The sequence below is a fragment of the Pithys albifrons genome, chromosome 9, assembly GCF_047495875.1.
Source record: "Pithys albifrons albifrons isolate INPA30051 chromosome 9, PitAlb_v1, whole genome shotgun sequence".
Classification (NCBI taxonomy): Eukaryota; Metazoa; Chordata; class Aves; order Passeriformes; family Thamnophilidae; genus Pithys; species Pithys albifrons.
The window spans coordinates 25,344,492-25,907,405 of NC_092466.1; the positions used below are offsets into that span (position 1 = coordinate 25,344,492).

At 40.0% G+C, this 562,914-nt stretch overlaps 3 protein-coding genes across 12 annotated transcripts; 2 read left to right on the plus strand and 1 right to left on the minus strand.

Annotated features, from left to right (window-relative positions):
• Positions 1-55,368: 55,368 nt before the first annotated feature.
• On the plus strand, positions 55,369-401,264 carry ZMIZ1 (zinc finger MIZ-type containing 1). Of its 10 annotated transcripts, XM_071564494.1 has the most exons (24): positions 55,694-55,905; positions 108,060-108,208; positions 160,467-160,508; positions 176,303-176,385; positions 245,669-245,778; positions 262,556-262,669; positions 275,120-275,225; positions 349,556-349,700; positions 364,227-364,341; positions 366,555-366,772; positions 368,185-368,383; positions 369,347-369,637; positions 371,740-371,922; positions 374,195-374,369; positions 375,607-375,793; positions 378,966-379,176; positions 380,365-380,470; positions 381,020-381,180; positions 381,490-381,557; positions 383,386-383,454; positions 383,981-384,228; positions 387,079-387,242; positions 392,809-393,057; positions 396,682-401,264. In XM_071564494.1, the coding sequence occupies exons 5-24, from the start codon at positions 245,719-245,721 to the stop codon at positions 396,787-396,789; spliced, it is 3,177 nt and encodes a 1,058-aa protein (XP_071420595.1). In that variant the 5' UTR covers positions 55,694-55,905; positions 108,060-108,208; positions 160,467-160,508; positions 176,303-176,385; positions 245,669-245,718; the 3' UTR covers positions 396,790-401,264. The 10 variants fall into 10 exon arrangements, with proteins under 10 accessions (XP_071420596.1, XP_071420595.1, XP_071420594.1 ...); XM_071564495.1 differs by lacking the exons at positions 55,694-55,905; positions 160,467-160,508 and adding an exon at positions 55,369-55,424; XM_071564493.1 differs by lacking the exon at positions 160,467-160,508.
• A 5,976-nt stretch (positions 401,265-407,240) lies between these two features.
• Positions 407,241-415,537, plus strand: PPIF (peptidylprolyl isomerase F). The gene is made up of 6 exons (XM_071563792.1): positions 407,241-407,523; positions 409,373-409,403; positions 410,268-410,356; positions 412,500-412,596; positions 413,338-413,413; positions 413,817-415,537. The coding sequence occupies exons 1-6, from the start codon at positions 407,335-407,337 to the stop codon at positions 413,950-413,952; spliced, it is 618 nt and encodes a 205-aa protein (XP_071419893.1). The 5' UTR covers positions 407,241-407,334; the 3' UTR covers positions 413,953-415,537.
• A 26,458-nt stretch (positions 415,538-441,995) lies between these two features.
• Positions 441,996-549,236, minus strand: ZCCHC24 (zinc finger CCHC-type containing 24). The gene is made up of 4 exons (XM_071563788.1): positions 548,707-549,236; positions 532,252-532,452; positions 456,724-456,888; positions 441,996-448,423 (listed from the first exon to the last, which is right to left on the minus strand). The coding sequence occupies exons 1-4, from the start codon at positions 548,944-548,946 to the stop codon at positions 448,310-448,312; spliced, it is 720 nt and encodes a 239-aa protein (XP_071419889.1). The 5' UTR covers positions 548,947-549,236; the 3' UTR covers positions 441,996-448,309.
• Positions 549,237-562,914: the final 13,678 nt, after the last annotated feature.

The following is a 562,914-nucleotide window of genomic DNA, read 5'->3' on the forward strand; positions in this document are numbered from 1 at the left end:
AGCACCAGCTACAGCTTCTGCTTAAGTGGTAAGGCCTTAAGTAGGTTCTTAGAGGTCCATAAAGCAAAGCTAAAGCTGCACAGAAGGCATTTAGTCAAGCTGAAGCTGTGGCTCATAAAATATCTCACTGTAAGTTGACCATCTCAGTCACAGGAGACTTTCTGTATAATAATCAGAATTAAATTATTATTTCTTCCTCAGGGAGGTAAAAGGAGATATTGAACAAGAGAGAGGACGACAAAGAAAAAAGGATATATTGCAAAGTTGTCTAAACTTCACTACCAGATTTCCCTAGCATGCTCATTGATTTCATGTAAGGTGTCATGAGCAACTTGTTTTGCACTACTATAATGCCAAATTTTCTTAAAGAAACAAAGGTCCTTCATCTGCAAATGCTCACACATCTCCTTAGTCAGCCATCATTCCTGCACTCATTAGGCTATGCTTCTATGGTATCCTGCAAAGTGTTAGGTTACTTTGACTCTTTGTTACCTGAAAAACAGTGGTTTTATTTTCTTGCTTTACCTCTTTGGTATTTTGTCCCTAGCAGTTTTTATGTTTCTGGGATAAAACCAAAGCTCACTATTAATGTGCTGTATTCTGGAATATGTCTCACAACCAATCATTGAATGGTGGCACTTACTCCCACTTTACACTGCATTACTAATGTTAATGTTTTATATCTAGTTATGTTTGTTCAGTGCTGGTATTTGGAGTGCCAGGAGTTGGACTTCGATGATCCCTGAGGGTCTTTTCCAATTATTCTATGAATTTTTACCTGAGGAGGTTGGTATGTATGCCCAGAGGCAGACATGTTAAACTGTAAGTGGGTACTAACTCCTTTTTTTTTAAATTATTTTGCAGAGCTGTACATGTACGGGTGGAGCTGTCATTCTGCTTCTCAAGTACCTCTTCTGGAAGAGATCTTAAAATGTATTGTTTTGTGAAAAAAGCATTCATTCCTTTGCTCCCAGCTGCAGCTGATGTAGGAGAGTGCTGCCTAGCCTTAGTCTACAGATCAGTTTGACCACACAGCATTCCAGATAAAGACAGAGCAGCACACTCACACTGGTGCCAGGAATATTGCTGCCGATTGTGCTCACTGAACCATGCTATGTCAGCTGCATCCATGTCAGAGGAGCATGTCCAAGTCCAGTTACAGCTAATAGGGCTCTATCTGGGGGGAAAAATGATACCAGAGTGAGATTTGTGACAATTTAAAGCACAGAATAAGCAGTAAGAACAGATGAGCCTCAAAGAATGGTAAGGTGCTTTTCATATACAAGTATTTTCAGCAGGTGGCAGGGGGGAAACAGAAAAAAACCTGAAAATACTAGAATGAACTGTAACAAACACTTTTTCTGAGTAAAGTTGTTTTGCATTTCCCATGGGAATCAGCTGAATGAGAGAAGATTAAAAAAAAAAAAAAAGAAGAGCAGAAACTGCTTCCAACATAGAACAAATCTTGAGTGCCAAGAACATGCTCCAGATTTTTTTAAAGATGCCTGGCTCTTATCTCAGCCTTGATTCATCAAAGTTTACTCCCAGAATTATTCAGAATTCAAGGACCTTGCTCCTGTGGGGTTAATGGGTTGCATTCAGTGCTGAAACCGATGACACAAATAGATCCTTAATTATTCAGTCCAGACTAGTTTCAGTGGCTAATCAAAATAAAAATAGCGACAGCAAAAATTACATTGTTTTATGTTCTGTAGGTAAAATTATTTTTTCTTTTAACTATATAATTCAGGACCATGTACAGGCAGGAGTGGGCCCATGTAAAGGAGGGGTTGTGCTGTTTGTGACACAAAAGATTAGCATGCCCATGACTGAAGAGGAGGGAAAGGAAAACACTGCCATAAAAGTGACAGTAGAGGTGAAGAATTGTGGTGAATGTGTAATGCACCACTGAAGAGATGCAGAGAAAACATACCAAACTGAAAGTCTTATCATATCTATCCTGCTATTTCAAAGCATGAATTAATTTGAAAGGAAGAAGCTGCTGTTCTCGTTGGCCCACATCATTTGTTCATAAACACAGGCAAGAAATATGCTGAAGTGATATAATTACCATAATTGCTATTTTCTTCAGCAAATGCAGTGGTGGAATTTCGTTCAAGCAGCCGTTGTGGCTGGTGCCAATGAGGAGGTAATGACACAGACTGCAGCTACTCCAAGAGCAAACACAGTAAATCTTGTACTTCAAATGCACCAGCCACACAGGATGTTAAAGCACATTAGAAACACAGGAGCACCTAAAGCTATCAGCCAGTCCTGGTACAAGGAATTTGTGTGCAGGTAACCAAAGGTACAGTGCCAAACCAATCCTAGCAGACATATGTCACTCCAATAGCAGAAAAAAACATTTATAATCAATGGGTCTAAATATAGGGTTTCTGCAAAGGGTCAGACTTAGCATTTATTTAATTGAGCTCTGTTTTGAAAGCATGATGTGCAGCAGGGTGGAAATAGGCATCCCAAAGAATCAAACTGGATTACTTTAAGCACAAATCATCACTAAATGCCACACTGCTGTGTACAGGGGATATCAAATTAGGGTGATCATTGCTAACCCCCATCAGCTTCCTGTCTTGCTGCAGCTTCCCATGGGATCAGCTACAGACAGAACTCTCCTGCAAAGCCCTGGTTAAACAGGTATCTGTTTGAGTTTGGATAGGGCTTAAAGCCAAGCAGGCTAAATGACTTGTTCAGTTGATGACACTTGGTAGTCCTGGTCACTAATCTCTTGCCTTCTCGCTCTGACTTACTGTGGTATCTGATCTGTTGTAGGTAGAATGGGAGTGTGTGTGTTAAGCCAAAACATTTTTCACCTTTAGAAAGATCTTTCCCCTGTAAAGTACCCAAGCCAGAGCTATTTAAAAGACTAAATTTGGGTTCAAGTTCTGAGTGACCTCCAGATTTCTATTACTCCAGTTTCCCAATTCATGATACTTTTTCATCATGTCATTGAAAAAGATGGGAGCAAAACAAGAAAGAAAATAATGGCAAAAATTATAGAATTGCCATATTTTGGGTTTGCCTCTTTAAACATTTGAAAAATTTGAAGTTCTTTCAAAAAGAGAAAACAAATTAGGCTGTATATCTGTTTATTAGGCTGTTTCTTCCTGCATGCCATTAGAAGTAATGGATTGTTCTGCAAGTGACAGTGGAGGAAAGGGAGTTTTGTGCTTGTGTCAAAGAAGGAAGAGGATTACTGTGCAAATGATGCTCAGGGAAAAGGATTAGACCATGTACGACACAGAGAAGAGAGGTCATTGTGCATTCATCATGGAAGGAGCAGGGTGGTGTGACACAGGCTGGGAAGGATTCTTTGAAAGTCAGAATGAAAATTAGAAAGAGAGGAGGACTATAACTGTGTGAGTGTGGCTGGAAGACAAGGTTTCTGAGGGACAAAAGTAAGTAAAGGAAGAAATGGCTGTATTCCCTCATCAAGAAGTACTTGCTTATTCTACAACGAAGCACCTCCATTTTTCAGACAAAACAGAGCACTGCGCCACTCATTAGTTTAAAGGAATACACATACTTTGAGCAATAAGTTTTTGATGGTATTTCAGAAAGATACTTTGTGATCTTGACCTCAGCTGCCCTTCAGACAAGGAGTTGGCTCACTTAGATGTTTTTATTCCTTATCCTTTTAATGAAAAGTGCCTCATAAATTGGCATAACCTTCTCAAGAAGTAAGAATATTGTTCCAGGAGTAAACCACAGATGAGACTGAGTGCCTCATGCAAGCATTGCTGGTCTGCTGGGCATCCAGCACTTTGCTTAGTTAGGAATCCCAGCCTCCTAGCTCTAAGATAGATGGTTCTTATCTACATATGAATGGAGAAGCAGTGCAAGCCTAGCAGAAGATTTTTGTTGTTTCCTTAGGGGAAAAAAAATCCTGCTTCATAAGAAAAATATGTATGAAACAAAAGGTTTTCACTTTCCTCATCATACCCAGGAGAAGTATTTCTGACATTCTGTCTATGAGTAGAGATTTACATTTCCACATTGCAGCAGCCACCAAAACCTGACTTTGCCTATGTTTTTTGTAAGACATTATAGATAATGGAACATGTTTGGGGTGACGGCTGTGGTGCACTGCACTTTTTGTATCATGAGAAAGAAGACATAAAATGTGAAGATAGGAATTATTTCTACCTTTATTATGCCAATTTCTGGTTCAAGACTTTCCAGTTATTTGGGAATTTGTTTGTTTTCACACAGTGATCCTGACATCCAGTTACTCATAACATGTCACTCTCATCACTCTCAAGAGTACTGCAACACTTTGTAACAGGAACTGCATCTCAGAGAAGGTGAAACTGGGGTCAAATGCATTCCTGCTAATTGTAATGATTACAGGAAAGTTATTATATGGTTGAATTTGCTCTCTGAAGTAAAAGAGGGAAGCTACTAATTGCTTTTAAGGAGGATCCAGAAAAATGACTGGGGGCTGGACATTAACTCCCTGCCCAAGCATGCCAGGCGCATGCTCCCCAAGCACACAGGAGATAAGAGTCGCTAATCTTTTGGGCAAGTGTGGTATGTGAGCTGCTAATCTTTTGAGGGAGTGTGGTATGTGAGGAGGATGTGCAGTTCAAACTATGCAAGGGCTTGGAGGGGAATATACATACAACTAGTGATGGAAAATGGGTTTCTGTATGTTCACATATACTGTACTGTTGGTACTCACTGTGCAGAAGAAATCTACATTGATCTGATTTCTTCAAAGCAGCCACCAGTGCAGCAGCACAGCCACTGGCTCTTTTCTGCAGTGTTTCTATAGTGCTCTGACCATCCTCAGACTCCATAAAGCCTACATCTACTATTACCACAATCCTACAAGGCAGCATATACATTTCCTTCACAGTTAGGGTAAGGAGAGACAGAAAGGTCTAGCTTATGCAGAATATCACAAAGCAGCCCCTAGCTCATTGATGGGCAATGTCACAAGGAGAACAAACTCTACTTCTCTGCTATAATTTATGATTTGGTATATCAAGGTAAGCCTCTACTCATCATCCTGTTTTACGTATTTCCTTTTTTCCACTTTTCATAGAAATCCTAGCTCCCCAAACCTTTCCTACTCAGAAGTCCAAGTTCTGAAAACTGCCTGGAATGGTATCTCATTTTGGGTGAGTCATCTTGCCCCTTATTGCTAAGAGTGCAGGTCTGCAGGGGAAGGGTAACTGCCTGGGGTCTGGCAAGATTTGCCAGCTTCCTACATGAGGAAGTCTATGGCAAAAATCTAAGAGGATGTATTTGCTGATCTTCCTCAAGCTTGGGCTGAAATTCTTGAGAGATGAGACCAAACAGGAATTTGCAGCAACCTGAGATTCCTTAGTTTGCAGAGCTCTTACTAGTGGCTACTTTAGGCGATGGAGAAAGCTGCAGTCTGTCTTGTTTTAAGAATTACTCTATCCTTGCAGAAAAACCACCAGAGGTTGTAAATAAGATTTCAGCTGACAAAAGTTGTGTTCTGAGTTCTTTGGGAGGGTCTAGCAAAGCTGTCAGACCAGCACTGGGTGTAGGCTCCCATTTGAAGCTCTTGGCTTTTGAGATGGAGCACCTCCCAATGCTCAGATAGACTGCTACAAGTGCACACCTTTCAATATCCCTTTGTTGAATAAGCCCAGGAAGGAGGGAAGGAAATTGCCCTGAAAACTGAAATTTAGCAGCTCTGGTTCACTGCTCAGTGAAGTCGATGGGAGACTTTCCATTGGCCACAAAAGGAAAGAAATGGGGCATAAGGACCAACAAGAGCAGACTAATTCTGTTTTATGCAAAGGAAAAGGTAGAGTAACACTAGCTATGAATCAAAAGCTGAATGATACATGTCCAATTTGAAATGTACATGTAACAGGTCAAGGTTACCTGAAAGGGACTTAAATGAGACTAGGTTCTTGAGCTATTTCTTGTAAGAGGTCTACAAAATATCCACAATGCCATTTGCAGCCATTCCCACCTGCCAGCAAGTGGCCTGGGCACGGGCTTCAGCACACATCTCCCAGGAGGCAGGCAGTGACTGTGGAGAAACTTTTACACAGGAATCAGGAGAAACTTCTCAAGTTTCTCTGGTTTGGAATGAGTCAATGTTTACTTGAAACTGACATCTCTAAGGAAGCTGAACGTAAACCTCTCAAATGAAAAATGTGATCACCAACCATATGCAAACAGCATCAATACTACAATATAAGCAGAGTGGCAAGCTATCTGAGACAATCCTCCTGGTGCTACTGGGCATCCATGACTGTGGATGAGTGGCTGGCACTGGCCCCAAGGGAGCTGTGGTTTGAGGATGGGAATCATTTAGCTTATCATTAGGCCCACCCTTTAACAACACTCCTTCCCTGGGTAGACACGGCAAAGACAAGCAGCCATAAGACTGCTTTTCTGTTAGGTAAATGCCTAATGTGTTTGCTTGCAAAGAAATGGACCATGGCCCAATTAAAGGTGATCTGGTGGCACAGAGATCTTCCATGATTCTGCTCTTCCCATAGGCTGGTATTTTGTAACTGGTTTCAGTTCAGACCCATTGTTCAATAAGATATTTGAAAATAAGGCAGAGGGAAATCCTTTTCTTGTTAACTCACCTGTGTTGCGAGGGTTTCTGGTTCTCTGTTGAAGGCGATGAAATTGCTAACCCAAACAGCTCCCTGCCCTTCATTTACAGACTAGTGACTTCTTCAGCACAAGAAGAACAAATGCAGTGTGCTGAACTTGACCTTGGCAAGTTCAAAGCCTCCCCAACTGAGATGAGAAAGCAAAGGAACACTCAGAGCAATGACAGTATTTGAGTCTTTGAACAAATGAAGAGACCTACAAGCTAGTGATAAAGGCTTGGGAATCAATCAGCCAACCCCTCCCCAGTGTAAACCTGGTATTCTTCCAATTCAAACAATGGAAAGGGGACAAACAAGAAAAATCCTTGGCAGCAAATGTGATTAGATGAAGCAAACAGTAAAGACTCTTCTGTAACTGCAGTTCATCTTGCAATTAGTTTCTTAACAGCCTCACCATTCAGATGGCCTCTTCCCTGGCACAGGGCCATGCCAGCCAAATAAATCAGCTTTACATACACAACTGTCAGACAGAACTGCAGCTCCAGCACTCCTAAGCTAAGCTAGAGGGCTCAGTTGTAAAGGAGAAGGAAAAGAGGCCTGAATAGGTCGGGGAAAACAGGCCAATGAGGAAAGGAGGATGTGACTAAGTAACACTGGACTAATACTTGGAGGTATCCAAGAGTCCCTACAGAACAGCAGGGCTTGCAAAAGCAGTTTGTAAGCAAAGGCCCTCATATCTCTGACCCTGTTGTTGAGATTAAATGCTATCATTGGGAATAATGGTGAAGTGGAATGCATATTTAATTAGATAAATCAATGAACCCAAATGATTGGGAGGAGGCAAATCATTAAGATCCAGCTCCTGCTGCCCCTACTCAGCAATATTTCAGACTGGCAGCATTGCAAGTGGGTCTGATGCCTGGTACATCACCAGCAAAGCAGAGTGGACTTCTGTGGTTGGTGTTTTGTACGAGGAAGTGCTGTGAAGGGAATGGGGAGCAGCTTGCTCTGCTTATGTGAAAGCTGCCATTTTCAGAAATGAAAGCAATCATGAGGAAAGAGAGTGATCAATCCACACTGGGACAAAACCAAAACTATTGGATTCTAGGGTTAATCACACCATACAGAGCTTTGGGCAGGATAATTTTTTTTTTTTCACAGTAGTGTTGTTTTTGGAAGCTGGCTGAAAATTATTTGACAGAATCCTCTTTACCTGTAAACATTACCTTGTAAAAAAATTTACCAGTGCATATGTCAACTACTGGGAAAATATCACAGCATTTCTGAAATGTTATGGAGTTTATTTCAGTATTGTCATCTCAGTGTTTATTTTCTCTCCCAGTACTTTAGAAAGTGTAGAGCAGAAAATTGAAGTAAAACCCAGCACCTGACTTCTGACTGAGTGCCAACATTTCATTACACTGGGCATTTTTACTTCATTTTCATTTGGTTTTATTATATGCTGAAATTTAAAAAAAAATAAAAGGAAACATTTCTGAGCAACTGTGTTACCTAGTGCTCAGGTAACTAAAGGAAAATATCCTCCTGACTTCATACAAGCAGATTTAAAATGTAGCCTAGATTATTTTAGGGGCTTACAGACAAGGAAGCAAAATTGGCATTTTCTGTAACACATGCAAGAGTTGACTGAAAAAGCCATGAAGTTTTACAGTAAGTAACTCTGTAAATCTATTCAATTTTGTGTTTGGGAGGGGGGAAGAGATGAAAATTAGCCAATAAAAAGCTTCACAAAAATAGCGTGCTGATCTGAATCAAGGAAAGAAATTATATAAATTCCTTGGAAAAGCTTGGCTGTGTAAAATGCCTAATAGCTCCCCTAGAACAGTGTGGAAAGGAATTTTCTTGTAACAACATTTCGGGATTAACTGAGCTATTTTGCCCAAGGCATGATTTAAGGTACTTTCTTATTTAACACAATTCTTGTCAGTTTTTGCATTAGAAACCCTAGTCTGCAAGTATTTCTAGTGTAATACCACTGAAATCAGTGAGCTTACACCAAGGATTAGTTTGCTCTCTTCCTGTTTTCTTCACAGTATTTATTTCACTTGGAAAACAGAATTACCCCAAGTTAGTTATTTATCAGATCTAAAAAATTGGCACCCCTTTGGAAAAGCATTAAAAGCCAATTACAAGAGTTCCTCCTGAAGTTCATACCTGTCACTCCAAAATAGTGAGTTGTTTTGAAGATCTCAGCCACAGTGTCTCTGTATTAATTCTATAATTACATGATTGGATAATCAGATGAAGGACCAGATATATTAAGGTATCTGCACAAAGCTAAAGAGCAAAGACCTAGACTGCTGCAGTGCTTACTTTACTGGGAAAAGTGCAGGCAACACTTGACAGTATTTCCATGTAGAAACCCCCACCCTTTTTTCCCCGAAACACAGAATTTCCTAGAGCATATTAAACCTTCTTATTTTCCCATGTCATGTGCAATTTACCTCTGTTTCCTAGATGCAAGGACCAACGCCACAGAGCACTGGATCCTTCTCTCCACAGCCTTGCTTTGTGTGCTGCTGAGGACGGGGGCCAGTCACTGTTCCCGAGGAAAGGCTGTTGTGTGTCTATCACGGCGATGGATGGGCTCTAAACCAGCTGTCTCCAAATGCTCCTGGCTCACTGGAAATGGCCAGAGCTGCTGTATTTCAGTCACTGATCCCCTGCCTTTCCTCTGTCCCTCTCTTTCTCCCTCTTCCATTATGGCATTGCCTGAGGGCTCGTGGACTGGCTGAAAGCTCTGCCTGGCTGGGGCAGGCTTTGATGGCAGCTCCAGTTGTTGGGAGAAGAGGTGATGCAGTGAGGGGTGCACGCTGGCTTGGATTTTCAGTGCCAGCTTTCTGTGAATTAAACTCATCAAAAATCAAGCAGCTTTAGCTGCTGTCAGAGATATTCCATAGTAGGCAAGTGTATCTGCTTTTTCTCACCTCCAAATTGATTAAGTATGACTTTAAATCATTTCCCTGATGCCTGGATTTCTTGCCTGGTGCTGCTGTTAGCCCAGACATGCAATTGGCTGGTCATTTCTGCCTTGTCTTTTCAGTCTCTCTCCCTTGGCTTCTTCTTTTTGCCTTCTCTTAAAAATAGATGCAAAATACTCGGTGGAGCAGCTTGGTTTTGCTCATGTGTCATTTCATCTCACAGACATTTGCCATTCCTTGCAGCCACACAGACACTCACCACAGTGCCTTAATACCTGCCTGCCTGGCTCCATCTACATCCCTCTCCCCCTACACTTATACACTGCCTGGCTGATCGCTGCCTAAGCAGCAACTGCTTATCAGGAGTTTTTGTTCTGATGCGGTGGTTACTGAGGGAGAGCTCATGTTTTCTTGCAACTCTGTCTATCAAAGATATTCATGTTTAAAAAAAAAAATTAATTACATGATCTCTTGAGTTATGGCAGTTTTTTTCTCTCCCAGCAGCTTCACACACACAGAGACACAAACATACACACTCGTTTGGGGCAGGCAAATTTGACTGTAAACCTATCATTCGTGCTAAAAATAAAAGACCTCCATATGGATTAAACCCATGCTTTGGAGTGGCCCCATTTTTCTAGATCCTGTCTAATCTCGGATTTGAGTTGTTCAGAACATGAGGTATCACTGACAATATAACAAGCCCTGAGAAGTGCTTGTGCATCATCTAGGTATCTTGATATACAAGTGATCTGCTCAGAAAAACCTGCAGTCCATCAGTGCAGGCAGCTGATGCAGGAGTCCCCCAAACCTCCTTATCACTTCAGTGGTGCACATAAACATTTTAAGTGCTTATTTCAAACAGAACCCTCAGCTTACAAATCCAAACTGCTTTGGCCAGCATTGTCCCTTTTTTATATTTATGTATTATTGTGTATTGCTCTGTCACAAATTTTGCATTTTGAGGTGCTTTTATATGCTCAGTCACCCACTTGAAGTATGTAGGAGATCATTAGCACAGCACATTTGAGTGACATGCTGGAGGCAAAAATTTGAAGTGTATCAAAATGGAAATATGTCCCCATTGACCTCTGGAAAAATGTGTCACATTACAAAGTGCTTTTAAAGAAAGTCAGAAAGGAAGACAAGAGAGTGTGAGTTTGCAGAGGTTTGTGATACTAAAAAAAAATAACCAGGAATTGTTACTTAAAAGCTTGAATTCTGTGTAGCACAAACAGCTTTTTTTCTTTAAAGAGGCAGTGGAGGGACCAGATAATGATACTTCTGCCCACTTTGTGTCTCACTCCATTTTCTTTGCTAGAAGAACCACCAAAGTGAATGGGATTGGTTGTGGTGCACATTTTTTCAATCTGCCAAGACTCAAATATGTAGCCTAATAATATATGGCAATGGCTCAGTACAAGAGACACAGAAATTATTCATGGCCCTTCTTTCAGCGTGAAAGACTCCTTCTACAACCTCAGATTAATGACTCTGCATTTAAGAAGTAAATGATTTTCACCAAGAAAAGTGAGATGCAGCCAAATTTGCCTGGAGAAAGTAAGGCTGGTGGTATTAAGGCAAGACATCCCTGCAGTGAGGTATTCCAGAGAGCTGCACTGGGGAAAAAGATGCATTACCCAAGTTATTTGAGCTGGTTGCTCTTTTGCCCTCACTAGTAATAGTGAATATACTCTTTCAGAGCTGCTTCTCTGAAACTCAGTAATATGTATTTTCATTCTTTAGGCCTTATGAGTATGTATTTCGATAAATACAACAGACCAGGAAGAGCAAAGGAAACAACCATGGCTGTGATGACTACTTACACATAAAGAGCCCATGGAAGAAGCAGTGTCATATGACCACTCCCAATCTCCCAATGGTTGTTTGCCATTGCTTAGCTAGTTTCTGCACCTGGCTGTTGCTTCCTTGCACTTGGTCATAAATGAAAGCTTTCTAATGCTAATGACCATGGTGCCCACCCTAATCATGCATTTGAAATATTAATAAAAATCATTTATGTCATATGACTGCCTTTTAACTAGCTGCTTTCAGGACTTTAGATCAGTATTAAAAAAGACATGCGTTTATAAATTATTAGTCTTGAGCACATAAGCACTGCATACTATGGGGAGCACTTTTGTAGCACTTTAAATTAATTTATTGTTATTCATTCCAGCTGTCTGTGATGTAAACCTTTGCTATAAATTTGGACCATCATCCAACATACCATTAAACTAAAGTGGTGCCCGTGCTGGAGTATATAATAAAACATATGAATAAGATTTCTGTGGGGACACTTTTTTAAAACTCTCTTCTTGTTTAATGACACAAGAAAAGTGAGATAACATAGTTACCTTGTATCTATGCATTCATTAAAATATGTCTGGTGGAGGGGAGACTTTTAAATTTGCACTTCTATTGAATACAGACTCAATGTTTTTCTTTACCAGATTGTTTCAATTCATATCCTATCTCAGGCAAAAAGCTTTGTCTGAAACCATCATGAAGTCACTAGCTGAGACTGCCAGAGGATTTTTCTTGGACCTGAACTTTTCAGTAGTGGAAACAGCTCCTGACCACTGAATCACAGCAGTACAAGAGCAGAGCAGTTTTACTGTCTTATCTACTCTGCAGGTAAACATTCTTTCTCTCACAGATCACCATAAGGGGAACAAAACCCTATCAGCATGACTAGCATGACAATGTCTTGATCAACTTAACGGTACAGATATGTTTTGTACCAGTCCATTGGGATACAATTTCCTAAAATTTAAAGCAAGCTCTGATCATGCAGTGCTCTTCCAAGCAGAAGAAGAAACATCACTGTGCTCTTACCTTAAAAATCTCATCTTGCTCATGTGCTTGTGACTACTTTTTGCCACTTTTGTGACAGATGACTTCTATTGAGCCTGTTTGAAGGCAGTCCTGCCCTCTCAGGCTTCCACTGATACCAGTAAGAGTTTTGCTGCTAATTTCTCAGATTTAGGCTCCTGAAATCAAATATAGCTGTATGAAAACAGAGACAAAAATGTGAACATCAGATTCTTGGCTGATGTAATATAGCACAACCTCCCTAATTTGTACCAGCTGCTCATATATACCATGTTTGTCAGGTCTAAAGCTTTCTGAGTTATTCATCCAGTATCAGGGCTTCTGGAAAATTGACAGAGAGCAGAAAAGGGTACTACTGAAAAATAGATTTTATATTATACATAATCTCATAAATAAAAAGGTTACCATGACAGAATAAAGTTTTCTTTTACTTCTAAATCTATCTGAAATATCAAGGTTTGGAATCTCAGGCTTTGATTTGAGACCATCTGTAAACAATCAAGAATCAAGAAGTCTGAACTATTCAGGAATATGTGTATATCAGTAACTGCCTTTTATATGCAAAAATCAACATTTAACAACAGGAAGAGTATATATCAAGATACTACCTTGCCAGAGAATTTTATTTTGCCTATTTTATTTATTTATCTAGTTCAGTTGTCAAAAATTATTAAAACATTTCATCAAAGAAGGCTCAGCACACCCAGAACTAAACTCTGCTCCAGATAGTTGGACTACACTGGTGCTCTAAAAAAAAGATTGGTATTTCTTGAATGAAATATACCAATGTCTAAATAACAAAATGTGTTAGGTGGAGCTGGCAAAATGCCAACAGCCCAACACAGAGAGAAAGGCTTCCCCCCCCCCAGAACCAAGGGGAAAGGAGGGAGAGAAAAAAAAACCAACCAAAACCTGAAGTGGCAAGCTTCCTATATTATACAAAAGAAAGACAATTAAAAACAGAATATGATATAATACATATATATACAAATGTGAGAAAAGGAAACCACACTAACAACAATAACTACCGAGTCACCCAACCAAATAATAGAGATTCCAACCACCCAAACCTCATAAAACCTCCCAACAACTCTTCCAAAGAAAACTCCCAGCAAGAGACGAGAGAAATTAACAAGAAAATGTTCACCTCCTTGGATAACACAGCAGGGATGGTGGAAAGGCCTGATGTCAGCCGAGGCAGGCAGTGCATCTTCACGAGTCAGAGGTAAAGACCAAAAAGAGACAGAAGCTCCTCTTCTCTCTCTTTTTATACCTCTTGATACTCCTTGATGATGTCACATGATATGAAATACCTCTTTGGTTGCTTAAGTCAGGCGATGCTTGTCCCTTCTGATCTATGTCACATTTTTTGGGCCTGCTAAATTTAGGCCTAGCTGAGGCCTAAAGCCAAAACTACCACACATATGGACAATCCTTTTGAGTTTGATTTTCATGCCACAGCAAGACCACAATGTGAAGACCTGCAGTAGGATGGAGTACACAGAAATAACCTGAGCTTTAGTTACACTTTTGGGAAAGTAGATGAGAGATTAGATTTACCTGTTCATATTACCCTCGTCTCTCAAACAAAACATAAAATACTACCAATTTGTACTTTTATATCACTTCCATTAAAAAGAAAACACAGGTCAATCCTCTGCCTGGTTACACAATGTCTTTCAGCTTTTGCCTAGATACAGGGTCTACACATGACAACTAGCTAAGAAGGAGTTAATAATAAGCTTCCCTGGCACAGGAGAGTAGGATAAAAGACATAAACCAGGTGCCTGAGAGGTCAAGGGATGTTCATTACTGAGCTGGAGCAGGAGCTTTAGCTCTCCTCTCAGCTGTGAGTCTGAACACCTCAGTGCTTACAGCACTTAGGGTGGTTCTGGGCTCTCCCTTCCAGCAAAGGTTCTCTATTCATATTGAAATTCCTTTAAATAAAATATGCCCTGGTATTTCCAGCTTTAAGGTTAATCTTCACTAGTAGTTTTTACATTCTGTCTCAAGGTACATGCAGACCAGCTCCTGGTTTTAGCTGATGTATTGATTTGGAGCCATTTGTTGAGATAAAATTATATTTACATGATCAAAATTTTCTTTTAACTTAGTAAAAAGAAAGAAAACTTGGTTGTGTGAATAAAGGTATATAGAGCTTTCCTTTTTATTAATTGATTTATCACTGTCATTTGATGTGCTTTAACTTACTTAAGAAGAGCTTCCTGTCTTGCAGCACACAGCTTATAATTACTCTGTAATGTAGATGGTCTCAAAAGAAGGGATTAAGTTGGTTTAAGCTACAGTAACTAAAACAATAGTATTCATCTCCCAGCTTATAATTGATCTGTTCAGCTATCTGTACCTTTCTTTCCTTACTGATTACATAGAAAAAAACGTGTGGGGTTTTTTCCTTCTTTTAGGAATTGGGTGTATTGACTTCATTCTACTGAAGTTTGTTCAAGTCTTCTAAAGGTTCCTCATGGAGGAGAAGAGACATCTTCAATTTCCGTGTTTCTGCTGACACTGAAGATATCCACTGTATGTAGTTTTTCATCTCCCCTTGTTTGGCCGAACCAAGTCACTTAGTCCATTACAGTTCCTGGCGGGTCCTGCCAGGCCTGAGGGCTTCTCTGTTTGCCAAACAGCCTGGCAGCCCCCTGTACCTAAAGAGGGCATCATGGATAAGACAAAACATAATGGGTGGATGCCAAAAACTGAAGGTATCAGAAAGGTGTCATGTCTGTATCTCTGAAGTTTGATGAGTAGTCTCCAAAAGAGCTGGCACATGAGTGGTACACTCTATTTTTCAACCCCACAGCTGCACTCAGACTGTTGTGTGAAGAACATCAGAGGAGGGCTGTTCATTGCCCAGCTGAGCTCAGGGACACGGGATCATGTGTAGCTGTGGGGGCACCTGCTCCCATCTGAGACACTGAAGTGATTGCCATGCCTGCCACATCACCACCTCCCAGGCATATGCTAGCATTTGCAGTACTGTCAAAATATGCTTTAAAGCCCACTTCACCAACAAGCTTGCTTAGTTTCCTTGCCAGGAAATGTTAATTACTGCGGTGCAGTCTTCTGTTTTCTGTGGCACAATAACAATTAATTTACATCATTTGAAGAAACACACTCTTTTATTAAAAATCAATAAAACCAAATCAATACAGCATAAAATATACAATACAAAAACGAAAAGCTCTTGTTTTTATACTTGAGAATCCGTAATAAAATTTCACTCTTGATTCAAGCATCTTGTCTATTCTAATCTAATGAAAAGCTGTCAGGTTTCTTTTTAGCATTTGGAAATTACTAAAAATGGCTGCCCCAGTACATGGCAAAAGAATGCAATAATTAACCCCCAAGTTATAAGTCAATATGATGATGCAAATGCTGCTGCATTCATCTCTCTGCATCTCCACGTATGCACCTGGCAGTCCATGGAATCTGTTTTGAATCTGGATGGAGGTTAGCTTTTATTTATAGCTGTAATTAGAAAAATACTAGCACTAATGGAGACTGCTCTGTTGCTAGAATGTGTCACTACAGAGTAAATTCCACAGCAATTTTTGCATTTTAGCAGGTCAGAGAGTAAAACAAATTAATTGCCTCTTCCTGGGACAGCCTGTTTATTCTTCAGAATCTGATGATTTACAGGAATATTGATTTGAAAGCTTCTCAGGGAAAAATCCCTTGGTTGTTTTTTCTGCCACTGCTCCAACCCTGCTAGGTGCTGCAGACCCTGTGAAGGCAGCTCATGCTGCTCACCTCACGGTTCCTGCAGCAAGGACCAGGCAAAACCAACGTTTTCAGGTGGCCTAAATCCTTGCTGTTCCCCCCATTCAAGCTCTTGGATTTGCTCAGTGGTGCCCCAGCCCAGCAGTTGCACCAGGTAAGAGCTCCCTCAGCAGCAGTGGGGAACGCTTCTCAGCACAAGCTCCTGCTGCAGTCTGCACATTTCTGAGTGCATCCACGGTGACCACAGCATACTTGTAGGAGTTAACCAGAAAAGAAAGAAACAAAGTAACTTTAATCCTGTGGATGGGCAGATCACCATTTCCTTTCCACAGACAGAACCACCCTGGGTTTGAGTTTGATGTGGGTGTTTTTTAACAGTGAATTTATAGATGGTCCTTTTAAATGTGTGAAATCAAAGCCATTAGACAACTCTGGTAACTCATGACAGTGGGCTGGGGGGACAAGTGTCACTGAGTAACTAGAGTAATTTGAAAGGGATGGAGTACTCACACAAAACCACCAGAAACTCCTGCTTTGCTACAGTATTACTGGGAATCTAGATATGATAACGAACACAAAAAAACACCCCAAAACTAAACAAAAAAACCAAAACAAAACAAAACAAAAACCCACACTCAAAAAGAACCACAGTAAAAATACTTTAAATCAAAGTTTTGCAAATTGGGATATTTGGCTTGAATTGCCTTTAGAAATTCCAAAGTGTGGCAATATGGTACTGAGATAATGAAAAATACTGTAATCTGTTGTCAGTACACGGCATCTGTGTATGCACCAGTGTTCTCCTCTGCAACAGGACCTGTGATGCAACCACCATTTTGTTACTGCGATGAATGAGTTAAGGTTTCTCACTACTACAAAAATTTATATGTCCACCTTGGTTTTTTTCATCTGCAGTGTTATATGGTTTTTTAAGTTCTGTTTTCTGTGTGGTAAAACATAACTACTCCTGAACAACTTTCTGACACCTGTTCCAACTAAGCTATGACAAGCCCTGCAAAGGTAAGATGATTATTTACATTATATAAGTCTTTCAGATTCTTGAAATATGGGTCTTAAAGCATATCATTAACTTCAGACACATTAGTGAGTCCCACTGGAGTAAAAAGGATGTGCTTTAGGGCATTGATGACTATCAGCTAAGAAAAGAGCCGAGAGAACTTGTTTCCTTCACAAGGGTAATTGATTACTTGTGGAATACCTTCTCTGAGAAACTATCACTTGATCTCTATTTGAAGTGTATAGGAGTGTGCTCTATGTTTCTAATCTCCTCCTACTGCAGAACTGATGAATTTCAATAACACTATAGTATTGCCAAATAGAAACATATGTTCTGTTGGCCATCCCACCACAGAAAATCAATAGTAGGTGAGCCATAAGTGGACCTTCACTCTAAGAGGGCTCCACTGTGATAGCTGCACAGGAATGAAGTCACCATTGGGCTGGACTAGCACGGTGACATTAAAACAAGTAAGTTTTCTTGGCAGGTTTAACATATTCCCACCATTTAGAAATCAGGCAAATTAGGTGCTTTGTATGATGCTCTTTAATTACGCTGCAAAGGAGCAATGTACTGTTTTCCACCTGGAGCTGAAGTAGACAGCCTTTCAGCTGTTAGCATGTACATGCACTGCATTTCTGCATGGATAAGCCAGATAGAAATGTAGTAGGAGAGGCTCTGAAAATGCACATCATAAGATTGTACCTACCTCAAAGAGCTGACTACTTATCTCTAACTGACAAAGGATGGTTAGGGTAAGAGGCAGGGGTAAAGCAGTGATTTTGCTTTTATTCAGAAGTGTATGTAGAATGAGAAGTAGAATTTGGGTTTTTCAGATGTTATAAACACATAAGCAGACTCAAATGTTTCCTGTTTTTTTTTAAGGCTTTAAATATTTCACTGGTCCTCTCATTCAAGTAACATAGCATGGCACCATATGAATGAATAAAAGGGATTTTTCAATAATACTCCTTACTTTTCTTTAATGGATGTCATAGCACAGAGAGAAATATTAGATGCAAGCAAGCCCTATGGTTTTGATTGTGGTTACTCTGACTGTTTTGGTTTGCCTTAAGTGGAAGCTGATGAACAATGGTTTAAAAGGAGAAAGGAAAACGGCCCCAGCACTGAGGTCAGCCAGCCACTTCCTACACCCAGCTGTTTCAGTTTATTTTTTTAATTAAGTTTGGCTTAAATTAATGATGACAGTTTAAAGAGAACTCTTTCACCTATTTAGCTTACTTTACATCTGAAACCAAGTCCCTTCTGTCCAATTGCATTTTCTTACAAGATTTGCAGTTAGGTTCCTAAGAGTTCCTGGTTTCTCCCCACTTTATTTTGCCATCTCTCGTCTCTGCTATTGCCCTCTGCCCTTTCAAGGGAGGGCTAAATCTATTGCTGCTGCGTATGGAAACAAAGTGCCTCCTAATTGATCGTTAATACTGCTGGAGTGTGAGGATGTTGGGAATTGCTAGATCAAGCCCATTTACTCCAGCTTCTGGGGCAGCTCTTCAGGTGGTATAAATCAGCCTTCCTTCCTGCCTTCTTTACAGCTCACTGTGGGTTTGCAGCATGGAGGAGCTCAGTCAGGGGCTCTGGTCTGTACCTCTGCACAAGCACCACATCTCTGCTTCAGAATAGTGGTAGTTTATTTCTAGAAACCTGAGAATTAGCAACTCCAGTACTGCTATAATTATCTACAATTTTGGTGATGAGGGAGAGAAACAGAAAGCCTAATTTTTCAGGAAAATTACAGCCTGAAACTAGAAGGTTTCTGATCCTGTGAGATGCCACACAGTCACAGGTCTGGGTGTGGTCCCAATGGCTTTTCTAACCCAGTGAAATCTCTGCTTTTTTAACAAAATATCATCTGCTGTGGGGATTTTGGCTTCATTAACCTGGGGATTACTGAAACCCCTCACTACTATCACTTTAATCCTTCTCTCCATGCTTGGCTACTTTTCTTTCAAGATCAGAGCAATTTTTTTCTTCAATGGGGAAGCCTCACCTTAGTATTTAAGATGAGAGCTGATGACTCATAACCAAAATAAGAAATGAAGTGCCACTCCTTATAGCTCTCCTCAATTGCTAGGAAGGCAGTAAGAATTGCATCATTGCTCATTGCAGATATAAGCATCATTGCTATGGGTGGTAGTCCTCTGTAAACAGTAAAATCTTAAGGATTTCTTAAATTAAAATTAATCCCATGGTCTAAGTGGTACCAAGTTTGGTGATTCATACAAGACTACCCAGGGAATGGTCCTTAACTGCAGTCTTGAGAAGGCTGGCAAAACCAGACAGACTTGTGGTGGTTTGGTCATTCATTGGTTAGAATGAGATTGTGTCTCATTCACCTCACCCTTCCCAGTGAAAGTGAACAGAGGGAGGGCTGCAGGTAGTAGTAAGACAATGACAAGCCAGTCCCACACCTGACCCAAATCCCTGAGAGAAATTGGCCTGAGCTAAGAAGAACAGAGGATGCTCTTCTTGGTGAGTCTTTCATATCTTTACATTACAGTTCCTAAGTTACAACTCAGTAATGGTTACTGAGTTGTGATGCCTAATTATAAGAATGTTGTACATTTTTGCCATCACACATATTCTTACTGAAATGACAATATGGCAGATATGACATCAAATGCAGTCTGCAGGTATCAGGTGAAATCTATAGAAGTTTCTGGACCAAATTCAGTTAAGATAAATAGCCACATATTAACATATAAAAGTGTTTATAAAAAGAAATTGAGGTGAATGGCAAAGGGGCACAGCTTGCAGAAATTTGGTACTTTATATGCATATAAATCATGGGTCCAAAAACAAATGCAGTTTGTCTGTTCTCCAAAAGCACCTAAACCATCTAGTTTACTTCTTCATTATTAAGATATTTAATTCAAGTTTTAGACAAAAATAGAAGCATCTGAAGAAAGTAATCACATGTTGTTTTCTTCCAAGAAAATCTGCAGAACCTACTTCACTGAACTTTGCACAAATTCACAATTAACTTTGACTGACATTGAACTGCACTTTTTTAATGTTCTTCTGTGATGAAAGAGTCTTCTACACTTGAAAAAAATTCTCCAGCTGTATTTCTGTTTTTTGTCTAAGGTGTTAACAACCAGACACTAGCACCTTGTTTTCAATTTTTCTTCACTTGGAGGTACTACTTATATTTAGGCTTTTGTTTTACTGGCAGTAGCTACAATGGTCTATGCTTTAATCACCAGCAGCTGTAGAAATGAGAATAGGATTGCAAAAGTAAATCTTGTCCTCTTGAAGGTCAGTTCAATTCACATCTGCATGTGCACTTTTTTCATAGTATTACACTTCAATTTAGTAAGGTTTTGTATACCTTGGGAACTCATTCTTGGCTCTCTTCCACCTTTGAGTTAAAATCATGTGTAAAATCCTTATTTAGCAGGGAATGGTGATGTGAACTGGGAAGAATATCTTTTGTCTGGCTTATTTCAAAGTAAAATTATACAGAATCCAGCTTATTGTTTTGCAGACCATAAACCTTCACAAAAATTCTTCTGAAATCAACCAGACTAGTTGTGCAAGCCAAGCCAGGTGGATGCAGGAGTTTAACAAAAATCTAGCTCAGTCTGATATTTAATATTCAGCTTTTCATGCTGTGGCTAGATGGTAAGATACAGAAAGGTATTTGCAGACTCTGGACCATGGGAAAATCTATCACTTCCTGATGGCCATCCCACCCTTCTGGCAGAAATTACTCGAACAGAGGTGGTAGAAGGGATAGTTTCCCTGCTCTTGGGCCATACCAGTTTACACTGTATTAATCCCAGTGTATTAATTCCATCAGCCATTGATTTCAATTTATGTTAACATGCTGGGCTGTGAGCTGCAGCAGGAGGGAGCTCTGGTTCATGACTCCTGTCAGGTTCAGACGAGCTGAGGTTGTCACCTCAGCAGTAACCTCTTTAGCCACCAAAGTTGAATCCAATTCAATCTCATGAATCAGAGCCCTTAATTAATTCTCCTTCATAAAAGCCCAAAGCAATCATGCTGATGTCAATGAAAAAAGCCTCAGATGAGAGTTTGATTGTTTCCTCAATATAAATAATAATAAAAAAATAGTTAAAAAGCTAAAAACCAAATGGCTCCTTGGGGGAACAGATTGGGTCATTCATATATCACACACATATGTCAAAAATATTGTGTTAACAATTTATCCTCACAGCTTCTCAGGACAAAAATAATTACTACTCTGAAAGACTGACTTATCTTCTCAGTGTTCCTTTAAGCCAAATTGCATTAGTTGAAATATAAGAATATATTTTAAGTGGAAAAATTACGCCCCCAACAAGTTCAACTACACTCCCATATTTTTATGTATGGAGGTTTCTCTTCTTTAAAATAAAACAACAAACAACAACAATTCAATTCACAAGTTGGCCATAAAAACTTGTAAACTTCACTGCTACCTACCAACTCGCTCCAGTTTCCATCTAAATAAAGAAATCACTATTATCTGTAGGTCTATGTATAGAATAATCCTTTTTAGTATTTGGGAAAATCTCTCCACTTTACATAGTCTTATTTACTCTCAATCCTGCATATTTGAGAGCTGTGAAGAGATACACAAGCTATCAAGGACTGTATGAATTTTGGCAGAGACTAAATTCTAAAGACTACTGTAGTTAGGGTAATACTGGTTTACTGTTCAATGCAGACATTAAAAGAGGTTGGAAATGAAAAGTGCTGCTCCAGAAAAAAATCTTACTTTGGTCCTTGTATGTCCTTACATACTCCTGACCTCATTAAAATACGCCTGGATTTTTTATTCTATTTTTTATTTCAGTGTGCAAGGTCTGAGTGCAGGAAAGGGCTTATGGAGATATAAGTTTGAAGAATTGATCACAATGAACAGAAAAATGCACTCACCCTGCCCCATCCCAAGGGACCACACCAGAGGGGGAAGCCAGGACCGTAGGTTGACTGGATTGTGCTGAATCATATCCACATGCTCTGGACTTCAGTCCTTTGGAGTGTATTCCCATGTCAAAATACACAGTTGTGGCCTCACAGGTCTGTTCAGTGGCAACACCACTGCCTTCACCACACACACATAAAAGAGATGTTTGGGTTCAAAGTGCCCACAATGATGAGAAGATGCACTGACAGTCTCCGGCATGGCACGAATGCAGCCTGCTCCCATGGGAAGTGTTGTGCAGCTTGAGGAGCTGTGGAGGCACTTGAGGGCACAAACCCCGCTGTTTGCCCTGCCTCAGGTTAAAGAACAAATTTTGATATAATCTGAGTTCTTTTGTCTCTGGTGTGGTGCCAGAAGTGAAGCTGTCCACTCAGTATGGGCTTCATCTTCAGGAAGGAGTAGTGTGTCTTGATGGGGGTGACTGGAGAAACCAGGTCTGGCAAAAACATAGAGTCAAGCAGGTGCATGGCTCAGATGCACACACAGTCAGAGGGAGCAGCTTCACTGTGGTGGGCTGTTTCCCATAAATATCAACAGGATTCCTGGCACTTAGCAAGCAAGTGAAGGTAAAGCAAGTTAACTGCTGTTTGAAATCTGATTTGTGCCTTTTTTCTTTCTTTTTTTCCTCTTTTTTTTTAATAACTGAGCTTCACTGTAGCACCTGGGAATATTTGTCTTGGTAATGATTAGAGAATAAAACCTCTGGCAGCAGGAGAGAGGTGGGGGCAACCCAGTTTTTATGCAGCAGCCTCACAAGCCTGGGTTTCATATAGCATAGCTGGATGCTTGAGTGAAAGCACAATAATTCTTCAAGTTCAAACTAGGGCATATTTAATCTTCTTTGGAAGTAACAACAAAAAATAAGCCAGTGTGCTTTTAAAGAGAAATCTAATAGAAGTAGATGAGCACACACCAGCCAGCCTTCCTGACCCTGGCCACTGCTGTGCTCCACAAATGTATTTTGTCCTGGGAGAGTGGCTGGGAGCACGGTTTTGCCTGTTAGTTATGAGCAGAGCCCCTGCCGAGCCACAGCCAACAGGTTGTAGCAAACAGGGCTAACATGGAAAAGGCTTAACAGTACTCAGACTGGGAAAGAGAAAATCTCCTGTAAAACAGTTTCAGTAATAAAATTGTGGGTTCATCATGAGGCCTGTCCCACTGAATCAGAGCACTGGCCACCATCTGCACCATCCTCCTTCCACGCTGGATTTTCACCATTTATAGAACTCAAGAAAACTGAAACATTTTTGGCTGTCAGCTTGGCACAAGTCTGGGACCAGCCAGGGCCAGGGTAACCCTGAGCCTGGGGCAGACCTGCCCAGTGCACAGCAGTGGGGCAGTGATGGTCTGGGGTACCTGCCTTGCAAGGTGCAACACTGCCACGCTGGAGTGCCCAGGGAGAACTGGCAGGGATGGCAGTTAGCAAAGGAAAAAGCAGTGTTTTGGGGTTTCCCCCTATTTAAATACAAGGAGATAGAATCTGGCAGGTTTTTACAGAATGTAATTACATGCACTTAAGAGACAACTGCATTTTAAGCCTCCACTTTTGTTGCAGTAAGCCACCACCAAAAGCTTGAGCTCAGTGCCAGTATAGAGGAGAAGACATGGCTTTACCCATGAGTGGGAATGAGCTGCTCCCTGGGGAGAGGAAGTGGAACTGCCACAGAGCAGCTGTAAAAATCCCTCTTCAGGACTGCTCCAGTGTCACCATCAGAGCCAGTGCGAGTCTGGGGAGCAGCCACAGCTTTGACACAACTCAGCTGAGGTGTTGAGGTCAGAGTCACCAGTGTCAGGGTCCAGGGACCCGGATACAAATGAGAAGCTTGAGGGCAGGACTGTGACCCAGTCATCCAAGAGTTAGGAGCATCCATGGGCTGCACAAGGGTCTCACCACTTTGGAGATGTGGACCCCACGCTGTGTGCTGTTTGCCAGGAAATAACAGCCCCTGGCACCAGCTACTCCCCAGCAATGTGTGTGGAAGTCCTAGTGGGTGGGTTTGGGCACCTTGGCCTCCAAGTGCTGCTAGTCACATAAGCACAGTCAACAACAGACTGTGTTTATAAACTATTTACCAAATGGGTAGGCACAAGCTGCATAAAGCCTGGGTAAAATGCTTCCCCAAATAAACCTCTTTCTCAAGGGAAGAGTAGAGACAGCCATTTGCAAAGTAAGGTCTGCTAAGCTCCAAGAGAAAAATCATAACGCAAGCTGGGCAATAAGACCCAGACAGGATGTCGATTTTCTGTGTTTTAATGGGTTAAAATGGAGGCAGTTGCAGCAAACAACACTGTAGATTTATTCAGCTGCAGAAGAACTGGCACACAGCAGGTGCCTTGGAGGGACAGAGGGAAGGAGCAGAGGAAAAATGAAAAAGGCTGATGAGAGTGAGCAGCGAGGGAGAAACCTCTGGAAGGTTTGGGCATGCAGGCGGCTGCACTCATGCTTTATGTCACTGCAGAACATTAAATGAGCACTTAAAAAGATAATTAGCACCTTTTCATTGGACTAGAAATCAAAGGTGCAATTTACCAGAAGTCAGTGAACAATGTAAGAAATCTAATTTAATCACATTGCATAGTGTAGCCAAGGTGAGAAATCAGAAGCCCATCCTGGCAGAACAGCTGCATGTACAGCAAATGTGCCCCTAACAGGACAGTGCCACCACCATCAGAGCCACAGCTGGTGCAGGCGTGAAGCAATAGAGAATATTTGTGCTATTTGAATTCTACTGCATCATTTTAACTATTTCATAGTAAAAGCAGAGGGTATGCAATATAAAGAAGAAAAGGCTTTTGCCTAGAGAGGTGGCAATTTGTAGCCAAGGTTGGCATCACAGTTCAGGTGTTCTTTTCTACAGCCTCTATACAGGCTGACAGGATCTGACCACTCCAAAGTTCAGGAAGATGAGGAGAAAATAGAGGTTCTGTTTTAGAACATCAAAAATGAAAGGTGATCTTTGAATATTCAGATTCAGTTTAGACTTTGGACTGCCCAGGCCTGCCTTAAGGCTTTGAAATGGGTGATTCAGCATGCTTCTACTTTTTGTATCCAATGAAGTGTTCAAAAAATCAATAAAATTTAAAAAAACCCACTATTTAAGTGCCATATAAAGAAACTCAGCTTTAACTCAGTTATTTTTCAAGCCATAGCTACAGCATAAGGCATATTACCTTTATTGGGATTTCTTAAATAAAAATGTTAACTGTATGTGAGCATAGTTGTAAAATCAAGCTGTTAGCCGACTAACAAAGCTACAGTATAGCAAACCATGTTCAGCATTACACCACTTAATAAGGATTAAACTTTGTCCCCTGAACACTACTGCCTTTCCAAGATTACTGTCCCTTTTTTTTTTCTTGCTAAATATTCATATGTGTTTCCATGGCAGCTTGGAAAATCTGGAAGTCCTAAGCATGGTGGCCAGAAGTCTAGTTTAAAATGGCTAATCATACTGGCCATCTTTTGATAAACACAGGCAGATCCCTTCCATCAGCCCTCCCAAGGGCTCCACAGATGATCTAAAAAGAAGCCAAAAAGGCAGCACGGGGCTGTTTGTGTCCATGTGCAGTTCCTCTATTCATGATCATGGTGAGGCAGGAGAAGGTGACAAACCTGGAGGTGAAGTGGCCGCTACTAAACCTGTCAAGAGAACAGTTTCTGGTGGCTTATATGATAGCCCTGACAGGAAGATTTAACCTCACTTTCTTAGAGCTGTAACCTCAAAACCACCCCACATATGTAATAACCATAATATAATGGAACTATCGAAACCAAAATTTCAAACTCTCATCTTCTATTTTATCTATGATTTAGTTCCTGCAAAAGTGTAGGTGACTGAGAATAGTCCAGACTAACAGCAACCCCTGCAATTCAAGAAAACTGAAAAAGTAGGTGAGCTGATAATCTCTAAGAAATACACTGTTTGCTTAAGGAAAATTCAACAAGGAAGAAAAATATGTGTCCTTCCTACAAGACACTCAAATCAAATAATATATTACCTTGCTCCTAAATATTATATCTAATTATAAATTGGCCTAAGTACATTGGCAAAGGAAATATGTTGTAAAATGTATGTTGAAATATTACTGTGCTATTGTTGAGTCAGCTCCTGGGATATGAGATGTTAAATATCAGAATCTCTGGCTGATTTCAGTGTTTTCATGTTGCTTAACCACACTTAAGGTGTTTTGTAGCAAAATTCTCTTTGCTGGTTACATTTAGATTCTTTGTTTTCCAGGTACAATGTGATATGTCCTAGGGACCTGTCTTTCCCATTCTTGTACCTTTCCTCTATCAGACATTCGGTTCCCCAGCTGGCCTTTTTTTAAATTATTATTCTATATTATCACTGAACAATATCCTACAAACCACTTTGCTTCATAAAGCAAATCTACAAACCACAAGGTCCAGGATTTGGGCCTTGAGGATGAGTACACATTAAGTGAATTAGGATATTAAGTCATAGCAAAGAGATATTTGGCCACAAAATATGGAAGAGAGAGCCCTAGAATGGAAGAATTATTTCTTTACTATATCTGTCCATGTGCAGGTAACAGGAGAATGTCTGACATAAGCACTGCATTTCAGCACCCATGTAAAACATACGATAGCCTTTCTTTAAAAAAAAAAAAAGAAAAAAAAAGAAAAAAGCAGTGATTAAATGTTAAAATTAATTGCTCTAGGTTTTTGTTTGTAAAATGGGGGAAAGGTCTCTAAATCATTGCATTTATTAATTTCTAAACACTGACTTTTAAAAGTAAATCCCTTAAAACACCTCTGAAATGCTTTAATAATCTCCAAGAGAGTTTCAAATAATTACACAACAAATGACTTAAAATAACCATTGTACAGTCATATGGTGACTTGCAAGGCAACTCCTTTTTCTTTTTCTCTTAATTATGATTGTAAACTGTATTTGATGACTGTACTAGAATGTACAATGGGTTATACTGCCAGAACAGCCTTATGCTGTGAAGGGTGGGATAAGGATGAGTCAGGAGGCCATAACTGTGATTGGCATGACTAATTCTTTAATATAAACCTTTTTGAGTAAGTAACAGACTAAATTTTTGATCAAAAACCAAATGCACAATTGCATGTGGAAAGTTAACATGGATGGAACAAGCAGGTTACAGTACTACTGATGTGCCCAGGCTTGGAATATACACAGAATAGAGATTAAAACTATTATTTGAAATGTAAGAAAACACCTTGATTTTGCTGTTTGCAGCAAAAGATCTTCACAACATGACTGCCGGTTTTAGTAAAAAGAGAAAAAAAGTCTGGATTAAATTCAGGTTGTTTAGTCTAAATCTTATGCAAAAATCTGAGGGAGTGCATTCCATCCTTGGAAAGTCTGCTTTTATCTCTTTATAAAAACACTGGATCTTCCTGCTATAAATGACCCTGATGGTGTTTTCTCTTGCCTCAGCTTCATTCTAAAATGTCTTGAAGTTCAAACACTCCATGATGGACTTGAATTGATTTCCAGTCAAAATGTATCATATTTCTGAAAGATCTACTTATTATTGGCAGGTTATTTCCCCCATTTTGACTAGTCTGTGGTTCTTCAGCTCTACAGAACAGGCTGTAAACTATATATACATGCAGAAGCAACCTGAAGTAAAAGAAACCAGTTGCAGCAGAGCCAGCACACTACGGCTGTGATCTCTGAAGTGCTGCAGCCAGAGACCGGCAGGTGCCTCTAAATATAGACACCAATATTAAAATGTTAAAAGTACAATACACTGAAAACAAAGTGAGGAAAATTATAAGTTTCAAAGGGCCCCTTTCTCTTTTTCCCTTGTACATGCTTCAGCCACAGCAGTCTGACCACAGGGCCTATTTGATATTTATAAAGTTCAATTCGGTCACACACCACAGAAACACCGAAGACAAAAACCTCATGCACAAAACCTGTTCAAATGGTCTGCTGTGTGGTACTTAAGGCTGATGAGCATTGCATGTAATGATGGCTCTGGGTCTTCTCCCGGAGGCCTGGGTCAGACCTCTCCTTATATTAAACAAGAACATTGTCACCAAGTTCATGGTGTGTGAATTGGACCCTTAGATGTCAGTGCAGGTAAAATTTTCAAAGGAAAAGGACTCTGGGGAGAAGAGCATTTATTAAACCTCTTCAGTTCTTCATTCTGATAAAGAACAAATCTTCAATATAATAAAAAATAGTTCAATCTTTTGAAAAGATATACTGATACAATCTCGCTTACTTAGAAGTTCAGCATATTAGCTGTTAAAATGGATTCCAGCAGCCCTCAATACTTTTGTCCAAAATTTCCAAAACTTGCCTGCCCAAGAGCCAAGGCAGGATCCATACTGAGGAAATGTAAATATGCTGTTATATTTTTCTAAGCTGCCAGCAAAAGTTTATAAACCTACTTTCCAAAGTACACCACTGGACAGAGAATGCTGTGTCCTGTTCAGAAAAAAACCACACATTACCTTCTCTTGAAAAGAGAAAATTTGGAAAGGGACATGACTTACAGAAAATGTCTTAATCTTTTTAACCGTAATTTTCAGGAGGATTTCAAGGTTAAGGCACATCTCTGCCTGACAGACAGGGCTCCAGGAGTAAGGAAAGCCCTATCCCTGCTCTCACATGCAGTGTGGTCCAAGCAGGGCAGCTGCCTCAGAGCCAGCATTAGCACCGGGTGGTCCTCTCTGTGTCCCGCGGGATAATGCTGAAATACAAGCCTTTTAACATGTCTGTTTGCACAGTTTCTGGAACAGTGGAAAGAAAGCTAGCAGGGACGTGGGGAAAAATTCTATGCTTCAGTTGTAGAGGCAGTAGCAGGAAAAGAACTGGTTCGAGCTATTATAAAGCAGGATAAGAATCAGACTGTGACAGTGGATGCCGTTGTCAGCATATAGATCTCAGCAACAGGTTTGTGTGGGGCAATTAATTTCTTTGGGGTTCTCTCTTGGAACCAGGTAAAGCTTTTACTTTTTGAGTTTTTCAGAAGTGCTCTAGATTATCTTAAACCTAGCACCAACACAAGGAGTAAAACTGACATTGATTTCCAATTGTTGTCATTAATATTTTATCAGGACATGGCCAAGCATCTCCTCCCAGCCCTACTTGCTCATTGTACTCCTACTTTTAGGGAGATGTATTTTTCAAAAGCAGAATCCTGAAGAGCAGAGACCACCACTGCTGTCCGAACAGAGAGGGCAGCACACATATGGTGAGTGCTTCAGGCCACATTTAGTAAAGCTCAGGGAGGCTCCACTTTATGACATAGACACCCAGGAGACCTTATGCATGACTGAATGCTGAAGAACACATCGAGAAATGCAAACTACCACAGTATGAACTTAGATTTCTTCTGCAACAGTGTGTTACAGGGAATTACCAGGTGATACTGTACTCATCTTGCTTAGAGGAAAACTTTTGATCCCAGGATAGATACCAACAAAACTGAGGGGGGGTTGCCTGCAGCAGGTAATGCATGTGCTATAGTCTCATGTTTGTAAAACACTATGGAAGTCTTGGATATGCTAGTCCAAAATAAACAGAAAATAAAGAAAATGAGAACAGAACCATCTCTGTTAATGAGAAGGTAGAGCCTTTTCCCAAGCAAAAAATTATGTCCTTATATGAGCCCCAGAGAGAATGAAAGTGCAGAATGAAAGTCTTCTTTTGGGAATTTTACTTTTTTCTGCACCATCCCAAAGATATCAGATCTTCAAGAAGGCAATTTAAAATTTTAAAAATATTTCTTCACTTCCATTTCTCAACATTTCAACTAACTAAAAAAATCAGTTCTGTGAAAGCTGTATTATGGATTTTTTTTCTTCTCTGATGAAATATTTTTCAATGAAATAGAGTGAAACCTGATGAAATGCAGTAGTGAAATGCACATACTAAAATATTAAGTATATTTTATTTGGGAATCCTAATTTCATTTAAAATCAGTATTGTTAGTTTTATTATATTAAAAAAAAAAAACAGGTTAACTGTTTCCTAAACTATATACGTTTCCTGCAAATGCAGACAAATGCTGCACAAGAATTCCTTAACACTGACATGAAAGCTGCCAGAGGAGACAAACTATCTTGAAATCACAGAATAACTTATCTTATCACACACCACCACACAGCCTGTTTGAGTTTTATGCCACTGTACTGCTGACAGTTTCCACAACTTCAGATCTTCTGAGTGACAAGTGCAGAGTTAGGCCAAAATACAAAGGTAGCTGGAGACAGACCTGGATGCCTTGTAGTATTTTAAAAAATTAATGGTTTTGGTGTCTAACTGCCAGTGAGTTGATTAGTCATTTGAAGTAGTCTGCACCTCCAGAGGAAGGAACATGTTAGAAGTTAGCAATCCTCTAATCCTTCTGCAATTTCAGAACAGAGCTGACTAAACCATCTTAAAAACGTTACATGTGAAATACAGGGTCTTCCTTGGCAGAACATGCTGAGCAACAGGGATAGGGATGACCAGATTTCTTTGTAGTACTGGGAAAGTACCAGGTTACAGTGAACATGAAGGTTTTGCTGGTTTTCCTGCTTTATTCTGGATGCTTTTCTTATGCAGCCTCCATTTCATGTAGGTATTAACCTTGGTGTGAAGACAATCTGAAGGTGCCCTTTAAAAGAATTTAAGAAGTTCATCCCAGCACCATCTCTTTCAGATATGATCAACTTCTGCATGCACAAATGGTCATGTATAGTGGCATGCTAAAGGAAGGTGACCCCACCTAAAGTCATTTAAAATAAATCATGGGTATAGTGGACTTACAGAGCACAGTAGATTAATTCTCTAGTTTCACAGTTCATATATATGCAGCTTATTCAGGTATTATATGATGTTAAATTATAGTCATTAAATTAGACCCATATCTATTTGTTTCCTTTCTGAATTTGGCCCAAATATGTTTAAATATTAAAAATGAAGGATTCTGATACTATTTTTTTTCTGAAAACTTAACATTGTAACTGCAGGAAGAAAACTGAGAGAGGAAGAAACCATTCTGAACAGTGTCAACAATTTATTCACTCAGCAGCTGAAAGGCAAAGTAATGGCAGTGAAAAAAATATGCATTTCGTCAAGATTGGAGTAAAGTTGGGAAACTAATGTGGTGTAGTGCCTGGAGACAGTATATATCAAGATGGCTTTGCATATAGCATAGTATGCAGAGGACTCACCAGAAAGTCTATTTATTTATTTATATATAAGAGGCTCCACTACCAGCTGGATAGCTGAAAATGTTTAAACTTCCAAACATTCAAAAGAGCCCTACAGCCCCAAAGCTTTAAAATGAAATCTAGAAAATGAACCTACCCATTAATCATTGCAGGCACCATGACTGTACAGGTGAAAAATTGCAGGCTAAATGACTATTTGCCTGCCTACAAGTGCAATCACCATAATTTTAACCCTAGCATTTAAGATGCTAGAAGAGTGCATACCTCTTTCTTTCTTTCTTCACAGAAAAGAGCTCATACAGTCTGCATTGGTTTTACTTTCCTACTTCGTAAATAACAGCAGCTCCAAAGGCTTTACCAGCAGATATACTTGAAAGGTACTGAGAGAAAACCAGATATTGCAGTCAGCTTCAGAACAGAAAAAAAATTGCACTCCTTCGTGCCCATAAGAGAGCAGGAGCTTCTTTCTGCATTTCTACTTCTCTGTCCCCAAAGATGGGAGACTGACCCTTGTCCTCCCTGACAAACCACACAGTCACTGACAAGGGGAACTGGTGACTGCTGCCTCCCTCAGGCTCTGGATCATGACAGTGGAAGGAAAAGATTGCTGAGCTGTTGATATTAATGTTCTGTGTATGTGTCCTTCTATTGGCTTAGAAAGCAGAACTAGAAGAACACATTGATTTTTATCTATTGTCTGTCCGGAAAGGCAGAAACAGAACTGATAGGAGCGGTGATACTATAGATGAAGGGGTGTATCAGAAATGGAGACTCTTTAACTTCTTTTTTTTTAATGTGAGCTATATAACACTTCAAGACATTGTTTGGGCTGTGGGAGGATTGGAAAACAAAGACTGAGAACTGATACCTTCCTCAAAATACTCTCCAAAACTCATTCTGCCTCCAGCTTTATAAAGAAAGAGAGAATTAGAGCAGATTAGAAAAGAATAATCTTGGGGGTGGGGGGAAACACACAACTTCTTAGACTCATTTTCTATAGTAATTTTATCCTTCTACACCTAAAATCACTAAGAGTTTCACAAGGCATTACAATCCCTCTATATTTTTAATATCCACATTAATGAAATATTTTAAATTAATATTTTATGATAAAAAGCAGATAGCCAAGGTCAGCTAAAAATTACCTGCAAGGCATTATCTGCCTCCATTCCTCCCTTCAGCTTTTCAGATCCGCTCTGCATCTTCCTTGGCAAAAGGCTTATTCTCATTCTGCCCATGACACAGCAAATGTTCCACCAAGAACAAATAACCGTGCGCAGTGGTGGCTGTTCAGAGGCACAGGGCAAGTGTGATACAAAAACATTTCTGTTACAGCATCAGATTTGTCATGGTAGCGTAAACCTTTGTGTGGAGAACTTTATCTGTGCTTAGTCCAAGCATTTAAAGCAGACATAAGTAAATTAACCAGCACAAGACAAATGCCAGTGAAGTTAGTTTAAGAAATTTAAGCTGATCCAAAATGAAACATGCTCCCTTTGGACTTGCCTGCTGTAGGATATTTGTGTAGCAGATTTGCATCTTAATTTTAAAATTGAACTTAAATGTTACTTCCTATTTGATTTTCTCTTTGTTTTGCCGTGGACTTTGGCAGGCAGCAGAGAAACCCCAAGTGGCTGTGACTGTGCCTGGCCCAGGCAGCTGAAGAGTTTGCCTGTGTCAGGAGGGCTTTGGTCAGTGCACTGCCATGGCCACTGCCACTGAACTGCCTCTTTCTCTTGTACATTGGTTGTTTTATCTGCCAAGAAACAGGGGAACCTGGTCACTCCCAGTGTGGTCCATAATGATACTAATAAATCAGATGAACTTCATTTGACTTGCAAGGAAAGGGCTACAGTTGTGATACGAAAGTTTATTCATACTAAGGTATTTGACGATTACTCTGCCATAAGGAGGTTTACTTTGTCTATGGATCTATACTATGAGGGTAGAAATAAAGTCTGGACTGTGGCTTTACACCAACACCTCAGTATGGGTACTCAGCTGCAATAGAGTAGAAATAAAACGGATCACCTTTGGAAGCTCAGAGAAGTATGTGGAAGAAGCAGTTTTCTATAGGCTTATACTGTAAATGAAGTCAGATGCCTCCCTCTCTCTGCTTAATCATTTCAGCTTCTCTGACCAAGAAATTTGGGCCCTACAGTGACATTTCAAATTCTCCCCTCTAGCCAACCCACCCACCCAAGTCTTACTTCATCATCTGCTTATCATAAGCTCAATATTCTAACAAATACCAGGGCACACACTGGCACATCAGCTGCCCACGCATGGCATCCAACACCACAAAACATCAGAAATGGTACATGGAGCAAGTACCTAATGTAGTGGATACACGGTAGGGGATTTTGCTGCACAAGGCAGTATGTTCCAGCATGTTTGCTCCCTATATCCTGTATATTTCTGCTAGAATAAAGTTCCTCTTCATTCCAGGCAGTGGTATGAAATGCCTAGTGGTCAAAAAAATCCCTAACAACCTGTCAGATGGCCACTACCATTACAAGGTGCCAGAGGGACTGATCTGTCATGGTTTCAGTTAAAAAGGAAAAAAAATACCCTTCATGTAATGGTGTTATTAAGGATCCTCCTTTGATGTACATAGGTTGATGAATCAAGGGTTTTCTTCTCAGTTATGCAGTTTAATGAATGTTTTCCTGTTTATCAATAGCAGCAGTGTTAGGTTAAGTGCTGTGAGCTGCCTTTACAGGCTCAGAAGTAAGAGAACGACATAAAACTTGATGCACTACGCTACAAACTTTCTCCTCTCCTAGCATGTAAACTATTGAATTATTGAAGACATGATGGGTTTTACTTTTCATGTTCCATTTTAAAATGCGATGTGCTGAAATGGGGCTGACCTTGCGGTCTCTTTGCCAGTTCCAGATCCAGTTTCTTGTGGTTGTTCTTTGCCAGATAAGTGATGAAAGTTGTCAGTGGTGCCTCAGAAGGCAGGTCTGGCCCGTCCTTTCAGAAAGGACCTGTGTTTTTGACAGCTGCCTTCTGACTCTGTAGTAAAACAGTAAATGAGGGGGTCTTGAAGCCACCAGAAGCCTTTGCCCAGTGCAGGCAACTCTGGGCAATGGGAACAGGAGCACTCTCTGTGCTGGCTGGAATTTCCTTTTTCAGGAGTCACAGCTGGTACTCTGGACCTCCCAAAGATGACTGCAATGAAGTCCTTTCTCCAGACTAAATAATCATGTTAATATAAGCAGCTCTCTCAGAAGCTTGAATATTTTTAACAAGATTCTTTTGATTCAAATAAAACAGGTCTCTCAACTCTGGCTCTTCTCTTACTTCTGGCTTTTCCAAAAGCACAAAAGAGCTTGTGGGACTTTCAGGAAAGCATTAAGAAGAGAGACTGCTATTTCTCTCTCTCCCCTGATCTCATTCACAAAGGTCTTTACCGTTTTCTGTGGGTTTGGATGAACCTTCCTGCAAGCTCATCAGTTTCAATAAAAGCTTCACCTGTTGTGTGAAAGAGACTACCTCATGGAATTGAGCAAGTTTTGGATCAAGTCTCATGCATTTTTTTAATTGGCTAGTTCTTTACCAATGAGTTTCACAAGCTGTATTTAAAGATTTCCAGTCTATAAAAACTTCCTTGCAAAACACTGGCAAGCACAGGAGGCTCTTGAGGAACTTCAGTTCTACTAAAGGAAACAAACTTGTGCTTAACTACATTAGTAGATGTTAGGTTTTAGTTTTGACCTGAGTTACTTAATTTTAGGATCTTCCTCAATAGTTATTTCATTGAAAAGGGTTTCTCTATCTAGTAAAGACTCAGATATGACCTTTGTAAGCTATTTATTGTAGGAGCACCTGTGGATGCAGTTCTTATATTTCAGCACAGGGACCTTTTTGACTAATCCTGTGCATTATATGAAGTAGAGACACAGAGCAGCTAGATATACCCTTCTTCAGGTGAGCTGTGAGGCAGAGCCACTGGCCACTGTGGGCAATAATTGAGCAAACTCTCTTTTACTAGTAAAGTATTTTTAAAGTCCTCAAAGTCTAGCAACTGCCAGAGTGCTCAGCATCCGAACTGGAATTGAGTATGAACTGCTAGGCTGGATATAAAAGATGTGTATAACCATCTTGGCATCTGATGAGAGAATTGCACAGAAATAGTCGTAGGACTAAAGCTTTTATTCTTGAATGTTAAAGTGTAAACTGGGTTCTTACCTTCCCAAATTCCTGAAGCATTGCCAAGCACTGATTTTTTTTCAAACCTCTATTGATAATATGGTTATATATCTGCTGCACTGCAGTAAAAGGTAAAGCAATTATCATATAGTGTTTATCTTTCTGTTTTGAAGTACCATGAAGCTCAGTTGAACGGTAATCTAAATGCATGAAAGACTACTGACGTACAAAATCTTGCTATTACTTTCAGGACAGAAGAAGGACAAAAGGCACAGTCGTACATCATTTGTTAAACACTCTGCCTTCCATGAAACCTCAAAATCTTACTTTTCTATCTAGAATTTCTGATAAGCCATTCCTTAAATCCATTCTGTTTAGCACTTTTGCTTGCAACCCTATATGTTTACTTCTGTAGTATCCTAAAGAGGCCAGTCTGTGCTAACTATGGAAATTTCATCTTATCCCTTATCACCAGTACAAAAACAATAACAAAAAAGATAGAGAGCCCTTTTGATTCTCCATCCCCAACAGATGTTAAACAGCATTTGTATGTATTTTGAGTGGTTAGTGCTGATACTTGTTGTCAGAAGGTGGATACTCACCCATACACAGGATTCAATTAACATTCTTTTATGACTGCATCCATATTATTCTTAACGAGCAGACTCCTTGGTGAGAGTGAATATTTACCTCATGGCATTAAATCCACAGTTTTCTACCACAGTCATTAATGATCATATAGCAAATGATCACCCCAACACCCTGGCTACATTCCAGTTCAAGTAATTATATTCTGCCTCTCTTAATTTCCTTTTGAGAGTAATTGGACCTGATAACAGTCTTCACTTGTTATCCTAAACTGCTCTACAGCCTGACCACATCTCAAAGCTTCAAGGACTTAATCACAGCTCCCAATAGCTGAAATATTGATAGATGATCTCTCTGCTCACCCCATCTTTCTATCATATAAAAATCCATTAATTATTGTAACACTGCCTAACAAATTCAGCTCCACAGGTACTGTAGACTGTAGTATCTATATATTGTTAGCTGCCTAAAGACATAAGTCAGGAGCTTAAATGATCTCAGAAACTTACGAACTCATTGATTTTAGGAAGCTTATGATATAAAACTGCTGCACCTTTTATGCGCCTCTGACTTTGTCTACATTAGTGAGCCATTAGGCACAGTAAGAGCAGATCAGCAGGATAGTGCAGCTGCTTGTGAGGGTTCTGCATTTAGACTGCCTAGGAATCGGCATTTTACTTCAGATTATATTTAGTTTGATATACTGGACTGAACATGCCAAATCCATGGGGTTTAAATGTATGTTATGGACTTCTTTTGTCCGTGGAAGGATTAAAGAAACACTGGTGTGCACCTGAAGTAGAACTTCTGGTTTACTTTCCTTCACAAGGAATACAATTCAAGTGCATAAAAACAGCAAATCAAACCAGGACAGGATAAATGAGAATGATAGAGAGACTTGCTGCAAAACTGTTCTGCATGTTAACGTGGCTGGGGATCCACTGAATGCTGAAATGGATTGTCATCTATTCAAGGGCTGCTACAGGGCAACAGACTTTAACCTGGAACTATTTTCTGACCAACAATGAGACCAGACAATAATAAGGAAACATGTAACTGATTCATAATGTTCAAAAGGAAGTTTTTGTGGAGGAGAGAGGAGGAGACTAACATGCTTTAGTAGCATGGTGAGGGTCAGTCTTCAGGAACACACTCTTGAGCCCTAAGGAAACTGTTCCAGATGGAAGAATCTGAGAGACAAAACATGCAGGGTTTATCTGATATCTGCTGGTTTATTTTTGAGTGACCAAGCAAAGAAGCACCATTACCCATTTATACCTCAAAGCAGTTAGAACATGGAAGTATTCTCAGTATGGTAGGAACTGTCACAGCTGGGATAATGGATGGACGTCCCAGAGTCACCCTATAGGGTGAATCAACTACCCCCCAAAAAATCTTGAGGATCATGAGGAAGTAATGAGAAAAGGTTTCTTTCCTTTTTAGGTTTAGTTAAATTCCAGATATGCTTTAAAATTATTTAAGCGTAAAATAATGCAGAAAAGGTTTCTTTTAAGCAAATATCTACCAGAAAGGAAATGAAAAGCAAAGAGAGGGGGTTACCACTTTGTTTTATCCTCTGGGGGGAAAAAAAAAACAAAAACAAACCAAGAAAATCATCTATAGCTTTTTTCTTTTTTTTTATTTTTCCCCAGAAAAAGAAATATATCTACGCAGAGATACTGATCCAGTCTGACTTTTTAGTTGAAATGTGCCCAGCAGTTCTCCACATGCACCATATATTCCAGCAATTTATTACATGATGAGAAAGTCTCTCAGAAAATAAATAGCTTAGAGCCAGCAGTAGCCAAAAGCTGAGGTGTTCTAAAATGAGCATTAATCTGAAAGGAAAAGGGTGACTAGCTGGAGACTTAAAAGCTGTGTTTCAGAGATGTGTGTGGTTCCTAGGGAAGCATACGCTCAAATTCTTGTGAAATACGCCATTTAGCACTCACTGCTATCCATCACATTCTTTCACTTCACTGTTTATATTTACTCACCTTTTTCTGCCTTCTGATCTTTGCCATAGCTTTATAATTTTCAGTTTGCTTCACTGACATTAAGTGCAAACATTGTGCGATCAAGCAAGATGTGGTCAGGAAAATGAACATGGTGTCCTAGGCCAGGAGTTATCCTGAGGAGCCAGGGAACATTTGAATTATTTCAATCAGTTTCTCTATATCCCTGTGGTGCCCCACACTGAAGATCATGAGAGTGAGGTGAAGCCTTTCTCTGTTAATGAATTACCAGGTGGAAAACATCTTCTTTACCCTGGAATGTGGGGCTGGAAGGGGACAGACAAGTCATCCAAACTGACCCCTGAAATGATGTCAGAGATATCCAGTGACAGAAGGTTCCTCAGAACAATGACTCCACATCCTCAGTCAAGGAAACGCTTCATCATCTTCCCCAGGATAAGCAAGAGCTATAGGTAAAAAAAAAAAAAAAAAAAAAAAAAAAAGGTATCTGACAGACAAGAAGGAAATCAGAGGTACTATGAATACCATGTGTGACCACAGTAACAGACTTACTGAATTAAACTTCTCAACCACTATAGAGAGCAACTGTGTTTCATGCTACAGAAAAAGTTAAGGAAAAGCCAGCTTTAAATGGAAGAAAAATGTCTTATTGCCCAGAAAACCAGTGACTAGTTTAATTCTGAGGATGTGAGTAGGACATGTTGACCAGACAACGTTAGGAATGTAATGTCAGCCACACCTTGGACCAAGCGACTTCTCTGATCAATATAAATCTGGTACAAGAGAAGAGCAAAGGCAAGCTATCCCACATGGTATGAAGTAACCTGTCCCTTACCTCAAGAAAGGGAAGGTGAAATAGGGTAACTATATAATGAAACGGTGCTCCATCTGCCTGTCTTTTGTCCTGCAGTGCAAAGTCTATTTTCGTTGCTCCATCAAAATTAGAAAAAAGATTTAGGTGCCAGTAGCATTAAAAATATGTTTCTCTCAAAAATTATAGGTTGCAGATAACCATGGGAAGTGGCTGCAGTGCTTAGTAAGGGTCTTTAGCTCTGACAAAGACACCTATGCTCAAGCAGCTGTAGCTGCCCATTATTGCCTAAGAGCTGTTGAAGTCCTGTCTGTATTTACAGGCTTTCAGTAACAAAACTGTGCCCAGTGGATGGGATCAGCTGCTCATTCAGGGCACATAACCCACTGCATGGTGGGGGGGGTTGTGACTGGTCCTCTCTGTCACCCTTCTGAGCAGGGGTCAAGCTGTTGCCAAATTGCCACATTTCTTCCAAAAGATATGGATGAACAGACAAGGGTGATCATGCTGTTTTGTAAATCCCACACTGATTATTTTAATGACCATGGGCCCTTCTGGAAACCTTGTGGGGGGTACAGAACATCACAGATGCGACAGGAGCCCAGCAGCTGACTAAAAGCAGCCCTGGGGGACCCACTTATTCGTGGACAGATGCATATGCTAACAACAGACAACCCATCATACTTACTGCCTTCACAAGTTGTAACTATGAGGACTTAAGCCCCAGCAGCATTCAGCCGTAATTCCCAGTCAATGGCAGTTGTCCTGATTAAACTGAGAGTGCAGCTGATCGAGTATTTGAAACTCCCCTTAAAAGTAAATATTGACATGGTTTAAAGAGATTAACTAAGATGACTGGATTCTTGTTAAAACTTTGAAATTAAAAAGATGCTTTTACAAAGTATTTGCAGTGTTTTGAGATATTATTTCCTGTGCTAAAATGGAAAAAGGGGAAAATTTGCTCTAAAAGTATAAGAAAATCTCATGTTCCTAAACACTTACTTTGTTACCAACTCTTAAAATAATAGCTCTCATAAAAGCACAAATCAAGGAGCTCTGTGTGTGACTTATTAATGGATGATGGATGATGTCACACTGGCAGCAAATAGGTTAATAGATTAAATTTCCCAAACCTGTATTCTTTAGTGTTTGTTACCAACATGAAGTTGTTGGTCCTGAATTTTGTCTACTTTTATTTCTCCTAAGTGCAGAACATTTTGCTCCTCCACATCAGTCTTGCCATGTGTACAATGGGAATAATACCTGCAAAATCAGCTACAGAAGAGATTTATAGGGATGGATGGATGGATGGATGGATGGATGGATGGATGGATGGATGGATGGATGGATGGATGGATAAAGGCCTTGCCACACATTCCTGATCTCCAGCAGAAAGACCAAGTGGCCATCCCACAGCCCATGACTCAGCCAAAACCAGAAGTGGAGGCTTTCCCCCTGCTTCATGGTGGGATAACCCCCATTGCAGCACTGTGCTCCTGATGGAGCTGGAGCCTGCTGTTTCCCTGCTGCTGGTATCAGCTCTGCCCAGCCAATGTGATAGCCATAGAAGGGGAGAAAGAGCATCCCTTGCTCTTCCTCCCCTCAGTGGCAGCCCAGCACAGCCAGGGCGATGCCAGCCCTGCCAGCTCCACATGCATATGCAATAAACCACAGCATGGGCTGATTGCTGGGGCTGGGGAAGGAGCCTGGGCTGTTAAAGAGAGAAAGTACAGATAATAGTAGATAGATATCAATATTATGAAAGTCTTTGAATTCAAAACGAATTCAAAAAGCACTCCCAGGTTTCCCTTAGCAAAAATCCTAGAATTAATCTTTGACTTAGTAAACTCTTTCTTTTAGCAAAGCAAATTTAAAAATGCCACAGTGATGAACAATGTAATAAAAAAAAGCCATCATATTATTCTAGAATGAGGTTTAATAAAAATCAAATAAAAGCAATTATCTGAATTTTCAAGAGGATGACTTCTTCCTTCCCTGAGGTATAAAAGAGAATGAATTCAGGAAATCATTAGAATCAGAAACTGGCACTGCACAACAGAGCCAGTGTTTGCTGTACAAAGACAAACAGAAATCTCCTCCCAGGCTGACAGGCTCCTTACTAAAGATGTTGGAGTGGAAATTCCACCTATAGGTGAAGAAGAGTAATTAAAGAGGCACAAGAATTTCTTAGTAGTAGGGTTGGCTTTTCTACTCCAGAGCAGGCTTCGTCTTTTCGAGTATTCATATTCTTCTTTACTCATACAGAAAGAACTCAGACACATCACAATGTCTGGAGCTGCCCATGGATCTCTCTCAGCAGGTGCATGGGAATTAGCACCTATTAGCACATACCATGTAGCACTTGCTGCCCTCTTTTACCCCTGTGAAAATCCAGAGGGCCTGATCTATCCTTTCCTTCCCCCTCTTTCAGTCGTCTCACCTGATGGAGAGCATTCACCACACACCTCTCAGTTAGAAAGGGAAACATAATTCTTTTGTGAGAATGTGTTGATTTCAATGACATTTTCAAGGGCAAAGAGCAGAAATGCATTATTTCAATACTTTATTTTGATAAGAGGAAACATTTCATACTGACTCCTTTCAATTTCTTTTGATTCCAATGTTATGATATACTAAGTATTGCAATATTACCATTGAATATTTTGCCAACAAGCATGGTTTTTCAAATATTCATGAGAAATCTTCCATGTGCCAACTGTTTTTTCTTTCCACTCTGATTCTGAATCAGAAAACATACCATCAGACCAAAATGTATAGCTACATTAGATATATACCACTTGGCAGCTGGACTCATAACAGCTCCACTGACTTCAGAGGAGCAGCTTTAACTTGCAGCGTTGTTCCAGTAGAGAAGTATGTCCTCTGTTTTATCAAGCATCACTTATGGATGGTAAAAGACCATTTAAAAGGGGCAGATCTTACTCTGCTTGACTGATATTCATAAAAGCTCTGACTTGGGCGAAAGGAGGACAGCTGAAGTTGGATGCCACATTTTCACTGTGTCTCATGGCTTTGCTGTACTCTTAGCCAGCTCCTTTAGGGCTCAATTCAGTCTTGCAGAAATGGGTCCTTACATATCTCATAAAATATTGTTACTTCTTCTATGAGCCTAAATCTTGCTCTGAAGTCAAATTCTGCATGGCTGATCTTTGGCAGTCCAACAATTAACAGAGTAAATGTACCAAGAAAAACATAAAACCAGAAAAATAAGACAGAAGGAGAGAGATAGGTGGGGGAAAAAGACCCTCTGATCCTAATCTTGCAACACATTGTATGTAAATGGTGCCTCAGAGAAGGTATTGGGCTGCATGGTCTTCCCTGTTGAGTGTTTTGTATATCTTGGGCCTTAACATCATGTCCCAAAAGCAGAATGAAACCACTAAAATTGAGGGAAGTTTGAATCTATCCCCATTGATGCCCTGTGGGATTCATTGTTCAGCTTCCCTGAAGAGAAAGCAACAGCCTTCTTGTTACATATGTTTTATAGCACTTGGAATTTAAGTACTGTTGGGTCAGACTGCCAGGTTTTTTGGCATACATTTTCCCCAGAGAAATAGCTACATTATTCAGTAGACTCAACAGCAAAAAAACCAAACAAACAAAAAAACCAAACAAGATTGAGAAGTGTAGGCTCTTCAAATTAAAAATCTCACTACAGGTGTCTAAACATTACATGAATTACATGAATTGAGCTTGGGCAAGGTGTGTCTTCCAAATACCTATAAAATAGCAAAAAGATTGTTTATATATTTGAAAAGATCGGTCACGTCTGTCTACCCTTTCCTCCAGGTCAATGTAAAACAAGAGAGGATGGATGTTTAATACCAGACTAAGGGATTGTTTTTTCACTTTTTTACTTTTTTCCGTCTCCATCATTTTTGACAGAGATGGATTGTTGTTCTGCTTGTCTCTTCCCTCCTCTGTACGGACAAAGTCTCCCTTCAGTCCCCAAGGACTGATACTAAAATATCATACAAGGAGGCAACACTGAGGAGAGGATGGACTGCATTAGCAAGGACTGCCCAGAACTAGGATTTCTCTCACCTATGGAAATGGTGGAGCACTTTAAGCAGCATAAGAATACATATTTTCTTCTCACTAAGGTTTCTTTTAGCAAAGGTGCCTTGTGATTTCAGGACTTTGATGAGGCTATCTTGTACTCCACTGATCTACTCTTCAAGTCCTACTAAGCCATTGTGGAACCTAATGTTGATGGTGTCACTGGTAACCTCTGCACATGAGACTATGGAGTCTGAATTGAAGTAACTTTGGTTCCTAGCTTCCATCCTCAAGCTTTATTCAGTATTTAAACAAAACCCAACAGCAGCAACCACTCAATGTGAACTGTATGTGCTTCCAGATGAGTTTGGGAACTTTTCAAGCTTTTAAAGGTGAGATCTACATAGTAAGAAGGAGTCTTGAAGTCACTTTACATCTTGAGATTATTTTGGCCCTTACCCAGCAGATATGCTCTAACTGCTGCATGCCACTTCCCAAAAGAAAACAAAACAGAATCCAGAAAAGAAATATAGAAAAGTAGTATTTGCAAAAAGAATGTCATCAAAAGTCAGAAAGTATTAATTCAAGTCAAACTTGCTGCACAAGCTATTGTTTAAAACAGAATACTCACAAAAAGGTAGAATCATTAGCAATAATAGGAAATCAAACAGTCATTGTTTCAGCATGTATACTGGAAAAATGTACAGGCATAGAGATTAAATAAAATAAAACCCCACAGCTAAAGAAATGGCTTAAATGATTTCTGCTTTCAAATTTTCAAGGGCAAGAGAAAGTGGAACACATGTAATTTCGCTTGAAACAATAGCATTATTATTCTTCTTTAAAAGAACAAGCACAGCAAACAAACTACCACTAGTACACTTTCCTTTGTAGCCACATATATTGTGGTACAGCAACTAAAATAATTGCCCAGCTTTGGCTCACACCAGGGATGAATTTTTAGAGCTATGCCTGCCCTGCAAAGGGAAAACACCACAGAGAGTTCGTAGGAGGTTAGTAAAGGATGACATGCTCAGGTGGTTTAAGTTCCATTTAAATGAAGATGACTCAACACATGGATTTAAAATATGCAGACACTGTTGCCGACTTGTTGGAACAAGGCACTAGACAATGCAGTTTCCCTGTCAGAAACAGGTTCAGGTACAGGTTCTGCTCAAGCATCTGGATGTTTGGGTTGTAAATATCCAATAAAGGACACCTTCACTGTAGACAGGTTTGAAATAGCCATGGTTTGTATATTCCAACAGTCCCTGCTAAATAACCTGCTGTGTCAGCATTTCTTGTGTGAGGATTTCAGATCAACCAGTCCATTTCACAAACATCACCTGTGAGGTACATTGACATGCAAGTGTTTGTGTTTACTAGATCTACTTGTATTTAACAACGTTTATTCACATTTTTCATGCAGGCCAAAAGAATCACACAGATGTAGTTTCTAAATAAACTATTTGCTAACCACAGATATTTTTGTGTCCTTTTCTTCATAAGGAACGTGAATGTCAGCTGTACCATCAAACTGCTTTTGCTAATTTGATTAAACCAAACTGTTTTCATAAATTTGGCACTGACCAGAGAGACGCCTCACAGAAGAACATGGTTGCATTGGAGCAGTAAAGAGTGATAAGGACATCTACATTGCCTTCTTCTATTAGTCTTCTAAGTGACGATGGTTATTTCAATTTTTGATTATATGGTTTTCTCACTGTGAAATGGAGATGCTGGTACTGACCTCACTGGCAAAAAGATCTTCGAAACATACTGGGAAAGCAACAGTGACATTTAGGTAATAAAGAGCTCTGTGGTTGCGCCAAGCTTGAAATCACTAGTGTTGCAGCTCACAGCTGGGATGAGATATATAAAAGGATATATATGGATAATATTAGCAGATACCATAAATGCCTTCAATTCACTTGGTCTTTAAAAAATCCCTAGAGCCCAGGCAAATTAATTTTTTCCCTGTGACACATAAATCTTCCTCAAACAGAGGTATTAGGTTTTTCCCGTCTATGCAAATGTATTGGGGCAACATCAGGTCCAGGGGACCTTACTGGATTGCAGGCTCACGCAGCTTGAGTAGTCCTTTTGCTGGAAGCAAGTGTTTATCATACAAGTTGCCACTAGACATAAACATCCAAAAGACCTTTGGTCCTGCATTAGCACAAGTTAAGGCTCTAACTTAGCCTTGCACTGCTGCTGTACAACAGACAAGCTGAAATAAATTCCCTACAGACACACAGAAAATGCGCTCCAGCTGTAACCCACCTCGTCTGTTTTCCATTCATGCCCTCAAACCCCATATTCCATGGCTTTAGATATCCACCATCCATTATCTGAAGAACAGATTAATTTACTGAAAAATTAAAAGAAATTAATACAACAGATCACTGTTTTAGCAATGCTTCTCTTTTCTCAGAAAGACTGAAATTGTGTTCAATTCTCTGTAGTCCTAAAATATTCTCAATTAATAAAAAATTTACTGCAAATTAAATATTTTAAAATTACACCTTCCCTTCTTTAATCCATAACAAGCATAAATACACGAATTTTTATTAACAGAGAATATAAAAACCTTGAAAATATATCTGTTGTTAGAAACAAAGTTGAAAATACTTTATCCTGAACAGTTTCTCTTGGAGGATTAAATCTCACCAATTAAAAGCTGCATTTAAAATAATTTTTACTAGATTTGACCAAATTTTATCACACAGCTAAAGTTTTTTCTTTTAGTTTTAAAATGGAAAGAGTGTCTTCATAACCACATTTAAAACAAAAGAAAGCAAAACAAAAACACCTGAATCATATGAAACTTGTTTACAGTATCAGGGAAAATAGGGGGTTTTGTTCAACTGTAGTTCTAGTAATTTCTTTATTTTATGTTTTAAATGCTGAAACATGTATTAGTCCTATTCTCAGAAGAAAGAATTTGGACACTTTCAGGGAGAAGGGATTGCTTGGCTTAGGTTGCCCTTTGTTTTGTTTTTAGGACAGAGAACGATTGGCAGATGGCACATTCAAAAACAAAACAAATAAATAAACAAACAAACAAAAACTAAGTTCCTGACAACTACTCCAGCCCAGGAAGTATTAAAGAGAGAACTCATTATTGCCCCAGCTGTGGCTGATGAGCCAATTTGAAACAGCTGTGCTAAAAACCTAACTCAAATTATCAGCTGGGAAGGTCTGGAGTGCAGTTCTACAGGAGCTTCAGGGTTTGAAACTTCTGCTACTCCGGAAGCCTGTTCTTAGTCCTACAGGTAAGGAGTTTATCTTGTTTTGTGGTGGGGTACAGTAGGGGTAGGAGTTATAAACTTAGAGGTTTTTGAGCCATGTATATGGGGTTAGATTTAACTAAGTAGCAGTGTGTGGTTGTGAGCTCTAATAAATCTCAAAGTGTTGCTGCAAATCCTGAGGAAGCTCTCTTTTGTGTCTTGCTTTAAGCTATTAGGTTTTGGTAGTTTAAAACTTTTGTGCTGATACTCTGCTTAGGTGTTTGCAAGTGAGGAGGGGCAGTGCCCAGTAAGACTTCTGCTGTGTTGTGGGGACCAAAATCAATGTGAGGGTGATACAGACTATTTCTGCATTAAGTCCAGCTGAACTGATGGTCTAAGTCTTACGAATGCAGACACCTTTCAGTGGCTAAAGAAACTCAGGCACTTGACTTCTAAGTGACTAAAATCTCAAACATTGTGATTTGAAAGGGAAAGCTTTTCTGTGTGAAGTGCTTAGTAATGCTCTGAATTCATAGCACCTTATGTTACCTTGCTGTGCTTCTTGAACAGCCTCTTGTGGCCCTGGCATAAGGATAATGGGATTATTCCAGGGTGCTGCTCATGCTTGCTGTCAGAGGTGATTAAAACCAGCTAAACAGCTGGACAATGCATGTCCTTGCTTGCTGGTTTGGTAGATGTACACTGTGCGTTTCTGAAGCTGTGTTTCCTTCATATGCCTTAAGTTGATAATGGTGCAGTTAGGAGTTTAGAGGTCCACAGGGCATGGCAGCAAAGCTCTGGTGAGCAGCTGCGCTGTGGCAGGCTCAGCCAGGGGCTGCAGCACAGGGTGGTGGGGAAAGATGTGCAGCTCCTTCCGTGTTGCACCAGGGAAGGCTTGCAGGAGGGTCTGGGTGCTCCCCAGAGCAAACTTGCAAGCTTGCATCTGAAGACCTCAGGGTGAGGGGAATGGCTGAAATCTTAGAGGAGGGTAGAAAAGTGGGGAAAACCCCAAAACAAAAGAAACTTGAATATCTAGTGTATGACTCCTGTATTAAGGCAGCACACCGTGCTGGGAGATCGATCCAAATCCAAGCAGCGTTGGGATATTTTCACTGACGTGTTCAGTGGAGTGTGATAAGGCCTCTGGGAGATGAAACAAACTGGTAATACTAGCAAGTGATTACAATAGTAAAAAGAGAGCACAAATTCACTTCTGCCTTTCACTGGCTAAATGGGAAAAGTTGGAACATTAGGTGTAGAAAGTGGGGGAGTACTTGATCTTTAGTTTTAACCTGCAATGAAAAACAGTTTGTTTTGTTTTTTTTCCTAGATTTTTTTCCTAAGTATGGTAGGAGACTCTGAAGTAAAGTGTACCTAGGCATGACAGCTGTATTTGATGATGAAGTAGTGTCCTCAATCCACTTATTTATATATAAATATCTGCATTTTACTTAAGAAGCATATCCTCCTGGGCTTCCTCTGCTTCCCGTTTCCCACTAGGTTACATGACTGGCACTTTTGCCATGACAAATCCATGAGTGTCTTAAAAATTTACCATGAAAACCCTGGAGCTTTAATTATTGTGCATTTACATAATTAGTGCAAATACATGCAATTACCATGTGTACCTACACAATTACCAGCTACAATGATGTACTAACAATCCTTATTAAACTTTAGTAGGGGAGGGATGCATTGATTGTATGCACAAACAACATCTGCACTATCCTCTTTTTCTTGCACTTATTTGAAATAGCCGTGAGTGTTTCAGGAAGGGGGAGGTTAACGTGCTGAAAGCAGTGACATACAGAAAGTAGGTCAATAAGCTGTCCAAATTAGAGTTCTAGTGAAATGAAAACACAAGACATACTTCCAGCAATGTTTCCAGGATGCCATAGCTTCTGCAGTTAGCACAAGGCTGATAATTCTTGATTACCTATGGGTTAATTATCCAAATTGTGAGGTAGCTGTGTTGCATTGGTATCCACATTCTCCATCACATATATCCTCTATCACATCTGTAGTTTACCTGAATAGAATTTTCAAATTTCTATCACATCTTCACTCTTCCTCCAGTTACAAGTGTCAGCATAACTGGAGTCCTCATAACATGCCCCTTGGCTGCCATGTCAAGTTGAATGTCTACACTGGAGGGGGGAAAAGTGTTTTCAAATTACTCAATTATATTATTTATCTTAATTAATTTTTGAGTGAAAGTGTGAGGGGTTTCAGCTTATCTTTAAATTGAGGGGAGTTTCATTTTTTGTTCTAAAACACATGCTTCCTTTATTTTAGAAAGTATTTAACACAAATATCCTAAGCGTTAGGAAGCCTGTTAATTCCATAGTTCGCTGGGTTCTTTTGTTCTCTAGGAATTTCAGTGGCCTTTACTTCTCTTGGCTCATATAAAATAAAATACAGCAAAGGATACATTAGGTACCACACCTCTTTCTGTTGTTCTCAGTTTTGCACTTATTCTTCTATTCAGATGTAAGGAATTTGTTGCCTGTGGTACTTTTGCAAGAGAGCCTTATTATGAAATTCTTCACTCCTCCTCCTGCCCTATGTAGTTCCCTGGAATAGGAAGGAAAATAATCTGCTGCTTTTTGTTTTGTTTCCTGCACTTCACGGCTCAGAGATCAAGCCTTGATAGTCTTTTGTGCCACTTGCACATATGTCTCTGGAGAGTACAGCCACACAGAAGAGACTAGGTTTTGGTTTGAGTTTGCTTTTTTTTTTTACCTCTTCATAGAAAGTGGAAAACTATGCTGTTAGAGCAGTGAAAAATGGAGAGGCTAATTGTTGCTGCTAAATGCAATAAAGTTATACTTTGGGTTCTCAGGCATGTTTTATGACCAATATGGCAATTACTGAATAAAATCCCATGCTCCAGAATGTTTATTTCTGTAAACAACTTATGGTTATTTACTCATATTTTATGAATTTATTTTTCCTTTTTCCAAAATTGTATTAACTATCCCTTGTGGTACTAAATATAGTTGGTTGTGGAAAAAAAAACAACAAACCCAACAGATTATGCTGCATGCTAAATAGGAGGATCCGCTGAGAATCTAGTCCTGAGTCTGTTTAAGGCTACCTTTTATTTAGCATGACTAGCTGTGTTAGAAGGCATTATAGTATCCTGGGAAGCTCTGTCCGATATGAGGCAGTCCTCGCTGTCCTGAGTCTTATTTTATTGCTGTTTGCTCTCACATTATCAGGTTGGCTAGTTTAGAGCAAAATCTCTCACAGAAACTTAGACCACAGTTCAGCCTGAGTTCTCCACTTGGTTTTGGTGTCATTTGTCATCTGTCTCCTGACTTCTTCAGATAAAATACTAAAAGGCAAGGGGAGAAATAGAAGTACAACTTGAACTGCAGCCCTAATGTTCTGCACATGTTTTCATTTGTTCTTTAAATCTCGCTACCTTTAAAATTTAGTGAGGCTAAAATTAGATCTGCTTATTGACGAAATCTGGCAGTAGGTATTCGAATGCTAAAGACAGAGTAGTATTTGCTCTGCCACCTATGAAGTGGAAATCCACACCATGGACATCTGTTAACATAGCAAGTGAAATGCTCTCAAGGTAGATACATGCCTGTCTAGGCAGAGGGCCTTACTTTACTTAAGGTTATCTGATTGCATTACTTGGACTACATTAAAAATAAGGTCCTGATGTTTGTGGTCATCCTTGAGTATTTTTTTCATAAGAGAATAGTGTTGCACATCTCACTCTGTCCACCTTCCAGCTTTGCTAATTATATTCTGCCTGAATACATTCCCCTTGATAAAGTTTTGTTTTCTTTTTCACATTTCCTTCTGAAACTGTAATAGTGTAGCTTGAAAAGCATTTAAGAACAACAGAAATAACTACAGTCCCTATTTACCAATCTCAGTTGCAACATCTAGAAATTATTGGCTTTATGGGCAAGGTTTGCATGAGTCAAGTGACTTCACACCAGACTAAATTTTGATTAGAGATTTCACAAAGCTGAGATGTGCTTAGTACTTGGATTTGGCTCTAGTAAGGCAATGTCTTTATACTCTCAGGAAGGCAAGACTGCATGCTATGGGGTACCTAATGTTTATGTCCTCAACTCTCATAGTTCCTTTACAGTTTCTTACACATGGCATGCCTTCTTTTTCTATCCTTTCAACTAATTGTTGGGTTTAAACTGTATCCTTGACTCTTGACTCTTGAAGGCATACATCCTGGATTTCAGTGCTATCTTCATACATAATTTTTAAAGGCTTTATTCTCTTTGTCAAACTAATCAAATCACCTTGTTTAATCCAGTATAGTGTGCATGTGAAGGCTGAGGACAGTGCTGTAAACTATATCTGGGATACTTCTCGAAGTATACCCATTTATAACTGAGGCATGGGTGCAAAGTTACTTAACAGGCAGAGTTACTTGAGTCTTGTGTTTTCAAGACCAGAGAATTATTAAAGGTCTGTGTTGGCTGACTTTGGCATCCTGAAGAGACCCCGGACTTCTGAGTACACAGAACAGTTTGCAGAAGATTAAGTGTAAGTGGTGGCTTGTTTCAGAAAGAATGACTGTAAAAAGCATGTGCCACTGTAAATTCCCATAAAAGACAAGATGTATATCCTTAGTGACTAAAAAATGTCCTGATGATGCTCCTTGTCTTGTCTGTCATGCAGAAGCTTCTTTGGAGGAATCCAGTACCTCCTTTTAGTCACAAATGACTATGTGACTTAGGCGGTATAGGCTGAGGAGGACTAAAGAGGCACAAGATTTTTAAACAATTTAAAACAATATGCAAATGTTTTCAGGCCTCAAAACGAAAAGGGAAGAGGAAAAAGTCCAAACCTCGAGCTGCTTCCCTCATGTCTTGTAATTGTTTTCAATTTGTTTTTCTCAATAAAATTGTTTACTATTTACTCTAGGACTCCAGTTGCATAACTGTAAATTTCCTTAATGTCTTTACATAGCAATTTCATCTCTAATTTAACAATCCAAATGAACTCTCTTTTCTTTCCAATACTATTAAGGAAAAGATAAAAATGGACATAGTTCTCAAGAAACTGTATCAGTTTCTCACTATGTGTAATCTATACAGCCTGACTGCAGCCTCGCTGAAACTTAATCTGGCTTTGACACAGGTGTAATTTAACTGCATCCAGTAATATTATTCCTGGCATCCTTTGTTGTTGCTACATCAGAAAAAAGACCTGTTCTCCCTCATTTTGAGGCACTATTAGCTAAACTTCAGCACAACTATTGATCCGAGTAAGCATTTGCTTAAACTAAGCCCACGGGTTATGACAGAAGAGCAGATCAGAGATTTGTGTTGATAGATGAATAGTACCATGAGGGCTCAGAAGACTTTTAAATGTGTATACTCAGGGAGCATCAGGTGGTGTGGTGCCTTGTGTGTGACTGTAGCAAACAGCTACCAGAAAGCAATGCTGGTGTCAGACCCTGTCATGAAGTCAATAGTGGTCACAGGCAGCCTTTTGTGCATACTGCACGCCTGCAGTCCGTGTGGGGCTTACTTGAGTTAGTTCTTAACCTAGGCAGCTTAGTTACTAATGGCTGTAGAACCAAATAGCTGGGTGCAGACTTGTGATCTAAGCACTTGCTTCCTCTCTTTGGCCCCTGTGGTCTGAAAAAACTGAAGGGATAGAAATTTACGTGATAAAACTAGTATACAAGTAACTCGGGTATGTCTAGACACAATGCCTACATGCCATCTAAATCAATTCCACTTTCATTATGTTACAATGCAAATAATGATAGCAGCAAAACCTAATTTGAACTACAGCTGAAGAGGGTTAGGGGAAGGTGATATTCTGGTTTAGCATCCAATCCTCTGGAGAAAAGAGTTCAGATCTGTCTTAGGTTATATAACAGAAATGAGGTTAGCAGATTTGGTCTAATCCCTCGTGGACAGGCCCACCATAGAGCATGGAATAATGTGGATAACTGTCTGTCTGCCTGCTTGCTGACAGCTTTGCTACTGCAGCAGCCGAACGCTGTTAAGCCAGGATCTGAGATCAGGCACTGAAGCTTGTGCAGCCCCTGTTTTAAAGCTGTTCCAAGAACTCTCGGTCTCAGAATTGTCAAGAGCACCCTGGTCTCTTAGAACAAAGAAAAAAAAGGGCCCAATCCTCAGTCATTTTGTGAATACTGTTTTTTTGCTTTGCTCTGACATTGCAAAGGAGTTGGAAAATTAGGCTGATTGGTCTAATTGAGGGCTTTGTTTGAAGTGTTGTTCTTGGGACAACACTGAATGCCCTATGCAAGCCCTGCCACACATGTAAACTCCTAACTCTTTTTCTCAGTCCAAGTGGCCAGTCCACCCTTTATGCCACAGCAGGCAATTGGCAGTGAATTAGAGCAGCTATAAAAGTTCTTTGTAGTGGATTAACCCTGTCCCTGGCTGCAAAAAAATCGCATCAACATGCATTAGTGGCACCTTTCTAAATTCATGAATCATATCAACATGGATCAGAGAAAACAAAGGCCCTCTTAGTCTTCAAGGAATTTAATTTACAAACAAGTAAATACACTAGTTAAACTGACTGCTGCAACCACTTTTGGGACAAATTCTTGTGGGTGACTAATGCAGGAAATGGGGAATGTTTCCTGTGACTGAGAAGGTGAAGTGCTCTGTGTGGGCAGGTGTAGCAGTTGTGCTGTCACTGCAATCCTGTCTGGCTGCAAGTGTCAAAGGCAGCGGTTGCACATCCCCTGCGGACTGGGATCACCTCCAACCCCTTGGGTGCCTTTGAACACTGTGTAGCAGACCCCAATTTAACAGAGGCAGATTCAGAGGGCACAACAGCATCTGCTAAATCACTAAGCTTACTTCCTCTAAGATCTTTTTTTTTCTAGCCATGTACTGCACTGACCAGGGGACTTGGTTTCTTAAAAAAGGCAAGGTGATGCAGTTGGTAAATCCTGCATGATCTGCTGATGTAGAACATAAGCCTGGTAAAAACACAATTACTTTTTCAAGATTTTTCTGTGGGGTTTTTTTTCCAATTTCTTTTCTGCCTGGATGGTATCACTGGAAGTTACGCTTAAATACAGCAGACAGGCTATGTCCTTGTAACTGCTATTCTGCAGACAGGTTTGATTTTTTTCTTCTACTTCTGTAAGATGGTTTCAAGCAATGAAGCATCAAACTTACAGTTTGACTTTGCCCACACTCAAAAGTTTTGACACCATACCAAGCTGATGCCCTAAAAATATATTAATTGCAAATTAGTTTACTATTAAGGTATGATGCCCTGACACCTGTGCGATTATCAGGAGATGACCATATTGCTACAGTGCCATTGTTGGGTTACCTAAAAGGCTGGGTTTATTCTGTGCCTGTTTTAATAATGGATATCAACCGCTGTGCAGGAGTGAAATGGCCTTCAGTGGAATGGACAGCAATCGCTGTTTAAGTCTGTGGACTGCAGGTTGCAATCACGGGCGTTGGTGCGGCTGTGGGAGGAGAGCACAAGAGACAAGCGAAGGGTCACCGCTGAAACGCGGCCGAACCCGCTGGAAGCGCCCTCAGGGGCCTGGCCCTTTGGTGACAACACTCCCTTGACGAATAACAGGGCTCGTCGTGCGGACGGGGGAGCGGGGCCTCAGGCCGCGCCGCCCCGGCTGCCGCCCGCCCTGCCCCGCAGCGCCGCGGGGTCGCGGGCCCGGCCCGAGCACTCCCGCCCGGGCGGCCGCCGCGTCTTCCGGGCAGCGCTCAGGGCGGCGGAGGCTGCGCGAGGGACGGCGCGGCAGAGAGCGAGCCGTGACACGAAGCGGCGGCTCCCCTCCCCGTGCGGGCGGGCAGTGCCGGAGGAAGCCGCCGGCGGGGTGCAAGGTTGGGGGGCAGGACAGGCGCCCCCTGCACTGTCCCCTTGGCCGGCCGCGGGGGCTCCTGGCAGCGCCCTGTGCGCCTTTAAGGGGCGGCGGGCGGGCGGGCTGGCAGCGGCATTGTTCCCTGACGTCACCGCAGCCTGTGCGGCGGCGGCTGCTCTCAAACTTGCCTTTGTTATTCGGCGCTCCCCGGCTGACACAGCGGCCGTTCGCAAAACGCGGAGCCGGAGCCGCGCCGGAGCGGCGGGACGTGCCGCGCCGCCGGCTGGCCAGGGTCGGGAGGGGGGCGCGCCGCCCGCCCGGGGCTCCCCCCGCGGCCGGGCCGGGCGGGCCCGGCTTTGCCTCCGCACTGGGGGCGGTGGCGGGCGCAGCGTTCGCACGGCCCCTCCGCGCCCCGAGGCGAGCGGGGGGCGGCTGCAGGAGGCACTGGGAGAGCGGCAGGAACAGGGTGTTTGTTCGTTTTTTCCTGGGGAAGCCACGGAGGCGTAAATGAGCGGGGCGGGGGTCACCCCAGGGGCACTGCCCTCGGGAGGCGGCCGGGGGGGTGCAGCCCCCGCTGCCGCCGGCCCCGCGCAGCCAGCGCGTCCAGCGGCGGGGGAGCCACGCGGGGCTACCGGCGTGCAGAGCCCCGGGAGGGCTCGGTTCCGCCTGCACGCCGCCAGAAAAAAAAAGAAAAAAAAATCCTCCGTCCCCGGGCGATCCGACATCCCTTTACAGTCACAATCGTTCTCCTCCTCCAACAACAAGACGAATGTGACCAGCGCGGAGTTACACAGTGCTGTTTAAATTGCTTATCTTAATTGCATAATCTAACAAGCCCCGTTGGAGCAGGGATGAATATATTAGGCTTATTAACAACTCATCATAAAATATTGATTGTCCTGGAAGTGTTTTATCAAGGGGAAGAGAAGTCAAGGGAGATGTTTTTTTATCAGATTGGTGCTTGTCAGACAAGGACGGTTTCTTCTTATTTTCTCCCTGGAAATCGCCCTGGATTTCCTGAGGAGCATAGGGGAAAGAAAAAAACAGCAAAAAAACACGCCCTATTGTTAGCGCCGGGGGCCGCGCTCCGGGCGGCGGGGGGGGGGGGGCCGCAGCCTCTGACCGCCCCCCCTCCGTCGGGGCCGCCTCCCCGGCCCGCCCCGCCGCCCACCCGGCTTCCCCGGCTGAGCGGGGACGCCCGGGAGAGCCCCGCTCCTACCTGGGTGGCGGGAGCTCCGGGCTCTGAAAATAACGCGGCCCCGAGGTTGGCGGTGGTGGCAATAAATGGAGGGGGTGGAAGGATGTCTACAGCGCAGTAGACGGAACAGCGGGATCTTTCGGCGTTCCCGTGCAATCCCCCTGCCCTCCCGGTAGTTCCTTCCATGCCCGTAAAAATTCTCCCGTGAAGACGACAGAGAGAGAGGCACCTCATGCTGGAAAGTGTGTTGGGTCCAGGGTGGTTTTCCCCTGTTTAATAATACAAAAACACCGAAGGGAGTATAGATATTCTCCAGCTTTCAGTTTCCAGAGTGGAAGGGTTTCCAAGTGCCTGATATTCAGGAAGACTAAAACGAGAATCCCCGCCTTAAAATACACTGTAAGACAATATTTGTATTTTAAGTCGTATCTAAGATTTTTAACTTTGTGTGATTTGGGGAGTGTGTGTGAGAGAGAGACGGGGGGAGAGGGAAAGGGAGAGGGCGAAGGGAAGAACATCCCTGTAGGAGGCAGCTCCCTTTCAGATAGGAATCTGGGACAGATTTTGCCAGCAGCCACAAAGCATGGCCCTTTGGTAATAGAATAGCCAATGTAATTTGACACTTCAACTTGCTGTGCTCTCTGCTAGTTGATTCACTTACTCACCCACTAACATTGAGCTCCTTTTCACTGTCTGTGGGCAAGGGGGAAAAAAGGAGGGGGGGGAAGGAAGAAAAAGCGGGGGAGAAGGAAGAAAGGAATAAACAAAATTATATATTTAAAAATACCCAAGTAGAGCTGCAAATCAGTTGGGGAGAGAGGATTTTGCCTGCCTTCTTCCTTATTATTTTGCTGCTGCAAGGCTGCTTTGCAATCCATAGGTAAGTTTCGCGTCTATTTGCGCTCCCTGCTCGCACCTCTGCGTTCGCGGCCGGGCAGGGGTTGCGTCTCGGCGGAGCAGAAACAATGGAGCGGCCACGCTGGGGAAATAGGTGTACAGGGAGAAAAAAGAAATAATACTTATTTATTCGGCAAGAGGAGAAAATGTGCGGAGACTTCTTAAAGGGGCAGGCTGTCCCCGCCGAGGGCGCGGGGCGAGGGCGGGCGGGGAGCCGCGGAGCCGGGCCCGGCGGCGGGGAAGCGGCTCTAACCCGGCAATGCCCTTCCCGGACCGGCCGCGGGGTCGCAGAAGGACCCGGCCCGGGGCGAACTTGTGAGGCGGGCGGGCGTCGGAGCCGCCGCAAGCACAAAGGGGGCTGCGGGGGCCGGGGCGGCGGCTGCCCCCGGCCGGGGCGAGCGCCGTCGGGGCAGGCTGGAGCTCCGCCGTGGGGCCGGGGCTGCGGCTCGGGGCGTGCGTGCCCGACCGCCCGTGTAGGGCTTGGGAGACGCGTCGGGAAGCTTGCGCCTGTTCTCTGGGGTCCGGGAAGCTTGCTTGGGTGTAAATTCCTTGTGTCTGGGTTTTGAGAGCCAGCTGGGACTGGGGCCTCTCTCGCCAGGCAGGAGGAAGGAGCAGCCCCCCTCCCTCTCTCTCTCTCTCTCCCCCCCTCCCTCCCCCCGGTGCATCTGTCCAGGAAGCCGCCGGGAGGCGGGGAGGGGGCGCGGGGACAGAGGGCTGGGGGTACCCGACCCGACCCAAGCCCGGTCGCCGCTCTCTCGCCTTTGTGCGAGGGTAGCGAGTGAACCGCTTCTGGGGTGGCCGGCGGAGCTGCTCGCGGGGAGAAGGGGAATGGCAGCCAGTTAAAAGACACTTCTGGAATGTAAACATAAAAATAGGAGCCATCCAGCCACGCTCTTGTCGTCCTGTTCTCTCTCTCCCCCCCCCCCCCCCCCACGTCCCCCCCCCTCCCCGCGCTCGGGATAGCACTCTGCGCTGGCGCGGTAGCGGGGAAGGAGTACGGCAGCCTGAGACAGGGAGAGGAAGTTGTTACTATAATCGGGGTTTTAGACTGTAAACTTTGTTTCGCACGTGTAAAGTTTAATTTCGGTGCCGCCTCGGAGGCTGCGATGAGGGACACGGGGCGGCGCCTCGGGGGCGCCCCTCCGAGTGCAGCCCCCGTCACCATCTGCACTAAAGGTGGAACCTGCCCGGCGGTGGCAGCGTGACCCCGCACCGCGGCCCAGCCGCTTTTGTCTGGGATTGCCGGGGTCCCGCTCACCAGCCCCGGCAGCTGCACGCACTGGTGCAAATTGCGACAGCACCGTCAGTTTGTCGAGACCTAAGCGAATTTAAGGCACAGCTCTGCGCTGTCGTCCGATCGTGCGCGGTGTGTATTTCTGTGCTTCAGTTAATAATCTGCAAACGGCTTAATGGCTCTATAGTGTCAGAGGAATTGGTTTTCTTCATTTACTTCAGCAGGCCTGAGTGAAGCTGGTGTTCTGACTGCTTTTTTCAATGCATTGACATGAGAGAAGAGGATTTAACTTGGCAGCCTGAACAAATGCTCTATCAAAGGTTTCCTAAGAGACAGTAGGAGTGCTGGAGAGATGAATGACCTGGGGTAGTTTTAGGGTGCTACCTAAGCAAGCTTTCTTTTAAATATGGAATGGCTGTTTAGAGCTCTGAATAAAACTGTGCGTCAGAAACACGACAGGTTTATAAAATTTAAAAAGCCAAAAGCACATTAATGCTGTAGCAAAGCTTTGGCTCCCAGGTCTGGTTGAGTACTTCCAATGCCTTGAAGTGCCGAAGCTTTTAAGGAATCTTTAGCAACAGCTTCTCTCTAGCTGTGGAGCAGACCTTGGCCTTGCACACTGGAAGGTTAATGATGTAGCCTCTCCTTCCCAGGCAGGGGAGCGTGGACAGCAGGCAGGTGTGAGGGCACTGGGAGGTAACGAAGAGGTGAAGTAAAACCAAGAGCGTGAGAAAAAAACAAAAGCTCTGTGCTGGAATATATAGTTAAAACGTCATGCTGTTGGGAACCTGTTCGAGTTGCAGTACTGAAGCAGTGACATGGCACGGGGTAACTCAAAAGTATTATCAGCACCAACAGAAAAGTTTCACAGCTAAACCCCTTTGGGAGAAGGATCCCTCTGACAAACAGAGTTGGTCTCTGATTTGGAGCTCCACTTCCTTCTCTTGACTGGGGAAATGTACTATGGCATCAGTCTTCTGGCAGGGCTTGGTGCAGGTCTGTGAATGCCAGAAGACTTGCTCTGACCTTTCTCTGTTCCAAGTTGAGGATGTTGAAACACCAGCTATCAAACAAAAGAGACATTGAAAGCAAGATCTGCAATGGAGCACGTGTGACTTTGAGGCTAGCTGAGTGCATTTGGTGACTGTTTTCCTAGTAGTTTGGGGTGGGGAGGAGGAGAAAGAAAAGGCTGCTTATTTTTACAAAGAGGCTATGGAAAACATGACTTGAAATCCCTCCCATAGTCAGGGACCTTTTTTCTTTTTATCTTTCTAAATGTCTTAAAATATCTTTATTTCTGCTCTTTTTACATGTATGTCTAAAACTACCACATTAGAAGAGGAGGATTATTTTTCCCCATGGGTGTAAGCAGGACCAGGAATGTTACAGAATCCACTGCATTAAAAAAAGAAAGAAGCTTTAAAAAAAAAGAAGAGTCTTTAGGATTATGTTTTAAAACAATGAATAATTTCTTGGGATTGAATTGACAGATTGTGATTTTTATCTTCTCAAGATAACAGTACCTCAGAAGGTGGCTGATTTAAAGATAATTCTGTAAATTGTAATTTAAATTTACTTTCGGCTTTCCAAATTTCAAAAGAATCCCTTGGGACCAGTTGATGTAGGTATCTAACCTACCAATGACATTCATGTCAACATGGACAGATGCTTTTATTGTTTACATTGTTTACAGTCCACAATACCTTAAATAAATGTTGATCATGCTTAGAAACAATAATTGAGTCTGTGGCAAAGGATCAATGAAAACTTTGTTTCAGGAAAGAAGCGAGTTGCTGTGTATATATACAGAGAGTGTTTTGTGCTCTCTGAGATGAAATAGAACTGTAATCTTAGTATGGCATTTTAGAGTATTTTAAGAAACCCACAAAAGATAATGGATCAGTTTCTGCAACATCTGAAAGATCTTTCCTGATCGCCAGCAGATACAAAGAGTGGAAAGGAAAGGAGGCTTTGTAGTACAGTTCCATTCATAACTTTTCTTGGGAGTTGCTTGGCCTTTGCCCCAAATCTCTTCCACTTTTATGGGCTCCAAAGGTTTTCTGTTTGAAAAAAACCCCAACAAACCCCAAACAAACCAAACAAACAAAACCCCAAAACAAACAAAAAACCCGAAACAAACAAAAACCAAGACCCAAACCCTCAAGGATGGCAGTTACATCACTGATACTATGGTTGGAGACAGTGTTGGCTGGTTTTTAGCAACTTGATGTTTGTACTAGCAGCCTCGAAAGCTTGGTTTCTCTCCTGAAAAAAAAATAGATCTGAGAAAGAGAAAAGAGCTGAAATTCATTTTGCCTCCCACAACATTGTTGATAGGTTTTCGAATAACAGGGATCCAGCTTTTCTCCAGTCACACAGAAGATAATGGGACTATGAGAAGTGTAGGTAGTGACTGTCCAGGAACTCGTGGTGCCTGCCTTGCTGCTTTAACAATGTGGCTGATTGAATGCTGCAGGACAAGTGAGCTTGGATTGTTATGGCTTTACCTGGGAAGCCAGTTTCTCATAAATAAGTGGAATTGCAGTTAATGCCTGTGGTAACAAATTTGACCACTATGCAATTGGCTGATTTGTTCTCTCCTAGTTAGACCAACTTCTGTGAAATCCTATCCTGTATTACAGCAAAGCAGCGAGAATATTGCTGAAGAGTTTGGAGTTGGGTTTTATGCTTGTTCTCGTCAACTGCTTGTTGTGGGACAAGAAACACAAACCCTCTTTATCCATTTAGATCTGCTTTATGGGAAAGCACAGTAAACAACACATCAATACAGACTACCACAGATACACCTCCTGCTCAGATATTGTACAGTTTCTTTCACTCAAGTCATGTCTTCACTCAAAGTGTGTGTAAGCTTTCCTGCTGATGACAAGTTGAGGCTGTCAGTGGTATTAGAAATCATTTCAGCTTTAAAATGGTGTCCTTGGCTTAAAAACAAAAGGTTTTGTGATATTGATTTTCCCCCTTCTTACTGAAAAAGAAGAAAATTTTTATGCAGCAATTTTCAATTTCTTTATTTCCATTGGGTGTCACATGATCATTAGCATTCAGCTTGGCTAGTGTTAGAATATTTTAAAGGAAATATAGGCTGCAAGTGAAATATCCAGGCAATGAGTCTTAATGGATCTCCACAGCTAGACTGTTGGAGGCAGTAGTGTATTATAAGAGTAGGAGATGGTTTTACACTTGTTACATGTTATTTTTGGTTCTAATAGCTCAACATAGCTTGAAGTCTACCTTGCCTGCAAAGATGAGGTTTTTTTGGCTTCAATGTAGTGCCTCTGTCCTTCCCTTTGTGGAGCAGGGCAGATTTCGGTGGGTAGGTACTATGTATGTAGTAGAAAAACAATATTGTTTTTAGACAGACCAATTCACTAATTTCTCCTGTAAGTGTCAATAGAAATTAAATTACTCCACAGGGGATGACTCATTTTTAAAAGAACTTGCCTTTCTGAAAGCTCATATAGGTGATTACTTGTTCTGGGCTATCTATAGTTTCCTTCAGTTGCTTATACTTTTTAAACCTGTAGCAGAGGACAGAGAAAGTAATTTGTACTCCTGTATTGAATCCTGGAACTGCCAAACAATCTTTTCCTGTGGATGACGGTTAATGCTTTTTAAAATAATGTTTAGGATCTAATGAAATATCTAAGTGCGAAAAGAATCTTTTATCCTTTCCACAAATAATTCAACTGATCAAGCTGATTTGGATTCTGTCTAGCGCATTACAATTGAGGTTAGTCACATGCAAGCTATCACATTAATGTTCCATTAAGATAAATGTGGGAAGTGTATCTCTTGGTTGGTAATCCATTTTTTGGCTCTACAGACCAGCTTGGACTTGATTCCCAAACTCAAGCAGGAAGGTTCCTGGCTCAACACCGGGTGCGGGGGGAAGGAGGAAATGAAATTGCTCAAAATCTGTTAATATGCACAGTGTTACAAACCTGTGGAAATTTCCTACAAATCTGGCTTGGTAGTACCTCCACTGCTCATTGTTTGTGTATGTAAGGGGTTTCTTACTTTTTTTGTTTGTTTTTCTTGGCTTAATATGCATGTCAGTGGATGGTGGAGACCTGATTTACATAACTCATGTTCTCATGGTAAGATATCCTTTTTCAGTCCTGTGAAACTTACTGGGAGATCCTCTGGCTGCCTGATCCATAGCCAGTTGTGTTATTCTCTCCCTGTAGAGTCATATTCCAGTTTCTTGGTAGTCAGTATTGGCTGCAAGAACAGAGGGACTGTGGTTGCTGTAAGGCTTTTTTTTTTTCTTCACTCGGGAAATGCAGCACCACTGTGGGTCTGACTTCGGAAAGAGGAACAGCTCTAACATATAGATAATACATATGTGTTGTCAAAGATAGCATGAGAATGAAAGCCACAGAATTGGTGCATCTGATAACATCATGCAAAACCTGTATGGAAATTGTTTGTTCTCTTTATTTGGTTTTCTTCAAATCTTACTTGTTCTTGTGTTCTCAACTCTTTGCCTGGCAACTGGTAAACTCTTCTGGTGAGCTAGTTTAGTAGTCAGCTTCATCTGGATGGCATTAACTAGAGAATACTGACTGGGTGATCTAATACACAAACATAGGGAAACTCTGTCTTGTTCATAGTGCAGCACTTTGCACTGTGAAATGTTGGTTGCTATCTTTGCCGATTAGTTTAAAACGTATGTTTGCGGAGTAGGAGAAATAGCAATACTTTGACAACATGTCTGTGTTGTCTTTTGGATTTATTTAGGTTTTTATTCCTTTGAGATTTCAGGGCTCCGCTGACTGGCTGGCAAAGTGAATGGTATCTGTCTCTTGGAGATTTCTAGATAGTTTCGTAACTAATCAGAAAGTCTTATTTATTGGGACTGCTGTGACATAGGTGTATGGCAGAATAGTTGGGGCTTCAATTGGCCATTTAGTTGCAAAAACAGTTCCCTTGATGAGTATCTACTTGTTTCTTTGCTACATTACTGATTCCATTTGAGAACAGTGAAGTCTTTTAGACTGCTCTGAAATACACACCTTTGTGTCCCATCAGTAAATTCTGCAGTGTAGTTTTCTCTTCCCCTCTTGTTTTTGAACACCCATTCCAAAAACAGATGAACTGATCGCATACAGGCTTACTGTGTAAATAAGGGCACTGTGGGATGGGGGAGAAATGCAGGGCAATGCCTAGGCTGACACAGCTGGGTAGTAACTGGTACTTGAAAAGGTTTGAATTTGGACTTCCCCAGAAATTGGTCTCACACTGATAAAGGGGGTTTTCCTGCTCACCAAAGGCAAAAATGATTGAGCTTGTAAGATGTTTATATAACTTTGCTTTTGTATCTCAGTGAAACTCAGACCCTTCACCTGTGCTGCTCTCTTGGGCATGGTTGTTCAACTGCCACCTGGTAGATGGGCATCCTCCAGCTCAAAGGTTAGCACCTGCTTATGGTTATTTTAGAGGTGTGAGGGTGACACGTGGGAGGGAGAAGTCTCACCATGAGAGAGTTCAGTGATAGGGAGGAGAGAGATTCAAGCTTTCAGTTGCAGGACCCCCCCACACCCCCCCCTCCCCTACAGCTACAGACTCTTTCTTGAGGAAATGAGAGAAAGTTTCCAGCCTGCAGTCCTTCTGCCCCTGTGCCCACTTTGAACAACACTTCTGGTCATGCAGCCAGCAGATGAGGTGCCCCCATAGATGGTTTGAAAGTAAGAAATACCTTACATACCACTACTTTCACATAAAACCTTAATTTTCCTTAGTGTTGCACATCTCTCTAAGACTTTGGCTGTTGTAAATGGCAAAAAAACTTACAAACATGAAAATTTCTTGTAGAATGATTTTGCTTAAAATACACTGCAAAATACGAGTTCCTGCAGCTAGAGTATTTTTACAACAAGCACTGTCAATTTGTGATTTTAAAGCTATAGGATATACATAGGTGAATGGAAAATCTGTTTGATTATTTCCCTCTGTCCTGCTACTGTACCCCACCCCACCTCCAACCCCCCTCCTCAAAAAAAAAAGCTATTAAAAGCAGTTTTAGACACTTTGTTGACACTGTATTCTCGGAAGAGCAGTTTGTTTATATATCCCAACAGGAAAGAGAGTGGGGTTTATTATGCGGCAGGTTTGCAGGGGGGGGAGAAGAATGTTATGGTTGTCAGGCAGTCTACCCAGTCTCTTAGTGTCTTTCTTGTAAATTCTCTGTTTGTTTAATGCTTATAACCCTTTTCCCAGCAGTAGGATCACAGAAGTTGACTTCTTTACAGCTGGTATACAGCTTATGTTGCTCTCCGTTACACCAACTCAAGATTTTCAAAACTAAGCCTTTTCAAATAAAGGTTTTCTTCTTTTCTCCATTTAGCACAGGTTGATGCACTTTACATTTGATTATTTTTTTTTTAACTGGAATGCTTGTCTGAAAGGGCTACAGGCCAGTAAGACGTCATCCTGTAAATGCTTTTGGGATCCTGACTATCTGTACACTCAGTTTGCTGTCCTTTAGGTGTTTTACAAAACCTCACTTTTCTGTTTCACAGAAAATCAAGATGCTAAATTGCAGTGGGCACATATGTACAAATGTGGGTAGCAGTTCTGTGACTGAAAAGGTGAACTCAACGTGTGTTGCATTATCAAGGCTGTGTTTCTACAAACTAGTGTTCAACTTCATCAGCTTCACAACTCCCTTCTTTCTTGCTTCTGAGATATCCACTCTGATATGTCTCACCTGGTGAGACTTCAAGCAGCTATCAGTCCTTCCTTTAGAAGTTTGTTTCAGATACCATATTTGAGTCTTTCCTTGTCTTCTCAAGTGTGAGATCTCTCCAGAAAGTTACACCACTGCTTTAAAAAGTATTCAGTTGCAGTCCAGCTGGAGTTGGATACCATTAGAGATGGGAGCTACTAGCTTTCCAAATGGATGCATAGCTTTGGCTCTTGGCACTGTAAAACTCTGCCATCTCGCACATTAAAATCATAACAGTATTATGTAAGGAGAAGTTATTTTGGGTCACTAGCAGAGCCCTCTCAGACTTGGTTAAACCAGCCTTGCAAGCTAAAAACTTGGGCGCACATCCTCTTCTTGCAGCTTTCTGGCCATATAAGCATGTGGATGGTGAGTCCTTTCCTAGTCATCTGCCCTTGACTTTGCTCAGTCTGTGACGCCGACTCTGAATCTACTTCTGCCACAACAATTCATGTGGCTATGGGGAGCCCTCAGAAAGGAAGGGCTTGCGCAGCACTGCTTTCGCTCCCCAACCCCAGCTGCTTTGAGGCAGGACTGGAAGGAAAGAGAAACTGGGTGAGTTTTGTGATCTTGCTACTCTGGACTCTGCAGTAGCAGGGGGACAGGAGTTAGACGGGAAGGTGGACACCCAGAAGGGCTTCACACTCCTCTAAACCAAGTCCCACCTGTACAGCAGGCTCCTGCTTGTTTATGTGTAACTTGGGAGTCACTGTTTCAATTGGCCTTGTTATTCTTTACCAAAGGACAAGTGAAACAGTAGCTGTTGGTGTCCAGCAAGAGACAGAGTGCAGAATGAATTGAGGTGAACCTTTGAAATGTTTGTTAATAGCAAATACCTAATCCTGATTTTTAGCAGAGGTACAGCTTCGACATGAAAGATGCAGTACTTTGACTTGTCTGAGTGTTCTAAACACTTCCTTTGGAGACCAGTCCTTGCATTCCTAGTCATCCTTGGGTACAAATTGCACATAAAGGGATAGTCATTCAGAGTTTATTTACTCTTCAGAAGGAATCAGCATCAGGACAGAAAATAAACACTTTAAAACATTCACGTAGAAATTGCCCTGTCCTCAAAGTCTGTGCAGCAGAGAGTGTGGAGCTTGCTGGATTACATTGCTGGTGGCATTGACTGGAGCTGTGCAGGTAGGGAGAATGGAAAGGTCCCCTGAGGCACAGACCAGATGGTGCTCGGTGCTGCACAGGCTTGGGTGAAGCAGTGGTTCTTTCTGCTAAGGCTTTGCAAAGAGCAGTGCTGTGGGCAGTTCCAAGCCTTTTTGATTAGGATGGGTTCTGAAAATATTTGCAATCATTTTTATTCTACCTGTGTTCATGGCAGATTTTTCTTTGTAAAGTAATCAGTTGAAAAGCACGTGAGAGGTGCAGAGACTATAGGAAAGAGGAGGAGGTGGCGATGACTGCTGCTGAAGAGTTCAGAGCCTGTCTTTGAAGAACTGATTGGCATGAAAACAGATGGGCACTTTAAATTCAGGACTGTGCTACTTGTCTTATCCTTACACAAGGTTGTTTTATGGTCAAATGAATACCAAAAAAATAAATTACATTTAGGATTCATCTGTTGAAGTTTCTTTTGTTAACTAACTGGTACTTTGAACATCTATTTTTGAGTTTGGCATGTTTCCTCTTAGCTAACCTAGAGCATAGTTGCTCCCACAGAGCAGTGGTTGGTATGCTGTATTTAGTAACCTTTGGATATCTGCCTTCAGCTCTGCTCTTGACTGTAATGGCTCCTTGCAAGCCTCATGGGACACTGGATGGGTACATCAAATACAGCTCTGGTTTATTTACCCTTAGTTGGGAGCACTAGGCATATGCAGGTGAACAACGATCTGAAATGAGGAGTAAAGTAGATGATAGTCGGGTTGCTATTGTGTGGCACCCAGGCTCTGCCATGGTGACTAAGACAGCATGATAGTTTCCTTATTGGCCACCATCTGTCTGCTCCTGGCTGGAGCTTCGTGGCTGGCACTCTGCCTTTGGAGCAGGGACCAGCGCTGACTCCGCACAGCACCCTGTGCTGGGAGTCTTGAGTAAAGAAGGAGCAAAGGGTTGATGCCTAGTAGGTTTCTGGTCACAAGTGCATGATAGATTTATTTAATCACTTGAAAAAAACCCCAACAAAACAAACAATATTTCTGAGACAGCACTTTCAGTGTATTCTAAAAGGTTTTGCATCCTAAATGCATGTATGAATTATTTATTTAATGCATAAACTTTTTGCAAAAACTTTTGTGAAAGAAAGTCTTCTACTATTTTAGAATATTAGTGTTTTTGAAAATTTCAACAATACTTCAAATGTTTCTAGCAGTTTTGTGGTGTCATACGATTTGAAATTCAGATTTAAAACTGTGAATTTGGTCACCCAAAAAGAAACAGCATGTCAGCATGGAGTCTTAGTACTCTTTCTGAAATTGCAGCTATGGTCCTCAGTTCCTCTTTCTCAGTAAAGAGAAATGTAAATCAAAATACTTGTAATGTTGCTGGTATCTTGTCCTAGTAATATCTCAGTGTATTAAATCATAAAATCGAGAAAAAGTACATATCTCCTATCATATGAAAAATAAAAATATGTTTACAAATGTGTATTTGCTCTAGTCATGCCTCTTAGTGTCCCTGAATTTATACTTTATTTTGCTGTAGAAATTGGCAGCCAATTTTACCTGAAAGTTTGCTGTTTATGAAAGAAACAAAAGACTGGGGAGTCCAGCTCCCATTTTTACTGTTCCACCCAACTTAAGAGTAGTTTGTAGGAAATGAATGGTGAATGCACATACTCCAACCTCTCCTTCCCTATCTTCATTGTTTAATGAGGCTAATATCTCCAAAAGGAACACTGGAGGGGCAGGAATTCTCTGGCAGTTGATCTATTTGTGTTTTTAACATGGGATATTTTTAGCCTGACATACAAAAATACATGCTTTTGTATCCAAAGAGACTGTTGTTTCCATTTATTTTAAAACCCTGGATGAGAAACAAGATGTCAGACCTATTATAATGCAACCCAGTAATTAACATATGTTGGTCTGCCTCTGCCAAGGATTTCTTGTGAGTAATGCAAGTTGCACAAGTAGAGGAGTCAGGTGGTTTGTTGGTAAAGAACCATACATATATGCTTGAGTGATCAGATCCTAAAGACATCATCCGAGGACAGGATGTGTATCTGTGTTTGAATCTAAGAACAGTTATAGCTTAAAGGCCTTGTCAGATGTGTTAAGTTTGGAAGGGGGGGGGTAGGGTGGAGGGGGGTGGAGGGAAGAAAACAACTTCCCCTCACTTCCCTTTTACCAGTAAAACATCATCTTGTCCAGTATTAAGAAAATGGGGATAACGATTTATGGAAGAAATTTAGTTTTTGGTTGTATGGGAGTTTTGTGTGTGGTGATTGTGAGGAGTGATTTATTTGGCATTGTTGGTTTTCATTTTCCCAATTTCTGAGTGACTGGAATGAGGAATCTCAGGGATGCTTTTAATGGTAAGGATACTATGCATATGAGTTTGAGACAGCTGTGTGTTGCAGTTACATCAGGTGAGTGGCAGGTAGCTGGATGCAACTTTTCCATTTAGGTGGGCCTTTTGCAGTGGAGGTGTGGAGTGTCTTAGCTAAACTGAAAATGTTTTCCCAGTGATCAACGTTAACCTATGTAGTCCACATATACTGTATGTACTCTCTATACATCTGTTACATCCACCCAAGTAGGCACATTCTGCAGTCTAATACAGGAAGGGGATCAGGGAGTAGAGTAAAAGCTGAAATAAAAAAAATAAAAATTAAAAGTTTTTAAAATATAGGTGAGGTCAGCTTTTGCATTGTGGATGCAAGTATGTATGACCAATTCATTTTCCAAATACGTGCAATGAGAGGACAAATGGTATATTGTGGATTTAAATAATTAAAATGAATCTTTGGAATAGCTTCAAGGTCATATATTCCTAAACTCTGAAATGTGCTCCAATTACTGTTCTATTTAAAAGGAGATTTTGTTTCCTAGCCTGAAAGCAGGCTGCTGCACACCAACTAATGGTTTGATGTGCACTCACAGTGAGAGACTGCACACTTCTGCATGCTTCTCTCAATGTAACCCCATCACCTCTGCTGAAGGAACTGGACATGGAAAGCTAATAGGATCAATCAATATCTGTATATATTACAAGTATTAACAACTTACAAATGCCAGAGGTTCTTTGGTACTTTATCACAACAGGGTAAAACCATCATTTTTTTTCCATTTGGAGTTTTGTGTTTAATATGTAGTTTATATTTTGGCACTATCTGTTCAGCTATAAATCAAACTTGACTGTGACAGTGATGGCCTTCAGGCTACCTTGTAGTTGTAAATTCACAATTGTTGTTTTTGCCTTGAGTGCTGTTTTCAAGCTGTGCAGTGTTGGATAGTCTTGAATAAACAAGCTTCCAATACAGAAAGTGGATTTCAGTGCTTATAGTACTGATTAAACTAATTTGATTGGCAGCCTTAAAATATTCAGCCACCAGAATCCAGACCTATAGAAAAATTATAAATAATAATGAACTTGTACTCTTTTGCAAAATCTGCCTTTTGGACTTGGTTTAGGGCTCATCCTGCAATCTCAAGTACTGGAAATGCCCTAAATGAACAGAGATGCTGTTATAATCAGTTCACTTACAGAGCTAGAGCTTTAGCTACACATGACAGTACTATTAGGCTAAGCTCCAGGACTCATTTTTTACCTTCTGTTGCCCTTTCACGCCATGTTAGGTGATGGTAGGTCCAATTCACCCACGGAGTCTGTTTGCCACCCTTTCTCAAAGCAGGGTGGTGCAATCGTTATTCACTAACACTGCTTGCCTGTTTTTCAAATTATTGAGCAACACGTGGCTCCCCAAGAAAGTTAAGTAAGGACTGCGTTGGGTCAGAACTTCTATTGTGCAAAATTTTAATGTCTAGAAAACACAATGAGATCTTTAAAAGTGAAATTTTTGGATGTGAAATCTGCTTTCCCATCAACCTCTGTTATTCTAAACTGGGCTGACTGAGCAGCTTTTGAGGAGATGCTGGAAAACCTAACTAGTTCAAGGGGAAAATAGCTGGCTGTGAAAAATATATGGTGAGAAAGATATAGCTGCATTTACAGAAAGTGAAATTGCTGAACTTGTGTTAATATTTATTGTTCATTCAAATGCTTGTTGGATCTATGAGCACTATTTTATCTTCATTTACTAATCAGCAGGTGTTCAGGCCTGTTGGACATTCATCCTTTTGAGGCATTTATGATTAAATGTTTCTGGCTGTCATAATTTTGGTTGGTCAAGTTCACATTAATTGCTGCTGCACTCTATGCAGTTGTTCTAACATTTAAATACTGCCTGTGAGTAGGTTTGATTAAAATCACGTCTCCAGGTGCACACTAAATACCTTTGATACCTCACCTACAAACAACTGTAGAATTGTTGGTGAGAATGACAGCTGCAGGCAATAAATGAGGACAGTAATAGAAGTCTCAGTGCTGGAGAGAGCATCATAAATCATGAGGGGAGAGCAGCATGTGCACTGACAAATCGGTGAGCAGCTGCAAACAGCATTTTCCAGGTAAGAATTATTGTGCTCGCTCCTGATAACTGCTCAGAAACCACCTCTTCTGTGTATGTGGGTGACTTCACCCCTGCACGGGTACTCACAGCAGTGTAAGCTGTTGAGCTCTGGTATTTTGCCTGGGAATGGTGTTTTGTGTGGTGTAAGCTACATATTGTACAGTGGACCTTGGTTTTCATCCAAGGTGTTTCAGGTGTGGGTTTTCTCTGTCAGGGAGAATTTCCCATGCTTTTGCAGCTTATGAGTTACTTGGTTTCGTTCCTTCAGAGAATTTGGAGAAGTGTTTTTGACAGGTGGAGAGAAGAGGATATATTTGGCTGGTTTTAACTAACTTGCTTTGTTAGCCCTTGCTATGTGGAGTTGAGGGGAGGAGCATGTGCCTTTTTAAAAGATAAATGGGGGGGTGGGGGGGCGGAGGGTGAGGAAGGCTGGAATGATGCTGTTTAAGTAAGGGAGATGATAATCTAGTCACCCAGAAAGCAATTTTGCTCTTCTACTGTGAGAGAGATGAAAACTGTTTTAATGAAATAATGATGGGAAACAGATTGCAAAAAGTTAGCAACTGAAATATTTTTTGAACACTAAAAAATAAGTGTCAAACACATGTCCTATAATGTCATTCTTGCTAAAAGCATAATATGTCAGAATACATTTTAAAATGTTGAAGTCTCTTTTTATATATAATTCAACCTTAATCTCTTGGGTTTTGGTTAATAGAATTTAATCTTGATAAATTAAAGGCTTAGAAGCTTTGACTACCAGAAGTAGCTGCCACTTTCCTTAGACAAGTGAATGTGACACCGATGTCCCACTCCAGAAAGACACTGCAATTGGCAAACATTTGTAGCTTTCATGTGCAGTCTTGGAAGATTACCTGTTTGAATTCATATACTCTCAGTTTGTTGTCTGTGATGGGAGAAAAGCTGCCAATGCACATGGGGTTGTTGGGGCTGCAGCATGGGCAGGACAGCTCTGGCCGAGGTGTGAAGGTACACCCAGCTCTCTGCCTTAGGGAGCACCCAGTGTCAGAATGCAGCAGACTTGTATCTACCAGGAGCCACAACAAGCATTGCCGCGTGTGCTGCTGCAGGTGTCATTGCAGTCAAGTGTGTGCCTGGCAATGGTGTCCTTTCCTCATTGTGAAAGCTGTGCTTGAGTACCTGCAAGGAGTTGAGATGAGGCTCACAGTTTTGCTATGCTTATGGTTAGAATGTAGTTGTCTTCTTCTGGTACTTTAAACTCTTTACATAAATCATACAAATAAAGCTTTCATTAGAAATGGTCCTTTAAATAGAATAAATATGAAGTAATGGGGTCCCAATTTACATCCTGCTCCCTCCCTGTCAGCAGCAGGATTTGATCAGTGCATTGAGAAAAGGCTTTTTTGGGGATGTCTGTAGTTTTCTTTTGCATGGCTAGTTTTGTTATTGGGTTTTTTTCTTGTTAAGGTTCATTTTTAGCTGATTTAGCTATGATTGATACCACTGTCCATGACAGCCTGGTCTCCACATCAATGAAAGGAACATTGGGAACAGCCCAGCTAGGCTGGTAGAGGGCCAGGACCTTCCTTTGGGCTCAGCTCAACACCTTCAGGCTGTGACACTTTTCTCAGGGTCTCTAGGCACCTTCCAGTTTCCCCAGAGAACAAGAAGCATATTCATGAACTTCATGAGCTTCAAAACACTGCATCAAAACTGGTTTTCCAGGAACACTTTTTTTCTTCTCTAGAATATTCTTCTAATGTTTACAAGTGTACTGGAGAAGTTATTTTTCAGTTTTTATATTTATGTAACATAGATCATATGTTCAGATGCAGTCCTGTGCATTTTTTTTTGCCTGTCTTGTTGAACTGGATACCTCTTACCAGTCTCACTTGATTTAATACTGACCTTGCTGATGCGTGGTGCTGGCCATTGTGCCATTGGCTGGTAGCATGATTTTTAGAAAATAAGCAACTGTGCAAGTATGTGCAACTGTGCAAGCTTTGGTACTAGCAGTACAAGGCTTTGACTCTGGTGTCCCTGGGATGGCTGCAGTCTTGCCCTTTCCCCCCATCCCCTCTTCCAACAGGAATGACAGAGGGAAAGTTGTGTAGGTGCACTGGATCTCAGCCTTGCCTCTTCTCAGTGTCTTTCAAAAGAAGAGATAACTTATATGTCCTGGAGGTGGTGCTGATCATGCCGCTAACACAGGGTTGATGGGCATCAGGAAAGATGGAGTGGCATGGAAGCAAAGGGCCATCATTGCACCATGTAGGTGGCTTTAGTATGGGGCAGCATTTTTTTTGGTTTCCCTCGTTCGCTTCTACGGGCCAGGAATACAGGATCTATACTGAGTGAGCTGTACCATGATGCCCAGAATGAACATTCTGATCTGTGAGAAAGATGGGCAGTCCCTGTTTCCATCCTGTGGTTTTGTGCTGTCAGGACTATTTAAGCCTCTCTGTTCCTGCTGCATGTTATTCCCACCCTTATGCTGTGTTAGCATAAATATTTGTGCAGGTGCACAATGAATCAGACTAGGGAACTGATGAAGATGAAAACAAAAAAAACCCCTTTTCTGCACAGATTCTTCCTTCTCCTTCCCCCCCCCCCCCCCCCTCCCCGACTCTTGGATCAGTTCCCTAGTCTGCTTCCCTGTGTGGCTGCATCAGTCTCCACGTGAGCACCACATGGGAAGCAGAAGAGGACTCAGAGCTGCATGGCAGGCAGGTTAGAGGTAGGAAAGAGTGCTTTAACTGGCACTTCTGTGTAGGAAAGTCAGATGGATCCACAGCCTCACAATTAGCAGAAAATAATAAGCCCAGCTCGTAAATGGATTGGATCAAGTGATTAAAACCACAATATTTTTATTTGCATAAACTTGTGTTCCTATTAGTACCAGAGCATCTGTTGCTGGGGGCAGGTAGATGCTCTCTAAATTAAAAGCTAAATTGCATGTAACTTTCCCAACACTGGGCGCCAGTTCTCTGTTTGTACACCCCCTGGAACTGGTCAGGAGTCCTGAAAACAAGAACCAAACAAAGGAAGCTTAGCTTTGCAGGGCTGTGCCCGTGCACTGTTTCAGCTGGTTCCTGCGTAAAGCCCTTTGTCAGTTGTGTAGTCTTGGGAGGCTGGAAGCCTCTGCCATCTACAGTGATGTGACCTGGAGAAGTGAAGTAATGCTGAAGGGCTTAGTCTCCGACTCTATCTCTGGTCTATGGTTGAGGGCACTGGGGAAGCTTGGCAAAGCCAGGGCTACCCACCATATAAAGTAGCCCTTCAGCAACCTTCTTCCCTCCTCATGCTGCCTGGTGGTGTCACAAGGTTGGAATGGGTAGTTTGGGATTGCTGGAGAACCTGAGGCTTTTAAAGCTCCCTGGTACATCCTGCTAAGTGGAAGGTAGTGTGTGGACTGGCACTGAAACTAGCTGTGCTAAATCATGCTGGTTAGTTCCTCCATTTTGGAGAAAGTGCCCCTGCTTTGAGGGTCTTAGAAGTGTTTGTGGAAGGTGACTGGTTTTCACAGACTAGAAGCCCTAATCTTAGACACTTTTTTTTTTTCCTTTTGGACAAACTGTATTTCAACTGAAAGAGATTATTTCCTTTTCTGTCAAACCAGGTCATGGGAACTTTATGCTGGACAGTCAAGCAGGAGGTAGCACTGAGCTGTGGTTGATGTGGCTAGAGGATACCTCTGGCACACCTATCTCTGGAGGAAAAAGCCGTGGTGTACTGTCACAAAGTGTGCAGTTAGATCGCAAGCTAAACCCTGGAAGGGGGAGCCAGGCTCTGGTTTGGTTTTCAGCGCTAAAGTATTCCTGCTAGCATCTGCTCTTCCCACCCTTCCTGCAGGGAGCCAGCGGCTGGTGGGCGACCTCCTGTTGGTGCCCGTGCAGGGCAGTGCAGGCGGATTCTTTCTGGGAGCTGTGGCCTCCACCTTGGCCAGCTGGCAGCAGCCCCTGGCTCTCTGCCTCTCCTGCTCCCTGCTCAATTTTAGCAGCTTTAGAGACTCTCTTGGGGGCTGAAGCACTGCAGAGGAAGCTGTGCCAAAAGGCTGCCTTTTGCGTGTTTTGCTGTCCTGGTGCAATTGGAGCCCTGGTTGGTGACTGGTGCTTCTGGACAGCATGATAATAAACATAACCTTTTTATTAAACTAAGCATGTTTTCTAAACACTAGTTGTGATTTTAAAGTATTTTTTTTGTTATGTTTAAGGGTGATGGCATGCTGTGTTTCTTAGATCTGTATTTTTAGTGGTGTTCTGTTACTCTGAGTGCGGGGGCTGGAACGAACAGATCAGCCTGCAAGTGGCTGTATTCCTTTGGGAGGGTAGAATAAGTTGCTCTAGCAGGCTTGTGGGTGTAGGTGAGTTACAGCTGTGGAGTGCCTCATGGTTCTATAGAAATAATTGTTCTCTGTGTTTATTTTGCACATATTAGTTATTAAAAGGTGTTACCTCTCTTCATGCCTGACATGAACGAGGTACTACAGCCCTGTTGTACACAAATACATAAACCAGTCATCTTCAGGTTTTGGAGAAAATTTCCCCAAATAAAAGCAAGTGAGAACCTTAAAAAGGACAGTATTTGTGTGTATTTAAGTGTGGACACTCTTAAGCCATCTCAGTGAAACATTCTACTGAAACAGTTGTAATATGTGAAGATAACATGTTACATTGTGACCTGGGTCTAGACTTTGCACTGATGTTGTGAACAGATTTTGTGTGGATTGCTGTTTTGAGTGCCACACAGTGTAAACATTTTGATGAAGAAAATTATGCTTAAATTGGAATACAGCTGATGTTCTGTACTGCCAGCCTTTATCGTAAAATAGCTTTTAATAGCTCCAAACAATTTTTTTAAATCAAAATTATTCTTAGACCTCAGCAAAAACAAAGTAACTTTTGCTTGAAAACAGAAACTGTCAAAACCCTAGTATCTTAATTTTCTCTCCAAATTTTGTTTGTATTAAAAACTGAGTTCTTGAAAAATGCTGTTTTTTTCATAAAGTCACTGATTTCTTGAAAATGCCTGAAACAAACCCCTATGCCAGTGCATGCAATTTCTGAAAATTTGATATTTTCAAATAATATGAATTGAGACATCCAAACATCTCCAAATTCTTTGAAGTTTTTCAAGTGTATAGACTGATTCTAAAAATCAAGGGCATAGATTCATTTTTGCAGGGGTTTTGCTTTTTCATTTTGTGATAGGTTCTTTTAATTATATTCCAAACAAATTACCATACTGAAATCTTTATGTGTCAAGATATTAAGAGTAACACAGCATAAGCCTCTTCTATTAATATTCATTGTGGTATTTCATAATGGTATCTGTTGAGCAGCACTGATTGAATTTAGAGAAATTGTATTGTTTAAAATCCCTTTCATTCATATATTAAACTCTCATAGCATAGTATTGAAATCAGTTTGTATACAGACATTTGATTTTGCTTCTCTAGCCTTATCCGAGTCAAGAGGCTGTTTGCATCCATTAATGCCATGTTAGGGAAATTTGCACGTGAATTTGATGGGATGCTGTATTCTGGTAGCTGCAAGAAATGTACAGATTTCAGAAGTTATTGGTGAGACTTCAGTGTATTACAAATTAAATAAATTTATAGAAGATGTTGTTTATATTGAAGTACAAAAGAAATACTGAATTTTCTTTTAAAGTGAAAATTGTTTAGGGGATTTTGACTGTTAGTGAATCATTCTGCCAGGCTTTGTGGTTTTAAAGTGAGAATACACGCACTTTAAAACATTTCATTTTTTTTCTGTCCTATTTCACTATCAAAGGCTCTGCACAGAGGAAACAGGCAGATGAGCTGATCTATAGAAGGAAATAGTTAAAAGTAGTGAGGCATGAGTGTTATCAAACACATAAACTTCTAAAAGTAACGATCATTTTAACATCATCAACTTACTGTTTTTAAGTGTTTCTTGTAACTGATGCCAGACAAGAAAGAGGCGAATATACTGTTTAGACTGATTGAGCATTGTTGTAATACTGTAAGTTGACCTGCATGTAGCAATTCCCTCCCCCCCCCCCCCCGTATTGGTGGGCAAGCTGTAGGGCAGGATGAGCCTTGCTTTCTGGGAGCCAAATACTATGCCCTACTCTGGGGATCCAAGAAGGGAATACTGCTAGTCACACTCATAAAACATTTTGTGTCTTTCCAAATTTTTATCACTGTTAATCAAACATGGGTTAGACTAGTAAAAAGTTTCAGGGGGTTGTTTTTTTGTTTTTAATGCTGAAACTTTTTAAATGCCCCTGCCTGCAGAGGTCAAGGGTTTATCTGTAGGTACACCACTAAGGTATGGGAGCTGCCTCATTACTAACTCTCATATGAGTAATTCCTATATAAGTTTTTGTAGCAGGAGAACAAAATGTACTTACAGCATCCATTTAGTACCCTGCTCAAATTAATCTGCATGAGATTTCAAAACATGTATAGTTGAATATTCAAGTTTCAGTCTAGTTCTTTGACAGTGTGTTTACAGAACACTAACCACTTAAAAGCAGCTTTGGGTTTTAGATTTTGGATTTCTGTGCTGCTCTTGCTCTGTTAGCAAGCCAAGAAATGCAGGACAGGGATAATGCATGAAACTGAGAAAGCAGCTCGTGTCACTGACCCCAGCCACTCAAGAACTAGGTGATGTACTGAGCACAAGGGAGGAAATCAAAGTCACAATCCTGTAAATATTGATATACGTAGTTAAGGTTAGACATAAAAATGGGTTTTTTAAACTTATACTAATTTCTTGCGCATAAAATTAAGAATTTGTGTAAATATTTGCAATCTGGAACCTATTTCAGATTTTTAAAGTATTTAAAGTCCTTTCCAAAATACTTTTATAATACTGCAAGGCCTCATGCCACAACAAGATGTGTTCAGAGAATGCAAACCCAGCTACACAGTAACTCCTTCCTTCAGCAGCAGGCAAGGTAACAGCTGGCTTATTGACCTGCAGGAGGCTTCTGTCTACATGTTTGGGCGCTCTCTGGCAAGAGTTAAGTGTTCAGATAGAGGGCAGGAGCCTTGGCTTTGGGTCACTGAACTCCAGGCTGCGGTTGTCTGATTCAGCTAATTCTTCCCTTTCAGACTTCTCAAGTAACTTCGAACAGATTGCTTAGTCTCCAAGTCCCTGCGTTTCCCAATAATAAACCAGGGTTAATTATGCAGTCTTCCATCTCTTGCCTTGATGTGTCTAGCTGGTATGCAGAAACTAGTTTTACAGTGAGATCTCTGGAAGTACAGATGTTCAGCTACCTGGAATTGGGAAGGATCTCATTTTTGTAGGCTCTCAAAAGCTCAGCATGTATCAGTCTTTGTCTTGAGAGCTGTGGGTTTTACTTATTTTATTAGCTCCTGGTGTGAATGAAGTGATGTTATCCTAGCAACCTGCTTTCTTCATTTGGGCTTTAGTCATATTTTCTGTATGTGTATACGTATATGTTTTGTTAGTAGTGAGTGACTGAAAACATGTGCAAGCCAGCCATGTGCTGATGTTGCACTGACTCCAGCTCTCATCCTCCCGCCCACTTTCCTTCCTTCGTTGGAGAGCTGGCAAACAAATTACAACCTCAACGTGTATGCTGCTCAGGCAACGGCCTGCTGGGGAAATGGATGGGGGAGAACATTTGGATGCCAGATCGGTGTCTCATTAGGCATTTCTTAGTGTATTTTACAAGTCTGCAGACAAACAGTAGTTAAGACTCAGATGGAGAAAAATTTATATGCTCCCTGCAGGAAAGCGGGGGGCTGGGGAGTCTGCTGGGGATTGCAGGGGTGTTGCTGCTGCACCCAGGCAAGTCCCACATGGCCATTCAAAGATTCAGTAATGTGTCGTGAAAGCTAATGGATGGGAGAGGGTCAGTGGCCCTCCTAATGACAGATTGCAAAATGCCAGAATAATTCACTGCTTTCTGCTTAGACAAGGTCCTCCACAAAATGTTGGGATATGTGTGTGGTACCAGAATTTTCATTCTGGGCTGAACGTGACCCAGACTTACTCAATGAATGATAATTTGCAAAGTCATGTGGCTGCATCAGATGACTTCAAATGTGTTTTTAAGTGAGGGTTAAAGGAAACATTAAGCTTATGTTTCCTTGTTGCTGTCATTGCTGTTTAACCGTATTAGAGTCTTAATGGTAATGTTTTCCTTTCTTTTTCACAAACAAGATGACCTTGGCAGTTAATGACCTGCTTACAGTCTTTGGCATGGCTCAGCTTGGGAGGGGGCATTCATTATATTTATTCAGTAATTTCACATTACAGAAGGAGGTGTGCTCAGCACTGGCTATGAGGAGGCAGCGAGTGAAGCAGCCTAAAGGGATCTGGCATCTAGGAGAAGGAAGAGTGTCCCCCCATTTCTGAGAGAGTTTCCCCCTCAGTATGGATGCAGAAGGATCCAGAATGTAGAAAACAGGATGCAGAAGCTGGGGGGGGAGGGGGGGAAGGCCATGGTGTGGGCTGGTTTTGTGTTGGTCTGTGTTGCGGTGGTGGCAACAGCAACAACCCAGCTGCCTGGTGCTGTGGAGGTAGGGAAAAGCAGCTGGACCCTCACCAGTGCACTTGGATACTTTTTGCCAGGCAGCTGGAAGCTGAATGGCTTTACTTCAGCAGAGGAGAACTTGCCCTTCAGCACCTGTATAACTGCACTGTGCAGACTACCATGCAGCAGCAGGGGACTGATGGGGTGGGGAGGGCACATGGGCCAGCAGCCCTGCTACTGCCTTATCTGCCCTTCAGCAGAGAAATGGTTAAGCATGGCTGTACAACTTCTGTATTTCAAAAAAGCCTTAAATAAATGGTACCAGGCCTTCCTGACCCACATTGCACTGGCTGGCCAGAGAAATGTTGAGCATGCTTGGTCTCTGCATACTTGGCGCCATGCTCTGCCCCTGTGTATTGCAGCTGTGGTGCTGCAGTCGGAAACTTAATGAATAAAACCAAAGCTCCAAACTCTTAGATCCAAGTTTTGTGGTGGTGTTTTTTGAGGGGAGATTGGGATAATGAGTTGTCCCTTTTTTAATCTGGAGTAACCATTGAAAGGGGTGTTACATGTGAACTGCTGCACTGGTAATCTTAAAATGGTGCTTTGGAAAGAATTTCTGATTTTGGAGCAATGAATCTGGTTTTTTTTCAGTTGCTCTGTTGTTTTTCTTGGTGTTGGCTGTGAGGGAGGCCCAGGCAGTGGAGGGCTTCTGTTATGGGTGCTGTGGCCACCGAGGGGACAGCAGGAAGGCAGCCACCATGTGAGAAGTAATTTTATTTATGTTGGTTTCCTTTCAAACTGTCACAATAAATCTATTTTCCTTGGCACTTTGTAAATCATTATATAGGATTAGGCTTTTTACCAGCTTTTAAGAATTCTGCAGTCATTTTAAGGAGTTTCTCCTTCCCTGGCTTAGCCATGCAATTCCTATTCTTGATGGTATTCCTTGCTATTTAAATAATGCCGAGCCTGATTAGGAGGAAATGGTCTTTGGAAGGCAACCGACATTTTCTAAAGCACTGTTCCACAAAGGAGACTTTGAACTGTGCTAAGGCTTTAAAAGTTAAATAATATTTTGAATGTTAGAGTTCTAATGTTTTCCTATTGTCATGGGAGACTTGGATTGAGTCCCAGGATTGTGGTTAACTTTGCCTCCACGCTTAGGCCTTATTTATTACCACTGAGGAGATGAACTTTAGCTACTTCACCTCTTTTTTTTTTTTCTTTCTATTTTTTCTTTTTTTTTTTTTGTTAACTCAAAGTTTTTTTGTTTTTCTTTAATGGAGAGATGAGGAAGATGAGCCATCTCTTGGAAGTGCCAGGGGCTGTGGCAAGGCTGCTGGTGCCCCAGGGCACCTCATATCCCTCTGAGTCTTGTGGTGAGGGTGTGAGGCTCCCTGCAGCACCTCTGGAATGAAAGCAGGGGATGTAATTAAAAAGAGCCATGTGGAAGGATCAGGAGGAGAGCTGTGCACTCCCGAGGCACGGGCAGCTGAGCCGTGCTCCCCGTGTGCTGGCGACGGGGTCTTGGTGCTGTCCTGGTCAGGGCTGAGCACAGAGACTGTGGGGAGGTGGCTGGGGGAGAGCAGCCCTGTGTTTCCTCTGGGAAGTGGAACAGCAGAAAGGTCCCTTCTGACCCAAACCCTTCCATTACTCCATGAGCTTCGGCAATGGGTGGCCGAGGCGGGCCTCTGTCAGGGGATGCAGCTCAGGCTTGTGGCTTTCACAAGTGAGTCCATTTTCATACAGGGGCCTCCTGCAGCCACAGCAAAGGAATAGCTTTCATAGAACAAGATTGTTTTAGGAAATAAAGTTAATACTTCAAGGGCATTTATGCACTTACTGAGCTCTCAGAAAGCTGCATGGGCTATGATAATAAAATTTGCCATGCTGTTACATGCCGGTCAAATCATGGCCTTCATTGTTAGGCATGGGTTTTTCCTGGCGTCATTGTCCTCTGGAGATTTGTTTGGCGTGAGGTATGATTTATTTAGCATCACGTAAACTGTGTGTGGTAGTCATGAACCCTTGCTTTGAGGACGCAGGGTCTGGGGCTGCTGTTGGTCAGTGCAGTCTCCCAGGACCCATCTTCCATTACTGTGTACTTCCTGCCCATTCCCAGGAGCCTAATTATTAATATAATAATATGTAATAATGGCTTATCAGAATAGATTATATTAGTGTAACTTGTTTTTACCGTAAGGCAATGTACATTAAAAGCATTTGTTGGTTTAAGTTGAAAGCTGGTTATGTTTCTCTGCTGAGTAAATATTGCTTTCCAGCTTCCAAAAGGACAGAAACACCTTTATATTTAACAATATTCAGCATCTGCTAAAAGCAAAAGAAAGGTGGTTTTGTAGTTGCATATTTTGGCCCAGGTAAAAAATGTACTAAATGAAGCACAAGGAGAGGAAAGGGAAGAACCTAATCAGATGCTAAAGAGACTTCATGAATATTAAGTACTTTCCAGTTAAGCAGTCTTTTTAATAATCTGCAACATTAATAGCAGTATGACTACCTGCATCTACACCAGCTGTATGAGAGAGATAAAAGTCCCAGTTCAAAATGATTTTTATCAGCTTGCTCATGCTAGTGTTCAACCTACAGAAGTAGTCAATTTGCTTCATGAAAAAGCTTCCTAACAAACAGGACTGGCTGTGTGCACAAATAAACAGTGTAAGTGTCGCTTGATTCTCGATCTAGAAAATAATGGAGTAACTGATGGTAGTTTAAATACTTCAGGGTTTTTGTTCCCTTCCCTCTGAAGGTATTCAACCTTAGTGCCTAGAGTTGTACTTAGTGATTCAAGAATAAACCTGTAAATGCATGTTGAGTATTTTCTGGTAACTAATTATAGGAACTGTTTGTTCCCAAGTTAATGAATTCTCTATTAGTTTCTTATGTTCAGTTTGTTACATGTGTTGCAAAAAGATGATTGTGTTTTGTTTTGGGGTTTTTTAATGTGTGTTTTTAAATATAAACTGTGCCAGTAATTAAAAAGATTTGGTTGTGACTGTCCTCTAAACTGTTTGTGGATATTTAAATTTATGCTTGATGCCATCAGGAAGATATTTGGAAAGTTCTGCTTCCTCAAACGAGTTGTATTTTCCTGAGCTGTTTTCTCATTCTTTTGGATACCTCAAAAGGTAATTCTAATGGAGTATCTGCTATATTTTAATGCCAGATACAAGTATGAGTTGAAATTATTATACATAATTAAGTAGATTTTTAGATAGCCCTTGAAAAACCCCACCAAAACACAACAAAAACCCAACCCACGCTAAACCTCCCGCTTTGGGCTTGTCTGTTCAATTTCCTGCTCAGAAGGGCCGGTCTGCTCTGCCCCTTCCTCCAACATTTCTGTTCTTGTTTGGGAGCTGCTGAACTGTTTGCTGTACTGAAGAGAACTGGGACCTGTTTCATTTGCCCTTCACATTTGTAAGGTGTTAATTGTAGCGGAACTGTCCCGCTGACATGTCAGGTGGGCAGTGTGGAGAATGGCTCTACCTCTAAACTTCTGAAACTGAGCACAGTTAAGACTGGGATCCATTTTAAGTGATACCATAATTAATACACGTAATGCTTCTGTCCAGACGTGTTCACTGTTTGCTTGGGTAGCAGAGCCTGAGAGTAGGATGCCGGCTGACTTTGTACGTGTTCCTCAACAGTGAATAATGTTCTATGCCTTGGAAAGAGTGGACTGCAAGAAAACAGGAAAGAAAAGTGGAGCAGCATTTTCTCCCTCTTTTTTGTGTAAGCGCTGGGCTGTGTTACACATCTGGAAGCAGCTTGCTACTCTGTATGCATTTGCTAGTGATTAGCCATTTTTCTGTAGTGCTTGTAATTTGAGATCTTGCTGTGGAGTTAGGGAAGAGTTTCTATAGAAGCCAATACAGTACTTTTTTCTGTAGCAGGTTTTTTAAAGTGCTTAGATAGATTGGTTTGAAAATCTACCACCTCTAATAACTCAAATTCATTTCTTACAAAACTCACAATCACGAGATTGCTGTTGTCAAGTTAAAAAGGTAAATGGGAAAGGATTTCCTTCTGCGGTAGTTCTTATTTGTTCCATCTGATATATTTCTCTTCTCACTATGCTGCAGACCTTGTCTATCCAAGGGAGTAAACCACTGTTAATACAAGTGCTTGAAAATATTTTGTTCATGACCTTTGGAAAAGTTGAAGTTGAGAGATTAAAAATAGAGAAGGAAAACTCTTGTTATTGGTTGGGGTTTTTGTTGTTGTTCGGTTTTTTCTTTCTATCTTTTTTGTTTGGTTTGTTGGGGTTTTTCGTTTGTTTGTTTTTAGGTGAGAGATATAGAACCCTGAAACCATGACAGCATTTGTGTTCTCATTCAAACCTAAGAAGTGACTACAAGAGTTCTCTGCTAGGTGTCATAACTAGGCATTCTAAAAGAAAAAAAAAAGTTATAGTAACTTGGGGAACTTCTGGGAATGGATGCTGGATATTTCATGGAGATTCTTTCCCAACTGCTACTGGAAATTTCAAATTATGTATCTATTTAAAATATTTAGTTATGATTCAAAAAATCCCCTACAAGCTTGATTTGTTGTATTGCATCTTTTTAGTATCTGTGATAGTGATTTGTTTAAGTGAAGAAAGCTTTCTAGGATGAAAAGGACAGACCTAAAATGGGGTATTTGCTGCAAAGAAATTATGTCCTTTTCCTCTTACCTGTGGAAACTATTTCAGTCTATATGGAAATATATTGTATGCTATCTCTGCTCCTCACCATCTGCCACTGCCTTGGGGTGATTTTTATCTAGTGTCAATATTAGGGATTTAGAAGGCTTCAGAAATTGCCCTTTTTGTTTGTTTGTTTTTGTTGGATGGTTGGTTTGGTTTGGCTTTTTGGTTTTTATTTTGTGTTGTTGGGTTTTTTGGCAGGGGGAGGTAATGACATTGTATGTCTGTCTGTAGCTTTCTTGGCCAAAACAGTGAATATTAGTGCTGCAGTGTTTATTGCTCTCTGTGCTCTGCCCTTTTAGTTATGTACCAATAACTCATGGGATGCACAGTGGTGTCTGAGTGATTTGGAGCTCTCCTGGAGGGAGGATGGAGTGGCATGAAGCTGTGGTAACCATCTTTTGCCCTAGCACTTTGTGCATCAGCTGTGTAGCATTTTTAGTTATTGCTAAAATTTGTGGTAGGAAGCTGCCTGAAATGAAATGTGAGGAACTCTGTTTAATAATAAAATCAATTGGACTGTTTCCCCAGTAATTCTGGAGACTGATGCATCATTAATGTTGGTAATACAGTGGCTGTCAGATCACAAACTTCTCAATAAATGTGCAGCTGGCAGGCTTTGATGGAAATCGGAGGCAAGCAGAGAATGAGATTTAGGGCTTTGATATATGGGGTGTCAGCCATGTGATGAAGTTTTTATCAATTTCTGTCACTTCTGTCTCTTATGTTCACTACATATGTGGTCTTCCTTGCAGTTTCTGGTGGTGACTGAAATGATAGCTGTGCCTTTTTAATGTTCAGTAATAGAGATAGAGGTTAAAAGAAGAACCAAGTTCGCTTTAAAATACATTGTTCTGTATATGGTGGCATCACATGTAACACAGTGATCAGTTGATATACAGTTAGCGATGTGTTAGTCATGATAATACTTCAGGTGAAAACTGGAAGCAGAACTAGTCGTCAAGGAACTTGCCCAAATACAATAGCAATTCACTTGTTTATTATCCTGATAATACCTGTACTGGGGGGGCTATCAGAAGAACCAGTTGAGTGGCTTTTCCGGTACTTCTGACTCCGGGGTTTTTTTCATGTTTTTGTTTTAAACTGGTTAGTAAATCAGGATTTCTCCATATCTTTAGATTAACCCAGTTGAAAGACTTCCTAGAGCAGTTAGTTGAAAAATCAAATGGGGATATTGCAAATCCCCGTCAGTACTGATTTAGATCAGAATTATATAAACAGCTGGAAAGTGACACAAATATCTGCAACATAAAGGAAAAATAAACCAACTAGTTTGCTAAGAGTAAATACTGATAAGGACGTTTGAATTTGAGCACTCTACACTTTTGTGTTGTGTGGAACACAAGTTTTCACCATGGGCTACACTGATTTACATGTTCACAAAACCGGGGTGTGATTTTTTTTTCTCTCTCACTTTTAACACAAAATGAGGTTTCTCAAAACACAAAACAAGCCCTTGCCCATTATAAGGATAAGGACTTTGTATCACATTAGCAGTAGCTTTGGATGGCTCTTGGCCAGGGTTGGTGGAGATAGTTTCCCAGTTGTAGCTCCTTGCAAGCAGTGCAGGACCAGGGTGTGCACTTTGAGCTGTGCTGTTGCAGGGGAGGCCATGCCCCCTTGTACAGAGTTGTTAGTTTCTCATCTCAGCAGATTTTTGGGGAAAATGGTTTTCTTGTTTGGATTTTTGATATGAAACAAGTGAGTGTGCAGATGCTTTATACATAAACCTCAGAAGCGTAATGATTTGTTGCTTGTCCTAACTTCACAGATTATTCCAGTGAGGATGAAACTGGTATTTCTCCTGTGCCAAATCCCATGGAAATTTTTCGTAATGTAATCCTGCATAAAATATATTACAGGAGTTTAGTTAAAAGAAACACCCTTTAAAAAATTGATAGGCTAATTCTCTGTGGGCAGATATCAGAATTAGAGGAATTTTTTTCACCATAATCCAGCACTTTTTCAATCGTCTGGATTTGGCTAATGCCTTACCTGTACTCCTGTAGTTGCTGCAGTTTCAGCTACAATGATTCTTTGAGTTATGATCAATGAACAAAAGTTCAAACAAAAGGTTTTGGCCCATTTTGCCCCCTTGGGATTTCTTGCATCTGTACAGAAGCAGATAATTTTTTTTCACTTGAACATCTGCAGAAAAGTGCCCTGTGCACAAAAACAGGAGCAAAATATTTTGATTTTTATCCTTTCTTCAATTATATGAATAAAGTGAGTAATATGCAGAGTAAATCATGCTGGAAACAGTGTATCCAGAGAAGATTTTAAGTCTTGTTTTAAGTACTTCACTCAATGTATCTTTAACTCCTCCTGTGGTCCTAAATCTGTCCCCGCTTTCCTTGGAGCCTTAGAACTGGTGGCTGTGTTTAGGAAGAAAGGTACAATGCAAGCCCAAGCTTTTCTTGCAGATACATGCATGTGACTGATTTGCTGCTATAGTTTTTAAACACCATTGCTGTTTACATGTTTGTGCCTCCCCTTATCCTACTCATTGATAACTGTCTCTTTCCTTAATTCGTGTTAACTCCATCCATCTATAGAGGAGTGTGTGTGTATAGTACTTCTATATATTTGTATTCTGTATACTATATAATATTCTACATGTTATGTGTTTGAATTTCTTAAAATTATACTGTCAGAGGCTTTTGGTATAATATGATTTTAAATACTTTTTCCCTCTTTGTCTCTAACTTTTCAGTTTTTCTCTACACTTTATCTTCTGCAGAGGGCCAGCATTTCAGGCTTTGCTTCTGTGATTTTGATTAGAGAACTGTAAGTACATGTTATATATTTTAACATGTGTAAAACTGCCTGAATAGATCTCATTCTACATTGACGATATAGAGGAGCTGTTCTGAACTTGCACATTTAAGTTTCTAGGACTCGAAGTTGAAGAAGGTGTTTTTTTGGTTTTTTTTGGTGCTGAAAGCCAAGCTTGCCTTTTCTGGGTTAAACAGGGTTGTTTGTGTATGGATACACAATACTCATTTTAGCAAAAAGGCTCTGCATCTGGCACATGCTCTCATAGGCAGCTGAAATCATGAGAAATAGCTGGAAATGTCAAGTAGAATAGTAGATAAAATTATTAATTTATGTAGCATTGTCTAATCTGCTCACGCAGCTTTGCCTGTTACAGATGACAAACTAATATGCCATCAGACTTGACAACCCTCTTAGTTTATTGTAGAAACTCGACACAAACTGTCGTTCATGTGCTCTAGAAGTGATGTGTTTCAGATAACAGGAAATACGTTCCTCTGGCACCTTATAAAACCCTACAGTTGGCTGAGTGTTAAATGAAAGAAAGCATGAATTCCACTTCATAATAGCAAATTCAGCTTAGACTGAATGTATGTGCTTGTCCTCTTGCTTTCCTTTTGTGGGAGCTTGTAGAACTGTTCTTTTAAAATTAGTGATTTGATTAGAAGACAGCCGCAAAGTCGCTGTATGCAGTCTGTTGCAGAGGTGTACACCCAGAACATGTGAAATTATGCCTCAGCATGGCATGATCATTTCAGTGTGTCAGCTAAGTCTCTGGCCTGTAAAATACCTGAAGTGGATGTTTAAGGCATGTCAGAGCAACAAACAGGAGCTCAGTTTGTAATGGTGATAGGTTTCAGTTTCTCACTGTGTGATATGAAGGGTGGGTTGAATATCATCCCTTTTTGGTAGGTCTAATGAGGGGTGGTGCAGAGAATGCGTCTCTGCTTTGGCCTGTGTTTGTTTGGTTACTTCTGTCCATATCAATGTGCATGTGGTTTCCTTTCTGGAAACACTGCATGTGGTGCCAAGCCCTGTGATGGTTTTAGATTGAAGAACATGTGGCTGTTCAGCTGGCTTCCACCAGTCTCACCTTGGAAAGAAAACTCTCTTCAGAGGCAAAGTGCTTTGCCCCTGCACTGACCCACTGCTACCCTGAGAAGTACCAATCAGTGAGAACATCCTTGCATCTTAAAATGTACCCGAATCTAATTGCTCAGACTAGTGTAAATTTGAAGCTGCTTTCCATGTAGTTGTTGTTGACAGAAGATGAGTATGTAATGTGAATACAAAGTTTTGCATTCCCTTGGGTTGAGTGCATTCTCTTCCAGTGAGACAGCCCCAGCAACAGACCCATCATGTAAAGAAAACCAAACTTGCTCCAACAGAACATTTGTTTCACCCTCTTTTAATCTGGCTGTGCTATTCTGTAAGCTGCAATTAATTAGAAACCAGGTATAAAAATAAAGAGCATCTCTGTTCTATTTTACTTTGTGTAGTTATCAAGTGCAGCATCTAAGAAAAGCAGTTAGAATGAACAATTTAGAATTAAAATGTTTTTTCTCCCTTTCTAAACTCAAAGGCCAACCTGTACATAGAATTCTGAAAGGACTGGGTATTGTTTTCCCAAATTCTCTTTTGGAAAGACTACTTTCATCACTTGATTAAGCTGAGCTGTTTTATTTTCATCTGTTTGCTGTCTTTGTTGCATTGTCACAAGATGATCTGATGTTTGAAATTTCTCTATACTTTTCTACTTGTAATAAAATTTTGCCAAAAGTACTGATCCAGATCAGCAAGAACATGCCACATCTGCGAAGTATCAGACATGATAAAAATTAGTTTTAACACATAGGATCAGGGCCATTAAGATTCCAGACTAATTAGAGAGTGAATTAGCCTTGAATTACAACCAATTTTCATATCTTTTTTTTGAGATGGAAAGACAAAATGGTAACAAGCAAAGAGATGGAGCTTTTAAAAGTTTAGATTTCCCCAAAAAGGAGAATGGCTGGAACAAGTTGAAATTGCTTTTGTCTTGTTTCTCTTTTCAAAATGCAGCATGTAATGATTGTTCTTGGAACTTAGCTTTAGTGGGGTGTTTTTAAGTGTTTCAGGAATGAGCAACACTGTTACATTATCATTGTTGTTGAGGAGAAGATAACACTTGTATAAATTGTTTCACTGAACATATTGGCACTGCACAATAATACTGTTGTCCTCCAGCCACTGTGTGGTCCCATACACTACATTAAAAAAAATAAAACCAAACAAAGAAAGTGTACAAACTGTATTTTGAGAATTCATCGAGGAGTGCATTCAGAGTGTTTCAGTTACAGGTTTCAGAAGATATAGTGGGCAAGTTTTATTTTGTCTTTAATTAGGCTTATTGTGGTACTAAACCAGTAAATCTTACCTAACTTATCCCAAAACTGCTTAGAATAATTTAGTTGGTTGATTGGACTTGTTCCTTCTCCTCACAGATTGCAGGTTTTTTGTTGGGTGGGAAGAGCAAAGTATGTATTGTTGACTTAGAGTATTTGTTTTGACATGAAGCCTCAATATCAAGTCCTTGTGGATGTGTGTTCTCTTCAAAAACATTTTCCCATTAACTCAGTTGGATCAATTGGTGAATGTCAGTGGTATCCTCTAAAAAGACAGGACAGAGCATTTTGCTTACTCTAAAAACTAAGTATGTAGAAAAAAACAGTGTATATTCAGGTTTGTTTTTTGTGACTATTAATTCAGCCAGTTTTGACTCAAACTTTATCTGTTTGTACTCAAGTTGAGTCAAGCACATGTTAATTTTGCCATTATTCAGAAAAATGCTTACATTGACCATATGCTTAAATATTATCAGCTGCTGATTTAAACTCTGCCAGCAGGTGTTCTGCTGGCTTGCTTTATTGCAGCCTCTGTACCTCCTAACAGGAGGCGAGTATAGGAATACCTTTGGTGGTATAAGAATTTTAGGAGTAGAGCAGAAGTTTGTAAGTGTATAATACTGTCTCATTTTGGGCTTGATGGAAGCCAGTGAACTTGGTCTGCAGTTTTACATTCTTCATGAAGTAAGTTAATTGCTGGTGCAAGTATCAGAGCACTGTAGAATTCAATACTGAAGTTTTAAAGATCCCTATAAAAATCTTTCTAAATGTACCACTTGCTGTAGTTTTTCTCAAATATTTGCCCAGGTGTTTTTTAGAAGAGCTAAAGGTTTAAATTGTAATTTCAAGTCTTTTCCAGATTTGTTGCATTTTTTAAAATGTCCGGTGCATTTTACACTCCAAATGCTTTGTTTTCCTCTGATCTATGCAAGTTCTGCATGTTAGTAAGAAATTATTATTTAGATTTTTAACTTGGCACAGTTTTACCTTGGAGCTCAAGTGTAAGAAGAGAAAGGAAGCTAGAATATTAATTTTGCCAGTTTAGCCCAATATAAAATTAAGGTGCAGAAAGCTAAGTACAAACAGCTACTGACTATGATAAGGGGTACTTAGTGTTACTTTAATGATTTTAAAGTTGGAAAATATGTTGATGAGTATCTTGAGCAAGATTTATTTATATAACCTGTTGTAACTTGTAAGAGGCCTTGAGATATATACCTAGTAAGTATTGATGGTTTGTAGCTGAGTTTGTTGTGCAGACAAATGCCATCTGACTGTTACTGTTAAGCTTGTTTTAACCTTCAGAGAACTTTTTAGGAAAGAAAAGTAATGCAAAAGCTATCTGGCAGAAACTCAAGAATTGAAGTCTGGTGGTCTGCTTACAGGTGCTATTTACAGTGAAAAGATAGAATGGGGTTGTTTGGGGTTTTGTTTGTTTCATTGTTGATTTGGGACAGCTTTTTGTTTGGTTTTTATTTACTATATATATTCTTCAGCTATTGTTCCACCCAGCAAAGCATTTCAGTGAATGCTTAGTTGTGTGGCTGCCCCTTCATTTCGGGGTGTACCCCATTGGAGCAAAATATTTTTTTGGATTCTTCATCCGGAGTCATCTGAAATCGTATACAGTCATTGTATTTAAATAAGCTAACCTTGTTTTGGAACCCACTGCTTGCTTACTGGTGCTTAAATGCTGTACCATGACATTCGTAGAAGTTTTTGTGAGGGCTTAAATTGTATTTTGGAAAGCATATTCTTTAACATATTGCAGTGCTGTCTTTAACGTAGACTAGGGACATATTCCCATATCAAAGAGAGTGCAGCAAACACACAGATGATGGAAAAGGAAATTTATCTTGGAACATCCTTCTTTGTTCTGCAAGATGTGCTGCAATGTTTTTCTGCCCTTCTCCTGAGCCCTCACTTACTGGATCTGGTTTTAGGGAAAGTCTAAACAGCAGTAGAGGTTACCTGAGTCCTTGGGTTATGTGCATCAAAATGCAGTATTTACATTCTAGAGATTATTGCATTCTGCCTGGGAGAATGTAGTGTAGCAGTGGATTCTAACAGAGCCATTAATATGTATTATGTCATTAACATTGCACAGATAAGTGCAATGTGAAGGGAAGCAATGTAAGCAGGACAATAAGGTATGTACCTTGGTTCTATCACTGACTTCTGGGGTGGCTTGCAAGTTGTCATAATTAGCTCTCTGCTTCCCTCCTGTGCCTCTCTTTCAACAGGCTGAAATTTCTTCATGAAACATGCAGTTGTTTGATAGGTTATGGAATACTATGAATTAGCCTTCTTTAAAATTATGGTGTAACCTGCTTTCATCAATGGGAAGTCACCTGTAACCATGATGAGACTTTTCAGCAAGTGTTTTCTGATTTGACCATATGTTGGTTTAAAGGTAAACCAGCAGGAGAAACCAGGAGAAACGAGCCCAACACAAAAGAGATTAAAAGTCAGAGTTACAATTTAATAAAAATATTACAATAAATGCAATGATATAAAGAGAAATTGGTTTTAACCCACAAAACTCAGAAGTATAATCCAGCCCCCGTGGCACAACCAGAATGGTGTTCATTAGCCCCTTTGCTGAGACCCACGTGGTTCCCTTGAGTCCAAAGTAAAAAGAAGGGAAAGAAAAACCTGTTGGTGCAGATGAAGTCACAGTCTGGCCAGGAGTGGTGGTCGCATATGAGGGTCCTGTTGAGGTTCTGGTCCTCCTCTGGATCCAGTGAGTGGTCCCAGAATATCCCAGACCCCAGGATTATATACCCTCAGGTTCAGGTGGGAATGCCCAGTACCTCCCCCCGGGTCGGGAGTTCCACAATGGCTGGTCTAACTCTGTGAGTCGTGGGATATTTTTGGAACCATTGATGGCCCGTTAGCAGACACACCCCCTCAGGCTGAATGTGAAGGTGCTAATGAGTCCCCAGAGGGGCGTTATCACAGCTCTTATCTCTCAGGCTTCTTTAACACTCTGCTTACATCCTGAGGGTTCAGGTGTGCCCTGGACAGCTGCTGCAAATGGTCTGTTGTTAACAGTTTATGAGAAATGATATAGAGGGTTTACTATACACAGCTTGGGTCACACCCACAGAGTGATAAACTGGTCCCAGCTTGCTGAACTAGGACATTGTCCACCTCTTATGTTATACCATCTACGTCATGCCCAAATTAATACCCTTTTTAACTATACACATATGTCTATATATACACATATATACAATGAAACATTACAGACTCTTTTCACTCAAAATTAGGTCCCCTTGTGGCATGTAACATGTTTCCGTGTCTTTTTGTATTACCCACCAAGTGCAACCAGGTCCTTGAGCAAAAACAATCCCTTAGATGGGTTTGCCTATGTTTGAGGTGGGACTAACCCAGTTTTTCCTAACATACCTCTCATATGTACCACAGGGACTTTATTTCCATCTACAGTATTCAGGAGTTCTGCCTGGGCAGGGCCAGCTCGATTGATGGAGCCTCAGGTGTTGACCAGCCAGGTGGCCTTTGCTAAATGCAGTTCCCAGTGTTTGAAGGTTGCCCTGCCCACTGCTTTCAAGGTGGTTTTCAGCAGTCTGTTACACCACTCAACTTTTGCGGCAGCTGGTGCATGGTAGGGGATATGATACACCCACTCAATGCCGTGCTCTTTGGCCCAGGTGTCTATGAGGCCGTTTTTGAAGTGGGTGCCGTTATCAGACTCAGTTCTCTCTGGGGTGCTGTGTTGCCACAGGACTTGCTTTTCAAGGCCCAGGATGGTATTCTGGGCAGTGGTGTGAGGCACTGGATACATCTCCAGCCATCCAGTGGTCACATCTACCATGGTCAGCATGTAGCATTTGCCTTGATGTGTTTGGGGAAGTGTGATGTAGTCAACTTGCCAGGCTTCCCCATACCTGTATTTCAACCACTGTCCACCATACCATAGAGGCATCACCCACTTGGCCTGCTTGATGGCAGCACAGGTGTCACAGTCATGGATAACCTGTGAGACACTGTCCATGGTTAGATCCACCCCTTGGTCACAAGCCCATCTGTATGTCACATCTCTTCCCTGATGACTGGAGGCATTGTGGGCCCATAGAGCTAAAAGTAGTTCTCCCTTGTGCTGCCAGTCCAGATCTACGATGTTCTTCATTAGCCCGACTCTTGGGTATGTGACCATCTACGTGACAGACCTTCACACTCGGCTTCTCTGCCTGGGCAGCAATGTCCTGTCACATCTCAGCCCCTCAGATGGGTTTCCCTTTCTGCTGCCAGTTGGCCTTTCTCCATTACTCCAGCCATCCCCACGGAGCGTGGGCCACCATCTATGAGTCAGTGTAGAGTCTTGTCCACTTCTCTTGTTCAGCAATATTCAAAGCTTTATTATAAATTCAGAAAGCAGTGTCTTAGGATTGGTAATCCAGTTTCCTTCTGACTTACTTTGCTCACCTTTTTGGATGCATAGCAATGAAGAGGCTGAACTTTGTTTTTTAGCATTCTTGCAGTAAGATGCTGATAAGAGTTGTGAGTTTGGCTTTTCTTAGTCACATGTGAGGCTTTCAGATTGGAAACAGAGTACACAACTGATCTACCTGTCAATTCTTTTTTATTTTCATGGAAACGAAGGACCTAGGAGTTGTAAGAAAGAATCTAGTTCCTTTAGTCTTCTCTATTCTGTGGCCTAATGTTCGCAAAACCTGGTTATGAACTCTTCATTACTATAATTATATACAATAACAAAACTGAAGTCCTTTGGAGAAACCCAAGGCAATTTCCAGTGGTGTTTGTGGATGAATTAATTATTTTAATACATTTGGAGTAATGCCTCAGTTCTTCCCCACCACTTCAGCGTTACTGTAAACAAAAACTTTCCTTGCAAAAGACTTAATTGTTTGTAATTTGCTGGATAGATAGAAGCTGTCAGGAAATGGACAACAGAGCTCTGTTGGATACAAGTTCTGTGTGGTTTTGATTTATTTAGGCATTTTGGGCTTTCTCCCAGGGTGTTGCTGTGTAGTTTCAGCTTCTGAAAATTTGATCAAGGAAATAGTCCAACTTGTGTCTGACTTGAAAATAATATTAGTAATAAAAAGGGTGGAGCAAGACCACTGCTCCTAGGGGATTGAAAACAGTTTTAGCAGTATGATCCTTCAGAGAGATGCTGTGCTTCCTCTCTGCACAGCTGGAGTCCCAGGGAGTAGAGGTAGCTTATGAGGCCTTAAGATTGATGGATTAATGAACAGCTGTTAGGATTTGGGGTGCTGGGAGCTGGCATAAATTAAAAATGCTGTTGACTTTTTATTACTAGGTTATTACCTCTAGTAATTTCTATTTTTAAGCTCCCCTTTCTCTTATTTCTCTGTTCTAGAACAAAAACTTCAATTGCTGATAACTCTTTTACTCTGTGTGGGGATTTCACAGGCTGACATTGGTGGGGTGTTAGAATGAGTGAAAAGACCTTTCCTTCCCAGCCATTTCAACCATTGGAGGCAACATACTGGAATGTGCATGCACTCAGGATCTTTATTTTATAATGTGATTACATCTTATTAAATTATCACATTTCTGCACTTTTCATAACTGTTTTGGTTCTTTGGCTTATAGTCTTTGAACCTTGGATTTTGGGCTTAAAGTCCTTAAAAAATGACCAAATATAAAGCCAAAACATGAAAAAATAACAGCACTCTGATAATAAAAATTCAATTATGGCCATAGGAGGGAGGATGCCATCTTGACATAGTGTGTATCTTGTCAGCAATTTGAGTACTTTTCTGAATCATAGAATCATAGAATCGATTGGGTTGGAAAAGACCTCCAAGATCATCGAGTCCAACCCTTGGTCCAACTCTAGTCCATTTACTATATCGTGGCACTCAGCGCCACGTCCAATCTGTGTTTAAAAATCTCTAGGGATGGTGAATCCACCACCTCTCTGGGCAGCCCATTCCAATGCCTGATTACTCTCTCTGTAAAGAATTTTTTTCTGATATCCAACTTAAATTTCCCCTGGCAGAGCTTAAGCCCGTGCCCCCTTGTCCTATTGCTGAGTGCCTGGGAGAAGAGACCAGCCCCCACCTGGCTAGAACTTCCCTTCAGGTAGTTCTAGACAGTGATGAGGTCACCTCTGAGCCTCCTCTTCTCCAGGCTAAACAACCCCAGCTCCCTCAGCCTCTCCCCATAGGGCTTGTGCTCCAGTCCCTTCACCAGCCTTGTTGCTCTTCTCTGGACTCGCTCCAGCACCTCAATATCCTTTCTGAACTGAGGGGCCCAGAACTGAACACAGTACTCAAGGTGTGGCCTCACCAACGCAGAGTACAGGGGAAAGATCACTTCCCTGGTCCTGCTGGCCACGCCATTTTTGATACAGGACAGGATCCCATTGGCCTTCTTGGCCACCTGGGCACACTGTTGGCTCATGTTGAGCTTCCTGTCAATGAGTACTCCAAGGTCCCTTTCCGCCTGGCTGCTCTCCAGCCACTCTGTGCCCAGCCTGTAGCGCTGCAGGGGGTTGTTGTGGCCAAAGTGCAGGACCCGGCACTTGGCCTTATTGAACTTCATCCCATTGGAATCAGCCCATCTCTCGAGTCTGTTCAGATCCCTCTGCAGAGCCCTCCTGCCTTCCAGCAGATCGACATTCCCTCCCAACTTGGTGTCATCGGCAAATTTGCTGATGATGGACTCAATCCCCTCATCTAAATCATCAGTAAAGATGTTAAACAGGACTGGACCCAATACAGACCCCTGGGGAACACCACTGGTGACTGGCCGCCAGCTGGATGCAGCTCCATTCACCAGCACTCTCTGGGCCTGACCCTCCAGCCAGCTCTTAATCCAGGAGAGGGTACACTTGTCCAGGCCATGGGCTACCAGCTTTTTCAGGAGTATATTATGGGAGACAGTGTCAAAGGCCTTGCTGAAGTCCAGATAGACCACATCCACAGCCTTCCCCTCATCCACCAGGTGGGTCACCTGATCGTGAAAGGAGATCAGGTTGGTCAGACAGGACCTGCCCCTCCTAAACCCATGCTGGCTGGGTCTAATCCCTTGTCCACCCTGAAGGTGCTGTGTGATTGCACTCAGGATGAACTGCTCCATAACCCTGCTGGGCACGGAGGTTAGATAAGGTCACATCAGGTAAAAGTAAAGTGTTCTGCTAGAACTGGAGGCTGAGGACCTGTTGGAGATTTAAGAACAACAAAAACAACAAGCCAAAACCAAAAGGAATCAGCAAAATTTGTCTTGGCTGTGTTTATGTAGAAACAAAACTTTTAACTTCATTAACTGTATATTAGTGTATCACCATAGAGCAGACTGGCAATGTTGTCAATTTTTGAAAAAAATTGCCTGAGTTTGGTAGTCTACAGTTTAAATTCCTACTCATTCTAGGTATCTGCATATGTACTTATTTGAACCTCCCAAGCAAAACTATGTTTGCATTTGCCAGAAGGTTCTTGTGCCATTCAGGCAAGTTCCTACAAGTGTTTTTTTTAGGCAGAGTTTTGGTTGAAGTTCAGGTATTTGCACAGTAAGCTCAAAAGGGAACTTGAATGTGTGAACCTTTACATACCTTCAAAAAAAGAAATTGTTGCAACCCCAGTTTGACACAGTCATTACCTCCTGCTCATCAGCTCTAATCTATCTATAGGAGCTTGTTTCCTCTCTTCTCTTGAGGTTATACTTGTATCAGCAGGGGAATGTGTTAACATTTGAGATCAGAAATCTTCCAGAGAGTTGGTTTGCAAAGCTGCTGGCGTGAGAAGGTCTGCGATCTAGGCCTAGAGGACAGCCAGTTTGAATGTGGGTACAGGGATTGAAATTGCTTTGTTAGCTTTTTTTTTTCTGTATTTGCTGATCTAGAAGTTATTTTATTTGGTGATTTGGGAAGATAAAAGCTGGTGGGAGAGTGGACTCTGTGCAGACATGGGTCAGGAAAGTGCTGAGGAAGTGCATGGATGTCTTTGATGAAAGGTCCAAAGTGATGATGTGAGACAGCAGCAGTTGCACATGTGGAAGCAAGTAGCCTTCCCAGCACTTGTAAGCAGTGAATATAGCTAAAGAGCTGGAAAGTGGCTCTGCCTTCTGAGAAATGATTGACAGGGATGGAAGATAATTCATTACAGAATCAGCAGAAGACTGGGAAATGTTCGTTTATGCCAATTCAAATTGCTCTGGTCTCTAGAGACTTGGCAGTGTGATTCACCACTATGAAATATTCAGGTTTTAATCATCATTGCCTTGTGCAAAAACTGTAACTTGGTCATTTCTAAAATGTTGAGCTTTTACTCTGCATAAACAAGTGTGACTGTATACGGAAAGTGCATGTAAATAGGTACAAAATATACCTATATATTAAACTTTAAAAAATGTGAATATATCTATATTTATATTTATTCATCTGAAGCCTTCAAAGGGCTTTGGAAGAAATATGTCTGCTGGGAATGATTTCTTTGTTTTGGTGCATGAAGCATAGGCCACAGAACTGAGCATCGGGTGTGCCAGCAGATTAGCAGTGGCTCAACACAGAGTGTTTAACATCTGGTCATGTGTTTTTCACAATAACTTAAATATACGTCTGAATTTTTCTTAAATCTTTACTTAAAATACAAAAGTTCTGATTTTGTCAGTGTGTCAAACTTTGCTGGATCTGAAGGTGAATTGCTGTGAAAGCTGGTATTTTTGTTTCAGATTTGCCCAACTCTTCTTCATTGCCAGATTTACTGCTGCAGAACAGTCCAAAGCTACAGATCCCTCTTTTTCTTCAGCTGTTTTCTAGGAATCGCAAACCCTAGTACTTTTCCTTCTGAATCTGGCTATTCATACAGCCTGAAGTCATTATGCTTCCTGTTATCCAAGCAAGCTGTCCTCTGATAAACACAGGCAATCCATTCTGTTCTACTGGATCATTGCATCGTCCCATTTCTGCCCTATCGTCCAAGTGTGTGGCACTCCTGGAAACACTGTGTTCCCAGCTCTCCCCCTCCACCTCATCAAAGTGGCTTGCCTGCCAATTTATTCCCTTTGAATGCGCGTTTGGTCATTCTTGTACAGCTATGCCAAGAATTACTTAGTAATTTGGAGTGACTGTATAATGGAGGGGTAAACAGATTTGTGTACTTTTGCCTCTTAAAGACAGATGAGCAAGGGCTCACAGGTTTGTTAAAATACAGCTCGAATGCTGGGCCTTAAAAGATACCAAAGGGCCCTCTGGTTTACTTGATGATCCAAAGGTTTCTATTCTAATACAATATCAAAGGAAATAGAAGTGCATGAAACACGGGCTTTAACTGAACAAAAGGGGCATTTGAAAACCTAACATAAATCTCCCTTGTGTGGGTTTTTTGTTTGGGTGGGGCTTTTTTGTTTGTTTTTGTTTAATTTGTTTTGATTTCCTAAGGACTCCAAAGGTACTGGCTTTTACCCTGAGTTCTTATTAAAGTTTTGACACTCCACTTTCCCCATGTATACATGTCGTAGCTACGTAATTCATATCTCTTAAAAATTCCTCCTGAAAGATAAGAGTAATAGGAAAAGGTAAAATTCCTGATGTTATTGGTTCAGACATTGTTATAGGTGCTAATGTGTGTGTGAGGATGTTTTTCTCTGTAATGGATTTCTCTTATTCCTTGTCCCCTGTGTTCATTTTAAGGTCTTTTCTGCACAGCTGAAGTGCAAAGTAATAAACAGATATTAGACCCAAATTGTATGTGTGTATTTTTCTTATCAGAATTGCATTGGAAGGATGAGCTTTGTGTTTTGGCACTTAGAAAGAAGCATGGGGTGTATTTTAAATCCCAGGTAAAATTAACGTTCTAGAATTGCAGCATCTGAGGTGTCTGTGTTGGACCATAAGGCCTCAGAGCCCAACTTGCTGCAGCAGGAAGGATTCAAATTCTATCTGATTTTCCTTACAAGGCTTTAGCTTGTTGATTAGTATTGATTGCTGAAGGAATTGGCCACTTGACTAGATGCTGAATCAAATAATCCCCTCAGCTCTTGCTTTGCAAATCCGTTGTCACGGAACAAGCTGCTGCGAAGCTTTGCATACATGCCACAGCGTGATGGGAATTCTCTCACAGTCAGACTGGTAAAAATTGCACCTTTTTGCTTCTTCTTAACATTGACAAGTGATATTTGTGCATGACTTTTAGGGTAATAGTTTGTAGTTACAACTAATAGAATAATAATAAAGGCCAGAAGTGTTGAAAAATTTCCCCACATCTTTCAATCTAAAAGCTCTGCCACTGACTCGGCTCCTGACACACAGCATAAACAGAGCACCTGTAGCTAATGCAGCTTTTAAATTTTGTGTTGTGTGGGGATGCTGGCTGGGGTAGCAGGGTGCAGGTGGTACCATAGAAAATAGCCAGGGATTTTGTATGCAAGTTTCAGGGAAATGCAGTGGTTCTGGTCTGTGTTAATTGGAATTCTTAGAATATAAACTGCAGCTGATATTTGTAAGACATTCCTGCCAACATGTGAAAGTAAGAATGGACCAAATGGGACATGCAGGATCAGCCATGTAAGCCTTGCTTTTGCTAACTGCCTAGTACAAAGCCCAGGGAAGTCATGTCATTCCTGCCATGATGCAATTTGCAGATTTGGAGCCTCTGGCTGAAACACGGTTAGTCTTATGCATTTTGGGATCTGATTGTTAGTTACCTATTTCTCTTCTTGATCCTGAATTTGCTGTCTTGACTACCCCATTTTTATTTGTTCACAGAAGTGGCTCAGCTGAAGCCATCTCACTGGATTTCTAGTTTTGCATTTCGCATTAACTATAGCTGCAACTGTTATGAAACTTATGATGACTTCAGGTAACCAGTTACTAAATACTTCTCACTCACCTTATTCCTGTTCTATTTGAAAGTATTTCAAATTATTTGATTGAGGTAGAAATAATTTACGTGGGAGATAGGAGCTGTGGAAAAGCCTCTGATCTTAGAGCACAAAGAGTGTGTGTATATATATTTTTTTCTCCAAGTTATGAATTTTATCATATTCTATCATGCTATACTGCAGCTATACTTTTGTTTTAGAAATATCAGAATTGTCAGTAATAAGAGTTTCATTCACGAGATGAGTCTTGTGAAGGGTTCTTTGAAGGCAGTTGGTTTGCCCTCTGTTTTTGTTACTGATTAAATTTCTGAGACTGAATTTCTTGTAATGAGAAATTAGCTCTTGGATGAATTTCCAGAGTAAAAGTGTTGATTAAGAGCTGTTTGGGACCATCTGAGCTTCAGGGCTAGGAAATGTGCTAGAGGTGGAAAATACAGCCAACTATATATGCACACCTGGGTTATGGTTCACTGATTCTTTTTTTTTTTTTGGTTGGTTTTTTTTCCTCCTCTGGGAGACTAATATTCAATCTCAACCACTGACCAGTGATAGCAGAAGCTATTGCAAAGGAAAGAAACATTGGAGCTGGTGAACAGAACAAGGGAATTGATTTTATTAAGATGCAAAGAAAATAACCTACATTTTAACTATTTCTGATATTATTACAAAATCATAAGAAGCATTTATATAATAAATACCTGAAAGCATGTGTGTATAGTGTACAAAACAATAATGATGTTCCTAACACTGTCTCAGAACAAGAGACATGAACGAGTTTTGACTGATAGAGGAATGTCTTCTGTTTTTGAGGTCTCTGAACATTCTGAACCCTTGGGATCAATAACAAATCTTCTGAAAATGATTGAAATTGCTTTCCTAGCAAAGGCAACAAGTTGGTACCCATTGCTAATGCTCTTTTGTATTCCTTATGCCTGAAATGTGTTGGTTCAGGAAGGAGTAGATGACCAAATACCCGAAGCAGAACCGGTTGTGTTCCGATGATTTTGCAAACCCAGAGCTAATCCATTGGGTTTAAACAGCTCTTCTGCCTTGTGTATGCAATGCACTGAAATCATGGTGCCACTGCACAGGTCTTTACTAGTAGTGATGTTGTTGCCAAATAATCTTTGCGTATTGATAGTGAATTTTCTCTGTTATGCATGTAACTTTCCCTGGGGTGGTGTGAAACTAGATTACCGAAGTGATTTATGAAATGGAAACCTGTTTGAAGGGTCATATTAGTGGTAGTTTGACAGTTATTTGGCTTTGTTATTTTAAATGACTTTTATCATGGAATCAGTTTATAAAAATAAAGAGATGTGTATGCACATATACTGCTGTATAAGACCCAAATATCTAATGCAGGAAGGTCCTGTCTCTGAAACGAATGGAAGTCAAATAGTTAAGCCTTAAGTGTGGATCTAATGGTTCAGTTAAACTTGCCATTCTGTACTAGAAGATGTAGGTCTCTTCTCTGATAACATGTGCATTACAAACACTAAGGAAAATTTGACAGGCTTTAACTATTAGTTCAGAGTTGCTTTTCATTAGACTTAGCTGCATGAGACTTGTATTTGGGGATCTGAGTTTATTTTGTAGCCTTTGCTTATGTTGTTGTATATAAGACTTGCATTGGTTAGGAAGGGGAAATGGTAGGGATTTGTATACTCCCACTGCATGTTTGAGCTAGAGACTCTGATTGTAGTGTCAAAATAAAAATTCCAGATGCTTTATTGGAAGGCTAATGTGCTTTCCAGGCCAGGCAAAATTTAAGAGCAATTGTAGCTGCTTGAAATGAACATTCTTGGTTGGGTGTGGGGAAAAGATGGGAACTTGAGTGGTCTGAAAACAAACAAAAGGTTAAGTACTTTGGGGGAAAATAAAAAGGTTTGTCAAGAAGGATGTGTTACAAGTAATGAATACTTTTATGCATACTTCCACCTAAAGCAGACCCTTGACCGAAGGGGGAGGGGATGCCAGCCCTGGCAAAGCTGGCTGCTCAGCCTGTGGTTCATTTAGCTGCAGCAGTGGCTTTGTGCAGGCAGCTGTGGAGCTGGCCCAAGCACCTCATGTTGATGCCCTGATTTCCCTCCTCCTCATCTTGGCAGGCAGCATGGTGGTGCACTGCTTACAGTCTGATGGACAGGCAAGCTGCTTCTTTCTGAGCTTGCTGTTAGTTCCTGGACTAGTGTGAAAGCCGGTGCAGTTGTGTGTTACATTAGTAATATGGGCCATTACTCTTAGAGTTCTTTATATAGGTAAGGATTAATACTACAGAAATTGATTGTGAATTACTTAGTTTGTTGACATACCATGAAATCAATACAGTGCTGTAATAGTGTTTGTATTATTACTTTAACTCCTGTGATACCTTCTTTGGGAGTCAGTGTAATGAGATGTGTGTCTGAAATTGTCTTTTTTTTAAAATATGATGTAGATTTGCACTAATGGTTGTTGGAAATAAATATTTTTGTATGTTATAACATAGTTGCCTGTAAACAATCACGCTGGAAAATGTTTTCCAGTGACAGCAGCTTTTCCTGGCGACTTTTATATCAACATTTGGCATTATCTAGTTGCTCGACTCAGTGCATTCTTGAATCATTTTCAGGAAAAAATACTAACCTCCATAGGACTGAAATTTTGGGAGCAGACAATGGTTCTTTCTGTATTTTTTTCCTAATCTTTAACATCCTTTTCTTTTTTTCTGAGTGAACAGAAATGTTTTTTTGAAGGAATTGAAGTGATTTTGGGGAGTGAAACGCTTTGGTTATGACAAGTTTTTCCTGTTAATACTTTCTAAGTGGGCTCTGGGTGTGGGCATGTGTCTTTTGAGCAGTCCTTGGCATCATGTTTAGGTTTTGGATGTGACTGCACTATGCTCCAGAGCTATTATTACAGCTTATTTAAACAGACACAAGGTAGTTTAAAACAAATTAATTTGGGTTCTAGTAGTAGGGTTGCTGAGGGGCTAAAGTTTCATTGTCTGAATACCTAGCCAGAGCTGCTGTTTCTGTGTGTTTTACATTGATGTTTTTTTGGCTATGGCTTGCGTACAGTTGCTGCTGTTGTAGAGGTAGGTCAGGTAGGTCCTTGCATACTGTAGTCATACCTGGCTTGTCACTGTGGATTGTGTTCTCTCTTTGTTGCCTTTTAAACTCATGAGTTTCAATAAAATTGCTGGAGTTGAAAGCTGGGAGAGCAGCTTTCTAAGACACAGGCCTTCAGTCTGTGCATAAAATGGACAAAAAATGGGATGTTACTTCCCTTCCCTGTTAGCTGGCATAGTGCAGCCAGGCAAGGTGCCACCAATGGGCATCTATCTCCAGATTCCTCATGTTGACATAAGTCATTCAGATCTCATAAAAACATTGGGTTTAGTCATAACTTGCCCTAATAAAGGTTCATAATAGTTTCAAGAGACGATCCCGGTCTCTCTCATTTTTCTGATCTAAGGCTGCCAGTTTGACACTTGGGGATTTTGGCACATTATTGGTTTCAGGGGCTCACTGACTGGTGAGCATCTTGGGGTGAAATCTTCATCTTGCTCAAGTTGCTGGATGCTTTACTATTCACCTCAACGTTTCTTGTTTTCCCCATATGCCATTGAATTAACATATATTTCAAATAGGGATTAAATTTGTAAACAGTGTTGGGCTGGCTGTAACTGCTGCTGGGTGTTGGAGGTGATGGATGATGTTGTTGCTGTCCCTTACAGAAGATGAGAAGTGGATGGGCTTTGGTGTCTAAAATTGCAGCTCCTTCAAATTGCTGCCTGTTTACTGCAAAAGACAGGAGCCTCCTTTCAACCATTTTGCTTCATGTTTTAGCCTCTCTCCTGCTGCCAAGAATATTTTTATTCTGCGTCAAGAGAAAATTAATTCATGCCTTCAGGATTTGTACTCTTTGCTCTGTGCTATATGATAGCAACCTAGTGAGATGTGCAAGTGGAAGCTACATTAATGATTGATAAAAGCTGAGAGCTGTTTAAATTTTTTTCCTGTTTAATGACTATCAATAATTTAATGCCTTTACTGTATGTTTATAAGAAATAACACCCATATTACAGCTTGGGTTTAATAGGCTAAATGATTCAAGCTTCAAAAAATACAGATTTCTGACATAAAGTGTATCCTCTTTTTAATTAAGAATAAGGTAGAAAAATATGAAATCAGGCTTGTGAGATAGAGGTAGTTGTTGAGTAACAAATGTTTCCTCTTGCATGCTTTGGGCTATTGTCAAGTCAGCACGTAGCCCACTAACAGTGGCACCAAGGAACACACACTGCCATGCCATCAGGGAACCCCAGAAGGTGCTGCTTCCCAGACATGGCCATGCACCTGACTTTCCTGTCCTTTATGTCCTAGGTCTCAAGTCCCACTCCACCACTGTTTTTTTTTTTTAGCTAAGTTGTCAGCATCCTGTACCCTGAGTCATTTGGGAGAGGTTGAGGAGCAAGGCTTTCTTTTAGAGAAAGAATTGCTTCATTTTAGATGTAAATTAAAAGGAACAAGTAAATATTTGGAAAAATTATTCCCCCCTGTTTCTTTGGAAGGGACCAAATTTTTCAAGTAATGAATAGAGTTTGGTCCTCAAGGCTTTCCTTGAGAAAATGAAATAATCTTTTCATTGTTGGTGGGATCCTTGCAATTAGACTGGTAGGTAAATGTCATTCAGAGGGTGGTATGCGATAGTAAGCATGGTAACTAAATGTATCCATGTGAATGGTGCTTCTGTAAACTTAGTTTTTCCACACAGACAATGTTTTAGGAAGAGTTTTCTTTAGGATCCAAGGAAAGTAGGTGAGGAAGCACCGATAGGAATAACATTAAAATAGTAGAAAATAATTGTGCAAACACCTCAGCATAAGGATATAGAAATATAATACATTTGGCACTTGAATTAAAGGTGATTAAAATTAATAAATATTCTGCTGCTTGTTTAGGAAATACATTTCATGTAAGTAAAGCTTGGTCTCTTATTTAGACATCTGTTGATAGTGGATCCCATGAGTTCACTAAGACCTGGGCAAATCAGAGTAGAATTTAGGAGATCTGTGTTTTCATTGGCTCTTACCACATTTTTATGCTTTGTCTGTGCTTCTGCAACAATATATTGGTTATTTTTTCTTGTTTCTTCACAAATATCTCCAGTACAGGTGCTTATAGTGGAAGGCTTACCTTGTTCTGAGTATAAGACAGATCGGTGCACATGTGCACACACATATGCATGGATAATAGGAATGTGCTTTTATTTCATACTGAATTAAATGAGAATTTGCTAATTTCTAGCTTATTCTCTTTATGTTGCTATAGGTAAACACCGTATTGTGTTTATGTGGAATGTTACATGAAATGAAACATGCAAGTTCTATTTCATACCGATTCTGTAGATATTGGAAAAGAGATTAGAAAAGAATCTGATGCAGGGGCAGATGAGGTTCTTGGCTTCAAAAGCCAAGCTTGAGTCCTGCCTTGATAGTTAAGGAAGAGTGCCCAGAGTAGCTTGGGAGGTACCATTGCCATTAGTGGCAGAGACTAAAGACAAATGTATTTTCTAAGTGAGAGAGATACTTCTGGTACTGTTCTGAGAAACATTTTAACTACTGGTTGTATAAGAATGTATATGAAGAAAGGTATTCTTTGTAATTTTTGCTTTTTTTTTCCCAGATTCATCATGATTTTAAAGTATTTCAGTACTCTCTTTTTTTCTTAGCTTGCTTGTTTGTTTTTTTACAATGAGAAATGTAGATTGCTACTTCCCTCAATAGATATTAATGAAATAGTTGTTTTATTGTCTCTCCTAGATCAAAGTTGAAAAATAAACAGGGGAAAAAAGGAAAATAATTTTTTACTATTGTGTAAACTTGACCTGTTTTTTTTAGTGTACACTGAGTGTACATATAATTTCCCTGAAGAAAAGCAGCTATATGTATATGTATGTAGCTATTGTTATATGTAGATTGAAGAACCTTGCAAAGACTTTTTGATTTTTCTCTGTAAATTTTGTGAGGTGGCGATGATGATTCCCACCTTCTCTTAAACCCTGTGTTGCCTTATGTTGTGGACACAGTTCGGAGAGGGTTCTGTTACATACAGCAGTGCTCTGATCTAATTCCTTGGTGTAATGGAATTAATAGGCATCATGGAGATAGAAAATCTTCCGGGTTGGTTGTGTGTAATGGGGGCTCCCATTGTCACAGTTGTTCCCCAGAGAGCTGATGGGGGCACCTTGCAGGCATCAGAAGAGATAGGGGAGGGAGCTCTTCACCAGTTGTGCTGTGCAAGCTGGAACTGAGGAGCATTACTTTCCAAAAAAATTATTTTCTCAATGTAATTAGCCTCTGGATCAGTTAAGACCTAGATCCTGGCAAATGTCATGCAGGATCTTTACACTGAGCTGTAGGAAGTGCACTGGATGTGGGTAATGCATAGAAAGAAAAAAAACCACTGTATTTTTACTGTGCAACAGGTGGAACAAATGCGGCATCATCACTCAGAAAGAAAGGTTAGCTCTTAGTCAAGATCACATTCTGGAATCCCTGGTACAGGATTCAATCATCAGTTTAGCTGATATGCAGAATTGCACACAGCATGTGAGATTTAATGAAAGCCCAGACATAGCTGGAAGAATCGAGGATTATTTTTATTAAGCTTGATATAGGAAACCAGCTCTGCTAAATTCATTGCAGAAGTTGACTCACACACCATCTGAGGGTGTTTGTCTCAACATAAGCCTTTTCATTTATCTAATGTTAATGTCAACAATTTGTTGGGTTTTGATACAGTGTTTCCCAGTTTTCTGTTTGTTTCCTTACTGTAGTGGCTGTATACCCAAAACATTTTGACATTTTTTCATATGAATTATCTCTGGCCCTACCAGAAATTTAGTCAAGTCTTTTGGTATTGTAAATTATTTCATTGGGTTTCTCTGCTTAGAATTTGGCTTTTGGGTAATGCGTTATTTAACTTGATTTTCTTTTTTTTCCTCCCTGAGGGTTTGAGAACAGAACAATCTCACCTTTTTTTGGGGCAAGTGATGTTGAGTCAAACCTACGTCCCTAAGTGGTACTTAAGGCAGATTTCTGTCTCCCTGGGAATGATGTTAAAGACTTGAGTTTTGCACTCAACCTTCTTTTTTGCCACCTCTTGTTTTTATGTCTGATTTAAAAATATGCTTCCTTCAAATCTTGTATGTCTACTTTAAATTATTTCTCCTATTAGTAAGAGGTTGGAGGCATAAAATTTTTAAGCACTTGAAATGTAACCAGTATTTCAATTGTTAACAGACTCCACCTGACATCTGTGAGGGGTTTCTTTTAGCATGTAGAAAAAAATGCAGTCAACAGCATCCTCTTGATTAGATAATGAAAAATAAAAGCAAATGATGCATTTTATTTAGGGATACAACACTAGTGTATGGTTGAAGGGGCAATACCATTTTTTTTACCTTGCATTTTGAGACCTGATCTGTGCTGAGCTGCTCAGTAAGTATTGATTTGCACATAGCCTCAGGATGTACACATGTCAGGACCAATTCGCTAAGGGTCATTTCTTCTCCTTCCCCACAATGAGGGTTATAGCACTATTTCCCTTTTAAAAAAAAAGTATAGTGATTTGAGTTCTCCAGGTTTTGACTTAGGTTGCTTTGGATCAGTTAGTACAAGAGGGCTGAAAGCCAACAGAAAGCAGAAATGCAACTGAGGGGTGTAAGACATTGAGAAAGTGGAATTAAACACTGTGGGAAGGTCTGCCTATCAGGAGGAGATTGAGGAGGCAGGTTTTTGAGTGCTTACATTTTTGTGTCAAGATCCATTCCTTTGCATTGCCAGATTATTGCTTGGCCTATTTAGGGGTGCATGTAACAAGGCAAAAGAGGTTTTGAATCACTGATCTTGTTCTTTCTCTCCTTAGTGCACATTTTCTGTGTGTTGTCTTCTGTGATCTTTATTTAGTTTTTCATTGTTTATTTACACTGCCACTGTTACTTCATGAATTCTTTAAATCATTGCCTATCTAGAGGGGAATCTGGACAGAATTACTCTTGCAGCTTTAAGTCTTGCTGACAGGAGGAGAGAAAAAGAGAGCTTTTGTCCCCTAGAGAAATGCAGGAACTGTGGCCATTTAAAATTGGGCAGACGTAGTGGGTTTGAGGGAGATGCTGTGATGGGAGTGCTGCTTTTTATGTTGTTTCCTCTCTGTTGGGGCCCCTTATTTAAAATCTCTTCTTGGAGTCTAGAATCCATATGCTGTTCACAGATGGGTTAATTATGTTTCTGAGGAATGTAGAAGTGTGTGGAGAAACGTAAGGAAGCATAGACCTTTTCCTTATTTTGAGAACTTGTGTTCAGATTTTCCACGGGACAGAAAAGGGTAGAGTTTTCTGTATGAATATAAGCCAACACAATGTGATGGAGAACAGACTGGATGTGTTTCCCTTTGCTCATTCCCCACGGAAAACCTTGATTGCCATTTCCTCAAATATGTTGATGTCTTGCATGCACCCTTTAAAATAATTTTCCACTTGATTTTCCTGCCTTTCATCAGGCGCAGGTACAGGAGGTAGGGAGGGGCCCATTAAATCTGGGTGTCTGTAAGTCTCTTTAAAGTCATGTTAGGAGCAGGGCAGAGAGTGAGGAATTATGGTTTTATGGGAGAGAAGCTGGATTTCTAAACGGTATCTTCAGTCACAAAAAGGTTTTTTGCTTCCCTTTTGCTTCATTCTGATAGCAAATATTACTGATAGAAAATGTTACTGAAAGCTTCAATGTAGCTGGATAGCTTATCTTAAGAAAATAAGGAAATAGATTGTCTTAAGAAGAAGAATGGTTATCGTATAAAGAAATAGAACTTATGATTTGTTGCAAATACCTCATAATTGTGGGTGTGATCCTTTCAGGGAAGCGTACATAAGCACTTGAATGTCAGTTTATACCTGTATGTTCAGTATGCCTGCTGGAATTTGCCTTTTGCCAACTATTTTCATAGTAAATATGGCTCATTTGAATTTTTGCAGAAGTGGGTGTGAGCTCAACTGAAGCATATTTACTTAATAGAATAAATGCTCAAGAATATTTTTGAATGGGACTTTAACCCATTCTAGTATAGGACTTCATCCCATTCTGACGGGAGTCTAAGTTTGTTTTTCTTAGTGGTAGATGACTTGACCTTCATATTCCATATTTCAATAAGATGATGATGGAGAAAATACAGGACACCCTAATCTGGGATTTTGGAACTGCAGAAGGAGAGGCATAGTAACTCTGCCAAACAAGAGTTGTAATCTGTAGCCTCTTTGAAAAGCATAAAAGCTAATACTTATTTCCGTTTTCTTTCTTTTTTTCTCCCCACCCCTTAGGAAATAGTGTTGTGCTGAGGAAGAAAACAGCTCCCTTTTTTTTATTTTGCTTTTTGTTTTGTTTTGGTTCTCTCCCCCTTCCCTCCTTTCTTCTCACCTGAATTAGAAGCTCCAGGAATGTGGTAATTGGCAGCAGCTTCTTCTGAAAGGTAAGACGTAATTCTTATCTGCTTTTCGAGGTGTCTTGCCTGTTCTGCTTCTTCTGGAAGGGAAGGTGATGGCAGAAGAAGCTTGTCTACGTGGAATTTAGTCAAGCTTCTGGTTCATGTGGATTCCTCTTCTAACACTGCAATACAAACAGAAGTTTTGTGGACTTTCCAGTCTGCTTTTAAGTATAGGATACAGGCCCTTGAGAAAAACTAGAGGATGAGATACATTTTTAAATGCTTGCAGAGGAAAAGAAAGTGTAACTGTGGTATTGCAGACTGATTAACTAAATCTTTGCCTAAATATCAGCTTAGATAGAAAGACAATGAGTTAGATCTGGAGAAGACAAGTTGAAGAATCGTGTCTCAAAGTGTTTCTTTTATTATTATTATACATGTACATGTAGTCAGATAAATATATATTGTTTTGGTTGTTAGGTTGTTTTGGTTAGTTTTTTTAAACCTGAAGTTTTTTCTGGGCTCTGTCATGGTTTCATGGCTGACTATACTACTGACAGACAAGATAAGAACTACATGTGCCCCTAAATCTAGCTCTGAATGGTGTGCTTTTGTGAAGAGTTGGAAACACAGAGCAATTCTTCACCTCTCCAGACTTTTTTAGTTTTGGGCAAAAGTGTAAAATGTGGTGGGTAAGAGGAATTTAATTTTATAGTTAGCTGGTGATGTGAACCACTTGTAATCCATGTGCATCCTTCCACTTCAAGCCATTCATTGTATGTGTCAGGGATATGTAAAGTACAAAAAATTATTGCTGATTCATAGAGCATCCTGAGCCGCATGAGTAGACTCAAGTCTGTTGCTAGACAAATTTCATATGTATTTTAGTATCAAAACCTCAGTGTTTAGATTTGTATTTGCTTAGGATCCACGATGCTTTAAGATACCATTTCCTGTTCCATCTTTGTGACAGATGTTAATGTTCCTTGTGTTGGAGGCAATATCTTCTATCTAGACATCAGCCATTCTGGTTCACCATTGATGTCTTAACTTCAACCAGTGCTGAGAAGGGGTTTATGCTAACTTGCTATGTTCTGAATTGGAGAGGCCAGTGCGTGATATAAATTTTTCTGTCAGATTGCTCAGTGGTGCTAACATTTATGAAGGGTTTGGAAAGAAAGTGCAATGCAATAATGTCTTACATTGCCCCAGCGAGATTTGTCAGGGTTCATTTGTCAGACCCCTCAGACTGACTAAGTACACTAACTTATCAAGGATAAGCTCTAGACAGGTAATGTGCCTTAAGATGTTCCCTTTCTCATTCTCCACCTCATTCTTGATGGTGCAGAGGCAAGCTAAGTCTTTATTGAACAGCCACTACCAGCTGTCTGACTACCTTCTGCAATAAAGCTAATGATCTAATGGGCAAATGTTTCTTGGAGCCTTTCAGCCAAAGCAGAGACAACATACAGACCAGCTAAAGGGTTCTCAAGGAGTTTGCAATTTCCCCAGGGCTCCTTCTATGTAATTACCTGTCTCTCTCTTTGTCTCCTATCTTTTAATGCAGGAGGAGTGTCAGACTCAAGGCCACTAATCTTTGTTACTATGGAAAGGCTGGTTACACTCCTCATGCTGCACTTCAAAAATGGCAATCGCAGGTCCCCAGCTGGTTCCCTGAATCTAACGTAAAAATGGATGATAGCTTTTCTCACTGGTGCCAGACTAAAGAATGCAGCTGCCTGTGCTGCCGCAGGCAGGCATTGCCTCTGCCACTGATGCTGTGGCATGCTGAGAGGGGCCCAGAGAAGCTGCCTTGTAGCCTCTGAACCTGTTTTCTCCCAAACAAGAGAAGACTGTGTAAAATTCCTTTGAAACATGAAATTTTGGGGCACACTGAGATGTGGGAGGCTTGCCTGAACCCCCGGTGTGGAGGAAAGCTGCTATTAAGAGTCGTAGCTCCAGCCGAGTTTTTGTACTGTTTCTGAATGCTTTCAAACTCCCTGGGTTGGGGCCTGAGGGAAGCACAGGCTTTGAAAGCTGTTCTGCAGGATTGTGGGCATCACTTCTTGTTATTGTCTCCCTCCCAGCACTTGTCTTAGGTGGTGGTGTGCAGTGGAGACAAGGACCATTGCTCAATTCATAGGGTCAGCTGAGACTCTGCACAGCCCACTACTATTTCTCTCTGGCTTGATATATCTGTCCCTCTTGCATGGCACTGGAAATTTAGAGAGAAATCCCTGCCTGCTACTCCCCTCCTCCTTTTCCTGCATATGCTTCCTGAGTTACAACATGTGAGATAAATTGTCTCTCTCTAAGCCATGGCTTGGGAATGGCTCCAGTACAAGCGCCTTGTCTCTGTGTCCTCCTTTTTGTCCTAGTGAGGAGAGGGAAAATGTCTCGTGTTGGACAGGATGCCTTTCCAGCTGCTGCACTGACTTGCATGTTCAGGAAGCGTATGGTACTAAACCCCTTTATGGTACCTTTGTAAAACAGGCTTTAGCTGTCTGCAAAAGTACGGTATTTAACCAGCAGAGTCTGTATTATCAAATGCAATCATTCAGACTGTAGTCCTCAGGGTGAAAAGCTTTGGGAGGAGAGACTGGATTTGACAGTGAAATTTGAGTACCAAAGCAAGAGGAAATTCTTGGCCATGTGTTGGACTAGAGCAGGTTCAGGAGAGGTGGAGGGAGGGGAAGGGTATACCCTTTCCCAGTTTGGAAGTGTTGAAGGGAGGTCAGAAGGGGGGAGGGGGAGAGGCAGGATAGGTACAAGGCAACAAAAGATCAAGGCTGGCCAGTGGACCACAGTTGGCTGTGTTTTGTTTTTTGCCTTTAATGCTTGTGCTTTTCTCCCCCAGTTCGTCTAGCTAAATTTGGGCAAAGATAATTTTCAATTTTTTTTGTTTCTTTAAAAAGAAACCATACCTCTGTTGAGATTTTTTCAGATATTTTGTATTGGTGGATCTAGAATGACTCCTTTGCACTGACTTTTGAAAGAACTTTTACTTTCCTCATTATTTCCCCATTTTCCTCTTATTTGTATCGACCTGAACCATCTCCAAAGGAAAGGTGGCACTGCTGCTAGCTAACATTTTGGGTGAGTGACACTGTGTACGTTAAACAGCATCCCTGTAGTAACTTACCTCTCAGTGGGAAGCTTGCCCTAATTGTTTCTGTTTCTCATTTCATATAAAAATCAAGTTCATAGCTCTTGAGCATTTGTAGAGCATTCAACAAGATGTTTGTTTCAAGTCTTGGATTTTTTTTTTCTCCCTGAAATCCTCTGACATGTTTGGGGTTAGGATTTCTCATTCAGTAACTGTATTCAGTAAAATGAAGTGTCTGTCAAAGCTATATTGCACCTTATGAGAAGATGACAGGTTCTTCCAGAGTTCTCAGTTTGCAAAGCCTTAACAGTCTGCAGCTTTAAATCTTTAGGTCTTTAAGTACTTAATTAACTTTATGTTAACAGTGAGCCTAGCCCTCTTTTTTTTTTTTTAGCAAAACCCTTGATTTTTTTCAGATTTTCATTTCATGAGCATTACAGGTCATGAACATTATAATTCATGAACATTTTTTATTCTGATGGGGAGCAGACTTAAATCTCATAAACTTTATTGGAGAAGGAAAAATAATTTTCATTTTTATTATTTTCAGGTAATTTTTATGTTTAGAATCTATTTACTATGTAGATTTCAGAAAGCTAAATGTTTATTTTCTACCTCCAAAAAGATGGTTTTAAACATCTTTCATGGCTTTAAGTGTACAGGAAGCGAAGATTTCAGAGCTGAAATTAACTTGCTTGTAAAGCCCTTCTTTCATATACAAGATATAAGTATTAAGAGACAGAGTGAAAATTTAGCATATCCAGGCACAGGAAGATAGGTTAAAATGCTAGTAAACCCCATGATTTTCAATTTTCTACCCTTTCAGTTATCTGAGTCAGCCTCTTTCTGAGGACAGGTATTACAGGTCCATGGATATAAGTGAACAGGGTTTTGGGGAGATGTGGTGAGAACACTCCAAGGGCTTGTCTTGGGATATCTGAATCTGTATGGAGAGCTAGAAGGTACTGTCCCATGGTCTGTGCTCCATAGTATAGCTATGGGAATGACCATTTGTTGTCCCTGGTTAAGACCCTTCAGTATTAGCGTTAGCAGAGTTAACTCTGGCTTGTGTTGCTTTCCTCTAGTTTCAGAAGTTATGGTCTGCCTGCCTCAGTTGATGATAAGGCAGTAGAATTCTCACTACTCCTCACAGTCACTGTATTTGAGGTGTATAGACCTACTTCTAAATGCAGAACTGGATTTACTTATTTTGGAGTAAGTTCTGCATAGAGTAGTGTGTTTCCTTGTGCTGAGGCCTCTCCTTCCCTGTTCCACCACCCTGATGAACTGCAGTTGGGTCATTGGTTGACTCCTCTTTTCCTGCACTCCTGGCGTAGAAGGGGATGCTTCGAGAGGCCAGATACCTGCTCACCATCACCCCTGGTGTGTAGGTAATTACCCTGAGCACTGAGGTGGCTTCCTTGCTCTCTGGAGCTCTACAGGGCTTCTAGGAGGAACTCTCTGGCTTTGAGTGGCTTGCAGTGACTGCTAAAGAGGTCTGGGAGTACAAACTGCTAGTCTGCAGGAAGGGGTTTTTGAAAGAGCCTGTGGTGCTAATCCGTAACAGGAGGAACAAAGTGTAATGCATAGGTATCAGCCTAGTTGGAGGGTTTTGGTATTTTGCTTTTGTTTGTATTACCTCTTAGTCACTCAGAAAGAAAACGAAGGCTTAATTCAGCTGTAACATCCTTGTTGAAGTTAATAATGAAAGAAGACCTGGTTTACTGCCTTATTTCCTTGCAAGTTATGACCGTCCTGTTCTGCTAGGGAGTGACACATCTGGGTGCACGCTGCCCCATCCTTCAGCTACACAGAGATGCCTGTGAATTCCATATATATTTCAACAATTTGGTCATTCATAAAAAATGAACAAATGCAAACCAGCAGAATTTTTCATCCATAAACCAAGTATTTTAAAGTAGGTGCCTAAAATTATGAGTTGATACTTCAAAATAATGTTTTTAAGTTTTGCTTGTCTCCTATACTGTGTTAGGCATACACATGGTTTGATGTGGAGCTGTCTGGGGTTTTGTGAGGACTGGGTGCTGCTTACAGTCCAGGTGGTGGTGGCGGGGATCATTCATCCTGTCTCATCCCTTTTGGGCTTAGTCCATGGAAAGACTCCTATTCAGTTAGCCCAGGAATTAGAGTAGAGAGCTGCACTAATATCTTGCAAGCTGAAGGACAGAAGATATTTGATCCTTGAAGCCTTGTAATGAAAACATTTTGTCTAGAAAATTCTGTGCTAATTTGAACGGGCCAGGCAAATTTATACTGGGAAATACTTTGTAAAATGTACCCTGAAACATTTTTTATCCGGTGCTGATGGCCTTAAAAGCCAGATGAAGTGCATCAGTGACTCATGGTCACTTACTGCCCTGTGGTGTGATGCAAACCAGATCTTCCTTTGGTGCCTTCTCACCTGCAGCCTTGTCTGACTGGATTGTGGATTTCAGTCTTGTGCCCGTAGTCCGTGGTTCATAACCTAAACAAAGTATTCTCTTGAAAGAGATCTCTTAAATTGCTTGTAGCATAAATGCGAAATTTCCAGTCACTTCCTTATTATTCTACCTGTAATTAAAAGGAAATTAGACCCAAATGTTAGAATGACCCAGGAACTTTATTTCCCTTCCCCTCACCTTCTCTTTCATTCCTCCCTCAAAATGTGAATTTGTTGCAGTCTTAGGCCTAATGATTGCTCTGTCCTCTGTGGGCATTGTTGCAAATGAGTGGATGCTTAACATTTCAAGGAGGTAAAGGAAGAAAAAGAGAAGGAATTTCGGTTTGGTTTTGCTTCTTTTAAGGTTCCTAAACCCCTTTGGGTACTTGTGGCATTCATAAAATCAATTGACACAAAAAGAAAATTAGATATATGAAGGAAAGCACTGTTTGCCAGCAAAATGAGCAGCTATGGTATATTTCAGTCTTCAGATGCTTGGCTAAATAATAGTAACATACGTTTTTTGCTACTAGAAATTGAGATTTGGGCGGTCATATGCAACTGTGAAATCTGTAGGCATATACTGTAGCAGAAGCTGTCTTTATGCATATACAGCACATGGTATTTGGCTTGAGAGAAAGTTCTTTGCTCTCTAAGAAAGTCAGGTTTTTGATGGAACTGGCTGCTGTTTGTGTTTGATACTTAAAATTACTTTATTCTGGAAAGAAAAATGAGTTGTATGTTTCAGTGGTACTGTTGTTTTTCCCCTGTTCCAAGCAACACAATGTGTTTCCCTGGCGCTTTTTTCTTTCCAAGCTTGTGATGATAATTACAGTGAAAAGTACATTATATCCATGTGTATATTCCAGCGGGGAAACAGAGCCTTGGATGAGTTTTGGACTGTGGGACATTTCCTTACTACCTCTCTATAAAAGTATTTGTGGTATCCTCAAAGGTGACAACTGGGGGTGTCAGTCCAAACAGCCTATAAAGACACTTGGAATGGGGAGTAAAAGGAAAAGGATGGAAGAAGTATGCAAGTGTGGTTCACCAGTGTCACATTAATAGAATCCTTGAATCAAGTGCTTATTCATTTTAACTAGGGGCTAATTAATCAGAGTGACTAGATAAAACGATAAGCTGCTTTTAATGAAGTGAAGCAGCTTTATTAGCAGTAAGCAAAATGCAAAATATTTGGTCTCTGGCACATGTGGTTTTCATGGGGACTGTGCTTTGCTACCAGCTCTGGCGTGTCCTGGCCTTTTCCTTGCTTCACTCTGCAGGCAGTGCTTTCTGTGTGTTTCAGAGTGAGACTAATTAAGAATTAGGGAGATAGAATCAAATTGGAAGCAGGTATAAAATTTTAAAAACAGAAGAAATATTCCTTACAGATTTTTCTCTCTGACAGATTAGCATTTCCCAACTCTCATACTTTGGATGCTGTTATTTTCCTTTGGCGATAGCAAGCTTTATGCTTCCAAGCAAGCAAACAAACAAAAACTGTGAGTGCCTCGGTTTGAAAAGACAGCAGTAGGATACTGCCTGGTAAAGGCTAACATAGCCTGAAAGCAATCAGTAGTTATTTATCCACTTGCAACTTAGGAACACAAATGCGCCAGGGTGGTGTTACTTGTGTGTATGATTAGGTGGGGGCCAAAGCCAGCATGTCACTGTGTTAAATTGGAGCAGGCTTGCTTACTCTTGTTCAAAATAATCCTCTGCAATGCATCTGTGCTGTCGTGGTGTTCCCAGTGTGTCTCTGGAAAAACTGTAGAAGCCATCAGATGGGGTACGAAGTGCATGGCAATGCAGGGTTATAATAGGAAATACATAAATGAGTCATAGATTAGAGAATGACGTCTTTTACATTGGACTAAATTAAATTAATGTAAATGCCCACATTTGGGCTTGAAATGAACTTCCTTTATGACTATACGTACCCTTGTTGAAATAAACTGAAATCAGTCATTTTTTTTCATGAAAGTCACCTCACAGCAAACTCCTTACAAACTAGTGATTTGATAAGGTTCGGATAGTTACATTAACTGGGGAAGCTGAGCTGGTGGATGAACGTGATTAGAGAACAGGATGCTGGCAAGTAAATTGTCTTCCCCCCACCAGCCTTTCCTTAAAAGACTGCATCCTAGCGCCATTCAAGTGTAAATCCCTGTGCAACAAAGGGGAGGCTGGCAGCTCCACTGGTTCAAGAGTATAAGTGATCTCGCATGCTTCAGTTGAAAGGTTGAATCCCTGAAACGCAGAATGCTGCTGTAGAGGGAAACTCTCAAAAGGCTGGTGAGAATGGGGGGGGAGGTGCGGGGGTTGGAAAGCTGTTGAGATCCTTGGAAGTGCAATGGCAATTTTTGCCTTTACCATAAAATGACCTAGAGACGAACTAGACAAAGAGAAAGCTGCTGTTCAGATGAGATTGCAATCACCAGCTCTAGAAGCTGGATTTTATTTGCTCTCCCCCTTAGGAACACAGCATGCTGCTCTACTTGCCAGCACCGTGTGAGGTGCCAATATTTTGTCTGCAGTATGCATTGAGTCCCTCTTAGTTTTCCTGTTTGGATTATTCTTTCTAATGACTTTGTGTTGCAGGTTTCAAAGCTTCAGAATTGTAACTTCTGGATATGCAAAACAGAGTATGAAATCTTGGGCATTGAGTTTTACACTGAAAGGATGAGGTTAATCTCACACCTTCTAAAAACCTTGTAAATATTTGACTGGCTACTCGGCAACACAGCTGAACTGGCTGAGTTAATGCTTAATGTGAGAGTGGTCCTGAAGTGCTTGGCTTTGGTGATGGGCCAAGGGTCACAGGGTGAGCAGTAGTTCCCCATGAAGACATCTGTACTCCGTGTTCCCTGTCTTCTGAGATGACCACCACCACCCTAACACCCCCCTTCCTCAGATCTACAGGCAACAGTGTGAGGTACCTGTATCCACTCCTGACAGTCAGGTGGCAGTGAAATTGGTTTGGGCTGTCCTGCCTGCCTGACTTTATCTGCGCTGATTCTTTTGCTGGTCCAGCAGCAGTGTGATGATCTCTTGACTTTCAAGTGAGGGTGAGCTTCTCAGGCTCTCCACAACTACATCTGGCTTTGGAAGAAGGTTTTTATGCACATGCAAAAATGGCATCAGTAGGCAGTTGTTGTAACTGGTCACTGAGGAGGAGCAGCCTAGAGAACAGTGGCAAGTATGAACCTGAGCACGTCAGAATGGTAAATTATAGGTTCTGGTACCTGTCATGCCTTGGTGATTTAAAAATGCCCCTGAATGAAATCCTTTTTAGTGTTGGAAAGTTAGCACAAAGATTGCATGGGAAAATGTTTGCAGCTTTATGAATCAGATGAATGAAAATCTCCTTTGTTTTATGGGAACTATTCAGTGCAAGACAGCTTTTGCTTTTCTGCTGTAAAGATTGTTCATTCATAAGGTACTGCATCAGTCCCTCCAAGTGGCAGAACCTTTAAATGTCAGTGCAAATGGGAGATTGTTTCAGAGAACCTTAATATCATAATAGAGACACAGAATTGTTATTTACAAATAAACACGTTTTTAAAATAGCTACTGATTTGTTTAGGTGTAATGCATGTTGCTTGAGGATACCAGCCATCTGAGGCAATCCCAGAGACAAAAATATCATATTTCAGTAACTGCATAAAGAAGTAGCACTGCCCCAGTTGCTGCTCCATGGGATGGAAATGAGTGAATCTTTGATTATTGAAAAATTAACTTGCTACATGGTGTGAAAAATAATGCAATACTTTCTATAGCTCTGTTTTTTCACTATTGTTACTGTAAAAAAAAAAAAGTAAATTGTTAATTTCTGGCTGTAGTTTAGTGCAGACTATATTTACAATATTTACCCCATCTGGACAACTATGGAAGCTCTAAAAATACCCACATCTGATTTCAAAAGGAACTGCTTGCCAGTATTGGCAGTGGTAGATTCAGAAAGGGGGAAAAAATCCTCACAAAAGAAAGAACAAAACATGTAACTGTCTCCGGAGAAAATCTAGTGAATGATTGTCTCTGAATGGTGTAATTTAGAATGATATTTAGTCATGTGACACTGCTATTTTTTGGTGACTGCTCCAATTTTTTTGGCTCTTGGGGTTCCCTCAGTATCCCATTTTTAAGCCTGGTGTAGAGGACTGTGCATCTGTCATTAGGACTCAAATATAAGTTGTTTGTTACAGTCTTAAACAAGCCCCCAAATTCTTGGTTGAAAATAAATTAAAAGAGTTGTACATGGTACTTGTAAAATCCAGTTATAATTATTATTCTCCCCTCCACCCCCTTGTATAAGGAATCTGGACATTGTATTATTTTTCAGATGTCATTGGTACCCATCTACTTAGTGCACCTTAATTAACTGTAGCTACTTTATACTTTATATCAATTATTTGGTAGCAAGTATCTTTTAATTATTTGTGGAATTATTTTAACCTGAGTTAGTGTGACATCTGACTAACAACAGATTCCCAAGAAGTAAGTTTTGCATATGGTGTTTCAGATAAAAAACTTAACAAGTGCTACTGGAATAGTAGTGATGGTGTGCAGATAAATTTGGTGGTTCATCTTGATTTTTGAAACCATTCCTCACAAAATGTATGGGGCTTGTTTATTTTTTTAATGTGTTGAAAGTTTGTTTCTATGCCCATTTATACTTTGGTAGTCTTCATTTTCTAGTCTGCATTTTTATAGCAGATACTTTGGTTCCAAAACATCAGTTCTCTGAAAATAAATTATTACTGTATATTATCTTATTTGACAAAAAATGTTTTGGGAGAAGATGAGTGTGCAAGAAAGAAGGCACTAGTGTTGGAAAAAGTCTGCGCCACATTGCGTCCTGGGAAGGAGGTTTGACCTCAGAGTAGGGACTCCTGCGGCAAGGGTTCAGTATGTTTGACTCCCATGCTCCTAATCCAAACAAGCCATAAGGAAGAATCTAGAGAAGATAAGCTTTGGGAAAATGGCATCTTGTCGTGATGCTTTGTGACTTGTGACCAGAGCACTTCAAACATAGTTCCTGCACCTTCTTCTGTTGTGATCTGCTGGTGTGCAGACACCTTTGTGAGCACTGACCATAGCCCCAGCTGGCAAGTGTTACTTTAGGTGTTTTTATAGTAGGACATAGTGTTGGAAAAGAATATCATTCTTTAAAACCTGTTACCAGAAGGGGAATTGAGATCCAGGCATTGGTTCTTCTGAAGGACTGCAGCTTATCATGAGCTCAGCCTAGATTCAAGTGAAGTCTAGCATTTCCTCCCTGAAAGTGTTCAGCAGGTGCCACTGTAAAATGAGAGTCTGTTGGGCCATGACAAATGCCAACCCTGTATTTCTTGCTGAACACATGGACACACAGAAAAGCAAAGTTATTTTCCTGCAGTTCCCTGGCAAGTGAATGACATAGCTGGGAATAGAATGGAGATTTCCTGATGTCCATTTCCCTCTTATAATTACCAAACAGCGCTGCTTTCTTCCTCTTTGTAAACATGAATCAAGCCAAACGGCATGCACAATTAGCTTTTTTTTCCAGCAAAGCTGGGGGAAGGAGGGAAGGAGGAGGGGACCGGAGATAAAAAGGGGGAGGGGAGAGTCATTCAGGGACACCGTACCTGCTGGGGGCACAATGTAATAACCGCCCGAGCAGCCTGGGCTGCGGATGCATTGTTATCTGCAGAGTCCCCGATCTGGGAGAGCTGCAAAAGGTTTAATGCAAATCCGAGACCTCTGCCATTGTGTGAGACAGATTAGGGCTCATTTGCATTCCTTCTCCTATAATAATTACCTAGCAAGGAGTGCCTGTTACCATTAGCTTCATTCTGTTTGCCTGTGATAACGCCATCAGCAATCTCCTCTCCACGGATTGTGGACACTGTGAGGAAGGGCAGTGGGCCAAAAAAAAAAAGAATAAAAAAGTAGAAATCTGTTGGGAGAGTAGTAGAAAAATGTGAATGCTGAAAAATTAAAATACAGATAATTGTAGTAATAGCCATTAAATAGAGATGGAGAAATACCGCTAGCTGAAGAGCAAAAGGCAATTTTAATCCGTAATATCAGCGAGTTTTATGGTTTCAAATATCAGTTAAGAAAAGGCAGCACAGGATTTTAACTGAGCTTTATCTGTAGTGCTTGAATAGTTTTGTTCTGTTTTCAGAATTCACTCAGATTTTTCTAAAATTAGCACAACTAGAGATCAGTTTTATCGAGAGATGTTAGCCCTCTAAAACTGATGTAATGCATCAGAAATTAAAGTAAAAATCAGAAAACGTAGTGCAGCTTTGGGTATTGGATTTGGCAAAGCAGTATTCCTGATGTAGAAATAAAGGCAGATATTTGTTGGGGTTTTTTTTAAACTTTGTTTCTTTGTTTCTTTTTAAGATGAGAAGAGTTAAATAGGAGGAAAGGAATGCAACTAGACGAGGAAGACTGAGGGTGTCTACATGCTAATTTTGTATAGAAAGAACATTAAATCCTTGTGACCACTATTTGCCATTCTTGCCATTTGCTCTATTTTCCTTGATTTTTGCCCTCTGCATCCTGATAAGCCACTGGCGTCACCCTACCAGAGGCAGAGAACCCTCTGAGGTCCCCTGTTCAGCTCTGGCTCTTGCCTTGAATCCCCAGCCTTGAGCACATGGTGCAGCTGCTGGCAGTGGAGCTGAGGACCCACCCGTGTCAGGGCCTGGTTGTGTCACCACAGGTCGTCTTTGGATCCTCCTAGGGCAGAATCAAGGGGAAACAGTTCGGAAGAAGGACACATGGCACAAATTCCACATGCACATTGATGTCAGGGAGGGAGTAGAATGTGCCTGGGTACCCTCTGTTTTGGTACAAATTTCCCTGTTTTGGTGAAAACTTTCTTCTGCCAGAATTTTTACAGTGAATTAGTTCCATCTTTCACAAGGGAGAGGTGGTGAAGCACAAAGACAAATGAAAGTAGCCATCTTACATGTATTTAAATAGAAGTATGCTGATTTCTGATCTGCAGCAGGCTGGCAAAATGACTAGTCTCATAGTTGAGTTGTTTTGGCTGCTTTTGTTTTTTCAGTATTTTGAGGTCGTGCTACACTGTTCACCTTGTCATCAGTGTGGAAGCAGCAGAATGCCCAGGATGCTGCCTGAAGAGTTGGTAATGGCTCTGTGGGGAGGGAGTGGTGTGGGATTGCAAGTGGCTCTTGGGCTGGCGAGCTGTTGGGCAGCTAATGAACTGAGAAGAAAAAACCTTGGTTACTGTGACTGGCACCATTTCTGGCTCTTAGGGATTTAGGTGGTTACTGTGTTGCCTGTAAAATATGTGATAACTGAAGAGTTTAGAGATCCTCATCTGTGAACAGCCTTACTACACAACCAAGTTTTCTATTTTCCTCTTGCTGCTGAATTCATTGTCTTTATGCTGTGGTAGCAACCAAAGAGCAACACTTAATGTCAAGGTACATGGCTAGTTAACCAGAAGTTGTATTGCTCTAACAGATTAGAGGTAATGACAGACAACTGTTCGAATTTCTTAAGTTGGATTTTTCCCTCCCTTCTTGTTTTGCCTGCTATAATAATGCTAAAGATCACAAACATGGCAGGTACACAAACATAAAGGGAGATGAAATTTAAAAAAAAAAGGTAGTTTGAAAACATGTTTGTTAAAGAAAACAAGTACTTGAAATTCTAAATACAAACTGAAGGATACAACAATGTTTTATTTAAAAGCATCAGCATAAATCTTTTGTTCATCTTTAGACTTCTTTCTAGGAGGAGGAAATACAATTAGGTGCATAGCTAGTTCTATATAAATCATTTACAAGCTGTGCCATTGTTACATAGGAATAAAATTGCAGTTGATATAATTGGAAAGGTCTAATGTATGTAGTGTGTGGGGAGGGACAGGGAAGTTTTGAAGTGCTATCATGGAGAATAATGATTATTATGTACTGTGTGAGTAATTAGAGACAATAAAAAAATCTGACTACTTAAGAGATAGTGCAGTATGCTATGTGAAGCTATATGTTTATATGTATCTATACACAATTTGAAACTTAAAAAATTATACAAAGACAACATAGCTTCTTACAAGGCTTGTATAACTCCTGCAAATTTTTCTCCTATGGCCCTCCTTTAATAATTAATTTAGTCCAGTCACCAAATGTATTTTCAATCTTTTATTCTGATTCTTTATGAACCATTCCAATTAATTGGTATCCTTACCATTATTTATCTTTTCTTCTTTAACCCACCATGTTTGTGGGTATAGTACTGATACCAAGGCCTCTGTAATCTCAAAAAGGTGCATCAGAAATGAGTTCAAGCCCCCTTCCTTATTTACAGTTGAACTTGGGCTTTATAGCCTTTTGTTAAAGACCCATAATGGTACTTGAACAGATGTTGCAGGAAGTGTCACCATATTCAGGTTGCTCTCCTCTCAAGTGAAGATGTGCTGAGAACTCTTGCACTGTGCCAGCTCAGTGGCACCGGGACTACTGTTGCTTATCCTCCCTAATGGGAGACAGTGATCTGTCACACCCAGAAGCAAGGAGGCATTTCCTTGCTCAAGCTAAGCTCTACAAGCTGGTCTGAGTTGTTTTTCAGTATTGCTGCACTTGAAGGTAAATTGAAGCTTACCTTACTGTTTTATTGAAATGCATATCATGTCTTCTAGCCCTCAACAGAAGTTCAAATACCCCTTTGGAGCAAGGCAAATGTTGTGTGCAGATAAGCCACTCTAGGAAACAGAAATCCCAGCTTGGTAACATAATGTGTTTGAGACCAGTGCATTTCCAAAAGAGGAATTAAAAATGGGGGGGGGGGGGAAAGTATGAGGGTGTATTTGTGCCATTCACTGCATTACCAAACAAAGGACCCACAGGTTGTCTCTGTTAGGCTGTCCATCACACATGAATTAATCAAAGGAGCAATTGTTTGTTCTTTGGTATCTTTAGGCTGTTCAAGACTGATCATCAGGCAATCCTTCTTGTTGTAACAGAGTCCAGATATGAACAACTTCATAGAAAATGCAGAAGTTATTTTTTCTAACTCATCAGTAGCAAGGCCACACAGATCTTTGCTGTTATGTCCATGTTCTCACCATGTCTTCATCTCTCTTCAGCCAGTTTAATGACATAAGGGCACTAGCAGAACTGGCTTTGTTCACTTCTACCTAATAAAACAATTTCACAAGCTTTACACTATGTGGAATGGTGATATTTTCCCTAAATATTGAAACAAAATATGCCCACAAAAAGCATAGATGTCCATGAAAGCATACTTAAACACATTTATGAAGTAATGTGGATAACTAAACTTTTACATAAGCATAACCATACACCCACACAACTTACAAGACTAGACTTATTTTCAGCTGCCTTATTATCAAAATTACATTTTATATAACATAAATTATGTGAGCCAAAGGAATTTAAGAAGCAGAATTCCAAAACTGGTTCAACTCTTCTGTTTCTGCAGAATGTTTTCATCTTAGGAACTGCAGTGGTAACCTTTTTGGAGCCGAGGAGAGCAGTAGTGGGATGTTTAAAAATATTTTAATAAAAGGGCTGAAACCTAGAAGCACTGCAGAAAGCTATATTTTAATATTTATTGGAAAAGTAATCATGAACTATTTCTTTTAGACCTAGTCTTTTATAGTGCTGGTAGCAAATTATGAACACAAGGCATTTGCACATTGTTGTCCAGTGACACCCAAACTACCGTCCAGTGACAGATTCTGGGTACTCAAGGCAAAGCATCACAGTGTCCTAAGCCCAGGGCTCAGTCCAAGTTCATCAGCTCTTCTCGGTTAAATGTCTTTTCTGGGTGGAGCACCGTGCAGATTTACCCAAAGACTGCAAACATTGATCTCTTCATGTGGTTTTGTGAACTTGGGTTTATTTCTTAATTTGTGTACAAATCTCTTAGGTAAAACCATGGTGTTGCTGCAGAGAGTGTGCATGTGGGTGTACATGGTCCTGGCTCAGCCTCCTTGAGGAGGCTTGACACACAGGAGCTGGGACTTATGGGATGTTTGTATGTGCTTAGGTGATACAGACAAAGCCTCATCCCCTTGAACTAACTACAGTAGAAGATTTTTCAGTTTCCTTTTGTTTCCCCCTCTTCTCAGACCTAACTAAGGAATTTGTGTTCAATCGTTGTAACTGAAGTGTGGCTTTGGTCAGAAATCACAGTCTTAAGTTTGGATGGGTTACAACTTCAGCTGAATAAAGTATGCCATTTTCCTGTGTTCCAGCAGTGTGAAGTTAGCTGGGTATTTGAGTAGAAGGGAGCTCACCATTATAAAGGCTGGCAGTCTGGGGAGAATGAGGAAGCTGAGCACAAGCCTGCAAGCACAGCTTGTGTACATATTTGTTGAAAGCTAATTGGCAACGCAGTTGCCTTTCAAAGTTGTTCTTTCACCTATCAGTAGAGCACAACTCTGGTACTTAATGTACTGTAGATTACGTAAACGCTACCCTGAAATATTTGTACAGGCAATTAACTCTTGTTTTTACACTACCCTGAGTTACAAATGGAATCCTGCTGTAGAGCTTGGAATATTTATGCTGAGAGAGATATTCCATAATTAGATTAAATAATGCTTTCAACAAACTGGCTAGCATTAAGATCTGAAAAACAGGATATTGTGAGGAGCTGACAGTCTTTTAAAATTCAGTATCCAAGAAATACAGATGCTGTGTTTGTACCACATTGTTGACAAAAAACAGTATTTACAAGACTTTTATCTGAAGCAAATGTGTCTGCTTTTGGTTATTATATTTGAAGACTGTAAATGCTTATATCAGTAATACTGGTCTGCATTTTGTGTGGCAAAACATGGTTACTAATGGAGAAAATAAGGCATATGTGCTGTGTGGCATTGCAGTTACCAGAACAACATCCTCATCTAATGTGTGTGGGTGACTCTAAGAATACTTACGTAGATACATATTTATTTTTCGTCCTCTTGCTCTTTTCAAACTTAGCTTACAAGCATTTTGTTCTCATGAAATTATGTCACAGCTCTACAATTTGAGCTGGATAATAAATCTATTAAAATGTAATCTATTGGTAACAACAGTGTTAAAACCAGACCTCCATCCTCTAGAGTTTATTCACAAGCACTTGACCTAATATGACTGTGAATATTAATAAAATGTTAAGGGATTTTATTGCAATTCATAGTGTGACTTGCTGCCACGATAATAAAACAACATTTACAACCTCCAATGGCTGTAGCATTCTGGTGCTCATCAACTGCTTTTGCCTGCACTAATAGAAGTGTAGATAATATGTTCTTCAATGGAGTGTTGAGGGACTGGTTAAAGGAGTTTTTAGTATTTTACATAGAGTCGAACAGGCTATAAGAGGTAGAAAATAAAACTGATGGAATCAAAATCCTTCTTGCCTTTTGTACGAAAACATCACAACTAGATTAGATTGTGGTTGACTGAAAAAATAGCTTCTTCAGACAGAGGACAGTCTGATATATTGTAGAGTAGTGCAAAAGTGAGATTATTTACACTGACACACTGAGTGTGTGTCAATGCTGGGGGTTTTTGTGGATGAGAGCAGCTGAACTTGACTGGCACTTCTATTATGAAGGCAGAAGCCCACTTGCAGGTTTTGGATTTGTTCTTTAGCTGGTCCTTCTGAATTGCTTCTGTAATCAGATATTCATCTGTTTTCACTTGCATTTATTTTTCCTTCTCCTAATAGCCTCTCTCAGATAGAGAATTCTTTAATTATAAATGCAGCAAATTTCAAACTATTTACCTGAGACTGCAGTTTACCATTTTTAATCAGTTGTAAATTGTTTTACTGGCCCAGTTTCTTGGGGAAATGTTCTTGCTTAAGAGTTCCACCAGCTTTATTCAACTTTCACATGCATGGAGACAAGCTATTTGGAGGGAAGAGGTAGGTATGTGAAAGGGTTGTTGAAATGTCCCTCTTCCTTACGTGACAGAAGATGTGGGTGGTAAATATGGATGAAACCAGAAGACTGCTGCAATTATTGTTGATTTTCAGTAGTGTCTACAAGCTTGTCTTGGATTCCTTTAAAGACCCCTGGGGATATAGGAAATTAAAGATGTTTGAGGCATTACATTCTTGCCAAATGAAAAGAGACAGGAGCTGTTGTAATGCCTCCATCCAGTCACTATCTTCTTTAGGGGACTGTATTTGTTCATTAAAGTAATGTTAGCAAAAATGAGAAACAAATCACCTTAAGAAACAATTTAGGTTTTGTATTTCTCTGATTTAGAAAATAAAACCTAGTCAGTATAAAAATGAATAGGCCGAGGAATTTCTGTTTAATTGTCAGGACTAGATTTTTAGGTAGAGGCTTTTTAACTGGGTCAATCGGTGTAGTTGGAAAAATAAACTTTTGTTTGAACATTTCTTCACATACATTTAATGTTGTGATGGAGCAATTAAGTGTCATTCATTTCAGGTTGACAGTTTAACCTGCCCCAGTTAGATTTCTTAATCCAAGGTCAGGAGTCATTGCTTCTTAATGAGTGTTGCAATATGTAAAAAGACCAGAGAGTTTGTAATCTGATCTTTGTGACTGGGAAGAAGGTGTAACTGTGAAAGAATTTGAAACCTATTGTAAAAGTCTATTTTTTAATACAAGGGTAGTTTAATAGTCCCTGTTGTAGTGAGAAATATGGCATGTTTTTACATGTGCTTTAGTTTGATATATTATTTAATCATGGCTGCTTCTGAAATTGATGGCTGTTGGTGTAGCTCTGTTTCTTCCTTTGTACATTATGCTTCTCTTTTCCTGGAGAGTTGGCACTGCCTACTTGAGCTTCAGAGTTTTCTCCTAGTCTCTTTACTAGTCTGCATTAGGGCTTGGTAAACTACTATTTGGACTCATAAGACAAATTACATAAATTGATGTGAATCAGCTGGAACTTTGCTTATAGTGGCTCTGAATCTGATCTGAAGTTTATCCGTTTGATTTTTCCTTCAGTAGATTATACTGACTATCAGGTTAGAGCACCTTTTTGTTTTTTGTAATGACTGTAGGTAAGACCTAGCACAATTTAGTGCAGTATTAGTTCATGCACTAAGGTTAAATAACAGTAGCAAACAATCTTGCAAACTTCTCAGTGCCTGGCTTCCTCAGTCACTGGTGTCAGTAATTCTCATTTCCTGTGCTTGTCACAAACCGTTTGAGCAAGCTGTGAAGCCTATGTACTGGCTGAAAAAAAAAGAAAAGGCAAGTAATTCTAAGAGGTGATGTTTGACCCACACTTCTAACAAAGCAGTTGCAATAGTCCCAAACAGTATCTGTGGCAAGACCTACATGTTTTATGCCCATTTATTGTGCTATCACTGTGCTAAGGGACTTAGTTGTAATAATTAGCAGGCTTTAGGTCAGAGGAGAGCTGTTAATTATTCTAGCTTTTCACAGAGTATAACTTCCATTAAGTCATAGGAGTGGCTGAATTAATGTTTTTGGAGCTGAGAATGCATCATTGTTGTGCTGGTTTTGTTACAAATAATGTTGTCATATATACCTGCAAGTGAATAGTTAAAAGTTTTGCCTTTTTTTTTTCTTCCATTTTCCTGTGAATACAAAATATCTAAAACATGTAAATCTGTGTGTCTAACTCCAGGTATGGTGGATTTCAAAACCAGGTAAACTGTAGGGCTTTGTCACCCTGCCCTTTTCTCCACCCCCACATCCAGAGAAAGAAGTAACCTAGTATCTGAAGAATGCAAGTTATGCAGATGTTCAAAAGGCCAAATAAAACAAATAGATGGGCTGCAGCTGCTGGAGCAGCATAAAGCAAAGAACACTTGCTGCTGTGATGAGAATCTTGTATTTCAACATACCCCTCTAGTTTTTGCCTGTTTGAGGAAAATAGCATGGTAAAATAGTTTAACCAGTTTTTGTCTTACTTTGATTGTAAATTGGGATTACTTTTCTTAAGTGTTGAGATTTCAAAAAAACCAGATTTCTTGTTAATGATGAAACAGGAGAATAAGAAGAAGTGTTGTCCTTTCATAGGAAGGAAAAGGGGAGTTCCATGGTAGTACAAAAAGATTTGTTCCTAATCTTTTAGTGAGAGAGGATAGACTTTCAAGGATGTATGGGGGGACAAATGGAGGAAGTTACTATGTTGAAATATACTTTATATTATCCTGAGATTCCTGTGGGAGACCAGACACTGTTGTACATTAAAAATCAACTTTCCATCAAAAGTTTTGGGACTAAGGGAACTGAAGAAGGTTCACTGTCAATTATACTCTTCTAATGTCATCTGGAGATAAAAAAGATACCAGACTTGCATGAGACCAAGATGGTTCTCAGACTGAGTAAATCTTTGACATGCAGATTAACGAAATTGTTCAGCAACTGATCTACTATTTTAGGGCATTCCTAAGCAACACAATGAAGTGCCATAGAGAGATGCCCAAGCAAATACTACCCTCCTCTGGTACATTCACATAGCACAACTTTTGCAAAAATATTGGTATTGTCCTGGGAATAACATGGGCATGTCAGAGCAGCGTAGCCACTGTTCTAGACCACTTGAGGTCTAGAGGAGGAGAACTTGGCTTCTGCCCACCTTTGGTATTACTACTTCAGCTCTCATAGCATGGGTAAACACAGTGCCCTAATGGGATACCATGTAGATCTTGTGAGTCTGGACAGCTTACTCTTTGTTCATATGTTTTAAGAGTGGTGTATTGAACAACAAGCAAGATGTGCTGCCTTTTTCCTGGGCTTTTGGAATCTGGTCATAGTGAACCATTGCTTTCAACTGTGAAATCGCATAGAGTTTGCCACATACCTCTCTCCTGGTCAGAGATCCTGCCCAGGGTTTTCCATTTCCTTTATGCTGCAGAATCTAGTCTGATAATAGTTTGACTTGTGAAATAAAGTAAGATCATGATTTCAAGCATTTGGGTTAATATTTTGGCCTTGTTACATACATGTGTGGCTAGTACTCCATTCAAAAAAATTTTCAACCACTATGCATCTGGGAATTTGGTTCTAGGACCAAGCTTGATTGCTATATATCTATATATTATCTTTTTGATAAGGAACCAAGAGACCCCTGTGTTACCCAGAGCTTTGAGTTCGGTGTGCCTAGTCATTTCCTATAGTGAACTCCTCATTAAAAAAACCCCAAAACCACAAAAAAATCAGAATAACGAAAAGCCCCCACCACCATAAAAGCTTTGAATTTCTGAAAGGAAGATTTTATTTTAATACACAAAAGAATAATTGACTTTTTAAATAGAAAAAATGTCAAGCAGTCTGGGTAAGAAAACTGGAAATAAAAGTTTATGAGCAGCTTGCTGGTTTTTGCTGTTTCTAAAGGTGGGTCTTAACCTGAGAGCAGCCTAAAACTCTGTGCAGACCTGTCTGTCCCCAAGAAACTCCTGTTTTCTGTGAGGCTCAGTTGTGTTTGCACTCTGTTCCTCATTATGGCATGTCCTTGAGCTGTAGGCACTAAGCTGCTTGCTTAACTTAACAGGTAGCTTTTACCTGCTGCACATACAATATTTAAGCCTTCACTTTCATAAGGATGCTTAAAAGCTCTCTATAGAAATAGTCCTCTTTCATAGGGGTCCACTAATCCAGTCACTTCTGAAAGATGCGTAATGTGTAACACAGAAATTAAATACTATCTTGCATGTCTGTAACTTGTTTTATTTCTGAATTTTGTGGCCAAAAGGTTTATATGATAAACTTTGTGTATTCATGAATACATATATATATTATGTGCTTGTACTAGTGAATATGGTCTTCAGAAAGCAGGAACTCCTCTGGTTTTATGAAATGTACCATAGTTTGAGTATTTCAACAGACCAGTGGTACCTGCTTGCAAATACAGAAATCCTCTCACTGGAGTATAATTAATGTTTAAAAAGAAATTAGCGATGGGATGTAACAGAACACTTTTGCCCACTTAAAATGGGCTTGAGTCGTACCATTAAGGCTTTTAACTTGCTTATTTGCATTGCAAACTTGTTATGAAGTCTGTCATTTTCTCTTGTAGAAGTATCTCTTGGGGAAATAGAACTCTCATCTTCACTTGATGACATTTGCACAATACATTCCTGATGTTTGAGGAGTGGTGGGTGCGATCTTTGAGCTCTACTGGTATCGTAATAGGAGGTGTAAAAATGCTAGTAAGGACGTTTGTGCCATGTCATAGTATCTACTCTTGTGGTTCCATTTTGTGCTTTTCTCTAGGAATGACTGCAAATTAATCCAGAATGGAAGGCAGCTAAACAGATTGGGAGCAAAGCAAACCATTGTGGTGGGCTTGTCACTTTGTTGCTGAAATGTGCTCTGAATCTCTGTAATTAATGGTAGTGGAGGAAAAGCTTGTCTGATGAGGTTCTTTAACCTAATGAAACTGGATAAGTTTTGTTTGTTTTCGAGTTTTAAAAAACCTTTTATTGTTTAACTAATGACTGTTGTTATTTAACTGTTATACAATATCTTATACAGTAAAGATTCTTTTGCTTCAGATTAGGATTTGCAGAGATTTAGTAATATTGTTAGTGGACAAGAGTAAAATGGATGTGCTATTCTTGTGTGATGTTTTGAGGATTTTTGTATCTATAATCACACGTGTGTCTGGACTTGTTTGTTTTTGTGAGTCAGATAGATGGATGCCATTCAGATGCACACTGTACCTGTTATTCAGGTGCAACACTTTGATGTGTGTGTACTGTCCTGCTTCCAAGTGCTGGAATGTATCTGTTGTCTTACTTGGTGTCTGGTGTTTGATGTCCCTACAAATACTTACACTAAAAGCCATAGAATTCTGGTATCTATGTATTGTTTCCCTCAAAGAGTATTTTCTTGTACGAAGGATAGGTCACAGTTCCAAGTGCTTTAGATGACAAGCCCCTCATTATGAGTGGTATTACAACAGTGATTAATCTCCACCTGTGGGTGGATCCCCACTCTGCTCATAGAAAGCAACAGGCAATCTGTGCCCCAAACCTTCATCATTTGAGGCACCAGCTGTGAAAGGAGAACCAGGCACTCACAGGAGACGTGATTTGTCACAAGTCATGCTGAAAAGTGCAGTGGCAAGGACAGAAAACAGCTCTCGATTCCTGCGTCAGTGCTCTGTCTATTGTCTGGTGCACATGCTGAACCCGTTCAGTCCAACTCTTACTCCAGGGTGGATTTCTTTTGGGATGAGTTACTTTACTATTAGTTGTGTGTTAAAATGACAGACAGCTCTCTTGTTTCTCATTATGGTTTTCTCTTTTCCATATTCATGTTAGGTTCTTTCCATATTTAGTATTTTGGATTTTATGGAAATATTGCTAGTCAAGTGCTACACTTGTGAGGAGGTGAAATGAGGACAAAACACAGGGGACAGATCAGAATCTTTAATCTTTGCTCCTGTCTTTAATTTATAAAACATATTAATCTAGTTTCATTCATTTGCTGAACTGTTTTTCACTCTACATGTCTGCTGTTTTGCCTTCTTTTAAACTGGTTTGAAGCCAGTTTTGTTTAATGAAGAAGACTCACCAGAGCAAGGAGGTTTAGCCCTCATACCTTTTTGCCTTAGTTCTTGAGTGTCTGCCCCCTGAAGTTGTGGGGGAGTGTAAGTAGTGGTGTTAAGAGTTACACAAATCAATTTCATTGCAGAGCTTTCCCTGTTATAATGATCAGTTTGCAGTACGGATCTCATTGATTTTTCACAGCCCTGTGGAAAAAAAACCCAAACCACCAGAGCTGATGAATAGTGCTAGGACAGACTCAGGAGACACTAATTTTGTGGCTGGTGAGAGTAGCTGTGGCTGTTCCCCACCTTCCTTTCTGGATTCTCTAAACCCTTTCCACTAAGTCTGGCTTTTAGTTAGGACAAGCCTGGAAATTTGGTGGTAATATATGAGAGACTGAGAGCTCTTGAGAAGATGGAGGAAGTGCAGCATTCACAGTGATGGAGAAAATGGTCTTGCTGGGGTCAATGGTGCCCCATCAGTGAGGGCGTGATCATTGCTGGAGCTGCCCAAGAGCCCTGTTCTGCATGGCAGGGCTGGTGAGAAAGCAGGGCTGTCTCATGCCCTGCTCACAGCCGGATCCCTCCACTTAGCTTCTATAAATGCAGTCAGATTAATTGGTGCATCAGACTGCCTTATCTTTTTAAATTTTTCCTTGTTTTTTAATTTTTTTTTCTCCTTCCTCCTCTGCTACAGATTTTTGTAACTTTTTCCAGGGGCAGAAGGGTGGGAACAAACTAAAGGTCCTCAGAAAAAACAAAAAACCCCACGGTTCTGGAAAAGTAAGAATTCTCTGCATAATGGTGTGTAAATTGTACTTCATGTTCAAGCTGTCTGCTTTATTTTTACATTCTGATTCTGGCAGAGTATTGTCCCTGCACTGACCCCTTTTCATCTACTCTTATGCAAGGTGAGTTTAAATAGCTGGATTGTAAATCTCATTCTGGAAAACTTCCCACCTCACCTGCCATTCCCCTTGATAGTACTATTCTTGTTTAGCCAATGTGGAGAGTTGCTGCAGCAGCAGTGGGGCAGCTGTGTGCTTTCTGCCAGCAGCCTGGGCTGCTTTTGGCCACTGCTTTCTGTCTACTATCGATTAGCCACATATGTCAAACTTTTATAAGCTCTGAGTTTCTTTATTCGCTAGATTTTCTGAGCGTGACTATATTTTTGAAGCCTGGTGTACCCTTACTGCAAAGGTACAGACAATCTGTCACTGCAATAATACATGAAGTATTGTATGTTGTGCAAGGAGAAGCTGTAATCATGGTAGTATAGGAAGATTAACAGTGGACTGCTGAAATTGGTAGCTGTTCTCAACTAAATATTTTTTTCAAATACCACAGAATTTTAATAATCATAGGACTGCCTATTAGAATGCCACCTGTTATTATTTCAAGTACTGGTTTTTGAAATAACTGTTTTTCTACTGAGGTTAAATGTGAAGAATTGGACAAGAAGAAAAATGTTTTTCTGATTTTGTTCATCATACAGTTCAAAAGAAAGAACTTAAAAGCATAGGGAAGTTTTCAGAAAATGTGCATTTTTGTCTGATTTTTGTTAATTTTTTGTGTCCTACCCTCACTGTCTACACAGTATTCCTGCTGAAGACTCACAGAATCTTGTAAGAATTAACATGAGTATCTGGCAGGAGACTTTTGTTCAGTCTCTCTTTTCAGTCCAAATGCTCAGAAGACTGCGTGGTGATCTATAAGAAATTGAAAAAGCCAGTTTCTAACCAGTTTGGTTAGTCTGTTTGGGAAAAAAAGTAGTGTTGAAGAGAAAAGCTGAGATGTCAGCCACTTCAGCAGAGGAAATGGGCAGAAGTTGACAGTTTTAAGAGCTTCAGGTTAGGAAATATCAGGTACAAAAAGGCTTTGGTTATTCTAAGTGTTTTGGTCTACAGGATAAGAGTTTAGAGGTTAAAATAACTGCAAAATAACATATTAATGGTGGGGAAAACATTATCTGCTTTATTGTCAGTCATTTTATGACTAAAAGTAGGGTACTATTGTGCAAGAAGATAGATAAACACCTTAGCTGATGTTCTAATACAAGTTTGTGCTTTGAGGAGAGGTGTAGGATGAAGTAGGTAAGGGCAGCAAACCTATGTGACTTCAATTCTTATTTATATTTTTGCTAGTAGAAGTACTTCAGCTTAGGACAAAGGAAAGAATTGTGGCATAATGATGATCCAGTACTTAGGAATGAAGTTTTATAAGATAACTGAAGCCACCAGCTAAGGGAAAGATTGAACTCCTGCCCTTGTGTTTCTACTGTGTCCCTTGAATAGATTCAGCTCTTTTAGTTGGGAAAGTAATTAGCTGCCCACTCTTAAGACTTTCTGAGTAGGTATTTAGCTGAATCAGCTCACTAAACTGTCCAGAACCAGCCATTCTTCTGAGTCTTTGCTGAGTTAAAATGAGTAGGTTGCTGTAGTCTGTCGAGTGCCAGAGCCAACACAAGGCTGTCAGAGGAAGAGCATGGCCAGGAGTGGAACCAGCTTTTAAGACAGCAGTGAGCTATTCGATTGTCTCATTTGCAAAAGCCTTACTCTTTCAGCTTCATTTTGCATGCAGTGTTAAGAACAGGAGCTTCACAGTAAGCATTCTCCATATTTCTCCATATGTGTGTTATGGTCCTCAAGAGGCATAGTTGGCCATAGCACCAGGTGAAGACTGCAGAAGAGCAAAACACAGATGAGGACATGGAGGAACTTTGCACAGCACTATTATTCCTGCATATCACCTTTCTCACAGCCTGCATGTGGCAAGAGTCTTCTGAATGCTCCCAAATCTCTTACCGAGGCAGTCAAGTTATTTTAAGCTGCTGGTGGAGTTCAGCTAATTTGTCTGATTTTGTATGTGTGGCTCAGTACTGCATTTTCTCTTTCCGCAGAAGGGGGACGGGGGAGGTTTTGCTGATCTCCAGCTGATGACTTGTATGAACTGGGGTCAGCAGCATCTCCAACCAGATGAGCTGAACTCCACTGAGGGTGGCAGTGTGAGCCCTGGGGGAGGCACACGCAGGGTTATTGGCACACACAGTCAGTCAGAGCACAAAGTCCACTCAGGGACGTTAGATGTCTGCTGAGTGTCTAGAGAGTTCTAGCTTGCTGCTCCTGCACCTGCAGACTGGAAACTGGTTTTGCCATCTGCCTGAGGCATGAAGAGGCCTCCAGGAGCAGGATTACACAGTCCAAATGTGTCTGAGGGCTCTTTCAGTTTCCCCTTCGTGCAGTTCAAGGGGGAAGCCAAGTTACATGCAGTCCGATGTAACGCCTTCTCACAGTGTGAAGGAAACCTCCCTGCACGTTCACAGCTGCTGCAGGGCTCTCCTGCAAGGTGGTGGTGGTGTCTGTAAGAAAAGATGGAGGTGGGAATCTGTGGGAGTGGGTTTTTCCAGCCTTGCACGGCTTTGTGTTTTCAGCTTGGAAGGAGCACTGAGCAGCTTCTTGCTGAGGCCAGTGGGCAGAATGAAAAGCCACCCCATGCAGGGCTCTTTTCTGTCCATCTGTTACAAGTCTGTGTTCATCACAGGCTACATTTGGGAATGATCCCCCATCACTGGAAGTGTTCATGTGCAGCCAAGTCCCAGACCAGCAGCTACCCCTCCCTTTCTCTGGCACAGGAATGGAGCTAGACAGCGGTAAAGGACTACATGGTAAAGGACTATGTGTGTGTCCTTTGTATGCACGCATGACAGGATATATTTGGATGTGAACTTGATTTAGAAATGAAGAACTTGGAATGTAGTGTCTGATTTGCCAATGAGAATGTGAAAATGCAGTATGGTGTCTTAGCCTTTCGTAGGCTGGAACTAATTGCTGCAAAAAGCCCTCATAGGGACTCAGTCCATTTAAATAAAGAGTGTACATGTTAATCCTTGTTACTCCCCACATCTCTTTAATTGCTTTCTCCTGCTAAATGTAAAGGATTTGAAATATACCATGAGGTACAGCTTTGGGGGACCTGACAAATGTACGCATTTGTGATGGCTTTTTTCGCAATTCAAACATGCATTTCAAAGGATTATAAAAATCTGAGTCGATAATGCATTTCAGCAATGTTGCCTTGTGAAAAACCCTTCCAGTTCCTTTGAAACTATTAATTGTTGGATTTCAGATGATGGCAGAGAGGTTTGAGCACCATATGTGCTTGCACATGGTAAGCTCTATTGCTGCTGGGGTGGGAGGATGTCAACCACTTTTGAAAAGAAGTTTACACTTTGGAATGACTTTGCCACTCAGAAAGTTAAGAAAGGAGATTACGAATGTTAGGAATCAAATTTCTGGCCCCATTAAATTGCTGTAGGAATTTTGTCACTGGCTTTAGTTCCTCTGTGAACAAATGTAACACCTAAAAGAAGATCCAGTCAGTGCCTCTGAGGATTTGACAGGAGAGGTGTACAAGATTGTTTAGTAAATGAGAAAAAGTAGATATTCCAGTTGTCTACATGTTTTACTATTCTATAAGAAAGAAAAGAAAACTTTATTTAAATTCAATGTGTGTTTTATTTCTTGCACAGTTCTAAGATTTATTTTTTTTCTACATGACTTGGGGAACCCTATAGTTTCAACATTGTAATAAAATGAGGATATTAAGAAATAATGCTATGACATGAGATGTTACTGCAAAAATTCTTGAAGTTTAAATTGTTCTTTTTAGTCTATTATAATATCTAACAACACTATTATACCATTTGTAATTGTACCATGGTATTAAATAGAAATTATTTCCACTAAAGAATACCTTAATAAAACCTTCATGAATGTTATTATTTCTGATCAACTATGTGTATATTCAGATATCACACATAATTCTAAAATATAATGTTAACACCATCAATAAGCATGTATCTTTTTACTAACAGATTTTTTTTTAAGTAGCCATTATTACAACATTTGTGATAAAGAGGAACAGCAAAAATTTAAGAATTTGTTTTGTTCTGGTTCAGGTTATTAACACAGTGTTTAATACTGTCATTTGAAATTCAGGATTGAATTTATGTTTAATTTATATATTAATGATATTACATTAAGTAAAATATATTTACTTCATACCTTTCCAAATTGCTTCCAGTTAGACATATGCATTTTAGGTAATTCAGAGGCAATAAAGCCAGTCTCTCAGGCATTTTTGAAGTAAACAATCCAAGGTTTACCACTGTGCTTTGTATTCCGGCAGCCTCAAGATTTCTTTGTCATTCTAGGAGCCATATAAACACCCAGGAAAAGGCTGCCTTTGCCTGAGTGTTAACTATCAAAATAAGTTGAGAAGAATATCCAATTACTTCATTGCGCTTTTTTGTGGGTAAATGCTGCAGGTGCAGAAGTGAACTGTAATTTATGTAGCAATGTATAGTAGAGCTAGAGTCTGACATCCCCATTTTCTGCATCCAGGCTCTTCATTGACTTAGCTTTAAAATTTATAAAAACATCATCACTGAACCCTGAACATTCAGTTCCGTTGATCCATGTACCAAAACTATTCTGCCTCTGCTTGAGTCCAGCACTTCTACATGGCTCTGCAACCCACAAATCAGCACAAACCACTTGAGCAAAAATGTATATATCCCAGTCATCAGATAAATCAGTATCTTTAAAATGCAGCTCATGGCTGTAGTGTATGAAGTTATGTATCAATTGTTGTTTTATGTCTCTAGATTAAAGTTTCAAAAGTGCACTGGATTTTCATAGAATAACTTGTGTGGAGAAAATCTCATTTGAAATCTATAAGCAATCTGCTCTCATTTGATGAGAATTTAGTCATTATTCCTTCAGCCATAAACTTATCAAGACTGTTTCTGTATTCTCTAGTTGATATCTAAGATATTACCTATTTTTAAAGTTTTAAAGTAAGACTAATCTATCCTTAGTTGGGCTAGACTGTGAGCTCAATGTACTATGTTTTGTGAATACGTATTGTTTGAAGTGTTTGTGGTATATCTTTTCTGTAAATATTGATCAAAACCTGTACTTCCTTTTTTTGCATTTTGTCTTTTTCACAATATTTCAGTGGGGTGTTAAATAAATGGTAGCTGCCAAAACCTTTTATTTTCAGTGAATATTGCATATTTAAATTTGCATAGAAGTGCTTTCTGTATCAAGTGGAGGCATAGGAGTTGGTTTTTATGAATAGCATACTGCTTCATTCCACGTTTTAATGAAATTCAGAATTAGTGCTGTGCTTTTTGGTACTCTCAGTATTCATGTATAGAAAGGGTGTCAGTCGATTTTATTCCTTACTGTTTTCAGCAACTGTATTAATTATGGAACAATAAATCGCTGTTGTAAATAGTGTTTCCTCTCTAGTCCACTAAGGATGCATTTATGCTTATGCTTAGCTTTATGCCATGTTTTTGGCAGATCCTCCTCAGAGAGTTATGCCGAGTTGCACCTTTTGTGGTGCATCCAGTTAGAGTTGTGTATACATGCACATCTTCATAGGATTCTCTTTTTTATGATAAATGATTTTCCCACTCCTCAAGTAACATCATCCCCTCAGCTTGGTTATCCACTTCCAAAGAAGTCTACCAAGGTAAGTGATTTGTTTTGTCTCTGTTATATGTCTGAGTGGGTAATTTAGTATATCATAATGAAAATTTCAATTGGGACAGATACTATAACGCTTTCAAAAGTAGTACAGGGTTACACGTTGTGAGTCAGTACTGGTCAGGGAACACAGTATGGTTATTGTTTGACCACAGTGTGTTTTGATCCACTATCATACAATAAATATATCTGGTGATAGCCATGTAAGCATGCTTCAGGCATGGTGCTTATGTGCTGCATTCCCAGGACATGCTCTCCTGGTCGATTGCTGGGAAGAGGCTGTACATGCTGTTCCTAGGGTGGGAATTGCTTTCAGTCATAGCAAGAGATGTTTTGAAGCTTTGGGAGAGAAAAGCAGAGATCCAAAATAATTTGCACACGGGGCGGCACAGTCTCTGTTGCACAAAAGATGACAAGAAGTAATCAAGCCAAAACAATTCTTCAGCTAGGTCAAGTCTAGCTTCTCACCCTAGAGATTCTCAAAAGAAAGAGAATAGAACTGAGGAAATAAGAAGGTTTTCAAGATGGTTAAAGCTTTGGCATACAAGCTAGGAAATATTTTTGTGTACATACAGAGTGTAGTTTTCAGTCCAGGAATCAGGCTGATAGTGAAACAAGTGTCTCTTTCACCTCATGAAATATCCACTTGTCTCTTTTGGTCCAGTTTCTTAAAAAAAGCAGATAACTTCACATCTCTCCATAGCTGAAACACATTTTCCTTCCTACCTCCTCTCCTGCTTGAGGGTGTTACTAAGTTTGGTTGAAAAAGCAATATTTAGCAGTGATTCCTCATCTGTTATCAAAAGTGAATATGACTGTGTGCTGGCTTTTTCTCTTTTGCTTTTGAAATACATAGTGACAAAAATCCAAGGTGCCAGAATAATCTTAAATGCCTGTCCCTGCCTGTGGAAATAATTTGCCTATCCTGCTGTCACCTGCAGGGAGTGAAGGGTTTGGGAGTGGTAATGTCTTTAATTAATACTCTAATAGAAAATTTATGGAGGGCTAAACAGCACTTGCCTACAAAATTAATGTTGATGGTGTTACCCTTGTTCGCTCTTGCTCTAACAGCTGCTTGTACTGTATGTGCTTCTGGAACCAGGACAAGGTTGGCAATGGCTATGTATAGAAATCGGTAAAAAATCATGAAAATTGCTCATGTTAAAGTTACATAATTGGGTTAGGAGGAAAAAAAAAAGGCTGCTCTTTGTAGGGCTGTTCTGCATCACTTCCTGAGCACTGCAGTTCACCCTGGAGGTCTGGGTAGCCAGGGGGGATGTGGTTTTGGTTGAGTTCTACTCTCAGCATGGCACGTGTGTCTAGAGGGATTAGGTGGTACCAGAGACAGTTCTTCCTCTGCTTCTGAGAGCTAGTGGGGTTTCCCTCTCAGAAAATCAAAGATCTTTAAATGCTGTGTTATACTGGACTTCAGGCAAAAGAATGAGGGCAGAGGGAAAACACTGAAGTTAATTTCCTACTTGTGGCAGAGTGTCTTGTAAGGCTGCATAACCCCCTGAGCTCTTGCTTTGTGCAGTGCCCCCGACATACTTTTGTGGTCAGTAGGTTTATGCTCTCCCACCAGGTCATTTAGTACCTGCCTGAGCACTCACAGAAGCTGAGATGTTTTTAACAGAGGACCTGTCCTTTACCCTCAACAGATGTGGGCCCTGCAGAGCCCACGTGCACAGCCCATGGCCAAGGCTATCACCCTTGCTGCCCATCTCAAAACAAGTGTGACTGACAGCAGGTATGGGGCAAGGGACTTTGCTGGCCTTTCCTGGTGGCTTTGGGTGCTGGTCTTTGCAGAGTGGCAGCTATAAAATTAGATAATCAGTTAATCACTGATAAATCAGCCTTGTGTCTTTGTGGAGAACAACTACAGTAGTCATGTAAAAGTTGTTAGGAGTTGTTTTCTTTTTAATTAGCAGAAGTAGATGCAAAATGAGTGATGATTAGGCAGCTGATGAATTCAGTAGTACAATTATGCCTAAAGCTATGCCCCAGTACTTAATGATGGATGCTCTGAGCAATCAAAGAACCCTATTTATATAATTTATTTATTAAAAAATTAAACATTAAGTAAGACTGTATATTACAAGTAAATCAACTTCAGTGTCTGAGAAAACATTTCTAAAATTTGGTAATTAACTGTTACTGTAGGAGCTCTTAACTTTCAGTTTTATATGAAAAGCTCTTCTTTAAAAAATAGTTAATCAAATTCTGAGCATTCCCTAGAAATGAGAATGATATAAGAATTGTACAAATTAGTGTATCTTTCTTCTTTCCCCTTTGGGACTGTCTGAAACGGAGGAGTGGAGGAAGTGACAGCGCTGGGTGTTTGTTCTGGGAGGCTTTAAGAAAATGCAAGTCATGATGAGCAGCTGCCTTGTATGCAGCCAGTTGGAGAGGCTAAACTGATTAGTCTGTAAACACTAGGAGATGGTAAGTGTTGGTGTCAAAGGGACTGTGACAGTCATCAGATTGTGGTTTATCTCAGGCTGTCGTTTGAATGATGGCTCTCCTCCACAGAAGCTGTTTTATGGCTTTGCAGAGGTATAATCTGAGCCCAGCCTGATGGATCCAGCACTGCTCTAAGCATTCCTGGTTTGCTGTTTTGCACTGCCAACCCTGGGCTTTTCACAAACAAGCCTGTTATTTTCTTTTCACCACCAGGAATTACAAACATAAAATTTACTCGTCCTGACAGAGTGGAAATTGGCACTTGCCCATTTGCAGAAGAGTATTAGACAGCAACAGAGCCTCTTCAGAAGAAAGTGTGGGGGCTGCTCACAAGAGCAGCAGTTCGGGCACTTCCTCTCCCATGTTTGCTTGGTGCAGTAGTAGAGTTGCATTTTGCACTTTGTGCTCAGAGATGGGTCACAGAAAAGGGCATTTCTGTAAACAGAAGGACTTCCAACCTGCTGCAGGGCTGGGCAAGAGCATGAGGTGATCCTTCCTGCTCTAGCTGGGTGATGCCCTGCGGAGGGGATGCAAGGCAGGCAGTGAGCGTGGCAGTGCTTGGTGGGTGCAGTCACCTCCATATTGGGTTTGTGGCCGATGTTCTTGAGCGAGGCAGCTGAGGGCGCACACAGCTGTGCATGTGGGAACTGTTGCTCAACTCCAATAAAATTTCAGTAGCTGCACTACCTTGGTGAAGCTGTGTATAAAATCTGCACTCAGTTTCTTCAGTGTGGCAGAGAGGAAAGATTCTACTGCACTACATGTGGACTTCTTGGCTCTTTTAAGTTTTAGGGGGTTTTTGTGCCTGTTGATATAATCATGGGAACTTACGCTGAAGTATAGTCTACGTCAATGGGAAGAAAAAGGGATTTACATGCATGCATTAGAGTAAGGGACCTCCTGCAGTCTCCTATGTTCCCAGTAAAGGCTGCCATTTTCCACAGCAGATACCCTCTATTCTGGATGATGAGCGAGTTCTTGCTAAAGCTCTTCTGGCAGACCCTGAGGCACCATCACCTGGACAATAAGTTTTTATTTCAGTAAGGGTCAGAGAGAGCAGTCTGAAGCTCTGAAAGCAGGCACAGTGGAGCTCCTCCATGCAACCCCCACAGTTGCAGATGAGTCAGGAGAGGGTCAGCTGCCTGCTGGGAGTTACAGAATAGGAGGATAAACAGTAAATGGAGATAAGTTAGAGAAGGTGAAAAGACAGCTGTTAACCCCTTTACTGCAGAGAAAATGTTTAAACCAAGCAAAAGCAAGTTGAGAAGGATACGAAGGCCAAGTGGATATGCAGATGTTATCTAAAAGTATTGCTCTCGCTTTGGGAGGTTCTGTAGCAAAGAAGAGAATTGCAAGCTTAAAAAAAAATTTAGAAAAAGAATTCCAGGAAACTTGTCCTGAACTTTGGAGCAAAGGCTGGAGACTGGAATTTGGATGCGTCAGCAGGGGACTGATAGAGGAAGAAAGAGAGTTAGTGGAGATAGCTATGAGATATGTAGAGTATAATGTCTCTTCTTTTTAACATCTTAATTACAGATATGGAGTCTCATGCTTTTTTTCCTCATGTGAGTTAAAAAACTGTTGTATTTAAAATGGTACATAAGAGTGCAACACTTTTCATAACTGGTCCCGTATATATTACTTTTATATAGAATAGTAACTTTTGCTACAGTCCTTTATAAGAGCATCTTTCCCTTCCTTCCAATTCTCTTGAGAGTAAACCATCCCTAGCACATCTTGATAAGGCAATTCAAAATGCTTCTATTCCAGGTGTGAGCTGTTTCCTTAATGAGGATCTGTAACGGTACCTTTATACCTGCTCAACAGAAAAGCATATTTTAAGACACCGGCTTTGGTTTAAAAGCTGTTGGCAGCTGCCTTACAATAGGTGTATTTTCCTGCTTTCCTAGATGAAGATTTGTATGAAATGTGACAATTCAGAAACCAGTTTTCCTGTTCTGAATGTGGTGGGCAGCACTAGTTGATCTACAAGCTGGAAAGATGGTGACATTGGCTACTAGTTTGCAAGGATAAGGTACTATTGATTTCTGGCAAATAGTTTATGGTATAAGGCAAACATTCATAAAAGCTTTGCAGAGAGCATAATAATACTCAGCTGTGGAAATAAAAAATGCAATTGATTTACCATGTTGCCATAAAGCAGCACTCCTCCTCTTTCTGCCCCAGTGACAGGCTCTTCCCTGCTGCTGTGCCTCTTTCCGGGCACCCACCAGGGAGCCAAGGTCACCAGTGGCTCTAATTGCCTGGAATTTGGCAGCCTGGGGGGGATGCTACTCACCTTGGTCTGCCTCAACATTTACAAATCACAGCTGCGGTATCCAGACCTGATCTCAGTGTGCTAAACCCATCTGACTGGGGAAAGCCAAGTTCTTCTCTCCCTTCCTGCATGACCCTTGTCATCCCACCCTGCCCTGTCAGCTCACCCCCAGCCCACTTGCACCATCTGCACCCTCCATTGCACAAATGCATCTTTTGCTAGGGCTCAGAATTCTGTCAACCTGTTGTGCAACTGGGAAAATTGAAATCAGGATTATTTTTTTTAGTTGTTGCTGTCCTACATGGAAGTTAAATCAGGGCTAGCAGTTGCTTGGTGTATCATTGGGTTTTTAAAATTGAACTCCATGATGGTTTCATAAGGAACAACAGAGATATGGCATCACGGTGCCAGTGGGATGCTTTCTCAGGTTGCTGTTTGTATATCAGCTAGGAGACTTTATCCTTCAGAAGGTTAGGATCAAAGTTGAGTGATTTTTGTGGATGTTGGATGCACTTTTCAGATCTTTAAAATAATTAAATGCTGTACCCGATGGGAGGGAAGGGATGTATTTTTTTTCAACCTATCAATGGAAACACAAAAAACTAATGGATCTGGCTATGACTTTGAGCTTAGAGGGTCAAAGTTGGAAATGCTTGGACTGAAGACTGGGAGGCAACAGGTTTTTTTGGGTTTGCTTTAAATTAATATTGCATCTTTGGATTTCCAGGTATTCCCTTACACGCTACATTTAATGGGACAACCTTTTTTTTTCTTGTTTTTTTTTTAGTTTTTGAGTCTGAGCATTGATGCCAACATACTGAGTTGTGATTTGTTCCCCTCCCCCCCGCCCTCCTTTTCATAAGGAAGCCAGCCTTTTGTGCTCTATTCCATGATAGTTGCCCAATCTGCTTCATCTCACATGGCATTTCTGTCCCTTCTGGTTTGTCAGCCTGGCCTGTGGATAAGAGGTGGAGTAACCAGGATCATTATGGGATAAACAGCCCCTTCTTCTGTCACACCCATATTAAAACTTGAGGACCTCTTACTAGATCATGGCAGCGCACTGTTGAGATATGATTGTGTTGCAAGGTCTCTTAAGAGTTCTTTGGTTTAGCCATAGCTTTTATGCAAACAGCCTGTCATGTTGTGGCTGAGTCACTGTTTGCAACCTCAGTTACAATTCTCACTTTCTCTTCTCTCGCAACTGGAAATTATTCAACTTTTCAACTAGATTGTGTTTATTTTGACTTAGAGTATTAAAAGAAATTTTTAGGTTTAGAATTTGAGTGTTGGGTTTTTTTCTTTTTTTAATGACATGGTCTGAAAATGGTTGAAGTGTGTGTGCATTTGCTAAAATACTGAGTAGCTTCCAATGCACTCTGTTAAAATCTGTGCAGTGTTTGGTGTTTCCAGGTAATTAATGTTGTGATATTATTCCTTATAGTAAGTAAACTATTGCTGAAGTTTTGCTCTGTTGAAATAGAAAACAGTATAGAATTTAATGCTGACCCTTGTATATGAAATAAAGTATAATTATTAGATTTGTGGAAGACCTCTTGAATTGGTTAACATATCCTAACTCATACTTTCACTTACCAGGGACTGCTGAGTTGATTTTATTTCCAGTAAGCTTGCTGGAAGTGGGAAAAGAGAATTTAGAAGAGATTTCTGCCTCATCATTAACACATATTTTTATTTGAAAGTGTTGTGTAAAATAAATCCACACAATATGCATGCACTCTTGCATAGATGCACAACAAGTATGATTAAAAAAAAAGTTTCAGGGCTAACTCATAACAAGTAAAGACCTTCATGGCCGGCCAGGGTACAGTTTTGGAGCTGGCTGTAGGCATGAGGTGATTCCAAGGCTGGGGTGAGGAGAGATACAGCAAAAGTATTGTGTATGCTCAGCTAAAAATACTGGTCTCTCTCTGTCTTGAAATGACTGGCAGCTTTAAAGATGACAGATTTTTTGGAAGCTTATTCCTACTTTATGTCCTCTGTGGTAAAAGTGCACTCTCTCCATCCTGGATTGATACTGCACGTGAGCTGCATTCTCTTGAGTATAAACACACTGTGTTAAAAAAGGAAAAGCACTGAACACAGCTTACTTCTGGTGTGTCGATGCTCTTCTCAGAACTGATGGAGCATTTCCTTTCTCCTGAGCTTATTGCTCTTGGGTGAGCCTGAGGACAATGTGCCTCCTCCTGCCCTTCTCTGCTAGTTGGAGAAATCCATCCTTGGCACAGCAAGGTGGGGAGGATCTGTTCCACCAAGGGAGAAATTCTGGTGATGTTTGTCATGTTACTTGCTGTACATCTTTCCTGGCTTACCATCTACTTGGAGAAATTTGTGTATCACTCCCTCTCACCTCTAAAGGAATTTAATTTGTGACAATTTTGGCAATTTGATGTAACACAGAATGGTGTAGGTCTCAGGACGTGAGAAGAAGGAAGACCTTAATTTATTCAGTGCCATGGAAAACCTATTGAATATGTACATCTCAGAAGCATAATGTCAGATATTTTTTGGATGCAACAATGTACATGAAATATTTTAAATTTGAAAGTTGTGTATGACCTTTAGCAGTGAATCAACACATAACTTGACAATCTAAGTCACTTGAGCAGTTGCTGAGCTAATGTTGTGCATACTTTTTCCCCGGTGGCTGCTGGACTAAATGTGATGTTCTTGTCTGGCTTATTCTCTTATCTTTATGATATTTTATTTGAGATTGCCTTTCATCATAGTTAACATGGGCTAGCAAGTGTCATCAAGTTTGTAAGGTGGTTGCCTCCTTTCTACTCCAAAAAAACCTCTTTGTGGAGCTGACATTGGTATTCATGTCCTTAGGCAAGATAGAGTGGTCTGGTTTATTTTGCTTTTTGTTCTTTTTGTTTTAAAAAAGTACATGTTTTAGAGAAAGAAGTAGGTCTAAAATTTGGGAAATTGGGGGTTTTGGAGAGGAAAAGTAAAACTGGCATGATGTTCAAGTGTTCAGCAAATGTTATGTACGAAACTTTCAATAAATTTGAGGAAATTAATCTCTATGTATATCTTTTTTAATGCAGTTCAGGAGCCAAGACAGGATGAAACACCATTTGCTTGTTTTATTTTATACTGACATAAAAACCAAAACAAACTCAATATGATAAGAAAACATGTCTCAGGCACTTATATTGTTGAATGATTTTTTTTTCTTTTTAATGGCATAGAAAAATAAAAATATTGATTCCTAAAACACAGATCCACAGACCTGGTGTGTGTGTGTGTAGACAGTCTCTCAGTCAACAGTAGTTCTGCAGTAATCAGAAAACCTGCAATCCAATTGCCATGTTTCGGAAGAGCTCCCTACTCTACAGGCTCCAGGTCTGTCTGCAGAGCACCTCCCCTGATTCCTGCTCCTGGGGCTTGTGTTTGCCCTATAGCCATTTCCCTTAAGTTCCATATAAGGCGGAAACATGTAAAACAAAAGAGTCAAGTCTTTTACTCTGAATATTCTGGAGTGCATAGCTTCATGGTATCCAGTCCCCCTTTTCATGTGCAACTCTCTGATGTTTATCATGTCAAGACACAGAACCACATCGTGCTTTTGTAGGTTTTATTTTGTTTTACTAGATTCTACTTTATAGTATCAGAACTTATAGCAGGTATTTATGGGAAAGGTATAAAAATAGTTCTGTGAGGTCAAGAAGTCCACCAGAAGAAGCTTCTGTGTTTCCTTCTTATTAACAAAGGGTTTGGTTAATTTTCTTCTCTTGGGTGATTATTTTTCTTTCAGAGTCTCTGTTGCTTGGGCTGGACTTTCTGAAGTTTTTTCAGTAGTGAAAGGCAGCAATCTGCCCTCTTAAGTGTCATAACTCCAGTTCTAATCAGAAATTGCAATGAGTGGCTACCTGCACCCACGGCAGCTTAATCCATTTTTTCAAATTATACATTTTGCCACTTGCTTTGAAAATTAAAGTATGAAAACCGTACTGATGTGAACTACCCCACTGGTTTTATGACATGGGTTTAAGATTGTGGTGGGTGACCTGAAGAAACAACTGGATTATTTATAAAAGGTGTCCAAGCAGGGTTGTTGCCACTAGCCTCTTAAACATTCAACAGAATTTGTGAAGAATCTGTGGCTTGAAAAAGACCAAAATGTCTTTCACTGATATAAAGAGGAAGTAAGAAATGGTTAAGGAAATGGAATCTTCCTGGATTCATTCTGAAATCTGGGATAAACTGTATTTATGTTCATCATCATGTGTTGTAGGAATTTCCCATCTTGGGATTTTAGTTGTTAATTTCTTCTATATGAGTTTTGTAATTAGCATTTGGAGCTGCCTGTTACACCTTTGGGCAGTTTGTGTTTAATGTGCTTTTATGACTATTTTCATTATTATTATTTTACCAGCAATTCAGTGTTATGTGACTTAGTTAATGATTGCAGTGTGATTCTTCATGGCTATCACAAATAGTTTGGATCCCTAAAGAAATGGGAATGAAATCTCATGGCACCAGATGTGTATTTCTTAAAACTTAATACATTTTTAACAAGAAAAACTTAAAGAGAAGTCCTGGTTCTGCTGAAATCAGGCTGTGCCCTCACACAAAGTGAGGAGGCCCAATAAAAAATGGGTAGCCCAAGGCTCTGTACCAGTGTTTTTAAGGCAATTGATTTATAACAAGAAGCTGTAGGGCACCAAGTTGTGCTACCTCTCAGGGCTGCAATCCACACATGGTGTTGCCAAAGATTGTTTGTTTATGTGCAGAAATCTCCATGATAGCAGTGTCTCTTGGCAGCCATTGGAAACTGCTGTTATTAAGCCCCCTACATTTCTCATTAGAACAACTCTATTGTACATATTGTTTAAATATAGATTACTAATGAAATGCTTTTTTATTGCTTTCCCAGTGAATACTTTCAGCATAAAGTTAATTTGCAGTGTTATGTAAATTGTGTTTAACTTCAATCAAGTTTTTAATTATGTTTTTCCCACAGTAATTCCCATTTGATTTGTCATCTCCTGTTAGGTATTTAACATTGCGCAAGGTGGTTTTTTTCTTCTTTATTTTTTCCCCCTTCTGTTTTTGTCTTTGATGTCACCTGGAATAGAGCCTCATTCTAAAGCTGCACAAGTTTGATTTCCTCTCATGCAAGTATGATTTAATGAAGAATTACTACAGAAAACCAATATTGGAAATGCTTTATTGTTATGGTATTGATTAGAAAAATAAAATTAAACAGACAGAACTGCCACTGCGAAGACATCCAGCTATTTCATTTGCTCCCTTCCCTTTGCCTTTCTTTCAGTTGCTCCAGTCCAGTGAAACTTTGATGCTGACAGCCCTTGGATTTCATTTACAATGTCAGTTGCGACTTAACACCTGATGAGCACTCAGTCTCTGGCTGCCTTGCCAGTTGTTCTCACAAATGTTTGCTTGCCCACTGAGCGGATAAATGGGACCCTTTTTTGGCAAATTGTCAGCACATAAATCACTTCTGAGACAGGACTTGTTGGGCAGCATCTTAGGTCTAGATAAGTTATTTTCAGCGCTCTCTATGTTTTTATATCTTTTTCTGATTAAATTAAGTGGAAATAGTTGAAGTTGAGTCTGGCTTCAGAGGTCATGGCAAAAATCTTCATTAAAAAGTTATATGATATTTTGTGTATTTATGTAGAAGCCTTCTCATAGGCATGTGAAAAGATGGGCAACTAGTTTTGTACAACAGTGGGTGTCTTTTACATAGAATACTGCCTTTTTTCATGAAATCAGGACTTCCTTGAACTCAGTAGTGATTTTTGCTCAAAAATTGTTCATGCCCAAATAAAAATTTCATAAAGGATTTGTGACAATTTCTGAATTCAGGTACACTTGAAGTTGCTCAGTTGCGTGCTCAAAATGACCAGTGAAATTTGGAATATTTGTTTTGGGAACAAACTATCAAATATAAATTAATTGGTATCTTAAATTACTTTAAGGGCATTTGCATAGTTGCAAATTTATTTCTGGAAGATTGGGATTACAAAGACCTTAACAATATGCTACCTGTCCTGCTTGAAATACGAGTACTCATGATACCTAGCTACAGCTTTTATAAAAAAAATGCCCTTTTCAGTTATTTGTAAAAGTCCATTCAAGGTGTGCTTGTTGTGCTTGTACACTTTCAGTCCACAGTTCATGCTGGTATTCCAGCATTGTCAATAATACCATGAAGTCACAGGTCTCCCATAGATATGAAAGGCAAAGAAATAATTGACTCTCCCTCTTGAAAAATCACATTTTATATGTAACTATTACAATGTATTTGATTGTGATGGGAATGTGTTACTTTCTCATGGGAGTTGTTTGAATTTCCACTGTTTAAAAATCAATTCAACTTGATGAGTGGTGGATTCAAGCAGTGGAACTCATTATGATGATTTCATATCACTAGTTGCACCCTACTTAATCTTTCTGTTGGGAGATAATTAAGTTGAACTCATTAACTTGCCCAGATGTTGAATGTTTCCATCAAACTTGCCTTTCTCCACCCTCACCTGGCCTTCCTGCCCAGGTGCAAGGCACTGCCAGTGGCCCCAGTGGGGCAACGATCAGGTGAATGTGATCTCCTTGCATGGGATACAAACTCTTCCTGCACTGAGGCCAAGCAGAAATCTTGGGCTCTGATCTTTGTATAGGTCTGGCAGGCATAAAAATGCTCCTTTTCCCCTAATTACCTGAAATAGAATGGCTCAATCTTTAATGGTGATCTGTATGTGTGGTCCCCTTTTAATCCATGTGTAAGGTAGTTTGGTTTGGTTTTCTTGGTTTTTGTTTGTTGTTAGGGGTTTTTTTGGTGTTTTTTTTTTTTTTTTTTAAGTCTTTAAACCCTCAGTCTTCTAGATTTTTATGGGCTCTGAATACATAAGGTGTTTTTTTCAAAACATTGTCAAAGAGATGATTGCTTTTGGTAAGTGATTTTCTTCATTGCTTTTGATGTCTAGATTTTATTTCCTTTGAAGCAATGATATTTAATGAAGAGAATTTAAAGCTGGTCAAAGCCCTAGTGTACAGGGCTGACCATCTGTGTGTGTTTTCACATCTACAGAAGCTCACTGGAGAAGCAGAGTCAGTCCTCCCCACACCCTAAATGATACAGGTTGTGAGAAGATGCTTTCTGTTGGCTGTGTAGACAATTTAGGAGAAGGTGCAGCAGTGCCTGTTGTGCTCTTTGGTGACTGACTGCCTTCAATGTCTGATCATTGATGCCTGTGGTGGGAGCTCTTCTGCTTATTGTGCACAGCAGAGTCCATCTGGCAGGTAACAGACCCAGAAAAGACTTGTATTTCAATGAAAATATCTTGTGCGAGCAAGGTAGATTAACACATGTCGGTTTAGCTCCCTTCTTGTTGGTTAGTAAAGAAGTGGTGTGTCTTTTCCTGTATTTAATTAGTTTCTAAGTACTCTGGTACCACAATCTGATCCCAAATAAGGTTCTCTGGTTTTGTTGTATTGGTATATCTAAGATTTTGTTCTGGTATAGAATCTGAAACTGAACTCTAGGTCCAAGTATATGTGGTGGCATCCAGAATTTATAAAATACGTATGCTCCCAAAATCTCCTAAAATTATTTGATCTGGATTTTGCTGGCACTGAGTAGTGTCTGTTGTAGGGACACGTAATCACTTAAAGAAGAAGGCTCTTCTGGCCGGTATTTTTAGCTCTTGACATCTTACTGGTTGCATGGGTTCTGTGAAGAAGAAACTGAAGGGGACAGGGGTACTCGATCAACACATTATGCTGGGATTACAATTTTATTAGATTAGATTATAGATATCAAAGGCAAGTGTGTTTTTCTTCCCTTGAAATGAAGGCAAGGTTTTGAAATTAAGAGACAATACAGCATCATGGCATACCTCTGCTGGACCGGTAAATCATTGTTATTTCTAACTTGTGTTCATGTGCTTGAAATTTTTCTAAGCCTTTTCAGACATGGAAAAAGTGCACAAAAAGCATGCAGTACTTCACCAGGAAGTTGTTTCTTCTGTAAAATATCTTAGAGATGACAGGTAAACAGATTCCTCTTTTGATATTTTCACAATATTGCATTTATTAATGATTCATAGGAGATATAAATACTTTTTAATTTCCTACTTCTTTTCTTTTGAAAAAGACCTTCAAAAGGATGGAAAGAAAAAAAAATTGCCACTATTTTTTTTTTATTCTCTAGAAATAAGAGATACTCACCTGAGTTCTTGCCATGTGATCCAGACTTTATTGAATCCTTTCCAAAGTGAGTGAAATCTTAACTAGTTGTGTGGCTTTTTCCTATTTGTTTAAAAGAGTAAGTAGATCAGTCTAGGAGGAGCTGGAAGTGCCTGAATTTTTAGGCTCTTGTGTAAAGTGGAGAGACAAGGCCAAGCAGAAGGGAATGCCATTAGCACGCAGTGTCACTGGCAGCAGAGCTATTTAGACAGCTGCACGTGTCATATTGTGTACTTGGGTCTCGGTCATGCTGCTATTTCTGTCTCGTTAGCACAAATCACAACATCTACTTTTTGCAAGCCTGTGTGTGCTCCTTAGCTTTTCTAGCTTCCTGATTTGAGTGAGTTTAAAAGGGATGGTGAAAATTTGAAGTCCAGTAATGAGCTGTTCATTTTACTGCAGAGTTCAAGGCAGTGTCACCAAGCCCATGTCTGGCCAGGAATCAGATACCTGGCCCTTTCATGGGCATTTTGAAATGGTACTGTAGTGCTTGTCTAGACCAGAGGGAGCATTGTTTACCAAACCATATCACCATGTTAGCTGTTTGTATATAGCAAGTCAAGCTAATTCAAGAAGGATATCTAGAGGAAAGTCCTCTGTCTGCTGGCTGTTAGGCTTCAATGGTCTCATAGTCTAGATACTGTCTGCAAATAAAAGGGCTAAAATGTGCCTTGAAACTGACAAAAAGTGAAAGGAGTACTTCTCAGATAACCAGCAATCTCCAGGAGATGTACATTTTGCTTACAATGAAACTCATGGTGAACTCATACATTTGGAATGATAACTCAAAGCAATTATAACCAGTATTATAAATTATGGAAGTTAAAGGAAGATAAAAACAGGGTAAAGCTGGTTGGTGGTGGGTTTCTTTTTGTTATATTTTGGTGACGTTTTTAACATTTTCCCATACTAAGTCATCTTGTTTCTTGTACTTTGATTAAACTCACTGACGCTGAGCTGAATTTCCATTGTTTTCCAAAAAGTTCATGTTTTCAGTACAGGAGGCATATGCTGCATTTCAGAAAATAGTGATGTAAAGCATGAATACAATTCAACTGTTGTTAACTTGCATTTTAGAATTCTTATTATCTACTTTAACTGTCAGCATTCCAATCTTTGTATGACACATTTATTTCAACAATTGCTAAATTCTGCCTGTTGTTGCTAATGTGTTAGGCAGAGCTCTAACTATACCTGCAATCATGGACCTGTGTACGTATGGAGAAATGAGTGTCAAACGAGTTCATGTGGGATGTCCAGAAGTATGCCCCTAGCATTTTTATGCTATTTACAAATACAATGTATTGCTTAGTTTGAGTTCGCTACATTTACTGTTCAAAGAATAATGTATATGTTTACTTGCTTTAACACTAACACAGTATCAACTTAAAATTTTAACAAAGTATGAGCCTTATAAAGGGACATAAGCCAAACATATTCAGTATATTGATTTAATACTTATCCTCATATGGATTTTCTGAAAATCTTTCACTTTGTTGAGGAGGGAAATTAGAGTTGTTTGTCTGTCCTTGACCATCTGTCTTATGTTCTGCAGAGCGTATGCCCTGCTTTATTTATGTCCTAGCTTTCTGTGGTTTAATTCTCTCAATAAAGATGAGAAATAGAGGAATATTTTATGGGTTTTTTTTAGGATGAGATAGAGCATGCCAGTGAGTTCTAGAAGAAACCTTACCAGGACAGCAGTTGTGTGGTCATCACAAAGACAATTGCCATTGCTGGTCTCTGAGCTTCAGTTGTCTGTAGCAGTTCACATAATATCAGCCCCCACATCTGTTGCCATGTTGTTTTCAGGCTTCTTAGTTAACTGGTGCTGAAGACAGCTATCTTGATTTCCAGAAATATTTAATCATGATTTAATCTAGCAAATAAATATTCTTGATGACACAGTCAAACTGATAACAGGCGCTTTGAACCACTCTTCCCTAATTCAGTATTTGAAATTTTTCTCACAACAGCAGTATGAACTGAACCAACATATGTTGTATTTGTAAAGTGAACTATGGGGAAAAGATGATACTGGAGGAATTCAAAATTTTTGAAATGAGATAGGCTAATATCTTTTGATGTTGCTGCCTTTACTTCTGTAACAGTGATCCTAGCAGTGAGCTGTAAATGCGCCTTGTATGTACATAACCTTGTACAGTCCTGTGGTGGTCAGAGATGGACGAGAGGGCATAGGGGCAGCAGCATGCGAAGAAGTCTCTGAAGAGGAGACACAGAAGTCCAGTTCTTGTGCATCTTTTACAGGGTTGTGTATGTGTACATGTGTCTTGGCTAGTGAGTCACTGACAGCTTCAGCGGAAAGGGCAGTGGCCAAACTCCTTGCACTCTGCTTATACCACCACATATTTCATGGGACTAAACAGGATTCCAGTTGCTGTCCTCCTCCTTCACCTGCAAATAAGCAGCAACATATCTGTGCCTGAGAGCAGGGGTAAGTGAAAACCTCCATGGCTGCTACCTTGTGTAAGGGATGGAATAGACTAAACCCACTTAGTTTAAACAATCTGTGGAAGAGGCCTTTCTACGGAAATGGTTGTTTTCACATTTTTATCTTGGAAATCCATGAAACATCCCACAGGGTTTGGGTTTCTGTCTTGCTGTTTGCTGTGCAGGCAGGCAATAAGAGCCAGGCTTAGTACTAATCAGCTGTGATTCATTATGCCTTTACCCCACAATGTCTAATATTGAATAGATTTGAAACACTTGATATGTCTTCCTTTGTTGGTTTGTTTCCACAATTCACTTCCTCCCATTAATTTCCAGGGCTGTAGGGATCTTTGTTTTTACGTTGCTGATGCTGGCCCTGAACACTCAGGCAGACAGGCAGCTGGTTACGCCTCTGCCTGCCAGGCTTCAGGAGCAAATTCCTTCTGCACAAGTGCACAGCTTGCTCAGTCCTCACTCCACTCCCATCTGGATTACGGTTTCATTAAGGTCTCATACATATGTGATATTTTAACTCAAACGGACTGTAATAAATTTCACCCAAATAAGCAGTGCCTTTTATGTCATAAAATTTGCCTTTTCCTGTCCCCACTAATATGCTTCCCCCTTCAACATTTCAGTTATATACTGATAAACTCCTCAACATTTAAATTGTACTGTGGCAGGCTCGAGGTGGAGAAGTGGGTCATGCAGAGCTATCAAGAGAACCGTGACTTTATAACTGGCTGAATAGGAAGCTCCCGGCTACTCAGATTTCTCCGAGGTTGACTGCCACAGCTGAAAGGAGAGAAATAAAGCACATTTTCATTCTAAAAGCACTTTGCACACATGAGTTAACCTTTTCAGTGCTCTGGTGTGAGGTGAGTAAATGTTGTTGCTTCAGGTGGAGAAACTGAAGCAGGGAGGCTTGTGTGTCCTGTTCCATACAGCTGTGGCTTGGTGCCGATAGGAGGCTTTGCCCTGCCTTGTCACCTGTTTGGGTTCACATCACAGCCACAACATTACCTGACGCCATACAAGTTTGGCCCTTTCCTGCCGTATTACTGGGTCCTCTTAGCATGAAACTTAGTGCTGTTACACAGTAGCTGGAGTTGGAAAATGTTGTGTATCGGCTGTCTCAACATACGCGGGGGTGTTGGGGTTGCCACCTTTGCTTTTTTCCTTTCCCTTTTCTCCCTGCCCTTCCCCCTCCCCTCAGATTTTGGTCAAAAATAGTTCCGCTTGCTGAAAAAAACAAAACCTGATGAATATGCTTTTGTAGTCCTCCAAGGAGAAGTCAGAATTCTTTTGCACAAAAACCCAAAAACTTTTATGCTGTAAAAAAAGAACCAAAATACTACACTTTCCGACTCCATCTTAGTAGACTTCTAATTACCTGTAGTATACACATACTTATATCTGTAACAAGCTTATAAAATGTGTTACGTGCTATATAATCCAAGACTGACCCAACTGCACTATGGCTCAGAGATTCCTGCGGTACTGAAGGATTGTTAGTGGAAGTGGAGAGATCAGTTTAGAAAACTGCTGTTACAGTTTTGGGAGGCATTAAAATGTGTGGAAATATATTATGTTCATGCATTTTAATACTATATTTTTTTGAATGTATCCTCTGATCTGTCTGTTGAGTGTCTTTGTGGTTTGTGCAAAGTCAGCTTTGTTTCTTTAAAAAGAAGAAATTCCTTTTGAAATAATGTTAGTTAAAAACACATATAATTATTACAAGACTTTCTTGCTTAATTTTGCGTGCTAAAGGAAAGCTATAAAGGTCGTTTGGTGAGCAATTTTGTCTGGGATTTTCTCCTAGTGGTTAAAACCACATGACGTTAATAACTATTTACATAATCCCTAAAAACTGGTAGGCAAATTGTGCATGTGGAAACATGAAAGGTAATGTAAACAGGCAAGTTGGTTTATCCTGAGATGTGTTTTTGACTGTAAAGCTGTGTAACTGAAGGTTGGAAAAAGGCACAATTTCAGTGCATTTCTTTTTTCTTAAGGAGCTGGTGAATTGTGAGTCCTATTCTAGAAATGGATTTCTGTTTTTCTGAGTGAATCTATAAAAACCCCTTGGACTCATTGTCTTTTGGCAGTTAGCCAGGTAGTTTAGTAAACAAGCTCAATTGATTATCTGGAAGTTTTTTTTTACGCTAGTGTTGGATTTTGGTTATACAGTGTCACATAATTCACCTTCATGTCTTCTAAGTTCAGTTGAGTAAAGTATATTCAATCCTGTATCTACTTCCAAAGGCAAAGAAAAATGTATATTTTTTAAATACAGGCAGAGCAAACTGTGCAGTAATGAATCCTGTTGGCATCGTCAAAGAGAAAATGAGCCTGTGTGGTGCCTTCCATGAAACCTTAGTGTGTCCTTCAGCATAGGTCCTGGAAATAAGCAACAAACGAGCCAGTATCATGCCTTTTTTTTTTTTCCTTTTTTAAACAGATGCATGAGATGAGCAGGTATTGAACTGTTTGTTCATTGCTGAGAAAGTAAATGTGCTGTTCTATTTTGTGCCTGACCAGAGGAAGACTTGGTTAGAACAGCTGGCTGATCAGCTCAGTTCTTGAGGTAAATCCTCTCCTTTCACCTCCTCCCATCCAAGTCTAAAATGGTTGGAGAGGATTCCTTTTAGGATGATGAAAAGTAACATTACCACTTTTTGTTAAAGCAGAGAGTTAAAAAAATGAACATTATCAAAGGATGGGAAAATTCTCAACAGCATCAAGATGGTGTGGGGGAAAGTTTATCTAGTTAGCCACGATATTGATGTTTCTGTCTGTGGACCTGACTAAAACATCAATCTGTGTTTTAAAATGGCTTTGTGAATGTTTCCTGCTAATGAGAACCAACTTCAGTGCAGGATTGTAAGCTATATAACTCCTGCTTTGATGGGTACTGTGCATTGGAAAGGACTGAGCAATAGTAGTGGATCTGAAAATAACAGTGGCGTCAATTTCCCAGCCTTCAATTTGCCCTGTGTTGATAATTATATTTAAAACCTTGCTTTTGGGAGTCAGGTGATTATTTAAATGAAGCTGATAGGATAATTTTTGATTCCTAAAGTTCCTAGCAATGCTAAATACATAAGCGATCAGAAATGTAAATCAAGTATTTTAGAAGAGTTTGAAGAACAAATAACATAATTTCATTATTGTCATGGAAGTTTGGATAGTTGATTGATTATTATTGATCATGTTTGGATTTAAACACAGGAATAGCTAATTAAATTTGCTTGGTTTTAACTTTGAGACCTTAAAAATAATAAAAAATGTCTATTGAAACTTTTTTCCCCATCTACCAGGGCCTTTGTAGTCTAGTAACAGCAGACAGAAAAATATGTTGTGCTGCTTCCTCATTTTATTATTTACTGTATAGACGTCACATCATTTTTATGTTCTTGTGCTCTTTTTTGCATACTATACAGTTCATTTATATGTAACCATCTCTCTTGTGGTAGCAGCTACTATGGCAATTTTTGGATGCTGCAGAAATGAAACAATAATCATAATTATTTTCAGAATTAATAAAACCATTGGGAGTTTCTTTCCATTTGAGAAACTTTTAGTATTATTTGGACTTATTTTTAATTGGAATACCTCGTGGATTGGTTTAATAACAAACTAACCCCAAAACAACAACAAAAACTCTCCACTCCCCGCCAAGCCCCCTGCAAAAAAATCCCAAACCAACCCACCACAGGTATTTACTGGGTGTGGTTTGTACAGTGGCCTGGGAAGAAAGCTGGCTTCAGTGCCCTAAGTTTTCGTCCTGCATCTCATCATTACACCCTATGGCTTTTGACAAATGGTTTGACCTCTCTTGGCCGAGTTGGCTGCCAGGGCGCATGAGGCCAAATCCTCCCAGGCCTGTGGAAGTGCATCAGGTTATTCCAGTCATTAATGGACTCCTGTAGGTAATATGTATTTCTCACCATTTTCAAAATGGCTATGGTAATACTTTTCTGCCTGACTCTAAGTAGGATCTGTGAGGATTAGTTATGTCTCTGCAGCAGCGTATAAGTGGTAAGCATGATTACAAAGAACAAGATGTGCAATTACACTGGAGGGGCAGCAAGCTGTGAGTGTCTTGTCGCACTTACATAGCAGAGCAGCTGGCTGATAAGCTGTCCTGACCTCTGCAGTCAAACCAGATTTCAGCACAGTTTGCTCATTTGTGGGCTCCTCTGATTTCTTCAGTCAGGACCTCTGTTTTCTAAAGGTGACATCAGGTAAGGAAGCACAGATGACAGCTACCCACTGGAGCTGTGCACTTCTCTTTCGCTTGCCAGAGCAATTTTGGGTACTGTGGATGTGAACACCTGTAGGTAAAGAGTGTTTGCCAGAAATCTGTTCTTTCAGTAGTGTGAGGCTCGGGACTCTGGCCACCTGCTTCTCCCATGACAGTCTTCACACCTTTGCTGGCACCACCTTCTGCAAACAGGACACACTTCCTGTAAGATGTCCCTTCCCTTGCCTGCTCTGCTCAAATTCCACCTAACAACTCAGTACTTCTGCAGTGTCAGCAAAAAGTAAGTCAGTAGTACTAGTCATATTTATTTTATTTTATGGCCTTTCAGGTACATCCTGTTTACTTGATTTTGCTTAGAATGTGAGCACTTGGGTGGATACCTTCCTGGGTAGGTCTTATCTCCCATGGACTGCTACTGTCTTTTCAGTGTTGTACAGTTTTAACCCCAATGGGCACTGTGACAACTCGATCTTGGGACACTTGGGACTCTGTTTTTAGAGTTACCTTAAATTCATTTGCTGGACAAGATAAAAGATATATGTGAAGGGTGATGCCAGTTCTTTCACTTGTGCTCTGTGTGTGCTTTAATGTCCTTTGAGCAGTTAAGTTATGGTAACTGCTGAAGTTAATGACAATGAGTGATAACGAAGAGGATTTATTTGCATTTTCATTAGGATCTATTAAGACTAATGTAATCAAATGGGATCAAAATATTATCACCTTCTGAGGGCCATTGCAGTAATTGTAGCAATGAAGTGATTATTCTAGTGTCTCGCCTTAGGGAAAGTTAGAATATCTGAAATAAAAAAAAATTAAGAGATGTGATGCAATGCATTTAGGTGTGGAACACTCATTTGTTTGAAATGTATGCCAAATACTTTTAGTCCATATCAAGCAATTGCATTTGGTTTTCACTGTGAAGCATTAACAAGAAACTCTGATGCAAATTAAAGGGTAATGTTTTAGATAGGAATTATTAGACCAAGAAAAATAATAAAATGAAATTTTTCTATGGCACATAGAGAAAAAAGATTTGGATTTGGCTGCTGATTTTTGAGTTTTCCAGTTTGCATCTCTAGAAAACTTGACTTTCAAACCAAAGTGCTGCAGACTTTCTGAAAGACAGACATTAATGGCATTCGAAGTCTGTAATCAATACTCTTTGGTGTAAATGGCCCTGTAGAATGTTTATGGAATCAACACTGAACATGTAAGCAGAGTGCAGCAGGTGGGAATCTAAACAGGTTAGTATCATGGCACAGTTTCAGTCAAAAGCCGTAGAGATGAAGTATTCATTAAAATTACCTGCTTCAGTAAAGGATTTGAAGTACATTTTTGCCTGTACTGTTCTGTGACTATCTCTCATAAGCAAAACTATCAGTTAGTGCTGGCATGATAAAGCCCTAGGGATATTAGAACAGCGTGATTTTTATCTTGAATGTGTCCTGTTTGATGGGAACTATTGCTTGTGGCTAAACTGTTCTGCAACACTTTGACTTGATTCACATTCCTCAAGTTTTGTGCTAGGATTAACATCATGTGCCTAAATCTCCCTCAGACTAAATGCGAATATACCAAATAGTTATAGAAGAATGGCATATTGGAGATAAGGGTGACAAACATTTATCTCTACTAATAAAGAGCAGATTTTTATTTCATCTCTTTCAAATATGTGAATTATGGTATTTACTTGTTAAGTGAACATTAAACTATTTGTCCTGCTATGTTTTTGTATACTTAAAATTTTATTTTTCTTCTTTATATTCTCCCATATTTAAGAAATACTTCTTAGAGTGCAGGTGAGGGGAAAGTTTTCCTACCTCTTATGTAAACTAACACTTTCAAAGAAAAAAAATAAAAGTCAAACATTTCATTTCCTCTCCATGATAACAGGAGATGATTTGGGATGCTCATTCCTAGAGAATTTAAGCACCTGTGTTAATGACCCAACAAAATCAATACAAGTTCTTAAATTAATGAGCTATTTGGGAGTAAGTGATAAAAGCATGTGATCTCCAGGACACTCTGACTTTGCATATGCAATTATTAAAAAGGACTTGAATGTGATGGGCAGGGAAGGAAAAAAACTGTCTGTAATCTTGAAAAATATGGTAGGATAAATGGCTCCTGATCCAATGCTGCTCTAGAGATGGCAAAGATTGTGTGTGGTAAAATTGGCTCCTAGTTTGTGAAGTCCTTTCTTCTCCATTAGGAGTGTCATGCTGTTATGTGTAAAGCATATCCAAGGCAGATGAAAGGTCGTCTCTTGCTATTTTGGGATTGCCTGACTGTGTAACTGTCATACAAATAAGCTGAGGGCACAGGAAAGTTGCGTAGTAGTGGGACTAGAGTACAATCCAACACTGTCTGAAGCCAATGGAAACCTTTTCTGCATCCTTAATGGCTGTTGAATCAGTCTCTATTTTAGTTCAGACCTTTTCATTTCTTGATCTGTGGTCATTCAGGAATGTGTTTATGTATGTAATATCTTGAAATAATGCTTCAATCTGAAGGCTCTTGCTTGCCCAGGAGTAATTCTTGAAGCTCTGTGCTGCTACATAATTTTGCTGCTTTGGTTTTTCTGGTGTTACTTGTGTGTTGTTACATTTACCTGGTATGTTGGATACATACATTAGATATATTTATTGTTACATATATATTACAATGAAAACTTATATTTGGGCTCTGAAGGCCCCAAATTAAGATCAAGCTAAGGTCTGTAACACTTTGTGCCCCAAATCCCATGTGTTTTTCTGGCACGTTCAGCAGTTGAGCTCCTGACTTACTGTGTCAAATAAGTTTCTCAATACATGAAATGTAAACTATTTTTCATGTTTTCCTAAAAATTTTATGGCATGATTGAAACAAGGGCTGCTTGGGATGGGAGTACTCTTTACTCTGTTTCCATAAAGAGTAGTGCTGGACATCTCTGGTGTATCAAAGACGGAATGAGTAGTAGCTGCAACTGTTGTCATGAAGGTCCTTCCATTTCTGATGTGTTCACTCTTGCTTTCCAGGGATGTGAGTCCTGGGGCAGGCAGATGTGCAAGATCTTTCAGGTCAGTCATGAGGCTAATCTAAAAAATGAAGGCAGTGTCTCCTCTTATTTTCAAGGGGAGATTTCCTGATTTCTGACTACTTTTTTAATTTATTTTTTTAGCATACTTTTTTCTGTTTCATGGAAGAGGATCAGGGCAGTTCCCTGTCCAGTTTTGAGACACAGGAAGGAGCATTTGTCTCATTATCTTGATTGGGAGAAGCATGTCATGTTAAGTGCCAAGAGTACTGTGACCCCAGAGAAAATGCCCTTATATTATTAAAAGTCTTCTGGTTTACTCCTTATTTCACTTGGCCCTTGCTGTTCTCTGCTAATAGCTCAGGATACTCCTCTCTCAGCCTCATTATATGGAGACTTCTAGAGGTGTCACAGAAACTCGTTAGTTATTATAAAGCAGTTTGTAAATAATAAGCTGTAATATAAAAATAATTATCATATTGTTGAAGTATAATTAATTCTTCCAATAAAAATATGAAGAATTAATTCACAAACTGAGAACTTGAAACTGGAGGTTTCTGTCTGTAAGAATCAAAAGACATTTTTATGGTCTTATTTAATTTTCAGTTTATGAAATAACTTTTCATGATGTGAAATTACCTATTATGCAAACTCTTGACTGAGTACTTGAAAACAAACATGGCTTTGTAGTAACTTGTTATTTTCCCTGAAGAATGCATGTGCCCTTTCTTGCACTCAGCATTGTACTGCTTCATGTGGTTTTGTCTTTGATATACAACCCACTGTGCTCCAGCTCCACACTTGATTAAATGGCATTATGAACTCTCTAATTATAATACCTTCACTTTATTACACTCGAAAGGATTGGCTCTGGTGGATGGTGGTATGAACAATGTGCAATGTGAATGCACTATTTTAAGTCTCCTTATTTGTGTTGTTATTATATGCATTGTGATCTTGCCTTGTGGTCACCATCATGGAGTTAAATATGATTGTGGCACTGTACATAATGAAGAGATTATGCCTTTCACAAATGCTTTGCTGTCCAACTTAGTTTATATTTTTATTACAGTAGAAAATATGGAAATAGGTATATCTCAAGTGAATACAAACTCCAAAACTCAATGCTGGTTTTGGTTTTTTTTTTTTTTTTTTGCTAGATGGGTATAAAGCAAATTTTAAGACATAACTTTTCAACAAGGTTTTGCTAGGAAGGAAAAATATATAGTAAGATATTGCTTATGGTGTTTGTAGCTAATGTGGAATCTGGAACCATAATGACAATGAAGTTTGGTATGATGCTGGAAGCCTGGGTTTTTTTCCCTTCAACTTAATTAACCTCATGAACAGTAGCAGAGTTGCTGAGTGGTCGTTTGTATTTGTGAATTTGTCATTTACATGCACTGTCTCCAACAAGAAATCGTGAAGATCCTCAGTATGGTCTCATTGATGCTAATGCTAAGGTCTGTGAAGCTGATCACATGGTGCTATCTGCAGACAAGCATCATGCCATTTTAATGGAAGGAATAAGGAGAATTAATGTCTTTATTGACTAAAACTCTCTCTCTAGAGAAAGTCAAAGGAATTTGATTGAAGAAGGGATGGAACAGGACGCTTCAGGGCTTGGTCTGGAATGAAGGGTGTATTTTCCATTTTAACAGTGACAGAGGGAAAATAACAAAAGGCCAACATTGCTGTGAGGACCTTGCTGAGCAGGAATTAAGAGTATTGGGTCTTAGATCTGATAGTATGTAGGGAAAAGAAGAAAAAAAGCATAAGAAATGGAAATACAAGATTATACTTGGTGAAGGAGTAGGAGTCATTGGATCAAAAAGCAAGTAGTAACCACTCAGGGTACAGGATGAGCACGGCCTCTTGCTGTGTGAGGATGAGGGGCTTTCTTCTCCTTCACTCTAGGCATATGCCCTGGCCTCCCTTGGAAATCTCTCCTTGAGTAGTCCAATGTCATATTATATGATCACTTCTTGTAACATTGCTTTTAGCTAGTGTCCATGTAGCTAAGTTCTGCAAGACCCAGTCCTCTTCCCCCCTTCCCAGAGGTGGCAGTCAATTGGAATGGGTGTTCTGCAGCAGCTAGCCAGAGGTCACTACATATATGTGTCCATACCCCATGGCATGAATGAAATGCTTTAGATTATCTTAAAATTGAAAGTGTCATTGAGGCACTACAAATGGAACATCAGCAGTTATTTTTGAGAGCTGCAATTTTTATTTCTTTACAAATAAGGGCAGCGTTGCAACAAAACACCTAGTATACTTCTTTAAAAAAAATAAAAATCAAAAACCAAAACCAACAACAACAAACACTCATAAACAAAGCCACAAAGCAAAACAAAACAAAAATGACAAACTCCAAGTAGCTGATTTTATTTACTATCTTTTTAGCCTGGTCTTGGGGACATCATCTCTAAGGATGCTTTGTGTTCTGCAAATTAGAACTGTGGGCTGCTCCATTGTGTGTTTGCACCAGTGATTTTGCAGAAGGCTGACAGTCTCTGGTTTTAAACCAAGCGTTGCTGGCTGGCAGATGTGGTGGACAGCATGCCTATGCGTGATTGGGAATAAAGAGCCCTTGTGCATGCTAAAAATGGAGGAGATTATAAATGTGAAATTGTTGAAACTGTCCTTTGAGTTTAAAGAAATTCAAATTGTTTTAAAAATCGGTTCAATACTTAGTTTTTCCTGCTTTAACACTGCTTGATATATATAGGATCTTGTAGAAGACATAAAGGGGGGAGTTTTGGAGCAAAGCAGATCATTGGCACATTTAGCATCATGTATGTGTGTACCAAGTTATTCTTAGCAGGAGTGGAGCCCAGTCAAAAGAGGTCTGGTTTGTGTGCTAGTCTGTTGGATTTAAAACTAATGCTGTGTATAATTGGCATAAGTTACGGAGAAAATGTAGTGCTCTTTGCTTACATCATGCAAAGTAGAATTACCGACCAAATTAATAAGAACTCATTTTTCAGACATGGACTGGGAGCTGGTTGCATGGCAGTACTGTATGGGGAAGAAGCAGCCAGCTCAGTTTTTATACTGTGCTCATTAATATTTTCCTCCTTCTTCTATCCTTTATGTTGACATTAATGTTAATTAGTTACTTGCAGCAGCCAAAAAGTATTGATGAAAGCCCATGAACCCAATGTGCTTTTGTAAAATTAGTTTCCTGCTTAAGGAGATATTTCTGTAGTAATTGACACAAACCAGCTTCAGACAGGGAGGCAGAGGCAAGATGGTTGTATGATTGATTCACCATGTTCTGTGGTTATTCCATGTTTATAGTAAAGAGAAGACTGTAACTATAGGGCCAGATGCTCCACCTGTGTCCTCAGCTGAAGATGTGGCCTGAATAATTTATTAAGGTGCTGTCCTTTACATTCTCTTTAACTAGAGATATTGCCATAAAAGCACTAGAATTTTAAACCTTCCTCTGGTTTTGCTTTGCCTTTTTTAAAATAGTGGAACACTATGGGCAATCCTAATACTCTTGCAGAGTAAGAAACCGTATGTGCAATTGGTACAGTGTGTATATTGCAAAATGAGAAAAATAACCATCCATTTGTTAACTGTGTTCTCTCAAATGCATGCTAATTGCAGGTGTTAAAAGTGACTCATTTAATGTTTTAAGGACACATTAAAATGGTTGATTGGTTTGTGGGTTTTTGTTTTGTTTTGTTTTTTTCCTCAAAGATTATAAATAGGCTCTTCTGCTATCCCGCATTACCTAGAAATAAGAAAATTGCATTGTATAAGATCTGATGCCCAATAGTGTTTTCTCTTTGAAGGGATGAGTAGTTAGCTCATGTTAACCTTACAGCTTTAATGTGATCTCCCAAATAGCACAAAGCTTGCTACTTTAAACATTGAATTTCAAATACCTCATATTCCCTTCTGTGTTACAGGACAGGTAATTCTCCTGATTTTCCCTCTGTTTTGTTTTAGGATTTTCCTTTTTGTGTAGAAATGTCTAAATATTATAAAAGGTCAGGTGGTTTCTGTCCCAAGTAATGGATTGCTCCAGGCTTTAAAAATGATGCCTGTTTATGGTCCTGCCATCTGCAGGAGCAGCAGCCTATTGTAAAGTGACTGTATTGATCTGTCACTACTGCTGTCTTGTCTGCCAAATGAAAAATGGCTTAAACTTATAACCTGGGCCAGCAGTTTTCTTATTGTAAGCCAGACAAAAATGCTATTGATCTTCTTTGCTGAAGTGTTCTTTTCACAGTTTGCCAGCATCAACATACTGTTGTCCTTACTCAGGGCTAATTAGCTAATAATTTAATGCCTCCGAGACAGCAATCTTAGTTTGGTTAAGCAGCAAGAGAATATGCTGTAACTTCAGAAGTATGGGACCTTTTTAAAGCATGGTCATGATTGCAGTGTTTGTCTCAACTTTTACACTCTCCCTTCAAGTTTGATTTCCTCTGCACTAAAGAATAACAGTCTAGTTAGGCTGAGATGTGCTGTCACTTCAGGATTTATAGGAAGGAAAGCCCAGATGCAGTGTTGGTGTCTGTGTTCTTGCACAGTGCTCCTGGTTATGCATTTGCACTTGAGCTTTATGATGGCTTCTTGAGTGAAATCAAATACTTCATTGAATTAATCATGGGATCCCTGTGGCTTGTGAGCTACAGACCAGATGGATTCAATCACATCGGAGAAACAGCTGATTACACCATTTTTGGACTGATTAATTTTGTTTGGTTGGGGTTTTTTGGTAAAATACCAACCAACTAAAAAATCCACTGCTGAACTGTTTTAAATCTAAGTTTATATGATAGAGCCTTCTTCCTAAGAAATATGTTTTCTTAATCCTCCTAGTGCTATGAAGGTCAGAAGGTTACAAAGAAATTCAGGGTTGGAAGCATGGGAAAGATCTCATCTGTTCATTCATGTCGAAAACTCATAGTAGTCTTCCACAAGTGTTCTAATCTTTTTAATTCAAGTATTTGGATAATTAGGTGTATGAATGGTATTTGCTTCTAGTTCTTAGCTGTGTATAGGAAGCAATTGGTATAACTTCAGCTGAGGGATGTCTCAATGTCTTTCAGCCCATGTTTAATCTTGTGGGTGGTTCTCCTGGCTTGTCTCATACTCTTGTCATGGTGAAAGATACAGCCTGTACAGCATTTGTTTTAGAATAAACAGTAAAAAAAAAGCTTGTGAAGTATAAGTATTTTGAAAAAAAAAAAAAAGGAAAGAAACAGGCATTATTTAGTAGTTGTTAGCTGTTAGATATTTTTAAAAGTTCTTGACCCAAAGCAGCTTCTTCTCTAGGCTTTGCCCAGTATAGCCAAGTCTTAGTTTATATTTCAGAATCATGCATGATTCAAGTTGTATCTTTGTTTTTTGTTCCTTATTGCTGAGCACAGTGCGAGGCAATGAACAGGAGGCGGAAGAAAACAGATGATCCCTAAGGGAAATTCTTCTTTACATTTCATACATTAATTTCTGTGCAGTGTGGGTACATATGTTAATTTTGTATATGAAAAAGAAGCTTAATCTATAAGGACACTTAAAATTTGCTTGAAGTAAGGCAACTTTTAATCTCTGAAAGCATCCCCAAAGTGCAATTAACTATTCTGATGTCCTGATGACTCAACAGATGCTTCTGTAAACTAGAACACATCTGTCAGATTACAGAAGTGATATGCCACTATATGTGATTTAAAATGACTGCCCATAAATGTTTGTATTGTGATAAATATCATATAGATGGCAAGAGTGTTCATCTTTTCAACAGTCCTTTAATAACATTTCACAATGCGCGGTCACTCTGAGGCTTGCTATAGTCACATGAAATTCCCGAATCTTCCTTCGAATCTTTGTAAACTTGTTTGGGTTTTTCTGCATCTTCCGGGCTCCTTTTTAATGCATGCAGGCTATTGAGTGGTATTTTTAATAAAACAGTAGAACTAAAGATTTTTCTAAGCCTTTCTGAAGCCTCCCAGTAGCCAATTCAACTGATTTTAGACTGCACTCCATCTGTCTAGCAAAGAAAGAAAATGCATTAGTAGTCCACACATGAGTAGCTTATTAGTTCATTTGGTGTGTGCAGTACAGTGATTCAAGACTGATCTAAAATATTCATCCACAATTACTGGTGCAGCACAGTTCAAAGTGCTTCAAATCTGTGGGTTTGACTGAGAAATTTAGAGAAAATAGCTGCAAATTGATTCTGTATGTAATTAATGAAACATTTCATTCTTATGTAAATATTAAATGCTTGACTGTTTTTTCTCTTTTTTTCCCTTTCCTCTTACTGAGCTCCCCCTCCCTGACCTCCATTATATACTTGTTTGTTTTATAGGATGGTGGGTGGGCTGGAACGGGGGCAATATTTTCTTGAGAGGAAGAATTAATAGCTGAGTCCTGTGACTCATTCACTGAGCAAACAGCTGTTCTCCCTCTAATTCACCCCTCCTCAGATGTCCATCCCACCCCCTGAGAGGAGCTGCCAGAAGGGAACGTTTGCCACTGCCTCAGTTGTTGAAACTCTGTCCACTTTCTTGTAAAAAAATGTACCTTTCTTGACCAAACTGCCCCTTGCACATGTAAAGCAGAGGTGTGGATATGAGCCCTGGCCAACCCTGTTGCAGGGAGCCTCATCTTTGTTGAAGGGACACAGCAGATGGTCAGAGGCAGCCACATCTCCAAGTGTCTGAGCAAGATTTTCCAGGGCCCACCTCTTATGGAATAGTGGCTGTGCCACAGCAGTGCCTGTTTGCAGCTGGGGCTGAATGATAGTGGCTTTAATATGGGTTAAAAGCTTTTGGTATGTTGGAGAGAAAGGGCTTTTGAGGACAGCAGAGAAATGAGTGAATATTAGTGCAGATATAAGAAGTGAAGTCAGTGAGGCAGGACTGGGGTTTTGTTTAGGGTAACTCCCTCCCTATTTCAGTGTCACAGAAAATTAATTCGAGTTTTACAAACGCTATCAGTGGAAGAGTTTAAGAACAGCCTGCAGTAAAACCTAGAAGATCCCGAGGCAAACTTGAGCTTATTTTGAAATGAATGTCTCTCCAGCTCAGATGTCCATGCAGAACATGAATTGTGTAATGCTGCCTCTCTGAGCTGCCGATGACCTCGAGTTTTAGCGCAGGCAGCCTGGCAGGGCTTGGCATCAGGGAAGGCCCCTGCAGCCCTCCAGGGGACCAGAAAACCAGGATTCAGGGCTACCAGTTTGAGAGTACTTGTGTAATGGCTTGTGTGATAGACAGCAAGGAGCACTGTCTGCTGTGACCAAATGACCTAAAGAGAATCTGGGGGAAGACTGCTTCTAGCTATTAAATCCCAAGATACCATTCTTCCTCTGAGGCATCTGTGCAATTATTCTTTTCGAAGCTTTTATTTCTGTGATGTTAATTTGCATTAAAGGCTTGGATGTCTAAAATTGTTTCTGCCTGCATCTTACTTGGGTCATGGTGTTGCAGCTTTCCTGCTGTTCACTTCCCTGCCACGACAATACCACTCACACAGGCAATGCCTCCTGCACCGCACCACTTATGGACGTGGGTTTCCATGTACGTGGTGGTTAATGTTACAGCAAAGAGTGGTTATGGTGCAGTAGCATTCAGTGAGCTGATGTGAAGGCAGTTGAGACAACAGACTTGGCAGAGGATAGATTCGAACTTGTATGAAATGCTTAGTTTCATGTTTAGAGAAGTAGAATTTCACCCATAGCTTTTGGCACACCTGCCAGGGACAGTGAGTAAAACCAACAAAATTGAGGTTTGTAATTTTGAATTAATGAGCTGACTGGCAACAATATAGGATGTCAAATTATTTTTTTTTCCTTGCACACACATGAACTTGTTTCTCTTAATATGGGTCTTCAGCGCATCACTTGAACTGCTTTCTGTTCAAATACCTGTTTACAGGTGAGTTCCATTCTGATTTAAATAAAAGCAGCAAAATACCCTTCTGATCTCCACTCCCCTGAGTGGAAGGTAAGGGCAGGAATGGAAATTTGTATGTTTATCGAGTTTAAGAGGTTATTAAGCAGACATGGTAATAAAACCTGGTCCTGCTTTTACATTGCTGACCTTTTAACAATTTCAGATCACAGAATGTCAGAGGAGGAGCTAGTTTATATATGTTTTCACTAGATACATTAGTAAGAGCTCTCAAATACTGTTCATTGGTTTTGAAAATGATTGCACTTAATTTTTAACTTCTGTTTTAAGAAGTTAAACTGGAGGGGTTTTCACTGTGATCTGCCAAGGTCAGAGTCCTCTTTATCATTGTTATTTTAGGCAAGTGGGCAAAGGAAAATTTAGGGGATTTCAGCTGAGCTCTGCAAAAGGGTTTTAGTATATGGGGGATCCAGCTCAAAAATGCACAAGTTGGGATGTAACTTCTACACAAAAAAACGTGTTTAAAAAGCATTTTTTAGCTTAGAAAAAAATGAAGAATTTTTTCCTTGTAAAAGTTTGTTACTAAACTCTGAAAGTGTTCTAAGGCTTTGTGGGTTTCTGTTTGTTTTTAATGTTTTCCTTAAAAAACAGCTTTCCTCCCTTTTGTGCTCCCTTTTTGCACATGTGTAGTACTGTATAGACAACCCTGATCCATAGCACTAAGGACAAATGTTTTCAGACGAAGATAAAGCAAAACTTGTTTATTAACAAAATATGTTTAGTGTAGTGAAACAAAGTAAAAAAAAATGCACCACCACCACCAATACAAATGTATGTTTTAAGTTTCCTTCACCCCGGTATTTTTGCATTTTATGTAGGTTTCGAGTTCCACCCCCCCACCCCCACAAAAATAATGCACACATTGCATGTAGTTCTAAGCCCTATGCTTTGCTGCTGTCCTTGAATACTAATGCTATAAAGATTTAAAAAATATTCTGCTGCCAAATATATGACATTTGTTACTCTCAGAGATGATGGCTTAATTTTTAGTATTCCTTGGTGGTTTATATCTTGACATTTCTTATGACCTACAATTAAAATGACTTTAGTGAAGTCTCAACTTATATCCAGATTGCTGAATGTGGTTGAGTGTCTCCAGGGAGAGCCTTGAACTGCTCGCTAAATCAATTTGTTCTTTTCTCAAAACAGATTAAATATGTTTTACCATGTTAAATTAAAAAATAAATAACCCCATACGACATAACTGCGACATGTAAAATTAAAAATGTGCTCTGTGCATTTTGAAGGGTAGTAATTTTGATGCCAATGCTGTGCTGATAGTATTCCACTAGAGAGAGCAAAGAATGGTTAAAAACAAGCATGTCTAATCCTGTCTTGCTGTTCTGCTAGTCTCGTTTGAGAATTAAGTTGATGGCACACTACTTGGGTGGGTGCTAACTGCTAGATGTGGCAATAATCTCCTTTACAGAGCCTGAGACACTGCTTCTACTGCTTCACCTCCCTTGAGCTAGATTGTTTGTGTTTTTTTGTTCATTTGACTTACTCATGCTTACTGTTTTCTTTTCAGGTCAGTCTTCTCCTTGTTCCTTTAGCAAGATTAGCTGCAGAATTGGCTTGTGACTCACCTGCACCCATAGCTGATGCTAAGTATAATTTCAGTATGTTCCTCCTGCCTACAGTTTATTTTGTATCCGATATACAGGAGAAGCAGAGAGAAATTTGTAGCTTCTGGTGCTCTGCAAATATGCAGAGGATATACAGGCAGCTGTATGCAGGAAGAGTCAGATGCACTGGTGATGCCAGAAGCAGCCTTTGTTCCTTGAAACCAGTTCCATGGTTGTGCTTGAGTGGATTATTGTTTAAGGCTCTGTTAAGTACTGTAAGACTTAAGGAAAAGGGAAGGGGAAAATTTTTCTGAAATAGAACAAAACAAATGAAAAAGTTGCTACGGAAATAGATGGCAAATGGTCTCTGATAATGGAGGTTTACAAGAGATGTCCAATCTCCAGAACAATGGTTCAGTTTAAGCCAAGATTAATAGTACTTTTTATCCTATGCCTGTGAGTTGGCAACTCAGTCCTCTGCTCTGAAGGGATGCCGTGTAGTCTGCTACTGCCTGCTGTGGACTAGGGAAGAGCCATGACTACGATGGTCACTCATGAAGTGATAACGAATTGCAAACTTTGGTTGTTTTGGATTCATCTGCCCCAGACTGATTTTTTTTACTGTGTCTGAGTGCTGTGACACTGGAGCCAGGTGCTGGAGAGAGGAGCAGCCTGGCAGGGGGCACGGAGCTTTGCCTAGACTGACTCCCTTGCACAGGGCTGGCACACAATCTTTCTTATTTTTCAGCTCTGGCCAAAGCCACCTGCTTCAGGCTATAGTTTCACAGAGGTGTGGCTGAAGTGCCTGTCCTTGTAGTCCTTTTCCTCTGTTCCTGCTTTTACCCCTGATCCAGCATTTTTACTCACATGCAGCTCCCTAAATCTGGAGGGTGTGGGAGGGAGGTGGGATGCAGCACTGCGCTGGGGACTTCAGGGTTTTCAGGGCTGTGGCAGGAGTGCAGAGACATGGGACAACAGCAATCCTGGGCTGGTGTTTTTAGCTGCACTAGACCCATCTTAAATTCAGATGCAGCCTGAAAAAGAGAGCATTCTGTCTGACAGGGTGACACTGAGAAATGTCCCATGAGGACTGGTTGTAGTAAGTGAGTGATACAGGAGCCATAGGTTAGACTAAGTGTCTAAGTGTATGTGGTTTTCAATGTGGCAAGCTTCTCCACTGCAGCCCCCTGTGGGAATCTGCTGCTGTTCTGGGAAAAAAACTGTATCAGGAAGAAATGAGGTGACGGAGGAGTGCTGGCTGAGGGTTTGCCGGGGACTTTGCAGAGCACAGAGAGTCCTGGTGGGATGTAAGCAGGAGGCTGACACCATGTGTTGCTGGGCCAGGGAGCAGAATGTGTTACGTGGTGCCAGGAGAGGCACATGAGAAGTTTAGTGCAGCTTGGCCACTTTGTGTAGCTTTCTGCTGCTTGGGTTTGGAAGGAGCATTCATCCTGTCTGTTTGATCAGATGAATGTCTGTGTTTTCCAGCTGTGTGTTTGCTGCATGTTGGTGTGATGAGTTTGCGTGCTTTTTAGTTCTTGTTTTAATAAGGATTATTGAGGACCAAGTGTAGGTGTAGGCAAAATTGAAAGCTGCAGTCCTGCTTCTCTCACCCCAGATCTTCCCAGCTTTCCTTTCCTCTCTTATCCATCCCTTCTCTGCTCAGGGAAGAAGCACACCAAGCTGCATTGAGATTAGTATCTCCCTGGGTCTTTTTTTTCTCCAAAACCCTCACCTATTTTGCATTCTCACTCAAACAACATTTTCTGCTTCTCTCTCACAAAACCAGCAGACTATCCCTTTGTCAGTGAGGATGGCATACAGTCTTCGTCAGGCATACACTTAGTGTTGATTTGGACTTGCTTTAGAATTTCCAAAAAGTCCAAGTTTCCAAAAACTCCTGAGTTGATAGAGGGCTACTATACCTAATAAGGAGTGCATGAAATACTTAAGCACTCTGTAGAAGTTTGTTAATGTTTTCACATAGCAGAAGTACACTTGCTGACCAGTACGCTTATTTAGGAAAAGCAGCACTTTGTGTTCTTCACTTATGACCCAGTTACAGCCCTGGATAAATGAGAAGTTTGGATTGCTAACATGCTGTGGTTTTACAGGAATTTTGAGTTAGAACATACTCTGCAGTTCAAGGAAAAAAATACTGGAATTTGGAAATAATTTGTGAAAGTAGGAAAATACCCTGAAATGCACCTGCCTTACATATTTCCATAGGAAGATTGTACAACATATTTTGACTGTCTATCTTTGCAGTATTTTTGTTTTCCAGGAATTTCTGTGTAGATGTTTTTTCTTTGCTATCTCTTCATTTTTGTCTGGGTATATAGAGGCCAAGTGATATTTTCTGCATGGAAACTGAAGGTTTTGCTCTTGGTTATCCTTAGAAATTGATTTATTTACAGTTATTTAAGTCCAGCACAGGCTGAGAGCTGAGGTGTAGACAGTGACGTACCCTGGGGTCCCTCTTGCTTTCCTCAGAGGGTAGGGCTGAGAAAGAAAAACAGGGCTCCAGAAAGATCTATGACAGCCCAGAAACATCTATAATAAACTTGACTCTAAAATCTGTCAGTCACCAGGTGGGACCAGGATGTGATAAGAAAGCAGGGAAAGTTCTTTGTGTTTGACCCAAGTCTGTTGTAGTGATACAGCTGAGACTTAGGAGGTTTAAGGATGAACTGTTGTGTTACTTCCCTACTGAATTTCTTCCAGTTACCCCACACAGTATTTCTTATATGCTTTAATTTTAAGACTTCCTGTAATACAGAGTTTGCTCTGGGTGTTTCCTTTATGTATATAGACCTTTTTCATTGATTCATCTTGGCAAAATCACCAAGAAATAGAACACCATGTTAAAAGAAAAAAATGTTGAAACTATATTGGGCTAAAACTGATGGGTTTGGTAGCAGGGGTTGGGGACATTGCCTGGGCTGCCCTTTGGGAATGCCCCTGAGGGATTATGGCTGCCCCAGAATGCAGGCAGGGCACCCTTGAGGGACTGCAGCCACCCCAGGCCTAAGTGAGAGTGTTCTTGAGGGATGGGGACCAGAGGAAGAGGAGGAGGAGTCCGGGCTGGGAAAGGGGAAATGGAGTGAAGCAGGAAGGAGAAGTCAAAGGACAAAAGCGAAATGAGGAGAAGCAGTCAAACCATTGCACACACAACCTGTTGCCTTGCCAAAGGTATTGGGCTGGGCTAAGGTTAAGGCATGGCAGAAACAAAGGAAATCAGACTAGGAAAGCTGGCGGGGAAGAAGGTGTCTGAGTGAAATTGAGCCTTGGGAATGTAGAGGAAGAGCATTCCCTTCAGTGTCTACTGAACTGCTTACTCTCCATATTTTCCTCAACTTCAGAACCAGTAATTAACTGTGTGCTAATTGACAGTAAATGAAGTAAAATTAAGTGAAATTCCCCAAGCTGAGATTATTTTGCCCATGATGTAGAGACAACAGATTTTGGCAATTCTTGTTTCCTTTCCTGTTTTTTAAGTCTTTGGGGTTTACCTTTACAGCTTTGCTTTTGAACTTTGGAAGCCTGGACATAAATATATCCTTTAAAACAAGCAAGCAAAGAGCTGGAAGCTGAAATTTTTATGTGATGAGACTTTGGAGAGCTGGCTTTGGGAAAAATTCCTCGTGTTGCATGGGACACGATAAAATCGCTGGAGTTGGCAGCTCTACTGTGTAGCCTCTCCTTTCTCCCCTCAGCTCCTGCAGCCTTCCTGACCTGTCTTGGTCATCTCCTTCACTGTATTGATTTTACAGTGTAATCTACACGGAGCAAGAGTTTTGTCTGTTATGCCCTTGTAATGCATCACATACGCACCCCTGTAGAAGCAGCTTAACACAGAGTGCCCGGGATTGCAAGCATCAAGCCGTTGGTAGCCAAAAAACCTGCGTTTTTGTGCTCCCTCTGCTGGAGCTGGAGGAGCAGGGAACCCTCCTGGCTGGAGTGCCGCTGGATCCCATCCATTCCCACCCCACAGCTCCCAGACTGGGCACTGGTGGGTGCCTGAGGAAAGGACTTGGTGTTTCCCGGAGTCTGCTCGTGCAGCTGCGTGACAGGCTGTGAACCAGGTGTGAATATGAAAAAGAGTTGTGCCACAGTAAGGCTGTGGTTTCACACCTGGAAAGGGTGGCCGAGGCCAGCCAGCTGGAAGGACTTTCCAGGTGATGCCTCCTCCTGCCATCTGTTCTCATTTTCAGGTGTGGCTCGCTACCCCCAAACTTTGCCAGTGAGACTGTTTTGGGGATCTTCCTAGAAACAGGATGAGAGAAGGTATCAGGCTTTAATAAGAAGCTAATTTTATTTTTAGAAGCTGAGTGCAGTTCCCAGCAGGACCATGTGGAGTGTGCTGGCAGAACTGTGGCTGCTGTGGGGGTACAGGAACAGGCTGGAGTGGTGGGGGGGGAACATGGTAGAGCCCCTGAGCAGGTTGTGCAGGGAAACCAGGGAGCAGATGCTGATGGAGACAGTGCCATTCTCCTTAGAATGGGCTTGGACCTGATTTGTGAAGGGGGTGGGTGGTCTGTAATGTAATTCATAGAAATGTTAATGATAGCCCTTTTATTTTAAGAGGTGCTTTATAAAACAAAGTAGGAATTGTGGTGCCAGTTTTACAGATGGGCAGAATAAAGCACAGAGGAGGAGGGCAAAGCCTTGGCTTCGTATGCTGCAGCAATGCAGTTTAAGCTGGTTTAAGCAGCCTCTGTTCCTGCCCTCTGCCATCATGGCTGATCACTCCTGCCCTGTGCCTACTCCCTGTGTTATGTTGGCACAGCTGTTCATGAGACAACATGCGGAAGGAAATTAGTTCCCCCAATCCAGCTAACCATGCAGCTGCACAAATGCAGTGTTGGAAGCAAGAGTACAGGAGAGAGAGAGAAACTTCTAAGCTTCCAAGAAAATGCTACATCCCAGTTAGCCATCCAATTACACTTGGAAAGGTAACTCTGCTCTTGGGGCACGCAGAAGAAAAGTTTATGCTTGGGAGGAACAAACTAAAATAACTAATTCCAACTTCATTAAGGACCAGTCTGCATTAGCGGAGAAAGTCATGTTAATACATACTAAATCTGAGTCAATTAACATGTTTTTCCTGACTTGTATAAGCAGAACAACAGCACTGTGGAAAACTTCTGAATGAGAATAAATATGTTCTGGGCAAAAAGATTCACAGTTCAATGAGGCCTTAAAGGCAATCATTCACTGAGGGTGCCTGTCAATATGTAACTTCTGTAAAATTGCCTTTTGTTGTGAGACAAGAAAACCAGCAGAGTTTCTGTCTGAAGCAGACAGTCCCTTGGTGGCACTGGATGTGTTGGGGTGGGATGACTGTTTCTAGCTTAGAGTTTTCAGTCATGTTCAATTCTTTGTGAATTACCATTGAACAGAAGAAATATGACTGCAGAGCAAACATTGTATATTACTATCAAGTTATTTGTAAAAACTGGAGGTTTTTCTTCTGCAGTTTAAGTCACCGGTGACTTTTGCATAGTATGAGTTGTTATGGAAGTGTCTGCTACCTCAGCTGATCTCTGGCTGCAAATTGTGTGCCTTTTTTCTTTTTTTAATGCTTTTTCATGGAAAATTCTTTTGCATGGAGGTTATTTGGACCATAGTCAAAAGAGAGGCAAAATGTAATCACTGTGTTACTTTTATCAGTATTTGCTGAGTTTTGGAGCCTGGTAGTATAAGACTGTAAGGACACCTTGTCTGCCTGCTGAAACAGCATGTAACAAAATATATACTGCTCGTAAACATTCCCCTGTCTCTCTTTGCAGTCTTTCTTTATAATTAAAAAGCATTTCCTAGAAGTCGCAGTGCTGTGCCAACATGATCCACAAACTTGCTTTGTTTTGCTACAGACAGGATGGTGAGTTTGAGGTATTTTGGTGTATTTTCTTAAGCAGAGTTCGGGGGTTGGTTTATTTGCTTTGATGGCGTTTAGCTCACAACAGTCAGAGAGTACCTTTTATAAAGAAAATAAGAGAGACTTCAGCATGACCTTTAACTGAAAAAAAATTATCATTTGGCTCAGGAAATTTTGATATAAACCTTAAAAGAATTCTTACTATCTTTTCCTTATTTCATTGTTACAGCCATGAAAACCTGTAATACTTAAACTGCTGGACTGAGTATCAAAAGCTTGGGGGTGGCAAAGCTGGGCTGGAAACCCGACCCAGCCTTAGATCTGGTCCTCCAGGCTTGGTCTCAGGACTGCTAAAAGCTCCTCACTCGTTTCAAGTCTGTTCACTGAGCTGCTTCAAGTGCTGCTGTGTTATGTGGGAGAACAGAAGCTTGATGTGTCTGTATTCTTATTTCAGGAAAATGGATCTTGTTATGTGAGGGCTCTGAGGAAACAGTCCCCAGCTACCGAGAGGAAGAGAGGCCAGTGGGAAATACTCAGGTAGGAAATCTGTGTGTACCATCAGGTGGTAAAAACGCCATGCGCCTTCAGTCTTTTTAGAGATGCTGTGTTCTGTTTTATGCTTGCATTGCTGATCTGGTCGCTATCAAAGTTTATTTGTTGTTTTAAGAAGAAGTCCTGTTTGGTCAATTGATTGCAAAAACAAAACAGTGCAAGCAAAGCCCTCAACATAAACATTCTTCGGGCTATCCCTGGTACAGTATTGATTCTGATACAGAATACAAACAAATTACTCCTTGCACGAGCCTTTCGAGCTATAAAACAGAGCAGTAATATGTTCTACTTGCTGCCAATAAATGTGTATTTATAATAAACAAAGCAGAAATCCCTGAGTAGAAGTGAACAGTAGTCTCAGTAATGTGTTCAATATCTTATGTCCAGCTGTTGTACGGAATTAAAAAAAAAGCAAAGTGAGCACTCTAGGGTTTCAGTTTCCTCCGTCACTTAAAAAAATCTTTGCAGACTTGTTCTCTTGTTGTTTTTCCTTTGTTTTTAGGGTTTGTTTTTTTTAATATTTTAAGTATTTTATAAAGCCATAGGTAGGCTCATCTTTGCCTTATTTCCAGCATAGTTCAGTGCTTGTCAAGAATTTGGCCTACATCATAATTTTCTTGTGGACCAGCTGCCTCTCCTTACACTGCTATGTGGGTCATCTCAGCTTTCACTGCTTGTCACATCTCAGTGACTTTTCCTTATATTGGGAAATAGCATTAAAGACACTTTGGTGTATCAGTAGTTGTTTTGAATGCAGCTAAAATTAGGAGGGGAGTCAGTACCCTGTGACCGTCACCACTGAGGGTGCATGGATGATAACTGAACCCATTTTCAAATGGAAAGAAGTTAATGATCATCAGAACATAGATTTTTTTTTAATCTGCTTTACCATGCTCCTATAATCCTCCTTATCCATATTTTCAGTGCTGCACTGATGAGTTACAGACAGTTGACCTCAAGGCATTTCTTGATGAACATTTCTGTCTGCTCTCAGCCTTGAATAACTCAACCTTTTCAAGAGCTGTATGGGAGAAAAATGTGTAAGACTAATATTTATAGGCTGAAAGAGAGGGGAGAGGAAAGACTAAAGTGTAAAACTTGCTTCCAGCAGAAATGCCATCCTTCTTTTTCCTCTGATAATTAAAATCATTTCTGACATGGCTACAAAGCAAGTTAGTGGTGTGTGCCTGCCATTTGCTGTGCATTTGTACTGCAGGACTGTTATCCTTCTTGTAGTGATGCTTTCTTCTATTTCCCTTTCAGACTATCACAAATTTCAACTTATATTTACCTATTACATTATGATTCATCCATACTGTTACATTTTAAACAATTACTTCCAAGTACTTACACATGATTGTTTGGAAAAATGTGAGGTGGTGATTCAGGTTCACATTTTGAGTGTTTTTATTGATAGTATTTAGCAAAGTTTATTTGCATAAATCCTTTCATTAGTAGTTTTAACTTAAATAATCCTGGAAGACAAAAAGGAAGAGAAGTTTTAAGTTCCATAATTTTTTCCAGGAAAAGATGTTGACTAAATTAAGAAATACGGCAGTACTGATTTTAACTCTAATAGAAGACTTAGAGGACATTGCTAATAGTTTTTAGAGATGCCTTAAAGAGTACACTGGATTTTATATCCCCTGAATATAAGTCTAAGATGCTGGTCTTAGATACTAAGAAAATAATATGTACAGGCAGAGAAATGCAGCAAATAGTTAACAAAAAGAAAACACAACACTAAAACCCACCACATCAAGAAACACTCATGTTTTAAAACTGTGTTCTCAAAAATTTCCTGGAGATTTCCCAAGACTTGGATCCTGGTTTTCAAAAATAAAGTAAAAATCAATTTTCTGATCTGTGAGGAAAGTTGGGAAAGAAAGTCCCTTGCTGTGCCTTTGGGTCATGTGGTCTCGCTGCTGTAGAGCTGGAATGTTTGCCATGGTATTTCCGGAGGCTTCATAAACACACAGAAAGAACAGTGGGAGTTCGGAGGATTTTTAAAAAAATTATTATATTCTTCCCCCCACAACCCTTTTTTTAATTTTTTAAATTTTTTTTAGGTTTTGGCAGCCTAAGTTCATTACAATTTAAATGTGTGGGATTTTTTTAGGAAATCAGAAGAATTTTTATTGATCAATCCAGAGAATTTTAAGAATTAATCTGTTTTTTAAAGTTAAATGATATTTACCAATATTTTAATTGCTGATTTTTTTCTAGAATTGTTTTTACCTACATATTAAACCTAACTCTGTTATTTGGATGATCTTAATGATTTGCTTTTGGCATGCATCACTGTGAGTGGAATTCAGTAATCTGATTTGATAGCTGTCATCTTGCAAGCTAGAGTGATGCAAACAAAAGATGGGTACTCAAATGAGGCTGCAGTGAAGAGCCATTTCCTAAATCCTGATGTAGAATCCCCAAGTCAAATCAGAAAAGCACAGAATTAGTTATGGCTCCTAGGAGATGAGGGTTAAGATTATGCAAACCTCTTCTTTCTAACTGTAGCAATAGTACATGCTCCTTTTCAGACTTTGCAAACACCAGCTCAGACTGGGATTATGAGGACTCTGTCTGTAATGCCATGGGTATGTTATGTCTTGGTGGAAAGGGGGGCTGAAGGGAGCCTGCAGTCCCTGTTACACCCCAGGGCTCCCAGAAGTGCATCATCTTCTCCTTCCTTCCCCTTTCAGCTGTGCTGCCTGTTGAACAAGGGCAAAGAACTAATCTGTTTTAAAAATAACCTGGCAAAAATGGGAAGGGAGGGGGGAGGATGAATGAACTATTTTTAGCTTAACCAGCTCCATTCTCTACAGTACCATAAAGCTGTCCTAACACTATTGGGAGGGATGGGGAGAGGGCAGAGCGATAGGAGCTGGTAACAAGTGGCTAGAGATAGGAACTGCTTCTTCTAGATTGCCTCTGTGAAAAATCACCCTGGCAATGTGGCCATTTATTCCATGAGGCTGCTCAGGATATGGTCAGTGGGAGGTAAATAACCATATCAAGAAGGGCTTGTTGCTGAGTCAGACTGTTTATGGCATCAGAAGTTACAAAAAGACAACATAGTTTGTTTTAGAACTTTTAAGTATGAAACAGTAGAATTTTTTTCCTTCCCAACTTCAGGCTCTCAGTTCTCACACTGAGGAGAAGCCTTGATAGATCTGGAATTGAGCCAGAACTTGGGTTCTGCACATTGACAGGTCTTTGTTCCTTCCTCTCCCCTTCCAAACCTTTTGAATGTTGTCTTTAAGCATTACTAGTTATAAAATGATATTCCCCTAATGTGAAAGTGTATGAAGTGTAGAATCATTTACTTTAAAGTAAGTCTTATGTTTTGTTTCAATCAATTATGTCGTGTCTGACATTCATAGATGCCATATTGGCTGAGTTCTGTGGGTACCGTGCATACTTGTTTGGACACAGCAACAAAAATGTTGGATAACACAAGAAGGGAAAGAAGGAAGAGGAGCAAAATCATCAGTTGAATAGCTGTAGAGGTGTTAGGGTAGGAAGAATAAGGCAAAGACATGCTAGGAAGAAAGGCTGGAGGTTTGAGGAAGGGAAATTATCTCTGTTTTGTTGACAGAAATAGATGTAAGATAATATGGGCATCTCATAGTCTAAAAGAGGATGGGAAGAACTGGTTGTAGTGGTACTTTTGAAAGTGCTCCCATGCTGTAGAGGTAGACAGTTGGGGTACAATTGCCATCTGGGCTACTGAAATTTGAGTCGCTTCTGTTTACATTTCTGCAATTTCAAATCTGTAAGGCTAAAGTGAGATGTGCTTGAAGTCTGAAGGTCGTCAGCTGACCTGGTAGCGTTCCCACTGTTTTCTGGGTGCTCTGTTTCATGTCATGTCAGTACTGGGAGGCAGGGGAAGGGGGCATGGAGAGACCATTTTTTTCACCCCTGCTTACCTAGTGATTATTGGTAGAAAATTCTCAGATCCTGTGACATGAATGGCATAATACACTATGGTAATTGATCAGTCTTCTGCATTGATTTTGTCTAGAACGGTGGTACCTACTCACCTGTAACTAGAGCAGTTGATTGAGAGGGAGTGGGATGAAGATGAGAAGTTGTTTTGAAACTATTGGAGTCTATTATGTGGGAGAAAACAGTTTCAAAGATAAGCTTGAATATAAATTCTCGGATATTTTTGTAAGTGATCTTTTATAAAAGTAAGCTGAGACTCAAAAGGCAAACTGTGTTGTAAGCTGAGTATTTTCTTCTTGTATATGTGGTGGGTTTTTTTCAAGTGAACACATAGATAACTGAGTAAAATCTAGGTAACTTCTTGCTTGAGTTGTCATCAGTGTTGTACTTTTTAGTAAAATGCTGTAGCACCTCAAGTTTCAGGTGAAAAAGGACACAACTACACACCAGCTTCCTTTTTCTTTTCTTTTTTTTTTGTGGATATGTTCCAATGTTGTGTCTTATTCCTTGGTATATTTCACTGGTTTGTTGCTTATGTGTCTTTATGACACAGTGCGAAGACTTTCTATAATTTTGTAATGATAATATGTATATCTAGGTATAATACTTTTCATGCCATTTGGTTTTTCTCCTTGCTGTTTAAGGATTCCCAAGCCTTTATAAAGAAACTTGTTTAGGCAGGCCAGTGGGAATCATCCTTGAAATTTGTTCTCAAAAGCTCTGAGTTCCTAATGGCCTTTGACAGTGGTTGGTAAAGATGTCACTTCAGCATAGTGAAAAACAACCAAAATAAATTATATTTTTAATGAAGGTTTCTCTATCTGGATGAATTGATCATGGCAGGACAGTATTGGTTAAAAATAGAACATCATTCTGCAGACACATTGCAGACTCTCTTTGTTTTCTTTTGTCAAAACAAAAAGCAATGTTCACATACTGAGTGTAAACAGGCATTTTAGTCTAAGGTACTTGCTTTGCCAGATTGCTTCTGATTTTTTTTTTAAAATAACTATTGCTTTGAAGGGACACCAAATAAAATCAGTATTTAAGTGTTCTGTTTATCATGTGACCGCGTGGGAGATTGCTGTATTTTGTAATAGACCTTCTTTATGGTGATACGGACAGGATTCTTATGGCCTTATAAAGGATGCTAGTTTGCATTCCTCTCTGCAAAGAAGTCTTTCCAAAAGAAATAATACGCAGATTGAATATTTATTTTTGTTCAATACAAACGTATTCATAGCTAACTAGCAAATATTTTACTTCTCTACCCTCCCTTTCTCCCTTAATCTTGTTTAACTCCTCAGTGTTTTTGTCTGACTTAAAAATATGTTCCTTTAGGATATTTTAGATCAGCTGCTTTACAAGGCAAGATTTTGGATCTTCTCACAGAAAACATGTGTAAGGAAAAGGGCTGAATGGTTATTTTGACCTATACAGCTTGCACATATATATATGTTGTATATTTTAGGTATATTAGGTGTGTGTTTCAGAACAATCTGTCAACAGTTGATTATGTATGTATTTTTAAAGTGCTGACAAATTTTAAATAAGGTTAAATTAACTTGGAATAATAATAATAGTGTTGAGGATTTTAAAATATGTTTCATACTGAATAGTGTTTAACTGAGTTCTCTTTACACTTATTGAAGTTAGTAAGGTCAAGGTATAACTCTTTTTTCACACATTAAGGCCTTGATATTTCTGTCAGCATAGCTTTCTTTTTCAGGCTTTGGAGTAGGAAAAGAAAGTTATTTCCTTTTCCAGACAAAAGAACAGTGCAAGTGTAATCTCAGCTCTCAATTTTTCTTTAGTTAATGTCTCTTAACATGGTATGATTAATTACTCATGTTTTCAGAAATTTATGAAGGGATAGGGAGGAAAAAAATTCCTTGTAAGCCAGAATCAGTGATTTAAATGCTGCCCTCAATCGTAAAGAGATGTATGACTGAGATCTGTGTTACCAGTGTGAGAAATACTGTGTGAAATGCCAGTAGTGCATAGCCTGAACTGATGGTCAGGGACAGGTACTTAAACTACCTGTACTCTGATGAAATAGTAGAGAATATATATCTCCACCACAGATCAAACTAAGGCTTTTCAAAGACAAGATTTTAAGCTAACAAATCATGGAAAACCTCCATGTACACAATGCAATCTAAAGATCTCTCAAGTCAAAAGAAACCTAATTAATTTGCAGAATATGAATATATGAAGTGTGTCCACCACACTTTGTGGGGTCCCTTCTCTCTGTTGTTTGTACCTGTCCCATACAGTGGAAAGCTCAAACAACTGAAAACTAAAAATACTCCTTTACAGTGGAGTGGGAGGAAAAAGAAAACCGGCATGAACACCCCCTTTGAAAACACTGTTTGCCACAGCAATGGTCTGTTGACAGAACTCAACAAAATAATGATGTGTTGGATAAGGTGTTCTTCTCTTTTGTTTCCTTTGAATGGGATAATAGAATTTCATCTTGCCCATGTGCTCTGTTACTGGGTGGGCAAAAGTTCACTAACTTCTGTAGGTTGGTTGCTGCTAAATACAGGTTAGCAATGACTGTTTTATTACTATCTTTTTGTATGTAAACATTCCCAGTCTCTTTGTGTGCTCTTCTTACCACACACCGTTTTTTCCCCTAAGATGATTTTCACTGCTGCTCTCAGAGTTTTGTCTCATTCAGCTCTGAATCTGTAAGTTTCTCTTACATACTCTTGCCGACCACTAGACTATCACTGCTTCTTTAATACAAACTGTGGCATCAAAGGAACATTGTTTTCTCAGGTCCCAGTTTGGTAACAGATTTCCTTTTGTGAGCACATTCCTCTTTTGGACTGTTCTAATGTCTGCCAAGCAGGGTGGCTTCTTCATGGGTTGGTGAGATGGATGCCTGCCTGTGCAGAGAGTCCATTTAACATGTACATTATGGTAATGTGAGTGTTTTGGTCGTTATTGCCCTGGACCTGATAGAAACTGAGAGGCTGGAGGTGGAGTGCTCTTTATCAGTGTGTAGGGTTGTCTTGGGTTCAGCTGACAAAATGCCAACTGCCCAATCAAAGCCTCCCTTCCCCCCCAGTGAGAAAAAGGGAGAAAGGAAAAAAAACCCCTAGAAACCCAAACCAGTTTATGCTTAAACTAACTATATATATTTATACAGAAAAGAGAAAATTAAAAGAAACTACAATATAACACACACACAAGTAAGATATAACAACAATTTTCTGCCTCCCACCAAAACCAGATTTCATTACTCTAGATTCATAAAATACTCAAAAAGACACCCAGCAAGGCAAAAGAGAGAGCCTAACAATAAAATGTTTCTACTTCCCTGAAACTAATACAAAATATGATGTAGTGGCGGCAGGAGCAAAGCCCAGGACGGCAGCAGCATGTCCTGCCTCCGCTGCAGACACGATGGAACCCAGAAACTCCTCCTACCTGTCTCAGGTTTGCGTCATCTGGTATGAAATATTTCTTTGGTTGCTTAAGTCAGGTGATACCTGTCTCTCCTAATCTACGTAGATTCTCTGAGCCTGCTAACTTGAGGCCTAGCTAAAACTACCACAAGGGTCTTGCAGTCTTTGCTCTGCCTTTCCCTCAAACCTTTGGCCATTCTGGTGCCAAACACTTGTCTGGTGCCTTTTTTCCTATACTGCATCTGAAGTTCTCACCTGGATACCCCCCCCCCCCCCCCCCCCCCCGCCTTCCCTCTATCTGCTCACAGTGCTCCAATTGTGTTGGTTTGCTGTCAGAGCATATTGGAAGTTGATGTAGAGGGAAACTAACAGTGCTTGCAGTAGAGGGATACAGCCCAAAACAAGGTGTCCTTACACCATGTCTCATGGGCAGAGAGAGCTTGAGCTGCTCATCTTCAGCTGCCCTATTCTGTGTGGAGCCAAACCAGAAGCCCCATATCCATCGTTAGCATTGTGTTGAGCTCGAGCTAATAAGCTCGGTCTCTTGGCAGGATGTGTTAGATCAGGCTTACTGCTGTGCTAATTGTGCTTACACAGCTTCCAGTTTGGAGCTGGCTCATTTACAGCTGGCTTGGATGGTGGCCAAGAAGGCTTGCCTCTGCCTGCAGTGTGCCATGTAGACATACACACATGCAGCACTAGAACATGTCTGTCAATACCAGGAAATTATATTTTGAGGGAGGGGAAAAATCTTTGGCCTGGCTGCAAGCATAAACAAGGACAATATTAATGAATGAGGAAGTAGGGTAACAGTTTTAATAAGGAGAAGGTTTGATTATTCCAAATTTAAACTCACTACTGTAAGTTGTTTTCAGCCCCCGTGTTTTGCCCTATCTTGTTCCTCATTTTACCACACTTTTTTTACCACACTTATTATGGTATACCTGGATTTAAGAACCTTCATTGTAGAAGTGAGCAGCCTGGTATTTTAACTGGGAAACAGAAACTAATCTGAATGCAATGTTAATGGCAAACACGCGCAAAATTTTAGACTAGAGAAACTTGTTTTTATCATTAACCCACCCACTGTCTTTTGTCTTCCCCTTTATCTGTTAGCAAGTTTGTTTGTTCATTGACTGTTGTACAGTGTCGAGGACTGGCCCATCTTAGTGTTGCAGTGCTGTAGTTTCCTAAAGGTACAGGATACTCACTAGTAACAGGAATTATACAGGAAGAAGAAACCCAGAGCGGTAAAAAGTTCAAGTTTGTTTATTTAGGTGTGAAAAAACTAGAGCTCAGAATTACTTGAAAGCCGCATCCTCAACTGGCATAGATCAGTTTCGTCAGTTACCAGCAGTTGTGCTATTTACTTCAGCAAGAATTTGTCTCCTCAATTACTAAGAAATCTTTTGTCTGTGGAGGAGGATGGTGGTGGATGGGAACATAGGAGTATGTATGTATATAAATATAGTGAAAACTGGGCTAGCCTCTTCATTTATTATGAAATAATAAAATGATTTATCAGCCACATCACAATGAACTTTCTTAATATGTAGTCCATTTTTTTCAAATTGTTTTTTTAGTCACAAATATCCATGCATCACCGCATTAACTTGCTTGACAGTTTAGAGGCCACTTCTCTTTTTGAGCAGGCCTCAAAGAGACAGTAACAACATTCTAGTTCTAAAATCACAGTTATTAAAACAACCAGGGGACTGTATCTCTGCAAAGGCAGAGCTGAATAATGATTTAGCTCCCAGAATTAATTTGAAATTTCAGCAGTACTAAGTAATATTTTAGTGGCAGTATAATCCTGTACATTACATATTAACTCTGCAGACTGCACTGCCAAAGGAAGAATCCTGCAGTATTTAAATGACACTGTAACACCATGGTATTATATTCAGGTCATTAGGGGGCACTTTACAGGATTGAAGTTATCTGGCAGAATGTCAAGGGTGAATCATATAATCTCTGTGTCTTTGCCTCTGCAAATATGTAGATTAGGGGTTTAAAAAAAATTACACATACTTCACCAGTGTTCCCTCTCTTTGTCCACTCTATCACCTATGCACGACTTGCATGATCAACAACCACTGAGAGGGTAAGGGAAGGGGAGTAATAGATATAGATGGCTCAAATAGCAGATGATATAAGTGGAGAAAGCGTACTGAGGGTTGGGTTTTTTTCTGTTTGAATCAGAGGAACTGGCAGATAACCATAAACCCAAGTATTTGACTTTTGTGGCAGATGTCAGCGGGTATCCAGAATGTTGGAAAATGCTCAGTCCCAAGAGGAGTGTTTTCCAGAGCAGATTCCTAAAGCTAACCTTACAAAGAGGCAGGTGCACCCTTGCAATTGAATGCACCAAGGGAGATGGATGCTTCTCTTCCCTTTATGCCTTAGAAATTCCTTCTAAATTCATGTGTGTGGCCCATCATAATGATTTTGATACCTCTTTTCAAATGTACTCATTGTTCATACAGCTCCGGTTGAATTTAGAGAGAGATATTAGGCTGTGGAAAGCATGTGTTCTCAGCAGCTCATTGCTGCCTTTGGCAGAAGTTGCTGCCATTCCAATCTGCTAGCTAGATAGTTCACATGATTACTCTGTGCACCATTAGAGACAAACTGAGCTCGCTTAGTTTAAACATGTAAATAGTAGCTTTGGATCATTCTTTCTGCAAGAAATATATAATCACAAAAGTAGCCTAGCTGGCTGATAGGCAGCAAATTTCACCATGTGAGTCTTCCCTTGTCTTTGGGGTGATGTGAACATTTGTTAAGAACAAAAACAATAATAATAAAAAGGGATCACTGAAGGCAAGTGGAATTGAGATTATGTCTAACTTTCAGTGGTGGGAATGGCAATGGTGACATACTGGTTGGTTCGGGGTTGGTAATCTTTCTATCAATGAAGTGGCCATCATACAAATGGGATGCATGCCTGTGATCTTTCTTTGGTCAAAAGTGGTCAAGGGGGCAACCCCAACGTCAGTTTGCTTATTCAAAGAATGTGTTTTCCTCTAGTCTAGAATATGGGCCAATTTCTTCTTGCTGCATTCCATGTGATGGGAATTCTTAGAAAAGTCTCAGGGGCAAGAGGTGTGCTTGACTGCTGCATACCAGTGCTTGAAAAGAGTTCGGAGGATACTGGAAGTTGTTTTTACAGGTATTTCCAAAAATAACCTTAACATCTTACTAGGGAATGGTGAAAGACACATTTGTAGAGAAACATTGGCTACACAAATGGGAGAATTTTCTTGCTTGGTAGGAGCCTGTGGGGGCAGATCAGCAGGTTAAATACGGCTGTGGACAGTGGGTGGTGTTTTTTTCAAGCTTAAGGCAGTGGGCTTTCCTGAAAAATGTCCGTGGACAAAGAACACACTCTTCAGAGTGTGTCTCTGCCAATCTGTGCAGTTAGCAATTACTCCTATGAGCTGTCATTTTACAGAAAATATTGATTACATATGTAAGTACAAGAAATGTACATCTGTGTACTAGCTCTCCAGAAACTTGTGGATAAAAATAAATTTCTCACATTTTTCCTTCTAATGTGGCACAACAACTAATAGATTTGTTCTTGAGGAAGTATGTATGAACCCATAAGGCTATGAGCTTATGAAGAATGCTTTATTTCAGCTGTTTTGTTAAATAAAGTAACACTGGGACTTCTTTTCCTAAGTAAGGGACATATGCTTGTTATCATGGCGCAGCAATGAGCAATACCACGAAGCTGAGGATGGGAGAGATCTTCGTTGTTTGTCAAGTGTACACTGTATATCAGGTATTCACTGCAGTTTATGCATACTAGGAATACACAGTGGCCTGACAGTTATGTTACTATGCCACTTGAACTGCCTTTTCAATGTATTTGCTGACACTGCAAAACATTTTGCACTAAGTTTTAGATAATTCAGCATCTGCTTTTCTCAGTTGAAATAATCGTACTGCTCTCACTGGTGGTACACAGCTAAAGCCTGTTTTCCTTCCAGTTCACTGATGGCAAACATCTGGAGTACAGTCTTCAGTGTCCTTGGCTATTGCTGTTGTGACTTCTTTTGATTGCTATCAGTTTAAAGCATTGCCAGCTATGGTTTTGATCCAGAAACTTGCCAGACCAAACCGTGCCTCTAACTTCTTCTAATGGCTGGTCTGGAAAATAGGAAGATTGTAGGACAATCGACATCATCTCATGAGATGGTGTATGTAATATGCTCTGAATAATTACACAATAAAGTAATCATCCAGCAAGTTATTATGCTCCTCAGTATGGAACCTCAATAATAGGTCTGGCAAAAATAGAACCTTTAATAGCCATTTTCAAAGTATTTTTAAGTATTACCAGTGTTTATTTAAAGTTGAACTGATATCAGATTCACTTTCCATTTCTTTGTAGAGTGAAAATTCTTTGCTCAGAATGAATCTTAGTGATGAACTGAAGATATTTTAGACATAGGGTTTGCAGTGCAGTTTCATTTCAATGTTTATTCCTTTCATCCGCAGTGTGGTGCAGCATTGTAGATATTCACTAAATTTGCTCGTTTCATTGCAAAAATATAGCTGGACTTCTGCAAGCAGTTTAGTGGATTAGATTGAGTTTTGATAGTGGTGAATATACCTGTGATAACATTTTGGGGAAAGTTTTGCCTTTGTTTTCTGTAGCTGGTATATTTATCTTTGTGGATATGAATACACCCAAACCAAATTTACTATTTGTGATGGGAATGTACTATGCATGCAAGCTACCAGAATATTTGTAGCTGTAATTACTCTCTATTGGAGATGCTGTACTTTGCAGTTTGTCTGCTTTCTGACTTCTGTAAGCTTGCAGTGGATTCCTTTTCTGTCAGTGTGCAAGCACACATACCCACACAAAGCATACTATCAGCCTGAAGCTTCAGGCTAAATGTGTGAGCCCAGGTGTCATATTTCTACTGTTCCTTGTATGAAATGTGAAGTAATAGCTCGAGTGTAGAAGCTGTACGTGTGTTTATGAAACACAAAGTACAGGCACAGTCTGTGGTTTCAGGTGTCTTACGAAAATGTATGTGTTGTAAGGCCATGCTATCTTCAAAATAAACTTTTCATGTTCTTGAACTTTAGACTTCTCAGACTTCAAAAGTGGTGTGAATGACAGAATACCTTAAATACCTCCATATGTGTTTATATTTAGTAGGTGTAAAACCACTTACACTGAGGTAACTTACTGCAAAGGAGAAACATCTGCTGAATTAATTTTCATGAAGTAGGTGGTTCATTTAAGTTTCGATGTTGTGAGGTCTCCCAGTCAAGAGAGGGGAAGAAATATACAGGTGATCTTTTAAATAAATGAAACAGTTGAACTGTGGGTAAATAAATGTATGTGACAGAGATGCTATAAGAGCAAAAAGCATTCATGCACAAAGAACAGTGGACGGTGCCCACCTCCCCATCATGATCCCAAACGGTAGAAAAATCAAAGGCTTCATTCTTACAGGAGAGACTGAAAGAAAGTCGAGTTCAAAAATAGCTTTGGGTCAAAAAGGAGGGAGGAGAGAGAGAGACAGTATAGTCACTGAGATGAGTAACTTCAGATAACATTTGAGTGTCTGTGATGTCATTGAGAGAACTGCTGCTTAGGGAGAGGCTTGCCTTAGCTTATATTTTCAGTATAGAGACACATAATATCACTACCAGAAATGTGCTTCTCTGGGTGCAGGTTGTCATTATACCCTGTTTGCCGGTTTCTCTTGATTCTTCTTTTCTGTGTGTGCAATGCTGGGACTTCTGAGGCCACATGCCTTGGTTGTCTTGTGGCAGTGAGCCAAGCCACTCTCTAAATCCTTCCTCATGAATTATGGAAAAAATCCTGCCCTAGACTTTTAGGAGGATGGTGAAGGCTCTCCTGTAATTTAACCCTTGTTCTTGTCCTCAGCTGTCTTCTCTTTCACTGCTCTAAACTGAAATGAAAGCTGAATGTATGCTCTAGTCTTTATCATCACTGTATCACCTTGAAGCCATGACTGAACTTTTTCTTGTAATATATGGATACAAGAGATCTGAAGTCAAACTGTACAGAAGACAGAGGTCAAAATATTTTTTTTCTAAGAGAAAATGGTGCTTTGACTAAAACCTTTAGTTTGAAAATCTATCTCAGTATTACTGTGTGTATTTATTCTGTTTCTTTGAACCTTACCCATTTTCTTGCCCTAGGAATAAAAGCTGAGTAAGAGCCGGCATAACTTGTAAAAAAATGCTTATCCTAGAGTTAAATGTCAGTGTGGCTAGTTGGGACTAGTCATTATGTAAGGATTTGTTTTGTTTTGTTTTGTTTTTTTTTTTCTTTGATAGAACATGACCGGCTAGGAAACAGCTATTTCCAGCTGTACCTTACTGTTACACTGTTCAACTCTGATCTGCAAAGACCCTAGTGGGAATAAAAGTGTAATTTGATTTCTAGGCCATTATTTTGGCCTCCCTCAGCTCTGCCTGCTGGAAGGAATGCTAGTGCAATAGCACCAGGTCTATTTGGAGGACAGTAACTAGCAGTGTACCCCGGGGTTCAATACTGACTCTAATCACAGAATCACAGACTCTGCTGAGTTGGAAGGGACACACAAGGATCATCAAGTCCAACTCTTAGGCCTGCACAGGACTGTCCCCAAGAGTCACACCAGGTGCCTGAGAGGATCATCCAAATGCTTCTTGAGCTCTGTCAGCCTTGACACTATGACCACTTCCCTGGGGAGCCTGTTCCAGTGCCTGACTACACTCTGGGTGAAGAACCTTTTTCTAATATCCAACCTGAACCTCCCCTGACACAACTTCAGGCCATTCCCTCAGATCCTGTCACTGGTCCCCACAGAGAAGAGATCAGCGTCTGCCCCTTCTCTTCCACTCACAAGGAAGTTGTAACTGCAATGACATCTCTCTCTCCTCAGTTTCCTCTTCTCCAAGCTGAACAGACCAAGTGCCCTCAGCCACTCCTCACACGGCTTCCTCTCAAGGTCTTTCACCATTTTCGTTGTCTTCCTTTGGACACTCCCTAAGAGCTCAATGTCTTTCTTATATTGTGGTGCCCAAAACTGCACACAGTATTACAGGTGAGGCCACCGCAGAGCAGAGCGGGACAATCCCCTCCTTGAACCAGCTGGCGATAATTTGCCTGATGCCCACAGGACACGGTTGGCTCTCCTGGCTGCCAGGGCACTGCTGACTCATGTTCAACTTGCTCTTGACCAGGACCCTCAGGTCCCTTTCCCGGCACTACTTTCCAGCATCTCATTCCTCAGTCTGTGCAAACATCCAGGGTTACCCCATCCCAGTTGCAGAATCCAACACTTTCCCTTGTTGAACTTTGTATGGTTGGTGATTGCTCAGTCCTTTATTTTGTCAAGGTCTCTCTGCAGGGGTCTCCCTGCCTTCAAGCTGTTCAGCATCTCCATTAGTGATCTGTGTGACAGAGCAGAGTGTACCCTCAGCGAGGGTGACACAGACTGGGATGAATGGTGTTAACACCACAGGGTCCTGCTGCCATCTGGAATAACTTGGACATTGTGGAGAAATGAGAGAAGGACTTGAGGATCCTAGTGGACCTCAAGTTAAAAATGAGTTGACTCTGTGCCCTTAATGCAAAGAACAAGGGCAACGATATCCCAGACTGAATCAGGCACAGCATTGTCAGCAGGTTTCCCCTTCCTTCAGTACTGGTGAGGTCACACTTGGGAGTGCAGTCTCCGGTGCTGGGCTTCTCAGTACAAGTAAGACATGGATATACTATAGAGGGTCCAACAAAGGGCGATGAAGGTGCTGTAGGTGCTGAAGCATGTCACATATAAGGAAAGGCTGAGAGAGCTGAAGCTGTTAGGCTTGGAGAAGAGGAGGCTCAGGTGGGATCTCATACGTGTATAAAAATACATGAAGGGAGAGTGCAAAGAATATGGAGCCAGGGACTCTTTAGTGGTGCCCAGCGACAGGACAAGAGGCAGTGGGCACAAACATCACCCATTCTGCTATTCTGTCATGCTGGCCATGTTTTTGGCGAGGTAGTTTCTCGTGCTTCAGGACTTGGAATGGAGTAAACACTGATTTTTCTGTTATCTAGGTATGGCTTTTAGTGAACTTGGACTTCTTAATTTCATAGATGACCAGAGAAATAAAATTTGAGGAAAATTGCATAGTGAGCATTATAAGACCAGTATCACTGCTACAACATAAGGTAGCTTTTTAGGTAGTGTGGCCTGAAGAGTAGGGATTGGGGGATAAATTGTGAAGCATTTCTAGCAGCAGAAAAGGTTTGATGTTGCTGAGAGTTCTTTCCTATATGCATTAAAAATTGAAGTGGTGGTGGATTTAATCTCAGACACATGTACAACTACTTTGACTCAATACTCTCTGGATTTCGAAACAATGTAGGATCTAATATGCCAAGGAGGAACGATTTTTTTTTTCAAAAGCATTTTAACAGGTTCAGTCCTTGGTAATCTTAGTAGCTGATACCTGTAGTTAGTTTTTTAGGAAATGTCTTCTGCAGGCATGTCAATGTTTTAACTATGGTTTTCAAAAAGATTTAAAAAAATGTAAGGTATAATGCTATCAAATGAGATGAGAGTCTGAAAACTCCTGCTCAATAAACTGAAATGTTCTTCAGGAAGTTGATGATATATCAAAAGCTGGTTCTTCAGCTAGGAATCACTGACTTAGCTTCCCAGAACGAATGTGAAATTCTAACATGGAGAGAAGGCTGTGTCTGCTTGTAATGGTGCTGGTTTTGTATACAGAGTTCTGGGCTTATCTTGAAAGGGATTCTGATACACAGCAAAACCAAACCGATGAAAACTGAGTCAGCAGTACTTTCTTCTGACCTTAAACTTTTCTTGGCTTGTGTGTATGAGATCAATTCAAAGATGATTCAATATTTTATTTTGTTTATGTGGGTTTGTTTTTTTTTCATTCCCTCCAAATGAAAGATAAACTATGTATTTAAGATTAAGCATATTCTCTCCTACAGGAGTAAAACTACAAATGTGTGTCTTTCTAATCACTCTTTCTGAACAGAGCATAGAAAGGTCTATCTGTCGTGGTGGCAGTGGTGTTTTGTTTTTTCTTTTGAAATAGCTGAATGTTTTCTTCAAATAATCTGTTTTGTGATTAAACTGAAATCTTTGCCACTGCTGCGAAAATAAAGCAGCACCCAGTGGACCAACTAGTATCTTGCATTGAGGTCTGTTGGTGGAATGAACAGCAAGACACACATGCCTGACCCTCGTAGGGTTTGTGTCTAACAGATTATCTTTCTTGAAAATGAGCAGTCACAGGTTCCTTCTGTTTAAACTGGAAGTCACTGTTGCAAGGGGTGCTCTTCACTCACAGGGAGGGAGGGAGGTGTGTTGTTCAGTGGGGCAGCAAAGACCCAGAGGTCAGCTTGAACTCAGCAGATCTATCGGGAAACATGAAAGCTTTGGGGTGAACTTCAAGTTTTCAGATGTGGGCAGATGTTGTTTGGCCAGTCTGCATATTTGTGTTTTTTAGCGCTGTTGAGATGAGCTTTTTATTTAGGATGCTGCGTAGCATAGATGGGCATTGCTTGCCTGCACTGAGCCACTGCTTAGGTGACCAAATACAGAAGCAAGATGATTTTTTCACTGAGCAGTTTTTTTGCGGATGGGCATAATTCTCACTAGTTTAACTTTCAAATCTATCTAAAAATAAGTGGTCTTCAGTGTTTGCACATTATTTCTTGAAGTCATTAATTATTTATCTGCATGACTGTGTGTGTGTGAGAGAGAGAGAGAGAGAGAGAAAGGATTTGATTACCCCCATTTTACAAGAGACAGACAGGGCATGAATTGACTTGTAGACTGTGCCTGTGCTATGGTAGAGTGCTCTGTAGAATGAGTCTGTCTTAAAGCTTTTCAAAAGCTGCAAGGAAGAGTGTTGCTTATTGTGCTACCCTTTATTTTTAGAGGGTTCAAGATCAAACTGCTGCAATCACTGGGAGGAATATTGCCTTTTCTCACTCTTTCTTAATTCTCTCCAAGTCCTTATCAAAAATTGTTAGTGTTTTCAAGTCTCATAATGGTTTAAGAGACTTGTGTCTACTGAAGGAAGCCTAAACCAGCTCAATTGTTTCTTTTGAGGGCAAGGTGCAGTGTGTTCTTTGTGCAGCCAGCCTTGGCAATGCCTTCCCCTCCCCAACTTCTTTGTCCCCCTTCTTCCCTTCCCCCGCATCCCCAATTATTTTTCCAGAGACCTTGGCTTGCTGCTTCTGGGGCAGCAGCAGCAGCTGCTAGTGCTGTCCTGTAATTCTTCTATCTCGGTCACAGGGGACTGGAAGGGAAAAGACGGTCTGTCTCAGCAGCAGTCCACCAGCTGCCGCTACAATCTATAATGCGTAAATTTGCAAAATATAGCTTTTAATTTTGCTTTGCAGTCAGAATGAAAAACTAGAGTGCACCACCACTGCCATCGCTGATTGATTAATAGAAGTTACGCTCCCTGCTCCCCAGTTCAGATTTGGGCAAAAGTACTTTGATGTGGCTAAAAATAAAAGGTAAGAAACCTGACAGGCTTTCCCACCAACAGAGTAATTAACAACACATTGTTGTGTGCGTGTGCTTGAGAATATGCTCTAGGTAGGTAAAAGCTGTTGAGTAATGCAAAAATATTAACTAAATGAGAGTATAAAATTATTCTTAGGGTCATGTTACTTGCTGAAGTACATGGGTAAGTAGAGTTTCTTTGTTACAGTGTCAGTGACTGAGGCAGTCCCACAGATCCAAGCTGAAGAGGCTTTCCTGAAATTGTATATTGAAGTATATTTTTGGATTTGAGTTTTTTCATAAAGGAGAGAGAAGGGCAATTGAAGAATAGGCAAGTGTGGCTGCTGTTCTTTCTCTGCTGGCAATGAAGTCAGAGTAGCAATAGAAACTCCTTATTTTGTGTCCAATCACACACTTGAAGTAAGAAAACAACACATAGAAAAGATAAGCAGCCCCAAAACTTCCATTACAAATGGATTTATAACCTCTTTAACCTCTTTAGTGTGTATTTATGAATGATGAACCTTTTAGTTGGACCATTCAAGAAGCATCAGCCATAACATGGCCAGAAATTTTGAAAGAACCTGTTTGCACTGAACAATTTGACTCAGTGGGTTTTTCAGAAGACTTGAACTATAAAACACTATTCATCCATAAAAATAATTCATAGTGGTGTGGCACACAATGTTGGCCAAAGAAACTGGTGTGTATAGCTGAGAGAACTAATTTTATTACGAGTCAGTTTTATAGTTGATGTCCCTAGAGACCCTCTTGCTTTCTTACTTTTTCTTTAAATGCTCTGAAGTCCTTTGTTATGGAAGTTGCATGAGGACTGCAGTGCATGAAGGATGGAACAGAAACCTTTGTGTGCTAGGTTATGGGAACCATGGGATGGTTTGCATCTGGGTTTCCTTCCTGGTGGAAGAGCTCTTGGGTGCTGGCTATTTACTTTGCTCAGCGGTTTCACTAGGCTAAGGGGCTCAGAGGAGCCAGCTGCCTTGTTGGCCTGCCTGCCCAGGGCTGTGTGTGAGGGGTGGTGATGGTGGGTCAGTTGCAGACTGCTGCCTTCCCACATGTTCTCTGGGGTAAACCTCAATGCAGAGCAGTCAAAGATCTCATTTTGTCAGTGTGTCTATGTTCTAACCCTTCTGCTGAATATCTGTGAGTATTCTTAGTGTGCAAGTTGGACTTTTTTGCTACCAGTTAGAATATATTGGGTCCAAGCCAAAGCTTCAGGTGCAAATTTGTCAGAATTTGGGAGAGAGAAGGTCTAGACCTTACCTTTGTGGGCACCCTAACTCTGTGCAGTGTAACCTAGTACTCATCTCCAGAATTATCAGTCCTGGTTTCTGTACTTCTCATGGGATACAATGTCCTAAGTGAAAATATAAGCAAACTCTACTCTCACAAGACATATTACATTGAATACATGCATTGTACATGTATGTTGACAGAAGTAAACTAAAGCTAGATGTGTTTTGGGGGCTTCATAGAAAAACAATTTAAAATAGTTTAAGGAGTAAAAAAATGCATGCTGCATGCGTGTGTGCACACACATGTTATCTTAAATTTTTTGGAGTTTTTTAGTATGTGAAAAATAGAGCCCCAAGTGTATACCATGCCTTCCAGCTCCTGGGAAAATGCAGTAAGAAGAAATTACATACTAAGCCATCATTCGGGCATTGGGGAAGTAAGAGAATGGAAGAGGAGGGGTTTTTTGCTCTGAAGTCCTTCCTGGTTATAATTTTTTTTTTAAATAAACATGGTATGCTCTGATCTTTATATAAAAACAGTGTTCAGTGGTCTCACTTAAGTGGGCAGACAAGTAAAATCGAGAGAAGTACACACACCGTGTTGTTCAATTGAAGTGTTTTGGGTTGGCTACCCAGTCACTTGCAGGGAAAGGATAGAAATGAAATGACAGAGACTCTTCACAAGAGAAATCCAGGAGGATTCTTGGAAGTACTACTTAGCCATATTTACAATATTGCACGTTACTAGTCTATCAAAGTATCAGAAATTAACTATTAAAAACTGTTTGTGTTTAACCTCTAAAGATAGACTGCTAGAGTATGTTTTAAAATTTAAGTGGTAGCAAGCTGTATTGAAGCTTGCTAATTTCTGACTAGGTGGCCACAAAGGCCTCTAGGACTCTCAGTAAAGTTTCTGAGAAAGCAAGTTGCCCTTTTCAATTTGTATTTTCATTTGTCTTCGTACTGCAGTAAAGGTACCTATCTTCTGCCAGTGCTTTCTGAGCTGTGCATCGAATTCTTTTGAAGATGATTGAATTTGCTTTTTATTGACTTTTCCTTCCCTTCAAAATTAATATCTTTATTTTAACATTCAAACTCCCAAACACAGCTTCTTTCATACAGAGATGGTTATCTTGGCACTACAAAAAAATCTCTTACTAGATACTGATACTTCCAGCGCAGGCTGTTTTCCATCCATTCTGGAAGGACTGATTCTTAATGAAAAGAACAGCATTAAAGTCTCAATAAGAACCAACCTTTCTTCACTTCTTCCCCCGTGGGCATTAGAGCAGTCTCTGCAGCTTCCTGCTTAGACACTGTATGCAGGGGATGCCACTTTGGAGGCAAAGCTAATCTTTGGGAATAATTGAAGAGTGGTTTGGAGGGAGCACTGAAATTTTTCAGTGGTTGCAGTCTCATTTGGTATCTCCTATGTAACTCTCTACATCTAAGTGAGAAGGTGGCCATTGCTGTTGTATCCTGTCTGTGAAATTTTGGCTATGGGCCAACAGTCTAATCTGACAGATTAGTCCGTTCTGGTGCTTAGCATAAGACATTTTGAGACAAGAATAGTCAGAAATAGATATTAAAAGATGTTACAAAAAGGAGACCTAAAAGCACACTGCAGTCTCCCAGAAATAATATGGTATCTAAACGACGGGAAACTTCATTTCCAAGAAGTTTGGTGGCTAATGAATTTAGTAGTCAGACATCTTAAAAATCCATATTCCCCAAAACCTTTTTAAGGGAAGGAGTTCTAAGCTTGCCTAACATGTCACTTGAGGTAGTGTCACTTCTGTTTGTCCTTAGTAAAAGCAATGCCAGATCAGGAGCCAGAGGGTAATCTTTTGCTCCAGATTGTTTTCCTGTAATATCTGAGGCTGCACAGTCTAAAATCAGGAGTGGAGAAAGGCTATTTTGAGTCTCTCGCTTAGTCTGCTGATACAAGTATGATTTCATTATACAAACATTTGCTCCATTAATTGTGATTATTCCTAATCCTCCATTTTGCTTAATGGCAAAACATTTCACTGGAGGGAAGAAAAAATTAGATTAAAGTAAAGACTTTGAGACAGTAAAGGCTACTAATTGAAACCTGCAAGGGATACCCCCATCATGGAAATTCAAAATTACAAAAGTTATTACTGATGTAACTGGAGAAGTGATACTTGAAAATCCTCAGGCGTACACTTCGCATTAAGTTTTTGTAGGTTTTAAATCAAGGTTGGGTTTTTTCTTACTCTGTAAATGCAAGAACATAACTTTAATAAATGTGCACACACAGTGCTACATATGTGTCTGTACATGTATTTTCTTGTCTTGTGATGGAAAGTATAGGTTTTGATTTTGTATGTGTGTCCATGTGGATCTCTAAAAGGAGACAAATGGCAGATGGGAATGCTAGAACATTTTGTTTCTGTTTCTCTTTTCTCTTTCCTTGGTGTTTTTTTTGGTTTTGTTGTTGTTTGGGGGTTTTTGTGTTTTTCTTTTTGGTTCCTGTCTTCCTTTGCTGTAACCTTGCATTGAGGTCTTAGAATAAAATATTTCTCCCAGTGCAAAGCTCAAATGTGTGTGTTTCTGGTTTTTCCTCCACAGTCTATAATGTACAGCAATGTAGAGACCTCACAGTTTCTGTTCTCTAGAGGCTGGCAATGCTTTACCCAGAGGAAGACTGAGACATGTGAAGGTTTCCCTACCTCCTCTGCTGTAGCTCTTGCAGAAAGGGGAGAGCAGTGAGCTGCTCCTGGAGCTCCTTTCCCATATGACAAATCTCCGGCTTGCAGGCGCACAGATGGGTGTTGAGGGAGTAAAAATACGAACATTGATGCTTATTGAGAAACATTGTGTGCCTTCACTGAGTGTACAGTGGTAGGACAGCACTTCATAAATGGATTTTTAGGTTGCATAGCATTTGTTAAGGCTTTTGAAAGGAAAAAATAATATTCTTAAAGATAAGATCCCTCAAATATTTGTCAACAATTTTTGTTGTTTTGAAGAGTTTAAACCTACATAGTTCAGGATTTGGGGCCTATTTTTCATTGACACCGTTTTGGATGCATAGTATAGCATGTAAGTTGTGTGTGTCATGAAGAAAAGGAACTCCAGTAAAGTGTAAATTCGTGGGTTAAAATTGCTTTTCTAAAAATGATCTATTCTCTCTGTGTTTTCTGTTCTGTCTCTCCCTACATCCCCCACCCTGAAGTCCATTAGGTGTAAGTCAGATTATCCTGATGACTCTTACCAGACCTCTTTTTCCTGTTACCCCCAGATAAATTTATATAACTAAGAGTGAACTTAGGCACAACCTTATTGCTGCTGGGGACAGGAGCTGCATTTGCTGAAGCTCTGTGCTGATGAATAGTACCCCACTGTGCTCTATATGGAAAAGTGTGTGGGTGGCAATTTACATGGTAAACAAAGGCAGGCAGGGAAGGAAGATAGTTAAGTTTGTTTTTAATGCTTTAGATCTCCTCAAAAAGGGTCTGTTGAAAATTAGCAGCTACAAATATCACAAGGGAAAGGTTGGTGTATGTTTTTCTATTTTAAAGAATCAATCTTTAAATAAAAGGGGTTTTACGTATGTCTGTTGAGAAATTAAATTTATTGATTTAACTTGTACTGATTTTGTGGTAATAGCAAATAAACGCTGTACTTGTAACCATTCCTTTTAAGGAATTATTTAATCAGCAAAATAGACTCATAGTCATATGAAGAATCACGTCCCGCACCTCCTGCCACCCTAAATAGGTTCTTTGCTTGTTTGTCATCAAAGGTGTGGGGAGGCAATGTGAATTAGATGGTGAGGGACTAGAAAGAATGTCAGGAAATATTGACATTCTTATTTGTGGTGTATATCTACTATGTGACCTTGGATAAGTCTCTTCACCTATGCCATATCCTGTTATTAGATTATAAATCTCTCCTGGGAGAAGGCTTGTTGCAGTTTGCTTTTGTATCTGGCAAAGGATTTTTTAGATATTATTGTAAAACAAATAATAGAAATAAGGATAAAAGGGTTCTTTTCTGGAACAGTAACCTTCGATGAAGATAGGGATTTCTTTTTAACCTTGCTCTAGTGCCCACTCAGCAGAAAAAAGGTTCCTTCACTCTGTTGTCTTCCTAGCAGCAAAAAAACCCCTAAAACCTAAACTGAAATTTGCTATATATTCAACTAAATGAATGTTGTGACTGTGTAGTTCTTGAAAAATTTTGCAAATGCATTCTAAAATGCAAAAACCCTTAATACATGAATATTTGCAGTATTTTCTCTTTGATTAAACTAGAGATGTTTCTGTGGCATTGTTGTATAAATTGTGTATTTTAGTTGTGGTCACAATATCTGTTTCCTTGGGGGAAGGCTTGTCATTCAGAAGTGGCCAATCAATGTGATAACTGTTACCCCACGAACATGCACAGCTTGTGCTGCTCTGGAAAGTAACTGCCTTATTCCATGTGATGAAACTGTTGTTCCAGTTCACCTCTCATTTTGAACTGATACCCTTCATGCTTGTGTTAGCGCTGGAAAGGAAGTTCACGTGGGAGACTCTCCCTTCCAGTTCACTGACTCACATCCAGGCCACTCGCAGATGCTGCCGTGCGGAGAAGCTGCTGGTCTGCGTGGAAGGAGAGCACGTTGTGTAACTCTACGTGTCACAAGGGGTTTGCCAGGATGGCTGGCCACAGACTGAGCTCTCTCCCTGCACTTAGTTGGATGAGCAGCATGGTTGATTTGTGGGAGTTCAGCTCTGTCTTTTGTAGAGTATAATAGGAGATATTTCATGGATTTGCATGTCAGCTGGAGGAAAACCTTGCTTTTGGTTGCAACTCTGTCACAAATTTTTATTCTAGAAAAGAATGAAAAGAAAGGGTGACTTTATTTTTTCCTGTTGAACAAATTTTTGAGTATTTTTGAGTGGTTTTTTGAGTGCTTTTGGGTTGTTGGTGGTTTTGTGGTGTTTTATTTGTTTTTCTTTTATGCCATTCAGGAGACTGAAATTACGTTTTTCAACTTTTTTGCTACTAACACGCAGTGAAAATTTTTTAAGAGGGAGAGAAATTAAAATTTTCAGGTGATAGTCACTTAATTCTAGGACTTGACTCTTTAATTACAAAATAACATTTTAATTCAAAATACCATAAGAAAGATGACTTTTTAATTGTTTTATAATGTCAGAAAGGATGAATATGTAAGTCAAATCTATGCTCTTGCATACAGCTAAGAGTCTCCTTTCCAGTAATATTTCTGTCAGGCTGTTTAATTTGTTGAAGCCTTTAAAAGATGTCATGTGATGCACTAATTTAAAAAGTGAAAAATGAAGACAGTAGAAAGAGACATACCTGACATGAATACAGTTTAATGTGTGTGTGGTTCAAATTGCTTAGGATAATATTCATATGCAGTTCCTATTTGTTCCTTGGGCATGACTTTGCTAATAGAAGTGAGGGTATTGACTAAGGTCTTTGCTGATAATTACTTCCTAAATATAATTAAATATGAAGGTGGTGCTACCAAGGATGCTGATTGGCTTATGAACAGTCCTGGGATTTTTCACTTTCCCAGAACCAGTAAATTAGAGCACATGGTGCAGCCGTTCTTCGACAGCAGGGACTGCCGATCGAGTTGCCAAAGCCAGCAAAGCGGGATTCCTGTGGTGGCACTCCAGGGACCAGGTCCAGCAAAGCAGGATGTCCTGTGGTATCCCACTGGGAAAGGGGTCTTTGTGCTTAAGGCACGAGCAAAATACTTCTTCAAAAGCTGTGAGACCTTGGGGAAGCCATTCAGTCCCTATGTCTAAAGGAGAAGTAATAACTTCATTTCTTGTCTTTCCAGAATTTAAGCATAGGTGGGGGTTTTTTGGTATATTTATAAATAAACGGTTGGTCATTAGCTTACGGTGTTATGGAGTACATGCAGGTTTAGAACATTTGTCATCACGGGCTGTTGTCACTATTAGTGTGGCTATGCCATATTGCAACTACTCTGACTTTCAGCTTATCATCAGCTGTTTGGAAAGGCCCCAAATGTTGCTTAGACAACACACCTTATTGCAAAATCCAAAGCTTTCATGAAAGCAGTAAGTGTAATTTTCAAAAGGGGCTGGCATGGAAGCACTACAAGGTCTGAAAGACAAAGGAAATGGGAACTATAATGAGCACCTTTGTAAAAGTTAGCATGCAGCTGTCCCCAGCAAGGCACCGCTGCTGTTCAAATACGAAGTGTTTGTGTTGTGTAAGCGTGACTAATGTCTGTGATTCATGAGGGATTGTGGCTTGTCTTGGGATGGCTGAGCTGGTTTCACCTCAAGCTGTCTGGTCCCTTTCTCGGAAGCCTGTTCTGCTGCAGCAGGGTTGGCAGAGCTGCTCACCAAGCAGCTGCTGACCTGCTATGAATGACAGCTTGACATATGAAGGTAGACCAAAAGCAGGGCTGCTGACAGAATAGACTTTTGTGGTAGTGGTCTGTCTGTGATACTTCATATATTAAGCCTTGAGCTGAGATTGCTACAGAAGAATGATGATCCAGTGATGGTTTTCAGTGGGAACATGTTTCAGCAATCTGACATGAATTTTTTGTGGACTGTTAAGAAAAAAAAAAGTAATCCTGTGAGTCATGGGCAGCAAAAGCCTCTGTGTTGTGGGGTTTTTTTAAGCAGCTTGTTTTGTTGAAATTTCATCTCTGTGGAGTAAAGTTTTTGCATTATTGCTGGTTAAGACTATCCACTAATTTCTGAAATACAAGAGGTCTGTAGTTGAGGCCAAGCGTAGGAACATAAGCCTATTGAAGTTAGACATGACATAGTAAAATTTTTTGGCCTCAGTAGTTATTGTATTGAACATGATTTTAAACCTATTTGTTGCCTTAGGGTTTTTTAGACCAGCGAGTTTATCCTGTAACTGCTCTCAAGAGCTGATTTTTATCAAAGTTTTGTTTTATAAATCTTTTTTAGTCTTGGGAATATAATGCATCCTTGTGCAAAACCTGCTTCTTGCTGAAATCGATGAAGAGCGAGACCCAGTTGCTTGCAGTGCAGTGGCAGTGTTGCAAGGTTAACAGAAGGTTACAAATCAGCTATTGGCTCCAATAACTTCTATAAGGGAAATATGGAAAAAGATATGTCTATTTTGTAAATGAGATAATATAGTGTTTGCCTCTGCTAGGTTCTGGCCTTTGCTGTAAGAGGTGCAAGTGCAACGAGATTTTGTGACTCTAGGAAGATTGGATTTAGGTGCTCCCATTTGGGAGCAAACTTTTGCAAAGAGTATTCATAATGCTTGTCATGGGTTACTATTGTGTATCCTTCTTCAGAAAGCAAACCTTTATCCAAAACATGGATCCTTTTTAGGTGGTTAAGGAAGGTACAAGAGGCATTTGACAGCATTTTTCACATGCCTCTGACCTGCTCGGTTTGTTTGGAAAGAGGAAAGAGAAATGCCAAAGAAAAGACTGTTCTTGAAATATTTGTGACCGTTTGGAAACTGGGATGAATTGAAACTCTTCCAGGATTTCTAGACCAAAGAGATGCTGGTAAATATGTCAGCTTCTGGAAGCTGGCCCAAACTTGCAGAAGTTTGGAGGTTTGCACAGTGCTAGTGGCAATTAGTGATGTCTGAAAAAATATGCACACTTTAGGTTTTGAAAAAGGAAAACTTGCTGAGATGGATAAAACATAATATATTTTAAAGCATTTTGAGAATTGAAGAATGATTTTTCGTTTCTTCTACTGTCTTCCCATTTATATTTTCCAATAAATCTGCAACACTGAAGTTATGGAAGTGATTTAAGAAGAGAAGACTGGGTGACATGCTTCCATATGAATGGCAGACATATTAAGCATAAGATTATGAACAGCATTCTGCTCTCTTATTTGAAGAAGTATTTTTTTAACATTTAACTCCATTAGCACTTCAACATCATAAATGATGGTAACATGTTTAGAATATGTTTTGATTATTCTCATATGTTTTAATTCTCTGTTTATAACACAAGAACTTTAAGATCTTGGAAATTCCTTATCTTGGAATTGAGAAATGTGTGAGAAATAGGATTTTTTTGGCAGTCTGAGTTTCCATCTGAAATGAACTGGAAATCTTCTGAATTGGTCACTGACTCAAGAGCAAATGTTGGTACTGATAATTATTGGACCTGTGAAGCTTTCAGTGTTTGAGGTAGGGAGCCATAGTATTTAAAAATATTTCATATTTAACCAGTCTTTTCTGAGGGAATTTTTATTTCATCATGAAAGCCATTACAAATCATTAATCCTGGGTCCTGATCCACACAAATTGCTACATGCAAGAGGGAACCTGCCTGTATGGGATTTTAAGGAAGGTTCAATACTTCTGATGAGTTTCTCAAAAGTATCTTCAGAAAGTTAGAGCTAAAGCCATTCAGTTTAGGGTCCCATAGGCCCTTTTTAACCATTCTGGAAACATCAGCTTTGTGTGACCTGACCCTGTGGAAGGGCTATCCATGCAGGAGTCCAGCAGGAGGAAAACAGGAACTCCCAAGAATGTCATCCCTTACCACGCTTTTCCTCAGAGTGGTTTTAAAGATTGTTTGGGAAGCTTGTTTGCTTTGGCAAAATTTGCAACTGATGAGCAATTCTTAAGAAAACTTTTGCTAGTCACTTACCAAAAGAAATGTTGCAACTGTTATGCTGGGGTTTACAGTCACTTTTTGTTTATATTTAAGCTCAAACCATTGAGGGGGTAGTATTTTTCTGCAGATTAGCTTGTTCTTTATGGAGTTTGCATTTGAAAACAAACAAAACATAACAGCTTAAGGAAAGCAGGTGTATTTTTCCTTTTGTTCTATCAGCATTTGTTCTGATTTTAAGGGAGAGAATAAGCTGTAATTTTGGGAAGTGCTGTTGTATAATACTCAGTGATAAAATGTCTGCAAGTTCTGGTCCCTTGTGCATTGCCTACAGTTACAAAAATGGAAACATGCTCTTATCTTTATCATAAGGAGATAGTATGTTATGTTTTTATATAAATTAACTAAATTTGATGCGTTTAAATAATAGTGCCTAGAACAGTAGGGATTAAAAGAGCTGGTGAAGGGTTTGAGATTTTTTTGAGGTATAAAAATATTTACTTACATGTCACTGTTAAGACTAGAGCTTAGAAAAGCACATGAACATTAACTGAAGTCTGATGTTGTTTTGTGAAGTACTTAGTGTGAACCTAATTACAGGTGGTAGTGCAGTCCTTACTCAGAGCTATAATGTCAATCACGTAACTAAAAAAGGACTAGTCATGACATGGAGATTAATCCATCTCTACGGCTCCAAGTTTTGGGGGCTTGTAAGTCTGAAGATCTTGGCAAAACTCTCTTTTGTTACAGGACTTAGAAAAGTAGGTATTTTTGTGATTGATTGACCTATTCTGACCAAGACATGTATGTTCAGTTTTGTCTCTATCAGACTCTCCTATGTGGTTTTTGGGAAATCACTGGCATTTTCTGACTAACTGTTTGTCTTGCCGGTAGGAAGTAAAACGGCTTTTCACCTGCCAGTCAACAATTCTGATAATAAAGCTGAGGCCTGTAAAGACTTCAACTGCAGATGGACTTGGGCTTTTTAAATATGTCTGAACATTATTCACATGGGATTTTCCAGCATTGCTGTGATACGAGGAAGACTCTGTTGTGCTTTTTTGTATTTCAAAAACTGTTCCAGTTGCACTTGAAACATTCAGAAACAGAACTGGTCCCCCTATTTCTGCCTGTCGTGTTGTTGTTTCTGATGCAGTTTTGTCACAGCAGAACAGCTGTTAGTGTCAGTCTCCCAGGCTAGTGCTGCACACCTTTTCTATCAGAAGGTTTTTCCTAACTATTGGTATATTTTTAATCAAAAGGATTGTTGAAATGTCCTTAAAAATTAAAACAAACCCATGGGGATATCCATGTTGAAAATGCTACTATTTATGGCACTGTTTTGTGTGCTTTTAATCACATTGGACAACATCCCAGGGGTGCCACTTTGCCATTGCAACCAGCCACTGACTTAAGTAGGATTTTAATGAAGGTCCTGGTGAGGCTGAAGTAAAACATCCACTAAAGGTACTAAAGTTGTGTTTTTGTCAATTTCAGTTTCTGTAAAGTAGGAAAGAGTATTTGGAACAGATAAAAATCACAATTCTTGAGGTTTTTTTCTTTCCCTTTGTCCCCATTTTTTCTTAGGCTTAAGGTGAGACTTGTTTTTATTCCTCAGCTAGTCCAAACCCTCTCCTCACCCTGAGAACAGTTACAGATGCTATCCATTAAGGTCAACTTCATCAGTTTAGCCAAGGAAATGAAAAACCTCCTACCTTTCCTCCCTTCAGACACTGACTACCTTTTGGAAGCCTGCTTCAAAATCTCCTTGTGGTTAGGAATCTTGTGTAGGATGGAGGAGGGATGGGAGAAAATGCTCTAGGGAATGTAGCAGGGGAAATGACTCTGATTCAGTGTCTGATTATAGATACATTTCTGTAGATACTCTACAAAGCTTTAGATTCCTCCCAACTGCCTTTGTTCTTTCTATAGCTCACTTGCAAACCTGGCATGTGGAATTGTTTTATTCAAACTTTACTGAATGACAGGATGTACCTTAGAATTAGAAATATAATCGGCTGTCAGCTGCTTGCCCAAATTCCATCAGATCTCTATAGTTCTTAATAAATGATCTGACAGCTTATTAACCAGGCGGTACAACAGGAGCTTCGTTCTGTTGTCAAATTTTAAATCATGTTGCTCTAACAGGTATTCATTTTATCACCACCTTTTTTTGTTTGGGAATGAGAAATAAATAAGAAAAAGTCAATCTCCCCTTACTGCCCTGATTTTTGGCAATATTAATAAAGATTTGGAGCTAAGTGTGAAGATTGGATATCCTGCAGATATATTACCAGACACTGAGAAATTAAGTTACTTTACTGCCCCAGGGTTAAGTGAAAACTTGGATTATTAAAGTTTAATGTTTTTTGTTGAGTTTTGTGATTCCTAGTAAAAAAACCCCACTTTATCTAACAGCAAAAGAAACCTCAACCAACCACCAACCAACCAAAAAACCCACACTTTTAATTTAATTAGGTAAACTACTAGATCTTAGTTCTTAGTTTAAGTCTTAGCCAAAAGGAGGTCTTAGAGTTTTTTATCATTATGTGATTCTCTTGGTGAAGCCAGTCTGAGGATACGTCAATAGTGAGTGAATGCTGTTGCTGACTGCATGTTGTTGCATAGTTTTACAAAATCATGACTTTCTTCTTTAAGTTGTGCAAAACTCTTAACATCATGAAAATTACAACCAAGTATGATTCCTTCATTTAGCTTTTCTCTTGGAAGGCCAGATGTGAGTTGAGAATTAGGGACTGCAGAGCTTTATCAGCTCTGTGACCAGCTCCTTTACAATAATTAAATAACAAAGTGGAAGAAATGGCGCTTACAGCTGCAAACTCTACATGTGATTTTTAGAGAATTGGATTGGAACAAACGAAGCTGGACTGAAAAGTGTTTAACTGCAACATTTCACTGAAGGTACTAATCTGTGTGACAGTCTGGGCACTTCAAGGGGGAAATGAATTTCCTGAATACTGTTATTCTCAGTGAGAAGCCATGGAATACTTCATGAGTGAGATTTGAGCTTTGTTATGCCTGGTGTCCCCCAAACAAGGTTTCTGGTCAGGGCTCATGTGCCCAGTCTAAGGGGGAGTTCTGGGTGCTCCCTCACCCTGGAGTGCAGTTCTGGGTGCCCAGGGTTACTCAGCTCACTGACCCCATTGTTTTGCTGCAAGGTAAGCTGCCATGTGGTTACTGACTTGTCCATCTACAGAGCTCCTGCTGGGCTCTATTGCTCATATTCATCCATTGCGCTCTAAGTGTCTTGTAATCTCAGACTTCACTGAGCTGTATGCTAAACTATTCTTTAGTGTTGCTAATACGTATTCCAAAATCGTCCCTGGCTGGTATAACATGAGGCAGTTTTTCTACTTTTCTGCTTTGAAGAGGAACATTGTTTCCTCGCTGCTGCCTTTATCACAGGTGAGTCACTATTGAGAGCTCAAGTGTGTTCCTTGCTTTTTGAGGCTGTTTCCTTCTTTCCAGCAATAGCTGGCTCTAGCTAGGAAGAAAGTCATGCAAGAGCTGAAGTGCTGTAAGAGTGTGTGTGAGTGACAAACCCAAAAGTTTTTTGATCTGGCTCTCTTCCTCTGGAGATGTGTGATGTAGTATTGCTGTTTATTCCAGGGAGCGAGAAATGGAAAATACCATGTGTGCTTTCATCAAGTAATTTTATAGATCAGGGTTAGCGTTTTATGTTGGTGTTTTAGTCTCATGATCAGATTCGTATCACAATGAGGATGTTTGTATGCACTTGCAACTTTTGAATCCCAACTGTGCTCCAGATGCCAAAAATTCCTGTACATGCTTAGGTGTTGTGTCCTAGAGATTCTCCCCTTTCCCTCTTTTGAAATGTATCATGAAGATGTGAGTTATTTCAACACGTAAAATAATAGTTCCTGAGGCTGAGCTTGTGCCTAATTCCATGTCATACTAAACATGATAGTATATTTTGCTGTTGCATCCTTAGAAAGTTCCCTGCTGAAGCACTAGTCACTTCAAGTAATGAATTTGGTGCATATTAATTTCTTCAAGAACCTTTGTAATGTTCTAATGAAATGCAAAATCCTTATTAAACAAGCTCTTTTTCTAAAAATGCAGTGTTATTCTTTCTACTATAATGGTAGAAATAGTAATTTTAAAAGCCATTTATCCAATTAGAGCTTTGGGATGAATCCAACATCCTGGTCCTTTGACATGGTCCCAAACCAAGTGCATGCATTTCTTAGAACAAGCAGAGAAATTCAATGTTGGGTTTTTTCCCCTCTGTGTTAAGTTAGTGATTACATTTATTATACATGGACACTGAGAGATGCCTAAATTATAATGTAAATTTATATTTTTTAATTATAATGTAGGTTCAGGATGGAGGGTGGTTGAAGTAGGCAAATGAGGAGCACAAGAGAGAACACAGTAGTCACTCTGTGTGTTAGGAAAAATTATTACAAATTTAAATATTTCATAAATGTACCTTGGATAATGGAAATTAAGAGCTAATATAACTTCATTTTTTTTAACCAGAGGCCAGTTGTTTTCTGTGTGGGAGAAGAAATTAATTATCATAATTTGTTCAAGACTATCAGTTAGAAGAGGCTGAAATAATTTTTTTGCCTTCAAAAATGTTACATGAACATCTTTCTGTTATGAGAATAAGCCTCAGTGTTAGACCATGGAAGTAATGACAATATATACTATGGCAATAATAATATATATCAGAGAAATTACTATTGATTCGGACTTAATGTCAGGGTTTAAGTACGGCATAGAAATAACAATTTACAGAGTAAGTTCACAGAGCTTTAGTAGCAGTGTGCAGTATTTTATCAGACTTGCCTGAAATATTTTGGATTGGAAAAGACTTTTTTTTTTTACTGTTAGATCTCAGTATAAAGCATTGCTGTGGCACCTTGTAGGTCTTGAACAATATTTTTATGTAATGTGGAATGAAAGCAATTGCAGGTTGTTCATTTGTATGGATAACAGTCAAATATTTGAGTCCTGTAGCAAGACTAAGAAGTACAAAATGGAGTAGAAAGGGTTGCAGTAAGATTTTCAAACACGACCACTACAGGGAACCTGCTTACTATGGCTTTATTATGCCCATTGAAACGTTAACCCCCAAATTTTTAGAAGGTCAAAAGATACTACGTTCAGTGCAATAGAGTTTTCATGGTGTTTCAATAGGGCTAAGTAGTATGTATGGCTGTATAGGTATGGGATGTTCCCCTGCATTGCGGTCACAGCCCTGACAGTCCTCAGTTCAAACCAGCTGTTTTTAGGAGCCACTGATGTGCAAATGTCTTAAACTATCACATTCCTCTCATGAGACATTCCATATTAAACAGTTTGGGATGAAAGAAATTTCAGTGAATTAGTCGTTTGGAAAATAGTTGATTTTTGAAAATGCTTTTTAAGCATTGGTGACTTTTTATTAATGATTTCTTCAAGACACTATATTTCTTGATTAAAGGGAAGTTAAAAAAATGTTGAACCTCTTTTTTTAAAAAAGGTTGGAGATAAGACATTTTGAATGAATATATTTGTCAGTGGCAGGTAGAGTAAAATTTCTAGAGCTGGTCTGGTCATCTAATGTCATTGAAGACTGATGGTATATTTTATCTGATAAGTTGTGTACTACTCTAATAACCTACCCTAATCTTTTGATGTTCAAGTCACTGGGTGTAGAAGAAATTGACTTTTAATAGTCACTCATGAAATTAAGGTCTGTATACTGTTGCCTATTTTCATGGAGGAAGCAGTTAATTCTTATGTGGCTAAGCCCTTGACCTAAATGTAGTACCTGAATGACTGTCTGAGAAATTTTAATTTCCTAATTGTGTGTAATAAGAATTGCTGCCCTGGAAATTTTTTAGAAATTCCTCCTACAGTAAAGATTTCTTTTTGCCCTCTCCCCCTCATCGTCGTGTTGAAAGAGCTATATCCTGCACATGAAGTATAACTGTAGGCTGGTGGTTTTAATCAACACATACTTTCCTGATGGATTCTGCCAATGCTGAAAAGATAAATGCTGCAACAGTTAGAGAAACATACAGCCTTCCTTTGAATTAGTCTTTTGTAATGTAAGTAAATTATCCAGAAGGTGCTCAACCACAGCACTTTGATAATACAGGTGTTTAAATGGTAATAGCTATTGGAATTGGAATGGGAGTGAAACAATAAAGTCATTAGGGTGTTACAACATGAAATTAAGCTATCGCTATTACCAACCAATATTATTATCCTAAAGTCTGCAACTCACAGAGCAAATGAAAACAATGTAATACCCCTCTAACAGTAGTTTACATTAGGATTTAGTTTAGCCATGATGTTTGCTAGTGTTGTAATATCTTTATTAGGCAGCACTCATGAGCTAGTGCACTGTATTGTAACACAGAAGGAATAACAGAGAGCTACAACTATCCAAGTAAATCCTGTTCCCTACAAAAAGTTATTTTTTGCTCAAAATTCTCATCATAGTGGTGACTTGCATGTTATGTTTAGTAAGAATGTAGAATATTAATAAATTAGTGCTTAATATTTAAATTACTTAATTACCTTATGAAGAATTAGGTCCTGTTGACTCCTGTATGTATCTGTATAATTTTAAAGAAAGTTTTTGTTTGGTTGAAAATCTCGACTTTCAATTTGCTCAGTACTTGTTCCCGAGATGAGGAAGAATTTGTGATGTGAAAATGACATCTGTGTTTGTGAATATGATGGGGGAATAAAAAGTGCTTCTAATTAACTTTACGTGAACTTGTCATATCCTGAGTGGATGTTCAGTAGGACAGTGTTCTGTATTCAGCAGTTCATTCTAACAAAACCAGCACAGAGTGAGCCCAGTCATTTAGGGGCTGAGCAGCTTGCTTACAGACAGCTGAAACTTTGTAAATTAAAATATTTTTCCTGTCTGAATTTCAATGTTCCCTGGCAATTTTTACCAACAGCATAGTTTTGTAAATATTGAGTTATTGAATGTCTCCTGCTTCTGTTCTTTTTGTTGTTACCATTTATTAGTGCATTAGTGAAAAGAACAAATTTATTTTTACTGTTCAAACTGGTTTTGCTGAAACAATTTGTTCATTTTTTAATAGTATTAATAGGAGGCACCTCCCTGATGTCCTGGCTGCACTTTGTGAGGCACTGTGCATACCTCGATGATAAAAGAAAGAATAGTTTTTAAAATACAAAGAAAATACTTTTTTTAAAGGAACCTGCAGTGTTTAAGTGCAGATTAAAAACCTACTACTACTTGGGTACAGATCCTAAACTGATATACATGAATCACAGCATCATAGAAGTAGATGGAATGAGGGTAATAAACATCAGCTAAATTGTACAAATAAGATTTTTTTTCAGTTTTATTATTCTACACCAGGAATTCCTAGTGTATGTTTGTTCACTGCCACTTTTCCTTTTAAGCAGTTTTCCATGTTTGTATGTTTTACTCTGTGCCAGCCACTGCTGCAAGGGACTTCTCTGTATTCAGATCGTGTTTCTGCCTGTCTCCCACTGCCAGCCTGGGACCAGGGGCTTCCCCTCCCTGCTCCTTCAGCCCAGGGGATGCACCCATGCTGGGTCCTTTACAGAAGCAGGTTTGCTGCTGAGAAAGGCACAAACTTATGAATTAGAAGGGATAAAAAGAGTTAGGAGTCTGAAATAGCTCACAGAGCAGCAACCCTACTGTGCCTCATCTTCCAGTGATTCCCCTTCCTGTGCAGGTCATAAGCTAATGAGCCCAGAAGATGTTAGTGGCATTTGTTTCTCTTTTGCCACGGGGAGCTCTGGCTGGCTCGGAAGCCTGGCCTCCTAACTTTTTGGCTCAGCAGCTGTGCTGCACACCACAGGGTCCTCGGCTGCCAGAGGGAGGGGTGCTCTGCACACAGGGATGTATGTGTTCGTTTAGGCTTGCTTGCACCTAAACTAACCCCATTGGGGAATACGGTCCTAGCTGGAGGCTGGTGCCATCCCTGTGTTGCACGGCTGGATGTGTACACGTTACATTACAGGCTGCAGAGCCACTTCATCCTCTTCCCCCACCTTGCGTGCAAAGACTGAGATGGCTGAACCGTGGAGAATAATCCCTTGATGCTTGTGGGATTATTCACATTTACAGTCAGGCCCCTGCAGCACCTCCCGTGCTGGTGCACTGGTCTGTGCCAAGAGCCTTGAGACGCCAGTGTGGTACTGACAAGTGATACTGAAGTACAGAGCTGATTCATTGCTGAATCTCATCAAAATTGCCTTTGTTTCTGAGGGAGTCGTGCTTACTGATGCTGTCTTGTCTGTGCGGGTTAACCAGCACATTTGGATCTAGGAAAAACAGTAAATTTGCCCTTCTGAACCCTCTGCTGTTGCACACTCTGCTCTTTTGGTTTGGTTTGTCTTGCGCTTTTACAGCTCTGCCCTACTCACCACTGTTTCTACAATACTTTTGTATCCAGAGGAGAGATGAGGAAAGAACACAAATTAATCCTTCAGTGAAAAATTTGACCTGAATGTTATTATGATGCTTAACCCTAATGCTTCAAAAGCTTCAATGTAACTTCATTTGCCAGCACAGTTACTCTGCAATACAGTTCTTCATGCGGACTTTGTGCCAGTTAAAAAGCTTGTTTTGGTTTTATATCTTGTAGGTAATACAGAGGTTTCTGTAAAAACTGGAGTTATTTCTTATAATACTTTTAAGAAACTTGGTGTTACTGGATTTAAACAAAACTACCCTTTGGCTGGGCTAACATTACAAAATGGGCTTGTCCATTTTATCTGGGCAATCATAACCTTGAATCTTGACTTAGCTGACAGGAGCCAAAGAGCTATGTCTCAAGGTCTGAAGTGACAATGAATCTACATTCAAGTATCCTGGGCTGGTCTTGATTTATATTGCTGTCTTCCTTGCATAAATGATGGCTATTTTCTTGGTATTCTGGCAGTAAGTGAGGTATCAGGGCCATAGCCAGTCTTCAGAACAGGGGTTGGTTGTTTGAAATTAGAAAAGGGAAGTGTGAGTGCAAGTAGTACAATGTCTTTGTAGTCATGCCTTAAAATTCAGTCTGTCCCTGGAGCCCAGTCAGGTTTGGTGACTATGTGCTTTTGATCAATGGGGGAAGTTAGAAATAAAGATGGGGGTGTCAAGGGGGGGAGAGAAAGAGTGGAGGAGGGGAATGAGAAAAGGCATGCCAGCTAGTGCAGCTGCAGGTTTTGAGCTTTGTATGAACTGAAGCAAGGCTGTAGGCTGTCAGCACAAGTGAACAGCCAGAAAAGATCTGACAGACATAAACATGACTGCTTTCTTCAGCTGTAGAAGTGCAAAGGAACAAACACAGATCTTGAGGTACATCTTCCTCCTCCCTAAGTAGTGTTACAAAATATATGAGTAGTCACCAAGTTTTATAACCCATCAAAGCCCAGCTCACTTGGATAACAGAGAAATATTAGTTGTCTCCAGCTGTGTAAACCTTATATTTGGGAGATAATTGGAAATATCAGACATCTTACTGTGGCTATCTATGTGGAGAATATTATGTTTTGTTTTCAGAAATTTTAAGCAAGCTTGTGGTACAGCTTTTGAAATTCTGGGGTGGTTTGCATGTTGCAGTGAATGTGCACGATTTCACAAACTGCTGTTATCGCCAAGATCACCCAGGATTTCTTGACTTTGATTCCACGACCCTTCCATGTGTGAAGAGAGTCTCCTGTGTATTAAAACAGGTCATTTTCTTACTCCTGGAAATCTTAATTTCAGCAATGGAAAAAACCCCCGCCACCTTGCAGGCAGATAAATGTAGGTCCTGTATCTTTACTCCAGCTTGATGTTAGTCTTTCTCACTTTGCCATTAAAAAAAAAATGACACAAATGTGATTCCTAAAAGAAAAGAACTTGGTTCCAACCCACTTATCTCCTTAAGAGTGGAATAAGGAGGAGATAACCTGATTAGATGAAGGACATGTCGGTTGAAAACGTGATGTTTCCTATTTGAAGTATTTTAAAACATTGGACTTCATTTAAGTATGGAAAACTGGCCTTCCCTTCATGAAGCATTTGCTCCCTGCTGTTCTGCAAAAATAGTGGAAAAGAGAAATCTTTGCAAGTCAATATTTCCACTGTAAATAAACAAGTAACGAGTTTCCATTTTCCTTTTTATTGTTATTGCTGGGGATCTCAAGAATACCTACTTTGTTTTCCTGAGTGAAGCCCACAAGGTAACCAGATAAAAAGTTAGCAAAGACTTGTGGGGAGAGAAAGAGAAAAGGAATGAGAAGAGGGAGAGGAGAAAATGTTTGGACTTCATGAGTCAAAGGAGTAAAACAAGTTTCTGTGGTATATATTTCTTGGAAATGAATGTGTGTTTAAGAATCTCTTTACAACACCCTCTTCATTAGTGGCCTTCAGTAACGATGCATGTAATTGCACGGTGAGCCCCAGTGGGTGAGAGAAGCAGCCCTTTCCTGGGCACCTTCTTCCCAGTGACCAAGAGCCCTTTCTGTTTCCTCTCTTCTGACACACTGTTTTAGTTACACTTATTTTTAGTGTACCTGAGGTAGGTGGAAAAACTTAGGGCATAAATGTGAGAAGTGACTCACATCTATTTTCAAAGAACCCTTTCTTTAGTAGCTGTTCCTTGTTATTGTGAGTAGTGTGGATCCACGGCAGCGCTGCAGCCTGCATGGCCAGTGACCTGGTATGTGAGGGGAGGTAGAGAAAGTTGATTCATTAGTAATTCTGCCTGTCAGTGTTCATGAAAACTTGTTTTAAAAACAAGCACACACCTACATATCTTGTGCTTTCGAAGTGGCTCTTTGGTTAAGGAAGTCGGGGACAGAGAGAAGCTTTTTGGAGTCTTATTAGCAAGGCACTAGTGTCCAAACTGCCACTCTGCTAGGAAAAAGTATGGCCAAGACATTTATTTCTGAATAATCTGCAGTGGAGAAGGTCTTAAAGAGTAAAGAAATGCAATCACACTGTTGATTAATTAGCCAAGTGTTGTAATTATTGTGAAATATCAACGTAACTTTCCCTTTCTTAGTCGCACATGGTGGTTTTACTCGTACTACAGAAACCCTGATTATATTACCCTGGCATTCTCAGGGACTGTTAAGCAGAAGTCTTCTCTCTTTTGCTCTAAAACTCATCTAAATGGAAAACACATTGTCTTCATTATATGCCAGTGTTGAATGAACAGAGTTGCCATAGCAACAGCCATCTGAGGCCTTGCTGATTTCAGGCCAGTGAATGGGGTAGACAAACAAAGTACCTTCAAAACCAGAAGGGAACAATTGCTATTCATTCAAGCCAGGTTTAAGATCAGCAAATGTCTTTTGCAAAAGAAATGCAGATAAGAAAGCATCAGACATGGCCAGAGAAGAATAACAGCAAATTATGATAATCTTAAACTTTCCTGCCTGGTGGTATAGAATGAAAGATGATTCTTAAGATTAAAAAAGAGAAAAATTATAGCTGAAGAGACAAGCTCCCAGTCTGCCCACAAGCCGGGATAGCTGTGTCAGTCTTAAGACCTGATGTGTGGAGTGTTTGCAGCACCAGCAGTTGTGTCGATGAGCACCTGAAGGACAGGCAGGGCAGGGCAGGCATGGCCCGTGGTGGAGGTGGCCACATTCCTGCTCAGAAAGAAGGCTCTGCTGTGGCAGCTCATGCCAAGGGGGGACACAGTATCTTGCGTGTCTGAGGCCGCCATCAAAGAGCTAAATGACTTCGGTCATGAGCCCCCACAGATTATTCAGCAGCGCCTGAAGGTAGTCAGGAGCACTGATATGTTTGTTTCACCATTTTGTTGCTCCTGAAAGACTGTGATAGGCAGCTTTATCTATGACATGGTTGATGTATTCAACATAAAACCCGGTTAGACTTAATATATATTCACATAAAATGCCAAGAAACTGACTGTGAAATGTTTGCCTTGAATTAGAGATGAGGCATGTGTATGTGTTTGTCTGGTATGTGTAATTGTATTTTCTTTTTTCTTAGTCCTACACAAAAGTTTAAGTAATAATTTTCTGACTGAAGTGCTGTTTCTGATCTCAGTGTTTTCTAACATGTAGAGACACAAAGAGGCAGAGACTAGAAAATGAGCACATGCAGGTTGCTTATTGTGTTGGCAGTGGGCTTAAAGGTGTCTTTTGAGAGCAGTGGGGCGATGAAAAGCTCTCTGCTGGCCCCTGCATTGGATTTAACTAAATGGCTCTATGGCAAATAGGTCGCACAGCAATGGGAGGGAAAGGGCAGGAGCAGGTTCAGGAGTGGGATTGCTTATGGGAGGCTGTGCTGTCTTTTACCTATGCAAGCACTCTGAGTTAGAGGTGCGAGTGATCAGCTGGATTGCTGAATCCCTCTCTGGGAGGTCCTGGAGAAATTCTTGTGTGTATTTGTTTTTGAATGTTAGGTAGCAGAAAAAAAAAACCAAACAAAAAACAAAAAACCAACCAACTTTGTTACAACACAAACCCCACAACTTGCTACTGTCTCGTCACATTAGTTGTGTGATAATGTAAACTGTGTGCTGTACCAGCTGGGGAGTTGGGAGCCAGAGTGCCCTTGTGAGAGAGAGAGCAAACCCCTCACTAATAATAGGAAAATTGTTACCGTGGGAAGCTGGTCTTGAAGATGGAGTCTGTCAAACTTCACCTGTTTTCACTAGTAAGTTTTATATACCCTGTCTGTGTGAAGGAAGGGTTATAATAATTAGTGATCAGTTGCAAATGTCAAGGAAACACTTTAACAGTGGTGTAATACTGGCAATATGTATCACTGATAACACAGTGTAAAGGCATATTCCAACATTAATCATTCTTACAAACTGAGAATGATGTGACAAGGTGAATTTCTCGCTAGTACAGTTTTTGTTAGTACTATGAATTTAGGGGTTTTTTAATTCTCAAAATGGGGAGAAATACTTAAATACAGGGCTGTTTCATGTAGAACTTACATGACTTTGGACTGAGGAAACGTTTGGAGGATAATGCTGAAACACTAGAAGATGAATCATGGGTCACCTCATCTTGAATAAAAACTTACTTTCTGTCTGGTTATGAATAAGTAGGATAGACAAGATTTAAATCCTGGCAACAAAAGTATTAGTCAGAGGGAGGAAGAAAATTAATGATCAACATATTGAGTTTAGAAGACAACTAAATGAGATGGGGGGTGGGGGGAGGGGGGGAATATGAAGTAGGAAATAGTATGGAGGTCAATACATCCTTTAGTCTCTCTTCATAGCATAAGAACAAAGATGGATTTGCTGAAACGGAAAGGCAAAAGGCAAACACATCTAACACAAATGATGAATAATAAAGAGAATGCTGTCTTTGCAAGGCCAAGATGATAGACAGACTCAGAAAGTAGCAATTAATTTTATTTGTGTATATGTCCAAGTCTGTGTATTTTATATATACACACCAATTTAGGCTTCCACATTAGTTGTATTAGATTTTTCTCCTTCTTAGTAAAATATATAACATAATGAAGTTGTGTCTAAGATACAGACAGCAAAAGCTTCTCACTTCTATAATGGTAGGCTATTGTGAGGTGTAGTATTCTATAGGTGTGGTTCTGATTGCTCTGAAGATACAATGCTGCAAGACCTTCTTTTCTGATTTTGTTTATGAAAGTTGCCAAGAGGCATACATAAATGAAGGGGTTTGTTTTCTTGTTGATGTTACTATTATTGTTCTGTGAAAGCACAGTGTGTTCTAACACTTTGGATCCCCTTTTATCTCATATCACAGTGATCCACAGCTATCTGTGCAGCTTTCTAAACAGACCAGGATTGGCCCTGTTTTACAGTGTTATTCCTTAGCAGTCTTACGAGCACTGGGCCTTGTGAGGCTTTTGGGGTAGTGCCAGTGGGCAGTTCAGATGAGTACTTCTGCTTACATTTTCTGAGAAGTTTAAATGGATTTGTTGTGTTTATCAGCAGACTTTTGTTCATTTATCTTAGACTGTGATTAGTGACATGTTTCTCCTCTACTTTCAGGCAATTAACAGTGATTCTAAAAGAGTTGGTTTTTAACTTAACTTTTAATGTAATTTTTAAGTAATGGATTCTAGAGGCAAGGTATGTAAGTTGGTGTGCATGGGATTGTCATTCAGTCTGTTGTAATTACTAGCTAAGGGTTATAGCTTTCAAGTATTTCAGCATAACTGGGTGATTTGTTTTGGGTCTCTCTCCACAGCTCTCATGCAAAGTATTACTCCTATCACAAAGCTGCGCTAGGAGCCAGCATATCTCATCTTTTTGTCATCATTTGCACATCCTGGGAGACATTTAGACATATGGACACACTTTTAGACATGGAAGATAGGTGAAACACATGGGATGGCTGTACTGTGTTCTAGACCGCACCATTGCTTATGACATGAGCTTGGAAACTGGAAACATTTAAAGTACCTTCTACAGCACAGTTAGAGCCTGCCTTTTCCTCTCCCTTCTGTACAAATGGTTAACAGGGTTCAGCATGTGCCTGCTGTGCCTTCAGTAGTTCGTGCTTTTTACTTGTGTTTTCTGGTGTTAGTACCTCAGGGAGATTAAGCATCATCTAATATGAAGGCAGAGTGCAAAGAAATAGTGTTAATAGTTTGAGCAGCTGGGTAAGATGATGGATGTGTGCCTTGGAAGTAGTCATTAGACAGATATTTCATTTTCCTGTGAGGCATCTTGGATGTGGAGCTTGTAATTCAGTAGCTTCACTGAAAAATTACTTGACTAGATAAAATAGTTATGGGCAGCTTTTGTGTAATCTCCTTTTTTCAATTTTTAACAGGGAATTAGATACCAGATTTTAGAATGTTTAGAATGTTTTAATGCTTTAGGTAACGAGCACCAAGAACAGTAAAAAGAACACTTAGAGCAGTTATAAACATTAGAAGTTTCTCCTTCTTTTGCTAAATATGACCTGGAGAATGAAAAGTAAAGCATACAGAGTATGTTTCAAGAGGCATAGCAAGCAAAACAATCCAAACCATGGCAGTAAGATCACTTCTGTGTCCTTATTGCAGTGACATTGTCTCGCTTGGTTGCTGCTTCTTTAGGGTTCAGTAGTTTTCATGATGCGTTCCAATGCACTCAATCCTGTGGGCATTCAAGAGGAGTGTCCAGAGAGAAGCCCTTTCTGAAGAAGGAGGGCCCAGCTAAAGCATCATCAAACTTCAGTTGAAATAGAAGAAAATTGCTTCTAAGACTTCAAAACAGGCTGCTCTGTCTTTCTAATAGGAAGGGATAATCTGGATCATTGAAACTAACTTTCTGCAGAAATAGAACTTATTTGCTAATAAAAAAAATAGTAGATAACCTTAGGATAAATTTTCCATGTAGAGCATAAAGTGTTGTGACCAGGTTGTGTCTGATAGTCTTGAAATACTGGATTGTTCTTGTTCCAGTGGGGCAGTCTGGATAACCAGTGTATAGAAAAAGTGTTTTTCCAGGATTATATTATAGCCTGGACACGAAGCTAGAAACATAACATATCCATTCCATCATAGTGAATGAGAGTAACTTGGAGACCATTATTTGTTAAGAAGCTGCTAGACATGTGGATTGTATGATTGAAGATGAAAGTAACGGTATGGGAATTCCTTTCTAATGGAAAGGAAGATTTCTGTGAGGAAAAATAACATTGCATGGTGGCCAAGTGGTAGGCATGGCCTAAACATAAAGGATCATATGCTGTTGTTCCACAATTGAATTGGTGGTTGTCTGGGCAAGCAGTGAATAGAGGAATTGTCCCTTCCTTGAAATGGCCAGTTTCATCCTGGAGACACTCTCAGCATGATGATGTTGCCCATTGCTGCATTTTCTCAGTCTTCTTGGAATGTAAATAGTATTTGGAGATACTTTTCAAAAAGACTTTCTTATTTAATGAGACCTCTTCTAGCTTGCTATATTGACTCACACCTTCACACCCCCCATACTCCCCGCCCAATGCATTTATGCAGGTGAGTACCCTGCCAAACTCAGGTACAATGTATGAAGAATAGTTATTTCTCATCAATCACACTACTGCCTTCAAGTCTGATGAAAAAATAATTGGAATAAGAATGGTTTTCTTTCTACCTTAAGAAAATATAGTTTACTTGGGTGTGTCTCCATGTGGGGTGAGAATTACCTAAGTTGCAATTTATTGTGGCTTTGTAAAGAGACTAACAAGTTCCTGTCCTCCTCCTCTTATTGGTTTTTCGTTGTTTGTTTTTTCTTTTTCAAACAACTTTTTGAGTAAGAATTTTTGCTTTGTTTTTTTTTAAATATTTGTGTTTAATAATATTCGTATTTGTGAGTTATGGAAAGCATCCAAAAGCATGCTCCAAACGAGAATGCACTTAGAAACACTGGGAGTTGCAGGGTAGAAAAGAGCACTCTTGTGTTTCCCAAAGCGATGTTGAAAGGTTGTGTTGTATGTAATGACAAGGACAAATATCTGATTTGGGAAAATATCTGATTCATGACAATTGTAATGTGGGAATTGTTGGGCAAGCCAGAGTTAGCTCCTTCTCCTTGGACAAACCTCATGCTCCTGTTAATGTTCCCAAAGAAACATATGCATGTACATGCTTTAAATTGCATAGAGCCCAGATTATCTCTCCTGGCAGAGAGAGCCAAATTACTATCTGTACAGAATTTTTCAGAGCTGATACTTCAAGCTATCTTCTCTATGCATCTGACATATTCCTACTTCATTGTTGACTCCAGCACAACACATACTGTGAGAATCAAAACAAGGTAATTATCATTGGATTTCAGTGGACCTAAGCAGAGGTAAAAAACATATGTATGTGTACTGGGAAGAAAAACATTTTGAACTAAGTCTATAAAGTCTTAGAACTTTGAGATGCTATTAGAAAAAAAAAATTTAAACTGCAGAATAAAAACAAGAGTTTTTCTTACCAGTATCAATATAAAGAGTGTAGTTAAGATATAGATCTGCTAACACTCTTTTATTTGAAAATATAAAATTCCGTAAGAAGATAAAAAACTACGTATTCCCTTCTCTTTATGATACCAGTAAAACCCAGTGCACCTTTCCAGTGCTATCTCTACTAACCTCAACTTTAAAACCCAGATGACTTTTCAAGCCTATTAAATGAAAAACAGTAGCACTATGGGAAATAGCCCTGGTGTGACTGTAGCCAGGTCTGCCACCTGTCTGGCTGGAGGACCTGAAATCTTCTGAACATTCAGAACGATACTTATATTTAGCTGTGCAGTTGCATAAGCTCAAGATGTGCATATGCTCCTGTGTAGCTCCAGCTGATGCTAAAGAAAATGGGAGCTAGACTACTAGCTAAATTTAAATCAAATTATAAATCATTTTATTCAATTCTGTTTCCATTTAAGAAATAATTTGGTTCAGTGATGGGCATGTGACTGCAAGCCCTGAAGACTGAAATGCTTTTTATCCAGGCATGCAACTGCATTGACCCTTATCTGGAGGGACTCTTTAATCTGTTACTTTAGTTTTTATGCCCCTTCAGTTCTTGACCTCTCTGAATCAACTTCCAGTTAGTAACACTCATGGTGGTTGTTTTTGTAGTGGAGACACCTGCCCATTAACAATAGGACTGAGCTGAACAACCCTTCTCTTCTCATCTAGGCCACTAAACAGGCAGATGGTAACAACATTTGGTCACCACTGATTGGGCTTGCATTTGAACTCTTGACCTAAAGGTGAAGGCCACTGTATCTTATTAGGCATATGAGCCATCAAATTTAGTTTTGATACATAGCTTGTGATGTGTGTGAAGTCAAATGCATCACAGACATGTGAAGGAAAGGAATACACTTCTCTTCCATCTGTTCTTTCTTTTATTGTTTTGTTATAGTTAACTCTGTCAACTCCTCATGTGAGCAGCCTCTTCCTTAAAGAATATCATGTTAGTAAAAATTAACTGTCAACAAGACCACACTCTAAGATCCCATCTCAGGAACAATTCTTCTTTCTTTTTTTTTTCTTTCTATTGTAAAATGCAATCTTTCCTCTTCTCTCTCTGTTTTGTGCTCTTCATATTCTTGCTGTCATTTTTGCTTACAGAATTAGTAAGCAGTTTTCCTGAGAGATGGTTTTTCCTACTGAGAAGTGACCTCTGCAATTCTCTTCTTGTGTACTCTCTGACTTGCACACCTACAGCACAACATGACTTTTTCTTTGGTGGTGTTATAACTATTGCTCTCTTTAAACTTAATCTGTGTGGAACTATCAATATTCAGTACTACTTTCATTAATCTGTGGCCTCTAATACATAATTTTCTCTGTCCTTTTTCTCTTAATTTGTAAAACTATTTTTTGAAGGCCAGAAGATTATGGGTTTCCATTTTTTCTTGGAAACCTCAGTCAAATAGTTTGGGGGGAATTAGAAAGTACTGGTGCTACTAGTCTATGACTTCTGAAGTATGACTGTATTCCTATTCAGATGTAGCAAAGGTGGATATGCAAGTTATTTATCCCTACAAAGGACTGCCATGATGAGCTGACAAAAAAAGGTCTGTAATAAGTTAGAAATTACCCTGAGGCTTACACTGCAAGCACTGCTACCAGGCACACTGTAAGATTTACAGTTGCTTTGAGTTGCTGATGGATCAGCAGTTTTATAGTACGAAACAACAGGATGCAGAGTTTCTCAGTCTGCCTGTTTGATCATGTGTGCTTCACTTTATCTGCTTAGGTAGTGTCTGGATCTCTTCATTTAGGTACCATTTCCAGTTTAGTAATTTTAATCTTCTAAATGTGAACAGAATAAAGCATGTTGTAAGATGAGAGATGAGCATTTCAAAGCATATAATAAGAGGGCAAATATTGTTAGATGAGTTTGTGTTTGATGTCTGTTTATTAAAGTGTTCCTCATGTTAACTAACACTGTGTGTGACCCTGGGTGTTCTATACTGAGCCAATACTTCTGTAGCACTGCAAAGGGGATGTGATGGGGCTTTGCCCGAGTTTTGGGGCTTCCCTGACCAACCACTCAGTGCTGGTTCTCTGGTCCCTCAACATTGCATAAACATACACAGGCTGCTCTTGCTTTCCCATACTTGATGTTGCATTGTGGGAAGTATGTTACAGTAATTACACTCCCAAGAGATTAGACCACCTATGAAGACGAAGCGATTGCTCACAAATATTAGCCTGACATGCTCCCTGTGGAATCTCACTAGAGGGCACTCCTGGTTTTAGCATTAAAAAATTCTCCTAACAACTTCACTTTCTTTGCTGGTACTGAGGCACACTGCTTGAGTGCCTTTGGAGACCTCCACTGTGACCATGGAGACTTGATAAACCTTTGAAAGAAAATTCTCACAGACAAGGTGATCTTTGGAGATGCTTTCATAGGAAGAAAACTGAACCTTAAAAGATTGTAAGTGCAAATGCATGGAGACATCTTGTGCTGGAGGATTTGGATGTGTTATTTTGCATTACATTTTTGTTTTCCTAAAAAAGTTTGAGATCTGGAATTACTAGCTGTATTCATGATAGAGATGCCTGTAACAGAGTGGTAAGGGTGCTTTTGATCACTTTTGATTATGAGCATGGTGTCTGAAGTGTTATGTTTGCACTGAGGAAGGGCTGTGCCTTCTTGCTTTGTTAATAATTATTACAGTTGAATGATAACAAGAGTAACCAAACCTTGGTCTTAGTGGGCAGAAATGCTAAATTCTGGAGGGAACAGACCCAGGTTTGTAGCTCATCATAAGTTCTGACTACGGGAGAACAGGAGGTTTAGAGTGCCATTAGCAGATACGTTACTTATTTTGGAAACAAATTTTAAGCTTTCAGACTCACTAGGAACTGCTAAAAATGGAACCTTTTTTTTTTCTCCCTAATAACACAGTTTGTCCAGATGTCAGTAATGAGGTAAAACTATCACCTTGATTGGCCAGTGGTTGGTGATCAGTGCAAAGCTCAGGAGTGCTTTCTGAGCCGCAGCTGCGTGCTGCAGACTGCCTTTGCAGGAGCTGTGAGCCTTGGGAAGAGCAGAGATGCACAAGGACAGCTGACCAGGCAGCCACCAGCACATGAGAACTGCAAGCCTTATGTTAGCAAAGGTGAGATGAGGTGGTGGCCTGTGTTGTTTCTGGGAATTCATTACATGCCTGCATGTCCTGAGAACGGTGATAAGGAAGATAAGTGCAAGAGACTTGCAATTCTGTTTACTTTCAAAGTTGTAAATCAGTAGCATTCTCCTCTATTAAGGCTGCACCAGGACAAACAAGAATGTGCTAATGGTCTTGCCCAAATTGTCATGTTTTTCATGATCTATTAAAAATTTTGCTCTAGAATAAATTCTCTGATAAAGACAAAGAGCCAGAGTAATTTCAGAGTTTTGCAATTTTTAATTTTTTTTTAATAATTAAAGATAGTAATACATCATAGTGGACTCTAGGCTTGTTTTCTTTCAGGATATTCATCTTAGTGAGCTTTTGTAAGTTGGCTTCCTGCATGGCTGAGAGACATGTATTTAATTTAAAGAAAACACTTACATTGCAATATACTTCATCTAGATACTTTTATGTTACCTAAGTGATTTGTCTAATTGAGCAGTTAATATTTTTTATGTATCTATTCCCATAACACCCTGGGAAAGTGTATTTTATTCCATTGCTGTTAAACAAGTGCATAACAGAACCTATGACTTTCCCAGGCTTTCATGGGAGGAGTGACTGAAGTTGAATGCACCTTCCCAGATCCCTTGTCTAGGGCTCCACATAATGGAAGAAATTCTCTGATTTTATTACGTATGAAACATATTTGCATTTGCACATGTTAGTGTAGAGAATGAGGCTTATATAAATTACTGCATATATTGCATAAATTATCCATGTTCTACAAAACTCAAGCCTCTGGAAAGGTCGCTTCATATTTATTTTTAATGACTTTTGGAAGAGAGGGTACTTAGATTTTACTAATGGGCAAGTAGAATGTACAGTACTGTATTTACATAAAACTTGCAATTAAATATAGGTCTTACTAATTATGTAAGAAACACTTAACATATTTTTGTAGTGAGAAAACCAACGATCATGTAACAGTTAAGGACTCTCATATAAGATCCTTTTACTTCTGCCTGAATTAAAGTTAATATGTTTTGTAACATTAGCACACATTTTCATGAATGTCAAGGAATTAAAATTTCATTTTCAGAAATGAAGCTGTGACTAGAGTGTGCATCATCCCCCATGTCAGTGAGGGCTATGGCTTCTTAAATTGTCTAGACTTGCTCTATAAGCAATGGACAGGAAGAGGTATCTCCAGAGAGCAATTTGTGCCACCCATCTTTGGCATCTGTCTCAGCATAGGACGAATTGCCCTTTGATAGTGCTGTTGACTGTTGATGGAACCTGGACCATTAGCTTAGGCTAAAGCCTCTCTAGGAGGTGGCTAATGCTGAGTCAAGACCAAAGTTGTTGGTCCTGTTGCTAACATAGGAGAAAAATCACTAACCAAATCAAAAGTATCTTCTCTCTTTTTTTTTGATTGGTTTTTTGTTTGCTTGTTTTCTGTGACAAAATCTCCAATGAATCTAAAAGGCTGAGTCAACCATATAACTATATTCTATTTAACTTAAACTAATAGTCTTGATATTCTTGAAAGCTTTACTTACTCTTAAAGGCTTTTTTTACACCACAATATAGAAATGGAAGGCTAATACTTTCTACGATGGGCTAAAATGTTGAGGAGAATTTGAGCTGTGTTTGGTTTTTGTTTTTGTTGTTTTTTTTAATAGTTGTTGGATTTAGGATGTATCATCATACATTACAAAAAAAAAGAAAGCTTTTTTGATTCTATAAAACACAAAATACATGGATCTATCCATACCATACACATTTTAACAACACATGTGTTAGATACCTGTTCCAAAATAGAAGCCAGAGATGATAGATCTGTGTATTCTGTAACCCAGTCCCTACAGAACTAAATTAATTACACAGCTCAGCAAGTGCTAGCTTTACAGACCAAGTTAGATGTCTTGTGGCTGTTTCTGAAGGGGAAGCAAATGCTTTTAGGGGTTTTTTAGCTGTTGTGGTACTTGTGTGTAAGTTTGCAAATAAAATTACTTTTTCCACTGATAGTTTTTTCTTTTGTATTGGACAGAATATTTATTGTTTCCTTTTTCTAGTAAGGCTTGAAATTAATTTTAACTCCATTTTTCAGTGCAAAATCCATGACCCTATTGCTCAAAGAGAATATTTATTTTTCGCTGAAACTACAGAGCACATAAAGGTTTTTACATAGATTCCAGCTTTGTTTTTTTAAAAAGCCACTGGCACATGTGCATTTTCTTTGACTACTCTTTTAAAAAGCCTAAGTAACCAGTTCAAACATTACATCATTATATATGTAGTACTCAAATTGTAGTAGCATGAAACAGTATGCTCTTTTACTGTATTTTTAAATTTTCAGTAGAACCATACCATTAATTCAGTTTTTCCCACTGGAACTTCCATTGCTCTGTGTACATTTTATTTATATTTTTGAGGTCCCTATGATATTTTTTTAAACAAAAGTTTTAGAATTTTAAGGAGTAAAAAGCTCTTAGTGGTTTCACTGTCACAATTCACCTGTAAAATTATGGATTCTGTATTTTTCCCAAAGGGAAACTTGCTTAGCCCATGAGAGAATTCTGGAGGTGCTGCAAACTTAGCCATGGATTTGGTATCTTGATGTTTGTTTGGAGAGTTAGGGCTTCTTTTTGTAGATGAAATCTGCCTGACAGTAAAGATTGTGCAGTCAAAATACTGCATAGAAGATAACTACTCTGTTCATTGAACATCTCGATTTTCTGCAGAAGTATCAATAGTTACAGTAGTCTTGCTTTTGTTTTTGTAAGCAAATGTAGAGATGGAGTATGTTCTGAAAAACACAGACCCTTGGCATAGTAATTTTTCTCTCTCTAAAGTGATAGAACTGCTCTTACCGTAGATTTTAAAGTGCTCTTTTACTATGTGTTTTATGGTGTTAATTCTGGGAGGAGATACCCCTTCCTCTGTTGACTTTTAAATATCAGAGGAAGAGCATCATTTTGCATCACAGTGATAGCTAGTGGAAGGAAAAAAGATTGCAACTGGTGAAGAATTGGTGTTGGAAAACCAGTGTTGGTTGAAGAAGAACAGTAAATGCTGGAATACTTTTACGGGGGGAAAGGGGTGCCCTTGAAAGCAGAAGAGGAATTCTTCATGACTAAGAGATCCTTGTAAAAATTAGATTTTTTTATTTTTATTTATCAGAGTAAGCTGGATAGCTCCAGGGATAATTAAACTTGGGACAGAGAGGCAGCTTTATGGTATTGTGCTCAGTTCATTTTTTTCACTAAAAATCATTATATTAAAAATAAATATTTACATTTGTGTTCAATACTTCTGTTGGGAAACATAGCTCTGTAGTAACAGAGTTATTTTGAGACCTGAGTAAACTGGAATTGCTTTTCCCTGCAGATTTTGGACAGAAACCAGTTGTAAGCTATCTGGCTATAGTCACTTTATGCAAAGTGTGACTAATTAAGAACCATAAAAGCCTGTGCCCTGTGCGTTCAACTGTGGTTTGTACTACTGGATGCATCAGTGTTTAGGTGTTCAAGCTGAAACATCTTAAAAAAAACTGATTTGAGAAAACAGAGAACACTTGTCTTTGGAGGTTGAATCATGTTAAAAAGTAGAAAATTTGGATACTTGATCTCATTCAATATTTCTGATTTTTTTGGCCTGGTCTCAGCAACAGTTAGATGTGTACTTGGGTTCAGATGAGATACTTCACCCTGCCAAAATTTCTGCAACTGTTTTAAGGAGAAGTTCTACCACAATTGCATGTAGAATCACAATGAGCATTTTTATAGGCTTCTTTAAGTGCAAACAATATTTTCAGGTTAATATTTTGAATATTTGATGCAAAAATGTAAATTACTAAAATACTCTGCATCAGGTCTTCCATTTAGCATTATCCTTTCACACTGTGGAGTAAACTAATGAATTACAGCATGATTACATAGCACATAATTAACTTTGTAATTAATATGCAACTGCCACTTAAACTAAAGTACTGCTTATAAAGATGTACAGCAACAGTAAATCACAGGTCAGAAGTAGCACTTTGGAATTTTCAAAAGAATGAGGGTAAATGCAGAATCACTTACAGCAGCAAAGTAAGTTAATTAAAAAGCAGATTAATTGTGAATGTCCTGTTTAATTTTAAATACCTTTGCTATTTCTTTTCCCTGAAGAAAGAACAAATTTAAAACCTAACTCATTCATTGTTTTCTTAGATGACATATTTAGAAATGAGCAGTTGTTTAGCTTTAAACTGTCCTGGTTGAGATTAGGATTTGGTTAGTATTCCTTTCTCGTCTTGCTGCAAGTAAGGGTAGCATGAAACCAACAGCTTTTTACTTTGAATTAATTCCAGCTTTCTGCCATGGTCTTTTTTTTCCCACATCAAGTCAGTGAAACAAAGTTAGTCAAACCAACTTCATCCTTTGTTCTGCAGATTTTTTTTTATTATTTTTTTTGTTTTTAAGGAGGATGAGGAGTTTTGCTCTGCTATCACAACCAATGAAGAATGAGGCAAGGCTTAAGTTCAGTTACTTCAGACAAATATTTTTTGCAGCAACTGTCCACAATTGCTAGTACCACCACCAGTGGTGCTAATGCTGGAGGCCCTCGTGTCATACTACCTTGGTTCAGACTGTGCTTGTTTGGTGGAAAGCACCATTTAAAATGGTACCAAACATGGTATGCCAAAGGTTTTGGGTTTTTTTTTTTTTCAAGTAGAAGTGGACACTTGTTGGAGAGCTCTGTACCCTGAGGCCATGGGAAAACTAAGTGTTAGAGCTCTTCAACACCTTTCGAACCATCTGAAGGTGATGCAATACAGGAACTAGACCCTGCAAATGTATTGGATGCTGTTGCATGCTATTCAGTGCTTCAGTATAGGCTTCTTGGTTGACTTGATCTAACGTTGGATATATCCTGCTTAGTGTCTGGTTAAAAGAAATTAAACAGGATGTATGTCACAATCAGTAGGAAATGGCTACTCTAAGCATATAATATATCTTTTAAAGGAATTAATACGTTTTGTTAATGTCTTTTTTGCGAACCAAACTAATTTTTTGTGTTCAGAAATACATGACAAACAGCTCTAACTTTAGAGCTTCTGTGTTTGAGGCACTTTGATTTGTGTATTCACTATTCATGGTGCTCAGTATATTGTCAGTTGCTTCATCTGCATGATGCTATTTTTTTCCTTTTTAGATGGCTAGCTGAAACTTCTGACCTGGAACAAAGAGTGATAGATGTTTCACAGTTGCTCTTCATTCTGGATAAATAATCATTCAGGCATAATTATGTGCATCTCCCAGTACTCATGAATACCTACTGCGTGCTTGAATAGCTGGGAGGGAATATACATTGCCCTTACAAATCCTTCAGAATTGGCTTTTGCTTGTGTTGTGTTTAGGAAAAAAGAAAAACCTACAAAACAAACACCACCACACACACACAAAAAAAAAACCAGCCAGAAAAACACCCAGACAAAAATTTAGAAACCAAGAATTCTTCAGTTTCTTTTTGCTGACTTTGTTTTTCTTCATTGATCAGCTTGCCCAACAGCTCATTTTTATGAAAATTAACATTTAAGAATAAGCATCCTGAGATACTCTTCAAGAATAAAAAAAAATTATCCGAAGTAGGGTAGGCCCGATAAGTGGAGTCCAACCTAATGAAACGTGGAGAAAGACTTGTCCTTTGAGTGTCACTTAGTGGGTCATAATGTGAGAAACAGGTCCAGTTTATAATCATCAGATTTTTGCTTTAGTGACTCAAAAGGGAAATAAAGCTTTGGGGAGGTGCCTTTCTCGGAAAATGGTACATTCTTGAAGATTCAGTTCTAGGCATTATGAACAGATGCTTCTGAACTAATCTCAAATGTCACATTTCATGCATAAACCCTGGGGGATTAAAAATATCAGGATTCCCTGAAAGTATTCCTGGAGGTTTAACTTAATACTCTCTCCCAGGGAAGTGTCCCACCTACTAACTTGATGAATACTTCCAGGCCTTCCCAAAGGCCTTCTCTCTAATGCCAATCCAAATAAGGCCAGGGGAGAGATGACAAAAGCAATATACTGCAAAGCAGCAGATGTCTGAGGTAGCAAGTAAAAATCATGTGGCGTAGAAAAGTTGCAGTGGTCTCAACAGAATTGATTTTACATTAAAAATGGAGAATCATCAGCATCTCTACTAGACAGAACAATCACAGCTCCATAATTGTGATTGAGTTAGTTGTAGTAGTTGGGAGAAATGCAAACAATTTAAAATATGAAAAAGTTAATCTCCTGTCTGGTAAATGCCCACTTTTCTAGTTTAAATATTTCAGCAACTATTCAGAGAAGCTTTTATTTAACAGTAATAATAATTTCAAACCTCCCCGTTGTGCAGAAATTGTGATGGATGCTTTGATAAACTCTGTAGAGGAATTGACAGCTATGTTTTTAACATATTAACCATTTTTCTTTTATTTGTAATATATATGTTATGTTGGGGTGAGATGAAAAAAAAAAACACAGAGAAAATACATCCTCAAGCCTCTGTTAGAATGAGTTCCTATTTAAACGGAAGATAAGGAAGGGAGTTTTGTGGCAGTTCTCTTCCATCTCTGTGGATGTTTCTGTGGTGAGGTTATAATCTATGTTAACATTATGCTGACATGGACAGCCCTAGCCAATAGGTTAGAATTGTTAGGTAGTTTGTCTTTTTGACAGATCTTGTCTTCATGTCTAGCAATTTATGTGACCTTCCAACTCTGATATTTCCTTGCCAGTTTGTGTCCTAAACGACTCCCTTCTATGTATCGGCCCTGCTTCGTTCTTGGAGACTGACAAGGCAGCCTGTGCTTCTCTGAACCTGTGAGGGCGCCCACTGGGTCACTGTCAGTGCTGAATGCGGCTTTATTCTGTTGGGCATTAAATTGCTTGTTCAATTCTTGTGTTTTGTTAAATAAATGTTTTAAACTAATTTAGAAATTCAATTTCTTGCAGGTAGGGATGTGGCAATATGATGTGTCAAACAAAATGTATCATATATCCCTGTATTTTCCCTTTATAATGTGATGATTCATACAAACCTAGGTCAAAGCTTAGGCATGTTCTGCAACATAGATGAATTAAACTGCGGAACAGTTGATCTTGCAAGAAAGCATTTACATAAGTTTGTAATAGAAATTCTTTCTTCCCTAGCATTTCATCCTGTCACACATGGTGCATGTGTGCTTATGTATGTATATTTATGTGTTGGTTTAATCAAAGCCTTATAAATAGCAGATCAGTTTGCTTTCAGAAGGAAGGAGGCTTATTAAAAACTTCTGTGCTGGTGAATTGCTTTTCACAGGCCAGTCAGAAAGCTCTTGGGAACTTTGCTCCTAAGACCCATCAGAGGTTTTCTTCCTAAGCTCTATAATAGCACTGCAGTTGCTATGCAGTCCATTAAGAATTCTTGACTCTATAACAGGTGTGGTGTATTAAAATCACTTGCATTATGATAGCAAGGTTTAAAGAAACTTGAATTGCAGATAATATAAACCAATACTTTCTAGAGTTTTGAACAAGTCCTGAAGCAGAGTCTAAAACAAGGCAGGGAGCAAAGATGGCAGCTGTGATGGACTGAGTCTGAATGATTGGCAGCAATAAACAAAGTTACAACCTTAGTGGTACTTGAGAGACTTGAATAAATGAGTCATCCAAGGAAACAGTTAGCTAAATTGGTTTAAAACTGTTGTGGAGAATGAATCTGTACTGTTAATATCAGCTAAAAGTAGAATAGGACAATCCACAGTATTTTTTAACAATATGTGCTTCTTGTAATAGACAAGGAAGGAAAGGCTTAGGTGTTAGGACACTGTCTGAGGCTTATGTGAAAGGTTCAAAATTGCCTGTGTTGTCATCTTGGTCAAGTCACTTAGAGAATATGCAACTGGGCTCCTGCAATGTATCTCTCCTGTAGAAGAGACCAGACTATAGTAGAGAGCTAGTTTGAGTCTCTAGAATAAGGTTGACCTTTGAGCAAAATAGTTTTCCACTTAGCGTTTTTGAAAAGTATATAATTTTTTTGCTCAGCAGTGGAAGTCACAGTGTTGCTATATCATGTCATACGCGTCCTCCTAAATTTTTTCAGGCCTATTGAAGCCAGTAAAAAAAGAAATTTATGTGCAAACTAGGTCTCTTCTCATGGGAAGTAAAATGGGAAGAAGCTTGAAAATAGGCAGCTTGTTCCATGGATTTATGACACTTGCAGGTGGTAGCACATCATCATTCTGGGGAACCAAGATCCACTGTCTTTTGGCTGTTACCAGGGGATATTTTCAGGGATCTTACAAGGAACAAATGCATAATATTTTTACAGTTAGAGAAGTGGAATTTTAGGGTTTGCATTTATTTGTTTCTTTGTTTTATTGTTACTGAGCTTATGATTGAATTCATGAAGTTGCTTAATAAACACTGATCTTTTTATTGAAAATCATTACAAGATCATTATAATGCATTAATGATTGCAAAGGAAACTTACACTCTATAAACTTTATAGTATGATTTTTTTTTATTTTTTTTTTCCTTCTCCAAATGACTTTCAGTCCTGTGGAATTTGTGTGTGTGTATGTCTTTCTGGACAGGCCCAGATCCCCAGTTCTTCAGATTAGGGTTTTGTCTACACATAGTACGGTTTTCTTCTTCTTTGTGCTTATAGCTCCCTTTCTGAACAAAATGTTGTGCCGTCAAGAAAGGGCTCATGCCCTAATTTTTGTCCTGCCATACAGTTGATCATAATACCTAGTATATAATAATACCCCTGTATGTGAGCTGGTAAAAGCAAGTTGTCAAATAATTCTCATTCTTCTAGAGAAGAGAAGTAGTTGTTGCAAAGAACTGAGAAGTCATACTTTCTACTGTGGTATTTCATAGAAGTATTTTGTCGTGTCTTGAATTATAGCTATCCCATTTGCGTGTACATCTCTGGTATTTGTGCTAACCTGTAAAGATGTTGGTGAGTTTTGCTCTCTTAGACTTTTCTTTTTAAATTATTCATATTTCCTGTGTCTGACTTAAGGAATTGTTTAGTTGTTACTGCTTTGCTGTTTGCCAATAGCCAAGAAGTCATCTGTTGGAGGATGACATTTATGTAGGTGTTTGCTTGCTTCTTAGGCTTTGAACAGTCGGAACAGTGAAATTACAAGCTGAGAAGTGTAGAGATAAAAGACAGAGCACTGCATTATTTAGTAGTTTAGTAGTTTACTGTCTGCTGGTTTGAATACCACTATCACCTTAGGAGGAAAAACTGTGACTCTCTGGGTCTTACCTTTCTATCATCTGGTTAAGAGAGTAGAAATTTCCTTACTTAGGATTGGTGAATATCTAAATGTATTGTCAAGGACAGTGGAGCCAGGTTCAATTCCTGACCTATGGGAAAGGTAGAAAAGGATGTCTCAAAGAAGTCCTTAATTAGAAGTAGTACAAAAGTTAGTGACGTGGTTTTTGGTTGGGATGGAAGAGCTGCTACATAACTGCTTCACAGCTTGGGTTATGTCAAAGAGAAGCAAAATCAGAAAAAATTAAGACTCTTGCATCTGGTACTATCTGAATTGGCTCCCTTGTCCTGAACAGGACAGGAGCAAAGGGACTGCTCCTGCAGCATGCCCTGTTTCGTGCTAGCCTATGGTTCTCTTTTGTATCCCTGGCTGGATCAGCCATGCCATAAGCAAAAACCTTTTTAATCCAGTAATGTGGCATACTGGGCAGCTAGACTTTACAAAAAATGAACCATCTTCCAAAAGGTGTCCCTTCAGATTTCAGATCTAATTAACTCCAGTTACGCAGGGAGATTGGAGGGAAAAAGGTGCCAAAATGTAGCTGCTTAAGGATGGCAAAAATCAAAAGCAAAAGACAAGGAGACATTGGATAGGAGTTTTATTCTCTGCAAGGTTTGAAATTGTCACAACAAGATGCGTCTCCTTGAATTCATCACAACCTTTTCGAATGGGTTACTTGTTTCCTTTTCAGGGGAGCTGAGTATTGTTTCAAATGAGACGTTACACCAACTCCTGCCTGCTGAAGGCTTTGCAGTGTGGCTGTTCTGCCATCTTTGTATGCGTGTCACCAACATGTCCTGTTTGATCACAATGAAAGTCACTCTGGAGTATGTCTAATCAGGCAGGGCTTCAGAAAAACTTGAAGGCTATAAAGCTGACCTCTGGAGTCTGTAGTGTTGCCATTGGGAGCAAAGAAAAGTGTGTAGCTTTTTGAGGTCTGTTCCACTGTGTCATAATAACCATTTAAACTAAAAATAAGAAAGGAAGTACATGAGTAGAAGAAAATGCCATCTGGACTTAAACTGCTTTTATCCAGATGTCACCTCAATGTACAGTCTAAGTTTATCAAGTTAATTTTGTCTTTTGAAGTCTGGCTGAATGGTGGAAATTTTGTCTTGAAATTGTAGGAAGGGTAATAGATGTTTTAACTTACAGCAATACATACATTAAAGATTTTAATCTATCACTTTTCATTGTTCATATTAAACTAGCATGTAGTAGTCCTAGTCTCAATTGTGATTTGCTGCATTGGGCACTTTATGTGCATTTGGTGGAGATAGCACCTACCCCGAGGAGCTCTGGATGTAATTGGAAAGGCAGAGGAAATGAAGAAAGGATGCTGTGGTGGTGGTGGTGAAGAGCTCAGGTCTCTCTTCACAGGGCTGGCTTTGTCCTGCAGTTATGGCAAAAACCGTCTGGGCATATACTTTGTAATAATGACGATGGTATGAAAAATGCAAGACAATAAATAATTCATTAGCAATAGTGTTTCTTTCTACATTGTTGGTAATAAAAATGGGAAGTCTGCCTGCTTCCGTTTGTAAGACAGTTGTCACTCATAAGTTGTCAGGCTTGCTCCTGGCCTGTTGCAGTCAAAACAGGAGTAGGGATGATGGGAACTGTGCCTCCTCTTCTTAACAGGGGATGCCACACTGGTTCCTAGTCTTTTCAGTTGAGGTAGCTTTTGCTCAAGCCCAATTTAGCATTTGTAAAGTTGCTGCTTTCAAATACTTGAGAGGATTTTAAAAAAACCTGCTTGAGATGTGTTGTGTTCTGCAAATGCCATTTCAGCTTTGCTAGCGCTATCACCTGAGGGTTAGAGACCTAGTGGAGTTACAGCTAACAGAGTTCTCTGTCTCAGAAGAAAATGCTTCTGACTATCCCAAGAGATTTGTTCAGGAACTGACCAAGTGACAGATCTTAACCATGAAATTCATCAAACCTTTGAAAACTTAAGTTGTCTGTTAAGATTCATAGTAAAAAGAAACTTATTTCGTGATGTGCAAAATTTTCTTTATTGGCCTGTGAAGCAGATTTGGGACACTGGCAATTATCAGAGGCCAGTTTCTAGATGTAAAGATCCTCTCAAGTGGTAAGACAGAAAACAGAATGGGGCAGTGTAGAGGTTCGTGGTTATTTCAGTTTAAATCTTTCTTGAAGGCAGCATGCTTTGTTGTGTAAAGCTTCTAGTGTTTTATCATCTAGGTATCTAAAAGAATTTCAACCTTACTGGAATTATGGGCACTTAGAAGGTATGAAAAGCATGACTACATTACAGATAGACAAACACTAGGGATGTGTGCATCTTTGTTTTTATTGGAATGAAGGTGGTGCAGTTGCAACTAGTTTTTAAATTACATTGTTTTCAAAATCAACTCTAGGGTGTCAAAAATATTTCTGGCCTTCTTGATGAAGTTTCAGTAGCAATGAATCTGTTCCTTTGGTTGTGTTTCAGGAACTTGAATATTAGCTGTTGAGATGAACACAAGTAGTGGTCACATTTCAAGTCTCCCAATATATTGTATTCACACAATGCTTCATTGCATATGTACAGAAGAATATTCCTTGAGGGATGCAGTGTCATTTGATTTTCTTGTCCAATCCAGGCTTATTTTACACAGACTGTCATTAAGGTTTCTTATAGGATTTGGTGGTGACTTGAAATATTGGACATTTGTCTGCAGGACAATTCAATAAAACCAAATATCATGTCTTTTAATATGTATTCTACAGGCCTGGAAATACTAATATGAATGGATTTCCAGTCAGCTGCCTTAAAATGAAGATGATAAAAATGGTTATGGACCTTACCAAAACTTTTGTGTTGTCTAGATGCCCAGTATATTTAGTTTAAACTACTTTAAAATAATGGCATCCCCTAGCACTAAATTGTCATAATTCAAAGGAAGTGGAGAGTTTGCGAGAAGACACATTTGGGTAGCCACTGAAAGCAGTGCAAACAATATCATCTGGCTGCTAGCAACTGCTCTGTTTCCCCTGGCTACAAAAATTGACATCCATCCAACTTCTACCTCACTTCTTCAGTTAGTCTTTATAGGTTTTGCTGGTCCTCATGGACTTTATTTTGCTTCTGTTCTAGGAATTTTGGTAAATATTTATTTCAATTTTATCAGAATGGCCAGAATAATGGCTAATGGAAAAGTTATTAAAGCCTGTGTCCCAAGGGAGCTCTTCAGTTGCTCTCTTCTCCAGAGACTTTGTTGATTGAGATAATGCTGCTGTTCTTTTTCCACTCCTTTCTTCTCCCTCAGTGATTTTCTCCAAAGGAGCAATTCTTTCCCCAGTGACATATCAAAAATCATTGGTGTTGAGAGGAGTTTCCTAGTTCTCACAGAAGGAAAGAAAAGGTGAATAAGTCTTACGCATATAGAATATAAAGAGAAATTGCCATCCAACTATAAGCCTTCTTTACAATGCTAAATTTCCTTGGAAAAAATAAAAAAGGGTCCAAATCTATTGTCATTCCTTTTTTTTTGGTGCAATATAGTTTAGGGATAGGGGATTGTTATGTTTTTTTGTGTTGCCACCCAGTAATGAGGACTAGAAGTTGTGATGGTACAGTATCACATGAAGAAATCAGCAATTTCCTTCAAATGCTACAGTTCAACTTCCCAAACATGCCTGGTTTCATCAGATAAGTAAGAGGGCATTCAGTGTCAGAATGCAAATCCTTCTCATTTCTAATTCAGAGTGGGCTTGAGATCTTTCTTGCTAGGAGCATTTCTTTGGGCTGGCCCAAGAGGTTTTGACCTCTGTTTGTTATATAGCAGGCTGTCTGGTTCAAGACAAATGTTATCAGACCATAGCAAATACAAAATAGCATCTTCAGTTTTTGATAGCTTCTTGTTAAATTATTAAAAATATTTGCAGCTAGTGCCATCTCTCTGCTATTCTTCTTTTTTCCTCCTTCTGAAACCAAATTTGTAAAGTTTGGTTGGGTCATTACTGTTTCCTCTAAGCCTTTAGAAAATGCTTACATGAGGTTGTCTTCTGTAGCTCAGCTTTCAGGTTTTAAGCAAATAACTTAGATAAATGTGTACAAACTAGCTGGCTTTCTTTGGCAGCTGATAAAAGTCTAGTAAGAACAGGAAAAAGTTGCCAGTTCATACATATTCTTTGTTGCAGCTCTGTAGACTGAGCCCCCAGAAGGTGTGTAAGCCAGGTGATGTTAGCAGCACTATAGGCCTGTTGCAATATTTGGTAGGCAAACACAAAGAATTTCCAGCAAATACTTCACATCTTACCACAGAACCTCTCAAAGAAACAAGCTTTCATTAGGTAAATAAGGAAGCATCACATGCCAGAATGCAAATCCTTTTCAATTCCTATGCTCACCTGACTTATTCTGCAATGCTGCCACTGAGCCCTGAAAGTGGGAAGAAGTGCTTGATTCTGCTTCAGTTTATAGATTGGCAATTTATCAGGGAGGGATTTTTTACAGCATTGTTGTATGAACGATCAGGGACACTGGTTATGAAATGATTTGAGTGCAACCCTGCAAGCGTTTAGAGAAGGCTCATTTGCTTGTAGCTGTCCCAATGAGGATTAGTATTTCTTACCTGCAAGCTACAGTACATATAATAAACCACTGGATCAGTGGGTTGTGCTGTGGGACTGTCAATGTTTGTTCTAGCAGATCTGTCTATACTGGAGTGTGCAAAGCCTCTGAGAGCACTATACCAGGTCTGTCAGCCCTGACTCCCCAGTAGCACACTTCTACACACTTATGCCTTTAATTTTGTATTATTACCTCTTGCTGTTTTAAACTGCAGTGTCCCTTTTCCTTGCTCTCCCTAAAGATAACAAGCTGACAGAACTGATGACACTAGGAGCTGGTCAGAATGCAGGGAAACCAACCTTGTAATATAAGCATGCAGCAGGGCAATTACTTGAAACTGTGATCTGCAGATGCTGCTCTCGGTCTGTGGAAACCACTCATTTGAGCCAGCAGGCTGGAGGTGAGGGCTTGCTGGTGCAGGAGGCAGTTCATGTGCTTAATGGTTAGTACTGGCTCGTGACCAACTTGTCCAGGCTCAAAGAAGCACTCTCCTTAGCCACGTTTCTGCAACACCATTCTTATACAATGGGGCTTGAGTTTTTATATTTTTATGTCTATACTTTAAGTATAGGTCATATCCCAGTGCTCTGTGTGTGCTTTCAGCTAGCCCAACCACCTTTGCTTTTGTAATCAGGGTGCAGATGTGCTTCATGATTGAACAACTTGTGTGCACCGCCGCTCCTCCTCCCAGAGGAGTCCAGCAGGCTTGCTTATGCAAGCTGTCATGCTGTCTTTTTTTCAAAAGCATGTGTGGGTTTGGTTTTGTGTGTATCCGGCTGGCTGTTCGTGCCTGCATATAATAGGCTCCGTATATAAAAACGTTCCCAAGCACACGGTTGCGGAAACAGCTTCCTTTAACCCGACAAAACTGCAGCCCTTGCAGCTCAAGCCCCCATAAATTACAGGAACCTGCTCCCACCTCGGCGGAGCTGTGCCTGCCGGGCGCTATGCGCACGCACCAGCCTCGCTCGCTTTCTCCCTCTCGCAGTCAAAGATGATAGAAAGTCTTCTGGGGATTACTGCACATTTGTAGAGCAACAATGGAAAGCAGCACAGCACAAATATCTATTCTTCCTCACCCAGCATAACAAACACTGCTTTGTCTCACATCTGGCCCTCTTTAATAGCTCAAAGCCAATGGCAGTAGCTATTTAGCAGCTTATGGTAAATAAAGCTTTATTAAAACAGCTTCCTTTTTCCAAGGTTTCATGCTGAAAACAGCCCTTCACTTGACATTTTATATTTTTTCCTTCTTTTTTTGTACCATGTCTAGTAGGATAAATAAATTAGTCGTCATGGATAGATATTAAACTTTTTCCGGCAGATCTTTGAGAGCATCTTAGAAAATTGTCGCACTGAGAAGGGGGCTCAGAGCCCTTCCAGCGCTGTGTCCCTGTGCCTGTGAGTGCAGACGTGCCGAGCTGCGTTGTGCCGCGCTGTGCCTCGGGGCTGGGCTGGGCTGGGCAGGGGGAGGGCACCGGCTGCCACCGAGACGGGGAATTGATGCAATTATACGCAATTAATAGCATTAACCTGTGTGTACACATGGAGATATGTTCAGATAGTTCAAGAAAACAACCGGTATGGCTAATGATAAGACGTCAAGTGGAATTTAGATGGGTGTTCGGACAGCCACGTTTTACCACCCGAACAGGGCGCTGAGGGAAATGATGTTTCTTAAATCCATCAATGGAGGTGACAGGCTCTCGGGAGCTGCTGGACTGGTTCGCACCCGCCTCATCGGCGGTGTCCGTGCTTTCTGGCGACGGAACGCGGCTGTTCCGCGTCGCAGAGGCAGGACAAGGGCCGATCCCCGCGTCGCCCCGGCCCCGGGAAGGGCCGATCCCCTCGGCCCCCCCGCCCCGCGCGCTCCCCCGAGCCCCGCGCGGGCGGTGGCGCGGCCCTGCGGCGCCCCCTGGCGGCGCGGCGCGGGCGGCACCTGCTCGGGTCGCGGGTCCCGGTTCGGCTCGGCTCGTTGCTTGATCAAAGTAGTTTGGTAGATACAGCTTGTCTACCTTCTCATAGGATCCTCAGCATGCTGGAGACATGCAAGAAATTATTAGTTTGTAGCTGATTGAATAAACAGCATTAACCAAACTTATGTGCTGTGGTGGGAGTGGACATGGATGATCAGCGCTCCTATGCTGAATCCCTGCTTTAAGGAATGTTTTTTCTTCATTTCCCCTTCTCACCTGCTGTTACAAAAGAATTTCTTAACTGATGATGGTATTTCCGGTGTCATTTTTTTCATGTACTTCTTCCACTGAGCGGTCCAAAGTGGCTGCAAATTAGATCTGGTGCAGCCCAGCAGCCGCAGGGTGGCTGGCAGCGTGCTGGTCCCCATGGGAATGGAGACCTGAACTAATGCTGTGCTGCTGGCCTGAGAACTGCGCACAGCAGCCTCCCCGGCTTCCTGGGAATGGCTACCTTTCTTCCTTTGCCTTCAAAACGGATTGCTGGTGGGAAGGTTATTTGCTAAAAACTTGATTTCTGAAGGAATGGCATCATGTTGCTGAGGCAAGGGAGTGGGTGGCAGTGCTTAGGTCTGGGCAGCAGCTGACATGTTTCCAGTGAGCTCCACTCCAGCTCCATCTTTTCCAGCAGTGAGGGAAGGAAGCTTGTGGGAGCAAGAGCAGAAAGCAGTGCATGAAGTCTCTAAACTCAAGGGAGAATGTCAGGCCAGTTTCAGTGGTGATTCAGGTCTCTCTTGGCTGCCAGTGATCAGGTTGCTGTGGTCCACTGGTCCTGGCGTGACAGAGCTCTCACTGCCAAGGGCAGCTATGACCATGACGAGAGCTCATCACAGAGCAGAACTGAATCCATACTAACTTTCAAACTGCAGTATGTTTTTACACATATCCTGAAGCAGTGTTGAATTGCCCGGCCTTTTTTTTTTATTTGCTTTTATATTTTCCCTAGGAGACTGTTCCTGCTGCCTTAGGAACTGGTGGAGACCAACAACCAAATTGTTCTTCTTAACTGCATTACTTGGAAGTTCAGATTCTGATATAACAATTGTAGTCTCCTAAGCTGAACTTTAAACCAACAGAGTGTAGCAGAAGCTTGTGAAATTCTCCTGCACAAAGCCACTTTATAATTTCATTCTTCTTGCAATATGGAAGAGAATAGTTTGTGTAGTAATTGTTTAAGAAAAAAGATTCAGTATGTTCTGGGTTAAAAAAAAGGCTAAGAGGTTGATACATCTGTTCCTTTAAAAAAAGCATTCTTTATTTTTGAGACATCATAAATATGTAAATGAGGTCTCTTTTAATTACTGCCTTGGGCTATAAACTCAGAGTGCTAGAGGGGAGGGAAGAAGGAAGTAAAAGAATAATTCACAATTTGTTTTTAATAATACAGGGAGTTTGGATCTTTACCTCAGACAAGATAGCAGAAGAGTGGGGCTTTTTGTTGCTGAATTAACCAAAAGGTGGTGGGAACACTTTTTTGCTTATCCTTTTGAAAGTAGTTAGCACGTAAAGTGGTAGCGTATGACCTTCTTGGCTAATGTGTGCACGAAACAGAGGGGATTTGTTACAAAGCAGTGGGTAAAATTCCCTTCTCTCTCCCACTCTGCGAGTACCCTTAATCCTGATCAGCAACATCCCCTGCTGTCTCTAGAGCTGCTCACAGTGCCTGTATCTTGGCATGGGTTCTAATGCAGGGACATCACAGGCTAGGGGGGGACCCTGCAAAGTCGTTTTTGCTTGTGACCTGATAAATGCGTAACACTTAAACGAGCAAAAGTCTGCTCTGACTCGGCTCTGCCGACCTTTCTGTATCTTTAGTACCGTTATTTTCAAGTAAGGTGATCTTGCTGCTACTTTTAAAATAGTGAGAGATCAACAGAAAGGGCATATTTTTAAATTTCAGGAGGGAATGTGCATGTGGGGGAACCAGACCAGAGTACAGCAATAACCATGTAGTAGGTATAGTTACTGGACATTTAATTCTGCTGCTATTTTTCTTCCACCCAAATTGGTCTGGTGTCAAAATGCTTATTCTGCCTTGGTGAAATTTCAGATCCATATGATAATTTTCACTTTCTATGTTTAATCTTTTAATTCTCACTGAAGCCCATGAAAGAGTAATTTCCAGATAATAATGGTTTTCAACTAATAAGCTCAGCGTTTTTATAGCAGAAATTACTTAAAGCCAGTGTGCTTACTGAAAAAAATGACTCTCTTTGATGCTGTTATGATGTGTCTGAGGGAAAGATAAAGATGAGCCTTGCAGCAGCATGGCTGAGTATTTCAAAGACCAAGTGTTATGTCATTATATATGCTGAGGCTTCATGTGTACAATTTTGGCTGTTTGGTGGATGCATCAAATGTCATGGGGCTTCTTGTGACCAGAAGAGAATAAATGAGATTGGGCTGTGAAAGTAGCAAACTGTCAGCAGTAAGGGGCTGTTGGGTATCTATCTGTCCATCCATGCAGTGAGGGAGAGGAGGCAGAGGGAGCCTGGTGGGGTTGAGGACTGAGCCGTAGAGTGCTAGTGATGTGAGAACTAGCGGAGTTAAGCAAGGAAGTGAAAATACTTCTACTTACTAGAGGAAGGGTGAGAGTCAGATAGCACTTTTCAATGGGAGCCATTTGGTTTTAAAAGAATAATTATTTTGGAAACTGAATCTGATCAGTTTGTTACAGAAATCCTATGGCCTGTCTGTGTGGCAGAGTAGGGGATTGTGCTCCCCATCCTACCTCCAAGAACCCTGTTGGGTTCCTGCTCAGTTATGTGAGTTACTTTTGTGCTCTCTGACCTCTACTTTTCCAGATGAGCTTTGAAAAGCTATGCTGTGTGGGAGAAATGACAGTTTAGACAAGTGCAACAGTACAGTAGTTGTGGTTCAGGTAGATGATTTTGTTTATGGTTAAGTGGAAGGCAGAGAATTGGGGTGGTATTACGTGTACAATTCAAAAACTTAGTACTTTCTTTAAAAAAAAAAAGAAAAAATGCCTCAGTTTGAGTCTCTTCAAGTATTTCAACAGAAATCTATGTGCACGTATATGTATTTGTTTTCAGCATGCCCTTCTCCGTCTGTCCTGATGTTCAATTAAAATGCAGATAATGTGTCCTAGCCTGTAAGATGGATGGATCACTGCTGAAGTGGTGTCATGTCTAGGCTAGCTTATCTCCTGATAAACACCTCTGCTGTCCACTGAGAGATTAAACTTCATGACTACTGAGGTCTGTTTGGGGGTCTTACAGACAGATAAGACTGTGTTACTGGCTTTTAATAAAATATATCAATTTACATTTGCTAAAGGACCTTCAGATGGCATTTGCTATTGAGAAGGTGGCAATGTTATAATCAAAAGATAATATTTGTATGTGAAACTGGCTTTTCTGTTTCATAAGTATTATAATTTATTGACAGGAATGCTTTATTGAACCATCTTGTGTCTAGAGCATGGAGGTGAGGAGCTTCAGCTGCTGTTCTAAGACCTCATTTAGCTGTCTAGCAGAAAAGATTTCTTTTCCTGAGTCTAATCCAACAGGAGCCATGGAAGAACATTATCAGCTAGGTACAGAAATCTCAGGTGACTTGTGTGTGTGGGATGCACACCAATGCTGTGGGCTGGAGTCTGTCTCATTGTGAGAGCCTTGCTGTCAGGGTTCCCACCACAGGGAACACTCTTCTCCAGGGGTTTGAGTAGTGCTGGAATTGTTAAACTTTAGAGATGTTGAGTCGTGTAACAGGAGTGATGAGCAGCCAGCTTCTCTAACTGAACAACTATCTGAAAAATTTGCTGTCTCTTATGTGTATGGAGGGAGTGGAAAATAGTTTTGTCATGAACAGCACTCTGAATAACAAACTCAGTTCTCAGTGTCCCTGAAGAGATTCATGAGGTAGAGGTTTCTGTGTGAGTCTGGGACCTTGCTTGTGCTAGAATAAAGTTTTATATAAATAGGGCATTTGGGTATATATTTCTGAATCTGCGTCCACTCACTGTTCATGAATGTAAGGATACAACTTCTTAGCCTGTACCAGTCTGTCCTGTAAAAGGATATGGGAATTTTTAGGCAAATATTTTTTTTCTGGTTCCACTATCTATATTTTAATTTCCATTTTTGATGCTGTGAAAGTGACTGAAACAGCAGAGTATACATACATGTATGAAACATCTCTGCTCCCCGAGAAGTGAATTCTAGAAAAAATCACTTAAATCTGGTCAGCTTATTAAGTAGAGTCTGCAGTCCCATGCAATTCTACTCAAAACATAAATAAGTAGAGGTTGTGGTGCAAACTGTTCTGTAATATGAGTTACGGACTGAAACAGTTGAGTAGTTGTTGGTCTGTGGTGTTTTTATGATCTGCTGTTGTGCCACTAAAGGAAAGTCATAGGATAAGACCAGAGAGGGGGAGTGGGTGGAAGAAGCCCAGTGAAATTCAAACTATGTCCACACCAAGAGCCTTGCTTACACCTACTTCTACTTTCAGCATCCTGTTCTTGGTTCAGGTTTGAGGGGTGTTCTGGCCATCCCTGCTTTTCACATCAGTAGAGCTGTTCGTGCTGTGAACGGCCCCTTACCTCAGTCTGAAGAAAGGGATAAAGGGAGAGGGAAGTGGCAAATTTGGCATGATGTGTGTGTGCTGAGTTAGCACCTACTGCCTCCCCATCTCGCAGCCTGGTTCTAGAATCCAGACACATACTGTTATCTTGACAAAGAGCCACTTAGGTGTGATTGTGGAGTGTGATGTAAAGCATGGCTCTGAAAAAGAGTTAGGGAGTACGTGGAGCAGGGCCCATCTTGAAGGCACCACTGTGTACTAAACTGTGTTCACAAACATAGCTAGGCATAGTGGACCTAGAGGACTGTGGATTTGCTCTTTAGATCATTATAACTTCTTGGCAATTTTCATTTGATGATTCCATACAGCTCTAGCAACAAGAAATAAAACTTCAAACACCACTTTAAGACTTCATTTCCGTTTTCTAGATTTTTTTAAAGTCACAGGAAAGTTTTAATTTGCCTTGTTACCCAGGTTTTTTAGAAATGGACCCAAAGACCACAGGACATGTTTTTCCAGAAGTAACAAGTAGTTCGTTCAGCTATAGATACCTTAAATAAGATATTTTCTCTAGAAAGCAGGAACTGCTCAGCCCTTTGGTCTGAACATCAGGCCTCTTTCCCCCATATATGCTAGGTTGTGTATCTGGCCTTTAGTAATTCTGAAAGTCTAGGCTGAGTTATGAATGCCAGTCCTTCCTGTGTTCTTATCTCCGCCATTGTAAGGGCTCATGAAACAGGTCTGCTAGTTGGAGGAGAGTCCAAAGTGTACCTGTTGCTTTTATTTTCAATACAGAAAACCAGATTCTTCATAACACGTATTTTGTGCTATCTTTGACCATATAATACTCTCACATATCTGATTCATTTAATATTTATGGGAGGTATTTTCTCTTAGAGGAAGATTAGGAAGAATCCTCATGCCCTTGTCCTTCTAAAAGCCAGGCGGCTGTTGTTGTTATTGGGATTATTACTATTTTATCTCACAGTGTGGTCAGGGATTCCTTGCAAGCAGTTCTGCTCAATTATTAAGGTGGTAGAAGTGTATAGACTGTGCTCAGTGATCTTTACTGTCTTTTTTGTCTTGCAGATCGAGGAATTTTAATGGCTTTCAGGTAGAAGAAAGTGGAGACAATCAAAATGAATTCTATGGACAGGCACATACAGCAGACCAATGACCGGCTGCAGTGCATAAAACAGGTAAGCTGAAGATCATTGCTGCAGATGAGCATTGGGTATTGTATGTGGCAGGGTGTTGTGCATTTACAGTTAGCTGTTGCCCTTTAGAGGGGAGAAGAGTGGTAGGAATGAGACACTGCAGTCTCGTCGAAGAGAAATATCTGCTGCAGGAGCTGGTGTATAAACCTCAAATGCCAAACTTTTCATTTTGCCTTTCTAAGAAATCTTCAGCCTGGAGAATCAACAAATCTGTCTCAGCTGGAAGCAGACTGTTGCTAGTCCTGCCAGCTCTGTCCCGAAGGGGTCACAGCAGGCAGCCATCACACAAGTGCTCTGAGCACAGTAATCCACAATTTCAATGGGCCAGTTTTGATTTTAATTCAATAGCTGACCTGAGACCTGCACTGCCTGGAGACTCAGAAATTGGACAGTTGGCATGGCTCCACTCAGAGTGCTTCTTAATCAGTTTGCATGGAGATTCTAAAAACCTCTTTTTACAATTTTCAGAAGTATCTGTTTGGGAAGATGAAGGCTCCTTATAATTCACTGAAAGGCAATGGGATCTAGAGTTCATTTACACGTTTCCCCACTGTAACTGTGCTCACAATTGCTTTTATAACCAAGTGCAACTACAAAGACAAGGATGGCTAGAGGCCATCTTCCCCTGCTTTTCCCTTCTCAGTGAGCTTTGCACTCTGGGATTGCAGGCAGTGTGTATCCTCCCCTCACATATATTCTTATCCACAAGCAAGTATCCTAACACAACTGTCATAGCAGTGGTCCTTTGTAGAGGAGGTGAGCAAGAGGATGGTTTCTCACGTTGATATTTTCTGTGTTCATCTCTAAATCAATGCATGCATGCAGCAAGCAGGTACATAAATGCAAGTTGCACACAGGTATTTTGAAGATCCCATCTGGATCTAGGAGATGACCTCCAAAGTTCATCTCTTCAAATGGTTGAAATTTTGTAAATTACACTGGAAAAGCAGAACTATATTATTCCCTGAAATAATGTTCCCAAATAATTTTTCCCTATTGTCTGAGCAGTTTTCTCTGTCAGTTCAGGTAACAGCATGTTAGAGGCCACAGTCCTGCTGGTTTAGTTTTTTATTTCTATTAACTAAGTTAAAAACCTACCTGCCTTCTTGTGCTCTAGGACATGTGCATATTGCTTCTTGAGGGAGCACAGCATTTCTCTGTTCATAGATTTGTGTTGTATACACAAGTACACTAAATCAAAGTAAATGATAAAAAATAAGCATGGGGGTGATACTGGTTCAGTCTAGATTTTTAAACTGATTTTCTTTTATCTAGAACTTTTTCAAGTGAGGCAGCAAAGGAGGAAGGTGCTGATCTGTTCTCTGGAGAGCAGTGATAGAACACAGAAAAATGGAATGAAGCTGTGTCAGGGAAAGTTTGGACTAGACATTAGGAAAAGGTTCTTCACTGAGGAGGTGGTCAGTCACTGGAACAGGCCGTCTAGGGAAGGTGTCACAACACTAAGCCTGTCAATGTCAAGGAATGTCCAGATGATGCTCTTAGTCATATGATCTAGTTTTAGGTAGTTCTGTGAGGAGCAGGAAGTTGAACTTATTGATACTTACAAAGCACTTCCAACTTCAGATATTCTTTGATTCTGAGAGTATGTGCTTCTCTTCTCTTAGCTTCATCATTATGTTTTGTTGTCTTTACCTAGATGTTAGTGGAAGTTTATATTCTTTACAATGTATTGTAATGCAGAAATGTGTGGGATTTTGCAAGTCTGGCCATGCAGATGCTTTGGGTGACACAAGAAAAGAATGCAGCTCACACCTAAACCAGCTGATTTTTCTCTCCATATTTCCTTTGTAAGAGAGGATTTCAGAATAAATCAAACAAAGCTAGTTCATAGGTCAAGGAGCAGAAATAGGATTCTGTTTGTGCAGAATTGCTGGTCATAATCCAGCCTCAGTCTGTGGTGTCTCTCTGTCTTTCATCACTCTGTGGTGAAAGTTAATGCATCTAATGGCCCTTTAGAGGCCTGAGGGAAATGTGAAGTTGGGGATTTCATCCCAATATCTTATGAAGAACTATCAGAAAAAACATGCCCTTGACTGGCAAAAATTGGTGTCCTAGCCTAGAGAATGAAAAAGAAAGGTTAAGTTGCAGGACAATTTAACCTTCTAGCTGTAAGAACAGACCTTTTACAGCAAGTGGAGACAAATGGAGGATGCTGCTCTGTTCCTCTTTCTAGAGCTGTTGGGTTTTGTGCATAATTTATTTTAATTATATCATATTACGCTTCTTACAGTTTTAAAGGGATGTTTTTGCCTATGTGATGGGTATTCTCTCAGTTAAACCACTAGCTTCATTTAGATTTAGTGCTGGTTTACATATGCAGCAAGGATATTTTTTCAGTGATGAAGGCTAAGGGGAAGGGAGAAAGGTCAGACTTGCCCAGTATTTGTGTAGCATTCTCTGTTTTGTTTGATCCTGTCTGGAACAAAGCTTAAGGTTTTCTGGTAGACAAGGGGCATGATTGTGTAGCTGGTCTCCTCTGTCAGAGTGCAAAGGATACTTGATGAGGAGGTATCCTGCTTGGGAATGCTTGTGAATTCGTGGTTCCTCCATTCTGTTTAGGCCCATTAAGAGAAGAGGAATACTCTTCAACTCATGTCGAAGTGTGGCTAACTAAGGGAGTGGCTGAACACCAAAAATGTGTCACAGAAAGCTTTTTTTGTGAATGTGGAAATACTTGTAGTTTTGTTGGAGAGGAATGGCTGAATTTATTTTATTTTTAATATTTTGCTTTGTTAAAGAAGGTAGCATCAAAACTTCTTTTTGCTTTTTCATAGTTCTGTTGCTGTTACCTTTGCTGTAGTGGAGAAAGAGACAGAAACTTACTTTGACGAGTCTTTTTGAGGACATTCACCTCTATGTCACAGGGTCATTAATTTTCAGCTTGGGGACATTTACCTTGTGCTTTGAGGCAGGTCATTAGCTGGCAAAGTTAACGTGGTACTAGAAAGAGTAATTTCCAATTCACCCATTGAGAGCTGGACCGCACACTGTTATGTGCATGTTAGTTTGGGGCGCAAAGCTGTACCTTGTATGGCCATGTAAATGTATCTTCAATTCTGGGGATTAACTGCAGGGTCAGACAAAAATTTGTGTTTTCTTCCTGGTCACATTTTTTGCCCTTTCTTCCCAGCTTGTGAGCAAACAGTACTGCTGTTCTCCTGAAGATATGTAAGCTTTTGGGGTGGTTAACACAGCAGTGGTGTAGAAGGTGCACTGCAAGAGGGAGGAAAGCCATCCTTCCTTGGTGCTCAGCATCTGCACATTTTATAACCTTGTTGGCAGCCAGTAGCTCATGCAGGCAGACTGAGAGGTGTCTGCTGCCCTTCTTGCCCCTCTCTCCAGCCCCTGAGAAATGCTATAAATGGTAATCCATGTGCCTCTTTAACTAGATCAGGTTTCAACACAGGGTTAGGACGGACTTCTTTCTTCCCAGCTCTGTGACTTATGTGGCACCCACAATATCCTTAGTGACTTCTATGCCAGGATCAAGGTTGTGTTTTACCTTCATCTTTTTATTGCTTTAAAGCTACAAACCGAAAACTTGTATATGATCAGCTAGTTAGGAAATGAAATGTGTCTTAAGAAGTGTTTCAGAACAGATGAAAGGGCAAACCGAAGAGGTGGCTGTGTATTTATGCTTAAAAAAACGCCAGACTTCTGTGGAAGTCTGGAACAGCTTGTGTGGTCTCTTTGTAGCTGATTCCCTCAGTATTTGTTAAGTGTATGTGCTTTAAAATCAAACATAGCTTTTTTGATATACAGTGGAAAAAGCCAAAGTAACAGGCTTTCCTTAATGCATGCAATTAGTTTGTCGTGACACAGGAAACTCTTCAGAGTGCATTGAAGGAAGCTGGATCTTCAGGGTGCAGGCTTTTTGGGTTTTTTGCTCTTTCTCCATACAAACAAAAACCTTTTTGTACACAGTAAAGGTCTAATGGCCCCTGAATACAGCCTTGTTTGAGGCTGCAATAATAATCTGTTTATGTTCTGAATACTCATTGCTTGGGTGGCTCTGGCACACTGTCCACCATGGAGCTTCAGGGCAGTAGGAGCTGGCTGAGGTGGGCACAGAGCTGAATTTGAGAGCTTCCTTGCTGCCCAGGGCCCAGGCACAGCCTTCCGATGGAGCCAGCCTGACTCCTGCTGCATAGAAAATCCCAACAAAGAAGTAACTGGGTTTCTTAAACCATTCTTCATAACACACCAGGGGTGTGGCTTTAACCAAACGCTGTCCATTGTTTTTATTAGGTGATACAAGCAAATACCAGGCGAAATCATTGGGTTGGGTGATTTCTCTCTACTTTTACCCTTATGGGTCCACTTGAAAAATTTACGGCTGTTTTAAATCAGGGACTTCTACCTTTTGTGTCTCTGCTGTCAGTTTGTAAGGTCTCTGTATATGTCTTCTGAAATTCTTGAGAAGAGGAAAATGGAAAAAATCTTTCTGTATTTAAATTACAAGGAAGCCATCCCTTTCAGAATGGGTGTGTGATATCTTCCTGCCATGCTGAGCACAGTTGTCAGGCTCTGTACTAAAGATGTGCTGAAATTTTAGTAACAGTTTAAGGGAGAGCATGAGAAGGCTCTCTGGTGTCAAAAATATTAGGTTGTGGTGGGAACAGAGAAAGTTGTTTCTGCCACTTGTGTCACGGTCCATCAGGACACATTGAGCAATATCATCAAATGATGCTGGATCACTCAGGCAACCCCACTTAATTGGAAGCACACGTCACATAGATGAATTCTAGAAACAGATTAGCATTTCTCCCCTCTTTCCTTCCAGAAGGCTTGCTGAATTGCTGCAGTTGCATTGCTTTATAATGCCTACCCAGCCATTCAGAGAGATACACTAAAAATTGTAATTGCTGTGTGATTTTGTTGATATTTTCTTGCTCAAATTGGAAACAAGCAGGCCCATTTCTTTCATCATTCAGCAACTGGGCTTTTGGTCACAAGGAAAATAGAATTCTTTGTATCTTGCATAACTGTTTGAACTAATTTGTCTGCTCTTCAGTGTTATTGTTGCAGACTCATGTAAATGCTCAGCAGTCCTAAACATGACATTTTAGTATATTTTGGGCTGGTTAAGAAGGACTGCTCTGAGATTACAGCTGAAAAGATTTTAATAAAGCTTCATGAAAAATTCATTCTTGAAGAACTTTGAAAATGAGAAGTATTCTTATGAAGAGCACGTTTGTTTAGAACACACATTTTTTGGTTGTAATATAAAGTGTTACAGGAGTTTTTAGCCGTTAAATATGAAATAACACATAAAAGTAAGGCTAATGGTGAAAAAGACCTTTTCCATAAAAAGACATTTGTTATAGTTCACTGGTTGAATTGTCCATCAGTGCCCTGTTAGTAGCCCTGTTGATTGGGTTTTTTTCTGAGACCTTTAGCCACAAATTCTTTTGTGCTCAGTCTGTTGGAATACTCCTCTGCTAGAGTTAAGTATGTTTAGGAAAAACTGACAGCAGACCAGCTTTCCTGGCTCCTCTAGTCATTTAGAGACTTGTCAGTCAACATTCCTGGCCTATTAGATCCTGCATCCTGGTAGGGAAGCCACAAGGGAAAAGGTAAAGAGGCAATTTGCTAGAAGCACTTCTAGGAGAGTTGGGGAAGAAAGCACCTTCTTGCTGTTTGCAGTATTTGGCCGATTTGTTTGTCTGACAAGATTCCAGTGGGAGGAATATAGCCCATTTTATTGTGAGGTAAAATGATAAAGTTGTGGTGGGTTCACCTTTCCTATTCCAAATTCTGTTGCTTGCTTTACTGCAGCACCTGTCCTCAAAGGCCTGGACTATTAGTATTCTTACTGTTAGTTTTGCTAATATTCTTAGTATTTCCATTTCCAAATGGAAAATACACATTTTAAACTTACACTGAAAACCTCTAGTACCCACAGTGCTTGGTGTAATTTTATTCTTTTCTGTGCAAGTGACTGATCTTGCCTGGTGTTTAAAATTGTCTTTGGTAAATAAGGATGAATATGTGAAAATTCTAGAAATCTGTAGGTTGAATCCATGGTGTCACCTTGGTTTCAGATGAGCATAGGAGGTCCTTTTTGTCAGTATCTGGGTCAAACTCTGCAGTCAATGTGTGACACAGCTGGTGACATGTCTGTAGCTTCTGTCATGCCATTTCTAGCTCTTCCTTCATACGAATGCATTTGCTACTCGAGTTCCTGCTGTTGTGTGCATTAGTGCAACAGCAAATCTATAGTGGCATGACTTAACACAGCATTTGCAAACAAGGACCAATTCCCTGTTTGTGAAAGCACAATGTGTTTTCAAAACAGTTGTTTGAAGTGGCGATAGTACTGTTAATACCAAGACTTTCAGCTGTGCAGACCTCTGGCATCATCTCCTGAAGGAAAAGTCTTCTCCCTGGTGCTGTTCACTCCTTGTTGCTTCTGTAGTTTGCAGAAGAGCCCTAAAGATTGTATACAGGTTCTGTGGGAGGTTTTCTAAGCACATGCTAATGAAAAAGATGAATGGGGAAGCATTTTTCCTTTTGACTCTGAATTATCTTAGTAATGTCTAGCTGGCTGGTAGGACCTGTGAGAATAGGGCATATGAATTTTACATCTTCTACAGTGGTATCACGTTATGCAGTGGCCATTTTAAGTAGTCACCTTGAGATTTTATCTCTGCATAGATTAAGAGATTAAAATAATAAAGATTAAGTCAGTTGATTAAAAAGTGCTATAAAAAGCACACAAAGTAAATTACTCAAATGAGTAAAAAAATTAATTGGGAAACAAAATACACCCAACAAATGTTCTGCTGTTTTATTGGGTATACTGAAGATTATTGATTATTTTTCAAAATCAGTGAATTTATTCTCCTGAAATATAGAAAATGAATAATTGTATTTATTTAAGATAAATTTTAAAAGTTGATGGAGTAGATAAGTCATAGAAGTTGGTGGTTTTTTCCTCCTTGCCATTAACTCACTTTATGCTCTTGGGTGGTGATACTTCTTATTAAAGAATGCACTATTGACAATAATCTTCCAGTAAATGGGATTATTAATACTTCATTAATGTCTTTAAAATACCTTGATAAGGTATATGAAAGAAGGCCACAAACCCAACTTTTCATAATGCTGCGATAAGTGCCTCAAATTATGAAGTGGTTCGTAACACAGAATTATTTATGTAGACACTGCACTTGGCCTGAATCCTTCACTTAATCTTCTCATAAAAGACATTGTGAAGGTTGATTATTTTTGTAAAGGTGGCAGCTAAGCATTCTAGACCAAATTATCATATTTTCATCAATAAAAACCATTAACAGTTTAAGTAAGTATTATTCTAATGATCAAACATTATTCTAATAGTGCAGTAGTATTTTAACAGAAAGACTATGGCCACTGCTTTGAGAAAATTAACTCCCTGATATATTGAGATATTTAAGACTGAAAGTACTGACTGAAAATCACAAGGGCTTAAGAAAAGAAATTTCTTTTGTTGTTACAATGTCTGTTGGAATTATAAAGCTAAAGAAGCCTCAGCACTGTTGCTGTAGTCACATGTAGAGACATCTTAAGCTAGCATGGGATGACAGGAAGATACTAATGGAAAATGGCTTGTTTCACTTGCCAAGAAGAGTGAGTAAACTGGTTAGGTAAACTGGTTTCATAATTTGATTGAGCTGTATTTGCAAATTTAAAGATAGGTTGGAGTCTTGCATGACTGATCATGGCCTTGGAGAAAGAGCAAACAACTGTACCTTTATCTCTTGACTTTCAGCCCATAAAATTGCTGTTTGTAAGTGCTTGAGGAAAAATAATTCAGACACCTCTTATTACTTTAAGTCTTTGTAAACCATACTGTTCCCATTACTCTCAGCTGACATAAGAGCAGTCCAGGCACTGGACCAACAATCAATTGGTTACCATAAAGACTTAGTGCCACTAGAATGCCCCATTGCCATCTTCAGTCAGACCTCGATCACAGCCTTTAGATCCCTATGTCACAGTTTCCTCTTGGGCAGATAAAGGTGGGATGGAACAGCAGTTTACGATGAAAGAAGTTTAATTTGATGCATGTTCCCTTATTAAACATAGAGTTTCATCAAATTATATCATAAGTGTACTGCAGTTAAGTAGATACAAAAGGTACCCAACAGGAAGATAGCAATGTAGTTCTGATGAGCATAACTAGGGAGCGATTCTTGTGTTAGCACTTCTAGCTTCTGTATATAGCTCTTGAGGATCAGGATGCTTAATCCATCTCTAACACTTGTGTAAAACTAATAAACAAGCTAAGGTTGCATTATCTTTCATTTACTCCAGCATATGCACATAGAAGTGTGATTTTCCTCGCAGAGCTTATGGTATAGGAGATCCAACTGTCAGAACAAGACTGTTCAATTGTCAGGCATTTACTTTTTCTGAAACCAGTACTGATTTATACACACACTTTATACTAAAAGTGTTTGAGAGAAGCACCTATGGAAATCTGCATTAGTACAGGTTGTTCCCTTGCAGCTCCTAACTGGACAGCTTGGGTTTTTAACAGTTCAGTGATGCTGGTATTTTTTATTTGTTCTTTTTCTCATTTTTTTAGCATGTGATCTGTTCCGGTGTTTTCTTGATGTTAAGACATCTGCTGGTCTTTGCTCAGTATTTACTCTTTTCTTTTGAAAAATGAAACTGCAATGGAGAAGGGGGGCAAAGGTGACTCTCTTTCATTCTGTTTTTCATAAGTAGGCATGGCTAACATAGTTTTAATCTCTCGCTCAGTGTATCTACTGCCTCTCAAAATGTGAGCTTAATAAAATATTTATAAAGGCTCTGATGGAATAAGCCATGTAAGTGCAAGATAATTCTATTAATTAGGAATCTCTCAATCTCACAGACACTAAATTGGGATGGGGGATTATCTGAATACAAAATGCACAGCTTGAGCCTTTTAATTTTTTGATAAATAAAAGAATCTTTTCTATTGCAAGGGACTGTAGAGAATTGAACTATCTATAACCATATCCAGATAAACAAAAATCAGTCTCCCAGAAGACAGAAAATTGCTCAATACTCCCCTCTATCCTCTTGAAAATGAAAAAGTCTATTTGTTTTGAATATTCATTGCAGATGATTTTTTCATATATGGAGTATAGCTGCTTGTGAGTAAGGCAAAGTGTGTATAATCACACTTGACTGTAAAAAAAAAAAAAAAGAGAAACCACCTATTTCAGGTTATGTCATTTTCAATGTTTAAAGTGTACCCTTGATTAGTATCCTGTATTTCTGTAACCCCCCTGAGCTCTGCGGCAGGGAGAGGGAGAGCTCTTGATGGATGTGGATCTGAAGTAGAGGCCTGTGCACAGGAGGGGGACACAGGCTGGTGGTTGGGCTCACTCACAGAGCTTGCTCAGATTTTAAAGTAATAAAGACTCTATTAATGTGTTAAAGCAAATGGCCCTTGCTGATTTGCAGGTCTTATGGTGCTGAGTGAGCTATCAAATTTAGGTCTAGTGGGAACATAGTTGGGCGGTGAGTAATACACAGAGACCAGCCTTGTCTCCCTTTGGTTATGCTGTATCAAGGGTGTCTGACCAGGAATCCTGTTTACATTCTTAATAGAGGTGATTAGTTTTCATTTGGGAGCTGAACGCCCTTTGGCCAACATGTAGGACCACAGTAATTCTGCGTCTGGAGTATTTCAGTTTAAGGGCATGTAATCTCTTTCTGTTCTATCTGCTCAAGTCTCTCTTTCCAGGTCCCTTTCTTTTCTACTCCCCTTTTCATCCCCCTTCAGTGCAATAGTGCATTTTCATTACATGTGATTGCAGGCATGTCTGGATGAATATTAAGATAAACAAAAAATAGTCCGAATCTGCCAAAGCACCTGGACACCAAGTTCTGTCTCAAGAGTCAGAGTGAGATATGCACCACAGCTAGAAAAGTCATGCATGGCCCACCTTCTTCATCAGCCATTATCAATTAGTTTAGTTCCAAAGAAACTATGGTTTCTTCATTTAGAGTTTTGAACATCCTTATTTTTATATAAAAATTTTGATAACTGCAGTGTGGTTTGTTTTGTTACTAAATTCCTAAATTTTACAACCATATGAGAATTTTGATTGCCATTGTTGTGGAGAAAGGCTGGAAAACCTGCATCCTTGCAGGTGAAAAATAGTAAGTGGATCATGTGAACTTCAGATTTGTGTATATGCATTTCAAATGTCATGAGCTCTGTACAAAATTTATGTCATGCTGAATATCTCACCCACCATTTGGAAAAGGTGGGCTTGGTACTGAGTTTTATATCACTTGAAATTCTGGACCTGTTGGGAAGTTCTTCGAACATAAAGATTAACGTGTTGTCTCAGCTGAAGTGTGAGGGTTAACCCAAGACTAAATATGTACAATATCTGAACATGAGAAGTCAGTTTTTCCTTTTGGCACCTTTCTTTGTATGCACTGTGTTTTGTGGAGAATAACGAGGATTATTAAAACCAAAATATTTCTCTAGGTTTAAATAATAGAAAGTACCATTATTTTTAAAAAGGAGGATGTTGTGAGGCAAGACAAGTATTTAAGCTGTGAGCTTAATGTGTCTTCCTCTTAAACTGATGGTATAGCTCCACCTTTGGGAGAAGTTTCGTTATGCGTTTAATCCAAAGCAGCTGCTGACAGGAGACAGCAGGGTCCTGGTACTGTCTGAGCTCTACCTTTTGTTTGCTGCCACTTTCCTTTGAATCAGGTCTAGTGACTGTGTGGTCACATGATTGTGGAGAGTCTCAGTGTAAGCAGTGACTGAAAAGTCAGCATTTGGGGGTTAGTTCACGATGGGAGCAGCAAGCGTGGTCTGAGGCACTGAAAGTGGTGGAAGTACATGTTTTGGCAAAGAATCTCTCAGCCTGCCATGAGGCTAAGCAGTATGCAGAAAATGTATCCTTAGCTTTATTTAGGTCAACTTCAGTCTAGTATTGGTGTAAAAAAATTATGTGCTGTAACCTGTTGCTATTCCTGTGGACTCCTGCTGCTTGAGCGGCTCACAGTGCTGCTGTCTCCCCTGCTAGTGCTAAGTTTCAAGCACCTGCACTGTATGCCATTTTGGAGAGCCCGTGCAGCTCAAATTGTTAGCATAGGATGAGGCTAGTTCACCATGCAGTCGTGTGTCCTCTTGTGCTGTGAGGAGAGCAGGAGGAGAAGGCAGAGCAGTAGGAGGCAGGAGCCTGTCAGGGCTGGCAGCTGCCAGTGCTCATGTTAGCTGGCAGTGCTTATTAACAGCAGCCCCAGCTTTCTGTCCTGCAGGAGAGCAGCTGCCTCCTGGATTTAGTTTTCCCAATTGGTGTACCACAACGTTTGCCAAGCCTGAAGCCTTGCCACATGGTGTGTAGGAATGGGTTAATTTCAGAGTGAAGAAAAGGCTACCTACCATCTCTCTGTGTTTTCTTTTTCTCTGCACTCAAAAGCTCACTGTGTTGCCAGTGTTTTCTGTCGCTAATGTAAAATTCCCAGACTCGTTGATTAGTGAAGCTAGACAGTAGACAGGGTCCAAGTGGCTAACCATGTGAGAAATTCAGTGACTGTAGGCTACTGTTAATTAACCTAGAATCTAGCAACATGGCATAGTGTCTGTGTGATAAGTTATATTATCTTCAGCAGTTCAATTAAATCAAGGACTGAGACAGAGAGCAGACGTAACTCGGCAAAACAAACAGACAACTTGAGTCAGCCTTCATAATTTGCTGCGACATCACGTAAATAAATGCAATAACTTGTTTAGCATAGTTAAGCAGTTTGCTGCTCAAAAACTTATTTGCATGACATCTCATTTTGAGTAGGTTAAGTTGTGGCAAATTAGATCTGTGCCTTCAGTCTGATGTGTTCCACAGAAAAGAGGAAAATACTCTCCACCAGAGATGTAATTTGTAAATTGAAATTCTACATTTGTTTTCTATAGCAACAAACTGGAACATATGGATTTCATGTTTAAATGATAAACATACCATTGCTATCATGTTAGCATTTCTTGATGTGTGCGAGATAATGTTAAGCCTCTGTAATTGCTCTTAATTTTGACTAATATTTTTCCATTACTTACTAGACTGTTCTAAGATACACAAGTGTATGAGTGGGTTGCACTCCTCTATATTTAGAGGAGATAAGACTGTTGTCCTTGCCATATTTCAGTGTGGATAACTGGTTTATGTCTCAAATCATCTTGAATCTTTGGTTGCAGGAAGTGGTTTGCACCCACTTGGTGTGGGTGTGATGACTGAGAGTACTCAATTGTGCTTTAGTATCCTTCTGAAAAATAAAATCTTTATTATATATGCCTGTTGAACTCATAGGGGCCTGAATTTGTATGTGGAATGAAACTTACATTTTTGGGCCCATTGCAGAGTTTTTATTGTGTATTAAGACTTTTTGATCAGTCTTTGATTGGAAAGGAGTAACTGTGTCAAGGCGTAGCTGTCTTTTGAAACGTTTGGACTAAAAATTGCCACGTGTCAGCTGGTGTAACTGCCAATGTGAGTGGTGATGTCCTCGCTCCAGGAAACTACAGAGCAATAAGCCATGGAACAGGCACAGAGACAGTTGCTGTGAAATCTATGAACTTAGGTCCTAATGTACCTGCATTCTCTGCTTGTATGTCCTCACAAATTTACAGAGATGGTCAGTTCTTTATGTAAATAGAGTATTAAGCCAGAGGCAGTCACAGGCAGCATATGATGTTGCCTAGAATCCAGCCCAGATGTCAGCCCAGTCCTCAGAATACAGGATTTGGTAGTACACTTCACTCTTCTTGGACATAGTGGAATGGAGAGCAAAGTGTTCTGCTGTTTTCTCTATTTGCCAAACCATACTGGTAAGTGAAGAGCTACAAAGAATGTAAGATGACATTGAAGGTAAAAAATAAATAACTCTGAGAGACTGTCCCTTCAGAGAGATTCTGATCCCTGCGTTAACAATACACTCACATGCATCAAGTATTTATGTGATTTCTGTTCCGTTCAGGCTAAGGGAATAGGTTTGAGGTGGTATAAATTATTAGACTGAAAATCTTCTAAATTTTTTTCAATCATAGAAATTGTTATGTTTCACTAATAGCCCTCTGTAAAGCAAATGATACTGAAAACAATCTGGTAAATAACTGCTTTTTTCAGTTCATCGGCTTTGTTCATCTCTGCTTCAGATTTTATTCATACAAATCCTTTCCACTTACTGAAAACATGACTGCTTGCAAGCATGTTGGTGTTAGGGGGCCCTTCACTTGTAGCTTTGAAGATACACCAAGATGTCATAGTCAGATCCGGTTCATTGTCACTTTTTTCTAAACCATCTACTAACGAGGTGATTTTTTTCTTTCCCCTTGTTTATATGAAGCACAGTTTCAGACTAGACTCTCCAGGCACATGCCTTGCTTCTGTCAAAATGCTGCCAATAATTTCAGTTGAAGACGATAGAGCTGTGCATGGGAAATGCTTCACAACAAAGCTGATGGATGGATCTGGCATAAGCTTTGTTTTGTTCTTCTGTTCTTGGATCGAGAGCTGAGAAAATCTCTTTAATTTCCTGTTTGATGAATATAGTAGACGTAATATATTTCTCGGGCAGAATTTTGGTATGTGAATGACATTGGGGCTTTTTTGCCCCAGGTACAGTGTTTAAGTTGTCAATAAATAAAAATCACAGTAGGCATTTGGAATGTCTTCTTGCAAAACTGAGGGAAAGGATTGTACCTGCCCTCATGCTTTGATTCGTGCTGGATCTTCTGTTTTCAACCAAAGTAACCTCACTCTCTCTAATGCAAAAAAGAGAATCTGGAGAAAAACTTTAATTTTAAAATCATTTATTAAGTCAGAGAGCGATGAGAAATATGTCCTAGACAGGGCTGCATGTGACATTGCAAGAAGTGATCCTGCAGGACCAGCTTTTTTTCTCATCCCGTAAACTACTCAAATCCACTCCACAGAAGCAGAACCCACTAGTATTCTGACAACTTTTTCTTATGTTTTATTTGGGTTTTTTTTAGCTTATAATGCAACTAACAGAATTGCTTATCTTGCCCAATGAGTTTCTAAATGAGTTTCAGTTGGGTAGTTGCATTTAAGAGGTCAGGATTTCACTATCCCCTCTGTATTTAAGTGGGTTATGATAGTGTGCCTCAGGGCTCGGTCTTGATGCAGTGAAATAACTTTATGAAGGTTACAGACCAAACAGTTAAACCAACTCATTGAGGTAACCCTTGCTTTCACAGAGGCAAATAGAAGCAAAGTGCAAGTTCAATATATGTTAAAAATTTAGTAAAAATATATGGCTTCACATTGATGTCATGATAAGTAGAAATTTGCATTGTGTGGCACTAAACTGAAAGTTAAATGAATGGATAAGGGTGTGCTCTGCTTTTTATTTGTTAGCCTAAATCTATAAAAATTGTTCTGATTTGAGTATAATGTCTGTTTCTCAATGGGGAAATGTCATTGAAAACTTTACTAGATTTCAGCTTTATTAGAAGATGTCTTGTGTGTAAGCTGGCAAACAGCAACACTGGTGAAAATAAGTATTATCTAGCACTTATTTAGGGCTTTTGATTAGTCAATCTCAATTCATTTCACAAAAATGGAAGAATTATTAAAGACTGTTTCATGTACAGGATTGCGTAGCTGTCAGTGAATTTTTCATTATGTTGTTTCTGTGTGGAAGAGGTTTTTGGTTTGTTTTTTTTTTTTTCCTTTTCTGATTGATCTGTGACTTATGTCATACCCATGCAGTAGATAGTCAGTGTGGTGTAATTTGTTCACCAGTTTATGTGCCTTTCTTGCCTTCTGGAAGTGGTGTATTTGATATTAGCAGATCTTACACATGCTGTTGTAGAGGGGTTTGAAGCAACTTCTGTTTCCCCTGCAGATCAAAGTGGTCTGTGGAAGGAACAGTATTCACTGTGAGATTTGGTGTCAGGCAGTCACTTCTCTGGAGGTTTAAACGAAGCCTTCAAAAAAGCATCCTTTTCCCTTTTACTTGGAAGGTTCATAACCCAAACTGCTGGCTCTTCATGGGATCTTGTTTTTCAAGAAGCATTAAAATATGGCTTCTTACATTATTTACTTGGATTCTTCTCTTTAATTTGTATATGCAATAGTTTAACTGCTCCAACAATTACATGATCAGCTGGCAAAGAAATGGCATTCTGAAATGCAGCCCAGGTAAAGCTGTCACTGGGTGGTAGTGTGAGCTGTAGTCCGTACTGGCAGGGCAGAGGATGAAAACCACATTACACAATGCCCGTCTGCTTTTTCAAATTCTGCTATTGTTTTAAAATCCATGACCCACAGGTCAGTCATCTCTTGTTAAAACAAGGCCTCTGACCAAGAGCTTTCACTGAATAAGAATTATTCAATGTAACATGATCCAAAAGCTCACAGACCAGGAACTCCTCAAAACCTGGCATAGGAGGAATTTTTTTTATTCATTTGCCTTGAAATTAATATATGCAGCTTCTCAGGCATGAGGAGATGAGGGGAGAAAAATTAGGTTGTGAACGTTACAGTTCATCCAAATGCTTAGAAATGAGCACTCATGTTTTCCCAAATTATGCAATGGCTTCAAAAATAATGATGTATTTAAAAAATTATGCCTTTGGGGTTAATGCCTTCTGGATAAAACACTCCTATAGTTTTCATGTTTTTCTTAGCAATTCTAAGAATTATAAAACTACTATTTTAAAAGATGCCAACAATTCCCAAGTACTCTATTTTCTCCTTGTTTCTGGAGTTTTCACTGAAACATCTGGCATCAACAGAACTGGAGAATTTAGCAGCGATATTACTGATATAAATTGAATTCCTTCTTTCCTGTGCCTTCCCTCTGTTCCTGCTAAAATGTTGAAATACTTTGGTAATCTAGACAGTGAGGGATGACAATGTGAATAATGGTCTCAGGTAAGTTTACTATATGCCTCTGAAACCAGAACTGTGGGTTGTTCAGTGGAAAAGCAGAGATCAATGTGACAGTTAAAAGAATTCCATTGCTCATGCAAATTTCAGAGCAAAACCAGGTTTTTTTCTTTTCCTCTCAAAATCCTGCCACTCTCTTCAGGAGAGGTAGGGTTCCTCTCTGAAATTTTTACACGCCTTCTCTGCATGTGAAAACACTTTGAGTCATGGCAGTATCCCACTATACTTTACTTAAGAAGTAATCTTTGATTTTTCATCATCCTGAAGTTGGTCACCCAATTGCTCATGATGATATGTCATGAGGAACAGAAACCAAAGCTCCTAGAAAGGATCAGTACAGTAAGCGTGCTTTGCTCTGTCTCTGTCATGTTTGCCTCATCAACTGGCTGCAAAGATTGAAATGTTGATTATTTGAAGATATGGCTGTGCTGGCATGTCCTGACAGGGTACATAAGCCCACATCAAAGACACTGAACAACCCACAGTCCTGAAATTTTGCTCAGTTTGGGTTCAGACAATTTTGATTTCCAGGTAGAATCCATGATGATTTGCAGGTGGGAATGCTGGTGCTATGGAGGACAGAATTTGGGGAGCTCTGGTATTTCAGCTACAGCTTGCCTTTCACTAACGAGTTCATGTCAGAAAACTGTAACTGTTAACAAGAATGAAGTAGAATATTTTCTGCATTCACTGTGCAATTTCAAATTGTCGTTTCAGATTATATGCTGTTCCTAGTTTCCACACTTTACCATAATGTGGTGTACAAAGGAGTATGTTAGCCCTTGTGTATGTTATTTATCATGTCGCTTTGTCTTCCCTTCCAGCACTTACAGAATCCGGCAAACTTCCATAATGCAGCAACAGAGCTCCTGGACTGGTGTGGAGACCCCAGAGCGTTCCAGAGACCATTTGAGCAGAGCCTGATGGGTTGTTTGACGGTATGTCCACTCCTGCTGTGATGATGGTTCCTGTTCTGGTTCTGGTTTTTACTGTGTGTAGTCTGTCATGACCAAAGGAAACTTGATTTTCAGAATCTGTTTTGCAGGATTTTTTGTCATTTTACCTTAAACATATGAAGCTTGACCCTAACAACTGTTTATTTGACTCCATGGCTTAAGAGAAAGCAAAAGGCAGTGACAGGAAGTTAAAGCATAAAAGGGGTCAATCTTTTTAGTTAGATTACTTACAAATGTGGGGGCTGGGTTACTTGTTATGCACATACAATATTTATGTCATGGTTCGAAATTGCTAAGTGAGCCATGTTCTTCTGGAGTTCGTGGACTTTTCAGGTATTTCTTTTCCTTTAGCATTTTTGGTAGGACTGAACGACTACTTGTCTTCTATTCAAAGTATGTTGTGCTTTCAACTAAAAAGTGTTACTGACATGCCTGTTCAGCGTACTTGGTTACATATATTGACTGCAGGTCTAATGCTGACATACTAATTTCAAGTTTTATTGATTTCAGAGCTTTTCTTTCCATTCACTTTTTATTAATACCACCGTAGTTCCTAAAGCAACCTCATTATAATGCATTAAAATACATACTTGTGTGTGCACTCAATAATTTTTGGTTTGGAAATTTTATTTACTGCACACCCAGCAGCATCCAAAATTGTTGCATGGAGTCAAGACTTTGGAAGAATTAAATTGTGACTGGAGCAGGATTGTTCGAAAGCTTCATTACAATTTGCCAAACAAGCTGATATAAATATGTAGTCACAAAGGAAACAAATTCTAAAATGATGAAAAAACCATCATTGTGTTTGTTGAGGGGCAGAAGTGCAGGGATTCCTTCCATGCACTATGTAGCCAATACATATAAAGCAGGCACTAAAACTGGGACTTAGTTGCCAGAAAACCAAATGTTAAGGAATGGCTCCATCTTAATGTGCTCCAGTGTATAGCATCCCTCAGATTTCTATGTCAAAACTTCAGAATAAATCCAGTGATATAAGGAGGTGCGTATTATTCTGCCAGAGAACAAATACAATAGAGGCAGTTAAAAAAGTTTAATAGAGTACAAAGATAGGATATTTAACAATTCTGTTTGAAACAAAAGTTACCAGTAATTTCAGTTATGAGAAAATGCACACAATATCCAATGTGACCATAACTATATTTTATTTATACTTTTTTAAAATGTTGCTAGCATTTTTCAGGTTACCATTTGGGACAGGAGGCGTTCACCTCAAGTATAATTAGGCAGTCTGTGAACAGTACTTTTCTGCAGCCCCTTGCTAGAACATTGTAATTCTGACCTGCACTTCCTTGCTGTTTAAATCTTTTCTTTCTATATAAGCAGATCTGCAGCCCTGCCCAAGGACAGGGTCAAAATAAGGTCTGACTGTCAGTGATTCACTTGCTTCACAGAGTGTAAGGAAAGTGAGCAGGAAAAACTCCATGAAAACTACTGAGGTAAAACACACAATACCTAGGTTTTAGTGTATTGAAATAAAAAATACTATCTTTCTTCTTACAAGAAGGAAAGGAAAAATCTTAAGATCTAAGTACTGTTAATATTTGAACTGCATGTTTTGCTTTACTTCATACTTCTCCCAAAAATCTGAACAGGGTGCCATGTCCTTGTTTCCCAGGCTTGTTATGGGAGGGAACTGTCTGCAGTGTAGGACTGACTGACAGCAGCATCTTTATCAGATTTTGTAATCTCATTATATTCCTGACAAGGAAATTACACAGGAACTTAACCAGGTGGCTTGTTCTGTGTTAGATAAATACACAGGGTCTGCAGAATGCATATAAACTGCAATGAATATCTTTCTTGTTCTTAATTTTAAAATCCCTCTAAGGAAGATATTTTTTAGTTTCTCACTGTGTACATCCATCTTTCTGCTTCACTTCAAACAGGTTTAACTACATGGTTGTACTCAAAGAGGTTGGTACTTCTGTATCTTCTTAATACAATAACACTGGACAATGTCTCTTTTTTAAATTTTTTTTTTTACTCCTTACAAAAATTCATTGTATCTGAGCTTGTTCGTATGTAATTTCTTTCTAAATAATATTTTCCTATTCAAAATTTAGCAAAGGTATATTTCGAAGCTTGTTTTTTTCTTACAGGAAAATGGATTTATCTACTTTCATTTAACAAACAATATAGAACTTCAGCCTGTTTCCAGAGAAATTATTCAAATAAGTAAAAGGCTGCTGAAATACTGGCACATCATGGGTGAATTTAACATAGTTTGCGTGCGTGCCTGTTCTGTACTATCAGGAGCCAGTTTTTCTTTCATGCTGACAAGGTTTATCAGTGTTGCTTTTTGTGAGGATTATGCTAAAAGAAAAATGAAAAATCAGTGTGAAAGTCTACTCAAACACTGAATAGACTGAAACAAGAATATTGTTTTATTTTGCCAGTCTTTAAAATTACCTTCAAAACCAAATTCCCTTAAAACTTTCAAATTTTTGAATATATGTTTTAAAGCAAGTAATCTCTAACATCACTACACCATTTGAATTGGTTGGTTCCTAAAGGCACTTAATTTGGAAATTCTACAAATACTAAAAATTAGTACTTGCTTAGAAGGCTTCTCCTCTGTAGTATTCAGAACTAATTTTTTTAATTATTTTTATGACATTTTATTCTGTTAACTCTGACCAGGGAAGAAGTGGTATGCTAAACTATCCTGAAGCCATCAAGGGATATGAAATCATCATGTCCTACAAGTAGATAACACACTACATACTAATCCAGATTGAAACATATTAATATGTTATGACAGCAGGACAAGCTCTCTCAGGAATGTGCAAGCCTTCCATTCACACACTGCAAAGTTTAAATGCATCGAGTGTAATTACAGAGCATTAAAAGAGATCTGTTGTGTTATAGCCAATTTGATGGTACCTCTGGTATAACAGTTCTTTGCATCATTTAAGTCTTAGCTGTAGTCTTTCACAAAAATTAAGTTTGGATTTAATCCTATTAATAAAAGAAAAATATGCTCATAGTCTTGAAATTGTGCTTTAATTTAAGAAGTGCTTCCTGGAAAGTAGTTCTGTTGTCCTGACACACCATCTTGGTATTGGGACTGTCAGTAATGTCCAGTTCACTTAATAACACCTGTCCATCTTACACACCCTGAATAGATGCAGAAGTTTGATCTTGGAAATATTCTGCCTGGGCATTAGCAGAAAAGCTTTCAGCTTCATCTATGGAATTGCTGTTTTTTATAATAAATAAATAAATAAATAAATAAATAAATAAATAAATAAATAAATATATATATGGATTAATATGTAGAATATGCTTTTATAGAGGGTTTTCTAAAATGCCATCACTTAGGGAAGTCTCAATGAGTTGAAAATTTCCTAAGTTAGCTAGACAGCAAGTATTGAACAAGAACGTGTCTAGTGTTTATTTTTCCTCGGTGATGTTTTTTCTCTTTTAAAATAGTATGTGCACAGTATATATACTGGCTATTATGTCTTCATATTACTGAAGTTACATTTGCTACTATGGGCTCCAGTGATGTTGTATGCAGCATAATAGGAATGATTTTCTTATCTCAGGAACAAACTCAGTATTTGTTACAGCAGCTAAATTTTACCAGAGAGGTGTCTAATAAGGTATGTAAACTTCATTTAACTAGTGAAATACTTGATGTTTGTTATATAGGATCCTTTAAATGATTGCACTTTTAGAGGTGAAATAATTTTATGATAAAGAAAATATGCTAATACTGTCAAAGGCCTGTGAATAATTTGGAGTAATTCTCAGTAATTTGCTGTGTAGACAGACAAAGAGAAAAGCTTTAGGGTATGCAGGTGAACCAATGGCTTGTGCTATAAAAAGAAAATATTTTTTCATGAACTGAGCTCCAAAAGCTGTGACTCTTCTGGCCAAAATGTGTGTCATTGCATATGCATTGTAATTATATGCAAAATGTTCTGGCAGACGCTAATTCTAGAGCTTAACTTTTTTTACTTACCCATTACAGGAAATCACCAAAGTGAGTGGGTAATAAAAGTTTATAAAGAAAATGCATTTCAACAGATAAATAAAAAGTCAAGGATGGAGTGGTAAGCTTTGAATCTGTTTTGTTTCTTGCAAGATACAAGCTACAGAAAGATTTTAAACAGCATTTATGGAACTCATGCAAACAAACTATGATCTTCCTCAGAGACAATAAAATCTCTTCCAACTGGCCAAGAAAAGCTAGGTGTTATTTTTCAACAGTTGTTATTTTCAAATCAAATACAACAGTCTAGGCCAGAAACTGAATTATAATTGAAATAATTGATTCTATAAATTATTGAAATTGCAATGGATATGGTGCTCTTTGGTATGTAATATTTCTTCTTGCATAGTGTTATGGACAGCTGATTAAAACAGCCTCCACTTACCACAAACCAGATATAGCTGTGTTTTTGTTAACAATTTCTGATTCTATCACTAGATTATATTATGGCAAGGCTGATAGTCTAGATAAATTTAAGAATATCATTCTCTAAAAATGTATTGTATATGGTACTACCTTATGGTCTTCTGAAAGAAACAGATTCAGTTACTACAGAGCAGTTGAAAAAAAGTAACCCCGTTCAGTTGGACAAGGTTGTTCCATCTGTTTCTGCCTCTTTGCAGGTCTGCTCTAGTCTCATCCTATGGGTGAGCTCTTGCCAAGCAGTTTAACATGTAAATGATTTCCTGAAGGCATTGGCTAACACTGTGTTGGTGCTGCTGCAGAAATGGAAATGAGGGGACAGCTGAGAGCAAAATGGACAGATTTACAGACTCATCTTCAGCGATGGACGATAAAGGCACTGCCTTGTTCCCTTACTGTGCTTGAGCATTACAAGGCACCAAGTTTATCATTCTTTAGGGCTCTTCAGTGTGTCTGATAAAGAAATAAAAGGGTTAGAGTAGCAGAGCTGTGTGCCATTACTCTGTAACTGTACCTACGGGCTTGGTCTAAGGAATTAAAATCCAGCACTGCAATGGGTTTGGACAGTGGGAGAAATTTAGGTATGTGGTGTGTGCTTGCCTGAGCTGACTCCTGGACAAAGCACTGAAGCAGAGAAGTACGGAGCTTCTCTGCTGAAAGCTGTGATCTCTGACTGCTGTGGTTAGGATGTGTGTCTGTCTTTGCTTCCAAAAGATGGCACTTCCTACCCCGGTTTATCCACAATACACTGAAACAGTTTTTTAAAAAACCCTCCCCTTCACCCCCTGCCCTCACTATCTTAAATGTTCTAGGTTTTCCTCTCCAAATGATGGGCCTACCTCAGTCATCAAATGTGGGAAATTCACCTGCGTTTGTGAAAGAAATAATTTCTTTTTAAATTAAAAAAAAATATACAAAGCTGTAGTCCTGGTTGTACTCTATCTAAGGGTTATGGATTTCACCTAAGTTTGTTGTGGTGCTTGTACTTCTTTCTAAATCTCTGTACTGCTGATGAGAATTGCTGAAATAACAAGCTTCTGTGATTAAAAGATATATATACTAAAAAAGTTTAAAAAATACAAAAATGGCATAAGGTATTTATACTAAAAAAGTAAAAATACAGGAATGCCATTTTTGAATAGCATGAAGTTTCCTCAACAGGATGCCTCAGACTGCAAAAGCAGTAAGGTTGAGCTAGTGCTAGTATGTTCACAAGGCATCTGCTGCTGCATTGACTTCATGCCTGCTTGGGCTCCCTCTGTTTAATGTAGAAAAATATGCAGTCAAAAATCAACATGTGTCATCCAATAAATTGAATTTCAAATCATACTAGGATCTGAACATTAGTAATTATAGATGGAAGAGTTGGTCCAGGATATCTCTACCCAGGAAAATGGGAGGTAGTAACTGCCTGTGAGAACCCTACAAATAATTGAATTTAGTCTTTGTATCCAAGTCTTCCAGAATAAAAAGTTCACATGGAAGAAATTCTGCTTCCATCATCCTCTCCATGCATCTGTCAAGCACACAGCTTTGTCTTTGCAGTGCATCACAGCACACCAGGGCTGTGTACGTGCTGTACCATCAGAGTACAACCAACAGGCACAGAACACTCTGCTTCACAGCAGCCCATAGTGCTACCAAATAGCTTGGTATTACTGGTTATCCTATGACCTCATGGCCCTTTTACCTTACTGTTTTTAGTCAAGCCATGGACTATTTTGCAGCCTTGAAAAAATGCTTGTTTGAGATGTCCAAAGTAAAATGCTTTTAGAATTCTCTTATCGCTTTCTTCATATGACCACTGTGTGCTTCATCCAAATCATTGTTCAAAGTGAGCCAGGACTCAGGTGGCAGTATTGCAGTGCCCCAGTGATCATCTGGCTTAATTAAAGCTCAATCTCTGCCTCTTTTCCTCTGGGAACAATTTCGGATGGAGAGGGTTGAGTATAGTGACCTCTTCTATGTTTATGGTTGCTAGAGACACATAGTGGAGAGGAAGAGGATGTAAAGGAGGAGGAGATACTTTTATTCTGCATGATTTATGTCACTGTTGCAGGAAGTGTCAAGAAGGACATGGCAGACATACTGGTTTATTTTGAAAATATGGTCCTTATCCACCCAGCGGGGTGGAAAATAAAGAAAAGCCTAGTTAGAATACAAGGGCTGTGTAAAGTCTTACATTTGTAAAACCTACTTAATGTCTGTTTTCAAGCATCAGAGGCAAGAAACTACTTTATGATATATGTTTCCTGACTTGCTTTGATTGTCTGTATTGTTGAGGCAGCCCTTCTGAAACCGAAATGTAAGAGTCTCATCAGATCAGGACTTCAGATCACAGATTTCTTCCTCCTTTTCCCACCCTTTTTTTTCTGTTTGAGGCAGATCGCTATTCATGTTGCAAAATTCTTCAATTTGCTTCCTGTTTATCTGATCTTTGTGTGTTACTGAGGGGGAAAAATTACCATCTACATTGCAGAATTCTAATTACAAAATTTCTGCTGTAGTCTTCAAACTGCATTCAGATAATTTCAAGTGTGCACAAGTGGCTGAACATGGAGCCGTCTGAACTAGCAATCAGCTGGCATTTTTAGTTTTGAGCAACCAGCAAATTGAATTCGTAAAATTCATTCTGATGCCAGCAGGGGGGGGTGCTCTTGACTGCTGCTAGTTAAGAGATTCATTGAAAGTGCAATGTAATGGGAAGGGAGTTTAGAAATAAGCAGTCATGTCGTTCTCTTGATTAACAGGCCTGTTAGGTTGAGAGGTATATTGTTCCAGTAGTTTGTAGTACGATGACAAGCAGAGCAGGGAGTGGAGCTTACTATGTTGTAGCTCCTTAGCCCGGCAGAAGGAGAAAGAAGAAAAAAGAGAAGGCAGGGAAAGGTATTGCAAGTAAATTCAACAAAGAGAAAATATGTTGATAGCCAAATTTGTCTGCTTTTCATGTAATTAAAACCTCACTCTCATAATTTTCTCACTGTCAATGCCTGAGAGTTCAGACATCTGGAACTCAGCAGAGCTGTGTCACAGACAGTTCAGATTAAAGATTTCAGAGGTTTGGGGTGATCAGATTTTCTTATTGAGGATTAGTGTTATGATAATGTTTGCTTGCAAATAAGGTATGTGTTCCTTTAAAGGCATAGCTTAAAATAGTTATCAGTGCCATATCTAAGTTTAAATAAAAGCTAGGTGTTACAAGTGTGCGTAGGAAATAAGCTAGCTTTTCTAAGGTCTTACTGTCTGAAATGTTCCCAAATCTTCATTTGCGAAGCCTAGCCACGATGATGATGTCTGAAATGTTACTGTAAATAGCATAGAGAAATATTAAGTGTTGAACCTTGGGCTGGCCAAGCACGTCTCTCAACTGTGATAAGTGGTGATAATCTCAATTTATGATTGTGGTACTGGCAACTATGTTATTTTTTTTAATGCACAACTTTTCAATGGAATTGTCTGTTATGTGTGCTTAGGTCAACTAAGATACGTGCTCACAGCATTGCAGAATGAAGTCAGGGTTGAATGCATGGTGCCAGCTGCATTTTGTCTGAATTTTTGCTGATGTGTTCAATTTGAATTTGCAGTTAGAGAAAGCCTGAGTATGTTTGCAAAAGGTATCATGTCACTTAGCCATAACATTTAATGGATTATCAAAACTGTGTTGCCTTGATCCCATCTGATCAGCACTGTTACCTGAGTAAGATCAAAATCACAGGAGGTTTCCAATGTGGTAGAATTTCTGAGGCGGAGTTCAGATTGAGCTGAATGGCTCCAGTCAGCAGCAGGGATCTGGAATCACTGAATTTTGGCTTGGGACAGACCTAAGGGAGCATGCTGTCTACTCATTTTTTCCAAGCTGGAGTGGGATATAGATACTGTCTGGCCTGCTATAAATCCCGTTACTGTCCAGAATTCAGGGATTGGTAGGTAACTCATTCCAGTGCCTGATGATCCTCAAACATTTTCCTAGTGTTTATCCTAAGACACGTGTACACTGACCAGATGAATGTCTGCTCCTGATTTTCTATTTGGGCATTTGATTTTTGTTTCCTACCTGTAGTATTTCATTTGGGTATTTGGTCTGGTTTTTTGAATACTTTTACAGTTTATAAATATTATTTTAAATTCCTATCCTATCTTTTTAAGTGTTTGCAGACTTTTCTGCCTGTAAAGCCATTTAGAGGTTTTGCACTTTATTCTGCTTTATTGTTCAAATCAGGACTGAATACATAGAAATTACCAGTAACCAGAATAAGTTTTGATTTGACAGAGGACTATTAGTTAATAATCTGAGTCAAATTTGTACTACTGTCTACTGGACTATGTTCCTTTGTTACAGCAGTGTTGTACAGGGCAATGTCAAAGGGCATATTACAGTTAAGATTGTTAACTTGTCAAAAAAGGAACCGTGCTGATGGATTCATGATGATGTTCTGTATTACTCACCTAATATTTGTTTAATAATTTTTTGGTATCTGTCTGGATACCTGTACTTTCTGAGATTCACCTTTTACCATCTTAAAACCAGAGATTTGATGTGCCTTCAAGGTCTCTGTCTTGAATGAATTTCTGAAGATAATCATTAGCAGTTACAAGGTTTGCCCAGGCTAGTTCCTTTGAGGCCCTCTAAGGTAAATTTCATCAAGGTCTGCTGACCTGAATATATTAAACTTACCAAATGTCTTGTAGCTACTTCTTTGTGTTTTCTGGATCATGCACCTATGATGCATTTGTCATCTTGTTTCTGAGAAGTCTCAGTGTTTATTTAAAAGGCCAGGAGGTCCCTTGCATACAAGTTCGCTGGAGGAAAGCCTTACAAGTACTGAGTGAGCAATGTCTGACTTGAGTCGTAGACAACGTGAAACAGGGTCTTTGGAGGATATATGATCTGTTCTGTTTACTTTAATTTTGAAATAAAAGGAAGTTGTTAGCTGTCACGATTGAAAGACAGGCTTTAAACTTTTAATGCAGTTAATGCAAAAATTTGTAAACCTGTAAAGTAACTGGAAATAAATGTTTACTGCCCTATTCATGTTGTTCAAGGAGCTAACTGAGGAATGGTGTGCAAAAGCCAAGGGCTGAGGGAGAGGGGACCAGAGAAAGCCCTCTTGAGCACTGTTCCACCAATACATTTATAGAGCCTTTTTCTGCAGAGTGCATAGGAGAAAAAATTAGGTGGTAAATGACTCTTGGCAAAATGGAAATTTTAGCAGAAATGTCTGCTTTCTATTCAGTATCTGTGGGTTTTGTTGTTCTTTTGAGAGGAAGAAGGAGGGTTTGTTCATTTGTTAGTGAAAGCACTTTCTTTCAAATTTAGATTTTTTTTTTTTACTAAAACGAATTTGTCTTCCCTCACACTTTGCATGAAAAAGTAAGTAATAGTTTGGCTGATTTCTGTACACTCACAAGTGCAGATTCTGCCTTTTCATGTTTAGTCTTCTGCTTGCAGTTCTTGCTGGGGTCCAGCTTCCCCTGCCCCAAGGTGGGTGTTCGCAAGCTATGCCATGGCCATTGGTGCAGGCAGCCCTGGCTGTGCACCCTGGCAGCCAAGAGCTCTGCTTTCTGCCACACTGAGTCACATGGCAGTGCTTCTGGCAGGGGAAATTAAGAAAAGGAAACCGATGTGAAGTGCGAATGTAAAAGGCCTCAGCCTGTGGTTAGGACTCAGACTGACCAAGGCTTTGCTGTCTCTTCAGTGAAGACATTGCAAGCAGAGATTGGCTTTTGTGGTTTTTACAATTCTCTGTAGTTCCTGAGTTACCTTGTAGAATTTTTTCTATAATTAGCAAGATGTCAGTCGAGAGTGGTGATTTGGCCTCTGGCCAGGGAGTGTCTCAGTAGTTGTAGCTTCATGTTTTAAAAGCATATAAGCAGGCAATGCATTTCCTATGTTACCATCCGTGTGCTCACTGATGAGCAGGTGTATCTGCCTTTGTTCCTGTCTAGTTTCAAAATAAATAGTTTAGTGATTATGTGCTTTTCAAAAACAGAAAATGGGAGGGCCCTTTCTCCATTGTTTTACAGACCCGATTGGCACTCTGAAATGCGTTCCTCTGTGATGGTACAGTAGATGAAGGTTAAAGGAGTTTAATTAATGTTTGCAGATTAATGAGACATTGTTCTCAGGAGTCTTTTACAGGATTTTTTTTTAGAAAAGCTTTTTGTCTGTTTTCTACTCATCCCTCCCCTAATATCTACTTATTGGTGGTTGAAATACAGTGATATTGTAAGTAGAAAAGGGGAAGAGTTACATTTCCAAGTTATGTGTCTTCCAGATCACATGGCAGCCCACCAGCCTTCAGTCGTGTTGCTAATTTAGCATGAAGCATAAGATATCTTGTTCTGCTGTCATTCTTTTTCTTGTGAATGCTTGTTGTCTTGGGATTTTTTAATCTTATTTTTTTCAAGTTTGGACCCAGACTCTTAGCTGGGATATTAACAGCTACTGGACTTTAAAGGATTAAAGGCTGATCTACCAAGTTGGAAATAGTTTTTTTGTGTATCAAAATTAATTGCATTATTTCTTTTACTTTTTTTTATTACTTTCCTATCTAAAACTTGAAGTTGTAATTATAAAGAAATGAGATAAAATAGTAGGTGTGTTCTAAGGTTGTATGTTATTGTACTGAGTATCCTAAATTTTCATTTCTTTTCTATGAAGTTCTCTACTCAGTTTTGAGCTGGGAGGGTTAAATTTAGGGAGAGTACACTCCCACCTGATAAAGTCTTATAAATCTGTAATTTCTGAACTAACAGGAGCAACGGCAACAACAAAAACCTACCTGAGAACTTCATTCATGCTAATTCTTTTTTAATAAATAAATTTGGTTCTTAATTGTAAATTATAAAAGAGGATATTGGAAAAATTTAAGCATGTTTGTACATTATCATATTTGTTAGTTCTTCACTCTGTGTTACACTGTGGCTTTTTTCAGGGATCCCATTCTGGACACAGATAATTGCAGTGTCATTAATTAAGAAAGGGGCTTTCACATTAAAATAGAGGTGGGAAAAAGATATTTTCTTGTATTGTAAACTGTTGAGGATAGGAACTTTCTTTTGCTTCACACAAAGAAATAGTGTTCTGCTTCTTGTGCAGTTCCTTGACCATTGTTTTAATGCAAAGAAGTAATGGCAATGTTAAGAATAATCTGTTTTATCTGTGCCTTGGAGTCTGAAGTTGTCCTGTGCCACTGGAAGGCAGTAGAAAAGCTCTGCTGTGTATAACTTTATCATTGTTTGGCAGAATGACTGTAGTATTGTGTTTGTACTATGCAGATTTTCATCAGGGTACGTTCTTGGCCAATACCTGAGTTGCTGGCTTGGAGAAACAGTTGAATGCTTTTCATCCTTAACTGCAGTCTTTGATTTGCTAGTTCTTCTAGATCAGTCAACAACAACAACAAAATTGTCTTTCCCTAATTTATTGTGTTTGGCAAATGCTTCTTGCACAGGCCTGTTTATTCTAAAACTGTAGTAAATGTGCTTCCCAATACATTATTGTTGAAATGCAGCAACTGGGACACTGATCACAGCATAGAAGAACGCTACCCATCAGTGTGGAACAGATATTTTAATCTAAAGGACCTGGGCACTGCCCTTGAGAACAGAGCCAGGAGCTGTAAAACATAGACAGAGACTGAGGGATTTCTCATCCTCAAGTCTCAAGTACAGTAAAATGTATTCTGAAAAATCTTTACATACATTTCTCTAGCATTATTTCTTCTGGCTTTGTCTCCAACTTCCATGGAACTCCTAGGCCTTTCTTTTGACAAGTGGTGAAATAACAGGATCACCAGAATACTCCTGTGTTCAGTTTGCAGTGCTTGCTTTGGAAGCTGCTAGACAGCAGTGCCTCATACCATGTTTGTACTGTGGCTCTTGCAGGAGATTCAGTTGTCTAACATTAGTGCTGATAAGCAGGTTAATGTAACTTTGCAAAGAGCTCAAGTAACCCTTAATGAAGCTTTCTCTCTTTCCCTCTGCAGGTGGTTAGTCGAGTGGCAGCTCAGCAAGGATTTGACTTGGACCTTGGATACAGGCTACTGGCAGTATGTGCAGCCAACAGGGACAAATTCACTCCAAAATCAGCTGGTAGGAAAAGCCTTCTTTTGGTGTATTATTGATTCTTGGATGGTCATATTCTGAATAAATGCTACCTGTGACTGTCTTATGTTTTTCAAAAAAACAAAACCAAAACCAAATTTGTGGTAATAATGCTGTTGCTTTTAGCATTTCAATGACATGCTTTTCTGGGGAGGCGGTTTTGGAAATTCGTATTTTCCCCAATTAGTGCTGTTTGCTCTTATGGATGAAATGTTATTTGCAGAAACACGGATGTTCAGTAATTTCATGGTGGAAATGAGCACACTTAAACTGCTCCATCTTGGTAAACCATTGATTTTCTGTCATGTGTCAATCTCTGTATCTTTCACATTCATTCTGCACTCCCTGATATATCTATTGCAAAACTTGTATTCCTTGACTTAATGTGTCTGTGCAAGTAAGTACCATGTTTTCTTGTACATCCAGTCATTAGCTTTAATGAGCTCTTGGTGTAGTATTAAGTAGCCATTTTTCCAGTATTTTACGGCAATAATCTGTTAGAGGGCTGCGATCAAGTACCAATATTTGATCATGTTGTACTGCCATTGCTTCTTTATGTAGTAAAAGTTGAAAACACACTTGAGGGTCTTTCTGCTTCTCACATGTTCATTTTAACTGGAGCATTTAATTCTGGTTCTCCTTTTCGTAGCTGATGAATGTCAACATAATGTGCACTGGTTTGGAAAACAGGAAGATAATTGTTCCATTCCAGTCTGAGCATGGATAACTTTTCTGCTTAGTACTAAACTGGTATGTAGTCCCCATTTTAGAACATCAGGAAAGGTTACCTTCTTCCAAAACAGTGATTTGTTGCCAACTGATTGGGTGTGAACGTTTCTTTTCATGTTCCTTTTCAGTTTTTATCTTTAGTTATGGCTGCCTTTTGTCCTAAGTGTTCTAAGCAGTTCCTCGTGCAAAAGTGGCTTTCACATCAAAGCATATTCTCTGGACTTACTTATTTTTTTGTATGGGAAGGGATCATTAATCTTACTAAATGTTGAATAAACTGTCTGATTTTCATCCAGAAAAACTGTGTGAAGGATAAAACATTCAGTTGACCAAGCACAATTGCCCTTCCTTCTGAATTTCTGTTAAGTTTATCCATTAGCTAGCTATCATGTCTGTTGTTGGTTGTTTTTGGTTTTTTTTTAAGTTTGTCAAGTCAGGCTTTCCATCTATGACTGCATTGTGGGATATATTAAAACTTTACAATTTTTTAAAAACAATATAGCTATTCCCCCCATTTTACAAATTCTTCCTGACATATCTTTTTATCAGTGTGTTGGTGTAGGTGAGATTGTGAGTCTTTGTGTATTTTCATGCTGTAATCCTTTTCCTTTAGGACTTGCATGAGGGTGTAGTTTTGAAAACTGCTGATCACCATGTCCTAGAAAAGCTCAGTGTCAGTGTTTGATTTCTACCAGTAATTACTTTTTTGGAAATATATGCTTTTTCTTTTTCAACTCATTACCCCAGCAGTCTGTACAGAGTTCATTCTTTCCATTATTAATTGATACAATACTGGCAAAGCTGGTAAATCATATGCTCTTCTTTCAGTACATTCTAAAACCCTTCTCAATCCTCTGCTTTGCTTTCTATTTCCCAGTTGCATATAATCCTAATTTCTTTTCAATGATCCTAAAAAATGGGTTTCATAACTACCTTAGCTTTAGTATGTATACAGTTGTTTTGCCAGTTATTCCAGGGAGTTCATCATGCCCATCTACACTGTGTTTTTCATGCTTTTATTTTCTGTGTTAAATACTCATATTTTGGGGCATACCATAACATATTTTGTCAAATGTTAATATATCCCCTACTCTAAGAATGTCATGTTCACATGCAATCTATGAGAGCTACGTCATTGAATGGGCAACTTTAAAAACTGACAGACTGGAACTACAAATATGAGGTCTTTTCAGAATATAGGGATTTTTGAAAGAGTTAATTTCCACATCTGGATGCATTAACATTTTCTGATTTCTAATGCAGCAGTGGCTCTGCTCCCTCATTAAGTTTTTGTAAAAATGTTGAGACTGTCCTTTGAGTTTTTTTGTAAATAGTGTGCATCATTGAAAGTTGCCATATGTGATTTGCTTATGTTGTTTTCAGTTGCTTACAGGTTGTTTTGAGTAACTCATTCTCTTTCTTGCTACATCTGTTAAAAGACACCTTCAGTATTTCTTCCAGTCACTTTACTACTGAAGTCCCCTGATGTAGATTCAAATGGCATTAATTTTAATGAATAAGCATTTGTTTTCGTTTCCTCTAGGCTTAAGGGGAAATTACAACAGTTTGAATTCATTCCTCCAAGTATGAATTTAATGCTGCCAAAGGGATTGCTCTGGAAACATTTTTAATCCATGTTGTTTAGTGTCTGACATTCTGAAATGAAAGGAGAAAAAAACATTTTCTAACTAAAACATATTTGAGTAGGTGAACACTGGGGAAAATAATTGCACCAAACCCTTTCAGAGGCCATCCACTATTAGTATCCTTTACAGCTTAGGCCCATGTTTGTTGACTGATGTCCTGCAGGCTGGGAGCCTGGAGTGGCCTGGCAGTGGTGCCTGGCAGGCTTTGCAGCTCTGCTGTGTGGAGCAGGTGGACCAACCCAGCCTGATGTCCCTCAGGGCTGCTGCTTTTCAGAGAGCCGAACTGGTGCAGTCAGTAGTCCTGCTCCTATTCTCCAGCAATTTCCACCCTAAGAGTGCTCGGGGACCTGTATACTGGCAGAAGAGGTTTTGCTGGTACTGCTTCTTTCCTGTTTGACAGGCTCCCTGAGCTGTCTGTCTGCAGAGCCCCAGGACAGTGAGGGTCCCCGTGGCAGTGCCTGAGGGTTTCCCTTATCCCTGATGGAAGAGGGCTGGAGATCGAGGCTTAAGAGGGCAGAGCAGCCAGCTGCCAAATTGGTTCAACTCTATCAACTCACACACCCCTGGTTCATGCAGATGAATGTTTCATCCCAACTGGTTTAAGCCGTTTTGGTGGTAGCTCCTTGCTAAGTTGGCGAGGTTGGTGAGTGGTTACAGAAGGTGCCGATGGCAGATCAGAGTACAGGCAAACATGGGGGAGGCAGAGAGATGAGAGGGTGGAGCCAAGTGGGCAGCAACATTTTCAGGTATCACAGCCTCAGCTGGGCAAATTCAGGGGAACAGACCAGGAGTGGTCACTTCCTTAGTTTTTCACCTCCAGGACCGTTTGGTCTTGCCCAAGACAGTGTTTGATGTTGTGCTTTTTACCCTTGTTTTACTTGGCCTTTGAGATAGTTAACAATTAGCTAATACAAATTGTTTTGGAGAATGCCCATCAGGGAGGCTCATGCAGCATGAAAAGTATTAAAAAGTTGCCATGTGTGTTTTTAAATAGAAATGATGATTTAATGACTGTGTCTTTTGTCTCTGTTTTTTTGTGTTTGTACCTGAAATAATAGCTACTGCCTTGTATTCTCTTGGCCCATGCTGCTGCAACTGGGCTGCTGCCTCAGCAGGAGGTCAAATACAGCGTTTCCCACCCTGAAGACAAATGACAAAGCCTTTAAAAATATATGTGTCTCTTTTGGTGACAGCTGCTCCCCAGACCTTCCACTGCAAATTCCTTTGCCTTGTTGTGACACCTATAGGGAATGGCCCAGCAAGTTGGCTGCCTGCTCATTTGCTTTCAGTCTGCAGTAACCTGAGTTGCTCTAAGTATGTGAGTGCCTGGGTGTTTGTGTATTCCTTAAAACTGAAGTCTTTCTTTCTGAATAGTGCCTACCTGGACCTTTCCTGAACATGTCTCCTTCTTTTGTTCTTCCTGTAAAATATTTTAAATCGTTTGGTAGCTTTATTTTAAAGTCTGCTATTCAAGTACAATAGAGTTCACCGATTAAAGTGTTTATTAAAAAAAAAGGAGGGGGGGAAGAAAGAAAGAAAAGGGACAATTTTCTGTTCTGAAATATTTTTTAAAAAATACTTCATTGAGCTACTGAAGTTCATTGCTCTTGTAGCTACTTTTCTACTTTTGCTTTTGTCAGGAGGCCAAGCTGAGGCCAGACAAGGGGACGACAGGATGAGATCATATAGGGAGCTTTGTCAGAAAAGGACAGTGTTCAGTATCTCTGTAAAGAGGGAGAGGGGGGCAGGAGCCTGAGGGTGGAACTGTGCAGAAAAGGTACTCCAGCAATCACTGAGAATCTACAGCAAACAAGCTGTGATAGCTTGGATGGGTAGCTAAGTGTTGGCTGTTCGATAGCAGAAATAGCAACCCTCTTTGATATTGCTTTGTTTTCAATCCCTTAGGCTCTGCTTGGTGTGCATCTAATTTTACTTTTCAAGAACAGTATTACTGAATAATCTTGAAGCGTAAAAATATACTTAATATGAAGCATAAACTAAAGATTCATGGTATTTGAGGATTTTACATTGTTTTGTTCATTTCCTAAGCTTTAATCATTGTACTTTAAATGTAATATAATAGGGCTGTTTTTAGCAAGTATGATACAAAAGCTATGATTAAATTGAATCCCAGGCTAAGAAAGGTATTTGTAGTGAGGGTATTGGCAAATGGTGATGTTAAAACATTACTGGACAAGATATTGAGAATTAAGGTATGTCCTGATCAGGATAAATCTTCAAAACAATACTATAGATTGGGCAAAGAGAGTATTTTGTTGTATTATCAAATCAAACTTCCAGAAATATAAAATGAGAGAAGAAATGACTCTGCAATGTGAATGAAGAAAAGGTAGAAAGTAAGGATACCTCTAGATTATAGGGGACCATAAGACTAGATTAACACTTTGCCTAAGTTTCCATTAATAATGCTTACATTATCTGTGGAGACAAGGCAAAGCCAAACAGCTACAAGGATTACCAGTACAGAATGGAAATTACTCCAGCCAGGACTGATGATATCCCTCCAGCCTGAAGGGACCAAATGATCAACATGCCTGCGTTTGGGAAGAAATAGCACATGAACTGTCAGTCTTGTGCTTCACACCAAAGACCTTCAGCAAATCTGTCAAGTCAAAATGGTCTTGTATGACTGCAGAAGAAATACAAATGCTGTATCTGTTCTTAAGAAAGTTGCTGATAGAATAAGTAAGCAGAGTAGAAAATGTTGGCTTGGGTTGTTCACGAAATTAAAGCTGAGCAGAGTTATGAAATGTGTATAAATAACTAACAGATAACTTAGAGCAAGAAGAGCTGTGAAGCTACAGTTCAGTGTTGGCACAAAACATACAGGTGTAAACTTAATAAAATAAATAAAGGGGGAATTCAGAATTATTTGGGCAGTTGCATTTGAAAAATGTTTTCAGTAAAAGTGACAGTGGAGAGGGATGGAGCAGAGTAAAGGAAAATGGAAAAGTCAAACTGCCTTTTTAAAGATAAAAGTCAGTATATGAAATTGTGTAATGTGGTTCTTGGTGTAGCTGGAAGCTGGCTAAGAACCTTTTATCTGTGTAGTCCTAAATTCTTTCTATATTTCCATGAAGATGTATGATTCATTGGTACTTACAGTTGATATCTTGAAACTGTCCACTTGACACTCCTCATTAAAATAAAGGCACTATTTTCTTTTAGCTGTTACCTTCTGAAACAGCTTTTGATGATGAAGACTAACTACATTTCAGGTGATCTCTAGGTTCATTTCACAGCTGTTAGCACAGATTCTCACTATGTGCCCTTGTCTGCTTTGCTCTGTTTTTTAGTTTTATATTTTTGAAGCAAGGTTAATAATACACCTTCCATCTCACTTTTATTTATCTGGTTTAATTAAATTCAGTATCATGAAGTATAGAAACTACCTTTTCCCCTGCAGGAAGATATCCAGTGCAGTGGAGCCATGATTTCAGCTGGGCACTTATGGTTTGTTGTCATACAGATAAAATAATTCTGTTCTGGAACATATATTGGCAAGTTTAGGGAAAAAAGATTTAGTTGCAACAAAGGTTAAAGATTTATAGTATGGATGCTACAAATAAATGAGTAATTAATTCTTAATTTGTTTAGATTATGAGGTTAGTTTCATTGCTTTCTGTTAATGAAGTTGGCAACTTCCCTTGACCAAAGGGAAGCACAGTCAGTACTGCTACTTAGTGGTAAGCAGCATTAATTCATGTCTGTACTATGTGACAGCCACATTTACACTTTCTGCAGAAAAGGCACAATACACTTTGCCCATTTGTCTCATGCATGAGTTTACTTGGAACAAAAGTCTAAAAGACCTGCAGCCTGGAAAATTGTATCCTGTATCATGAGCCTCTCAGGCTGGCTTGGCATGTGGCAGACTTGTCAGTAGTCAGCTCTGAAACATCTTGAGATGAATCATCTGAAGTGCCCACAGAATGAGATGCTTTTCCCACTAGGCCTTACTTGTTTTCAGCTGTTCCTGTTCCCTCCAAGTGTCTGCTCCTGATACATTTGGTCTGCCTTCTACTCATGGGAAACATTATCATACTTTTGTCAGACTTACACTGTCCTCAGCTTGGCAATTCCTCATCATCAGTATTGAGTTTGAGGACCTCATGACATATTGATGTAGATAGGTATTATTTTGCTAGAGTGGAAATTCCCTTCCTTTTTGGCATTCACTGTTCTGCTGTACATTGAACACCTGTGTTTATAAGGGACATTGCATGACTGAGCTGCTGCTTCTTTATTCTGTCCAGTCAAATACCAGGTGGCGTATCTGGCCTGTTCTTTTTGACATTTGACTGCTCCTTGTTACCATGGTACCAGTTCTGACTTTGAGAGATGGCATGGTAAAACTGTTGCCAGGTTGGAACAGTTTTGCGCTAATGCCCTTACTGTAGCACTTAGGAAAATTGCACTCAACTATAGCAACAAGCTGCTCTGCTGTTTTCTTGGTCTGTACCTTGGTTTTTTGCGATACTGGTACTTACCTGAACATTTGCTTTGTTGTGGATTTGAATGTATAGTGCGTTAGCTCATCATGCAATTCCTGGGAAGAATCTTTTCCTAAAGTGCGCAACACACACTTGGGCTAGAACTGCCATTCTGCAGAGAAGATTTCTGTTGATCTCTATCAGTGTTCTCTGTCTTCTGCTTCAGGGATGCCCTATGTGTTGAGAGCAACTGAAAATTTAGTAGTAGAGACAGCTTAAAACTCGGTGTCTGTGTGAATTTTGATGTTTTGTTTTCTGTTGTTGTTTTGAGTCATTTATCTGTCCCTCTGGACAAGAGGTAAGTCACAAATGAAAAGCAAAAGGGGAGGCAGCTGTGAAAACATACATATATTCATAAGAGAAAAGAAAGCAAACTCTTAGAATGGCATTTGCCCTTTACAAGTTACCTTTTCTCAGTTTACAGCAATCAGTCCTGAATCTGTTCCCTTCTGAGCTGCAGTGCATCCAAATGTACCTCACTGCCGGTGCTCTCTTAGCAGCCTGTGTATCTTGAAGGCATTCAGAGAAGTTCACGAGGAGTCCAGCTGTGAGAACAGTAACACAGCAACTTCCATGGGGATTGGTAGCTTTTTTGCTGCTGGAGGGCTGAATGACGAAAGTATGAACTGTGCAAACAGATCTAGCTCCAGGACAGCAAGTTCACTTCCTAAATACAATTGAGATTCCACTGCTCAAAATTTCAGATCTGTTCCTAATTCCTGCAGGCTTGTTTGCAGCGTGTAGTCAACCTGTTAAGAAAAGTTCTTGCTCTGAATAATCTTGACACCAAACTGTGTCACAAACACAATGCTTAGTAGATGAGATGTTATATGAGTATTCCTCTTTAAAAAGTGAGATTTCTATACTGAGAAGGCTTTTTGAAGAAATGTTTGTGTTTCATCTTTTCTAACAGCTCATGTTAAAGTACACCTGTTAAAGTGTGTTGAAAGGTATTTACATACGTGCTACGTGATGCAATACATTTATCTAAATATCACTTAAAAATAATCAAAGAATCATAAGGATTCATCATTGTAGATGGTTCTAATTTGTATTATTCTTTGTGCCTTTCATGAGAGGGGATTCAAGGAGAAAGACCTCACAATAAAAGAAAATGGATTTGGAGAGAGCTGTTAAGTATTATGTTCCCAAAATAAATGCAGTATTGTTCCCTATAACATGTGCTGTTTTTCAGAGAAGTTCAGTAGAAGTATGTTCATGTTTCATAAGGCTTCTGGATTGTTTCCATTTCATGGGTTGGTTTTGTCTCAATTTACTTCAGTTTCAGTAACACATGTGAAGAAAACCATCAAATCTACAGGTTTTCTAGATGCCAAGGTAAATAACTCCTTTTTTTTTTTTTTTGGTAGTTTGATGAAAACTGCAACAGTATTTCTGTCTCATTGTGAGACACTTATGAAAATCCTAATAAATCCAGACTTCGTTTATTCCTGATGCTTTTATATATGCTAAATCATGCTTTGTAACAGTTATCAACAGCATGTGACTTGAGGAATAAATTAAAGAAATAAGATCTCACTCACAACAATAAAAGGAAGTAACAAAGTTTAGTAGCTTAATGATAATAAACTCCAAAAGGTGTGAATGTAACTAAAAACTTAAGTTGATTTGGATCTCATTTTTATGACTTAAACCAGGCCTTTAGGAAAGCCTGGATGTTAAGTCCAAAACACAGACCTCACGATGGTGACTCTATCTGTGCTCCTGTAAGATGTCTCCATAGATGCAGTTGTTAGGACTGAAGCTCCCAGGTAGGATTTCCTAATGTGCTGGAAGGAAAAGATTATCAGGTGTTGAGATGCCTGAATATTGTGCAGTCCTAAGCAAATCTCTTTGACTCTTACCTGTCTGTCTAGTAGGTGTCTTGGTTGTACCTCTGGTTTTTTTGGTGTGAATATGTATTTCTTATGTGCACTCTTACAAAGAACCAATGTTTGTATTTTGCATGAACTGAGTATCTGCCCAGGTTTGAAGATTCACTCTCAACACAACTTAAAGTAGTAGCATTTTATGCAGAAAGTTAACTTCTGTGAAATATGTGATCAAACTCATTTTAAATTCAGCCTCCTTCAAGATATTCCTTATTTTTTTGAGATGTGCCTGCACTTAAAGTGTGCTTGAGGCTCCTAATTTTAATGAATAGAAAAAGTCACAGATTTTTAAATCCTGCCTACCTATGCTGTTGTTTCCTAAAGCTCTGGTTAAGGGCTCTGTAGATTCAAACCTGCAGACACAAACACCAGTCTCTAGTTTCAGGTTCACAGACTGGTTTAAAATGTGCATCTTCTAAAGAAAGTTCTCACAGGAAACATAAATTTAAACATTTAAGTAGATAAGTATTACTGACTTGGCTTTGAACTCAATAATAGAAGGCTGAGCAGGGACTGCTCCTGAGGAGATAAACTGAACACTGAACATCAGCATACAAAGCAGGGTATTTGTTTCATGTGTGATACTTTCCCCTGTGATTGCCTGGTCAGGCCTAAAAGACATTAATCTTGTGCCCTTCAGAAAATACTGTCTTTCCATGATAGAGGAAAAAAAAGTTATTTAGTGTATTTACTAATTTACTACAGACACAATTTCAGTGAAGGCAAAGAACAAGAGAGACTTCTAGGTTCTAAGTGTGAAAAATGACACAGTACTGGTCTGAAATGAGACTGGGAGATGTTAATTGTTGGAAAGTTATGAACAGTTGCTGTTTCCCAATAAGAATGTTGGAGTGGGCCTAGTGGTCCTCAAAAAGCGAGATACCCTTGTAAACGGTAAGGGGATTTTGCTTTGGACATCTTCCAGTATTAAAGCCAAATGTGTTTGAAATCATTAGCAGTAGCTACAGTAACTGTACCTTGACGAAAGCAAAAGCAGCAAGGTACTGGAGTTGTGTCAATATTATGTTATCTTGAGAGCAAAAGCAAGACTTGAGGTAGATTTTTGTTAGAGCCAAAATTATGTAAACCTGCTTTCTCTGATCTAACATTTAGAACGTCTTACAGTACAGCAAATTGGTTTTAAATTCTAATTTAAAATTTTACTCAATTTGGTGAAATATACATTCAGTACCTAGAATGAGTATCATTGTGAGCTGGAGAAGGGCTAGACTGACATTTTGGTCTAGCAACTGTCAGAATGGACTAAAATAAAAAATGTTATTCCAAAAGACAGAGATACTTTTTTCTTCTTTCAGTGCGTGGAAAAGTTAATAGGTAATAACTGAGTCTTTGGTTGGAGCAAATTCTGTATTCATTTGATTCATTGCAGCCAGTTACTGCTCCCAACTTGCAGTGGTAGAGAAAGAAGGCAGAAACTCCTCCTCCAGGGCCATGGTATGACAGTATGACAGTTGTCCGTCCAGGAGCTCCTGTCTCTGAGCCACTCAGTTACATCAGCTCATTTGTGTGAAGCTGTGTGCTTGGTCTCGGATCTGGGGAGTGATTAGAGAATCTTGATAGAAGAGTGGAAGGAAGTGTTGTGTGGGTTGTTTTGTGTAAGCAGGTTTGGCCCCCATGCAGAATTATTCAGTGCCTCTCAAGAGACAGAAAGCTGTGACAAGAAACAAGAAAAGTCTGAGAGAAAAGTACTCAAGCTAGTGACACAAAGCTGGTGGATCATCAAATCACTGCTGGAGACTCAATGGGGATCCTTTGGTAATAGATTACTAAAGATATTGTGAGGCTATATATGATGCATGCCAAAGTTCAGAGTTAGTGAGTTTATTGCTACTACGAGAACCCAAACCATGTGTTAGGGCAAAGGGGTCAGCTGAGCAGACCTTTCAGCAGCTCAGTCTTCAAACAGACCTCGGTCCTTGGGAAGGGACAGCGATGTGATTTTCAGCTTCCCTTTAGAACAGCTAAGTATACAGTGACATTTCAGCATTTCCCTCTCTTTTTTTTTTTTTTTCTGTTGCAGTGTGTCATGTAGCAAACTTTGAAGGTAATGTTAGAAAAACAGAGGGGAAATCCTGACTGCCGTGTCTGCCTTGGCACAGTCCCTTTGGTTCAGTCAGCACTACAGGCTGTCAGATTTCTGCAGTTCAGAGAAAGAGCCACAGTCTCCAACTCTGCAGAGGAGGGAAGTGTATTTGCCCCACATTTCATTAAATCTTAAACTAGTCAATCGGATAAACTTTGTAGAATGATGATAAGCTCTAAGGATTGATTGTCTTCAAACAGGTAGCACATACATGGCTGACAGTCTTTGTGTAATACAAATCATTCTGGAGGGGAGTTTTGCAGAGAAAGAAGAAAACAAAACTACACCAAGGATCTGGAAGGAATATGGACATATAGGTGAAGAAAATATATGTGGACTGCAGTTTGAAAACATACTGGAAACTTGGAATAGTCAGATATTAATTATATACGTTGCCCCATGAAAATAACCTGTTTATTTTGCAGGTGCCATTTAGTCTACAAAGATGGAAAAAAAATCTATACAGGATCATTGTTCTATTGTTGGATTTATTTGCACAGGTGATGTTTTTGTCTGGCTTTCATCTCTCTGTCCAAAACTCTATTTATCATGAGGTCAGTAAAGCTACAAAATAGGTCGCAGAGAGATTGAAGAAAATAAAACTATGCCTGAGAAAGCTCATACATGGAGATATAGTTGTCTTCCATAGAAATGTTAGAATTACTTTTTCAAGTTCCATGTTTAAAAACATTATTTGTTCATGATGAACTCTAAGCCTTCCCTTCCCTGGAGAGAAAGCCTTGATTGCTGTAGGCACAGAATGGCAAGAAACTGTAGGTTCAGTGTTTTCAGTGGGTCCAGACCAAACATCATCTGTTCTGCCCTGTAAAAAGTGCCCATTCTTTTGGCAGTTGTTTGTATGGTTTTTAAGCAGTAGAAGAGTAGTTAAAATAGTTTTATTCCTTGTACTGATGCAGCAAAAAGATACAGAGCAAAGAAGGGAGAGGTCACAGTGTGGGAGCAGAGGAAACGGACAGTGAATGCCTGTTCTGCCTGCAAAGCTGGCAAATTCTAGACAAATGAGTTACTGTGGGAGAGGCTGAATCTTAGGATAAAAATAGAAATTTTAGGATGACAAAATCTTAGTGTGTCCAGGGAAACCCAGTCATAGGGTAATGCAAAATCCAAAGTAATGGGAATGGGATAATGAAATTTTATGGTACCTGCAGGTAATAGTGTGGTTCTCTTTATGGCATGTGCAAGTTAATAAGCAAATATTAGCCCCAAACCTAAAATTATTAGCTAGATGTTTTTTTCCTACATCTCCTTCAACCCTAATATGTCAACCTGTTGTAAAAAACTAAATGGCTTTAAAAGAATTGGTAGTAGGTTTTAAAAGAACTAATAGTTGTCACTTAGAGCATATTTCTTTTATAACCCAACTGTTATGCTCTTATTTTATACCTGTGTCTCCAAATACACTCATGAAGTAGATTTCTTTATATCATCAGCTTTCTTGTCAGTGTAATTTGAGGCTGGACCTTTTTAGACTGTTTTCCAGTGCTCTTTTGACAGCAAAGTATTAGGTACGTGCCAACAGTTTTTGAGAAAATGAAGGACTGTTGATTTTGCTGTATCAACAGTTGTAAGTAGGGTTTCTGAAAAATCATGAAATCAGTGGGATTTCAGGTGGGTATTCTTCAAAGACCTGTTCATATTTTAGCTATGTCATTAGCAGTACAGTTATGCAAATTGCATAACAAATCCTTCGTTGTTCCAGTTGCTCAGCACCTGACGGGTTCTGTTGGTGGTGCATCCCAGTACAGCTCAGTTGTCCTACCCTGTGCTGTGGGACAGAGGATCAGGGAACCTCGCAGTGAGCTTCGTAGATAAGTATTGTGATAGATGCAGTGTCTTTAGAAGAAGTACTCCTCGGGGTTCCTTGCTCAAGTAACTCTTTCTGCAGTGTTTTTCATTGGTTTTCCTTCTATTTTCCTTTTCCTCCTCCACTGCTGTATCCTTCTAAATCTATCTTTAATTGTAGAATGCCTGCAGTTAATAATGGCTGACATGTATGCCAAGTTTTAAAAGGCCATAAACACAGAAGAATGGGCTGAAGTATCTGAGTTAAAAGGCTTGTTCCAGATGCTATCTGTGTGCTGAACACAGTTCATGAGCATGTTAAAAGACCTCAGATTTTCTTCTGGAGGTGTTTAGCAGAGCAGCCTGTCAGGAGTCAAAGCTTTGATCTTGCTGTTTCACTTTAGCGTGTGTGTTGTGGAGGCACCTAGCTGTCTTTTGACCCCTGGGACTTGAACTGTTATTTCTGTTCTCTGATTGAGTGGTGTTTGTGTCCCTGAATTCTTCATGCAGTTTTGGTGGGTTTTGTTTTGGTTTTGGTTTTTGGTTGTTTTTTTTTTGTTGTTGTTGTTGTTGTTGGTTGGTTTAATATGGAGTGGTTTTTGTTGGTTGGTTGGCTTGTGTTGAGTTTTTATAAATTATTTAATGCTTTATTGTTTTGTGCTTGTTTTTATGTGACATTAAAATATCCCAGATATTGAGACCTAGAAGCCATCATTCAAAGGAACAAGTAAGACTTTTTCAGCAGGCTGCTTCACACTGCAAGAGCTGACAACATGGAGAAATAACTCCTACATAAATTTAATTTCTCTAAGAAGTAGCTGATCGCTGTAAATTTTCATTTATAGTATGTGGAACACAACTTTTAGCTCTTTATTTATGTAAATGGAAAACTTTTTTTATCTTGTAAAAAAAAAATCTGACTTACAAAAAGAAAAACTGGACCACCACATGTTCTTCAATCATGACACTGTCATTACTTAGGAAAGCACTTAGGTCTGTGCATATCTTTGGAGACATGTTTAGCTTCTTTTTGCATGTTGTGAGTGAAGATGAGTTGTTTAAGTGCATTCCTGAACCAGAACCTTAGCACTAATCCTTCAGTCATTGCAAAGAATAAATGAGGGGCAAAGACAAAGGGCCAAATTAAAATCAACGAGATTCTATTCAGATGGGCTCTGCTTCAGCAAGCACATATCTAATTATAAGCACAGAAGTAGGCTCACTGACGTCAAAGTTAATTAAACTGCTTAATTTTAGGCACATGCTTAAATTCTTTGCTGAATCAGTATTTTTGAGCCAACAAATAACAGGGCAGCGTTGCTGGTCCAAGGCATGATTTTTGTGGATGGGAAGAAGTTTGCATTCCCCTTTCCACCATAGGTTCTTTTGAGGTCTGCCTGCTGGCATTTTCTTTGAGTCCCAGTGGTTAAGGCATGTGTCAATATGTTAAAGTTTCTTAGAGTGTTTGCTAACAATACCTCAAACGTGACAGTTGGATCTCTAGTATTTAATCATGTTTCCTCCATGCAGTATGCTGTGCAGAATGGCAGGACTATGCCCAGCACAATAATCTTTTCAGTTTTGTTTTTTCTGATGCCACTTATGCAAAATGAATCTGTCCAGTCTCTGAAAGACAAATCGGTAACTCATTTTCATAACAAAACCAGAAATGAAGGAAGCATATAGACAGAAGTGTTTAAAGAGTGTGTGTCATACAGGAGCAACTCCCAATTCTTTTCACTTTCTGTCTTAGTTTATGATGTCATAAGTAAATAACCTATTATTTGTTGGCCTTGAATCATTAAGGGCCTAGTAAGATTTTTCCCCTGTAGGAGTATGAAGGGCAACATAATACTCACAGAAACACACATGGGAATTTCAGCCACATTTTGTAAATGAGTTTGGGTTGGTTGTTATCTTTTAACCATGCTCCCTGCCTAAGTAACACAGTAGAGTTGCCCTGATGTAATAGCAAGGGATTAATCAGGAAGATGCACTGCAAAAGATCAGATTTATTCCACTTGGTAAAACTGAAGCCATGGGGACTTAAGGTCTGCAAAGGAAGCTAATGAAGTTATTAACAGGAATAAAAACAAAAAAGAAAAGCAGGTAAGAGAGCTAAATAAATCTAGACTTGTGTTTTAAAAGGTATTCTACATTTTGTTCATGTGTACATTGTCTACTAATCACTATTATCTGGTAATTGCATGAGTCTAAAGCTTTAAATTTATCTTCATTTAGATACCAGAAAATAACATGTATTCATTTGTGGATTCATATCTTTGTGTTAAAAAAACAAACAAAACAAACAAACAAATTAAAAATCACCTTCCTTCCTGATGACTTTTGCATCAGTTTTGCCAGTAGTGACTGAAAGTGCTTGCATTTGGAAAAGGGCTCCGTTAACTATGCAGGTAGCCTTAGTGGAGAATGAGTGACTTTTTGGTCAATATTTGTCTGTACTGTGCAATTTATTTCATGCCAGTTAGCAGCTATATTCACAATTGAGAGTAGTGTGGGCTAACAGGTGGCTTAAGTCAGAGCTTCAGTCTTGCTTGGTGAGGTAAAGGAAGGAGAGAGGGAGCAGCTGTTTGAACAGTGAATGAGGGACTGTTCTTAATTATAAAGCTGGGTTACTGTCAGTGACAAAGCATCAGCTTTCCCCTGCTGGGTATCTCCCACATTATCCTTCTCTCTCCCCTAGTAGCTTGTCATCCTTCCACAGCTCAAGAGTATAACCCCTTCAGCTCCTGCATCTGCTGAAGTTTTGGGCATGGAGGTAGAGGAAGAGAGCAGCCGAGCAGGCAAGCAGCTTTCTCATTAATGGCATATAAATTATCTATTGTGGGACATCATCTCAGCCAGCAAAGCAGAAGGAAATCTCAAGGCTGAATGGTGGATTGTTTGGACCATTTTTTATGTAGAGTATTCCTTGACTTCAACCCATGTATCTCCGTAAGATGAAAATTTAATTATTTTAAACCAGCATATTCATTTCCCAATTTTCTTAGGTTTTTCCCTCATGTTTTGCATGTCAAGAAGGATTAAATTGTCAAACTGAAATACTCATGATGATAACAGAACTTTGATCTAAGTGGGGATGCAGTCATTTTATACATGAAAGTTGTCTACATAGATAACAGTTTACAGTAACACTTGTAATTAAACCACCTAAGTGGGCAGATTTAGTTATGATTAGATCATGTTACTGGAGGTCTTGAGTTACAAGTGGAGCTTCACTAAAGACTTGACTCTTCTTCACCACCATCCATCTGGATTTCCATTCTCAGTTATCCTTGGTACTTCAGAGGGATAGCAGGTGGCTGTTACAGACATCATGTAATCTCTTGTTTACATGAAGGCTTTGAAATATTTGTTTGGAATTATCTCAAATATCAATGTATCAATAATATAATTAATAAATGTTATTAATTGTATAAAGTATCATTTAAGATTGTATAAAACCAATAATTTGAAGAGAGCAAATAGTCATTTGCCAGTCACCAGAGAGTTCTTTGAAGAGTGTTTCCCCTGCTGCATTCCTTATAATGTCTGTTTTTCTGGGCGGCTGTTAGGGAACAGTTAAGAGTAAGTGGTACAATGTCTTTGATACTTGCATTGCAGAGAGCAAGAGCATGAGGCATCCCATGAACTCTAAGAAACTATGCAAATCTCCTGTCATGAGTGGGAAACAACTGTCCAAAGTGCCCATGCATGCAGGGTGTGTGCAGTTTGAAGTTTTACTACTGTCAGTAGATAACTTTGTCATTCAAAATGCTAATCGCACATTCTTGTTAGAGAAGCTGCAGTGGAGTATCTCCAGAAAGCATTGCTTTCTGACCTTTAAAGCTGTTACCTCCAGGGCAGAGTGAAGCAGGATATGTGCCTCACTATTGACTGTGACATTTCTGTCCTAAAAATAGATCACTACAATCCCTATCTGGTTCAGACCGGCACCCTCTATGGGTGTATGATATTCACTCAGATCTGGATTTTTCAAGGTTTTTAGTAGCTGGATATGCCAGATGGAATTCTAAAGCCCCTAAACTGGGAAAATGGGGTGAACAAAGAGGAAAGAATGTACCTCACTGTGTTTTCATTTGTTTTGTACAGAAAATGTTTCCTGTGGAAACCTGCAGCTTAATCTGAGTCTGCTGAGATCAGAGATGATTAATTCACTTAGTGGAGCCCTCAGCAATGGAAAGCAGCTGCACAAATGTATATAAACCAGGGGATCTTTTCTATCTCCTTGATTTTCATAGTTAAGAGTTATTATGGTCTTGCAAGCATATGGGTGTATTCTAAAACATAATAAATTCTTTGCATGTCTTTTACAATCTAGGTGAATTGTTAATTTTATGTTTATTTTTGTGCATGCTTTGTCTCATATGTGGAAATCAAGCATTTTTATGAATATGTTCAATGTCCTGCTAGTTTTGATGACTGTAAAAACCACTAAGTGTGAATTTACAGTGGACTGGTTGAAAAATGGTAAGGAACATAAAAAAAATGACATAATTCATTAATTTACGTTCCAATCAACACTGTCAGTCATTTAAGGCCATGCAAACGAATGTATCAATCCTGTTTAGCCAAAGTCATACTGACCTTCATGTAGCTGAGTTGCTCATTTGGTATCAGTATTAAATGACAACATATGGGAATTACTGTTCATGGATATTCTGGGAATTAATCTTTACAATAGAAAAAACTCATTCAGTAGGACATTCAGCTTGGGCAAGCTGACATGATTAGGTGCAGTTCAAGTTCCCTCTTACTAAAGCTGTTCGACTACCTATATCTTATTAAAATCGTAGATTAAATCATTCAAGGTCTGGGTAAGTCTTTCAGTGTTTTAAAGAAGACCACATTAGCATTTGTTGTTGGGGGAGACTTATTTCCCTTCAGTGTCCTGGGAAAGAACTGGAACACCCTTTCAACTGCAGTACAAAGAGCTGTGTCAGATCCCCTTTGAACTGATGACACAGTGGAAGCAGACACTGTAACAATGCAGTTCCTTGGGGAAGATGCAAATGGTAGAGAGGAATGGTAATTCATATAGTTCAGGCAGGTAAGCACAAGTGCTTGTGCTATCCACCAGTCACCTGCACAGGGGACACTTTAAGCTGAAGATCTATTCAAGTTAACTGTAGGACCAAACTTTTGTGTTTGCTTCTCATCTTGGAGAACTGTTTTCTCCTCTTTCGGGATTGGAGAGAAGAGACAAGAAATCATTGTGTTCATCCCTGCCAACCCACCTACTGCTTCTTCCCTACTGATCTTTTAGTATTACAAGGAAGTCATTGTAAGTCTGTAACTTTTGAGCTGAGGAAACACATTCTTCGCATTAATAAGCAATTTCCCACAACAAATAGCAATGGGAACTTTTGGGTTCTTCCATTGGAAAGAATTATACTAATTGTCTTCCCATAATAAAGTGGCTAATAGGAGATCCTTCTCCACATCCCCTCTTTTCCGGGTCAGTGTGGCACATTCCAATTTTTGTTTGCTTCAAAGCACAGGAGGAATCCCTCTTGGAGGGGGAGGGTTGCTTTATCATGCTCAAGGTTGTAAGCAGTAAGCCTTTTGCTTTCTTCATATACCCCAGTTTCAGAATTCAGGATTCTGGATTTCCCCCATGTGCTCAAAAAATGCAGCATTCTTTGCTTTTCCATCACAAATGACCTGAAACTCATAATCTCTGTACTGAGCAGAAGTGATTTAAAATAGTGTAGAACAGATGGTTTAAAAGCTGCCAAAACTTGAATATTTTGCTGTTTAGTTTCTTGAAGCAACTACATTAGTACCTGAGTCAGATTTGAGTGGGCCCTCATAACTCATCTGAGATGAGAGAACACGCTTGTTTCTCATTAATAGCAATTAGTTAATTTAACTTTTTTAAATAAAAAAATATGTGCAACAAACTGAGGTAACCCATCATTTTCATGCAGGATAAAAATTGAAGTTTTCTATGGAGTGTTTAAGAATATTTTTTTCTTGGAAATTTTGCTGCTTATCTTAGGATTTGTTCTGTGGAGGAGAAACCCACGTTCCAGTTCTAGTACTTTTGGAATAGACACTGCAGTACTTTGAAATGGTATGTGTTTTGATGCTCAGGGTGTGAAAGTTTGGTGATTTTTATACATTGATTTGTACACAGAAATTTCCAGACAATCTTGTGGTCCAGAAAACTCTCATAAAGCTGTCAGGTGTGTTTTCCCTGCTATTCCAGAGGAACAGATCATGGAAGGCTTAAGACCAGGGGACTTGAAAACACTGCATGTTATAAAATGCTTTCCCCTCAGCGCCCTCCCCCCGCCCCGCCTCTGCCCATACAGCCAGAGTCTGTGGCTAAAATCAAAGAATGATTTTCATTATCAAGCCAAAACATGTCAGCTGCATGAGTGAATGTGAGATGGCAGAACACTCCATACTGGCCTTTTCCAGGTCTTTTGCTTCTGCCATGGAGCCACTCTGGCAGTTTTATAGGCTGAAAATTATGACAAGTTCTTTTGATATTCCTAACTACCAATGGTTTACTAGTGCTACTTACAGTGATTTTTATATAGCATAGATTTTTACATAGCAGTTCTCTGCTTGCAGAGAAGTTTGGCATCCCCTTGAGGAAGAGTTTTAGAGATAGATTTTGTGTGCTTAGAGAAATACTTATTAGTCACATAATTTTTGTGAAACCTTGGGATTTTCCTCTTGTTGTATAAACTGTGTGAGCTGAGCCATTACCATTTCATAGTCTTGATCCTAATTAAATTTAGAGTTTTCCATCAGCAATCTTCCTAGCAGAGCAGCATTTATTTTTGCATACTTGATAATGCAAAAAATCCTGACTTTCACATTCTAGTTGAGATAGAATGCTACCTATGTACAGAACAGTAATAAATGACTTGTAAAAAGGAGGGTAGCAAAACCAAGCTGAATTTGTATTCTTATTTAAAGGTGTTCTCAAATTTGTTAAGGTTTGAGGTTTTAAATTAGGATTGCAGAAATTTAGTTAAACTCTCTGATTTCTGTAGATGATGCTCTATTTAAGCAAAGCAGTTTTGAAAAATGGAAGTTGTGCTGAATGATTGCTGAAACTGAATCTCATGGCCATTTCCACTCACATTCATGGGAACTGATCAATTTCACCACCTCATTTTCTCCCACTGTATCATCTACCTAAGTAGCTGAATGTTCTTTTTCATCTAGGCTCTTCTGTGAAGTAGAGAACCTGGCTTCTTAAAGATGTAATTAGAAATCAGGAGGTAGCCAGTTGCTCAGGTTCCACCAGCAATGCTGTTTCAAGTTGGAGATTTGGATTCTGGAGAGACTGCCCTGCCTCTTTCAATGAAAGATTTTTTGCTGTTGTTGATACTGCAGGTGTATTTGCTGAACCTGTATTATTGCCAGTACACCTGAGACCAACTAGAACTGAGTAATGTTTCACCTTCTAAATATTTACTCTGTTTGTTTTGTTTCCCTGAGGGATTAAAGGCTTGATACTCAGTTAGGTTTTATTCCTTGTTTTTTCCCTTCAGAGAATGCAGTATCTCTTATTGGTCAAACCTTGGTTACTCAGTTAATGGACTTTCTATTTCCTACAGTAGAGATATTTTTTTAAGGCAGAGAAAGGTGAGAGGAGAAGAAGGATTTTGAAAGTTCCCTATTGAAACTTCTGATTTTGTTTGTTTTTTAATTGTTCTAAATATATGTATGTATGCCCAAACTTCGCGAACAAAGATTTGGGAAGGGCTTTCCCCACGTCGGGGTGTGCCCTTCGAGCCTGCACAGTGGATTTTTTAGGTGAGGCTCAGCGTGCGCAGAACTGGCCCCACCGTTTAAGTCCCAAGGTCCATCTGCCACGGCTGAGCGAGCTTGGACGGTGACAGTGAAGTCCTCAGGACTGTCTACAGCACCCGGTACTAACCGGGACTGACCCTGCTGAGCATCCGAGATCTGACGGGATCGGATGGCAGGGAGGCATTTAACTGCCCGGTACAGTCTCCACTGAGACTCGAACTCACGACCTTGTGATCAGAGTCCGGAGTGCTCACCATTACACCACGGGACCGCCCTATATACGTACTAGGAAGTGACATAATTGCATAACCTTTTAATTTGCTGAAGGGTCTGTATGGTCTTCATCCAGCTTCTCAGATGTTGGCTACAGATGCTTAAAATCACTTCCTCCCAATTAAGCATCTGCTCTGAAGTGACAAAGTGGAAGACCACATACATCTGAAAGGCCAATGTAGGCACAAACAGTTTTTGTTAGTAGATGTGGCGAAGACTTCTTCCCTTGCCTCAGCTTTTAATGCACAGGCAGTGAGAAATTGCTCTGCTTATTGAACTCCATGGGGGGAGACTGAGTGCTGGTTTTAAGTACACATTTAAAAATGTACTGCATCTTCTGTGTGAGTCTTGTTCAAGGATATCACTTGCTATACTAACTAAGGGTTATTTGCTGTCCACTTGGGGTGGTTTTGGATCAAAAGTAGTGATGTGAGCTGATATGGTGACTATACTATTTAGTTAGAGGGAATATGGAAGAAACTGCTCTAGTTTATTTTCTTTTTAAAACTTGGTGCAGTATGTCTGTTGTACTAAATGATGATTAATGTAGCCAGTCTCATCCTTTGATCACTCAATGCCTAGTGGTCTTTGCCTGGAATGGTCACTGGGCAGATGTATGCAGGAGATAAAGGAGCAAAAGTGACTATGGATAAATGGATAATAGCAGTACAAGGTCTGGGCAAGGAATGGAGAGTATAGTAGATTTTTTTAAAAAATTGATTGACAGAGGTAGACTATTGACTATTTATGATATTAGATAGAAGTAACAAAATATAAAAAAAAGTTTATGAAGATGTCTGAGAAAAATGGCTTTATGCCATGGGTAGGAAACCAACAAAAAGAAAATAGGAGTAAAAAAACAGCAACAAAAACCCCCTAACTTTGCTGATGGAAATTCAGCAATTTAAGTTAAAATGAAAACATGTATGGGCACAGTTTGTGTGTGTATGTAGCATTATGTAGTGTGTTTTTTCTTGTATCTTAGTTTGCAAAAATACAAATGGGTGATGAAAAAACAATGTGCTCTGCTGTGTCAGTGCTGCTAAGTAGCTATTTTAAGGATTTTTAGTGTTTTTTGGGGGGAAGCATTCCAAATTAAAGGTAAGGGATAATGTTTCAGGGATGTAGCTTACTGATTAAGCATTAGATGACAAATGTAATGTGAAATGTTTTCAAAAATTAGACATTTCTCAAAGCAGAATCCCTAAGCATGAAATTCTCTGAGTTCAAGATGACAAATTTTGCGATGTAGGCATGTGAGGTGAACTGTGACCACTGTGCTCATTGTGTATATGCTGCTGAACAGCTACTGATGGTAACAAGATAACCCAGGCCTTATCACAACCCAAACCATAGCAAAATATCACTTAACCGAGTGAACAAAATCTAAAACAAAGTTGTTGTAGTCACATCCTTGGTTATAATGGTACATCTTTTTAAAAGGAAGAAATATATCACTCCTGCCTTCGTAAATGTATAATACTGCCTTTTTAACAAGTTATTGAAAACCATAATTCTTGCCTTAATCTGTTTATTAGATACCTAAATGTATGTTACACCAAGTACCAGCTGTAGTCAAAGTACTGTCTGTCCTAAGAAAACATCATCTGCCACAGTCACCAAAGAAGAAAGTGCAGAACTTTTGAAAGAATCTCATCCTTGGTTTTACTGGTGCCCTGACCAGTGTTGGTTGGTTGTACTGTTGATGTTACTCAGTGGTGCTTTCATAGACCTCATATGAAATCGAGGCCATTTGTACTAAGAAACTCTGCATGCAGTTCGAAGGTCCTTTGTTTGAATAACTTTATACTAAGATAGACAGCATAGAGAGCAAAGAAAGGCAATGGGTTGGAGAAGAGATGGGGAGAACTGAGTTAACTCTGACAGAGAACTGGGAACTGCTGTCTTGTGTCTCCCAACTGCCTTCATCACACCATTGTTTTAATGCTAATGCCATTTTTGAGAGAGAAGATAATGAATTTATGGAGTTTACGGCCATGAGGCTTCCTCCTGGATTTGACATCATGTTCTTAAAAGTGGTGAACCTCCTGTGGAAATGGACAGTGTTAACTCAGTTACAAGAGCTTTTAGACTAATTTCAATTCACCACTGTGATGTCTTGTCTGAAAGCAGTGAGAAATCTGGTTTAACCAAACATCTCAATTTAAGGATCACATTTTTATGTGACTGCTTCAGTGCAAAGCAGTCAGTGACAGAAGGGAGCCAGTCTTGCCACCGGGGACTGAGGGCTCTGTATCAGTACCTGACACTTGCCCCTCAGAGCATGGTGACCTCCTTGCCTCCTGTCTGTGGGATATACCAACAGCCCTAGTTGCTCATTTATTCCCTGAAGTGAGGATAGCAGGCAAGAAGTGGATTTGCTGTTAAGCACTAGTATGATCGATTACATTAATGTGTTGAATTCCTCCCAAACAGGGCTTAAGTGGCGACAGAGTGACTTCTTTTCTTTTTCTCTTCTCTCTTTACTGTCTTTCTAAATATAACCAATTGTATTGGTGGTTGGGTACTGCTTTTATTTTGTAAGCTGCTGAGCAAGAGTTCCTTCTTTTCTATGTCTCTCTTTTTTTTTTCATTTACGAACACAGAGTGCACAGTGTGCCACGTTCCTTTGGAGAATTTCATCTAATTTGGAGGAATCCCCAGTGTGACTGCCTCCCCAAAGCACATCTCAGTCTTGAAAGCTCTTCCTTCCCCATGCTGCTGCCTCCCAAAAGGCAGCAACAGTGGTGGCTGGTCCTGCTGTCTTAGTTGTTCCTTCCAAGGGCACCTCTTACTGCTCTGGGAGCTAATGCAGGAGTTCAAAGAGTGTATGGATTTTCCTTCAGATTTGCAGTCCGTGTTTGAGCTTACTTGCTCTCTTGCATTGCAGTTGATTGACAGTCATCTTCAGTCATGTTAACCACAGCACAGAAATGTTGTTTTCCCACTGCTTTTTTTCTTACTTTGTATTCTTCTGCCTGCATGGTGAATACCCTGAAAGAACATTGTTGCTTAAATATCAACGCTTTAATCTGATGTAATTATTTAGAGTGTGTTTTCATGTTTTTGACAAAATAAAATATCTCAGTCAATACTTTGTCTGAGAGTAATATAAATATTTTATCAGAAGCATGTAAATTATGTTACACGTTTTAGTAGGTTTAGGGTTATTACTTGCCTTCCTGTGGTGTTCTGCAGGGATTCATGCCTTTTTTTGTTGTTGTTGTTGAATGCCCATAAATCATTCTTGCTGTTACATGAGGCAGTGTCAAAGTCTTCAGAATTTAGTTGTATTTTTTAAAGGTAAAAGTTAACAAATACGTCTGATCATTTCTGTTATGAGGATATTCTAATCCTCCTTGAGTCTTTGGGCAATAGTGTAACTCCAGTGATTAGTCATAAGAATAATAATTACTTTGAACCCATATATCTTCAGTCCAATTAATCTCTCCCTGTAGCACTGGTGATACTTAAGACAAAACAAAATGTTGATTTGATCAATGGTTTGTTTTTCTTCTTTTTTGCATCATAAATTGACAGGATTTGCATGCTTATTCCTAGAGTATAGAAACTATTTGCATGGGCTTGCTTCTTTTGCTTTTAAATAACTCCAAATTTAAGGACATGTAGTTTTTTGTTCTTATTGCTCTGTTATATATTGAGAACTATCAAGAAACTAGAGTTATCTCTCTCCTATTTACCCCTTTCCATCAGTGTGAAAGAAGGCAACAAACTGATTTTGTCTTTCCCTTCATCTTTCTCCTCCGTAGTCCCAGAAGCAGAAGATTTCAAAGAGCATTAGAAGGCATGTAAGTCTACTTGGCTTGCTGAAGAGTTGTTTCTTTCTACTAAATGATGAAGCTATTGAGGAGTGTTATTGAAGGATATTCATTAACTCCTTTGTTCTGATTTTGTAAAGCTGACTTCCATTTCCCCCTCTCTGATTTTGACATAGGAGTTTATGGCAGACCCCTCTCATTCTTATCTGGTCGAAGTTAGGAGACATTCACTAAACTTTGCTCTGTCAGCAGTTAAGAGCTACCATTAAATCCCAGAAAGATATCGCAGGTGAGAGTGCAGATAGTACTAGAATATAAACCCTAATTTTGTCAGAGCTATAAATGTTAAAATTACAGCCTTCACCCAGAAGAATGTCCTCAAAGAGGTAATGGCTATTCAAAGCAAGAGAAAGGCAATTTGGAGTAGACATCCTATAAATGAGAAAAAGAAAAATAATTTTGATGAGATCTGAGGCACTGTAAGAGGTTTGTCTTTCCTTCTGGAAAGAACCTGCCTCCTGAAGGTTTGTTATTTGTAATCCCTTACCACAGAAATTGTGGGGGTGTGTGTGTGTGTGTGTGTGTTAAATGCCTCCCTGACATCCAATCCCGTCAGATCTCGGAAGCTAAGCAGGGTCAGCCCCGGATTAGTACTTGGATGGGAGACCTCCTGGGAAATGCCGGGTGCTGTAGGTTCTAGTCCTGAGGACTTCACTGGCACTGTCCAAGCTCGCTCGGCCGTGGCAGATGAACCCCAGGACTTAAACGGTGGGGCCAGTTCTGCGCACGCTGAGCCTCACCTAAAATCCACTGTGCAGGCTGGAAGGGCACACCCACGTGGGGACAGCCCTTCCCAAATCTTTGTTTGCGAAGTATGGCCATACATACCACAGAAATTAAGCATAAGGCAGAATGGTTTTTTCCACTGCCGTAGATTTCTGTAAATATGTTTACTATTGCATTTCCCAAAGTAAAAAAGAAATTTAACTTTTTAAACTTTATTTCTTTGAACTTTGGTCAAAGCAATTTGCTTTGAATCTACTAGTTTGCGGGTATGAGAGTATATTACATCTCCTTTAAGAAAAGTTTTTGACAGGAGTCGTTTTAAGGCCTGCACAGCATTTTCCAGGCAGCAGTCCTCCAGGCCAAGGTAAGTGGCCTACAGAGTAACACTAACATGTGTTAAGCTTCACTTAAATAATCTGCCAGCACTTTTTAATTCAAAATGTTGATTGTAAAGGTGCAGCAATCAGTTACTAGTTTGGAGAGTTGATGGTGACTATTTGGCCAAAAGTTAAGAGCTGTGGTTAATGACCTGTGGTTTCTCAGTTCTTGGATGTTCAGCTGAAAATATATTACAGATGCTTAACTTCTACCAGCAGGAGATTTAGCATTTTTAGAAAAATCAGGCCCAATTATGCTTTCTGAAGTTGAAGTATCCAAAATTTTCATTTAAGTGTCTTCTCCAAATTGTACTCTCTCATTTAAGTCAGTCTCACTGCACCTGAACTTTCACTTCATTTTTTGCAGTTAGAGAAGATACTTCAGTGGGTATTCTTTAAGTACGTAAAGTAATTAAAAGTCATTAAGTGATTAAAAATACAGTTGTCTGGTTAAGCTTGCAAAGAATATGTTCGGCTCTAATGCTTAACTAACAGTGGATTTAAATTGAAACAAAAAGTAAACCTGTGTTTACAGCGTAAGGGAACATGCAAAATTTCCCTGGTTTTACTTTGAAGGCTTCAATAAAAGTAGTTCGTCATCAAACTTCCCATTCTAAAGCTTTTGCATTGCACTCTTTAATTCTCAACATTCAGTCTTTTGACTGTGGGCAATCAGCTCACCAAGGTATTACTCCCCATGAAAACTAATCTGATGTATATTGATTAAAAATAGGATAGTTCCTGTCATTCACAGTGGAAGGATTCTTGATGTTTCAAGGCATCTCTTGGGACAAGATTCTGTTCTGGTGCCTGTAAAGCATTAAAACACAACTTTTGTGAAAGTTTCCATGTGATATTTTGGAGAGAAGCAAGAAATAGTGTTAAATACTGATGGGTACTTTCCAGGTTATGGAAATGTGTGTTTGCATAGCTATAAGATTGGTGCATTATTTAAGATATGGATGTAGTTATTAGAAAGTCTTGAAGTGTGAACATTGCAAGGTGTAGACTTGCTCTTAGTTTCAGAGTGGACCCAATCTATGCTAGAAATCCTCTATTAAAATAGGATATGTTTATATGAATGCCAGAAGTCCTCTTTTAGTGATGTCACATAAACCCTCAGTTGTAAATTTAATTTCTAATAAAGACAATATGAGAGACAGCCTCTTGCCAGTGTCTCTATGCTTGGTAGGAGCTGCCAGTTCAGCTTTCTTTTGTGGTTGTACTGCTAAATGTTTCTCAGGTCTAAAAGACTTTCAGCATCCTTTATCAAAATACGAAGACTTCTTTAAACAGAAATACACAGAATTAAGATGGTAAAAAGAAAAATAAAAAATACGACTGTAGCTTTTTGGTAGGAATGTGCTGGATATTTATTGATGATCTCAAATTATGGGACACTTTCATGTGGTGTGACAATATGTTTTGGTAACTTCATGTTCTACTGTACTCAGCTTCTTTAACCCACAAGCTATGATGCTTTAAAATGAATCACAGTTTAAGAGGGATTAAAAGCTCTTCATGAATCCCTCTATATATAGATACATGGTTAGCTATAGTGCATGCCCCTGTATTTTGTTCTCAGCTATTGTATTTTCATGATTTTATTTGAGAAGATGCAATTATGCCATCAATATAATAAGGAAGGTGCTTCTTAAATGTAAGTAATAGGTAGTGAAGGGTTAAAAATCCAAAGTCCTATTAATGTAGAGAAGTGCTGACACAAGTTCTTCAGTCTTTTTCATGACAGAACACCCATCTTTAATTTGCTCCTCTATTTCTCCAAATAACATTGTACATCTGTCCTTGAAAACAGCTCTTGCAGCATGAGCATAGCCAGTGGAGTCAATTTAGCAAAGGTTGCTGTCTGTGTCCTAGCAATGCAGGCAGACAGCCTGGAGCTATGACTTATAATCAGCTGAACAGGTATATGAATAATTACTAAAGATAGAAACCTGTGTTAATTGCTGGTTTTAATCTTGTCCTCATAAATTGTTACAGAATCACCCTTCTACCACCTCCCCCCCGCAACAACATGTCAAAATTAGTATTTTTCTCAGATTGCAAATAATCTTTGAGATTTGGGAACTTCTTTAGTTTTAAGAAGATCTTTGCTAATATTTAAGCATACCAATACTCCCTGTGAGTCCCTTATATCCACTTTAATGCTTTGAGGCCTTGAAGTATTTGGAGTTGACTGAGACATATTTGCCCATTTCTGAAAGCAAAAACTGATGCTAAGCTATTGTTTCTCTTAAAATTATTGTCTACCAAAAGGTTTCTTTAATGAATCTAAGCAAAAACCACTTTCAGACTATTCCCTTCTTTCTGCAATCATTGTATGTTTGAGTATCAAAACAGAAAAAAAACATAAAGAATCCCTGTAGTTCTATCCTGTTGTTGCTAATGCAGTAATCCTTCACAATGAGTGGGAAAAATTAACGGATGCTCTTAGAAATTGGTTGGAGTATGGGGTGGGGAAGAATGACAGTGACTGCATTTGGTCTTCATCAAGAGCATTTTGCCTTATTAGGCTACTTTGCAAGCTAAACTGTAATTTATCTCACAGTCCGCTAAAAATAACTCTGTGTGGCTTTCTGGCAGATTGATATAAAAAGTGTATGATGATGGTACATGGATTTGTTTAAATACAAAGCTAGAAGCATGAGCTGGCCTCCAAATGATGAATGGCTTTGTATTCCAGAATGGAAGCTTTCCAAGACAGTGATGCATTGCCACCAATTTGTAACTTTTCTTTTAATTTGTAACTTTGGACTTTTATCTATTTGATTATTTATATAACCTTTCGTATGTTAGATATGTTATCATTAAACATCTGTATGCACTTTCAGTGGTTTTCTACACTCTGCAATTGACTTGGAGAAAGTGACATTCATAGAATTTCATAGAATTCATTTCATAGAATTTTTTCATAATTAAAAAAATACACTGCATCTCAACTTTCTCATTTGAATGTTGTCACAGTTCACTCATAGCACAGAAAAAGGAGTCTATCATGAACTTTCCTATGTACAGAATGTAAATACTGTGGGTAATGAAGGACATGTCTACTCTTTACATCTTTTCTTATTGCATTTATGTCCCACTCAGGATGTTTGTATCACGTATTCCTTCTCACAGCTGACACATTCCATATTTTAATAGATTGGTTTTAAAAAGTAATACTAAAAAGGATTTAAGTAAACAGCCTAGGTTTCCCCTCAAACCCATTTTTTTGGATTCAGGGCAGCTCACTAAAATGGGACCAAGAGGGGTCTCCCTGCAGAGAGGAGGACTACTCAAACTGAGCCAGAAAACCAGAGCAGCCCTGCACACCGTGCCTGCTCACAGCACCACTTTGATGGGGCTGGGATAAGGAGAAGTGTCAACTGGATATGAAGGCACATACAAGCTAGAAGGAAAAGATAGAAGAAAATAGCCACCGAGATTGCAGGGCTTACTTTTTTCAAGTCTTAATGAGCAATATCCATACAATTTATATTTATATTGTGAACAGTCAAAACAGCTCAAAGTGGATTTACAATGCCAAGAAGAGTCCAGGAGCCCTAGCATGGCTTCTACTTTCCGAGCTTCAGTTTCATTTACTCTTTTGCATCCCATTACTCCTACACAGCCTCACAAGCTGCTGTTCTGATAGTTTTCTATCTTCTTTCAGTGAGACCTGATTAGGTTGTCATCTTCAGAGCTGTCTCCTTATCCCCTTGAACAGTCAATCAGGGAGAGAGAAAGCTTAGCTGTAATTAACCCACAGCTTGCCAGAGGTGGGGCTTCAGCTAGGAATAGCTATGCGGTCAATAAAAACAAATATTTTAACTGATAATATATTCTTAAGCAACTGAAAAAGCATCAGAATGTTTTATTAAAGTACATACTAAAACTTTGTGAGAAAGAGAGGTAGTAATCCTCATTGCATTTGAAGGTCTGCTTCGTGTGTAACGAAAGTTTTTAGTCCTTTACAGAACATATGAATGCTGGAAGACTGGTTTGCGATCTAAAGAATAGTTCGTCAGATATTCCCCCAAAGTAATAGAAGTCTAAAAGTGTCCAAACTACATGAGGAGAATTGGGCAGTTTGCAAGATGTGGTATAAAAATATTTCATCAAAAATTAGTGAAAAATATGGACATTTTAGAAATCTACTTGATCTTGCTGAAAAGTGGAAAGGTCTTCAGTTAATTTTGATTTCTTTCTGATTTGCTAGAAAAGATATTAGGAACTCTAGCCCAGGTGATAAAAGAGACACTGAAAGTGCCATTTGTGCCATGCTCCAGTTTACCAAGGAGTTTGTATAGACATGTCTAAAAGTTAGATAAACAAGAACTCTTCCATGTCATGGAAAGCAGTTTTTTAAAATACTTGTTAGTATCTGTAGCAAAATAGATACAGTAAAATAAGGGCTGAACCTCACAAGAGGGGTATGCTGCATCCATAGAACTGCCCATGGATAAGCTGGAGTGTGAGGAGACAGCTGCAGTAGCTCTGCTGCAGGTGACATAGTGCTGGAGACAAGTCTGACAAGTCTGCCATCAGTACAGCAATATTTAGTTTTGTGAAGCCTCTCTTCTGACTGTCATCCTACATTACAGATGTGATTTTTCCTTAGTGTACTTTTTTCTTTGTTTCTGCATGCTTTGGTTACTTTTGCTTATCAGTTTTCCATTCAAGTGTAACTGTGAAGAGAACCAAAGACATAAACATAATGAATGTGTCTTCACTATTTATTTCTGGGTGGGTTTTTCTCCTCAGTATTTCATTGTAATTTTATAGATCATCTTGTTCTTCTGCACTTGGTAAAGGCATTTAATCAAAAGAAGTAATTAAGCAAATAGATACTAGAAAATTGCAAGATGTGTCTTTAGATGTCTTTAAGGTAGATCTCTTTTCCTAAATATTATGGTAATTGACAGAGGTGTTTTTCATTGCAGTGCCCAAAGGTCTGTTCTGAGCCTCTGCAGAGGCTTGAAGGAAAATGTTTTGTAATCAGGTAACAAGAACATGAGCATTCTGTGGTCTTGAAAGTTAAATAGGGCATAAGTCTCTTTGAGAAGGTTTTGAGTGTTTGGTCCAATTGCTGTGTGCATTCAAAACAGCATTTAGTGTTTCCATGTATGTAGTTCAGATCAGAGGGTCTGTCAAAACATTTAGCTACCAAGGGCACAAGTAAACGGTGGTTATGGGCAGCAGGAGGAAAGGAAATGCTGTGTTGTTACATTTTCTAACTTTCTTACCTTTATTTTATAAAGCCTGGCAGAAGGGGACCAAAGGGTATGTACTTCAGTCATAGGATTCTTTGCAATAGTAATAGCAGTAGTAATCTTTGACTTAAACAACATAGAACTAAACCACATGAAAGGGTCTTTTTTACTTTGCTTGTAGATACTGGGATTTCCTTTCACACTTCTTTCTGAATGGAGTTGATTTGGTCCTGGAAAAATGTGTTATGCATGAGGGACATTTAATGCAGAGTCAAAGCATTTTAATTTTTATTTTTCAAGTGCATAGTTGGTTTCTGACTGGGATGCAGCCCCTGAGATTTATAACAGCTCCAACTGACTCAACTTACTGTGAAACATTAGGAAAAATCGATAAGGCCACTGATCCATGTATTCTGTGTATTTCAACTATGTAAGTGTAAGCCTTATAAAGAGTTTTTTGAATCCTTTGAACCAATAGTAAAATATATACGTATCCAGGGAACTAATTCTTGGACAAATAACTTGCTCTAGACAAGTGTTGTAAGGAACTACCCTGCTGTGTTCAGCAGTGCAGCAAAATTCTGATGAATAAAGATTGGTCCCCAAGATAAACCTTTCAATCTTTGGCCATAGAAAATTTGCATTGCTAAAGGATTATATTATTACTCAGTGGGCAATAACTGGTATTACACCTACTTGAAGAGAATTTCCTTTATTTTTTATTTCTCTAAACAACTCATCTGCTCTTTTCTCTGCACACCTCCCATAATGAAATTACAGTAGAACAAGGTGTTGTCCCCCCTTGTACAGTCTACTTAATACTGAAGCTTCCAAATGGGTGATTTGATCTCCACCCCTCTGCAGTCTCTCCTTCTTTCCCTCTTGGTGGTCTGCATCTTTATTACGGGTGTTGCTCTATTTGATTCATTTTTTGCAGTATCACCAAAGAGGGCTAAGGCGGGTGAGAAGCAAGAATTATACCCAAAGGCTATCTCACTTGAACTGGTTGAAGATAAGCATTGTGCTATTGATGCTAAGCAATCAAAGGCACCTTAACATATGAATCTGTTCACATCATTATCTGTTCACCATAAAAATTTGGTGCTCCATGAGCATGCAGGTCTGTTGCATCATCACTACTTAAGGGCAGTGCAAAGAGCAGTACCCTAAGAATGTGGTTTGTTTCTGTGCCAAGTGGTGACTGATGGTATTGAGATTCGGGAAGTTACTAATATTGTTTTGCATTGACAATGTCTGTTGAACAGACAAACATTGCCTCCTGTTTTGAGGTAAGTAGGACTTCTCTGAAAATCTTTCAGCTCTTCTCCTTAATCAGCTAGAGGTGGTCTGAATAATTGTCTCCTTTTTCCTCTCTGTAAAACTCAATGATGTCCCACCCCTGTCTCCCCTCCCCTGTGGGCTGAGTGTCCCACTGGCCCCATGGGAGAGGGACCACTCAGGATATGAGTGGCCAGGCATACCACCCGACAGTGGGATCCCTGCAGCCTCAATAGAGCTGCACAAAGCACAACCAAAGAGTGTACTCTCCCACCCCTGCACATAAAAGGTACTTCCCAGTATGGACCTGCTTTTCCCAGTAGTACATGTCTTCAGTGAGTCTTGTTAATAGTTATCACTGACTTGAGATAACCTTCCATGTGATGTAATTTGACATACTGCTGTCAGAGAGGCTTAAACATAGTAATCTTTAAAAATGATTGGGAATTTGCCCTAGAGAAAAAACTGTTATGATTAATTTCTACAAATGATAAACCACTCCTTCTTCAAAATACTGCATGCTATGAAGTGTGATTTAATCCATTTAACTACAGAGCCTGATGATTCTGACAACTATGACTCAAATGTCATCACAGAAAGTGATATTTCAAGTGGCAGGGTGGGATTAGAAACCTGCTGAAGATTTGTCAAAGAAGAAGTAAGTACATAATTTTTAGATATGTGATTTGTCTACTCTAAACCACTTCCTCTGAAAAGACAGGCAGCTTAAAAGAGAAACTTACACTGTTACCCTAGAAAGAGCAATTTAATTGCAGAGAGGTACTACTTACTATGATAGAAAAACATAGGCTACTGGGGAATATGTTTTCTATACAGAAACAATAAAATTAATTTTTAACCCGTAGAAAATAATTTCACTGAGGCTTGTATGAGGAAGAAGCCAGTCTCAATATCTGGGATCTTATGACTACCTGATATGTTTTTGTGGCTGCTTTGTGTGTTTTTTTCAAACTATGAAATAATACCATGATAGTTTATGAACTGTGTGAAAATTGTGTAAATGCAGTAAAACCTGAAGCAAGCACAGAAATGTTCATTGTGTATCCATCTAGAGTTCATGTAGCATTATAATCAACTATAAATTTCATTCACATCTGCCAAGTCTGAACTCAGTGCGGTTACATGAGTAGGGAATTTGGTCCTTATTTTGGTTATTGACTTATAATTGCTTTGACAGACCCCTGAAACTTAAGCTTGCTATTATCTATTCTGTCAGGCTAGCTGTATTATTTACACATCCTTAAAGCATCTGTCCACTCTGAAAGGCAATGAAATAATTGTATGAGGCTCTGTTCTTTCATGTGACTCAATCTCAGATTTAATCAACTGCAATGGAAACTACATTTTGTGTAGGAGTTTGTTCTAGCAGTGCCGTGGGTCCACCTGGATCTGGCAGGACCTAGCAGAAGGCTCTTCTGTGCATTATGGACTGTCTGCTATGGATGCTAGCCCAGCACTGAGTCCCGTACCACCTGAAACAACCATGTTGTTAAGAAGTGCTCCTTTGGTCAGGCTTGTGCAGCTCTGAGATGGTACAAAATATTGTGGATGGTTTGATTTGCAGTTCTGCTTAGTCTGTTGGCTATGAAGAGAAAGCAATAACCCTGTCTGACAGACTGACCTTGAGATCCTGCCTCAGGAGTGAAGTTAGGTGAAAGTGCACATACCTCTTACCTGTTTGTAGTGGATTCCAGCGGGGGTAGGGGGGAAGAACATGAAATCTGACAGTGCTTTTTTGTGGAATCATTTTCTGGAAAAGAGCTGCTCTTTGATATCTGTGATAGTTTGCTGCTTCGATCTGTCATGTTGCCGACTCTCTCTGCTAAGGTGATTGCAAAGCAGTTAAGTGGCTGTAAGCATGGCAAGGGAAGCTGAGGTTATTTATTCACTGAAAGGAATTTTGCTGGGGAGCCATTATTTTTTCAAGTCCTCCTTTTTTGTTGTTTGTATTTCGTTTGGTTTTCGCTGGAGCCTGCCGTCTGGCTTCACTGCCCTCTAGAGAGCTGGGTGCGCCTTTAAGAGGTGGAGGTGCCTTTGTGCAGGTTGTGCGGGGAAGGAAGTGGCTCTGCACCGCGGAGGCTGGCAGGAAAAGGCTGGTGCTCGGCTGGCCACAACTTAAACTGCCAATTTTCCCTCTGACTGGGAGCAGAGAATTGTCACATTAGCTTCCTGGGGGGTTTTTTGTTTGTTTGTTTCTTTCCTTTGACACCGTCAGCTGAAACGCTGACCACTACAGGCTGTGTTGTCGCACAGCTGGACATGTGAAACTTGTTTAAAACTCTTGCATGGGCAGCGGGAACGGGTGACACGTCGGGAGCAGTGGGCGGCGGGCAGGAGTGAAGACCTGAACTCTTAAACACACTCGAAGCAAACAGCCCAAGCAAGGCTGTCCCGCAGGTGACAGCGATTCCAGCTGGCACCCCTCCCGCCCGCCTGCCTCAGTTTCCCCGGGCGGGGAGGGATACGCTATGCCCCGCCGTGGGGAGCGCTGCGCCGGCCGCCGGGCACCCTCGGCACCGCCTCGGGCACCGCAGCCGGCATCGCCGCCTCTCCGCGACCAGCCCGGCCCGGCGGTACCTCCTGCCCCGGGCGGGGCGGCGGCCAGTCCGGAAGGAAACTCCTGGCCGCGGGGGCCGCCAGCCCCGAGCACTGCTCCGCCGCCAAGGCTGCCCTGGACGCTAATTAGCATGACTAGTTTGATGGATTTAGTCAACAGCATTCAGCAAACAGGGTAGGGGGGAAACAAGGGTATAAGATTCCCCAAATCTCAAGACTTTTCAGCCCCGGTGCCCTTAATGGCTTGTTACGCGGGCTCGAGCAAGTGTTGCTTCCAATTAATTGATCGAGGGGATTTATTTTAGTATTTTGGCTGGGTGCCAGAGACAGAGGCTTTGTCCTAGCATTTTAAGCACCACCCCTCCTTGCAAGTTTGAAATGTGAGCTGCCTGGGTGGTTTTTTTTTCCTCCTCTCTCTTTCTCTCTCTTCCTTCTGGCAAAGTGGCTGTGGCTGCGTGTGTGTGTGCGTGTGCGTGCACGAGTATGAGAGAAGGAGGGAGAGGTGTAATGGGAAAGCAAGACATGGATCACTAGAGACAGAAAAGAGAACCATCAATATCAATAACATGCAGCTGAGGTGAGATTTTTCTGACTGTTTGATTTTCTTAAAACCCTTTCAGAAGATTTAAAGCAGCCTTCTGCCATGCTGTATGGTGAAGACGTACTCCTAAGCAATGTCATAGGGATGCTTACATGTCTATCGGCGTTTTAGGTCTGTTCGCGTACGTGTGAAGTTTTAAAGCTTAACCTGATTCTCTTTATTGTCTCTAGAGGGTTGTAGCTTGAGCACAAATAGCCTGTTGGCAAGTACGGCATGAGCCCATTAGCGAGACTCCATCTGTGATTGGTTTTGCCTGGAAACCGGGAGACAAGCAATGAATAATTGATGTGTGTTGTGCAGTAGCTGGACAGGCAAAGAGGAGAGAGAGAGAGAAACAGAGCAGGGTGCCCTCAGAGGGGAAGAGCGAACAAGCTTGAAAATAGCTACTGGCTGCCTTGTGCTGAGATGAAGGCAACCTCGGCTGTCTTTGTTCTGCACTGGCTGGTTTCTGCCTAGAAGTGTTTGCAGACATATGTGGCCTCTCTGCAGCGGGAGAGGCAGGCGCGCAGAGGAGGGGCGTCAGAGGAAACCCAGGCTTGTGAATGGGATGTAACTCGGGGGTAAGTTGGTTTCGGGGGGGCGGGGGCTGTACGTGTGTGAGTGGGGATGTGTTTTGGTGTGTGTTCGCCCCAGGCAGACGCTCCGTGTGTGCGGGGTGTATGTCGGGGTGTGTGTGCGAGCGGGCGGGTGCATTGTGGGTACCGCCGCCGGTGCTGTCAGCGATGGCAGCGGGGCTGCCCGCCCCAAACCCACGGCCGGCCCTTCAGCGGCGTGGGTGAACCATTTAAATTCGGCAGGAATCTTACTCACTGTATCTGCAGTCATAAAACCAAAAGGCAACAGCAATTATCAGTGGCCTTTTCTGCAACTTTGGCCTGTCTGGCACTGTCAGAACGTGACAAGCTGTTCTGCAAACAGCAGTGACAATACTGCTGCCACCATTTAGTTTTTGCTGTCTTTTATACAAAGACCTTGCCATGCAGAACTCACATCTGTGGCAAGTGGCTTCAGAGAAGCTCTCAAAACAAGTATTGGTATCAATGGCAATCCCAGGTATTCCAGTTGACAAGTTTTTTGCCCTTTGCGTTGAGTAGTAACAAGTGTCTTGTTTATTTCTTTTCCTGTGTAAAAACTAAAAAGATAATTTGCACATGATTTATGGAGTTTTAGGAAAGTTTCAAACTAGTGATTGCAAGCTGGAATTTGGGATGTTGGCTTATTGTTTAGTTTAGTTATTTGCGTTAATGCAAATACTATTTTAAAACTGAGTAACATGTCAACATACACAAAAAACAAAACGCAAGACATCTATACAGCTTCAGTGTTTGCAGTTTAGACACCAACAGAATAGTCTGTTGGGGAAAGAGACTTGCTATTGCAGATAACAGCTCTTCAATCAGCAAAATTGCTGTGTAAGGTGAAATAGACTTTGCCTAAAGTAGCATCAGTGATTCTGGGTCCACTGAAACCGCTGTCAAAACAAGTGTTGACTTCAATCTTACAAACTGCTTTCCCTGAGTTCAGGTGAGCCCATTATAAGATTCGGTTGAAAATCCCTTACTATCTGTCAACTTTTGATGAAATAAATGCTCTCTGTAGTCATCTCAGGGGGTGAACGGCTCAATTTGAACTCACATTTATGACAACAACATACCTTGGCTCAATAAACTACAGAAGATTGTTTGTTCTGCAAATCTGTAGCTTTTGGAGAGAAAAGTTACTGTGCAAACACTTTGGTTCAAAAAGTTGTGTCTCAGGCAGTTTAAGCTAACCAGGATGTTAGACTAGGGTGACTTGAGATGCAATTAGCATGACTGAAACATTACATGGAAATAAAAGTACATAAAATTAAAGTTCAACTAGAATTGCTCTAAGTTATCTAGTCTTTCCTGTAATTTTTCATAAAGTTAGAAGTTTATTACAGTTGTATTGGTAAAAAAGTAATTATCAGTATCTGATCATGCATAAAAGTAGAAGCTCCTCTTGAGCAAAAGCATGTTTCCTCCATGCTGTCACCAGTCTGCTTAGCAGGATTTTGTTCCTCTTTTTGCTAGCATTTAAATTGAGGTGGCAGCTAAAGTGCAGTAGAACTTGTGAACAAAAGTTTGATTTTATGTAAATTTATTTCAGAAGAACTCAGTAACACTTCAGTTTAAGTGAACAGAAGAATGCTACCAAGGGCTCAATTTTGAATTTATGGTTAAAGTTGGTTTTAAAAAATACAGAATAATAATTTGATTCCCACCCACCTCACTTTTACCCCTTTCTGGAGGAGCCATCAGAAAATCCCTGGGGAAATAGTCTGCTAATGCAGTGAAATTTTACTAGTAAAGAAGTAATCTGAAAGCACAAGGTACAGTTTCATGTTAGCAATTGAACATACTGATGATAAGGGTGGTTTGAAACTTAGTTGAAAGTCTTTAATCTTTTGTAGGTCATGGTAGAATGGGCTCAGGTGTCAAATCCGTGTGTGTCTTGTGTTGTTGTGTTCATGTTTCAGTGGAATGCATGCACTCCATTGATATTACTGGTGCTGAAAGTAACATTCAGTCCTCAGGCCCTTATGTTGGGTGAAAGGTCCTGGAACACCCAAAAAAGGGTGTGCATATGCAGTGAATAGGGAACACCTATTGGTTACAAAGCAAAGAAGCAGAGCATGTAAATGAACAATGAAAGAATAACAGTGGATACTTCAGGCTCAATTAATAAAACAATTTTTTGTTGTAGTAACAGGTACTGTATTAATTACAGTGAAATAGTTTAGAGAAAATAGTCTCGCAAAAGAGACTGTCTCTTGCTGTAAGAGTTAGTATAGCAATTATTTTAAGAGAGTCTCTGAATCCAATGTCCCAACCTCCCCCCAGTTACAGGATGTGTAAGGACAAGAGAATAGTGTTTTTCTATGTCACAAGGTAAGCTGAGGACATAGAAGTTCCCACGTTATCCTCAGTTGTCACTGGGACTGTGACAATGAAAGGCTGCTTTCTCACGACCATTACACCAGCAAAGGGGATATTGCTGATCAACAGCAACCAAAAGTCTTACTCAAATACAGCCAACAGGAAACTATCACTCTATGGGATTTTCCAAACATAACTTTTTTTTCCTCTCACAGCAAAAGAAGAGGCAGTACGTTATATTAAAAACAGCAAAGAAGCTAATCAGGGAAGGAGCTCACCAGTGGAATACAAATAAGCCCAAAACCTTATCATGTGAAACATTGTTAAAATGATGTTCCAGGGACCTCAAGGAAGATTCCTTCTGATTTTGTTCCTCTCAGTTTGAGAACAGACTGCTACAGGAAATACCTTCTTCTGAGGCTGCCCTGGCAAGGGGAACTTCTGTTTTCTCTTGGGTGGAACAAGCAGAAGAAGCTGCTCTTAACAGACTGCCATGAAACTGCTTGTAAGCAGCTGGAGAGCAAGGCTTTTGCTGAAGTAAAAAGAAAAGGTGGGGGAAAGTTGCCTATTACTGCATTGTAGTTCAGAGCCGTCCAAGCTAGAGCTGGGTGATCTAATTGTAGTCTCAGAAGCCTGTCTTGGAATTAGGATAGCTGTGCAGGCTGAACGGATTGCTTACTACCTCTGATGCCTGAGGATTTTAAATGTAACAAATGACCACACCGCCTGTCCTCAAAATTTCCTAGAGCTTGCTGTGGCATTTTTCCTTGTACTACCTTTCCAGAGGAAACCAGAAAATTCTGTGAAAATACATTAGGCATGGCATCTGTTTCACTGTAGTGTGTTATTATTGATTTTTTCTTTGGAATAACCAGAACAAACAAATCCTTATAAAAATAGCTAAAAGTTAACATACTTGAAAGAATATATCACTTGGCTCTTCTAACAGCAGGATAGGAAACAAAATTCTGCTGAGGTATACCTGCTTCTGAAATGCTGTAGTAAAACAATGTTTAGGTATATTAAACAGTTGTTCAGTAAGTAACTAAAAATCAACTTCTTCAATATCAGAACAATTTGAATTTACTGAACAAAGCCACTTAAACCAGCATGTAAAAGGATGAGCTAGCCTCCAAATGAAATGGATGTTTCAGTAATTATCAGAGGTACACCAATGCACAATAAAGCAAAGCAGTAATAGCTTTCAAGGCATGGGGAAGAGTGTGAATCCATTTATCATCAGCGAGGAAGCAGCCAGCCAGTCTAGCACATACGTAAGCTCTTTCACTGAGAATTCAGTAAGAAAACAAGAGAAACTCAGAACATAGGTTTTTTAGATCTAGTTTTAATTGGAAGTTACTTGAAGAAATTTCTCCTTAAAGTCAAGGCAAAGTATAGTTATAAAATAAAATGAGTGACATTGGGACAGTAATTACTTCAGCAGTGTGGAAGGCTGCCACTCAGCCTGCCTACAATAAATACTATGCATTTCTCCAGTTCTTGACCTGGATCATTCTCAAGTATCTTGCATTCTCTGGAGTGTGTTACTAATCCTGAGTCTAAGCTTGTTGGGGATCATTCTATTGACAGTAATCCAGTGCAACCAATGACAGTTTTACCTGTTTCAGAAAAGAAAAAAAGAAGAAAAGTTCATTTTCATCTCGGTTGTTTTTATTAATACCAATAAAATGTTCTGAGCCCAGATAAGCTCCTAATTCTTGTTGTTTATTATAACTGAAGTATAGCTCTCACCAGTTTGATGAATAACTGTTAATGTTTGTTTATAAACTTCAAATTGTCAAACTGAATTTTGTTATTAGTAGTTGTTCTTTTTACCTCCTCAGTGGCCTTTATATCTCTTAAATCCCTTCAGTTTCAGGAGATAGGCAAGCTGGACTTGATCTGTGTTGATATCTGGAAGCAGACCAAACTCCCACAATTGCTGGTTAATAAAAGCTCATGAGAATGCTATTTGAATATAGTGTTACAGTACCTGAGCAGGCTCATTCTTTCATGTGCTTATCATTAAAATTATTTGCACTGGATTTTCAAAATCATTCTGACCTAACTTAGTTACAAATAAAATGAGTAAAGCTTCAGCAGAAGCGGAACTAGGGCAGATAGAAAGAACTGGGATGCTGATAAAAATCACTCCTTTACTTATTCTTGACTACCTGTTCTTAGTCAAGCCCATGAAAGTAACAGAGAGCTAACAGGAGATTGTCACAGGACTCTCTTCAGCTCTCAGCTCTGCTAATCAATTTTACTGACCTGGTGTTTGCTTTTGGGGTTTAATATATTTAACATTTCATTAACAACCTCATTTCTGCATTAGTATATAGTAGGAAAGAAAATACTGGGGGGGGGGGGGGGGGTTGCCACTTAGTGCCACTTACTTATCCATATTCTAGGCCAGGCTTCAAAGAAGAGTGTTAACAGTACTTTTACTGTCTTATCTACTGACACTATCCAACTGTTTTAGAAAGCTGAAGTTTTCAAGCATCAGCCTAACAGCACAGCTTTCAGAGGAGCCTGTCATGATTTACTTTATTCATACAGATTGCAGGGGCTTATGTAGTCTTGATCCTGCTTGATCTGCCAGCACTATTTGCTTCTATTGATCACAGGCTGTTATTTGACTGCCTTGAGCAGCTTGTAGGTCCCCCTGGTTCTGTTAGAGGGGTCTACTTTGGATACTTCTCAACACTCTCATCTTGTTGCTGTCAATAGTTTTAACTCCAAATTTCCTGCTCAGACAGATCTGCTGCAGAGTTGTGTCACACCCTTTGAGTTTTTCAGTAAGTTTGGTAGCACCTCAGTAAGCTGTGGTGCTGTAACTGGGTTTCTGTCCTGATTTGGCTGTTAGCTCTGACTTATGATGTGGGTTTGGCAGTGTGCCTGGCTGTCATGTGAGGTTGTGAGTATGTAAAAACTCCTCTTATCCTAGGTGTAATGCAATGGCATATTCTTGAAAATAACCATGAGCTCGTCATGTTCCTGCACACCTTTGCATCCATATGCATCCCTGCTGTTTTTCTAGAAATAGTGCAATTGAGAGGTTATTCTGGAAGAAACTTATGAGCTATGTCATCGTCTTGCACATAGACAAGTACTGTTAAATTGTCCTGTTCCTGTCAGCTTTCCAAATGGCTATATATGTTTTCTAATTATTCCTTGGGATGGAAATACTGTAATTCTTTAACTGGCTGATTTACTTGGAAGGTCCTTGAAGTAATTTGTGGCTGTTAAGAAGTATGGTTCATTATAACTTTTGCTAAGAGTAGGTTATAAGGGATCAGAAGAAGGAAGTGTTAAAGTCCCATCTTAAGTGTTGACTTTAAATGGCTCTCTTGAAGTACTCATGAATCATGTTGCAAAGGCAAAAATGTCCTTCTTGTAAAATGAGTGTAATCTAAAATGTTATAGAGAGCTAAATGATTTATTGACATCTATTTCTGAGGCATTTACCTGAACCTGTAAGCCAGCCCATTCCATTTATTTTGGCTTGCTGACAAATTAGCAAGCTACTTGTATGTCAGATTTGGTCAGCAGTCAGCTCCCACCCCCTTACATATTGAACAGCTTTTAATTTAATTGTTTGTGGTATTGGCAGTTTATTATCCATATAGATGCCACTGAGAGGAGCTCTTTTACATAGAGAAAAGAAAAATCAAAAGCTTTATTTGTGAATATTTTTATAGTGCCTTGTAGAAAGAGTATGCAGATGAGAGCAGCTTCCAAGCCTTTTCCATGCACACAGGCAATAATCTATGCAATACCTTCCTTTCTGTTAGTTTGGAATGTCAAATGTGAGGTTTCATATTTAATGGCTGAAATAAGGTTAACTGTGATTATGGCCATTGTCATTGTATCTAGACACCTTTCAGGAGTAAGCAATCCAACTTAGGTGTTCGAGTTGCAGCTGGATGTATGTGTTGTGTGTACTCTCAGGTGGAGTTGAAGTGAGGGTTACGTTGTTGTTCTGTAATAGGTTTTGTGGGGGATTCAAGGCAAAATTATTGTTTCTTGCTACATTGGTTTAACTGTTGACTTAGATCTTCATCACAGTGAGAACTTGAGTGCTACTTTTTAAAATCAGTGGCTAGACTGTTACACAGAGGCAATTGCACATTGCCTGACTGAGCTTCCATCATGTCTCCGGCCCCTGCTGCTCCTCCCTGGTGCTGCTGCTGGCTATGCAGCAGCTGGCTCTGTTTCTCAGATGAAGAGGACTAACGAAATCTATTGTGTGGTTGTGTCTTCTTTACCTTAATCTGCTCTTGCACTTAGATTTTTTAAGTAAGATAGGAAATTTGGGGTTTGATACAGCCCAGAGAACTTTAATGCTATGCATGTATGCCTTGTGCTGGCTGTCCTGGCCACCTGATTCTGCTGGAGCTCCCTGGGGCTGCACTTGGGGGCAAGACAACCTTTTTTAGTCCTCTCAAACAGCTCCATAGTTTCTGGTTAACATTGTTAGCACTGTACAGTTTGAAATGTTTTATGGTTTTACATCTACTTAACCTTTAATGTTTTCTGTCAACATCTATCATGACCTGGTGACCTTTGGTTTGTAAAATGTGCCCTTGCAGACTGCCAGATACTGTAATGGAATTAGGCCTTTAAAATTACCAGACCTGTCAAAGGGGCTTATAATCCTGTGAGAGGTTTAAGTGGTTTCTTACCTCTGCTTGAACACACATTTGACCTGGTTGAAGTGTTTTTACTTGCTTGTTTTGTTTTTACATTCTATTAATACTTCTAAAACTGGGGGAGGGCAAGGGGGGGTGGGGGGAAATAGTTTCCTTGGCTTTTTTATGAAGAGTCTTCTCAGTTTTGTCCCAGATATCTTTCTTTTCTTACTATTTTTTTTCTCCCACTCTCTTGCACTTGTAGATTGAAGCCTGCAGGTGTTTCTGTGGGAACTTGTTCCCTTAAGTAAGGGAATAAGGATGCTTCATTATGTGCATTAGTCAGTCAGTGTGTGCTGAGGGCTGATACAAGTCAGGAAGCAATGTCAGGCTTGCTTTGGGGAGGTTGGACTCAACAAACAGCTCACAGAAAGGTGCTGAACCTCCGGACACATGTCCTCTGCAGAGTGAATGCGGAAATGACAGTAACAGTACAGTTACTCATATTTGCCACCTTTATGCTTTATCCTGAGCAGATGATAGTACTAGATTTTGAAATGGTTTACCATTTGCTAATTAGTTTTCAGTTAACTATGGAACTGCTGAAAGTCATTTTGTTGTATCTTAGTGGTTTCCCTGTAATTATAACCCAGTACCTGGTGGTCACTAACACTGTGAGTTAATTAACACAAATATATATGTCATATCAAATAGAAACTGAAAGATGTGGTAGAGGAGGCAATTTGACCATGTCACATGCAGGCTGTAGCCGCGTTTGGCAAGTCACCTTATCCAAACCTGATTCCTGAGTCCCACTTCAGAGCAGTTTCCTGTCTTTGTGAGGTGGTTGTATCTGAGCCATTTGGTTCAACTTACTGCAGTTTTTAGCACTGTTTTAAAAGGGTGAGCCAACTTTGGCTTCGGAAGTAGTGCCATGCTGACTCAGTTTCTCAGCACCAACAGGGTGCAAGGCAAGGAAAGAGAATAAAGCAAATAAAATGCTATTCCAAAATAAAGCAAATAAAATGCTATTCCAAAATAAAGCAAATAAAATGCTGTCTTGTATGAGGCTTTATACATGAGTGACAGAGGGAAATACACAGCAGCCATTTCAGTTGCAAGGAAAAGCCCTTTACAGAGATTACAGAATTTTTTTTTTAACATCTTCATTCTTCTATAGCATAATCAAGCAAGGTAAAAGAAAGTGTGGTCCCTACTGCTAAACTCTGTGTAGGCATTAATCCCATAAATAAAATTAATTTAAAGAAAATAGTTTGTCTGAGGTTGTCTGAGGTGACATTAATTGGAATAGATGCTGGAATAAATTGGTGTCTTGAGTAAGGAGGACAAATGGACAAATACCCATCCTCCACAAAAAGTAAGCCCTGTTACATTTTTAGAGTAATTGCACTCCATACTAAATCCTGAACTAGAATGCTCTGAAATCTTTACCCTTGTACAGAAGTGTACTTCTCTCTCTCTCTCTCTCTTTTTCTTTTTTTTTTCGGTATAAAAATCTCAAGAACCACCCAGGACCCCACTGCACTAAGCAGAAGAAATGGAGATGTAGGAATGAAGCCAGTTATCAGGCAGCCCTGAAGAGTGCCATGAGATGGGCTGTCTCTTCTGATCCAAGAGCTATTGACGGCTAGTACTCTTACTTTATGACAGTCCAGGGAATGATCTCATCAGTTGTTGCTAGCAGATGCAAAAATGATGAGCTTGTGGTAGCAAGGCAGATATTTTTCTGTGCTTGTCTTGAGAATTGAGTGGCAGACATGTCAGCGACAGTTTTCTTTTTGAATAAAATTGTCCACAGCATTTTGAAAGAGTGCAAAGTAGATTAGAATTAATTCCTTAGTGGAGGGAGAGGAGAAGGACCCCTCTCAGGCAGCAACTGTCTGTTAGTGAAAATCTGAGATTCTTTCTGGCTCCTGGGAAACTGATGTTTTAAGGATTGTATAGCTACCTGTTTTAAAGAGGAAATACCATAACTGCTGCTTTTTCTACTATCATGACATGACACACAAAGACATGATAATGACATGAAAAAAAATGAGGAGCAATGAATGTACTCCTCTCAGTACTTACTGTTTTTTTTATTTATCTGGATTACAAAGGCATCAGATATCTGGTTTTTAATAGGTTTTTAGTAAACAACAAGTTTATGCAGTCAGAAAAGCAGCTTTCCACAGTGACCAGATTCAACAGTCCTGATTCTCTGCTGTGTTCTTGGTGTCAGGCAAAACTGATGCCCTGAAAAATGGGATCTCTGTCAATGTTTAGGTTATTTAATCCTCAGTGTTGATTCCCAGTCGTAGTGGATTCTGTAACAGTTTGTTTACTTTGAGTATCCTGCTCCTCAATTGAATCTCTCCTGTAGCCAGAGCACATCTGCCTGGCCCATGTGAACACTCAGTTTCCCCAAGTCATCCAAAATAAAGGATGACAGGCACCTTCTTTGAAATATGTGTTTGGTTTTTCATCAGTTCTAATGATGTAGAAAATGGCAAAAGGTGTCAGGGTGACCCAAAGCAGATTGAAATGAGGAAATTTATTTGAATGACACAGAGGCTGATCATAAAATAAAACTGTATGAGAATTACACATTTCTTGTTTCAGTGGAGTCCTAAGTAGTAGCCTGATTATTCCCTCAGTTTCAGCTCTGTGTTGAATACATAATGGCACTTTCCCCTAACATTTTGCTTTTGTGCCTGTGTTTGTGCAGTGCTCTCACTGTCAAAATGTCTGACGGCAATATGGAAGTTCATGTCTTAGTGTGAAAGTAATATTTATTTTTCATTGTCTTTACACTGAAATGTCTCTGTATTTGTTGATGCACAAAGCACGTCAAACAGCTGATAATTTTTCAAAAATCGCACTTTAAATAGTGCTTGTTACCTTAAACTGAAGGCTGATCAGGGCTTTCAGTTTTCTATCAGTGGAACCACCATGAACCACCCTTCTAATTAATGTCATTTCAAGCTGTTGTACAGTTTCACTCATAGAATTTGGCAATTTTTTCAAAGTCTTCTTCAGAGGACTTTGGATTGTTAACAGACTGAGGCATTTTAAAGAAATGTTACCAGTTGTCACCATCTAAAACTGTCACCATCTACATTTGAGTTTTCTAGTATGTATTTTCATTGTTTTCCTATCTATTTGGAGATCAGTTTTGCAAGAATCAAGGGATCCTGGGGGGTGGGGGTGGGGGGAAATCTTTTAAGTGGCTCTCTCCAGGAGTTTCTCCTGCAGATTTCATTGATGGTTTAAGGTATTTCTGGTCTGTCCTTAACTCTCCCTTTTCTTCCTAATTTACACTAGAGATTGAAAATTGTGTTACAGACTTCATGAGTAGTAATACCTACATATACAAGTATTGACTCAAGTGGTGAAATAATCCATTATCAGATTTCCTCCAGTGATGGTAATTTTTCTGTTAAAAGCAGGAATAGTCTCTGTAGGGAGTAGAATAAACCTGTGGGTTTGATTTCACATACTGTAAATAAGCAGAGAAAAGGGGAAAAAGAGAGAGAGGAAAAAAAGGTTACCACACCAACAATTCTTTGATAGTTATGGGATTATTAACATTTTAAATTCAAGTTAAGCTTTGACTGCTATTGATTAACCATCAAACTGGTAACTTTTGCTTGCCTTGTAGCACTCCTTCATGTTTTTCCACACAACTGCATATGCTTCCCTTATAATAGACTGAGCTCTGAAAATTTATCTGCTCTCCACTGAATTTCAATTTTTGTAATGTGAAAGGCATGCACCTTCTGGGAGATGATTTTTTACTTGATTTCAGTGATTTCTCTGAAACCTGGAAGAAAGACATTGAGTTACAACAATAGTGAGTTTTGTGGAGTGAGGATGAGATCACCTGGAGTGAAATCTGCACATAAAACTTGTGTGAACATGAAAATGTCGTTAAGGACTGTGCTTATTTACAACTCAATACAGGCAAAAATGCTAGAATAGGTATAGTTATAGAATAAAGGTGGTGTTTTGCTGATGCTGCTTGTTTCACTCAAGGAATCAGTGTAAGCTGTAAAGTAGCAAGATCACTTTTTCTTTGCTGATACAAACTATATTTACAATAGGCACAAATATCAAACCTTTTGAGTATGATTGTGCTGGCAGAATATCTGTTTAAGTGGTTGCAAAAAATGGAAGTCAGTTAACTGGAAGTTAACTAAATCTCTTAGTGCTTATCTGAACTTTCCAACCTTTTCACTAAGCGCTGTGTTCTGGATAATGCTCTGTTGGTATACTGCACATTCAGACTGGGATTGTATGCTTAGTTAGTCAGTGTAGTTAGCATGAAAATGTATGGATAGCTTACAAGGTTTGTTAAGGTATATGCTCTAGCAAATTTATTTCCAAAGACTGTCTCCTGAGTATTTTTTCAATATATCTCTCTGAAAGAGTTCTCTTCCCCATAGCATCATTTTTCTTTGTCTTGAATCATCAATGAATAACAGTAAATAAACAATTAGTGAATAAACAGAAAAAAAAGGCTGGCTTTTAAGACTGGTAATCTGTTGAATTACACCAAAATGTTATTCAATCACTCAGGAGCATTTTCTTAGCATTATGGAAATACATAAATAAGTCCTTACTCCTTGAGAGGTTTTTAGGATCAGTCTGGTGCAGACCTGCATGTGGTTCATAGATTTCAGTCCAGAAGGACTTGATCCCATCCTGAGTTTCAGTATGAGTTTCAGATTCAAAGAACTATCAAAGAATTTGTGAGCTCAATTTAAGTGAGTTTGACTTTACTGATAGCAACATATTCCATATTCACAGAATTTGCAGTTGCCCAAAACTTTTGACCAAAATCCATTCCAACCACTCTTGTTCTTTCAGCAACCTCAGCTATGTTTCCTTTGATAATTTCCTGAAAAAGCAGTTTAGTCTGGTTTCAGTATAAAAATACTCAATTCTAGCTTTGAGTGAAAAATGTTTTTCGTGTGTTCCCAAAGCTGCTTGTTTTGGGGGATTTTTTTTGGCCTTCCATGAAGTGACCTACCCTTTGAAAATAAATTGGGACTTGACAGAGCAAGGCATATTTGCAACTTGAGCAACTCCTGTCTAAACCACATCTGTAAGCTTTTTGTAAATGAATTAAAATGTAGTTACGCCTTTTACACCAGAATTGATGTGCTCCACTTTTTCCATCCAAATGGTCTTTAACTGTGTTTGAAAGATCTGTTCAAAGATAAATATTGCTGCTGTTTTAGTTTTTTTCCCAGTGTTGATTTGCTTCTGCAGAAATGTAATCATTTAGGATTTTTTCCCATATCTTTTAGGTTTTGACAAATAAAACCAGTATTTGGATCAAATGACGATAATATGAGACATCTCTCCATATTCTGGTAATTTAAATGTGATAATTGTTTCTAGCATTTGATAATTGCTTCTCTGTGATATCATGTTTAGCCTCTCTAAATATCTTGTTAATCCAGCAGTAATGGACTGTTGATGCTGCAGTTAAGTGAATCCACCCTGTTACCCAAGGTGGCTGAAATTGTTCCCCATGTGGAGCCTGTTTGTAGAGCAGCGCCCTTTCCCTACCTGGGGAAGCTTGTGCTGAATTCAGAAGTGTAACATTTGTCAGTTCTGATCTGTTCCTGTGTTCTGGCAGGGGCCACAATACAGATTACTTTGGTTTTATTGCTATAGGTAGTTTTTCCATTTGAAAATGAATAATGTTCTCATCCACATGCTGGTTAATTGATATGACAATGTAGAGTAAAATCAAATCAGTAATTTGATTTGTTTTAATAACTGTAGAATTTAGCTGTCCCCCACCCAAAGATAGTGTTTTTTCCCTCTGCAGAAAGATTGTTTATGTCAGCAGGAGAGATGATGTGTGCTCTTTTTGGCTGCATAACTAAAGGTGCTGTTAGTAATCCAATTTCAGAATAAAGACAGCTGAATAAAGAGTTATGACATCCAAAGTAAGCAGAATAGCTAAAGTCCATGGACCCAGGAATAACAAAATCAGATACACAAACTCTGGTAGGCAACACACCTGAATCTGATGTCAGTGTGGGTAAGAGAAAACTCCTTAAGTTAAAGAAAATATTAGTTATGAGTGAGGGGAAAATAAAGTCTAATAGCAATATTGAAGTTCAGATATGCTTTTCACTTTACAAGCTTGTATTTGACAAGAGTGTTTATGGCTTACTTTGAAAAGTTCAACTAACAAGATCTATGAAGAATTGATATATAAAGTGATACCAAAATTCTGTCTCAATTTTGAGAACAGGTTTTCAGGATTTCACTCTTGCTCAGGGAAGGAGCTCACCAATGTTATGGTCACTGTTTCTGTATAGGCAGATGGGCGAATGTACCTGCCTGACTTCCCTGTGTGACAGTTGTACCCATTAGTCTGCATTTGCTATCTCGGTATCTCTAGTGCCATATGTTCTTTTTCTTTAAATAAACAGGTATATAATAGTTAGGACAGATGTGAATAGCAAAATGGCATAAGCAGAGGAATGATTTGGAACAAGGCTCAAATGATTGATCTTGACACCAGTAGTCTTAACTAGTTTATGGCAGAACTGAATTAGCACATGCTGTACAGTTCCTTTCACTGTCCCTGTCAATGGAAGAGTATCTTTAATCAACTTATAATTTTAGTTTCTATCTGTCAGCTTATGACTCATTAGTGTTTGTAATTACATCCTTTTTGAGCTTAGCAACTTGTCTGTTGCTTGCTAATACAGTTCAAGAGTGTTGCAGATTAGTTCTGTAGATGGCCTAGTCAATCTCAACAGCAGAGAGGCTCATGCAACTGTTTTTGTTTTGTTTAATTTAATTTCTCAAGTGCAGACTCATTGAGGTAAATACTTTTTTGAAATGCCTTAGGAAACAATAGTATTAAAATCATCGAATACAAACATGAAGGAATTAGCATTAAATTACAGAGAAATGGCAGCTGGAAATGTAATTGTGTAGACAGCTACTTTATAGCAAGAAATCCAAAAGCATTTGCGTTCTATATTTTTAAGTTACACGGATTTTATTCGAAAAAATACCCAGAATGTGTCAGTAGATTGGAAGGTGTAGGACATTTCCGTTTTTATGAATGCAGTGGAGAGATGTAGTTTCCCCTATCAAGGAGTTCTTTGATTTTGTCCTGAATTCGGAAGTCTAGAAGGCTATTGCTTGTTTAGAGAAAAGCGTCTTTGGAAATAGTGTCTACAATCTTCCTTTTCCTTGTCAGCAATTTGCCACATCTAGTTATGAACAAACACAACTCTTAAACATGAATAGGATTCTCATTATTTGCTAACTGCATCTGATTTCTTTCTTCCCTAGCCTTTGTTGTTAATGAGCATTAGTTCACAATAGTTCCCTGTTCTCATAATGTGTTTTAGAATAGGCAATCTTAAGATTAAGGAGAATAAACAACGAACCTTAAAAAAACCTTTTTTGAGTTGCTTATCAGTTTGATTCCCACATTGATAACATAAACTGAGGATTTATGAATCACAGTTCTGAACTACATTCTCTAATACTGTTTTTAACCTGATTTGTTGCTGCTGCCTGTGTATTTACACTTCTTAAGGTATTAGAAGGAAATAGTGTATCATAAATAAGACATCAGAAGCCAGTTTAGCCTTAGCAATCTTAGCATCTGTTTCTAGGAAGACAGAAGGTAGTTATACTGACCTGATTCAACACAATTTTGAAAAAGCTGGGAAAACTCTAGAGCAAATTTATTATGGGATTCTCTCCTTTATAACCCACTTGGCTTTTTGGGGTTGAACATGGGAATAAGCTCTGCACTGGTGTGTCTTGCTTGATGAGCTGCAGTGGTTTAGAAGCCCACTCAAGTTTTATTGCCCACCATAGGAAGGACACGCATGTGGATCTGGGGTTGAAAGCCTGACACAGAGATCTGTAACTTCTACTGTTCCCAGAAAGCAAAGGCTTGTTTTGAGTTGGAGTGGGCAATGTCAACATCCATGGCCCTATAAAAGTAGCTGGTATTTTTAAGACATAAAATCCTATCCTTGCTGTAGTTGATGTTGGGTTTGCTGTACTTCTGAGAACACTCAAGACTTCACCAGGGGAGTTCATTTTCTCCCATTCCCCATCAAAGAGAAACTACTGAATAAATTCTCTGCAATTCATATGCATTTTAGTTTTTACATCATAGCTAATGACTCCTGATACACATTTTATAATTCAACCTTTAAGTTTAAAATGCTGGCTCATATGCAAACATGAGCTAAGCAAGACCTGCACATACCTCTTGTCTTTTGGCCATATAATCTCTATGCATCATCATGTTTCCTGCTTCACATTCTATTAATTTTTATGAGCTTCATTAGAACTGTAAAGCACAAGCTGTTTTCACATAGATGATTTTTATGGTGACTAAACATTGGAGAAAAGAAAACAAATAATTGTCCCAATATACATGTTGCCTAGGATGAACAGATTGATTTAAAATGTACTGCTTCAGTGCTTTGTATAAGCATCAGACTTGTATGATTCAGTTCTCTTTTTTTTTTTTTTGAGCTAAACCTCCTTCCTTTTTAACTAATACATGAAGCTTATGTGTGTTGCTTTCATTGTGGAGGTAAACATTGAATAGAATCATTAGGTAAGAATAATTGCTGAGTCTGTTTTGAAGTTAGTATTCTGCATTTCAGAAAATTACTATTTTTTATTTCCACTTTTGATCTTACACATTTGTCACATGTGACATCTGAAACTTCCTATACTTCTAAGAAGAAGAGCTAATGTTTAATGTCCATTTATGTCATTTGTATTTTCCAATGTCAGTAAGCATATGTACATATAAATTCTTAGTGTTACCCTTAGTTTCACTCTGTTCTTGGCCTCATAAATACTTTGTAATCGGAATTTCAATGAACTTGACTCTGTGAAGCAGAAAACTAGCAGTAGTAAAAAACATGTATTAATTTCTGAATATTAGTAATATAATTTTGAAACCTTTCTGTCAAGTGTAACTTCCCTGAAGCTTGATGTTTGTTTTATTAATAACACACTTTTTTACTGTTTACACATTCAGGTGCCTTTGTGTTTCTTCAGTCATGTTTGCAGATCTCTGAATCTTTGAACTATTTACTTAGCTTTTTAAGGCAGAAAAACCAAAACTATATGCTATTATTTCACTGAACAGTGAGCCTTTGACTTAAATAACAATAATTAAAGTACTCTTGCCATTTCCTTCTTATCTCGTATCTTTATTATCAGATATTGATGATTTTGTATAGTTTTTACAGTGCTATGCCCTTATCTTGAAATGCTGTACATGTTTAGAACCTGTTTATGTTTACAAATGGTCATTTTCATCAAAACAAAATAGAGTGAGGCATCCACTTGTTCACACACTTCTGTTCCAAGTCTTGTCTTTTTCTAACCCAGAAATGTGCCATCTGAAAATTCTGTCATAGTACTTTTAAACTCTTTCTCCAAAGATTGGAGGAATGCATTAAACGCCTTTAATTTTTGATATGATTTTGATCCCCCCTCGCACGTTAATAGTTTGTCATATTTAGAATTGTTGATTCTGTTTGTCTTCCCATTAAGCAGTTCCCAGGGGATAACAGCGCAGTTTGCTTCAGATCCCATGACTACCAAGGTTCTTGATAGTCTATTACCAGAGGGTTTGTCCAGGCCTCTTCAAAAGGGCAGTTGAGTTACATGAACAAGCTTCGCTTCAGGCGTGTCTTCACTGACACCTTCAAAGAACTGTGCTGGTTTACCACTCTTGTGTTCAGTTTCATGTTTTAAGGTTAAGTGATCTGAAGCCCTTTAATCTGGGACTCGACAACCTCAGGTGTTTCACTGTTAAAGAAAGCAGTGGGATTAAATGGCCAGCTAAACTCTTGTGCACTGTGAAGGAGGGCTGTACTTGTTTCTGTTGCCAATGCCGAGTGCAAGTAATTTATATCCTCTGTAATTGTAAGGCACGTGGTAAATGGAGCTCTAGTCTGATGCTGTAACTGCCCATATGAACAAATGTTAATTGGTACACCTCTCCTTGGACAAGCTTTTCAAATGTCTTGTTCATACGACTCAAATTTCATGTCAACAATAAAAACCTTGCAGGTAAAATAAAAGCTGGAGGCTTGCTGACATTCTAGTGCAAGTCAGCTGTCTGCCCCTGTGCCTTGTTTTTATAAATATGGTACAGGGCTTCACAATCAACAAGGTCAGTTTGAGAAAGAAGATAAAGGAGACAGTATTGTCTGCCTGCTGTTTGTGCTGTGCTGGATAGATGGACTCTAGTCATGTTGCTTGTGTGGGATTTCTTTTTTTTTTTTCTTAATTCATCATGCTCTACTGTAGTCATTTGCACAAAGGAAGCTTTTAAACGAGTAATGAGTGCTTTCCTGTTTGGCAGTTGGCTGAACTGAACTTTGTGTCACAGCTCTTTACGATTCACTCATACAAGACCTAAAATATTCAAGACTGGTAGGGGGGCAAAAAGCTCTGTCTGGCTCATGCTGTTTCTAGGAAAAGGGAGTCATGGGACGCAGAGGGGGAACCCTGCGAAGACCTACAAATTGTGTGGTGTTCTTTCTGTCCATGAATAGTTACTCTTTTGAGTGAGTGAGGCTGTACTTTTGGACTCACAGATAAAGAAACTTGCTGCAACTGGCTTTTCTCCAAAGCAGACTTTCTGTGCTTATTCCATATATTATTAGTATTTTAAAAATATAATGATAGCCTGAAAGTGATCTGAGAGCTTGAGTCAAACATCCAGTGTCCAGTTAGCCTTGACTGTAATTGTACTGTAGATCATCTTCCTGAGCAGCAAGGCTCTATTGAACCTGTAAAGCAGAGAACATCTCTGTTTCAGCAGAAATTTTCTCTCCCGCTTCTCATCTTTCTACTGACAACTGCCTCATGCTTGCAAACAGAGTCAGAAGCTGAATCAAATTCAGATTTCAGATTGTTTTTATTTACGTGAAACTGCACCTTGTAAATAATAGTATGAAATTACAGTTTCATCCTGAATTAAGAGCATTAATGTAGTATACATGCTCACCTCCTCTGAGGATATGGGCCTCTGTGACCTCAGAACCTGTTTTGAAAAATCAGTTTGAAATATGTTAACTTGAACTTCTGAGACCAGTGGAGATCAGGTTTAGGGTACCACCTTGCTTGTGGCTTCAGTTGAGTTTCATCTTGCAACTTATTCCAGATATGAATTGATATCTTTTTGGTTTAGCCTACCTGACTTACATGTGAGAATAAACGAATTTCGTTGCACGTTTTGTGAGAATTCATTATTTTTTAATTTAAAAGCACATGTGCAGTAAAATCTAATGAGATGACAAAATTTATTGGCCTTTGTAGAAGACTTCTGATGTAATCTGTTTTTAACTGCAGGGTGTTCCAATAGCTATTAAAACAAATGCACTTTACAAGCTTTGCTGATCTTCTTTCAAGACATCTGAATTGCAAAGTCCAGTCTTTGTAGCTGTAAAAATAAAAAGATGTCTCATGAAAAATTGTAATAGCTTATTAAAAGTGAAAATTGCAGCTCAACAAGTTGAGGGAACTTAAAAAAATATATTAAAATTAAGAAACCCCTCTTGCACTTTGGTTTAAGAATTATCTCTTTGGTTCAAGACGTATCTCTTTAGTGGCATCACTGACAGAAGAAAATTTCTGGTCAGTGGGGCTGCAGTTATACAGGTCTTGGATGTGGGAGGAGGTGCTGGGAGGAGCAAAGTGCTGAAAGGTTGTAAGCTAGCACTGCTATTAAAAGTACTTGGGAAATTACATTCTTCTTTTAACAGCTGTAAGTTTAGGATCCCTACTTTGACACTTAATATGGTCCCACCTCTTCTCTGAGTTACTTGTCAAGTACTAGGTACTGTCACTAGCAGACTGACAGTTCTAAAGCTTCACATGCAGATGCTCATTGACTTAGGGCAGCTGTTTGATACCCCCTTTGCAGTGAGACACTGACTTGTTCCCATTGGCAGGGAAAGGGGTGTATGGCTTTCAACTTTATGTGCTGTAAAATCCAGGAACTGTTGTCTGTGCCTGGGTAAGGAGATTGGGCTCCAGTGGGTCGGGAGGTGCTCAAGATCTCTGGCACTGCTTGTTTCTGTGGACTAGGCTGGTGGAATAGTGATCACATGAGGCAGGAGAAGCCCATGAGGGGTAAAATCGATCTAGTTTTGGCATACTGGTGAGGATTGGTGGGAATATTACCAATTATTATAGCTTGTAGGTGCAACTAGAACTTAACCCATCACTGCCACTAAAAACAAAACACCTTCCAGGAGTTTGTATGAACTGGAGTTACGGGATGCACCATAAATAATGCTTCATTACAACTGTGAAGAGGAAAAGGGATTTTGAAATACAGTCCTTAAAAGATTCCCATCCTACAGTAGCTGAGTTTCATTATTTAGTCATTTGTATCCAGGAAAGGTTGGTATTTGGTTTGAGTTGTGTTGTTTGTTTGCTTGTTTTGTTTTGTTTCAAATGAAGTTTAGTCAGGAAGTGTCTGAGTTGACCAAGGACAGACCAAAATAAATAGCCAGACAGGAATCTTCACTAACATTTTATACCGTATGCTCTAACTAGTGTTGTAGTACCAAAATTGTTTCAGCAGTTACAAAGATAATTTTACTACTCAGTCTTTGTGAATTTAAAGTGGTTGTCAGAGCATTTATTAATTAGTCCTACATCAGCAGGCACATTGGAGCTCAATTTTAGGTATGTTTCTAACAAAGGCATGATTGATTCTAACAAAGGCATCTTGCCCATCATGAGACTGGTTGTGGGTCCTTACCTTTTTGTTGGGTTTTAACAATTCAGGCTGAAATTTAACAAAGTAGGCATCTAAAGCTGAAGGGAACAAAAGAAGGGAAGGAAGAAATACAAGTAAGGAAAGAAGGAATTTGAGAATGTGACTGTATTTGTATAAAACTATATATGTATTCCAAAGAGCAAACTAGGCCATTGTTTATGAAAAAAAAATTATTGACCTTTTCCCTTTAGATAGAGTGTTTTCCATTTGGCAAGGTGGTGGCCTTTGAGTAGCAAAGTCATCAAGATTCTTTTGCCATTAAAAAAAAAATCTACACGGAGTTGGCTAAGTTGATATGTGGCTGGATAACTGTGGTTTGCAAGTACTCACAAGGGATCTCCTTGGCTTTAGAAAAGAAAATCTCAGAAGACCTCCTCGTGGCTGACTGTTTGAACTGCTCCCAGCTTTGACTACTAACCAGCATGTTCAGGCGCCGGCTCGACTTAATAGCTGAGCAGGCAATACCCCAGCAGCTCCAGTGAAGCCAGAGCTCTTTGGCAGCTATTACAATTCACCCTGAAAACAGAAATTGATCATAATATCAGTGTCTAGTCATAAGACTTTGGATTTCAGATATATACCGTATCTATCAGAAAAACCACAGCATTTATTCTTGCAGATCCCTTGTCCTATGGTGTCTGTCAGGATATTTGTTTGTTCTGCTATTGAAAGACTGTGATATTTTCACCTGAAAAAATATGGAAGCTGAGAACTGGCTGAGATGGACCATTTTGAATATGTTACTATTGAACTGATCTAACTTAAATTGTCTGCAACTTGTTTTTCTGTAACAGTGTGAAATGGAATACTAATTTGCAAGTAGTGGAATAGTACCCACACAAAGTGTTCAGTTATATAATTTTTTTGTTGTTATGTGTTCTTCATAATTAATTCTTCTAGTATGAGCAAGCTGTAAAACCTGGAACCATACTGTAAGCAATGAAGATGTTGAAATTTACTTGAATAACATGAGACAGCATCTCAATTTTTCCTTGAAAGATTGATAAATATTTGTGGTGCCATTTATTCCACTAGTTCCTGTTTGCTTCTTGAGCTGACTTGTTAGAAGTGTGCACACAGAGGGGCTGTGGCTGGTGTTCTTACAGAAGCAGTGTTAGCTCAGGGATGTCTGTGTTCTGGCTTGACTTGCAGTTACTGAAGTGTCAGTTAAATGCAAATGTGGTTCATCTGCTTTCTGAACTACAGTAACTTCTTAGAATAAGGGGAAATAAGGCTTCTATCATCAGCTTTTGCCCAAGTATTCAAAGAGAATTTGTGTTTTAGTATATCAATCTTCCCAAGTTCAGTCAACACCAATTAGATTTGAATTTGTTCATAACTGAAAATTTGGGTTAATTGTAAATCATCAAAAAGCCCAATTTAATTACTCTTTGTGGCAAAAAAATGACCATAGGTAACTTACTACACATGTAAAAATACCATAGTCTAATTGAAATAAAATCATGGGAGTTGGGCAGTTGAATTGTTGCTTTCACTCCTGAATTGACCGAAGCTTTTCTTCAGCCTGCAACCTGCTGCTGGTGTTAGCAGGTTTGGGAATTGAGCATCCTTCTGTGCCAGGGCCTGTTGGGAGCTCATTCCTTTCTGATCCTTGGTAGACAAGGAGTTCTTAAACTGGAACATGGCAGGTGTGCAGGGGAATAATGGGGCAGATCGTAAAACATGAGACTGTTTCACTTCCCACTGCCCACACACTGCCATTTTTCACCCACTTTTTTCCCATTGCCTCCTGAGCCAATCGGTCTGGTCTGTCTTATGTAGTGTTTCCAAACACAAGTTAAACAGTGCCCTCCTACTTCTTGTGTCTGTTCCTGTCTGGGCTGTTAGTGCATGGGAATCATGCCCTCACTGTATCCATCCGTTTTTCTATTTACTCTTATGTTTCTTGCACATTTTTTTGGTTAAGCCTTTGACTTATCCAGTTGTGTTTCCCATGTCTTAAGCAAGGTAACGAGCAGATGGTCTTTTTCTTGTAGCCATTGTCACTGGCTTCTGCCTAGTTACTAGTGTACTTCACTATTAATAGCCAAAGCATTCCTTGATATGGAGTTTTAAATTGAACATGCTAAATGCAGAGCTTCTGAGTCCCCAAGGTACAAGTTGTGAGCCAGCACATGATAACATAATACTTTGACTTTTTTTATTGTAATTTGGAATGCTATATTATTTCACCAGATTTAGGCATTATCACTCTTAATATTTCATTGGGCAGGTTTTTGTATGATCCTCATTCTTTCCCCCATTACTTTAATGCGAGGTACAGAGGAGCTGTTTTATTGAGGTTAAGGTATTTGCTGTTATTAGGTATTACTATTTGGTTAGTGCTCATATCTAAATCAGAATGCCCATTGTACTAAGCACTGTGCAAACATCTTTGAAGAGACAGTCTCTGCTCCAAAGAGTGGATCAGATTTATACTTTAGTTCTTTCACCCTACTGCTTAATGCTGCTTTTTTAGCACTTCAGTTACACTTATCTAATGGATATCTATGCCACTCATGCTTCTCTGTAGTAATAGTAGTGATAATTAGGTAGCCAGTTTTTATCTGGATCAAATGCAAGTTCCCAAAGAATAAAAAAAAAAAAAATCCAGTATATCATCAAATTGGACAAAGATACTGAAAGACTCCAGTGTCCAATGAGACACTGCTGGGTGGTCCTGTCTAAAAAAAAGAATGTTTTCTGTATTTTAAAGGTTTGTTTAGAATTGGGAGTTAATTTTATATATATATATATATATATATATATAAAATCATCTAATTAACTTGTCTGCACATGTATTAGGATTGAGATTGCTGTGTTTTCTTCAGTAGAAAGATTATTATTTGATCTTAAGTTCTGAGCTGATGTTGCCTATCTGAAGAGTGGAAGGGGCTTGTCTGACCCCTGTAAGGTGCATCTGATTAATGGAAATGCTTTTTCCATTGCCTAGGATAGGTGAAAATACTCTGGGAACTCAAGAGACCATTGGTTTGATCCACTGTAGTTTCTCATCTTTACTGAAAGAGGTCTTTAGTATATGACTTCCAATCATAGAGTGGAACACAGCAGTATCAGTTGCAAGAGATTACAGCTGATTAATTGCTCTGTTGTCACCTCTCGTTAGTGCATTGCCTGTATTTCTGTCTACTTTTCTCACTCACCTTAGTCCACAGGGGTCTGGGTTGTGGATTTTGCTGGTTGTTTTCTTCAATCAGTATCTATGTACAGATACTTGTTAGTCAGAAACCTGTCTAATAGAAGGTTGTCATTTGTTTCATCATGATACGTATAGTAATGTTTGCTGTAAATCACGTAACATTCTCCCAGCTTTCCCTTATGAAGTCTTTATACCTCTTTTAATGCATCCTTTTTATCTTACAAAGCTGTTCATTTTGGCTTATCGATGTTGTGTTCTGCTATCCTTTTTTGATTCCTAGATTTTTACAGGATGAAATACATTTTTGCTTTACAAGGCTTCCTTAAATGTACCTTCCCTATTAGTTTATTCCAGTCTGTAATAGCAGGGGCTTAGTCTGTACTCCATGAAAGCTTTGAGATACTACCTTTTACAAATACTGCAGTGAACTAGACTATTTCACTTTAAAGCTTCAATTGCTTGATCGCAAGTTTCAGCTTTGAACCCTCTTTTCCCTATTTAATGATCTGGCTCGGGTTGCTGGGCTGGTGCTGGAGTTGTCTGCGAACGTTGCTCTGGGTGTCACACAGGCTACAGAGAGTCAAGCATGTTCCCAGCACATTCATGTGCATGGGAATCCACTTAAAAAGGAAGATTCTTAGCCTTTGCAACTTTGTTGTTGTTTATTCTCTAGCATTCAGTAGCACATTTTTTTGGGCAAGAATTTGCAGTGAGTTTTTAGAATCCCTGTTTTATTTTTTGCTTCATGAATCTATGCTGTTTTTTCAGCTGCCTTGCAGGAACTCCTGTCAGATTAGCATGGTCTAGCGGTCTGCATCCAGGCTAGGAAAAGAGCCTTTAATCCCACATCTGATTTTGATCCTCTCCTCTTCAGGGTGCTGGTGCTATAGTTGACTGTGAATGTATGTCTTTAGTGACTGGCATTATCCTCTTCCAGACTAGTTCCTCTCTCCTTTCAAGACCCTGGTCTATAGATGTGAAAATTCCATTTCTGTGTTGATGTCCATACCCATTCTTTCCTTCCTGGTCTTTTTGTCATTATTTACCCTGAAAGATCACTCCGGGAGTGGGAATAGTCTTGGCGGCAGAAACGTGTCAGAAGGGACAGAAATTTTCACATAGACCTACCAGTCAGTAGCCTCAATGTCCCTCATCCTGGGAGCAACTAGATGCGTTTTCACTGTACCTTCAGGCAATAACTAGTCTCTCTGGCATTCGAACCTGAGTATTTTCCCTAAAGGATTAGTTCACTACCTTAGATTCCCTCTTTGTGAAACTAGGATGATGTTCTCTTCACAGGATTAGGTGAGGATTAGCTAGTGTTTATCAGCGACTTGCAGATAAAAGAAGTGCTTTGTTTACATTTACGTCTGTTAGACTGCATGGTCTTGATCACTTGGTGCTCAACTCTGCCTTTGATATTCATCTGATTTAGGATACTGTTACAAAATAATTGTTACAGTTATAAGTTGTGCGTATTTTTAGATTTGATTCCTCCCTCTCTAAAACTGAAGCATTTTGCACTTTGGAATTGTTCTGTCCTATTCTCTCTTTTTTTTATTATTATTAATGTTGCTATCTTTCAAATGTTTTGTATTAGTGTTAATGCAGAGGATTTTTGTGGTCTTTCTAGGAATGTCAACAATATTTCTGGCCTACTGACTCTAAGGACTATATAAATTTATTCTCTGAGGGAAACAATGCCATCTTTCAAGACTTACCTTGTGAAACAGACAGACAATGTCTGCTATTACCTTTCCACACCAAGTATCTCTAGTTCATGAGTTATAGTAGCTGGAACCTGAAATTCACAATATTTTTTCTTCATGTTTTATAATTTCTGAAAATAAAGGTTTTGCTGCAGCTGGAATCAGCTAATAGTCTTGTGGAAAATACATCTTGTTCTTCCCTAGTGATACTGGCTCTGTGGGGCTTTCTTAGTAACATGAACAGATATGACTCAGAAGACAGAGGGAGAACAACTATGTTGTGTAGGAAGTTAAAAAATGGGGGTTTTTACCATTTTCTTTTGGCCAACACAACAGTCAAGCTGCACTGCCTGCCTTTTTTTTTTCTTTTTTTTTCTTTTCCTTCTTGACAGCCAGTAAAACTGGAACTGGTGTCCTGAATTGATCTTAACAGTCAACACAAAATTCAAAAGAGAATAAATGAGATGTTCTCAACAGCATGTGAAATTTTGAAAGGCTGTGATTTCTAGTTTTCATAGCACCAAATTCAGGTTGCTAATGCAGTTTGTTTTATATTGCAATAGACAAGACTAGATGGGGTATTGCATAAAGAGATTTGAATTGGGCCAAATTTGGACAATTTGGTTTGGGGGGGCCTTTCTTACTTGGAGAGGCTCTAATCAGGAGGAAAATGTAGTATAAACTTGTTCTCAGAGTAAAATACAGGACCAAAAGTATGAGGGGGGAGGTGTGAATAAGTGATAAAATTGCACCTTCTTGGAGCCCAGATAATTACCCCTTCTCCCTTCTCATTAAACACACAGCACTTTCAGGTCTGTTCCCAGTTCCCTTTGTCCTTGTCCCCTGGGTTTCTGTTGCTCTTGAGTGGTCTCCTCATCTCTTCCTCCACCCTCATGTTTTCAAAATTACCACAGTCTATTCCCCTTAGAGAAAATTTCCCAACTGCAAACTTGTTCTTTCTTTCAAGCCCTTCAAGTAACCAGCTCCTTCCAGAAAATATTCCTGTGTTAATTTCCCTGTGAAATTTTTGCCCATGCCATTTTGGTTTGGACTTTTATTGCACTTCTTTCAAGTTTCTTATGGGAAGGAGCCAGTTCTTATGTGTTTGTGAAAGGCCATTTATATAGTCCCCAGACAGTAAGTAGCCAGGCACAGTCTGTTTGCAATAAATACATCTCTGTAACCTTTCAAAAATCTTATCTTTGACATATTATCTAATCTTTTACTATAATTTCTCTTTGGTTTGGGTCCTAGACTAATGTGAAAGTGCTTTTCAATGTATAGAGGAGAAGTTATATTTTGTAATGTACACTTAAAATGGTGTATTAAAAAAGGAAAGATATTGGTAGAGGTTGTGTAAGAGATTGAGCCTCCCTACCATTAAAATTGTTTACAGTATTTTCAATGAACTTCAGTAGGAACAGGAGCTAATCCAAAATGGTTCTGACTAAAAATGGAGATTTTTATTTTCCATCAGCTTGGATAACCTCTTACTGTGTGTTTTACAGTTATATTTGATGTTCTGATGTCCATTTTGATTCTTCTTATGCAGATGTTCTGGGAACATGAAAGAAACAGACATGTTTCCTATTTAGATAGGATGTTTGCTCAGTGCTTTTTTGTAAGCTGCTGCTTTCTGCAGGCAGTGAAACAGAATCCCTGTCCCTGTGAAACACTGCAGAATTAACGGGCCTTGAAGTCTTGGGAAATCCTCTGGGTCCTTTGCTGCCCTCCCTCTTCCTTTCTTCTCTCCCACTTGGTACACACTGTCTTCACTTTTTAGCTTCCAAAGATGAAAATCTTACCCCTGATAATGTTTTTGTGCATATTACAGTCTGGGATAAACTGTAGGCTCTGTTGGTCATGTCAGGTTGTATTCTAGTCATTTTCCCAGAAAATGCCCCGAGGAGTTGCATACAACTCTTTTGAAATGGTTTCCTATTTGTTTGTTCCTAATGCTGTGAGATTGTTTAAGCATCCAAATTATCCATTTTTTTAAAAAATTTTGAATCATCCTTTTGCACTGCTATGACAGATTTGCTGTAGAAAATTAGTGCTAAAATCTAGTTCCGTGTGTCATTAGGACTGTATTACTTCCTCTGCCGCCCCAGTCCTCCGCCTGATATATTCCCAGGAGGCTGAGAAGACTCATGCTGCAGTTCGGCGCAAGATCGGAAAACTGTTCCAGCGTGTGGCATCCTCCATGCTGTGCTGTCTGTCTGGTGTTCTCACCCGCCCACTGCTCCCTCGCCGCCTCGCCCGGGCCCATTCGCCTTTTCAGTGGCTGAGATAAGATGTCAATGAGAGGGGCGGGAGGGTTAGCAAAGCTGCCTGAGGAATTGATTCTTGTCTGCCTCTCTGAGCAGTCTGTCTGCGCAGCAGCACATGATACGGTTTTGCACAATACCCCACTAATGCCCTAGTCAGCAGCTTCCAAGGGAAGAACAGTATGGGGGAAAAAAAATAATAGCGGTTCCTTGTGATCTGCACTGAGTGAATGGACTAGAGCTAAATTTGGAAAGCTAAAGCTTATTTCATGCAAGATTATTAGAATTATTTGGGTTTCCAAAGGCACACTCGCACACATGTACATGTCGCTGGCCAGCTTTTCCACGTGACTCAGCTAGATCCAAATGCAGTTATTTATAGATGGCAGGAGCAGGGATGGCATTATCTTGTAGCACTCCAGCCCTGAAATTACAGCACAAAGGAGAGGGATCCTGATGCACTCTGTGAGAATTTAGGCAAATGTCCATAAGATGAGGTATTCACAAACAACCCTTTCCCTCTTCCCCAATTTCTATTTTCAGACAGAGAAAAGAAGGGTATTGAAAAATCAGTCTAGGCTGTGAGTACTACTGGCTTCTTCCCTAGATGCTTATAAAAAGCAATTAGCCACATTCATTTTTATACCTCTCCCCTATTCCATAGATAACCTATTTCTACCTATGTAAAATGATAAACATTCCCCTGAAGGCAAGGAAACATCAGTTTCCAATCTGTCTAAAACTAATGTTCATAGTTAGGTTTTTAAATGAAAGTCTCTTGTTCCAAACCTCCGTTTGCCTGTGCAAAGGAACAGCTGCCTGGTTTCTGCCTCTACAGAGTGCCATAGCCTTGGTGCTGGGGCCAGGCTCCAAGGGGATTTCATCCAGCTGAGGGGAAATCACAAAACCAAATGCATGTCTGAGGGGAAAAAAAAAAAAAAAAAAAAAAAAAAAAAAAAAAGAAAAACAAAAACAGATTAAAAAAGGAAGGAAAAATAGAAAAAACCCGGTAGGTTTACAGGATGGTCCTACAAAGAACTATTTTAGCACAGCTGGGAGCATGCAAGCTACATCAGTGCATGGGCACAGACAGCAGAAGACAAGGCTACCTGAAGGCAGTACTGCTGCTGAACACTTTGTATCCGCAAACTACAGTTAAAGTAATCTGAAGATCATAGTAGGGTTATTTAGATGTTTCTTAGTTTATACCAACTTGAGTTTTCTATGTGGCCTTAATTGTAATGGAGCATAGATGATTTGCTAGTTTTGCTTTATTGGTAATAAATAAAATAAACATAGTGCATGTGGAGTGCTAAAGGATATCAGAATGCCTTAACAGGAGCACCCATGGCTCTTGAAGTGCTTTTGTAATACAACCATGTTTGAGGTGAGAAACATGTGGACACAGCTAGAAGAAATGGAACTTTCAGGGCACAGAAGCCCTTCTGTTGTTCAGATTAGGTTCCCAGTTCCCAGTGCAGCTTGGGAACAATTATTTGGCATTTGACTTTGGTATATTAATTGAATGTTAATTAGGCAGTTCTCAGGGAAAGGTGATTGGTACCAGAGGAACAGAACAGGTTGATAGTAAAGTAAGATGACAAGGTTTGTGGGGTTGGTGGGACACAGAGGGTAAAAGAGAAATAATGACTCTGTTAAAAAAATTCATTAAGTAGGTAGTGAGATGGGAAACATCGCTGCCTTGAAACTGCAGTGCATGCACACATCTGTCTGTCCTGTATTGTTTGAACAGAAATCAGGTAAGTTAAAAACTGTTGTAGGTTGTTTCTTTTTACTGATGTCTTTAATTGTTTTCATGTTCAGCACATAGGGATTATTTTAAGTATTTGTAATTTTTTTTTCCCCGAATGAAGAATGAGATGGAATGATAGGGTTACAGTGTTTTCAGCCTAGTTCTGTTCAAATACAAAGTTTGCATAGTATGAAAAATGGTCATGAAACCCCCTACTTTGAAAACGAACTTTTTTTTCCTTCAGCAGTTATAAAGAATTTGGCCAAGTTTGTATTACACTAATCATAAAAAAAATAATTCTGAGGACACCTGATAAAACATTATTTTCCTATAAAAATACAAAATAATGTAAAATTAAAGCAAAGAGCAAGACTGCAGAACCAAGGAGCAAAAGTTCCTAAAATAGTTTTTGGTCCTTCTGAGTTCTGGCTGTGCAATGTTAACTTTGGAAACACGTTTCTGCTATAAATTTTGGTTGTGTGGTTTTTGTAATTTTTTGTTCCCTCCTTGAAAGCCTCTCCAGATGTTTTACAGTTGTTGTTTGAAAATGTTCCATGGCAGGCACAGAGACTGCAGGCACAGAGCAGTAACCCCTTGATGTGGTGGTTGTGGTTTTTCCTTGCAAAGAGAGGAAGGTGTATGATCCTCTCTGTTCTGGGACTTGTTCTGTCACAAATGGTGTGACCTTCAGCACATCACCTGCTCTCAGTTTCTTTCATCTTTAAAACTCAGCCAGCAAGCCATGTAGCTGGATGGCAGCTTCAGAACTCTCTGCAGGAGCTCCCCACACTGTGGCTGAAATGTTTTGAGGTTTTTTGGAATAATTATGAATACAAGCCAGATTTAAATACTTTTCCAGTGCAGACTGTTTGAAATTACTCTGGTCACAATCACAGATTCCATTTGATTGTAAAAGACTTCAGATGACTATCTGTGCCCCCTCGCTTGAAGAATCAGTTCTCCCTGTATTTTTATCTGACCTTTTCTCTGCATCCCAATTCACGGAAATTCCTCAGCTTACCACTTAGGGAATTTAGGAGCATTAGGATGCCCCTAATATCTAATCTTTGTCTTTTTTATCGCGTTATATTTTGGTGTTTCTGCTATGGATATGTTTAATGCTTTATTACTCAGTAAATCTGAATACTGCTCTCAGTCAAACAGCAAACTCATCAGAAAACCCTAATCCTTTTCTTACAGGTTATATTGGTAGCTTTTTTCTCCTACTCATTCTCATGACTTTTCTCCTCCTGTGGTTGTATGTTGTGGTGGGGTACAGAGGAAGGAGAACTTTGCATCTTTCAGCCCTGGTTTCCACTCATGCAACTGAGGCCAGTTGAGTATACTTCAGCGGCACAGCACAATTCCACTTCTGAGAATTCCTCAGAGATAGTTCTCACCCAGTTCTTGGGAAGATGGGCTATGTCGTACTTTGTGCTTGTCCGTGTGGGACGTCATTTCAGATCATTTCTCCAGCTTTTCAAGATGATTTCAGCAACAAATTTCTGCAGTGAACTGATGCCTCTTTCCAGCTTGTGCCATCTGTAAATTGACCTAGGACATGTTCCAGCCCTTCATCCATCTGCATCATGAATATCCACAAGTGAATTATTTGGTAGTTTCAGACCCAGAGCAGACTCCTGCAAAAACCCATCTGACAATGCTTGTTTCTTGTAGTAACTGTGGTTTAATAGTTTGGTAAGCTTAAGTTTCCAGCTGTTTTGTGTTGTGTTCAGCTAGACCTTATTTCCCTGTTTATTTGTAAGAATGTCACATAAAGCCTCACTACAATCAAGGTAATCTATGCTCAAAGTCTATTGCCTGCTAATTTAAAGAAAGTACAGAAGTGTGGCATGATTTGTTCCTGACAAATTGATTTCCATTTTTACTAATTTTTTACTTTCCTCTTAGTCCTTTTGAATAATTTGGGTTAGTTTTCCATGATAGGAAGCTGGACCTCCCATTGTACATTTATTCCTTTCTTTTTTAAAGATAGGCACTAAATTTTCCCTTTTCCATACTTCCATTGTTGTACTGATTGTGCATGGCTCCCCTGTGTTGAAACCCTTTTTAAATTCATCTGTTGGATTTCTTCCTAGTGCTAGGATGTTAGTGGTGGTGTTAGCTCAGGAGCTGTTTACAGTAGTGTTTGGAGGCCTAAGGTTGGATTAAGTGAAACTGAGCTTCTCACCTATAGGTCACTGGTTTGACTGTAGCCAAAGGTATGAGTTCAAGTGTGTCAGTTCCGTTTTTCAGCTGCCTCTGTTTATGTGAAATCTGTTGATGACTAGAACTGGCAATACAAAATAAAAGCTTACAGCAGCAATGAAAGACACTGTTGTTTGAAATCTAAGCAGTGAAACCAATAATTGGATGAGTAAGAAAACAAGCAGTCTAATGCTATTGAAGTGCATTTTCTTTGGAAAGCCTTATTCAGGATTCACTTGCTGGTGGCCTTTCACCAGCTTTGTCTTTTCTGTGTATAATGGGCCATGTTTTCAGATGCAGCAACTTGGCTAGAGCTAAACCTAAATGAGATGCTTACGTATTTTATCTGGATCTGTGCAGAATGTTTTGTGCTTGCCAAATTGAGCCATTGTTGCTATGTTTTGTAATGTATTACTTCAAAGTTAATGTAGTGAATCTGGTAAGATGTTCTGCCAAGTTTTGGCAAGTGTAGAAGGAAATTAGGGAATCCCAGTTCCACTGAAGTCTTGGGGTAAGGATAGCAGTATTCAAATCTCAGCATGTACTCAGTCTCCAGCATGTACTATTCCAGTTGGCAAGAGCTTTTGGGGAAGCCTACATGTATATATATATGTGCGTGTGTGTGTGTGTGTGTGTCCTAAAAGGTATTTGTGAAGAGCTGAAGACATGCCAAGGTGGGCTGAACGCATATTAAGGACAGACTCTGTAGATGCTGTCACTCTCATGCAGCAGTTTTGAAAACACATGCTAGATCACTCTCAGGTTTGTAGTAAGGGCTTTATTGAGTAAAACCTCTGTTAATTAATGTGATATTACATTCCATTTAATTAGGCATTCCCCATGTTATCTGTTTTCCTACAAACCTGCCTGTTTTTTTGTGTTTTAATGGTAATACATAATTGCATGATAGATCCTACTGGGACAAAGCTGGCTATTTCTGCAGGACAGAGCTGTAAATACTGTAATGAAGGAGGCATTAGTGATAAAGGACATAACTTGGTTATTAGGGGTAGAAACCTGTGTCATACTCTCTTTCCTTTTCAGATAAAATCAGTCCATTTAATCCAACTTGTTTACTTGGACTGTTTAAGCTAGCATCACTGATTTTGCCTGACTGAGAATAGCAATTACAGTCCTCAGCTGGTCCAAAAAAGCAGCCAGCTGGGGTGTAAACCTCCCAGGATGAGGTGGGAGCAAACACCTGGGAATAAGCACTGGCTCTGTGCCGTGAGCCCCTCTGTGCAAAGTGGGCATGTGCTAGCAGCTGGAGAGGGGGACTCCCTGGGAACTGCTGTGAGTCCATGTTGTACAGCCAGACTGGTGAGAAATTAATAGTTCTGTTTTGTAATTAGCTATATATATATTTACTCCTTTTGTGCTCTCATCATTGAGGCAGACACAGCAGCAGCTTGCATAATGACAGGGGTGGGGCTCATCTGTTGCAGGGCTAGGGCATGTAGCGGTACCTCGAAAGGACTGAAGAGGAAGGACAAACACGTGTACTCTGAATCTCTTCTAATGGATAGTTATATCCTGCTTCCTTTGTGGCCTTGCTTTCCTGCCCTGACCAACTGTCTGACAGGTTAGCTAGCCATTGCCAGGCTCTGCTGGAGTGTGTGAGGAGGAGAGCTGCAGGAAAATCTGTCCTTGAAATAGTTTGGGATGACTGGTTTCTTCTCCCTCTCTTTCCATTTCCTAGCTCCTTAAAAGCAAGATGGTTTTTAAAACACAAGGAAAATATCTGATTTTCAGTTTCCCAAAATTGTGAGCAAAGATTCCATCCTTTTAATGCAGTTAACATTATTTTCCTAATACTATTAGCACATTGAGCATTAGGTAGTTAAGATTTTCAATGTATTTTTCTGAACATGGTATAGTCTCCATTTTTCTGTGTAAAAGAATAACTCTCCTAAATAACCAAGACAATAGTTATTTCCTCTTCTCTCCATCTCTTCTCGTTGCTGCTTCCCTTCCCTCCCCACTAAATTACCTCACTGTGTTTTATAAAAACTGTATTTAGATTGCATTCTCTACAGAACAGAGTAGCTCTGTACTCTACTTACAAAGAATTCTCTATGTAAAAAAGTATGAATTTATTTCTAAAAGCAATATAAAATTAATGGATGTGGTTGATGAAAAATTATGTATTTTATTACTTATACTGTAAGTATCTTTTCAGCCAAATGCATTTCCTTATGAGACATGAAACCAAACTAGCGAGACAGTGCTGAACAGATAGTTCTCCAAATCAGACTCCTCCTCTTTCCCTAGTATTTTCATTGCAGTGAATAAGAAATACGGGACTGCCAGTCTGCCTATTGAACTATCTACTGCAGCTTAACTGCAGCAAGGAAGCGGTAATCCTATTGTGCTCTTCCAGCAGTCTCCCGGGAAGCAGAAGGCATTGAAATTACTGAGCTGTTGTCCTATCCCCTCCTCACCTATCTTTGTGGCTGTAAATATAGTGTCTGCCTGTAAATAACAGTTTGCTGCACCTTTAAGCAGTTCCCTAACAAGAGACAGCGATTTACTGAGGTGATAAGCTGTAACTGATACTAGGGTATCATAATAGGTAAATAGATTAGCACTATGCGTCTCTGTATTTTGCCTTCTAGGGAGCCGAGTGGCTTGTGCACTCAGAGGTGCTTACTGTGGCACTGTGCACCGTGCCGAGTGAAACCAGTCAGGTACAGGGTTGCAGCTCTCAGAGCTGGTGTGGATGCAGCTAATGAAATACAGTAGTGAATCTATGGGGTAACATTGACCATGTACCCTGTTTTCTTTCCCTTTTCTAGTCCCTGGCCCAAAAAGATCTGTAACAATATTCAGTGACATAGCTATAAAATGTCCTTTGAGCTGCATCATCAGCATCCACCATGTAATATTTGCAGGTATGGCAGCATCATTTGTTGTCAAGAAATAATAAGTAACACAGGCAGCCTGAGTATGATCCATGGCCTCCTCCAGCTCAAGCTCCTTGGTTTTCCTAATGGAAGGGCCCAGCACTTACAAAGCACTTGTGATGCTACTGCTCAGTGATGGGCAGTCATTACTATGAGGGATGGGAAGGTGCCACTGAGTGGGCAGTGTAGGCCTTTGTTTTCTGTACTGCCTGGCAGGTTCTCAGCACAGAAGGGCCCTTACAGGAAAGGAACAGTACCGGGGGATGTGGCCGGTCCTAATAATTGTGTCGCAAATCTTGTGATATTTGGCATGTTCTTAAAGACTTGGCTCCTAGAGACAGGGGATTAAATAACAATTGCTTCCTTTCTCTTTCAAGCAAGGCTTAGCTCTGTGGTTGCAGAGAAATGCTTGAAATGTGACTCAGGCTGAAGGGGAAAAAAAAAATCTTTGCTTTCAGCCTTCTTTGCTCTCCTTTTCCCCAGGATCCCAGTGTAGACACATTGCAATGTCTTACGATTTTTTCAATGAAAGCATTTAAAACTATTGGAGGGATCCAGAAGGACAAAAATTATGGCCAACTCTGGGTGTGTGGGAGTATTTGTGAGTATTTTAAAGAGAGGTCAGTCACATTCTGTGCTGAGACATGCTCTTGCCATGTCTGGTCCTCCTCAGAGAATGGAGAAACAAAAATGGGACTGGATAGCAAGCTGAATATCTCCGAATGGATTTTTTTTCTCCTACATCCTTAGGGAAACCAGTTGGGCTAGTTGTAATTGAAATGTCTCTTATTTTTAAATCTGTGTTTCTCCTTTTCACAAATGTGAATGAAGAGGCTACTTATTTCTGTATTTGTTTCTTAACACAGTTGTCATTAGCAAATCAGTATTGATTTATTCTTATGAAAATAGACCAGTGCTAAAAGTAAAATTCAATCCCATTAAGAATGATACAGGTTTTGCAAATGGAGAAAAGTAGGTCAAATATTGCACCAATCATCCCAGAGTGCATCCCTTTAAGCCAAATAAATGTGTGAATACACTTAAACTGTCAGTACATTATTTGATTGCCATTATTATGCATCTTTTGCCATAAACTGGTGGAGCCCTCTCTGTGACTGAACAGGAGTTGAAAATGTCGATTTTGATGTACTAACCAGGTTGTATTTTACACCTGGGCTGCATACAGGGGTGTGTGGGGGCGGTTATGCACATTCAAGGATTCTTTCTTTGTCCTCATTGCAACAGTTAAGTTCAACTTAAGCAGGAAAGCCACATCATTGTATGCAAGGGACATTGTAGCAATGCAGCAGAGGAACACGATTTAAATCTGATCATTAAACTGCCGCAGCAAGAGGCTGCGAGAGACGGTGTGGATGGTCCATCTGCAAAATCTGTGCTCCTGTTGTACAAGGAGGAGGGGCAGAGGGGGAGAAAAAGCAGCTGCTTGGCTGTGCTATGAGAGGGTGAGACTGACTGTTGGCACCATCTGTAGCTGTCCTTTGTGCTTCCTGCTTTATCTGTTCATTATAGTATGATACTGAATTTCTCGTGCTTTGAGTGTAAATGAGTTGAGATACGCCTAATACTGTCAGCATAAAAAGCAGTAACTAAGTACACTAAAGATGAATAGTGTAATCTGTAAATTCATTTTGAGTTTGTTTCATCTTGCTTGAATAGCCCAGGAAGTGATGTTCTCCAGAAGCCAGCTGTACCAGATGTGTGTTGGCGGGGTATATATTCATCTTAGCAAGCAGAGAGTGGAGCAGTGGAGGTGGATAGAGCAGGAGAGAAGGGAGGCCACTCTCTATTTTCCAAGAGGGGAGAGCAGACTCCTTTAAGAGTGTTCTTGCTTCTACTGAGCAGGATAGAGGAGTACTCATAACTCCTAAGGTGGCTACTAGCAGCTTTGTTTTCATTCTGTGCACAAGCACCAGCACAGGGAAGAGAGTGATTATTATACATGGTACATGAGTTGAAATGTCTCAGGGGAATAAGGGTTGAACCTCTCCATAATGAGTGCTATGATAGGGATGAGTAAATTTGCTAGGATTTTTACCTGCAGTCTCTTAGTTTCTAAAAACATGAGCCCTCTCCATTTAACAGACGGAATGAAACTGTCCAGCTTATCTCGAGGACCTATTTGTTCTTTGATGGTTTACATTTCACCTTTATAAATGTGCATACTGGATATTTGTAATAGCAACTCATTAAGATGTTTTCTTATCTTCAGCTCACCAAAGCAATGCTATTTCATTGGCATATTCCTTTTCTGGGAGTTACTCTGCTTTTTTTCCAAGCAGATTTGGCTTTTGTTTGCAGATTCATGTCCTAAGATCCATTGGGTTGTTGCTTTTTATCTTACTTGTCAAGTGCACATAGGTGTGCAGAAGGAGCAACTCCCTTCTCCCATCATAGCCTCGTCTAAGATGGATGATTTTGTAGTAATTACAACTCGGCTGTGAAAGTGCTCAGCATCCACTAGTACTCTGCGACGGCTGCCTTAAGTGTTCGGCAGAACACTTTGTTCCTCTTTCTTGGAGCTCAAGTGGCTGTGGTGCAAGGAGAGAAACCCTGTGAGGCAGGAATTTGTATCTCTAGGCGGCTGGAAAAGGGGGAGGTGGGCTTTTGTCACTGGCACATTAGTAATGATATGCCAGGGATAAAAGGTGAGTATAATTTGATCAAATGCTTGTTGACAGATTCCTTGGCTAATAGAGAAGTAGCTTAGACTGACACTCGTTGCTGGAACATTTCACAGAGCTCGGGGGAATGTTTTTTGTAGGCTACATGTGAGGCTGACAATTTCCGAGTGACCATTTTTAGTTACATAAAGAAACAGTATCCCCTTTTTGTTACAGAAGAGCTCTAAAACGCCTCCCTAGACACTGCTCTTGACCTTCTGCTTGATAAATGCAATAAAGTTACTACCTCTTCTTTGTCCAAATGTGTGATTAATTCACAGGAATGCCCCAGGCTGTAAGTATTTTTCTTGTGTGGCCATTTTAACTTAAGAAAATCCAATTGTTTCTTGTACTGAAAAAATCATATTTGTGGGTGTTACTAGACAAGCATTCTCCTTTTTCTCCCCATGAATATAACTTTACGATTAATGTCTTCGGAATTTGTTTTAAGTATGTGTGAACAGTCCCTGTGAGTAGCTACTGGAAAAGGTGATGTACCCTGCAATGATAGTTTGCTGCTGCTTATGATTATGTTATTTGGTGAAAATACAACTATTAGAAAATTAAGAAATCAAAATAGAAGCTTCAGTTTTAGACAATTCTGCACTCATCTCTTTTAAACAAGCAAACCTAAAATTACATCTAGAGCTCTTCTACACTAAACCACTGAGGCAGCTTGAGTTTTGAGTAGTCTTCTGGTTCTCACCTACTTCTGCAATCTATTGATTTGTGTTCAGTTCATAACACCTCAGGAAGGCACTTAGTTAAAAAATTAAACATGAAGCATTTTCTTGTTCTGAGGGTTTTGTAAAGCATCCTTTAAAGAAGAAAAAACCCCAAGCACTTCCACTTGAGAACATTTCCTTCAACTGCAGGATTTTTCAATTAGTCTGCATTTTGTTCCAGTGAAATGCCTCACTGTGTCATCATACCTGGCTGACTTTTTACTGGAACCACTTCTTATGCTGGAATTAAATAGGCAGCTTTGAGACTCAGTCAGGTGTTGCTGGAAGCCTCAGTGGGGTGTCTTGGCTGGGTGCAGTCATGGGAGCCAGGTTTCACCCACAGTCACTTTCTGGGGCTCTGCTTCCTAGCAGGGTGGATGGTTTCTGTAACAGGACCTGGTCTTTTCTGAGTGTGGGTACCTAAGAGAGAGGCTGTGTTTTCAGGGATAATGACCCCTTTCATGTCTTCAGAAGGAGTTGCAAGCTTTTCTTCCCTCTAAGAAATCTCTGCATCTTCATAGTTCATAAGTGTGATTTTCTTGTAAGCACAGAATTACCCTTATTGACTACAAGATTAGGCACATAATGGAAATACACATTTAGGGGTTGTGCTGGGTCAAATATAGATTTAAGTGCCTAGTTTTGTATCCATGCATCATTCTCCTGTTTATCTATTCAAGACTGTAGCTCATAGCAGTTTTGGAAATTAATTGCTGCACATGGGTTTCTCTCCAATTAATGTTTTGCAAAAAACAGCCAAACAGAAAAGAGGTGGTCTTGTTCTTTTCTTCCCTCTGTAAATGATGTTTTGTCTATATTTTGTTATATTTCTATTAGTGTGAAATGAATTCTTCAGCTTCTTTTTTCACTTGTAGCAGCAATCCCATGTTCTTGTGCCTCATCCATTCTTCATCTCTGTGCTGCTCAGCTCAGACAAGTTCTCTTGTGCCTCCTGGGCCATGCAGAATGTTTGTAACTTGTGTAAAAACATTATTATGATGGTGTAGGGCAATTACAGACTGTTTGATAGGATAATAATGTGAGTGGTGGTTCGTGGACAAGCCATTCACTCCTGGGGTTTGTCTGTTCGGATTGTGATTCCTGTTACAGTGGCTTGCCCCTGTACTCATCTGTGCTGGTCCTTCAGATATGCACTCACTGTCATTTTCTTCTGTTTGCACAGCACTGCTTTCATCGTGGTGTGAGGAGCTGGGACGGCTCTTGCTGCTTCGCCATCAGAAAAGCCGGCAGAACGATCCTCCTGGGAAGCTACCCATGCAACCCCCCATGAACTCTATGAGCTCCATGAAACCCACCCTCTCTCATAGGTGAGTCTGGGCCCAGTCCACAGCTGTGGCGGTTTGTACATATGCATCGCATGACAGACCTGTTAATTGAAATGTTTGTTACCATTGACAGAGGTAGCTACACTGTTTCATGCACTGCTGAGTATCTGTAATTACAGAAAGTGCTAAATAAACTCAGATTTTATCTTTACTATTGCCTGGTGCATAGTGAAGTGACATGTCCATCTTAAATCTGTGCTCCGTTCAAGTGGGCTTGCTTTCAGATTTTAGGTTGTGCTCTGGAGATAAACTTCTACATCATGTCTTTCATCAGACACTTGCCTGATGTGTATTGAAATATAACTGACTTTTCTTAATGTTGAAAACGTTTCATCAGTGTTCTGTGTTTTAATCATTTTTGGAATGTATTGCATACAAAGCAGTTGTACAGTGGGTGTATCCACAGATTGGAGACTGTCCTGTACAATATTACATCAGGTGAGGATCACAAAGCGCTTGTGTTCATTTAGAGAAAATGTGAACATTAAAGTATACGAAGTTGAAGATGGGAAGCCTTTGATTGCCAAATTAGGAGGAGGAGGACTACTTGTATTTTTTGTCTGCAGAGCCTAGGTCAAGGCAAAAGCTGTGGATTAGGTATATACAGGGATAAGCATTAATTTTATGCTGTATGTTTCTGGGAGTTTTTTCCAAGGCTCTTTTTCCCTCAGCATCACACTAAAGAAATCACAAGTAGTGTAAATTTGGTTTAGTGTGGAGTATTTTTGTTAGTAAAGGATTATTAGAGTGTGGATGAGGCTGTTCCTTGTACCTAGATGCCATGGTAGCATGAGTAACTTGAACTTCTGTGTTAGAATGGAGTTTAGGAGCATCTTTGTACCAGTATGTTTGCATGTATGAATTTGTCTGAAAAGCACTTTTGTTTTTTGAGTTGGATTCTTTTTCATTATTTTTCTTGCATTTATGGGAAAACCATGCAATCACTATGCTATTTTTTTTAGCCCTTGAGAACAGAGTCCTTTTTTATAGTAGTTAATATAATATCACTGACTTTTCAGAGTACCTGGTTTGCTTCTTTTTTCAGTTGCTTATGTAATGACGAATCGTAAACACACTGAAGAAAAACAAACAAAGTTCGATGTTTTAAAATAACATAGTTTTACACTTGGGAGAAGCTTTTCAGAACACAGTGAAATTGGTAGTCAGTCTCTCTTAGTTGTAGTTTTGATGCCCGATTCTCATTCAACATTTTAGTCTCTGTTTCCCTAAAGTGAGTCTGTCTCACAAGGACTGTGTGCTACATTACTAGATAAGATAGGCGCAACTCAACTTCTTTCATGGCAGTTTTCCACTGAAACTGTCACATGTCACAAAATAAATACTTGCTCCTGCTAAACCTAAACACCAGCATTCCCAGCAATATCAGGTTGCCCAATATCCTGACCAGTTTCAAGCAGTTCCTATAGAATTTATCTTGAGTATTGCCCTTGAAATGCTTTTACTGGGGAAGACACTGGAGTAATTTCTTAATTACTGCTCTTTACTTATGAGATGCCCCTCTAGAAACAGAATTTCTGTGGCATAACTTCTCTACAATAGCTTAGCGGCATTTAGGGATTTGGAGTACCTGCATTGCTGCTTTAGTGTGTGCTGTTGTCTTGTCTGTAATTTAGCCATAACCATGACTGCCAAAATCTTTCAGGTGGTACATTAGAATGAGACATCCTATGGCTCTCCAACTTCTTTATCCACCTGTGACTGTTTATTTTCATGGATGTTTTATCATCAGTCTGTAAGATAATGAAGTGAAGTATGGGGTGAAGAAGAATTGACTTTTCTATTTCTTTTAATTAAACAAAAAAATGAAAAGTCATTAAATACAATTCCAGTGATGAAGCTGTTGATGAAGCATCATTTGTATTTGCATTAGATTACATTTGAGTCAAAAGCTTAGTGTTAAAGTTCTCAGTATCTTGTCTCTAACTCACAAGATTTTTCTGTTAATTCAAAAAGAAAAAACCCTATGCTTTCTATTCCCTACAAAAAATTAATGTAGCCAGCTACTTCAAGTTTTGTAAAATAACTAGATGCTCAATTAGAACAACCAAGAGCATATTCAAGGCAATGTAGGATATATGCCAACTGTTGAATATCACTAGACACAAATCCCCCTGTGATCAGACAATCTTGGGTACTTCACACAGAGCTTTTTCTGCTGTTGCTTTTACTCGCAACAAAATTGCCCAAAATTCTAGGCAGGGACCAGAATCCTGATGTACCTGGCACTACAGAAATACAGCTGCTTAGTCTCAAAGTTGAAACAGTGCTCAGCTATTTAAAATAAATTCTGTTTCAATAATGTATCACAAGAATCTAAATCTGAGGATTCATATTTAATAAACTATGGGTACTTACACTAGAGGAAATTCATGTCTGGCCTATTTTTAAGGACAATCTTTGATTTTTAAAATGTTAATTGAGTTATGCGAGACAACTGAAGTATACTGATCAAGGAAGGCTTTGAAAGTGTTACTGTTGGTCAAATGCAGACAGCAGAATGGAAGCCATACAAGAATGTGCATACATGCAACAAATGCTTTCAGAGTAGGGACTGTATTGTGCTAATTTCTTTCTAAATTTAGTTTTTCATTAACAGAATGATCAAGTGTTGCATATAGAACAAAAAAAAAATCACCTTAATGCCTGCTGTTTAATGTAGGGCAGTTGTCTGCACATTCCTGTGTTTTATGAACAGAATGAGCACTGGATTCTCAAAAAGAACCCCCCAATCTTTTTCTTTTAAAGTCTGTGCAGCATAATAGTTAGCTCAACTTCAAATATGAGATTTTTATTTACGTTAGTTTTAGACTTTTTTACTGATTCATGTGGGCAAACTTCACTCCTATATTGAAGGACAAGTGTAAGATCCATCTATCTTCTTAATCCTGTATAACTTCTAATTAAAGCCCTGCTTAATGAATTTATGGGGAACTTAAGGAGAGCCATTAGTCTTGGGGCTAGCTAGCCCTTCTGCACAGGAGTGATGATACTTCATGCTTTCTAGCTTGCAGGGGATAATGTAACCTACAACTTGTGTTGTAGTTTTCCAATCTGACATAATGTCTGTAATAAGAGATACTGGTCAAGGTGGCTGATTTTTTTGCTTTTCAATGAATTTAAAGTCTTTGGCAAATATTATGTAAGTTCAAATTATTGTCATTACACACTTTCCTTTGCTTTGATGAAGTTCCTACTTAACACTTCATTGCATTAAGTTGTGGACCTTTAGATGCGGATCAAATTCAGTCTTGGTTGAAATGGGTACAGTTTCAATCAATCCCAGCTGGAATTGCACCCTAGTTCATTTTCAGGCCCATCTGACCCAGGCAAGCCCTATGGGCCTTCTCATTCCTTGCACAGCTTGTAGTAAAGCTTACTTTGTTAACAAAGCCACCTGCAGATAGACAGCTGTTACTTCCAGTTTGGTATGTTGTCATGAGCATCTGTAGAGTTCTTATGGTCTTCACTCTTCCTCCAAATTTTGATCTTCTGTATTAATTGCCAGCTGTCTTACAATTAGCAACCAGAGGGTGGTAATGTCTGTATAGGGCAGTCAAAATTATTGGTGAGATATAGGAAGATAAAATTATTTTTATCACAAATTACTCAGTGCCAGAGGTTTAGAGAAAATTGAACAGTAGATCAAATTAAGTAGTAATTCAATATTACAGTAGGTGCTTTATTCATTATCATTACTGCTTCATGATCAGGCAGTTGTCATAAATACCTTTTATTGGTAAGACCTGCTTTAAAAGGGTGCTTGTTTTTAGTGTTTGTTTTGTCCATTTTTTCTTTCAATTTAAATTTTACTAAGAGCTGAACTTTCAAACATTGGTAGGAGCTCTTGGAAAAGAATGGTTAAAATTCACTGTGTGAATTTTTACCAGGCGGTTGAGACTGACTCTGCATTGTTAGAAATCAGGACTGAACTGGTTATAACACACCAGTAGAAGCATTGTCAGAATTTCTGTAAAGGCAGTTGCATTTTCAATTTTGCCATCATAGGTGGTTTTGACCCAACAGTGATAGTCACTTTAAAAATATCTGGATGAGAAAAATGGTTGAAGTGAAAGGTCAGGTGCAGCATATACACACTTCTATGAAAACAAGCACAGTGTGTATGTTTTATACATCAGTTTGAAGCATTATGTCACGTGGCCGTGCCATACAGGGACAGTCTTTGCAAAAGAATTTGTAACTCTTTAGGTGAAAGGTTTGTTTCAAAGTCTTTTCATCTTTCTGATTGTGAAGTTGTGAAATAAATATAATTAGGGACTGAACAGATGGTAAATCCTAATATAAGAGAGTATTCCCAGCAAAGGAACCTGGTTTACTTCTAATTCTGCAAGAGCAGCTTCACTGTTTCTTCTGTCTTCCTTTCTGTCAAGAAATGTTAAAATTCACCGTCAGGAGAAAATAAAGAAAAGTTGAGAATCAAGAAATTTTTTCCTTTACTTGCTGTATATACTAGACAAAGTTTTACAGTTGTGGTTTGTGATTTATTTTAATTAGGAAGTGCAAGCTGGTATTTTTATAAATCCTGACAAAAACTAAGAGAACACTATGAAGGTATGCCTGACTGAGGCAAGATCTGATCTTCTCAGGCTTTTTAGTGCCTATGTTAGTTTTTAAAATACGATAACTAACAGCTTTGAATAGACAGCTATAATTTCCATGTTTGGACCATATTGAACATACAATTCTTGAAAATGTCTGGTTGATTGTGATTTACAGTTTCATGATAATCACAATGGTATCATGCTCTTTTGCATGAGGTCTGCTCTCAAAAGCAGATGATTTGTGCTGAGTCTATGAGATTGTCCTCTGAGCATATTGGGAAGGTTCCCTCTGTCACTTGTTTTCCATGAAACCAACCCATTTCTGGTGGCACTGGAGTTAAAAATCAATCAGCTGTGGCAGCATCCCTGGTTTTTACCCATTTAGAGTGTCAGCATGATAACTGCATGGTGACACTGAAAGCTATACTTTGCCTAGCTCTTTGTTGAAAAACTCATTAAAATCACTGGGAGTCTTTGTACCTTTGGATAAGGAACATCAGAACTAGGTCAGTGCCCTTCAACCCCTGCAGCATCAGGTCCACATGTGAGGTTTAGCAGTCCCTTCCATGCACAGAAGGGCTGGGAGAGGGACCGCCCGTGGTTCAGCACAGGGTGAGTTCAGTGAGTAGCTGTTTTGTGGGTACCCACGCTGTTAGCATCGCGCTCCAGCCTGCTTGCCAGGAGGTGACATGGCTTCTAAGCAGGGAGGGAGTTTACAGTCTGGCAACGTTTTCGGTTTTCAGTGGAGTGAAAAAAAAAATTGTTGACATAAATTATGGCAAATACCTTGTCTTTTTAAAATATTTTTGATCTTTTTGGATAATTTGGCAACAAGATCACAGATGTATATTTTGTCCAAAACCTGATATTTTCCTTGGTGCTTTTCTTGATATATATATCTGTTATTCATTCACTTAGATGAAAATGTCACCCTCCACAGGATTTCTTTTTAAAATAGATTAGAAAAGGAGTGAATTCCCTATACTAAATTTTGTCAGGTTTTATATTCCTGATGTTCCCATGCACCTGGGTTCTCAAGTCTCTCAGAATCACAATAGGAAGAAAAGGAAATAGCTGTTACTATTTGCAGCGATGGAGGGCTTTTCTAATGGTTTCCCTAAAATGAAATGGGTTTGCAATTCATGCTAAGACACTCCTCACTGGTTTTCGCTAGAGATGACAACAAAGCCTGCTCCACAGACAGACCACATCAGCAACCTGGGTAGATGGGTCGGTGACATTAATTAGATACTGGCAGTGCCTTTAACAGGAATCGGTGGTTTCTTTCCATGAAAGGGGCTGTTCCAGGGATGAGGAACAGCGCGCCAGCCGGTGCACCTTCTTTGCATGTCCTCATCTCCACCAAGCTGGGAATGCGCGGAAGGTACCACAGCCTGTTCGTGCTCTCGATTCCCACTTACCGCGTCAGGGGAGATGCGATGTGACGGTTTGTTTGCCCGTGTCACTGTGTCACCGACAGCATTTCCAAACTGCTCTGACAGGCAGAGTGCGGAGACAGCTCGGGGAGACGTTTCTCAGACCTGCCCTGTGTGTGCGGATCGCAGCCGTCCCTCACCGCCTGGGTCACTGCCCGGCCCTGCCTTGCCCTGCCCTGCCCGGCCGCTCCGCTCCGCGGCTCCGCAGGGCGCGGGGCTGCCCGGTTGCCCCCGGCTCCGGCTCCCCGGGCTGTCCCGCCGCTCCAGCCCCGCCAGCGCTGCGGGAGCCACTGCCGCCCTTGGCCCGACCGCTGCCCCCGGCAGGGCTGTCCCCGCTCCCGCTCCTCGTCCAGCCCCGGAGCCCCCAGCCCGGCTCGCTTCCCGTAAGTTGCGGCGGTGCTGTGCTGCCCCCTCCTCCCTCTCTCCCTCCCTTCCCGCCGTGCCTCTCGAAGAAAGCGGGTTTTTTTCTGTTGTCGGGGAGCGTAAATCAGCTTCATCTAAAATCTGGGAAGTGCAAGTCCATCACATCTTCCTCCGAGCCGCCTGCTACACCTTGCGTGAGTCAGACTGCAGAGCTCCTGGTGCCCTTCTCGCTGTGCGGGGCTGCTCGTGTTTCCCCCTGTCTCAGAGGCAAAAGCAGAAGTGGAATCTGCTCACGCTCTCAGCGGTTCCTTCCCCGGTTGTTGTAGCAGTCGCTGACCTCCAGGCACTATGAATAAACAGCAAAGCTGGGAACAAAAGGAGTCTTCTGGCTGCCATTATCTCACATTAACATAGCAGACGCGCTGCGGTGTGAACAATGAGAGTCTCATTCGCCGATAATCAGCGAGTACCCAGGCATTTGGATTACCAAGGCAACAGGCAATGGTAGAATACTGGGTGGGTGTGTTTTTTATTGTAAAGGAGCAGTCGGATATGGAAACCCAGGTATATTGATAAAGCAGAGCAGAAGGCATGCCTGGTGGCAGGGGGGGACTAAGGGCTCGGGGTTGCATTCCGACACACATGAGATAAATAAGACATGGATGAAGCAGGTCTGTGCTGTGAGATGCAATAAAGATTAAACTGCAATTGTCAAGCTGAAAACGATCATAAGATAATTTCAGCATTTTGAAAAAGGTAACAGGTGGCATGTTAATAACAGGGCTGTTACCGGTGGATTTTGTAACTGTAATCTGGGCTGTAGTAATGCATTGCATGGTCTACTTGTGTGACAATAGAACTGGGTGTGATGCTTTAATCTTTTTTCTTTTGATCAGATGGATACTGTAGTCCCCATGTCAGACAGTGTAACCCCTTCTGCTTCTTCTGAGGCAGCAGTGGGTCTCAGTAGCGTTTTTATTTCTTACCTACATAACTGTGATCATTTATTCCACATGTGCAGAAATAAGTTGTGTTATCTCTGTGTCTTTGCATGCACACATGTGTGTGCATAGACATACATGAAATCTGTAGTGTAGGACTGTGTGTGCATGCAGGGGAGATGTGGGTGTTTGCAGGTTCAAAAACTTAAGAATTAATCTAATTACTTGGCCTGATGCATTTTTGTCATTTTAGGAGTTTAATTCAGATGCTTGAGCTTGCTGAGCAGTGTGATACTTGCAGGCATGGCTCTAACTGATGACACTGTGTGTAGAGTAAGGCACCAAGAAGCACAGCAGCAAGCATGTCACAGACTGATCTGTAGCAACCCCCTGTGAAATGGAAGGCAGTGTTCCCGCCTTATGCAGTCATAAGTCATCCAGGCCTCACAGGCCTTGTCAGAACTATAAAGAAAAAGTTAAGGGCTTTCAGCTTCCAGAGGTCCTTTGTATCACCTGCGAACTGCCAGCTCGATTTTACAGTCTCAGTGTCCATGCAAGCGGCTGTATTGTGCATGTGTGTGTGGCTAGATGAATGGTTATTATAAATGTGTATGTGTATATTTAAAAGAGCAGAGACGGGGGTCATAGCCACCTGCTAGCTGCAGGTGCCATCCAAACCACTGAGCTGTTAAATGGCTTACTGATTTCACCTTTTGACTGCTTCACCTGAATCTCTTCACCTTAAATGGGTTCAGAATGCTTCTGTGTTCTAGAAGGGTTTGCCAGAAAACAGCCGCCTTTTTACAGTGAATTATGAAATTTCTAACTGCTTTCAATCTTCCTCTTCACAATACAGGCAACATCCAGTACTGAAACGGGACTTGAGGTAATTCTTTCTTGATAGGTAAAGACTAGGTATGGACCAACTGTGCATTCGGACTTGGGAGAATCAAACCTTTCCGGAGGGTTAGAGAACATGTTCATCTAGTTGTAGAGAGTGGACGGAAGCAACAGACTTGAGAAATCATTGTGAGATACATTTTGGAACTGTATATTTTCTCTGTAAGATCTAAATATTTGTAGTCATGCTATTAAGAAGTAGAGGGAAACAAAATCTTGCAGAATGCTTCCAGACTGGCTTTTTTCACTTTAACGTTACACAAAAATACCCAGTGATTTGGATGGGATTGCATTTTAGGTGGGGGGTTTTTGTGAAATACAGGATGGAGTTCTTAATTTCTGCCAATACAATTTAAACTCCTTCAAGTAATAATGCTAAATAGAGGAATGTATTTGAGGAGGGTATGAGTCACGTAGCATCAGTCAAAAGTGAATTCCTGCTAGCCGTTCAAAGTCAGTATTAGTATACAGACTAACTACACCACTCTCATGTTTTCCTTATTCTGAGCATAAACAGCATAGGATACCTGTGCACAATATCAGCTTTTAGTTTGCTTCATGTCAGTGTGTGATATACAGAGGTACTTACTCTTTGTTTCCTTTACAATATATCCTCATATTTCCTTGCTGACAGTAAGTGGTCCTCATGTCCTTTCTATGTGGGTGTCTCCTTGCTCTGCCATATTCCTCTCTGTGAACAGAGAACAAATTGCACAGAGTGATTTACACAGTCTACAGAAAACATGGTGCAAAAGGTCAAGGGACAATTTGGTCAAATTTTGCAGGTGTTTTTTTAACAGTAATGTGTTTAATAGTAATCTGTCAACTAGACTAAAAACTAATTTTAAGTGTCCAAGTTGAAACACTGTAGGCATATGAAGATGGTGCATGTATCTCAGATGGGGAGGTGTTGGCTTTGCTCCTTGAAAAAAAAAAACCTCAATAAAAAATGAGAAGTCAGTTGTTTCCTTCTAAATTCTGGGTTTGTTTTTGTAAGAAAACAAAAGCAGATCTCCAAAATGTTTTTGATTGCCAGTAAGTGGAAACAAATTTTGGTTTTCAGTTGTCACAGTGGGTTTTTTTCAAATTAAGAGTCAAGGCCAAGAACATTTTCAGTTGACCTTTGAACAAAAAGAAAAAAAATCCATTTGATCTGTTATTTAAGAATTTGTTGTGGGGGATTCCTGGCCTATCAAATTGTTAGGTTTGCATGGTGCAGTGCAAATGCTGAATTTGAACTGCCTTTTGGTATGACACACTACAGTGCTCCAGAAAGGACTTTAACTAATTTTCCCCCATTTTTTCCCCCCAGTTTCTAGTGTTAGGTTCATGATGATGCCCTAATCAAGAAGATTGCAAACGGAATCCATACTAATAATTAAAGCCATGTGAGTGATGTTCACTCAGGAAATCCAAGTAAAACAAAAACTAAACCTGAGTGAAAGAAGCTAAGCTGCCTAACTGGTGAGACAGTATGGGCAAGGAACACATGTATTGGTGCTGCAGTTACCCTGTTTTTATTGCCTGTCCTGGCTGTAAGATTTGTGATATTTTTCTGCTGTGGATGCATGAGGTTTTAGGGGGAAAAGAGGGGAGCAAGGAGCCTTGTTTGAAAATGGTTATGGTTTCGTTTGTATTAAAGTAGTGTCACCTAGAGGCTCCAACCAAGAATACAGCCAAGGGGTGCTGAGCACCCTGAGCACACACACGCCCAGAGGGAGAGCAAGGTGCAGACACAAAGAGATGGTGATGGGCAGGAATGGATCAGGACCTTCCTGTTTGGGCTGTATTTTGACTGTTCTGATTTTTGGTCGTGTGTAATTGCAAAGGAATGTTTGACCTGTGTACATCTTTGACACCTCACTCCTTATGTTGAGGTGCTCTCCTCTCTAGGTGTCCATGGGTGACAAAAGACAACATGGTAGAAATGACAGTCAGTGTTACAGTGGCAATTACCTGCCTATCTTGGTGTCAGCTGAGAAAGTTGTGATAGAGTCAGTAGAGTTAAAGGATTGTGTGAACTCTGTGTGTCAGCTATCCATCAGGTGGGATGGCTGTGCTTCAGAAACATTAAAGACCCCTGCAAAACTGTAAAGCTGTCTTGAAGGGTAAGCAACAGAAACTAGCCACTGAAAGCCCACTTGTGGCAAACTTGATGCCAGTGCTTCGAGTGAAAACATTTTCTGAGAAAGTCAACATCTGGTGCTTTTCAGCAGTAGATGGTAGATTTTCAGCATTTAGAACAGAGATAGATGCTTTATAAAGACACCTGACCTTCCTAACAAGCAATGTGGAAAATCACCAGGAAGGTGTAATTCCAGTTTTCACCCCCTTCTACAACATCTAAAATATCAATCCTCTAGGGATGCGTGCTTCACTAAACTATCTGAATCTCTCCTTCCTCAAGCAATGAAGACATGTAAACAGAGTATTAGATACATGTACAGTTGCTTTAATTATGATGTAAACCTATTTAAAATACAGCAATGCCACAAATATTGCATAATCTACAGTAATTCACTAGTATTAATTTACAGAGCTCACTTGTTGTTAAGCAACTTTTATTAGAATTAGCTGTCAGTCTGCGTCTGACATGAAGTCCATAACTATTCCTAAGAGTCTGGGTTTCTGCCTGGTTCTGTTTCTCTTACACTGGGATTAAGAGAAGCTGTTTAGACCTACCTACCAATGTACCTCTCCAACATGAGTGTTGTTTTGCTGATGCTTTCAGCACATTTGCCAGCAGCTAAGAATCTTTCCTCACTATTTGATTACAGTTTCACTACATCATAGTTTGAGAAGTTATTTCCCTCCATCTCTTCCTCTTTGCTCTATGGCTTCCTCTGCTGTTTGGCCTCTAATGCTGACCAGTAGTATGTATAGGTTCATTAGCACTATTATAAATTTAGTCAATACTCTTTTAGTGGACTCCAGCTGAGCCCAAACTGACTCACTGCCCTCCAGGGTGCAGTGAGAGACTTAATTACCCTTGTACTGCTCAAGAGTAACAGTGTCATGGGCAGCATTTCGCTTTGGCTGAAGAGGTTGAAGCTTCTTTCTCTATTGGCTGCCATTTTCAAGTTTAAAGAAAGGGATTTCAGGATAATTCACAGCTCTGTATAATAACGGTGGAAAGCCACTGCTCTTTTGCAAATGAAAATTGGATTGGTCACGTTTCATTATGGTGCTTACATGGATTTTCCTTTGATGGTGAGAGTATTCCTTTGGGTTGTTTTAAGCACAGAAACACAAGTTGCAAGAGCAAAGTGGAGGGACAAGCAATCCTCTAGTTAAGTGGCATGTGTTTCAGTATCTCCTACTGCTTGAAAGCAAAGAAGCTGTCAGGTAATGGAGGAAGGCCGAGTATTGTATGCAGTGAGGCAAAAGTCATGCTCTGACATAGATGTAATTGGTGATGGGCTGGAGTATCATTCTGAGGAATGCAAACCATGAGATTTCCATGTATTTCTCATGGGTTGACTAAGGTGAAGTTAGAGGGATGAGGTCTAGGACAGTAAGTGTATATTAGGGTATATATGTTCATGTTCTGTAAGGCACATCTATCACTATTTCCCTGTTGCTATAATTTCTGATACTAATAATGTCTGCAATTTAAAACTAAGTCCTGTGTTGGATAATGTGAGAATCATGTTATTCAATGTGCACAATGATTATTTCTCAACAAATCTCTACCTGGTCTCTTTTGGTGGCTTTTTTGTGTTGTGCTGGAGGCTTTCATCATGTGTCAACAATATGGTTTCTTGAGCTGTCACCCATTTTAACCATAATAGAGTAAAATTGAGTGATTTACTTTGTATTTATAATTGGGATTGAAGCGATTGTATAGTCTTTGAAAACCCCATGTAGCCTTCCATTGAACCAATGCTCTGACTCTGCCACTGAAAAATATGGATGAATGATACATGAAATCTCTTCTGCATATTGGAAAGGAGTGAGAGAAACATGCTTTTGAGGCGAAGAAAGTGAAGTAATGGTTAGAACTTGTTAACAGCAAGCTAAAGCATTGCTATCTCAAAGTTTGGGTATGTTTACAAACTGTGTGGCATATTTGCATTAGAAGAATCTTCAGTGACTCTGTGGTTTGATTCCTGCCTGTCGTTACCCTTCTTATTTATTCATACACTTGCAAAATATTTGCCTTGTTCCTCAGGTTTTATTACCTGTCCACAGTACATCAATGGGGAATAGAGTGGAATGTCTGCAGTGAGTCCTTTCACTGCTTATGTCATGGAGAGAGCTTCTTTGTAGTCATTCAAGTATAGGAACACTCAGATGTGCCATAAATATCAAAACAAATCACAGAGCAGACATCATCAGAAACAGTCAGAGAAGGAAGTAAAGTAGGAGGCATCATTCAGAGCAGGATAAAAGAGGAAGGCTTAATAGCAGTCACAAATTCTGGGTTAGTCATCGTTTGTCTCCATGCTGGTGGAGGGGACTCGCTGAAGGATTGCGTCACTTGAAATGTTAGTCACTGAAGCCATTGTTTCAGGCTCTGAATGAGAGGGGCAAGATTTTCAGCCTTCTAAGAGAAAATAGTGTAAAGATGCCCAGGCTCGTATGACTTAGTGATTGCAAGGTGTTCAATATCCCCTTATTCACACACCAGTTTATATAGATGCTGTCAGTGTAAATGTTACAAGTCAGGCATCTCATAGAGAATTACTATTTTCCATTAATTTTCTGTAATTATTTGTTAGAGGCAATTGTCCTTATCCCTAATTTAGGGTTTTTTGTGTGATATTATTGCTTAATTGAACTAGGGTATTTTGAAACAAATAGGTCAGTTCAAATTCACTGTTAACGTTCTGATACAGTGCTGTTGTGCTGGCACAGCACTGTGGAATTTCTTTAAAATTTCCTAGTTGTTTGTGAAATGTATTCACTGTTTCATTTTGCCTTACACAGTTGCTGTTGCTATTGTTAGATTATTTGTTATTTGGGACAGAGGCATTTTTTATCACATACGCTTTTTGTGCAATACAATTCCTATTCTTAAATGATTTACACTAGGTGTTATAAACAGGCTAAAGGGTGGACACCTGGGTAGTCCTTTATTTTGGCCCACAGCATAAGGGAAGAAGTGATCTAAGCCTGGAGTACTGTCTGGGGACGTGGGAAAGTCAGGAGGCTTCCAAGCACATTGATCAAACATATTTAAAACCTGTATGGATTCTTTAGGCAAGTAGCCCTGGACAGAATTTCTGTAGTAGCTGGTAGTCCAAACAAAAATGCAGTTCTTGATATAAAATACAAGCCAGTGGTGTTTGAAAATAAAAGAGCAATGTGTGTCTATTAAATGGTGTGTGTGTGGATGGATAGATAGATAGAGATAGATAGATAGATAGATAGATAGATAGATAGATAGATAGATAGATAGATGAGTTAAGATCGCCTGTGTGTGTATATATATGCAAATAGAAATCAGATTTACAAGTTGATAGTGTAAAAATGAGCAAATTTCAAGTGGAATATATTTTACAGTTATAGGATTAATAGTTACTTTCGCTGGATTTAACATATTTCATTAATTACACTAGATGCATACTTACCCTGTCTTCATTTTGAAACCACCAATGCTTTTGTATTAAAAGAACTGTAAGAAATGTTTGCTTGTATCTGTGGACAAAGCTAATGGAAAAACCCAATCCTCTCATCCACATATTTATCTGAAAGATATGTTGTATATCTGCAGTTGATTTTCTAGAATGCTGATTAGCTAATACTGGTTTTGGCATGCAGTTTGTCCATCGTTTGGGAGAACACTATCTGAATTTCAATTTACTTTTCAAAATGATGTTGAACTTCTATTGCTTTAAAGGCTTTTCTGGCCATTTGAGGACCCACTGCAGACAGTGGAGCTGGAGTCTGGTCTCAAAATCTAATTGAATTGATATAAGGCAGCTGAAGCAGTGATTGTTGAAGAGTTCAAGATGAATTGCAAAAAATGCATGCTTCTGAGCATCTTAGTGTCTTTGTTTGAAATTCTGCTCCTGAGTTTATTTCTACTTTCACTGCCAACAGACCTTTTTATGGTAAAAGCCCTGTACTTCAATATAGTTAAGGAATTCATTAGTTCTGTGTGGTTTGATATGATCATATTACTATTAAAGTAACTTCATGCCTCTGAGAGTACTAGGCTAATAATAGAAGGAAGGAAGAGTGGAGAGTTAAGGTAATGTCAGGTGTTAATGCTTTGTCACCATCAGCAACTTGCCACTCTTTAAACTTCCAAAATCTCACCCTCCTGAATTTTTGTTTTTGCAGTGATGGGTCTTTCCCTTACGATTCTGTTCCCTGGCAACAAAATACCAACCAGCCTCCAGGGTCTTTATCAGTGGTCACCACAGTATGGGGTGTGACTAATACCTCTCAAAGCCAGGTAAGCTTCACTGTTACTGGTCCTCCCGTCTAACTACACATTTTTGCTAATGTTTGTAGAATGGAAAACATTTTGGAAAATACTGTTGAGAATAACAGTGTCTGTCTTCTTTGTTGTACATGGTGCATTTTTTTCCCAGTCATGTCCTCTTTGGTGGCATCAGAAAGGAGGTGTCTGAGAGCTTGGATCAGTCACTCCTTTTAGCTGCATGCAAATGCCAGGCTTGGGTTGAGTTCATATTTTGCACTATGTGGTTTCAACACTGAAAGCATGGATTTGGAGTAATCGTAAACGTCTTGGGAATTTCAAATTGAAATTGAAGAGTTGTTTATTTAAAAAATAAACAAAATTAGCTAGATTGACCAAAGGACAGTTGTTGATTTTTTACCTGGTGCTGTGTTGTACTTGTGGGCTGGTGAAATTTAGTACCAAGTGTACCCATACATGAGTTGCTAACTACCAGTGTTAGGCTGTGTCTTTCCAGTCTTTCCTGTTAATGCTGCCCAACTTGAAAAAAATATTTCAATATGCATTGGAGCAAAAGCATGAGCTCCTGGCTTCCAGGGGAGAGTCATGCTTCCTGGTTTTTCATTTGGTTCTCTCTGCTTTTAACTCTCTTTTTCTTCTGTGTTGTATATTGAATTATACTATACAAAAAGAAGGAGCTTTTATGAAGAAGTTGCCAGTTATTTATGGTAGTGTGCCCTCCAAGGGATGCGGCACAAATTAAACTCTCAGACAGTCTGGCCTTTTCTTACACCATAGATGAAGAGCTCAAAATGGAATACCATCTTTAATGAGTGTAAATGGTCCATAACTCTAGCCTGTCTTTTTTACCTTTTTCAAACCAAGTGACATTAGATCCCATACAAAATTTTGCAATGATTTTTTTGTCATTATTTTTATTTTGGTAAGCAATTTGAAAACAGAATTGTTATGGAATGAGCTGTTTGAAAAAGAAATTATTCAGAGGCCGAGTCGTATAGATATTCACATGGCAGTTTTGTAAGCAAGCATTGGTTGTGGCATAATCTTTCTTCCAAAAAATAACAAGAGGAAACAGTTACAAGATCTATAATGCAATTTATTATTGTTGATTTAACACATTAAAAGAAAAGGCATCCCATCTGGGAGAGAAACACCTGAGTAAACACGTTGGTCTATATATTGGCCAGAAAATGAAAATACAGTTTCTTGTAGAAATCTTTCACACTTAAGAAGGCAAAAGGAAAGGATAAAAAAAATTACTCAGAGTTTTATTCTATCATAAGAACACTGTAATATTACTTGAACTCTTCATGTTACTTCAGAGGAATGTTCAATAGAAGGAAAAAAGTGTTTTGGCACAAAGCAAGAAAATGCTTCTTCAGTCATTGCAAGGGAGCACTGAAACTCTGGAATGTGACTCTTGGTTGTAGCTATTCAGAGCAGATTGAAATCAATGTCAGAGTTTCCTGTAAGTCTTCTTTCTCTTCAAGGGAAAGGAGTGAGTTGGGCTCACCAATTTCTTTTCACAAATGCCTGAAGCTGATGACACAGTCTTCTGTAAAAATCAAGAGTGCTAGGTTTCTTCTCAAGTAGGAACCAGATTTCCATGCAGGTGAACCGTGAACAGTCATACTTACATCTCAGTGAAAATCAGCAATTTGGAAAAAAAAATCTTTCAAACAAGCAAAACAAGTCCTTTTAAAAAACTGAACAGAGGACTCTTTTATAAAATACAATAAAAACAGCCAATAGACTTCTGTAAACTTCAGAGAGAGTTAGATTCAAGGTTCTTTGACAGTTTTCACATCTGTAATAGCCTTTGCAATATGCTAGTGAGACTGAATACTTCCAAGTTATTTCATAGGCCTGCATCAAACCAACAAACGCAAAATGAAAAAATCCAAAAACACACTCATGAAAAAAAAGTAATGTACTTTCTCACAGTCAGATGAGTGGTCAGAGCATAGTTATAGCAGATCTTTCTCATAAAATTTTTCTTAAGTCTATTAGTTTGGGTTCCATCTAGTTGAAAATCTCCTGTTTGTTTGGAAATGGCAAAGGGAGAAATCACCAGGAGTGTGCACCTAGACATCAGTGAGGTCTACGCTGATAGGAGTTCAGAGCGCAGCGTGGTTATGTTTTAATTTAATGATCACAGTGAATTAACTTAATTTGCTTGAAGTAGTTCAGAGTACAGCCTCTAATTGTCATGTTTCTTCTCACAGGTGCTGGGAAATCCAATGGCAAATGCTAACAACCCTATGAACCCAGCAGGAAATCCTATGGCTTCTGGGATGACAACTAGCAACCCTGGAATCAACTCCCCTCAGTTTGCTGGACAGCAGCAACAATTTTCAGCCAAGGCAGGCTCCACTCAGCCATACATACAGCAGGGCATGTATGGGCGACCCAATTATCCTGGGAGTGGAGGCTTTGGTGGCAGGTAAGATTTATTTGTGCAAGGTGGAAAATGGATGTAAATAATTGATGAAACTTGTTTTAGTGGCCTGGCAGAAGTGTCATGGGCTTATTTTAATTATGTAAAGTCTCAGTAGTTGTTTTGTGCTAGTTAACTGAAGTACGTACTGCTCTTACAACTTTGGAAATCAGCTACCCGAGTCAAAGAGAAATTCATCACAGTAAATGGAAATGGCTTAGGTCAATCAATTAGCTCTAATAAACCCCCAAAATAAAGTTTTAATTAAGAGAGATTATTAAACAGACCACAGGCTTAGGAATTATTAACATTTAATAAGGCCAGGATGTGAAAGGTATTGATGGTGTAATTTCTATGGAGGAGTAAGCTTGAGCTTTGGGCAGAGTAGGTTCCTATGCCATGGAACAATTCTGCCCAAAGACTTAGTCCACAGCAAGAATTTGAGAAGAATTGGGAATAAAGATGTTCATTAAGAAAGTTGGTTGTGCTGTGTATTTATTCTGGGGAAATACATGCTGCAGTAGTTAAATAAACCAAAATTAATAGCCTAGGGTTAGTTATATTTTGACTTTCTGTGTCTATAGTTTGTAAATAAAGGTGGTAAGGGCACTTAACTGAAACCACTAGTTATGGTACTACTACAAAGCCTGCTGAAAAGAATGCTGCTCTTTGCACAGTCAGTCTAGTGTGAAGAGTATAAGCCTGGGACTCAGGGAATGTAGCTCTTCTTTCATCTCTGCCACTGATCTATTGAGTGACCTTGAACAAGTCAGAAAGTTTCTTTAACTTTGTATTCACATCTCTAAAATGGGCACAGGATACTGGCCCATATATTTGATATCTTGGAATGGGAAAGGCATGGTTTAGTTTAGTTTATCTTATGATCAATAGAGGAGATGGATAGGAATTGCAAAATATATTGTGTGAGATCCAGCAGAGTCGATTGCATTGGATCTCTCCTGGCCTTTCTGGTAAGGTTCAGGGAGAAATGCTTTTACAATATCAAGAACACTTGCCATAATTCACCACTGAGGCAGATTAACATGCTGTAGTGGAGGAAGGTCTCTGTTCATGCTGCTGTGCAGTCTGCCTCTACACTACTGGGAAATGGAGCATTAACTTTCAGAAGTTCAGTTCTACTTCACAGTAAGCTACAGAGTTGTAAAGCAGTTCACTACCCCTGAAACAATTGATAGCAATGTCTTGCAATTCCAATGGCAGCCTAAGACTGTTGCACCTGGGCAACACTTGTGTCTCCTGTACACACCTAATTACCTCTCCTGCTGGCTTTCATTAGTCATTGATAGAAGGTTTTGGAACAGTTCCAGGTGAAGATCACACCACCATTCAGAATAAAATCCACTAGGCACATCTTAATTGTCTCTTTTTTTTTCTTTTTTGCTTTTCTTCCCTGTTAGTTACCCTGGAGGCCCAAATACCCCTGCAGGAATGGGCATCCCCCCACACACGAGGCCACCAGCTGATTTCACCCAGCCAGCTGCAGCTGCTGCCGCTGCTGCAGTTGCAGCAGCAGCTGCTACAGCAACAGCTACAGCTACAGCCACTGTGGCAGCTCTTCAGGAGACACAGAATAAGGACATGAACCAGTATGGACCGGTAAGAGAGTAACCCTTATGTCTTCATACTTGCCTGATCTGGACCATTACAGGGAATTGGCCTGTCTTCCTTACTGTCATGTTTGTTAGGGTGCCTACTCTATTTTTATTTTTTTATGCATGAGCATGGTTATAAATGCTTATGAGAAACTGCTGGAATGTGTGTATGTCGGTATGAGTCAGTCTCCCACATTTTTCTGATAAATCTTGCCTAACTGTATTTTGTAGTTTAGGGTTGCCCCTTAAAAAAAAATTGTAGATTACCCAAAATTACAGCGGCATCTGACATATTATCGCTGCCTTTGCCAGCCCTCTAAATTTGAGTACCTAGTGAAATGTTCCAGAATCTTGCAATAGGTTTTGTAGTACTTGGATAAGTGTTTGTTTTGCTTAGTACAGTTGTTTGTTTGTTTATTTTTTCCTTCAAACAAGATAACAACAGTAGAAGAGAGGTTTGGTTTTTAATAATCTTGTTTATAAGAGCAGCTATGTGAGACATGTTTCTGGTGATCCATAAATTCTAATATGTCATGACTTCATGTAAACATTTTTTTCTTAAAATAAACAAGGGCTTCATCAATTCAGGTTTTTTCCTCCTTAGCTTTTTTACTTGAGTCCTGAAGTATATGGGGGCATATGCCAGGTGATGTGAAGCACAGTGTCTTAGATACTGTAGTCTTGTGCTGTATTTACACAGCCAGCTTCCTACCTTACACTACTAGACAAACCAATTGAAACAATTTAATTTCCCACCTTAGACTTATATATGTCTTCTGCAATTTCAATTGAATTTTTATTGAAAATAACATCACCGCCCATCAAATGCTGAAGAACGTTAAAGGAAAATGCGACATAAATCCTTACCTTCTTCCCTCCCCCCAAAGCATGTTCAGTTCCCTCTTCCCATTTTATAAATGCATGTCGCATTTTATTCTTTTTTTTTTTTCTTCTTCTTCCGTTGAAGGTTTGTTCCTCTTTCCAGATGGGTCCAACTCAGGCTTACAACAACCAGTTTATGAACCAGCCTGGTCCTCGTGGTCCTGCTTCTATGCCAGGCAACATGAACCCAGCAAGCATGGGAGCGGGAATGACACCTTCCAGCATGAGCGGGCCACCCATGGGCATGAACCAGCCTCGGCCTCCTGGAATGAGTCCCTTCAGCACCCACGGGCAGAGGATGCCTCAGCAAGCCTACCCAGGCCCACGCCCTCAGTCTTTGCCTATACAGGGCATAAAGAGACCGTATCCAGGAGAGGTAATAAAATATATTTTATGTACACTATTATTTTGACTGGACTCGCAACACACTGGGTAATGTGTGGTACGCGTCCCTTTAAGATAGGTGCATCTTTTTTCCAGCCTTGGTAGTAGTGCAGCCATTGAAATGTAAGCAGCAGCAGCTCTTCCTTTTTAGCTTCTAAAATACTCTGGTTGGCCCTTGCTGTCTTAGTAAAGATGATAGTCTTTACTGTTTGGGGCCCAAGAAAGGCTCCAAACCAGCTGAGCCCTCAAAATGTCACTATAAGATTCTCATGGTGCCTTCTTAGACCTTAAGCAGACTTCCATCACAGGAGTGGATTTGTTTAATGCGACAACTTAAAAGAAACACTGAAGGTGAACTACTTCATTTGAGTCCAATACATTTGTAATCTATATCTTCTTGGATGGTTTTGATTTTCTAAGGAAACACAGGGCAGACATTGTATAAGCACCAAAGCACCAATGGTAATAACATTTATTTTAAAGACCAGTTGCTTTCTAAACTTCTTGAGCGTTGATTTTCATAGTCACTGAGATGAATACAAATAATATTGAATTCAAATCCCCCTTTGTCAGCATTTATCTAATGGAAGTTTATTTGGAGTGTGATAAGTTCCCATGCTTTTATAGGAGATATAAATAACTCTGTAGGCAAAATTATGTTGCCATTGGCTTATGTTATGACCTTGGGGTCAAAATTTTAAAGAAATTGAGACAACCAAAGATGTAGACAAACAAGCTTTTGAAACTAAAAAACACCGATGTGTTTTTACTCTTCAGATCTGTGTGAATCGAGCAGTAGATGCATTTGAGAATCACAGCAACTCTCAGCATCTGTGTATGCCTAAATGGTTTTATAAATCTAGCCACCACTTAGTAGCTTCAGAGATCATTTCCTGTGAAATTCTGTACTCAACTGAGACTTCAACAACAGGTGTAGAGCTTTGAATATTACATTACTGCCCGGATGATAATTATGGTTGTAAAAGTTTATAGAAAACACCACAACAAAGAGTACCATGGCATACAGAAAATAAAGAAAACACTCCTTACTGAGCTACATTTCTTTCCTGACCTGAAAACTACTTTTTTCTATGTAAAATTTAATCAGAAATAAAAAAGGGATGCGCTTTTGCAGGAGTTGCATCTCTGGGAAGGTTTTTCATTCTCTAAATACCGCTACTTATTCATGCTTAAGAAAACACAGTATGTGGCTTGTTCAGATAAATTTTGTCTTCAGATTTCCTATTTTAAGGATTACTTTAAATTTCTTTTTGCTGCTTCGGAAGCAGGTTTTTCATTGTAAGGGAATATGATCATGTTTTCAACAAGTTAGTTCTGAACCCTTCCATAAATGTTACGTGCTTGCTGGTCTGAAATTTTGCAGTTGATATTTGCCTGTTGTTTTTGAAAGCTGCATTTATGGAAGCTTCAATAAGTTAATTTTTCAAATTGACATTTTATTACCTTTAAAGTGTCAATTTTCATGACTTCGATTCCAAACTCACAGCACACTCCTAGCTAGCACTAGCAAAGTGAATATGAGTAGTAAAAACTGTAGTTGTTAAGGTACTGCTAAGTATTCTAGCACATGGCCAGTATAGCAGTTGGGTTGAAAAGACAGATGTGGACAACACAGCTTCTATTCTCTTGCCTCTTTCAGAATTTTTTTCTTGTTACTTTTTCTTGTTTCTATTCTCTTGCCTGTTCTAGGATTCTTTTTTTTTCTTGTTGCGTTTTCTTTTTGTGCTTCCACTCTACATCTGGAAAAGAAGCCCTTGCCTTGGGGGTGGTAGCACTTGCAAAAACACAGAAATTCTGTGAACATTGCATCTGGTTGTAATTCGGCTTTCTTCAGACACGGTGCCCTTCGGCAGCACTGCAAGGGCTGACTGTGTGTGGGGATGCGTGTGTTAAGGTACTTGGTTGTTCTTACCCCACTTTGGTTTGCGAGTTTTTTATGCTTTTGAGGAGTATTCTACTGAAGGGGTTTTTGTTTGTTTTGATTCCACTACTGAATGTATGCTAATAATCAAAACAAGAAAGCTCCTTGCATAAAACATATCTTTGTCTTCTTTTATCCCTGTCATGAAATAGCCGAATTATGGAAACCAGCAGTATGGACCAAATAGCCAGTTTCCAAACCAGCCTGGTCAGTACCCTACTCCTAACCCTCCAAGACCCCTTACATCTCCCAGCTATCCTGGACAGAGAATGCCAAGCCAGCAAAACACAGGGCAGTACCCTCCTCCAACAGTCAACATGGGACAGTATTACAAGGTAAGAATTCTTACATTACCTTGTTGCTTTCTGGTGGCTGTTTATGAATGAAGTCACATTAATGACTAATGTAATTAAAGAGGAAAGGAACACAGTGTTTTTACTAATGTTTTGGCTATCACAGAATCAAGTCAATCATCCAAGTTGCATTGCAACTTCAGAGCAGTTCATAAAGAAAATTGAATGTTGCTGCAGCTCATTAGAGGCTTTTACAAGAAAATGTTGGGTTTGCTTCAAAAATGGCTTGTAACAAAAAAGGTGCCTAATGGGATTCAGGTGTAATATTTTCAACTCTTCGTGGTACCCTGCAAGAATACAACTTTGAAAATTTGTAATAAACATGCACCACGTTGCAGCATTCCAGTTTTGGATGTGGTCACTGTTGAATTAAGTGGGGCCAAACTTAGAAGCAGTTCTAGCTGTAGATTTTATCTTTGAACTGAAATTTCCATGACTTTCTCCAACCTCTTCCTCCTTTTTTTTCTGTCTTTTCCCTCTGTGCTGCTTGTTTTGGGCAAGAACTAGAATTCTTAAAATGTTGCCTGAAACCTGTTTGTGGATACATCTTGAGCACTTTGTATTCTCCAAACTAAGGTTGTACGGAGGGCCTGCTGAAGGTTTGCTGCCTTTGAAATGCACACAGGTGATATATTGCACACAGGTACTCCAGTGAGTAGAAAAGTGGGGAGGACCATCAGTGTTCTGACATGCTTAAAGCATTAGCTGTTGAAGTATCCAGACTACATTCTGATGTTGAATGTAAGCTGAAAGAATCTAAGTTGCACATTGGTGTTGAATCGGAATTATATGGTGTGATTCACACAGAAAACATCATTGCAAAAAGGGGGAAGCAAAAGCCTTTTCTAGAGAGCATCTGTTCTATGTGCAACCACACTGTCCATTGTGGCACCCAAAGGAATGCCTATTGTATCATGGCAGCTTTTGCAGTACCCTGCTAGGAAGAACACAGGGAGAAGAGAGATCCTCTGTACTATAATTCCAATGTAGTCACACTAAAATAACACCAGAAGATCTCTATGAAGTTTTTAAATGACAGACTTTTAAATGCGTTTTACATGTGTTTATTTTAGATGGGGTTTAAGTTTTTCATTTACAGGATAGTTGTAACAGGAAATCTGTTGTCTTTCCAATGTATCCCCTGTTTTGTATTCAAATATTGACCACTCTGGAAACAGGTAGGAAAAAAGAGGTCTTGTTAAGAAGGGAGATTATCCTGGTGAGGGGGGAAAATTCCAGCTTGCCACAGACAGAACCTGAACTTTTGAATTGTAGTGATTACAGAGATAGTAACTGTATGTGTTAAAGAAAAAAACTCCCCAAAGATGGCTGGAAATTTAAATGCTTAAGATTTTAGAAGGCACCTTTCTTCTCAAGTACTTTTAAGTATCCTAGGCTAGCAAAGCAGCACTTAGATACAGTCACATTTGAAGTCAAGATGCTTTGGCTGTCTCTAAAGATTTTCATCTTCTGACACTTATGTGATTCTGCTTATGGTACATGAGCCATCACAGGACTGCACCATGCAGTCGCAGTTTTGTTTCATGTCAGGTTCCATCGCATCAGAGTTATTGGCTTATTCTGTTAACAGCAACCACCCCTTTAATTACAAGAAACAAAACCAACAGTGTTTTAATACGTAGCTACTAATACTTCATTGTCCTTTTTCTGTTAGTTTGTCTTATCTAGCAGGAAACTAGGAACAGAATCAAATTGTAGGTACACGAAATAAAAATCATCCCCTGACCCCCAGAAGTATGATTCTGAATAGATAAGTTGGACAGGGGTGGAAGAAAGGATAGACGGAAGTAAAAGGGACACAGACTATCTAATTGCTTGTCTTTGGATTTTGTTTTTCATGTAGGCTTCTGTGCCCAGGGACTATTTTGGGAGGAAGACAAAGAGATCCAAGGGGCTGGGTGGGCTGTGGTGGTGTGGAAAAACTGAAGCAAATGGCTAGCTGGTTTTGGAGAGAGCATTCAGAGGAACAGAGTAAGGCTTTTGGCAGTCTTGCTTGTATCTGGTCATTGCGTGAGTTAAGCAGGCTGGTCTGCTGGTTTCAGTTCCTGCTTTGCTCTCCGAATGTGCCTCTTCCCTGAAGGCCTCATGGAACATCCTGTGGTTCCTTGTCCAGAAACAGAGGGGTGTCCCTCCCTTGTTTTTAGTCTTTGGTGTTTGATAACAGTGCTGTTCACAAGGCATGTTGTTCTTACTGTAAGACTGCAGTAACAATGTGATGCTGTTTATTTTCTAGCCGTCAAGGCCTGTACCTGTGGCAAATTACCCTCATTCGCCTGTTCCAGGAAACCCCACGCCACCTATGACACCAGGGAGCAATATTCCTCCATACCTGTCACCTAACCAGGATGTCAAACCACCATTCCCACCTGACATTAAACCAAATATCAATGCTTTACCACCGCCTCCAAGTGAGTAGCAAGCAGAATGCCCCCACGGTCATTTATTGTTCCTCTGTTCTCTGCCACATACATTTCAGAATCTGGAACCTAGCTCTGATTGCTGCTCTAGGAGAGGCTGGAATTGTTAAGTTGTAGTAGGTGCCATGTAGGCTTACCAGAGCCAGTAGACAGAAAAGAGAAAGATTGCTATCCCCTCCTAAAATAGAATATCAAAAAAGTTCTTTCAGGTTAAATTTGTAAGGATCTTACTCTTAAATTCCTCCTTTGATATGCTTCCTGAGGATAAAACACTTGATTTCAGGTTGTGTTATGTGTGCTTTGTAGGCTTGTTTATTGTATCAACTTTCATTGTGGTCTGTTTTGTTCAAGGGCAAAGCCATTCAGTGAACACTGCAGAATAGTGTAAAATGTGAATATTTATAGCAGTGTCTCTATTGTAATCCATGCAGGCTTTTTAAGAATATTCAATAGTATGCCAAAAATTGATATATGTTCCTTTCAAAGCCACTCAACGTCACAGCTACATTTGGCTGGGAACAGGGCAGGAATAACAAGATCTCTCTGACTGGATACTAGCACAAGATATTTCAGGTTTGAAGTGACTGATGAACAAGAGGAGATACCATTTACTAGGGAGCTGTGAGAACCTTTATGTTTTCTGTAAAATAACTTCTGCTGCGTTAGCACTCTGCAACTCTATTTGGAGTTCAGGATAGCTGCAAAATCAAGTAGAAGGAGGTGGTCTCCAGTACTATCTGGGCAAGAACACGGCATTTAAAGCCATTTGGACTTCATAGCTCAGCTGTAAGTTACCACAAAACCTCACTTATGGGCTCAGATAGTAATGGAATGCCAATGTCTTTGGTCATCAGATAGTTTCAGCTGATGAAACTGTTGAAACTCATTGGGTAATGTTGATCCCAGTTCAAAGCAGGGAAAACAAGCATTATCACAGGTTGACATAATTAAGAGATTTGTTGTCAGTCTTTGCCAACAGGGTAAGTCTGGACACAGAACCTATCCTGTAATAAAAACCAAGAATTCTTGCCATGCCTGGTTTCTGTTTGTGGAATGAACGGTCCTAATGTTACCAGTTTGAGCCTTGTCACTTGCATCAGCGAGATGACGTAGTTACTTTTGATTTTCTTTTTTGTGTGTGCGAACCTGCTAAGTTAGACCCAGTAGCAGATCACTGTGCAATTTGTTACTATTCTGTATAAATATACACATTATTATTGCACTGCAGATGCTAAAGGGAAAGTTCACGCTTTCTCTCCCTCTTCGATCCCAGCCAACCACAATGATGAGCTGCGTCTGACGTTTCCCGTGAGAGATGGGGTTGTCCTGGAGCCCTTCCGGCTGGAACACAACCTAGCAGTCAGTAACCATGTCTTTCACTTGCGGCCAACTGTCCATCAGACACTGATGTGGAGGTGAGCTCAGCCTTGCTGCAAAGAAGTCTTGCATCCCATGATGGAGGAGTGGCAGGGCAGATGAACTTCATTTGGGTTTGCCATGAATATCCCTTCAAAAGTTATAGACTGGATAGGAAGAATGTCCTTTTAACCCACCAGTACTCTAAGCCGTCATTTTTGAGACAACACATTCTAAAATGCTTCACAATAGGTATTATATCTCCTTGCTCGTAGCACATAACATGCAGTGTCCAAAAAAATCACTGCAACTGTTCCATCCTTTCTGATGTGGGTGCAACGGGAGTAGAGTGTGCAACCCACACCAGTACAAACTCCCATTTCAGAATCTCTGAAGTCCTAGGTGCTTTGTGGCCTCTGAAATGTTAGTTGCAGCAGTAGCTATGCAGGGCTCTTACAGTTTATGCTTAAATTAAATGCTGCAAAGTATCTGATAATGAAAAAGAACCCACTAATGTAGGACCTGATTTAGAGACTCAGTAAAATCATTTGGAAAGACAAGTGCTTAAGTTCTCCAAACTTCAGAAACTAACTTCTTAAATCCTCCCTATTTTCCCTCTCCACAAGTAGGGACAGCTCAGAAATATCAGAACATGGCTTTCCACATACAAAGGTTTCTGTTTTTCACTTAAAGTTAGTTCTTATTTCCATCACAGAGGAATAATTTTCCTTGGTGGTACTTTCCTGCATTTAATATAGATCTGTGTGAGTGATTCCAGCTTATATTTTGATTTCTCCATGCTCACAGGAAGTGCAAATTACAGTCAGAGCCTTAATTTTTAAAAATCTCTATATTTTTTTCAAATATTACAGAATAATTTTGCCTCCTTGTTCTGTTTTTCTCAGAAAGTAGCTCAGTGTTTATCCTGGGTGCTAGCTACATTGTTTGAGCCTTTCTCTGTGCACTGAGGCTGGTTAATTGCTTGGGATCATGCATGGCGGTTGTTTCCCTGTGAGGATCTTCTTCCTTCTGACTGGAATCCACTTGAGTCTTGTGTTTTCATGGTGTGGAGGAAAGAGGTGGGCAGAGAGGCACGCTTACTTCCCTGCCAAGGGGATGGACTCTGGCTCCAAAGGCTGAGGCTTGATACAGGGTGCAGGAGTCCTTGTGCCACAGTGCCTCCTCTACCCTGAGATAGCCCGGGGGCTGGGAGGAAGGGAGATTGCAGGCAGACCACATCCAATAATTAACACCTAAGTTTGAGGTCAGTTATTGCTTACTTGCATTTCATTATCGTGGAGTACTCGCAGCAGAGGGAGTTTTGGCAGTTATTTGCCAGTTCTTATTAATATGTAATCACTACTGGGGATTGTGCTGGCTCATTCATTAGATTTATAGTGCTGCACTGAGGCATGAGGCTGTTTCTTAATATCTGTTCTTTCTTCCTTTGCTTACCAAACACATAGCCTTTATTTAAACTTATTTTAATGAAGAATCATAGGTAAACTGTACTCAGGTCTGCCATTTTGAAAAGCTTGTTAATAGGGGGAAGAATGGATGGTCCTTCAATGAAGTCATTTCACATTTAACTTGGAGCTGGATGAATGCCAAAAAAATGAATTAGTCACACGTGTGGATGGATTTTGTTTTTTATAGAGAATGATGGAATCAAGCCAATTCTCTGTATTTTTCTGCCAGTTAAAATATTCAGCAAAACCTCTCACGTGTACACACATAATGAATAGCAATGCAACTATTTTTCTCCCCACTGGGAACTTTTCATGGTTACAAGAAACAGAAAGGTTGAAGGCAGGGAAAATGTCTCCTTGAAGCTGGTTCAGTCTTCACACTGCACAGTTATGAATAATGTCCCACAGTGGAGACACTGTGTGCTAAGAACATGGGGGTCTCCTGAGCTCTGTCACCACTCTGTGACATTCAGCAGGCCTGCTCACCTAATCTGCTTAGGTTTTATATCAGAGGTACCAAGCCTTGCTTCCCTCCAGGTTTGGATGGCTGTGCTGTGTTCTTGTGAGGGGAAAATCTTGAGGGGAACTTGCAGAGAGAGCTTTCAAAAAATTTTTAATAAAATATTGAAAAAAGCCTGAAAAGACTTGAAATAGATGGGTTATGTTGAAAGGTTGGGTAATTTGTATTCTGTAACTTTATTTTTAAAAAACAACACATTCATGCCCAGTGTTAAATCTTGATGTTTTTAAATCCCAAAAAGATTATGTTATGTCAGACTGAAATCTTAATAAGGAAAATGGCAGTTAAGGTGATGATCTCCTGAATGAACTTTTCCTCTGGATCTTGCAAAGATATCTTCTCTCAGGCAATATGAAGAAATAAGCGCACAGATTTTCAAGTATAAATGATAAATTTTCAGCTGACTTTTGCTGTCATAAACAGCAGAATCCTGACATTTCAGTTTAGTTTTCCATGTTCTTTTAAATTTCTTCTTCAAATTACTCATCCCTAACACAAGGTTAACATTCATTTATGAAACTGAAGTCATAGTCTCTGCCCACTTAATTTGTGATTAACTTAATCTCAGCCTCTTCCTTTTTTGGAGGTGTTACAGAACTAATTTCTGAGAAGCTAAATAGCGTGTGGAAGTTATTATTGGAGAGGTGGGAGGAATTCAAGCCCTGAAAGAAGGTCTAAATAGGGTAGATTTAATCCACAGCTGTGTTAATTTGGAATCACAGAAACTGCAATTGCAGTGGGGGGGTGAGATAGAGGGGTCATTTTAGCTTAGTTGATTTACCTGTTCTATGTCACGATTAGCTGTACTTGTATTTTGTCTGTCATGCATTCATTCAAATGCTCTTTAAAAGGCTGAGGTAGTGGAGAGTCCAGTCTTCCAGCACAACCCGCTGCTTCATACTGTTTTCTTGTTCTTATCACACAAAGGACCTACTTGATGTTGACATGCTTCTTTCTGCCAGATCACTCCATGGTCTAGGTTTTTAAAGAGGTTCAAGATGTTTTCTTGAAAGTCCTTTATAAGTGTAAAATATGAACAATTCTGGGACATGCTTGCATCATTAATTCATCATGACTTGCTTCTGTTAAGGGTTTTTATGAAGAAAGTATGTTATCTCCTTGTTGGCAATAATTCTGGCAAAATAATCTTACTGATAAGGAAAGAACATTCCTAGCATCAAAACAACCTCCCTCTGCAATGGGAAAGCAAAGTTAAAGGAAGATTTATTGGTTGTTGTACAGGTCTGACTTGGAATTGCAGTTCAAGTGCTATCACCATGAAGACAGACAAATGAACACAAACTGGCCAGCTTCAGTCCAGGTCAGCGTTAATGCAACCCCACTTACCATCGAGCGTGGTGACAACAAGACATCTCATAAACCTCTGCACCTAAAGCATGTCTGCCAGCCAGGAAGAAACACGATTCAAATTACAGTCACAGCATGTTGTTGCGTAAGTACACTGAGCTCACGGCTGCAGCTGCTGATGCTGGCTTTGCTATTTAGAACAGTTTGCAAATGTTGCCTTAGCTGAAAGAGACTTACTCTCATTTTATTCTATGCCTTTTTTTGGTAAGGTTCTTATTTAATGATGTTGACACACTCAGAGTGCTGATATGGAATTTTTTGCTGCTTAGTTATTGCAGAATGTATTGATGTCATTCCAGTGTCTCTGACAAGGTTCATGGTCTAGGGGAGGAAGGGAGTTTGATCTACCACCTATCGTGTGCCTGTGTAACAAGGTGGCTAAAATGTGTTAATGTAGATTGTTGGGATGAAGACTCTTGATGGTACTAATTTAATTTACTTAGGGTATTAAACTGTGTTTGGTTTGTCATGAAAAGATGAACATCATAATTGTTGATGCTGATGATAATTTTTCAAATACCTTTTCAGATGAAAAACTTTTATTCCATGATGCACTCTAGACCATTCACCTTCTCCTTTTCCATGGGTTAGTTACCCTTGGGGATGAGTACTGTATTTTTAACATAGACTGTTCTGCACATCCAGTCTGAGCTTTTGACTGTTCCCATGTCACTGACAATAAAGCAAGCTGCTACTTCTCCCAGGGTCACAGTGTGAGGCACTTTGACAAGAAGCTATCCACCCATTTTGCTTTACTTCACACTTATGTTTCCCTGCATAATATCATTTATCTGATGGCTAAGAGCAGGGGCAGCATCTTGTGAATCCACAACGAGCTCAGCTCTCTGTTGGGGGAGAACATTCAGTTGATTCCAGGCACATCAGTCACAAATTGTTTTCTCAAGGTCCAATGTAGTCTGAGGGCAGACAGGTAGGTTAGGCTGTGTCAAACAGTCCAGGGTTTTAAAAATAAACCCTGATGACAGGATTAATATGTCAGCCCTTTGTATTCTGAGTATTAAGGAGGGAGAAAATGCAGAAAATCTTTGCTTTTTTAAAGCCCTTGTACATGCTGTGCACGGAGCAACATACAGCACAGTGCGCAGAATATCCATAATGGAGCTCATGTGTGCAGAGAAGCAGAACCAGCTTTCATATTTAAGTCTCAGGCTCTCACAGAAGGCAGGTGTCCAAGGGAGAGTGCAGCTCTGTTCACAACTATATTTAACATGTTAGTTTGGTTCTCTTCCTAACAAAAAGTGTTTTCTTGCAGTCACACTTGTTCGTGTTGCAGTTAGTACACCGGCCATCAGTTCGCTCTGTACTTCAAGGTCTACTAAAGAAACGTCTCCTCCCAGCAGAACATTGCATCACTAAGAGTGAGTTTGCATTTTGTGTGGGTGATGACTTACCAGAATGCCCATGTTCAGTTGTGATAAGCTGTCTCTACACGAGATTTACTTGTTTATTGATAAGCTTAAACTGTACTTATCAAGAATCTCCAAAACATCATGTGGGTAGGTGAAATCCTTGGTCTCCTCAAATGTTAAGGGCTATTTGGGTGGGGGTAACAAAGTTCCAAGAGCATAAGCTTAGTTGCTAAAGAGAACTCTCCTATTCCAGAAGAATCTCTCTGGCTTTTCACACATATTTGTTTTTGACTTAGCTAAAAGAAAGTTTTATTCTTTTTTTAGGGCTGCTTTTAGTGTTTGTATGGCACTTTGTTTGAGACTGTAGCTGATATGCATGTGTCTGATGGTTTGTCTGTTCAGGAGAATCTTCTAAATTACTCTGAAGACGTCTGTGTGGATAAATTGTTCACGAAATTGTCCCTTCAGCATTGAAATGTTGGTCCTTCAGATTTCTGTGTTAGAATTTAGAGCATGCTTGTGCTTTCTCACACATAAACATACTTTCTTCTTAAACAGTAAAGAGGAACTTCAGTAGCGTAGCAGCTTCCTCTGGCAATGCAACACTAAATGGGGAAGATGGAGTAGAGCAAACTGCCATTAAAGTGTCTCTGAAGTGTCCAATCACATTCCGGCGGATTCAGCTCCCAGCAAGGGGTCACGACTGCAAGCATGTACAAGTGAGTAGATGCCAATGGCCTGGCAGGATTCCCTCAGCCATGTGTTTTTACAGTACTTTTAGCTTGGTTATCATATAAGAACACACAATGAAAAGGCATTTTTGTCTATCAGCCTAAATAATTAACTATATTGATATATTTAATGTAGAGGGAGAAAACAAGCTATTTGGTTTAGGTTTCTGTGCTAGTAGGCTTTTTTTCATGTCAGTTTTAATTTTGTCTAACTGATTCATTTAATATAGTATTCTTCCTTTATTTCCTTTTGGTTTGTTTTGTTTGTTTTTCTCCTTGTTTCTTTCTGATACCTAGTGCTTTGATCTGGAATCTTACTTGCAACTGAACTGTGAAAGAGGAACTTGGAGGTGTCCAGTATGCAAGTAAGTGCAACCATACTTCATGAAATGCAGTTGTACACAATTTGACCAAATTCAGAACATATTTAAGGTCATGAAAGAGTGAAGAATGAAGTGCTAGGAAATAAGATGTATATGTCACATTTACTTAAGAGCATAAAGTCCAATGAGAATTCTTGCAATATTTCACCACCCTGGATTATTAGAAATTTAAAAACAGATAATGAGAGATTTTCTCACAAAATATGTAAAACTGTAAGCTCTCATTACAGGCTGTCAGTGGGTTGTGCAGAGTTCAAAAGGGGCTCAGATATCTACATTGATAAGGCAGATATCTACATAAACAAATGAACTGGGTGTTTGTCTTCCCCTAGATTATGAAGTATAAACAACTATTAGACAACAACACGCCATGGCAAAATAAGGGTTAGTCTATTCTAGAGTTATTTTTGTATAATTTTAATTTGTAATCCCCAAGTTACTGAACTTCAGATATGTAGGTAGAACCAAGTTCAACATCCAGTTAAACATTCAGTAAGGATAACTGTCTCAAGTGCTGAGCTTTGAGTCATAATAGATATGCAGTAAATGGCAGCATTCAAGGCGAGGGGGTATTTTGGAGCATGCAACAGTTCCCAGTAATTAGTTAAGAAATTAATTTGTATCCTCCAAGGTAAAAGTCAACATCAAGTGGAAATTAAAGTGATAGCAGAAAGCAGGAAGGATTCTATTTCAGAATGAGGCTAATTTTAAAAAAGGTAAAAAATTACCAAGGACCAGAAGTTTGGAGTTGTTGCTTAAAGGAAAAGAAGGAGAGATACCTTAGCATAAATTCTACCTTATGATTTGATCAGAGAACTAGTATACTGCAAAGGAAATGGAACAAAAAGCTTTGAAGCGGTTACAGGCTGTCTGTCCTTGTGTTTAACTGGGCAGAAAGAAGTGCAAAATGTGTTTGGAGGCCAGTTCAGTGTCTGTGACCTACTGAGCCCAGTGCACAGGGTTATGTGTGTTCTAGCCTCAGCTGAGAAGCCAGGACTCTTTAGTTTTAGCAGCTGTAGCTGTAACAGCTTGTACTTGGTCTCCACCAGTCTCCAGATTAGTCTCCGCTGAGCCAGCCAACATTAGGTATAAGCAGCAGTGGAGGTTGTTCTTTCTGGCTGCTTCTGTGGACATGGCAGGCTGGAGACGAGCTTGTTTCGATGACTATCCATGATGGATACATATCCTAAGATACAGGTGCTTTCTCTGAATTATCCAAACCTTTTCCATCTTCTAAGTTTGGCTAAAAATATCACAAGAATTGGATGTTTTGCTTTCTTAATTCATGTATTCATACATCCAGGCTAAATTTTTGTCCTATTTCTCTGAGCATGAGCACCTACATTCAGATCTAAGTGCCTACATAAATAAATCATTTCTGGTTTTGTTTTGTTCTGTCCCCATCTGTGTCGATCTTAAGTAAAATAGCTCTAATACATGCTTACTGTGAATCCATAGTACTGTGTAGCTCAAAAAAAAGAGAAAGATCTAATTAAAAAAATAGTGCTAACTGATGTTCACGGGAGAGATCTGCTATGTTTGAAAAGAAATTTGCAATGTATTTCACTAACAAAAATTACATAATGTGAACAGCTTGTGGACCCACACAAGTAGATGTATCCTTATCTCATCTGTTTCATGTAAATACTGTTATCCTGGTCATGGAGGTGTAGAACTACAACTTGTTTGCCCAATATCATTCTTAGATTATGTATTACATTATCAGCCTGCTAATTTCATCACTAATCTATCCTGCTTCCCTCCCTGGCCATATTCTAACCTGAGGTTTGGGGTTTTTTTTCCTTTCTAGTAAAACTGCTCTTTTGGAGGGCTTGGAGGTTGACCAGTATATGTGGGGTATCCTGAACGCTATACAAAAGTAAGTGAATTACTCATTTCTGATATCCAAGACTAAGCAACTAGGAGATACGTTAATGACTACTGAGATAGTCACACTAAAATGGATCTTGATGATTGAACTTGGGTATTCTATTGCATGGCTCCTTGGTGGAACTGATGATAAAGTGAATCAGATTCCATCTACTTCATAGATCTTGTTTGGGTTGTCTCTTGATGGCAGCTTCACCAATGAAGCAGAGAGAAGAGTAAGAATGGAAGATTAACTGCTTTCTTGTATTTATAAGCAGTCCCTCTGATTCACAGGTGGCAGACCACATCAATATGTTTGGATTTCATTGTGTGGATAAACACAGAAATGTACTCTCACAGTTGCCTTTTTTTATAACTTGCTTTCAGCACACACTTGAGGAATAAAAGACCTTAAGGTTGTATTATACCAGAGCATTTCAGAAAACTGGTTACCATGCAGATCCTTATGGAAACTTCAGCAGAATTGATTTTAAAAACTTCAATTGATGTGCTAAATTTTTCACGTTATTTTACAGCTCTGAGTTTGAAGAAGTTACCATTGATCCAACTTGCAGTTGGAGGCCGGTCCCTATAAAGTCAGATATTCACATCAAAGATGACCCAGATGGCATTCCCTCAAAAAGATTTAAGACCATGAGTCCAAGCCAGATGATCATGCCAAATGTAATGGAGATGATTGCAGCTTTGGGTCCTGGCCCGTCACCCTATCCATCCCTACCCCCTCCTCCAGGAGGCAACAACTCCGCTGAATATGGTAACCAAGGTTAGTTTTACAGATTTATGCACCCAGGTGGTCACTCTAGAGGTTGGAGATTGAATAAGCCGTGTGATTTGGGCATGTCAGTGCTTCTCAGAGATGCATGAGAAAAACAATATGGTAGCAATTCTGAAATTCTGCATTAGTATTTTCAACTAAAATTTGTCTGTTTAAAGGAAAATACATTTTAGTAAGTATTGTATTTTAGTAATATAGTATTTAGTTATTTTATTTTATATTTAAAGTGTCTGATACTTGTTATATTTATAGCTGTAGAGCCGACCCTGAATCAGCAAACATTTTGTTACCTTATATATTCATAGCCTGCCACAATATACATATTTCTGCATTTTTTCTGTGCACTTTCTTTCTGTTCCACTCTCAAGTGAAGGCTCCTAGTACTACATAAGTTACAAAGTAGAGAAGGTGACCCATTAGCCCTGCTACTTGGGCTACTGAGGTTAACTTGTGGCCAGGTGGGTGACATCCAGTAGGCCACCCAGAAAACTGATGACTTTTAAAGGGCTTTTAGCTGCTTTGCAAACATCTTTGCAGTAGAAAATTACTTTCGAGTTTCTCTGCCCATGTGCTGCCAGAGTGAGAAACAGGGAACTAAATACAGGCAGTGGAAACAAGTTTTCAAATTACTGGTATGTTGTGAATAACTCAGTTATGGTGACAATTCTGAAAATATGAAACCAGAGGCTGTTTCTTTTGCAAGTAATATGATATGACTCAGTTCAGCTCTGGGAAAAGACCAACTGTTCAAATCATCAGAATCCCCAAATTGATTACAAGGTGATACATGTGCTTTTTGCAGGCATTGAAGAAAAATATAGATTGCATGCAAAATATGGTTAATTTGCTCTAATAACTGCAAAACTGATGACAGATGATAAAATTTCTAAGGTTTTCAAACAGATGAATGATTACTATAACAAAGCCAAGAACACTGAATCACAAATTTTTCACTTGTTTAGTAGAAGTGAAGTGCAGTCAGAGCATGAGAACAGAGTCATCTATTCTTCTTCATATTTCTGTCTCATATTCAGGAGTGGACAGGGTAGTCATGTACAGTGTGGAGTTTAGGGTTTGTGTAATGATTGCTTCCTAGGCTGTTATTTTGCTGCCTGTGGATCCTGTAGCAGAGGCAGTTATTGCTTCTTGGAGCCCTGAGTCATCAGTGGCAGGTGAAACCCACGGTCTTCTATTTCTCCTGCAATACACATGACAATTCAGCATGCCAGCTTATCCTAAAGGTCTTAGAGGTCTCTCCCTTAGCATGTGGCACAACTCTTGCTGCAGAGAAGGGCATGCTACTGTATGGCTGGAGCTCCCTGGGCATGCTGCCTTGTATCTTCATTCTCCATCAATACCTGCACTGAAACCCAGTGATTGCACTTAGATAATGTCTTCTAATTAGCAGTTTTTTAGAGCAATGTAGTACTACTATTGTGGTTTATGTTTGTTTATTTGGGTTTGACAGAAAGCATACTGAAGTTTAATTTGCAAATATAACAAATATTGAGTAATAAAAGACCATATTCCAGCTGTCTGCTAATTAATTATTCCTGATGCGAGGCAAGACCAGCTATATTCTGTGAGACTCATCCAGTTTTCAGATTAACAAAATGAGAATTAGTAAGGCTCTGCAGTATTTACATGATAGATCAAAGTCCTGATGTCTTTGAGGAGTACTCTTACATGGCTAATGACTTCTATTCCTCCAAGATTAAACTTCTGCTTTTGAAGCTGTGCTAAAGAGCAAATGATGCAGCTACTTCAGTTTGTCAAACTCCCTTCTGGAGCTGAATATTTAAAACTGCTGTACTTCAGCTGACAAACTGCAGGCTTTCTGTGCAAGCTCCAAAATCATTCTTTTATTTCAGAGTTCAGCATCATCCAGTTGAGTTGCTTATATGAAATAGCTGAATGATTTTGCTCAGTTTTTTGCAGTTCATAGCAAATAAGTCACTAGAGATGGTATCTGAGTTGGAAGTGTTAAGAGAGGAATCTTGACAGCAAAATAGGGAGAGTAAAATCCCTGTATTGGGATACATTCTTGCTTTAGAATTCAAATGGAGATCACTGGGCTGAGGCGGTATGGATCCAAACATACAGGCAATGGTCATGCAGTCCTGTATGCAGAGCAGCAAGGGATTCCAGGCTTGTTTCAGGATGGATGGGGGTATGCGGGTATAAATCCAGACAGTCAAGTGAATCTCATTAGGTTTTGTGGGAACAAGGTGAATTATATCACAAATTCCAATTAGATGTGAAGGTCTCTTCTGTGCTGTCTTAATGGAAGCTGCCTGTTTATACCATAGAAGACGAGATAACATAGATGCTGTGCTATAGCCTGGTACTGTGGCATCTTCCAGATTCACTTGTAAATTTGTTTCATCAGAAACTGAAGCAATGCTACAACTTTACTGAGTGTGTAGAAGCATAGACATTAATAATACAGATGTCCTGCAAATAATCTGGGATTTGGGCAGTCAGTCTCAGTTACAATGAGATGCTTCCAGATGCAAATATCCCATAGATTTTAATATCCTGTTTATTTCTCAGCATGGTTAAGTTTATGTGGTGACTTGACTATAGTTTTTCAAAATGTCAGCAGTTTTCAATTAGTTACAACACATACATGGTTTATTACAGCAGCCAGTATTTGAAAGCTGAGTGCCCTTTCTCCTCCCTGTTCCCCAGCTCTCTCAGCTGTGGGGAGCACAGCGTGGTCACGTTCAGCATCGCAGTTGCCCTGTGCTGTGCAGGGAGGACGTCACACCATGTAGCTTTTACAGGATGCTCTGAGAGATCAATGTTGGGAAACAATCACATCTGCTTCTCTTCCAGGCAACAGTTACCAAGGTCATGGCAATTTTGACTTCCCACACGGGAATCCTGGTGGCACATCTATGAATGACTTCATGCATGGGCCACAGCTGTCACATCCTCCTGACATGCCAAGCAGCATGACAGCTCTTGACAAGCCTCTCAGTCACCCCATGCAGGAATCTGTAAGTAATGGTGCTATGCATGTAGATTTTCCTTTGCAGGGGTAAGGAACTCTTACCCAGCTAATGGACTTGCCTCATGAACTGCTTTTACTTTTTGTGGATTCCTTAGTTTGGAAGCTTGTGAAGTGGAATAGTCCTGAGAAATGCCACTTTTTTCTTTTCTGGCCATTTTGAGGTTTTGGAGAAACATTTCTGCACTTTTTGAATTGTCATTTACACTTGTTTATCTGATAGAAAGAACCTGTGTGGGTGTGTTTTATTAATCACTGTGCTTTGCTCTAACACATGAAGAAAAGTACACTTAATTCCCTGGGCCAGCAGGTCTGTGAATATCCATCTCCAGGATACAACTTGTTAAAGCAAGACATTGGCTGACTTCACAGCGGAGATAATATCTTTCCTTGCATTTTCCCTGAAGGCAAAATTTGCATCAAAGCATTTTGAGGGGCAGTTCTTCCCAAGTGGCGCGAAAGGCACCATTACGCTGCTGGGAATAGGACAAACCTGTAGATTTCAGGGAGAGATGCTGCCTCTGGTCTGCAAGTATCAACGGAAGAGACTGAAAAATAGAGGTTCCTCAGGTCTCAGAGGGTGAGCCAGAACTGTGCATTGGAAAAGCAGCTTGCTCAGAGTGCTGAGTTTTCTGTAGAGAACTTTATATATTTATATATCTCCAGAAAATGCAGTACTGCAGCATCTAGGTGATAGAAAAGCTACCAGCAGTATTTAGCTCTTAGGCATGGCTAGTCATCTATTTTAACTCTGTGTGTGGGGTGTGTATACATCCTTTTATGTTCATTTAAGTTACAGGGCAGGGGCTTTAAAGTGTGCTGTTACTGCACAGGAAGGATGTTTAACTTGACAAGTCATCTGTGCTGTGTCTTTAGTGAATCCTAGAAAGTACAATTTCAGAATGTAATGAGGAAATGTGGCAGCAGATGCTCAGCAAAAGCCTACTCAGTCAATGTCTCCTCTAGCTGGTTTTCCAAAGAGGATGGTGAGAAATGGGAGAGGAGAGAGAGTTCTTAGTATCGTTTGGAGAGAGCCCAAGTATCAAGACTATCTGCAGAGGCAGAGCCCAGAAACTGTAAAGACTTTACCACTTTAGAGGATAATAAAGCAGAACAAACATGCTGTAAACTTAATTTCACATTTGCAAATTCCACATACACAGCTTAAAGAACAGTCTGAATTCTCTGCATCAGAACCAATATACAGTATTAGAATATAGGAGTTAGAAGAAATACTACCAACCTGAACCACTCACTGCTGCTTTTCTTCTATAGGGAATTATTCTTTGCTTCCCATTACCTATCACCTCTCTCTCATCAGTTAACTGTTGTATACCTTTGCTATAGTAGTTGCCCTGGTGAAATTTCTGAAGTGGTAGGATATGAAGTGGTTGAATATGGAAGTGAAGAATCTGTGGCTTTCTCGCTTACAGATGATAGCAGAGGTGAATGTTTCTCAACACTGTGCATGTTCCATAGCTTTGGGAGTGTATTTGGGCAAATATAAGTAAAATTTTGGTTCTGTGTTTCTGCAGCAAATCTGATACTTGGTTATGATAGCTAATAATTAAAGTAAACCCTTGTCCCGCTTCATCTGTCATGATACTCAAGCTATACTGTTTGGGAACAGGAAGCAGTGCTAAAGCAGATTCCACCTAGATTATGTCAATGGCTGATTTTCTGTAATGAGGATCAGGTTTCAGGCCTTTTTTCACAGGATAATTAGATTGTCAGTGTGGCCTTGCAGTCTTTAGTCCACATTTGAGGACTTCTAGTGCTCCCACACAGCCTTTTCAGTATATAAAATCTCTGCTTTCCTCTTTCTTATTCTCTTTCTTTTGTTCTTCTCTCTTAAAAATGAATTGTTTGTCTGTAGACAGTCAGGATAGGCATCCTTAAAATCACTTCTTTTAGAGAATTGCACTCCATTAATGCATTCCTAAATTTTGTAGCTACATGTCTTTGGACAGACATCTTCATAGAAAAATAACTATAAACACTTTGTGTGATTGAACCAAGGTTTTAAGATGTTATCTGTGTGCTTGTGTCTTTCCTTTTTACACATTTAATAGGTTTTAGTAATTTGCATGTACTATTGACTTTGACCATTACATGTTTACAAGATGAGTCGGAATTGGGTAATTGGTTCTTTTAGACCTGAGGTCTGTCTTAGCAGAGCTGAATGCTGCTGAGGAAGTTCCTAATTTTCCTATTATGAAGATTTATGTGGTGGTCCTTACATAATTGTAGACAGAGAAAGTTGATCCCTTCAAACATATTCCATAGATCACTCCAGGAAATGCAGATGTTTTCCTAGTGTAGGTTGGGCTGGGTAACCAGAGCTGAATTAATCAGAACTTCCTTCTTTCAACACTGCTGTTCCACTCCTGTGAAAGAAGCAAAACAATCAAGACCTGAAGTGACTAGAAGTAATACCAGCATAGTGTGTTATGAGAGCTATAGACTAGATGGTATGTTGCAACAGTGCAAGATTGCTGCAGATAGCTGCCACAATCGCATCATGTTTGTTTTCAGAAATGGTAAGCAAGTTTCAGACAAAGGAGAAGTCAGAATTAGCTCTAGTTTAGTGTTTATTGCAGGCAGTTAAGAAGTGGTACATGACTGAGCAATGGATGGTCATGCCATAGTTTCATATACTCAGTGAGGTGATATGAGGTGGTGCCACTGTAAAAATTCCTTGCTCTGTTTCTGTTTTCAAGTTTCCTCCCTCTCACACCAGCACAAGTGTTACTGTAGCCATTAAGTGATCTGGACCCAGGTATTGATGTGATTGAGAACTAATTCAGGGGCAGAGTGGTGAAGTTCATTGCATGTCTCCAAGGATGCACCTTGCAGACATAACAAAGACATGGATGGGAAAAGCACCCAAGAACTCAGGTCAGGCAGCGTGGCACCTTTCAGTGGTTTTGCTGACTAATGCAGCAAAAGAATTGATAAAACTATGATCTTGGTAATGAAGAGACATACCATCAACTTAACCTGGTGATTTTTTTTTCCCCTGTATCAATTTTCCAGAGACAAAGAATACTGAGCAGCTGGCAGGCCCTGTTGCTCTAAGCTGTACTTGTCTGCACTCCTAGAGGTCACTGTTGGGCTGTAGTTGTGTTGTTCTGTGTTACTAAGCTGAAGATCTACTTGTCTGCTGTAAGCTTTTCTTTTATAGATTGTAAATGATTTAAGAGTGCCAAAGTTAATGCCTCTAAAAATAACTCTGGAATTAACCTTGCTGTGTATGCAAAGGCAACTTTGTTAGGCTCTGCATCCATAGTGTGGGTTAGTGTTTTCAAAATAAAATTATGGGAGTTGCAGGTGCAAGCTAAACATACACAAAGTGTCTTGCTTGAAATGTGTTTGCACCATGGAAAACTTATCATTAGTTACTGAATGCAAATAGAAAAATGTTGTAGTCCTGAACATTTTGCTGGTGGCCTATACAATTGTTATGTAAGGGCCCAAGTGACTGCCTTATTGACTATTTATATATATGTATCTATATCTATCTATCTACGTATATATATAAATATATATATATATCCCCCCACATATATATAAAATCCTTTCTTGTGTAAACTAGAATTTCTAACCTCCTTATTTGTTTTGAAATTTGTCTAAGAACATATTAATGCCTCCTGTTATAAATAATTATTGCCAATATGATTCTTCCTTTGTGCATTTAGGGATAAATTTAAGAGACTATTCAGTATAATTCAATATAATCCTGTTTGGCTTTGGTTTAGGTTTATTTTTTCCAGAAAGTAGTGTCCTACTTTAACAACACTGTCTTAAATTGCTTTTTACTCTTTGTTATTATTAAGCTTTCTTAATTTACACACTTTCTGTTGCACATGTCCTCAGTGAGTGAGGAAGGAAACAGTACCATTTAGATATATATCTACTTACACTTGGATTTCTGTAAGGTTTTTAGGCTGCAACTTCACTTACATTCAAGTAGTCAAACTGTGACACTAATGGAGACAGGTGCATCAGTACTTTTTAACAGTTACTTTAAAGTCTCATATGGAAAGAGGCCCAAAAGCCGTGTTGCAGATAGAATCCTGCTCTTTTCACAAACTTTCGTAGTATCAAAGTATTGAAAAGGCCCTCCATGTAGCTGAGTATGACTGTCCCACTGGATCAGTATTCAGGATTAATTTTTACTGACTGGTGAAATGTATTGTTTTATCTGCTCATTTGTGTAATTTTTTTTTGTGGGAACATTTTAATTAAGTTTTGTAATAATCTCCCTTTGCTTTCCAAAACTGAAGACTGAGGTTAAGATAACCTTACAGTGTACTGTGATACAAAAGGGTGAATACAGAGATAGCATTTTGCTGTTTCTGTTAGCTCAGCTGGGCGAGTTTCATGCTGTTGTTTTATGTATTTGTTCCTTTATTTCAGCTCCACTTTGTGGCAATATGTAGCATTCTTCAAAAAATGCTTACATTTTTTGTTTCTCCATATACCCAATTAATATGAGATATCTGATTTTGAAGCATTCAGACACTTCTTTCTCATGGCACCAAAGTCAAGCCCCAGAGAATCCACTGGCATTAAATGTGACATGCAACAGAAGGAAAAATAGAGTTTGTGCATTTTTAGTGCTTCTCTGTCATGTGAGAAAGACTTTTTCCCCCATTCTTCAATAATAGCATTTGGAAGATGCATGTTCCTTGGTCATTTATTCTCCACAGAAAATAGAAAAAAAATACTAAGCTTTTGCTGGAGAACTCATTCACGGCATGAATACAAAAGAGCAGTGTGATCATTAGCCCAGTTTAAGCTAAGGCATTGTGCTTGGCAGTCAGCAGGTGTGCAGCCACCCCCAGCAGCTTGGCTGATGGTGCAGAGCGCGCTGCCTGAGCCAGCTTGGGTTTGTCAGCCATCTGAACCCATGAATATCAGCGAGGAAAACCTTCAGCCATCAAAAGGGTGTTGCATTCTGAAAAGAAAAGGAGGGGAGGAGTGGGGAAGGACTGATGTTTGCAAGATGTTTGTAATGAGCTGAAATAGGAATAGGATGTGGTGTCAGGAAGCTGCCAAATACGGGAACTGAGCAGAAATGATGCATTTTCTCGGTTAGTGAGTTTTTTGGCATAGGAATCATTATTCAACAAATTCTCCACTCATTCATAGAGTATTTTAAGGTAAAGCATCTGCCTTGCTAATGCTGAACAGCACCCATAAGCCTCCTTCCCTCCTGTATGGGGTTCATTGTTTTGGATCTTTAACCACAGTTTTCCACATTACAAGGAAGCAAACGAACAGCACAAATCCAATGTATTTTTTCCCCTTGCAGACAACCTGGAAAAAGCTGAAACACTTCCTCCAGCATTGGGATATGGAGTTTTCCAATTGTGCTTTTTCATTTCTTTTTTTGTTTTTCTTTTTTGGTTTGTTGGTTTTGTTGGTTTTTTTTGTTGTGTGTGTTGTTTTTTAATTCATTTCTTTTTATAACATGCAGTTACAGAGTCAGGCACGCGAGCAGTGTACCTTGTGGCCTCACTTTCTTTTCCTGCTTTTTTCCTCCTCCGCAGATCCCTCATCCCGGCAGCACTGATCAGTCCCATACTTCCATGCAGCAAGGTTTGCACGTCCCTCACCCCAGCAGCCAGTCAGGGCAGCCATTACATCACAGCGGGCCTCCTACCCAGCAGTCCCGGCAGCCACCCCCGGCCGCTTCTAGCAACCATCCACACAGTGATCTGACCTTTAATCCCTCCTCAGCCTTAGAGGGTCAGGCTGGTGGACAGGGAGCACCCGACATGCCGGAGCCCTCGCTGGATGTAAGTCTGTGTCATACTCTCATCTGCCTGCCATAGCGTGTGCTTCGCATCGCGGCGGGAGGGCGGGGAGGGCATGGGGATGGGGAGCCGCTTCCACAGCACATGCCATCCCTTCATGCTTTGGTACATGGACGCAGGTGCCACAGCCAAGGTGACAGGGCACTCCTGGCTTGCGGGGAGAATGGTTCTGGTTGGAGCAACTGCGTGGTGTGCGAGCCATAAACCTCTTCATAGCACCAATTCAGACATCTTTTCAGGCGACAGCTCAGGCACCAGGCTGGGAGCCATGTCCTCCTTTCCCCCTCGTCGCTCACTGGGCTGTGCTCATCCAGACCCCGAAGCTGTCACAGCACCTGACTAAGAGGAAGGACACAGCTGTGTGTGGCTCTGACTGTGGCGTTGCTGTGCCAGGCGAGCTGCACGCTGAGCCCTGCGGCGTGCCCTGGCCAGCAGGAGAGGGGGCTCTGCTGGCCCACCCTGTGGCACTGTCCCTGCTCCCTGCAGCCAGTAACAGTCTGTGCCCATCCATACCCACTCCTGCAGGTGGCTCAGCAGCACAAGTTCTTCCTCCCAATAGGCCACACAGAAAAGTAAACAAGGATGTCTTCTGCCTCCTCAGACACTATATGGGAGAAAACTCACAACTAAACAAAGATAAATCTAGTATCAAGGCCAAAAGTAGCTTCCATCTGTTAACCATCCATTTAGTAGAGCTGGAAGTGAATTATCTGAGGTCTGTCTCTGGTTAATAATCTACCTCCCAAAATATAAATTCCTTAGCACTAGGATTGGATTTTTGTTTGAGTCATGCATTCCTGTACGTGTATCTTTTGTCTGTTCTAAAGTCTGCTGCTGCACAGTGAATTTTCTTAGAGTAATGTTCGTTTCTGTGCCTTGGATTTATATCTGTATTTGTTGTTGCTGTATGCTTACATCTTCCCAGTCACACAGGGGCAGTGGGCTGGCAGGTTGCCTCCCAAAGTGGAGGGAAGCGGTTAGGGGACAGTTAGAGGCTCCCGGATGCTACAGGAACAGTGATCAGTGCTGTTTCACACAAAATGGTCACATGAACATCCCTTGGGAATAACAGTTCATGTGGCAGTTCTGAACCCTTAAGGACCCTGTATGAGCAATACTAATAGGTGAAGTAAAAACATGGTTTTTTTTTTCCTTCAAATATTTAAGAAACATAAAGTTTGCTGTTACGGGACAGGCAGCACCCATTCCTCACTGAAAAGCAAAGTACAAGGTACAAAAACCTGCACACTTAACCTGTACTGGTGGAGGATTGCTGGTTTCTTAAGGGAGGCAAGTGCTGTACAGTCTGCGGAATGTACTTGGTGGAAATTCCTGTGAGCTCGATCATGATCAGATAGATTATTTTAACAGGTATAACTCACACAGGCTGTGTTTGGAACATGCAGCAAAACAAATGGGTCTGTACTGCGGGCAACTTGGTCCACTCCCTACTGACACAGTCATGTTAATTCTGTAGGAATTCAGTGTGATACAGTCTAAGGTTTAACTTGGGTTAAAGGATCTAGCTTGTATAGATACAGATACAGCCAGAGGAGATCTGCACTTGTACTTCAGGCAGCAATCTCAAGGCTCAAATCACTCATTAAACCTCTCGAATTTGCACTTCAGGCACACTGGGTACACCTCTCCAAATTCCAGCTCTAAGTCTAGCACATTCCTGTGGCTTCTGCCCCCATCTGTCTCTCTCCCAGCCCCTGGTGCTCCTCTGTCCCTTATCCCTGCTCCAGCACAGCATTCTAATCTCCCAGCAAGTGCCTCCTAAGGTCTCTGGTTTTTGCACCAGCTGGGCAGGAGGCAGGCTGTGCCACCTGGCCCCTCTGATGTGAGGAAAGCTGAGGTCACCCTCAAAACTTAGACTTCATCTTCACAGATACTGAGTATATTGTTTAAAACTGTTGCCTTTCTTAAAAAAAGATATCTTTAAACCCTCCCTCCCCCTTGTATACAAGAATGAATCTCAGAGACATTACATTATTTTTTTAAGAATTTTGTTGTAAAATTGTAGGACAAATTCAGTTTTTGGTTTTCACCACATTTGGTGGGGCTACAGTTTCTTTTTGGACTTCTGTACTTGGTACTCACAAAATACAATGATAGAAGGTGAAGTACAATTAAAAGCCTTACATCTTTAGTCTAGTACTATGACAATAGCATTTTTACCATGAAAAAAAGGAGGGAGTGTTTTAAGAAATACATTCCTTCTGGGAGGTTCTGTTCTTGTAAACTTGACATTGCATTTTCTTAAAAATGCTTAAAAAGCAGTGAACTTCCTTCTGCATTTCATGTTTAGCTTATTGAAAAATGTGTTTATCCGTATAATGTTAGAAGATGAAGCCACATTTGCACAAGAGTATGCACAAGAGTAACAGAAAGACATAAATACAATATTTATATGGTAAATGTGAAGCAGTCAAGCTTTTGGTTTTATAGTATTTGAAAACATAAAACAAGTTAAAATTAATATCTCTTACCTATTGTTAAGTTTATTAAAGCAGTCCATATTTTTCTGCCTTTCAACACAGCACTGCATATAAAGGGGTTTATTGCAAACTCTTCCCTGCCGTTTTTTATGTATGACAATTTACTTTTGACTAGGAAATGACAAGATGCATTATAAAGCAGAAAACATTGATGCACAACCCAGGAGTTACAATGTGCTTGCCATCTGTCAGATCAAAAAGAATCTGTGTGTTGGTTGGAAAAACAAAATTTTCTACTTGAAATACAGTATTAATAAAAATACAAATTGAAGTCTCACAACTATACCTTTTGATACTTTAAAGAATTGTGTAGATTAGTGCATCTTCTGTTGGACAGAGTATTATGCCTGTTACCCTTTCAAATGCCTGGAATTGCATGTAATGATGTAGTCAAATGAGCACTTCAACCACTGTAAACTCCTTGGCACAGAAAGGAAAAGGACTCACCCAGCTGCCTTGCCATTCCTCTCCCCATAGTCCTCAGTTTGTTGGGGTTTTTTTCCTGCTCTCCTTGGTTTGTTGGTTGTTTGGTTGGTTTTTTCCTGGGCTAGTTTGAACCCTGGGTGAGTTCCTTGCTCCAGTTCAGTGCACCAGAGCTTACATCAGTGTGCCAAGGAGTTGGAGGGTGGCTGAGGTGAGGAAAGGACAGCACTGCCTCCTTCTGTAGAGAGATTCATGTGTGAGAATCAGATCAGCTGATCTACCTTAAAGCTCAAATACGTCTTACTCAAACAGCACGTTTCAAATTTTTATTCAGTGTTCTTATAAAACATACATAATAAGCATTTATCCAGTAGTTTTGTCAGCATGGTTAGCCAGGAAATATATATTAATGATGAACTTTGTGATGGGGAGGTTGATTGAGAAATCCTAACTGAGATGATAATGTAACTCACTGGCGAAAACTGAGTCATAGAGACTTTCACAAACAAGTGGATACTGCATCATCTTAGGGTCTTAGGTTTGTGACACTGCCTTCTGATTTATTTGTTATGATATATTGTTATGAAAACCAGTTTCCAGGAATGTGTAGTATTTGATCCCTTTTTTTCCCCAGTTGTGTTTCTGTTATCTGTAATTTTCCTTTTATCTTTGTATTTTATAGTTGCTTCCAGAACTCACAAATCCAGATGAGCTGCTTTCATACCTGGATCCTCCTGATTTGCCAAGCAATAGCAATGATGACCTTCTGTCTCTCTTTGAGAACAACTGAAACGACATGTAATCTCCCACCCCTTTCACTTGTTCACATGTGTGTGGCTGCACAGCGAGGAATCTTAACACTCCTTTTCCACAAAAGAAGAAAAAAAACCTCACAACTTGATCCAATGGTGCACTCCCTGCTTTCTTCATCTCAGAACTGCTTTTGTTAGCTTCAAAGACTGCGAAAGTGATGGGAGAAAATAATACAAAAATTAAATAAATGCAGTAATCTCCGAGTTTGCCATGCTACGTGTGACAAAGAAGCATAGACAGTTGTGCAGCTATTGGAAACCCCATTTGGTGTTCATCCTCTAGAGAGAGAGTTCTGTGATAAACATAGTGTGAAGTACCTTGGCAAAACTGAATCTTGGCAAGGGAAGAAAAGGCAACAAAATGGAACTGTCTTTAATTGACCAGTCTCAGAGTGTCCTTACAATGCTTTGTTCTTCCATTTTTTTGAAACTTTATCTCCCTCTACCCCACCTCTCCTCTGCCCCCCTCCAGCCACAGGTTTGCATTGGAGTGATTGTCCTGGCCACACACAATAAGAAAAAAAAATCACGTACAAACCTCAAAAAAGCACAAATCCTACAGTCAAGTGGCAAAGATAGGGAAGACATACAGGCCTGTTAGAGGGAGACAGCAGATTAGTTAGTGTGACTTCAGTAGTGGCGTCCTGAGAATCTCCAGGCTGCAGCTGTGGGTGTCGGTATTTCTGCAAGTGCAGGGATCTTAACCACCTCTTTGCAGAGGATTCCTCTGGCCAAGCACACAGATTGGAAACACCCAAAAACAATTAAAAAAGATTTTGCAATGTGTACGGATTTTTTTGTGGTTTTGGTTTCAAATCAGTGCCGTTTCTGGCTGCATTAACATCCAGCTGTAGAGATTTCTGTATTAGATCTTTCTGCCATGTATGCCATCTGTAACAGAACAGAAAGGTTGGGGGGATGTAAACCAAACTGTTCCTGATTATTACCTACAGCCTTCGGTGCCCCAAGAGTTTGTGTCACTGTCTGTATTGCACAATGCATAGTAAGACAAGCTGGGTTGAAGGCAGCAAGGAAATCATTGCAGGATGGAGGGAGAGTAACATCACTGTCGGCATAATTTTTTTTAATAATCGGCTTGAGAAGGGGCATTGACATTGGACAGACATTTTGCAGCTTCATTTTGTTTTGCTTTGTGTTCTGTTTTTGTGACTGTTACAGATGCTTCAGCCTTTTCCTTTTCCTTCAGTTTTCTTTTTTTAAACTTTGGCTGCTGGAATGAGCTCTTTCTCCTGAAGGACCGGGCATGGGGAGAATAAGTAGTTGTCAGTAGATTGCTACTGCCCTCAAGAAATCCTGCTGCCACAATCACTGTCTTGCCCCTGTGATCTGTGCTTCTCGTGTGGTTGCTGCTCCTGCATGAGCTTCATATTGCTTCTGTGCCCATTTCTGTGCTCTTTGTCTCTCTCTCTTATAAATGATGTACAGTAGCTGTGTAAGAAGTGCATGTGTGCCAACTTTGCCCTCGTGGTGCAACATTTCAGCTTTTGCCCACTGTACAGTTATTGGTTTTATTTCTTTTTGTTACTAAAGCAAATTTGACCCTGCTCCTTTTCCTCTTCCCAAATCCAGTCAAACACCTTTTGTTTGCTCGCCACAATATATTTTAAACTGAAGTGCCAGGCAAAATTTCATTTGTTCCTGTCAGTTTGACTAGATAGCTTCCTAGCCCTCTGTGTTTAGTTTGCAACGCTGTAAATGGCATGCTCTGTGCTTACAACTCTGGATTTGCTTTCCTCACCAAAGTCACATTTGTAAATTCTTTGTGTTTTTGTTTTATTTTGCTCTTTTTGTTAATGTTTCCCACTACTGCTGTACATGCGTCGTGATATATATATGCTAGTCAGCAGCACCTTGCTGTAGATATTAAAGGAAATTGCAGTTTAGTTCTTTTATTTTCCAGTAGGAGTATTGAATCTGTCAAACGTATTATGTAGAGATGGTCCCACACTTATATTTTTCCTCTTTCAAGTTTTTTTAAGAAAGGCGCTGTTCATTATGCAAAATCAATTATTTTAAGAATTGCTATTGTAAATATCTTTGTGAATATTTTAGTATCGTCTTTGATAATATTCAGCATTTTCATGATCTGGTTATACTTTTGCTGGTGTTTTTAAATACCTTGTCTGAAGAAAAATATGGGTCCTTTTTTAAAAAAGAAAGTTGAGGGTTCTTTAACAGAATAAGGGAGTTGGGTTTTTGTTTTGGTTTTTTTTTTCTTTTTTTTTTCCCCCCACTGTTTTCTTTTGGTAAGTTAGCCCAAATTTCATATCCATTTATGTGGTGAACAAATTGGTACATCAGGCAGTACCTGGATAATCAGGGCCCAGCTCTGTCATGGAAACATAGTAAGTGATTGCCTTGGGAAAAAGAAACCCCAACTAACCGACCAGTGTTCACTGGCTGTGAGTGAACATGAGCTGGTAATGGCAGAGATTTTGTTCGTTTGCCCAAGTGAGCAGAACACCTTGGACCAGCTGTCTGACAGGTAAAGATGCACTAAGGCAAGCAGCAAATCTGTTAGGTACCATATTTATATCGCTGTACTGCTGCTCTGGTCTCTGTAACTGGGGCACAGTAACACTTTGGGATGTTGGTGGGTGGGGGAGGGAAACAGTATAGTATACTTTATTCTGCTTAGAAGTGTCTTTTTTCTTATGTAGGCTTGACAACCTGTAGCAGATCTCTGCAGAATATTAAAGATACCTTGGTGTAATACATGGTAATATGGTTGTGGTGTGGTGCTGCTGTCACACAATTCCTAGGAAAGACCATTCTTCAGATATGGATACAGATGTGTTTTGTAGCCATTTTACTGTAGTAGTTCCCTTCTGGTTTTTTCTGCATTTTTTATATAGGTATTGAAGTCATTTGCAGGGGTGGCTAATGGTAAACTGACTTTATGCCCTTGGAGTTTGGGGGTTTTGTTTTGGGGTAAGTTTCTTAAGCCATAGGTTTGGGAATAAAGAAGACTTTCACTACTAGTTGGAACTGGTTGCTCAGATTTTTTAATTGATTCTATTTAATGTTCCATTCTCCACTGATTCCTGAGCACCTAAGTTAGTCTCCTGAAATTAATTTTCTCTTAAATACAACATTAGTATTTTAAACCAGGTATGTTAAGGATTGACCTTTTGCTAACCGGTAGTATTTAAAATGTGTCATTTAAAAGTACCTGTTGAAAAGCGTAAAGGGAAAAAAAACCCCATAGATATTACCAATATGCTTGGAGCAGTGTTGGCATCTGCTTTGTACAGTAATAGATAATTAAAGCGGACGGTTGAAATTTTTAAACTTACAGAAACGTTTGGTCTCTAAGCAGAACTTGAGAGAAAATCCAATTTTTACCCATCACCCAAATGTTGGACATTTGAGACAGTTTTAACACCTATCTGTCAGCTAAAATCAGGTACTGTATAGTGAAGTCAGTATGAAAAAGCTTCTAAATGAAATTTAGTTATTTTTTTATCTGTTCACTGCCATGTTAAAGTTTAGAGAAAAAAATCTAGCAAATAGAATAATCACAGTCATTTCTTTTAAAGCTTAATTATTATATGAGATTCCAGTAGTATTTTTATTCTTCTTTTTTTGTTTGTTTACTTTTTTAATCGTTTCCCTATGGAAGTTCATCTGGGAAAGAACCCACAGAGATCTACAGTTCTGCTGCCAAGACATTATTAATAGGACTGACAGATACACGCCAGTGTCTGCAGCGGAGACTCAAGGGACAGCTGTACATATGTAAATGACAAATAGAGACATGTTAACAGAAATGCATTCATTTTCCTTGGAATGTGCATTGGTTTTATTTCGCAGGAAAAAAAAAGCTTGAAGCTCCATCTTGTGTGGAAAATGAATCCTGTTTGTTAGCGTTTGTGGAGTCTCAGCATTTGTTTCACTTTCACTTCTGTAATATACTCTGATCCTTTGTTTTGTTTTATCTACATGTAATATTTAGCTTACGTGTACTAGTCTATCACCTGTGTATTTTTAGGGTGCTACAGAAATAATGAAGAAAAATACGGGGATTAAAAAAATTGTAACCAAATTGATACTTTGTACAATTTTTGATATCACGATCAGAGGGAGAATTAAAAAAAAAAAGTACAATCTGAGGTAACATGCAAAAATGGCCATTGTCTTTGTTTGTACATTGTATGTACAGTACAATGCAATCATTTCATACTTTAAACTGGTCAGAAAAATAATTGTGATTTTTAGTCTTGCAAAACTGTATGTAGTTAGATGATGTGACAACCTAATATTTATCTAATAAATATGTATTCAGATGAAACCTGTATATTAGGTGTTCATGTGGTTATTTTGTATTTAAAGATCAAATTATTGCTAGACATTTATATACTCTGTTGTAACACTGAAGTATTCTCATTTGCTCATGTGAAATTTTTTTTCCTAAATAAATTTGCAAAATTAAGGTCTGGCTAATTGGCAACTGCTTTGTAAATTTTCAGTTTCTTTTTGAAACCACAAACTTCCCCTCTGCTCTCCCTGGTTTGTGTTACTGTGGAAGTCAGTTGTGCAGGGCGTACCTTTTTTGGAGAGCAGGACTTGCTGCAGGAAGGGAAAGGTGTGAACCACCGTGGAAGAGACAGAATAAAATAAAAGTTTATGAATGCAAATTTACTGATAAGCTTGGCATCACACAGCAGAAAGTCCCTGCTAAGCAAGGTGTTGGTGACTCACTCTTCAGTATGCAGGGCACTGCCTATCTCCTAAACAAGTAGTAATTACTTTGAAATGAAATCTTTATGTGATATGAATAACAGTGAAGGAGGACTTCTCTCAGGTACTGGCACATGTGGAGGGGTTAAACATCCAACGCTTTTGTTTTAAATTCTTACCAGTTTGATACTTTTGCTTGGAACCTATTAAAATGAAATCAGTGACCTGGGAAGATGACTAAAATAAGATCATTGTTTTCTTAATGCATCTTCATCTTAAAGTTGAAGCTTTTGGTTTCTAAATGCAGCCTTTGAGTTAGAAAGTCAACTTAATTTATCTGCCTGTTCAACTGTAGGCAAACTAAATGGTGGCACAAGGAATCACACAGGGTTACATCAACAACCAGCCATGGCATGCACAGCTCCTGGTCTGGAGTTCTACACCGTATGGAGCCACAGCCACCATTCTCTTTGCATTTGAGAACTTCCTTTAACAGAGTGAACTTGTTTTTACTGAGTATCTCAGCAGTTTTATATGGCATTTGTGGAAGTGTTTAGTCTGAACCCACCTTTGAAATGCATTCAAATACATGGGGAAAACCTAACCATTTCAGAATATGAGTATCTATGCAAGCACATATCCCAATTATTACACACCTCCACAAGGACACACGTCCTTATTATTAATTGAGATACACACAAATATATGTATATAGAAATCTAGACTAGGGATTTATTTTCTCAAAATTGGGAAAAATCCTGTGTTTATGGTTCTCAGCTTCTGTCTTCTTGCTGGCACTGTCCATTATAATGGACTTTCTGGGTAACATAATAAAACTGAGTTAGAGCATACTCAGTAACAAAACAGAAAAAATACATATCCATTCCAGCCAACAATTAATGAATATTTTGGATTTGGTATTCTGTTTTCCTGGAAGCTCCCCAGAAGTCTCAGTGAGATGTAGCACAGACTCACTGTGGCACTGTACAGATGGAGGGAAGTACAAAGAGCTCAAGTGATGTCCTTAAACAATACATTTTCTAAGCCTACTTTGAAGTCTGAGGAGGCTACAACAATTCTAAAAGTGGGCTTTCTCCCAGATGTCACGAGAGGAGCCCAGGATAGGCACAATGTGTGTACCCAGTTGTTGCTGCTGTCTCCTGTCCCATGTCCTGGCAGTGTGCTCCGTGTGTCATGCACTCTGCATGTGCTTCCAGACAGCCACCTACATGAGTATCTGTCTATGACGTCTCTGTTTACTCATGTGCTAATTAATTGTCGAATAACTTGAGGTCACTTGTATTTCCCTATGTTTTCTCTCTTCTCATCAGTATGGATCTCTGAATTGCATTATTTTGTTTGTGCCCATTGTATTCTGTTGTCATACACGTCATCACGCTTTTTACAGGAGTAAGAGACTGAAAACAATTACAAACATGGAAGAGGGACCCCCTGTTTCTTTTCCACTTGGACAATGGGGATGGGAGTCCAGTGCATAAAGCTGCTTGCTTTACTTTAAATAAGATAGCATATAAAACAGCTGTACAGTTCTCACCTGGTATGCTATATATAATTCTTTCATTTGTTATCCTTCTTTGCTTTTAAAACTAGGAAATGCATTTTTACATTTGTGTACCTAGTCTTATGTTTGTATTTAACCAGAACCCACTTCTCTTTTATGTTCCTAAATTCTAAGTCTGTACAAATCTTTCTCTATTGTGAACTTCCAGTCATGAACCTTTCTTTTTCAGCTTATTACAATTTTCCACTTTCTGTGTCACTGAAATCCTACTGACTCCATGTAGGATATTACTCCTAATGTCTGTCATTGTCTCACTGCACTATTCACACTTGTTCGCTCTAAAAAGAACACAGGATTTTTCTTGTATCAGACAGACCGCTGAAAGCTTCTGCTGAGATGTCTTGGCTCCTTCAAGTCTACAGAATTCTTCAGGGGAATATAAAAGTAGTCCACAAGGAGCCTAATCAATTATGCAATTTCATTTATAAAGCAAGCAGACAGCAACTAGGTCATGACTCCTACAGGCATCTGCACACAGCATGGCACAGGTACACTGACTGGTTGGTTTGCTACATAATTCATCTGCATTTCCAGAAACTCCTTGCCTAGATTCTAATAATTGGTTAAGAGAATTTCTTGCCCTGTTTTGAAAAATTTCACCAGACATTTCATTATCCAAAACTTATGTTCTTTGATTGTAAATGTGACAAATTAATTTGCATCTGACAACTTGTGAGCTCAGTTGGAGGGACACTGTCTCTGTTCAGATGACGGTCACATGCAATTGTGTCATAGAAGTGTGTCATAATATTCCATGCTACCTGATTTAGTAATGCTGTTATATGCTGAAGGTAAGAGATCCTTTCTATAGTGACACTGCAAAAAAGCAGAGAGCAATCTCAGAGATTCTGTATGATGAGGTTGGTTCCAGCAGAGTTGTTCATTACAGAATAACTGGTAGATATTTTTTAGTCTTGTTACATCTGTGAAGCTTTTAATTTCTGGGTGATTCTTGTTCAAACTGATGCTATCTGATCATTTTTAGCTTTCAGTTCCTGTTGTGAAGTTCTACAACAAAAAACATGTCTCAAAACTCTGATTATTGTTAGAATTAGTTTAGAGCAGACAGGATGATTCATCTTGTACCAAGGTACAGGGGCAGCTGTTTACCTCAAGAAGTCATTGTTCTGATTTGCACACAAGGCAAATTCAAGGAAAATCCAAGGCTTTACCAGGTAGCCGATTAAAGCAGAGCTCTTGAGAAACATCACAGAAAGTTTGTGAAGATGACAATGTAAGGAAAATAATTGTGTAGAAAGCTGCCAAATAGCAATGAAAAAAAATCAGAAAAGGGATCAAAATTGAACTAAAGACATGTGAGAAAATAATTTTTAAAAATCAAGTAGTAAGCAGGGATGGAGAATGGAAAACATATAGTTGGAAATTTGGAGTGTTGCTGGTGACATGCTGCATGGGATCATGGGTCCCACATGGCCCTGTGCAACCATTTCTCACTTGAGTTGCAAGTAAAATCCATCTCAACCTAGAATGTCTTATTACCACCCTGTCAGTCTTAAAAGGCTAAATGTGTGATGTTCTTCCCTTTCTTCACTTATTTGCAGTTTCCAGTGTTCTTGACAGTGTCTGGTGTACCTCTGGTTTTGGTTCGATCAGTTATATATTTGTTATATCACAGAAACAAGACCTGGTCAATGGAGTCACACAGACAGATTAAAAACAAGGCGCAGCAAGAGCTGGCAGTGGAGAGAGTACACATGTAGGTTTCCATGCAGGTGGGTGTTACAACAGCCTCCTGGGATGGATAGGACGGCAATGCAGTGTTGACTTCCACTCCCCAGGAAGGAGCTGCTGAGAGTCTCCCTTAATGAGTAGTTCTGTGCAATTCCAGTTTCAGTAAGATCATCCCATGCTCCAGGCTCATCTAGCTCATACAAGATGAAGTAGCATCTCTAAGCAATTCTGAAAGTCTTTGTCATACTATTACCTTATTACTTGTTCCTCAGACCAGAGGTGGTAAATAAACTGAACCGATCCCTGTAAATTTCAGGTTCTGTTATAATTGAAATTTTGGTGATTTTGAAGGTAGAAGTGCTCCTTTAACTTTTGCTGTATCTTAGTACTGTTTCATAAGTATGCAATGCATCTCCTTCCCACCCACAGGAAAACCACCTATCCACATCCAGGAGCTTGGTGAGGCCACTGGGAGTAATAGCTGCATTTTTCTCATAGCCTAAAAACATGCATTTTAAATGTCCTACATGCTTCGCCAGGCTGTTGAGATCTATCTCTAAGCAGCTGTAGTTTGTGTATGGACAAACTTCGGGGAAGCTGCAGGCAGCTGCAAGGTGCCCTGGGCACCGTGTAAAGGCACTGTGTAATCTGACATACTGGCAGTGAGTTTCCAAGCATTATGCAGGGAGATTGAGTAATGAATTCCGGGCAAGCAATGTCACTCAGAACTTCTGAAATGAAAATGCTAATCACAGCTGTAATGAGCATGAGTGGATTGAGGTTTTTCTTGTATGACTATTTGTAGGTAATTAGTATGAAGTCATGTGGGGAAACTCCTCCTTTATGTACAATGAGTGCTGGAGAGAAGATTCATGTAGTGAGCTGAGTTAATACAAGTTCCTAAGAGGAAACCTTGATCAGGGGAAATATTTATTAGCATTTTTTCTTTTTATCTGTAAGTGTACCTGTGTGGCTACTCTGTGCCCTTTGAGCTGTTCTATAGTTTAATTTCACACTGCAATCTCTTAGTATAATGGAAAGGTCTTTCACCATCTCCCTCACTCTAGTCCCCATTCATAAATAAATGCATATCACAGAGCTCCTTTCCAGGTCTCAATTCATCTTCTAGCTTAGCCAAAACCTTGAAATAAAAATTAGTCTGTTTTCTGACAGGTCCAAGGAGTGGATAAGTACACAGGAGGAAAAAAAAAGATTACTACATACCTAAGTAACATCCAACTTGGGCCATTCTCTGGAGTGAAAGCAGTAGGAGGTTGAAAGCATACTGGCCTATAATACACCTCTCACATGTTTTAACTCATCCTTAGGCATTCCTCTGAGCATTCAGGACAAGATGGGCCTTTTGACATAGCTTAACATTATTCTGTAGTTACAAAGCATGGTACCTGCTATAGTTATCCCCACAGCATTGGCAATTTAGGGGGCATGATCTGTGTGTCTCCCTGGAGTGTGTGACTGAAAAATGGTGTTTGTACAGGATTTCTCACTTGTTTATAATTGCATGTTGTAGTTCTGCTCTGGTCTTTGTGGTCAGGGCAATGCCTTGATTGACAACTTTCTGTCATTTCAATGAATGTCACTGATGATGGCACTTCTAGCTGCTTGACACAAAGAACTTGGGTGGGATTGAAAATGTACTAGTCCTCACATAGGGGCTGTCTTTGTATGATTCTGTCATACTGTATTACATGGTTGCATTACTCCAACCTTCATTAGAATAACTGAATTTATGATATAAGGAATGTGAAAATAACTATTAGAATAACCTTGATTTTCTATTTTCTTTTCTTTTAAAGACTTTTGTGGCATTATGAATTTGAAAAACTTTTAAAAGTATTTGTATATGGAATCAGGGGATCTGAAAGTAATATCCATGACTGAAATATGTGTTGAGTATTTCCACCTAAGTTACGAAGTTAGGAAAACTCAAAACGATAGGTGTTGTTATTTTCATATAAAACATGAAAAATATTTCACTGTAAACTATTTCACCTTCCATGATCCCTCGGGCAGGTTTCTGCGGTGCCTCGGGGACACCCGCGTGTCCCGGTGAGTGATTCCGGGCACCCCGTGACTCCCATTTCCCCGCTTCCCTCCCAGTTATCCTTATCCCGTGACGGCTGCACGGCCTTTCCCGCCGAGGTGCTCTGCGGAAAACCCAAAGGCGTTGTGTGAAATTATGGAACTTCAGGAACTTCCCCGTCTCTGTTGATCCCTAGGGAGAGGGGCTGTGAGGAAATGTGGAAAAAACAAACAAAACCCGCAAGCCAACCAACCAACAACAACAACAACAAATCTACAAACACACACATACCCAAACAAACAAAAGAAAACCGAACTCCCGCGCAGACAGACCGGCCCCCACGGCCGCCCCCGCCCCGCCGCTCCCGCACTGACCGGGCGCTCTCGCCCTGCGCTGCCGCCGCCAGCGGGCGCTGCGGCTCCGGCGGAGCCTATAAAGGCCGCGGGGCAGGGGTGGTGTGTGTGTCTGTGTGTCTGTCCGTCGGGACCGTCGCCTGCCTGCGGGATGCTGGCGCTGAGCGCCGCCCGCCGCCTGCTCCGCCCGCCCGGGGAGCTGCTGCCGCCGCCGGGGCTCGCCTGCCTTTGGGCGGCCGGTGCCCGCGGCTGCAGCGGCGCCGGCGCCGGCTCGCCGAACCCGGTGGTGTACTTGGACGTGGGCGCTGACAACCAGCCGCTGGGACGCGTCGTGCTGGAGGTAGGGGCGCGGGGCAGCTCGCTCGGGGAACGGGGGTACGGGGCCCGCGGCGCAGAGGACGGCCGAGCTCCGGACATGGCGGCCGCGGGGCCGCAAGGTCAGGGCGGGCAGGACGGGAGGCGGACCCGGGGGCGGTGGGTCCGGCCGGGGAATGGCGGGTCCGGCCGGGGGATGGCGGGACGGGCATGCTCGTCGCAGCTGCTGCCCAGCCGCCCTCGGGGTGAGAGCGCGGTGGGACGGCCCCTCCGGGCGGCATGGACAGTGCTCGGAGGTGCCTCGCTGTGCCAGGCCCGGTCCGTAAATCCGGAGTGGCGGGGAGGCTCGGGGGAAGGTGACTTTAAACCAGAGTGTGTGAGCTGAAATACCAAAGCAGAGTAAGCCTACTGCTGTGCTGCGTCGTTGGCCTGGCCCCATGCTGGGGGTCCCTGGGGCAGCCCCCGTGGAGCTCTTCACCTCCAGCCCCGGCCTCTTTCTCCCAGGGTGCTCGTTGTTTGGTTTTCACTTGTCAGTTTCTTGAGGTGCTGCCACTATGAGCTTCCCGCTCCACGTGGTTGGCACCGAGCTGTCCGGATGCGCAGCAGGCCCAGCAGCCATCCTTAAAAACCCAGTCTCTGAAATTCTCTGCCATGTAAAGAAGGCCTGAACGGGAAAAGCGCAGTACACTCTGCTCATAAAAACCCTGCGGTGAGCGCCGTGTGCCGTGCGGTGTCCGTAGGGCCGGTGCTGCCTCAGGAACTGCTCGGTGTATGGAAGGAGGGAGGGCAGAGCTCCAGAGCCACGCTCTGTTCGGGAATGAAGCTCTTGGGATGCTCTGTGCGGAGGGAATTCAGTGTGACCTGCCTCCAGCATCCGCTTTGGGTCTGTATTCATAGACTTTTTTTAAAATTTAGTTCATAAGCGCTCTCTCTAAAAAGAGTGCCTTTAGGACTAGAGCCCAGTTTATTTTGATCCATTGATAGTGTCAGCATATAAATTAACTGGACTCTTCTAGTTTGTGTGCTCTCAGGAGGTAGCATTTCAAGGAGTCATAGGTAAAAATATTATTGTGCAAGTCCCTTATTTATCAATGAGATATAGTAACCATCTGGATGGTATTATTAAAAAAGTAGTATTAGTGTTCCTGTATTTCTTGCAGCAGCATTTAATTTCCATGTTAAAAGATTTTTAGGGTGCCCAGTATACAGAAAATCTGAATGCATTGCAGCATTGCCTTGAATCTTTGGCTAAGTTAGTTTTGGTTGCAAATTGCAGCAATCTGAGGAGTATCCTAGGGAAGGAACATTAAATTCTTGCCAAAGCCAGACTGTTTCTATGCACTATTTCACTGCAGTGTCTGGTGCTGGCCACTGTCAGGATAGGCAATTCGGTAAAACTTTGGCCTGACAGGAATAGCCACTTTTGTGTCCCTAAGATTAGTAAAAAGATGTGAATAATCAAAATCAGAAGTTTTTATTGGTTGCAATGTCTGTGTAACATCACAAGTAGATTTTGACCAACAGTTTGTGCTCTTCTTTTTGCATCGCCTTTTCTGCAGATTTGAACAGCTGGCTCTGTGCTGGGGAGACCTTGGTCTCTCCATTTGTATCCAAACCAGCTTTTCATCCTTAGGGTCCATTTTAAAGGTTCATCTTCATTAAGCGGCTAAAAGTTGCACTGAGGGGATATTTTTTATTACTGGCCAAATGCTTGGCAAATTTTAAAGTACCTCTGTAATTTTGGGTGGCTTGTGGTTTCTGATAGCTCATCATTTTGGGAAGAGGGTTCAGTTGTACCGGTCTCCGGTGTAGTTTTTCTATGTACATATGAAAAAGCTGACTTATGAATTTGTTGATTTATTTTTCTTTAACAGCTGAAAGCTGATGTGGTTCCAAAGACAGCAGGTAAGGCAGTATCTCCAAAATTTCATACTTAAATAATTAAATTTTAGATTGTGATTTACAGGAACAAGAATATTTTTCTACCCTTTAGAACTATTTCCATCCCCATTTGTTAACTGAGCAATATGACAGGAAGTACTGCTAAGGAGCTGGAATTAATTATGCTTCCAGATAGTTTCATTTTTTAATTTGCACCAAGATAGTACAGTTCATATATCAGGTTATCAGTGGTGACTAAATATGTTCAAAAACACACCTAGTTTGCATTAAAATCAAACCCTAGAGCAAGTGGGGAAGGGCAAATCAAAGGGGGTTTGGTCTTTCTTAGAGTTTCCAAAGAACATAGGGTGTCTTGTTTTCCTGGTCACTAGCTGATTAGTGCATTCATGTTACAAAGTTGTCGTGGTTTATCATGTTTCTTTTCTCATCTGCTTATTTAGTGGTTCTGAAAAAAGCCTTGTATGTTTCTTACAGTGTAGATGGAACATCCTTAAAAATAAAAAGCATCATCCTCACAATTACTATGGAAAACAAGAGGCATAAAATTCAGAACATGAAGGGTTTGAGTCCAGGCAAAGATGGAGGAGATTGAGGGATTGGAGTTAAGATATAACAGCAAAATAAAAGGGAAATGAGATGGAAAAGGATTGTGTTTGTACCCTGTTCTGAGGCTAAATAAGCTTTGCTTTCTTAGCTTTATAGCAGAGGGTTTTCTTAAGTATGGAAATAACTTATAAATCGATAATACTTTAAAGATACACTAAAATTTTTGAAGCACATAAACTTGGGGCATAGTGAAACTAGTTGTATTTGATTGTATTGCCATATATGATACAGAATACAATATTTTATGCTTTGTTTTCACAGAAAACTTTAGAGCTCTTTGTACTGGTGAAAAGGGCTTTGGGTATAAAGGATCCACTTTTCACAGAGTGATTCCTTCATTTATGTGCCAGGTAATAATGTTTATTTTTTTACTTTTGCTATTGCATTTATTTGTATATTATTTATATAGTTTAGAAACAGATTAGTTGTAACATTCGAAATGGCTCTACTCCAACCTTTGCTAACTACACAATAAAGAAGTGACAGCGTGGCCTGCATTTCTGATCTTTTTGCAATGGCTGTTGCTTAGCTTGTCTTTTGTACAAATAAATGTAAATTATGTGTAAACTGTTAAAAAAAAAGTCTGGCTGAAGGCTCTTGCTGTTGTATAGCAGTGTACTATAGTGTAGGGCATAGGTGGCAAAATGACACTTGGTTGTGAGAAGCAGTTGTGGGTAGAATGACAGTCAGCTTAGTGTTCTAAGGGAGCTGAGAAAACAGCATGTCCTTTCCGCATTCCAAGTAGAATAATATGTTCACAATAGAGAATGTGTTTCAATTTTTTTTTCTGAATGTTTCTCTAATATGGAGGGGAAGAGGGAACCAAAAGGGTTGATTTTGGTCGATTTTTGGGATGACACACCTGAGATGGGTTTTGTGAAGGTTTAAAGGATGAATCTTTCAGAATTCTGGACAAGAATCCATGCATAGTAACAATTTTTTCTTAAACAGCAGCAACAAAAATAACAATAAACCTTTTTGCAGACCTTATTTTCTACTGTGCTTGGCAGATGAGCAGGATGCAGCTGCTGTAGTGCACTGGATTGTATGATTCCTGAATCTCTTCCCTTAAAATGCTACATTTCAACAGCATTGCATTGTTGAATGGCTTTGTAAAAATATCTGACATGGTGGTTATAGTAAACATGCTTTATTTATTAACTGATAACTGTGATGATCTCCCATCCTTGATTTTTATTTCAGTGAAATATACCTCTCTTAAAACAAGAGGCCATAATCATTTGACCTGTTTCTAAGAAGGGAAAGGGGACCGGTGTGCTCTAAGGAACATATGTTCTTGTCTTTTAAATGTAAACTAGGCATTTGTGATACTGACAGAGGGAGAGTTTAGAAGTCTTTCTGGGATCAGAAATACATAAATATAAAAAAAGTAGAAATCCTACTTAGAATTCTGCCACTAATTTGTGAAGTTCTGTGTGTTCTCATTGCATTGTCCTCACAAATGAACCCAAAATGAGGATACTGGATGGTTTATTCCACGATATGGTGAGATGATGAATTGATGTTTAGGAATTACTTGGAGGTCATTGCTGAGGTGGAAATACTGTCATAAGCTTCAACAGTTTGCAAGTGAGAGAAAACAGTAGAGACCTTTCCGCTTGTTGAGATGGAGTGTTAATGTGATTCAGACAATTAGTATGGCCTAATTGAAGGCCGTCATATCCGGGACTTGGCAGTTTGGAAGTCTCCACATGGCATGCAGCGTGCAGAACATACCTCTGGGACTGTGTAGGAGTAGCTGTGACACCACCTGTAATAAGTTACTCAAGGTCAGAATGGGAAGATGAACGTCACGTGCAATACCTGTTGGGTGTGAGTTCTCTGCTGCCATGGGTGGTGTCATGCTGGGAGAGGAGATGGCAGATTGCTTGGAAGCAGTTCAGGAGCCACCTCTGCGAGTCACTCTTCCTGGGGATTTAATTCGAACTGTGTGTTTTGTGTCCAGCCTAAGACAGGTGGTCACATCTCTTGTGGCAAGCACTCTGTAACTAAGCAAAGTTTAAAATAGCTCAGGTGTAACACTTAAACAACAAAACCTAGAAATAGCAAATGGCAGTAATGGAGATCCTGATAACTGTGTATACCTGTTGGAAGAAAGGAAGTGGAACAAAAGAGTTCTGAGGTCTTGCATATGGTAATTAACTTTGGTGATTTGGTCTTGAGGCCTTGGAGGTGTTTCCTAAAATTATTGCTGTTTGTTGCATGACATTGGGGAGAAAGACTGGTTACACAGGAATGTGGTTGTTTGATGACAGCTGGAGAAAACCAGCAATATCTGGAGCAGGAATTTACTTTTGACCTGGTTGTATCTTCATCTAGTTAAATGGTTTTAAATTGAGTGGCCATACGCTCATTCTTAACCTGCAGAAAATTTGCTGATGTTGTCGCTTCTAAATTAGAGCAAGTGTGTATATTTTCCATAGCATCATTTTTGATGTAAAATAATCTGTGTGTCCTTGTTTACTGTTTCAGGGTGGTGACTTTACAAATCATAATGGAACTGGTGGAAAATCCATTTATGGCAGTAGATTTCCAGATGAAAATTTCATACTGAAGCACGTAGGACCAGGTAAATAGACATGTTCTTTCTACCTTCTGATGACTATAACCTATAATGAAGCATTGTTTATGAGGATGTCTTTTAAAAAATAAGGTTTTTTAGTTTTGTGAAGTACTTGGTAATTACAGAAGTATCAAGGAGGTTTAACAATGTGTTGTCCCTGGCATGTGCATATTTTTGTAGACTGCTGTACCAATATCTGTCAGCCCATGCTGGGCATACAAATTCTGCAAAGGTAGAGTTACTGTTTTTATTTTCCTCTTTAATAAGTCATAGACTTCAATTTTTACTTGGCTGATTACTGCAGAAGTAAAACAAAGACATCTTATCATCTTATTTACTAGGTAACACAGACAAGTCCTTTTAAGGTCAAATTAAAGCCAGAAAAAGTAAAGGAAAGACCATACAGAAGAACATCTGATCTAATTCTATAGACTCTCTTTTTTGCATTGTAACTTCCTCATCCCAGGAACTGCTGCTGTTGAACCACAGCAGACCTCAGCTGATGTTAGTCATGTTCAGGAAATGTACAACTAGTGGCATTACTGACACTCTTACTGCGGAATGAAGGGAGACTGGACAGGAGGGAATAGTCAAAGGCAAGAAGTTGGCGTTAGAAATCATTCAGAGACAATATGAGACCATCACATCTTCTGTCTGTCCGTCTTTAGTCTAAATGTGCAGAAGAAAATTGTTTTCTCTGCTACAAACTTGTTACACCAATGTAATAAGTTGCTGTTGTTGTTCTAGGTGTTCTTTCAATGGCCAATGCAGGACCCAACACAAATGGATCCCAGTTCTTCATTTGCACTGCAAAAACTGACTGGTAGGTTCTCAGCCCTGCAGATTAACTTCCTGATTTGATGCCTGAATCTGGAGGGTTTGAGGTTTTCTTAGGGGTTTGTTTGTCTGTTTGTGGGTTGATGGTGTTTTCTTGTTTGGTTGTTTCTCAGTTTTATTTCCAAATTATTTTACTCCAGTGGAAAATAAATTGTTTAGTGCTACTTGAGGGAGGAAGGGCTGTGAGAGTAACAAGACTGCTGTCCCTCAGAGTGCTTCTAAGGTCCAGAGCTAAAAGTACGTTTTATTACTTGTAGAGTTGTGCCTTTGCCATAGAGTTGATCAGCAGGTGAGAGCTGTGAAGATCTAACACACCTTCACAGAGCTTGGTTTGGTTTACTCTTCATGTTGTTTTAAGTAAAACTGTCTTCGTGTATATTTTTTTACAGGCTAGATGGAAAACACGTTGTTTTTGGGCATGTAAAGGAAGGAATGGATGTCGTGAAAAAAATTGAGAGCTTCGGTTCTAAGAGTGGAAAGCCCTCCAAAAAGATTGTCATTACTGACTGTGGCCAGCTGTCCTGACCTTTTGTCCTGCCCTTCATGACAACTTCAATGCTGTGAAAAATGAATCATAAAAACACCCGAACATTTCTGATCCCATAAGTAGCACCTATGGAACCATGTTTTCTATTTAACTTGGTCCAACTTTTATACTTGTTTTGAATAATATTTATTAAAAGCATAAAACAGTAACTGAAGCATGTTTTAGTCACACTGCCATGGTAGTCACACTGATTTGGTAGAGTCCCACTGTGTTTTGGAAGAAGCGGTACAATCGCCCAAAGGGCTTTTAACCACACTGTTACTGTTCTTAGTATTTGGATGTTTCAGGTCTTAGAATTGGTGGTGGAGTGGACAGCTAAGTGTTCTGTAGTTGGGTGTTGGATATAAATTGAGAAATCACATGTTCCCTTTGGTACTTATAAATGTTTATTCTGTTGTTCATCTCATCATTTTGAAACAATACTGCTAACTAGTGCACTCTCAAGATTGTCTGCAACAAGACTGTCTGACATTTTCTTTCTGTGTCTCAGTTTGAGTCTATCCAATAGATTTAAGAGGTGATTGGGTTTTTTTTAAATTAATTCTGTTTTATCTTCTTTCTTTTCTTATAGTCTAGGACCACTTTTTCAAACTGAATTCTACCTTACTGGCTTCAGTGGAGCAATTTGACTTTTGGATTAAATAAATTGCTTTAGGTTGAGTTAGACTACTAGTGGAGCTCTACCTACCAAAAAGACCTTAATCTAGCCAAAGGATCTCAGGACTTTTTATTATGCAACTGTGAACTTGAAGTGCAGTTCTCTGGGATCTGGTTCTGTGAGGAATACAGCTCGGTTCTCAATATATGGTCTGGTTTTGCACTTGGGAGCTTGTTTGAGTGAAAAATAGGTTTGATTGCTCTTTTGCTGTGTTGATCCAGTGAGGTCATCTCACCTTGGGTATACTTGGATTATGATTTCTTCTCATGTATCATCATCAGAAGTCAGAATTGGTCACCACAAAATCACAAGGCCTTATCAGTGCAGCAAAATCCTTATTGTAGGGTTGATGCGTGAGAAAGAAAGAATTCAGCTGCTCAGCTAAACACATTTCATTTGTATAAACTAGTATGCATTTTTTATGTGGCATGCTTGAGCAGCAACAAATGTTGGAACCTCACAAAATCACTTTTAGAATCACTAAGACTGTAAGATATTAATGATTGTGGGGAAAAAGCACATGATTGTTTTGTGCAATAATCTTGTTACTGAAGAGAAAAATAAAATGTGACGGCTTTCTTCAAATGTGAATTTATTTTCATTGCAGTATGATAATATGTGAGTTTAAAACTATGTAGTACTTAATTTTTTTCCACTGAGGGCTGCATTCTTCTGTGTGGAGGGTACCAGAGTGTAATTTTGCAAAAAATAGAATTGAAAACCTTTTCATTCTTTACACTGTAGCTGCTTTGTCTTTGTAGTGTTTTTTTAAATACTAATTTATGCTGGTTTGCCTTATTTCATTTGGATACAATAATGTTATTTTTGTTTGTTCTCTTGATTTATACATGAAAATGAATTAAATATAGTTCTGCACAAAAAAAAGTCTATTCCTTTCTGGAAATCTGTTGTGTTTACCTGAGCTATTCTGTTCTTTCACTTTGTGATGGGTCTGATCTCATACTGAGAAGCCGTGCTGTGGTTCTGATACAGCAAGAAACAGGATAATGGTGCATTGCTTTGCCTCTCACTACTGAATCTAAAATATATGGTATATGGATAGTGATTTGGATCCTGAAACTGCTCTCTTCTCTGGTGTACTGATTTGCAGAGATAATGGGGAAAATGAAAATTCACTGTTTTTTTTTTTTTAATTTCTGATTTGTTTTTGAAAAGTTGGTAGTTTCAGCTTTTTCCTGGACAATTGAATTTAGATCATCAAGGAGTTCCTTCCCTTCTTGTATGATCAGAGATGGCATTAAAACTTCAGCATCCTTCTGTGTATTAGCAGTATTTGTAGACTGGGAAGCCCAGTGCAAGATGCATCACCAAAAACGTGCCCATTTTCTCAGAACTGTGTATTAAGCCTTAAATAAGTAATAGTGTTATATACATTGTGTTCATGGCTGTGGGGCTTTGTTTCTTTGTTGGTGCTTTTTTGGTTGGTTGGTGGTTTTATTTGTAGGTGCGGATTTTGTTGGTTTTCTTTGGTTGGTTTTTTTATAACATGGCTGTGGCTTTTAGAGGTTCATTTATGACCTGACTTCTGAAATGTTCAAAGCCAGAATTTTCCATCAAGGCTGGTAGTCTTGACGAGAGGTATTAAGACATACAGAATCACTGTGATTAGTAGCACTGTTTGCAGCATCTCAGTGGGACTGGCTTTGGTTTCAGAATACCTGGACTCTACATAGTTCCTTCTGCCAAAAGAAGGTCTTTGCTGCCCAAGTACTTAGAGCAGTGTAATTAGAGGCTTAATATTTTGACAAAGAGATAAATATGTTAAAGTTTTCCTTTTTAAAATATCTTGGACTCTTACAATATGCTGAGTTGGAAGGGACCCATCAGGATCATTGAGTCCAACTTCTGGCAGGTCACACAAGGATCACACCTCAGGAATCCATCAAAATGGATTTTTCTGCCATTTTCTTCTTCCTGATTTTTCTTTTTTCACCCCCTTCATCTTTATTTAAGAAAAGGCACAGAGCAATATTGCAGTATGTCATGCACTTGCAGCATTGCATAGTGTTCCTATACTGAAATACACAGCTACAGCTTGTAGTAAGTACACCCGAGGTAAGGTGAAGAGCACCACAGGACACCACAGCAAGGGCTGGAGGACCTCAGCATGCCGGATGGATGGCCCCAGCCTGCTGTGGTCCTGTGACTGTCAGTCTTGGGTACACAAAATACAGAAGTGCACAGAAAGGAGCTTTGCATATTTTTCAGGATCCCAAGTGCCCATCCCTCTCCTGTTAGCCGTTTTAGATCAGAAATAGCTTCTAGGAGAAGAGGTTTACCCTTTTGCAGCCTCGCTTGATGGTTTTGTTAGCTTCAGGTTGCTGGGCGGGCACAGGAAGAGTTAAGACAGTGCCCCACGGCTCCTGGCTTTCTTACTTTGGGATTTTGTACCTCTCATAGCAAAATTGTTACAATAAATTCAGTGGCGCGTGTTTCTTGTGTACAGAAAAGGGCTTTGATTTCTAACGTTAACCCGCTTCAACTGGGAGATAAGAAACTGCCAGATTATTTTAGTCTGGGTAGATTTCCTTGTCTCCTGCTGGTGAAATCCCTGCCTGTCGCTGTCCCGGGCCAGTCACAGCCCTCGCTGTCCCTCTCCCGCTCCCCGCCAGGGGGCGCCCCGAGACCGCGGCTGGCGCGACCGGCCCGAGCGGCGCCGCCCGAGAGCCCGCGGGGTGCGAGACGGGATCGCACAGCCCCCTGTGCTGCTGGGATAGTGGGAGCCCGGGATCGCACAATCCACAGTGCTGCTGGAATAGTGGGAGCCCGGGATCGCACAGCCCCCAGTGCCGCCGGGATAGTGGGAGCCCGGGAACGCACAGCCCCCGGTGCCGCCGGGATCGCGGGTGGCATCGCGGGCGGCAGCATTGGTACCAAACTGCCGCGCAGCCTCCTCTCGCTGCTTTGGGATGCGCTGAGCAGCCTTTCCATACTCCTGATGCCCCCAAAGCTGCCGTTGTGTGTCTCGCACCCCGCTAGCCCTGAGGGGCTCCTTCAGCTTCTGCGGGATGTGGGATGAGAAGACAAATTAGTAAAATAGCTACTTTCCCAAACGCAACTGCTCATTGCCGTGAGAAGTAGCTTAACTGAGGTGTGACAGAAGATGTTAAAAATGGAGTATATAATCCAAAACAGTTTTTTGAGAATTAGTGTTTAGAAATCCTACATAACTCTAAGAGATCACAGAAGAGAAAGAGAGGTACTTGCTGTGGGGCTGTGGCTTTGTAATAAGCTGAGAGATGGCAGGTGTGCCTACTGATGTTTTTCACCTGGATGTTTAGAATAAAAAATTTGTATACTGCTTAGCAGAGAGGTTGACACATCCAGGCTGCCTCTGGAATGAGCCAAGGGCACGCTGGGAAAAGAGCCTGAGAAGTGAGCTCCGAATGGCTACCACTGATGTGCTTCCAGATGCAACACAAGTAAGAAAGGGCACCCTTAGGTAAAGTGGAAATAAATATACACAGAAAAAATGAGTTTATATTTCAAAGTTGTTTCAACAAACTCACAAATGTTTTTGTTTAGTCTCATGTTTTAATTATTTGTTCCAGACTTTCTGCTTACATAAATTGCTTTCTTTGGTGCTACACTAAGGCTATGTCTTTTTGTTTATAAAGTTTTAATGCTTTGAAGTCAAGGCATTTGAGGTACAAAGTGTTGCTCTCTTTTGTAATGCTGTATACTCTGTTGGTACCAATATATCAACAATCAGAATGTTAAAGAAGTGAATTACTGAAAGTACAAATCATTTTACGTGACATTTCAAGGACAATTTGAATGTCCTGCTAGTTGAGAATTTGTAGTTGGACAGACACACTCTACCCAATTTAGAAGTAACCACGCTAAGAAGACATTGACCTTCAAATGAAAAACTTTCAAATCTTGAACTGCAGATTTTCTAATTGAGTCTGACTTTGTTTGAAAACATTGTATAACCCAGCTGATTGCAGGTGAATTTTGGCCCAAAATCTTCACAGCCCAAAACATTAATTTTTTGCACTATTGTACTTAAAACTGAACCTTAGCAGCAATTGTCCTGAGCCTTGACATTCCTTATCCAGAATCAGCTCTCTGATTTTTCCAGTACAGTTCAGGGTATGCCTATTCCATGCTGCCCTGCCTTCATGTGGTCCCTACATCTGCCATGGGGTGCTGCTGCCTCTCAGAGCCTGCATCCTACATTAGCCATGGGTGAGCTGCCGGATGGTGAGAGAGAAAAGAGCTGCAGCACCATGAAAGAACAAGTACCTCTCTCACATAACTTCTTTCCCCATGTACTGATTGGGATATGGGAGCCCCACATCAGGGCCAGGCTGTGCCACAAGCTGGATGAGTAAATTATGTCCAGCCTTGTGGGAAGGGACTGAGTACGGTTTGCTTCTTGTGAGCAGAAGTGATTTCTCAGCAGTAGCCAGCTGGGTGAGGGCAGGCAGAGATCAGTAGTGGTTTTTTCCTCTCCCCAAAACCCCCAAGAGAAGGAGCTTTCAGCTCCTGCACAGGGTCAACCATGGTGCCCTGGTGTAGTGGAGAGGTGGACTTGGGGTAGATGTAGGGCAGAAAGGCTGCTCCTGCAGGGGTACGTGGCTCACTGCTTTGGGAGGGAAATATAGGAGCAAAGAGGTGCTTTTTTCATTACTTTTGTCAGAGTTGAGGCCAAGGGTATCAGGGACTGGCAAGGGCATGATGAAACAGCTGGGATGCAGGAGCAGCTTTGTGAGCTATAAATGGTGCAAGATGAAGAGACTTAAAGGCAACTGTGTGATGTGGGAGACCTCCTTGTGGCAGGAGAGGGAGCTGGTTCTGTTACAGGGCATCTGAATGAGGACAGACCTCTGACTGCAGATGTCACGCTTAAATAAGAAAGGTTTGAGGGATCTTGCTGCAGATTGTCAGTATCTGCTGCTTGTTCTGTCAGTGGTGAAGGAGATGTCCTGTGGCATAGCTGGAAAAAAGATTGCTGGTGGTTTTGACTTGAGTTAGGTGCAATCATATCAGAGGATAATGCTGACTGCAAAATGTTTGCTATTTATTAACTGGTAAAGCAAACAAAACCCTAAAATTGAGTCATCACTGTGATTGATGGAGTTTGAGAAAAATGGAGAACTTACTCAGCAGCACGTCTCATCACCTCTCATGACTTCAGCAAAATGTTCAGGACCCAAAGGCCCTCAAAAGAGCAGCATAAATGAGCAGGTAATTGGACTTCAAGCTCTGAAACTTCTGTTCCAGTCATTTCCCCATTGAGGGGACAGTTCTTCACCTGGTTTGAGAGCACACCATGCATTTTGCTTTGCCTTAGCCCATGTTCACTAAGCATATATATTTTTGGGGATTAAAACAGAGGTGTAGCTTGTGTGTAAATGTCAGCTCACCTTCAGCAGCCCTTGCTGTGAGTGCTTTGACGTGTTTCAGCAGAGCACCTGCTTAACCACAGGACTCAGAGGGTGATTCTCCAGGCATCCTCCCCCATCCTCTCCAAACACAACCCCTGCGGCTGTGAGGGAGCAGCTGTAGGGTGAGGGGACAGGCACAGTGACCTCCACACACTGCTGCTCCTCGTGGCCGCCTCCATACAGAGGCAGGACATTGCTGGGGCCCACCCCAGCACATACTGGAGAAACAATTCCTCACCAGGTGGGAGGGAGCAATGGCTTCATGACATTTATTATTTATTTGGAAGCTGCATTTCTTTTCACATTGGTATCCCAGCCCTGGAGGTCTGAGTGGTATAGGGCTGTAACGGGGATGATGGTGTCACTCCATCCTCTTCTGACAGGTCACTATTTTTAACCACACTTGAGTAAAGCTGGTGTGAATTTTTCATCCTTTTTTACCAGCCAGGATAAAAACCACGTAACTAGGGAAAATAACTGACTGTGTCTTTAAGTTGGGATCAAGGAGAAGTTAAAAATGTGCAGATACACAAGTTTTTGGGGAAAAAACTTTGTCACCATTCTCATTTTCACTCACCTCCTACTTAAAATTCATCTAGGAAGGTAGGCAGAGGAACACAACAGCTGCTAAAATTACTAAGTGGAAATCATTTTTAGCAGGCACAAGTGTCTTGTGGTTTTCCTGCTCACGCTCTCCCCCTCCACTCCTACCTCATCCCCACTGGCTGCACTTTCCTCCAGAGAGGCTTTCGTGTCGCTGGTGTCTCTCTCACAACAGTCGAGCCAAAGGCAAACTGTTAGTGATGTGTGGCAGCTGCAGGCTGGCCCCTGCCGGGACCCTAGGCTGGCCCTCACTGGGACCCCTGCCCGAGGAGGAGCCCTGGCCCCAGCTCCATGGCCCGGGGGGACTCACTGCTCTGACCCCACCACTGGCACAGCTGACAGGAGGTGTTCCTTGGAGATGCAGAGGAGTGTGAGGAGGAGGCAGCAGCTGCTAGTGTTTAGGTTTTGCCAGAGCAATAAATTTTGCATTAGTACTAAACAGTGCACGGTCCAAATGATACAGTGTCTTAGGGTTTTTTCCTCCTGCCAAAAGTCAGTGTTTGGTTAAGATTTTATTTTTTTGGAAGCAGTGTTGCTATTAACTTGATGGTTGCCAAGGCCAAACAAAGTGCGAAGTGTACTTTGAGAAAGTTGCGTGATTCTGTACATTAAAAGCTGGGGGATGCCAGCATGCAGCCTCAGCCTCACAGCCTCTCGTGTGCTTTGCTTATGCTGCCAGGACCCTATAAATGCTTTTCTGCACTTTTTAAAAGAATGTTTCCTTGCCTAAACTGCAGAAGCTCAAGCTTTGCATTTTTTGGTCTGATTCTTTTTCAGTGCAGGACTGTACAGCTCGAGGGAGGAGTGTGCAGCAGCACCAAGGCTGAGCAGGGTGGAAGGGTCATAGCTGGATGCAGCACACAGCTACACCCAAACGCTGGCTGCAGCCCCGGTCCTCCACCCTGAGCACACCATGACGTTACGGAGCTGTCAACCCACTAACCCTTGGCCCCCTGACTCACTGGTGAATGAAAACAACAGGCTGCCCCTACACAATGGGGAAACAGGCTTGATACCCTGACGGGTTTCAGCAGCATCAGTTACTGGGAGCTGACAAGAGAGGTCTGCAGATTGCTCTTGGTCTGCAGCAGCACCTTGGATTGAGAGCTGGGGCCAACTTCGCAGGGCATGGTATGCGTGCTCCAGGTCAAGCAGTTCCTGGCCCAAAACCACTTGAAAAAATATCCCTTTGGCTTGGGTGCCTCCTTCCTGGCTCTTGCTACCACCCACTCTTCTTTGTGCACAGCTGGTGATGTCAAACAACAGAGCAAGGGAGCTGCAGACAGAACTCTCCCTTGACTCCTGCTGTTAGCCCATACAGATCAGTCCCCCAAGATATCTATTCCCTCCACCCCACAGCGGAAACCTGGAGAAAGGTGTGATTTAGCTCACTGCCAGAACATGTGGTCATGACTGTGGCACCCCTGGGTCAGCAGATTGCAGGGCAGAGCTTTTTCATACCCTTTGAGGAGGAAATGTGCTCATCCCCCACCAAGCAGAGTTCCTGGGGTCAGATCTGCTCTCTGAAAGTGCAGTTGTCTTCCACACCACCTCTGGATGCAGCAGCATGCTCGCAGTCCTGGCACAAACAACCGAGAGGTTCTGGAGGGAGGTAGGACCCGATTCGGGGCAGCAGGCTGTTGGCCCTGCAGTTGTTGCTCCCCAGGGGGTAACCAGAGATGGCCATTGCTGCCTTTCTTTCCCCAGCTGTGGGCTGGCGGTGGAGCCAGGCAGCGGGGTGTGGGCAGGGGGACATGATGGCGGTAATGGTGGCACTGCTGCAGGTTGTCACAGAGAACGGTGAACACACGCACTGCTTCTTGTGCTTTCCTCACTTGGGCATTTGGATGCCTGATGATGCGCTCCCTCTGATGTCCAGCTGAATCTTACTCTGTGCTGAAGTAACTCCTCCAGTCTGCAGCAAGAGAACACCAATCCCTCGACTCCCTGTGAGTCACCTGCCTGAAATCACATCTTAATACCGCCTTCTTTACAGTAAGCCTACCAGTGAAGGAAGATGTAGCAGGGATATTGAACTCCAGACATGTGCAATGTTTGCTGACCACCACCAGTTTATGCCCCTCATGGGGGAGACTGGGGAGCTCAGGGCATCTGTCTTCAGCCTGCACTCTTCCCACCTGCCTCTGCAGAGTCTCCTGGCATGGTTGCAGCTCTTGGGCTCTTGTCACTGACACATCTTTGAAGGGTAAGGGTAGATACAGCTGCCCTGGCTCTGAGCTCTGCTCCCACATCACTTTGCATTGTAGGCTTGCTCCCTTCTGTGGGAGGTCTGGCCTGTCTGGCTGGAAGGATCAATCCCAAATCACTGAAGCTAAAAGATGTGCAGGGATTTAATACAACTGGGGAAAAAAATCCACTCTCTGTTAAATGCCTTGCTTTTACTGCAGGGTGAGCAGTATTGCACAGAGCTTGAGGTTTCAAAGCACAAGACATCAAATGGGAGATCACCAGTGGGTTGACCACCTCTCGATTGGCTGCTGTAATGAACTTGCTTGTTGGGACTCACTGTGTCATGTTGGGTCACGGCAGAGCAGTTAATTTTTTCAGTGCTTGTATTAATTCTGTTTCTTTCTTTGGCCGTTGTTTTGAAATCACTGGAAAAGTGGTTTGATGCCCCTGGATTTTAGAAAAAAGCATTCATGTGCACAGATAAAAGAGTGTATAATGAAGGAAAACTAGATGCTTCTTTTAGTAGTCAGAATGACTTCATTTCTGGGGGGAACTGGAGGATTGTAGGATGGTTAGTTACAGAAAGCATAGAAAATGATGTGGAACAGTAGGGAAGAAAATTACATCTTGCTCTTTTCCACTTTTTCAGCACCATTCCCTTCATGACAAAATGAAAGGAAAGGCTTTTTTTCTCTTCACAATAATATGGAATAATTTTCCAGAAATCATCCTGGCCCAGATCGCCTTAAGCGGAGTTATAAAACAGCATCTGGTTCAGCACACAATTCACAAGAGAGGACAGCTAAACTGTGCCCTGACTGCTGGCTGACATGCCTTTCCTGTGGGGTCCTGCTGCATGCAAACCCAAAGCTTTGGCCAGCCCCTAATTGTACAACCCTGCTTCTTGGTCATGCTCAGGAATGTGACTTTTGCAGTTTGCAGCTAATGCTTCTCTCGCTCTTACGATCTGACTCCTGAGAAAGGCGGAGGAGGTGGTGGACACGGGGGAAGCCAGGGGCTGGTTACCTTTGCCTGTGGACAGCACAGCAGCATTTCCCAGATGCTGATAATATTTTTGCTCCCATTTAATTACTTGCCTCAGTTGCTGAGGTTTATGCCATCTCCTTCCATAGCCACCCGAGATGCAACAGCAGCATCCTGCATTCTGGGGGCTCAATTACATGTTCCTTCCACTTTCTATGTCATTGTTTTCTAAACTGAAAACACAAGTGAAAGAGCAAGGGTGTGAGATTGAAGAGAGACAAAGCTGTCGTAACATACAGGAGAGTGCCAGGTTGGTCAGTAGAACACAAACTTGGAAAGTAAAAGAGCTCAGCATGGATGCAGTACATTAGAATATAGAAGAAAATATTTGTGTCTGTGGGAAAGGAGTTGATACGTTATTTCAGGGGGGGGAAGAGGAAAACCAAACCTAAATGTACTTTAGGACACACAAAAAAGAAAAAAAAATTAGATACTTTAGCTGGGAAATCAGCTGCATTTCTGAGTCTGCAGCTGGGGAGGAGATGCTAGCAAAGCACACAGCAACCTGCAATGCTGCAGGGCTGTAAATCTTCCTGTCCCTAGGTGCCCCATTCCTCCTGCCAGTGCTGGATCACAGGTATCTCCACACTGCCTGAGCCTGAGCAATCCTGCTTGCCCACAGCAAGGGGCTCTGTGGACTTGGGTGTAAGCCTTTCCCTTCCTTCTGTGTGTAAGCCTTGCCTTTCCTCCTGCCTGCTGGAACTGGGAGGAAGGCACAGGAATGAGGGTCTTCCAGCAAGACTGGGGGTCACCTGGGCTGACAGGCTCCTGCAGAAGTAGTTAGTGTGGGTCAGCATTGCCTCCTAAGCCTTTAAATGTTACTTAAACTTACAGCCTAAGGGCACGGCCTTGCTTTCATTGGACTTTGCAGCTGCAGCAATTGTTATCCTGCCTAAGAGAACTCAGTGCCTTCTTTTCCCCTTTCTGGGGCATTTGGAGCATGGCCTGTGCACCTTTGTCTGTCCAGAGGCTGCTTCTGTTCCATAGGAATGAAGCTGACAGTTTTTTGATGGCTACTTACGGCTTGCAGATAATGTAGGTTTGTTCCCTGTTCTTCAAGAGCAGGGCCCCTCAAAGAGCAGGCTGAACTCTGTATCAAGGAGTCAAAGGGTTAAAATAATATTGCCCCAACGTGTCATTGCTGACTAAGGTCCCGGGCTTAACGAAACCCCAAATTGTTCCTATTCCACTGATGTAATTTGTTATCCTGAATTTCCCCCTATTTTATTATTTCAGTATTCCAATGTCAAAGTCACAGCTTCAACATGAATTCTTTGAGAGTTGCTCTCTCAAAGCCTGGCAGAAATATGAGTCTGGATGATAAACCAATTCTGATCTTTACTGTATTTGACATAATTCACCTGGTGAGCCAGTTTTCTGCTGATCAGGGTGTTGGGGTGGTTTCTGTCCCCACTCCAGGTGTCTCTGGATCACTCTCTCCTGTTTTCTTGTGGAAGTGGGATGTGCTGAGAAATGGCAGCAGTCCCAAATGGGGAAAAACACCAGGAAAAATGACTTGAAAAATCATTATGAATGTTGTGAGGCACTGGACCAACTTGTCCCGAGAAGTTGTGGATGCCCCATTCTTGGAAGTGTTCAAGGCCAAGATGGATGTGGCCCTGAGCAACCTGGTCTAGTGAAAGGTGTCCCTGCCCATGGCAGGGGAGTTGGACTTTAAAATCCCTTTTAACGCTAACCATTCTGATTCTACAATTCTGTGATTTGTGCCCATGTAGTATGATCCTTAAACTGATATAGATCTTCAATAATTTGTGAAATTTTTACCCAGTTTCAATCCAGTGTAATTTATTAGGACAAGACTTTCTCCTTCTGGTGAAGCACTTAATTTATAGTCAGTTATTTTTTACCTTTTTATCAATAGTTTTACAGCTGAGGCATCTCCACATAAAGGTCCCAGTGCTGAGGTAGTTTCATTGCTACCATCAGATCATCAGCATAAATGAGGACAGACAGTATTTTATACATCTTTTATACTATCACAGAGCAATGGAAAGATGGAAAAAACAAAACCACAGACTATACAACAGAGTGAATAAAAACAAAAAAATAACTGGGTCCTTTATTTTTGGAAACTGTCTAACAGCCTCTAATATGCATTAGTGAGATATCAACTTTCTGCCTTGCAGAATGAACTGTAAAATATTATATTCTAGCCCTGCACATTTTCAAGTTCCTTGTCCTTTATTACAACAACTGGTTTATTAAAACTGGAAAGGGACCTAGACTAAACCTCTACCCTTCTGTGTCTGAATGGCTGCATCCAAGCTCTGCATCTTTAGAAAACTGGTCCCTAATGTTTAAAACAAAACCAAGCCCAACACAACAACAAAGAGCTTCTCAATTCTCCTCCCTTAATTTCCTACCTAAGCAAAAATCCTCACACTTAGACATAAAAGGCTGTTAAATTCATTGAGTAACTCCTTGCCCACTACTGTGAAAGACAAAATGCCCACTGTGGTTAGCAATGTCTCAGAATTAAAACTCATTCCCTCTTGAACTTCTTCATATAGGATCCATGTTGAGTTTGAAAGTATATATGTATATAAGTCTACTGATGTGATTTGTTCTATTTGTAAGACTAACTGGCAGTGAAAGATATAAATTTTCTATCACTTTTTTCCAAGTTGTCCTTCCCTTGTCCTTGTAGTTTATGGTCTCTATTAAGGAATGTTGTCCTCTGGATCATTTTTATTGGCTTTGCTTTTTAATAATCAGCATTCATGCTTAATACAGCAGGGTTTTTTGTAACAAAATTCATAGCTTTAAAAACGCAAAGCAGTCCCTCTTTCACTTGGACAGATTTGAAATGCGATTACTTTTTAAAGTTATAAATAAAAGGCCTGGTAGTTGATGTTTAGTGGGAAACTATCCCAGTGTATTTCAGAGCCTTGTTTTTCAGTCTCCTCTGATAAGAAAACTGCTGGCTTGGCATTTTGGGGAGCTGTTTTTTGTGCTTTCTGTTCCTGCTGTAGCTGCCAGGGGTTAGCCAAGCTCCAGACTGCAATGTGGCCAAACCACTGTCAGTGCCACTGCGCTCCCTGCTGATGGTAATGCCATGCTGGTGGGTGCTGGGCTCTGCCCAAGAGCTGCTGGATCAGGTGAGCTTTGGGCCATCAGGTTGCTGTCCCCAGGATCCTGCTTTTGGTGGCACCTCCACAGAGATGGGGGAGGGGATCTGTGACAGCCCTTACTCCACCTGAGCGTGGCTCATACCCTCACCATTCTGTTGGATATGGTCATCTGGGACAGCACATGATGGTGGCTGCTTTTTATGTTTACAACTCCCCCAAAGAGTCTGTTTCAAAATAGGTAATGCAGCTCTTCGCTGTTTATATGCTGTCATTTTTTTCCCATGTTAAGGCACTGAGCAAAGTCTCAGTCTTGGAGGACGTGGCCCCTGGGTGAGTGGGGACTGGCCAGCTTTTCCTGCAGATACACTGCTGGCTTCACCTCCAGGCTGGCTACTGATGTGGTGGTGGTTTGGGGAGAGATAGGAATCTTTAGTGATAAATGCAAAGCAAGAGACAGGATTCTCTAGTAATAAATGAACGGGATAGGAATCTCTAGTAGCAAATGAATGGCTTCAACTAAAAGCAGCCAATGGCAGATACGAATTATTTACTGCAAGAATTTTGTAAAGCAGAAGGAAGGGTTTGATGTGATTGAAATGACACCTCTAAGCATTGATTTGTAATATTGATGTTTACTCTTGACCTCATTTTGTGAGATTCTTTTGTACCACAGATGGACCAAAGAGCATTCACGGACTCAAAGACTTCCTGGAGGGTTTGTAATTTGGCAAAGGTGCCTCTAAATGACCTGGGAAAAGTATTTGCTTTTGAGAAAAATGTACTGGTCTGTGCTAGATATTTTTTTTTAATTCCCTATAATTTGCTCCAACAGAGAAGAAGCATAGGAAATTTCAAGGGGGAAGTAAAGTGACCCTTGTCAGAAAAGGATGCAAAAAACTGTAAAAGCAATTTTTCTGATACTGGTGAGTGAGAGCCCAGTAAAAGAAATGAAGATCCAGCTCAGGGCCTGATTCAGTAACCAAAAAGAAATAATAAGAAATCTAGTATTTAAAATGGAATTAATTTTCACTTTGTATTGTGGTCAGGTTTAATGCCTTCAAGCTATGCTTTCCCTCAAACACCATTAGTTTTTAGGAACTTTCCTAGGGAAAGCCAGTTCATTTGTCTTAGAGCACGTCGTGCTGCTGGACTTTGTCTCGGCAGAGAAGGAAGGCTGGGCTGTAACTGCAGTCTCTTCTAATGAACTCATACTTGTCACATATCCAGGGCTAAATGGGCTTGCCTGCCCCTCACGCCCACCCAAAATATAGCTGTGTCCCAAGGAAATGACCTCCACCCTGGGCCCCTCAAGGATTAGGCGATGCTGAGGTACACACAGGCTGATGCATCCCTGCCCAGGGACTGCCAGGATGTATAGAAAGCAATTTGCAAGGATGGGGACATCTAAATAGATTCCCAATCTTTCTCAGCAATACCAATACCAAATCACTGCTAATAAAACTTAGGAACAGAATGATGAAAACAGGTAATGATGTAAAATTAGGGACAGTAATGAGAATGACTTGATAGGTTCATGTCTACAAAAGTGGTTTTTATATAGCCAGGTGCGAAGCTGTACTTCTGAGAGTGTGGAGGCAGCATGTATAGAGTGAGAATGGCATGCTAAAACTTTCCTGTTTGAAAAATTTAAGGACTACCATGGAGCCAAAAACTCAGCATGAGCTTCCATTATGGTGCTGTGGAAAAAGGGTTACTGTGATTGCTTTGGGAGGAAAACAGAAAGAGGGGGGATTGTAAATAGGAGAGGCAAAAAAAGGTGTGCTCTGTGTGGTTCAGAGACTGCTTTGAAAATACATTGAAAAATTAGGCAAATCACAGAAGAGGGCAACAGAAATTATTTGGAGTAGAAAAAAAATCACATAAAAAGAGACTTTCTCTTAATGGAAAATAAAATGAAAGGGAGGGGAAGAAAGGTCTGAGAGTGACACAACATAGGAGGAATGTGGGAAAAAATACAAGGTACTTAATTTACTTAATTTATTTGTATGAAAGCACAGAAAGACACACCTGGAATCCAAGGTGTGCAAATTAATACAGGAAATGAGGATAAGTGCTCTGTCTTTGAGGATAGTTGTGCTGGAAGACTTATTAAGCTAAATATAAGAGTCACTGGCTGAAATGTAATGACTTGTAGCATATGGGCTGTCAGAATGAATGCTTTAATGCTCCCTTTTGGCTTCTGACTGCATTTAAACCCCTCTTTCCTGATGTGAATCTTGGCTTCCCAGCCCTCCTTATCATTTCTTTCTACTCTTGTTCTCAGTCTGTTCTTGGAGGAGTTTCTCTCTCTCTTTCTTTCTCTCCCTCTGATTTTATTACACCACTTCAGACAAAAAGTGGCAGTTTAGAAGACCCTGAAGGGAGTTACTCTCCCAGCTTCATCTGAATTCAAAGGGAGCCAAATACAGACCTTGTGAAAGCCTCAACCCAGAGTCCTAAAATTTGGTGTAGCTTTGAAATCCTCATAAAAAGCAAACTTGCTGATAGTGGGCTGTCTTGAATTTTATTCCTTCATCTTAAGCATTTTTCTGGTGGGGGTTCTGTAAATATTGTACACTGATGACTAGAAAAAAGAGAGTACATGTCTGGCTGTCACATAGCAATTTTCTGCAAGGAAAATCACTACAGTTATTTAACTGGCTCTTTATCTCAAAGCAGCAAGTATCCAGACGGTTGTCTCCAACTGTTGTTATTAATTTCAGCAGGAAATCCATCCTGTCCAAAAGAATTATTAGTTTCCATTGCTTCTGGAAATGTCCAGAGATGTTAATTTGTGCATGTTTGTGTTGCCCAAGTAGCCAGCCAGTGAGCAGGACTGTGGTTTGATCTTTTTCTTGAGCTTTGGGAGTTGGGTGGCAGCTGTAAAACCAAAGTCAATGTCTAGGCCAGGGGCTTATTTATGAAGGCAAGTCTTCCCAAAACACCCTGATTCCTCCAATTACAAATATGTTTCACATCACAGGGCAGCATTTGAAATCAATAATTTAACATGTTAAAGTGGGACCCAGATGCTATTAGCAGCAGTCTTTGCCATGAAGACGTTGGTATTTGTCAGCTACTTCTGTCCAGAGGTGTGTGAGATGCCATAATTTCTTTTTTTACATACAAGAGGAAATAACTGTGGTGACAATCTGGTCTTTGTCAGAGCTGTGAATGCTCAACCACAAAGCAGTGGTCCCTTATTCATACCACAAGGCCTGTTGGGAGCAGGAATCATCTACCAAAGGAAGTGCGAAGCAGAAGCAGAATGGGAAGGGATTTTGCCTTGGCCAACTGCCCAGAATGGAGTCCCCCTTGTGAGCCTCACCTCATTGCCAGCAAAGAGGGACCACCCTGGGGACCTGGCACCTCGTTTTGTGAAGTTCTGAGCTGCAGAGACCCCAGCAGCTCCCCTGCAGGGGGGCTGGGAAAGCCCTTGCATGCTGCCAGGGATGCTGTGCCTCCAGCCACCCTTATTGCTGCCTGCACCACTGTGAACATGACCAGGCAGCAAGGCATTTATCAAAGGTAAATCCTGGTGCTCTGTCAGTCTGCAGCATACACCTTTCCCTCTCTTCTTTTCTACGGTACAGGAGAACTTGAGTGTGACTTCCCTGCTGGACCTCTTTCCTTGGCCAGAAAACAGCTGATAGGATGGAGAAACTGGCATGCTCAGCCTTGGCCTGACCTCACGCTGCACCATTACTTCTCAGTCATCAGCCATATCAAAATGATGGATCCTCCCCTGGCATAAGCCAGCCAGCCCCTCTCAGTGTAGGTGCAGTCCTCAACTACCAGCTCCTATTTGTTTTTCAGAAGGAGAAAAGCTCTAACATGTTTAGAAAAGTCCAAGTTTGTCTTAAAAACTTTGGTTCGGCTTGAAAATCATTGTTTTTTCTGGCAAACTAAATATTTGAACTTTTTTAAGGGGCTTCTGCACCAGGTCTCCATTTAGCTCTCAGTAACACCATAGCCCTGTGTAGCTGTCTGGCAAAAGTCTTTTGGAGAAATATGACAGACAGCACAGAAACACGCTGCCACAGCCTTCAGAAATAACCATGCAGCCTTGACACAGTTCAAATGTTGGATTTTATAAAAGAACCTTCTGGTCATACATAAAATAGGCCTTGGTGAACACACATACACGTAACTGGCTTATTGCCAGCACTGCAGTGAGTAACAGCTGCAGTCGGTGGTGCAGGATGTCTCATGATACTGACGGACAATGGAAAGGCTGGAAATGCAGCTGTGCAAGGACCACTGCAGCTCCCTGGTACCAGCACAAACTGCTGACACAGTCCTGGAGTCCAGGGTTTTTGGGACTTGTGGGAATCATGCTGGATGCATGACCGTGAGCTGTGCCTCCGCCAGAAGGTGAGCCCCTGGGCTGGCCTTGGAGACAGCAGCAGTTTCTCAGAAATCATCAGCATTTCACTGGGTCCTTTCCTGGTGCCAGACTGTGTACCCAAGGAGCAGTCAGCCTGGCTGGGCTCACCCTGATGTCAGTGAAATCTGTACAGACTCACTTCAGTGTAGGACCAGTCTGCAGGGCTCAGGAATAGGGGCTGTACCTGCCCTTCACCTGGAGAAAACAGCTGATATACAAGCAGCTTAATGTACTGAGGTTTTAACTGCACTGAAGCTGACTGTCTCATTAAGTTTTAAGAAACAGTTTCAAATATATGTTCAACTTTAGAAACACAGTGGGTTGTTTGGCCGCAGTCAGCTCCACACTTACTTTCTATTCTCTAACAAATGTATGACAGACCCTGCAAAGCTTTGGGTTTTATCTGCTGTGCTTTACTGTCATCACTCCTTATGTCCAGGATGTCTGTGTCAGCCAAGGAGCACTTCTCTAAAGGCTGACAAAAACCTGCTCTGGGATTCTGCAGACTGTCAGGGCATCTTCCTGGGTGCTGGCCAAATGCCCCTGCAGGCACCAGGCTGCCTGCAAGTTGTGCTTCTCCCTATACTATGCTGTCACGTAAGTGGGACTGGCACTGAAACAAAGCAAATGGCTATTTATTAAGCCTGCGGGTCAAGATTTGCCAGAAAATAGATACAGAAAGAGTAGTTTGCTTTTCCTTCACAAAGCTTCCCATGGATTTATATTCTTCATATATAGAATATTAATTGCAAACTCATGAACCTTAGTATATTTTAATTTTATTTCTCATGGAGAAATTTAAAAAATAAGGACAGTGTTGTCCAGCTGTCTCTGGGGCAGCATGACCATACCACCTTCTCATGATCCGGGAACTTCATGCCATGTCCACTTTCCATCAGGGCCCCACAAACAAGGCAGGACTTTGGCAAATAGTAATGATATTAAAATAAAGCCATTCGGAAGAACAGCAATGAAACCACACACAAAGGTTAAAAACACTTTTCCAGTGATGAGTTCAAGATGGATAAAACCTTTACATGTTGCAGGGCTCCAACAAGGAAGAATTTGAAGAGTCAACCCTTAACATTTCCTATCTTGCAAGTGCTGTGTTTTACTACCTAATGGCTTACTGCTGTCAACTCTTGGTTATCTGGTGTAGTAAAGGATCAAGATGACCAAGACAAAGTAAAAACAAAGATAATATAAAGCATATGGTAATTAAATGGTAAGCAAATAAAGTAAGAGCAGTGTGAAAGACTGGGTAGCACTGACCTGGGCAGGGGTTGACATGGAGGACCATGTGACAGAAAAGGGCTGCATCTCATCCAATCCCTTTCGTAACTCATTTTGGACTCCTTGTGTTCCCAGTATGATTATTGCCCAGCTTAGTTAATCTGTCTGCAAGTGGTTGAGGCCTGTTTAATTTTCCTACATGACCATATCACTCCAATGAAGCATTTTGCACTCTGTGTGTTACTGGTGAAGGCTCAAAGTGAGGTCAGTGTAGGGGAATGGGGGGCAATTCACACCATTACCCACCCCTGCAGCCCCCCACCAAGCCCACTGGGCCAGGAATTGGCTTCCTGGCAAGTGGGGATGCCTTCCCCACCCTGGCCCTGGGTAGGCAGCACAGGCTGGCTTTCCCCAGCAAACTGGCTGCAAATGGAGTTCAGTACAGGTGTATGTGGGGAAGTGATTCAGGAATTGTTCCCAGATGTTGCAAAATGTCTCCAGTTTTCAGCCAAGCTGCTAGGGGCTTTCAAAACAGCTTACCACTAGCTGGAAAATGTTTATAGATGGAACCAAAAGCCCAGAACATTAATTCATGTTTGATCTCTCAGTGTGAGACTGGATCCCTTCCTTGGACTCAGGCTATTTGGGCAGGTTGGCTGCAGGGAATATGTGCAAAGCCTTATCGGGCAGCTCATTCAGGAGGGCTTGCAACTATGTCAAAGCTACTTTTCAACCGGCTTTTTTCCAAAGTAACCATCCTTGCTCTCTCCCTCTGGCACTGTGACCATGGAACAAGCGTATCACAGTTTTGGCATGTGTGGGACAGGCTACCACAGTACAGCAATATTATGTAGCAAGCACAACATATGTTTTGGAAGAGAGTTCAGTTTATTTTAGCTGCTCCAAATTTACTTGACCTGTTTAATCCAGCTTTCACACTACATCATCTTAATCACTGGGATTGCTTTTAGGTCATGCCCCACAGAACATGTGCAGCCAGTTGGCCTTTCATCTCTATGCTTAATTGTCAGAAACGATTTCCATGTAATTAGTATAAAACCCCAGCATCCATGATAGGTCAGGACTCTCCATCATCCACGTTATGTTTGGCAGGTGCAAGGTCTGCTCCCACTGAGAAAGGAATAGTGTGAACATGGCACACTGGGGAGCCCAGACAGCTTCTTAGCTGGGTGTTATCTGATTGCTCCCTATCTCGGCTAGGTGTAAGTTAACACAGACTCAGGCACACATGGGAAACTAGTGAGGGGCAAAGCTCATGATGCAGACAGCCCCATCCTGTTCTGGATGCTGAGCCATGGCATTCCATAGCTCTTTGCTGCTCTAAATATGGAAACAGCAGCTTGGGCTGGTTTGGGAGCCGCTGTGATTCACAGCAGTACATAGACATGCCTCTTCTTTTGGGACTTGCCCCTCTGAACCCACAGTGTAGCACTGCAGTCACAGCATTGATGGCCAAAGACTGCTGAAAGTGCTGCTGTGGTCCTGAGGCTGGGGTGAAGGTGTAGTGCCAGGTAAGTCCCATGAATGCTGCAGGTGGTCTCTGGCACATGGTAAGCTGGGGGATGGGACAGCTGACAGTGCCCTGCTCATGGATCACACCAGAAGGACCACATCTGTCATCAGGGGATGAACAACCACAATGGCTACACCCTCACCCTGCTGCCTGACACACCTGTGCTGCAGCTGTACATGAATTTTCTGTCTTGCAGGGACTTTAGTGTAGTACCCATAGTGACTTCCATGCCCCATACAAAATGAAGTGATTGCTGTGATGTAATTTCTTTACAAGATTGTTGTGCTTTCCCCATTTCTACCCTCTGGTTTCCACTTTCAACAGCAACAACACTCACCCCTGCCCGGCAGCCACTCCCTCGCCAGCCAACTGAATCATCCTTGAGACGAGAGGCTTTTTTGGGTGCTAAAATTTACAAGGCAAAGAGTTACAGAATACACCCATATGCCCTGCCTGGAAACTGGCTCCCACCTCTGTGGAAAAAGCCAGACAGCTCAATTAGGCATTCATGGAAAGTGGGGACAAGCTGGGGCTGGAGCCAGAGGCTGTAAAAGTTTCCACATTTGCCAGCACCAATCCTGCAGACCCGACTGCTCATTCCATCTTGGGCTCCTTCTCACTAGGCAACAAAATGTGCTAAAAGGAGAAATCATTTTTATACCCAGCTTACTCTGGTTGGGATGATTTTTTTGCTGTGCTGCAAAATCATTGCACTTGTCATTTGTCTCCCCTAAAGACAGGGGGAGCAAAGTGCCCCTCCAGCAATGTCATTCCGTCCTGAGGAGCCATTTGGTGGCTTTACTTAAACAGGTGAAGAGGCTTCAACCAGGCCATTCATGGGTTAGAAAAATCAGATTCATAACTGATGGAAAATCCTCCTGCAGCTCTTAGCTATCTGAGGATTGACAGAAGGAGCTCTGGGAAGAAGAGACTGGGACTATTTGGCTGTAACCCAGCTGCAGTCGGCCACATTTGAGGACTAATGGAGCAACCAAGAACTCAGCTCATGTCCCTTGCAGAGTAATGTTGTCTGTCTCCTCTGAGACTTTTTTGGTTCTCTGTTGAGCCACTGACCACGACAGTGTGAGAAAGACCAGAAACCACAATTGTGGCTGGATTACAGAGACCATGTTTGACTTCCTGTGAGGGCAGAGAGATGACCATGATCATCTCCCTGCATCCTTCTGCAGAACAAATACATTTTTCAAAAGTACAAACAGCAGTGGAGAGAAAGCACCAGGCCATTTGTCTGTGCCCCATGTGGCGCATGGCAGGGGCTGGGGGAATGTGTGTGAGAATGCTATTGAGGATGTGGGGAGGGCACAGCATGGTATTATAATACCAAATACTGCTTTTGAAAAAACAGAGGTGGTGCAAAGCACGTAAGATAACTGCAGGCTTGAAATGACCAACAACTGTGAAATGCAGGTAGTTTGGGAGACTTGAGAGAGGCAAGAGAACGTGTAGGCATCAAGGGACATGAATTTTAAAGTTCCAGTTATTTCTTTCACAATCACTTACAAAATATAGGTGAAGGAGGCTTCTGCTGAAGCTCATCAGCTTTATAATCTAAACATAGCTATCTCATTCCAGTTAATGAACAAATTTTAACCAGCTGGCCTTTTTAGATTAGGTTTTGGGATTCTTTTGTTTATTTGTTTGGCCTGGGAAACAGGGCACAGCCTTGGAGTGAATTAGTAGCAGATTTCTTTTTCTGTTTTTTTCTTAGGTATCCCTGAAGGGGATTGCTGACATGCTAGAGACCAGACAGTTCTAGCACTAAAAGAAAAGCAGATTTTAACTCCTAAGAAAACCAGAATACATGCCAGTGGTGAAAATGAGGTTTATATGCCCATTACTGTACAAGATGAACATTAGCAGCTGTATTGTCTGTTGTTATGAAAATAACTCAGGCGACAAATTTCCCCTACTTTTCATATTTAGAAAGCTGTTTGAAGTCAGCCAGGTTTGCTGGTAAGTTGTTGAAGGGAATATCAGGCTTATGAATTGTATTAAATTCTCATAAAAAAAAAAGAAATCTAAGCTATACTTCACATGTACAGTCCTTGAGGGAGCAAATCACACGTACCTTAGATTGAACTTCACCTTTCCTGGGACTGTAAATCCTTATTTGTGACTCCATTTCTTCTCCCATTGTGCTAAATTCTTGTGAATGGGTGCAAAGGGCTCAGCGTAGGAAGGAAATTGTGGGAGAAAAAGTTCACTTTCTTCTCTTGGCTACATTTATTTTGCAAAAGCCTCCAGATAAAACTTCTTGGGTCTGAATATTTATTTCTGTCTCAGACTGACATTTTCTCCCCTTCTAGAGAGACGGGCAGAGATATTTATGGCAAAAAAGAAAAATTTAAAACTGTTTCTCAGTCCAGGTCTGCACATCTCCTGCTTTCTCTCCAGCTCCAGGACTCTGAACAACATGAGGGGCTGCCTGGGTGTGCAGCTGTATCCCTGGAGTAAAAGACATAAGAATAGTAGATGGGAAAAAAATGGTGCAGGCTTATCAGCTAATTCAGGATGTGGCTGTGGCTTGGAGCTGACCAGAAGGGCATTGCACAGCAGGGCTGAAACCTGTTACGGAAGCCCAACACAATTTGGCTGCCTACCACCATGGTATGGCATGGGGCTCAGCCAGAGCCTACAACCTTGTTCTTATGACTCCATTTACTGGACCTTTTAGATACTATGAGCTGCTTAAATGCCTCTTAGAAATTTTGCTTGACTCAGTAAATTCCTCTGTGACCCCAGAAAACCATAGTAAGGCTAAGTGAGGGCTAAACTCTGTTCTGCCACTTGGAGAGAAGACTGGGTGGCATGACCCAGTGAACATGAATTCAGGGTATAGATGCATTTAAAATAACTTTAAACACAGCTAATTAGGACCAGCATTTTAAACAGAAGCCTCTGCAATTAATTTAAAACAAAACCCCCCCAACAAATAAAAACCAAAAAAACCCCAGCTACTGTAGTGCAATATTCAGTTGTAGACTACAAATTATGGTGGTGTTTCAAACAGTTTCCTTCCAATTAGCCCACCCAAGTGTGAACTGAGGTGAGTCACAAGGTCTTCTTCCAAAGCATGAATGCTGGGGAAGTAATGGGTAGGTATTTCCCTGGGCATGTCTGCTTGAGTCTGTCCTGGGAAGCCATCAGGTACCTGTCAGGTGCCACGCATGTGTTGCCTTACACAGAGAACTAGAAGCAGTTTACATCCACATATTGCAGCTCCTACTGATATACAAACCATAGTCCATGGGCCAGGACACAGTCAGACCTGCGCCTACTCTGATATCTTCTTTCCCACAACAGTTTAATGAGGGAAAAGACATGAAACACAGGCCTTCTGTTCGCATCATCTCTCACTGCTGGCTGCTTCTGTGTTTTGGGACTTCCTGAGCCAGGGTCACAGTTTACTGGTTAATAACCCTTGCAGCATTTGTAATTTTTTTTAATGTGGTTTTATAATTGGTTTTGAATTCATTTATTCTTTTGACAGCTAGAATATCCCATGACTATGTATTTCAGTCTGCTTGGTGGCATTTTTGGTTTGATTATGTTACCTCAGACAATTTTATCCAAAACCTCCTTCTTCTAGAAGGAAGGCATTTGTAGCAGCAATTAATATTTCTTCCCTTATTTGTGTCATATATTATGTTATAGGACACTATTATATCCACCCTCAGTGATCTCTTTTCCAGGAGGTGGAGGTTCGGTGCATAGCTTCTTTACACAAGACAAAAATTTCTTTTCTTTCATAATTCTGGATTTTTTGACTTCTGTTTTGTCCTTTTAAAGTGATAAGAATCATATAACAATGTTTTCTCTTTAGTTTTTTGTTCCTACTTCCAAATACTCTGTTTCTCTATCTTTAAACTGTTATGACATTAAGTTGAACAATGCAAAACAACATCATGCACTTATTCCTGACTACTACTACTAATTTAAAATCGTTTATTTAGTATGCACCATTTGGAGCGTCTTTCACTGAACATCAGGGACTCTGTCAGCCACTACTTGGGTTTGGTTCTGTTTTTGCTACTCTGAATCAGTGAACTGTTGTTCACCTCCCTACAGAAGACAAACGTAATAAAAAATTGTTTCATTCCTTCATATTCTGAAAGATGTTGGTGTGAGTGGATACTGGTTGTCTTTATTTAACTCAGTCACTTTTACTTTAGTTTAATTAAAGTAATGCAAACCCATGGGGTAGCTAAATATCCAAGGAAATAACCACACCTTAGTAGCCGGGAAAGGTAATAGTTGCTATTTGCAACTAATGTGTCTTAAAAAATTGTCCAAGACATTCAGAAACTTTATTAGGGTTATGTTGGAAACCAGATTTAATGGGTTCATTACAATGTGTGTTATTCAAGTTTCAGTCCAGAGAAGCTTACTTTTGTATATTCCTTGGTGAAATTTCTACAGCTACTTAATACTTAACTGTGTTGCTATTTCAATTACTGTGAACATTAAAATAAGATTTGTCTCCTAGATGTGAATTTGTACTGTCCTTCACCTCCCAGCAGCCCATGAGGATTCCTGTTGGTGGCACTGATGTCTTTGCTCTTTTTTCTTGTAGCCCTGTTGGAGAGGGCTGCTTGGGTTTGTGCTGCAGCAGGCACAGCAAGGCAGGAAGCCCCTGCACCTGTGGAGGAGCTGATGCCCATTCCCCTCCATCCCCCTCCACACAGACGCAGCTGGCCAGCACAGATGGAGCCCTCAGCAATCAGGGCCAGTAGCCAATATAAGTGAGGTGGAGAGAAGGGAGGCATTTTTGAGGGGCTGTGAGTATCAGCCCTCTGAATTTCTACCTGAAGGTACTCAACAAAGGTATTTTTTTCCTCCTAGGCCGGTGGTACTTGTCTATCATTTTATTTGAAAGCAGTGGGGTTTGAGGTTTTGCTTCCCATTACTTTTGCAGTGTTCTCCGGCATTATTCCTTCAAGTTTTGCCGCCTGAAATCAAGTGGGGCATAATATGTTTGACTCCTTCGAAGTCCTTTGAGCTGTACCTTCTTATATCACAAAACTGTAGGAAACTTTATGGAAAGCTGGCTGGCATTAATTACCCATAGCTGCTGCTTATGTATGTTCAGAAATTGTGTAAGAGAAAGTTTTCTTATGGTATTTTGGCATTCTCCGTACTCAGATAATAAAAAGGAGGTTAGAGTAAAAGTTAAAAGCAAATCTTTGGCTTATGTCCTACTCCACTTAAAACACATCTAAAGTTTTTGGATATGGTTTGTTTTGCCTCTACGCATGGGGTTTGGTTGGGTTAGTTGGGCATGCAAATTCCATTTTTACCTCTTTTTAAAAAAAAATAAAAAAGGAAAAAAGTCAGCAATTACAGTTTTTTTATTTAGCCAAGTTCATGGCATAGAAGCAAAGTCTCCAAAGAATGCCCAGGCTTACAGCTAATTCTGGTCTCATGGGCCACAGAGCTTTGTGCTTGGGCCGTGCTTTAAACACGGCTGGCTGATGGTGCTCCTTTTTCTTGCAGAGCAGCATTGGCTCTCTCTGCTACCCTGGGCTGCACATCAGGGATGCTTTAATGCTCCACCAAGGTGACTGCCTCCACTTCGGTTTTGGCCCTTTGGACAAAGAACCAATAAATGCTGACTGAGGTAGGTGTTTCTCAGCACGTTCAGTTACTAAAAATATCTCATTAAGTTTGCCAAAGATTTGTGAGAGGTATAATCTGTTTAATCTGTGTTGGTTGAATAAGGTTTTGTGGTTTTGTTAAGCTGTATTGTGACTGGTATTCTGGGTTTGGTTGCTATCTGAAGTGCATTTAACATAAAGATAGTGAGGAAGATTTATTGCATTATCAGTAAAACAAAAGTGCTCAGTGAATAAGTGTGGGTACGATAGCTGGTGTTACCCACAAAGCAGCTGGCAAATCATCTGTTGCTCTAAGTTCAGAAGGCGAGTACTAGAGAAAAGCAAAGCTGAATGTTGCATTATTTTTTCAGGATCACAAACTATGTATTACGTGCTTCTCAGAAGTAAGGGGTTTACATGTTGCAGTTAGAAGGTTTATTTAGTTCTTGGCTTTTTTCAGCTTAGTGGGAAGACCTGACTGCAAGCATTCAATCCTTGGTGTTTTAGGTTCCTTCCTCTCTTTCTAGTGCCTCTTGAGTGCAGGCTTTTTCAAAGGTGTATAGAGAAGGGAGGAGCCTTTTTAACATTTGACTGTGTTATATGGCTGTCAACAATCTGTGTATGGGGGCCCTGAGTGAGGTTATGCAAGTATGACGTGCACGCAGTTTGTCCTTCCTCCCTGGGGATGTGAGGTCCAGTTTGTACACGGGCTTGATACACTGGCAGTTCCAAGTGGAGATTTGGTGTGATGTGACTGACTTCAAAAAGTGTATCCTTGGTATGCTGTTTAAATTGTTTTCCATGAATAAAAGAGCTTTTTATTTCAAAGTAGCAACGTTATATGAAATCCCTGTTACGAAAGCCCTATTATTTTTCTTAAAGTGGGAATTTTCTGGCCCTTCTATTATAAGTGGGTTGTTCTATTGTCTCTTGACCTCGTTCACACAGAACAGGGAGGCAAAGCTCTTGGCAATGAAAAATGAGGGAAGAGTATTTTGACCACTTCTGTTAAGCTGTATTGTTCTTGTTAATCTACTTCTGGTTTAAATATGTAAAAGTTATTTCTTTGAGGAATTGTAGAAAAGGTGGCAATAGGGAGCTAGGACTTTACAGTTGTTCTAGTCAGCACTTTTTCTTGTCTCAATTGAGTGCTAAATCTGAGGGGCTGGCTGGTGTTTGGGGAGCCCCCAGGTCTTCTGATGGAAAGATGTATTTCAGTTCTCAGCATGGTGTTCTGGCTTGTGTTTGCTGTGGGAACAGTGCTATAGGCAAACTTTATAGTGGAGAGCAGTATGTTTTGTTTTTCAAACTAAAATTTATCAACTAGCTCTGAATATGTGTTTTCCCTTCCCATGGTGCTCAGCTGGGGGATGTTTTTCAACAGTTTGATGAAATAGTCACTGTTTTCAAGGCTTCACAACTGTAAAATTCCTTGTACAACCTATTCTCCACCATCACACACCCATGCACAAATATGGGGATGTGGCTTTGTTCTCTCTCATGTGGACTGAATGAGGACTCCAATCTCAGAAATTATGCTTGCTATGTGATGCTAATGGTGTACTAAATGATCTTCAAGTGGCATGCAGTGTTTGTAGGGATGATCAGGCATAGAAGAACTGTGTGCTGGTGTGTCCGATAAAAATTTTCTGCTTGTTTGAAATGAAGGGGATTTCTTATGTTTAGAGGCAGGATACCTAAAGTCCAAAGTTAATTTCGTGGCACCCTTATTTTAACTTCCAATTGCTACAGTATTGGCAGTCTCAGCAGAAAAATTGCTTGCCACTGAACTTTGAGAAGAGCATTGCTAATAAACAACAAGGATTTAATAGGTCTAGTTCTCGCTAGCTTCTGGTATTTGCAAAGAATGATGGATGTTTGCAGCTCTCTGGCACCTCAACTTTCCGATCCAACGTAAGGCTACAAGTGTACTTAAATTATAGAAGGTTTTTCCACGAGAATAATGCTAGACAGGATCAGTCTGTTAAAAACTAAGAGCTGGCACCATTGCCCCAGCTGCCCCCCTCGGCAGGTGAGAGCCCTCACCCTGGATGTGACCAGGTTCATTGCAGCACAGGGACTCACTGCAGCACAGCAACTCTTGTTCCTGTGGTCTGGGACATGGTTATGCTGGGGCAGGTTTGCATTGCAAGCACCTGAGTGTGGCTGCCAGCCCATAACCAGGAAGCCAGTGCAGCAGGTGGCAAAATGTCAAAGAAAGGAACATTCAAGAAAACCATATCACACTTGCTGGTTTTTGCAGTACTTTAATACAGCATTAAAATGCTAGAATACTAGAGGAAAGCTGCATACTATCCAGCAAATAAGGCACATGTCGGAATGCCATTTTATGGACAATCCACAACAGAGGTTTTACAGTCTCTTCAGCAACACAGTCACCAGATGAGCAAGCTGTCATCTTGATTGCTGAAGCAGAACTGGTACCTCTGAGGCCTTTGTCCATTGGTTTTGTTTGTTTGTTTTAGCTGTACAAGTTTATTAACAATTACAGAAAAAATTATACAAATGGCCAACTGAATCTGACAAGATCAGTGAGTACAGCTAAACAAATGTAATAATCATTAGGTTAATTTTTTTAAAGCTGAAGAAATTCTTAAGATAGTGTTAGTTTTAGCACTATTAGACAATGCAGTGAGTGCTGTACTAAATAACCTTTTAAAGAAAACAAGAATCCAGTACAGGGATGGGCAGATCTCCCATTTTAGCATGGTAAATATCAAACTAAAAATTCAATCCTTCATAATATAATCAAACTACAAGAAATGTAAAGTGTAAAATGCTTTGAATACGTGCACATGCATATTCTATATTGCTATGAGTTCTAATTAAAATAAACATAAACCCCTACAATAATCTACTTCAATCCTTCTCTTACACCCTTTGATATTATTGCTGTAGCCGATACTGCATAGCTGAGCTCACAGTTTGCAAAGAGTTGTGAAAGTCAAGTTAAACAGTGTCCCAACCAACTTTCTTCCCCTCTGGGAATGCAAAGGAAAGAACCACCATTTGAAACCCAACACTTGTGCTTCGCAGTTTCTGAAAGCCACATCTCTACAGTGCTTTCAGCACTTTTTGTGTCTCTCACAAGGCCATAAAGTGACAGTACACTGTTATTTGCTCCTCACTTGCTACATGTCTAGTGATAGCTCTTCTAGCAATCCTTCCCCAAATACACATAAATAAACTGTAGAAGCTTTTTCATATAAGTCTAAGCACTTGAATAATATACTGGTTACTTAATACTGATATTTTCATCCAAGGATAACAAAAACAATATGGCTTAAAGAATTGCAAGGGTTTTTTGTCAGAATTATGTACCAACTTTCATATAATATTTTATGTAGACAATATTTCCTTCTTAATGTAGTTCTGTTGCATACTTTATACAGACAAAAGCATTGTAAAAAAAAAAAGTAAATTACTTCCATAAATATTTTCTTGAGGATACATCCTTAGTTCTGCAAAATACTGCAAAATATTTAAGAAAACTCTTACCTCTGTTAGTATCCTAGTTGAGAGGAAGGCCCTTCTGAAAGCTTCCAAATTGTAAAAACTTTGCCCAAAAAACAAACAATACTTTTTTAAAAAGGCCTTCAAATATATACAAAAAAGTTACTGCAAAGAGTTTCCAGATAACAATTCAGTATTATAAGAAATATTTGTAACCATTCAAAAATTTTAACATCTAAAAAGGTTTCCAAAATACACACATAGTATTAAAAAAAAATTGAAAGAAATTCTATGTCAAGTATAACTCAAGATAAATACACATCTGCAAGTAAAACTGTAAAATACTTCATACAGGGGTAAACATTTATATCAATCATCTATAGCTAGTAACTGCACACGATTGTCCCTTTGAAATTCATCCTAGAAACACAATCCATCATCCCTATATCTAAGATCCCAAACAGCCCTCTGAGCACTTGAGTGATATAACAAACTGAATGGACAGCACTGGTTTTGCAGATAGGAAAGAGATACAGCTTGAAGCCGAGTTGGGAGTGGAGTGATAGCCGAAATAATGGTTTTTGTATGGGGATAGTTCCATCACACTTTAAAATATGTTGGCAAAGGCAAGTGGAAAATATATGTCAATCTACTTAACTTGAAAAACACGTGTTGATGATTTATTGCATACTGTTCAGTGGACAACTCTCAAGATCCATACTAAGAAAAAAAAATTGTGTGATTGCAGGACAAAGAGCATCTATGAAGTCTGACATTTCCAAAAGTTCTTAACTTTTAATCTTTTATGTAGTTTTATTTAAAAAAATCCCAAACAACTAGAGTGTCACAGGTATGCAACCCATGTATAATCTAAGTTTCATGTTATACAGAAAGGTAAAATGTAGATAATACTTCTAGGTATAAGGCTTTTCTCAGACACATGTAACTTCACATTTTTAGTTTAAAAACTAAGTCCCATATAATGGGGAACTTCAAAATACACCTATTTTTCAGAAATAATATATACTCTTGTGTATTTATCTGAAAATAAAATGCAACTTTGAGACAAAAAGGCCTCAAACTTTGCTTGTGTGGCATCATTTCATATCTGTAGTAGCAGCAGTAGAAACTGGCTAAAATGGGGGCATCCTTTAAACTACAGGGATTTTTCTTCATCACCATTAAGTGAAGTATTTGTATCAACTTCACTGGAGCATCATCAAGTTAAAGCAGCTAAAAACCTACAACACACATTTCAAATTACTGGTAGTTTTCTCCAGAGCAGTGCCCATGTCAAGGAAAAATCTGATGTGAAATGTTCTGACCAACTCATGAAATAAAATAGTCATTTTGTTCTTTTGCTTGTTTTAAGAAATAAATGAAAGTTTAAAAAAAAATCTCTAAAAAGGGGTGATTTTTTTTAAGGGTGTGTGCTGGACAGATTCGTAGGCTATCAACAGCAAGCATCTTAGGTTAAAAATCCAGCTTGCACAGAGCCAGATTGCTCTCAGGTACACCTCTAAAGAATATTCAGTTTAGGGAGGCCTCTTTTGAGTTAAAATTCTTTTTATTGATGCTTGCTTCCCTTCTGCTAAGAATGTCTGCAAATGCCTTCAAGGATTGCTTGCTGATGCTCTAAATGCAGAGCTAGTTAGAGAACCTGAGAAAGCATTCAAAAAATTTTAAGACAAATCAACTCCTCATTTTTCCTATCAAAAATCTGAATTTTTAGGTTTTGAAAAGAGTTAGGTACATCTATAGGTGAATTACCTTTGAGGGGGGAGAGAGAGAATAGAAGAAATCTACACTTTGTAATCAATTTTTGTTTTTCCCTTTGAAATAAAAATTCAAAAATGTCCCTTCTGTGCCATTAAGTAAAAGCCAATGGGCATAAGCTGTTATACTTTACTTATGCAGATACGTTTTTCCAGCAACTCACAAACTGCACAGATTTGAGTGTGGAGCAAATGCCCCAGGCTCAGTGCTGCAATCCTATGAGCAAACCTCCTGCAGGGAGGGACAGAGCGGCGCTCCCCTTGTATGAGCGTGGGGCTCCTGCCTTTCCCAGGCACCAGCTTGTTAGGGAGACGGTTCCAGCCCTGTCCATGGAGGTCCCCAGGGCCTGATCCCATCTGCATCCCATCTCTGACTTAGGCAGTGCAAACTATGGCAGTGGTGCTTCTGCTTTTTAACACACACTGTGTTCGTTACTCGCTTTTCCCCACTATGAGTGCAGGGGAAAGTCTGTTCTCCTCTTTACTACAAATATGCAAGGTATTACTTAAATACTTTATGTGTCTTCTGACTAGGAACATATCAATGACATAAATACTGAACTCTAAGTATGCTCTCAAGAATTATTATGCTACACCTATAGATGTTAATTGTGTTAAAGTAGATCACCTGGTTTTTTAGTACAATCTAAAAATCCATAAGCTAAAGACATTGCCTTGCAGTGTTGAATCTGGATAAAAATGATAAAAAAGTCATGAAAGTACCAAAACTTGCTTATAATGGTATCTTTTAGTCAGTTTTTTGTCAAATCTGGTGGTGTGTAATACACTGATACAGCTATATCAAGGGTTGTGCTTTTTACTGATCCAGTGGTTATCATAACATGGAAAATACTTCAATACAGAAAAAAAAGTTTAATAGCAATGTCTTAATTTCAGTGAGAAAATAATATTTTTCCTTATTTTCATCTCAGGAGGTCTCTCTACACATCCTTTAGCTGGATGTGAATCATCAAGGTGATTTTTTTTCTTCATGTACTATTAAGTGCTCAAGAGGAAAAATAGATCTGGTTTAGAATGCTGCTCTTTCAAAATTACTCATGCTTAAAACAAACTATTGAGATTAATCCTAGAGGTCAAGCTTAGAAAATCCACCCCTAGATCTGCATGTGTATTTTCTTATTCTTACTTGTATAGACAGATTAGTATCTTTGTTGAGAGAATTTGTCTCTAAGGTAATTTGTGAATCTGTGCAAAAGAATGCGTTTGCATTTGAAAATGCTAAAACTGCATATTTTCACTGAGGCAACTGAACTGTTTATTAGTGTTACTTTCAATAATATTATTTGCAGCTATTTTAGCTGATGGAATTGCCAACTGGGCAAAAGTAGTTTCCAAGTAATTAATTTAGTTAATACTATTTCAGCATTACATAGCATGTTTTATCCAGAGATTCCAAAACAGAGATATTAAGTAAACCTCACAACTCTCCTGTGAGGTAGGTATACTAAAGTATTATTATCCCCATTTTGCAGTTGGGGAAACTGAGGTCCAGAATGATCTTGTGACTTGCCCAAAATCAGAGCTAATGGAAGAGCTGTGGTCAGAAGCCAGGAGTCAGAATGGTTATTCATTGCTCCATGTTATGACCAGTAGCCTGGGTCACCTGGCTACTGAATTTGCAAGACATTTATGTGCCACTCCCACCAGAACAAGCAGATGCAATTTTGCCCTGCTTACAGCAAAGCAGGGAAAAGCCAAGAGTTTCACCCTAGAGCAAATTTTTAAAGAGCTTCACATTTTCTATATGAATGCTCATGGAAGTTTTCAACTTGCTTTATTAGAACTTGACTGGACATACTGGTGATATCCTGCTATCGCTTGGCATAAACCCCCCTCTGTCTTTGCATTATGGAATTAGTACTCAGAACAAATTTAGGTCACCTCAGGTTATTTAGGATTTGAAGTATTTTTATCTTGGTATCAATCTCTCTAAAGGTAACTTTGTAAAAATAGAAGCTGTAGATGTAAAACAACTCCAATCTCAAATATTATCCCTGTAATGGTTTTAGTGCGTGCTACAAATGAATTGCTTGTTGTGTCCTTTTGCCAATGTACTCTTATGTAGACATACAAACAGGATACTATCTCGAGGTACTTTCAGTTTGTATTTGCCAATCCCTGATGAGATGTTTCTTTGCAGCAGGATGCCCCTGCACAAAATTCTCCCTGAAATGGGACAACAAAATATAACTCCTACATCTCTCTTCAACTCTGCAGGTGCTTCGGGAAGACAGAGAGAGGGAAGGTTATATACAGTGTTCTCTATGCCTCAAAACATCCCTATGGCTAGCAAGTTTCAGAATATAAAAAATTTCTATAGTAGTAAACAGGACATAAAAATATTTCCAGAAAGTAGCTTTAGAACTACTATAAATAGTAAATTTGGCTAATCTTTCAATTAAGGGTTTTAGGGACAGTGTTAAGTATTCTTATCCCCTTGTTCATAGAGAATTTAGTGCGTCTGTGGCCTAATGAACAAACCATGCGCACACAGGGACTATTTCAGTGGGATTATATGACAAGAGAAGGATCTGTTGCACAAGCAAGCCCATTTTGTCTCCTTCAAAAACCTCTTGGAATTCTTCCCGATGCTCTAGGTCCCATTATGGTATTCCCTTTCTACCAAACCCACAGCCTCAAACAATTATCCACTTTTTTTGTCACATCCTACAAAAATGATTTTGCCTAAGCCCAGCCCAAGAGATGGTAACAAATAGAAAAAGTCCAAGAAATCAGCAGCACAAAACTCTAAGACTTTCTAAAACTGGGGAAACAGTAATTCTGCTTTTATGATGTGGCTTGTTTCATCTTCCTTTGTCTTGTCATATAATAAGAACAATGTTAGTGTTGTGGGTGAGTGCTTGCAATGAGTGGCCCCACAGCTACTGAACCTCTGCAAAAGCCACACATATAATATATATTCCTTGTGAACATTATACCTTGCCTTTTGAATAGTACTTCATTTCACCTGGCTGTGATAGAGGGTCTGTGTAAACAATCAGCAGAACCTGTAACTGTAGTTCTGTTGTGAACACTGTCAGTAACACTTTATAGTGTGTACATATATATACACACACATATATATGTATACAAATCATAGTCCTGTAAATACCTGTTGCATGCATGCACATGCACAGGAGAAACGTTACATTCTATTAATAGTAAGGCATATTATTAGATAGGCAATATTGGCAATTCCTTTAGCTTTTATCTTGATTTGTTGTGTTGCTGTTGATCGCATGCTGCCAGAGAATCTTTAAGGATGATGGGGATGGGAGGAGGCCACTTGGAAGGTTTATTGCACACGGCGGCAGTAGTAGCCCAAAACTTTGCACTTCTCACACAGATGCTGAGGATGTTCTTTGCTCTGATCTGAAACATCCAGCCCATCTGGCTTTTCCAGGGGCCTCTGCAGCAGAGAGAGAGAAATGAGGATTAGGACCAAAGTTTTGTCACTGTTACTCTTTATTATGCATGTTAACTCTACTTTTATGCTTAACTGAGCTTTCTCCTAGTCATTAAAAAAGCACCATATTTCTTTCCTGAAGGGGTTAAGTGTTTCTTTCAGCCCTTCATCTCTACATTGGTTCAGAGTGGGCTCACAATTTAATGTCATTCTTCCTAAAGGTGGTGTTAACTTTGTTGTAAACAAATCATGAAAATACTGACTTGGGGACTTTATTTATAAAAGCAGTAACAGAAAAAAGTTCATTGCCTTTGCTACAGTAACTGAGATGTTCTAAAGGCTTTAACACCTCAAGCATGGGAATCCCATTATGCAGCAATGCCAATGTTAGGATTAGCTGCTAAATCAAGAAAACTGTTTTATCCATGCACAGATACTACATAGTTAAATGGGGTTTTCCCAATACTTAGTTGCATATTTTTGAGGCCAGAATTTTTGAAGTAGAGCAGCTGCAAAGCTATTAATAAAAAAACAAAGTAAACCAAACCAAAATCCAACCTCCTGACACAATCTTTTGCCTTGAACCTGATTAATAGATTGATTATGTGGTTTTAGTATTTGTGAAATCACAGAGTTGGAGGAAATTGAACTGTTTTGTTGTTAGTAGATTTTGTTCTTTCATTTTCCATGGTGTGTAAAAGCTTCACAATCGTTCTGAAAATAAAATATCCATGTAAAATTATGCAATAAAGTTAAATGTTTGGAAAGTCTAACAGGTATAGAGGTGATAGATATGTGAGACAGAATTGCATAAATCGCACCATTTGCTTTGACGGGGGGGGAAAAAAGGCAAACAAAGCAAAATTCCCTAACCCATAACTTACCTGTATTCATGAAATGTACCCAAAAGACTATTTCATCCCACAGTGCCTTTGCAAAAGACAGTGGCTGTCTTATGGGACTGTGGTAGATACAAGCGTGTGGTGTGAAATCAGAAACTAGCCATAAGCTGCTCACTATTTTTACAGGGATATTAGACTCTTGTGCATATCTTTACAATAGGATGCTTGGAGCAAGGGGTAGGTAAATATAACTTAGACAATTTTGGCCATTTATCTCTTAACACCTCTGCTAATCCTAAAGACTTTCTTTTACCTGTAAGATCTTAAAGTACACCTGATCATCAAAGATTTCATTTGTTCAACAAGCAACCTACCTGAGACCCTGTGGATAGGAACAGAGACATTTAAAGCTTTTTTTTTTTTTGCTATGCAACAATGCAAGAACAGCTCATAAACCAGATAAATGGTAGGGTTTATCATCTCTCTGAACAGCTAAAAAGAGACCAAATATATTTTATTATCCTGAACAGGGGATGTCTGTAAGTTTGTGCTTGATTGAATTGTACAGCCAGTAAAAACAATATATAGTGGTGATTGCTACTGGTTTGTTTCTGATTAAATGTTTTTAACCATGAGAGTGTTCTGGACCACGTATGTCTCAAGTCTAACTTCATTTACATTTGAATTGCAAATTGAATTTCCTGTGTCAGGAAGGTAGATGGACTTCTCATCTCCTCCAAATCCTTTACCCTCCTCCTGCAAGTTTTGAATGACTTGTTTGATGTCGGTGTTAGGATTTGTGATTGGAACCAGCAATCCTGTTTCTAGACTTGCAGATCAAGCACTGGTGCAGGTACTGCTTCTGCTACAACACAGGCAAATTAAGTAAGTTTATTTGGTCAGAAACGCTGCCTTATCTACCACTTACTCCAACAGCATCAGCCCACAAATTTTCTTCAAGAATTTGCATTATGTAAATGTAGTCAAAGCCTGGCTTCAGGAGTCCCAGGAGTTAATTTACACTCCTCAGCAGAGAGTGAGAGTTTTGAAATGCACCACTTAAAACAGGCTATTTGACTCGGCTCTGATTGCTTCTACATGCTAGCTGTGCTCCGATTAAAGAGGAAAAAATACAGCAGTTATCATGTTTATTGATATAAGCCAGATTTTTTTTTTAATATGCAAGGCCTTGGGAATCATTTTTCCTGGAAATAGTGCAAAGGACATTGGGAATGCCTTGAAGCGCCAAGAGTTTTTGGATGGTTTTCAGAAACAATAGCTCTCTGTGGTTTGCTTTCCCCCTGTGTTGATTGAGCTCAGCTTTTTGGCCTGCAAAACATTTTGATTTCAGAAATGTTATTGTTACCAGTGTGTTACGACACACAGGCTGGGGAGAGAGGGGTTACAAAGGCAGGAAAGCAGGTTGCCAAGGGCCAGCTGGAAGGAAGGGAACCCTGCAGAGCCCAGGCTGTGTTTCTGGTGAGGTGGTGGAGGGCTGCTAGTGTGCTTGCATGGTTTGTGCCTCAAAAACACCTCAACCCAATTTCTGCATAAAAGTACCAGCCTATCTCCATTTGCTCTTTTCTCTTCATGGGGTTTTTGTAAGGCAAAAAAACCACTTAATCACCCTGAGTAGCAAGTGCTCTTGTCCTTTGCTATCTGTCTGTTGCTAATTGTGGAGAACTTAAAAGTAATAATCTTACACCTTTGGAACCTTTCTTGGACCATGCTAAAAGTGCAAGACATTAGTCAAAGCCATGTCCATCAAGGCTGAACCTCCTTGGCACAGGCTGGGCAATTCTCATCAACTCCAGTGTGGTGGAAGGAGAGGACACTGTCACACAAGGGGTGCAGGAGGGTTGGGCTGCAGCACACTCTGGATCAGCTTTGGGGATGGCCCGAATTACACCAGTGACTGAGGGGGCTGCAAGAGCTCTGTGCTGCTGTTGAGAACTCAGTCATGCATTGGGAGAGGGTGTGGAGAAAGGGACAGGCTATTTGGCTGAAAAGTTAATTCCCCTCCTTAGAAAGAGGTGACACAGAGCTTGTAAAACCACAGTAAATCCTGTTATGTTCCTCTGGGGAAAGGTATGCTTTTTTCCATTAAATGTAGAGTTTAATAGTTCAGTTTTTGCTGTCTTTTTTTTCCCCTTTAAATGCGAGTATCCACAATAGCAATCACGTTTTTCACTTTTGTGCATCTTTCTTTAATTTTCTCCTAGTACTCGCAAAGGGGAAATAATCTTGTGCAGCTCCACCAGGAAAGCATTTGGTGGTGGTGAGTAAAGCTATTGCCTCAGGGGAATGAAGCTGAAATAAATTTAAATTTATATAGCAATTCCTGACCTGCAAATTAACTTTTGATTGTGAATTATTACTGTCCCAATCTACATGTACTGAATGAACTCTGCATTCCCCAAAAGTTGGCTAAAAATCCAAACCCCTCAAAACAAAAAGCTCACCTTTACAAAGTGTTAGGTATCAGAGAAAACATCACCAGGATATCTTGAGGATAATTGTTTCCATTAAGAAGAAGAATGGAATAATGTGCCTTTTTATGTTTGTATTTAAAAGATCAAACTTTTTTCTGCTGTAGAATGAAATAGTTTGATTGCACCACTAGAATCCCAATGTGAGAAAACACTTAAAAATAATTTTCTGGACTTATTTACATCAAGTCTTAATGGAGCAAATGAGATGATTAAATGTCAGATAAGAGATATGATTTAGAAAAAGATTGTACTACTGCAGCTGGCAGGATAATCGCAAGGTTAAACAGTCTTAAGGAGCCATAGCCAGCTATGCCTCCCTCAAGAAACATGGGCTACCATGAATTTTTAAATTTTTAGTCCAATAAAAAAATATGCACTGGGGAAAAAGGTTAAATGCAACACGCATTCTTGAGCAGCAGAGCCTCTGCTTTTCTGCCTGCCTGGTGGAAGAGGGACATTAACAAGGCCCTTGGCCTGTCACTGGGGGACAGTGGTCAGAAGGCTGCCGATTGGAGGCGTGATGCTCGGGGAGAGCAAACAGCCTCTGTCAGCCTCTGGGACAGGCCAGCTAGGAATGAATGGTAACAGCATGAGGTAAACAGTGAAAATCTCTCTTTAGGATTCAGAAAAGCATCAGTCTGGGCTGAACTGTATTCTCATTGCTGGAGTACACTAGTATGGGTATGCTGGAGAGGGTTTATTAAATCTAAAGAGTCAAAAGAGCATACTTGTGGGCCTGAAATGGTTGAAAAGTTTATTGGGCTTGAGTGATCATACCCATCCTTCTCCATACTGAGGGAAGAGAGGTGGCTGTGGTTGCATTTGGATATGGGAATTGTGATGGGACCACTGACTTGCCCATGAAAGTAATAACTTGGATATCATAAAGTATGTATTTACATACCAAATTATTTCCAGTCCAACAGTAAATTCCTGACAGCTGGAAGAAAATAGTGTCCAAGAGGACAAGTCGGACACCAGATGGCTGGTTCTGCACCAGTGCAACAGCTGTCATCACAAACAGCACTGGAGTCAGCCACAAAGTCGGAAAAGAAGCCTTGATAAGAGGCCAGCCAGGAAGTAACCACAGGCGCAGATGTTGCTGCTATAGTAGGCAGGGGAAGAAAATGAGAATTCAGAGCTTGGCATCTGGGCTCTTTCAGTGCCAGGAACACCAGAGAATGACTATAAGAATTGGCTCTGTTGCTGGAGCAGGGTAAGAAGGAGCATAAACAACCACCAAATCCAAATTCCTTGCAAGAATAAGAGATGGGTTTAAGTCCCATCTGAGATGCCTGTTTATGTTTATAGTAGCTAAACTAACTACTCGGGAAACTACTTTTGAAATTGCCATAGAGCAGCTTTGTGAGAGTAGTTCTTTGGTTTTCAATAAGGCTTGGGCGCAATGGGCCTGCAGTTTTTGCCACATGTCCTGAGCATTCCTGTAAACCCTCCCATGGGGAGGTTTGTCTCTTGAGGGGCACAGTGACAATGCAAAAGGAAAACCGCAGTGGAACAATTTAGCCAGGAAAACAAAAATGCATGCAAAGCTTGATGGGTATGGGGAGCAGTTTTGCAGCTCAGGTGTGAGGGCCACCCAACTCTGTGGATGAGCTGGGGAATGAATAACGACAGCTCAGCTACCAGGCCCTTGTGTTTCTTCTTGTAATGCATGCTCCACCATCTCTCTTAAATGCTGACATTTAAAGCCATATTTGTAGAGCACTCTAAAGTATATGCACAGCTGTGAAACTGCTGAGAAGACTTTTCCTGCCCCAGAGAGATTAAAAACTCATTCTCACAGATAGGCTATGTGGACTAAGTGCATAGGGCTGAACTGAGACATTCCTTGTGGGATATTGGCACAGAATATTTTCCTGAAGTGAAACAAGCCTCCAGGAACAAAGAGCAGGTGGCAGGGAAGTGCGGCTGCTCTCCTCTCTAGGGACCCCACTAATAAAAGGTATGCATAGGAAATCAAGATCTGAGCATAGCTGCACAAGCCATTCACAGAGCCAGCATATGGGCTATCCCAGAGCTATCCAGAGAGGAGATTATTATCTTCAGTGCTCTGATATTATTGCCTGAGGCAGTTCCATAGGAGTACTTGGGCACCAAACCTTGTGAAACGTGGCCAAACCCTACAGGAGTGAGAAGTCCAGAGATTTGGGAAAACAACTGGAAGATAAAATACAACTATGGAAATGAGTATGGGAGAAAAGGGCAAGCCTGGTAATTGAGGGCAAACTCCTAATTTGCTGCTATGAATACTAAGCCATCCTGAAATAAGGATTTCAGGTTTTTTTTCCTCCTGAGTTGAGCACAAGCATCCTACTCTCCAACATTTAGGGTAACATAGCAAGGCTTGGTGGCCCATGTGGTTAGATTTCAGCTATTGAATAGACTCTACAAAGGTTGATCTGCTTGGTGACAAACGGGGAATGCAGATACTCACTTGGCCATACAAGAGAATGGGAAAATACCCTTGGAGGTTCTTGTTGTGTTTTGTCTATATCCACACCTTCCTCTAAGTGTTCTATACCATTTAGGTTCAGGCATGGAACTGGTGAAGTTGGTTTGACCTAGTATGAGTTTTTAGGCTGTATATACTATGGTGAATGAATACTTTCTATAATACAGCCTCAGCAGGGAAATGTGGCCCCCAACATTTTAGACGTGGGCTGAGATGTTTACAGTTTTTATAGTTTTGGAAGCTCTTGTAAACTTCATGTTGAGAGTTCAGCAGTGATTTTCATCTGCTGATAAAATGACTTTTTTTTTTTAATAATCAAGATACCCTTTTTCTGTTAGGTTATAATTATATGTTTACCAAATGGTAGGGCAAGGAGTAAGAAAAGGAGATGCTGAATTCCTACACATTGGCGAAGAGAAATATGGACAAGATTGTTTGCACGTAAAATCATTATTTCACTATAAATAAATACTATTGTTTCTTGAATGGAGGTCAGACATCTCCAGTTCATCTGGGTTTTGTTAAATGAAAGAAAAAAATCCATTTATGGATTATTTACACTATGATCACATCAGTGTGGGAGCTTCTCTGTTTTGTAGTGCCTATTCTTTTACTGCAACACTTTTTTTTTTGAGTTAGAATGGCACAGAAGTATAGTGTCTAGAGAGGGGCAATATCTTCTCTTAGTGAGTTTCCGTTAGGTGTCCAATGGAAGCTTCAGATGAGAGTGAAACATCTGATCTCATATAATAAAAGCATAAGTAGCACGTAATTATCTTATGTGCACAACAAGACTTTTTTGTGCTATAACACACAAATTAGAAATATTGCACTTTTAATTAAACCTTTCACTGTGCTTTTACAAAATACCATTGTTAGTATAAGAGTACTGGGTAGAGCATATTTTCCAGAACGGTGCAGAATAACATACACAAATAAATGTTGATAAATGTTTAGAGAGTCTGGAGTGGAACTGGATGCTTGGACAAAAACCATATATGGGCTAGCAAACAGGAGGCTCTGTCAAGAAGCAGCACAGACCTCCTGCAGCCTGTTGGCTTTTCTCTTATGCTGGCTCTGTGCATGAACTGATGTTGCTCTCTTTACTGCCAGACTATTGCTGTTATGTTTAATCAGAAGCAACACAGGGCACCTCTGGAAGAATGAAAAAGACTAGGAAAGGTGACAATGGTAACACTGAGAAACAGAAGTAGATGGAAGTGAGGCAGTGACGCCAGGATGTAAAATCTTTCAGCTCAAGGTTTTAAGTTCACATTTTGGGGAAGAGCACTAGTGACTGGCTGCATGTTATTTATATGAGGAAGTCTGGTGGAAATACACTCTTGTCTTGAAGATCTCAAGTAACTGCAATACCTACTGGTGGGACATGAACACACAGATAAGCAAGAAGAGCAAAGCTCTTCCACATCCCTGAGTTGTGTCCTTAGAGAATGACATGGAAACACAGTGATGGGGGTCAGCTGTGGAAACCTGCACTGCACACACTGTGGTTATTACCAAAAAAACACCATGTTTGTGGCTCCATGGCAAGCACAGCTTATGGAAGCACTGCAGACTGCAGCCCTTCCACATTATGCCTCTGGCTTTAGTACTACTAAGCAGATTACACTCCTCTAGTCCTGCCATGAAGGGCAATTCTGTACAATGGATGACTGTCAAAACTTCTTTACTACAAATATATGTTTCCAGATCTATAATGCCTATTGTACAGTGTTGATGAGATACCTTTTGAACATTGACCCTTTGAACATTAGCATAAATGATGGAAAGAATTTAGAAGAACAAGGTAAATATGTATAAACTTGTGTTATAAATTAATGATCTTGTAATTTCTCTCACCCTCATGACTAGTTCCACATACATAAATTACTCCATTGTTCAGCCTTGGTTTTGGATTTTTTAGACAAGCTGTCTATACAGAGGCAGGGAGCAAGAGACCTTGGAAGTTTTGAGATTGTCTCACAATTAAGTTAGTGTTATTACCAAGGAATGTTGTAGGCAGGAGTCATCTTTTACCACTACTCCTTTTAAGTAGGCATAGCCCCTTGATGAAATCCAACAGGTGAAAAAAAAAAGTAGTACATATAAGAGTATTCCACTGCTGGTGTCAGTGGAACGAAACAATAAATTGCTATAAATATGAAGAGAATAGGAAGAACTAGGAGGCCCCTTACTATTGCTGAGCTTGTTTTACTCTATCTCAGATTAAAAGGCTCCACGGTCTATTTCTGTAATAAAGGCAGATAAAGACTTGGGGTTTGAGGTATTTTTACTGAAAAAAAAGAACATTCAAATTTTGCAACTCTGACACCTGCCCAGATTTCCAGGACTGAGGCAAACAGCTCATCTGGGAAATGATTTTTAGTGCTATGTTGTAGTCTATGTCAACTTCTGTTTAAGTCTTACCCACACTTTACAAAATCAAGAGCATTGCCAGTTCCAAGCCTGTTGCCAGCAGGTCTGCACTTCTCCTACCTGTTTGTGAGGATAAACATTAATGTGGCACTTGATACATTCCTGTCCCATGTTAGCCCAGGAGTTTCCACTCATCCATTTTCTCTTGCATTTGGGGCATTTATATTCACCAAAGCAGCGTTTCTTGCCCTGGTATGGTGTCAAGCCTTCTCCTTTAGGACGAGCCTACAAAACAAAAGGAAGTACCAATGAATGACTGAAAATGGGATGGGGGGTGGGTAGTAGAAAAGTAAAGAATTTTTTAATTAGGAAACTTTGGGCAAAAGATACTGGAGGCAGACAAAAAGGTTGACAATGACCTTATGCAAGTACCAGGTTTATTTTTTGTAATACATTCACTCGCTAAAACTGTGTGTTGTGCTTACCAAAATACAGTAAGGGACATGATAAGTTAATATGTCAGTGTGAAGATGAGAGTATTGTTTACAGCTGTCCTAAGGTAGCTGTAAAGATGAAGCCATTTCCCAGAGTCTCTAGCAAGTGTTGAAGTACTGTCCATGCATTGACTATGTTCAGTTTGTTGCCTAATGGGAGATATTTTGCCTGTACAGTGACAGAATTGTATGATCACCTATCAAAGGATTCTGTCACTTCCTCATATGTCACGCCTAGGCAGCTTTTCTTTTTCAAGGTTCCCCAATGAAGTTTACGCAGGTTAAATGATCCATCATGCTGGGAAGTGATTTGGTTTTGTTTTGGAAACTTGTACAATTTTCAGTGTGTAGGTCCAAATTGCTTTCTATGTGAAAACATGGTCTGCAAAAGCAGGTGTTTGGCAGAAGCTCTGAGGCTCAAGCTCCCGTGGCTGATGGAGATGGTGTACACGGTGTTACCTCCAGGGCTAGAGAGGGAACAAGAGGCAAAGGAACACTGAGGGTGCTCTCCCTGCATGGTGGTGGATGGAAGAGCAGGGGACCCCCCAAGCTACTCTGGCCTTTTTTTCTTCCCCTTTACGGTCAGTAAACAACATTCTCTGGGGTTTTTTATGCTTATTTCTCAGCATAGCAATTTTCTTTAAAAGATCAGATCAACAGTGACCTTCATGACAAATAGGCAAACATTTATAATAATCTGCTTCATGACACTCAATGTGACAAGCCACTGTAAACGTTCTGGCTCATTGCAAAGATGAAGCTGACACCGGGATACGTGTATTTGCAGTACTATTGCACAGAAGAAAAAAAAGTTCATTGCTGTAATGAGAAACACTCAGACTTCCACAACTAAATGAGTGTTGGCAGGCACCCAGAGTGTAACCCTCTGATCCATGGTGTCCCTTGATAAGGATGAGAGATTGCAGTTGAATGTAGGGCAGGAAAATGTCAATTTATGGAGACATCCTTATTTCGGACACTTAATTTCGTTTTGCCTCTGAGGAGTTCATAGCACAACTCAAATCAGTGTAAGAAAGAGCCACATGCTCTCTTCATTTAGAAATTCTCATGGAATTGAATAGGAACCCTGTCTATAGAGAGCTCTCACGATTGAGAGACTTTCCCCCTCTTCCTGAGGCATCACAGATTTCTTTATTTGCAGTTTCAGTTGGGGCTATGTTATTGAACAGAAGACAGGCTACTTCTGATTCTCTAAGTCACTCTCTACTTAAACTCTTCCTGCAGTCAGACATGGAAACGCAGCTTCATTGCCCTACCAAGCAGCAGTCCTTCCAGAAAACGTGCAGGTCACAGAGTTCATTATTTCCAAAAGCAATAGCACTGACTTTGGAAACAAGAGTGCGTCTTAGAAGTCTTGTAAATGTTTACAAAGAGTATTTAAACATACACTCCCCCAGCAATATGTTATGTCAGCCATAAAGAGAATTTAAACTTCAGACTCCCACTGCAATATGTTGCGCCAGCCACAATTCACAGATGGGAAGCTTTCAGGGCTGGCCATTTTGGGTGGGTTGGTAACTGTGGGTTTCTCCAGGTCTGGGAAGTGACTTCAGAGACAACCAGTGCCCTGAAAGGCTCTGTCCTCACAAATGCACAGGGAGGCACTGAAGATGCTAGTCTGTGAAGTCTGGTGTGTACAGATGGGCATCAGAAATGGAGGCTTTCCAAATTAGAAGCTACTTTTAAAATCTGGCTTATCCAACTTTCTCAGTAAATCGGAAACAGAACCAGGAAAAGAACATAGGAGCCCTGACTCTGTTGGTAATTTCCTGTTATAATTGCTAGACTAAACTTCCAATTTATTTTTATTTTAACTTTTTGACTGTCACAGCTCCCTCTTTAATCAGTGACTTTAATTAGTTTGCTGGCCAAGATACAACACTCTGTAGGTGTTTTGCTATTCTGCTTTATGGATGTTTATATGTTGCCCTAAGAGATATTATTTTCCTTCCTATACCTTCAATTTCCCAAACTATGCCCCAGAGGGAATTTGGATTCTCAAACAAGTAAGCTCTTTTTCTTTAGTGAGAAACATCATTAGGAAGCACTGACAGCAGCAAAGGCAATCCTCCAATTCCCTTCACCCTTCAGATCCAAACCAAACAGATATTTGACAGTACTTGGTGGAAGGCAAAACCTGAGTGAGATACACTAAGGACTGAGATCGGAGACTGGGTGTTTTCTTTTTTTTTTTATTATTAAGTGTCTGGCTCCAGCAGCAGCACAGCTGAATTGCATAAACATTTCCAAGAAACAGCCTGCTCCTTGGTGCAGAAGCAGCCAGCCCTGCCTGCAGGGTGCTCGAGCACCCAGTCACTCTGCAGCGAGGTGACTCAGTGCTCATCCAGCTGGAGGGCAAGAACTGTTTTCACCAGAGGTTTTTTCTTAACTAAGTGCTGAAAAAGAGCAAGAAGACAAATTCTGTCATTTGGTGTTAATTTAAAGACCCATCTTTTACAGAATGTGTGATTTACCTTATCCAAACGATTAGCTTTCTATTCTCTCTCCACCCCAGCTCCATTTGAACGGTGGTTAATAGGCCTTGGTTAGTCTTTAGGTCTTGCAATTCCTGTACTGAACACTATCTCTTATTACTGTTTCTGCACATGGGGAATTAGTTACATTCAGAGTTAGCCTGGCAGAGTTATGCCCCTATTCGTAATGGCACCATATTTTGTTGTTACTATATTAGCATACACTGTCCCATTGCCTGTAAGCCCAAGTAGCCTTTGGCCCAGCTTCTGTCCTTGTCTGTAAAAACCTGTGTGTGTCTTCTCTCAGATATTTCAAGGATTTACTGAATCCAGGGCATGTAGGCCTTCGGGAAGGATTAAAACTAAACAGATTTTTCTAGAAGGATGAGAAACTATCTATGACTTAGTCTCAGTGTTGAAATCCAGGCATAGGCAACAGATCCCTTGCGCTGTTTTGAGATAAATGAAAGGACCTTTGCAGGTGTACCTAGCCAGTGTGTATGTTTGCCTTAGCTAAATCCTATGAACATAGAAAGCCAGTGGATTGTGTGCAGCACAGGAATGAAAGTTACCTCAATATTCCATTCCTCACTGACACCCAGTTGCCTCTATTTTTCATCCTCTTTCTTCTGTCAAAACCACAAATTGGCCATAAGAAGATTTTAGAAGTGTTTAAGTTGAGCTTTTCTGCTGGTAACTGGCCGGTCAGACTTTCTCGACCTATCAGACAGGGCAACTCATGAAGGAATCTGCCAAATGACTTGGCAGTGACGGACATAACAAAGGACTCTCTCTCTTTCCTAAACAATTCCATCTAAGGATCAGTTTGCAGTGTCAGCAAAACCAAATCACCCCCCACATACCCTGCTTAAAACTAGATTCATTATAAACAACACGGGACCGAGAATTTCCTCAAAGCAGAATGCAGAGGAACAATGTAGTTTATGCTTTTCTTCCCCTCATCTTCCCCCAAGTTAGTTTTGCACAGCTGAAAGGCTCTGTACAGCGTGGGGAAAGATGAAATCAGCATGACACTGGTAGGTGGATCCCCTTTACAGAAGAACTCTGTGAGGGTCTGCTTGTAAGCATGCCTTCATCAAGTGAAACAGAAAAGCAATAACAGCAAACAACAGCTTGATGCTCTGACCAGCTCCCAAGTGGTTTGCGGGAGTGGGAGGGTCAGAGCTGTGTTTTGAAATGTGAACCCTCTGACACTCTCAAATGAAAGTCAGCACAACTAGGGGATGGCATTAAAGCCCTAGGACTCTTACTTTGTGCTACTATAAGTGCACGGTTTTAATAAAGATGACAGGATGATAATGTATACCCAAAATGTCCAACTTAAAAATGAAAAATAAAGTATTAGGACTGATTGGCATACTGGATGTTGTGGCATTCTTACCACTAGACCTGGAACAAGTTGTAGAGTGTTGGGAATTTCACAAAAGTTCTCTGACCTTTCTCAGCTCTGTGTATGTCGCATAGAAAAAGAGCAAGGACACACGTGCATGCTTTTGTCAAAATGGGACATAAAAGGGAATCTTTAAACTGGTCAACTTCTTTTTTCTTTGCCCTTCCTGACTCTTGTGCTCATATAAATCTGAGCAGCAACAGAAATTACAGGCAGCTAGGTTACATGTTTAGGAAATGAATTTTAATGTAACTGATCTACTGTTCATTGCTTTGTGTAGTCCATGTTGCTGGTGTCTGATATTGCTGATGCGTGATGCCGGAGACTTCTGAGGTATTTAAATCAACAGTCACTGCATCTTTAATTAGTATATGCAATATAGAAAGAGTATCTAGGGGATACAGAAACTAAATTAATGGGGTTTTTAAAAAATTTGTCTCTAGTTTAATACCTATATTACTGGTACGATGACAAGTCTTAATTGATACAGGTCTATTAAAGGAAAAGAGGGATAATGGTCAGAAAGCAGAATTTTCATTACAACACTGCCATTTAAATAAAAAAAAAGGTTTTTTTCCTGAGCAATAGATACATGGCTGAAATATAAAGAAAAGTTTAAAACTTATTTTTGTAGCTTAACAGAGGACTCTGAGGACTCCTAGGAGTCTTGGCTGTGACATGGCTTAGGGCTGCTTCAGATTCTGCCTGAGGAGTCTACTACATGGTTTTTACAACTCTGCATTCATAGAAACAGACATGTTTTTCACTGCGGTTAAAGCTCATCAGTTGTTCTTGTTTATCTGAAACCTTTCATCACACTTGTACCACTGCCAAAAAAAACCTGATCAAGGTAGGATGTGGCCTTGTACTGAGGTCCCAAAGAAATGAAACTATTACAAGTCAGGCTTCTGATAAGTTGGCTGGATTTCTCAGCACATCTCTGTGACAGTATGTGTATTGTAGCCTTCCTGCTTGGTGTCAGCATGTTCAGCTGGGGAAAAGGGGACAATGAATTACTGGAGCTGATGCCTGGCCTCCCAGAGAAATGTAAAATTTGAAGTAGGTAAGATTGCTTAGGCTCTCTGTGCCTCTGCTTGTTGCTCCATAGTTGTCATACGCTGTGCTCTTGCAATTAGTATATTCTGTCACCTTATGCAGGCAATAATTTCACAATCAAGTCTATACAGAAGTTTGGTCCTATACACATTTCCCCTTTATTTCATCTTCATATATGTGCTACTACTGAGTGTAAATATAGTCCTCTACTTTGTTGGCCCTGCAGTCAATATCTTTCTAGCAGGATGATGTTTAGAATGAAACACAACTTTCTAGGAGCAGAGTATTAAACAAAATATGCAAGTTTTGTGTAGTGTGCAATCCAAACAGTATCAGGTTTTTTATTTTGCTTGAACAAATACCATATTTCTGCTGATATAACCCAAGTCTGAATCTTTGGGAAACACATAAAAGCATATTGATTAAGCTGTATCAATGAAATTTTACAGATAAATTTTGAAATAGCAGAAGCCGAATTTTATCATTTTGTGTATGTATCTCTTGGTTGTTTTGAAAAAAATCAGTGTTGTCAATATATTGTATGTTAGCTGTGATTTTGATCTTGTTTCCACAATGACAAACCCAGAGTAAGGTTTAGTAGTATTTGTTACTAATAACACACGTATGGTTTCTGATGATGATTAAAGCAATAAGCATAGCTGTCATAGACACATTGATCAAAGTCTAGAAATCCAAGAAGATGGCTTGGCAAACATTCTAACATTTAAATCAAAATGTGGTTTTGTGCATTTTTCAGAGTCCAAGCCATGCTTTTAGGAACAAAGGCTTTATTTCTGCTCCAAATGCATGGTTGAGCTGATCATTAGAACCATCCTTGGGTCAAAGATATATAATACTCATTTTTATGCTAAGTTAGTTTGAAGCATAATAGTAGCTAATATCTGGCAATTCCACAAATATCCGATCTGCCAATTACTCAACTCTGAATCCTCTGAAGTTGATCATGTGGGTTTTCTTATTTGCCAATCCTAGTTATCATTCCACAGCTAATATAGAGATAGAAAGCATGTAAAAGCTCAGTACCATACAGTCTGAGTAAACAACTATATTCAGGAACAGCTGGCTGTCTTCACAGGCTTCTGTCCAAATAAAAAAGGACTTGGTCATATTGACACAAGCAAGCAGCATAAGACAGAAGTACTTGGTAGAACAGTAACATGGTGATCAGACTGAGCACAGCCAACACCCAGACTGAGTACACAGCCTGAAGAGACTTCCTCACTGATCTTGGTGATGTTCTAATATCAGATTGTACCCCAACTCTTCATTTGTAGTGGGGAGAGGTCCTTTTGCTGTTCCCTCCCACTTTTGCAGTTCTTCAGGCATTATATAAATCACTTTGGGCTACATATGGTAATGTATCTTGTGTAGCATAATGGAACCTTGAACTTCATCGGAGTTATCTAAAGGGCTATTGTAAAAAACCCAAGCAAATAACACTCAAAGCTTCCATTCAATCCTGTTCATAAAAAAACCCCTTGTGTGTATAGTGTATTACACAGAAACATGTTCTTCCTAGATGAAGCTTGTTAGTGGAGTCTTAGTAGAAGGTGAAACTCCCCTTGCATTCACAATTCTCTAACTTCAGATATACATTTTTTTGCTGAATGTGGACATGAGCTTTCTAGGTATGCTCAAATATTTAGTGTACCATGTTATATACAGGGCAATGATCAAGTATTTAATGTGTTTGGAAGACTTTCAGAGCCACAGAACTCAACTAATCATACCTGCATCTTCTGTTAAGGAAAGCTGCAAATAATCATCTTGGTTAACTGTACTTCAAGCACTTACTTTACCTGCACATGCTACTCTTTGCTTGTTGAATGACTGTGAAAGAGCTCCCAAGTGCACTGTCTATACTTGGGGCCAATCACAGCTTTAATATGTTTGTTCCCCTAGGACCTTGAAAACAATGGAATTACTTGAGCATATAAATAGCTGCCTAATGAAGCTTCTTTTGAAAGTGTTGCATAATTCGGCCTAACCCAGAACCTAACATTTCATGAACAGGGGAAAGAATAGGTCTCTGGTCCTTATGCATGTGAAGATAACCATTAAAATTTGAACCAAATGTTAACTTGTGCAACAAAGGAAGCATACTGAAAAAATTATCTTAGGGAATTGTATAGTGAGAACTGTTTTCAAGGTATTGTTTAATGCAGTACCAAGTCAAAAAGGGGGTGGGGCTGGAGAGCAGGGATGGGCAGTGCCTGAGTGAAGCTGGGTCTTTGCTGTGTAATGTGAAATTTGTATGTCATACAGAGAATAGGGATTTCCTTATCAAACTGGGCATGTGGAAGAGTTAAAATTATACTTGCCTGCTGGGATGCAGTGAGGCACTCCTTTTCAGTGTTACAAGATCATATTCTTCCAAACAGCTTGAGATAAAAGGAAGTGGTCAAAATCTTTCTTTCCCTTTCTCTGATACATAATTGGACATGCTGAATTAATTATGAAGAAACTAGGAATGTATTCATTTTAATAGTTTCCTGATGTTTGGACTCTTTTGTCCCTCTTCATCTGTTGCCTGAAAACATACAATGGCAATACTCTCCTCCTCTCCCTCCCACTTTGGTAGCACACTACATTAAATATGTTGGTATTTATTTAGTTGTTGGAATCAGAGTTTTCAAGAAGGGAGGGCCAAACTCTTGCTATAATGTAGCATTACCTCTTCCAAGCTGAGGTCAAGACTCATGCTTTTGTACCTGTTTAATTGATCCACCTCAGATGCCTCCATGTGGATTTCACAATTCCTCTAAGGCTAATGTGGCACAGCTGGGGCACTGATCTAGTGACAAACTGACAGGTCTAAGGATTATGATCTTTTGTCCTTCACAAAGAGGTGGAGTATTTCTGGTAGACCCTTTGCCTTCCCATGGGCCATGAGAGCCTTCAAAGCAGATAGGAAGGCAAACAGATGCCACTAAAGGTAATTTTATTCCCAATCTAAATGAGTGAAAGGTGCTTTTGAAGCCAAATTCAACACGTGGGATGTTGCTTTCTGCTTCATTGCTGTTCTGAGAGGTGCTTATGCAAAGTCTCTACCTGAAGAAAAGATGTGGATTAAGTTATAATACTGATATGCAGCTGCAAATCTCCGGTTGATCCTGTTATGGTATTTATTTCCTTATTAAATGTCCAGATAAAGACACTGCATGAGAACACTCTGTCAAGGCTAGACTGAGTGCACCATTATTTGGTCAAAGCCAATTTTCAAGAGGATTTGGATCAGAGAATTTTCCAGTTTATGCAATGACCATAGAGCTTGCATTGCTTTTTGGTTTGTTTCACCTGGGAATCTGAGGCTTCTCTCTCTTCAAACTACATGCAGAATAATAGTGTTGTCCTTACTATTTGAACTGTTTGAAAACTGCATTGGAACTTTAGCTGCAGAAAGGCAGTTTGCAAAACATTTAGTTCCTGCTCTTCATGAACTGTAGCTTAATCTTGTACTGGGTGCAGCTTGATGTAACTTTGGTGTCAGTTTACGGAGGGGAGTAGAGAAAAGGCCTGTGTTAAGTATAAAGAGGTTTGTAGGTGCTGATGGGAGATGGATTTCTCTGCTGCTTGAGTGGCAGTCAATCTGAACTTGTTGTGGCTTTCCTCCAAGCCAAATATCTGCTGGGCTACATGTGCTGAAAGTACTTTGGGAGGGACTTTAATGCATCGGTGGTCTTAAGAAGAAATATCAACTGGGAATCTGCTGCTTTCACTTGTTCATTAGAAACACAGTTTGGTGGTGTTCAGGTATGTCAGGGGAGACCACTGTTAAGGTACTTTTTATATAAGGTAATGTTTTATGTTTAGATACTTTTTCACTTGAGGTAGAGTGGTTTGTAGGATTTGAATGACATTAACAATCTATTACATTAAATAATGATTTTATTCCAATTAGAATCTTTTACATTCATACATCTAAATAAAACATTAATTTCTTGCCTGGCTTTCAAATGGAACTGCATCATCCCAAAGCATTACCTGTTTATCTGTTTTTCCCATTCTAACACTTTGTAGGCCACAGCATGTTTAACCTGATACAACAGATATTTTAGTGTCCTTAATTAATAATAAAATTTTAAGAAATATTTCCAGTTCATTCACAGTTTCCTGAACAGTCTTTGTCCTGGACTGTGATGGTGCTCAAAGGACGAGTGTTTTGTGCTCTGCAGGCTGGGCAAGAGGGCGTGGAGGGGAAGGTATTGCACTGGGAGGTGGGGAGGGAGAGAAGGTGGGAAAGCAGAGAGTGTTAAAGTTCAATGCAATATGAACTGCAATTTGAGCAGTGTTCCCCTCAGGAAATGGCTTGTTTTCATCTGATTTGACTCAGCGTCACCTCTGGACAGACACAATTTCTTCTTTTTCCATTCATATGTGTATGAATTACTGTAATAGTAGATTACTCTTAGCCTGAATTAGAAATACTTTTGGACATGTGAAGGTTTTATCTCTTCAAAACAACTCTTAGAAAGCAAAGGAAATATTGTTGAGATGATAAGGGCAAGTTTGAGGGGAAAGGATGTTTCTAGAAGAACTCTGTCTTCTTCCTTCCTTCTGCTCTGAAAGGGACAGGATCTCTTTCAACTACCAACTAAATTCTTAGCATTCAAGACCTGGTTCACGGCATATCCTGCACACTGCATAAGAATAGGTAGAACTACAGTAAGAAAATTCCAACAGGAGAGTGCAGGATCATGAGAATGTGATCTTGTGGTTAAGGTGCAGGACTGGACCTCTGCAAGCCCAGGGTTTTGTTCCTGGCTTGACTAAATCCTCTTTCTGTGGGTTTGTGGACAAGTTACTTGATCTATCAGAGTTTCAATTTTTCATCTGGAGTATGGGCAGTACTAGTGTACCTCATGCTCTGGTGTATAATAAACATTTGAACCAGGACTGCTATAGGCCTGTCACCAGTCACTCTGACCTCATCTACTTGAGCCATTTTTATCAGAGACTTTACTTATAGATGCTTTTTTTCATACAGTCTGTTTTCCCTACAACCTGATTGGTTCAAGTAGTTAGAAATGTCAAAAGCAGTTAATTGAAAATGACATCTCCACTGATACATCATTAAAAAAAGTAAACAAAAAGAATATGGCAGAAGGTGAGGCAAGTACACACACAGTTATTGTAAGGATTTCTAGCTCAGAAATTCTTTATGCTTGGGCCCTCTGCAAAACTTTCCATCTGTAACAAATGCAGCATAAGGGCCACCTGTCCCCTCGAACCTCCCCACCCCACAGCAGCAGAGTGATGCAGCCCCCAGGACACCAGCACACAGGGAGGCTGTGGCCGGTCCTGCTCCAAGATGAAATACCACAGTAAGTGTGTCATTGCTTCTAGCTGGAATAGGCCCTTCACTTGAACTATTAAGAAACAGAAAAAGGAAATAAAGACCAGATGAGCAACCGCCCTCCCTTTCTCCACCTCAGCCTTCTTCCCCCCACACCATGCTGTCTACAAGATGACATACAAAAACACCAATTGAGTCAGCCTGCTTTAAATTACAGCATTCTTTTTGAGCCTGGAAAAAGACATGCTGTGCATAGTCCAGAAATGAAACATGACTTCAGCTGCTGATACATAAACTGCGAAGATGTTTATTATGTTTATATAATGTGAAAGGGGCTTTTTTTTGTAGTCCCAGTATTCTTTCCTCTAGAAATATTGTGTCAGGTTATACGTGAGCATAAGGAGTAGAAGAAAGTGTTAGAAGCCCACCCTTTCTACCCAGAGCAGCCATGTGTTCATTCATCTACCTCAAGAGCCCCCAAATCCCAGCTACCTGACTTAGTTCAGGTGCATGGCACTGCTTGAAGCTCCTTGCTTGCTTTGGACACCTCTGCATTACAGCTGCCTGGGAGGATCTCCTTGATAGAATTTTGTCCTACAGTAAGCTTGATGTCTCCAGCAAGTTTTCGACATCTTAATTGAAGTGCATCAGAAAAATCTCAATGTTAGAAACATAACCATTGGTTTGCAATGAAAGCTTATAGATATATAAACTCATACTTTTAGGTGACCCAAAGGCAACCATCCTTTGGTATGAAGTTTGTGATAATACAGTGGGAATCTGCACCTCTTATCTCTTCCATACTTCCCTCCCTTTGCAGTCCATCCTGTTCCTGCAGTTGTATTTACTTTTTCCACCAGGCTCCTTCACTATTTTTTTTCCTATCTGTGCAAAGCTAACTTGAATCATCTGAAAAATCATTTGTGTCATTCTACCAGAACAGCAGCAGAAGCTGCCAAACTTTGTTAACCATTTCATGACATTCATAGTTGATGTCTGTAGCGTTACAAGAAAGTTATACTGAAATTCTTGTGAGAACAAGCTGAGGCAAACTGGTTCCCTCTGTAATATCGTTCTTGATTATGTGCAGAAATATGCAGTGCCTTGAAGTTCAGGAAGGGTGGAGTGCAATCAATAAGCACAGAGTGGGAATACTTATAGGTATCTGAAGGGTAAGAGGACAACATAGGCAGTGTAGGGTAAACAGGACTTCTCACATCAGAGTTCTGGCTAGAATGAAAGGAGATGAGTGGCAACTAGGGGATGACTACAGCACAAAAAAATACAGAATAAAATTTATAGCCTTTTCAACTATTCAGATTCTGCCTTCTCTTAGTTAACTGACTCTATCTTTTCACTACTAATTATTTTGTTTTTCTAATCTGTCACAAAATAAGCCAGGAGGACATTTATCTGAAACTTCCTGGGAGACAAAAAGGTCATATGTTGAATCAGACCATGGATGTTGTGTCGTTTTTGAGAGAAAGAAAATCTTTTCTATGTTGAAATAGGAAATGCATGTCTGACTCATCAGGCTGCCTTGGTTGTACTGTAAGAAATCAAGTCTTTTGGACACCTATGTTTCAACCTTGTTCTGTACAGCTGTGTAGTAGAAGCTTTGAGTTTAAGGTAATCATTGCTATTAAAAATTTTGAAAGGAAACTGTTTTGACCATAATATAGTCAGAAAGTGAAACAAAATAGTAACTGTCTAAACAAGTGAGCTGTAATCATCATTTCCTTTCATGTAAGTAGATGATATTTCTATTCCAGGTTTTTTCATGACCTCTTTGCTTGTTCCTTATTTAAAAAGCAAAACTAATCAACCATTTGCAACCTTCACAATATGTTTGTACAGTGGCCCCAATGGCATTTCCTATATCTAAGAATTTATTGTCAAAGATACTCAAACACAGCAATTCTTTATCATGGATACCTAAAATCTCACTTCCTGAAAGTCAACACTTTCCTGCCTGTCTACACAGCAGTTGACTGCCACCATAGGGCACATTTCACTGTAGTCTCACACTGGGCTGCTCTGAGCACGTGATGTTGGCAGTACCCCAGAACTGTTGCTTGCAGCTGAACCAAAGTGGGGGAGTGGACTGAAGCCAACTGGTAGTTCCCTATTCTTTGACATATAGTGCTGCCAAGCAACATCAAGAGATGGTATGGGACATGAACAGGCCTTTAGAGAGTAAGCCAACACCAAACCCCACCACCAAGTTAGATATCTCTCTTACTAATGAAAAATATGCTGCACCAGAAAGTACATGTGAAGGACAGCTGCAGTGTTCAGCTACTGCACAGGACTGAGAACAGTTTTTAATTAAGGTTCTAACTCTATTTCGGAAATTCATGACTGTTCAAAATACTTGATTCCACTTTCGTCCTAGCAGACAGCTTCAATATCCACAGATGAGTGAAGTGAAAAACCCATTAAACAGGGAGAATACATGCCCTAGTTGAAACGTCATGGGAGAAGAGGATCCACAAAGGGGCTGTAGGGCATAGAGGGCACAACAAGGCTTTGTGTTATGTTCAGTGCTTGTCATGGGAACACATTTGTGACCAAGGCCATCCTCAGTGTTTCTAAAATCTAAGGCAGTCTTCCTCACACAGATAGTGACCAGGCCACAGCAAAATATCTTTACTAGATGCTGTCTGTCTGCTGTTTGCTCAAGGCTAAGAAACTATTCATTTTTTAAAAGGTATTGTGCAAGAAGCAGCTGGTGTAACATGTTTGCCATAATGTTTGCTGCAGAAGATGATGGGAGAGGCTGCATGGATATTTGGGGGAGGCTGCAGTTCTGCATCTCTTTTGCTACTGTTTGTCCTTTCCTGTTTCAGGCTGATACTCTTCCAGTCTGGTCTAAAGGATAGATTCCTGTCTGCTCTGCTCTGCCTACATCTGAATTTGCCTTGATGTTGGAGGGGAAAAAAATTTTAAAGCTTTGAGGAAGCCTGATCAAGGAGTCCTTGATTTTGTTTTCATATTAATAATCCCTGTCACTTGGTAATATTGCAGCGGTGTAACTGATTTAAGAAAAAACTCAATGTGGAATGATAAAATAGAACAGGAACAGAAACAACGCAGAAACACCTGACACACAGTAAAGTCTCTGAATTTAAGAGTGCTATTTTTCCAAATGTAGGAGTATTGTCAAGGCTGTGCTGTTCTGGTAAGCCACGGATTCAGACTCTTGTGAGGAGATTGGCACAGAAGCACAAGTCTTCTAGCCTCTTGATTTATTTTTTTCAGTCTTTTCAAGGGCTGGTTAACTTTATCCGCTCTGCATTTCAGGGGGATGTGCAGTTCAGTGTGTGCCTGGTGAGAGGCTCATTATCCTCTGCAGGCTCAACACAAACCCTCGATTTTTAAAAGGCGACAAAAGAGGTGGCTGGTCCTGGTTTCCGGCGCCCCTGGCCAAGCCAGCGTGGGGGGCTGCTCTCCCCAGTGCAGCTGGCTCTTTGTGCACCCAGGCATAATGATGAGGGCTTGGGAGGAAGCTGCCACAGGTGTGCCACGAGGCCAGGACTTGGCTGGGGATGCTGCATCGGGTGTGCACGCACGTCTCCCCACACACAGGTCTTGTGTTCAGCCTTGGCCATGGCCTTCAAGGGCCTCCTTGTCATGGCACAAACAAGGGTGTCGCGCAGCCTCCCTTGGGCGCTGCATCCCGACCGGCACTGCCCAGAATAATCCCCTTTCTCAGCCCCACTGCCACAATAGAAATGTCATCCTTATTCTGCTGTGCTGGCATTTGTCAAGTTGGTGGGTACAAAGACAGCATTCATTGAGCAGGAGACAGGCAGAGTGCCTCAGGAAGAGCCCTCTGAGGGGGCAGAAAATGTTCTTCTGTCAAACTTTGAACTCTACAGGAGCTGCTGTTTCTCTTCAGGTCTGGCAGGACTGGGTAAAGAGGGCTGTCTCCTGCTGACCACATCTTTACTGAGGTCGTGGGGCAAGTTTAGGTTTATTTTTTAGGACAGCTGACTAGCAACAAATGAATTTTCTTCTGGGGCTGTCCTATCTTTAACAATTGTACAATCTACTGCTCAGCTGTATTTGCTTTTGCTTGACAAAAATAAACCTGTGAGAAATGGATTTATCTTGATGTTTACTTTACACACAGGTTTTCTAATATCAAAGACTTGTATCTCCTATGCAATGCTTAGCAATATAAGGTCCTTGCCAGCCACAGGGGACAGCTTGGGCTCTCTAAAAGGCACCAGTGAGAGGCTGCAATACGAAGGAGGGGAACCCTTCTCCTCCTTGGACATCCTAGTAAGCCCTGGAGAATGCTGAGGAACAGCAGACATTGCCACTGGAGACAAGTATGTCAACATCAATCGATGGCAGTGATTGAGTGAACTGTCAAAAGGGCTCTATGAGACATCAGATGACTCCTCACAAACAGCATCGGTTCCTCTTGCCCTTGTTGAATTAAAGCAGATAGTTCAGGATAGCACCACGTGACCAAGAATATTCCACTCCACCACAAACAAATCCAGTGATTTTGTAAATGTCCTATTACCTACTAGCTGAACACAAGCACTGAGCTTGCTTAGAACTCTCTGCTTGGGGATGCACAGAGGTGGTTAACCCTGCGGTATTTGTGTTACGAATGCTGCTGCAAAGGAGATCTGGGAAGGCTTAATAATTTCAGACAAATTTATTTTTCTATTGTAAATTGTTCTCTAATGAGACTGTTAAAACATTATAATACATCACTAAAGAAGTCTCTGTGTTTTAGTGAAAAGTTAAACTAATTTTGTGGGCCATTAATAACATGCCCTGGGCTATCTCCCACTTGCTCCCATGACAAAGTGCTCCCAAATCATAAAGCATATCTGCTGGTATGGAAATACAGCTGCCTTTGGGGTAGATAGTAGTACCAGTCTGTGCTTTGCATTTTGCTAACTTGTCACAGTAATAACCCTTCTGTGTGAAAGTACTGGGGGACACTCCATAGTTCTTCAGGAAGAGAAGCTACCAAATATCTTTCAAAATGCAAGGCTGTGTTAATGACAACAGCATTTGAATCAGTTTTGAGAGGCTGAAACAATTTTATCAAAATACATAATTACTCTAAATGTGAGGGTAGTACCAACAGCGATAATAAAAGGATATGGAAAGATAAGAATATTTATTAGGCATTTCACTTCCAGGGGTAAACAGAAACAAGAGTATGCATTATGTGCATTTAGGATGAGGTATACAAATCACTCAGCAAATACAGGGAGTTTTCCTTATACTTGTGAGTGTAACAGCACCATTTGATATAATAAATGTTTTCAGTTGTTAGTTCATTTGTGAAGCTCCATACTAAATAGCGGGCACTAAAGGACATTGACAGAGAAGACGGGGGCAGTGGAATAATGCCTCGAGTGACCCCTTCCTAAAGGCTGGAGTAGCCAAGCCAGCTTTGGAGGAGGAATTGTGTTCTAAGCCATTCCAGTTCCTTCTTGAAAATGAAGAAATGTGTGGCAAGCTTGCCACTGTTAATCTATTCTGATGGTTGTAGGGGATGTCTTTGTTGTACAACAAGATGCTATAGCTGTTAGACTGCCCTATGGGCAGTGTGCTCTGTGCTGCCAGGATGCAATCAAGGAAACATGTGCAATAAATAATTTTAGAGACTGCTCACCACCCACTTCTTTTAGAGGATGTGGTTCTGCGCATGAAATTGGGATATAAACAGGAAAGGCCTCCTCATTCATCTTCTTATCTGCATAAGCAGTACAAAGGGAATACACATTGTCTTCACTTCTCTAAAGCATCCACAAATAAGTGTCTTATTCCTAAACCACCACTTAGGACTTGAATTTAAACAGCATGAACTGAAGTCATATCCTTAAAATCAGCCAAAGAAGTATTTAAAAATCCCTTGCCTTGCTTGTTGTGTGTTCTTACTAGATGTAAAACAGTGGAGTAGATGTTTTTCTGCTTAGAAATATGTGGAACAAGTAAAGAGAACTCTTCAGAGTGCATGGACAGCTAATTTAAGGACTATAAATGTAATCTGTAGTAAACAGACACAGTGAACTAAAAAAGAAACATAATTGTGTTATGAAGGAGAGAGATGTAAGAAAGTGTGGAATTACACATTTACTGTAATCACCACCATAGCAAGGAAGTGTAGTTTTAGTACCAAACTTGCATAGACATAGATGTGCCCACCAATCAGAAGTTCACATCTGTTATCTCAGCAGCTTCTTTAACAGTCAGCAATGTTTTCTGCTCTTTCACTGATTTTTTTTTTCAGTGGGCAATGTTACTACAATATCACATATTAAAATAGTCCTCTTCTCTAGAAGGGGGGATGGGGCAATAACTGTCCAGTGTTTTAAAGTGCAAATAGTACTTGTGATGTGTGTGTGTAGTTTTAATTCTTTGCTTTTTTGTGCTTTTGTTTGGCTCATGAAATGGCAAAAAAGTCACTGCTGTGTCATGTGATATTATAAACTTAAATACATCAAAACTTCTGAAAACTTTAAGAATAGCCTTCAGAATTTACTTAATTTGCCATTACTGATAATATAGTCATCTGTTTTTACTTCCTGTAGATGTCTGAAAACATCCCAGGGCCATCAAACAGTGTTATTCAATTTAGGTTTTTGATCTAATAGCTGATTTGGAATATTAGAGTATAGGTGTGTGAACTGAGATGGGCTGGAGCTGATTTTTTACTCTACCTATGCTGTCCTTGTGCTGTTTTCTTCAGGCCTTATCCAGGTACTTCATATATTGCTTCTATAAAGCTTAAAACATGTAAACTTTTTCTGTAAGTAGGGGTAGGTAGGGTAACAGGAAAGAACTTACACAATGCACTCACACTTTCTAAAAAAAAGAAATTGAGTCTTTAAGTTGGGATTATCTCCCAGTTAATTTTTATCTATGACACCATGCAATTTGTACCAGCTGAGTGATGTGAGTAAATTGGTCAAACTGGGGGGGTGGGGGGGGCAGGCACGCAAAAAAACAAGGGGAAGAGGGGGGGGCAAGAGGAAGGTCCTGATACCAGAAGACTGTAATCACACAAGAACTACCTTTCCACTCTCTTACAAGACAGTTGTTTCATTGCTTCATATAAAGGAAATGGAGGGCAGCTAATTACCTCACAGGTTGGCCTGAGAGACTGAACATGTTGCTCCCCATCAATGTGAGAAATGTTTTAGAAATGCAGTTTGACTTGGGAAAGGGGCGGCAGTGAATAATCAGCTTGGAGTGGTAATTGGCAAGAAGGTTGTGATGACAGTATATTTTTAAAGGCATTGTGAAACACAGAAGTGTTCCCAAAAAGGAGATATGCACAACAAATTCCAGGGCAGAACAACAGCTGCAAAAATCTCTTCTGTTTTTGAACTCTGTTTTTAAACTGAACTGCTTTGTTTCACAGTGCTTGCAAACAGCTGGGGCACTTCCAATTTCAGTATTCATACCTGTTACTAGAAAAGTTGGAGGTATTTGCAGCCATCTCAGGGTGTAGATGGATCTGCATTTAACAGGACTTTTGTAACCAAGGATGAAAGATATTGATTCAGATGTTACAACTGTGATCTCTGGAGGCTGCATAGCCACTGTCAGTGGGCAGCACTGCTCTGCAGGGAGGTGGCAGAAGGTCTCACCAGGGCTGGCTTGGTGCCTAAGCTAGTCTAGAGGACACAAGATTAGGGATGCTGCTGCTGGGTGTTAATACACATTTGTCACTGGCATACCTTGAAGATACCTGTCTGCTTAGACTGCAGGTCCTGTTCTGTCACTGGATAGGCACCTATCATGCCTGGGGAGCAGACAGACACCTGCTTTTAGTGCTGTTGTCCTACAGGCAGCCCAGGTGTGTACGTTCCTTGTGATGCACATCTGCAGGTTCTGCTCAGGTGACTCGGCTGGGTCCTGGCAGCCCGTAAGTGCTGTCACAAAAGCTGTGTGGTCTGTCCCAGCTAACACGTACACAACTCTGCAGCTTTTTGCATAGGATGTTGCTTTGTCCATATTCACCAGAAACTGTTTTGGGCCTTTGTCAAGCACACATTTAACCCTGTATACAGAGAGCTGTCCTGAAAATTTAAAGCAGCTCTGTTACAGGGAAGTCAGTTTTGTAAACTTGCAGAAGAAATTGCTTTCAACCACAACTTAGCAACAGTCAGTTGAAGTGTGTGGGGCCAATTTAGGACTTGCATTCCCCTCTCTTTTCCAAACTATTGGCTCAGCTAAAAGTAGGTTATGCTGCAAGTGTTTAACCAATAGGAAAAGCATAATGCCTCCTCAGATAACAAGCATTATGGATTAATGAAGAACAGAAGTAGAATTGCACATGAAGCTCCTGCTCGACTGTGAGAGTTTTCCAAACTACAGTTTAAAACTACTCCCTAGAAAGGCAGGGATCAAGCTTGCCTGGATGTGAGCCTGCAGTGCCTGTGTTGTGCACAGTAACAGCTGTTGGGTCCTGGCAGGGGCAAGGGGACAGTGTGGGGCCTGCAGCAGCAGGGAGCAGGTCATTTTAGTATTTGCAGTGGTAAATAGGAAGGACAAAAGGAAAGAGTTGGACTTTGCCAGTAAAAGGGCACATAAATAAAGGAGAATTTTTCTCCTGTCCAGGAAGACTATTCACAAATCCGTTTGCTTCAATAAATAAACAAAAGCCTTACAGGATTGAGTTTTGCACTCATTTCAATAGGGTAATTATCTTCAGGACATTCAGATAGAGAGAAGCAAAGGGTATTTTCATTCCCTTAGATGGAGAGAGCCAAATAGCTCCTTACTCTGAAGACAAGGTAGAGTTTGCAGAAGAAATTCAGCACCCAAGCCATACTGACTTTCTATGGCTGCCTCAAAATTCCCAGACTAGTGATGTACCACCATAGCAAGATACAGAATAGGAGCTAAGGGCCTGTGACCATTTTGGCCAGTATGAAGATGAACTTGCCTTTGCAGCATCTGTACTGTTTGCACATTTGCTTTTCCTAAGCCAAGTGCTTAGTCATGTAAACAGGTCCCTGAAAACAAACAAGCCCAGATGGTAGATGGACCAGAGTAATCAGTGGCATTGGCTAAACCAACAGCCTAAATCTCAGTATGTTCTGGTACCTGAATACAGAAGGATCAAACTGAATGTCGTTTTCTCCCACATTACATACAATGTGTTCCTTTGGTCCTTTTTTAGTAGAAACTGCAGTGTGCAGTGCCAGACTTTGAAGGGAATGCTCTGACACCTTGCATTGCAGACCAGATGTGACAAAATAGACACAAAATGTACATTTGTAGATGGTGGGAAATTTGAACAGTAAAATGAAAGTGAAAAGGTTAGAATTAGAATCAGCTGTCCAAAATGCTGACTAGCACTGAAGGCAGGCAGGATTGTGGTACTCCTGTCTCCTCTCAGCAGAAACAGTGGGAGCAATGCAATCAGTCCTTTCAGCCTTGCCAATGTGCATGTCCTTCTTGCTGATCAGTTGCAAGTCAGTTTTCTTCCAGAAAAAAGAGGAGTAATTGAGGGGAAATGACCATAGAAGAGAGTGCACTTATTGGTAGTTAATTAACAGAGTTCTCTATTTCCGTGTTAGTTCTTTCCAGCTATAACTTTCATGCTCTTCCTTATTTTTTTTTGTTTTTCCTTCTCTTAGCATCACTGTTCGTCATGTTTAAAAAGTTAAACAGTAGAGGAAAAAAATGTATGTATAAAATCTCTTCCAAGTCATTCACTCTGCAGAAAAGTTGTGCTCTGTCATCTACAAATGAATTCTTCTTTCCAGTTACTCCTCTCCTTCCTCAGCACTGTTCTCCACCCTGATTACTTGCTCCTTTTAGTCACATTATGATAAACAGACTTCTCTCTGTGGGGCTCAGTGATTAGTAATAACTCAGCTCCATGAGGCAGAAGTGTAACTTTATAATCTATGTGATCTGTCAGAAGTGGTGATATGCAGGACTCTACCATGTAGTAACAGGAAATGCAGCTTACAGACCTATATATTAAAATCTATTGTAGAAAAAGACCTATAAGCTGTAGCCATTAATGAAAAAAGTCCCAGAAATCTGATTGCAAATTATTTTTAAACATGAAATTGCACAAGTAAACTGTTTTCAATTAATGATTTACCAGTTCCATTTTAAAATGAGCAGAAAATCGCAGCTGAGTGTAGAAATTGCAACAGATGAGACAATATTGCACATTGGCTTTGGGTGCTTCTAAATTTCAAGCCAAAAATGAGCATAGATGATGTTCTTTGTTTTAATACTAACAATTTGCTGTGAACTTGAAAATTTGTCTTTTTATTTCTTGTACAACATCAGAATTGAAATCATTCTACTAGACTTAACTGGAAATAAAAATGCTCTTGGCTGATGGAAAAAGAGGTTCCTTTAAGTAGGGAACAACCATAAACAAACCTCAACTCCTATTAAACATGTTACCAATACACGTAAAGAGAAACCACAGGAGCTGAAGAGTTGTGCATGCCATGCTGATTCAGAACTGGCAATAAGATAAGAATCCTTTAGATGCACAGAAACATGGAAGAGAGTATCCTACAAAGTTTGTTATTCCAGTATAATCAGTGTTAAGACCAGAACACTTCCACCCAGTACGTCATTTGGCAATCTCTTGCACTCCTTTAGTGCGGTGGAAATCTTGTTCTACTTAGGAATTTTTATTTTTAAATATATAGTAAATATACATATTTCAATACAGGTTTACATGAAGACAAGCTCAGAATGTGCACACTTTGGGGAGGCTTGTGGCAGTCCTTAATTACTGAGTGCCCTTATTCTTCAAGTTAAAGGAAACTTTCCGCTGAAAAGGTTTTTGTCCTTGGTGACACTAATAGGAAGGTACCCTCAGGTAATATGACCCAGTTCATAAAACAACTCAAAGATGAGGATTTTATGGACCAAATAATCAAAGATGTTTAGACTATGCCATGAACTTAGTGAAAGTACCTGTAGGATCTCAGCATGTGATCCAGCCTGTACTTTTGTTTTGTGGAAAGCTGTAAAGGCAAGCTGACTCTTGAATTGCTGGAGGCACATGTTGCATTGTACTTGAATACTTTTAGCTTCGTAAGAGGTGTAGGCATCATATTCAGGCATACAGTATTGCACTTGAGCAGAGAGGCGAGGAAGTAGTAAAGGAGACAGGATCACTTCCTTCAATGAGTGGATAACCACAGTATTTGGAGATGGGAAGAAAGAAGTTGCTTGAGAATTATGACAAGTTAGTCTTTGGTAGTAATAACATACTAGCCCTAAAAGAGTGACTAAATTTGACCAGCCTTCAGATTGCACTAGTCCTACTTAAAACATTTCCAAAAGCTCTGTCCTCTGACTGCCAGTCAGCTCTTGTTCAGCTTTAAGCGGCTGTTTTTCATCCGCGAATTCAATCGGCCCCACTGAACGTGGGCTCACTGTGTAAAAGCAATATGGTTGCAGGCAGTGAAAACCAGCTAGTCCTGCATGTGTCACACACCAACACATTGCTGGCATTTAAATGCAATTTTTCTACCTAGTAAATGCAACCATGCAGATAAGAGACCACAGGGGAAACTGATTCTTGTGGAATGTCACAGAACTGAGCCAGGGAAGGGGGCAACTATTGAAAGTGCAGTTTCTGTTGAAAAAGACTGAAACCGTATAAACACATCACTCTCGTTGTCTGCCACCTCTTCCTGGTGGAACAGCTGTATCCTATGGCCAGTAGTGTCAAATGCTAAAGAGGTGCAGTATGAAGAGAATAGATGTGTTTTCTCCTCACTGCCAGAATGAAGTCATCCATCAGTGCTATTATAGTGGTTGCATTTGTGTCCTAGCTTGCATTTAAGCTATACTGGGACTGCTTCAGTTAGCCAGGGTAAGCTCTCTTAACTCTTTATGGTCTCTATTTCTTGCTACAGGCAGAACATTCCTTCAAACTGTCCTTTGTACTTTGGTATCTGTCACCAGACATGGGGCTGTCCAAGAGGTTCACATAGGGAAGCAGTAGATTGATTTGAACTTTTGCCATACATTTAACCGACCCTTTCATAAATATTGAAAGATTAATATATACTGTGCTCTTTAAGTTGCTACTGCATAGTCCTACTAACCTTTCCCTTCCCCCTACCACCTTTGCCTTTTCAGTATCATGCTAATCAATTCTGCAGACATTTGGGATCAGAAAAAGTTGGCAGGAAAGGGGAAAAAACCTTCCCTAATATTACTGCTGAGCTATAGGCTGGATCTGGGATTAAAAAAAAGATATTTATATTACTGGCTACAAAATGGCTTAATGCCTAAATCCTGCAGTAGGAGTTCCTCCAGCAAACCCATTTAATGATTCCTCTTCAGCTCTTTTAAAAGAAATGTAACTGTAGAAGTGTACATAAAACACACATTGTGCTTAACTGATAGGGGAGGAGCAAGGTCCTACCAATTCCAGGCTTCCATCTCAGTTTCAGGCTCAGCAGCATACCTTTAACAAGCTTGAAGGTAATGTTCGAAAGCATTCCCTTCTTACTCAGCCTACCCAAGTGGTCTCCTGGTTTGTCTGCCCTTAAACATGTCAGCTTTTCAGCATTATAGTTGGTGTCTGTAGCTCACAGCAGATCAGTGTATATTATTATTTTTTTCAATTTGTTTGTATTAGTTGGCTTGTGGTTTAATGTGAGATCACTGCAGTGAAAAAGTTTTATATATAAATCTAAAGAGGGTGGAAAAAAGAAAAAGGAACCCCACTGCTTGCTGGAAATGGAAATAAACTGGCAGGGTCCTGAAGTTTCTACAGATTTCTGTAATCTTAAGAGAAATCAGGCAGAATAGTTTCATGTAGTACACTGAAAATGAATAAAACACATAATGCTCAGTGCTTAACCAAGGACTTGAACAGTGAAGTCCTAGAAAGGCCACTTATCCAGAGGCAAGGCCAGCCTCAATTATCAGTGGAGAAAGGCTGGACACAGACAAGTCAACAGCCCTTTCATACTGGGATACAGATCTGATCAGAACAGCTGGCACTGTGAATCCAGTTACCTGATGACACGAGTGCCAACTCTCTGTGACCTTTACCAAATGACATAACTGGCTTTGCACAGTAGAGAAGCAATCACGTGTTTGAGGTTAAGGCTGATGAAGCTGAGTGCCAGAATGCAGGTAAAGCCACATCTTTGGGTGCACTGCCAGCTGCAAGAATCCAACTGCATGCCAGCCCCTTGTTTTATCCAGTCTTCTAGTTCTAGCATCACATACACACCTGTCTTTCTGCCTGAAAGAAAATTGAATCTGGCTCCACGTAGGATTGATTATTTAAACATGAAATGTCAGCTGCTTAGGAAGGTTCAGCAACTTTAAAGGTGACTTAAAAGTAAAGCCTTAAATCTCTTGCATAATTCCATTCAGCATCCCCACTCATTGGAGAAAGTTAATGCAAGTAAACTCCACCTGTAAGTTGATGCATCTAAATGTAGTATAGAAGTCTTGGCTTGCATTTGGTTGGTAACACCAGCCTGTTTAACTGTTCAAAGATTGTTTTTTGAAACAGAAAGCTGGAAAGAACAGAACCTGTCAGCCCCACCTCCATGACCACCAGCTTTAGTCCTGGAGCTAAATCCAGAGCAAAATTTATGCCACAGCACTAAAAGGGGCAGCCCCCTCAACAGCCTTTGGCTTTGAGATGACTTTAGCTCTTTGCAATTGCCAATACAGCACCTGCATTAGGAACAAATTTTTAAAAGTAGGTCATAACTGCACATACAATTATGAATTGCACAAAACAGACAGGCTATAAAAGTGTCCTGGTGTATCTGCTTTAAGTGCTGGCGTGCAATGTCAGGAAATCCAGAAAGCACAGGACCACCTGTGGAGTCCTCATTGCTGTATGATCCTGTTAAAACTCTGGAGCCTCTCTGCTGACTAATACAGGCAAACTTTACAACCAGACAGGGTTTTAATAAGCAGGACACTTTTACCTAGGGTATGTGCCAACCCTAAGCTTGCTGTGGAAAGCCAGCACAAAAGTAAGCAAGAGGTTAAAAAAGAAAATGTCTGGCTTTTTCAACAGCTGGGTTCCATTGTGAAAGGGTCATGTGGTGCCAAGGAAAACAGAAAATAGGAAGGCACACAGATTTGTTAGTTTGAAGTAATTGACCACATGGTGTCCAATGGTTTGTGTTCTCATGTTCTCCAGAGTGAAGTCCCATGGGAGCTGAGGCAGGGGTTCCAGTTCCTAGCACTCTATTGTTTACCCTGATGGTTTCCAGATGCTGGAGACAAGGACAGTGAAATCTTTGGGCCACAGCCAAAGAATGAAAAAGACTAAAGAAAACACTGAGGGTGTTTTTTAAATTTTATTTTTAAAGGGACAGTACTACTTTTCACTAAGACCACCTTCATTTACAGTTCCCTTGCTCTGTCAAACACACATGCCCACACTGCTTCTCTCTTCTGCCCCTCTCCACCATCTGTTTGTCTTTTTTTTTTGTGTGTCTGTGTCTGTTTAAACAGCTCTGTAATGGAACCAACCAAGGGAAAGCAACATAGGGTTTGTTTTTTTCTCCTTGGCATCCACAGCTCATTTAGCTGTTACACAGTGGATGTGCAAAAATGGTCAGAAAACCCCAGCAAATGCTCCATAGCAGGCAGATCACCAAGAGAGTGTCAGCATTGTTGGGAAAGCCTCAGAAAGCTGTGAGTTCAAGTTTGCTTTGGCACAGCTGGAAGAAGCTTGCAGAAATCTACAAAGTGTTTTCAAACATCTGAACCATGGAAATGAGGGAAGGGGAGCAAAAATAGGAAAGCAGTAGGCACTTTCACCAGTAAGGCCAGAGAGCAGAGAAATGCAAGGGGATGTAAGATAAAGAAAAAACTCCAAATCCCTCCCAGTAATTAATTCTTAACTTTCAGAGGGATGAGGTCCAAGAGCAGGACTTCAGTGTTTGGAGACCTGTATTCTAGTCAAGTTTGGCTGCCAGCACTTTGATTTAGAGCAAGTTTCTACATTGCACCTACATGTATATACGTACTTGGGGTTGGGCAGAGATTGTGGAAATCTACAAAAGAGTCTCAACCTAATTTTTACATATTTAGAAAACAGTAAAATCTAAACTGTATTTGAAATTAAAAGATTCCCTGTGATTTTTAAATGAAACTCCTATTTCCCTCTCCACAAACTGTAAAGAATTTCTAAGGTTGTTACTACCTAGTATTTGAATCACATCTTGAATGGAGCCTGACATCAGCAAACAGTCAGATGGTTCCATGTAAAGATTTTTTTCTATTGTATAGTAAGCTAATAGCTTAACTTTTTTGTCAATGTGAATCTAATAGCAGCTATGGTACCTGTATTGTCATCTCTGGAGTTGGACCTTTTTTATTTTTGTTGTAACTAAAGGCGGTTATTTCCTTCATTGAGCAGCATCATTTCGTACAGGCATATGCGTGTCAGAATTGCTGTGCTTGGCCACACAAAGTGCCACTCCAGTCTTTGGTAGGTCCAGCCAAGGATGTCAGAAGAGAGTACAAAGCCAAGCCAAGCATAAAACAGTTCTACCCTATGCTCCTGCAGACTTCACCAGTTTACAACTGAGGGATGCCCTGAGCCAGTGGTGGTATCTTCATCCATAAACTCCCTTACCTTGCTGCTCCAAAATATAATCCAAGAGTACACTACTTGATAGAGCACAGTTGATAAAAGACTGAGTTAATAACTATGTCATGAATGTGCTAACCAAATGACAGCATCAGGTCATAACTCACTTCCACTGAAAAAATCCCAAGTGACTAAATGTACCATATTTCTTATTTCGAGATGATAAATGCAACTTTCCAATGTTACATGAAATCTGTGTGTTCCCCACACTTTGCCTTCTAACTTGAAAGACTCGGATAGAATCAAAATTGCTTACAGTCAGCATAAGAAAGATACATTTGTTTTCAGACTGGCATTTTTTGGAGGCTCAAATGGTATCAAGTAGATTAGTAAGAATGTTTTTATAAAAGGATCTGTTTTCCCTGTTGAGGTGTCTTGGTTCAAACATGCTGCTTGTGTTGGACTTATCAAGACATGTTTTTCAGTCTAGTTCCTGAAAGACAAAGTCCTGCAGACCAAAGCCATTACCTCACACTCTTCCTGTGTGGTGATCTTACAAGGGCAGAGAGGGGACTGGAGGCAAGGCTGACAGCTTGCACTGGCTCCCTGCACCTGGGCTCAGCTGGGAGTTGTATGGTCTCTGCAGACAAACAGAAGAGCTTTCCCTAGGGGCTGTCATGAAAATTTAAACCTCAACCAATTTTTGATCTTGTTACTAGAGAATAAAATGAGGGGAAATGCTCTGAGATGGAAAATATAACTATTATTGTGCTGCATTTGTTTATTCCCTTTTTCGTGCTTTTCTTCCGAGGCTTTGTTTACTGCAAAAGACAGACTTGAGAGTCCAGTAGAAAGCCTGCATCAATCTGAGTCCACCTTGCCTCTTCAATGCTTTCTGTCAGCAGACTTGAGAAGGATAAGTGAACTGAAATTAGTTCTTAGTAAACATGAAAAGAATAAAGTGTGTGGGATGACAGAGGATAAAATGGACAGAGCTTAAAAGGGCCTTTAATACATGATGATTTTTCCTATTTATTTTCATAACACTGTATTTGGTGAAGATGGGTGAGGACTGATCCTTAGCTAGTCTAAACCCTGATAAATATGCGGGTAAACGCTGCTTGATGCCTTTATAGTGGCTGTGAATCAGCTCCTAGCATGTCCCCCTTAAACTCTGTTACAGAGATGAACTGCATAGAAGGATTGTTACTGCACTTCCCTAAATGCAGGTACTGCAATTCTGACTGGCTTTTAGGTACTCCCTGATGGCTGTGTTACCAATTTCTTTGTACCTTCTGCTTTTCCAGGCGCCTGAATGAGAGTTTCAAAAGCTTGACAGAAATCAGTACACTTGGGGCTGAAGGGCTGTGCCAAAGCAGTACGAGTATCTAACACGCTGTGCTAAAGTTTAGCGGCAAGATGGAAACCTTTCAATTCCACTGCACTTTCAACTGCTGCCAACCTGGCACTCCAGTATGCAAGTTTTGAATCAGGCCTGGTGTAATTTTTTTCCAGGCAGATTTTTTCCTTTCTGTAAAAACTGACTGCTCTATTTCCAAATAACACTTCATTTATGGAATAAAAGGTGGCTTGAAGGAGCTCTAGGACAAGCCTTGGGTGACTTAAAAAGAACAGATAATTTCTTACTAAACACATTTTTTTCTCCTCATCTGTATACAATTTTTGTTTTTTAATTGGAGAGATGAACACAAATGCTGAGCATTTATCTGCTTTTTTTCTTACATTTGGTGCTGAAATAACTGAAATCTTTTAAAAAATGAGTGTAAGAAGAGGTCCCAAATGCTTCATAAGCACCTAGTCCGTTAGAGACTCTTGACTCTGGGATGCTGAGTTTCAGACACCAAGATGGGGTTTTGTTCTGAAAGTACCAATCATCAATCTGTTTGTCAGGTGTTAAATACAGTAAATTAGGTGCTTTTTTTCATACCTTTACTTCAATGCTTTTTCAGAAAATTAGAAGGGGTACAGTAAAGGTAGCATTTTGTTTTGTAATTTTTTTCTTTGATTACTCTAGCTGGTGATTCAAATATTTAAGACCTTGAACTATTAATTAATGCTCTGTATCAGCATTGGAGGTAAAGCTCTGATCAAGACAACAAATTTTAAATGGATATATATGGTTCCATTTTTATTAGAGATGGAAAAAAAGAGAGAGACCCTCACTGATTGTCTGTGACTAATAATGTGCTGGTTGCAAGCAGCTGATTCTCTTCAAGTACATCTGACCCGGCAGATGTCTAAAAGTTAGGGAGCTATGACCTCAAGCACTGGCTTATGGAGAGGCTGGCTCCCAAAGAGGAGCTCCCAATGAGGCAGTCAGAGAGAGAAAATACAAAAAATGGTTTTATTTGTTGCATCCGGTTAACCGGTAACAAAACAAACAGAAAAACATACACAATTATATCCTGGATTTCAAGAGCTTCAATTCCAAACTTTGTTTGACCTGGTAACTCTGGGCTGGTTTTAGAAAATGAAATGCTGTCTTTTCCTGCTCTGTTTCCTGCCTGGGATTTATGGGTCGTAGTGGACCTCAAAGGACTGCAAAATGTTCAGTATCGTAGGAAGTGAAGGAGATTTAGCTGCAAACACAAACTGAAAAGGGGATTATCAGCAGATTTCTGCAGCACTTGAGTGTATCACATGTAGCAGACTCTATGGAGTTTTCTCCACTCTTCTGGCTTGTTTATACTCAGTAAATTGGATGTCTGGGGATTGTATGCTGTGGTCAAAATGTCATCAGTTAAAATGTGAGCGGTTTTAAGCTGGTTACATTGCTCTGAAATAGTCCACATTGATACTATCTTGTTCCCGTACAAAATATGGACATTGGCTGTTTCTGCTGCAACTGTTTAATGTTTTGGGGGTGCTTTTTGATGTTTGGCCTAAAATAATGCTTTATGTTATAGGCATTTTGAGCTGTGCATTTTCTTGTCAGAATGTATGAACAGATTATGGTACAAACAAAACCTGCTTCTCATGATCCACAGACAAATCAGACAGAGCACTAAATGATCCTGCATGGCTTCAAATTGGGCTTAACCATCAGCAGCAGCAGTCGTGCTGTAGAAGTCACTGTGAATAAGATACAGCTGCCATTGGAATGAATGTGCACAGAGAGGCAGTAACATTTTCTCACTTTCAATTCGTGTCTGATTTGAGGAGAATTGAATATTAAGTGCTAAGAGATTGAGTTTTAAAATTTCTTTTAGTGAGAGCTTCATAACTGATGTGGAACTTATGACAACCAGTAATATTCCACTTTTGTTGTTATTGTGCTTTCTATAAAGTACTATACAGGTATCCCTTTACATTTCCCATTCTCCTCTGCACACTGGAATAAGCCTGCGTAAGTCTTACCTTCTCAGCACCCTGTTTTCAACCCCTTCAAAAAGCCTGACTTTTTTTTATTATATCACTGAGCATCCTCCTCCAGGCCATCTTAAATATATATACAGCAGGTCGCTTCAGAGACAAGGAATAATCAGTGGGAAATTTTGGTCTCTGCACATTTTTAAGATGCTGGCTGCTGCCAGGAGGGAGAGTACAGAGCTTCTTCATCATGTGCAGCTGCACCACAGATGCTTGGATGGAACCCCATAGTGGTGTTCAAGCCTTTTAGACCCTCATGAAAAGTTGTGCCTGTGGTCTTGTTACATTTTTAGCACTTTGATTGCCTTTTTTTCTTTGGCTTTTATGTATTCCATTCTAAACTTCTACTAAGAAAATACTGAGTAGGCATGACTTTCTGCTTCTCATGGTAGAGCTCTGCCCAACTATAGCTTTTTTTATATGAAGCACAAAGCATGGCTGAAGGGAAAAAAAACTTCAGCCTCAAGGACCTCAAGGAAAGAAGGCTTAATTCCAATATATCACACAGGACATGTTGATGCCCTTATTCCTCACACTTCCCCATGGATTACTAGTTGCTCTTGCCTTAAAAGGAATGCAGTAAGGCAAAGTTAATAATTTTAGACTCTTCTTATTATAGCAATGTGGGTCAAACAGAATGAGTGTAAGAACACAAGTACAAGGAAAAATGGATAAAGTTCTATTACTGATCAAGAAAAGCTCTCTTTGAAATTAAGGATGAAGGACTGCAGAATATAATAAAATACTTGAGAATATAAAACCTGTGTCGTCGGCAGTTGACACCTAAAGCTCTCATTGTGAGAGCTGGGATCACAGAATCCCCCAAATTTAGGTGTCTGCATGTATATTCTGTCCAAAACCAAATCACCAAAGCCAGCAAGCTCTCAAATACTTATTTAACTTCAAATGTGTATGAAAAATTATATTGAAAGCAGGTAAATTTTGTTGGATTGTGATCTTATGATTCCAATAGTAAAATTAATTTGAAGGAACCTGAAATTTACCTGCTTTTTTTCTTAGAGGAAAAAAAACTATTCTTAACCCAGTTTCATTCTGCTATGTGAGTAATGTATGTGGGGAAAAGTTCAGTTAGTCTTCCTAACACTCAGACTATTTTAGAGCAGACAAAAAAGAAAAGAACCGTTGCTGAATGAGACTCTGTGTCTATTGCTTAAGATGGCTCTCATCTTGCTGTAGAAAAACGTGTGAAAGCAAAAGAGACATCTGTGCCAAAGAGCCCAGTAACCCAGAAATTTCCTGCCCCTTTCTTTCTTATGGAGAATGCAGGGATTTGGGAGCTCTCAAGACAAACATGCATCTATATTCCCATGTAAGACAACTGTACAGCTGTCAGGATTGCCTGATGCCACAGAGTGTATTTTTTTTCCGAGGAAAACTATGCTAGGAAGGCATAATCCTACCTTTATTTATACTTTAAAAATATATTTGAAAAAAAAATCCCTGTTAGGTTATCTATTGAAGTCAAATAGATGTGAGGGTAAACAAACATGAAACAGCTAATTCCTAGGCTCTATGATTGCTTCATTGAAACTAAGATTTTCTGACAGTTTCTGCTGTAGTGCTTTATAATGCTTGCTCACTTGTACCAGAAACACCATGAGAAAAGACTGATTGGTGAGTGTGGGCGTTGTCATTTTCTTTTGGTGATGATATAGGGTTACATAAAACTGGAAGTAAACAGTTCTCTATCACTCAGGATGAAGATTTTTTGCTGCTGAGTTTACTTCAGATGCAAACAAAACCAGAGCTGTGATACAGACTGGGATGAATGGCCATAGGAGACCTATGGAGTTACAGGCTTTTCTGGCAGCTGCGGAAGTTAGAGACTGTATACCTATGGCTTTGCTCCCATTCGGTTTGAGAACTGGCAGACATCCCATTTTTGTCCTGCACAAAGCCCTGATGCCAACTGTGAGTTGTCCTCTGCTGCAGCCACTGCTCCTGCTTGGGAGCATTGCTGTCTGGAACAAGAGCCTGTGCAAAAACTGACCCATTTGCTTTTCCACTTTATCTCATTTCTTCAGCTGGGAAAAACAACAGCAAGTACAGAAAGTCTGTTTCCAAGTGACATTTACCCTTTTACTGGACAGCACTAAGATATTGCTTTGTGGATACTGACTAGAGATAGAACTTGATATGCAAGACTGACCAGAAGAACTCTAAATGTGCCTGAGTTGGACAGCCAAGAAAATACACTCCTCCTTTCTCCCTCCTTCTCTCTCTCCTCCCCCTGTACCTCCTTTCATTGTATGGCAATGGTGGAAAGAGGGAAAGTGAAAGACAGGAATGAGAATAAAAGATCAAGGAAGTTGATATGATCAGACTGAGAAACTGATTTTTCCCATTGTATTTAAAATCTGTGCATTAAACATTTTGACTGTAGGTGTGCAAATATGCTGGCGGGCTGCACTGATGTGAACTGGGCTGCTCTGTTGTGACCTGCTGCGAGTATGTTACCATCACTAGCAGGGACTACTTCAGCAAACAGTTATGAGAAAACAGTGTTTTGAATAGCACCTTATTTATACCTGGTGCTTCTCTTCATAGTTGGTCTTTTCTTGGCAACAGATCTTCACGTATTTTTGTTAAAGACCACTTAGATTCTGCAATGAAATAGTACTCTTTTTCAGAAGTTAAAATTGGTCAGCTGGAGTTTTTGTGTGGAAAAAAAATAATAATCTCAGTTTCCAGTCTTAGAACTGGATTAATGCAGGATGACCTGTAGCACAGTTGGAAATTCCCCTGAAGTTCAGGGAAAATCTTCATACAAACAAGTAGCTAAATGAAAATTCATGACCTTGTATATGTTTTGTCACTTATAAGACCAGAGCTGTTGTCAACTGTCTTGCTCTTTGAAAGGTATTAAAAATTCAGTCACTTATCTTTAATGGAATAACTGTTAATTATTTAATTATAATTAAACACCAGTCTTCCCTTGTGTAAGTACTGAAGCAAACACACAGAGTCAGAAAGACAAGGCAAAGATAAGGAAATGTGCTGCATATTGGCTTGGGTTCATTTATATCAACTGAAATAGAACAACTAAAAAAATGCCTTCTACCAAGAACGAGGCATGAATCTGATAGAGACATCTGTGACTGGAAAATGGGCTATGCTCTGGCCAAGCTGTCTCTGCAGAGTGAAATATGGGGTAAGTGAAAGTACTGTCCCAGAAAAGCGAGCAGTAGTAAAGCTATACAGATGTGGAAGAGAGTTTTTTCTTCTGCCCAGTGATACCTCCTGCCACTGTAAGCCAGCAAAAGAGAGAAGATGAGAATAAATGCTTGGGGCTGAAAGAAAAACAGGGAGAAGAGAGAAGAAAATCAAGTGGCAAGCAAGGGACTTGCAGAAAACACTATGAAAACAAGACAAAAAATGGTTTCTTCAGCATTCAGATTTTCATACATTTCTCACTTACAACACATTACTAACTCACCCTGATGTGTCAACCAGCCAGCTGGCACTCTGTCCTGGAGTAAACTAGCTGACAAAAGGAGGAGAACAGCACACCTTAGGAATGGCTGAACCAAGCACAGTATATCTGTATGCAAAACTATAAGGTCACCTCCAAGAGCTCTTTAAGTCTACAAGTAAACAAATTTAACTGATTTTTCTTCAGATTTATGACTGTTTTAGTTGTCCAACACAAATGTCCCTGTAATCTGGCAATATGCATCTCATCAATTCCTTCTGAGTAGACGAAAATAGGCACTGGTTATTCTGCCTATTGTAACTAGATCTGAAAAGCCCCCTCTACTTTTTCTTATCCAAGCTGTGAGGAGGCCAAACGGGTGATGTGTGAAAATAAAGGCTGGTCAGCCTGCCGTCAGCCTCTGGCAAAACCATGGGGCACATCCTCTTGGAAGCCACTTCTCAGTGCACGAAGATCCCCAGTAACAGTTCGTGTGATCACATATGATTGCCTTCTATGATACAACAACAAGATTTGTGGCTGTGGGGAGAGCAGTAGGTGTCAATAGCTTGACTTGAAGCAACCTGCAGGCAGGCAGCAATAAAGCCTAACGATTCAGAAGGCTGTTAGGAAGGCCAGATAAACACTGAGACTGTTTATGCACAAGTCAGTGAACAAGTACGTGGCAGAAATGCAGAGTGAGTAAACTGGAAGTTCTCCCAGCTCTTTTGCAAAAGAAAATATTAAATTGAATTAGAAAATGACACACTGAAAATATTTAAAGGAAATATGCATTATACAATGCATAGTTCCAATCTCTGGCACTCACTGAGACTGAAAACTGAACTGGATTCAAAACCAGAATCAAGGATTTATAAAGAGTGAGAACGAGTTAGGCATGGGAAAGACTCATCTGCAGTTAATAAAAAACAGTATTCAGCAGGACATGTGGTAACTGCAACACAAAACGGTATGACAAAGACACACTTTAAGATTTTACCACTACAGGATTTTTAAAAATTTCTTAAAGTATCTGTTTAGTCATTTTTCTTTACTAAGAGTGATCTCGATTTTGAGGCTGTTTCTTTCTAATAGTCTGAGAAGGTGCTGGGTATCTCAAGACTTTCTGCTGTATTGGCAGAACTTACTCAACCATTGTTACTCTGATGGTGGAAGATGATGACTATGGAAAGGGTTGGAAACACAAATCAAGCAACACAGTGTGCAGGATTCCATGAGAACATAGTTTCAGGCAAAGATGAGGTTGTGAAGAACTTAGTGAAAACCAAGATACCCCTAGGAAGAGGACACTGACAATTATGCTAGTGTTGGGGGAGAGACAGAAGAGGATGTAACCAGAATAAGAGAGAGATCTGAATTTAACTAAAGTGGCATTGTGCTGCAGGCATGCTGCTATTTTAGTCAATGTCCTGGAACTGCAGGGTTATTTACTGGAAATCCAGCCTGAAAACACATTCTTTGTGTAATGCTCTAAGTAGGAAGCCACCCCAAGGGATGCAAATTACCAAATACTGTGACATGATGGTGTAGAACATAAACCCAAACAAACCATGACTCTCAAAGGCCTATGGCTAAATATTTATTTCAGAGTCAATTTAAAAAGAGGATTTTCATCCAGCAAGAGCACAGAGTAATCCCACAGGTCTAACTTGGCTCTGCTGTTTGCTCCTGCTGTATTCCCGGACAGGACAGACGTGGGATCTGCAGTGGGGTCAGTCCTGCCTGTGTCAATTAACAGAAAGGGCACTTTTCACAGTACTTAACAGTACACCACCTATTCAACACACATTATGAAAACTATAACCCAAGTTCATTAAAAAATTATGTGAAACAGAGAGGATTTATCATTTACACTAGATTCATACAGATGTTTAATAATTAAAATACTATTTAATTGTTCAACCAGTCTCAAATTAAGGTTTCCTGGAATTCATCCAGTAGTAAATGTGGCAAACTTACCTTTCATGAATTTGAGACTCTTACCGCAAATTACAGTAACAAGTTGTTGCTGACAACTAAATTTTTGAACATCTGAATTTCTTCGGGGAAGTTTTGTGAACATTCATTCCTCTCACTGAATGCTTTTTCATTCATGAATAACCAATAGGATGCAAATGCAATTATTTTTTGAGCATGTGGTTCTCTTGAATGAATAAATGTCTCATTTATCTTCATCTGTGGACACCTAGATAACTGGTCTCACCATTTTATTTTTTTTTATACCTCACAGAAACTGTGAGTAAGATAAATGCTATGACAGCCTAGCAGATGAATTAAAATTCTTGGCTACCAAAGGAACAGTAGCACACACTTCTATTTGTGTAAGTTGGTATTTACACATGCAGAATTCTTACTATAAGGGGCTGATTTTTTTGGCATAGCAGTTCAAAGATGAGCAGATTTTATGAATTTAACTGTGAAAGTCTGCTATCAATTTTCTAAATAAAAAATAAAAGGAAAGACTAGGATCACAGTCAGTTCCTCAAGACTGGCTATGAGTTTTTGGTCACAAGCCTAATGTGCTTAACTGGTTGCCAAGGCAAGTCTGTTGTAGCTAATAGTAATAGAAAGGCTTTAAAAAGGTATGTCTGAGAGGACAGTGCATGAAAAAGACTTTTTGATTAGTGTCATTATAATGAGCTTACAGAGACCCATAGGCTGCTTTAGAGAGGTGAATGTCATGATCCCTGTTTTACAGATGAGAAATTGAGACATGGATGGAAAAGTGCAGGGGAGGTGCAGGGCTGGGAACAGAGCCCAGGTGTCTTGGCTCTAGGCTCAGTTCCTGATTCCAGGCATTGTGTGTATCCTTTCATCAGGCAGACATGCAAATGCTTGTCCTGACAAATTGCTGCTTATGCATATGTTGTCATTATTAATGCAACCCTCAGGCAGGACAATTTGGTGCAAAAAGGATGTATCTCCAAGTCTCCTAGGTTTGAGGCCTGCTTCATTTGCTGTGAAGCAATCACTTTTGTCTTCCTGTTAGGACTGATGCCATGGGACCCCTGATGGTGCTGAATCATCCCCTCGTGCTGGTAATATTTATTAAATGAAACACTTATGTCAACAATCAGTGCTTGGCAGTGAAGAAAACATGGCAGGAGATAGTATGAAAAGTGTTGTTACACAGCAGGTTACATGCACTGCTTGAAAATAGAAGTTTATGGCTATTGAGCTGGCTCTTACTGATACACACCTAGAGAAAAGACCTAGATTACAGATAAGGGGCTATTGGTGTGATGACATCCTAATCTACTTCTTTAAAGTTATGCAGATTGTTGCAATGCTATCTGGAACTACAAGGTATTGATATAAAAGCAGCAACTGCAAAACCACACGTATTGTTTTGCTTACTAAGTATTAGGGCAGTACAAGAAGATGGAGAAGTATTGGTGAACACGAGTAAGATACAGATGTGGTGTGCCTGTAAACCAGAAGAATTGAAAGCTGAAAGTAAGATAACAGTTATCAGAAATAGTGGGACTTGAGTATCCAGTTCTTTAAGGCTCCTTTGAATTTTAGCAAAGAATGGAAAGTTCATTGTACTTATATACTCATTCTGAGACCCAACATCTCTTGGAGGCTTTGAGGGGAATAAGGAGTGCTCAGGTGTCTAAAAACCAAGAGCTATGGGATTTGGATGGGGATCTGGTTTTCAATCTTGCTCTTTAGGGAAAAAAGAAAGAGCCACAAACTACATCATTACCAACTTTATAAATGGCTGTAGGTGAATTTTCCTCTGGAAATAGCTCTGTGCTATTAACCAACATGACTTTGTACTCAAAAATCCTTCTTTCCAAGAAGGCATGAAGCAAAGACTGACTAGAGAGAGAAAAGGCTATTTTAGCTACTTTAAGGCTTGGGTTAGCTACTTTAAAGTTGGACTTTACCAGAGAAGAAAGGCTTTGTTTGAAGGGAAAAAAAACCAAACCACAATTTCTTGGAATCAATCTCACTCCTTGGACATGCAGCTTTTCTGCTCCTGTCCTCCTAAGCTTCAGTTTCTGTTTTGCAGTCCTTGAGTCACCAGCTGACCAGACTGCAAGCTCTTCCACACATACTCACATACGCTGCTGCTCTGTTTGCCTCCCACTTTGTTCCACTGACATAAAGAACTGTTATTTTGCTTGGAGGGAAGAATGTCAATGATTATGTGCAAGATGAATTCAGAACCTGCTTACTGGAGGTGCATGCTTTAAAGATAAACATCCTGTAATTTTAAATCCCAGAATTGCCTTTTTTTCTTGAACTTGGACTTGGAATTTGTGGAAGAAATCTTTGGCTACTCGGATCCAGACACTGTTCAGGGCTTTGCTTAGTAAGCATTACAAATAATTAACAGAATCCCAACATTCTAAGTTAGGACATGTGAGAAAAAATCCAACAAAACAAAAGATTGGGATGTCTTCTATAAATAATTAGAAGTGGACTCAGAATTAAAAAAAAATTAATCCAGAAATACAGAATGTCTTGGAGCTTATGAGCATTCAGGTTCATGCTTTGAATTCTGTCTTTTTTATAGCTGCATCTCCAGAGTTGGGCTGGGCTCAGACATTGAACAGTTTGCTCAGGCAGGTTCAAAGATTCTCTGGTCTGGAGTTGGGATGCAAATAATTTCCAAGTATAACTTTCATTTACAGTTTTTCCCCTTGTCCTACAAGGCCCTAATTATATCTCTCTTGGCTTATGAAATGTGAATGGACATCAAAGGAGACTTTTTATAGAAAGACAATGTATATCAACCATACACAAAAACAGAGAATAAAAAAAGCCCTTTGGATGTTTTGAAATAAAGATCTAAATTTTAGAGGAATTTCTCTGTATGTCACAGGCTGGTGCTACTTGCTGCTCCAAGCTACAATGAGAAATAAGGGACTACCATGTTATCTTTGTCCCTGTGATTATTTACCATAATTCGTGGGTTTCAAAAGCTATTTCCTGAACAGATAAGACAAAATCCAGAAACAACATACTAGCCATTATCAGCCATAGATTTCTCTCAACATTACTTGGTCTTTACTTTGGTCTTTATTCTAATTTTTAGCTTAGCCAGGCTGAGGTGATAGTGGTGAAGTGTAGTGAGACCACAGAACTATTTTTCTTAGCTGCTAAGATATGGTGGATATGTGTTAGGCAGATTATATATTCTTTCAGTTATGTCTTAAAGAGCTTGGTCATAGAAGTGTTTATGTGGAAACCACAACTCCCTGAGGAAAACTTCTATCTACTTGCTAGAATTTGCTATAACCTCTGGCACTGGACTGTGTTCCAGAAAGAGCTGGTTATTTTTTTTTATTTTTATGATACGTTAGAAGCTAGAGAAAGCTGTTGTCGAAAGTACATAACTCTGTACTAACCAGGGTTTCAGCTCAACTGCAGGAGGAGAGTGTTCTTCTGCTGGAATACATCCAGCATATCTGTGCTCATTTGGAGTGTATCTAACTAAAAGAAGATACATAATGCAGACAGTAAAAAAACATACTCCATGAAGATGCATTTTAGCCAAAGGTACCAGCTACTCTTCTGATATAAGTTAGGGCTATGCAGCTGCTCTAAGGATGGTCTCCTTAGGGATCTTTCCACAGGGGAGCTCTGAAAATTTTGCAACCCCATTTAGTTTGTTCCATACTGTGGAAAGGAAGAAAGGGAGGAAGTATCTCTTCCTTTTTTCTTCTCTCTTTAGATGATGTGCATAGGATGAAACAGCGCTCTCTGGAACTGCTGGGAAAGCACAGGCAGGGCAGGAGCAGATGTTTTAGGATTTTAGGGAAGAGAGTGGTGAAGCATCTAATGCCTCCTCATCCCTATGGGTGAAATGGCTAAGTGAAGAAGAAATAAAAACACTGAGCAAAGCTGTGTACGTGTAAAACAACACTGGCATGATGGCAGTGATAGTAATTTCAAATAGTGAGCAGCAACTAGTTTGATTGCAGTTTCAGGAGGTTTCCACACATTATAACAGCTGGCAATTTGGAACAAGGCCTACAGAATGCACTAAAATGGTGAGTCACCTCAAATTTCACTCAGATATTTTGTGTGTCTCTCTGCCCGTGGTACTTTGCCTGCTGTCTCCCACTTTGCTACAAAATGAAAGCCTAAATAAATTTAACTTTTTAAAAAATTTACATGCTTCCACATCTACAGTTATGGAAAAAAGCTAAAAGCCTACTACAAACAGAACTAAACTGAGATTCCTCTCCTGTGGGCCCAGTGAACAGGGGGTGAGCAGGACATCTCACCACAACGCTCAGGCTGCTGATCTCCAGGGCTCTGAAACCTGAGACTTGGTAAGCAAGGGTGAGATTTAGAGCCTTGTGCACTGGACATGGCTTAGCTCCAGTACAAGGACCTGCTCTCCTGAGCTCATTCTTTCTCTGCTGGTTTTAATACATTTTCAATTCTCATTACAACTAGAGCCCTTCTGTTCTACTTGTCAGGTTCTCCCCCTTTATAGAAACTGATTAGTTTTTATTATTGTAGTGTTGGAATATACAGTCATATCTGTACCTTTAGATAGACAGGAAAGAAAAGGCCCAAATAATGAAAGCCAAATCCATCTTGAAAACTCAATTTCAAACAAAAAAAAAAAGGTTTAGCCTTTTATAATGAGACCCTTAAGTAAGAAAATTAAATCAAGGTGAGAGCCATTCTTCTTATTTTGTAAGAACTCAACTGAAACCTCAACTTGAGTGGAGATTCCATGCTTACAGGTATTTTTTAAAAATGTCAAGACAGAATCTTTTCTTCATGACATGGTACAAAAGATAAATGTATATAACCTAAATGTCAGCAGGAGAAAAATCTTTGGGGGGGCGGGGCGTGTACACTTGTTCTCAGCAATGCAGAGCTCTGGGTCCTGATTCTTTATCTGACTACTATAATCATAGTGCAAAAGAGAATCCAGAAAAGTCCTTATTGTATGAAAGAAACATTAGAAAATACTGCTTCCTGGAGCTGGCTTCAAACCAGAATCTCTTGTGTGGGTGAGACTTGATGAATTCTTTTAAACGTGACTTGGATTGTGAGGCATCTGTAGAGCATTACTGCTCAGATCTCTGGACCACCACTTCTGCATATGGATAGCTTCAGTGCATCTATTGGCTTTTTGAGGGTTTTCTTTTCCCCTGATTTAATGTTGTACCAAACTTCCTTCACCAAGGGAATAGTTTCCTCATTTGTGATGTGGTAGCTTTTGCCAGTTCTGGAAGTTCCATCTTGGGAAAAACCCACATCAGCATCTACAGCATGTTGTTATAATTATGTCTGAACTAAAACTCATTTGCATTATCTAATTAGAGAGAAGTTCCTACTCAGATCTGTGACTGAACTTTGCAACTTGATTGGCCTGCTTTTTTATACTGCTTTTTTATGCTAAGAGCTTCTAGAAGAAATAAAAGCTACCTGACATGGGATAAATGTTGGTGGATCTAACTGTATGTAAATCGGTATTAGCAATTTATATAAATATATTTGCGGTCTTGACTTGGCCCCAGAAAAATGAGGCATTAAGCTGCCCACACCACCATGTTCATCTGCATGTTTGCAAGCAAGCTTCCTTTCCGAGGGTGTCAGCATGAGCTATGGAAAGAATTCCTTGGCTGGCAGCAGCCTGGAAGGTGGCAGGAAAACACAGACCAGAGCCGCTCTGGGCTGCGGAGCACCGAGTTTAAGTTCAGAGCCAGGAGGTTTTGCAACCGGATTCACAGTGGGGACTGCTGTTGTTTACTTTAGGGCAAGATGGAGGCACACAAGGAAGGAGGGAGTCACTCCCCCATGTGCTCCCAACTGCTCAACACCCCACTGCAGACCTGCTCTCAATGGTTTATGCAGCTGCTGGATGGGGTCTGATTTCAGGGGATGTGAGCTGCAGGAGCAGGTGGGACTCCCAGGCAAAGACTCCAGACCCAGGACAAAACAGAAAGAGAAATCTGTCCTCTTCCCAGGGTGGTGAGGGATCTGACAATGAAGGACTTTGTGAGCTTAACTTTCTCCTGTGTCGCCAGCCCCGAGGATCCCTGCAAAGCCATCTGTCACTTCCAAGGTAACAGGAACCTGTGTAAAAATTCAGGAGAACTAGTCCAAAGTATAAGAGCAAAGGGTTTTGCACTGCTGAGCATCTAAGGCCATTAACTAGAGTAGTTTTCCTGTGTGTTAGAAGTTTTTTGTTTTGGGCGGTGTACATGCACATCCTTTCAACTCATCAACTCTGATGTGCAGCACTTGCCACAATAGGATTTTAAGTAACCTCCCACATTAACTGTGGTATAAAGAGGGACAGGATGCTCTTTATTTACTGCCATTCTGGGGATTCTCCAGTCCAGGGCTCGATATGAATGTTTTTACAATTTAAAGTCATTTGTAATTTCAAGCCACAGGCCAACGATAACAGCAGTTTTCCTATTGAGCTCTGTGCAAGTTCACATCCTCCACTTTGTATTCCCCCTCTCCTCTGCCCACACTTGAAGTGTTTTGCCAGTAGGCTGATATCAGATGTAATTTTCAAAGCACAGAAGCTTCTGAGATATTAATTTCAAATGCATTTTTTGAAACTGAAGTGCGTGCATAGGGAAGATAATTCTGGGGCAAAAGCTTTGCGGTTAAGGATGGGGCTGGGAAGAGCTGCCTTCCTGGGAGATGCCTGGGACTGAATCTGGCTTTTCTCAGTTCATGCCTTACTCCTTTGCATGCAGCTTAATAGTCTGTGGCAGGGACGATGTGCTGCCCACCTCAGGCAGGGGCTGCGATGAAGGTTAATGAAGACAGAAAGTCCTGTGACTTGGTTTGGTTGGGGTTAGTGGTACCCTTGCACGCATTTAAGGCTTATAATTAAAGATTTGTTGGTATAAAATTAATCTTTTTAAATGAAACATATCATTTTTTTTCTAATTGGGTTATAGACCTTCATGTATGATATACTCCTTTAAAGCTTTGACTGTTTCTCTTGGAAGATGAAATGTTATTGGAAGGAAGTCTGGACTCAGAAGAAGGGAAAGAGGGAGAAAAAATTTTAGACCACAATTTCAAAGTGACCTCATTAGCCCCTCTAACTGAGCAGCTCTCCAAGTCGTGGTAGTGATAGACCGTAAGACATTACTACATGTTAAGCCCTCCTGGCCTCCTGCATGCTGGATATATCTTCCCATAGCCTTCTCTGCACTCTTGCTAGGCCAAGATTTGTGTTTGGAAAAAGTTCTCAGGACAACGGAGGCTCCTTTAGTCCAGCTGTGAGCTCCTCTTTGTCTGTTAGTTTTGCTGACGCAGATGCTGGAGAAAAGCTGGCGTGAAGTTTACTGAATGTACCTTGTGAAAGGAGTGGGGGACAATGAGCAATCTTCATCTGTGTATGAACAGAAGTTGTAGCTCCTTTGCCTGCACCTTATGCTGAGGACAGAGAAAACTGTTAGCTTTATGGACTCATTTTTCTCATCTACAAGTTGATTTCTCACTCTCAACCACTTCAAAGAACTGAAACTGTGGGTGATGCATACTTGATGACTGGTTCCTATCAATGTTTAAGAACTGTAACAAGAGTTTTGAAAACTGTTTCGAAAACCATGCGTACATGTTATTCTGTTTTATCACTCCCTGCTTGCACCCTACTCTCTTAGCTGCTCTATAGCAAAAGGGATGGGATGTAGCAGAGCTTGCAAAGCTGCGCTCAGCCCAGAGCTGTCTGCAGGAATCTATAAACCTCCATGCACATGTTTTCCTGCTCAGGTGAGTAAGTAACTGGGACATGGAGGGCAGAAAATGTCTGCCTCCAAATAGCCCACATTTGCATCATATCGGCTCCTGAAAAATAAACCCCAACATTGTTATTATCAAGTTATTATATAGTTATTTTCAAGACTGCAACCTAAAAGATGGGATCTTCACTTCCTTCTTTGAATTCCCACCTCCTCTGGGCGATACCTCAAACAACTCAGTGCCTGAGAAGACTCGGAGGGATGTGTCTGGGCTTTGTTATCTAAGAGAAGAAACTCCTTTTGGAAACTTAGGTCTGTGTTTGCATGCAATGCACATCTTGACGTTTTGCCCTTCATCATCCTTCCAAAGTCAGGCAGTACCACAAGAAACAGCAGAAATACCTGTGGGATAGGTAATTGCATTGATGGTTTTTGAATCAGTTCTTTGTATGATCTGGATTTCCCAGTAGAACACCGATTTCCAGGTTGTGTATTTTGGGAAGGGAATATAAAGCAACAGTCACTTAATACTTATTTTAGTGAACAAAGCACCTAGCTTAAATTTTCAGTACTTAGTTACAGGGTGCATAAGTAAACAGTTTTGAGATGTTATTTCTATATAAACTCAGCAGCATATTAAGTCTGGCTGCTGCAAATGTTCTTGGTGTAGTTCAATGACCCTCAACAGCAGTTTTCGTTATTCTGGTCTGTATGGTGATTATCTTTTCCTGCTAACTTTGGAGTCCTTAGCATTCTGTTTGAAGAGGAGAGAAATGTCTGTTTATAGGACAATTTCATCAAAAACAGAAATGAAAGGAAAAAGAAAAGACAGGTGATTATCTGAAGATTTTAAATACTTGGGCCTTTTTCATGCCATGTCCGATTCCCATTTCTATATGTACACTGTTAGAAACCCATTTGAAAATTTAAAAATTTTACTTCTTGGTGATCTCAAGCATAATATGCTCACTGAGCACCTGGAAAAGAAGGCCTTGCTTTACAGCTTAATTCCATTTTAGTTTTTCCTGGCAAGAAACACACAAATTAGTTTTGCCTGTTTGCCAGGAAGAAAGCAGAACTCTAGTTCCTCACCTCTATAGACTACTTGTCTCCTTCCATGTAACACAAGCCACTTGAACCCCTCTGATCTGAGTGATATAAAATATATGCAAGATTCATAACAAAAGCATCATCCACTGGATTAGTGCTTACTTTTCCTTTAGTGTCCATCCATCTGCTGGCTACACTGCTGCTTCCCCATCTGCTCTGCACATCAAATGGCACAGAGCACTGTCAGCCACTGGCAAATGGCAGTTTAGTTTAGCACTGACCTGGGCAGGAAGGGAGGAAACCACTAGTGGAGCATGAAGCTGTGTATCTTTTTATAAAGTGATTTTTAGTACATTGAAAGCTAGGATTAGTAAGGGTTTAATTCTCCTTCTTGCTATATTCTGTATATAGCCAGTGAACTTGTACCTTTCTAGTGATTTTTGCTTTCTATCTCTTCACATATTTATTATTTCTGCAGTTGGATCATCTGCACATCTTCTCTTGAAACTTCATCATGCTAACTCTGTGTGCAGGATTTTCTCAAAGAAAAAAGCAAAAAGAATGTTCTATCTCCTGCTGCCTCCATGTATTTCAGTTCTGCAGCTACACTTGTTCTCACCATTACTTGCTTAGACGAAGATGAACAGCATAACCAATACTTTCTGCTGTAGCTGAAGTCAAAGTATAGACAGAAAGAGTATTTCCAGCATTCCTAAAATTACATGATAAACAATATAACCAATCAGGTCATTTTCAAATGGTCTGTTTCCCATTTTATTGATTTTCAGAATGTTCTTAACACAACAGAAATCTTGCTCTTGCTTGCTAGGCCAAGCCTCCAGAGAGATAAAAATGAACCTAAATGTTTTTAAATCAATGCTCCTCTCTTGTTAATGTTAGCAGAAGTGTCTAGCCATGGTGAAGGACTGTGCTCCAGTTCTAGCAGGGGAAGCACAACAGGAGCGTGGGAAGGCAGGTGCTTGTCAGCTTTGACTAGCAAACAACACCGTATCCCTCCTTCAAGTTTCCTTTGAAGTTCAGTGATCAGGTGTGTTAGGACATACAAACAGCATGAAAATGAATAATACTATAGCAGTAAACATGAAATGTTGAGGACATGTGCCAGACAGCCTCAGAAGTATAAGCCAGGGCAGAGTTACGATATCTTAGCCAGTGTAACATCTCTTCACTCAGCTGGGGCTTCATTGCCAATTCTGAATTGAAAACATTAAGCCCTGATATTTATACAAGAACATTGAGGCTGACACATGTAAAGAGAAAGAGCTGGTATAGTTGTCCTTCACTATGCTGTCAAAAGAGTATTTCATTCTGGATCCCTGAGAGTCACAGCCTTCTCTAAATGGTTTTAGGAAATGTGGACTGTGACTCTTTCAGTTCACCAGAAATGCACACAAGCAGTTTAGAATGCAGCTGGGGGCAAAAAGGGAGTGAGGCATACCTGGAAAAACACTGTGAAAGGCAGCTTCTACTTTATCTGCAGCATTTATGTTTTATGCTGATTTATTTTCTTAGAATAAAAACTAATGTTAGACTCGAGGATGATATAGATCATGCCATTCAAAGACAAAGAATATATTCTAATGCACATCAAGCTCCTTAATTCCTCTTGACAACAGCAGCACAACCCTATATTTATCCAGCATCCTTCAGACAGTACAGTTGTCAAATAACATATAACTTAATATGAAGAGGTAAACTCTTTCTAACTTACTCCATTCAAGATGATGCGCTTTATTTATGAGAAGGTAATTTCTCCTTTTTTTTTTTTTTTAGTAAGCTTTGTGGTTTGGCTGTGATACCTGACCTGAACCATTACAGCATTCAAGCCTTAAGGATATTTATTCCCTTTTAATGTGGCTAAAACAATAGGTTTGCAAGGGCAAGCATGATGAATATAAGAAATTTATGTATGTAGCTTAGAGGATTTTAGATCTTGCAACACTGTCCGCCAAAGTATGATTTTATTATAACAAACACATATGCAGAAAATCAGTGTGTCTCATTTCAAAGCTTGCTGGAAGACAACGAAATTTCCGTTGCCCTTAGTCATACTTTAGATTATTCTTTACTGATCATTCAGCGGAGCATGTGGCTACCTTTGTAGATGTGGTAAGAAGCAAACTCCATGGGTCCAGTTTTATAACGATGAACCAACACATTAATGATAACAAGGATCTGGATTACATCCTTTCTGGTAAATCAACAATACTGATCCTGATTTGTGTTCCCTTAGAGTGGGTCTTTGGCCAAAACCATAAATAGTCTCAATCTTTCTAGGTGGCAGATGCTAATTAAGTGCAATTTTCCTTTCTTCCAAAAAAAGCCTGATAGTTAACTCTTTCCTGCTCAATATGTGACTATCGTATTCCTGAGGCCCAAATGGAGCTACTGCACAGCTGGCAACCTGTGCAATGCTGTCACTGTCAACTGGGATGGTTTCTGCAGATATGGCCTTTAAAAAGCCCTGCCAGTCTGTCTTGCAGCAACCTCCTCACACACAGACATCTCCCGATGGGCTCTTACACATGCTGAGATAGCAGAGCCCACTGGTCAGCCAGCCCTCTTGTGTTTGTAACAAAAGAAAAAGAGGAAACCTCTACAGGTGCTTTCAGGTCACCCTTTTATAACTTGCCAGTTGAACAACAGCAGCTGAGGAAACAGGGGTCAGATCCTTATGGGATCCACAGAGGGATCTCATACACTACTAACACAGCCCCCGAAGTAGAACTATAGCTAAGGTGGAAACAGGGATGAAAACAAAGATGCTCCAAAATGCTGTGTCATGGTCTAATCATCAAAAACTGAAACTGCAGGTTCCTCGGACTCTGGCTTTATATAAATGAAAGAAGAAATATCTGTACGCAATGCTGAGTCTTGCAGTGTCTGCATTCATGATGCAAGGACTTGCTTTGATCATTCTGAGAGAGCAAGCGCGCTCTTACTCTCCAGTGCTGAAGTCATAAGTCACACCACTAGATTTACAAGATAGTTTGCTGAGCTATATGTTGTAAAGAATTACGATACAAGACCACAAGTGGCTGCTTTGGGCTTCACAGTACTGGGGCCTCAGCAGTTCTGTGTGACAGTGTAAGAGGGCCCGTGCAGTTTGCTGACGACAGCGCTCTCAGTAAAAGTAGCTGCTCCCCAGACCTCTGAAAATTGAAAGGCCAGACTTAGCCATGCTGTTTCTTAAAAGTGACATAGCCAGAGGAATGGATTTGTGACAAGATGGCAAAAGAACAAATCCCACCATAAAAGAACAACAATGAAAGGCCGTAAGGGGGGAAAAAATGAATTCCAGAGTGGGCTGATGTGCTTACGCAAGACAATTTACACAATCACAGCATTGTAGAAAGAAACAAAGATGTGGCCTTGGGGAAGCCACTGCCATTTTGTAAGTAATAGTTAAAAAATGCTTGCACTGACTGTACCAAGAAATGCCTGTAGAGGCAGGGGCCCTAATAAGGAACAGCAGGCAGCACCCCAGTGGGTAAACAATAAGACATGGCTCCCTGAGCAAGAGACTGGCCCCTTCTAAACACAAAAGGCTTTATGCAGAGTTGCACGCTCTGGCTGCACCTCCGAGCTGTGCAGCCTCGCACCGGCCTTCATGGAAATACTTTTGGGCTGAACATATTCTTAGAGATGCACGAGAACAAGAGGTTTCACAGTGAGAGCTCCCATCCTCACTTTACATTATTGTTTATGTCTCCGGTGCGTTGGGAACTCAGCACACTCAGCTGTGATTTTAGAGCAAGTTTCTCCAGCATGGCTTCTTTGTTCCTGCTCTGCTCCAATCTGCTTGTATTTAGGCTTCCCCAGAAGTGTGGGAAAGCTCCACAAGTGTCGGTAAAAATTAGGTTTTGTTTTCTTCTTTTAAGTTAAGCATCTAGCAAATGATAAAAACTGCTTTGGCAGTCGAGTGTTGTGGGAAAAAGGTGCTTTTGTAGCTAAAAATATAAATTATTGGTGACTGATTTGGGAATTTGGTAGCTGACATTTAAATCAAGCAGTAGCTCCCTGGGGTCATCAAAGCATAATGCCTGACTGGATGAGATGGTTTAAGAGTGCTGCACTGAGTTTCCAAAATGTTGGAGATTAAGATTTTAGACCATAAGAATCCTAATTTGATGAGGTGACTTATGTCTGCATAAGGAAAAGGGTGTTTTTATGAAGTAACAAATAAAACCTGGGAAAATAATCTTTAAGGAAAAACCTAAACATTAGATTTTCTAAAGGAGCCTTATCGTATCAAGTACTCAGCTTCACAAAACTGCAATAAGATTTGGTGGGAAAATCCCAGTCTTGATGTTTTGCTAATAAATAAGTAAATATCCAACAGATTTCAGATGCAAAATGTTATTTCTGTAGATATATCAAACACAAGTTCCAAGGGAGTAGAGAATTACTGTGGGCAGTTTTAAGATTGTCAGGCTACTATAAAGTAAGTGGCAGTAAATGTTGTTCATCTTCTTCTAGTATTACACGTGAGACTTCAGTTTAAATGTCTAAGAAGAAAATTTCTAACAGTAAGGTATTGCTGTCAGGTTAGGAAATGGCAGACATGCCACTCTTTTGGTTGTTTGAAGTCAGACTGTGTACAACACTTGAGAATATACAGCCTGAAACACAGCAGCACCAGGTGAGGAAATCGTAAAGTAAACTTAACAGGCTGTTCCATTCTGGGTTTGTGATTGTTGCTTCCTCCAAGCCTCCAGCACTTATCCCTTCCCCTCCATCCTGCTCAGACTTTCCCTTGCAGCTAGAACTGGGTAAATATCTACGACAGTCAAAGTGTGTGAAATTTTGTGTCTCTGCTTTCTGATTTCCTCACTTTCTACTTAGAATACACAACTGCCAAAGGTAAGATGACAATCCTTCTTACACCCTTAGTTGGACAAGCTGTACAGTTGTATTCCAGTTTCCAAATCAGCAGGTTCAGCATTAGAGAGCAGCAAACCATCTTGGTACAGATACACATGTGCAGTTGAGGTGAGATTTATGTCTGTGATAATGTAAAAGGAACCATTACTTTAATACTACCAATAGCATTTCATTTATCTGTACTCATGGATTCTTAGGTGCCTGTGCAGGTCTCCAATAGCTCTCAATTTAGCAAGTGCCTAAATTTAAGCCATCACTTTGGCACAGAGCCATCTTCAGCAAAGAGCTTGCTGACACAGTGCACTACATGAGGAACAGCAGCGTTCTCCTGGTGCTCCCATCTCTGTCATCTTTAGATTCCTCTGTGCCAGCAGGGTAACACTCTCTTTCAAATACCCAATTCCGACAAAACCTTGAAAATGTTTCTTCTCCTCCCCTATGGTTTTTAAAAATAATTTAGTAGACAGATACTGTAGTATGTGTCTGTGACATTATATCACTTTGTTACTAGCATGCCTGATAAGATACTCCAAGTTGTAATAGTGACCAGTGATCACATATGGTTGTTTTGTTTCAGTTTGTGTTTCACTTGAGTGTAAATGTTCTAGGATCAAAGCACTCAATAATCAGAAAGAGGTTATGAAAGAAATGTTTCCATCTCTTCCTGCCACGTGCCTGAAGGCTACAAAAGCAGTTCTCCTTCTGCCCTGAAAGAAATAATAATTAAAAAGCAACCATTAATTAGATAATGGAATTGACTTCAGTGTGAAAATTCATCCCTCAGTGTTGTAAAATGGGAGAGCAAGAGGGGCAAAGCTGTTTTAGAAGAAAACTGCTCTAACCTAGATGACTGACAAGGCGTTCTCTGGCAGAATTTCCAGGGGTCTGTGCACAGCAGACCAGCAATAAACCCAGGAGGCTGTTGTACCACCTGAACCATGAACACATTGAAACAGATTATGTTCTCTGAAATTAACCTTTCTGGGGGTTGTAATTGTTCATGTTTGTAATTTTGTTATGAGAATTTCAGGTTTGTGTATAAACAATGGGAAAAGTGAACTAAGCAATGCAAACTAGTATTTTACTTACTAAGGAGAAATCTTTTGTAAAACTTGATGTTTACATGACAGCACTGTCCTCTTGCCAGTACATATTGAAAAGAAAGGAAATGAACTGCACAGTCATTTACACCCCATGAAAAGACATTTGATAGCTTAGAAAGATTTTTTGGTTTCTCTAGTGACTTGTTTCTAATGTAAGCTTGCTGTCTTTATATTCTGGTCATGTACAGAGCCAAGCAAAAACAGCACTGGGAAAAAAAAAAGATGAACTGTAGGGCCAAATCTGTTCCCATATAGCTTCCACAGTTAGTGGAGCTAAGCCAGGCGATAATTTGTCCCAAAGATTTTGGAGTAATGAAGTATTAAAGTGAAGCTTAATAGAGCATTGGAGCTGACAGGAGTAGCAGAAATTTATTTGCAATTAACTTTCACTCAGAATATAAAGGAAAATGGTAAAAGGAAAACTTTCCAAAGCCATAATGAGAATGCACAACCTCTGTTTTCTCTGAAAAGGAAGCTGGCCTTTCCCATAGGTTTCCATAAACATATCTCCCTATAAATATACACTGTTATCTCCTGGTTTCGATCAGCACACTTGTCCAGTTAGGTCCATGCAACTGCTAACCTTTAAAGCTGAGTCTTTGCCAAAGCTGTCTGTGCTTTCAAAGTAAAACAAAACATTGTCCATATTAAAAAAAAAAGTGTGTTGCTGATGAAAACAACGATACTAGGACAGATGCACTCCACATCACATAATAAATATATTGTTACTGCATGTGGTATGACATCACAGACATGCCTGAACACACTTGATGATTTAGCACCTTTTGCTGTGAGATAAAACTGTGCCAGATTAAGGCAGAAAGCAATCCACACAGCTGAACTATGAAATGCTTTCACAAATTCCACAAGTAAATAATTTAATAAAGTGTTCTGTTCTTCTCAATATTGCATGTTCAATTCTGAAAGGCAACAGGTGCTTCATGATTAAAGATCTCCAGTTACAAAGTCATGTAGGACAGAGAAGCAACACTGTGGGCTGGTGGGGGTTGTGTGGGCTTTTCTGTTTTCAGTTGTATCCTATCAAGGAGTTCTGGGTATTTTGTATAACCCCTTTCCACACAGTCCAAGCCATTTTCTTTCTAGAGTAAGGATTCTAGAAACTTTTGGTTAAGCCCATTCAAGGCTAGCAGTTAACCTGATATCCTTCAGTCTGATCTGGGCTACATTATTTCTCTTTTCTAATGGTATTGCTAATAGCACAATTATCAGAGGTTCAGATATACTTTCCCAGGTTTAGATTTCTCTCAAAAACATTTAAGGCCTGCTCAAGTGAATGGAATATATCTAGATGAAAGACCTTGAGTATCCCTAGTTGTACGGAATAAATCAATATTAACTTTTTTGGTACTGTTCAGGATGCCTGTTTCCTGTCCCTCTTGCAAATCAGTTTAGCAAAGGTCTACAAGCATGCAACAGGATGAGACAAAGCCAAATACACACATTCTAAAAGACTAGTCAGTGGTTCAGTACAGACTGTTGCAAATAGTAATACTTTATCTGAATTAATTAAAACAGCTGTTTCTCATTCTTGATGAGTATCCTCGCTCCTGTGACTAGAAACAGTAACTTCTTGTGCTGCTTCTGCATCCAGTGCCTAATAATGCATGAAAACAGCATAAGCCGTTGATAGGTTTCCAGTGAAGTCTGAGTAATGTAACTGAAAGATTATTTGAGCCTCCCTAGCTGGTTTCAGGGTTTTTTTTCTAAATTTCTGACTGCTGCTGTTCTGCACCACTCCAAAGACCTGTAAAGAGAGTACCATCTGTATTAGCTAGACATATTTGAGATCAAGTACGGTATTGCCAGTGGAAGTCAAGGTCACCTGAAATCTTAGTTTTAGCATCATCTTCTGAAGATACTAATGCAAGGTTTCTAAAAGAGTACAAAATGTCTTGTAAGTATACTTTCTGTGCAAAGAAAATTCATCAATACTGGAACTAACAGGGCACTGTGCCGAGTGTTTGTCTCTAAGGGTAGATGATGATATGTATTCTTCAGACTGAGTTCATCACCATCTGTCCAGACTTAGTACCAAACTATGGAACTTCTCTCCATCCTACTCCTTTCCAGGTTTGTCAATTATGAACCTGGCTCTGAATGTGTGGAAGTTCTTTTGCTCTTGCTTGGTACAATAATTTCAGAGAAGAGGAGATGTTGAGAACACTACCAATTGCATCAGAGAAAGTGACTGCTTTGGTGAGTCCATCTGAAGTCCAACACAGTGATCACTGTTTTCTGGGAACTGCTGCCCACACTTAAGTACAGTCCTTAACTCTTTTTTGGCATATTGGCAGTGCTGAAGAACTATGCAGTATTATTTTGTGCTTGTCACAGAACAAGCAAGGTTCAACTGTTGCCTTCCACCTGGGATAATGGTTTTGTCATGGCAAGTACCTTTCTTCTACTAATATGTACTCGACAAAATGAGGTGCTAAGAAAACTGGAGTGTTGTGTTCTTACCCAGTGCAATTTGCAAACTATAGGAAAGGCCCTAAAATGAAATTGTTCATTTTCCCTTTCATTTCCCCATAGCTTTGCTAAAAAGAAAACTTTTTCACCTTTCCCTTATTCTGGATCATATGGATCAGAACAGGATCTTGTTGTTCATTTTGTTTTAATCAAAATAGGCAGGGATAACACCAGCACAGGAGCCTATTTTTATCATCTCAGAAAAGGCTGTAGTTGAATCAAGAAATATACTGCATACTACGTGAGATTTCAATGGTCCAGAGTATGGTTATCACCTGTCTCCTGAACACAGTTCAAGAACATATGTGACAGGTTCTAATGCACACACATGTATCCTGGGGTGAGATTGATTAGGTGAGGACAATGCTCTGTGCCACACTGAAGAAAGACTGAAAGGCTCAGTTCATTCATCCTATTCCTTCCTATTCCTCACTCCAGAAAAAAACACACTGTTTCTTACTACAAATCCCCCAAATTTCAACTTTCAATTTTGGCAGATTATTGCACTGAACAAGTATTTGCAAATAAACAGGATGAAAGAGAAATCAGACAGACATGCTTACACAAAAGTCACTGTATTTAGAGTAATGCTGTAAATAGCCATAAACAGGTTAGATAAGAAGTTCATTGGAACAGTGTCATCTGAAAAACTGGGAGAGGGGGAAGAGTAAACTTATGATTTTTTTTCTGATTGCTAGCCATAGTCAAGATCATCTCCTTTGTCAGAGGGAGAATGCAGAGACTCTGTCTTCATTTGGGGAGAAGCAAAACTTCTTGGTAAGAGGAAGATCTTTCCTATTAACCCATTATTCACTACATTATTATTACATTATATGGAGGATAAAAGCTCCAAAGAAAGGTCTGGTATTAATAGTGTTGTTCACTGTTTGTGAGAAGTTGCCTGTCACAACAGACCTGCTAGAAACTCATGCATGGAGCCAGCCCCAATGAGTTTACCCTCTAGATGATGACATAGACTGAGGATTGAAAAACAACATGGGATTGCTTTTGTTTTGAGGGTGTAGGGAGTACATTTTATCAGCTGACAGTAAGTCAGCTCTTTTAGTCTTACTGATTACAGTGGGGAAGTTCTGAGGTAAAGTAGAGAATGGTGTTAAGATACTTTCAAAGTTGACTTTAAGGACAGCACATTTTTTTCCCTATTTCAAAGTAGTCTCTTTTAAGATTGAGACTTCACTTTATGCTTTCAGTTTCTTCCTGTGAAGAAGGATTAAGTTGTATCTGAGGCTGCAAGTTTACAGCATCAAAGGAATGAGGCATGAGTTAAAAAATATTTAGACTTGCAAGTAATAGCTGGACATAAAGTATGAGAACATGAATCTTTCAGGCTGTAGTTGAAGATCAAACGCATTGAGAGAACTTGCTTTTTCCATTAGTATTTTCACATGGCTCTGTCTTCAGGCTTCAGGCAAGACCAGAAGCAAAAGTGCCAAAATATCATGAGAAAAGCTGCTCTTGCAAAATTTCTGGGCTGACCAGAAGTAGGAAAATCTCATGAAAGACTGTTCTCATTTGCTTTCCAGCCCCACTTGGCACGTCCAGAAGGCTAAACCGGGTTCCCCTTGGTTTTGAACCATATTTGAATTCTTCTTTGGTTTCTCATGCCTTTTGTAAATAGCACTCTGTAAACCTGTGGTATGTCAGCTGTGCTGACTTGACACACTTATCCCCAGACCTGTGCAGACCAGCAGTGATTAAGTGTTTTTCACCCTTGTCTAAAAGTTATTTAAGATTTACTACTAAGCAGAGATCTTGAGTCTGTTGCAGTGGGAAATACACAAAATAATAGAAAAATACTTTAGTCACAAGAGTTCAGACTCTTGTAGGTCAGATGGGGTTTTGCCACAGTTCATCTATAAAACACAGATACACAGCATCACTAATATCACTAACCCAAGAGTATGCAACCAGTCAGCTTTCAACCTAGATGTTTTTAAAACCCAGTCCAAAGCTTAAACCACAAGATCATTCTCTCACTTCCAAAGTAACGAGCCACACATTATAAGTCAAATGCAAACAAAAATATCTGAAAAGCTTGTTGTGTAGGAAACTGGCTGGGATTTATCCTGTTGTCTCAATGAGTTTGCTCTAACCACATAAATTTGTATGCTCTATTGTTGTGTCTGTGGTAGACAGTAAGCAGAACTGATTTTAAGGTAAATATACACAATGTCTGCACCTACTAAAAGAGACAAATAATACAACTCCCAGGTTCTGCAACTAGTAAAATTAATTATGACCTACAGAAGAAAAATATGTATTTCAGAAAATACACAATTTAGAGAATAAACAACTGTGGAGTTGAGTGCTGTAACTACCAAAGAAAGGAAAGAAAGCTGAGAGAACTTGCTGACTCAGCAAGCCTCCATGGAAGTCAAATTCTCCAGAAAATTTTCCATTAATTTAGTGTCAATTACTGAAAGTTACGTTATTTTGCTCACTATAGAGACCCCTATTTTAATTGCCATACTGTAATTGAAGAAGGTGATTCTCATTAAACAATTCCCTTCCTAAATGAAATAAGCAATAATGATTGACTTCAATTAACTACAGACATAGTCTAGTTACTCCTTATATTAAAGAAATTACACAAACCACCCATGCCCTTTTCAACCTATATTTTACAGTTATGACATGGAGCCAATAGCAACACACTACACTGAAGCTTGGGACACATGCAGTTACCAAGGAGGACCTGGCTATGAGTTTGAAAAGTATGAATACCCTGGGGGGAATGTGTGGGGTACTGCAGTGCCTCAGGGCAAACTGGTAGAGCCAAGGAATATATTTCTGACTGTGCTAGAAAGATGCCCCATGCAAAGTCCATTAGGCAGAACAAACACAGTTCTGTTTTACGTGATATGAATGGATTCTCAGGGCACATTACCGCCTTCTTGTAAAAAAGGATCTTCTTTGTGACTGAAATTCCTGAGCGTACTGCACACTGCAGCTAAACTGGGGAGGTCTGCACACAATCTCTCTGTTGTATTTCCGTGGTGAATATGTGGTACTGCAGAAGACAATAGCGCATGGGCTAGTCCTCACTGAACACTGAATGCGATTATCTTTCTTCTGGCTTATAATATTTTCATAACTTAGCAGAATTGAACTGTCTAGGCTTTAGTACATGAAGCAGCCACTATGAAGGAGCAGCTTCTGGATGAAAAGTATGTAGAAGCAGTCCATAATCTGGCATAAATACGATGTGATGCAGAGCTCCGTGCTGGTGCAGTACAAAGACAAAGCATTACTAGTGGATCTTGGATGCAAGATGCCATGAGAAAGACCAATCTGTTATAGATAAACCTGGTATATTTTAGGAAAGTTTCCCACTTCTATTTTCCTTATGTATTTTATATAAATAGTTGTCTCTTCTACTATTAATATTGGGTAATAAATAGTAGTCCAGAAAACTCACTTTCTAGTTCTCTCATCCCTGTGGGATTAGGGACCTTTGTGACTATGTAGAAGAACAATGCTTAGCAGAGTGAGTCCAAACAAGTGACCTTACTATAAATTGCTAATAGTTTTGCCCCACTTCCAGACAAAATCAGACAGTGGCTGCAACTTGTTAAAAAAAAAGAAAACAGGTGATTAGTCTTTGTTAGCTGACCAGTGCATTCCTCAGGGTAGCACACTAGGGTCTTCATTTCATCTAGTTCCTGAGAATTACAACTTTCCTCCAAAAAAGTAACAAATTAAGACCTACATTTGATTGCAAAATAGCAAGCCATTGCCTTCCAGAATTTCTTTTCTCTGTTGGCTAACCATCCCCAAGTGCTTTAAGCACACATTCTCTGAACTGGCAGGGTTTGATTGAGGAGTATTTTCCATAGACCTATCATAGTTCTTTGCCAGCTGTACTGATTTTCTTTCCAGAAATATAGTTATCTAAAAATACATGATCAGTACTAAAACAGATTAGTATTTGAACACTTACTACCATTCCAAAGAACATAATAAATTCCTTAATGGACAGGACTCCCACTACATTGAATGTCACTGCATTTCAGTGAGATAGGGAACTTTGAACCAGACCTCTCAGTAGAATGGCATAGCATTTATCTCACATTTCAGCTTGTAACTGTGCTGTATGAAAGTCAACCATGCTATTAAAGGGACGGGCACACACAAGAATCTTATAAAAGTGCTCAGGTGGATTTAATTGGCTGAGATCAATTTTAAAAATTGTCAGGCATTTTGCAAAACTCTTATATTTGGATACATACAGAAACACACAGACCGTACCTTGCAGACAGCTTTTGCAATGCACAGCTTTTAGGTTTCAAACCCCTTCCTTTAATGACATGAATGGTACAGTTTGTAACAGTCCAAGCTTTCTATATTGATCCAGCCACAGTACAAGGATTGAGCTAGAGTTATTTTGAGACTACACTAATAGGCATATCACACCCCATTTTGAGCACAGTGTTGATTCCATTCTTGGCCCTTCCATGGAAGCTGTGAATAATGGTGCTACAGCCATTACAACATTTGTGTTACAGAACTTGCCCACAAATAAATGCATTGTTAACACCCACACACATATATATATGTATGTATACCAGAGGCCATCAGAGAAAGTGCTTGAACGCTAGCACTTGAATGAGTCTCTTTCAAACCCAGACAATAACTTTATACCCCTTTCACATCCACTATGACTTTCAATGTTGTGTTTTAGTATTTTCCAGTAAGGTAGGCATTCATAGGAGTTCATTTTTGGCTGCCAAGTGACAGCAGAGGCAAGTTCCCTGTTAGATCAGCAAAGAAAGGCTGCCTGCCTCTGCAAAGTTCCACACAGCTGGCGGGAAGACTCTCTCCTGCTCTTCACATTTGATTTCCTTCTCTCGGAAGCTGAGTGAGTGCTCTCTCCCCAGGCCCAGCTTCCCTCAGCACTCGCTGTCCCATCAGAGCCAGCCACACACATATGCCTGTGTACATGTATGCACATGGTCTTTCTTTGTGTTGTCTGTTTTCTTAACATAGTTTTTAACTGCTTTGGCCTCTCCATAGCAGTATGAATAGAGCTGGGCTGTAAGGCAGTGCATTTGGAGGTTAAAGCTACATATCATACAGCCATTGAAGTTTGTGTTTTCTTGAACTATTACAGATCCTGATCCTACAGATCAGCATCACATCAGATTTGTGCTGAATTGTGCTAAATAGACAGTTATATATTCCTGGGGTTATTTGCCCTAAGGGAAGTGCACACTTTTTGCTGTTTCCAAGCAGCAAAACCTATAATATGTAAATTGAGGCAGGTAATCAGGTTATGATCTTCCTTTATATTTTGTTGTGACAATATAGGCATTATGCTAATTTAATAGAAATTACAGTTGGATTCCAGCTCCAGATTTGTCAAATTCTGTGAACTGTTGTAATGCAGAGTACCAAGGATGGAAAGGAGAAAATCAGCAGCTAGTGAAACTAATACTGGCATTTTTGCCTCCAGAGCTCTAGTTCCTTGTTTCATGTGTCAGAGTTATGGGACAATCCATGAGGACAAAGTCTGAGAAAAGGGCATGGAGGGACCTCTTCAATAATGTAAGAGGACCAGTGGAGACTTTTAAACTCCACCAAGTTAGCACTCTACTTCAATCAAAAGCAAATCAAATGAAGAACAGAGGCATATTGTACACAGAGGATTGTTTGCCAGCAGGAAAGGCAGGAGATGGTCCTTTAGAAAGGTGGCTGATAATATCAAGCCAAAAATGAAAGTTATCAGTGCAGCTTTTCAAAGCATCCCTAGAAGGCAAGTACAACAGAAGCTACTTCAAACTACTGCTCAATAGCAAGCTAGTGAAGTTTTTCAGACCAGGTTGCGCTAGGAAAATATAGTTATTTTCTCCATGCAGACAAGGGACTTACTTCTGACTTTTCTTGCTGTTGTCTTCCCTCCTCCATCTTCCTGTTCATTGAGAATCAGTACCTTGGCTCCTCCTTCCAGGAAACACAAGGTCCATCAATTGCTCAAGTTTCATGTGGAGATGCACTGCAATAGGTGCTCCACACAAACAGAGCATGCATGACCCGATTACTTTGATTTCAGGAAGAGAACTAATCAAAAAATACAACTTTCCTTTTGGACTGGAAGAATTGAGCAGGAACAGAAAACTACACAAGAAGAAGATGTCTATTGTACCCAGCTTTGTATAGCATATTTGGCAAATGCAATTGCAGTGCAGTAAAATGCACGAAGGTCAGGGGGCATCTGTAGCCTGTAACAGGTTTGTTGCCGTCCTGAAGTCCATCAAGTTATTTGCTTTCCCTCAAACTCTGGCAGAACAATGGTGTGTTTGCTAAGTGTTTAATTTCTCTTTCTTGAGAAGCCTTCTCCAGAATGAAACATTGTAAAGGTAAAAAATTATATGGACATAATACTCTCATAAATGGCTCTAGGAGGAATCACCACCAAGACAGAACTTTGTCAGTAAAGTGATGCGCTGAAACAATGGATGTTCAGTTTGGTGTAAATGGTTCATAATCTTTCCTCGTCCTTAGTTCCTGTATGTCTTGACTAGGTTAAGCCACAGCACTGAAAATACGCAGCTGAAGCAGAAATCATTGTTGGGTTGATTTAATAGTGAGAGAGAAATTAGAACAGTGACAACAACTTATGCTGGCATTTAGAAACCATTAGTTTGAGTGATGATGTATATTTATGGGTGTAAAGGTGTTCAGGATTGATTTGTATGCCTTAAAAATGAGTTATTTGCCTTACAGCAAGTCCACAAAGTGTGACTGAAAGTGTAAAAAGCAAATGGGGAGGGAGAAAAAATACTTCAGGGAAGCTTCTGTACCTGAATAGCAAAATGACTAGCATCACAAATTCAAACATTATTAGGTGATCATAAAAGCCAGTGAAATAATTGTTTTCCAAAATTATCTGAATTTTAAAAAAAAAAGGTTTAGAAAATAGTATTTGCGTTTATTTCTAAGGTTCTATTAATTTGATGAAACAGAAGCTACATTGTTTCAACTCTTTTTTTTTTTAATTTTGTGATGTTCATCAGAGCACAAAACCCCAGAATTTTTCATCAAATACAACTTGGAAATGCTGTTTTTCAAAGACCATTTTTGCAGAGGTTTTCTAGGATTTTTAATTATTAGTTTCTGTAGATAAATCTGTAAGACATTATGTTACCTGCTTGTGATTATACAATATTCCTATAGGGCAAAGGACCATAAGCAGAATTTTACCAATATAAACAATTATATAAATATGGTTCAAAGCCAAACAAATGAGAAAAAATAACTGTTAAGAATTAGAAAGGCATTTCGGAAAAATATTAGAACAGCTTTGACTCTTATTCATAACAATGACTTTAGTAATTTATTCTCACAAATGCAACATTCCCTGAATCATCCCCATAGTTGAACTGGTTGTAACAACTGCTTTTCAGTGTCAAAAGCAGTTTACAGGTGAACTGAATCTGAAAATAAAAATTCATTATATTTAACATGTGGATGCTGAAGCAATATTTTTGTTTCAGTTTGATAACATTACATGGAGTTGTAGCCAAAAAGAGAAACATAGGTAAGAAGGGCTAATAAAGTCTTCGGAGTGCTCAGCGTGTGGTAAATAATGAAGTAAAGTAACTGATACAGAGACCTCAATCACTGGGTAAGTGGCACATGGCCATGGTTTAGCATGGGGAAATGTGAAATTAGAGGGCTACAACTTCTCATTCTGCTTCAAGGTTTCTTCTCAGGAGAGTGATTCAGAATCAGCTAGACGTGAGTTTCCAGTATGACACTATGAAAAAAATCCTTTTTTTTTTCATCACAGATGATCTTGTGTGCTACAGTACCGGTTTTTGGATTGGTTGTTTTTAATCAAGCCTAGTCATTAAAAAGAACAAAAAAAAGCCTACTCTAGTTCTCTGAGCAATTAGGTCAGCTGTGCAGAAACAAGCTGAAAGCTCACTCCTTCCAGGGGCCTAAGTGGGCAGCAAAATGCTGGGAACAGAGTGTGCATCTGCCACAGGCCAGCTCTGCAGCAGTGCTGGAACATCTGATCCAAGGGGCTTGGTGTCAGCTGAGATGCAGGAACTCAAACCTTGTATCTACAGCCTTGGACAAGAAATAAGTAGACAGTTTCTAGTGAGGGGCATTGTACAGAGTGATAAATGGTGGTTTACGTGGAAATGCATGGAAAAGTACAAGGTACATGAATTATTCAAGGCAGTTGTCTTGCCACTTCACATCTCTAAAGGTTCACATCTCTATTGTGCATTTTGAGTTTTTTTCACAACATAAACACAATAGCTATATAAGCCAAGCCAGCCAAAATTCTCAGTTTATGTTATTGCCTGGCTTTTTCTGTTTGTTACTCTGGATCCAATCATCCAATAGTACAAACAAATGCATCCCAACAGACTTGAAAGAATCATGCTCCTTTGTCTTTTGAGTGCTGACCATGTTAGCTTGCCTGCCTTGAGATTTAAGGCCTAACACACAAAACATTGCTGCAAATTCAGGTGAGGTGGTAACATAACCACCCATATCTCTGGATATGCTAAAAATATCCAGAGAAGAAATCACTTTTATTTGCAAGATGTGCTAAGCAGATAGACAACATCTTCTCTTGAGTGATGAGTAAAATGGCAGTAATGAATGAAGTGACAGCCACTGGAGATTTAAAGAGAAAATAATGGAAAAAAGGTTGAGTTTAGAAAAGGTAGACAAGGCTCGTGTCTCTGGGAACTGTATACAAGGAATGCTAGAGCTGTGCTTTTTGTTGCCCGTTGCATCTGTTTTGGTGTGCTCAATATCCATTCTTTAGCCTTAATTCTCTGACACCAATAGCAGGCACTTTGGAAAGGAGACTGAATGGGCCAGAATATTGATTTTAGATACTCTGGAAAATGAATGAGGGGTTTAACTTTAGCAGTGGGATAAAGAAAGGAACTGATTGGGAAAGAATCTCAAGAATGGAGGTGAGATAAAGAAAAGGTATGACAGGATGCAGAACGTGGGGTCAGCAGGGTCAGACCCTCTGTACGGGCTCCAATAATTCTGCTGGAGCAAGACAACAGCCTGTCTCTGAAGCCTGACCACTCAAAGTTGCTTATGTCTGTCTTCAGTTCCTACTGCAATAAGCAGATCTTTTACACAGAGATGGGAGTTAAAGTCCTTATTTAACTAACCTTAGGGTGATGCTGTACAATGCCCTCTCTGAACATTTTTCAACAGCTGGTAGTCTTCAGGCAACAGCTTTCTTCTCACTTTCCTGGCTCTTATCTCTATTAGCTTCTGCTTTTGGCCCTTATCAGACATCAAATGTATCAGGGGCTTGTTACAGAGAAGACTATGGGGCAGAAAGAAAAGACATGATAAGAAATGTTTATGAAGAGTGATGCTTTCATAAGATACTGCTCTTCCTCCTGAGAAAAAGAATGGCAAAGTCCAAAGGATTACAATGAGGTGATCTGCATTCTTCATGGAAAGAATCATTTAGCCTGCTGTCCTCAAGAGCAGTGACTGATTACAGTTTTGGTCCTCATGTGGTTTCTGTGCAAAATCATCCTATCCTGTTGAATCTCTGTGTACAAGTACCAGAGGAACTGGTTAAAACAACACAGGCTCTAATGCAGAGTCTGCACACTGCACCCAGCTCTTAACCATCCATCATCACAAGTTATGACCAGTGTGAACCGCAGTTCAGATAAGAGCAGCTCATGAATAATGAACATCTTGATAACCTGGGCCAAATACATAGTAGTGAATGTTTACTTTGAAGTGCCTGTAGCTACAGAGTGGTTCTCTTTCTAAGAAGCACAAATTTCAATAGCTCTGTTCAGTCTGACAGCAGAGAACTCTGGAGTCTGTACAGATGCTAAATTACTATTAAAAAGCATCCATAACTAATTGCTATTTGATGGTTGGAAGATTTACCTCCATCATAACAGATCTAACCATAGTCTTCCATGGAAAAGAGCGCAATGCTGAAAGATGTGAAGCTGTGACATTTAAGAACCTTAAACCTACAGAGCACCCGTATTACACTTCAATAAGCATGGTTACAGGACTTTGGCATCAGAAGCAGCCTGGCCAGCTGGCCCAGAGCAGAGGCAGAACTTGACAAGGTCTGCAAGCACCGTGGTCAGACAGATCTGGGAGAGGTGCAGCCACTGAGAGGAGGCCACTTCTGTTGACCACTCTGCTTTCAGACACAAAGGAAACCTATTCCAGGAAAGCAGCACTTTCTGACTTGGTTTAAGTCAAATACAGCTGAAATGAGGAAAGCTCGCAATGCCTCATGTGTGCCTATGGAAAGATGCCTCTCGGAGTCCAAACAAACCCTGATGCACCCTAATGTTATTGAAAGTACAAAAGTCATGAACTTTATTTCAATTATTCACTTGTCTAAAAATTACTGGGCACATTCAGTTGAATCAGACAAATCAAAATCTTCATAAAAATTAATATTTGTTAAGTATTTACTCTAAAAATGAAACAAATTTCTTTTTCAATTGGCTACTCAGTGCAACTCTTTTGGTACATAAATTTTTGACCCCTTCTTCTCAGGCCTAAGGTGTAATAAATTTCCAGAATTGTGATACATTACAGAAATCAAAAATAGTAGAGAGAAAGACAAAATGCAAAGCTTCAGTTGTAGGAAGGACGGGACTTCTCTTGTCTAAACCTGAGTTTTATGGTCAGAGATAGGATCAAGAAGAAAACCTAAAGCTACAGTTAGATTTGGGCTGGAAAGAGGCTGCCAAAGAAGGTGAGGGCTGTGAAAAACTTGTTCCCTGAGGAAAAGTCTTGGTCTTGTACAGGGCTCTGGGCACTTTGTACACAGTTCTATCCAGGACTATGGTTAGGCTTAAGGGGAGGGTTGAAAGAGAAGAAGCCACAGGTGACAGATGTGAGAGTCTGCAAATATCCTCTCAAAGTAAACTGGGGGCTGTTATAATTTTTCCTCCCAGCTTTGCTGAATCTCTGGAGGGCCAGAGACCCTGAAACAGTGAAGACCAGGAATATAACAATTTAATAATTTACATCACAATGCTTTTTTATGTCTGCCTCAGAACCACTGTTTGTTATGTTTCATGTAATTTCTCAGTAGTAGCACTGAATTTGGGATATACTGGGTCTGTTTAGGGTTTGGAGTAACTGATAATATAATTACTCAGTTTCTTCTCACTTTTCCACCAAGAATCTTGACTTGCTATCAATCCATCCCCCTGCTGCCCTCTGCTCTGAAAACACACTGAAATCTAAAGTTTCAGACATTCTAGGAATCTTTGCTGAATCTTTTTTTTCCACATTCTCTGAGAAATCTGATCCACTAGAAGGGTGGGAGAGCTTATTGTTTTTACGTTTGACATCTGGATTTCATTAGTGGACTCATGCGTGCTGAATCAGGAATGGGAGCTCAGAAGAAAGCAGACTTAAAATTATGTTAACGCTAAAAAAAATTGCCCCATTCTCTTCTCCAACTTTGCAAACAAACACAACATGTGAGTCATGTTGTGAGCTCAGCATAAACAGTACAGCCATATTAGCAGTACTCACTAATATTGGGTATACTGTAGCTTAAGCAGCTATAGAGGAGAGCACTGTATTATTTACTTCTATTTGACAACATGTAAAAAAACCCCAACAAAATCTTTCCAATAGTTTCATGTAAACACTACTACTTTTTCAGGTTTATAGTGTTTCCTGTCTTCTATTTAAATAAATCCAACATAATATGAACGGAAATAATTTATCACAAAACCAACCAGAAAATCAAAGTTAAGACTTCCTGCTTAGGAGACTGCTGTAAATGAGAAAGCAGCAAGAGAGACAACATTTTTTAAAAATTTAATGGCAGTGTTAGCTGTGGCTGAAAAGAGAGACTGTTATTAATAACCATAGCTTTCATTACAGAACAACAGAAATAGCAATACAAGCAGTTACTGTCTGTCAGTCCTGTATGTGGTGCTATGCTAAGCTCTGGATGATTGATAGATCTCATTTTATTTGCTAAGGCTGATAGCTGCAGGCATAAAACACACATCTTTACAACCTACTTTACCCTTCTTCTTCCCCAGTGCAGCAGGACATTTAACTCCCAGACCTCAAGTGCTATGGTATCTAGTGAGGGATCCCCATCTTCTAAGTGCTCAAAGAAGATGAGGAGACTCGAAGTATTATTTTTGTCTGGGTCACACAGAGAAAGAGGGATTGACAAGAAGCTTTGGGTCATGTTTTAGAATATGAGATAATTTGAGGATAAGGAACCTAACAAAATTACAAAATGGTGAAAAGCTGAGAGGGCAGTATGATTACAGATACTGGAGTAAAGCTGAACATGGAAGTCAGGTTTCCACACTCCCCTGCAGGTCACCTCAAGAAATCTTCACACAGCATTGAGATAGGCCTTTGTGCCCTCTTGAGAACTTTACCTACATATGCGATGTCCGCATGACATCATAGGACATAACTTTGTAGTATACTTAAATTAACAGAAAATTGACAGAAATACTAGCATGCTGTAAAATTGCATTATGGTGAGTTTTATACATGTAACAGCACTCTGTGCTATCTCAGGAAATATGAATATCACCTATTCTGAGAAAGTTATATGCCTCTGACACATGATATGCAGGTAAATATGTATTTCCCCTGTTAAAGTCCTCAGGATAGCAATGAGGCCCTGTATTTATCTAAGGAACCATTTTCAAGGAAATATGAAATATCCTGGGCTTGATTTTCCATTTTTTCACATTTTGTGCAAACTCTTTGACAAGTGACAAGCACAGTACAAAAGCAATTGCAACTATTTTGGTGCTGGTTTGCCCTCATGTAAAACGTACAGAGAATCTGGCCCAGGGACACCTGACATTGCAGAATTTTTTTCAGGATTTTTGAGAAAATTTACAAAGACAGCAGTGCAGTTTTGTCATTTAGCTCTATTCTATTACACCTTCTTAACTAGGGTTTACAGAAATCTGTTTTAAGTAGCAGAGCTCTAACTTGCTACAGAAGATATACAAAAATGAAGAAATCCAAAATGCAGGTCTGAAAAGACTACTACTACATAGTATTTTTGAAAACTATTTAAACCAAAGCCACCTTTCTTCTTTTATGATGAATCTCCTTTGATCTTCTAATAAAGCCTTTTTGCTTGCCACTTATTTGAAAGGAGCTTTTCTCTTCCCCAGTTTTTTACTTGTCTAATTTCTTCAACTGTGTAATCATCAGTTTGCGAGTAGCACAACTGTCACATAAAATCGTCTGAGAGGCTCTCTCTTTTTTTTGTGAAGCCTTCTGAGTGTCTCCTTTCCTTGCTCATGTAAGACCCACAGGGCAGCATTTAGGAGGGCTGAGTGTGCACTTGGGCTGGGTGCTCTTGGTGCTGTGGATAGGCTGGGTCAGGGGGGAGTATTGATTTGTCTGGGCTGTTGCAGAGTTTTAACTGTAGTTGCACACCTGCAATGTAGGTTAAAATTAGAAATGGACCTGAAACCAGTATTTCATATGTGAAACCCTTGAACCTGAGAAATGTTCTGTGTCACTCTGAACTCATGTCCAAAATTATAGCCTGAGACTGCATCAAAGTCTAGTTGAAATGTTTTACTTCTTTGCAGAATGAAAAAAGAATTGTTTACAGAGCTCAGGAATGCAGAAGAGCTCAAAAGGTGCTGCTGTACTCCTATGCACATTTCTGAGCAGTCAGGGAATGAGAAACAAAGAGTAGCAAGTATTTTGTGGAAAATCAGTTGCAAATCAGACAATGAACTAGTTATCAAGATTATGTCATTTCCAAAATTTCTGCTGCTGCTGCTAAAATCCCCAAATGTTTCAACCCAAGTGCTGTATATAGACTTTATTGCCTTAGCCAATAATTTGGCACTGAATGGGCTCTGAAATAAAAGGTTTATTCTTGTTTTCTCTAATTACTACACAAAGTTTTTGCCAAATGAAGGAAATTTGGAAGAAAATTGTCTTAAAAATTTTTTTTCTAAATTTTTTTTTTGGCTTGAAAAACAAGCATCTACAAACCTGGGAAACGTTTCCTTAAACAACAACCTTCTATTGGTAACATGACAGACAACCTCTAGTGTAAAAAATTAAAATGTTAATGAAGTTTACACTGTTCATCCTTGTCTTGATGTCTATGAGGCTGACATCCATGTATCAATACAGCACAGAGACTTGCATTCCTGATCCATGCAGTGCTCACCTCTCTTCTGCTTCTCATCTACCTCACTCAACCAGCCTGAAGGATATGCAGAATCCTAACAAGGCATAGATGGCATTAGTTACCTGAGAAACTCTGTTCACATCTCATAGTAGACCTTTACATAGCCATGAAAGGAGCCATATCACAATATATAAGGCTCCTTTTACACCTATTGACATAAGCCAGTTCTAGTTGAATACCACCAATACTTGTGCCATACCAGGGAAATGGAAGAGGGATTAATTTTCATTTAGTATCTTAATTTCTTAAGGGAATTGATAAAATAGGAGGGAAAGGCAGGACTACCTGGTACATCTTGACAGTAGGAAAATGAGAGGGGCTCCCTGGGTTGGATTTGTGTCCTCACAATTACAGACTGTCCCGGGACAATCAGAGAAGCGAGGAGGGGGTCAGCTGCCACTGAGAGCTGAGAAACTATCAGCAGAAACTGCTGATTTGCCTTTAGCCATTTGCTCTCGTTCTTCCCTGCTTTGCTGTTTGCCATCTTCCTCCTCTGGACAGTAAGTTAAAAGGAAAAGGGAGGGAGAACCAGGCAGTTCACGCCCCTGACAGTCACTTTCTCCTCAACAGCCGGTGTTTCCTATTTCCGTGACAGCACACCAGTCTCTGCTCAGACCTTGCAGCCCTTCTTTAACTGGACATCAGGTTTATCAGAAAATACATGTTCATTTTAGAGAAACAGGGAGATGAGGGTCTCCTAAAACTGGGAGGGAGAGTTGAAATATTGATACATTTGACAGATGTGACATCTTTTGGAATTTCAAACCACAAACTCCAAGATATAAACGTTCGTTTTGGGTAAATGAAGTTTTTTAAATATTTCCAAACAAATTCTTGCAAAACAAATCCCAAACACTGTAAAGTACAAAGCTTCCACTTCAGATGTTCACTTCAACTTCTGCTTCTTTTTCAGCTAAGCAGCTTGTTGAAACATATTTTCCTAGAGAAAATTCCTTTTGAAAAAAAGTTATTTGATTGATATTTTTAAATATAGGTTAAATGAAGCTACATTTTTACAGGAAGTGTTTGTAAACAGACATTTTGACAAGTGTTAGATTTAGAAGGGCCTTTTGTCTGCTGTATTTGATACTGCAATGAATGCTCATTTGCTTCTACTTTCATGTTTTAGCAGTAATGTATTTTGCAAGAGTATTTTATTTAAAAGCACAATGAGGAAGGATTATGGTAGACAATGGAGCTGGGGGAGACAGAGATCTTGAAAAGCAGAGATCTCTGGCAAAGCATAAAATTTAGCGAATTTTTGTAAGTCGCACTATCTTTAAATTTGGAGGGGACATTGGGAGGTCACCAAATCCAACCTCCTGCTCAAAGGAGGACCAACACTGAGGTGAGGTCAGGTTTACTAGGACTTTGTCCAGTCAGATCTTGAACGTTTCCAAGCATGAATGGAAATTCCACAGCCTGTATTTTACACTAAACCAAAACACTTTTATGAAGTGAGAAAACATGATTCACTTAATCTTCCATTATTCATTTCCTATCAGTGCAAATGTGGAATTGATAAACTAGTGTGGTTTAACCTGATGGTTCTCTCTTTACCTTACCTATAAGTCAGCTTGTGGAGGGCTGGAAACCAGATCTTATTTTCCCTCTCAAGAGGGATATTCTCAGTACTAATTTCCAAGCTAAGCACCTAATTATGGTTTATCAGGACTTTTACTGCACACTAAGAAAACACCAAGCTGTTAGTAAACAGTTCAGAATTTAGACGAATGCAGTAACTATGTTCAGTCTAGTTCAAAGGAGTTTATAGAAGTCTCTCACTGTCACTGACTTGCACAGGTTTTGAATGTGGTTTATTGTGCATGGTTTTTAAATATAAATTATGCATGTTTAAGATAGTGAATTGTAATATTAGTTTGCAGATATGCAATAGCAGAAACATAAAGCTGGAAGATGTTTTGAGATTTCTATATATTAGCAAATTATGAATGTGTCATTTTGTGGGAACAAACAACACCGATTCTCAAGTCTTTCAACGTACGTTTTAGAGAACCCAGATTTTCTCTCCAGGCTACTCTGAATTTCAGTGCTCAGCCTGGATCCAGATGAGACTTTACCAGTGCTGAAACCTTATTCAGTTTAAATGTCAGGTATCCTTATGGTTTTACATTTAAATTGTGTGCTTTTCCCGATACCCACCCCACTGCCAGCTGACAGTTGGCTTGCAATTATAAAGATAGTGAATATGCAAATGAGATTCAAAAGTAAATAAAAGGTAGTTGGCAAACCTCAATGAAATGAAATCACATTCTGTGGTGGGTGATCCTCCAACACCTGTTACACAGCCCACTGGTAACTATGAGATTCCACTCCAAGGTCACAGCAAAGACCAAGCAAGCACTGCCTTCTTACATCATTTGACTTTATCATCTCCCTTTACATTGCATTTCCCGCAGGAAAAAAACCCAGTCTGAACTTGTATTAATATATAAAGACTGAACTGCAGTAATAACGGCTTAGTGATGGGCCTGCAGGAGGAGTTTGGTTTTGGCTGGTCTTCCAGACTTTTGGGAATGTAATGTTGAGTAGTGTGCTAGACAGGAAAGGGGCACAGACGCAGTTTATTTCATATTTCTGTTTTCTTTTTCCCTATCTAACTGCTCTTGCTCTGGTATGTTAGGGTTCAGTATCTTCTTTTCAAGCACTCAGTTTATCAAACAACTGGACATAAATGCCACATACTATTAGATGCAGTTTTAAAACTAGTACTTTGGGAACATACTCTCAAAACAGGGCTGTTTGGATCCCCACTACTCACACACAGCTGTTGGAGTTACTTGCCTCTCTGATAAGTGGTTTAAATCCATGATATGCACAGCTTATCCAGAACTTCCAAAACAGCACACAAGGACTATTTTTTGATCTTTCAGACACTTAAACAGCTTACATTTCCAGAGGCAAAATGGATGTGACTAAATTATAGCCTCCTATATTTTTGTTACAAGAATTTTGCAAGTTTTCACAATAAAAGTAGAAATTATCTCAGCAAATATATTCAGCTAATCTCAGAAACTGAAAAAAAATTGGCAGAGTTAAGTTCAAGCATATGAGAAAAAAACCCAACAGCCTGCAATAAATTCTATACTGTATTTGATATCATGGAGTTGTCAAAAGGGTTGCATGTAAGAAAAAGAGAATTTAAAAAATCTCAGCCAAGTCCAAGTGATCTACAATAATTTTATGCAGGTTCTGAATGGAAAAACAGGAATAAATGAACGTAGTATGTCGTGTATAAGCAGGACTTTTAAGAGCCTCAAAAGTTCTAGCATGTTGTAATGTGAAAGTTTAGTATCTGCACAGGTACTTACAGAAAGAACACCTAAGAACTACAATTTCTTATTGAGCTATATTTATGTGAAGAAATATGCACTATACAAAATGGGTTAACATATCAAAATTATTTCCAAGCTAGAGAAACAAGGAGCTGGATATATAGAGACTTTTTTTTCGGAGTGCCACATGATCTGAGCAAAAACTACTGTGGAACTTGAAAAATTGAGCCAATACAGGTTGTCAGATTCCTCCAAGACTGGGGAAGATTGACCTCTCATCCCACAACTGAGCAACAATACTGGTAACTTCACTTAGTTCAATAGAGAAAAGACACATTTATTTGGAGGCCATTATGCGATATCCAAAAGACTACTGGAAAATGTAGCAACTGCCAAGAACTACTATTTTCAGAGTAAATTTTAAGATTTTCTAAGGTCTATGACCTCCTTTTCTTTCAGAGCTCTTTGAAGCAACATTTTTTTAAAAAGAAAAATAAATTTCAAGAGGTTTGGGTTTGCTTTGCTTTTTTAAAAAAATTAAGATCTCTAAGCTAAAACCCAGAAAGGGTAATTTTTCTCCATCTTTGTAAAGATGCCAGCTTGGTCCTATTGCCATCTTAATCAGCCTTTGGTACCTGGAGAAATGACAGCTGTGAATTCCTTGAATGTTGTGGATCTTTGAGATCCTTGCACAACCATAAGGCACAAGACAAATCAGATTAATGTTTCAGGCATGAGAGTCACTCCAATCTTCCAGCCAAATAGCTGCCTGCTGAGCCAACTCTACTGCCTAAGATCCACTACATCTGACCACAGGGAGGGACAGCTTCAGGGCAGCATGATCTGGCAGACCAAGCTATGGACTGAGAAGAAAGGACTAAACTCAGCTTGACACTGATTTCTTCCACATCCTGCGTGAAACCACAAAAGCAAATCTATGCAAACTCAAGCAGCCACACCAATTACCTACTGCTCCCACTGACTTGAATATGTGTTCTAAAGGCACTTCAGTTTTGCAGGATCTGCTTCAAAGATCACTGTTGGCAGTGGGAAGATTCTCATTGTTGGCCACATTAATATGGATCATGCCATGCTTTCAGTCACAGATTTAAAAATGCAGTGCAAAAAGAGATTAATATTGTTTCTCATTACATATACATCTGCTTTAGTATGTACTGTGAGCATGCACATGCATTTTCCTCTCTGAGCACTATGTAAAATTGGGAAACACACTGTGTGACAGTTCCGTGTCTCCCAGGGACTGGGCTATATAGTGGCAGTGCAAGGGAATTTGACTGCAGACAGTGATATTTGCCCCTTTTGTTTTTTTTTCCTACCAAGTCTCCATGATGTGAGAGCTCCTTGCCCGTGCAGAAATTTCTAGAATTGTCAGAAAGACCTTTTTGAAAAAAAGAGCTTGACATTGGCACAGGTATTTGAAAAAAGTTAGGACAGAGACACGAGTACATGGAACTGGTGCTTGGCAGAAACACAAGGTAGAGCAGTTTGGAAAGTCTGAATAAAGAGATGCTTTGCTAGAGCTCCAAGCTTGGAATTCTGTTGCTGCCTTTACTGCCCAAATTAACAACAGGAATGACATAAGCAGTAAGTGAGGTCTAGGATGTTTGTCCATGTATTTTCTTTCCAAAGTCGATTTTTAGAAAGTGGCAAAGGTTCCATCCCTCGACAACATCTTAGGATCTGAACTAGGTATTTTATTCACAAATGTCTGTATATACTGTACCTAACACCATGCCCCATTATCCTATACTTTCTGCATATCAAACCTATTTGATAGGTCTGAGTTTAGATTGATGACATCAGGGAAGAGTGGTTATGTCAATAATATCCCTAGATGTAAAGGAGCAAGATTAATTTTGTATGGTCCACACATAGCACAAAGGAACTCACTGTATTTTATAAGATTTAAAAATATGGATTACAGTGATAATGGGTGAAAAGACAATGCGCCTTTTTAAAAAGGTCTTCTATGAGTTTCTACACCTGCTATATAAATAAATGTCATAAATAATCATATATCTTAACTATTACTGGCCAATAACTCGTCATTTTTTGTCCTTGTAAGGGGAAAAAAAACTCCTGTGGTTATCACGTGCATGTAAGATGTAGGTTGGCATAGCCCTCTTGAGCACGCAAGTATATAAAGTTTTTATAACCTATACACATTTATATGTCATGCAATCAACCACTAGCAAACCACACAGTAAAAGCACCCTCATTCTTCACCCTCCTTGCTATTTAAAGAGAAATATCTTGTGCATTTTTTAATGACGCAGCCAATGACAATTTAAGAGCATCACTATATTTAGAACAGTGCTTTTAACCTTTATTCTCTGCACATTTTTCAGTTCATTCAAGTCAATGAGATTCTGTATGTGGAACAACATCAGAGAGATATGACTAAGATGTTATTGTCAAGCCACTGAAACTCACAAATGTAGGTATGCTATAAAGATGATGCTACAGAGAAGTGCTCTGTTTTTTATAGACATAATAAATTTTGCTAAATCCCATTTCAATTTTCGAACAGATAATTTTGGACACGATATTGTACAAACTGCAGATACCTGAGGTACTCAAAGACTAAAGTTGGCAATTTTTGTATATAATTACTTAACCTCTTGGAATATGATCATCACTTAAGATATAAATCTGAACCAACACATGTACTTTCATCAACTTTTACAGCAACAGAAAAAGAATTATCTTTTCAGTACTTATATCCTCCCTTAATTCTGCTTGTTATAAAGTCATAAAGTTGTTACACAATTTCTTTGCTATGCATGAAAAACTCCATAAAAACCACATTTCAAAATGTGTTTCTTATTAGGCAGTTACATAAAAATAAAAATATCATACTATTTACTGATATGCATTTTGTCTAGATCAGATTAATTTATCTTTTTTTTTTTAATCCAGGTTTAAGTACTTTAAAAGCACATAGCTACAGCCCTTTATTGGTAGGATTTGGAAAACAAATTCCATTTTTGACAGCACTATGAAAACTAAGCACCAAAATCTAAACTATTAAGTAGTGCATATAATGTTCACATTGAGAAATCAGTTATTGTCAAAAGCAGAGGTAACAAATGGGGATTTTATGACAGAAGTCTGATCCTGCCATTAGTGCTCCCCTCTTGTGCACAATGTTTTCATCAATGCTTTGAACACTACTTGTGCACGCAGGGTCATCCTATTTAGATCTGTCCTCAAATTTAGGTAGCATCAGGAAAATGTGTAAGTTTCTGCGAATGCTTAACTGCTTTTTCAAGAAAACACATACAAGCTGATTAGACCATAAAGCAATTCCTTGTGTCAGAAGAAATCTTCAATAAAGCAGAATCAATTTCATATCACCTGTTCCTTAACTAACATAAACTTTATGGAAACAGATATGTGTATGCGCAGCAAAAGGTACTGAGGAGATCTGTTCTAGGATGTCATATGTCCATGTAGTCACACGTGTGTAAGGAGATGAAAAGCACAAGAGAACAGCCATGAGGAAGACATGGAGAATCTGTACACTTCTGTGAGGAGACTGAGAAAACCTGGCTCTGTTAGTCCTACAGAATGAATGCTGAGAGAGGATATCATTGCAGTCTATTAATACACCCCGAGATAAACATGAGAGACAGCTACGAACTATTTCAGTGGAGGACAATGTTGGCAGGAGAACAAATGACTATGAAGTGGCCATGAGTTACAGTCATCATAGAAAAAGCAGGATTTCTAGTTAGGAGAGGACTGAGGTTCTGGAGCAGCTTCTCACATCAGCAGTAGCATGAGAAAAATGCTTAAATGCTTCCCAACCAGAACTTGATCAGCTTTGGAAAGGGGCTATATGATATGGCTGCCTGTAACCGTAGAAGACTGCACGTGGTGATCGAGGAGATGCCTCCCTGTGTTCCTTCACTCATTCCTCCCCAGGCTATAGGACAGCCACACAGCACGCCCAGTAGGAAGTCTTTCCACTTCCTGGTTCACAGAAAAATGGAAGTCATTACTAGTTAAATCTTTAAAAAAGTACATAGGAAGTGCAGTTTAAGTGAATTAGTGTACCGAAACAATCCTTAATTTGTTTGTATTTCCTGGATTTCTATGTGTGTGTCTTCAATTTTCACTAACTTCTTAAACCCCTAGTGCTTCAAACCATAAAAATACCTATGAAATAAACAATGCATTACTGCTCCAACACTGACACATTCACTTGGGACCATCTGTGTGAGCTGTAGCTTGCACGTACTGATTGTCAAGAGACCCGTTGCATTCATTTGGTTTCACACACAGCACAGCAAAGCACAGCCAACCACCTCCAGTTTAGCAGTTTTTCACTCTGCCACATAGATAGTAGTTGTATTTTTTATTCCCTTGTTAAGCAATGTATGCTACTACATGGTCTTATCTTTACATTCTTTTGTAATCTGCTAAATTAAGTAGATTAAACACAGAAGTATACAAACCAGAATACTTTTGGTGTCCTAGCAAACAAAATTCCATTTTTTTCCTAATGAAAATTCTTACTCAATATATATTGAAATAATAAGTAAAAATGTTTTCAACTGCCACACCCAAGATTGCAAATGTACTTTAATTCCATGAGTTTCATCAATTCCATGGGTTTCATTAGAATTAATGAAAGATACACAGCTAAGGTAATGAACTTAGTTTATGCATAACAGCAAGAGGAAAACACTCAGTTAAAGCTCATCTGATGTTAGACTTGATTTCATGCTGACCTTGCTCAGCTGTCAGATGCTTTTCTGCTTATGTTTTGGCTTATATATGTCTGACATCCTCAACTCCAAATTAACTGTAGTTACTTTTATGGAGAATAATTCTGCTGAAAATCACACAATAAGAGGACAGGAGATTAAACTCATAGTGAAGTTGATGCTGGTAATGTCCACATCTGTGTTTCTAAAGTATTGGCAGCATTTTAATTTCCTTGGGACTCTACATAGGATATTGCTGGAATTCTGAAAGTTTAAGCCAGCAACATGACTGCATCCAGCTGAAACTAGAGAAAATGAAAAAACCTTGTACACTGTGGCTTGGAGCCTCAGGAAAAAAATAAATTGCACACTGGTGAATGGTTTTAGTGCACACTGGTTTATACCTCTTTTCTAAGGAAATAAATATTGCCAGCTTTGCCACTACAGAAAATTTCTAGGAATCAAAGACCAACACATCTTGCCAAGTATAGCAAAAGTCTTTTATAAGATAAAAGAGATTTTGCACCAGAAATACCTGGAGCTTGTGATACTGCAACACTAACTCAAAGTTCTCCCCCCATGTAACAATTTCTTCTCCTTTAGCATATGTAACTTGTTATATTTTTATTAAGTACCATTGCCAAACTGACTACACAGGGCGCTGCTTGAAAAGGTAATTTACACAATCTCTGTGATAGAAAATTACATAGTAGCTATTTTTAAAGTTTCCAAAATCCAGTCACTTGTGTGCCTAGATTAATGTCTTCTTTAATACTTATTAGACCAATGAAACAGCATACTTTTTCCATCTGCATTGTGATAAAGAATAGATTAAAAGAACACATGGCCAGCTTGGCACTTTGTCAAAATATTTCTTCAGTCCTACTCACTCTGAAGTATTTCAGTCAAATTCTGTGTTACTAAATCGGGGAATGGGAAAAATTTCAATGCAGATTTTTCCATAATCTTATATATTCCTTACCTGTGGGCAGTCTTTGATGTAGTGTCCCTTGTTAAAGCAGAGGTGGCACAGGTAGTTAGGAGGAGGCCTCTTGCTGGGTTTTCTGGCTTCTGAAGAAAGGGATAGGTCAGAGAAATGCTCAGTGAGGGAGCTTAACCCATCCACAATGTTATTAAGTGAGCCATAAGGCGAGGCACTCTTGTACAGACTGCTGCTCAGAGCCTGAAAAGGAAAAGAAAAAAGTTGCACACAACATAGTACTGTATTTAGGATTGTTTTGAAGCAGATCTGAGTAGGGGAAGAGTAAGAAAAGCAGGGGGAAAAGTGATTTTTTTTCATTAGGAACATGAATCCATATTTGAGGCAAGCAGAAGACAGACCATTAATGAAGAGGTTTCACAAAGGCAATGCACTGGAGCTGTCACCCCACAGCTGAGGACACTACTGAGCCTGCCATCGTTCATTTAGTCGAACCTTTCCACTAAGAACGATTGCTTTCTTGTGTTTGACCATAACACGTTCATGGTATGGTTAGAATATGCAGGCAAAAGCTGAAAGAACAACTCACAAAAGGAAACATTTTCATGTCCCAAACTACTCACACAAAGAATATTGAAGTCAGCAAAAGGAAAAGAACACCAATAAAAATGCAAACTACCTTTTAATTTCCAATCTGGTTAATCAGACAACCAACACAGAGTCCCACGTTCAAATAACAACAAGGAACATTGAGATCTACATCTGGTTCAGATTTTCTGAGGGGAAACCTACTGCAATTTATACATTTCCTGATAAACAGTAAATATTTAGGTTTTGTACCTCACCTCAATAGGATCCTCACTCTCTCAGTCTGCAAATCTATCTCAGTAGCTGCTAATTTGCCATTCAGTAGTTTTAGAACAGCAGGAAACCCATCAACGCCTAAATAGCTTTTCTCTGTAATGGAGATAACAAGGATTCATTCCCTTTAGGCTGCTAAGACTCAAAAGAAACTATGTAGCAGGAGTTTAAAAAGTAAATAGTAACTCTTAAGAAATTAACATAGCAAGGAATCACTGTAGAAATAAGACCAACTACGGACTGTCGTCTCCATCCTTACGTTAGGAGACACATTTTGCACGGTGTTTCCACCTTCGGTCTGTAATGCTATGCTCATCTAATTCTCCTGGCATCAAAGAATTACTGCCAGCTTATGGGAAGGTGAGGTAAGAGGTTCATTCTGTGCCTCTGAGGACATCTTATTTTTCAGTGCTATTAAATCCAAATATTTCAATGCAGTCTTTATATATGTCCTATACGTTTCCATATATTTATACATGTTATATACACATTGAAGACACGCATTGAAATTGATTTAGAGCGCTTGTGAAATAAATCTGAAATGGAAAATATGTTTATTTCAGAGATCTCAAACACTCAGGATGTCTGCATACTGAGTGTTTCCTGGGGGACAGTCACACCTCAGAAGAATCATATTGAAGCTCTAGGCACAAGTACTGGATGAGTCCATTACCAAATGAGTCTATTACCAAATTCCATCCCACTGCAGATGGTGTACACTGTAAAATAAAATTTAGCCTAACAGAGATGATCTGCTTCACCAAGCAGCACTGTGGACAAACACAACATGCTGAGCTCCACTGACCCCTCTTACAAAGCTGGTGCACAGCAGCAGGATCAATTCAAAGGGCCCCAGAGTAGAATCTGATCTCACAGGGGACTTTACGTATGTCCTGGCTCTGAAGTGCCTATAATTTTACCCCTTGTACAACACAGCTCTGTGCTGGTGCAAGATGTTGTGGGTGCTGAGAGGAGAATTAGCCACTTTGTTTCAGGGGTTAAAGCTGCAGATTTTAAAAGGAAAAGCTATTTCAAAAACTAAGAAAAAGATTCTAGCTGCTTTAGCCATCAAGCAACCAAAGATACGTCCAATGGTCACTGGAATTTATTTTGTAGGATTTATTGGATGCTGTTGAAATGAGAAATTCTTGGCATCAAATTGCTAAAAGGAAGTGGAAGTGCTACGCATGCCAAAATAGCATTAATTAAGGGTCTTCAACTTCTTGTCTCCCTAAGAGCCACTTTCTCCTCTATACACTTGGAATAATATAAAATCTTTACTTTTAAGAGCATTTCTTGCCAAGAGATTCTTAAAATACTTCACATGCATTACACCCATCAGTAGCCTTGCAAATTCATTATTATCTGATTTTTATAGAAGGCTGTATGTATGGAAACACAGAATGTGTGAAATCCCAAATTCTTTACCTATTGCCATAATCTAAAATATCTCCTGAGGATGTAGAATATATAACTCCTATCCATCGGGAAGTTGATATTTTGGCCCCAGGGTCAACTCAGTGACAAAACAAATCTATCTGCTGCCTTCAGTGGCTTTGAATTGGATATATGGCCTGCAGTGGGGTGAGTATTTTGATTTCTAAAATCCTTTATACTGAGTTACTGCCCCCATTAAAAGGAAGCAATTTGGGATCACAACTGGGGATTATGTAATTCACTCCTCCATCACACCTTCTTGACACATTTCAGGTCAATACTGTAATATATGGTGGTCCACTCTGTCACCAAACCTTTACAAATATTTGTTTCAACCAGAAGCCTCATCAGAGATTCCATCAGACTATGGGCTGACACTAATCATAATCTCAGCAGCCACCAATGGTTCTGTGGCCAAAGTGTGGCTCTAAAAGTGGCCACTTGGTTCACCTGGCAGGGTATTTGTGCAATAAATGCCAAAGTTGGAGATGGCAAAACACCGAGTCTACACACGGCACAATGCAACACTTCCCTATAATTTTCCTGAGGCCCTGTGCTAAAAAAGGAAGAAACAAACACAACATCTCAGAAGATGAAACTAAAGGAGAAGATGGACATTGCTGATGTCACTGGTACTTTAAAGAACAATGAATCCCTAAGGAAAACTCCTAGTCCATCCCAAGATGCAGCCTATCCCTCTGCATATAGTCAGGCAAACTGCTTCAGCAGTTCCTGCCATCTGACCTGGAAAATGGTCTTAAATCTCTTTGACTTAGAGTCGATGTGAAAAACACATCAATATGGCACTTGAAAGTTGCTATAAAGAGCACCAGCACAAATGGTGCTACATCCTGTTTCTAGCTCTGGAAATCTCCAGTTCTTCAGAAGGAGATGAGAAAATACGCCGTTCCTGAAACCAAGTTATATAATAAGGGAGGCAGTGGAAAAGTTCATCCCAATCCCTGGAATCAAATTGTGAAAGCTTAGGGCATGTAACGAATGTGACGAAATGGTGATTGAGTCCATTTTGTCTTTGTAGAAGACAAGAGGTGTACAAATAGTACTGAGATACATAGCACAGTTTTGATTTGGGCTTTTTTCCTTCTGGAGCACTTAATTGAGCAAATCAGCAATTCAGCCCTTAATAAGTGTTTGCACTGCTGCAAAGAGGATTTTAAGGGTTTTGAAAAAGCTTTGAGTTAGCTTCACACAGGGGGATGTCCAGGGGATGATCAGTGTGACAGAGAGAATGTTGATGGTCTCAGACAGAAAACAGGGAGGAAGAAACGCTTTCTGACTCACCCTGGTCTCAAGTGCATTAGTACAGCTCTGGGAGGTGGCAGGGAGACTATTCCTCTGATGAAGTCAATGGAAAGCAATGACTGCTCTGTGTTCACCATGCACCACTAGCAAAGCCATCTTATTTCTTTAAAAAGCAGACATAGTACCTCTCAATTGGAGTCTCATTTTGAGCTCCAACAGGATAGACAGGATTTGGCAGTGAAAGGGTTAGTGCTCTCAAGGCAGTGAAAGACCACACTGCATGTCCTAATTACAAGGCTCATCAGCCCAGCTGCAATGAATTGAGGATTTCCTTATCTTGCTGCAGTGGGGGGAAGGGGGATCTGATGGTAAAATTTGGAAACTGTTTTGGTGGAAGGTTCGAGCTGCTAATGTAAGTTCACTTGTTTGCTTGGTTTTTTCCTTTCTGTGAACTTGTTGACTTCGTTGAATGAACCAAACTGAAAATCTGGTGCTGTACTTTCCAAAGGTAACCTCTCTGCTCTGTAGATCTTTAAACCGTATCTGTCCAAGGCATTGGGAAGCAAAACTTCCTTTGTTATTTGTTTGCTGAGCGTTTCCAGTTAAAGGGTACCTAATCTGTAAGGTTGCAGTGTGTTTCTTTGTGAAAGAGGCAGCTATTGTCTTCCATAGCTCCTCACTGATTTCCAGTGGGGTAACATAGCAAGTGACTCAAGAGTTCCAGCACCTAACTCACCTCGAAGAAATTCCTAGTTAAGTGACTCATTGGCAAATGCTTTTTGTTCCCTTGGGTGGGTCCCTGACTTTCAGACACAGCTTTTAGGATTGATGTGCCAAGAGGGGGAAAAGGAAACACCAGCTTTATCTCTTCAGATTCTTTTTTAGCAATGGTATAATATTGAAAATAAAGACAACAATACTGTTAGAAACATTTAAACAAATAAGGGATAAGTTTTATTTTCCAAATTTCCCACTGCTATGTATGGCTACTGCTTTAGCTCTAAAGGTTTTTTTTAACAGGGACTGGAAAGCACAGATAGCACAATAGCATCTCAATTATGACAATGTTGAATTCTGAACAAAGGTGAAAGGACTACCTATCAGAACAGCTGATATTAATAAGTAATGCCAACCTGTTTATGTGGGAATGGTATCTTCTTATTAGGATTTAAGAAGCAAAGCTTTTAGGAACAGACAGGAAAAGCAGAGGCCTATCTGGGAAAATCAGTTTCTGCTCCAAGTTCAGTTTGTGGTTGCTGGACCCTTAAGGCAATCATGAACGGGTACATATCCATTAGGTACCTGAAGGCAGAATGACCTGTGCTGGTTGATAGGCTGTAGCTGGTCAGTACACCTGTTTGATGCTCTTTAAGTTAGTGGTTTGTGCTCGTGGGTCTCTCCACATTTCTTTTAACTCCCGTACTGAAGTGAGATCCTGTACCATTTCAAATCCTATAACCCAGTCCAGTCATCAATGCTTCCACAATATAAAATAGTCTGTATTTGAAAAGCAATGAGCAAACAATTTTTGACTTATCTTTGTTTTAGTATGTTGCCAACCTAATAAAGCAAACAAAAATAATTCAGTCTTAGCTGCCAGAGTTAAGTTTAAGTCAACAGGTGCCATGCCATGCCATGGCTGTCTGAAGTTTGCTGGAAAAGGGAGGTTGAATTGCCCTGTCATCAGTGTGGAGAAATTAAGGTTTTCATATACTGTAAATTGTAAACATTCTCCAGCCTGTATGATGGTAACCAGACTAGGCATGCTAATTATTAGCCCTGCACTAAAATGTCAAAAGGTGCTTAAGTTATCAGCTTGAATTTTCCTGAAGTTAAGAACTGAGTGCATCCCCATGCTGTGTCATGGATAAAAGAGGATAGACAAGCAACTGCCCTCACTCAGTTGCTGTTTCCCTGTTGGAGAAGAGGGAAATCTGTGCTATCCAAACAGGAATTCAGTGGCTTGTACGTGCTAATATACAAAACTTAACCTGAGGGGCTGTATCTGCCTTCTCTCCTGGTGTCCTAAGGCTTGTTTTTCACATGGCATGTATCTATGGGGCTATGCAGTACGAGTGAAAGCGCAACAGTTGCACCTGAGGATGACCATGTGTGGAGAATGCACTTAAAAAGTGTGACTTTTCTGTGCTTCAGCTCTTTATAAGTGGTCAATGCAGTTCCCTGGTTTTGTCCCCAAAGAAAACATTCAATGCAGAATCATAGAATAGAATCATAGAATTTTTTAGGTTGGAAGAGACCTTTAAGATCATCATCAATGTTTATGGCCAACCCCAAATCCTTCTGAAAACAGAGGGATTAAATGAAAATACTATAATAAATTTAGTTGTATTAATTTGAGCCAGAAGAAACAGAGAAATTTAATTGCCAAGACTGAACTGGAAAACCTCAAAAATTGCTCCTGCATGGCTTGCGTCTGCTTTAACTCCTCTGATAAACTGGATACTTTTACCAAAAAACAGCTTAAGAGTTTGCTCAGTAACATTTTTATCATTGGAGAACTGCAAGCCAAGCTCATCACTCAATGAAAAAAATGTTTGTCTGGAGGAAAGAAAAAAGAAGTAAAAAAGACTTGGGTTTCTGTTTCCTTCCAAAGCCAATGTCTAAGTCAAAAAATCTGGTCTTTGGGCTGACTTCAGTAAAATCCGAACTGCTCAAGTTCCTCATATAGAACCACTGACAAATGAGGATTAGCCAAATAAACCTTAATACATTTCTGGCTAGTTAGATTAGCCAAGTATACCTCAATTATTCCTTCTTCTGTAGGGGGTTTTAGATAAATACATGTTTATGATAAATCGCTAACACTAATGCCTACTTCTAAATATTTTCAGATAGGTGGCACTAGGACTTCCCTTTTGCAGAAACTATCTTAAGGAAACAACTACAAATGCTGTGTGACTTGCTAGTGGTGGTGAAGTGAGTCACTGAAGGGCAACGGATCTTTAATCCAGCAGATATATCTCTCTAATCTAGTTATTCTAAATCTGAAAACTCGTCTAGTGGTGGCTTCTCAGGATGTAATTGCTGAGATTATGCAGAACAGCAAGTGGGTGCAACACACACTCTTTGTCCATGACTGGCATACCTTCAATTCAGAGCAAGGCTGGAGACCAACACATGCCACCACCTTGCCTTGCTTTAGATCTGATGGTCTTTAAGATTTTGATCCAAAGATTTCAATGAGTTTCACAGACTCTGAGATGTTAAAAAAAATGTTGCTCCCTTCTATACTACTATTACACATTAGTACAGAAGTAATAACGCCAACAGTTCAGAAGTTGCTCAGTCACCACCTCCAGCTTTGCCTTTTGGCTCTCTCCTAGCAGTGTGATCCTCCTCATTTCAGCCTCAGGAAAGGATTTGCTGTGGATATCAGTGAGAACACAATGCATGGGGTCCTCACAAAAAGCTTTTAAAGGCAGGTGTGAAAGAGGACAGAGATTTGCTCTGGTCAGAGGTGTGCAGTCCTTTCCAAATCTTACATCGAGTTCTGCAGAGATCCTTTTTAATCCTCTAAATGCCAAACAACTGCCCACTTGTGTTAGAGAAGCTCTCACACATGAGCACTGTATTAGGGACAACAGAGACCATTCACATGGCAAATTACTTTAACACATCCCTACAGGAGCCTTCACTTCTCTGCCTGTCCCTCGCTTCCCTGCAGCTGGGTCTCCCCCCGGACACTGACCTCCCTGACCTTTCTGAGGCCATGGGGATGGGCTCCACCGGGTACCTCCTTACTCTGCTGAGGAACAAGCCACTCTGCTCGAGACAGGGTTCTGGAGTGAGGAGGAGGTTGTGAAGGCTGTATAGCATAAAGTGAGGGGAGAAATGGTTGGATGTGTTTTGATCCCTGCACTTTCTGTTAACATCTCTGCTTCCTGCAGGAAATCTTGTCTCAATCTGACCTGCAGTTTGAAAAACAAGAGTCGGGTTTCCTCTTGTTTGGTGGCTCTTTTGACAGTCCAAATGTAAGAAAAATAACACCCGGAAATAGATATGTGCCTGTTCAAAACACACTTAGGAAAGCATTTACCTCCTGTGCAGCTCTTGCATGATGAAAGGTTTTGCTAAGAAATGCCCATTTTGGGTTAAACAGAACTCTGAGACAGTTTTGTTTATATCATTTACATTCAGTAATGTCTTCTTGGCGCAGAAACCTCTGCAATGGCTGCCAAAGTTTAAAAGAGGCAAAGCTAAGGTCGCTGTCAGAGGTAGAAACAATACATCATCTACCCAGAACGGGCCCCTCGCAATGTGCTTAGGGCCTCAGTTCCTGCACTCATGGCAAGACCAAAACTTTTATTAAATTGAATATAGTGAGGAAAATAAATTATTTCTATGTACTAAATGACAGGCTTGAATTTCGCTTTGTGACTCCAGCTTTGAGATAGTTTTATCTACATTTAAAACCACCCTCTTAATGAATTGTGATACAGCACAGCTTGAAGTGTGATCTGAGCAAATAAACCTAAAACATCACAATGTGCTTCAGATAATTTCTAAACTAACAAGTGAGTAATCTGGTTTCCAAGTATATTTAAGGACTTTTTTCCCCCAGGTTGGGACTATTAGAGGAATGAATCTATTACTCCATTAATTTCAGCTGCAATGTATGTTGGAGAAAGATGATTACATAAGAGCACCTCTGTATTTTGAGGATCAGTGATGCTCAAACCCTCTTAAAAACTCTTTCTACTCCTCCATTTGCAGGATGCAATGACTTAAAGTAGTTCCTTTGCTTTCCTTTCAACCACAGGTATCCACAGCCCTAATAAATCCTTACAAATAGTTGCCTAGCAGGGTGATTTAGTATGAAGAAATAGAGGCTCCAACTCCCCTCCTACAATCGTTTAGATACCTGGAACTCCTAGTAGCAAGAGAAATCTGTGAGAGAAAGCTGATCCTGTTCAAGTGCTTACTTAGCTGGCTGTTAGCTGGATGAGGCATAAATACAGATTTCCAGATACCCACGATCCTTCTATGTAGGGTATTGCACCTGTGTTTGCTCAAAAGAGACACCTGGTCCTGCCACATGCAGGGAGTAGGGGTGGGTGGCCATTTAATAGAGCAGGAATGTATTTCTGCTTTGTATATGAGCTCAAGTCCTGGATCATGAGGGCATTTGCCAATCTTCAAACTAAATCTGTAGAAACACAAAACACATTTCTTAAGATACATGTTTGGAAGACCAGGCAGCAGTTCTCCTTTCAGCAGCAGTTGAAAGAACTAAGAAAAAGGGTCTACAAGAGGCTCCTTAAAATTTCTTTTTGCCAAAGTATTGGACTTGTTAATATTTACTTACACCAAAACACATAGCGAAGTAATAGGCTAGGCTTGTGATATGTTGAAACTTAAAACCTACCAGAACTCCTCACAGCTGTGCTGGTCTGGTTAGACAATGAGGGACGTGGACAAAGCCCAGGACTCATAACCCTGCATTTATTCTGCTTTCCTCAAGTGAACCTGTCTATAATTTCAGGTTCTACTTTTAGTACATCACAAATTGTTTGTAATGGTTCTGAGAATAAAAACAACCTTCAGGGAAAAAGAGGTGATCTAAATTTTGACACATAAAGAAATACTGTCTGTCGGAATTATGTCAGCATTACTTTAAGATTTGAATAGCTTTGTAAAATTTAATTAGTTCCTTTGATCCATTGTAACTGCTCAGGAACTCACACAGATGCTAAGTAAACTGCCATGAAACAAAGACCCATATTCTCCCCATTTAATTTAATAATTTCATTGTGGCTTTCTACAAGAGAAAGAAGAGCAATTCAGGAGACTAGCAAAATGGGCATCAGGCTGCTGGCAATTTTTCTGGGGAAAAGAAACAAGGGAGAGGTACAGATACGAACTGAGACATTTTATTCATCTGTTCAGAAACTTGAAGGTTATACCCAATATCACTTTTTATGCAGCGTTTATATGTATGCATCTAATTTGGAGAACAGGACACACTTTTGTTTCTATGAAAATGCTTATTATCAGTATTGTATGATTTGCTCTTGTAATATCAGTGCCTGCACCTTTTTACAACTGCACTGTGTCACTGTTTTTCATGTTTTCTAAAGAAGCATGGAAAAGATCCTCTGGTCTTAGACATAAACTGCACTTAAATTGGGTTTTGGAGTCCTTTTATGGCCCACTTAAACTCTGATCTAGAATACTTTTCTCTGCATTAATCTTCACGTAGTATCTTTCAATAAAATGCAATCTTTTGACAAAAGTGGTTTGTTATCTAAATTGTACAAGCCCACAAAATCCCCCAAATAACCCAACAAAAATGCTTGGGTGGGGGGGAAAGCAGGATATTAGTTTTTGGATAAAAGCAGTTTTGTACACTTGGTTATTTAATTCATTCTGTACCCTTTAAAAATTAATATATTGGTTCAAGTCAGACTTGGTTGTCTGATCATTTGTGCAGTTCATTGGAGAAGAATCTTCCTTTTCTAATCTGAATAACTGAGCCTGTGTCTGTAGGGCAAAAGAGGAGTGGATGAAAAATCATTACCCAATACACAGTTACATCACCTCTTTGTTTGGGTGCTTTGGCATGGAAGACACTGTATACCCGTAAAATAACTGTAAATGAAAGCTCTGTGTATAAAATATAACTGTAACAAGAATTCTATGTGCTTTTGCCACCAATTATAGGTTGTGGTAGTTTTTTCTATGTATTGTCTGACAAGTTTTTCAAGATATGGATGTATTTGTGAGGCAGAAAATGCATGCCAGAGCTTCTTTCAAGCAGGAGTTTGAATAAACACAAAATCCCAAGTGATTTAAAAGAGACGGCAATGATTTTCAACTAATCAAGAATAATACATATAATTGGTCTACCTTCTATTGCTATTTTTTTTTTCAACCTACCAAAAAGAAACCAATAGTAAAGCAGAAAGTCCATAGCCCTGTCCTGAAAGACTTGATTTACTTTCAGCAATCAGTATTTTAGTTCTTGCTAGCCTTCCAAACATGGTTCTGACTTTGATGTGAAAACAAATAGCTGCAGAAGACTATGGTGGGTAATATTTTAGTTGCAATAAACCAAAGCACAGATGTAAGCCATGTTTGAATTAGTTAAAGCCAGAGGTAGGGCAGGTGTGCTGCAGAGCTACAGCAGCATTTGCTGGGGGTGGGGGCGCTTTGTGGGTAAGGAGGCAACACAGGAGGCTCTGTTTGAGTAAATTCAGCACATCTTTGTCTTCCTTATTCTGGGAACTTTCTGCTGTTCTTATTCAGGTGAGGAAGCCAGAGTAAGAGCAACATAATTGTATTTAAAATGCTTGCTGAAGTGAACCACATTTGGCTCCTGAGTATTTCCTCCTGCAATCAAATTGCTATTGGGTAATTCAGCCTTAGTGTGAAGAGTAAAAATAGTATCTGCCACAAGCAGTACAGTTCATTTATAAAAACCCATGCAAACAAAAAACTTAATTCTGGAGAACAGAGAAGTCTAAAGTCATACCTAGGCAAAACAAATAGAAGAGTGGAATTCAGATGGGAATTTCAGTTTCACACTCCTTATACAAGATATAGATCTTATTTTCAGACTCCACTTCCTATAATATATTCACATATGCGGTTTTTTTCTTCCTTGGCAAAAGAGGGCATTTTCCAAAGACTACAGAAGTAGTAAAGCAGGAGGCCGCAGCTGCAGAAATATAAACGGGGCAAGAGAGAATGCTTGTAGACATAAACCCTGGAATTTTTGCATTTTAAGGTCTATGTTCAGTTGGAATTGGAATCAGAATAGCTGTTAGCTCGAATATCTGCAATAGGATCTGAGATTTTGAGACCAGAATAGAGTGGGCTGTGAAAGCTGCACTTGATGTGCTGAGGCAGTATGATCAAAAGGGCTCTGCAGCTGCCTGTGTGAGAGGCTGGAGTAGGCTGGTGTGGCCAAGATCTCAAAATGCATATTGTCTTCTCATTAACATAGAGATTCAGCACACTGGGATCTCTTATGAGAACCAATGTGAGAATTGACATTTAACTTCCCAAAAAGCAGTTTGAAATTACTTGACTGGCACTTTAAATAGCCACAAAATGTCTGCAGCATGCAGTCATCCTGAGGCAGAAAGTGCAAGCTCCTCCAACATTGGAACTGTTGTGCTAGTGCCTTTTCCATAAAATTTATAGAAGGATAAGGGCACTGAAATGTTAGTATTCACACAAAGAATAGTAAGAAAAATGAAAATAAGGAAATAAATAATAATCACAATTATTAAAAGATACTTTTATGTACTGCAGACAACACTGTGCTACTCTATCAATAACTATGTTTAGTAAGAGGAGATAATGCTGTGGTTGCTTAGTCTGCTAGTGAGAAATCAAGAAGGCCTGACTTAGGAGCCTAATTCATTAAGCACTCCATGGATCAAAAACATGCTCTGCGTTAGGATAATATTACACAAAATTTAACAAATCAGACATGTTTTGGAGCATATGGCAATTTCTGCTAATCCACATGTCTGCTGTGTTTGCCCTCAGACCATACTGGTTGTGAGCAGCCTCTTACAGGTGTTGTCTTCTCTCTTTTAAATCTTTTAATCATGGCTGTTTTCAGAGATATTACACTTAATTTAGTGGGTCAGTGGCCAGATCTGCAATAGCAATCCCTATACTTTTCTGATGCTCTAAGAATGGAGGTATTTTTAATTTTATAGTCATCCTCCAAATGAATTCATCTAGGCCAAATAACAGACCTTTCTTCATCAAATATTACGTTATTGTGCATCCCTCTAATTCTATGAAAGACGGACAAGTTTGACTGATATACAATATATTTTCTGTAGCACTGCTAACTTCTTTCCCTACATTCTTGTTCTTGACACTTTTTCATGGGTTTTTGTTGTTAACTTATGAATGTCACCATCTTTTTGCAGAAGCTACCTAATCTATCCCAGTATCTATCCCCGTGCTGCAGACCTGCTTCTGTTTCACAGCGATTTGAACACTATATTCCACTGCACAATCTGTAAACTTTAACTCCACTGATTTTTCTTTCCAGTCAAGTGATCTGTACTTTACTGTAGCAAACTGAATTATTTTGTGTTCTCTCACAATTTGTTCCCTTCTTGCCTATAAGAACTCAGTCTGGAAGTCCACGAGTCAGAAACATGAACTACTTTTTGAAAATAGTGATTATTTTCTAAGCTAGCATATGCACCTAAATAAAATATGGTTTAGACCCACAAAGTGGCTGCCATAAAGGTTTCTAGAAGGCATTTCCTTCTTGAAAGAGAGAGTATTGCACATGGGCAAAGAATTCGTTACAACACAGGTTCTTTCTCACAGGTCGTGCTGCAGTTACCTCTCTAGGTTCTGAGAAACAAGTTTAACTATTATAATATGATAATTTCTAGTTACTGGTTGCTGTCTCTTCTTGACCAAAGATAGCATTGATTTGGTATGACCAAAGAGAGCATTGATCCAGTAAGATGTCTCCTGTGAGTCTGGAAATATACAATGACTATCTTAGTCCCTTATTCTAGGTTTCTCAATCATACCTCTCAATGACAAAGCCACAGATACCTGGCTGTGTCTCAAAGGCATTAAATTCCATGTAACCAGCCCCACAACAAAGCCTCAAATACTTGGCTCTGATGGATGGTGTTATAATGAGGGTGGAGCCCAGCTCAATAGCCAACTTATTGCATCTTAATGTTCTAACATGCTTTCATTTCATATCTAGGACAATAAACGCTGCAGTAAAAGTTTGGTTTAAAGCAGGTCTGTTTTGCAAAATGAGTCTTGTATAAGGAACAGAACACTCATTGTTGCTTTACTGTTTAAACCTTTATTATTGCTTTTCTTCACTGGTACAATGGGCTTTTATGCACCAAACAGCTGTGTTCATCATGTTTATTTAGAAGGCATCCATTGTACTGGAAAAAGTCTGGAGGACAAAAATCTTGGGGAAGTACAAGATGACTCTGTGGGTGCTGGCACTTACTTTTTTTTCTGTCCTGTTCCTTTGGTCAGTATGCAAGTCACATACACAGGCACTGCCATGCAGACTTTCAAACCCTGTATAATAGCAACTTTTCACAAGTGCTGTCTCTTATTCCAAGTGTTGTCCTCCAGAAATTTTCAATGGCAAGGCAACATACAAGAGGCACGACTATTTTACACCCTATGATCCTACCATTTCTCAATCTGTTGCTATTTTGGCCCCTCATTAGGTCACTTTCCAAATATTGTGTACAGCTATGTGTCAATCACTGTCACAGCTCAGCTCCAGCCTAAGCCAACCCAGGACAAAACTGTGAGGAAAAAAAATGCCAACCAAAGCAAGCACTGTGGAGACAACAGTCAACAGTTTAACTGTGGAAAGCTATGTGTTGTTCCAAAGATAGCATAAGCCCACTTGATGCAAAAGCAGCATACAGTACTAATGCTCTCCAAAACAATTTTACACAGTTGAAACATGTAGTGTATACCCAATGGCATCTGCAAATAAACAGATGTTCGAATCTCAAGAATTAAGAGCATGGCATTGTCGGAAACTCTCGAGTGACTTCTGCCAAAAAGAAGTCTAGTTTCCTGTTTATGGAAAGAACGGAGCACCTAATATATTGACAGAACTTTTTCTGAACAGTAGTATCTCTAGCACCTTCTAAACCCTTGAATGAAAGCTGCTGTATAAGCAGGCACTGATAGCCTGGGGTACTAAAGGGTTCACTCCTTCCTTCAGGGTATATCCAGCAAGGTGAAAGCACTGCCATGCCCCCTTACCTCTTTTCAGGTTACCATGTAGTAACATATAGGTCAGGTAAATACTGAAAATACAGAAGTGTCTCTTTCAGTCACACAGTCAATGCTGTTGTCACAGGCTGGAAAATGAACTGGAACAAACTAATGTGCTTGACCTTCTAAAAGTATTAAAATATCTGTATAGAACAAAATGGCTTATTTCCTGAATGGTGAATGCTCCTGGTTTTCTACAGAGCCAGCATTCTCAGTTGCTGCTGTTGTTCATGTGCCTCAGGAAACTGTAATGAGGTTAAAAAGAGCAGAATAAAGTTACATCCATACAGCTTGTGGATGATAGGAATCCACCCAGCAGTGCAGCAAAGGATCCGAAAGCAGTGCAGCCGGGGGGAGGCTGCAAAGGGGCTGACTGTGACAAGCTGGGGCTGAGGCAGGGGCCTGAGGAAGGCCTGGCACACCAGGGAAATGACTTTCCAAAAGAAAGGAGAAAAGTTTTGGGGGAAAAAAATGGAAAAAAATGTGAGCCAAGTGGAAAACGAGTGTGACAAAAGGATCAGCCCCTACTTGCACAGAGTATAGTAGAAGCAGAAAATTAACTCGGGGAACTGTGAGGAAAAGAAAACTGTTTCTCAGAGACTGTTTCAAAGGCTTCCTGAATGCAGTCTCCATTTACTTGTTTCTTCCTTTTTCTCCCAAGAAGAAAAAGGACCCGCTGGGATCAGAATGTATCCCAACTTGAACAAACACAGGCTGAACGAGTCCTATCTGGAGTCCATGGAGGCCAAACTCCTGGAGTCCTGTTGCTACCTGGACACCACAAAGCTTGTAAATCAAGCAGAAAGGGACAAAACCCACAACTGGTCACCAACGAGTAGGTAGGTAACAGTCTGAATTGCTCTGTCTGCTAGTCTTTTTGCAAAATCAATGTGCTTGTTAAATGCATGTTTTTAAACTGCCTATGTCATGTCATGCTTAATAAGACTAGGTCCATCAGTTTGAACGGGTTTTGAACTATATATTCTCAAAACCAGTGCCTATTTTGAGATTGGATGTGCATTGTCAAATTCTTAAAGAAGAATTTCTAATTAAGGGAAAAAAATGTGCGTGTATAACTCTGATTCTTAAGTGTTAGCAGCTATAACGTGAGAGCAATTGAGGAATTTGATTTAGTTTTAATTAATAACTCCATGCCTTGTTGACAGAACAGGAATGTGCATTTTGACTGTGAGTATGTTTCAAATTCCTGTTTAACATAAGTGGTGCTGGAAAGACTCTGAAATGGTATTCTGTGGGAAGTGCCAGAGCAACCTGGGCTGCACAGTCCATCTAACCCTTGTCAATCTGAGCCACTGCTGAATGCCTCCGGCAAGAGTCCCACAGTAGGGTGCAAAAGTGTAGCTGGATCTGTTCTGGAGAGGCTGTGAGCTGTGGTGTGCGAGGTGCCACCTCGCAGTATCTTCACACATGTGAAATCCCTCCAATGCAGAAGTGCTTGACCTCAACAACTTCCTGAGACAGGGAGTTCCACTGCGAATTGTCTTTGCATACCCCAGTTTTTAGCTTCCTTCCCTTTGGTCTGGTTTAGTCTTGTTCTTGCGTTATGAAATGAGCACCAAACTTTTTTTTCACTGCTTCTGTCACGTTCCTGTTTATACCTCTTCCCTTCAAACTGTGCCAGCCTCATCTCTGTTAAGCTATACGTATTCTTGTACCAAGCTTTTAAGTATCACTTTGAAAGGAAAAAGGGGGGGGGGGCGGGGGAAGAAAAGTGGGCGGTGGCAGTGGTATTTTTGCACGTTATGACGGACGTAGCACTTTCTGCCTGTCCTGCCCCCGTCCCTCTGGCCGCGCACGGGAAATCGGTGTAACCATTTACCAGACTGTCAACACGGGCGCCCCGCGCCGCCGGCGGGAGGAGGCGGCGGCTGCGCCAATGCCGGGGCGGCGGCGGCGCCTCGCCCCGGCCCGATAGCGGGACGGGCGGAGGGGCAGCGCCCGGCGGGCCGGGCCGGCCGAGGAGCCGCAGGAGGAGCGGCCCCGGCCCAGCGGGGAGCGGAGCGGGGGCTGCCCCGCAGGGCGGGCTCGGGCTCGGTCCCGGTCCCGGCGCGAGGAAGGGGCAGGAGGCTGCGAGGCATCATGGCGGTTGTGCCCCGGGGGGGGGCCGGGGGTGCGCGTTGGGCGGCGCGGCGGACTCACCTCGCTCCGCTGGAGCTGGAAGAAGCTGTTGAGATAGCTGGAGCTGAGCGATGAGCCCAGCTCCGGGGTGCTCTTGGTGTAGCCGAGGTCGGGATGCTGGGACGGGGAGGGCTCGGGTCTGAAGGCATCGAAGGCGCTGGCCTGGTGCGTGTCTTGCAGCGAGAGATAGACCCAGTTGAGGAGCTGGGCGGGCTGGTACACGGACGCGGCGCTGGTGTCGATGGTTGACAACAAGCTCATCTTTCCCCCCGGCTGTGCCGGCGCGGCTGGCCCCGCGGTGCCGCTCCCCTCCCTCCCCGCGCTCCGGCAACGCCGCTCTCCCGCCCCTGCCCGGGGCGCTCTCTCCCGGCCGCCCGGCGGACAGGACAGGGCAGGACGGGCCGGGCCGGGGGCTCAGTGCCGCCCCCGCGCCGCTCTCGCTCCCCTAAGGCCGGCGGCGCCCGCCCTGTCCCAGCGCTCCGCGTAGCACGGGCATCGCTACTGCTGCTGCTGCCGCCCGCGGGCTGTGCAGGAAACTTTGTGCGCGCTCCCTCCCTCCCGCCCGGGCGCTGCTTGCCCCGCTATCTGTCTTTATTCCCACTCCTGCAAGCAGCGGCGGGGAGGGGCTGCCGGCGCTCCGGCGGCAGCGCCGCGCCCCCATAGGCCTCCCGGCCGCCGCGGGGGTGCAGGGGCGTCCCGGCGTCGCTCCGCCCAGCCCGGCACGGCCCGCGGAGGGCGGGGGGGAGCGCGGCGGTTTCGGGCCGGGGTGGTCCCGCACCGCTGGCTGTTCGCCCGCCTGGGTCGCGCCGGCTCCCTCGCTCGCTCCCCGGCCTTCCTTTTCCTTTTTCCACAAGATATTTCCGCCAAATAGGCGCAAAACCCTCTCGAGGGCTCTCCGCCGGGGCCTTTCGGGCTTGTTTTTAACTCGACAAGTTTCACTCGACTCTTGTCAGCCCGCCCTCCCTCTTCATTCTCGTTTTTGTTTCTTGCCGCTAAGAGCTCATCGCAGTCGGAGGTTCCCTCTCCTTAAATCTCTGTCAGAGCTCCAGTGTTCGAAGCCTCGCGCGGCCGCGGAGCTGTTGCCAAGCCGTGCCGAGTTGGGGTTTCCCAAATAAGGCAGGAGAGCGCCGCGATGTTCCCTTTGAAATCCATCTAGGTAGCCCTGGCGCAGGCTCCTGGGGAGCCTGGCTGTGGTGGGAGACCCGTGAGTTAAAGCTCAGAGGCCTTTTAAGGAGTCGGTAGCACAAAAGTGTGATAAATGATACTTCTGTTAAGAAGGAGCCTGAGTGGGTAAGCTGGTAATTACAGTTCATAAACTCTTCCCTGCTGCCTTCCTGCGAGGAGTGGAACAGGGCATCTATTTCTCACTTTGGTACAGATACCATAGCAATCAAACTAGGTACTTGCGAAGGAACTCCCAGGAGGTAACTTAAAAACTCGGAACTTCTGCTCTTTTCCTGAGTGACAGAAAGCTGAAAATTAATATGCTTTCCTAATACAGTCTTCAGGAAGAGAAAGCTTTCCTACTTAGATAACAGAAAAAAATGTGACCTTTGAAACATCAAAGTTGGCATCTTGGTTTGCTGTTATGAGCCTGACATCTCTGCCGAGATAGAAGAAAAATTACTGCTCTGAAAAGGCATGCTTACAAGCAACAGGAAATGCAGGTCAGTGTACAAGGAGTAGAAAGGGCTACTAAACTGTCAGCTGCAAACACCAAAGATGGATGCATTTAACTTTTGAGAGCAGGTAGTTAAGGCAGCAGAGCTATCTCCTTGCAAGAACTGAAGTGCAGGTGAAGATTCTAACTTTCCAGAAGTGTAGAGTGAGATGAAATTTGGAACAGCTGGATCAAACAACTCCTTTAGTCGGGGTAATATATTATTTGAGGTTTTTTCAGTGACAAAGTTCTTGCAGCATGAATGCAGTTTGCTCACAAGCTCTCTTGGTTGGAGCACAAGTAAACATCTGGGTATCGCCATGAGAAGTCACAAGCCATACCAATGTAAAGGGTCTTTGTAGCTCTGCAGTTGTTCAAAGCATAGACCGTAACAGAAGAATTCAATAACATTGGAACCCAAACTCACAGTTGCACAGGGCCTTAATGAAGCAAAAAGGTGGATGAGGCTTAGTGAGTTAATAAATTCTGGGGGAGGATTTTTCATTATTTGTTGTTAAACAAAAAAAACCCCAAGATATAGATATCACATCTGAGGAACTTGCCTTTCTGCCAGATGGTAGTAGAAAAGTCAGGATATGGTAGAAAGTCTTGAAGGAGGAACTAGGCTGAAGCTGCTTGTTTTGTTGTTGTGGAGGGGTTTTTTGTAAGCATGTTCATTCCTTCCTTAAAGACAATTTCTATTCTTTTCACTTCCCCTTCTACTTGATAAATTAAACTGAATTAAGTGTATTTTTATTTGACGGCTCCACTGTTCACTCTGTTTAGTAAGATGCTGTGAAGCAAATGGGAGTTCTGAACAAGCAGTAAAGATAACATGACGGGAATCTTGTAGTAATAGAGGTCAAAATAAAGAGTATTTTGGACGAAGAGTTTTTGACATGTTTTGCTACTTTTTTTTTCCAAACTGACTATAGCTCTCATAGTAGGTGGTTGTTTTGATTGCTTTAGTTAGACAACACAGTAGAGATTGCAGCAGGATGTGGGAAGACAGAGTTAGTGTGTTTATTGCAGCAGCTGCATTCATAAGTGTAGCAACCCCTTATGATGTGAGGGACACCATACGCTCCACCAGATGTATTTGAATATTGAAAGCTTCTGGCTGTGATTGCCCCTTGACAGTAGCTCTGGTGGCTTCTAGTAACCATACGGAAGAATGAATAAATTCAACAGATGCTTCATGTGGCATATCAAGAAAGAGAGAGGTTGCACATGCCCCCACTATGAAGAGCTTAAATGAAAAATACACGCACTTTCAGGTTCAGTTGTCATCCTGGTTTCCCACTACAGTTTCTTGTGAAAAACAGTTTCCAGGCAGTTCCCCTCCATTTCTTGATTTAATAATCTCATAGCTGAGCAAAATGTTGCTGCCACACTTGCTACAGTCCACTTAAGTTCAAGATAGTAATTTTTAAATTGGTAGTCCCTCTTCACCCTTATGATCCATAGATTAGTGAGGAGAGGATAGATACAAATGGTCCATTTGGCAGACACATTACAGTTAAGTTAAGGTTAATTGTATCTATTTTTCTCAGAAATACCTGAGACAAAACTGCCCAACAAGGCAGTCCAGTGACTGCAAAATATCTGCAAAATGTGCACAGTATTCTTCCTATTGATTATGCTGGGATGGAGTGTAAGTGACAGCAACAATATGGAGTTTACATCAGCCTTATGGTGCTGAAACATTTACGTATCTTCTTGGTTTTATTCATGAGTGGTGCTAATGAAGTAAAAAAAACAACTGGAATGTTAAATAATGTGAGTGGCTTAAGTGACTTGGAAAATAGAAACCTTGAAACAGATCAAAGGCAAACACAGAGATAGGATTCAGCTTCTTCAGTCCTATTCTGTAAGTAGTGATCATGTAATTGAACCAAAATCTCCTTATAACTGCTCACTCAGCCTGTTTCTTTAGTGATCTGGACCTTTTGTGGCTGCTGTCTTCCCAGGGCATGTTTGCAAGAGTGAGTAACATAATTTTCCTCTTCTGGTCAGGACTTGTTTCATAATCTAATGTAGTTATCATCTTGCTTTCAGTGTTCATAACTTTAGATGATGTCAACCTTTAAACTACATATGTGATTTTTTTAAAAGAAAATTTTTATGGTTCTCCATATTTTAAAAATGAATGTGCCCTATTACCAATTATCCTGGATTCTCATGCTTTTTTTAAAGGTGTCTGAATTGCTGCCTTCTTAGTCATCTTCTAGGTTAGATGGGGATCCAAAGGAAAATAGAACAAATACACGAACCTGCCAGTAAGACCAGAGAAAACAGGTAACTTGAATCCACCACTGTATTTCCTAGTTTCTGTAATCAGGATATACATAATGCAATGGGCCATTCATCTGCCATGTAGCTGGAACATTCCAAGCAAATGTTTTTCATCTACTGCAGCAGAGATTCTTATCTTATTATGAAATAATTTTGCTATATGGTGGAAACAGAGTGTAAGCCCTCTTTGAATTATGAGCAGCTCATTTCAGCAGAGTTGTAAACTGTGAAAGTACATCTGCATGTGGCATTTGTGAGTTATGGATGTTACAACCTCTTGTGCTCGCTATGTAGGTACAACAGTTCCACTGCCAGCAATGAAACATAGCATGAACCAAAGTTTGTGAAAGTGAGTCTAGGGTAAATGTATATGCTTAGGTAAGTTACACCATAGATTTTTGCACCTATCTAAAGGATTGACTGCAACCCAGTTCTCAGGTACAGAAGTAAAAATTCCTGTTTTCTTCCTCTAAGCTAATCTTCCTCCTATAGATTTGACACAGAAAATTCTGGAAACGAATGGATATGAACATATAGCCCATCCATATGTAGAATGTTAGCAGATGTATGCCATACGCTGTAGCGATTTGCTGTGGATAGTGTGTGAAGCTCAATTCCTGCAAGACTATCTTAAACCACCAAGAGGGTAATTGGTGTAACAGATCCTCTTGGAGCACACAGATTTTTTTTTACCTGGCCAGTTTGTGGTTTCAAGTCTTGCGACCTCTTCACTTGCTCTGTTAAGATGTCATGCCTTGCTGAATAATTGCATGAAATATGCCCTGGATCCAAGTAGCTGTGTGAGAAATACTGTTTTGATTTTTGCACTGTTTTGCAAAGCTTCCTGTAGATTCTTCAGTGGCCGCACAGGCATCTGAAATGTTCTGTTATTTCAGTTTTAAAAGGCAGTAGTTCCTTGGTTTTCATCCAAAAGTTCAGCCTCCCTGTCCCAAACAGTAGCTGAGGTATCTTAGCCCTTTTACTTAGTCCATCCTAACCCCTTCCTCTTGCTTGAGCCAGGAATCCAAGAGGGGGAGTCCAAGGAAAAGAGCAGAGGACCAGAGCAGTAGCAGTTAGGGAGTAGCAGGTGCAGGGGAGCTCATCAGCCTTACCTGGAAGTGTCTGTGTTGCAACTGCTGCTCATGGCGGCTTCTCCTGCCAGAGGAATGGCAAGTGAGTGGGGAGGCCCAGGGATTTTCTGTCATCTGGAAATCCCTCTAACCTGCCTCATGCTGTAGGAGACCCTTTATCGAGCGTGTTTCTCAAATGGCCTCAGTGCTTTGAACTGGCTACTAGCTGAAGAAGTTAGGTGTTATTTCTGGAGCCCCTCAAATGCCTTGGTGTTAAAGCATGAATAAATGGCAAAAGATGACCCTTTACTGGATCTTTTTGAAAATGCATGGAGGGTTTAATTTGTATCTTTTTGTTTATGTCTTTATTGCGTTATCTGTGCCCATCTGCTTCTTTGATTAAATCCATGGTACAGCAAACTGCAGGAGCCAGATATAGGGCCTAATTGTTTGCCACTTCTCTGTGTTTCCCTGAGAGCTCCACTAGATTCCTTCTTCCAATAACTATAAACTTTCTGAGTGTGCTTGCTGAAGTAGAGAAAGGTGTTGATAAAATAAAGAGTTAGAGCAAAAGAGAACTATAGAGATAAAGGTACATGAAATGGTGATTAGTGGATGGCGCAGGTCATAGTGGTTAATAAGAGATGAGAGGACAAGACAGGACTGTTGGCACCTGCAAACAGAGTGGCTGTAGTGGAACTGGAACAAGGGATAGTATCTACAATTATCTTTTGATTAATGGAGTATTTGACTGCTTTTTGTGGAAGTACTAGTTGTCCTTAGATCAGGTCTGAAAGCAGTACTTTATTCATGGTTTGGTAATCTGCTTGCACCACAGTGCACAGGATACCGCTACCACCTGCTACAACATTGCACTCTCGCTGATTTCTTCTTAATGCTATCTTTACATACCCAGGATTATCTGTGGGTTTGCTTTTTCTGTTTTATGCCCGCTTTCAATTAGGCTGGATAACAGGATGAGTATTTGCCTTGTTCACGTGTATATGCAGCTTATCTGTTCTGAGTCGCCATGTTGATTCTAGAGCAGGGATTTCTCTTAATTAGCACTAAGCTTCTTGCAGAAAACTTTGTTTCCTAGGTACTTTGACTTGACAAATTATATATATATATATATAAATCGGAAAATCTTCAAGGAGGTTTTAGGCAATTCTTTGCATGAAAGGAATGAACTCTGGATGGCTGAAGAAAGAGGTTTTGATTTTTATGTCCTGAAACTTGGACATCTGTCCCACAGGAGGGCTCAATTCTTGCCTCAGTCAGCATACCTTATGTGCCTACAAAATTTTTCAGGATCATCTAGGACTTGTCTTGACTATCATCTGGTTTTGAGTTATCTGATGCAGGCAGTGGGGTGACAGCAAGTACTGATTGATTTACAGCTCTGTATGGGAAGAAGCTGTTACCTGGTACCATCCATCAAGGGCCTAAAAGTCATCAGCTTTTATAACAGATACATGGTGTACAGGTTTTGGATTAGATTTACTACATCAGTTCTGGTGTATAGGTTTATGAGAACAATGATATTGGTGCAGACATAAATATGGACCAAACTACTCTAGTAAAAACCCTTTCCATATATGCACATCTATCAATCATAGATAAAAATCAGTGTTATTATGTAAGTTAGCAGTGCTGGTGGAACACTAAAACACCTACTTTGAAACATTAAAATCTGTCCTCTTCCTTTCAATCCAGGCTGGTTTTTCACTTCAATTAATGTAATTGCCAAACATCATTCTTTCTCACATATGTGTCTTGTTTAATAGAAGCACTGTAGTCTACTTACCAAGAAAAAGGAAATATTCACTATAAGAAAAAGTGCTCTTCCAAAGCTTGTGTCAAAACTGAGTTCTTGGTATAAAGTTGCTTGTGCTTGATCAAATTCACATTCATATTAGCCCTACTTAATTCATCTGAAAGCAAAACATGAATTTCTAGCAGACATATTTTCTTTGTTTCTTCAATACAACCCTAAATAAGAAAGATGAAGTTGTAATGGAGACTACACTAAGTAAATGATCCAGAAAAGGATAGGTACTCATGCCTTAGGGAAAAATATGCCATCTTCCTTGGTGTAAAACTGGAATGTTGTGAGTCATATCATTCTTCTGGTAATTTTTCTTGCCTGCTAACTTGAAACTTTATTTTTACTCTCCATGTTTGCCTAGACACTACTCCAGACCCCTACAATGAACTTCTGAAGTTAAGACTGGTGCCAGCCCTCAAGTACTGACCTGACCTTTTCCCATTTAGTGAAACAAGTAGCTTCTTTTCATATAAAGGGCTGAACAAGCCTACCAGTGTCTCTGTCTTAAACATAGCTGTTAATTTGGAGGTGTTAACAAGTACCACCTGGTCCTGTGAGGATGGGATTAGCCAAGGGTATCATTAACACTAATAACGTGTTGAATGAAAAATGAAAATGAAAGCTGAGGAAGTCTGCAAGGGTGTAATTGCCTCAAAATTAACTTTCCAATGTTTATACCTTATGAAATGTCATATTTGCTAGGAAATTTGAAGAACCAATGAATAGATGATGCAATTTTTGACAAACAAGTGAAAAAAGTGTGAAGCTTATTTTCCCACTTTGAATATTGATTGCACATTTTCTTTCACTTGTCTCACTCAAGCTGTAGCCAGGGCCAGCTACAGAGGATGTATGAGGCTGTGTGGCCGCACAAGGACATTCTCCAGCTGATGTGTTTGTCCACCTCACTGTTTCTGCCACAGTATCCCTGTCATTCAGTGAAAAACATTCACCCCCATCAAGGCTGTCAGAGACGTTCCTTAAAAGTACGTCAAAACTGAATTTTTAGGTAAATAAGGACATCAGGAAACAGATGGATGTAGCGGCATAACCTTAGTGCTCACCTTACAAGCCATAGCCCAAGATCTGGCACATTTTTATCCTGGGAATATATAAAGGGTAGGCATAGAAAATCACAGTTTAAACTTTTTTGTAATGGCTTACCTCTACACTGGTTGCCTTTCATGCCTCCAGGTGGAACATCTTTCAGAAAGTGGCTTCAGCTCACCAGTACAAATGCCATACCAGTGATGTCAAAGGTACTGTGTGTTCCTGTTGTTCCCAGATTTCATCTTTACTAATGACACATTTATGTATTGCATTCACCAAAAATATTTTTCCCATGTCTGAGCATTTTAATAAATGAATGCTACAATGAAAATTTATATTCACCAAAATTTTATCCTATTCTGTGGAGAAATAGAACCATGCTTGAGCCAACAGAACTGGTTTTGTTATATTATTTTTTAATTGCACAGAAAAACCTAAATTAAAATCAAGCATGTTGAGTTTGTGGGTCCCCCAAACCAGCTAGATTTTTCAAACAGCAAAAAATTAGTATTTATGTATTTATTTTGCTTGTACTGAATATGCAGTTTGTCTACTACTACTTCTACGAGTACATATGAAACTTATTGAAGCTTCTCTCTAGGTATCTTTAGTTTGTTTGTACTTAGTCACTATGTATTTTGAATCAAGAACACGGCAGTGAGAGGGAGTTCCAGTGCTGGTCTGCATTCATCATTGCTTTCTCAGGTTCAGAGAAAAAGAGGATTAATTAAAAAAAAAAAAGCTTAAAATGTTAGAAGTGAGTTATTATCTACCATTTTAAGAGTAGGACACTCAAGTACAAATTACACCCAAAGAAACAGATGCAAATTGGTTTTTTTTCTTTCTTGAAAGTGAGGATGCATGATGTTGTGAGAACCAGGGAGATCCAGAGTACCACTGTGGGCACCGCAGAAAAATGTTCACATTCTGCTTCATTGCTGGTGTAATGTTACACATGCCTATCAGTTTGCCTCTGGAATTGGCATGTGTGTTTCGACTGTATCTATATCAAAATACCGCAAAGGGGGGATGACAAATAGTAACATCCACAAGAAGAGACAGCACAAGAAAGGATCATGCTTTTCAGTCTGATGCTTTCTAGGTCATGAATGACTTGCATGAAGATGTCAGTATCCTGCATCTGTTTTTCTATTTTGCCAGATGTTTTGAGGTGAGATAAGTGGATTCATGCAGCTAGGGGCGGGAGGGAAAAAGAAACAAACCCACACTTATCTGTATTGTGTTTTTATGGTGTTAGCAGAAAAATATCAGGTATCCCCTGGCAAACTGAGTGTTACCAAAAAAATTCACTTGGCTTAAGCTTACCTAAATTTAATAAAGAATTTAACAATATATTAGAAATAAACCCCTTTGTTTAACTTATTTTGAACTTTTCCCCTTGATGAACTGAAAATATGAAAGTGCTGCAATTATTGCCAAAATTATGATTCTCTTAAAAATCTTCTGAGAACTGACAGTGACAACTAATATCCCCAGTATAATGTTGTGGTTTGGCTTTGATTTGTGGTTAACTGTGGCTGTGATGTCAGCTGGATGTGCAATTTGCAGAAGTTCTTCCAAAATCATAATTCATTTTCAGTTGTAGTAGGACAGTTTGAACTGGGTTCACATTTGGTTTGATACTCTGTTTCAGAATCCTGTTTCTGCAGTATGCCAAAGATTCTCTTGTTCTCTCCACCATTGTAGTTGTGTGATTGTAATCCTTCCATAAAGAATGGCTCTAGAAGGCAAATAAGTAAATAATTCATGCTATACCTCTTAAAGATCTGCTTTCTGGATGGCTTGAAGACTATAGGGTAGCAGGAGACGTCAGTTACATGTGGACATTTTAAAACCGACAGTCACATTTTTAACATGAATAATTGCTTTTGATCATAATAGCAGCGGGTCTGCAAGGACTAATAAATTCCACTGAGTTACCCAGAGATATAGCTTAGTCTCCTTGAAATCTATAGCACATTTTTGATCGGACTATTGTGGCTCCACGTTACCTGCATATTCCATTGAAAGCTTGAAAATCATTCAGTTATAACTCAGTAGAAATTGAAAGAGTCATATATCCTGTTTGGGTTTCTTATACACTAGTATTTTTGGCTTGTAGTAATTCCCAAAGACTGAGGCAAAAGTCTCATTCTTTTCAACCTGTTTCTCTAATAATCCACTTTTCCTTACTGAAATTATTCCTTATCAGTAAATTCTTCATTCGTCTTTTTGGCCTGCAATAGTTTGGGTGCTTGTTGTTTTGAAAGTCTGTTTGGGGAAGTAAGAGTCCAACCCAAGCGATCAATAGCATGTAGGTTTCTATCTGTGTTAGTGGGAGATTTATTTTTTTTCAAGGTGCATCAATGGACCTGGCATCCACACTGTATACATTTTGAGGATTTTCTCCTTAGGGCAAGATCTAGTCTTACCATCTAGACCAAATGCCCACCAGCAGTCAGAGCATGGATTTGTGTTTAGAGCATGCAATGTGTTCTCTGAGATGTGAATAAAAACAAGTGAGACAGAACAGCCCCAACATTTATGACAGGAATGTGTTCCTGGTCTCAGCTAAAACATCAACATAGATGTTCTCTAGGTGAGCCTACCTGAGAGCAGAGCAGGAACTACACAGTCCCTCTGGCTTTCCTCCTTGGCTTTGAGAGATGAAGTATACTTTTGTTTCTTCTGTGCTCGTCCTGGGACTGAATGCAAATTCCCGCCTTTCCCTTTTCCATCCATTTAGGTTGGGTTATAGTAGTTCTCCCTCTTGTGTTTTTTTGTTGGGTTTTTGTTTGTTTATGGGGGTTTTGTTTGTTTGGCAAGTTTTTGTTGTTGTTATAGTTTTCTTCATGCAGTTATACAGCTTTTTATGTTTTCTTCTTTGTGGGGGTTTGAAAAAAGGCCCTCAACTGAGCATTTTTGTTAGCAAGATAACCCTCCTATATTTTTGAAGAGTGGAGAATATTACATGAAAGCCTGCTATATTGGCATTTCAGTAATCACAAAATGTTTTCCTACTGTGATGCCCTGAATAGTTTGTCTTCATTTGTACTACTTTTGTGGGTTTTTTCCTTATGTTGCCTCTTTATCCTTTCTGTGAAGCTTCTATAAGGTCAATACCATGACTAGTGGCCCAGTGTAGTTCAGATGATCACTTATTTGCTTGGAATGGAAGCAAAACTATGTATTATTTGACACAGGACACAAAGCAGTCATTAAGACAGGATTTTGTACTGGTGTGGACTAAGTTTCAACCATCAAAAAAAGAAGAAAATGCCCCTATATAATTCTTTTCAGACTCTAAAATAATGTTTTTTGCCCCTAAGCTGATGGTACTCTAGATTTACTAAGTACTTTATTGATGTTAAATAGGGTTAGTGCATCAATTTGATAGGTGTCATTAAAACCAAGTCTGTAGGTATATAACCTTGGGCAAATAAAATTATTAGACTATGGATAAATGTGAACTCCTGGAAGGCAGAGACAGCCAAAGGTCTGGTCTCTAATTTCTAGCTTCAACCACTAACCCACATAGCAGGGACTTGGTGTGTGCTTTAACAGTGGGTATTCTTGAAATACATCTCCTTTCTTGAAAAAAATGTTCAGCATTTGTGATGCAAAGTCCTATCCTGTCTCTTTCTCTGAAATGAACAAAAAAATCAGTAAAAAAAAAAAATCCTAGTCAGTTGGTCTACTTCCAAAGTTTTTCTCCTGAATTTTATCTGCTTTAAAGGGCTGACTAAAATCTGTACAGATGAAGAATATTTCTCCTTTGTTTTATTGTTTTGTTCACCTTTGAGCTAGTTTCTGCCTTTTCTAATGAGTCGAGTTGGCTACTAAAGCTGCTGACATCCCCTAGGCCTGAGAGCAAGGCGGTTGTCTGAACCCTTCCCTTTACCCTGCTTTGCAACATGAACTTCAGGGGAACAGTTTCCACTGTTTATTGGAGCTAGGATTAAGAACGGCTGTGTTTTGAGTGACAGAAGCTACTGGGGAACTGTAAAAGCCTTCATTTAACTTATTCCTTTCTTTTCACACCACTCAGACAGTGTTGTAAAGTTGCACCACTGTTAAGAGTGAGAAACAGCCCCAGCGCAAAGCAGTGACTTTAAAGAACCCGACTGCCTTTCGGCACCCAGGCATTCAAGCTGGGATAGGCTTTAAACCATAAACTGGTGGAATACTTGTGGGAAGCAAAAATAATGCTTTTCTTGTTCTTCCCATGATCAGTTATGTCTGTGACAGACACCTTGCTGCCCAATGTCAGCTAATGCTGGTATCCCTTCAAGCTAAACTGGTCACCAAGTGAAGCCAATGAAACCCCAAACCTTCAGTGGTGGCTTTGGAGCTCTGCAGCAATCTGGGTTTGTTTGGCCACATGTGAGTTTGTGGTTTTTAAGTGCCTGCCCAGCCTCTGAAGTTTCAAACCTAAGTTAGGAATTTATTACAAGCTTTGCACTTTAAACATTTTTTTCACTTAAAGTTCTACTGTTAACTGTTTGTAACTGTATTGCTGCTCGTACAGCAATATAGGTACAGGCTAAACTGGGATATTAGTGTTTCTGGAGGCCATTGTTTAGAATTAATACAAACTAAAACCCAACAAAAAAGCCCTAGATAGCAGCAAGTACTTTGTTTGCAAACCACTTTTGATACATTGTACCTGGAATATCTCCAGCTCCCCTTTTTTTCTGCTGGCTGTCTGTGACAGATTCCCATAACCACCCTTTCTAACAAGAGGAAGGCTCTTGGTCTGCCATAATCACTCCTAGCATCCTGGTTCTATGTGGAGTGCTTCTACCTCCTGGAAGGAGTCCAACATCTGCTCTGCAAACCACAGTGCATAGTTTTGAGTGTTATAAATACTTTCTCAAAGATTTGCTTTCTCAAATATACCTGTAAAAGTTCTTACTGACATATGAAGCAAGTTATTTGGTTTTGACATTACACTTGATGCCAACTGGCATTTTTCTTAAATAATCAAATTTTACAATAACTTATTTAATATTACTAAGGTCTGTCTTTTTGCATAATAACATTTTAAGTATTTATAGTGTATTTCAAAACAAGACAACACAGAATGTACTTTTCCTCTCAATCCTTATTACTCTACTTCTCTTTAGATAAGTTCCTTTGAGTATTTATCCAGAACACCTTCATTTCATGATTCTCTTGTGCTGCTTTCTAATCTTTAATAAATTTATCAATAATACAATAATAAATAGAGATTTGGTTATTGCAGTATTCATTTTATTTACTCTGTTGAAGAATAGATTTACACTATTTCTTCCCTAGCAGGAATATGCATAGATGTCTCTGGTTACACACATGTGTGCTCAAGGCTATTTATTTTCCTCATTAATATTTGTGAGATAACTCTTCACAATGTCTTGTGAAAAAGCACATAAAACATTATTGTTGCCTATTCTATTCACTTACTAGTGTAGTTGAATTGTTGAAGGAGGGAACAAATTTTCTTTAAAGAAACCACACTGGTTTGACTGAGCAGCTCTTGCTCTTTATCTCAGTGTTTGACTATGCTGTCTTTAATAACTTTTTGCTAGTTTCCCTCTAAAATTTTTAGGACTGTTAAAAAGGAATTATTTATTATAAACTATGTGTAAACCAGAACTTTTCAAGTATTGTACACTATGAATCTTTGAGTTGACTTTGACAAACTTATTCCAAATAGACTGCCTACATCTCTCTGACCTTAGAAGGAACATGGACAAAGAAGAGTTGAAGAGAGAGAGAGAGAAGGGGATGGTGGTAAATGTTTCAGTCACCATTGGAGAAGAACTGGTTCTGTTTATTTAACAAAACAAAAGTTATAGGATGCCAGCATTTATCTCATGATGCTTCATGAAACAATTTGCAAATTAAAAATTTAAAGCAGCTACTAAATTTTAATGTGCCTTGTTAGGAGAGTTTTGTTTTGGTTTTTTTAATTGTTATTTCCTTTCTTTAAAAATCTTACCAAGTACCTTCTGCTTTGAAGTAGTACATTTTTAAATACCTGAATTTGCTGCCTCATAATTCAGGCTATACCTGGCTTAAGGATAAAGTAGTAATCACTCAGCCTTTATCCAGAGGTAATTACTATAATTAGCAATTGCCAATTTATTTGTTTTCAGGTTTTAAAAGGTGGCTATTGGAATGATGCTTCCCAATTGTCTATTTTGACCACTGGTTACTTTAGGCTCAGTGATTCTCTTGCTTGCTCTACATGACCAATAAGTTAGTCTTCCAGCAGATAACAGGGCTTTCCCTTCCCAGCTTTCACCCAAAACAAAATATAGCATAAGTATAATGGGCTGTGTTTC

What these genes read in the sequence shown, in the direction of transcription:
- PPIF (XM_071563792.1), top strand. Translation starts at nt 407,335, where the DNA reads ATGCTGGCGCTGAGCGCCGCCCGCCGCCTGCTCCGCCCGCCCGGGGAG. An exon ending in TTCCTTCATTTATGTGCCAG is followed by an intron (nt 410,357 to 412,499) that starts GTAATAATGTTT and finishes TTACTGTTTCAG; the next exon opens with GGTGGTGACTTTACAAATCA. An exon ending in TGCACTGCAAAAACTGACTG is followed by an intron (nt 413,414 to 413,816) that starts GTAGGTTCTCAG and finishes ATTTTTTTACAG; the next exon opens with GCTAGATGGAAAACACGTTG.
- ZMIZ1 (XM_071564495.1), top strand. Translation starts at nt 245,719, where the DNA reads ATGAATTCTATGGACAGGCACATACAGCAGACCAATGACCGGCTGCAG. An exon ending in AAACCCACCCTCTCTCATAG is followed by an intron (nt 349,701 to 364,226) that starts GTGAGTCTGGGC and finishes TTGTTTTTGCAG; the next exon opens with TGATGGGTCTTTCCCTTACG. An exon ending in ATCCTGAACGCTATACAAAA is followed by an intron (nt 383,455 to 383,980) that starts GTAAGTGAATTA and finishes GTTATTTTACAG; the next exon opens with CTCTGAGTTTGAAGAAGTTA.
- ZCCHC24 (XM_071563788.1), bottom strand. Translation starts at nt 548,946, where the DNA reads ATGAGCTTGTTGTCAACCATCGACACCAGCGCCGCGTCCGTGTACCAG. An exon ending in ACATCAAAGACTGCCCACAG is followed by an intron (nt 456,889 to 532,251) that starts GTAAGGAATATA and finishes TTTGTTTTGTAG; the next exon opens with GCTCGTCCTAAAGGAGAAGG. An exon ending in ATGTTTATCCTCACAAACAG is followed by an intron (nt 448,424 to 456,723) that starts GTAGGAGAAGTG and finishes TCTCTGCTGCAG; the next exon opens with AGGCCCCTGGAAAAGCCAGA.